The sequence below is a fragment of the Hyperoodon ampullatus genome (assembly GCF_949752795.1).
Source record: "Hyperoodon ampullatus genome assembly, chromosome: 19".
NCBI lineage: Eukaryota > Metazoa > Chordata > Mammalia > Artiodactyla > Ziphiidae > Hyperoodon > Hyperoodon ampullatus.
In genome coordinates, this window is record NC_136932.1 from 3526632 (window position 1) to 4082316 (window position 555685).

Consider the following 555685-nt stretch of genomic DNA (forward strand, 5'->3'; position numbering starts at 1 on the left):
GTGTCTCTCCATTGGCACTTTTGGGAAGCGGTTGTAGTCCTCAGGGGACAGAAAACAAGGAACTACCCCACACTGGGGAGCTTCCCACGGAGCCCTGCTGAGTCTGTGGCCTTCAAGTCTAAGGCAGGGGATTATTTGGGGTTGTCCCTTATTTCTCTGTGTGACATAAAGATTGCTGGAAGCTGGCCCATGTGTACGTGTGTACGGGTGTATGTACTGTGTACGGGTGTGTGTACGTGTGTATGGGTGTGTGTATGGGTGTATGTATATGTGTGTACGGGTGTATGTACTATGTACGGGTGTATGTACTGTGTACGGGTGTATGTACGTGTGTATGGGTGTGTGTATGTGTGTATGTACTTGTGTACGGGTGTATGTACGTGTGTATGGGTGTATGTAAGCTGTGCCAAGTGCTGATTTACATCTTATTTCATATGCTATTTGCATACCACAGTCACAAAAACCTTCATGCCTAAGGTTAGGAAACCAACGTATATGCGCGGGCTCCCCTTTTGTCAAATTGTTGCGGGTACCACGAAGCCAACCTGGAGGCAGGGGTTCCTAGGAACAGTACAACAAGGTGACTCAAAGACCCCCGCAGTGGAAAGATCTTGGAGCTAGAAGTCAGGACAGCAGTCCATTCTCACCTTTACTGTCCGCCTGTGTGTGGAATCACGGGCAAGTTCATCTCCCTGCCTTAGTTTTCCCATCTGTAAAATAACCAGAGTAAAACTTATCTGAAACCCTCCATTCAACCCAGTTCAACTGGGGATGAAGTTCATTTCAACAGGCTCTTGAAGTGTTTGGGAAGGAAGATGCTGTGTCAACCCCGAATAGTTTTCTTATTCTGTTTCCAGAAGGAAGGCGTGTACAGAGTGTCTTCTAGCTCAGCCCCTGAGTGGCGGCTGGAGCCTGCCAGGGCCTCCACCTGCCCATGTGGAGAATACACTAGGAATGGTGGTGCCAGAGGCAGACACAACAGAGAGGGAGCTATGCTTCACCAGCTTGTCAACATGTCATTAGGGTGTTCCTGTGGGAACCAAGAGCAGAGTCAGGAGGCAGGAGACGTGGGAGGGAGGGAGGAGGGAGGAAGAGAGAGAAATGGAAGAGATGAAGGGGTCCATGCCAGTATCGCATTTATCCCTGTCAGGAAGAGAGCTCTATCAAACCAAGGCCAGGCCTATAAATCAGGCCATAATTAGTTGCAAAGAGAAAGCTTTAACATCCTCATCAAATTGATTAATACATCTTGCAGCTCGGGACAGGCTGGCCCTGCCTTGGAAAAACTGCAAGCTTACCCAGCTGGGTGGGGATGGAGTAGGGACGAGGGACAACTCTAGATGCTGCTGCGCGGGGCCCAGTGAGTTCTGCCTCTCTGTTTACTCGCTTGAGGGAAGCTCTGACAGGTGGTGGGCAAGGCCAGTGCTTAGTCCAGGAGTCATCACGGGCCTGGAGCCTAAAGAATCAAATGAATGTGCTGGTTGTGCTAGGAATTAGCCCTGACACCACTGGCAAGTTATGTTTTTCCTTCTGGGTCTCAGTTTCACCATCTGTAAAAAGGACATGTTGGATTAGAGGAACTTTGTTTCCTTCCAGTTCTGACACCATAAATGTCTATGAGCCCCGTGGACAAGGGCATCTGGAGGTTTTGGCCAGTGAAGACCCGACTACAGGTTCAATTTCTAAGATACTCAACGGGAGGTCAGGAGTTTGGGATAAGCTTGAATAATTTGGTCAAAATTTGTTTTTTTTTTAAACGGAATGAACAAGTCAGCTACATAGTTCAGCTACATGTTGGAGGTGTAATTATATTCTCGAAAAAGAACTTCTACTGAATTTAAATATAAACATTTAAATGTAAGGAAAATTAATTTTTGAAAAGATTAAGAATATGTGCAACTGCCTTAGAATGATGAAAAATCCTACGACATTAACAAAACACTACAAATATTGTTATTAAGTCATATAAGGCAGTGTGTGGTGAATATAAATAAAATCTTTTCTTCTTTTTTTTTTAAATAAATAAATAATTTGGTCTAACTCAGGCTTGCAATTACCAAGCTTTGCTGGTGTGTCCTTTCCTGAGGCCTAAGCAGCAAATGCCTTTCATCTTTCAACCCAGAACAAAGAGAAAAGACATAGATCAATTTGTGTTTACGTCCTGGCTCAACCACTTATTAACCGTGTGTTGGGAAAAGTTACCTAACGTCTTCAGCTTCCTCCTGTGTAAGATAGAGATAATAATGTCTCCCTTCCTGGGCCGTCATGAAGAGTAGATAAGATTTATGGTTGACAAGTAAGAGCCAGTACTATTATTATTCAGATGACTCTTGATATCTTAATAATGGCACCTAAATCACATGGAGACTGAAAAAGTAAAGTCCAGTAAAAAAGTATAGCCCTGATTCCCCACAAGATGTCCAGCTAGTCACCCTCCTGGGATGTAATATGAATAGGCAACATTTTGTTGTGTCAAAGGCACTGGACTTGAACTTGGAAGATTTGGGTTCTGATCCTACCTTTGCAACTTATGAGTTGAGTGACTTCATGCAAGAGCCTTCGCCTTTCTGAACTTTGCTTTCCTGAATCAGGAATATTTTCACATCCAGTTAGATAATGTGTATAAATGATCCTCATAAGATGGAAATCATTATTCAAATATAAAGCATTTTATAAGCAATGTTTTGGATATCAGTCACTCTTGCTTGCTGCTGCCTGCCCCCAAGTCTCGTATCTGGAAAAGCAAATCAAATAGGTTCTTTTCAAGTCACTGGGACAAGCTTCATTGCTCACAGGGACCCTGTGTCTTTATATCTTCTATGAATTGCACTTTTTTGGTTTCCTGCTTTAACAAAAACTCCGACCTAATTGCTTATAATAAATGAAGATTCTCTATTTGGTGGTGTTTGGGTCATATATAGTTGATATAGTGACACTATAAAAAAAGTCCATTCTTTCCTTTTTTCTAAAATAATTGAACTGTTGGGCATATGGGTGTGTGTGTGTGTGTGTGTGTGTGTGTGTGTATTTCCCAGTCTTCTTGGCAGTTAGGATGGCCATGTGACTAAGTTCTTGGTAAAAGAATAGAAGCAAAGTGATGTGGACCACTTATGGGCTGGGACCTTAACAAATGGGTATGCCTCTTGTACACTTTTCATTCTTCCTGGGACCCAGAACTTGTGTGTACCCTCAAACCAGTTTGGATCTGGCAGACAAAGACCACCCTAGGGCACGGTGGAAAAGCAAGAATGAAGGACCCTGGGTCCTTGAATGACAGCATGAAGGAGAGCTTCCTGCCAACCTGGAACTCAGACTGTTCTGGGAGAGAAAAATAAACTTCTCTCTTGTTGAGTCATTGTATTTTGGGTCTTCTTTATTTTTTAAAATAAATTTATTTATTTAATTTATTGATTTTTGTCTGTGTTGGGCCTTTGTTGCTGTGTGCGGGCTTTCTCTGGTTGCGGTGAGCGGGGGCTACTCTCCGTTGTGGTGAGCGGGCTTCTCACTGTGGTGGCTTCTCTTGTTGCGGAGCACGGGCTCTAGGCGTGCGGGCTTCAGTAGTTGTGGCACCCGGGCTCAGTAGTTGTGGCTCGCAGGCTCTAGAGCGCAGGCTGAGTAGTTGTGGTGCATGGGCTAAGTTGCTCCACGGCATGTGGGATCTTCCCAGACTAGGGCTTGAATCCGTGTCCCCTGCGTTGGCAGGCAGATTCTTGACCACTGTGCCACCAGGGAAGCCCAGGACATCTTTATTATAAGAGTTTAATCTTTCATCCTGATTATTTATTTGCTTCTTCCCCAGGAATCCAGAAATTTCCTTATTCATCCCACTAAGTCTAGGCCACAGCACCAAATGTGTAAGACACATTAGAAGATTCCACAGTTCCTGTTGTATCTGAAGGCTGGCTCTGCATCTAGGTCAGAGTCATCTTCTGGTAATAACTTTATTAAAGAACTCTTAATCCATATATACTCAAAACCAACACCCCTTAAGAAACAATCATCTCCATTTCCTTGTACCGTGCTGCCATAACAAAACTTACTCTATGCCTGGAAACTAGCTGCAAGTAGAAGGCCAAGGTAGGGAGAAGATGAAGCAGAAAATAAGACAACTGTAGATGGAGGATGCCTGGAGGGACCCATAGGAGTCTGAGCTGTGGGTTCACCTGGGCCAGGTGAAGGGGCAGGGAGAGCTCAGGGACAACAGACTGGGAGAAATGGACCAGAGGTGCCCAGATGACTCCCCATGGGCCTCTGATAGAGGAAGCAGAATTCTCAAAGTCTGCACACTGCTCTCTTATGGTTCTAATCCCCAAGAAAACTTGACCTTCGCTGGCTGACTCACTGGCTTCCTCATCGGTTTGTCATCATCAGTCAAGATTTTTACATAGCCTATGACATTTAGAAAGCCTTCCTCCTGACACACACCCCTCCCCTTTTGGAATGTGGTCCTGGGCAGACTAAGAATTGCTCTTTAAAATGTTTAACTGAGCTCATGATTTAGAATGTGCGGATTGAATACCCTCTTTGGAAAGCCAAGAGCTATGGGAGTCTAGCCGACACGGGATCATGGGGAAGAGGAGAAGAACGAAGGAAGGACATGGCGCCAAATAGCCACAGGTGGGAGCCAGAGTGGGGAGGGGGGCTGGCCTCACTTTGTCACACCACTGGCCCGAATCACAGGGCAGGGCCGGAAGGGAAGCGCCAGTTGCAAATGTTCCCACCTCATCTCACAGCTCACCAAATATAATGGCCTAGCACATAAAAGCCAGAGTACTAAGCTGCCAGGAGTGTTAAACTCAAGGAGCTGTGACCAGAGGCAGGCGGGCTCTGGGGATGGGAGTGGGGAGGCGGCTATGGCAGGCCAGCGGCTCCCACTAAGCACTGTGGCTCTCAGGCGGCAACTGAAACCAAGCAGGAAACTCAGCCCTTGCCCCGAAGGCCACCTCTGCCTCCTGCCTCTCCATGGTGAGAGCATTTAGGGGAGTCCCGCACCTCCTTAGCAGGAGCAGGCTGCCTCTAAGTAGAAAATAAAGGCTTTCAAGCCACATAAATCAATGAAAATTAGCAGGAGTCAAGATGAAAAATCTATTCTCCATCACTTGGATGTTTGAGCCAAGGTTCCCGGTGATTTAGAGCCGTATAATTAGAGGGATCTGATCTCTCTCTCCCTCCCTCCCTCTCTCTCTTTTTTTCATCCTCCCTTCCCTTTCCAAAGTCCTCTCCTATGAGTCAGTTTCTCCTCTGGCTGGAAGCAAGTGCATGCACCTGTCAGCTCGGCACCTTGACGGATCTGTGCTAGCTTGGTTAGCCTCCGCCCCGCCTGCCCCTTAATGCAGAGTCTGCCCCAGGGTAGGTATGAGCTGTGGGTGAGGAACCCACACCCTGAAGAATGCTGTAGAAGTGGAGAGGTGTGTCTGCTGACCCCAAGTGAAATGCGGCGTCATCTCAGAGGCGGAGGAGGCGGGCTGGGGTCATCAGAACCCCTAACCTCTGAACTGGGGAGAAGATTGACGTTGGCATGAAAGTTTCCCAGCCCTGCGCCCCCTGCCAGGTTAGGAACGTAATCCAGCAGCTGAGGGAAGTGTGCGCTGCGATCCATAGAGGTTAGGGTCCTGGATTTGCCTCAGAAAACAGGGACCTAGAGGGTGGTATGGGAAGTGAAGGTGGAAGTTAGGGTCAGAGAGACACAAGTTCAAACCCCATCTCTATTACTTACCACCTAGATGACCTTGAACAAGTTTCTCAAGCTCTTTGAGGCTCAGTTTCCACATCCTGAAAATTAAAATAGTGATACTATCTCACAGAGCGGTAGTGAAGACTACATGAAGGAATGGTGTGAAGTTGCCTGCATGTAGTAGCATTGTTCACAACATGGTACCTTCCTGCCTCTCAACTCTGCTTCTTGCGCAAGGCCGTATAGCAAGTTAGGAAAGGAATCAGAGCTCCAACCTGGGTCTCCTAACTTCTCATCCAAGACCTGGTATCTAGCTCAGGAATCTACCCCCTACAGGCTCTCAGAAGAAGGCTTAACTGAACGGCAGAGAGAGCAGAATTAGAAGTTTCCTTTAGAAGGCAGACTAGAGCACGCCCGCGCCGAGAAAATAAGACTCATACCCAGCATGGTGGTGTGCAGTGTACAATGCCAGGTTCAAGTCCTGACTCAGCCACTTACACGTCAAGACCCTGGGCAATTCCCCAGGCCTCAGTTTCCCCCAATGTAAAGTGGTTATAATTGTAATTCTTGCCACAGGGTGGTTCTGAGGTTCAAAGAAAAAGTGGGTGGGAAAACCCTCTGCAAAGAACTCTATATGTATAAAGGAATAAAATGTATATGGAAGACATAATTACAAGGTAAATCATTTCATTGACAGAATTTCCCTTAGGAAGGAAACTCTGCTTAGAAAATGCCTTTATATGTGCTTATCACATGGCACATGTTACCACAACTTTAGAGAAGAGAGAGTATTGCTCTGATGAGAGAGAGGAAGAAGGAGAAACGAGAGGAAGGGGAGTGAGTCTCCAACAGGACAGAGAGAGACCAGGTGTGGTGAAGAGGTGAGTGAAATTCCATACTGGTTGGAACGACCTGTTCGTGTTTTAAGAACAATGATGCCCATTGTGCCGTCTAAGCTGTTTGTGCTGTGTACTCTACGCTCTTCCTCTTGCGCCCCTACAAAGCCATTGGGGGTACATCTATTAAACTCACCATTTTTGGAGCACCGACCACATACATCTGGGGATTAATCCACATTCTTTCATTTAATCGTCCAGTAACTTGCCACAGGTAAAGAAACTGAGGGTCAGAAAACTTGGACAACTCGCTCAAGGTCACACGAGTGGCAGCTGGTAGGGGAGGGATTTTGATCAGTGTCCAGCTCTGGGTATTGGACCCTGTTGCCCCCTGGGCCTCAGTTTTCTGAGGTTAGAAAGGTCACTTAACCACCCTGGGCCCCAGTTGTTCTATCTTTAAGAAGAAATGTCTCTATTGCTTCTCCCTTGCTCACTCAAATACTTGATAGATGAAAGAGGTAATAGATGTAAAGTACTTTGAGAGCTTTTAAACAAACAACCCCATTGTGAAAGTAAGCTATTATTAATACCACATCTCACAGGCTAAAAGGCCTGCTTAATCCACCCTACCCTGTGGAGCTGGAGAGGACATCTCCCCCCTCTGTTTATCCTTTCCTGTCAAGTGCCAAGTTTGTTCCACTTTGTTCTCTCTCCACAGAAACCGAGCATATGGATCTCTCCTAAAAATGCCCAAGTCCAAACACCATGACCATCTCAAGTATTCCCTTCCTCTCATTCATCTCTCCAGCCCCCTCCAAAGATAGGGACTAACTAACCCCCGTGATGTGCTAGAAAATGTTTAACAAACAGCTTTCCAGAAAAAAAAAAGTCCTGTCCTGATCTGTAGCATTTGCCAGTTTCCTTGGTGTAAATATTCCCACCATGTCTAATTTCGAGCTGTCATTATGACATCATTGAGGGCAGAATTGGGAAGAGATGTGTAGTAGCACACCAGTATATAGTAGTTCTACCATATCGCTACGACAGACATAAATAACCCCAAAAGGTTAAGTTACAGTAAAATTTAGCAAAATCATTAAGGGATGAGCTTTTAGTATTTATTATTTTTGTTTAAAAATATAACTTATTTAATTGTAACTTTATTTAATTTTAGTTTTTTAAAACAACTGTTTTGCAAAATTCTTGAAAATTAAAAAATCAGTGCTCACAAAGCAGATCCAGTCTACCTCTGTGTGCCTCGCACGTGCGCATGAAAACAGACTGTAGCACAGAAGCCAAGGCATGTCGGAGAAAGTGCCAAGTGCTCCTGTAATATATTTTTCTATTCCAGAAACAAGAATTGCACAACGAATAGTATGCTGGATTGAAAATGGCTCCTTCAGTCTCAAAGATTTTTAAATTGGAGGTGCTCATCTAGGTCCCTTCCCTAACCATGAGCAAGAACTCCTGGGTCCATTCTCCAGGGTCCTGTATTGATCGGGATCCTGTTGGGAAAGGTATGGCACGCTCCAGCAGTGTTTGTTTGAGAAGAGTTTTAATAAAGGCATATTTATAAACGTACAGGCAGGGTTGAGAGAAATGCGCAGGGTGGTGAAGTTAGCCAGAGTGGGGAACCATTAGCACTCTAGGCCTGAAGGGTTAGGGAAGGAACATTCCCCAGAATCTGGAAGGAGCTGTAGGAGAGAGTGCCCCACAGGAACTGTGGCCTTCAGTTGAGGAACACAGCCACTGCCAACCTGAGGCCCAGCTGGCAGGGACATGGGGGAATAAGGACCGCCATCTCCCACTCCCCCTACCTTCGGTCCTCTCCAGTGACTTGCTGCATGATAGAAATGTGTCTTCCTTCCTCTTTAAAAACTTCAGGTAAAGGCACTGTTTCTTGAGCATTGACCATTGGCTGAACCCAACCAGAAGTCAGAGGACAAGGGAGCCTGTGGAAGCAATTCATAAAGGTCACCTCCCAGCACCAGCACCAAGAGCAGGGGAGGTAAAAAGATGGAGAGGGGATTTGGAAAGGCAGAGAGAACATCCAGCACAGGTCCTTGGTGGCTCACTGCAAGACGTCATTCCCATCCTAGCATCCTAGGCTAATGCTTCTGAAACTTCAATGGACATACTAACCATTTAGGGATTACAAGGCAATTTCTGACTCAGTAGGTTTTGGTTGTGGCCTAAGATCCCAGTTGAGGCTGATGTTGAGGCCTGTGAACCACCCTTGGGGTAACAGGGTCTTAAGCCATACCCATCCCAACCCCTAAGCCACAGGGTCTGTCTACCTAAGGAAAACCAGAGCTGTAAACCCCCCCCGAGTCATTCCCTTCTCACTTCTTACCTCTCCTTCCTTTCCTTCTCTCCAGATACTCTCTTTTGTAACTCAGTCATCCAGCAACAACCCCAAATTCTGTTCTCTGTCACCACCCCCCCTCCCAGTGCCAAGCTACAGAGGTGGGTTTGCAGACCCCTGGCTGAAGGCAGCCCTCTCCACTGAAGGAAACCCTTAGGCAATATTCACAATTCCCCACAACCTCCTCTGTCTGCTTCTTTCCTCTTCTTGTCCTTACCCCTACAGTCGAAGCTGCTTGAGAAAGCCAGTGACCTCCCAAAAGGAAAAAAGTGTCAGCCAAGCCCTGGGATGGGACAGGGGGAAAATGCTCCCACTCCCCACTAGAATTTTCCCCTGGGTAGAATAACGACCCAATGGCCAGTGCACTTTTGGTGCTGCCGGGGTGTCGTTACTGATGGCCCCTGGCTATAATTCAGGCCCCTGCTCCATCCCTGGCACCTAAGGCAAGCCCTTTTGAAGTCACAGCTCTGGAAACTGTTCATAAACCCTAAATATTGAATAAACAAATGTGCTTGTGTTTGTGTGTGGGAAGGATGGCCACCAGGAGAAAAATCTTGGGTGGTACTCCCATTCCTGGACATGTATAAGCCAGAGATGCTCCCATTTCTGGATTAATGGGAACCCTCACTCAACTAGTGATGAGTGCTAGGGAGCAGCTTAAGCCTGCTTTCTTTCTTTCTTTTTTTTTTTTTTAAATAAATTTATTTATTTATTTTTGGCTGCATTGGGTCTTCGTTGCTGCGCGCGGGCTTTCTCTAGTTGCAGCGAGTGGGGGCTTCTCCTCGTTGCGGTACGTGAGCTTCTCATTGCGGTGGCTTCTCTTGTTGTGGAGCACAGGCTCTAGGCATGCGGGCTTCAGTAGTTGTGGCACGTGGGCTCAGTAGTTGTGGCACACGGGCTTAGTTGCTCCATGGCATGTGGAATCTTCCTGGACCAGGGCTTGAACCCATATCCCCTGCATTGGCAGGCAGATTCTTAAACACTGCGCCACCAAGGCCTTCTTTCTTTATAGGTCAAGGATGCATGGGCTTGTGAGGCTTAGGAAGGATACCCCATGGTTAGCTGCATGTTAGGAGGAAGCAGCTGGGGCTTTAGTCCCTGGTATAAGAAAGTCTGGCCCTAGGGATATCCCCATTAATTCCAGGTATGATGCAGGTGTGTGTGCCAGCTTATACATATGCTATAAGTGCATTGCGGTCGCCAAGGGATGTAAAGTTGAAAGATGGGTCAAGGGAATGGATTAACATCATTCCTTCTCCTTGGAACCAAGATACTCTTAAAGAGGAACAATGCAAAAACAAAGGTAATTGGACCTAGCGCCTTTGAGACTTTCCTCATTACCTATGTTCACCCGCCACAACTCCTGCATAGGATAATTTCCACACACAGGTCTAGGAAAAGGCATAGTGAAGTCAGGATTTCCCAGGTTTGGTCTGTTCGTAAGATCAGCAAGATATCCAGACTCCATGAGTAAAAGACTCCCCAAGGGACACATGTCCAGTGCCTGGGGATAATCCTGCTTGCTCCTTTTCCCAAGACAAAGCAGAAGAGGATGAGTCCCCAGATTTCTGGCTCGGGAACATACTGTCCCATACACTCACCGTATCATTTATTTGGCACTGATCATAAAAACCCCTGACACCATAGTGAAATTTGCAGTTTACAAGGGACTCTTCAAATACATTACCTCATTTATATTTTACAAGAAACCAATGAGGTGAGGTGAGGCAGGTTTATTGCCATTTTATGAACAAGAAGCTGAGGTTCCAAGAAGTTAAATAACTTACCTAAGGGCACAAGACTCTTAGGTAGTAGAGCCAGGATGGGAATTCAGTTTTCCTGACTCCTAATGCAGTATCCTTTCTTTATGCTGCCTTCCCTCTCACACACTTCTTTGTCTATTAGCTACTGTTTTGGTATTTTCTGATATTGTTCCCTCATACACATGTAGGTGCCCTGTCAGCCTGGACTTTATCTCTCTACTTTACTAATATTTCCTCAAAACCTATGACAATGCCTGCTACATAGTATGTGCTTAATAAAACTATGCTGAATGAGTGAATAAACAAAATAGATGATAAGCGACCAGAAGGTGGGGCTCTAACTTTGACTTCTTGGGATCCCTCACAATCACTACACAGTGGAAGAGTAAATGTTACTGATAAGAAAAATGATATCCAGAGGGTGTGACTGACTCCCAGGAAGTCATCTGCCCTGGAAGGTAATATATTTTGAGGAGGAGGGTCCCTGCCGTGGTTTCTAGAATTCTATTCTTAGCATTTCTCATTACCTTCAACTGCCCCTTGCTCACCTTCAGGGTGAAGACATTTGCCCTGTGAACAGATGCCCAGAGGTTCAGGCCTGCATGTTTTTGATTTAGGAAAGAGGCACAATGGTTTGTGTCTCCATGTGTTCCCACTGTCACCAGATAGGATAAAATGGTTTGTTTCTCTTGGCAGCCTCCACCCAACAGTTCCCCATGTGTGTGTTGCTTTCTTCAATTTTCCCCTCTACAAAATCTGGTCATGTTTAATAACAATAAATCAGAGGAGAGATTGCAGCCCGGAAGAGAAGTCTGGGGCAGCTGGGGTTTCCACATCTGGGGCCCATGCGGGTTGAAGCGATGACAATTCCTAATAAATGTTAATGGAGAACGTCCTCAGATTCATACACTCCGGCCATAATTTAGCCTGTCTCCATGCCAGATGACCTTCTGAACATGCAGAATACACCCATCATAGCACCAGCTACAGCCCTGGATCGCTTCCTGCATATGAAGTGGAAAAAAACAACGCTTGTTGTTATTGATCATATTTCTCCATTTTCCTTTCCCTGGATTTTTCTTCAAAGGCTCACAGAGCCTTGGGGCCCCCAGCCACCCAGGTGGTTAGAGGCAAGGGAGTCAAGTTGAAGGATGTTTCCCTCTGCTCCTAAAAGAGGCCTCGCAAAGTCTGACGGCCAATGCCATCCCGCAAGAGAGAAGGCTGGACATCAAAATACTGTCTACCCCCTTTCTTTGGCTTCTGAGACCCTTTGCTTGCTCTGGTCCTTTCACCAGCGCCTCCTCACCTTCCTGCTCCTTGTAACTAGTCGGCCTTCAAGGCTGGCTTCAGTCTCTGGCTTTTCTCTTCCTACATGGTCACCTCCATACGTCTAATATCCGTGTGCGGTTTTCCAGCTCTGACCTCTCTCTCCGGATGCGGTCCTGAATTTCTAACCAGAGGCTGGGTGTTTTCACTTGAGAACCAGCCACTGCCTAAAATTCTATGTGTCTAAATGAACCTATCATCTCACCCAAACACAGTTGACCTCTTCTCCAAATTTCCATATCTCTGTTAAGTGTGCTTCTGCTCTCTCACCTATATAGACACTCCCTGTCTGCTTCCTCCTTTTCCCATCTGGCGAGAGGGTCATTGAATTTTCCATCCCAGTCTCACTCCTTTTAACTTCCACTGCCAGCCCGTACTCCAGGCCCTCATCACCTCACTCTGAAATTTCCTCCTACCTGGTCTCTCTGCAAAGCCACCCCTGAACACAGCAATTAGATACATTATCCCAAGATGCCGTCTTGATCCTGTCCTTCCCCAGCTCAGAATTCTTCTGTGGCTCCCCGCTGACTTATTATTATTATTGTCATTCAATCTTTTTCATAATTAGTGCCCTTTGAACCGTCTAAGATTACATAATGTTGGAGCCAGATTTTTAGACTATAGAGCCCATGCTTTTTAAAATTGTTTCCCCCTTACCTGGTCTAGTGACATGCCTAACTAGAATTCATTTATTTATTCAACAAATATTTTTGGAGCTACTGCTACATGCCAGAGTCTGCTGAGACCTGGATGATAAAGCGGTAAGCATGGTAAACACTGTCCCTGGTCATATGGAAACATTTCCTAGTGGGGGAGACAAATAAAAAGAGAAAACAAGCAAATAGATAAAATAATTGCAAACTGTGATAAGTGCTAGGAAACAGCTGGGAGAGAATAAGGGAGTGCTACAGTATTTTAATCAGGTCTCTAAACTCTCACTTCTCCCATCACTACCTCTCTGGTTCCTGAAGGATATGATCACTTCTTGGGAAAGCACCTTCAATAGCTCCAATAAGGACAAGCATAAGTACTATTTGTAAAACAAATAATTCCCCAAGGGCATCTCTATTTTTGTAGCCCAAATAGTAAATAAATCTAGCTACATTTCTTGGACATTTAGAATCAAGAATGTAATCTAGTGACTCCTTGTTTGGACTGAAAATGGAATGGATCTTTACCTTAATGTATAAGGGACTCAGGTTAGACGTGGTGAAAAACTTACTGGCAAAACTTCAGTGGAAAAGGTGCCTGAGGGTGTGTATCAGTCGACTTTACTAAATAGTGCTGTATAACAAATAACCTAAAATCTCAGAGGTTACAAAACTTATTTCTTCCTTACGGGTTTGCAGATTGTCTGCAGTGCCTCTGTTCCATGTTGTGGATCTTGTTCAGGTCCACTCCGTGTACCTTCTCATTCTGGGACCCAGGCCAAAGTGACAGGGGCCTGCTCTTCTCATGGCCAAGGATAGAAATGGAAAAGCCAAGCCAAGCCAAGCAAGTAGAGTTAAAATCTCTGCTTACATTTCATTGGCCAAAGCAAGTCACGTGGCTAAATCCATCATCCGTGGAGTGGGGAAGTTTTCTCCCCCCATGGAAGGGCATAGAGGAGAGTGAATATTTGCTGAACGATAATACACTCCACCGCCGGGAGGTTATGGAGTTTCCTTCACAAGTGGTCTTTACAAATAGAAGAGATTGTTATCTATCTGGGTTCCTCTGGGTACCATATTACCTGAAGTATAGCAAAGGAGGACCAGAAGACATGATTTCTTAAAGATGCCTATTTTGGTACAGGGGCAATGTAATTCGTGTTTGATATCTGGTTGCCACTGAAGCCCCTTTTCCTTTACCACCAGAGCTGTGCCATGGGGGTGATCTGCAGCCCAAGTCTTAATATCAGAGTCTCTAAGTGACTGTATACAAGTGACAGTCGCACAGGAAACAGAAATACAGAAGAGGTTCTGATACCATCGGGGAACAGTATTCCTGCCATCAGGCCAGCTTTGTCTGCCGCTGCAGTGCAGTTAACTCTGGAATGAAATTGGAGAGCTAACTGATGGTCAGAGGGGACTGGGAAGATTTCTGTTTGTAACTGAGAGAGGCAGGGCTCAGCAAAAGGCCAGGCAAGCATAGACTTTACCATGGCTAGACACATTCAGCTTACCCACATTTATACATTGTATTAAATCACTCAGTGGTTTTCATATTTGAACATGCTCAAATGGAAATACAGAGGCACAGTTGTGAACCCGTACCCTCAGCAGTTTTTCACTTCAAGTTTCCATATTCTGTACCCTTTTCACCCTCGACAATAACCTTTCTCTCTCTTTTTACCCCAGGGTGCTTATTCTCCCTCTTCTCCCCTCTCAATATCTGCTATCAGGAACTTTTTCAGTGCTACTCAAGGTATAGTCTCCAGACCATCAGCAGAGGCATCATCTGAGAACTTGTTAGAAATGCAAATTATTGAGCCCCTCCCCCAGACTTGCTGAATCAGAATCTTTGGGGATGGGGTGGGGAGGGGTTGTCCCATGAAATTGTGTTTTAATAAGCTTTTCAGGTGACAACTTAAGCACATTCACTGAAGTTTGAGAATCAAGGTAGGTCTGACTCAGTAGGTCTAGGGTGGAACCCATGACTTGCAATTCTAACAATATGCAGATGACATGGATGCTGCCATCTGTGGACCACACTTCCAGTGGCACTGCTTTAGAAGTCAATCACATACGCATGAAATGACGGCCAACAGTAAAAGCCTTACTGGTCCTGAGAGTATAGGATCAAAGTCTTAGTGAAAGACATGAGTCACTAATGGTGGGATTTCAGATAAGAGCCACCAGCCTAAAAAACCAAAAAGCATATTTTGGTCAGAGGGTGGACTTGGAGCCTCTGAAGCCACAATGTGTGTGATTAGCTTTCTTCCATATCTAGATCCCATCCTGGCTATGGATGATTAAAGAGGGAGTGTTGTATGGGGGGAAAGCACAGGACTGGAAGCAGAAGACCTGGATTCTACTTCTTGCCCTGTCACTGAGAATGGAATCATGGTTGGGTCCTTATCTCTCTAATTCTCATCTATAAACTGAAGAAGATGAGAGCTACACAATCTCTACCACCTTTACTCTCCCCCACACTTTTTTTTTTTTTTTTTTTTTTTGCGGTACGCGGGCCTCTCACTGTTGTGGCCTCTCCCATTTCGGAACACAGGCTCCGGACGCGCAGGCTCAGCGGCCATGGCTCACTCACCCAGCCGCTCCGCGGCATGTGGGACCTTCCCGAACCGGGGCACGAACCCGCGTCCCCTGCATCAGCAGGCGGACTCTCAACCACTGCGCCACCAGGGAAGCCCCCCCCCCTTTTTTATTACGCAAGATTACGATTACCGTAGCAACAATTTTCTCTCCAGACGCGTAAGGGTGTCTCAAAAATATGGGAAAGCCAAAGTGCAGAACTGAAGGCCCACTGAGTTAAATCCTTGGCCCTGAGTTACACTGTGAATCATGGAGAGAGTTAGGACCGACTGTATTCCACCACACCCCCCTTAAGGCAATGCTTGTTGAGCATCCAGGCTCTGAGCTAGACTCTCAGGGTGGGGATCCCTGCCTCCCGCTTAACGGCGTGACTTTGGGCCAGTTACTCTCTTGGAGCTGTAGCTTTCTAGTCTATAGAACAGGGACGACAATAACACCTACTTCATAGGGTTATCGTCAAGTTTAAAAGAGTTAATACATGTCAAGCGCTTAGGACAATGTCTGGCACGAGAAAAGCATCCGATAAACGTTAGGGGCTGCGACGAGGAGAAGGAGGGGTGGGGCCGGGTTAATCCCTGCCATCGAACTGTTGAAGTCTCCAGACCAGGTTGCAGGTCTTCCTGTCTCCTGTAGGTGGCGCCTCCCCTCGTTGAGCAGGCTACCAGCGTCCTGGAGCGTTTGAGGAGGAAGTTGAAGTTTCTTTACATCTCTGCTCTGTTTAGTGTTTCTAGAGCGGACTCTCCTGCAATCCTCTGAAACCTGTGCTCAGGACAGCCAGGTGTGGGGATCCCGACTTCCTTCCTGAAATGGATCCACTCCACCCCACCTCCATCAGAGGCCACTCACCATCGCCAGGAGCCGTAGCCTCCCCGGCGGATGCAACCCTGTAGGCCTTGTCGTGGGAGGATTTAACTCCCAGCACCTGAGCCAGGCAGTTCAGTGAGTTTCTTTCCCGCTCGGTTAAAATGACAAATTGGTACATGAGCGCTTAATGAAAGATGCTGGAAACGTCCGTGGAGATCAGAAACATCGCCTCGCCTCGCTGACAGCCAGGCCATCTGCATTCCCACATTCCTATTAATTCCTTAACAATAAACGACAGGAGTGCCTAGAGGGTTAACGGCTTAATTTAATCTCTGAGATTCCTTCGAGGAGCACTGAGAGTTAGAAAGGCATTTACAAAACGTTATCTGCACACCTGATTTTCCCCACTTGATGTGTCTTCTGGAGCGGGCACACCCATTCCTGACACACCTCGCACAGAGGCTCTGCCCTTCTGGCTGATAGAACACTCTCCACTGGGCCACTCTTGGGCTCCTTGAACCACGCCATTGGGCTCTCAGTGTCACAAGATTTAGCCTCTTAGCAGTCGCCCCAAATGCCGGTTTACGTTATTTCTCCAGGGCCTTTTAGGGACAGGAAAGTCCCCAAATAGAGCTCGAAAGGTGATGTCCCTGTTTCGGGTGAATTTCCTTCCCTGGTGCGGAGTAAAGGGAAGAGGTACTTGGTAGCAGCAACCAGCTTGGAGACCTATCAGTTCAGGCTTTGAGAGTCTCTGGCAGATCAAGAACTACTCATTGGAGAAGACCAATCCTAATGCCATTTTGTGGATAAGGAAACTGAGACCCGGATATGTTTAATAGTTTGTTTAAGGCCATATATCCAGGTAATGTCAAAGCCTCAAAGTAGGATTCAAGTCTCCTTACTCCCAGACAAATATTTGTTTGACAATAGGGTTGGCACATAAATTTCATCTTACGAGGTAACTCCCATCACTGGTTGGTAGGGGCTGTCCAGAGCCCTGTGGACTTCTCAGAAAGCCTCGGTTACAGTCTGAAGATGTCTTCTAGGGACAGAGAGGGGGCAGAGATTCCAGGTACTTGCAGTCTCTGCACTTTTCAGTCTCTGCACTGTTTCCTGTGGGTTAGGCATTAAAGGCTTTTATTAAAATGGAAATGTTATCTGGGAGGAGTAATGCATTAAGCCATTATCTGTCATTAACAACTTGGCTAGAATTCATTTAAGATTAGTTTGCTAGTTGCCCAGCAGATCCCTGAGGGAATGAGAGTTTTGACCAAGATAGGGGCCTAGGAAAGGACACAGGGCCTTGCCCTGCAGAGTGCAGTATTTAAGGGTTCAGTGTAGACAGGACTTAGGAGACACTGCATATCCAGTGGGCCCAAGGTAAGAGGAAGAAGTGACCCTGAAGACTTTTACACAATCCTCTCTTGGCTTACCTTTGTGTAGTATGGTTTCTACCAGTCATATTACCTGATTCTCTGTTTCCCCAAAGGTAAAATAAAGAGCTGGACTAGGTCACAGGTTCTCAAACCTGTACATATTAGAATCACCTGGAAGACTTTTTTTTTTTTTTTTAAATACCAATGTTTGGGTCCTACCCAGGCCAATTAAATCAGAATGTCCAAGTCTGAGCCCTGGGCCTCCTTTTCCCACCTCTCTATAGAATATCCTGGTATCAGTCATTATACCATCTGGTCCTTATCCTGATACTAACATATTTTACATACTTACAATTCCACTTTCTGTATCATTCTGCATTTTCAATGTATCAAAATGCTTTCAGAGGCAGGTAACAAGAATACTTAACAAAAAGCCTCAATAGCAGTTTTCACTGTCTCACAAAAGAAGTGTAGAGGTCCTACTTTGGTTCATCAGCTGAAAAATACTACAACTGAGCAGACTTCTTTCATCCTTTTATTTCTTTACTCTCAGCATTGGCTCTTGGTCTTTAGACTTGCTGTTGCATGGTTGCCATAGTTGAAGAATCATGTTTTCATACAACTGTGTTCACAGCCATGAAGGAATAAAGTGCAGGGGCCTCATGCATGCTCATCCTTTTAACTAGAAGAAAAATGTCCCCAGACATCTCCCAGTATGGTCTTCCTCTTACCTCTCATTGGCCAGAACTGGCTCATGTGGCTGTCTTTAGCCTCAAGTGAACCTGGGAAAGCAAGAGTCTGGTACTTTCCGCCTTTATCATGAGAGGCAGCTCTGCTAGAAATAAAGAAGGGTGAGTATTGGGTAAGCTATTTAGAGAATCTGCCTAATTGCAGTAAATATATTTGGTAACACATAAGACATAATTAAATATCTATCATAACAGTTAGGGACCTAAATGCAGCTGCTACTTTATATATTACTTCCTTAAGCCTTTTATTCATATCTGCAGTGCTAGCTCCTGAGACCACATCCTCCTACCTAGGCAGGAAGTATAAAAGAAGATCAAGGCCATTTAGATGTGTTTTGTAACTTGTGGTGTGACTATAGATGTCTTCCTGAACAGCAGACTCCTGTCGTCTGGGATCCGATTCCTCCACCCCATCTTGCCAACTGACGTCACAGCATTTAGACCTTTATCCTATTCTTGAACAAGGCAGACCACGTATCTGCGCCTTCATCTCCAGATTCCAGACCACTGCTGTTTGTCTGTCCTTGACCTGAGAGCTCTCTAGAAGTCCTATCTCCCTAACAGACAAACCCAATTCTGCTTCTGGGAGTGTGAAGAAGAAAAAGAAAAAAAAGGTATGTATACATGCATTGAATAAAGCAGAATACATATGGAACAAACCAAATGTGTCAGTATTGAGGGGATGCCAAACAAAGGGAACCTCAGCTGGTTTAATCAGATCAGGGCTGGTCCCTGGCAAAATATGACATTTTGAAAATGTTCTTTGGTTAATGGGTTAATACCCTTACTATATAAAGAGTTCTTAAAAGTCTACAGTATAGGAAAAAAAAAAAAAGGCCAAATACCCACAAAGAAAAATAGGTAAGGAGTAGAACTAGTATTTACAAAAGAAGTAATACAAAAGGCCATAGATGCATTTTTAGAAGTTCTTTACGGATAATCTAATAAATATAAATCAAGACGAGATACCAGTTCTTTCAACTTGACAAAGGTTTAAGAAGGTTCTAAAAAATATAATACTTAATGTACTGGATAAGCTCAATAGCACTTGGTCCATTCCTACTGTTTCTGGTGTGTGTGTGGGGGTTTGTTTGTTTGTGGTTTTTTTTGTATTGCAGAGGCTGGAAAGCTAAATATTACATTTTCCAGTTAGGATTCTAGACGTGAATTAGGTTTCAATAATTAAATGCACTTTCCTGAGATTTGGATGATGGTGTCTGCAGCTGTCCAAAGCCTTAAGCTTTGGGTCAGAGCCTTTAAACTACTGAACATTGTAGAAAATAACAGGCTTAACAATAACTAATGTGTATGGTGCTTTAAATAAGTTAAAAAGCAAGTTTCCCATATGTAAGCTCAAGGAAATAAAGTATTTAGTTCCCATTCTGGTTTCATGGCTCACTTCTCTCTCTGTCGGGCCTCAGTTTCCTCCTCTGTACAGTGAAAGGGATTTATTAGATGACTCCTGCCCCCTTGACAGCCTAACCTCATGCCATCAAACACAGTGCTGGCTCCTTTCTCCTGGAGGAGTCTGCCATGCAGGTGACCCTAACCTAGCTTGAAGATCAGTGGGAGAACCCCAAACTCTTGAGGCAGATCAAAGTTCATCTCTTTGGTCAACTCATTTGCTCAGGGTGGAGACCACACCTACTCTCAGTGTTAGTATCCATGTGCTTTGCCATTTTAGTTCTATGACTCTCCTACACAAGTGGGTGGGTGACATCATTTCAGGAGTCCTGAAATAGGAGTTCTTAAAACCCTCCTGTCAACTATTTCCGAATACCACCCCCCCTTCCTGAATGCTGGCATGCTGGCATAGTGCATTCACCATTAGAAATGGCTCCATTAGGTCAAGGAATTTTTTCCAGCTTAATTGAAAATACATTATCAAAGGAAGTAATACATTAACATATTAACCCCAGCTGACCTCATTAGCACTCATTAGGCATGAGGTTAGCTAACAAGTTATCAGTTTGGAGGGCAGGGAGCAGATCTGGAAGAGAAAGGGAGGATGGACCAAGTCTGACCCGAAGACGGGGTTCTCAGGGAGGACAAGGCTAGGTGAGGTGCTACAGGGGACACAGGAGGAAACATGGGGGCAGCATGAGTGTACTTCGTTCGTCCATTCAAACAAATAAACATGTGTGACGACTTCATTACATGCCGGGCGCAATGTTAGATGTTGTGGATACAGAGGTGAATAAATATTAGTCTTAGTTCCTAAGGCAGATACAGTCTGGCTGGGGAGGGGGAGGACCAAATGTAAAATGAGCAAGAAAGTATTACATACAGTGTATGTCCTCAGTGTGTGCACAAAAGGAGGAGCGGGCCATTCTTCCTGGAGGCATCAGAACAAATTTCATGGAGGCAGGATTGCTTTCCTTCCCGGTGTGAAGAAGGAGCCACTAGAGGAGGAGGGAGGGGAAACAAACTGCAGCTACCTCGAAACATCTTATCTAGGGCCAGCCTTGATAAAGGAAATGAAAGACTTTCCTTGTGATTGGTTAATGAGGCAAAATAAATGTATAGAGGCATTGGAGGCAGAGTCCCATTTGATTCCTTCCGCAGCTGGAAGGCAAGCTGCTTGCCCAGTGCCTGGGGGTCACCAACGGCAACATGGAGTACAGTTTGTGGTGGCTCAGAGTGTGGGCTTGGCTGTCATACCCTGGGTTTGAACCCTGGCTCTGTGACCTTGAACGAAGTACTTACCACCCCTGGTTCCAGTTTTCTTGTTTGTAAAATGGGGAGAAAAATCATACCCATCTCATGGAGTTGGGAGAATTAAATGAAATATGCATAGAAAGCACTCAGCAATTGTGTCAATTACCAGGTAGTTTTTGAGATGTGTTCTATGAAACAGAAATGACCTGATTCAATGGCAGAGCCCAGGAATTCTAGCTCCAGTTCAGTATCTTTGGTCTCACTGATGAAAGCAACAGTTTCTCCATGGTGTCCCAGGGATCTTGTGAATCTTTTTTATAACCCTTTTGCCTGCCTCATCCAATTCCTTTCCCATCCAATTCTTTTCTAATTATAACCATGCCTCATGTTCAGAAAACTCAGGACAGGAAAATCTGAGTGTGTTTAACAGATACACCTAGGGTTCATTATTCATATTATAAAATAATTATTTGTTTTACAAGAGAATTAACCTTTACAAAGTTAATTTCCTGTGTACATGCAAAACTGAATGCAGAATATAAAAACTTTACATACAGCTTAGAATCATAAAATTGTGAAACCTTAGAACCGACCTTTGAAACTATCTAGGCCAGTGGTTTTCATAATTTTATTGTAGCAGCCCTATTTCTTTATTTCTTTCTTTATTTTTTTAAACATCTTTATTGGAGTATAATTGCTTTACAAAGGTGTGTTAGTTTCTGCTGTATAACAAAGTGAATCAGCTATACATATACATATGTTCCCATATCTCTTCCCTCTTGCATCTCCCTCCCTCCCACCCTCCCTATCCCACCCCTCTAGGTGGTCACAAAGCACCAAGCAGATCTCCCTGTGCTATGAGGCTGCTTCCCACTAGCTATCTATTTTACCTTTAGTAGTGTATACATGTCCATGCTGCTCTCTCACTTCGTCCCAGCTTACCCTTCCCCCTCCCAGTGTCCTCAAGTCCATTCTCTACATCTGTGTCTTTATTCCTGTCCTGCCCCTAGGTTCTTCAGGACCATTAGCAGCCCTGTTCCTTTAGAAGTCTGTCTTAGATTTCCTAGCTGCATGATGCAGAGGAAGGCAGAATTAACTCGGTTAAACCAGGGATGGGGAAGAGGCAGCTCTCACTCCCTTAGCCTCCTGCTCTATCCCAGAAGCAGCTTCGGAACCCCTCCGAGGAACCCTAGGGCTTCTAGGAACATAAATTTGAGTTCCACTGATCTACCACAGCCATCTTACTCTACATTCCTTTCGTAAAACTTGATACTCCTGTATTTCTATTAATTCAACTGTCATTTTTTTTTTTTTTTTTTTTCGCGGTACGCGGGCCTCTCACTGTTGTGGCCTCTCCCATTGCGGAGCACAGGCTCCGGACGCGCACGCTCAGCGGCCATGGCTCACGGACCCAGCCGCTCCGCGGCATGTGGGATCTTCCTGGACCAGGGCACGAACCCGTGTCCCCTGCATCGGCAGGCGGACTCTCAACCACTGCGCCACCAGGGAAGTCCTGTCATTTTCTTTTTAAAATTATAGGTTCTTTGAGGGCAAGAACCTTTTTGTTTAAATAAAAAAAAAATTCTTCGTGTGTTGCTCTGCATGTAAATGGAGTATTTAAGGTCTTGTTAAAGTCTTCCTGTTAGTGGCAGAAATGAACAGAAACTATTGTTATATATAAACACCCTTTATCAAATCTTTGAAAAGTGATTTCATAGAACCACTGAATTTTCAGCTTGAAGGGACCTTAGAGAATGTGTACTTTCTCATTTTCTGGATGTGGAAACTGGGGCCCAGATAAGTGATTCGGTTGATGTCATGCTGTAAGTTAAGAGCAGAGCTGGGACAAGAGTGCTAGACACCTGATTCTTGGATTAAGGCTGCTGCAACTTCTAACAAGAGGCTGCTCTTACACTAGTAGAATATTATAGATTTGTATTCCTGAAAACACTCGTCAGCTACCTACAGATCCCTTTCTTTTCTCAACAGTTAATCCAGAGAACTATCTTAATGATCAAAGGCCCATGTTTTATTACATACATTTTTAAAAATTATAAAAGTAAAAATGGACTGACATAAGGAGATGTCCAGGATATAGCAAATGGAAATGCAAGTATTATATGTGGGATGATCCCATTTTGTTTAAAGCTTAGGTTATTTCTCTAAGGTAGCTGAACATATTTTTCTATCACACATGACTCAAGTATCTAATGAACATTCAAGTATCTAATGATGTGATAACCACACCTGTTAATTTATATCAGTTGACATTGGTGCATGACTATAAGAACTGTAAGAGGTTTTTATTTACTTTATCTTATTACAGTTACCATTGCACAGTGTTGCACAGTATATATGCATCATAATTTATTTACCCAATCCTCTTTTGACAACATTTAGGTTATCTCCAATTTTTCAACAAGCTGCAGTGGAATTCCTCACACAAACATCCTTTTGCAGAGCACAGCATTTTTGTGGGACAAATTCTTAGAAGTGGAACTGCTGGATCAAATTTTGAGATACTGTATGGTATTTATTCTCAGGTTTTTCTTTTGCTGCTGAGACTAAAATGAATAAACCCCAGCATCCATATATAACTTTGTAGTTTACCAGGGCTTTCACAAACAGGATGTTACTTGAACTTTTTAACAACTCGTGTGGGTTTACAGATGAGGAATATGAGGTTTAGATAAGTTAAGTAATTTGCCCAAGTCATTTAGTTAGGGAAGGTGGAGCCAGATTTGAAAACTAGGTCTTCTCACTCCAGGTGTAGGGCCAAAAGTCCCCAATGAAAATACAGAAACTGGGGCATAGACATCATCTGGCCTTCACCTTAAAATCACCTTAATACCTTAAAATCATCCTGAGAGCGATTCAGTTGTATCCCCAGAAACAACCACTGCCACAGTCTCCTGTGGTGAGAAGAGGTTCAAAAGCGTATTGATGAGGGACTTCCCTGGTGGTCCAGTGGGTAAGACTCCACGCTCCCCATGCAGGGGGCCCGGGTTCGATCCCTGGTCAGGAAACTAGATTCTGCATGCGTGCTGCAACTAAGAGTCCGTGTGCCACAACTAAGAAGTCTGCATCCTGCAACTAAAAGATCCTGGATACCGCAACTAAGGATCCCGAGTGCAGCAGCTAAGACCTGGCTCAGCCGAAATAAATACATAAATATTAACAACAACAAAAAAAAGAGTATTGATGAAACCATTTGTGCCCTAGATATAGAGGAGAGGAGAAGCCCTAAGATTTGCTAACTAGACTCACTGGACAGGCCTTTGTGAGAGAAGAGGGGTAAGTGTGTGTGGCGGGGGTGGTGGTGCAGCATAAGGCACTTTTTCTTCTGGAGACAGAGGACTCTGCTCTGCTGCATTTCAACTTGCTAGTGGGTTTCTAGCATGGGCTGGGGCCCAATAAATAGCTCTGACAGTAAAGTTGTCCTTGTGCAAACATCCCTTTTTCCTGTCCACGCAAACTACTTACTGATGCTAAAGCAATTAAGTCTTATTTGGTTTAATAGACATTTGACGGGCACCTACCGTGTGTAAGGCCCTGAGGATGTTGACTTAGTTCGGGCTGCTATAACATAATACCATAAACTAGGCAGCATAAACAACAGACATTTGTTTCTTATGGTTCTGGAGGCTGGAAGTCCAAGATCAGGGTGCCAGCATAGTGAGGTTCCTGGTGAGAGTCCTCTTCCTGGTTTACAGACGGCTGCCGTCTCCTTGCTGTATCCTCCTCACATGGCCAAGGAAAAAAGGTTTCAGTTTCTCTTCCATTTTATAAAGGCATTATATCCCAACATTGGGGCCCCACCCCCATGACCTAATTTAACCCTGATTACCTCCCAAATGCCCACTTCCAAATACCGTTATATTGGGGATTAGGGTTCCAACATATGAATGGGTGTGGGGCACAAACATTCAGTCCACAGCAGATGGGAGACTAGCAGTGCACAGAGGTGTCTGCCAAAAGACTAGGGGGTCTTCTGTAGCACCTCCATTCTCAGTCACCCAACTCTACCCAACCCTAGATCTCTTGGGAGAAGAAGCTGGTTTGGTGGGAGGAGAGCTAGCAAAGGCCTGTCTTGTCACACCACCGCCATGGACCGGCGGCTGTGAGGGGGCCTCGGCAACCTTTCAGGCCTGGGCTATCTCTGGCTCGGTCTCCTCTTCTGAGACCCTGTCTCCAAGCTGCATATTATGCTAGTAGGACCCAGAGAGATTTATTTGGTGACCTTTCAGGATGCGGCATCCAAGCAGGGGTAGGGAGCAAGTCAGCTCCGAAGTGGTTAATTTTACTGGCTCTTAAATTGATGAGCGGTGGGACGTCAGTCTGAAATGAACTCGCCTTGTTCGAAGGGGTTCTAAGACAGCGGAACTCAATCAGCAGCGGGCCGCACGGTTCAAGGCTGCAATTCATCCCCCGTGCCTCTGAAAAATGGGAGGTGACAGTTCATTTTGCCAGTGACAGTCTGTCGGTCTCGCTCGCTGCTTCTCCTGTCGATTGCCTGGCTGAAGTGAAGTGCAGCTCCAAGACACCCTCGTTTGGTATTCCCCTCAGCTGAACAGGATGGTCCCAGGACCCAAGGTGTGCAAATCTTACTCTAGCCCCGCAGCTTGTCTTCTTCCCCTCTTCATGCATGCACGAAATGCCCATACATGATTGCGGGTCCCAGGAGCCACCTTCCCACTTCCTAGGCCTCACCTTTACTTCCAACTTCCACTTCCGGCAGACTGGGTTTCCTCCTCCCTTCGGGACCTTGTATTGTAGAACAAAGCCATCCTGCTCAGAGGGCTTCCAGCTTCCTGACAGAGGACTAAGGGCAAGGTGAGGTATGGACATGGGTGTGGAGAAGTTGCTGCTGCCAGTGGGGGCATGGAGGGAAAACAGATACACTCAGCAGGGCACTGCCTTCCCCACCAGGGCCTCAGCTTTTGAGGAAACTCCTGAACAAGGGCAGAGAGAGAGAGGAAGGAGAAAGGGAGGTGACCCTGTGATGCATGCACTTGATCCGGGACTGCACTCCTTCCCCAGTACTTTCTACTTCCCTTAAAAAAAAAAAAAAGAATTAGAGCTCATGTATCTTTGTTAACTTTCCTCATTTTTTTTTTTTTTTTTTTTTTTTTTGCGGTATGTGGGCCTCTCACTGTTGTGGCCTCTCCCGTTGCGGAGCACAGGCTCCGGACACGCAGGCTCAATGGCCATGGCTCATGGGCCAAGCCGCTCCGCGGCATGTGGGATCCTCCCAGACCGGGGCACGAACCCGTGTCCCCTGCATCGGCAGGCGGACTCTCAACCACTGCGCCACCAGGGAAGCCCTAACTTTCCTCATTTTGATAACTGGTGTTATCTAAGGAAATATCCTCATTCTTAGGAAATACTACTGAAGTATTCACGGGAAAAGGAGCATTATATCTGAAATTTACTCTCAGATGGTTTGGAAAAAATATGTAAATTTACATAAATAGAAAACAGTAAAGCCAACGTGACAAAAGCTAACAATTGATGAGTCTAGGTAAATGGTATACAAGAATTCTAGTACTGGGGTACCTAAACTTTTCTGTAAGTTTGAAATTAATTCAAAATAAAAAGTATTAAAAAAAAAGCCAAGAGACTTACCTTCAGCACTTCCTCAATAAGCGTTCGTTTAGAACCTACGATGCACCAGGCACAGTAAGTGCTGAGGATACAGTGGTGAACATGATAGGAAAGGTCTGGGTCCTCAGGGAGGGTTGGGAGGGAAGACAGGTGGTAGACAGGTAGTTACAGATGGGACTTGAGTTTTGAATGGTAGGTCTTAGTGCTACAGGAACGTATGAGAAGGAAACCAGCTAGCCTGGAGAGCCAAGGATGGTTACCAGAAGAAATGATGTTTAAGTTGAGACTTGAAGCATGAGTAAGGGTCAGCTGAATGAAGGGTAGGGGGAAGAGTGTTGCAGAGGGAGGGAACAGCACATGTGGAAAAATGAAAGTGGGAGTGGGTGTGTCTCAATGAGAAACTGAAAGAAGTCTGCTACTGAAGATGACAGAGAGTAAGAGGACCATTTGGCAGAGGAGATAAGCAAGAGGTCAAGCATGGTCGGGGGGATGGGGACATATTAGCCGTATTGAGGGGTTTGGAAGCATAATATTGGGAGACTACTAAAGTTTTAATTAGTGAAGGACATAAGCAGATTTTTTAAAAAAGAGATCACTGGCTATAATGGGGAAAATAGGTTGACAGGGTATAAGACTAGGGGGCTGCAAGATGAGAGGTGATGGTGGCTTGGAACAGGAGAGAAGGCAGCAGGGCTGGAGAGAAGTGGAGAGTTTGAAAGATATTTAGCAGGTGGAATTGGCAGAGGGAGAAAGAAGAATGAATGACCCCCAAGCTTCTAGATTGGGCAATTGGATTATCCACAGTACCATTTACTGACCTGGGGAAGATGGGAGGAGAGGGAGAGCTGGCTAAGAAGGGGCCAGTTGTTATCTTTGTGAAATCTGGGTCTACCCTGGACATATCACAACCAAAAAAATGTAACACCTAGTAAAGCAGAGTCCCAGACAGGCTGGAACTAAGGCTCCAGTGAGTGAACAGAGTAAGGATCTAAACCCCTGTCTGACCACACCCCTGATTTTCAAGGGCCCAGAAGTCCTGTAAGAGAGAATTTGAACATCTTCTATTGTGATTTAGGCATATTCAGGCAGCTCTGTAGGGAGCTGTGATGGATAGATTGCTTTACCTGTTCAACAACTCTACCCACCTTTAGAAACAGCGATCTGTGTTGTCTAGGAATTTCTTCTCCCTCATTTCCACTCATGTGGTTTCTGTAGGAACTGCTATGTTCTTACATAACACTGCCCCCATGACCACAACTGACCTGGGTTAGGCCAATGAGAGCCGTTCTATGGCCTAAGAAACAATGGAATCCAGGGGCCCAAAGACAAGCTGCATTTAAGGCCTGCCTTCCATGTTCAGTTATTCAAGGCTTCCTTGGAATCTTGGTGACAATTAATTTCTTTTTTTTTTTTTCTGCCTAAGGCTATTTGATTTGGGTTTCTGTCTCATCCAATCAATCATCCATGGGACCCTTAAAGAAGCCGGGTTGTTGGAAAGAAAAGGAGACTGCTGAGAGAAAGAAAATCACAAAAGTAAGGATGGAGTCGGCAGATGGGCCACACTCAGTGACAAACTTTGAGTGGAAGGCAGCATATGGTTATTCTTAAGCCCTCCTGACCCAGCCCTGGCAGGTACTGAAGTCTCTGTCAGGTGAAGGGTAAGCAAGGCCACACCTTATGGGCAGCATAGCAAAAGTAGGCACTTTTCAAAATGAGCCAAGGGACAAATAAGAACCAATGGGTTGGCAGAGGCAGAAGTGATGCAAATCATGAAATAACCCTGGAAATATCAAGAAGACTCAAGAAAGGAGAAAGACGGACTGAGATCATCACATTTGAGAGATGGGGACTATGATCCAGTGGTCTTAGGGACAGATTGTTAAAGTGATCTCACCTGGTAGTACCTGGGAACCCACACTAAAACTTATTAGTACAAAGAGAAGCCACTGAGGAAGACCAGATCTGAGCCAGGAGTTTCGTAAAGTTGACCAAAGATGGAAGATTCCAGAGGTCAATGATCAAAGCTCCTAGGGAAAAAATTCTGAAATAAGCATTGCTTGCCTTCAGATCCCTTTCGTTCTCCATCCTTCCTTGGTACCCAATCCCTCAAGTTGATTTTAATATTAATACTTACTTTCTAATATTCACCCAGGCCTGAATTCTCTTCTCTTGGGTAACGCTGAGTGTCCCAGATATTTCTTGCTTTCATGTCCTATCAAAATTTACCTGCCTGTATCCTATATCAGCCCCTGAAGACAGCCGCTAATCTGATAAACTGATGTGTACTAATGGGATAAAGAGTGAGAATGGAGCAACATGTTAGCCCTGCCAGGTAATTCATATCTTATTTATTTACGAATTCTTACTACCTGACACTGTTCCTGGAACACACCAGGTATTCAGTTCATGTCTGCTTAAGTGAAATAGATGGAGTATGCTTCTTTTCTGGAGGCAATACCTTACTCAAAGTTAAGGCTCTCCCTCATGGTAAGAATTTCAAGTACTGTAATAACCTATAAGGGAAAAGAGTCTGAAAAAGAAATCATGGATTTCTGGATGTTAGAGCTGAAAGGAACCTTATTTCCTCATGTACAGTTGAGGAAGTGGGTCCTTTAATAAAAAGAAAAGATAATCAAATTACCTGTCCTAGATGATTTAGTTACCAGAAGACATGATGCCAAACCAGATATTCTCTTGGAGTTCCTATAAACTCCATTATTCTTTGGTTTCATGATTCTGTTTTGGACACTAACCTATAAAGCCTCTGAACAATCAGACTCATGCTCCTCTCAGTGGCCTGAGAGAAACAGTGTGGATTGGGTGGGGATAATTGTTTGGAAGCCCATGGTCCTGTCACTTAACTATTTTCTTATCCAGAATCTTCCCTCGTTTGGCATCAGCTAACATAGGAAGTGGTAATGCTATTATCTGTAGATTCAGCCAAATCACCATTTCCTGATTCTAATGTTCAACAACCACTTTTGAATCCTCCCCTCACTTCCTCTCTGCTTCAGTTTGAGGTTCAAAAGCCTTCAGGAAGCAAATTAGTACTCAGCTGAGCAGAATGGGGCCCCGACACCCTTGTGGTTCAGCTGTTCGTTAATTTGCTGTAACTCAGGTACATCCCTTCTCCAGTCTGGACCTCAGTTTTTCACTATAAGCTACAGGGTTTCTCAAGTCCCTTCTAGCTCTGAAATCTAAGATTCTTTGATGAGATTCTGAAAGGAGAATTTTATGAACCAGCTCCTTTTGGAAAGAAAAATGTGTCATACAGCTCTATGAATCTCTTCTTAGCCCAAAGCTTGTTTTTTTTTCAGAGCACTATACTGAAACCGTGAAAGAAATCAGAAAAGCAGGAAGACTGGCAGTGTCTGCCAGTGTCTCATATGATTTGGTAAATGGACTCAGAGGATGCCAGCATCAAAGTGGCCAGAGCAGCTCTTTGCCAAGGCTGAGTGGTTGTCAAGGGAAGAGGCTGTGGGCTCCTCCTTTGATACTGCTACATTCCTCTCCAAGCCTCTGTTTTCCATCAGTTTAGCATGAACTGGTCTCCTACTCTGGGCCAGCTTGGAAGGAATTGTATCCTGGTTTTGTTTCCAAATCAGTATGGAGGTGAGGAAGTCCTGTTGAGGCTCTCCAATGGTGATCATCACACTCTCTGTTTTTAACCATAGAATTAGGGTTAGAAGCCCTAGTAACTAGCACTGTTGAGATGGAAAACTCACTTCCTGGGGCAGGGTTCCACTGGGCATTGTAGAGTGAGAACTATTAAGCCTATCCTATTAAGCATAATTGGGTACCATCTTCTCCTGGGGACTCTGGAAGCCCTCAGCCTTCTCTTCCTCAGGCATTTTCTCCTGGTGGTAAGATGTTGAAAGTTGGAGGTTAAATGACTTGCCCAAAATCACACTGTTGGTGGCAGAGCAGAGATGAAAACCTCAGCCAATCTTCCAAATCCTTAATCTGGCTCTTATGGGACCCTGACACAGCTGCTCCTCATAAAAGGGACAGTCGTACCTCCTGAGGACACTGGGCAGGGATGCCAGGTATTGATGTGACTGCCGTTCCAGCCCCCAGTGACCTTTTACATCCTGCAGCCTGCTCAGACTGTGGAGGAAGCAGCTCTGGAGCAGTGGGGGTTGCCATATGCAGAGCTGCCCCGGCGAAGATAACAGGTTGTCTGTCATGTACGAAGCCTATGTATGGCCCAGACCACAGAGCTTCCATCGGAGGAGAAATTAAACCTGTCTCACATACCAATCCCAGTGCTCTGATTACATTTACAGAGGTCATGGCCTGCATTCTGTCACCATGGAAACCTCTCATGCTGCCAGTGTTGTCTGTGTGTGTGGTTGATATTTAAAGGCAAAGTCACAGGCCCCATTGCCCAACTATCAGCTGCCAGGGGCAATCGCTCTCCTTCACCAGCCTGACTCCTGGTGCTTCATCCAAGAGATAAGAGGAAGAGGAAGAGATGGGGAAAAGGGCCCACCTGTCTCTAACAGGCAGGCCTCCAGTAGAGCCAGGTTTGCAGGGAGGGGGCTCTGGGATGGCGGTGCTGGTATCGCAGTTGTGGGGGAACCAAAAAGCATCCCGACTTTGTCAGAATACAAGCATCTTCTCACAGGCATATGAGCCCACTGTTAAGTACAGCCCTTCTTTCTCTAATAACTTCCAAGTCGTGAGCACATTTCAGAGCAGCCAGATGGAGCTGGGGAAGGCCCCTCTGCCTGAGTGCCCTTGGTGGTTTCGATTTTGCACATCTGGTAGCTGTGTGAATTGTGCTGATAACAATACCATTTATGAAGGATCCCTGCTTCTTCCAAAGACCCCACAGCACTGTCCTGGAAAAAGCTACCAGGGGAGTGACTTATCAGGAGTCCCAGGTGTTGGAAGAGGTAAATAACACCTGATTCAACAGAGTAAGAAAAGAACACAAGTGCTGACTCGGCTTGTGACCATCAATTTTTTCTTTAGTCTCAAGACAATTATTTCCACACCACTGAATGGAGTGTAGAGAACACCAGCACCTTAACAGGCTGGGAGCAGAGGCTGTTTAGAGGAGATTTGAAGCACTGTGGGCATAAAATGAACACGAATATTCTGCAATATGCATCTTACAACTTGTCATTAAGTGGATGGCCTCAATGATGTGATGCAACAGGCTTTGATTGGAATATTGAGCTCTGAGAAAGGAAATTCTGCATCAATAGTCTCACGATGTGGAATATCACATATTACTCAATAAGACATGCCATTGTATTGATAGTGCATATGCTAAAAAGTACAGCAGTGGATAATAATAGCTTGACTCTCCACAAGGTACTTTTCTTTAGGAATTTACAGCCACTCCCTGAAGCTTCTCAATGTCCTTGTGGGTGGAACACGGCATATCCTGAAATTACAACTAGGGAAATGGGGTGAATCTATTTGATTTAATTTCCTCTTTATTTTCTCTTACATTTTCTTTCTATTTCTCAATTTCTTTACTTTTTCATCCAGTTTCTCATTCACTTTCTTCGTTTCCATTTTTCTTGCTTGCTTGTTTTATCCCTAGTCCATCACCCCTCCCTGTCAAACACCCCCCCCCCCACCACCACCACACACACACACACTGCTTTCTGTAGAGCTCAGCCCTGCTGGCAGCCCTACAGACTAAAGAGGCTACCGACTCCTGGGATATAAGCTGCCTTCTGATTGGTTCTTTCTGGGGTCTGTATTTATAGCGGAAACTTGATTTCTGCAGTGAGTGAAAAGAGGAGTTAATATCTCATGCCTTCCAGACGAAGGTTTTCCCCATGTGGTTCAGAAGCACTGCAAGTATTCCAGAATAGATAGGGCAGGGAGGAAATCTTTGGAGGTGGGCAGGGAGAACTGCAGGCTGATCATCCCGATGCGTTACAGCCCGGTGCCAAGGAAGCCAAGGCCACTCTTTCCACCTTTTTAAGGGCAAGTTTGCTTCATAAAGAGGAAAAGCTCTCATCCTTGGAGACCAATGACACACATATCTCAGCCAGTCACTCCTCAAATATATCTTTAGTGAGCAAGGAGGTTCAAATGAGAGATTACGGATGATTCAGTATATATATAGGCATTAAGCACCTCCCAGGACTAGGGGAATGAATGCAGAGATCATAATAATTGCTAATGTATGTGAATCATCTACCATGTTGCAGGCAGTTATAAACACAATATATATTAGCTCTTTGAATCCTCACAACAACCTTGAAAATACTAATAGTGTTGCCATTTTACAGATAGGGAAATTGAGGTATGGAGAGGATAAGTAGCTTGACCAAGGTCACAGTAGGCAAGTGGCAGATGTGAGCAGAGAACTGCCTGACTTCAGGGCCACTATACTCTATCACCTCTTTGGTGGGGTCAGGATTATGCTTTGGGATGTGTATTCTGAATATGGATGAAGAGTGGCATGTGATAATGGGGAGATTGGATGCTGAGGGTTGGATTAAAAGCCATTTCAGTACCACATCTCAACAAAGATAATGAGAACCCAACCCAGAGTGGTGACACTCAGGATTCAAAGGAGGGATTCAAAGGCCATTGTGGGGAGGTAAGATTGGCAGGGTTGGTGGATATTTGGAATGGGAATGAGGAAGGGTCCAAGATGAGTCCTCCATTTTGGGTCTGGATTACTGGACAATAGCAATTTCTTTATAACAGTTACAATTTGTTGAGCATATACCATATATGCTTACAAATGCCATCTTACTTAAGCTTTATAATTACCCTGTAAGGTAGGAATTATGATATCCAATTTACAGATGAGGAAACTGAGGCTTGTAGAGCTCTGTCCAGAGGCTTAGAGCTGCCGGGTGGCTGAGCCAGAATTGGGACTCACATCTTTTAGACTCATAAACTCATGCCACTTTCACTGAACTTTGTTGCCATTACAAGGATGAAGGGGAGAGGAAATAATAAATTGGTGGAACTGTTCAGATATCCAGGTGGAAATGCACAACAAAGGTATAAATTAGAAGAGTCATCTGCATGAAGGGGAAAGTTGTGGTGGCGGGAGAATGAAACCACTAAGGACTCAGAGAACAAGGAGAGAAAGGAGAGGAAGAGGAGAAGGGCAAGTGTGAAACTCTGGTGATTACCTGTGACTAGAAGGTGAAATGAAGAGAGGCCAAGAAGGAAGCAGAGAAATAATAGTTAGGAAAGATAGGAAGAAGACCGGGATGGGGCAGTGCCAAGGAAGCTGGGTGCCCAAAGCAAGCGCAAGTGGCCGATGCCACCCAGTGCTGCAGAGAGAGGTTGGTAAAGACTAAGCAGAGGTGAGAAGGAAGGAGGGCATCGATGCCCTCAGGAGAGTCACTTCACTGGTGCAAAGACAGGCAAAGGACATGAGATCTGATGGGGGGAAGGAAGGAGAAGAAAGGATGAGACTGGAGAAGGTAGCGGGGTTGAAGGAATGTTTTTGTTTGTTTTGTGTTGTTTTTAGGATAGAGGAGACCAAGGATGTTAGCAGACAGAGGGAAAGACTGAAGATGAAAAAGACAGTGAGATTGAAGATCTAAAAGGTGGTAGGAGATGGGGGAGATTGTGAATTCTGTGAAAAGATAAGAGGAGGGACAATTCACTGAATTGAATTACTTTTCAATTCAAAGTCAAGTCTAAAAGTCAGTGCAACAAGGACCGAGAGTGCTGTCTTGTATATGAAAGAGCATGGTTTACATTGGTAGAAAATGCTGCTGGAAAGGAAGTCCAAGGATGTTTAGGACATTTAGGACAAGGACGTTTAGGATTAGACATCTAGAAAGGGAAAAATCGAAATGGACACTGACACAATTCTGCAGGAAAGGAAAGAATGTTTTTCAGGGACCTAAAGGTCATTACACACAGGATGTCCACTAGGGGAAGGGTATTTTCACCCACTTTCTTGCATTGAAATAATCAGCCATTGCTGGTGTTATTTCTGACTCCAGGTAGTGTTTCTGTTGGTATTTGTAAATACTGGTGAGTCTGGCCAGATTATCTCAGTTCCTGTTAGTGTGCATATTCCTCCAAGCATGTGTGCACCTGTGCGGTGCAGACCAGAGCTTTCTATCAGATTCTAAATAATTGCCTCCTCTCTCACCTTGAATCCCCCTGCCCCAACTCTGAATTTTAACACCTGTAGTAAAGTGAGGGAGAAGAAAAGGAAGAAATAAAGGAAGGGGCTTACGAGCTTAAACTTTTGCCTTTTGAAATAATAAATGAAAGGAAATCAAAGAAAGCCAGTTCTGCCTTTGTAAGGTTGCTTCCCTTCTATTATTTACTTTTAACCTCCCTAATCACCCCTAAAAGAAAGGGTTACTCCTTCCATAGTTTTCCAAAATTTATCATGTCTGCAAATACCTAGCCTATAAAATTAGCCTTGACCCCACCTGCCTCTCATGCAGATTAACCCCACAGACTGCCTGCACGTCTCACTCGGAGTGCACAGCCTCATCTGGCTGCAGCTGACACTTTCTGCATGCCCCGCACAGTCCCCCACACTTCAGACTCCCAAGAGAACCAATCAAAGACAGAGAATGTCAGAGTCATCAACCTCTTTGGTCTTTAGGGCCTCTGTTCGACTCAGCAGTGCCCCTGGGGGATGTCTAATGCGGTCTAAGGGATAGGCAAAGAAGATGCAAAAAAAAAAAATAAGTGGGAAATATTAGGGAAAAATAATAAGGGGAGTGATAGAAATATGAGATAAAGAACGAAGAAAGAAATTGTTACTATTTAGATGGAGGGAGACCAGCTCTGATTGTTTCACAGAGCTGCTCAGTGATCCCTGGGCTGTAATTATCCGTCTCAGATGTTCAGTTCTCTAAGAGCTTTGGACCAGCACTAGAGAACCAGGATCCTAACGCCAGCACAGCCCCTGCTGAGGTGGGTGGCCGCAGAGTACTAGGTCAGTTCCTTATCTTAAATTTGAATCACCTTGAAGACTCTTGAGGTTTAATAGTCCCTCATTCTATTCTGAGCCTGTGCCTCACTGAGAACCTGCTTTGGGAATGTTCCCTGATATGATACGAGAACCTGCTTATTTTGTTGTATGTATTAGTGCAAAGAATCTGGAAGTGTGAGCTGGAAGGGGAGGCCATCGAAGTGCATTTGTGTGAGTGTGTGTATAATAGGACCCACGTAAATGGAAAGAGTCGCTAATTAGTAAGAGCAAGGCTTCTGGCAAGCTGTGGAAACCCTGCATCTTAAGGCCACTGAGCGATGTGCCCAAGCGAGCATCTTGTGTCCAGCTCCTCTGCCTCAAGGATGCAATAAGGCTTGGTTTCCGGGGTCTGGCCAAGCATGCAGTGAGCCTGGTTCTTGGCACTGGCTGGATGCGTCATCTCTTCTTCCACAGTCCTTAATGAAGTGTGCAGCTCTTGTCCCCATTAGGCCCCAGCATCGTCAATAAAAGAGTCAATAAGCCCAGTTGATGGGGTTGGGACCCAGGGGCTGAGATGCAGCGGCCGCACATCCACAGGGCAGACGTCAGCTCCGCCGTGTGTCGTGACCCAGCATCCAGGGATCAATAACCAGCTCAGAATAAAGCCCAAGAGCTGCCCTCTGCAGTCTCCTCTCCAGACCCATTTCACCCAGGGCGGAGCAGTGCCAGCCAGCTCCTGCTTTGCTTGCAGTTGTTCCTACCCATGCCATTCTGGGTGCCAGATGCTTTTGTTTCTTCCTGATTGAGCCCACTGGACACCCCATGGATGCATATTCAGTGAGCGCCCACCTGGCATGAGAACATGTAGACAGCATCTCCAAGCAGCCCAGAGGCTGGCACGGGCCCTGTTTTCTGTGTCTTCTGTCTCCTGACAGTGTGTGAGGGGCCCCTGTGGACCAGGCGGTATCCTTTCTGCATATCGTGCTGTGGACTCCATTCCTGGCTGCTCTGCATCTCTTTAGAGACCTTTATCTTATCTAATTACAAGGAATTTCAGATTAATTTCATGGCCTCTGGTCCAAAGGACCTCTTATCTGTGAGGGCCTCGTATTTTAACCTTGTCATTCTTTTGTTGTTTGCCTTTAAAGGGGAGACAGCTAAGAAGGGGATGCTAGGATCTTGCTGGAATTGGGGCTGGGGGGAGGGGAAAAAGAGGGAGGCAGACAGACCTGGGACTTGTGTATTCTGCTCCATCCCCCTGCCTGCGTGTGGAGACAGCTGGCTGCTTACTCCCATGACAGCCACATGGTACCCAGCCACACAGAACAGGACCCGGGCAGGGACTCGTCTGCTGCCAACCTCTCCAGATCCCTTTGATATTTCCGACAGAGCAGTAAAAGACTCTTGACTATCATGTTTTGCCTTGCCTCTCTCTACCTCCTCCAAGACTCCTCAGTGTGGTTTCCATGGCTACCCCCAATCAGATTTGGCTTCCTGCAAAATTGGATTTCAAAGAAGGACAAGGCTTCAGAGGAATTTGTCCATTTAACAGAATGTCATTAGGAGTAAGGCTGACGGCTGAACCAGGGTCCTTAGATGATTAAGGAGGGGCTGCGCTCCTGTGCGGAGGCAGGTTTCTGTCTGCAAGAGGAAACTTGATGCAACATGACAATGGCATATTGGAATCTGCCAGTCACTGCACTCCACCCAGCTCTGCATCTCCCTCTACCCTATCCCTCTAAAACCCACAGTGGATGTAGAATATCTTTGCCTCGAGTTTCTACTGCTTCCCTTGGTATAAGTAAGCTATGACAGGCAGTGAGGCCTGATAGGACATGCAATTACCAGGGTTTATTGCTTTTTATCAAACAACCCTTTAACTTGTAGCCTAGATCAGCCTTTGACAAATATCCTTAACGAAGAGGGGGAGGTTGTCAAATTTCCTTCCACTGCTGAGAGGAAAGCAAGGCAAAGTGCTGGGGTTACATTTAGGAGGGACCGCGTTTCCCTCGTTGTTTTTTGAACGGTTTTAGATGTAAGAAAAATTGCAACGGTAGTACAGAGAGTTCCCATATAGTCTCCCTTGCCTTTTAACACATGTCAAAAGTACTCAAAAATGATTCCAGAGCAGCTACAATTTTGTAGAAGGAGCACTGAGTGTGGTAAAAATAAAAATGCCCCAGCAGGGAACTGGTATGGCTCTGGAGCCTAGAGGAGGCAGCCTGCCCACTGTTCACTTTCCCAGGGCAAGAAGCCCTTGCAACAGGAGCCAGACTCCCTGAGACTCTTGCCAGCCCCTGTCCCCCACATTTCTACCTCAATTTACTGCAACTTGTGGTTGCATCACGTAACTCTGAAACCAAGGCACCCTTCCTCTTCAGATGGCAGGACTCAGATGTATAGATGGCTCAAAGCTGCTGGACCACTTAAAGGATCACGCCCCCAACCCTGAAACTGTATCTCTGGAGGGACACTAGGCCAGCAGTCAGGCACTGCTACCAGGAGTCCTTCTGGAGAGTCTCTCCTTGCTGCTCGCATCCCCATATCCACAGTTCTGTCATTATGTCCCCTGATGCTGCTGTAAAAGCCACTTCACCCGTCTTCTCCGTTTTCTTTCTCTTACCACTCCCAATGCTTCCCACATATTCTGTAGGTAGAATCTGAGAATAGAAACTCCATTTTTTACAAAGAGGGAATTGGTAGAGGTGAAGTGAGAGGTGTATAAGATCGCAGACTATACAGGGGCTCAGGTTAGCTCACTCCCCAGCTCAAAATTTGTCAACGCCTCCCCACTGTCCACTCAATGGAGTTCAGAATCCTCACGCTGACCTTCAAGTCCCTTTACAATCGAACCGCAATTTTTCTAGACGACCATAGTTTCCCTACACCATCCAGTAAAAGAGGGTCATCAGCTGTTCCTCAAGCAGGAGAAGTCTCTTGCATCTTTGTTTACGCTGGTCCTTCCACCTGGAAAGCCCTCCAGCCCCTTCAAAGTCTGGTGTGTTCAGAGTCATCTCAAATGCCACACACGCCACTAAACACACATACACTGGCACGTCCCTCCTTTTTTTATATTCATCTCCCTCCTTTTAGCGGGCGCTTTATACTTTTTTCGTGGTACTTAAAAAAAAACCCTTTTTAAGATAGTTGTAGATTCACAGAAGTTATGATAAATAATACAGAGCTATCCTCTTTACCCAGGTAACATCGTGCAGTATCACACGACCATACCACAGCCAGGACATTGACACCCAACACCTACTACTTTGAATGAGAGGGAAGCACACTTCTTCACGTTCCCCCCTTTGTCAGCTCTTAGAGGGGAAGGGCTGGGTCCCCCTCTGCCTCGGCTTTCTCCCTGGGCCACCCCTCCTTTTCCTTGCATCCTTTCAGACTTAGGGAGGAAGGGAGACTGGCTCCCTGTGTCCATTGCAGCCGGACTGCTCTGATTCTCCCCAAACTTGGTGGCTTGAGATGATTTATTGGGACTTATGGTCATTCCCTTGAAACGTCCTGGTTGCTGACAAGCGGTTCTGCCCTGGTTTTCTGGGCGTGGACGAGCGAGCTGGGTTGGAAACGACTGTGGTCCGACTTGGCGGGGACTGGCCCCGTCCTCGGATTCTGCCTCCTCGAGCCTCATTTCGGCGCCACGGTGGCTTTTCAACCTGCCCCCGAGGCCCGCTGTCCGGGACGTAGGATGGGGAGCCTCCCGGGGACGGGGTGCCTGGGGGTAGCGTCGCGTCTTTGTTTTGACCGGGGGCTGGGGGCGGGGGGTGCGCGGGGCGGCAGCCTCCTCCCTCAGGCACCGCCTTGAGGGCCGCGGGCCCCGCGCACAGGTGTCGCTGACGACCCGGCGTCCCGCCCGCGGCGCGCCGCTTCCTGAGCGCGCCCCGCCCTGCGCCTCAGCCCCGCGGCGCCGGCGACAGAGGGCCAGGTGCCGTTGCAGCCCGTCCGCCCGCCCGCCTGCCCTCCCGCCGCCCGCCACATGCAGGCCGCCGCCGCCCTCCCGGAGGAGATCCTTTGGCTCCTGGAAGGTAACGCCCCGCCGGGAGTCTCACGTGCCGAGCCCGGCAGCAGCCGAGACGACAGCGGCTCCCAAGGCCGGCCTTCCCCGTCAGCTCCCTCACCCACCGCCTTCTAGAACCTCGAGGCTGCCGGCGTCCTGACTCTCCAGAGCCAGCTGTTCATGCCCCGCTCAGGGTCCCTTTCACTCGCCTCAGTAACACATTTTCTTTTTCCTCAAGGCGTCTCCGCCTCCCACTTAGCCTCCAGGCTTCTGAGCAAGTTCAGGCTGCGTTCGTGGTCCCCGGGCCGCCGTGCTGGCCTTCAAGCTGTCCCCTTCCCCTCGGGACGCCCTGCGTCTCTAGGTTTCGCTCTCGTCCCTCTCCCGCCCTGACTCCGTCTGTCCCGCTCACACGGTCCCTTGACCTTCCAGCTTAGAGCGCCCCAGGCTCCCACGGGGCTGTGAGGGCTCACGGGCTCCTGTCAGCCAAGGCCTGGGCGCCCAGACCCTAGGTCCCCTTCACCGGCCTGCGGCTCTGGGGGTCCCTCATGCACCTGGGGCAGGCGGATCCTGGTATCACATCTCTTCCCTTTCCAGAAGTGCCCCACTGCGGTGTGTTCAGTCACGAACGCTCCACACATCCCGCTGTAACACTCCAGAGTTACAAGATCGTCTGCTTGCCTCACACTTTTTCTTGTGAAAGTAACTTGCTGTTCCTGTAACTGACCTCCCTGTACGGACGGGGACCTGGAATCTGTGCTTGCCTAAGGGTCCCAGGAGGAAACTCTTCCGAATGAAGCCTTTTGGCATCTATGTGACACATGGCCTGCTTTGGGCAGGTCATACTTTTGGCAAGCAGTTTTTTTTTTTTTTTTTTTCAGTTTCTCTCAATTTAATTGGTTTTATATCTCCATTATCTTGTTATCTTGGTATAAATGCCTCTTAATCAAATATTTGGCAAGTCTTTTCGGTCTGTTTGCGGCACGGTTTCCATTCTGGGTTGCTTCTCTGTAAAAGCTGCCAACGAGATATTTCTTCTGAGGTGAAGTTTCCAAATTTATTTTACTTATGACCCGAGGGAATCTAAACGTTCAGAATAGAAAAGTATTTGCAGGGTAAAAGCATCATCTGGGTGTCTAAGAAGAAGCCACCCAGCCTTTCCCTCTACTGTTGGTTCAATCATTCCAAGTGTACAGAGAGGCTCTACACGTCTGGTTTCCAGGAGGGAAGGAACTGTGGCAAAAGGTTTCATTCTGCCCTTGAAGTTAAAGGTATAATCTGATCCTTTTTATTGGTATCTGTCATTTGTTGAGAGGGAACCTATTTTACAACCTAGTTAAACTAGACTTCCATTTTGTGTGCGGCCTTGCTAGAAGATTCCTTTTAATTTTCAGAAGCTTGCAATGACATCCACTGCTTCAGCATTTTTGATGTGCAGTTCTTTATTGTTCAAAACTGACACTTTGGTAAACAGCTCATTTCTGCACCTGCCACCTTCCTTTAGTTTAGATTATTTTCTTGTTAGCTGACTGGTTTTAATTGAAGTCTTCAGATCTCCTCCTAAAGCAGAACCTTTGTTTGCTGACAGGTAGAGCAGGGTATGAATGGAGATTAATTGCGTGTCACATACTTCTGTATCAAACTTGCTGTGTCTTAACAATCTCTGTTGGTGCTCGGGTCTTTAGAATATACGGAGGAGTCTGAGATTAAATTTTACGGAGCTTTGTTGGTTAATATATATCTTTAAGGCTTTTTTTTTTTTTTTAAGTTTGCAATTAGAGTCTGAATCTGAAGTAGAGAGAAAAATGTGAAAGTGGGATTCAACCAATAATTCTATTGAAAAGTGTTTGAAGAATATGCTTTTGAAAGGTTCATGTAATCATAGCAACATATTGGTTGTAGGGTTTTTTTTTTTTTTGCGGTACGCAGGCCTCTCACTGTTGTGGCCTCTCCCGTTGCGGAGCACAGGCTCTGGACGCGCAGGCTCGGTGGCCATGGCTCACGGGCCCAGCCGCTCCGCGGCATGTGGGATCTTCCCATACTGGGGCACGAACCTGTGTCCCCTGCATCGGCAGGCAGACTCTCAACCACTGCGCCACCAGGGAAGCCTGGTTTTGTTTTTTATGGAACACACTCTCTGGTGTAGACCAGCAGAATTATTCAATGTACTACAAATAATTTGTAGATATTATAAACCCATAATGGCTATCCACTTACCATCTGTTGCTGTTTGTCTCCCCACCCCAACACACACACTTTTTAAGGTTAATTGTTGACAGTTAGAAAATATGTAGGTCCTGATCTCTATGTCGTCACTCAGTGGAGGGAGTCACAGGGTGAGAGTGCTGCCACTTTAGTGCTGCCACAGGCCGTGCGGGTGGAGTTTCCACAATGAATTAGTACTTTCATAAACCAAGGCATAAGCATTTACACAGTGATTTAACACTGGCCATCACAGCCCTAACTTAAGCATTTATTTATTTATAACTACATGAGCATAAATGACAGGGGCATTTTTTGACATAATGTGTGTGCTTTGAAAAATAAAATATGCAAAGCATTGTGAAATTTTATGCCAAATTTTGCATGAAGAAGGGAACAGAAATTCTGAAGGTCTAAAATTAATTTTGTTAAATTGTAAACATTTAAAAATGTTTCATTTGACCAGCTCCTCTTCTAGGAATCTGTGTTACTGAAATTAAAGGACATGCAGTATGTGTACCAGGATCCATAGTAAATGTCCATGAGTTAGGAAAGGTCAGGTGATGGTATGAATGATTATTCATTTTATGGAATATTTTGCAGCCATTAAAAATGTTGTGGTGGATCTGTATATATTGGCTTGGAAAGTGTCCATAACATATTTTTAAGACTAAAAAGCAAGGTACACCATAGTGTATATAATATACCATTTATGTTTGAAAACAGCAACAAAACCCCATATATTATGTATGTTTGTGTAAGCCTAGGAGGGAGGAAGAAAGAATATACACCAAGCTCCTAACATTGGTTTCCTAGGGAGGGGAGTGAGAGAGTGGGGGAGAGATTATTAATTTTATTTCATACATCTTCATGTTGTTTGAACCATGACAATGACCATGTATTACTTTTGTAATAGGAAGAAACAACCAGGAAGGTTATTTAAAACAAAAAGGAACAAAAAACGAAAAGAAGCATAGAGAGGTTAGAGTTTGAAAGGGCCATTAACCAGGGTTGTGATTATGCTTTTCTCTTGGTAGCTCTAAGGGTGTGTGGAAGGTGGGGATTTTTTTTTTTTTTTTTAATGCTGTCTTGGATTTTGGGCAAATATTAAAGCAGTGAGAGGTTTCTAGGGTAACTCAGGAAACATCTTCCTCAGATAGACACTGTCAAGCTCTCATATAGAAATAGTAACTAGTCCATATCAGCAAATAAGTACCTTATAGATAAGTAAAGTGAAAGGCATTTACTGCCTTATTGAAAGAGGAGGAAATATTCAGGTCTGTTTTCAAATAATCAGGCTTCAGATGTAGAAGTTATCTTTTCGTTTTTGTTTGGTGATAACCACACTGAAAACAAAAACAATGGAGTGCTGGCAGTTTGCGTAATCTTTGTTTCACAGATACAAACATAATCAGTTTCTTCCTTGTCTTTCTAGCCCCACTTTTGAAGTCAGAAGCACAAGAGGCAAGTATGAAGGAAGGAGAATGAATATTTCTTTAGTTCACAATTTGCCTTGTGTGATAGAAAAGGGCTTACTGACGTTAATAGCTAATAGGTCGCAACTATCTACAAGGTACCTAAATCCTGCTCAAATATGGATTAGAGACAAAATAACGTCCACAACTCCGCTGCATGTAGTAGCAATTGCTGTGTTAACGCTGATGCCAATAAGCCTATGGTTACTTATTTTTAAACTTCCTTGGAAAGAAGAAGTCATTAATCATTTCCTTCCAGATTGTTCTCCAGATTTGTATTGGTCAGTGTAGCCAACCATAAAATCCTTTTCAACATAGTAAAACTCCAACTCTGTGGAACTCGCAGGAGTGAGTTGTGCTGGATAGCTGAAGATATTCTCTTTAAGCACTCTAACTTTTTAGTATAAACATTTGTGATCAATTTTTTTCTCAGATGCAATAGGAACTTTTCACACTTCCTCAACCAACCAGTCTGTGTTCAAAGGCACCTCGTCTGAACACTATAACTCAGAGTTGTTATAGCAAATATCATTTATCATACTTTATGGGAATATTGAGTTGTTTAGGGATTTTTCTGCCATAATTGCCCCTGGACTGCTTTGTGAATGTCTATGGCTGTTTTATGTTTTAATTTTTGTCATTTTTTTTTCCTACTGTTAGACTAGGCCTATCACTTTGCACTGCTCTCAGTGTATCTGTATCCCCAAATGCTATTGGAACATCAGATAATTAAGTTCATTGGAATTAAGATATGTGTGAAAGAAAGTATGAAGGGCTCTCTTGATGAACACAGTACCCAAACCGTTAGGCCTGCACTTTGTAACATGTGCTGTGGCTGCTAAGAGTCATTTTTACTTAATTTTTGATACTGGGTTGTCTTCTAGATAGGTGATGTTACTGTTCGGTTGAATTCTGAAAGGTATGTGACCATACTTCTATTTCTTTTTTGTTAAATTTCTTGGTTATAAGAGCAATAATGCTCATTGTAGAAAATGTAGAAAACACAAGGATATACAGCCACCCATAGTCAACGACTGTTAAATTTCCATTTATTTCTTTCAGTTATTATTATTTGTACATACTTTAAAAGTTGTGACATATTGTGTGTATAGTTTTGTATACTGATTTTTCCACTGATAGTTTTTCATTTGCTATGGTCTCCTGAGCATTTTCTTAGATCACTAAGTTCTTTTTTTTCTTTTGAGTGATTTTGAAGTTATACATCCTGGTTTTATTCCACTGATAGTTTTACCTTTATGGGGAAGAAAAAAAACCAAAAACATTTCCCTCTGATTAGCAACGTTAAGAATGAAACAATATCTTCTAGCTCTTTCCTCCTGTATGAAATGTGAAATTGCTGATTTTAGACTCAGAGAATTATTAATGTTTTATTGTGTACATTAGATTACAATAATTATTTTTTGACATTTGCATAATATTTAAAACCATAGCTATAATAATATTTTTTCTTCCTGTTTAACTTGTTCATTGCTTACTTTTTGTATCATGGCTTTTTCATTCTTGAACTCTTTATCTTTTAGATATTTAGACTTTGCTAGAACGGTAGCCACTGGCTGCATGTGGCTATTTAAATTTAAATTAACTAAAATTAAATAAAACCAAAAAAATCAGTTATGCAATTGCACTAGCTACATTTCAGCTGCTCAGTAGCCACAGTGCCTGCTGTATTGGACAGTGCATAAAACCCTACTAGATGACAATTAAGAATATAATGCTGAGTGAATTTCTCAGGAAGGGTACTTTGATAGTCCCCCTACTGAGCCCCTCCAAGCTTGAGTATGTGTCTATCTAGTTTCATATAAACTTAGCTGTGGGCATGAGGTTCTAGGGTCACACTCTTTCCCTTTCTTCACCTTTCTCTCAACTTAACCTCTTGAAGTCTTACCCTTATCTTCTGGTCTTCAATTTTGTGGAGGAGAAGTCTGATACCAGCCTGATATATTTCTTTTATAACCCATTCCTCCCACTGCCTGCCTGGATGTTTATAGGATATTTTTCTTTGCCCTCAAAAATGTCACTAGATAATTTCAAGGTTTTAGACTTTTTAATAATTTTGCCTGGTATTTAGTGAACCCTTTTGATCTAAAGACTCAGGTCTTTAACTTGAGAATGTTTTTTCTATTGTCATTGCTTCTACTCCATCTCTTTTATTCTGTCATACTAGGATTTATATTATAAATATATTAGGCCCCTGATCTAGTCTCTGTGTTTCATCTCTTTTATTGTCTCATCCGTCAGTGACTTCATTACAGTTTTAAATTCAGCATTTATTTATTTTTAAAAGATTTCCATGTATTTTTCCTCATCACTCATTGTTTCATTTTCATTACATCTGTAAATCTGGCTTATAGGCATAATGACTTTTTGAATGTTGTTGAAAATATGATTAGAAATTTTCTAAACATTTCTGTTCTTTAATAATAAATCTACCTCAGAGGGAGACATTTTCTCTAGTTCTTCAAGATCTAGTTTTCTTTTTGAACTTTGTTTTCTCATAGGTCCTGTATATATTTTTTGTGATAAGTTTGCCTAGGTTCAAATCCTGACTCTGCCACTTTCTTACTAGTATTTAACTTTGGGTCTTAGCTGTAAAATGGGGATAATAATAGTACTTATCTCATAGAATTTATATGAGGAATAAAGGACTAAATATTTGAAAAGAACTTAGAATCATATCTAGAATGTATTACACACCATATGTTTGGTAAATAAAATTAAAAATTGTTTTTTCTTTGAGGAAGTCCTATTGATCTCTCTTCTTGCAGTTCCCTCTCCACAGGAAAACTCCTAGGCATGGCCTTTTTTTAAAAAAATAAATTTATTTATTTCATTTATTTATTTTTGGCTGCACTTGGGCTCAGTAGTTGGGCTCTAGGGTGCAGGCTTCAGTAGTTGTGGTGCACGGGTTTAGTTGCTCCGTGGCATGTGGGATCTTCCTGGACCAGGGATCAAACCCGTGTCCCCTGTATTGGCAGGCAGATTCTTAACCACTGCACCACTGAGGAAGTCCCTAGGCATGGCCTTTTGCTTGGGTTGGTGGTTCATCCTCGCTACTCCAAATTAGGGGAGGTTTGTAGGGGTTCTTTCAGGATCTTCTTCATTTCCTTCCTTCCTTGGATCAGAGTCCAGTGATTATTTCTATGAGAAACTTTTTGGAGAAAAGAGAGAGGAAGTTAGCTTCCCTGCTAACTTAAGAAAGACATGTGTTCCTTACCTTGTTATAGAATGCTTGGTATGTGTGTGTGTTTGTGTAAAGATAGTATTTTTGTACTACTTGTCAGTTGAAAAAAAATGAAAGGTTTAATCTTCCCCTTCTCCCTTTCTGTTTTTATAAACAGAACTATTTTCTTAATTGGTAGAAATATTTTAGTTTCATTGTGGGTATAGCCTAGATGTTAACTGGGCTGCCCAGGCCTTTTGAACTCTAGGCAAGATCTACTCCCCATTGTGGAAGCCCAAACATCTCCTCAAGATCTGGGTAATTCTCAAGGGACATGCATTCTCAAGGTTACTTTTGCTTCCAGGGTCCCCTCCTTCCATGTGTGCTTTCTGTAGGCCTAAACTAGCGGTTCCCAAATGGGGTGATTTTGTCCCATGGGGGCATTTGGCAACACTTGGAGACATTTTTTGTTGTCACAGCTGGGGAGGGTGCTATTGGCACCTAATGGGTAGAGGCCAAGGATGCTGCTCAGCTTCCTACAATGCATAGGATAGCCTCCACAACAAAAAATTATCCAGCCCCAAATGTCATTAGTGCCAGTGTTGAGAAACCATGGCCTTGACATATATCCTGGCCTTCAATTTCCACAAAGACCTACCCACATGAAGTCTCTGTGAGTGTAGAAGACATCACTGGAGAGTCAGAGGGTGCAGGGAGAGGGAGGAAGGGTTTCCACTGCAGTAATGCAAACGATTTCAAATTGAATATTAGGCATTCCTTTTCCTAAACCTCCTTTTCCCACTCCAGTCATCAGACAGTGCCTTCTGGCCTTTCACCTGATGTAGTTCTCAGCCTTATGCTTTCTCACTGGCACTTTCTCCCTTTATCCTATCTGGAGCAAAACAACAAAAAAATTTTTTTTCCCTTGCTGCATGGAAAGGTAGTTTAGCTATCTGTTTAGTGGTTTAGGTTCCCACCAACACCCACACATGGAGAAACAAATTACTTTGCCAAACCATGGCAATTCTCTTCCTAAGAGGAATTCTAGTGCCAGCTATTAAGATAATAACATTTTTACCTCATTATATAAGTGTAATACTTAAACAATTTTTAATCATTTTAAATACAGGAAAAATAAGTTTCAAGTTTTACCATCATCTGAGAATCTTAACGTATTGACATAAGTATCATAGATCTAATTTTTTCACGTTATAAACCATTACACTGTACAGAAATCCTATAATTTCTGCTACGTTTATTCATATTTATTTCCCCTGTGTTTCCAAGTTCATTGCTTGCTTTTCCAGTTTGTCAGTGCTGCATTATAGGTTAGGTGATTATAACAGATGGCTTTTCAGGTTTGGAGTCTTTGAGTTCCACTGTTTAATTTTACTATCCAGCTTTTACATGGAACATAGGACAGATGTGGGCTTAGAAACAGAGTGGTCTTAGCATCCAGAGAGCAAGCTTTCCTGAAGGCTTATGGCTTTGATAAAATCATTTATGAATTACTTAAATTCTCATCTAGGGTCTCCTCCTAACATTGTTGATATTCTAATATTAGTATGTTATAGGGAAATAAAATTTTTATTCACATAATAGGAGCTTTACTAAAATGTATCCAGTGGCACATATTTATACATACTTAAACCAATATAGTAGTTGAGTTGGAATTAATTAAGGTACTGTATATTATACTTCAAGTATGAGGAGTATCCTGGATACTTAGAAAGCTACAGAAAATCTCTCTGAACTGCATTGTAACAAATGTCCTTAAAACCACTCTCTCTTTAAAGTAAATTTTCCTTTTTGATAACTCTTTGTGTGAGCCTCTTCATCCATCGATTCCTCCCTCTCTTTCTTTCTTCCTTCCTTCCCAGTACTTTATTAAGGTATGATTTATATACATAAAATGCACTAATGTTAAGTGTTACAACTGGATGACTTTCATGTATGTATGACTGTGTGACTGTGTGACTACAACCCACATCAAGACATAAACGTTTCCATCTCCCTAGAAAGTTTCCTTTCCAGTTCTGGAACTTCATAGATCAGTATGATCTCTTTTGAGTCTGTCCTCAGCATAATGTTTTTGAGAGTTATCCATGTTGTTCTGTGTATCAGATTTATCTTATCCTTTTGCTAAGTAGTATTCCATTGTGTGAATATTCCACAGTTTGTTTATCCATTCTTCTGATGAACATTGAGTTGTTCAGTTTTGAGTTATTATGAATATAGCTGCTGTGAGCATTCTTGTATAACTTGTTTTGTAACATAAACAGTCATTTCTCCTGGATAAATATCTAGGAGTGGAATTACTTGGTCGTAGGGTATGAATACATTTAATTTTATTGGAAACTCCAGTTTCCCAAAGTGATTGTACCTATTTTACAATCCCACCAACAGTGTATGAGAATTCCAAGTGCTCCATTTCCTCACCAACACTTGGTGTTGTGGTCTTTTTATTTTTAGATATTCTGGTAGATGTTATGGTCCAGGTATTTTTTTAATTACAAAAATAACTTATGGATACATTTTTATTGTAGAATATTTGCACAACATACAAGTATATAAACTACTTGACCTAGCCACAGCAGTCAGACAAGAAAAAGAAATAAAAGGTATCCAAGTTGGAAGGGAAGAGGTAAAATTGTCATTATATGCAGATGACATGATACTCTATAGAGAAGACCCTAAAGGCTCCACAAAAAAACTATTAGAACTAATAAATGAATTCAGCAAGGTAGCAGATTACAAGATTAATATACAGAAATCTGTTGAATTTTTTTACACTAACAATGAAATATAAGAAAGAGAAAGGGAAAAAAACAATCAAAATAATCCCATTTAAAATTGTGTCGAAAAAATACCTAGGAATAAACCTAACCAAGGAGGTGAAAGACCTATATGCAGAGAACTATAAAACAATGATAAAAGAAATTGAAAATGATTCAAAAAAATGGAAAGATAGCCCATGCTCTTTGATTGGAAGAATTAATATTGTTAAAATGGCCATACTACCCACAGCAACATACAGATTTAATGTGATCCCTATCAAACTACCCATGACATTTTTCACACAACTAGAACAAATAATCTTAAATTTTTTTATGGAACCACAAAAGACCCAGAATTTCCAAAGCAATCCTGAGGAAAAAGAACAAAGCTGGAGGCATAACCCTCCCAGGCTTCAGACAATATTCAAAGCTACAGTAATCAAAACAGCATGGTAGGGCTTCCCTGGTGGCACAGTGGTTAAGAATCTGCCTGCCCTCCCTCGGCCTTACTCCAGGGGCTTTTGCTGTAAAGCGTCTGGCATTGCCGGAGGGTACATGAACGAGCACGCATCCCTCCCCAGGGAGACTGCTGTCCTGTGGGGCCCACTCGTGGAGCTGACAGCACATGTCGGGTGGGGTCAGACACGTTATTTTCTGTACCTGCTGACTGGCGACGCTTAAACAGGGTAGAGGCGTCAGCAACCAGTAAGCGAGAGATGCCGCACATGCCCGGAAGAGCCAGAATAAAATGCTAAAGTCCGGTGTAATTGGAACATGGAGCTCGCGTCAAAAGAAACACAAACCAAACAGTTTTGTTACGGAATAATTTCTAACTGATAAGTACCAGAACATGTCAGAGGTTTCCTGTTGTTTGGCAGGAATGCTAACTCGGGGTTTTATTTCGCCTCAGAAAAAAAAAAAAAGAATCTGCCTGCCAATGCAGGGGACACGGGTTCGAGCCCTGGTCCCGGAAGATCCCACATGCTGTGGAGCAACTAAGCCTGTGCACCACAACTACTGAGCCTGCGCTCTAGAGCCCACGAGCCACAACTACTCAGCCCGTGTGCCACAACTACTGAAGCCTGTGCGTCTAGAGCCTGTGCTCTGCAATAAGAGAAGCCACCGCAATGAGAAGGCCACGCACCACAACGAAGAGTAGCCCCCACTTGCTGCAACTAGAGAAAGCCTGCATGCAGCAGCAAAGACCCAACACAGCCAAAAATAAATAAATAAAATAAATAAATTTATTTTTAAAAACCCCAGCATGGTATTGGCACAAGAACAGACATATAGATCAATGGAACAGAATAGAGAGCCGAGAAATAAACACATACTTCAGGTCAATTAATCTTTGACAAAGGAAGCAAGCATATACAATGGAGAAAAGACAGCCTCTTCAGCAAGTGGTGTTGGGAGAGCTGGACAGCCTCATGTAAATCAATAACGTACATTAGAACACTCCCTCACATCATACACAAAAATAAACTCAAAATGGCTTAAAGACTTAAATATAAGACATGACATCATAGGACGCCTAGAAGAGAATACAGGCAAAACATTCTCTGACATAAATCGTAGCAGTGTTTTCTTAGATCAGTCTCCCAAGGCAATAGAAATAAAAGCAAAAGTAAACAAATGGGTCCTAATCAAACTTATAAGCGTTTGCACAGCAAAGGAAACCATAAACAAAACAAAACAAAACAAAAAGCCTAACAGAATGGGAAAAAATATTTGCAACCTGTGGGACCAACAAGGGCTTAATTTCCAAAATATACAAACAGCTTATACAACTCAATATGAAAAAAAACAAAACAACTCAATCCAAAAAGTGGGCAGAACAACTAAATAGACATTTCTACAAAGAAGGCAACCAGATGGGCAACAGGCACATGAAAAGATGCTCACCATCGCTAATTATTAGAGAAATGCAAATCAAAACTACAACGAGGTATCACCTCACACCAGTCAGAATGGCCATCATCAAAAAGTCTACAAATAATAAATACTGGAGAGGGTGTGGAGAAAAGGGAATCCTCCTACACTGTTGGTGGGAATGTAAATTGGTGCAGCCACTATGGAGAACAGTATGGAGGTTCCTTAAAAAACTAAAAATAGAACTACCATATGATCCAGCAATTGCACTCTTGGGCATATATCTGGAAAAGACAAAAACTCTAATTTGAAAAGATATATGCACCCCAGTGTTCATAGCAACACTATTTACAATAGCCAAGAGATGGAAGCAACCTAAGTGTCCATCAACAGATGAATGGATAAAGAAGATGTGATACACACACACACACACACACACAATGGAATATTACTCATCCATAAAAGGAATGAAATATTGCAATTTGCAGCAACATGGATGGGCCTAGAGATTATTGTACTAAGTGAAGTAAGTCAGAGAAAGACAAATATTATATATCACTTATATGTGGAATCTAAAAAAATAATACAAATGGACTTATTTACGAAACAGAAACAGACTCACAGACATAGGAAACAAACTTATGGTTACCAAAGGAGAAGGTGGGGTGGTGTAAATTAGGAGTATGGTGTTAACAGATATGCACCACTATATATAAAATAGATAAACAAGGATGTACTCTATAGCACAGATATTCAATATCTTGTAATAACCTATAATGGAAAAGAATCTGAAAAGAGTGTGTATATATATATATATATATATATATATATATATATATATATATATATATCTGAATCACTTTGCTGTATACCTGAAGCTAACACAATATTGTAAATCAGCTATAGTTCAATGAAAAAAAAAAGAAAAAAAATAAGTATATAGACTACTTGGTTTTTTAACATAGCACCATTGAATACCTTTCCATATGAATCTATGTATATATTCATGTATATATATTCATTTTAAACTGCTGCACAGTATTCCAAAATTTTTTAACTGTTCACCTATTGAAGGATGTTTAGATCATTTCCAGATTTTTTTGTATTTCCACAGTGCTGTAGAGAACATATCTGCATCTTTGTGTACATATGAAAATATTTCTGTAGGATAGATTCTTAGACTCTCAAATGGAAGATTGCAGAAGTGTTAATCCTAGATTTGTAGACTAGCCAGTAGTTAAAACTTAATCCAAAGTACTATCTGTGTTTTCGTTCCTGGTTTTTGTTTTCTCTGTACTGTGAGTATATAGGTATTGTCATTTTTTTCCCCTTCAGGAGGTAAGAGAATGAAAAATACAAACACACATTTCTTGGGTCATGGGGCAGAAACAATCAGCAGGTTGAAGCAAACCACAACCAGAACATGCTGACAGTTTCTCTATTGTATGCTGACAACTTCCTGCAAGCCAAAACAAAGCTGGTGGGTATGACTTTAACCTTGCCAACAAGTTTTACCTCTTAACAAAAAGCAAAAAATATATGCCTTAAGGATTAAAACTAATTGCCAGATTGAAAATTTAATGCAAGGTTTAAAACAAGTTCTAAGCAAACTAAAAGTCATTTTCCCCCACTGTGATACTTTTATTTAATTGGTGTGAAAATAGGCAAGACAAGGTTTCTATGAAGTCTTCCATCGTTAGAATAGAAAAATTAACACTAAAGTTTCAGAGGTTTGATTTTAGTGAGATATTTAAGTCACTGCAGAAATACTAATGGTCAGATACCTTCAGCATATTTGTAATAAGGAATCCGAAATTATTATTTTTTGTTTGTTTCTACCAGAAGCTGTCAATGAGACTTTGTAGAAGTTGGATCAGCAACCAGGCTGGTTTTTTCTGTAAAATAGCAATATGTTACATAAAGGGATAGTTGTGACATTTAATTAAATACCCAGACAAATAGAATACTCAGGTATCTAGAATGAAATGTGGCCTTATGTTACTTCCAAGGTAGAGATTGTTTTGGTTTGGCGGGCATGATGTGCTAGGCATGGCAAAGTGGGTGGACATAGTCTGTTACTGGAAAGGACTTCTTACTGTTAGCGGCTCACTCAAGGAAGTCCCGAGGATGATGCAGATCTTTACCCCCTGCCTACCACATCAGTCCAAGCAAAGGACTCCTGGGATGGGTCCCTGAGAGGACTCCCTCCTCCCTTTGATATCCCCTTCTCTTCTCCACAATCTCAACAAACATTTTCTACACCCCTCCTTTCTCCAAACAGGCTCCCATCTCCATCCTAGAGGGGTGATGTCTCATCTTTAAGGCTTTAACTCCTTCAAAGTGTTCAGAGTGAAGCATCTATAAGATAAATTAAACATTTTGATTAGAAAAAAACGCTAGGTATCATTGAAAATTTAAGAGATGAGGCTGAAGTAGTATCCTGCTCCTACAATTTTTAAAAAAATAGTGAATAGATTGTTTTCTAACGTTTACTTAGGTATTTTCTTTTAGACCCCTTTTTTTTATGGGAAAAAGAACCATGTTCTTCAGGTTGATTTCCAGGGCAGCCCATTTTTAAAAACTATTTTGTGTCCCTCTTTGTCAGCGGGAACACACCCTTTATCCCCTGTTCCCTAAGTCCAAGCTCTGATGTTGGTGTTGTGACTGGGGAGTGACTCCAGTGGGCAGGACTGGGAAAGGTATGAGGAGCTGGGCGGGAGCTAGGTTGGGGTTCCCAGGATTAGGGAGGAGACTATTTAATGAGCCAGAATGAGAGCAGGAATGGGCCTCACCTAGCGGGGAGGTGAGAGCCAGTGCAGGGACCCAGAGCAAAAGGAGAACAGAATTTCCTCTCATCTCCCTCTCTTCCTCTCCTGTCTCCTTACTTCCGACCCCATCTCCCATTGAGAGCGTGGCTGCCAACAGGCTTGGACGTGCTATGATAAGAGGAGGGGGCTATGAGATGGGGTGAGGAGTGATGATGGAAGTCAGCAGGAGGTTGTTGAAGTATAGTGACTATCAAAGCAGCAGCAGTGAGAGAATGGATATTTCTGTGATTGTGTTCAGCCAGGACAACCATTCACATTTAAAAAGTGTTTGCAAGTACTTGGGGACTTTTTAAAAAACATCTAAATAGAGGGTCTGAAATACTGCCCAGCATTAAACTTAATAGAGTTAATTTGGTGAGTCATTTTAGCCTATGCCAACACTTTTTGCATGTAGACAAAAATCTCATATTTTCTTGGGTATAATGCCAATATAGGCAGAAATTCACGGCACCCTTCTTTTCAGAAATGTGAGTTCTGCTTTAGTAGTTCAAATACTTTTGCAAAATATCCCCTCTGGGAACACTTTGATTGGTTTTTGGTTGGTGGAATTGTTTTCAGCAGCATTTGGCCATTCATCCTGCCTTCAAATAGAAGATTGATTGAAGCAAACTTTTGAGTTTTAGAAACAATATATCAACAAAAAAATTGTAACTGTTAAAGAACACCAACTTAAATATTTTGTTCTTTCTATGTATTAGGAGCATTACTTAGAAAACAGATGGAGGCAACCTTTATTTTTCACTAGTTTGAAAAATGTGACACATAGGATATCATTCTTCTCCAAATAGAAGAGTAGCCTCATAAATGGACAAGGTCAGAGGTTTGGGAGGATGTCAGAGACTTTCGCCAGTCTACAGAACCTAGGGATCTTGGGTGCATCCTGTCAAGTCAGAATCTTTTCATCTGGCCTTAGGCCGTGCAGTGGTTTCTCCCGGGGCTGTGATGATTATATCATGTCTACAGGGTTCCACATACCCTCTATCCCCTTGTCCTTCTTTGTTTTCTTTTTCTATCTTCTTTTCCTACTCTGGTTTGCTGGAATAGATATCCATAAGTTGCCTGGAAGCTGAGGGAATCTATGTTTTAGGGAAGCTGTGAATTATAATAGGAAGATGCATCTTTGCCAGAGCTGTTTACCTTTTAACCATGAGACTTAAAATCATTGTATATTACTTTTAGTACAAATACTGTATATTGCTACAAGCTTGCCTTCCAGAATAATCTTTCATCACTGTCCTCTCACCCCTAACCTTTATATGTTCTGCCCTCCAAGTCAGAATTCTTTCAGTCTCTCCAACTGAACTAAGATCTATCACCTCAGGACCTTTGCACATAATGTTCCCACGCTTATGCCATTCTTTCCCTCATTCTACCACCTCCTCCCCATCCCCAGCATACATACTTGACCTGCTAATCTGTGGGTTTCAGATGAAAGGTCAGGTCTCTGAGAGATCTCCCCTGACTTACTTCCCTCTAGACGAGTTGCGTCTGCCCTAGGCCTGTGCCCCTCTCACTTTTCTTATTATAACTCATGTCACAATTTATTCTAATTGTCTATTTAAGTCTTTATTCTTTGGTAGACTGTAAACTTTTAGTTTAGATCCATCTTGTTCACTTTTTCAGTATTTAGCATGTAATAAGTGCTCAATAAATATTTGTTAAAGAATAAAGGCATTCAGAAAAAAAGTGGCATTGTTTATGGGATGTTTCTGATTTTGTCTTTTCTCTTTGGTGTGAGGACATTTACACCAGTGTGGTATTGCTCACTGACCCGTCAAAGGTAACAAGGTGTAGACCCTGTAACATCAAGTATTACGTGTAGTGAGTGCTGTGATGTCAGAGGCACCTCAGGAGTGTTCTTACTCAGTTCGTGGTGTTTTTCACTCTGGGTTTTGCAGTTGCAGGAGCCTAAGGCATCCTGATGTGATAGGACATGATGTTTATATTAAAGGAGTTCTTGTTTGTACAAGGCTGATTGCTTAATGGAAAACCCACCCAGAGAGAGTGGTAAGCTTGGTTAAATACAGGAGGTGAAAATCTCTTCCTTGTTCAGGGGTGAGTAATGTGTTTCTGAGCAGGGTTGCTCAGGCACCTTCAGGTCATAATCACTGTAAGTAGCATCATCTTGCAAATTGAAAGGCAAATGTATTATATGTTGGTCTGTAATTTTCTTTCCTTAATATCTGTATCAAGTTTTGATATCAGGGTTATGCTGGCTTCATAAAATGAGTTGGGAAGTGTATAAAATACTAGATGTATAATCCCTCCTGTAGCTCTTGCTTTTGACTTATTTATGTTTTCATGATTATAAATTTTTTCATCTAGTGAGTTGTGGGAGTATTTTTAGATCAGGTTTAAAAAAATAATGAGACAGATGGAAGAGATTGTCTTTGTGTCATTTTATTCCACTTGCAGCTGAAGGAACAAGTACTTAAATTAACAAGTGGCCCTCTAAAGTGTTTTGAAATGAAGCCTTCAAAAAAGTAATTTAAAGTGAAACTTAAAAAGTAAAGTCATAATAAATTATCAAATATCCCCCCAATGAGTTGGGGGATAATTATATCCTGTTGATTCTGTTTTAGCAGTTTTAGTATATACAAATATAATTACATGGGATATTTTACTTATAAGCATTTAATAAGGAGAGTAGAAGTTCAAAATAATATATATATATCTACATTTATCATCTGTAGGCATGAAGTATTCATTTTAACCATCCATCTCTCACAGGATCTCTATTCCCCACTTTCTGTCTGCTTGGGTGGTCTCCTTTCCTATTCCCAGCTATGAACCAGCACAGCCCACTACCGCTGAGTGAAATGAAGAGGAGGGAGAAAAATTAATATCTGTCTATCCAAGCTAAGAGTAGTATTACATTATGCTTGCATAGTGATTTTAATTTTACTTATTTTTTCATATTCTAAAACACATATTTTAGAACATTTAGAAAATACAGAAAAGTATGAAGAAGATGATAAAAATGACTTGTAATTCCACTACCTAGAGATGACCATTGTTAATATTTTGGTGTTTATCACAGTACCTGACTGACCTATAGGAGGGACTCAATAAAGATTGGGTTAATGAATGAATTTAACCCAGTCCCTCCCCCCTTCTTCTGGTAAAATGTGAAGCTTATATCATATACCACTTTAAAGAATTAATAGACTAGTTTTTAGAATAGCTTTAGATTTACAGAAAAATTGAGCAGGTAGTACAGAGTTCTCCTATTCCCCTTCCCCCCAGTTTCCTCCATTATTAACATTTCACATGACTATGATACATTTATTACAATTAATGAACCAATATTGATATGTTACTGACTAAGTCTGTAGTTTATTCCATTTTCCTTAGATTTTACCTAATGTCCTTTCTCTTTTCCAGGATCCTATCCAGGATACCTCATTTAATTTATTTCTTTGGACTCCTCTTCTCTGCAACTGTTTCTCAAACTTTCCTTGTTTTTGATGACCTTGAGAGTTTTGAGGAGTACTGGTCAAGTATACGGTAGAACGCCCTATATTAGAATTTGTCTGATGTTTTTCTTATGATTAGACCAGGGCTACAGGTTTTTGGAAAGGAGATCACAGAAGTAAAGTGCCATTCTCATCAAATGTCGAGGGTACATACTATCAGCATGATTTATGACTGTTGATGTTGACTTTGATCACCTGGCTGATACAGTTATTGTCAGGTTTCTCCACTGTCAAGTCACTCTTTATTTCCCCTTTCAATACTGTACTCTTCGGAAGGAAGTCTCCATGTGCAATCTACACTTAAGTGTTGGGAGTTATGCTCCTTCTTCTTTAAGGTGGAGTATCTATATAACTTATTTGGAATTCTTCTGCACTGGAAATTAGTGTTTTCTCCCCCCCATGTATTAATGTATTCAGTTACTTCTTTATATCATTGTGGACTCATGAATACTTATACTTTGAGTTATAATCCAATGTTACCTAACTTTGTTGCTCAAATTGTTCTAGCTTTGGCCATTGGGCGCTCTTTTACTTGGCTCCTGGGCTCCTTTTGACATGCCCCATGAATTGTGTGTGTGTGTGTGTGTTTTGGGCACTTCCTTACTTTCTAGCACTACAAGATGCTCCAGGGTCATCTTGTATGTGTCCTGCCCCAGTCCTAAAAGCAGCCATCTCTCAAAAAAGTGTTGGTTCCTTTTACTGAAGATTGGTATTAGAAATCAATATCTGGGTAGTAGGTGTGCTCATTGTCACTGGAATGTTGTTTCTTTTAGGCCTTCTCAGCTGACAAAGCAAAGAAATATATGTGTGCAAGGTAGCCCCACATATAAATATATCTATAAGCAATTTCTATATATAACCACCTGTATCTATACAAAGTTAAACATGAGTTCTTATTGATGTCTTCAACTCTTAATTCATTTTAGACTCCTTACTATTCTTTTTTTAAATTAAGCTCACATTGTTTTATAACATTATGTAAGTTTCATTTGTACATTATATTTATAACATTATGTAAGTTTCATTTGTACATTATATTTCTACTTCTGTATACATTACAGTGTGCTCACCACCAAAAATTTAGTTTCTATCTGTCATGTACAGTTGACCCCCTTTTACCCATTTCACCGCCCCCCCACCCCCAATAACCAATACTCTGTTCGCTGTATCTATGTGTTTGTTCTTTTTGGTCTGTTTTGTTCATTTATTTGTTTGTTTTTTATATTTCACATATGAGTGAAATCATACAGTATTTGTTTCTCCCTCTGACTTATTTTGTTTAGCATAATACCCTCAAGATCCATCCATGTTGTCACAAATGTCAAGACTTCATCATTTTATAGCTGAATGGTAATATATTGTATTTATATATACCACATCTTCCTTATCCATTCATGTACTGATAGCTGTTTCCATATCTTAACTATTGTAAAAAATGCTCTGCTGAATATAGAGGTACATATATCTTTTTGAATTAGTGTGTTTGTATTCTTTGGATAAATACCCAGAAGTGGAACAGCTGGATCATATATTAGTTTTTTTAATTCGTAATTTTTTGAGGAATCTCCATACTGTTTTCCATAGTGGCTGCACTAATTTACACTCCTACCAACAGTGCATGAGGGTTCCTTTGTCTCCACATCTCCTCCAGCACTTATTACTTCTTACCTTTTTGATAATAGTTACTCTAAAGGGTGTGAGGTGATATCTCATTGTGGTGTTGATTTGCATTTCCCTAACAATGATGTTGAACATCTTTTCTTGTGTCTGTTGGCCATCTGTATGTCTTCTTTGGAAAAATGTCTATTCAGCTCTTCTCCTTAATATTCTTGCTGCTTGCTCCTATCTTTTCCACTCCAACACTAAGAAACTTGGCTCCCACCATTCATCATCCATTTATTGTTTGATTAGAGTATACATTTATAGCAGTATAAGAATTGAAAACCCCTACACCCATTGGAAACAACTTTATTGACTAGGGTCCAGTATTCACGTGCAGTTCCTTTTGCCTTTGGTCTTATAGACTACCCATTTCCAGTGTTACTTAGGTAACACTGGGGGGTACCTTTCCCCCATTTCTTCAGTGAGTTTAATTCATATATTTGTAATCAGTTAGATTATGTTGTTGCAGTCTGCATTTTTTCCTGAGATTCCCCAACCTGCTAAATGATTTTTTGAAATTTGCAGACATTAAGGCTCATTCTTTGTGTTGTAAAGTCCTATAGGTTTTGATAATTACATAAAGCCATGTGTCAACCACTATTAATTAAAGTATCATACAGTATAGTTTCACTGCCCGAAAAGCCTCCTGTGCTTTACCTATTCATCCCTCCCTGACTCCTCTTGAACCCCTGATCTTTTTGTAGTGTTGCCTTTTCCAGAATGCTATGTAGTTGGAATCATACAGTATGTAGCCTCTTCAGATTGGCTTCTTTCACATAGTGATATGCATTTAAACTTCCCCCATGTTTTTTCATGGCTTGAGAGCTCATTTCTTGTTAGCACTGAATAGTATTCCACTGTTTGTATGTACCACAACTTATTTATCCACTCACCTACTGAAGGACACTTTGGTTGCTTCCAAGATTTTAGCAAGTATAAATAAAGCTGCTATAAACATTTATGTGCAGATTTTTGTGTGGACATAAGTTTTCAACTCAATTGGGTGAATACTCAGGAGTGTGATTGCTGGATCTTTTGATAAGACTATGTTTAGCTTTGGAAGAAACCAAACCATCTTCCAAAGTGGCTATACCATTTTACATTCCCATCAGCAATTTATGAGAGTTCTGGTTGCTCTACATCCTTGCCAGCCATCAGTATTGTCAATTTTTAAAAATTTATCCATTCTAATAGTTATATAGTGATATCGCATTGTTGTTTTAATTTGCAATTCCCTAATGACACATGATGCTGAGTGTCTTTTCATATGCTTATTTGTCATCTGTGTATCTTCTTTGGTGAGAAGGTACACAGATGACAAATGCACATCTTATGTCCATTTTGTTTTATTTTTATTTTTATTTTTTTTGCAGTACGTGGGCCTTTCACTGCTGTGGCCTCTCCCGTTGCGGAGCACAGGCTCCAGACGCACAGGCTCAGCGGCCATGGCTCACGGGCCCAGCCGCTCTGCGGCATGTGGGATCTTCCCGGACCGGGGCACGAACCCGTGTCCCCGGCATCGGCAGGCAGACTCTCAACCACTGCGCCACCAGGGAAGCCCGTTTTAAGAGTTCTTTGAATATTTTGGATATAAGTCCTTTATTAGATATGTGTTTTGTAAAGATTTTCTACCAGTCTTTGGCTTGTCTTTTCATTCTCTTAACACTGTCTTTTGCGGAACAGAAGTTTTCCATTTTCATGAAGCCTAAATTATTTCTTTCATTCATCATGCTTTTGGTCTTGTAACTAAAAACTCATTGCCAGACCCAAGGTCACCTGCATTTTCTCCTGTGTTATCTTCTAAGGTTTTAGTTTTGCATTTCACATTTAGGTCTATGATCCACTTTGAGTTAATTTTTGTGAAAAGTTAGAGCTGTGCCTTGTTTTTTTTTCATTTGGATGTTTAGTTGTCACAGCACAATTTGTTAAAAAGACTATCCTCTCTCCACTGAATTGCCTTTACATCTTTGTCAAAGATCAGTTGACTGTGTTTGTGTGAGGCTATTTCTGTGTTCTCTGTTCTGTTCCATTGATCTGTGTCTGTTCTTCCAACAGTGCTACTCTATCCTGATCACTGTAGCATAGTAGTAAGTCTTTAAGTTGAGTAATGTCAGTCCTTCAGCGTTCCTCCTTCTTTCTCCTCCTGTCATCCTCCCTCTACTCTTCCTCCTCCTCCTCCCCCCTTCCTCTTCCTTTTCTTCTTCTTCTTCCTCTTCTCCTTCTCCTTTTCATTCAGTATTGTGTTAAAATATGCTGTGAGAATTTTTGACTTCCTTAAATTTTCTTCATGAATATTATTTTTAATTGGTTATATAATATTTCATTATATGATCTATGATATAACCAATAACCAGAGTTTAGTGGAAAAAATACAGAACAGTTGATATCTCATTTTTGTAAATGAAAATAAAAAGGTTTTGTTAGCACAGAATAAAAACTGAAAGAGTTAGGAGTTCCCTGGTGGTCCAGTGATTAGGACTCCATGCTTCCACTGCAGGGGGCACGGGTGCGATCCCTGGTCAGGGAATTAAGATCCCGCATGCTGCCCGGTATGGCCAAAAAACAAACAAAAAAAAACCTGAAAGAGGATGGGATTGCAAATTTTGTTCCTTATATCAATTTCTTTATTTTCCGATGTTTCTACAGTGAGTAACAATGCCTTTTTTATTAGAGGGAAAGGTAAATATGTTTGTGTTTGTTTTCTAAAGTGTGAGAAATATCTTTTCTTCCTTTTCCCCTCTCAATCTGATATTGGTAATTTGGGTTTTCTCTTTTTTCCTTTTATGAATCTTGATAAAACCTTTAGGGACTTATCAAATTTATTGGTCTTTTAAAAGAACCAATCAATGTTTTTTTTGGCTCTCTATTTAATTGATTTCCATTCTTATCTTTATTAATTTCTTTTTCCTGCTTGGAGTTTAATTTGTTCTTCTTTTTCTAGTTTCTTAGGATGAAAACTTAGATCATTGATTTTAATCCTTTCTTCTTTTCTACCATAAGCATTTAAAGCTGTATGTTTCCCTTAAGTGTGGATTTAACTGCGTCCTACAAATTTGGATGTGTTGTGTTTTATAATCATTCAGTTTATTCAAAGAAGAGTATTTCCTCTTGGATTTATGTTACTTCGAATTGAGGCTTTTTAGATATCTCATTGTTATTGATTTCTAACTAATTTTATGGTCAGAGAACATACTCTAAGATTTTAGACTTTTGGTGTTTATAAGACTTATTTTATGGACTAGAATAAGGTATATCTTGGTGAACATTTCATATGCACTTAAAAAAAGTGTATTCTGTAGTTGTTAGATGTAGCATTCTATGAATGTCAATTAGATCAAAGTTGTTGATAGTGTTGTTCAGGTCCTCTATCTCTTTGCTGATTATTTGTCTAGTTGTTCTATTAGTTTCTGAAACAGGGTAGTAAAATCCCCAGCTATGATTGTAGATATGTCTTTTTTTTTTTTTTTTTTTTTTTTGTGGTACGCGGACCTCTCACTGCTGTGGCCTCTCCTGTTGCGGAGCATGGGCTCCGGACGCGCAGGCTCAGCGGCCATGGCTCACGGGCCTAGCTGCTCCGCAGCATGTGGGATCCTCCCGGACCAGGGCATGAACCCGTGTCCCCCGCATCAGCAGGCGGACTCTCAACCACTGCGCCACCAGGGAAGCCCTGTAGATATGTCTTTTTCTTACTCTAGTTGCATTGGAATTTGCTTCAAGTATTTTGCAGCTATTTTATTATGTGCATACACTTCATAATTGTTTTATCTTCCTGATGACTTGGCCCTTTTATCATTATGAAATATCCCTCTTTATTTCTTGTAATACTCCATGTACTGAAGTCTACTTTGTCTTACGTTAGTATACCCATTCCCTCTTCCTTATGCTTACTCTTTGCATACTGTATAATTTCAATTCTTTATTTTCAGCCTATCTGTGTCTTTATATTTAAAGTGTGTCTCTTATAGATTACTTTGAACAATTATATGCCAATAAAATGGACAACCTAGAAGAAATGGACAAATTCCTAGAAATGTACAATCTCTCAAGACTGAATCAGGAAGAAATACAAAACATGAATTGAATCAGTAATTGAATCAGTATTTTAAACACTCCCAAGAAACAAAATTCCAGGACTAGATGGCTTTACAGGTGAATTCTGCCAAACATTTAGCGAAGGGTTAACACCTATCCTTCCCAACTATTCCAAAAAAATTGCAGAGGAAGGAATGCTCTGAACGCATTCTGTGAAGCCAGTATCACCCTGATACCAAAACCAAAGATATAACAAAAAAAGAAAATTACAGGCCAGTATCACTGATGAACATAGATGCAAAAATCCTCAACAAAATATTAGCAAACCAAATCAACAATACATTAAAAGGATCATACACCATGATCAAATGGGATTAATCCCAGAGATGCAAGGATAGTTCAATATCCACAAATCAATCAGTGTGATACACCACATTAACAAATTGAAGAATAAAAATCATATGATCATCATATGTTGCAGAAAAAGATTTTGACAAAATTCAACATCCATTTATGATAAAAACTCTCAGTGAAATGCGTATAGAGGGAATATACCTCAACATAATAAAGGCCATGTACAAGCCTACAGCTAACATCATACTGAATGACAAAAAGCTGAAAGTATTTCCTCTAAGGTCAGGAACAAGATAAGTATGCCCTTGAGGGTGTTATGCTAAGTGAAATAAGTCAGACAGAGAAAGACAAATACTGTATGATTTCACTTATATGTAGAATCTTAAAAACAAAACAAATATGAACAAATATAACTAAACGGAAACAGAGTCATGGATACAGAGAATAAACAGGTGGTAGCCAGAGGGGAGGGTAGTGGGGAGGTGGGAGGAGAGAAATAGGTGAGGGAGATTAAGAGGTACAGACTTCCAGTTACAAAATAAATGAGTCACAGGTATGAAATATACAGTTTGGAGAATATAGCCAATAATTATGTAATATCTTTGTATGCTGACAGATAACTAGACTTATCATGGTAATCATTTTGAGATGTATAGAAATTTTGAATCATTATGTTGTGTGCCAGGAACTAACATAGTGTTTACGTCAATTACACTTCAAAAACAAATAAACAAACTCATAGAAAAAGAGATCAGATTTGCAATTGCCAAAGGTGGAGGGTGGAGGGAGGGGGAACTGGATGAAGGCAGTCAAAAGATGCAGATCTCCAGGGCTTCCCTGGTGGCGCAGTGGTTGAGAGTCCGCCTGCCGATGCAGGGGACACGGGTTCGTGCCCCGGTCCGGGAAGATGCTGCGGAGCGGCTGGGCCCGTGAGCCATGGCTGCTGAGCCTGCGCATCCAGAGCCTGTGCTCTGCAATGGGAGAGGCTGTAACAGTGAGAGGCCCGTGTACCGAAAAAAAAAAAAAAAAAAGATACAGAACTCCAGTCATAAGATAAATAAGTACTAGGAATGTAATGTACATGATAAATATAATTAACACCGCTGTACAGTTTATATGAAAGTTGTTAAGAGAGTAAATCCTTAGAGGTCTTATCACAAGGAAAAAAATTTTTATTTCTTTAATTTTGTGTCTATATGAGATGATAGGTATTCATTGATCTTACTGTGGTAATCATTTCATGGCATATATAAGTCAAATCATTATGCTGTACATCTTAAACTTACATAGTGCTGTATGTCAATTATATCTCAATAAAACTGGAAGGAAAAAAGTGTCTCCTGTAGACAGCATATAATTGGGTCTTGCATTTTTATTCAGTTAGAAAAATCTCTGCTTTTTAATTGAAGTGTTTAATTCATTTACATCTAATATAACTGTTGTTATGGATGGATTTAGGGTCTACCATTTAACTATCTGTTTTGCAATTGGCACTTTTTTTATTACACTTGCTTTTAAAAAAATTAATCAAATGCTTTTAGTATTCCATTTTAATTTCTCTATTTTAAAAAATTGTTCCTCCTTATTTTGTTTGTTAGGGTTGTTCCAGTGATTACAATATGTTCCTTAACTTATCACAGGCTACTCAGAATTAATTTTATACCACTAAAGGGGGTTCATTTTCTCCCCTTCCCCATCCTCTGTTTTATTGCTGTCACATATTTTGCATGTACATATATTATAAACTGTGCAATGCAGTGTTATAATCTGTGCTTTAGCTTGCCAGTTATCTTTTGAAGAAATTAAGAGAAAGAGGAAAAAAGTGATAATATTTTATATTTATCCACATATTTAGCATTTTGGTACCCCTGTAGATCTGAATTTCCCTTTGGTGTCAGTTCCCTTCAGCTTGATGAATTTCATTTAGATTTTTTTTTTTAGAGCAGGTTTGTTAGCAAAAAGTTTTCTCCGTTTTTGTTTATCTGATAAACGTCTTTATTTTGCCTGTACATTTTGACAGCTATTGTCATTGGATATAGAATTCTGGGTTGACAGGTTTTTTTCCCTTTTTCTTTTCAGCACTTTAAATGTGTCATTCTAGTGTCTTCTGGCCTCCATTATTTTTGATGAAAAGTCAACTCTCATTCCTATCATTACTTTCTTATGGGTAATGGGTCATTTTCTCTAGCTTCTTTGAAATTCTTCTCTTTATCTTAGGTTTTCAGCAGTTTGACTATAATTTGCCAGTGTTTAGTTTTCTTTATGTTTATCCTAGTTGAGGTCCACTGAGCTTCTTGAATCTGTAAATTAATATTTTTCATCAAATTTGGGAAATTTTTGACGATTATTTCTTCTGGTACATTTTCTGTCCTATTCTGGTTTTAACCTTCTTCTGAGATTCCAAGTATATGTAAGTTGTGGCATTTGGTGTTTTCTCACAGCCCACTAAGCTTTTTGCCTAAGGGTGCTCCCTTGCCACTCCACCCCACATGGAGTGGGAGTACCTTTAGGTGAAAAGCTATATAAACACAAGTCTCACCCTGCAGTTCCTTTCTTTCAAGGATCAAATCCCCACCAATTTCTGCCTGCTTTTGGCTACTGTTTGATGCCCTAAAATAGTTGCTTTTTAATTTTTTGTCTAATGTTGATAATTCTTATCTATGGGAAAGTCATTCCAACATAAGCTATTCTACTATTACCCAGAAAGCTACCGATTTTTAAAGCATTTATTTTCTGGCTACCCTAGTGAATTCTTACAATTTCTAAAAGTTTTCCAACTTCATAGTTTTAAGCTTATATGTCTTTGGTTATAATATCTGTGCATAATGACTTTTTTTTTTCCTTCTAAGACTTCTTTTTGTCTAGAACCTCCAGAACAATGTTATTTGACAGTGAGAGTAGCTGGAAAAACAATCTTTAATAATAATGACTTTAGTTTTTCAGCCATAAATATGATGCTAGTTTGCGACATATATATTCCTTAGGTTAAGAAGGTATTCTTTTACTTCTATTTAATATAGTTTTGTCACAAATAGATAATAAATATCATCAGAGGTGGTTTTGTCATTTGCCAAGAGGTTTGTATAGACTTCTCTTTTAACCTATTAAATAAATATCTAATAAATCAGTAATATTGAAACATCTTTATATTCCCAGGATAAACTATATTATTCTTTTAATATACTGCTAGGTGTGATCTACTAGTATTTTATTTAGGATTTTGTGTCTGTATTAACTTTATTTTTTAATTCTATTTTTAAAATTTAAAAAAACTTTTTCTTTTATATTGGAGTATAGCTGATTAACAATGCTGTGTTATTCCTGTCCTGCATAGCATAGGGAGATCAGCTTGGTGCTTTGTGACCACCTAGAGGGGTGGGATAGGGAGGGTGGGAGGGAGACGCAAGAGGGAGGGGGATATGGGGATATATGTATACATAAAGCTGATTCACTTTGTTATACAGCAACAACTAACACAACATTGTACAGCAACTATACTCCAATAAAGATGTTAAAAAAAAAAACAAAACCCCTCCCCAATGCTGTGTTAGTTTCAGGCGCACAGCAAAGTGACTCAGCCATACACACACATGCATCCATTCCCCTTCAAATTCTCTTCCCATCTAGGTCATCTCATAATACCAAGCAGACTTCCCTGTGCTTACACAGTAGGTCCCCCGTTGGCCATCCATTTAAAACATAGCAGTATGTACATGCCAATTCTAAACTCCCTAACTATCCCCGCCCCCCACCCTTCCCTCTATATTAACTTTAAACTGATTCCTTTTAGTGCTCTTTTAGAACTGTGGTTATGCTAGGTTATACCAAATGATTTGAGAAGTTTCTCATAATTTGAGAATTATGTTCTGGAATAATTTATATAGAACAAGAATTATTCATTACTTAAAGGTTTGAAAAACATCAAAAAACTACATTAATATGAACTTAAAAAAACATTTAGCAACCTTTTCTTCTTTTCCCCTGATTATTAGCCTGTTCAGGATTCAGGTTTTCCATTTCTCAATTCAGTTTTAGAAATTTATATTTTTCTCAGAAACTTTCATGGAGATTTTCATATTTATTTGCATGGCACTTTATTTTGTTTACATAGCACTTTGTTTTTGAAATAATCTTTTAAAGGGATAAAAGTGATGCCCACTATCATAAAATTTAAATATGCATAAAAACACAAAAAAGAAAATTAAAATAACTTGAAATGTCACCAACTTTATGAAATATTTCATTATCTTTAAAAAATTTTTGTGTTTGTTATTGCTTCTTTTTATTCTACCTCATTTCTGTGTATTTGTGCGTTCTCTCCTTTTTCCTTGATTACATTTGCTGATGATATATCAATTTATTGGATTTCCCCCTCACTTCTGAAAAGTCCCAGCTCTTATATTTATTTAGCATTTGTATATATTTTTTTCTCACTATTTTTAAGTTCAGTGGTTTTGTAACCACTAAGCTGTGCAATGGAACCCTTTTCAAAATTGAAATCTTATGTGAAATCCCAGTGTTTCACTCACTTGACCCCACCCCAACCCCAACTCCTTCTCTTTCTTATCAGACGCTTATGACTACAGAGAGCACTGTTAGACAACCACTGTTCTGACTTATTAATTCTGCTTTTATCTTTATTGTTTCTTTTCTCCTCCTTTCCATAGGCTGGTTTATTGCTCTTTTCTGATTTTTTGAATTTGGTGCTTATTGTATTTCTTTTCATTCTTTTTTATTTAATATTGGAAATATTGAAGTCTACAAATCTGTCACTCTGTACAATGCTGGTCACATTTTATAATATTTTACACAGACTGTTTTCTCAGTACGTGGTAATTATAGTAATTATAATTTCACAATTATTGTCATCAGTGATATATAACCTTATGAATTTTATCTGTTTTGCTACCTTTTTCTCTTTTTTCTATATTTTATTATATTGAATATTTTTAAAATCTTTTGTTCTACTTTTATTACATTAGTGTTTGAAAAATCATAGTTAAACCCATTTGCTTTAATTATCATTGTCCAGGATGGAATAGTACCCATTAGCCCTATGTAAATAAGTAATTTAACATGTTTTTCTTCTTCTCTATTCCTTTTCTAACTGCATTCAGATGCTTATTACATTCTTTTGACAAACGTCTTAATTAAGAATTACTTTTTAAAATAAGTTTTAAAATATACTTAACCACAAGTATCTAGATTTAACTTATTTTGCTGTTTTGAATTTCATCACCACCTCTTTCTGTTGATCAGTGTGTCCTTGAAAAGATTTTCTTCAGGAAAGAATGTAGGTGGTAGAAATTCAGAGCCACAACTGTTTGAAAATGTTTTGCTAGCCTCCTTCATGTTATATAACCAACATCTTGACTATACTTAGAATTCTTTTTTTTTTTTTTTTTGCTGTACGCGGGCCTCTCACTGTTGTGGCCTCTCCCATTGCGGAGCACAGGCTCCGGACGCGCAGGCTCAGCGGCCATGGCTCATGGGCCCAGCCGCTCTGCGGCATGTGGGATCTTCCCGGACCAGGGCACGAACCCGTGTCCCCTGCATCGGCAGGCAGACTCCCAACCACTGCGGCACCAGGAAGCCCTGCTTAGAATTCTTGAGCACGGTATTTTTCCTTAAAAGCACTGTAAAACTTTCATCTTCTAGTGCTTATTTTGTGGAGAGGCCATTTTGACTCTTATTTTGTAGACTACTTATTTTTTCCCATGTCGGTGCTTGAGGAATGTTTTCATTTTCCATCAGTTTTGAAATTTCAGAAGGATATGCGTAGATGTTGTAATTTGTTCATTTATACATTCTTTTTGTGTGTGTGTGTGTGGTATGCGGGCCTCTTACTGTTGTGGCATCTCCCATTGCGGAGCACAGGCTCCGGACACGCAGGCTCAGTGGCCATGGCTCACGGGTCCAGCCGCTCCGCGGCATGTGGGATCCTCCTGGACCAGGGCACGAACCCGTGTCCCCTGCATGGGCAGGCAGACTCTCAACCACTGTGCCACCAGGGAAGCCCCATTTATATTTTTTAACAGCTTCATTGAGATATAGTTCGTATGCCATACACCCTACCCATTTAAAGTGTACAATCCAATGGCTTTTAGTATAGTATTCACAGAGTTGTGCAATCATCACCAAGGTAAATTTTAGAACATTTTAATCATCCCCAAAGAAAACTTGAACCCCCTTAGCTTTCATTCTCCAATCTGCCTCCAGTTCTCCCACAGCCCTAGGCATCCACTAACCTACTTTCTGTTTCTATAGATTTTTGCCTATCCTGTATATTTCATGTAAATGGAATTACATAATATGTAGCCCTTGTGACTCATTTCTTTTGTTTGGCGAAATAATGATTTCAGAGATTTATTTGTATTGTAGCATTTCATTTTTTATTGCTGAATAATATTCCATTATATAGATATGCCATATTTTATTTATCTATTCATCAGCCGATGGACATTTGGGTTTTGTCCACATATTGGCTATTAAGAATAATGCTGCTCAGAAGACCTAAATAGACATTTCTCCAAAGAAGATATACAGATTGCCAACAAATACATGAAAGGATGCTCAACATCACTAATCATTAGAGAAGTGCAAATCAAAACTACAATGAGGTATCACCTCACACCAGTCAGAATGGCCATCACCAAAAAATCTACAAACAAGAAATGCTGGAGAGGGTGTGGAGAAAAGGGAACCCTCTTGCACTGTTGGTGGGAATGGAAATTTATACAGCCACTATGGAGAACGGTATGGAGGTTCCTTAAAAAACTGAAAATAGAACTACCATACGATCCAGCAATCCCACTCCTGGGCATATACCCTGAGAAAACCATAATTCAAAAAGAGACATGTACCACAGTGTTCATCACAGTACTATTTACAATAGCCAGGACATGAAAGCAACCTAAGTGTCCATCAACAGATGAATGGATAAAGAAGATGTGGCACATATATACAATGGAATATTACTCAGCCATAAAAAGAAACGAAATTGAGTTATTTGTAGTGAGGTGGATGGACCTAGAATCTGTAATACAGAGTGAAGTAAGTCAGAAAGAGAAAAACAAATACCGTATGCTAACACATATATATGGAATCTAAAAAAAAAAAAAAGGTTCTGATGAACCTAGGGGCAGGACAGGAATAAAGACGTCGATGTACAGAACAGACTTGAGGACATGGGGAGGGGGAAGGGTAAGCTGGGACGAAGTGAGAGAGTGGCATGGACATATATACACTACCAAGTGTAAAACAGATAGCTAGTGAGAAGCAGCTGCATGGCACAGGGAGATCAGCTCGGTGCTTTGTGACCACCTAGAGGGGTGGGATAGGGAGGGTAGGAGGGAGATGCAAGAGGGAGGGGATATGGGGATATATGTATATGTATAGCTGATTCACTTTGTTATACATCAGAAACTAGCACAACATTGTAAAGCAATTTTACTCCAATAAAGATGTTTAAAAAAATAATGCTGCTATGAACATTTGTGTACAAGTTTTTGTTTGAACACCTGTTTTCATTTCTCTTGGGCAATATCTAGTAGTGGAATTGCTTGGTCATATGGTAACTCTCTGTTCAGCCTTTTGAGGAACTGCCAGTTCCTCAAAATGGCAGCACCATTTTATATTCCCACTGGCAATGTATGAGGGTCCTAATTTCTCTCCATCTTCAACAGCACTTGTTATTGTCCATCTTCTTAACTGTAGCCGTCCTAGTGGATGTAAAGTGGTACCTCATTGTGGTTCATTTTCCTGGTATCAACTGATGTTGAGCATCTTTTCATTTGTTTATTGGTCATTTGTATATCTTCTTCGGATAAATGTCTATTTAGATCCTCTGCTTGTTTTAAGATTGGGTTATTTGTCTTTTTATTATTGAGTTGTAAGAGCTTTTTATATTTCTGCATATGTTTCCTATCAGATATATGATTTGCAAAATTTTTCTCACTTTCTTGATAGCACCCTTTGAACCATAATAGTTTTTCTTTTTTTTAAGTCTTTATTGAATTTGTTACAATATTGCTTCTGTTTTATGTTTTGGTGTTTTGGCTGTGAGGCATATGGGATTTTAGTTCCCCGAGCAGGGATCGAATCCGCACCACCTGCATTGGAAGGTGAAGTCTTAACCACAGGACCACCGGAGAAGTCCCCAGTAGTTTTTCATTTTTGATGTCCAATTTTTTCTTTTGTTGCTTTTTCTTTTGGCATATCTAAGAAACTATTATCTAATCCAAGGTCACAAGGATTTATGCCTATTTTCTTCTAATAGTTTTAGCTTTTACTTTTTATTAACTCAAAATGTGATCCATTTTGAGTTAATTTTTGTATATTGTGTGAGGTAGGTGTCCAACTTCATTTTTTTGCATGTGGATATTCAGTTGTTCCAGCACCATTTGTTGAAAAAACTATTCTTTTCCATTGAATTGTCTTCGCATCCTTATCAAAAATTTATTGACTATAAATGTGAGGGATTACTTCTAAATTCCTAATTCTTTTCCTTTGACCTGTATGTTTGTTTTTATGCCAGTACTGTATTGTCTTGATTACTGTTGCTTTGTAGTAAGTTTTGAAATCAGAAAATGTGAATCCTCCAAATTTGTTCTTCTTTTTCAAAATTGTTTTAGATATTCTGGGGCCCTTGGATTTCCAAATGAATCATAGGATTAGCTTGTCAATTTCTGCAAAAAAACCAACTGAGATTTTTATAGAGATTGAATTGAATCTTTAGATTAATATGGAAATATTCCCATATTAATAGCAGTAAGTCTCATATATGAACATGAGATTCTTCCCATTTATTTAGGCCTTTAATTTCTTTCAATAATATTTTGTAGTTTTCAGAGTTTAAGTTTTATACTTCTCTTGCTAAATTTATTCCTAAGTATTTAATTCTGTTTTACGTTATCTTAAATGGAAGTTTCCTAATTTAATTTTCATTTTTTCATTGCTGCGATATAGAAATACAACTGATTTTTAAAAATATTTATTTATTGGCTGCACTGGGTCTTCATTGCAGCACGCGGGCTTCTCTAGTTGTGGCGTGCGGGCTCCAGAGTGCGCAGACTCTCTAGGTGTGGCTTGCAGGCTTAGCTGCCCTGAGGCTTGTGGATCTTAGTTCCCCAACCAGGGATCGAACCCACCTCCCCTGCATTGGAAGGTGGATTCTTAACCACTGGACCACCAGGGAAGTCCCATTACAACTGATTTTTGTGTATTAATCTTGTATCCTGCAAACTTACTGAACTCATTTATTAGACCTAATAGTTTTTCAATGCATTCCTTAGGGTTTTCTATATACAAGATTATGTCATCTGCAAGTAGAGATAGTTTTACCTCTTCCTTTCTAATTTAGACTCTTTTAATTTCATTTCTTGCATAATTGCCCTGGCCAGCACCAGTACAATGTTAAGTATAAGTGGTGAGAGGAGGCAGCTTGTCTTGCTGCTGATCTTAGAAGCAGGGAGGAAGCATTCAGTCTTTCACTTGTTGACCTAAAACAATCAAACAACCAGCTATTTTACCAGCAAAATGGGTTTATTTGGGAACAGCAAAGACTTGCAATTCAGGACGTGCAATCTATGGTGATCCACAGGCAAATCCAGAGAACAAAAAAGAGGAACTTTCTTTTATAGAGGAGAAGAAGGAGTTGGGAGGGGCTATTATAAACCAAGAGTCCATTGGAGAAAACTGGGAGTTCAAAGTGTAATGGCTTTTCATTGGCTGAGTTGTGTAACAGTCTCTCATTGGCTGGGCTCTTGCAGGGCAAGGAGAAATTTTTCCTTCCTCCTTCTGGGTAGTAAAGTATCAACATTCTTCCTGTTGAGGATACAAAGTTACATCTCTTCCTATTGGGTCTGCAGTTGACATCTATGGGTAGGGCGTGAGCACTCCCTCTTCTGGTATCCTGACTTACTTAAAATGAGGGTTCTATTTATTAATTTTCACACACCATTGTGATGTTAGTGGGTTTTTTGTAGATGGTCTTTATGAGGCTGAGGAAATTTCCTTCTATTCCTAGTTTGTTGAGTGTTTTTTTATCATGAAGTGCTGTTGAATTTTGTCAAATGCTTTTTCTGCATCTATTGAGATGATCACATGGTCTTTGTCCTTTATCCTGTTAATATGGTATATTACATTAATTGATAGCATTTATTTTTTTACCTTTTAATTAAACTTCTCATTTTTTCATTCTTTAGCCGTTAGAGGAACTTGGAGGAACCTATTAAATGACATATGCAATAAATGTGATGCAGGTCTTGGAAGTTGATGGTGGTCCTCAGTGAAATTTTTATTTCCAGAACTTCATCAAAAGTACATCTTATACCCCATCAGAAGTTCTTGTAATGGCTATCTAAGATTTTTTTGTTTGGTGTTGTTGAGTGGTGTGAATGTAAAACAAAATTTTAAGTATGCTTATGTAACCCAACTGTATAAATTCATAACATTATCTTGATAGTATATATAATACAGTTTCATATTTTTGGAAGTGGAAAATTTTAACCATGTTATTTATATGCTTTTTAGGGATTATAATTCTTTTATGCATAATAAAGTGTATAGCTAGCATTTCTGGCAATTATAATCATTATCAGTGTATTTTGTCTTTGAAAATTTGTAAATGCCCCCCCAATTTCTTTCAACATAACATCATTTGTTCCATATTATATATTTCTATCATGTATAGAAACAATATATAATTATGCTCACATAGTTGCAGTTTCCTCCTCTTGGACACATTTTTCCTTTTCCATGTGGATTCCTTCAATTGGTTGCATTGTCATTTTCATTAATGATGCATCTGCTGATTAATTTTTCTTCTTTGAATGCCTGCCCTTTTTGTTCTTGATTTTGCAGTTCAGCTCTATTTTAAATTTCAGTTCTATTTACTGGTATTTCTCTCTAGCTTCTGTTGGCTTGTGACTTGTTTGTAATGTTTACACGTTTATGAAACTGACAGTCCATCCTCTGCCATCGGTGATAATTAATATTTAAATATTTCTTTAAGATGGTTTAGAAAATAATTATTTCTTATGGTTAATATATGCATTAGCTTTCTAAATTCATAGCAAGGTCTTGGATTATCAGAAAATGTCATTTACAGGCATATATAAAGTTTTGTTTATTTTTTATTCTGGTGAAATATATGTAGCATAAAATTTACCATTTTAACCACTATTAAGTGTACAGTTCTGTGGCATTAATTACATTCACCTTGTTCTGCAACTTTCAAGTCTTTAAAGAGAAAATAATACCCATTTCTTAGTCCTTCAGATTTTCCTCCTTCTCCCTTAGTACTTTTTCTTTTCCATTGATCAACTTTCCTTTCCTTTTAGATACTGAGGAGTTCCTGGGAGAAGTTTTGCGGAATGAGAGCCTCAGTGCTGGTGCAAGGGACAACAGAGACCATATTCTACGGGGCTTGCAGCAAATCAAAGCTAGGTTTGTATAAACCGGTTCCATTATTCTTCTTTATAAGCTTTAAAACAATTTATAATCAGTAAAATCTACTTTAATTGTATATAAATTAGCAAAGTAAGACACACCTATCATAGTTCTTTATGCTTGGTAGAGGCTTAATAAATGTGTACTGAATTGCATTGGAGGTAGGCAGGCATATTTAGGGTAGTTTACCAAAATGGAAATATTTTGATAATTATGTTAAAAAAATTATTCTGCTTTCAGCTTTGGATTGTTATGTTAGTCTTTATTGAACACTTTTGCAAAATGTGTGAAAAACTAAATATTTATGCTTGTCCAAATTACTGAAAGGGAAGATGTTAAACTGTATGAGGTAATTTTCATTAGGATTTTTGGTCTTGATTTTATATCCACATCTCCTTTCCTAATAGAAAACTTAAACTGGACTTATCCAGTTGATTCTCTGAGCACAGTAGAATGTCTTAGTCTCAGACTGATTGGAATATCATGCTCATTAAGTTTTTGGTTTTTTAAAATTAAAAGCCCTGACCTAATTTGTACCTTTTAGAATGTGAGCACCTGACAGATGCATACACTTGCTTGATGGTGGAAGAAATAAAAATTTTCCTTTACAATATATTTCCTGACCACCTCTTGCTTGAAATGTGGTAACTGAACGAGAGTTGGGGATAAGAGAGTGTTACTTTATGTGTTTTCCAACTTGGAGGCAATGTGATTCAGAATGATTGAACTGAGTACTCTTAGTAAAGGGAGAGCAACCGCAGGGATATGCCTGGGATTTGGTTTTTTGTTTGTTTTTTTGGCTGCACCGTGTGGGATTTTAGTTCCCCGCGTTGGGAGCATGGAGTTTGTTTTTTGTTGTTGTTGTTGTTGTTGTTGTTTTTTGACTGTGTTGGGTCTTAGTTGCCACACGTGGGCTTTCTCTAGCTGCAGCGAGCAGTGGCTACTGTTCGTTGCGGTGCGCGGGCTTCCCATTGAGGTGGCCTCTCCTGTTGCGTAGCACGGGCTCCAGGCACATGGGCTTCAGTAGTTGTGGCACGTGGGCTTCAGTAGTTGTGGCTCATGGGCTCTAGAGTGCAGGCTCAGTAGTTGTGGCGCACAGACTTAGTTGCTCCACGGCATGTGGGATCTTCCCGGACCAGGGATCGAACCTGTGTCCCCTGCATGGGCAGGCAGATTCTTTATCCCCTGCGCCACCAGGGAAGCCTGGGAGCACGGAGTCTTAACCACTGGACCACCAGGAAAGTCCTTATACCTGGAATTTAATTTGTGTGGCTGACCAATCTTAGCATCTACTTTAGAAGCCTCATTGAAACTCCTTAGAAGCAAGCAAGGAGTTTTATCCTTTCAAAGGGCACAGCCAGAATATATTCCTTCCAGGAATGTGAGTGAACCTCACTAGATGCCCTGCTGTATCTTAATCGATCTTTCCTGCTGGCTAATTAAACATCACTTTTACTCAGCAACTGGGGACTGTGTAATTATCAGCCTGGGTTGCCCTGAATAATTGAAACAAACAGAATGCAAAAGATGGGAGCTTTTTGCAAAATGAGAATATCTATAATTTATGGTAGGCTGGAAGAGTGTTTAAAACAAACTTCCCCATAATGTTACTTTATTATTAGATATGTTTAGGCTTAGTTGTATACCTGAAGGCTCAGTTAGTAACTTATAGAATTTTTTATCTTTTTAATACAAAGTTGACCTTTGTATTTTAGGATTATTATAAGGATGACACGAAGAACAAAAGTAGAATTATTTTAAACTGTATTATAGGGAGAGGGTTGCCCGTAATATAATTGTGTATATTGTATTAATGGTATAAACGGTGATACCATTTAATGGTGTTAATGGTATAAATCTGTGATAAGGAATGTAAAAACAATTTTACTGCATCTGTAGAGACAAATATACAATGAGTAGGAATTCTCCTTTCCCATATTTGTACCACAGAACTTGGAAAGGACTAAATTTCGATCTGAAATTGATAATAAAAGGTGATTTTGTGGTGACTCACTGTTATCACTTACATATTACTTCTTAGTCCTCTTTTTAAGTGCATACACACACTCATACACACATACCCATGCTCGCCACACATACCCATGCTCTCGCACACATAGAAGCTGTATTTGTTATGAGGTAGAGAGGGTTCCTTGTTCTCAAAGGACTTGCTGTGTGGTTTGTGGGATAGACATTCAGGAAATAATCAGCAGGAGTTTTAGGAAACATCTGCATTGTTGATGGGAGCTTTCTGTTCATTGATTTGTTGCAAGAAAGATGACACTTTATTTAGAATTTCATAATTACCAGATCAGGAGGAAATGAGGAGCCAGAAATTAGATACTGTACAAGAAAATGGAAAAATGAGGCTTTCCCTTGGCAAGCTGTTTGAAATTGTCTTACATTTGTCCATTCAATCATCATCCCGTTAATGTAACCCTTGTCTTACTGAATCTACTTTTTCAGCCACGTTGCATCTATAGCCCCATATAGCTGGTTGATGTTATGCCTGTATTGATACCAGCTGGTTTGAAAGCACTGAAAGCTGGTACAATGCCAGCCACATTTACTTTTTTGTGTGGAAGTTGTATCTCTCCCAGAGGCTGGGTGTGAAAAGAAATTTGGAAGTCATCAAACTTGAGAGTTAAATGTATATGGCAAGTTGCCAAGTAGCATCAAAAGAATTAAAGTCACTTAAAAAGTTTTATCTTTAGTCATATTAAAGCAATAAAATTTTAGGGGTTTGGTAAATTTGTGGGGGAGGGTAGGAACCTGTATAAAACTATTGATTTGGCACATTATGGCTTATTTGGAAGGTGGGTAAGAAATCTAGCAGGATAATCTGGGAAAGACACTAGATAAATATAAATACCATACATACATACATTCCTCCCCCAACTTTCCACTCTATCTTTGTTGTGTCCTCGCTTTAATCCCTGTAATTCTTTCCTCAACACTGTACTGCTCGAGAATGAAAAGGGTTGAGAGAAGTGAAAATAGCACTGGCTCTGATTCTTGGTAAATTCTAGGGGCTTGGCCCTAATTTTTATGGTGGCTCAGAATTCAGTGCTGTTTGCATGGCTGTGGACTCACTGTAAATCAAAGCATCTGACTCCATCGCAGTTGTTATGTGCCATTTGCCACCCTTCTGTTGCCCAGAGTGACCGACCCCAGGAAATGACAGTTGTGTCGAGTCATGGATGTCCTCCAAGTGCTCATCTGTTTTTCAGTACAGGTAGCTTCACTATTCTCTGTCCTCCTAGACTTAAAATCATATCTGTAGTTCTATCTTCATAGGTTTTTTTTGGGGGGGGGGCTTAAAAGTGTTACCAATGAAGGGTAATGTTTTTCATGTAAGACAAAATAAAAAAAGGATAACGATTTCTGTAAGTCCAAGGAAATGAAGTCCTGTTGTGGTATTTGATGTCCTGAGCTGCGATGTTCATTGCTCTTCTTCAAACTGCCTCCTCATTTAAACCTTCTCCCTAAAACTAACGGCGTTCACTTTCTGAGTCCAAGTTTTCACTGAGCTCTTTAGAGAATGATTAGGATGAAAGCCAGGCAGAGGCTCCTGCTGTTTTATGATGGTGGTCACTGCAGTACCAGCGCCAGCTGTGAGACACCTGGAATGAAGCAGACTTGATCTACACTCAGATGTTTGATGGCGTTCTTATGCATTTGCAGAAACAGTTGAGCATTTCTTAAGTTTGATTCAGGGGAGGCCATCTGACAGCAAGAATACATTGAGAGTCAGGGGAGGGATGAAGAAAATAGAATATTTTTATTACAGAGGTAGGAATAAATTCTCTCTTGGTGGCTCATTTTGGAACAGCTAGTCATTTATGCTCACTGTTGGAAGTGAAGGCCAGAGCCAATGGAAACAAACTGGGAGTATTGTTTCCTTTTGTGAAATTTAAAGGAGTTCCAAAAAGAGATAGGTAGATTAGTAGCATATTGAAATGGAAAGAAAGAAAGAAATAACGACGTAACAGGATTAGGGCACAAAACCCACAAAACCAGGACTTTTAAAGCACAGACTGAAAGAATATCTCGAACATGTCTCATTGTGGGTGGTTAGCATACAGCTCTGCATGAAACATGATACATTGGTAAAAATATCATAAAAATAATTCCAGTTCTTTTTGGGAATTCCGAGTTTTTCTTGTCAGCTTAACATGGATTGAGCTTTAAAACAGGATTTAGTTTAAGAATATAATGTCCTTGTGTCTTTGTATTGTAGGAAGAAAGACAAGGAGTTAGTCCAAAGTTAGTCCAGTATAACTCTTGGGAGCAAGATTTTCGAAGTGGTAGACTAAATATCATTACCATTAATTACACAGAGAGTGTTACTTTTCCCAAGTGCTGGTTATTGAGCTAAAAAGCCCCAAACAAAAAACATTCAAATGAAGTGTGCTTATCAAGAGAAGAAATGTGGAATGTGTTGTTGGTACATCTGTGTTACAGGTTTAAATATTTGCTTATAACATCTCTTTCTGTTGTTCGTTTTGCTACACTGGAGTTTCAGTGCCAACACAGAAAAAAAAAAAAAAGACTAGTAGGTACTTGTGTAATCCATCTGAGTTTAAAGAGCTCTGAAAAGGCTCAGAAGTCATAGCAATAATTTGACCACATCTTGAAGGTTAAAAATTCATTTCTTCCTTTTTCAGTCCTATCTCTGTCTCTCATCCTTAACCAAGAAAGAAAACAAAAACCCACAACAACTTCAGGGCTTCAAACTGATCAATTGTATGCCAAATTCCTGTACCAGTTTTCTGTTAATTAGTGAGTGTATGTTGAGATTTCACAATCGTGTTAAAGATTTTTGGGGATATACTTACTGGGGGTAGTGAGGGGTTATATTTGTTGCTCTTTTAGTCTGAAATGCTCTACAGGAGAGACATATAATAATACCTGCTGTTGGTCTCTTGGCTTAACCTGGAAAGGAAGATCATTTTATTATATGTTCTTTCATAGCAAGTCTCCTGTACTTTCAAAGCAGCCTTGAAATGTGTAACTCTCCTTTTAATTTTATGATGATGATTATTTTGTTTATTCTTTCACTTATTCAGGTTTCTTGGATTTGGTACCAGCTTTAAGATTAAATTGATCCATTTTTGTTTTCTTCTACACTGGGCTATTATGGTGGTATTAGTGGGCAGAAGCCTCTCCCTTTGGTCATCCCATAAAATAAATATTTTATATATAAGTAACTGTAATGTATAATTTTTTAGTAAGTGGGTTTTTTTTTTAAAAAAAGCTTGTTCCTTTCAAACCTTTTTATTAATAATTCCCAGTACTGTACTTATTAAACAGAAAAAAATGTTCTATCTAGAGTGAAAGGAATTTTGAAATGAGACCTGGGAGGCAGGCAGATAACTGAGCTTACACCCTTCAGGTTGGACTGACCCATTAGAATAATAAGCTGAGCACTTACTCTTTAGCAATATAGTTAGGTTGCTGAAATTTGCTTTGCTCCTGATAGAATTATAGCCATCATTAACACTTGGGCACATTCCTATTATCTACTCAAAATGGATTTGTCTTGGAAGGTCTCAGAAAATCCTTGGTGTCAATTTTTTAATACTAGAAGGTTTTTCTATCTGTCTGTAAATGGGGGCTCTTAATTCATACATTGTGTGAAAAGATCATTTATATGAAATTATTGTCTTCATTTTACCACTGTTTACTTTGGCCTTGATTTTAAGTCTCATTTGATCTGGAGCTAGTCTTTTGTCCCAGTGCTGTATTATTTTCTCTGCTTATAGAAAGCCACTGGAAAAAAATGCCTCTCTGTATTCATCTTATTTGTGGATCTCCAGAAACTTGTGGCGTGAGGCCTTCCTGGTTGTGGTTTTCTCTTATTTGCTTGTTTTCTCTTATTGCTATTATAGATCCACTCTGTATCCACTTCCTGTGTTACACTGAAACTGGAGCAAAGGGAAGAGAAATGCAAGAGCACTGGGTCAGCTTTCAGGAGCCAAACTCTTTGTTCTGTTTTTTCTATGACATTGACTGATTCAATTGAAGATTCTCCTAACCATGATCTTGTGTTTTCTTTTTAAGTTGCCTCCCCCAAATGTTGTTTGGAATTATTTTTTTTCCAAATGTTACAAAAATGCAAACATTACCAACCAAACCTTGAAACCTCTATTTGATTTCTTTTATGGTATCACTATGATTTTTCTCCTTTTTTTTAAATTTGCAAAATGATGCAGGACATTTCATTTCCTTGGGATTTAATTTTATTTCATGATTCTGTTGCAAATGAGTTGGGCCTAAAGTGGGTTTTTATAACCACACCATGTGAATCATTTCTCCTCTGGAAACCAGATCTTCTCTCCCACTGTGTAGCCTCATCTAGTCTCCCTGAAGTGCAGCGCTAGCAAGGTTGATAATGAAATGCGGTCCTTATTACGCTCAGCAAAGGGCTCAGAGAAGATGGGAAAAAAATCAATCCCACAGGAACTTCTTGAGTGCTAGATATCCATATTCAACCCCCATGCATTTAAAATGGAAATGAGATATCTTAGGGTTTTCATTTTTGATTTACACAAGATGTCACTGCCTCCTTGGCAATGGGAATATTTTACAGACCAACTGCTGACCTGTTTGGGAAGATCTCAGCCTGTCGCCCCAGGTCCAATGTAGTTTCTTCGTATTTCTTTCGAAACTCTCAGCAGTGCTTTGCAGCAGCTTTGATTCTTCAGGCTTCAAAGGATGCCCCTTCCAGGGCCAATCTTCCAAAAGAAAAAAAAATCAGTGTAGGGGAACAAGCAGCTCATAAAGGAAGGGGCAGCTATCCCTGTGGCAGCTCTTACTGTAGTTAATTAATAGGGAGTTTACAAGCCAGTAATACTACGGCTTTGCAAAGCCAAGAAAGTTCCAATTTGATGCTAGTGCTTGGTTATGAAATTCCCACTTGGAGTGACTCAGTCTTCAATAATCCAGCCTCAGATGGTTTTATCTTGGATACAGTGTGACTTATATAAGATGCATTATCATTAAATGCTCAAACTCAAGATCCCTCCTGAGTTTGTGAGCCTTGTTGAGTTCTCATTATAATTTACAGAAAACTTTATGCCCACATAAAGTTGGATAATCTCCAATAAGCTATTTCTCTAAGTTATATTAGTTAGTGTCTCTCATTTGTGAATTCTGCCATAACCACAAGGTCCATTTTACAATTTGGTAATCAAGATTTTATACCATGTCGACCAAGTGCCTTTGTTCTTTTGTTAATGAGAGAACTGAGATACGAGAAATTACTCAAAGTAGGAGAATTAATAAAAAATTAGGATTTAGAATGTAGAATTTCTAATTGGTTGCATAGTTTACTTAGCCAAGCCATTACAAAAAAAAAAAGGAATTGGCATCTTTCAAAAGCTCGTTGGTTTAAAGGAACTGTAAATAAATATTGAAGTTTAGTTAATTATATACACATTCTAGAGTGTAGCAATGTCTGCAGTTTATTTTGGAATGCATCAAAAACAAGATGGATGGCGATAGATGAATGGATAAAGAAGATGTGGCACATATATACAGTGGAATATTACTCAGCCATAAAAAGAAACGAAATTGAGTTATTTGTAATGAGGTGGATGGACCTAGAGTCTGTCATACAGAGTGAAGTAAGTCAGAAAGAGAAAAACAAATACTGTATGCTAACACATATATATGGAATCTAAAAAAAAAAAAGGTTCTGAAGAACCTAGGGGGAGGACAGGAATAAAGACGCAGACGTAGAGAATGGACTTGAGGACACGGGAAGGGGGAAGGGTAAGCTGGGACGAAGTGAGAGAGTGGCATGGACATATATACATTACCAAATGTAAAATAGATAGCTCGTGGGAAGCAGCCGCATAGCACAGGGAGATCAGCCCAGTGCTTTGTGACCACCTAGAGGGGTGGGATAGGGAGGATGGGAGGGAGACGCAAGAGGGAGGGGATATAGGGATATATGTATATATATAGCTGATTCACTTTGTTATACAGCAACAACTAACACAACAATGTAAAGCAATTATACTCCAATAAAAATGTTAAAAAATATATATATAGATATAGATATAAACAACAACAAAAAAGATGGATGGATGGATAAGTGACAAAACAAATATAACAAAATGTGAATCATAGAGTCTAGGTTGTGGGTATACACATAAATTGGTGTTCTTTCACCTTTTATGCATATTTGAAACATTTTGTAATATGATGTTTCAAAAAACATTATTTGTTTCACTTTGCAGTTCAGAAACCATGGACTTCATTCACCATTGTTTCAGAAAACCATAGACTTCCTCAATTTGGAAATGTAATAAACATGTTTGTGATTTTTTAGGATGATAATTTTCTGAGAATAACTTTATTATTTCTGGATGATAGTAAACTTAGGGATAATCCTCCAGTTTTTTATTTCTGACATTACTAACTTTAAGTATCTAACTTTTATACTTCTTTAAAACTTCCAGGCCAGCAATTATTGAGAGCTGAAATTCAATTCAAGCATTCTGCCCAGGAGATCCTGAAATTTTGGTCTTTTTTAAGGAAAGGCAATTTCTGACTTTTCTCATAAATTTGATAAAAGGAAAGCTAATATGAGATTGGTAGTCCAGTAGGAAATGGAACTCAATTTTACATTTTTAAAATCATTTTATGGTATTAAAAATGACAGAGGTTAGAAACAAAGCTCTTATTCTTTTATTGAACTAGAATTGAAAGTGGCAGAAAATCATTTTGGCCCTGGTGCAGTAAATGTTATCACTAAAACATGTTCAGGGGATATTAGGACAGTCTCTCAAGCACCAGAGACAAAAGTTCACAGAACAAGAACTGCTTTTTCTGTCCTTATCTTGAAATTATTAGATGTACAGGAGATGAAGGTATCTTCGCTCTAAGAGGACAGGGGATGAAGTATGTGTTGAAAATGATAATGTCTCCATTCTGGAGAGAGGTGAAACGGAGAGAATGTGGTGGGGATGGGTGTCTCAGCAGTGACAGACACGATGGAGGGAGTTCACAGGGACAGGAGGGCCAGCACCTGAACCAGCCCCAGGGCTGAGGAGTCTGGAACCGGAGAAAATTATAGTTGTGCAAAATTGTGAGCTGATGATGAAAATGGTAAGAAAGCAAGCAATGCTATTCGTTAAAAGTACTGTTTGAAGATTTTATTTAACAGGGAGATTAAACTGGAGCTGTCAGCAGCTACTTTATTTTGAGAATCTGGTAGGAGAGAAATTTTAAGTCCATTTGGGAAAAACCAATCATTTTTGAGTGTGCAGTGTGATTATTCTTTAAGATTTTGTGTAAATGGAGCAGGTTGGTAGACATATGTTTGCTGATCCTATAATGATTAAAATTCAGAATAAGTAAGACTTGTGAAATTGCGTTTTCAGGTTCCAGCCAGTGTTCTATACTGCCATATGGCATAACTAGAATTAATTGCCGCTCCCAGTCTCTTTATACTTTTACTGAATATCTAGGTGCCCTGTTTGAAATAGTAGAGGTTCCGCAAAAGTATTTGATCAGGAGATAGATGTTTGGCACGTTCGTGAAAACGGTGTGTGTAGCTAATAGTTGCTTAGAAGAAAAAGCTTTTTGTAAGGTTTTCTACCCTAACCCTCCTTTTTTATTAGGAAAAAAAAAAAGGATGGATAAGAGAGTTAACAAGGAAAAAAAAAAAGGAAAAATTCTTAGGGCTTTATAGGTCAGTGTAAATGGAAAAGGTAAAGCAAGGAATCTTTTTTGCTAGAGTCTTAGCTTCTTGATACTCCAGGAGTGGCCCGTGGACCAGCAACATCAACATCACCTGGAAAGCTGTTAGAAATGTAGAATCTCAGGCTGCACTGAATCAGACCCACTGGATCAGAATCTGCATTTTAGTAAGATCCCAAGATTATTTGTATGCACATAAACATTTGAGAAGCACTGCTCTACCACTTACCACTTTTAAGTTCATTTTAAATTCAATTTCTTAAAACTCAGAATACATATCTCTGGAGATTATAACTCCTTAAAGGCATGGATGTTCATTTTTTTAAAAAAAAGGTCTGTATTGGTACTGGTATGTGATATGAGCTCAATAACGTGAGTTGAATGAATGGGGGAAAACTGTTATAAATATGTTCTCCAGTCCTAGGCTAAACACTAGAGCAAGAGACCCTCTATATTATGAAAGTAACTGTTCAGTAGCCAACCCCACATATTCTTTTCCAGAAATAGGATGCTTTCTTTTTATTGAGCATTGGGGGATACAGAGCCATTTGTAAAGATGGTGTCCATCTCTTCAAACGTCTCATGTGATAACATTCTTTAACAGTCTGTGGTATAAGGTTACAAGGCTGCTCATCATGTATTGGAGTTCTTTTGGAGCATGGGTGCCAGTCATTCCAGCCATGATCCTTCAGAAGCCCTCTGCCTTTGGTCATCATCCTTCCTATAAAGCTTTGCCCTTCCTTGTCTCCACCATCTCATCTTTCCTGAGGACTTCTCTTCTAATCCTTTCCCCTGTGTTTCCTAGAATCCATGTTCTGTTATAATCAAATTCCATGATATCCTCAACCTCTTTTCTCCATCCCTGCCCAAGTAAAGCATGGTTCTTCTTCAGGACACTGTTTTGCTTGCAGTCATTTTAAATAGAACTTGCTCATTTTCCAGAAGTGCTGTTGGCATCCTTCAAGCTCCTTGCTGTCACTTCTAGACTTTTACTATACAATCTTATCCCAAACCTCTTCCCTTTTGAGATTTGTCTGCATGGCTTTACAATTCTCTGTCATCTTTTGAGTTCAGAGTCTTCCCTCACACTGTTTGAGGACTGAGGCTGTGATTCACAGTCGTCATCTTCACTCCACTATTACCACTGCCCCCCAGAGACCTTCTCTTTCTCAAATTTAGCTTTTGTCTCCTGATTACATCTCTCCATTCATCATATAAATATGCTCAAATCTCTCGTAATATTAAGAAAAACATTACATCCTACACAGTGATTCCCTCTCTAGCTACTGTCCTGTATCTCTTCTTTTACAGATGCACTTCTTGAAATAGAAGCCTAGACTAGCCATTTCTGGTTTCTTCTTCTCTGGCCGCTCTTCAGTCCCCTATAATCTAGTCTCTGCTCCTATCATGTTACTCTTGACAAAGTACCAGTAACTTGCTAATTGCTACATCCAGGTGATGCTGTTCAATCTTCGTCTTATTTGGTCTCTCTGCAGCATGTGACACTATTGATAGCTTCCTTTTCCTCAGAAAGTAAAAACAAACAAGCAAATAAAAACAACAAACAAAATATCTCTCCCTCCGTTGTCCCCATGATAATAGTCTCTCCTGGTTTTCCTTCTTCCTTGCATTTATACTCTGATTTTAGGCTCTGGCTTGAGCTTGGTTTTGTACGCTGCCCTCTTCCACCACTGTCCCTCAGGCTTCCCTCTTTTCTCACCACGTTCTTTGTAGGCAGTTGCATGCATGTCCCTAACTCTACACCGTCCCCTGTACGTGGATGACTCCTAATTCTACAGCTCAACTGCACTTCTCTCTCCAAGGCACCATACAGCATATTGGACAACTCCTTTTGAGTGTCTTATTGATATCCTAAACTTCACAAAGCTGGGGGCAGACCCTGCTGGATGCTTACCCAGCAGCCACCCTCCATTCTTCCTGGACAGCAGAACCCCACCAGCCCAGGGATGACTCATGATCTGAAAGCCATTCTGCTTTGCCAGTGGTTGGTCTAGGGTTTACATAAGATATAGTTTTGGCCAAAGAAATATAAGGAGAAAACTTCTGATAGCCTCTCACAGGACAGTCTTATGCTTGGGAGACCAAAAGAAAAAAAAAAACACACATTGAAATGCAGTAGCCACCTTAAGACATTACTGTGCTCTAAGGTGTTAGAGCAGAGATAAGGGAAGGGCCTAGGTCCTTCATGACATTGTTGGGCCCCTGCATCATCCGTGGAATCACTTGTCTCCAGACTTTTTGTTTTGAAGGAAACATGAACTACTTATTTAAGCCTCTGCCAGTGAGGTTTTCTGTTACTTGTAGCCAGAAGAATCCTCATTGATGGAGTGTCCAGAACTGAACTCATTATTTTGTATTCGTCTCACCCCTACAGTCTATTTCTGTTTTCACTAGGTCCTGGCCCCCAAGGCAGAATCCTGGAAGTCATTCCTGCCTCCTCTCTCTTCACTCCCCAAACCATCAACAAGCCTATCGATTCTGCATCCTAAATCTGTCTTCTCCTTTCTGTTCCCTTTGTCACTGGCTAAACTTTAGCCCTCATAGAGTCTTACTCAGAGCTCTGCAAAATTCTCTTTTCTGGTTCTCTGCTTCAAGTTTCTCCCTGTTCCAGTTTATTCTGCTCCTCCATTCTGTTGAAAGGGCAAACATAAAAAAAAGAAGATAATTTAATCATTTATGCTATAGAAGATGTATTGATGTCGAATGATAAGATATACTGTAAGTGAAAATATTGGTTGTTTATATATTTTTTTTCAAAAAAATGCCTGAAAAATTACTGCAAAATGTTAATGATAGTAATTTCTGGAAAGTAGAGTTTGAGTGATTTTTATTTATTTATTTTATTTTATTATTTTTTAAAATTTATTTATTATTTCTTTTTTTTTGCGGCACATGGGCCTCTCACTGTTGTGGCCTCTTCCATTGCGGAGCACAGGCTCTGGACGCGCAGGCTCAGCGGCCATGGCTCACGGGCCCAGCCGCTCCGCGGCATGTGGGATCTTCCCGGACTGGGGCACGAACCCGTGTCCCCTGCATCGGCAGGCGGACTCCCAACCACTGCACCACCAGGGAAGCCCTGAGTGATTTCTCCTTTTTATTTACTTGTATTTTTCAACTCTCTACAGTGAATGTGTATTTAATCCTAAGTCACTGATACCAGAGCCTTTCCTCTTTTAAAAAGAGGCAGGGATTTAAGAGCCAAAGAGTATTTGTTTCCAGGTGGGAAAGGAGTTGGCATTGTAGGGAAAAGAGATGTGGAAGGAGGAAATTAGGCTTTAATTGTAGCCTTGGGTCACTTCTATGCAAATAAACAGCTGTATTTGGAGTGTTTTTACTCTGTGCCTAAACACACACACACACACACACACACACACAAAAGTAAAATTATTTTTGAGCGATATGAAATACAGCAGTCCTTTGAGTAATTTATGATGATTTTTCTAGAATATGTTTTTTTTAAATAAAGGAAGGTCATTCTCAAGGTCTTCATTAGATGAGGTATCACTGACTAGGAACAACTTCCATATCTTAAATATTATCTTTCTGAGCTGCACTGAACTGACACAGGATTATCTACACTCTGTGACTATTTAGTAACATTTGTATTTGTGGGACTAGCTTTCCAAAGTGATGGTGCTTGAGTAAACCATTCACTTCCTCCTTCTCAAAACATCAGTCACCATGATGGATTTTCATGTTGGTCGTGAAGAGAAATAGAATTAACTAAGAGCAGGGTGAGGATTACAAGCCGGAAGCAGTTAATTTACTTAACAAATATGTATTGGCTATTTGTTTACTCTTTGCTGGGCATAATGCCAGGTGATCAAGAGAGTGTCAAGGAAGATATATCCCTGTTTTTCAAGAAGTTCTTGGACCAGTGAGTGGCCAGACTCATGAACAGAGCCAGCACGGAGCCCACTGCCCACGAGTGTCTTCTCTAGACAGTCTGAAATGTTTGGTTTCAATTTGTTACATACCTGGAGTTTCACCATTTAGAGATTCATTTGGGCTCATAGTCCTCTTTTAAAATATAAATTCACCTGGAGGGTTAAGGGTTTTTTTATTGTACATTCAGGTGCACTAGCCCTATTTAATGATTTCCTTCTAACTTTTGGCTTAGATGATTGTGCTGAGGAAATTAAGTTTGTTGAACCTCTGTTATGGGCAATTCACAGTGCTAGGTACACTGAGTGTTATAAAGTTAACAGAGGATCCTTTTCCTCAGAAAGAATGAGGGCTTTAGAGGCTCTTGCCTCTGCAACTGAAGAGTAACAGTCACAGCTAACGTTCATCACACAGTTATCCTGTGCCAGGCCCCGTGTCAAAGGGCTTTACACACATTATCTCATTTAATCCTCACAACAGGTGAGAGGTGAGTACTATACTAATCCCCATTTTAGCAGATGAGAAAACTGAGGTTCAGAGAGGTCATCAACTTGCTCAAGGTTATGCAGCTGTTAGGTTTTGGAATTGGGATTTGAGCCCAGGCAGTATGCTTGTTTGGCTGGCACTCTTACTGAGGCTCGATTTCTTCATAACAAGTGAATAATGCTACTTCATTCATTCAACAAATGTTTATTCAGCATCCACTGTGTGCAAAGCATTTTTGTGGTGAATATGACAGTTTCCAGTCCTCCTGGAAATTATTTTTGAGCAGGATAAACTGAGTAATTGTACAATACACCCACCTTGTAGGATCGTTGTTATGCATTAAAAAAAAGTGCCTAATACAAGGCATGTTACATTGTAGATACCCAAAAAATATTCCCAAGAAATTTACAACCCAATGGGAAAAATATAAAAGTATGCAGAAATAACTACAGTTCAAGATATATTGTGGCTAACACTTTAGAAGAGGTGCCCACAGATTGTACTGTGAGATCCCAGAAAAAGAAATTACTTCTGGTTGGTGGACTATGAGAAACCTTCATGGATGAGATGGCATCATGTCTTGGCTTTGGGTTTCAAAGGGATGGATTTTTGGTCAGATATATTGCACACAAAAATAGCATGTGCAAAGAAACTGAGGGGATAAAAGTTTAGCCATGTTTGGGAACCAAAGGGTAATTCTGTTTGTTAGGTATAAGGGAGTAATGAGAGAGAGGATGGAACCAAATCATGGAAATGGGAGTTTTGCCTGGATCTGGGGAGAAGAGGTACATAACTGAGGAGGGTAAATCATGGGACAGGCATGGGTAAGCTGATTCTTTAATAGGGAATTTTAGATAATCATGTGGGTCCTCGGTACCTGGGCTGAGGCCACTGGGAGACAGGAGATGGTTGCAAAGGGAGAGAGGATAAGAATGTCATAGGTTGCCTATGTTTATTCTCTATGCCCAGCAAAGGAAGACAGATCTTTCTTTCTTCCCAGTATCTCTTGCTTTGAGCTCATATTTATATCCTTCGTTCCATAGCTGCCTTTGGTTTATTATGAGCTTTTATGGATAACCAGATAATCTAACCACTTTTCAGAAATTTATGTCAATGGGAAAATACATTCTAAATGGCTGACTTTATGCTTCAACTTTTGAAATGTGACTGGTTTGTAAATTAAAGATTGTATTTACTATATCTCAGATTTATTAACAAGATTTAATCGTTCTTTTTTAAAGCATATCCAGAAAACTTAACATTACCTTTTACTTTGTTTCTTTAGGAAAATGCATTTCAAGGTCCAAACAACTGGAAATGAATTTTGGAATACAGTCTATACTTGAACTGAGGGCTTCCTATCTATAATTCCCTTAACAGGAAACCATTTATAAAATACCCATAACCTTTATAGTGTTCTACAGACTTGCCCCATCATGTGAATTACCTGGGGATCTTGTTAAAAATACAGACTTCTAGATCACTACCCTGGACATGCTAATTTAGTAGGTCTGGTGTGAACACTGGGGAATTCGTGTTTCAATTAGGGTTCCAGAAGACTCTTAAAATCAGACAAGTATGTGTAAAAATCTTTATTAGAGGACACTATTTTTGTTTGGTAAGTAGCTACTTTGGTTTTAAACTGTATTTTAACAGGGGAACAGAGGAAGAAGGATTTGACTGGAAGTGTGAGTAGGCTGTTGGTTTGGGTGCTAAGGAGGGTCCCCCAATATGACTGGGGATGACTGACAGGAAAATCTTATCAGCAGGGTTTAGGGCCAGCCAGTAGCTGAAAACATTTCAACCTAATTAGCTTCTAGGATGAGGGATGGAGATATGGTCAGAACAAATAGTCTTGGTCCTTTCCTTGTCCTGACGTTTGCCCACTGTCTTAAGTGCTTCCCTGTGGCCTGGCAACATCTGGAGACATTTCTGATGCTGGAGAATCCCTTGAAGTGGGACAGAACCACTGTCCTGGGATTGACTAGTTGTTGTGGTTGAACTGCTGGTGACCCCTGACCTGTATTGATACAGCAGTAGAACTGGTCACATAGTCATTAGCCTTTAGATCTAAATCACTTCCCTACTTTATGATTTGGATAATTGGATACCTTATGTAAGGGTTTAACTATGACTGCTGTAAGTACTGTACAAAGAAATAAATAAAGAAAGTGATATTTTAGTATAGAATCTTGTACAATTAGAAAAAAAAGTCAAGTTGAGGGCAAAACTGAAATAATTTCTGAATTTTTGTGTACATCTCAGTTCTTAACTGGAAGAAAGTGTACACTTAAGGATAGGAGTTGGGTTTTTTTAAATTTCAGTAATGCATTGTAGCTCTTAGAGTGGTTACCAGTAGAAGCCTGCTTTCTAGATTCTGTTTTTATATATTTATTCAAATTTTGGTGCAGTGTGAATGAGTGAAATAATATTATGTCTTTAATTAGAATTCTGTTATTTTTCAATTAATCTGTGTCAGTAGCTTTAGCATTTGTATTAAATCATTTTCTTCATGAAAGCTTTTAATGAGGAAACAAATTGATTGTATTTATATATTGGATTCTTGCCACTGTGATGTGTGTTCGGTTGTATCTTTCGAAGTATACTTTTGCCGGTCATTTTGTAGTTAGCCTTTGAAGCCAGGCTTTGGGGGAAAAAATTCTTCATTTGGATGAAGATTTTAGTTTAACGAAGTTTACTTATTTTTATCTTTCTCTTCTTCCTTTTCTTCCCTTCCTTTGATTTCTTTTTTCCCCCTCTTACCTTTGTGTGAATAATTTAGAGGAAAAGCAGGGTACCTCTCCCTATCTTATTTGGGATAAAATCCACACTCCATAGCATTGCTTAGAGAGCCTTGCCTTCTGCCTGCCCCTCCAACTTTGTCTCCACCCCTCCCTGAAATGTACTCTGTGCTCTACTCATGCTGAACTCAGACAGCCCTTCTGCTTCTCACCTTTGTTCACTTATTTAGCAAGCTCTGTGCTACTGCCCCTTGAGGGCTCAGTGACATAGAGAGATGAGAAGCTTGTGGTGCAGTACACAGATGCTGCTGAGGGGAGTGCACATGTGTGCTGGGGGAGCACCTAACACAGGAGACTGAGCTGAGCCTTGAAGGACCATCAAGGGTTCACTAGGAGAGGAAGGGGCCTGGAGGGGAAAGTGTGCCAGCAGAGAGAGCTGCGACGTGTAAGGGCAGGAGCGTGAGCAGAGCAGGGGAGGACCAGGCTGGGGTAAGCCACTGAAGGATTTCAAGCAGGGGAATGTTAAGACTTGGCTTGCATGTTGTTAGGTTGTTAGAATAATGATGGTGCTAATGACATAACAGTTGAGATTTATTGAAGGCTGCCAGGTGCCAGGCCTAATGCTCAGTTCTTTGTGTGTATCATCTCAGTTAATCTTCCCAAGACGAGACAGGTATTTTTATTATTTATATTTTATTTTATTGTTTTTTTAATTATTATTTATATTTTAAAGATGAGGAAACTGAGGCTGTAGATACAGTCTCACAGCTAGAAGATGAAGATGCTGGGACTCCGACCCAGACTTGTCTGCAGAACCTTTGCTCTTCACGGTCACTGCACTTCTTTCTCCATCAGCACTGGGGGGAATGGGTCAGAGAGGAGCAAGGTGGCAGGTAGACCACTTGGGACATGGTTGTATTGATCTGGGTGAGGCATTTTGAGTTTGAGGACTTGAGTGAATTCAATGCCCGTAGAGAGGGAGCGGAGATAGATTAAAAATATATGAAGGGAGTAGAATCTCCAGGTCTTTGTGAATGATGGGATGTACATAGAATAGAGAAAGAGGTAAAGGATGATTCCTAAGTTTCAGTTGGGTAGATGGAGTTGTCAGCCATTGAAACAGGGAACATGAGATAGGAGAGGTTTGGGACTTTGGGGACAAAGAACAGTCCTGAGAGAGAAGAGTAGAATAATGATATCTCCTGTTCTTGAATAGTTTAATTGATTGTTAAAAGTATTCAGTGTGTACAGACGTTATAGTCAAGTCTTTGGCCTTTGGTTTCTTCCCTGGCCAGCCCGAGCTCCATGGCGTGCCCCTCCAGTCTTCTCTTACTCTCTTGTCCTTTTTTGTCCACTTTTTCTGATCTTATACCCGGGCAGATAATCAGTGCTGGAGAAAAATCACACAATTGGACTGCCGCCACCGTCAATCTTAGTCTCCAACCTCAGCTCACCCCTTAATGATGCCTGGCAGTTACTTCACATGCCCCATGTCAGCAACCTTTCCAGTTTTCCTCAGTATTCGTCCCCCTCGAATCTTCAGCAGTCTTTACCTTATCATATCCCCTCTCACTCTTGCTTGACATCATAGCCTGTTTCACAAGATAAAACAAAAACTTTCAGGTTGGAACCCACTCAGAATCCTGCACTGCCCCCTCCTCCAACATGTCTGCTTTGGGCCTCTGCCACCTGCTCTGATGGGCCTGGCCCCCCTGCCTGGCCTCCCTCTGCATCCTTGGCCTGGCCTCTCGGTGACCCTTCTCCCCCCGCTCCCCCCCGCCAGCCATCTTCCAATATCCAATCCCAGATCCACCCCCAGCAACCTCCATCTCTAGGCAGTAAGATGCGTTCTGGAATTAGCCAGACCTGGGTTCTTCTGGCCCCAATTTTTACCTTGTGTGTGTTTTGGGTCAGTCACACCACTTTTGCACAATTCTGCATAATTCCAGCCAAACTGGCCCACAGTTTAGGCTTTCTGTCCTCTCAGTTCCTCACAGAGTGTCTGGCAAATAGTGGAGATTTATTACTGTTTGAGAGTATTCATAACTTGAGATATAAAGAGTATGTTGACATGTTAATGTTCACAAATCCACACTGCCTAGAGGAGCCCTAGGAACTAGTCCAGCTTAAAAATTTTGTGTAACATTTGCTCTCAGGTGAATAAAGTGACCATGTTCATAACAAGAAAAATATCAAAGGAATTTTCAAATGAATGTCATGTTTTTGAACCTGTTCCTGATTCTGCACAAGATAAACTGTGATAGCTCCACAATGTGGATTTTTAAACTCTTATGGTGCAATCAGATAACCTCTCCATGCTTCGTTTTTCTCACCTGTGTAGTGAGGGGCCGGGTTAAATGACCTTCGATGTCCTTCCGGCTGTAAAATTCAATGAGTATATGGTCCTCAGTCACAGAGTCATACAGTTATCAGTTATTCATCAATCAGATAACTAAGAGTCTCAGTGGTCTAAGGGTAGCTATTAACCTGAAGCAAGCAAAAAATAAAACAAGTTAGGTTCTGGAATGAAGTTGGGTCATTTATAGAGACGTGGATGGACCTAGAGAGTGTCATACAGAGTGAAGTAAGTCAGAAAGAAAAAGTAAATATCATATAATAACGCATATATGTGGAATCTAGAAAAATGGTAGAGGTGATCTTATTTGCAAAGCAGAAATAGAGACACGGACATAGAGAACAAATGTATGGATACCAAGGGGGAAAGGGGTGAGGTGGGAGGAATCTGGAGACTGGGATTGACACATATACATTATCGATACTATGTATAAAATAGACAACTGATGGGTACATACTATATAGCACAGGGAACTCTACCTAATGCACTGTGGTAACCTACATGGGAGGGAAGTCCAAAAGGGAGGGGATATCTGTGTGTGTGTGGCTGATTCATTTAGTTGTGCAGTGGAGGCTAACACAACATTGTAAAGCAACCATACTCCAATAAAAATTAATAAAACGAACAAACGAAAAAACAAATTAGTTCTAAGTATCAACGGTGACAAAAATGGCAGGGCAAGAGCTAAAGATAGTACAGATTAAAATATGATAATCAGCTAGATTTCTTTGTATGTGAGTTCTGCCTTGTTTTCTCTCAATACACACGTTTGGAACCAAAAGACATCTCTGACTTTCCTCCTGACTCTCCATTCCCAACCTGCCTCCACGTCTGTTATCAAATCTCTTGTCCCTTCTTTTGCTCTCCAGCAGCTTCCTAAACTGCTTCCCTCCTTCGCTGTCTCCCATCCAGGCTGCACACTTCTGCTGGATCTGATCACCGTGGACATTATACCCTAAAAACAAGCAAACCAACTCGCCCCTCAGTTGCTCCCTTTTATTTGCACAAAGAGAAAGAAACGTCAACTCTGACCTGACATTTAGGGTCTTTTATTTTGCCACAACATAGCTGGCTAGCATTTTTCTTTAATAGTTCATTAAGTTATACTTGGTTGTCTGTTACATGTAGGGTGTATGGGGATTGCATAGTCATAACAACCACAATTTGCAGTGTTAATGCTAGAACACAGGGGAAGAAATACTAGAATGTAGTTTTCAGTGTTTCAGTGCAAGGGCATAATCATTTAGCTCCTAGATTTCTTACTTTTAATATCCAGAATGGATGTTGGATTGACATAGCATGGATTTCATGTAGTGATAGTGTTATAGAAGACTCTAGTGGTGAATAGGGTTTTATTGAATTAATTGACTTTATATTATTTCTTTTATTGTCTGGGAATGGACTTCTAAAAAAATTTGTTTTAGTCATGGGTAATACGGTCAAATCAGATAATGTTGCTTGTTTATTTTTTAATAAAAGTTTAATTGAGACCATTGTGTCTTGTAAGAGAACTTTGTGGTGCTGTCTTCTGGGGTTTCTAAAATTTGTGGATATAGACTCAAGATCACAGAAATATTAGCTCCCCCCAAAGAACCCAGGACTTTCTTATGACAGGTCCTTCTATTACTTGAGTTATGTGCTTATTGTCTGTTGTACCACAGTATTTGTTATTTACTAACTTAGAACCTAGGACTTTCTGATGGCAGGTCCTTCTGTTACTTGAGTTATGTGCTTATTGTCTGTTGTTACCATAGTCTTTATTTCCTATCTTAGACTGACATCTCTTCATATGTAAGTATCTCATATTTTGGACTAGACTGTAAGCTTCCTGTAGGCAGACACTAGGTCTTGTACTTCTGATGAATTGAAGGAACAGGGACTACAGGCGGCACCACTCCCAGGGACCTTCCCATTCTTGCCCAACTGTTTCTAAGGCTGGTATCCCACCCCTGGGTCCCGGTCCTCTGATGCCTCCACCAGAGACTTCCACCAGATGGTGCTCTTTTCCCATTTCTGTTCTTGGGTGTCGTGCGCCCTATTGCCCTTTGCCCCTTGCCTATTCCTTCTGCAAGGTAGGAGATGGAACACTGGTAGGAGAAAGAGAAGTAGAAATCAAGTGGATCTTCCCAAGTGAGAGAAGAGGTTATTGGGAATATCCAGTATACAGACTATTACTGTTGTTCAGAAAAGTCATTTCCTTGGGCGTAAATCAGTCTTTACCATGTGGCTCACTGCTCAAGGTCAATTACAAGGGTTTTCCTAGCCTATTAACTTGCCGTTAAAGCCCAGGTGTCCATTTGAATTCTAAAATTCCATTTCTAATGCCAGGATAACACTTCAGTTGTAGTCTTTGCAGTCTGTTTGGAGACAGCCATTACCAGAGAACAGAGGTGGTCAAGAGGGAAATAGAGGTCTCTGGACACTGAGTATTGCAGATAGCCTATCCATTTAGAAGACACCACTGTTTTTGTATAAAAAACTGAAGTTCAAATGTGGATATCTGTAAGTCATCAAGAAGAGATTTGACTTTTTTTAACAGGTGGTTTACCAAGACAGGGAATGTATGATAGGTTTTAAATTTCTGTAAGTCACAGGTAAAATAACACTTTTAACGCTTTAGTTGCAAAAAATTTTCATCTAGATGTTCTAGATTTATAATATTACAGATGTTGGCCTTTCTGCATAGCTAGGTTTATAATGCCATTATAATCCTATGCATCTAACCCAGGGGGTCTTATCATTTTGGAGGCAGAGTTAGTCACATTTTTGGAAATCTGATGAAGTTTATGGACTCCTTTTCAAGAGAAAAGAAAACACATATTACTTTTCACCCATAATTTTAGGGAGTTCATGAATCTCCCCAAGCTCAAATAGTTGAGTCCATAGTTGACTCCAAATTAAAGACCTCTGAACTGATTACTCCCTGATACTAGGCTGTCTGACAAAACAATTATACCTTCTCTTAATACTAGATTTGTTTTCTATATTACAGCCAATAAAATGCAGTTAATATGAAATTTAAGAGCTTGGGCTCTGGAACCAAGCAGTCCTGGATACAGATCTTGGTTCTGCCACTTAATAGCTACATGATCCTGGTCAATCTGTTTGACATTCCTGAGTCTTAGTTTCCTCATCTGTAAAATGGAGATAATAATAGTACTGACCTCATAGGATTATGATGAAGATTAAATAAAATAATACATGTAAAACGTATACTTAGCACAATACCTAGCGTATCTTACTTGCTGAATACATTGTTTAACTATAATTCGGAAATGGAATTATTTTTCCTTCTTAGATATTTCCAGTAACATGAGGATAGTTACAGTTGTCTTACCTACTTCACCAGGATCTATCTAATTAGCTAGCTGAGTGGGCAAAGCTCTGAGTATTTTAATCTCAATAACCATGTTTATTGGTTAGCTCCATGGTCAAGAATTTGACACCCACCCTGAAACCCCAAACTAATGATTGAAAGTCAATAGCCTCATTTTTAGGAGAAATCTAATATTCTGTGAATCTTGAGTGGCAAACTAGAACAGTATGATTGCAATTTGAAAGATACTGAAGTATAATCTTAGATGGACCATATCTATTTCAGTCACCGTTTCATCCGTGGCACCAGAGCAAAGCATATAGAAGACATAAAATAAATATTTGTTGACTGAGTGACTGAATTCTGTTACAATAATAAAATGTCTTTAGAGAAAGAATTCATTTTGCTGAGTGTTTTTAAGTTAGATTGTATTTTCAAAACTTTCCTCTTTTTAAAAAAATTTTTTATTTTTTTGGCTGTGCCGCATGGCACGTGGGATCTTAGTTCCCCGACCAGGGATGAACCCGCACGCCCCTGCAGTGGAAGCACGGAGTCTTAACCACTGGACTGCCAGGGAAGTCCCAAAACTTAATTTCTTATTAGAGTTCCTGTTCTGCAACTAGTCGCTAGGATTCGAAACTCGTCTGCCTTGATTACTAGCTGTGAAACCATGGGCAAGTTATCTCACCTCTTGAGGGCTTGGTTTCCTCATTTATAAAATGGTCATAATAATAGGGTTAGAGTGTGGAGGAAGTGAGTTAATATAAGAGAAGTGCTTAAAACAGTGCCCAACAATATGTTTCAAAAATCTTAGCATTATTCTTATCATACTATTGCTACAGCTGCAGCTGTTCATCAAGACTCCCTCAATATTGTGGGTTCATTTTATATTTGCTGCACTTTTCCTTAAACTAAAGTTCAATTAAAACCTCTTTAATTAAAAAGAACACAAATAGCAAATTTTGTTTTGCATGTAATGTAACCCTAAATTTTCAAGACTTTATTCTGTGCCGTAGACTAAACACTGTGAAATCTTATTCTTCCATTTTCATTTTTGGAGGCACAAGTTAAGATGGATTTATTTTGACTGAATGTGAAGATCATCATCATCAATATGGTTGCAGCATTTTCTCTCTGCTCATTCTGTACTCATCTTTTTCAAGTTCCAAATATCATTTGCATGGACCTGGTGATGCTGAGTATGGATATTGCAGAGGAGTGATAGCTTCCCTTTCATATGGAAGCTGAAGCTTCAAAGAGAAGATTAAAGAAGTGTTTGTTCATCTATCTGCTCAGTCCTGATAGGAAATTCTTAGAGGCTTTTAGGATAAACACAACTCTGTGTGTGTTTGCATGCTTTTTCTTCTATATACTTCTATTATGGTCTTTGTATTTTGGTTTAAAATTTCTAGTTTCAGACTTGTTGGAGTCTTTGGTTAAGGCATAATTGTTTTCAGAGTGAAAGATGAGAATTAGAAGATGTTGGCAGGATTTGACTAATGCCTCCTAAAGAGTGTAGAATTCTCTAGTGTGGAATCATCTTTCCAGAGAATGTGATGAAGGCCATCCATAGGATATATTTAACAAGACAAGATCAAGACCTCAAATGTGTCCAGCAGAGAATAATACATGGCACTCTCCAGTGAGGGATGAGATTGCTCACCTTTTGGCCTTGCTTTTTAGAAGTATCCTCTGTGAGCTGTGGGATAGAGGGGTGTGTGTGTGTGTGTGTGCGCACGCACCCGCGCGAACAGACTTTCTTTAGGGTTGTTACATAATTAATAGTTAAAATAAGAAGAGAGGGAAAAGAGGTAGGTTATCAGCATCGTTTTATACCTCTTGAGAAAGAAGGGAACTAACATTCCACTTCATGTCATTCCACATCAAGTTCTACATATGATTTTTATTGACAGAAATATTTAATTACAGTATCATCAAGAATAAAGCATATTCTGCTATTTAACGTCAACTAGGTAGACCTGCCACTTTATTGGATTAAATTTAATTTATCTGTTAAATTTAATTCTGTCTCCATAATCAGCCTTCTTAAGATATAACTACTATTGGGAGAAGCAATACTTAGTATATGTGAACATACAACATCTTCTTAACTAACAAGAGAAACCAGGAAACCAGGCCACTTTACAGTAGGTAGAGAAGGGAACTGAAAATATGTGTGTGAGTTGGAGTGGGGATTATGGGGGGAGCAGATAAAAGAAGAAATGGAGATCATTAGTAACATTTTATCTATTTAACAATTTGCCAGGAGTTGGGCCTTTAACTGCCAGGGCATGGCTAAGTTTTTTTCTGGGTCAATAAATGAAAACAACATTTGTTCGCAAAGTTCCTTCTGTTGCCATCATTAACATTTTGGAAAGAGGAGTGCACACGCACAATTTGCACACGACACGCTAACACCCTAATTTCTATTTCTATTGAATTAGAGTTTGGGTAATGATTAGAATCCGGGGCCAAGGCAATGCCTTGAAAGAAAATGGAAAACTAGGAACAGAAGATGGAAAATTGCTCACCCCTTTGATAATTTGCTTGATTAGCTGTGTTTTAGAGACAAGAGTTTTATGGAAAACTTTTCACCGTGGCCAGGTTCAGTGGGAAGCTGCACTGTCTGCTAGGTGGAGATTAACCCATGATACTAATAGAAACAAATTATTTAAGTTACAGACAGTTTCAACTTACATATGCCCTTAAGTCAGCATGGATGTTGCAGATGTTGCGCCTTTACATTTCCCACCCATCTTATTCTTATTCCCTCTCCCCTTTTCCACTGAAGATGTCATAGCTGTTCTGAACTTTCCCTGCCCTCTCACCCAAGCATCTTACATTCCTTTACCTGATTGCTAGCCTAGAACTGTTCTGAGAAAGAACACGAACAAGAAAAGTCAATCGCAAGGTTTCTTCACCTTCTCTTCCTCAACTCTGCTTATTTCCCACACATTCATCTCTGGATTATGGCAACACACTCCCCGCATATCTCCTTCCTCTCCATTTTCTGAATTTTTATCTTATAAAGAAATAACCTAGGTGCTCACTGGGCTGGCGTTCCTCCCTAAAGTAGCCACACCTTATTCCAGTCATGTATATACTGGAAGACACACCATTATCACCAATGTATTACCGTTTTCCTAATCTTTTTTGGATTATGAATCTTTTTAAGAATTTGATAAAAGCTGTGGACTCTCTCCTTAGGAAAAATTGCTTTTATACACATATACACTCCTGGGAAGTCAAGGTGAGGATAGAAAAATGTTCTTTCTATTTAGAGACCTAGAGGTCACTATGTTCACAGCAAGAATTCATGTGTGGCGACTGTAAGCAAGATGGGAGTATGATGAGGAGTGAGTGGGAGGTGAGGAAATAAGGAGAAACTAGGAAACACTTTTGAAAATTTCACTGTGATGTGAAAGGAAAGAGGACAGCAGATGGAGGGATATGAAGGGGTGAGGGAAGGTTTGCTTTATTTTTCTATGATCATAAATGCTTAGGGAAAGGGCCACACTGAGAGGAAGAGGTTGAATTTATACAAGAGAAAATCGATAGAGAATAACGTAAGGTCCCTGTGAAGGCGGGAGGAAATGGAATCCAAAGTGCGATAGGCGTCTGTGGGTAGCCACTGTATATAGCATTGCTTCTGTTGGGGGAAAGCAATTTACATTTCAAATAAGTGACTTACCAACGATCCTAGCTGCTACTGCCATTTCATTTGGTGTAAGACTTCAAGGGTTGTCGGTTTTGCCGATCATTTCCCAAAATAAAAGAGGAGATAGAATGACAGAGTGGACTGCAAGAGCCCCAGTCTTGGCTCAGACACTAAAACATTAGATAACCTTGAATCAGTTGTCACACTTCACCTGTAAAATTAAGAATTTAGGCTAGAAGGTATTGGGGGATGTGTTGGGGGGGTGTTTTAGTTGTCATAACAACTGGAGGTGCCACTGGTTTTTGGTGCCCAGGACCAGTGATGCTGATTGTCTTGTAATACACAGGACAGGTTATCACAACAAGGAATTTTCCTGCTCAAAGCCTGCAGAGTTCCTTGTGAGAAACCCTGGACCATGGCTAGGTAATGTTTTAGGACCTTTCCAGCTCTCAAGTCAAGCTTACATAAGGTGGTACAGCGAGTTAAATGTCCCTTTCAAGCCTTTAAGTATCTTTCAAATCTCAGGGACAGCCCTTTGGTTTTTCTTAGAGTAGGTAGTGGCTTTGGCTTGTTATTGGCTATTTAGGAAGCTTTTTGGACTGGGTGCTATAGCTACCATATGCCAACCAAGATTGAGAAATACAAGTTTGGCTCATCTCCATTCTTTTTCCTTTTATTTCAGGTACTTTTGGAATTTTCAGCCCCAAGGTGAGTCCTCTCTGACCGTTTATGGTTTTATACTAAAAATGTGTAGATGGTATTGTTTACTTCTGCATCTCCTAAATAAGCTTCTCCATAGAGTGGCATTAGCCATTTCTGAGGAAAGTTAGTGGAGTGTTTAATTAACCTTCACGCTGCTGGGCCCCCCTGCCCTGCTTTTTAGCAACAAGAGGCCCTGATGCTTCTGCCTTCTGAATGGATTAGTGCTAGATTATTTTATAGGACCAAAGCTTTAATATGCTTTTATTCCTTGAGCTTAGTTAGATGCCAACAGGATCCACTGGCATTCAAATAAAATGGTGGCTGAGTCCATAATAAAAGCCTTGGGGGGGCCCCAACTCAGCTAATCCTTCATTTGCTCCCGAAATAAATTCCAGTATGTTACCTCCTCGATCACAGTGCCCTTCTACACAGGCCGCCCGTCTGGCAACAGAAAAATGTCAGAAATGGAGTAGTGTTGAAATTCCCACTAGAACAGTGTTATCACATTTTAATATGAGCCTCACTGCAGCCTCAGTGCTTCTAATTGCTTTCAAACCATTGTTTTCCTGCTTTTGCTGGATGAACCCAGCATCTGGCATGATTCTAAACAGTACAACAGACAGCTGTGTGCAAAATTGAAAAAAAAAAAAAAAAAGACAGGAATAGAGCACATTTTTAAAAGGTTCAAAATTGAAATTTTTTTCTGAATTCAGTTTGAGGGGTTGTCTTTAAAGTATATGCATTCTTTATTTTTAGTACACTGGTTGAGAATGTCAGAAACATCATTCTGAATATTAATTATCTCAACTTGTTATAAATGGGAGATTTTTATCTTCTCAGAAAATCACAGAGTTTTAGATTAAACTTGAAAATCTAAAATAGCTTTATGAACTATTTTGCTCTATAACATTTTTTAACCAATTGCAAACTTTTCCAAAATTTTTTATTCTCTTAACATTGTCAGTGTGTCCAGTCTCAGTGAGCAGTAATAGCTTAAAAAATTCAAACTGTGAGTAATGATACGAATTTTATTAAAGTTTAAATTTTCCTAGCTCATACTTTCAAGTCTATATAAGGTTTTCTTTAAAAGCAAATTTTAAGGAATAAAAAACTTTTAAAGCTTTTAAACTCTTGTAAATTAAAGTCATAGCATTTATAATATTTTAAATAATGTGATATGGTGTTACTATATATCTCACTCTCCTAAAGCATTTATGGCTGAAAACATAGATTGAGAATGGAGAATTATATGTAATAATGTAGCAGTTTGCTTTGCAAAATGTGAAATATGTTATTCAAGGAATGGCCCTATAGTTCAGTGTTTAACAGATGTTAACCAAAATCCACAGGGGGCAGAACATGAATGTGAACTGGCAGAAATGAATGGAACTGTGAAGGTAGAATTTCTTACCTAAAGGAGAAATGAAGAATTAGTGTCAGAGATGTGGTATAGTAATGTGTTGAGAAGAGAAGATAATTTTGGAGCTTAGCACAAGGGACTGTGTGGCACTAAAAAGACAAAGGACACATCTTACCAAATTCTTCGAATAGTGGTATTGTAGTCACCTTCCATCATAGGGCAACTTCTACACAGTCTTTCTCTCTTAGAAAGAGAGCAGAGGTAGAGCAGCCAAGGGGACAATTGAAAAGAGTTTATTTAGAGCAGAAAACTATATGTACTTCTTGACAATGATTGGATATCTGTAGCAAATTCTTTCCTCATTTGGAAGTAAATGTAAGGAAAGATCAAATAGTAAAACCCATATTTATGTGTCTTGCCCCCAGCTTTGCTCCTCCCCCTAAGACATTTTCTGGGGATAGAAGAGGAAGGGGTATCTTTTACCTTGCCCTTCTGAGCAGATCTTAGCAGATTGTTTTTTGTTTTTTTTTTGTGTTTTTTTTTTGCGGTACACGGGCCTCTCACTGTTGTGGCCTCTCCCGTTGCGGAGCACAGGCTCCGGACACGCAGGCTCAGCGGCCATGGCTCACGGGCCCAGCTGCTCCGCGGCATGTGGGATCTTCCCGGACCAGGGCACGAACCCGTGTCCCCTGCATCGGCAGGCGGACTCTCAACCACTGCGCCACCAGGGAAGCCCAGATTGTTTGCTTTTGAAATGTAGGGTGGGTGGGAGCAGTAGCAGGTCTATATAAGGTACTATAGGACAATTTAGAATTATGAAAAGAATAGGAATATGTAAGAAGAAGAAGAAATGGCAGAAGGATTTTAAGAGCCCTGGAAGACTAGGTAGTATTGGGAAGAAAGTGAGAAAGGACAGAAATGGTGGCCCCATACTTTCCTAGCATTTTTATCTATGGCAGGAGCCTTGTGCAGGAAGATGATGGGATGAATTTTATTAACTCTATTCATTTGCCTAAATACACATTTGTGTTCTTCAGGATATTTGGACCAGAGTCTGGTGCCTAGAAAGAAAATAGCCCTTAATTATAAAAGATCTCTTATTTATTAATCTCTTTATTAGCACACATTTAAACATCTGGTTATGTAAGTGATGAGTTGACATAATGTGCTGCAAAGGTAACCTTTAAAGAAAGATGCTTGGGAGAGGGGACTGCCTAGACCTAGAGAAGGATTTCCAGCAAAACGTTTCTTATCCATCATTCCATTCAATCCCAGGTTTAATGTGATGGAGGAGGGATCATTGAATAGTATTAGGGAGAGTTTTGTCCCTGTTCTGGAGAAGAAACACGGCATGGTAGAAAGAACATGGACGTTGAGGCCTGACAGACCTGGGCTCAAATCCCACCTGTACCATTTAGCTAAGGTTATGTGAACTTAGTAAGTTGCTTCATTTCTATGAACCCTGGCTTCCTTATCTATAAAACGAGAATGTGCCAGACACTGTGCTAAGTCCTTTACATGCATTATCTTATTTAACCCTTAGAACAGCCCTATGAAATAGGTACTGTTAATATACCCATTTGATAGATGTGGGTACTGAGGCATAGAGTAGTTAAGAGAATTGCTCAAGACCATTCCCCTCAAGGATTCTAACTTGGTCAGTCTGACTTCATAGTATATACTCTTTTTAGAAAAAATAGCAGCTTTATTGAGACATAATTCACATGCCAAAAAATTCACCCTTTATAAGTGCACATCAGTGGTTTTTAGTATGATCACTGAGTTGTGCAACCATCACCATTATCTAATTCCAGAACGTTTTCATCACCCCAGTAAGAAACTACATGGTCATTAATAGTTCCAGAGCCCAATATCTTCATTGCTGTATTTTACTGTCTCATTGCAGGGTTGTCATGAGGACTGGTAGTAATATGTTTAAGCCCTAGCACGGTACCTGGACATGGTGTAGTTTCTGTTTATGGTTGTGTTATTGGTAATTCTTTCCCTCACATTTTCACCTAAATTGTCTTATTGGTCTACTGTCAACTTCCTGAGTGAAGTTCATTTAAAAATAATGAAACAGGAAAAAAAATATATAATCCAAATAATTTATTACTTTAATGTAGAAGGAACATAAATGAAAGAGTTCTTTTAATGGGCTCAAGTACAATTGTAAAACATGGGAAAGGCTTTTTATTTTTATTTTTTAATAAGATCGAGATTCCTTTGATAATTCAAGTCCTGCTTACTTTGAGAACTTTTTCTCTACTTAAATTCACTTAAAGTTACAAAGAAAATTCATTGGAATCTTTGCCATGGAACTTTTACCATTTCAGCAGTCAGATATTCAAAACATGATATTGGTCGAATTTCTAAACAACAATATTAGTTTTACCTTTTTAGATATGATAACAATAGCACTTGATGGCATTGAGCATACTACAGTTTTAGTTAGAAAAAATTTCAATTGCAAGGCATAGTGTTTACAATTTAAAATTTATTGCTATAAAACATCTTCATGAGTATTAGAAAAATTGCCCACCATGGACCCAGAGTCTAAAACAAATGACACAATATTTAAATAAAAATTTAAGAAAGACCAAGGGAATATTATAAATATATATAACAAAATTGTATTTTTTTCTGTCCATTGGTCACTCACATTAAATTTGCAGTAATGGTAAATATGGGCCAGTGAAATTTCTTGCCAGCTTGAAGATTCTCTGAGTATCTGCATGGGTGGTGTAAAGGGTTTATGAGAAAAATATTTGATATATTTCAATATGAAAACTTTCCACCGTGTGAATCTTAAAAATCTTATTTTGAAATGGCAAGCCTATATCCCGTGTCAAAGTAAATTGATACCTATAAATATAGCTTGGCAAAAGCAAATAGTGCAAAGTGAATAAAGAAAATGTTATTATAAAGCCACATTAACTATAGATTAAAAGAGACTTAAAAGGCGTATCAACTAATGTGTGAACCTTATTTGCACCCTGAGTCAAACAAACTATAAAAAATGATACCTATGAGAGAATTAGAAATTTGAACACTGACTGGATATTTTATGTTAAGAATCTACTGCTAATATTTTAGATGTGACAATGGCATTATGTTTATGTTTGTATGCTGTGATATTTAAAGATAAAGTAATAGATGTCTGACGTATTATTCAAAATAATATGGGAGAGGAAGAAATAAATGGGGTGGGGGTGAGACAAAATGAAATGGATCATAAATTAACTCTTGTTGAAGCTGGATAATGTGTACATGGGGGTTTATTACACTGTTTTCCCTACTTTTGTACATTTTTAAAATTCACCATAATGCAAAGATAAAAGAAAAATCTAGGTTGAGATAATTTAAAAATGTAACATTCTTTTGTTTCTATTATGAAACCTGGTACATTAATGCATAAGATACTTTATGTATCTTGGACACAAAATACATAGAATAGTGAGGGATTTTTTTTTTTAAGTTTTTGTTTCAACACATTATGTGGAATCTAAAACAATGATACAGATGAACCTGTTTGCAAGGCAGAAATAGAGACACAGAGGTAGACAAGAAACGTATGGACACCAAGTGGGGGAAAGGGGGAGTGGGATGAATTGGGAGATTGGAATTGACATATATACACTAATACGTACAAACTAGATAACTAATGAGAACCTGCTGTATAGCATAGGGAACTCTACTTAATGCTCTGTGGTGACCTAAATGGGAAGGAAATCCAAAAAAGAGGGGATATATGTATACATATAGCTGATTCACTTTGCTGGACAACAGAAACTAACACAACATTGTAAAGCAACTATACCCCAATTTTTTTAAAAAAGTTTTTTATTCAAGTTTAGTGTTTTGTGAGGGAAAGAGCATGAGCTTTGAAATCAAACCTGAATTCGAATCCCAGCTCTTCTACTAACAAGCTTTGTGAGCTATGACAAGTTACATAACCTTCTCATCTACAAAATCTTGCTAATAATATCTACTTCGCACTTATTGTGAGTTGTAATGAATTTTAATGAGATGATGAACTCATGAGGAGTGCTTGCCACTTGGTAGGCATTTACTGAAGTGGTAGCAAGTATTATTAGGACTATGCAAGTAAATCCATGTGTGGAACTTGGGTAATATATATTTCACATATCTTTCCATAAAATTCATCCATTCCAGCTTAATCCTGGTGTAGGGCCATGTAACTCACCATGTATATATTTGTGAGATTTTGCATTTAAAGGATGTGTGCAGACTTTTTATTAGTAGGCACTTCGGAGGTTAGATTTATGAGCTTATTGCTCTGTAATGTCTGAGACATGTTGAATCGAAGCATAGATGTCACCTTCTCGTCTCTTACTATCACATACTTGGAGCATGTAGTTATGACAACTACAAGAAGCAAGCCATTAAAGCAGCAAAGAAACACCATCTTAGCACTAAAAAAAGGATAGAAAGGTTTCCCTTTGAAGTTGAAGAGAAGTGTTTTTGAATTAATGGAGTGTACAGTGATTTTACTGTTTTATTTATGAAAATACTCTTTGCCTTCATGCCAAAAGGTTTTAGCACAGTCATAAGTAGGATTTACACAAAGAAACATAGCCAAAATTTATGACGTGTTTGCAAATGTAAGAAAAAGTCTGAATTTACAATATTTGTAATTTACTGTTAAGTATCTTTCTATCACTATTCCTGGAATGCTAATATTTTATAAACACAAGTGTTGGTTATGAACCTAGAATATCCTAACCTATACTACTTTTTAAAAAGAAATCTTCCAGAATGTTTTCCATGTCTTTTGGGGATTTAATAGGGGGAAATGTATACAGGACGAATGCTCCTGCCTTTGGCTTTAGCCCAAACTTTTAGCATCAACAATCTTGACAGCTGCTTTTGTGACTTGACTTCCTTTGGACCTTTTTCCCCCTTTCTTTATTTGCTACATTTTATACAAATTAATCTGTAGAAGGTGGACATATACACACACATTGTTTTTGAAGTTAACTACTGACTTTGATACCTTTTCAAATATTTTACTTCCTATATATCTACTGGCTGGGTTTTTTTAAGAGTGGAATAATGCAATGATGCATTTTAAAATTAATGCACTGTTTGGCAACTACTGTCAAAGAGAGGTTTTTTTTTAAATAAAAGGACTCACTTTTTTTCTTTTTAACATTAAAATTTTCTAAGATTTTTATGTCCTTTGTAAATGTCCTATCCTAGGATATAAGGTCTTGAGACATAAGAAAAAGAACTGACTTTCATGCAGGCAAAAGAAGAAATCATTTGAATCAGATGCTGCTGCCTTCTGTATTCCCTACACAATATATTATACACAAGGATGTTCATCTGTAGCATTCTTTGGAATAGCAAAGACTCCAAACAGCCTAAATGTTCAGCAATAGGGAACTAGTTAAAAAAAAGTATGTTATATGCGTTTAATAGAGTGCTGCATAGAGATTAAAGGAATACATATGTGTATCATGGAGATCTCTCCAAGGCATATTGTTAAATGAAGAGGGCAATTTGGACAGCGCGCACACACACATGCATGTATGTGTACTTGCTTTTTTTGTGCGTGTAGGCTATTTTTGGAAGGATATACATGAATCTAACAGTGGTAGTCCTGTTGAGGGGGGTATCAGTGTGAGTACAGAGAGAATCTTCATTATTTATATATTTTGGTACTATTTGAATTTTCACCATGTGCATGAATTATTTTTTTTGGCTAAAAGTTAGTCAAAATAAAAGCGAGATAAATCTATTTGTGCTGATATGAAGCAACCTCCAAGATAAATAATTAGGAGGAAAAGCAGGATACAGAACAGGACAGATGCTACCATTTGTTTAAAAAAAAGACATACTACCCTCACAGACATTTCTTACATTTAGATAGAAAATTCATAGAATACCCAAGAAACATAACAATGGTTGCTCCTGGAGAGAAGAACCAAGAGAAGGGAGGGAAGATGAGCTTTCATTACATGCCTTCTTACAATGTTTGAAATTTTTGCTCTGGGCATACTTAACTTTTTTATTTAATAAAGCTTACTATAGTTAACAATATTGTATTGTGTATTTGAAAGTTGCTAAGAGAGTAGATCTTAAAAGTTCTCATCATAAGAAAAAAATTGTAGCTATGTGAGGTGATGGATGTTGACTAAACTTACAGTCTTGGAGGGGGGAGTCTTTTCTGTTAATATATTTTCAATTCATTAAAGGATATAGAAAATCCAAAAAATTTTTCTCAATATATACATGTATTAAAATCACTATGCTGTACATCTAAAACTAATAAAATATGTTAATTACATATCAATAAAACCGGGACGAAAAAGAAGTGTACCAAAAAAACTTGATTTAACACGGTAGCTTTTTTTCAGTATATTCATAATTTGGTAGTTTATACCCATTCATGCTTTTTCCTTCTTATTTATTTTTATATATGAATTTATAGGCAAGATCCTAATGATGATATAAAATAGCAGCATTCTCTGTTGTTTTGTGTTTGGGAACCAGTAGTATATAGGTGTGTTGAGTTAACTTAGCACTTATAAGTGAATTTTAAAATAAATAATAAAATAGCATCATATAATACCCATGGTAATGATAAAGAATACCTTTTTTGCCCTATCTTAGTCTTTCTTTTTTCCATATGTGCTAATTAAAAGTTCATAGAACTTCTGACCCTTGTCATTATGTAGATTGCAAAGAAAATAAAGTAATTGATAAATTAATGACTGCTTTAAGTTTATTCGATTAGGCTGGAAACTTTTGTTGAGGAAAAAAACTTATAAACTGTTTCTTTTAGATAGAATTATTCCTGGACCAATACAAAAAATCAGGTAAAGAGTACAGTTCCTGAACATAGAATCTTGGCATAAGAATTAATTTACCTCAAGAATTGTGCCTCTAATGAATTTTCATGTGTTGGACACAAAGTATTGAGAGAAATGTCTGGTTAATTTGAATACAAAATTTTGAGTGTTTCTGCTTAAAACTCTTTGTGAATAAGCCCTTGGACTTGAAACCCAGTGAATTTGTTTGATATTTGGAGACTAAAAAAGGTGATGGTTAAGCCCAATTCTATTATAAAGCATTTCACTGTGCTTCCCATCAGCACATACTTCTCTTGGAAACTCATTTAATAGTTATTGTTTACTGGGCTCTGTCCTACTAAAACAGTAAAGGAACTGTTAAGTTTTGTACAAGGGAATTTATATGATGTGTAAAATAAAGATTCCAATCACTGCTAACTCTTGTGAGGCAAAGAGTGGAAGAACCAATCTTAACACACACTTGCCAGCTTAGAAAGTTCTTGATCATAGTTCATCTCTAAAAGGTATTTTCCTAAACTTACAAAGGGATACCACTTACTTTCCTTAAGATTAGTGCAGTTTCCTTGTTAGTGGTACCCCAATAAAGAAGGAAAAATAAATTTTAAATATAAGGAGATACTTTTCCATGTGAAACTTCTGTTCCAAAAGGGACCAACATTGAACAGAACTGTTGATGGTGAGAGGTTTTGGTTGTTGATGTTGTCATTACACACGTGTTGTTTTCATACGTGAACAGGAGTTCCTATGCGGGGGGGCACGGGGAGGCCAAATCTTGTCACCCTTTGCCATTCCAGCTTTAGTGGTATTGGAGGTCTATATTACTCACAAAGAAAACCCACTTTTTCTTCAGTATGTTAAAAGCCGTTTCACATTTTCAGGCCTGCTTATCTTACCCATAATCCACTCTTTATTATATGTTGTTTTACTTTTACGTCTTGGTCTTTTGTAAAAACTTTTCTTATATCTACCTGTAGCCTGTAGATCATGTCGTCCCATTCTTCTTTAGCAGAAGATATTGGAATCCAACTGGCCTTATAGTTTCTCTCAAGAAGAAGTAATGTAAACTGATTGGGATATGATCGATCCTAGTATGCATCAGGACAGGAAGTGGGTGCTAAGGTCTACTACAATTTGTTATTTGGGAGAAAGGAAAAGAGTGGAAGAGAAAGATAAATCAATAGTAATAAAATTGCTACATTCCTGGCTAATTACATATTTTTGAAGCATTTTCCTACTGTGAGACTTAAGCATGATGGTGCCAGAAAGGAAATGCATTCTACAACTAGGCCAGGTCAAAGCTATATTTGGGTGCAGAACATGTTGGCTCACTTTCTATGAAGCAGCATCAAAATACCCAGGAGCCAATAAAATCACACAGAAGGTGCTGGAAAAAAATTCAAAGTATTGATCTGACTAAACCCAAAGTGTTGTGTTAAATTTTGTTAGCATGAGGTTCATGCTAAAAAGTAGTATTTTTAAAAAATCACTGCAACAATGCTACTACAGTACATTTGAACCTATGAATTGGACCAGCGCCTTCTTGACCAAATCATTGACCACATTTGACTTTCTCTATTAATTCCATGCCTAATGTGACTACAATATTCCTACTACTTATAATAATTTATACTTTTTTTTTTTTTTTTTTTTTTTTTGCGGTACGTGGGCCTCTCACTGTTGTGGCCTCTCCCGTTGCGGAGCACAGGCTCTGGACGAGCAGGCTCAGCAGCCATGGTTCACGGGCCTAGCTGCTCCGCGGCATGTGGGATCTTCCCAGACCAGGGCACGAACCCATGTCCCCTGCATCGTCAGGTGGACTCTCAACCACTGCACCACCAGGGAAGCCCCTATACTTTTGATTATAGTTCATTACCTTACTGAAATAAAAAAATACTAATTAATAGCACATGCCATAAATTCAAGTCATTGGCTGTCATTCAGTATGCTTTGCCTTTGAGTAATGATTGTCATTTATAAAGCATGCAGATTTGGAGACTGTACAGCTCAGTGGATTAGAACAAGAGCTTAGCAATCAGACAAGGTGGTGTCAAATCCTGGCACTGCCACTTATGAGTCACTTGTATGACTTTGGGTAAGTTGTTTAATCTCTGTGTCTCAATTTCTTTGTCTGCAACTTTGGGTTAATAATATATAATTAATTATATATCACAGGATTATTTTGAGGATTAAATGAGGTAGTACATAAAGGGTCTTGACCTAAAGCCTATAACCAGTAAGAGCTTAGTAAGCTATTATATTTTTATTATTACTATAGCTGCTTTCTCCTGTAAGTCAAAACATGTTGAAAATTCAGTTGAATAGCTTCATAGTAAGACTTAAACACTGAGAATACAGTGGAAAACAGAATGATGAACTAATAATTCCAGGTAAAGATTGCCTGGTTGCCATATAATAAATGCATTCATTTTACAGTGTATCTACATACTGCCAAATACCTAGGTTTACATGTTTTGAATTCTGTCAAAATCATATTACTATTGAAAATATTCTAACTCAGCAGGTTCCATTTTAGTAGCAGTTGAACAATAACAGTGGTAAATGGAATGTGTTACTGTAAAGCTGGAATGATGGCTGACAGGCTGTAATTTGCTTTATGAAGTGTGCGTTGTCACATATACAATTATCTGGCTTATATTTGTTGCTGTCAGCCCTCCAGTTTGTTAATGTCCAGGAGTTATGCCTTTATGTGAAGCTTAAGAAGGGTTAAAAATCTCAGCATTTTCCCGGGGAGGGGAGGGGAAGGAGCAGGGGGTTCACACAGTGGCTACCTTCTTTTTTCCTTTTTTTGAGGAACTAGGGTGATGCTACACACTGCAGCCCACCCTACTGGTCAAAATGAAAAACTGCATCATACATGATTTTTTTTTTTTTTTTTTTTTTTTAAAGGAGGGAGAAAAAATGAACTTTTCCATTGGCTCCCCTGGGCATTTTCCTCTCCAACTCACCACTGACAGATGTAGTTCCTTTTGGAAATATTATTAAACTATGCTGCCCTTTTTGTTGTTAAATTCACAGGTGTTGTAGTGATTGTGCTCTAAGCATCCAATCAATTTGATTTCATTTCTTATCATTTAGACTGTGCTGTCTCTGCAAATGAGATCCCTAAAGGTTCTTAAGAAGTCTGTTACTCTTTTCATGATTGTACAATTAGTAAACAGTATCCTAAGCTAAAAACTGAGTCATCAGCTCGACTTATTTCTTGTACATTCAAGATCTAGTTAGAGCAACTTTTGAGAAGAATGATAAATGGAAACTTTCTTTACCTGGCCCATCATTTGTTCTGTAGACTTAATGACATTCAGTACTATTATACTCACTGCCAGGGCCTTGGGAAAAAAAAGAATATTTATACATTGAGTTATGGCTAGGTGTAGGAGACAAAAAAGATGGGCAAGAAGTCAGACTGTCTAGAACAGAGAAGAATTTGAGACCTTCACTCTACATGGATTAATCACAAGAACTAACCACGCAAATCCAAATGGATATTTAGAAATCGGTGAAGCCTCTAACATGTTCTGTGGGAAACGCCATACATTTTCTAATGCATGAGTATGTGCAGAATGGTTGTCTAATTTATAAAGGAAGTGTCGACAGAACTTTAGCTTTGGTGTTACAAATGTGCTGCATACTGTGTTTACATGTGAATAATATTTCACATATGTACTCTTAGATTCGTGTTATATTCAGTAACGTAGATGAACGGTTATAATAAGGAATAATAAGCTGCAGTTTTACTAATCTTACCTTAGTTCACCTTTGGAAACTGCACTACTAGGAAATTGGTCCATGAAAATCTGGCAATATTAATGCTATCAAGCATGAAAACTAACTGGATTTGGATCAGGGACCTTTATTTATAGCATTTTATTTAGGATTTATTAGTTTAAAGAAGGAGCTTTGCGTCTCATGGGTTCTTAAATGTTAAGTAGGGTCAGAAGTCATGTGTTCCCTTCTAATGGCAGCAATAAAAACAAAAACAAAAAAAAGCAGACAATTTTACATTAAATTCCCTTATGTTATCCAAAGATAACTTGGTGAAGTAATAGCAAACCCTAGAAAATTTTCAACCATGCCATATAAACAGTTGGTTGCAGATGTGAATAAAGTGTTTACAATATAGCTTATAATTAATTAGAAGAAAAGTAAGTGTTGATGACTTCATACTAACATAAAAAAACACATTGATCCTTTACAAATTGAATAAGCAAACATATATTTATATGTTTTTTCTATTTGTTATTCTTATGTTATTTTTTATGCTTAAACTGCTTTCTGTCTTTTTTTCATTTTTTTCTCATTGCTAATTAAAATCATCATTATGGCCTGTTTTTGTCCCTAAATAGTACCTGCAAGTTCAGAATCAGATGGGTTTGCTGTGAGTCAAAATAGTTACAAGGGGAACATCATCATGGTTCATTTCCCCCCCTGTTTTGTTTGGAATTGAATTAGGAAATGAAAGTTTTTAGCAGTTTAATTCACTTCTCCAAAAAGTTTATGAAGCAGCAACAGCTGGTTGAGTCCATGGCAGAAAAAGCCAACTTCTAGTGGCTAAGCTATTGTTTCAGAATTAAGGGAGAAAACTCATTAGCTGTTACTGAAAACACAGAATAAAAACAAATAGCACAGAAACCCTAGCAAATAATTACCTTACACCTGACACAAAGCTGCTTTATCTTTCTGCTCCAACCCTCAGAAATTCCCAACTTACCACTCTGTGGAGCATGAATGAAATTGAGTTTGACTTTAAGGAAAGAACAATAGAGAAATCATCCTCCTTGTAGGCCCCTCAGCATGATATTCAGCAGAGACTCTGCCACTGAATATACTAAGGGGTGTATCTAGTGCCCAATTCTTATGACACTTAGGATAGAGGAGCAAACAACCAGCTAATAGCAGGTGAACCCTTGATATAGTTCCCCCAGATCTTGTTTAGAAATACAAAAGGAAGGGACTGGAGGTAGTGGATGTGATTAATGGAGATATTGTGTGTTAGGATATATATCTGGATAGAAATATATTGATTCTGAGCAAGTTGCAATGGGAAAGTGTGTCTCTAGTGGCAAGGGGTCTTGCTTGTGAGAAAGCCACTCAGAGCAGATGGAATTCTAAGCCCTAATTGTGGAACTGGTGAGTGGAAATGTCTGTCACTATATTTTGTGATCATTTATGTCTGATCCCACTGGACTATGGTTGTGGCCACTTGGAACTGCGATTATAAGAGCTGTAGATGAAACCAGAGATCACTTGAGATTATGTTTTAAGGAAAAATGATGTTCTAAACTTCAACAAATCCAAAATGACCACAGTAATTGCTGGTTCTTCCATAAAATTTTTCACCCATGCATCTTGAGTAGCTGTAATCATTTTAATTACACGGGAGTGTCTATTTATACAGTGTCACAGGCTTTTTTTCTGTGTGTGCCCAAGGGAGTTGGGCCACTTGATAAGACACTGAAAACACTTATAGCAACATTTCCATCATCGGGAACTAATTACACTTGGATGTAAAACATATTTTTAAATGTTTCCCCCTTTGCAACCATTTTTAATACTGACCTAGGCTCTGTTTTTGCTGCATGGAGTTGGATACCTTTGTTGTATACTTGACGGAGTCATGGTCTTTCGTTTAGCACAGAGGTAGCTGTTAAAAGCCCACCTTGGTAACTATATTTAGATACCATAGGAATCACATGGAAGTGACTTTTCCATCTGATGTTAGTAAATCAGATGGCAGGTATTTTGGATAAGACTTTAAAAATTGAATCCCTAAATGTAACTGGATTGGATCCTGGGACAGAAAAAGGACATTAGTAGAAAAACTGGTGAAATCCAAGTAAAGTCTGTAGTTTAGTTAATAGCGATGTACCAATGCTAATTTCTTGGTTTTGACAAGTATACACTAGTTATGTAAGAAGTTAACATTGGGGAAACTGGTTGAACAGTATATAGGAACTCTTTGTACTGTCTTTGCAATACTTATAATAAATCTAAAACTATGTGAAAATTTAAAAGTTCATTAAAAAAAAAACAACAACAGGGCTACCCTGGTGGCGCAGTGGTTGAGAGTCTGCCTGCCGATGCAGGGGACATGGGTTCGTGCCCTGGTCCGGGAAGATCCCACATGCCGCGGAGCAGCTGGGCCCGTGAGCCATGGCAGCTGAGCCTGCGCGTCCGGAGCCTGTGCTCCGCAATGGGAGAGGCCACAACAGTGAGAGGCCCGCGTACCGCAAAAATAAATAAATAAATAAAACAAAGCCCCTCCTTATTTGTTTTAAAAAAAAAAAAAAAAAAGCCTGGACTGCTAAAATATGTAAGAGTAAATTTGTCAAATTTTTGAAGCATGCAGAAAACTTTGAGTCTAAAGTGATAGCTGATAAATAATGCTCAGTATATCCTACAAATGTTTAATTTTGCTTGGTAACCCAAACTACTACTTTTTTTTAATGGATTTTGGTTTGGCTCAGAAATTTTAAATTCCTTTAACCTCACAGCTCACTTTCGGGTTACCTGCCAGGCAGTCCATTTAGATTGTCTTGATAATATAATTTCAGTAGATTTGCAGTGGTGTTAAGTGGGATAGGGAGGGTGGGAGGGATACGCAAGAGGGAGGAGATATGGGGATATATGTATACGTATAGCTGATTCACTTCGTTATACAGCAGAAACTAACACACCATTGTGAAGCAATTATACTCCAATAAAGATGTTTAAAAAAGAAATTTGAGTATGTTAACCCTCCGTTCAGTATTTGAGAATTTTTCTGCTTATAATAGAAATTTCACAGTGGTACTTTAGTAAAACTATAAGCTTTGTGTCTTGATCAAGTAACCTAGTAAAGTAGAGCATTTCTTTTGGTTCCAACCAGTGACTGTTGTGTGAGGTTGTTTGTTTTTTTAATTTTACTTTTATTCTCCACAATAAACTCCATGGTTTATTTTTAAAGTCCTATATCTGCAGGTGTTCAACTCAGTTATGGACATCTACCTACCATTGAGCGTATGTAGAAGAGTCTAGATATGATCATCTAATTTATGGAAAGAGAAGGCTACAGTGATTCGCTTTTAATCATTTTATATACTCCCTATCCTTCTAGTTTAATTATAGGAAATAAACCTTTAAAGTGAGGCAATACAGATTCTATGTAGGTTGTAGTTTGGTTTCACTGCTCCCTAGTTGAAATCCAGGGCCCAAACTCTACAGTGTTTACTGAGATTAGCACTGACGATTTCCTTTGGAAATTAGTATTTGAGATAATATTAAATTCAGTTGAAAATCCTCTTTTCAAGTTTGTGAAATGAACTGAGCAGCTGTTGGTGTCCTTTTATCAGCAGACTGTACCTCTGTTTGGGGGATTTTAAGGAAAGCCATTTGCAGTGCATAGCCTTTTCTTCTGGTTTCTGAATGAGCTAACATCTTCCTTCTAAACTTTTTAAAGTATCATAATAGCATGGGCCACTTCTACAAAATATAATCCAGTGTATGTTGAAAACACCCAAAAGAGATTAGCATTGTTTTAATTGCATAACTCGGTATTGTATATATATTGCCTTTCATCGAAACCATTTTACAGAACAAATATTACCTTCATAGGGCTTTTAGAATTCCTAAGAGGTTGGTTGCATAGACTGTAAACTAGAATTATAAAGAGAACTTCCTTAAGATTGCAAAACAAGTAGCGATTTAAATTGGAATAGTCCAGCTTCTCTCTAATTTTACTTCTCTTATTTTTCAAAGAAGGAAAGAATATTGACCTTGCTACATTATATTATGTATAGAAGTTTAAACCTTTATGTAATTTATTCTATTTCATTTGGAAATAGAGGCATTCAAGGTAAAGGTTGTAATTGATGGGATATTTATATAGCTATGTTTTCGTTTTAAGTGTGATGGAGAAGTTTCTTTCTGTGGCAAAAGTTCTCCTCATTTTAAGCTAACAGTTTCTAAGTTCTAGTTAGTTAGTCAAATGGAAAATTTCCCATCCAGGTAGGTTGGTTCTTGAATTTATTTATGTTTCTCTTGTGTTAATGGATAGTGGCCACGTCCATCAAGTAAAATATACATATTTTTTGGTGAATACCAGAAGGAATCTACAAAGACTTTTATAAAGATGTCAAAAGTATGACCTTTTTTCTTTTTTTGTCCCTCAGGGGGAGACCAAGCTGAAAATTACCTTGGACAGGACAGCTCCGATGATAATCACAGTGGAACTCATGGCCCTTCTCTCACATCAGATGCACCTTTTTTGTCAGATTATCAGGATGAGGGTGAGTGTCATCTTTCTGGCTTTAGGACGACCATACTTTTATACTTTTTGTCCTGGCTTCGTTGCCTTTGGTCATTTTCAATCCAGCAGCCTTCAGAAGGTTCTCTGTATTGGTAAACACTAGTTCGCAAAGAACAATTATTTGTTTCATTATGGTGCTGATCCTCCTAGGTAATTCAATAGTTCTGAAGTTAATGTACTTAGGGAAACACTAATTCCATATTGGAGCAGGAAGACATCATTATTGATCTTTCTATAAGAACTGTAGCTGAAAAGCTAAGAGGGCATTTTAAGATTGCAGAGCCCATTTTACCATTCTTTCAGATTTTTTAGCTTCACTGAGTTTCATGAGAATTAGAGCTTTCATTTAATGATTATTAGTTTATTGATTTATTGTGGATTACTTGAGACCCTTGAGCTTATCATATTATAATAAGATATCATTTTTACCCATGCTTTCACATACCTCTGACCATATTGGTGTTGCTCAAGGGGAAGGGAAGGCCACAAGAACCATAATGCAAATCTTCCTGGAGCATCAATTTTATTTGGAGATTTGGGAATGGGAAGAGTTAAATAATTCAACCCTTATAAACATTGTATTAGAAACACATTGGTATGTAACAGAGTGGAAGGAAAATATATATGAATTTTTAAGATACATGAATATAAAAGTTTTGGCGTGGTGGCTGCCAGTTTCTGGCTCAGGCTCAACTGTTCCAGGGGTGGGAGGTTCACAGTGCCTCTTCTGGCATTTGGCCACTTGACCAGAAGGTTTGATCATCACTGATACACATGGTTATCTTATCAAAGTCTCTCTTGTGCCTTTGCAGTGTGGGTGGGGGGGAGGTAGAAATGCTACTAAACTGGATATTAAATTGAAAGCTTATTATTCACTTAGGGATTGAGAGTAAAGTTGGTAAATTATTCCTTATTTTTCTTTATTAGTCTGTGATCTTTCTATTTATTTTTCTTCCAAATTTCCCTCCGACTTTGGCATTTTCCAAGTGTTCATAATCCCCACCTTCCCTTCTGTTTCTAATTTATCACTAATTCTTATTTCATTTGGCCCTTTCAGTGATTCATATTTTCTCCCTTTCGTTGAATTGATAACCACCAAATGAGAACTGTGGATTCAGTCACACAGAAACAGTGTATTTTGCTTGAGCTTTGTGTACTAGCACAATTAGTAATACCCAAGTTTTAGAAATTGGGCCTTAATGTGAGATCTGTATATTGGTTCAGGTAAAAACATTGTTTGGACTGAAAGCTTAATAATTACATTGGTAGCTGATTAATAATTATAGAAAATTAACAGTGCAAAACATTTTAAAAAAATCAACCTTTCATTTGTTTTTTTTTTTTTTTTTTTTTTTTGCGGTATGTGGGTCTCTCACTGCTGTGGCCTCTCCCATTGCGGAGCACAGGCTCCGGACGCGCAGGCTCAGTGGCCATGGCTCACGGGCCCAGCCGCTCTGCAGCATGTGGGATCTTCCCAGACCGGGGCACGAACCCGCGTCCCCTGCTTCGGCAGGCGGACTCTCAACCACTGCGCCACCAGGGAAGCCCTTTCATTTGTTTTTGATCAATCTAATGCTTGACAGAATTAGAACAATAGTACCTCATTAATGCATAGGTCACTTATTTGGTATTTCCAACTTTCCCAAACACAGCTGAGAACAAAATAAGTAAGCCAGAAAGACCTCTAAGTGAAAATAAATGTTCCTGAGTCCCAGGTTAACATTTATGTACCCTACTCCTGGGAAAGCCCCTGAGGCCCTCACTGGCGATTCCTCTTCTTACAAATGTCTAACCATTACAATGTTTTGACTTCTCAGCCTACACAGTAGAGTGAAGCATCCAGTTAGAAGAAAAAGTACTGTAAAGGCATCAATTAACAAATAGCATTGAGGAAAGAAACAGGAAAACAATTAAAATTTGTTATAGAAAACAAAATCTATAAATAAAACTTTTTTTTTTTTTTTTTTTTTTTTTTTTTTTTTTTTTTTTGGCCGTACCGCATGGCTTGTGGGATCTTAGTTCCCTGACCAGGGATCGAACCTGTGCCCTCAACAGTGAACGTGTGGAGTTCCAACCACTGGACTGCCAGGGAATTGCCACAAAATTTATATAAGAACTAAAAAAACATAGTAGCCTGGGGCCCTATTGTACTGGAGAGAGAAATGGCCCGAACTCTCCCCTAAGAGCTCAGTACCTTAATAAGGTAAAACTTTTAGCTAGCTTTTATTGAGCACTTACTATATGCCTTGCATTTGTGTTCTAAGTACTTTTCATTTATCATCATTTAATCCTCAGAACAGCCTAAGAAGTAGGTATTAGAATTATCCTCAATTTACAGATAAGGAAACTGAGACCTAGGGAAGTTAATTTGCAAACTGAGACCTAGGGAAGTTAAGTTATGTAAGATCGAATAGCTAGTAAGTAGTATTACCAGGATTTAGGTCTACACAGTCTTGTTCTAGGACCTCTGCTCATAACCACTCTGCTATCCTTACCACTGTCCTTATCTGAGTTATCAAAAAAGATGGGGGCTTCCCTGGTGGCGCAGTGGTTGAGAGTCCGCCTGCCGATGCAGGGGACACGGGTTCGTGCCCAGGTCCAGGAAGATCCCACATTGCCGCGGAGCGGCTGGGCCCGTGAGCCATGGCCGCTGAGCCTGCGTGTCCGGAGCCTGTGCTCCGCAACGGGAGAGGCCACAACAGTGAAAGGCCCGCGTACCAGAAAAAAAAAAAAAAAGATGGATTCATATTCCAGATATTTTGGTTAAGACTGTATAGATACACATAGTATGTTTAAAATATTTTCATTAAAAATAGTTGAAATTAGGGCTTCCCTGGTGGCGCAGTGGTTGAGAGTCCGCCTGCCAATGCAGGGGACGTGGGTTCGTGCCCCAGTCCGGGAAGATCCCACATGCCGCGGAGCGGCTGGGCCCATGAGCCATGGCCACTGGGCCTGCGTGTCCGGAGCCTGTGCTCCGCAACGGGAGAGGCCACAACAGTGAGAGGCCCGCGTACCGAAAAAAATAAAATAAATAAAAAATAAAAATAGTTGAAATTAAAGAAAGTAATTAGTGTTGAAAGATGTAAACCTATTACCTGGAAAATTCCATAGTGGAAACTTTGTTCCATAATAGTTCCCCAATAGTATTAATAATAGTAAAATTTTACTTAATAGATTTTTATTTTCAGTTCTGTGCATACAAGTTAACAGAATTCCCAAAGTGACACTGTCAGTGGTAGAGGTAGGAATAGACTTGTTTGTGTTAAAAATTTGACTGTAGGATGATGAGATAATGTTTAAATATGAGTTGCTGCAAAGCATTGAATCTAGCACAGTGCCTGAGTGACTGATGCATAATAGGCACAATAAATGTTTGTCTCCTTCCCCTGAAAAATAAAGATATGTATATTTCCTGTGAAATTAAAGAGAAGCTTATAAAGATGTTAAAATTTTAAGTAAACTTTATATCCTATTTAACTAGATTGCACCATTATGGAGAACAGTAATACTTGATATGCTATTTATTCATTATTTTAACAAATACTTATTTAGAGATTATAAGGTAATAGCAAGGCACTGTGCTAAGCTGTTAGTGAAATAGGCAGTAAAAAGTCAAACACAGTCCCTGCCCTCATGGAGCTGTCCGTCTCATTGGGAAAACACACTATTAACAAGTTGACAAATGGACAAATATAAAGTCAGTGTCTTCACTTGCTGATGAGACAGCTAGGGTGATCCTTTAGGAAGAAGAGATTTTTCTAAAATTTTCTTTGTGGTGACATTATTTTAGACTTTTGGAATTTTTATTTTTATTAGAAAAATGAAAGGTCACTGTTAAAATATTTCAGCTTTGTTGCTTTCCACCTATAGCCAGAGCAGTGTCCTAAACGAACAACAATGCAAGGACACACAGTCTGACCCATATGCCCATAACTCCAGTGATGAGAGGCAGTAACCATGCATGGTACATGTCGTGTTTGGGTCATGCTTTTGTGAAAACTACAAAGAGCTCTAGAAGAATATAGAAACCTGGCCAGGTGCACTGCATAAAATAAAAACCAAGGTTACAGGCTAAACCATGCATAAAAATGAGAGCATGTTGCTACCTAATCACAATTCCTTCTCCACTTCCTTAGTAAGTGCTGTCAGTCTGAGAATGTCAGGCTATAGCCTATGGAGAGACACCTACAAATAAGAGCATGACCCCATCATTAGGAGTGAAAACTTGCTAACAAGTAGTAATATTTAGATTTATAGACTTAGGAAGGCATTGTTTCTACCATATTGAAGGAAAAAAATTTAGTATGAAACATTCAATACAATAACTGTACAAAAGCCAGCCAACTATGAAGCTCAAGATCTGATTGCTTTCATCATCCAAAATGTACAATATATTTTAATGTGTCTATAAATTTATTTCATTAGTATTATGAAGAACCCCCATGTACATACATTTTTTAAAGATGGGTTAGGGAAAATGATTGTTCTATAAGAGGGTATAGTAACTCCTTCTCAAAGAAAAGGAAAACATAAAATTATTTTATAAGGGAAGAAACCTAAAATCTATAATACTGTATTATGTATCATGTATTATTACATTCTAATTAAAGAAAAGGTAATGAATGATATTGGGCAGATATGTCTGGGAAGAAGTGAGAAAGAATGTTTTTATAATTTATTTTTACATCAGGATGTTTAAAGGTTAGAAAACGTTCTTATTCTCCAGCAAAATGAAAAATAGAATTGGAAAAGTAAAGACCTGTAATAAGTGAAGAGCCTTTATTGACCAATTTATTAAATGCTACTTGATTTAAAAGAAATTTTAGACCTGTTAATGTACCAGTAGTGGCCATTTTCAACTCCATGACTTTTCTGAAAGATACATTAAAAAACATAGAATATTTTGAAAATAAAGAGAATCAGTTTTTTATGGCTTTATTTTTAGCACTTTTAGAAAACATTTCTCTGCTTTCAACTTGGTTCTGAAATAGAAGTCAGTTTTGGATTTAATATTATGAATAACAGACTAGCTTTTGTTGATCACTGTATGTTTTATTTCTATAATAATAAAAACAGGAATAAGAAATTATTTTAGTATCTTCACTAAGGGAAAGAAGAATATATTTTAAACAAAACTTTTATTATTGTGAAATTAAAATGAAAGTTTAATTTATTGATTAGATTTTTGTGGCTGGAATTCATGCTTGTCTTAAGTTTCTTTGTACCAGAATTAGAATCTTAGAGTCTGAGAGCTGGAAAAGATGATGGTCATCTAGTAACAGGAACAAGTTATTGAGCATTTACTATGCTGTACTAAGTGCTTTTCGTGCATTATCTCATTTAATTCTCAAACCAGCTCAGAGAGAAAGGAACTGTTATCCCCATTTTACAGATAAAGAAATTAAATGAATTGGCCAAGGATGACATGCCTAATCTATGGGAGGTAGTGGGTGGGGGTAGGATTCCAGTAGATTCCAAAGCTGCTGCTTTTTGAAGACCTCTGATTAGCTGGTTGTTTGACTTCTGAAACACCCACTCTTATGGGCTTTATGTATCATTCTCTTATTGCTTTTATTTCACCGAATATAATATTTATTTAAAAATAAATGTGTTCAAAGGTAATTATCCTCTAAAAACTGCTTTAACTTCATCGTGCAAAATTTGATATGTACTAATTTCATTATAATTCATAATTCCATCTAAGTATTTTGTAATTTCTTTTATGATATCCTTTTTAACCTATGTGTTATTTAGAAGCGTTTTTGTGTGTTTTTTCCTGGTTTTTGTTTTGATTTGTTTTAGTTTCTAGGGATTTTTAAATCTGCTTTTTTATTTTTTTATTTTTATTTTTCTAATTTTATTATGTAAGAGCCTAAAAACATAATATATACTATTTATATTCTTTAGACTTTATTGAGACTTCTTTTGTCGCCTAGTAATAGTTTGTGCTTATGTGCTATGTGCCTCCTGAAGTATTCATTGAATACACTCTTAACTATTTCTGTACTTGTAAATAATGTTCTTCAGATCTTTTGTATCCTAGCTTTCCTTTTATCTGCTGGAAAGCTTGTGTTAAAATTTCCAATTATAGTTGTAGATTTATCCATTTTTCCCTGTTTTGTTTTACATTCTCAAGGTCATGTTTTAGATACCTATAAAGAGGTCTAATTATTTTAAAAGGTTTCCTCTTATTGAGCTGAAATCCTATCCCTAGAACTTCTGCTAATTAAGCTAGTTTTGCCATCTAAGTCTACTCATAGCACCCCTGATAGACTTTATATTCAGTGAGGATAAGAAATGTTTGTTCACAAGCCAGTCTGAGACCCCATTGCTATGAGTTGTGTATAAGGCCTGATTTTACTGTATAAATTATATTGTTTCACAGAATAAGTAAACTGTACTTCTTACAGTGTTTACAGAGGTATGTGAATTAATGGTGCAGTGATTAGTAGTAAGTGACCTCTCTGATCAGGTAAACCTTAGGCTGAATACTGCTGACAGCTTTGGAGGAAAATGCCTGTGTTTTATGGCTGCTTTACTTGGAATGTTAGAAACCTATTGCAGGCTCAGTCATTGGTATCCTGGTAGGTTGAAAGAGTTAATGGCTTAAAAACAGCAAGCCATTTGCTTCCTTCTCACTGACGGGGTCAAGCCCATTGCTTTCTTCATGTGTATTTTTCTTAAATTACACAAACTATATGAACATATTTAGAGTTGTTAGTTCCTTTTTATTCTATTATATGAAGATAATGAAAGTGACTCAGATAGTCCCTCTCCACATATGATTATGTAAATAAACATACATACATTCAAACAAGCATTATCTCATTTTCTTTTTATTCTTCAGACACTTGCTTTCATCTTTGTTGCGTGCAGGTATATTTTTCTTTAATAAAGGCACATGACTCCTGTCAACCCTAACAGAAGTTATATCCATGTGTTTAGAGTACACACTGTGGAACACAAAACTGATTTCCATGTCTGTGTTTTGAGGGTCAAAGAACAAATTCCTACTGTAAAACACAAACTTTCATGAACATGGTAGATTTCTGAGCAAGTTTCTGTTGGCTTCCAGTGAGTCCATCAGATTTCAAATCATTGGGAGAAATTAAGGACTCAATGGTGAGTTAACTGTGATAAGGGTAAGTAAGCTGTCATTCAGGATTGCAGCGGCCTCCTTCATGAAGATAAATGTCTTATTAGATCTAAGACATCATGTCGTTTATATAGTCTGGTATAAATCACAGATGAAGATGACAAACTGGGTATCAAAGTTGACAGTAATTTATATAACTTAAACAAATGATTACCAAGGATTATACATGTTTTGTGAAGAATAAGAAAACAATAACAATTATCCGTCTATGAACTACCCATTTTTCATTCTTCAGCCCAGCATGTTGGGCTGTTGGTGCGTGTTTAAACTCTAGTGTTCTGTCCAGTGCTCAGTAAAGCACTCTCACATGTGTTGATGGTTGGATATCTTACATAATACTTCTTTCACTAGGAAAAACCCCTTACAAATTTAACCCACGTTTTAACATTAAAACCGTGGCATTTTAGAAATGGAAGAGACTTGGTAATCACCTGATCTAATCTCTGTTTTTCCAAAGAGGAAACTACATTTTTTAAAAGGCTGAGTGCCTGGTCTTATGGTCAGCAAGACAGAACCAGTACAGAAACCAAGGCCTGGCTGTGGCCTCCCCTGACCCATACTATGTACCTTCCCTCCCCTGCATGATCTCAGCATGCTTTTCAGCGCAGACCCAAACAGCTTTGCCTGACCATGGACCTTAAGCTATTTCTCACAAGTTTCAGTTAAGTCCTTCAGACATGTGTGTCTCTCTGGCCTATGTATGTTCTTATCTTCTTCCCAGGATGATTTGGAAGCACTATATTTTATAAAGAATTTCAAAGGGCTCCATTAAATGCTAACAATTATAACTGTGAATAGCATACAATTAGTTTCTGAATTGACTTGACACAGAACTAATTCGTTATCTTTTTTGGCCTTTGTCCATGTTATAGATTTTAATATACTGCCAATGAAGAGCTAGTTATTGAATACCTATATTGAATACCTTTATTCAATCGTGAGTTTAGAGGCTGTGTGGAGGATACAAAAAGAAATAAGATGTGATTCCTTTCCTTAGTGAGCAAATAATCTAGCTGAAGAGAGGAGACTAGACACCCCCACTATAAAGTATATGGTACATAATCACAAGGGCTGATTTTCAGGGACAGAGTTTTCAGAAAAAAACCCAACTGGTTGGACTTGCAGTAGTTTGGAAGAAAGTCAAGATAAGATTTGGCCTGTGCTGTAGCCAAAGTGTTTTTAGAAATCTTTTCCAGACTGGGAGTACGAGCAAAACCCCATTCTTTGAAAGGTCAAACATTTTTTGAGCTTCCACTATAATTAGTAGTGAAGTAACAGTGGCCATCTTTAAATGCAAATAGTTGATTTTTAAGTGAGTGATTTGGCTGATGAGATTAAGCTTTTTCATATTGCTCAAGTATTCTTTGTTTCTCTCCAAATTCTAAACTAGTCAATGAGTGTAATGGTAATATGAAAGTCCTAGAATATATCATTACTGAAGTTGTTAGCGTGGTCATTACAGTGGTGGTAAAATGATATACAGTGTTTTGGTTGCTAATGTAGTATATTTATCTGATGGATATATAAATGAGTCAGAGGCAGACCATCCTTCTTCAAGCCCCAAACCCACTGACCATTTTTATCTCAAAGTTTAATATTCACTTAAATGTGAAAGAATTTTGTTTAAGCATAAAACTTTCAGGCCAAGTATATAGATACATATACTTAATTTATATAAGTATAAATTTATACTTAATATATATTATGCTTTATATATATGTAAATATATATATTTTTAGTCATTTCTTCATGCTTTGGTGATCTTTGTTTTTCTACTAGCCATAAGTTCTTTTGCTTTATCATAGAACTCTGACTTTTCAAGTAAAAAGTAAATGTTAGTAATGCTGTTTAAAACAATGCTGAAACCTGTTAATCTAGAATATTATTGTCTACTAGGGGAAGATTGTTGAATTCACAAGCTATAATTACACTTATGGTCTACACTGCCTTTCTGACTTTGAGTGACAGTCTTTTTTATGTTAGGCCCTAAGTAGCTTTAACCCAGATACATTAGCCTAGTGGGAAAGAAAGATTATACGAAGTGGTTTCTCTGGCTTGTAAAATTGAGATTTATAGGGGAGTTGTTCCTTCATGGAAAGTTTTCACTTACAGAAGCCTTTAGCCAATTATTTGCAGACCCATTTCTATGAGCTGTTAGGATATAGCTTATATGGTATGGCATATTTTAATGGAATGCTCTAAGAAATAAACATCATTGTCATAGTTAATTTTGTAATTATGTTATTTCATAATAATACTCCAGATTTTGTTTTAATCAAAAAAGCATAGGGTTGGGGCTTCCCTGGTGGCGCAGTGGTTGAGAGTCTGCCTGCTGATGCAGGGGACGTGGGTTCGTGCCCCGGTCCAGGAGGATCCCACATGCCGCGGAGCGGCTGGGCCCGTGAGCCGTGGCCACTGAGCCTGCGCGGCCGGAGCCTGTGCTCCGCAACGGGAGAGGCCACAACAGTGAGAGGCCTGCGTACCACAAAAAAAAAAAAAAAAAAAGCATAGGGTTAACTGGGATCATGAGTGCTCCTTTCTACAAATGACCATTATCATCATTGTAAGACATTTATGAACGCCCAAGAACGTAGCTGGGCCTAGAGATTGTCACAGCTTAAGGAAAAAAATCACTTGAGTTATCTAATCTAGCCCTTCTAATGAATTCACATCATTCTTACTAATATCTCATTTAATTAATTATCAAATATAGCCATTATGCTCTGTATTCTTCCTTTGCAGGACATATTTCCCACCCAACTATTATTACTAATTTATTCTTCATGTCTAACCTAAACTTTTCCTTCCTTAGTTTCAGGCCGTTGCTCTTTTCTGTACCATCTTCTGAGACTGAATAATTCCCCTAATTCATTTATATTGTTACCTTTAGAAGGTACTTAAAGACTGTGAACATTCATCCCCAGAGTCTTCACTTTTCCAAACTACATAAATTTCAGTTCCCTTAATCCTTACTTCACTTTGCCCCTGTAATGCTCTCCAATTTTGGAGCATTTTATCACATTCCTTGATATTTTCCATTCCAAGGGCATCACCTAACCAAGAAAGCTGCCTTTTGGGGAGGGAACCACTAAAGTTAAAATCTCATATAAACCACTTGAAGATGCCTAAGTGTTTATTTGATGTTGGTGTTGGTGATCATCTGGTGGGCATGCCAGTGTAGTGCTTGCTTTGGCATATGTTGGGATATATGTGTATTTTAATGCCTTAATGTATTATGGCCTGTTGTAATTGAATGTCTATAAAGTAGCAGTTAAAAAGGGTTTTATAGACCTTAGAAGAGATTAGAATTCTCTAGCCCCCTCTTGTGGTAAAAGAAAATACAACTTTTGAGCTTTTCTGGATTGTTTTGTTGTAGTTGGCTTCCAAGGCTAAGATACATAAGTTCTCAACATGGGAGCATATGGAATGAATCAAGAACTTAAAAATTATATACTATTACATATAAAAATTATATACACACACATATATATATATCCAAGAACATACGCACACTCAGATCTGAGAAGATCCTGTTCTTTTATTAAAGCCCTAAAACCTAAAAGGTATTACTTTCTTACAACTATCATTTCAGTATATTCTTATTACACAAGTCAGGAGGAGGACAAATAAAACCATAATCTTGAGGGGTTTATATTCCTAAATAGGTAAATGATGGAGGCTTGAATATGAATTTTAAACCAAATTTACAGGTATTTTTTCTTTGCCATTAAAAATGGATATTGTTAGCATTTCTAACAGATATCCTATATTTCCTATAACAAATTAATTTTACCAGCTTTGTAATTTATTATTGTAACCTTCTTTCTATGAATTTCAGATATATATAAATGTCTAGTAAATAGCAAACAGATGAAGGGAAGACTGAACTGGCATGCAAATGTGTTCATGCGTATTGCCTATAGAAGAAATTTCTACATGTAGCACAAAATTATGTTTGTTTTTCTAGGAGGCCACTAAAAGTAACACTTCTGTTCTGCCTTGGAATAGTTGGTCTATAGACAAGAATCAGTGAAGAGTTGCTATTAATATACCTTACATGGCAATCCAGGAGGTGAAAAGATTAAAATTAGACACTGTCCCTCAGTAGTTTTTTTTAAAGCTACTCGAAAAACTTGAGTAATGGTTAAGGTAGGCTGCCTTTATGCTCAAGTCACAGTCTAATGAAAAAAATGGGGTCCTATTTAGCAATTCTGAGAACTCTAGAAATAAATTTGAGACCATGCTTTGTTAATACTAAATTTTTTTCTAAAAGAGAATATTTAATATTATGCTAATTGAGGAAGTACAAGAGAAGAATGCCATAGACATAGCAGGACAAAATGAAAAGGAGTTGGTCACAGGTGAAATAAGTGAGAATAGCATAATGATTTAAATATTAAATAGGAAACTGGTAGTTTTGACTGATTGTCTTTTTCCTCCCCCACTTGAAGAGATGATATTGGTTATTTTTTTTCAAATAGGGAAATTAGTTCACTTTATGTGCTTCTCCCTTAAGATGTATGAATAAAATTTTATTCTCAGCTATTTATTAATTTTTAGTATTGGTACTCCTCTGAATACCTGAAGACAAAATTTAACAAACCTAAAGATGAAATCTCTTAATAACAAAGCATTTATGGATCTTCATAGGAAGAGTCTATCTTTTCCACTTTTTAAAAAACAGTAATTTGACATAAAACTTTTGAGCTTTATCTGTAATCAGGTTAGGTGATCTTATACACCCCTGTTGCCTGATCTGTGTCAGGTTTCTCAGGCAACTGCTGGATCTGATTTTTTTCATGTTAAGGCTGTACTTTTCATGAGATAGACTAAATTGTGGACTTTCTTAAAAACTTTGGAACATTCTTATGTGAGTAGAGATGCAGAAAATGGCCCTTAGTTATACGTGTGTATTTCAATTGGTTTGGTCATCAAAAAATTGCGACTGATCTTGGATACACATTCTTTGACCATTGATTTAAAAGTAAGCATATATACTTTCACAGAGCTCAAGTGTACCTTTCTTACTTTGAGGTAAATCTTTACTTGGCTATTGGAAAAAGATTCATTTTAGAAAAATTGTTTATGAACTCAGATTTATTAATCAGTTAAAGATTTTTATTCTTTCTTTTAGCATTAAAATTAAGGAGATTAAAATGACCAATTTCTTGGATGGTTACAGTTAATAACATTATAATATAGAAACTGTTTGCAAATATTTGACTTTGTAGCTATAGGGAGGTGTCAGAGGGTTTGCTGGAGTGTCATGGTCATTGTCAAAGTGTAGGATAGAAGAGATTTTCCTAGAAAGCCACATCTGAATTCTTGTTAAGTGTCTTACTATAAATAATTATTATTTTCCTTATCATATCATTAAAGCTGAAAGATTTAAGACAGACTTTTAAGACAGATTACATATTTCTTCCTTGCTTTTTCACTCTGTATGTGCATGTGCCTTCAGCTGCAAAGAAAAATTTCCTAAGGAACATTAGGGCAATTCAAGGAGCTCATCATGTGAAATCTTTTGCATGTTTGTTTCTTCAGGAATAACAAATTTATTTAAATTTGGTAGTGTTGTTTTTAAGTGTTTCTCCCTTAATTTGGAATTCTTTAAAATTCCCTTTTCATTTAGGATGAGACATAAAAAGGAGCCGAAGAAACTTCTTACTGTCTTTTTCACTTGTTCAAATCCTGCTTTTCATAAAACCAACTTCTCACTGCTTTTATATTTTTTCCATGGATAGATTATCAAATTATAATTTAACTATAAATATATATTAACTTTTTAAAAGGTATGTTTCGTTTAGTGTTACAAGACAATATATATAGCTTGTCTTAGCAGTGGAAAAACATTTTTCAGCTATATAAGAAGTCCCAGCTTTACCTAAATGAGAGAGAAAGGTACATGCATGAATAATGACTTTGCATATCGGGTGCAAAGAAACTTAGAACAAATGTTGGAAAGGTTGATATTAATTCCAGTTTAGTTAGGAAGGCTAGGTTACTCCACTAAATATACATAGTAAAAGTAAATGCAGACTAACTTGCAAAGGTACATAAATTTATAAACTTTTAGGATGTTTACATTTTATATCTGATGGTGGCCTTCCTTCAGCATTTTTGTTGTTTCTCATATTCTTTTTGTTTGTTTTAAGAAGTTAGTTAAGGAGAAATTGCTGGAATTGTAGAAGTAAATTCTAACAGTTGAGTTAGTAATTACAGCACATTTTGCAGTTCACTTATGATTGTTACTAGTGTTGCTGTTATAACGGTTACAGTATGAATCACTGTGCAGAGTGTTGCAGGGATCCTGGTCTAAGCACTACAGAGGCCAGACCTAGGTAAAAACTTTCACAACTTTAAGTTTACTTTTCCTATATGGAATAGGCAAAAACTGAGTTCTGATTTAGTTACAATGTTCTTTAAACTCTTACCCAAGTTATCACTGACAACAATTCTAACATATTCCATTTTTCAGTCCAAATGATATAAGACCACATTGAGTATGATTTTCAATATATGGCAAAGGTATAAAATTAAAAAGAGGTTTCCATAAAAATTTTTGCACACTCTGCTAAATGAATTATTGAAATTCCAATAAAGACTTTTTTTAAACTCTAAAAAGCAGTATGGGTTTTATTTTTCCCTCAATCCTTTCAGCTCTCATAAATGTCCCCATGAAAGCTATATCCGCAGGGTTAGAAAAGAATATAATATTTACCCGATCAGGAAGATTTTTTAAATGTGGCATCTCAGTGTGAGATATTGACTGAGGGGGCTGGCAGGTTTACTGGCCTGGCAGATACAGCAGGTTAGCAGTAAATCCATGTGGTGAAAAACCCCTGAGAAGTTTTTGATTAAGAAAAATTTACTATCCTTTTAAAATGAAATATGCTGGTCATTTTTTAAATGATAAAAGCAGATATTTTATGTTGTTGTCTGAGTCAGATTCTGAAATATATTTTAATGAGTTTATTGTATGAAAGTTCCTGGATTTCTAAGATGCTAACTTAAATTATCAGTCCACAGTCCAGCATATCCAGATAACATGTAAAAAGAAATGATAAAAATAAGCTTATTCAGCAAAAATAAAAATAAAAATTTACATCTAAAGCCAGAAAACCTGCATTCAGAGAAGAGTTAATATTGTTATTCTTTTATAAATGCTACCGGTGACTTAGAGATGTAATAATATTCTGAACTCTGCTTAATGGTGAAATTAAAGAAAATATTTAAAATAACAAATGTAATTTAAAATATTTGTAGTTTCTAAGAGCAAACTAAAATTATGAGGTAGTTCTTTTAGTGCATTACAGGTTACATTTCTACTTAGAGTCAATGAGAGCAATAATTAATTTAAAACATAATGTGACGAGACTCTGTTAAGTGATAAACAATTTTATTGGGAAGATAAATTTAGAAATAATATTTTATATAGAAGTTCACAATTAAGTTTATAATTTATTGAGAATTAAATATTGAGAATGGTGCCTGCTCCCTCAAAAAGCCACATGCTCAGTGAATATATTATCTCCCTCCTCAGATGTTTCATTAACAAGTTCTTGAATTTTACATAAAAGCTAGTGTTTACAAAAATAAACTCAAAATGGATTAAAGACCTAATTGTAAGGCCAGACACAATAAAACTCTTAGAGGAAAACATAAGCAGAACACTCTATGATGTAAATCACAGCAAGATCCTTTTTGACCCACCTCCTAGAGAAATGGAAATAAAAACAAAAATAAACAAATGGGACCTAATGAAACTTAAAAGCTTTTGCACAGCAAAGGAAACCATAAACAAGATGAAAAGACAGCCCTCAGAATGGGAGAAAATATTTGCAAACGAAGCAACTGACAAAAGATTAATCTCCAAAATATACAAGCAGCTCATGCAGCTCAATATCAAAAAAACAAACATCCCAATCCAAAAATGAGCAGAAGACCTAAATAGACATTTCTCCAAAGAAGATATACAGATTGCCAACAAACACATGAAAAATGCTCAACATCACTAATCATTAGAGAAATGCAAATCAAAACTACAATGAGGTATTACCTCATACCGGTCAGAATGGCCATCATCAAAATATCTACAGGGCTTCCCTGGTGGCGCAGTGGTTGGGAGTCCGCCTGCCGATGCAAGGGACACGGGTTCGTGCCCTGGTCCGGGAAGATCCCACATGCCGCGGAGCGGCTGGGCCCGTGAGCCATGGCCGCTGAGCCTGTGCGTCCGGAGCCTATGCTCCGCAACGGGAGAGGCCACAACAGTGAGAGGCCCGCATACGGCAAAAAAAAAAAAAAAAAAAAAAAATCTACAAACAATAAATGCTGGAGAGGGTGTGGAGAAAAGGGAACCCTCTTGCACTGTTGGTGGGAATGTAAATTGGTACAGCCACTATGGAACAGTATGGAGGTTCCTTAAAAAACTAAAAATAGAACTACCATGTGACCCAGCAATCCCACTACTGGGCATGTACCCTGAGAAAACCATAATTCATGTTTAAAAAAAAAGAGTCATGTACCACACAGATGTAGAGGATGGACCTGAGGACACGTGGAGGGGGAAGGGTAAGCTGGGACGAAATGAGAGTGGCATGGATATATATATACACTACCAAATGTAAAATAGATAGTGGGAAGCAGCCACATAGCACAGGGAGATCAGCTCAGTGCTTTGTGTCCACCTGGAGGGGTGGGATAGGGAGGGTGGGAGGGAGATGCAAGAGGGATGAGATATGGGGATACATGTATACGTATAGCTGATTCACTTTGTTATACAGCAACAACTAACACACCATTGTAAAGCAATTATACTCCAATAAAGATATTAAAAAAAAAAGATCTATGTCTCAAATTGATTTCTGGTTGCTGTTGAAGAAGAGTTATGTGTCTACATACCCTCCCAAATTAAACTTAATTTTATAAAAAATCCTCAGCACCACAGTAACAAAACCTGCTCTTTAACTCACGGAGATCCTCTGTTCTACCCCACAATTTCAGGAAGAGGCAACTAAAACAATCAGCATCATTCTTCACCTAGATAATGCTTTCTCTGCAGCTAATAGTTCCTTGTTCATCAAGGAAACAAATGTGCACGGAGGTGACATACTCTTCACCCACCACTCTTTGTTCTAGGGTCCCTCAGACTGATTATATCGGCCCCAACACTGACAAATATCCCTCCAAACTTTAACACTATGTTAAGTGGAATTATGACATTTTAAGGTTACACTAGCTTGGCTGAAGGTTGATTGTCTCAAGGAATTGTGCTCAGTGATAACAGAATCCTTGCCATGGAACAATCCTCCTTATCGAACTCCTAGCTCTCTTTATTTGGTTACTTGGTCACTCTCCACCCCCACCCCCCACCAACCCGGGGAATGACTAGATACTAAACTGGTGATTCACCGCTCTCCACCAGCTCCTCCAAGGATATTTTAGAAAGACCCACAAGCGTTCTAGCAGATGAAGGAACACGACATAGCAAGCAAATGGAGCAACTCCTTGAAATGTGCTCTCACTTGGGGAGTACCAACTACTAGAAACAGGAGAGACTCAGTTCCTGTTTGACCTTCTCCTGGCAGCATGAATTTGTAAGAGGGTCTGAGGATACAACATGCTTCCCTTCTCCTTCCCCCAGCCCTCCAGTTTTTCATGCATGCATTTAATCTCTGTTTTTTAAAAAGATGTGATTTTTAAAGTTTTTCTCTGGAGGCAGAAATTTCAGACTTGCTGTCTGGGCAAAATTTTAAGCTGCAGCCTTTGTTGGTGACAGTGATGGTGACAGTTCTTTATGCCAATCTTTGCAGTTCCAATCCAGCATGCCACTCCATAAATGCCTTTGTAGTAGTAAAAACTACTGAGTAATGGTAAATTAAAGACTGTCTGATGAATTGTGAATACTCTCTTTTTCCCCATATCGTATACATTTAAGAGAACTATTATGAGTGAATTGATAATACCATAGAGAAAAACTTTAGTTTAGCTGCATTGTACGAATAGCAGAGAAAGCCCTATTTAGGGAAAAGTGTTTAAACAATGCATAACATCATCCTACAAAAGATTTACTAGCCTGACCTTCATCACCAATAGCAACAATCACTTAGTACGCAACTATGCTGAATACATGGCATTCTATAAGGTGAATTAATAGTACCTGCTTTCTATAATAAATTTATTGAATGCGTACCGTATGCCAGACATAGTATTTTACATACATTATCTCTAATCATTACTACCGTGCAGTGTAGGTATTATTGGTCCCATATTACAGATGAAGAAACTGAGCATCAGAGAAATTAATTTGCTCAAGGTCCTAAGATAATAAAGTGGCAGAGGAGGGTTTGAATCAGTCTCTATACATCCAAAGCCCATAATCTTTCCAGTATGCCACACAGCTTCACAGAAAAGGAAGTAACATTTGCAGTTACTTCTCCAGATACTTGTATACACTGCTAAAAGGAAAAACTGGAGATTCTGGAATTACTTGGGAAAGCAGTAGTGTATTAATGGCTACCATTATTTGAGCACCTACCCTCTGGCAGGCATTGTGCTAGGCACTTACACAGTTTCATACAGCCACCTTTTTATTCCAATATTCAAAAGCTAAAGGGTGGGCCTCCCTGGTGGCGCAGTGGTTGAGAGTCCGCCTGCCGATGCATGGGATACGGGTTCGTGCCCCGGTCTGGGAGGATCCCATATGCCGCGGAGCGGCTGGGCCCGTGAGCCATGGCTGCTGAGCCTGCGCATCCGGAGCCTGTGCTCCGCAACGGGAGAGGCCACAACAGTGAGAGGCCCGCGTACCACAAAAAAAAAAAAAAAAAGCTAAAGGGTGTCTAATTTCAAAGCTCGTATTTCTTCCACATTGTCTTCCAAGATTGTATAGAAGAGGGAGAGGAAAGGGGCTGTAGCACAATGCTATCCAATAAACTTTCTGCAGTGATGGAAATGTTTTATAATATTTGCACTGTGCATTTAGAATAGCCACTACCATTTGTAACTACTGAGTACTTGAAAATGTGGCTAGGGAGGCTGAGACTAAGGGAATTCTCTGGTTGTCCAGTGGTTAGGACTCCACACTTTCACTGCCGAGGGCGCGGGTTCAATTCCTGTTCGGGGAACTAAGATCCCACAAGCCACGTGGCGCAGCCAAAAATATATATTTTAGTTAATCTAAATGGCTTCATGTAGGGGGGTTGGGACGATTGGGAGGTTGGGATTGACATATATATACCACTCTGTATAAAACAGATAACTAATGAAAACCTACTGTTTAGCACAGGGAACTCTCCTCAATGATCTGTGGTGACCTAAATGCGAAGGAAATCCAAAAAAGAGTGGATATATGTATAACTGATTCACTTTACTGTACAGCAGAAACTAACATAACATTGTAAAGCAACTATACTCCAATAAAAAATTTCTTTTTGATTTAACATTTTTTTTAAATAAATAAATAAATGGCTTCATGTAGCTAGTGGATACCATATTGGAGGATGAAGCTCTAGAATAATGGCTACTTCTTAACCAGATAGTCAAGACAACCTGAAAATAGTATTTCAGGAAGTTCTTGAAAGATGGATTGGATATAAGTTGGGTGGGCAAGGGAAGGAAGAAAGGAAGCTCAGGCATTGGCTGTGGCTGAGGAGGAGGTCAGAGATGTGAGGTGGGTGAATCGGCAGAAGGAGCCTCAAGTAAATTTCTGTGAGAAGCCCAGAGAGAACAGGATGTGGAGTGGAGGAAGGGAAGCGACCTGGCAAAGTGCTTTGAGGAAGAGCATTAGAATCCATTAATGGATTTGCACAGATTGAAAGGTAAATAAAAATCAGCATTTTTTTTTCAGTATTCACCCGATGTAAATCATTACTCAACGTTTTGATAAGTGGCTTTGGAGTGAGTCGCTTAAATGCTGCTGTGATGTTGGTGTATGCTAGATGCTTACAAGCTCTCATCCTGCAGAGCTCAGAGCTCCTGAGTCAGAGGGCTATAAGTTTCCGGGCAAGGCTGGGAGGCTGTCATTTATTCCTTCACAAGTATTCATTAAGTCAATAAATCTTCTTGTTTTGTGTCAATGCCATATCTAACCTTTCTTAAGAAATTAATTTTCCAAGACATTTAAAACTTTTTATTATGAAAGTATTTAAGCACCTGGTAATGAGTAATGCAGACACTAATTTGTTTACTGTTATAGCACTTTACAGTTTAAAAATCTTGTTCGAATGTGTTGCTCCATTTAACCCTCACAGCAATCTCATGAGGTGAGTGGTATCTTTGTCTGATAAGTGAGGAAACTTGAACTTAAGGTTTGTCTGGAATCATGCATCTCACATGTAGCAGAGCTGGAACCCAGACGGGAAGCTGGGCAACTGCAGGGTCTGAGTTCTCCGACCGCACTCTCTCCATGGTTGTTCATAGCCTTCACTCCTTCTGCAGTGATAAATACAGACATCCGAGTGAGCTGTGATACTTTAATGTGTGGGTTTCCATTTTTCAAATTAAGAAACTGAGGCACAAAATAAGTCAAACATGAGTCATCAAGCCTTTGGGTCCAAATGCCGATTTGCAGGGGAAAAGGACAAAAGAACATGTTGAACTGCCCAGCGAGTACACAATTAGCAAAGTGCTGACAGTAGGAAATTCTAACAAATATCCTAGATTTTTCAACAGATTAAATTATAAGGAAAAGTAAGGGATAAAGGACAACATGTAGATTAAAAGAGATTTACAAGAAAGGTTTTGTTTTTTTTTTGCGGTACGTGGGCTTCTCACTGCTGTGGCCTCTCCCGTTGCGGAGCACAGGCCCCGGACGCGCAGGCTCAGCGGCCATGGCTCACGGGCCCAGCCGCTCTGCGGCATGTGGGATCTTCCCGGACCGGGTCACGAACCCGTGTCCCCTGCATCGGCAGGCGGACTCTCAACCACTGTGCCACCAGGGAAGCCCCCTACAAGAAAGTTTTTTACGTGGGCAAGATTTTTGAAAAAATTAAGGTGCAGATGCAGTCGAACCCCAATCTGAAAACCATGATTTATTTTCTGGTCTATCACTTAGTCTCTTGAACTTTATGCTTTTCTGTACTTATGCTGAAAGAGTGTTCCATTAGTTTAATATTTAGCGATCACTTTGGAAAATACATAGTTAAATTTTATTTTTAAATTTATTTTAAGCAGTAGTTGCTCTTTTGTGTATTGACCCTAATGGTTCATTCTGAGTGACTATAAACCCTTTGCCCATTCAGTTTTCTTATCACACACCTTGTGATCATCACTTAAAATGGTTCTTTGAAAAGAAAGCATTTTGGATTGAAGAGCTTTATAATAAGTTCCTAGGATTCTGTAAATCTTGATAATGCTCAAGCTTGTGGTCATCAGAACAAGGAAAAATCTAGAAAAGCAGTGAGAAGAAACTATTGGACATACTAATTTCCTGCTCTGCTTTCTAATCTACAATCAATATAAGAATGAAAACAAAGATTAAAAAAATGATTTCAGACATAAAAGGAATGCACTTATACTGTGAGCTATAATGTCCAAGTATTTAAATTTGGTCCAGATAAACCATTTAAAACAAAATTAGTTCTTCACGCACAGTTTGAGTTCTTCACTCAAACTCCTGCTGAGTTTGCAGGAAATAGAATTTTCCATGGGACTTCCATGGTGGCTCAGTGGTTAAGAATCTGCCTGCCAATGCAGGGGACACGGGTTTGATCTGTGGTCCAGGAAGATCCCACATGCAGAGCAACTAAGCCCGTGCACCACAGCTACTGAGCCTGCGCTCTAGAGCCCATGACCCACAACTACTGAAGCCCGTGCGCCTAGAACCCGTGCTCTGCAACAAGGGAAGCCACCGCAATGAGAAACCTGTGCACCACGATGAAGAGTAGCCACTGCTCGCCGCAACTAGAGAAAGCCTGCACACAGCAACGAAGACCCAACGCAGCCATAAATAAATAAATGAGTAAGTAAGTAAGTAAGTAAGTAAGTAAATAAATAAATAAATTCCAGTGAGAGACAACCTTACAGACTCTATTTCCAATAAATTCTAAAGTTCCAGAAGATTGAAGACCTTGAATCATTTGACCTGTAAAGTTTCCCACAAGCTGTGATAGTTCCTGTTTTTATCTTCTCTTGTTGCCCTGGCTTTGAAACAAATGCACTTATCAAGGTTTCAAGAATAATATGGGACAGGAAGATTTTGACAGACATCCTAATTAGTCTGACCCATACTAATAAAAACAACTGCATTTCCCTCCATTATTGGGACAGTTCTAGAAAGAGCAAGATGTACATAAAAATATGTTCATATTTTGGGTTGTTTATAATAAAGGTGGAATTATTGATGCTTTACCATCTTGAAAGGATTGCAAAGAGTTATAACATTAGTATAACATAATGTATTTAAATTTCCCCATATTCTACTTGTTTTTCCTTCCATAAAGATTACTCTACTCATTTGTAGAGACGTGGATGGACCTAGAGACTGTCATACAGAGTGAAGTAAGGCAGAAAGAGAAAAACAAATATTGTATATTAACGCATATATGTGGAATCTAGAAAAATGGTACAGATGAACCTGTTTGCAAGGCAGAAATTGAGACACAGATGTAGGGCACAAATATATGGACACCAAGGGGTGGAAGGTGGGTGGGGGATGAACTGGGAGATTGGGATTGACATATATACACTAATATGTATAAAATAGATAACTGATGAGAACCTGCTGTATAGCACAGGGAACTCCACTGTACAGTAGAAACTAACACAACATTGTAAAACAGCCATACCCCATTAAAAAAAAAGTTTACTAATGAACACTTCCCACTAAATTATACTTTAAAAATCCTGGGCACTTCCCATTTTTGTAACACCTGTGGATTCTTGTACAGCACATTATATCAAGAATTGAAATCTGAAAACAAGCTTTCAGCATTTTCTGTAGGAAAACATGGGTAGTTCTGACATTCATCCAGCAAATATTTGTTGGTGCCTTGTGTGTGTCATACACAGCCGGGCACTGGGACTATGGCAATGAATAAAACGTGACCCTTCCCTCCAAGAAGCACACGGTCTATTTGGAAAGACAATATTTGAATGAGTAATTTGACTGCTTAGTAGTAAGCATGTTATATATATATGTGTGTGTATATATATATATATATATATTTTTTTTTTTAATGAGGAACATAAATGTTGTTATGAGAGCACAGTGGGGGGAGCAGCAACTACACCTGGAAAGGAAACTGGAGCTCAGGGAAGGTCTCTCAAGGATATTTGAATTATGTCTTTTTTTAAATTTAATTAATTTATTTTTTTGGCCACGACACGCAGCATATGGGATCTTCCCCCACCAGGGATCGACCCTGTGCCCCCTGCACTGGGAGCACGGAGTCTTAATCACTGGACCACCAGGGAAGTCCCTGAATTGTATCTTAAAAGATCAATAGGAATTTATCAGGCTGACAAGGGTTGTGCAGCAATAAATGAAAATACTCAGTATTGGGCAAAAGTGTAGGAAGTGGCCACACACTGCAAGTGGGTCAATTGCTTAGTACAATCTTTCCAGAGGTAAATTGGGAGAAAATGTAACAAAAACCGTAATTGCAAATGCCTTTGACTTAGCAATTCAACTTTAAATGTACTTTAAGAAAATAAATGTACATAAAGATGTTTCAGGATGTTCATTGCAGACTTGTTTATAAAAGCACAAAATTGAAAACAGGTTAAGCATCTAAGCTACTACCATACAGTGGAATATATACAACCATTAAAAGTAATGTTTATAGAAGAATATTTAGTGACTATCAAAAGGAGTTTATACTTTAAGTGAAAATATAAGGTTATAAGACAGCACATACCGTAAACTCCTACTTTTTGAAATATACGTATGCCATATGTGCATAGAAAAAAGGCTGTACTGTTCTTCATCAAAATATTTTTGACATGCTTTTATTTCTAAATTTTATGTAGTGAACATGTATTATTTTTAGAATTAAAAATAAACAGTGAAAGTTATTTTTCAAAAATCTTGAAAATGTGCAGTGCTCTAGGCCCAGAAGTTTTGTTTCTAGAAGTTTATTCTAAGGAAATAAACCAATATAGCTCCTAGAACATCAAGGAATTTGGAAACAACCTAAATGTCTAATTACATGGGATTAGTTTAATAAAGTGTGGTACGCCACATGATGGACTGCAGTACCGCCATTAAAAATCACGTTGTCAGTAGAGGAGTCATTGTTGTCATAGGATATTCATGATGTATGAAGGGGGGAAAGCAGGATACAAAACAGTATGGAAAGGGCACATACCAAAATGTTCATAGTGGCTTTCTCTGGATTATGATATTATGGGTGTTTTCTCCTTTGTATGTTTCGTATTTCTTAAGTTTGCTGGCTTGAGCATGTTACTTTTTTTTTTTTTTTTTTTGCGGTAGGCGGGCCTCTCACTGTTGTGGCCTCTCCCCTTGCGGAGCACAGGCTCCGGAGCACAGGCTCAGTGGCCATGGCTCACGGGCCTAGCCGCTCTGCGGCATGTGGGATCTTCCCAGACTGGGGCACGAACCCGTGTCCCCTGCATCGGCAGGCGGACTCTCAACCACTGCGCCACCAGGGAAGCCCCGAGCATGTTACTTTTTAAAATGAAAGGTCACTGATTTTTTTTTTATAATGAGTGCGCTATTATTTGTGACATTAAACAAGCGTCGACTAACAGCTGAGGACACACAAGAGTTCACAGCGACTTGAGTACATGTGAGGAGCAAACATCCGGCATAGTTTGTAAAGGGCTAGATGTCCTATAAAATATGCCAACCAGACCTGGGAAGACTGTTCCTCCTGTCCCTGGGGCAGTGTGAGAGCAGTAGACGCCCAACACCCATGGTCCTGTTTGGAACCTGCCTTTGCTCAGCATCATCCCACTCATCCCTCTTTTTGGTCCAGGCCTTCATATATATATAGGTAGTGATAATGCCTAATCCAACTTTGTGTTGTTCTTCTTCCTCTAGCCTCCAGCATCTGGCGTGGTACTTTTCACATAGGAATGCTCAATAAATCCTTGTTAAACAAATTTTAAAATAAATTAATTAAAAATTAAAGGTCACAATGCTTTCTATCATAACGTTTCCAATTTTGTGCCCAGAGCAGTCCATTAGACTAATGTCTTTAAGGATCACTTTCTAATGATCTAAGTGAGAAACTTTTCTTTGGTTTTAATTGTTGAATATCCACAGTCCACTAAGTATAATTTGGATTCTGTGAGTAAAATTTCTTGTTTTCTTTCCCAGTACTAAAACAAATTAGCTAACACTTAGCTCCACTGGATCTCATCTGCCACTTTTCTGCCCAGTGATGGATGCAGTCTTGTGAGATTTTTCTGCTGTTAGTCCACATGAACTGATTTCTTTTTCTCTAGCTTTGTTTTACTGTTGCCTGAAAATGTAGCAATTTCACTATCTTCCTTCTTCTAAGTTGTGACGGGCTCTACTTATTGTGTATCAGCATCCATTTCACTTTATTTCTTACTTGCAGAACCCTGATTTTTCCACAGTGGCCATGTACCCAGCTGAAAACACTTGCCTTGATAGACAGACCTGCAGTTAGGTGTCCAGGAGACAGAGTTCTGGCCATGAGGGTGTAGGGTGAAGTCACTAGAGAAAGTGTTTTTTCAAAAAAAAAAAAAAAGCGGAGGAAGCCCTTTGCCCCTCTTGTCTTTGCCCTTGCTTTTGTCCCTTTACCTTCTTCCTGCCTGGAATACAGACTTGTTGCCTAGAAGTGTAGCAGCCATTTGTACAGGGATGTTGTGACTTGCCCTGGCCACAGCCAGTAAGTAGCAAGACTAGAAGAACATAAATGTCTAGGCCACTCTTTCTATTATACCTTGAGTGTAATTATTAGTGAACTTCCCTTTATTATAGATTTTGTGCTAATTTCCCCATCCCCTACCCCCAAATGGACCGCATTTCAAATGAAAGGGGTCTAAATACATATGCATACACAAATATGCATAATTCAGCAAACATTTCAGTGCCTTCCTGTGCAAACTCTGTGCCAAGAAATAAAGGGGAGAGAACAGGACTATCCCTGCCCTCAAGCAGCTTACAAATAGATCCATATGAAAATGTACTGAAGGTAGTCTATGGTAATTCTATAATGCGGGAAGAGAACAAAGGAGTGTAAGAGTCACCTTAAGTGGGAAATTCTGCAGAAACTTCAAGGAGCCTTGAAGTACAGTCAGCAGTTAAAAATTAAGGAAATGTAACTCTAGGCAAGTGAGGATACATGAGAAAAGATATGAAAGGAGACTTTCTTGGGTAGTGTGGAGAGGCTGTGCTGGAGCATGTGCTGCACAGATAGGAGCAAGAGGAGACAAGGCTGTAAAAATAATTTAGGTGTGGATTGTGAATACCATGTTTAAGCGTCACTTTGTAGGTGGCAGGCAGCTATGAAAAAATTTTTAGTCATGAGTTTACATGGTCAGATCTATGTTTTGGGAGGAAGGAAACATTAGAGACAAGGTTAAGAGGCTCTTGCCATGGTGTTGGTGAACAGCGGTGAGGACCTTTCCATGTCACTGGCCTGGGGGAAAGGAGAGGGATGGATTGGAGAGAGCATTTTACCTCTGCAAATGATGAAAGAGGAGGATGAACTAGACCCCCCAAATCATTGTTGAATATTGTTCCCTGAATATCTTTTAAAATAGGGTGGCTAACTAACCATCTATCTTGAATGAGTTACATATTTATACCTAGGAAGATAAGGAATTGGCCCTAATGATTTCTTGAGGAACCATTTCCTGCTTTTGGGTAAGTGGAAAACATGTACAAGTGTGTAGCTCCTTCTACAATCTGGTTGGATTATTGATTATCTAAGTCCCTTGCTTTTTTCTCTCCATCCTGTTGTAGACTGCTAACTATATTACTGATTATTATCACATCCTCAAAAAAAAAAAAAAGCAAACAAACAAACTGGAGAAATTCTGAGATCTCACATGCCAAGGCTCTCATTATCTCGATGCCTGCCATTGGTTTGGGTGGCCTAAGCCTGAATACACAGATTTCCACTAGAAATAGAAAACATTAGATGTGTAATGAGTTCAATAATCAATGTTTTCTACTCCTCCCTGGCCATCATGATAACAGTTGAATAAGTTTTTAAATATCTATGAATTTCATTTATTATTGCTCTCCCCCCCAACTTTATTGGGGAATAATTGACAAATATAATTGTATATATTTAAAGTGTACAACATGATGATTTCCTATACATATGCATTGTGGAATGATTACCAAGATCATGGTAATTTACACATCCATCACCTCACACACTTAAATCTCAGTCTCTCTCTCTTTTTTTCTTTTTTCTTTTCTTTTTTTTGTTATTGTGAGAATGCCTAAGAGCGATTATTAGCAACTTTCAAGTATACAATACCACATTTTATTATTGCTCTTTTAACTACTATTATTGCTGATAAGAAGAAATTCTTTTTTGCTAAGAAAGTTTGCATTATTTTTCCTTTCTGTGTTTCTTTTCTATACTACAGTAACTATTACTATTTTTAGAAGTTACAAAGTGCATCCCCAATAATTTATTTTTATTTAACATTTATAAGTTTGCTGGGCACTAAGAGTTTCTACCATGTTATGGGTTTTTAAAATTTATTTATTTATTTATTTTTGGCTGTGTTGGGTCTTGCTGTGTGCGGGCTTTCTCTAGTTGCGGTGAGCGGGGGCTACTCTTTGCTGCGGTATGTGGGCTTCTCATTGTGGTGGCTTCTCTTGTTGTGGAGCATGGGCTCTAGGCATGCGGGCTTCAGTAGTTGTGACATGTGGGCTCAGTAGTTGTGGCTCGTGGGCTCTAGAGCGCAGACTCAGTAGTTGTGGCGCATGGGCTTAGTTGCTCCATGGTATGTGGGATCTTCCAAGACCAGGGCTCGAACCCGTGTCCCCTGCATTGGCAGGTGGAGTCTTAACCACTGCGCCACCAGGGAAGTCCCTGTTATGGGTTTTTATAGCAACCTTATTTCTGGGATAGTAAAGGAAAATTTTGCTTTTGAAAGACATCCTTGTCTAGAAATCAATTTAATTTTAAGGTAATATTATTGATTTATTTAGCTCCCAGAATTGATTGAGAAGTTTTTAAGGTATACAAAGATCTCATTTAATTCATACTTAGGCCAAGTTTTTCCTGATGATATGTTCTTGAATTATTATTTGGTTATTTGTGGCTCATGAGAGACTATTTCCTGGCATAATGGACATCATTGATAGGAAACTCATGGGAATTCCCTGGTGGTCCAGTGGTTAGGACTCCGTGCAGGGGGCCCAGGTTCAATCTCTGGTCAGGGAAGTAAGATTCCACAAGCTGGGCGTGGCTTAAAAAAAAAAAAAAAAGAACTCCAGGGGATAGGAAACTCACCCTTCTTTCCTTTTGGCTTGATTTTTGTTCCCAGGTTATCTTGTATACCTTTGGATCTCTTATCTTATGAAATATCCTGATAATTATGCTTCTCAGTTTTTTCACTTGTTGATTACTAGAAGACCTTGGGTTGTTTGTCCATTTGTTAGATGGTTTTCATATAAGGAATATTTTAGACACTTGGTCACAAGCTTTCTTATCAAAGCTTCAAATTTTTATTAAAGGAGAAGAGCCATCTCAAAAGCAATATTCAGAATGTTAATCTAACTGTTCTGATCAAGTTGTAGAGCACGATAATCTGCTGTGGTTTCTTATGTCCCGAATACCCTGACAGAGAAAATGATTGGCTTCTCCAAGTTTGTCATTATTCTCCCAGTTGGGAAAAACCTGCACCTATTCTTTCATATTAGCTTAAATATCATTCTAGCTCTAATTCTTGAATGGTCTGCTCCAGGACTATAGAAAGGCAGGTGAATATCCTTCCCAAAGGAGATTCTCTGGAGCTGAGAGGACCTTTGGGATTTATGACCGAAGTGATTCTGCAATGGACATTTGAACCTGCAGAAGACTGGAAACTACTGAGACACAGCTGTAGTTTCATACTCCTGACTGCCTCCTGCCTGCCTACCTTTTACCATTCCAGTATACTTATCTTTTTTTCACTTTGTCAGAGAGTCATCAAAACGAAGCCCAACGCCTCATTTGTTCTAGAGAATTTCTATCAAAAGGTTATTGTTACCACTCTGTGTATTTATGGTTTCCTTCAAATGTTAAAGTTTTGTGTTTCCTTTTTGTTTCCACTTCAAGTTGATCATTTATATTAAATTGAGGAGACTCAAGTTTTTTAAAACATTGAAGCTTATAATAGAAAACCTTAATTTTTAAGAAAGCAAAGATTTTTAAATCATCAGTTGCTAGTACAAACACAACCATTTCTATTATACCTACGTGATTCCATACCCCTGAGAGCCTAATAGTGATAGTGGAGACAGCAAATTGTGAAAGTAGTTTAGTGTGTCAGAAAAGCCAAGTGAATGAAGATAGCAGCTTTGATGTAATTTTAAGTGAGACCTCTTAAGTGGGCCACCCAGCATGAAATCAAAGTGAGCCAGCCTCCTGCTTTGGGTAGAAGATAATTGCCATCTGAGGTCAAAAAGAAATGATACTCTTGATATAGAATTGCATCATTAGGTGTATTATTGGATTTGGGTTGGTGCGAGTAGAGCTTTCCTCTGAAACATCTGTTCACTGTCAGAGCAGCATGGCAAAAGGGATGGACCACTGGTCTGTTTCAATATGGCAATTCCTACATAAGAATGTAGAAACATGAACGCCTTCCTAGGCCATTATGAATGATGGTACTGTATATGAAATCTAAAAATCATTGTTTTTGCTGCTGTGTCATATTGCAAGCTCACTTGCCCTTCTCTGTTGCCATGAGATCTTTAACGGTATTGTGTTTTCTAAGCCTTTCCTTTTTATGGATACTGGCATTTTGGATGATTTTTCTCCCAGACCTGTTGATTGCCATTTTTTCTTGACTGAATTCCACTTTACTTTATTCTTGAAGCACTTCAGTTTCTACCTCTACTCTACACCCTGTTTGATTGCCTCTCTGTTTTTGCGGACTTCTCTGATAACTTCTAAGTTAATGTCTCATGAGAGTTTAACATAAGCACCCTGAAAAATTCAACTGGATTCTTACTTGAATTGTTATAATTCAAATAAGAAGAGACCTGAAGAAGTTATTTATTTTAGTCCCTTTAGTTTACAGATAATGATACTAAGATGCAGAAATGTTAAGTGACTTGCTTACTATCATTTATTTTCAAGTTTGATCTAATTTTTCGTACATGAAAATTATTCATGTCCAAGTATATTTGAGTTTCTTTCAAAAGGAGATTTTTATGGGCATTTGATATGACCAGCATACTAGTCTAAGTATAGAAGTATACTTTGCTTAGTCTGAAACTTTGATCACTTTCATCATCCTTAAAATTGTTCCTATTGCATAACTTGATTTCTTAAGTTTATTCAGTACATTGTTTGTACTAAGCATTATTATTTAAGTGCCACGTTTGTGATATTTCTACTTCTGTTTGGGAATTGACCTCTAAAAAGAAGATGAAGGTTATCTGATAAGTTTAGTCTCCACTTGTGTTCATCATTCTTTTATCAACATTGAAATAGTTTTTTCCTCCATTATCATACAAGGAATTGGTGATTTTTCATAGATTCATTTCCAGTATGAGTCTTTTTTTCATCATTCAGCCTTGTCAACAGATGAATGCCCAGGAACATCCATCTGAGTGTAGAGTCAAGGATCATCTTTCAAGGTGACTACAAGGGGCTGGCATCTCTCACTCCTGCATGAGCAGCTGAACCTCAGTTTCTCATGGCTAGATGTGACTGTCACCCCCACCCATAGTCCAGAACCTGGGCATCTGCTACATGTTGGATGTGGTAAGGAGGATAATAAGGGTCAGATTGGGATTATTCCCACCAAAGCTACTAATGGAGATAGGATCTGTATGCAAATAATCATGGTACAAAAGAAACAGTAATAGGTACCATAAGGAAGTTGTGGTTCTGGTATTGGGAAAATTGAGAAAAGAGAGAGCTGATTTTTAGTTGATAGTTCATCTTAGTGTGGTGGCCTCTGTCACGTGAACATTCTTTTGAGGTCCATTTTCAAATGAACAGCAGGTGGGATGTCTGTCACTTGCTTTGACTGTTCTTCATTCATTTATCATTGAGGACCTGTTTTGTGCTAGACCTTAGACCAGGTTATTGGGCACACAGAGATGAAACTGCCAAAATTCTTCACAACATGGAGCTTACTAGGGGAGATATATAGTATAATGTCAGGCTGCAGTGAATGCTCTGAAACAAAACAAAGCCAAAAAAGACCAGAGGGCACAGAGATAGAAAGTGACCAGAAAAGGGTGGCAGTGGGACTCTTTGAGACAATGCTAAGAGGGGGCCACTGAGCAGAGACCTGAATGAAGTGATACCAGACTGGGCAGGGATCTGAAGGAGGAGCATTCCAGGCAGAAGGAGCAGCAGATGCAAAGCCTTTGAGACAGAAACCATTTGGAGAGTTCAAGGAATAATTAAGAAACCTGTATGGCTAGAGCTAAATGAGTGAGACAGTGGGGAAGTGAGGTTGAAGAGGCAGAAAGAACTAAATTCTGGAGGGCCCTTTAAGCCATAGTAAGGTATTTGGATTTTATTTTGCATATCATGGGAAGCAAGTAGTGAGTTCCAACTAGAGATTGGCATGATATAATTTATAGTTCTAAAAGATTTCTCTAATTACTCTTTGTAGAATTGATTATAGGGGGCATAGGAGTGGAAGAAGGGAGAGACTAGAGTGAGGTGTACTAGATGATCCACAGAAGATGGGAAAAAAATATTAGAATATGTGTGTGGGTGTGTATGTGTGTCTGGGAGTGCGTGTGTGTGTGTGTGTGTGTGTGTGTGTGTATGAAACTAAGGTTTTCTAATACTAACAGATTAGTGATAGTGTATGTATATAATTTGTAAATTAATATAAATATATTTTGGTGTCTAATAAAAAATGTACACTGGGGCAACCAATTTCAAAAAGTATAAGAACCACTGTTTTAAGTGAGAGATGATGGTGGCTGTTGTTGGCTTCCAACATCTTTTCCTCGGAAATGTAATAATCATTTTTTGTGTGCTTTTATTCCTTTTCTTATCACTGTGTAGCAGTGGTTCTTCTTGCCATAAAAATGAGCAGAGGGCTTCCCTGGTGGCGCAGTGGTTGAGAGTCCGCCTGCTGATGCAGGGGACACGGGTTCGTGCCCCGGTCTGGGAGGAGCCCACATGCTGCAGAGCGGCTGGGCCTGTGAGCCATGGCTGCTGAGCCTGCGCATCCGGAGCCTGTGCTCCGCAACAGGAGAGGCCACAACAGTGAGAGGCCCGCGTACCGCAAAAAAAAAAAAAAAAATGAGCAGACACAGGCAAGCACACATGCATATTTGCATATAATTTCAGGATATTCACAGATACCACATTAAGAATCTCGACTGTGGAGGATCATTTCACAGCACCCCACCACCCCAGGGATATAACATTTGTACTTTTTTCTGAATATTCTACTACAGCATTTCTATCCTTTTATATCCCTGTTTGTGTCGTTTCTAAGATTAATATATGTGCAATTTTTAAATTTATCCCTCAAAGTCTAGAATTCTATTTTTTTTTTTTTTGGCTGCCTCAGGTCTTAGTTGCGGCACACGGGCTCTTCACTGCATTGCACGGGCTTCTCTCCAGTTGTGTCCAGCGGGCTCCAGAGTGTGTGGGCTCTGTAGTTGCGGTACACGGGCTCTCTAGTTGTGGTGCAGGGGCTTAGTTGCCCCACGGCATGTGGGTTATTAGTTCCCCGATCAGAGATAAACCCGTGTCCCCTGCATTGGAAGGCAGATTCTTTAACCACTAGACCACCACAGAATTCCCTTAAAGTCTAGAATTCTGACCTGCAAGTGAGCACAGTTTCTTTTCGTTATATTTTGCTCTCCATCCATTTTGACAATGAACTATGTATCTGGAGGTTCAGAATAATGCCAAATCCATTATTTCTGTCACAGCATGGGTACCCTATTTCTCTGTTTCCTGAAGTGCTCCTAATATGCCAATATTAGCATATATTGATAAAGGTCTTTGTGATAGCCAAACAAAAATTAGAAGCAATGCTTTTACAAATAAATGATGTGACTTTAACATGGATCCCAGCCACCTGGCTATATATAGCTTTTATCAAGGAAGTTCTGTGGCACTCTTCTGTACTTCTTTGGTTATACCTCAAGCCATTGGGCAAAAGTGGATGTAGAAATCAGGCATTTTCCAAGTATTCCTCAAGTTCTTTATAATATTTGTACTCTTAAAAAGAAGCAGATTTGAGCTGTACCCTTTAGAAATGCTACTTAATGGCCCAGAATTGTGGGAAACTTCCAGCCTATTTTGTAATGTCGGTCCAATTCTAGTTACACTTGACATCATAAAAAGTTAATCTTTTAAAGATTTGCCTCAGTGGACACCATGATAATTTTGTACTTAGAAAGTCTGCCCACATACTTTTTTTCTTTTCCTGTTTGCTTAGTCCTTTGGTTTCAAAGTATAATTAAAACTAATTGCTGAAATCTTGAGAAAGAAAAACGGAGCTGGAAGAATCAGTCTCCCTGACTTCAGACTATACTACAAAGCTACAGTAATCAAGACAGTATGGTACTGGTACAAAAACAGAAATATAGATCAATGGAACAGGATAGAAAGCCCAGAGATAAACCCACACACATATGGTCACCTTATCTTTGATAAAGGAGGCAAGAATATACAATGGAGAAAAGACAGCCTCTTCAATAAGTGGTGCTGGGAAAACTGGACAGCTAAATGTAAAGAATGAAGTTAGAACACTCCCTAACACCATACATAAAAATAAACTCAAAATGGCCTAAAGACCTAAATGTAAGGCCAGACACTATCAAACTCTTAGAGGAAAACATAGGCAGAACACTCTATGACATAAATCATGGCAAGATCCTCTTTGACCCACCTCCTAGAGAAATGGAAATAAAAACAAAAATAAACAAAGGGGACCTAATGAAACTTAAAAGCTTTTTCACAGCAAAGGAAACCATAAGCAAGAAGAAAAGACAACCCTCAGAATGGTAGAAAATATTTGCAAACGAAGCAACTGACAGAGGATTAATCTCCAAAATATACAAGCAGCTCATGCAGCTCAATATCAAAAAAACAAACAACCCAATCCAAAAATGGGCAGAAGACCTAAATAGACATTTCTCCAAAGAAGATATACAGATTGCCAACAAACACATGAAAAGGTGCTCAACATCACTAATCATTAGAGAAATGCAAATCAAAACTACAATGAGGTATCACCTCACACCGGTCAGAATGGCCATCATCAAAAAATCTACAAACAATAAATGCTAGAGAGGGTGTGGAGAAAAGGGAACCCTCTTGCACTGTTGGTGGGAATGTAAATTGATACAGCCACTATGGAGAACAGTATGGAGGTTCCTTAAAAAACTACAAATAGAACTACCATGTGACCCAGTAATCCCACTACTGGGCATATACCCTGAGAAACCATAATTCAAAAAGAGTCATGCACCACAATGTTCATTGCAGCTCTATTTACAATAGCCAGGATATGGAAGCAACCTAAGTGTCCATCGACAGACAAATGGATAAAGAAGATGTGGCACATATATACAATGGAATATTACTCAGCCATAAAGAGAAACGAAATTGAGTTATTTGTAGTGAGGTGAATGGACCTAGAGTCTGTCATACAGAATGAAGTAAGTCAGAAAGAGAAAAACAAATACTGTATGCTAACACATATATATGGAATCTAAAAATAATAATAATAGTAATGGTTCTGAAGAACCTAGGGGCAGGACAGGAATAAAGACGCAGATGTAGAGAATGGACTTGAGGACACGGGGAGGGGGAAGGGTGAGCTGGGACGAAGTGAGAGAGTGGCTTGGACATATACACACTACCAAATGTAAAATAGATAGCTAGTGGGAAGCAGCCGCATAGCACAGGGAGATCAGCTTGGTGCTTTGTGTCCACCTGGAGGGGTGGGATAAGTAGGGTGGGAGGGAGACGCAAGAGGGAGGAGATATGGGGTTTTATGTTTTTGTATAGCTGATACACTTTGTTATACAGCAGAAACTAACACACCATTGTAAAGCAATTATACTCCAATAAAGATGTTTTAAAAAAACCAAAACTAATTGCTGAGACTAAAACTGAGGTGCTGGTCCACCATGGTGATCAGATGAAGGATTACTTCTTCTTTTAGTGTTGTTTAGTTTTTGTAAGAGAGGATAAAAGTAGCTCCAGCAAAAAGAACAGGTGATTCAACGTCATAGGTGTATTTTTTCCAGACCTTTTGTCCACTTCCATCTGTAATGCCTGTTAATGAATATTTGGAGTGATATGATGCAAACATGACATAAAGGAAAATTGACTGTCATTTCATTCTGAGAAAACATGATGCCCCTGAATATAAACTGTGACATGAAGAAGTGCAAACAGTCTCTTCTTTGTTTATTCTTTGCTGTTTAATTTTTTGCAATTCATCTTTATTTTTCAATTGTCTAAGACAAGATAAGGAAAACTCTGTGGTTTCAGTTTATTCCTTTTAAAAATGTAAGTTGAGGTAGAGAGAAATACTCACAAATTCATTTTTTAGAGTCAATTTATACAGTTTCTATTAACTCTAGTTTCGCTTTTAAATCACATATTTAATTTTTTTAGTGTATTCCATGATTTAAGCTTTCTTATTAAAGTCTTTGTGTGGGATTTATTGTACTAAACTAAGTAGACACCTCCCCCCACATACACATACACATTTCCTTTAAAAAAAGATAATCCCCCATAGTTTAAATTGATTATACCAACTCTACTGATATTGCCTGCATCTGCTTTATAACCTGAAGTTTGTAAATTATTAGGAGAAAGTGAGAATCATAATAGATTGATACGAGTCAGATAATTTCAGAATCTTGTGGAAACTTTCTAGTTTCCATTCTTTTATCTCCTTAGAAGACTTTTTCATGAAAGACAGGGATTAGTGACTACTTTCTAGTGCAGAGTTAGTCTTTAGTTTTTTGTTTAAAAATGTCACTTTGAACATGTAGTGCATAATGCATTTGAAGGTCTGTTGCCAAGCAGCTTGAAACCTATGGGGCATTGTTGAATTTGAAGGAATAGTGGGTTCAGGGAAGGGGCCAAAAGAAAACTTGAGAAAAATAGAGTAAGACTGAAAGTGTTTTATGATAATTAGAATAAAAATTGGTTATCAGAACTTCACGGGTCAGCTTCTGTTCACACATTTAGCTTTCACCTTGCAAAGAAAGGGATGTATCAGGTAATTAGGTCAAATCAATGATTATATATCTTTAACTCAAGTGGAAGGGACTGTAATTGTGATGAAATTTGTCTGAAGGAGAAGGCATGGGGAATCTTGTCAAAGGTCATGAGTTCAAAGGGGAAATTAAGTTCAAGGTTCGGTTCCTGTTCACACATCCCTACCAATGGTGCATAACGAGAAACCAAACAACCAATATTTCTCTAAACAACTTATCATTTTGAAATAAGCAGAATCATTCTCATTCATATCCCTTCAGGGATATAGAATTAAAGCCGTTACACCTCCTTAATAGGGCATTTTCTCCTGAGGTGGACAGAAAGAATACCTCTAGTATTATATTTCTTGCTTGTTGGTCTCTTCTGCTTTGTTGCTGATCATACACAAGACATCCAGCTGCATGGAATGCAACAGCCCGCCACGTGTCCCCTAATGCAAGTTCCTGACTTGTTTACAAGATAACAATAAAATATTTTAAGTTTAAAATTGGAAGCTCGGTGCTTTGTGACCGCCTGGAGGGGTGGGATGGGGAGGGTGGGAGGGAGGGAGATGCATGAGGGAAGGGATGTGGGAACAGATGTATATGTATGACTGATTCACTTTGTTATAAAGCAGAAACTAATAAAAAAATAAATAAATAAAATAAAAAATAAAATTGGAGGCAATGAGGAAACCGCTAAGAAAGTTGTCTGGGCCCCCCTTCTCTCTCTCTCTCTCTCTGACTCCTTCTCTCTCTCTTCCTGGATTCAGTTTCCCCTTAAACTTGACAAAGTGGAACCAAAATTCACCCTTGTCTTGGTTATTCTTCTGAAACAAAGGGTCTATTCTCCCTTTTAATGCATGTAGAACTTCCATTAAGGTTGACCGTAAGCTCTTGCATGGGGTGAAAAAGGAAAAAGCTCTCAAATCTTTTCTTTACCCTGGTATTATTTTTAAAGGACAAACAATAAGAACATAGTTTCACATAGTGGTAAAGAAACCCCAGCTGAAGAGACACAGCCTTTAAGATCCAGTGGCCTTTAAACATTTTGGATTCCATGTATAACCTCAATACATTAAATTCTTTAAGACTGTTTTAGTAAGCGTTTTAATAAAGAGAAATATATGCAAGAAAAAAGTATATAATTGCTTAAAGCAAATAAAGTTCTTGCAGATATTTTAAAAATATTTTTTTCGTCCAATCAGGTATTACATTTGAAGTTCATAAAGTGACACTATTACTGACTGGAAACTAAGAAGCATAACTGGTAAAAGAAAAACTCGGCAATCTGTTTTCTCTCTTCTACCGTGGCGCTATCTCAACAGCACATGCACCAGGGAGGGCTCCAACAAACTGGGCTAATGACTAAAATGTTAAATATGATTCATGTAACAGAATACAGAAATATTTCAAATATAAACACAAGTCACCAAACCCCAGATGCTTGTATCCTCCTTAGATTTTCATGGAAGTAGACTCTTGCCATAAAACAGGACAAGAAGGTGTTTGGTGAAAGCCTACCTATATACTTGCTAATGAATTTCCTTGTGTTTATCATGTTCCATACTTGGATGGGCTTATTATCCTGGGATGTCTTCTTGAACAACTCTCTCTTTTTTGTGTTTTAATGTATGTGATTTCAGTCTGTAAATTCTAAGATACTTGCCAAGTTTTAACAGAAAAATAATCTCTGACAGATCGTGATTGATAAACTATTTGGGGATAAACTGTTTGGGAATAAATAGGCCTGTGAGTGGACAACATTCTAGGAGATAGGTGCCTCACTTGACTGAATGGGTTTGGGAGGGAGGGATAAAGGGCTGGGGCAGTTCACAGGTTGGTTAAACTCTAGCAACTAAAATTTCCACCCTGGTGAAATTTAGAAGTTCAAGGAACAACATTGCCATGGTACTAATGACCTTTGAGGGCATACAGAGTTCAGAGTTCATTTTCTGTTTACAACATCCGTTGCTGCTCCACCTCTTACCCTTCCCACTTCCAAAAAGAAAAAAACAAAAAAAAAGCAATTATTTAGGACCCTGTGACATTCAGCATGGCTAATTTTTATACAAAAACAGAGAGAGTGTAAAATATAGCAGTTAAGTATTAGTAATAATGGATAGAACCAGGGAGGGGTGCCCAAAGTAGGGAGAGGGTATCTCCTGAGCAGTTCAAAGTTCATTCTTTGTTCGCATATAATGAAAAGTCTTCAGTTATCAGGTATTTAAACCCAAATCAGCAGTTCCATATCCGTAACCTGAGCTGAGTGTTCCTCCATCTAATGGCCATGCTGCTGTCGTTTGCAGTGAGTTGGGTGACATTCGATTTGTACTCCTAGACGGGAACAGATGGGCTTTCATTGTGAGGCTCCGCCTGTATGCAAATGTGAACCGAGTTTCACCCGATCCGGGGGCCTGACCTGACCGTGCACATGCATTTACTCAACATGGCTCAGCCTGGGGGGGCGACAAAGGGGGAATAAAAAATGGCAATCGGATAGTACCAGCGGCAGGTCAAGTTTACCATCCGTCTTTCAGCGGGACTGAGATGGCAACACAGTTATTTAGTTTCAGTGTTGATGTGCATTGCAATAAACTCCATCATTTCACCTGTTTATGAACCCAGCCTCGTATGAGATCTCTGTGAAATCAAACAAAGCTGGCAATCAACTCTCTTGTTTCCAGCAGAATGGGGGATTATGGACTTTTTTTTAAGCATCTTTATTTTTTTCTCTAGCCTCACATATATAAATCAGTATTTTTTTTCTTCAGCCCTTTTTATTTCTGACATTGAATTTATTAATTCCCTGTTTGGAGGGGAAAAAATAGATTTTCCCCAAATGCTTTTTATTTCAAATTAAGAAATATGATCATTAATGTCAGAATAAACAACCAGCATTTTAGATGTCGATTAACTGTTTTGCATATACACAGCAATGTACAGTACCTAATAAATCTTACAATTAAATGTGCAGCCCTTCATTAGAAAGAAAATATGAACAGCTGTAATCATACACATTCTATTGACAGAGAAAAATTTGGTTTCAATTGTAATTTTTCACACTGGGAAAAAATGAGAGATGGATTGAAACATGACTGTTTCTGTAACTGGGGGCTTTTTCTTCACATGTACCGAAGGACAACAAACCAGTGTCTCTGACTTCAGGGTCTAACAGCAGTGATTTGCCTCAATTTTCTTCTCTCATGAAAGTAAATTTCTCTTGGGAAACATATAAGCCCTTGGCTAGAAAACCCACAGGACAGACACCCCCAAACTGTAACAAATAACGAATTGATGCATTTCTTCAGTACATCTGTTCTTTAAGGGATTCTGTGAACTGATGTCTGAAACTGGAAGAAAGTGTTGCTAAGAATATAGTGAAAGTTGATGTATGCAGCAAAAACTGCTTCTGGCAACAAAAGACACCACTTATGGTAGCACATGCGTATTGCTCTGAATGGAAAAGGGGTCTTTCAAAGTTATATTTGTGCAAATGTGGGCAAAACCAAGGCAGTCTTCCCTCAAAAACAGTGCCAAATTGTCTCTGCAAATGGATTTCTCTCCACCGCCCTATTCCAGCCCTCACTCAAGGGTGCAAGGCCAACATATCAGGACAGCATTTTCAAGCAGTTCTAAAGAGTTAGGCTTGAAATAATTCCAAATAGAAATAAATGACCAGGACTAGGACTAGCATTTGTCTACTAGGCACCCAATAGTAGCTGACAGAGATAATAAAGAATAAAGGGTTGTATGACAGTATAGCAGGTATTTTAAAATGTCATACTCCTTCCCTTGGCTATTGAAAATTGATTTGCTCATCTCGCTTGGTCTCTAAATATGTATTTCCATCTATTTGGAATATATGTGGATGGCATACATGTGGACCTATATGTATATATACATACTGACACATACATTTATATTTACATCTATGTGTACAGATTCTTCCTATACAAACAAGGATTTATGTGAATGCAGGATTTTATGTCCACATAAACTTTTGCTCATGGTTGAATTATTGTGGGTCACCTTAAGTTAAGGATATCATTTGTACCCTTAGAAAATTTGTTTGAGAGTTGTCAAGACAGTGCTTACAAGGGAATTCAAAATTTTTATTTACTTAAGAAGCAGGGAACTCATACGTTCTAAGTTTAACAAGAGGGTTAGCAAAGTTATATTCTGGCATGAGTAAGATACTGAAGATTTTTTTTGATATATGGAAAAAAGAAAATTAAAACTCGTACAATATGAATATTGTAGCCAAGTTATTAGAACCACCACTTATGGTTGTTTGCATTAGTAAAATGGTGCAGTTTCTAAAGTATTATCTAAAACAGGCTTGAGAGTTGGAAATCAGTATTAAAATCATTATTTTTTTAATGTCATACTGAAAGCAATATCATGAAATGGAAAGAAATGCTTTTGTTTTTAGGTTCTTGAGGAGGAAAAAGCTCAGACATCATAAGTTATGCCTGATCAGAGCATTCAAGTATCTAGAAATTTATACTCTTCATGTCTTTACAAAATCCATGAAAGTTCATTTTTCTCAAATGTTTGTGTCACAAAATACTTGCAAACAAGGAGGAACTGAGCTCAAATAAATAATAATAGCAAACATTTATATGACTCTTATGTACCAAAGACTCTTGTAAGCGCTTTACATATATTAACTCATTTAATCCTGACAAAATTCCATGAGGAATAGGCCCTATTTTTATCTCCATTTTACAGATGAGGAAAATGAAACTTGCTCAACTAGCTTTTCCCCAGAACAGAAAATGGAAAATGTGAGAAATTAGGACTCAGACTTTTGGAAAGATCTTCCATGTAATAGGACAAATGATTTGTCTCTCTATGCCTATTTCATCTGTAGAAAATTATGATGTATTCTGTAAAAATCACATTTATGAAATATGGACCTTGTTTCCTAAGCAGCAAGAAGTAAATATGTACTATTTCTACAACTTTTAAAGCTCTGCAGTATTAGAGATCACTGTTCTTCATCTGTGACATGGTACAGGACATCTAAGAAAGTGCTTCAAAGTCCTCATGAAAACTTCCTTGTGGAGAAGTTATCAGACCAGAAAATCTAAACCGCTTTCCTACTCCAAATGCAGGTTCCTGCATTGAGTGAGAATAAGTTATATACTATCCTTAAAAATTGGCCTTGTCTAGTCTGTGAGTCTGTTCTTTGGCAACAAAATTAGGTTCCTCTACAGTCTTTTATTATTTTCCTTATTTTGCCCTAAGGTTAGTCAGTTGTACCCTTGAAAGGAGGGGGGAAGAGGAATTAGGCAGGACACGAAAGTCTTTTCTTTCTCCTCTTTCTAAAGACCAATTTTTCATTGTATCATCTTGTATCAGGGTCTGTGTTGTAATCCATTCAATTCACAATTAAAATAATGTATTTATAGGTCATAATTAGCCTCTGAATCCTAGTTGGCCTGCAGCACTCAGCAAAGATGTACACCCTGTTGGCTTGTGAGAAGGGGAGGGGGGAGCCACCTTGTGGCTGGAAGACAACCCAGCAGCCTCCAGGACCCTTGCTGTGTTCTGGGTAGAAAGGAAAGGAGATGAGGGTAGAAGCCAGAGATAAATCAGGAATATCAATCACTAAATATTTGTGGAAAGTGGTAAGGGATATAAATAGAATCTATAACTACAATAATACTGAAGCAGTAGTTGTAAATATACATTATCCTCTTTAATATGACATCGAGTAGATTGAGAACTGAGAAATTGTTAAGACTCCCACCAAAAAAATTGGAAGAAAGAATGAAAACATTTAAGTTAAAATTATGTTCATTTTGTAATTCAATAAAGAAATCCCAGAGACATATTTTTAAATTTAATGTTGTTTTCTAAAGCACAGAAAAAGCCCCACAGACATCTGTTTGCATACATTGTGTGTCAGGCAACATCAGATTTGAATGGAATTTATCTAAATTTTATATGCATGGCTTGATGTAAATTGAAATAAATTGTACAGCATACTCTGCGTGGACATATTGGTTTTTCCATCGCTGCTTGAACTTTTAACCCCAGGGCCTGAGCCGGTCACACGTTGACCTGTCTGAACTCTGCTGGTAGATCCAAGTGTGGAAGGCTGACCTTGCCTCCATGGCAACCATAAAGTAGGGTCCATGACTCTTCTCTCCCTTTCTCTCTCTTTTCTCCACACTCCAAACAAAACAAAACAAAACAAATTAGTATATTCTCGCACAGCCAGTCAGTGTAATCTTGGAATAGTTTTGCCAAAATGCATTTTGCCCCTAACCCAAGGTCTAAGCAAAGCTTTTTCAGATTGCTTGTCAGATGTTAATGAAAGTTTGAAATGAAAGCCTTTATAAAAGTTAATGGAAAAGACCCCTTCCTGGGACACATTCAGTTTGCTTGTCTACTATTATAATAAAATATACTTCACATACTCATATATTAAGTAATGTTGCTATAGGTGTGTTATACATGCAGATGAAAATTATTCTTTTGTGGGATCTCAGGATTAAAAAAAAATACTTACATTAAGTTTTACCAATGCCTACAGTATCCACATCAGATATAACATTTTCCAGTGTCATGGAGCTAATGTATCTGAAAGGAGTAAACATTAAGGATCTAGAGTTAATTTCTCTATTGTGGGTTGTAGTCTCCACTTTAATTAAGGTACTTTCATACTTCTGATTTGTTTTAATTTTGATGATTTATCTTTAAATCCATGTGCTAACAAATTATCATTTTCACAATCTTAGTGGTAGTTTAAAGCTATTATTTATTCATCATTAAAGCTAAAATTCTGTTCCTAGGATGTATTTATGGCTATTCATTTATTATTGCAAGAAGCATTTGTTAAATGCCTACTATGTAAATAACTTCAACTAAGTACTGTGGGGGCATATGAAAAAAAATGTGGCCTGGTCTTAAAGAATTCCAGTTTTGTTGCAAGATAGGATGTACTACTTAGAAAGAGAAAAACTGGAGAACAGTTAGACAGCAGTGACAAATGTATAATTGTTTAAAATTGTATACCAACTGACAAGGAAGCATGGCATAATGGAGTGACCATTTGGGAGTGGATTTAATGAAGAAAGGCCTCTTATGAACAAAGCCCCCAAAAAGGTGGTTGTCCAGGGCTAGTAAGCAAACATTCTACTAGGTTTCAGAGATTTCACAGAATAAGGAAAACCTGGAATGGTGTTGGTTATGTACAACTGTTGATAAGGAAGAAAAGTGACAAGAGAAAAGGGGCTATGTTATACCAGAAATAAAAAATATCCTTGAATGCTCATGGACTAATATGCTGTCCTTCAAATCCTGGGGTCCATATGGATGCCTCAGTTATGTGTTTCTGAAGTTTTTGCAGCAAATATTTTAAAAAGAACAGACTTGTTAATTTTAAATTGTAAGGGACTTCTATTGTCCTTTTTTAGAAAGTATAAAGAAAAATCTTAATTTCTAGATGTTTGAGGTAGAAAACTGAAAATCAAATGTTCCACAAGTTGCCTTTGGGTCACTTTAGGTAACTGGATTGATACGACACCACTCTGATGAAACCGAAGTTCTCATTTAGAGTGGCTTTGAGGTAGTTTAAAAAAAAAAATCACAAAAATGTTTTTCTTGGTCCGGCAATATAGAAAATTTAAAAAGACAACATAGTGTAGGCAAGGAGAATCAGAAAATACTTCCAGTCTGCCTCTAGCAAATTCTGTGAACTTGTGAAGTCACTTTATCTCTGTGGGCCCCAGTTTCTTCGTATATAATAATAAACATATCTAATATTTACTGAATTCTTACTTTATACCAGGCACTAATGTCTAAGCACTTTCACTTCATTCTCACAACTCTATCAGGTTACTACCATTATTATTATTATTATTTTAAAAAGAATTGTGTTGCATTCTTTTTTTTTAATTTATTTATTTATTTATTTATTTTTGCTGTGTTGGGTCTTCGTTTTTGTGCGAGGGCTTTCTCTAGTTGGGGCAAGCGGGGGCCACTCTTCATCGCGGTGCACGGGCCTCTCACTAGCGCAGCCTCTCTTGTTGCGGAGCACAGGCTTCAGACGCGCAGGCTCAGTAGTTGTGGTTCATGGGCCCAGTTGCTCCGCAGCATGTAGGATCTTCCCAGACCAGGGCTCGAACCCGTGTCCTCTGCATTGGCAGGCAGATTTTCAACCACTGCGCCACCACGGAATCCCCTGGTAACTACCATTATTGTCCCTAGTTTACAGATCAGGAAACTGAGGCACACCGTCTTTTCCAGGATCACACCCGAGTAATCTAGCTTTAGACCTTATGTGCTTCATCCACTGCACCAGGAGTCTGAAAACTTTTTCTGTAAAGGGCCAGTTAGTAAGTATCTTAGGATTTTCAGACCATACAGTCTCTAGAGTGACAACTGTGCCGGTGTAGTACAAAAGTACCTATAATAATATACAAATAAACGAGTGTGGCTATATTCCACTAAAACTTTTTTTTTTTTGCTGTGCGCGGGCCTCTCACTGTTGCAGCCTCTCCCGTTGCGGAGCACAGGCTCCGGACGCGCAGGCTCAGCGGCCATGGCTCACGGGCCCAGCCGCTCCGCGGCACGTGGGATCCTCCTGGACCGGGACACGAACCCATGTCCCCTGCATCGGCAGGCGGACTCTCAACCACTGCACCACCAGGGAAGCCCTAAAACTTTTTTTATGGTTACTGAAACTTGAATTCCATATAACTTTCATATGTCATGAAATATTATTATTTTGATTTTCCCCCAGGCATTTAGAAATGCTTTAAACATTTCTAAGCTAGCAGGCCCTACAAAAACAGGCTAGGTGGGATTTGGCCCCTGGATTATAGTTTGCCAACCTCTACACTGCACTATGCTGCCTCTCAATATATAGAATAAAGAGTTGAGCTAAATGATCTCTAAAATTATGACTGTTCAAAAGACTTTCTAACTCCAAAAGTAGGGTGACCATTTTGGATTCAATACTATGTAATTAAAGAATTGAAAGCTGCCTTGGAAAACAAGCCTACCGATCCCTTTTCTTTGGAAAAGACTGTATCTAAACTATCTCAGAAGGCTGAAGAATTATCTTTGTTTAATTGATATTTTGAGAAACAGATTTCATTATCTCCTTTACCAAGCCATTTTACATTCATTGCTGTTCCTATCAGGACTGTAGTCCTAGTATCTAGCCTGAGTCCCTTATGATGCAGTGGAAGCCCACTTGCTCTACTTTTTAGGAATAACAATGAACTTGTCTCTGTCTTCTACACAATTCTACACTACCTCCTATAACTTCTGCATCACTTTCTGCAGCTGAAGGTAAGAACCTCCCATCCTTTTCCCAGGCATTTTTTCTTTACTTATGTGGATTGTTTTTTATTCTCCTAGCTATTATTGTATTCAAAGGAATCCTTTCCAAAATATCTTTCTCTCTCTATTTTATAGATAGAACCAGGAACTGGACAGGGTAGAGACCTCTTTTCCTTATCCATATTTAAGAGTTTGATTTTCCAAAAGATGCATTTATCAAAATTTTTATAAATGTTATTATTACCTAAAATGAGTACTTTGTAGGGATCCATATGCTTAACTCATAACTTCTTTAGTTGTATGATACTTTGGTATGATGATAGATGTAGCAAATCATCTCTTCCTTTACCATTCTAGAGTTTACTTCTGTTTCCTTAGTGTTTGTTGAAGTAACGTGATAAAAACAAAATATAAAATCTCATATATAATGATGTTTCTGCATCCTCAGTTACAACTTTAGCATTCAAACTCCTGAGTAGTCTACTGAGCTATATGCCATACGGCTTCCCAAACATTGACAATTTATTTCATGGGTAGCAAGAAAATATCCCCTTATTATCCAATAACCCTGTACATGTCCTAGGTATGATAAATTCAGATAATTGTACTTCATTCTTAGGAATGGCCACTGGAGTCAAATTTTCCAAGGTTTTTCCCAAGCTTGTGTCTTTTTCTTTTTTTTTTTAATCCTCTCATTGTTCTATTTTATAACAGATTTCTGTCATGTTTGTCTTCTAACATTTCTTTTTTTTTTAACATCTTTATTGGAGTATAATTGCTTTACAATTGTGTGTTAGTTTCTGCTGTATAACAAAGTGAATCAGCTATACATATACATACATCCCCATATCTCCTCCCTCTTGCATTTCCCTCCCGCCCTCCCTATCCCACCCCTCTAGGTGGACACAGAGCACCAAGCTGATCTCCCTGTGCTATGCGGCTGCTTCCCACTAGCTATCTGTTTTACATTTGGTAGTGTATATATGTCCATGCCACTCTCACTTCGTCCCAGCTTACCCTTCCCCCTCCCCATGTCCTCAAGCCCATTCTCTATGTCTGTGTCTTTATTCCTGTCCTGCCCCTAGGTTCTTCAGAACCTTTTTTTTTTTTTTTAGAGTCCATATATATGTGTTAGCATACGGTATTTGTTTTTCTCTTTCTGACTTACTTCACTCTGTATGACAGACTCTAGGTCCATCCACCTCACTACAAATAACTCAATTTCATTTCTTTTCATGGCTGAGTAATATTCCATTGTATATATGTGCCACATCTTCTTTATCCATTCATCTGTTGATGGACACTTAGGTTGCTTCCATGTCCTGGCTATTGTAAATAGAGCTGCAATGAACATTGTGATGCATGACTCTTTTTGAATTATGGTTTTCTCAGGGTATATGCCCAGTAGTGGGATTGCTGGGTCATATGGTAGTTCTATTTTTAGTCTTTTAAGGAACCTCCATACTGTTCTCCATAGTGGCTGTATCAATTTACATTCCCACCAACAGTGCAAGAGGGTTCCCTTTTCTCCACACCCTCTCTAGCATTTATTGTTTGTAGATTTTTTGATGATGGCCATTCTGACCGGTGTGAGGTGATACCTCATTGTAGTTTTGATTTGCATTTCTCTAATGATTAGTGATGTTGAGCATCTTTTCATGTGTTTGTTGGCAATCTGTATATCTTCTTTGGAGAAATGTCTATTTAGGTCTTCTGCCCATTTTTGGATTGGGTTGTTTGTTTTTTTGATATTGAGCTGCATGAGCTGCCAAGCTTCTGTCTTTTACAGACATTTTGTCACAAAACTTTGAGCACATATAGAGCTTTTCTAAATAAGATGGTTCTATAGCCACAAAATTGGAGGTACATGAAGGAAAATAGTCTGTCCTAAAAGTCTACCTCACTTATGTGGGTGTTCAGTATGGTCTTGGAGTACTCACTCCACAGCTTTGGTCATAGAGCTCTAGTGAGACTAGATAATAAAGTGCTCTTTGAGAGTAAAATTCTCATCTATTTATATTTCTAAGACTCCAGAGTATTATTTGACAGATTGCATAGGCATTAATGTAAAGACTCTTTACAGGTTATTTGAAGGGGTTGAGATAAAATTTGATGTTATCTAGGAAAATATCTAGGGAAAGAGCGCCTTAAAAAGAGAAAACAGTATTGTGGCAAGGAGATCCCCTTCCCTACAAACAGTGTCACAGGACAGTGGTACTGGATGGCCCACCACCTGGTAACGTCTTAGCATAACTGAAAGACAAATTTACAGTTGCTAGTTGAAGTGAGTCTTTCATGTTTCCTTGCCCCTACTACTGTTGTATAAAAAGGTTTACTGCCTTTAAGGAACTTTATTTTGAGAAGAATCTGTTCAGTGAGTAGGCTAGTCAATGTTTTTCTTTTTTCTTTTAGTTTGCTCTCATTTATGTATTTTATTAACATCTAAATGATCCTTAAAAACTTAAATTTTAGGTTTTAAATGTGGGCAATTCTATATTTTAAGATAAACTTTGGATTTTATCTTAAAATACAGAATTGCCCAAAACAAACAAAAAACCCCTGTGATTTGACTTGTTCAGATCACAGCCATCACTGTACTGGAATTCTGCGTTTACAAATCTCTATCCCGCACTGGACTCTGGCTCCTTGAAGGACTAGCACAATGCCTGTCGCAGGGTAAGTGCTCCCAGAGTGTTTGTTGACCTGAACTGTTGAACCAAGTAGTGACAAAGAGAATGGATTTTGACTGAAGCATTAAAATGTTGTGCAGAACCCATGGATTCTTTACATTTTTGGTGGGTAGGCCCATTCAAAAGGAATGCTTCAAGTAAACAACTGTAACAAGCCAATTTTGCTGGCTTTCTTAGGCATTTCATGTTGCTTACAATTAGCTGGGCAGCAATGTAGGACAGAGGGGTAGCCGGTAACCTCAGTATATACATGTGTCAAAGAAGTTGTGTGACACTTGAGCTGCTTCTCACTATTCCTTAAGGTTTTCAGTGAAATGGAGGAGTTTGTGAGAGATGGGAGAACTTGCTGTTAGTGAAATTCCATATAAGACACCCAAGGAAAATATAGAAGTATATTCCCACGGATAATCCTTACACGTTTGAATTCGAATATTTGTTTTTGTACCCTCTGCAGAAAAGAAGCCTATTTATTGAAGATATCGTATCCGTATATTAACAGTGACTGGCTCAATTTCTGATTATATTTTTGTATATATTGTGTCTCAGCCACTTGTAGAGCTTTCTGGGAAAATTCTCGAGAAATATACCATATTGCATAATGCAAGATCTTACAACGTGGTTTATATTTGGATCAAACATGAAGCCACTTGATAAGTTTGGAAGTCATTGAGTCTTTTGTTTTGTTTTGTTTTTTGGCTGCGCTGGGTCTTTGCGGGCTTTCTCTAGCTGTGGCGAGCGGGGGCTACTCTTCGTCGTGGTGCGCTGGCCTCTCATTGGGGTGGCTTCTCTTGTTGCGGAGCACGGGCTCTAGGCACACAGGCTCAGTAGTTGTGGTTCACGGGCTTAGTTGCTCCGTGGCATGTGGGATCTTCCTGGACCAGGGCTCGAACCCGTGTCCCCAAACCCAGCCCTGTGCCTTCCACCTAGAATGCCTTTCGCATCCTCTCCAGCCACCGACAGTCCACCGATCCTACAAGCCTCTGCTCATCTTCTCTACGTGGCTTCCTAATTGCTCCAAGTTAGCCTCATCCTCTCCCTATCTCATGTTTTACTTGATCAGTACCTTTATTATAGCTGTTACCACGATTTGCCTTGCATTATATTACTTAACGTGCGCTGGCTTCTCCAACAGGTTGTGAGCTCCCACAGGGCAGGAGTGGTGTCTTCATTATTTCTGTATCTCTCACAGGTTTCAGCACGTGGTAGACATTCAATAAGAATTTGTCATATTGAACCCTAAAAAATGTGATTATACATCTACGTATTTGTCATATCCTAAAGAACCTCCAAAGAACCTTGAGATCATAGCAGTCTCTTGTTCTCCATGTTTCTTAATGTGCCACAGAGTGACTGCCTCCTTCTCTCTCCCCTCTTCCATGATATCTGGAGGTTTTCCTCCCTTAGACACCAGAAATGCTGAAGGTGGAAACCACTGTCCCAGATAGATCCAAGATAAATGTTCACTTCCTTCAGTAGTATAGCTTATGAGTACAAAGGCAAATGCAAATACTGACACACGACAAAGCAAATGAGAGTCAGGAACTTTAGAAAAGAGAAAAGAGGCAGCCAACAAGGACAGGTTCCACTACGTATGTTACAACTCAGGGAAGAGAAAATGGCAGAAAAACCATATCCACATAAGAGTGTATATCCTGTTGACTACTGAAATATGTTTATGCTGAGAAGTCAACAATCTGTGATAGCCCACATGAAATGAAAATGCTCATATTTATATGGTGCTTTCCATACAGAGAATCCCAAGGTACTTTATAAATTATAAATATGAATGCTCCTTATGCAATGTCCCTAATGTTCTCCATATACAAAATCCAGTTCCTAATGGGCCAAATCTCCCCCTGTCCCAACAACACTGAATATTAAAACATTTTTATCAGATCACAATATTTTGTCTTTGAAAAATCCTTTATATCAAAAAGTCTACAAGTTACACTATTTGTCTTCTAATACATGCAGCATCTCTCCTACCTACCTCCCTTCCCCCACTAACATGGAAAGTGAATTCAATTAGATTTAAGACAAAGAGTAATTGCATTGGAAAATAGAAAAAAATATCTCATCCCAGAATGATTAAGCTCTTTACCTTATAGAGGGAGTTTAACTCTTTCGGGAAAACAGGATCCCATATAATAAATGAATACAGAGATTTGCTAAATCAAAGTATAATGTCCTGAATCTAATTCCCCAGTCACCGGTGAGCTGTTTGCTCCAAGAGAATAGTGTATTCACTGTAAGGTCTTTAAGAAATATAAAATAAAGACTAAATCAATTAGGTGTTTTAAATTTTTCTTTTAACTATTCTTATTTTTTACAGTGGGTATCTCAAAATCTGAAACGTATTCAAAATTCTTGGATTCTTGAAAGTGAGTTTAATCATCTACTTTCCCAGAATTATTTTGTGCTTTTGGTATCTTGATTTTGATAAACTCTTCCACATACTCAGTGAGAACTGGTCCAAGGAGACCCTGAGTCACTCGTGCTACCAAAACTGCTCTGCCAGCAGCTGCTGACTAGTTGCTTCTTGGTGTTCACTCTGGAATTTTTGCAGAAAGATGATAAAGTACCCTGATGTGATGGGGTCTTTCATAGAGGAAGTCCCAGAACTGTAGGTGACCAATAGCTAAGGATGACATACAGTACTTTCATTTGCAATCTCCATATTTGTGGTGGGAAGGACTGTGTCAATTCCAGGGGAAATTTAAAAGGTAAATGTTGAAGCAGTTGAGAGAATCTGGAATAAAGAGACAGGTCAAATGTGCAGGTATAGGCTGCAGTCAGCCTGTGGGGCTGCTGCTTAAGGTTGGAGTGCAGCAAACAGAAGAGATCTTTCAGGGGCCTTGAACTAAGAAATCTCCCTTCTTGGGCTTTTTCCCACCTGTAGTATTCAGGCATTTCATACCCATCAGTGTGGTTTAGCTTAAGTAAGACTGACAAAATTTCTGAATCTGGCCCTGTTTCAACACATTAGTTAAACTGTCTCTTGTAATGGTAAAGTTCTATAGGTCCAAGCCCATGTATTCCTGTTTGTTCTCTTTCATAATCAATAAAATAGGTACTACACATTGTTATGTCACATCAAGAAAAATTCTAGCAACACAAGACATTGGCTCGGTTTTGACTGGAGTTTCTCACAACAGCATAGATTTTTCTTTTTTGAGTAGTACCTGGACTGAACCAGATGTTTTTGAACGTTGATGAGACCCTACTTTTAATTGGTTGATGATCTAACAGGGTATCTGATTTTAAGACGTAAAGTAAGGGAACAAAAACTGAATACTTGTCTTAGAAGTTTTGCTCTACCTGTCTCACCATGTGATCTTGTTTTGTCCCATTCCTAACTAGGAATTTAAAAGCTATAATTATTTATGAGGTCATTTGTATTGCTGTTTTAGATCTTCTGGTGAAAGACACTGTATAAACTAATCCCAATGTTAATGTATCTGTGTTTTTCCCATATCTTACAAACTCTGTTATACATAGGACAGATTCATTTATTTATGATACATCCTTAGTTTGTTACTCTTAGCCAAATTTGTGTCATGGTAAATACTTTAAAATAATTATACACATTAACCAGGGATTAGAGAGACTGATTTATAGACTTGGAGTGGGAAGAATAAAATAAAACTACCATCTATTTGGGTCATGCAATCAAATAAGTTTAGAAGTTCTAAGTGAAATGTTTTTAGTCAAGCCAACAACAAAGTGGGTCACATCAAAAGGAGCATCTGCAATGAAGTAACACAGGAATTTTTTTTAATCTGGAAATGAATGAGTTAGGAAAATTAATGGCTCTTCTAACTCCTTAGACAGAGAGTAGTCCTTTCAAGTTTGATGAAGGTCATTTTCAGGACAGTCTAAGAGAGAGGTTATAGTTCAACTTCCACTAGCAGTACTTCAGAAAGGCAAAAATGACTTGAGTTTCTGAAGCTCATGGTTTTTTTTAAAATAAGTTGAATAAAATTGCAAATGATTACCTATATTCTTAATATTTTATCATAATATTTTATATTTTTCTCCCCACCCCCTAAATTAGGAATTTATCACTTTTTCCAAAGACTGGAATGGAGAAAATACCCACTAAGCAAGATACAGTGAATGTGTTCTAGTGTGTACTCCCAGCTGCTCATGTAAATCTTCCTTCACAGCAGGATTTGAACAAAAACTCACCACTTAGTTGAATAGTTCAAACGCCACTGAGTAGGAAATTTTAGTGAGACCAGTATATTTGTAAACTTAAAGTAGATATATGTATTCTGGCAACATACACAGTATTTTGAAACGGCAAAAAAATTTAAAGGAATTTTTTTGTGCTTAGGTCAATTGCAGGTATTACTTGTTTTAGGACTTTGAAAGTATTCCTTTTACACTGTTGCTGCTTTTTTTTTTTTAAACAACAACAACAACAGCCTTGCTTCATTTTCCTTTTTATTTTTCAGCTGTTTGCAGCCCCCTTTTGAATAGTGAGAAACAATGCAATTAATTTTCTCTAGCTCAATCATGCATAGATTTAATAAGCATCCGAAGGTAGGATCCATCTGTAAAGTATGCGTTGCATGCTAAATTACTTCTCTTCTGTGGTTTTTTTTTTCTTTCCAAACCTTAATTAATTGAAGAAAAAAAATGTTTATTAAAGTGGGAACAGGCTGGGCTCTGGCTCTCCGCCTCTGGTTCAAAAGTTCATACAATTCCCTGAAGACTCATCTGAATGTGTGTGTCTCCCTCTCACAATCTTTCTTTCTCCGTCTCTATAGTAGGGATGAATGCCTAGAAAAGGTATATTATTTTGTTCCCAGGACGAATGTGAATAATCTTAACTTAGGTAAACTAACTTTTTGTGTGCATAGATTTGCATGTATTGTATATGCTTAGCTAAACAGTACACACACGTAGACACATCAATGTGTTATTTACCCATTTTTCTATTGCATAGCATTAAAAAATTGATATACTTTCAGTGGCATCTTTAAACAGGATATAGATAGAGAGCAGGAAGTATAATTCTACAGGTGGATCTCACACAGGAAATTAAAGGAATTATGTATGAACACAAACTAAGTCTTTATGAATAAATTTAGACCAGAAGAAAAAATATTAAATCTATCCCAGGTAGAAAAATATTTACCTATAAACAGAGAAATGGAAAAAATACGTAATAGGAAGTGATTCACTCCTGTGAGATACTTTAGAAACAAGATATTTCCTGACCTGCAGTAAGCTTTATGTGACCTAGGTGAAAAGCAATAAATTTTTTGTAAAATAAGAATGTTATCTTGGGCCTCCCTGGTGGCGCAGTGGTTGAGAGTCCGCCTGCCGATGCAGGGGATACGGGTTCGTGCCCCGGTCTGGGAGGATCCCATATGCCGCGGAGCGGCTGGGCCCGTGAGCCATGGCTGCTGAGCCTGCGCATCTGGAGCCTGTGCTCCGCAACGGGAGAGGCCACAACAGTGAGAGGCCCGCGTACCACAAAAAAAAAAAAAAAAAAAAAAAAAAAAAGAATGTTATCTTAAAGATGGACTCAAAATTTTTTCAGTTATCTCAGTCGCTTACCTAGGATGTCATCTGTTTTTTCAAAGTATTGCTTTTTTCTCTTTATTACATTCTACAATTTTTAGATCCTTGTTTTTTTAAAAGTAAATATAAGTTGTAGTTTTCATCCATATTATTCATTTTTTTTTACTTTAAAGTAAGGTTAGTTTTTTCCTTTAACACAAGTAAGGTTTGCACAATCTCTTCCATATTTAGGAGTTGATGGAATCAGAAGCAGTGCTGAACTTGACTGTGATCTTGCCTGACTGAACTCTACTTCCTTTTGCCCAGTTGCTTCTTTAAAAGCATAGTGTTCACATAGGCGCCTAGCGGAGGGCTTTCTACAGGTTGTTTCATTTTCTCTTTGGACTCTCTACAGGGTACCTAAAGTCGCTGGTCTATTAGTCATTTTAACTTTTTAAAAATAGACTTTAAGTAGAGAAAAAATAAGCAGCATGGAGTACTATTTTACTTTGGGATACATGCAGCTTTAGTCATATTAGCCCTTTTACCATGTACATGACTAACATCCTATACTCTTACCATGTGAGTGTCAGATGAGCCATGGGGACATTCCTGGAAGGAATTTTGAGGAATCAACATTCCATATTCTCCTCTCACATGTTGTTACACGTGCACATTTGGGCCACATCTGCACACTTGTGAATCAAATTACTTGGAGGTGTTGCTGAAATATGATCACCAAGTAACAATTATAATTGACGTCTTGGAAACTTGAACACTCTCATCCACTATGTGTGTATCTATTTATGTATATACTATATCATAATCTCCCAACACCCAACCTTCTGTAACTCTTAGAAGAATCTCGCTACTGCTATCCAAACAGATTTTAGTTTAGACTTCTGTGAAATCCCTGAACTGAATAGCTGTGGGTTTCACAAATTACATGCATGTAAACAACATACCTTTGAAAGGAGGATATGTGGGCCATTTCTCCTATATGCTTATGTCTCTGTTGTCGTAGATTGGCGTCCTTTGTGAGCTATTCAGTGACATTTCAGAACCATTTCGCTCTGCAGAAAACCCGCAGTTGTGTTTCTTTAGCTGACACTGTGGCATTGCACTCGAAATTGCTAGTTAGAAAAAAAAATTGTTGAGGCCAGTGGCTGTAATCAACGTTGTTGCTGTCTGTTTCCTCAGACTAATAGCAGAGCGATTGGAGTCTGAGAGTTCAAACAGAGGTTATCTTTCCCAGGTAGCATCTCGTCCAACGAGAATTTGATTTTTTTCTATAGGACTTTACTCCATTAGATTAATGAAATTTCAATGAGAGCCTGGCGCCCCCTGAAGCTTTGTTAAGAAAACAAATGGTGATTCTGTAGGTGTGACAGCTTGCTTGGAGAGTTACGAGAAGGTGAATACATCCCCACAATCCAGGCAGCCTGGAACACATTGATCTCTATTTAAAGCACCAATAGGATTTTTGTTAATTATAAATGATTGATCTGCAGTTTTTCCCTCTCTCTCCTCTTATATGTGTGGCTCCCCCTCCTTTCCCCACTTCTAACTTCTTTGCATGCTGAGTGCAGAGCTTTTTGTTTAAAGGGACGATCATAGAGAGCAAATTATAGCAATACCCAGCAGTGATGCTACTGTGAATGTCATTGTCAGAGCGTTCACCGTTCACTGATTGAGGTGAGCTCTGAAGTAGATTTCAAACTGACTCCATGTTCCCTCTTTACTTGGCTCATTCCTAAAATAAAGAATTATTTTAACAAAAATAAAGCATTGGAATAGTATCATAGACACCACCATTATTATGTTTTTTTTTTTTTTTTTTTTTGTGGTACGCGGGCCTCTCACTGTTGTGGCCTCTCCCGTTGCGGAGCACAGGCTCCGGATGCGCAGGCTCAGCAGCCATGGCTCACGGGCCCAGCCGCTCCGCGGCATATGGGATCCTCCCAGACCGGGGCACGAACCCGTATCCCCTGCATCGGCAGGCGGACTCTCAACCACTGCGCCACCAGGGAGGCCCCATTATTATGTTTTAAAAGCAACTTGTGAGTCCTGTGAACCAAGTCCCCAGTACTAACTCTGAACCACAGTGTATGCCTTGTGCACGCCAGGATATGAATTGTGACCAGCCAACCCCGTGTGAGACAGGGTGAGCGAAGGGGATATCTCTGACCTTACATCTCAATTTATAGGCATTTAGGTGATTAATCCACCTTTTATCATCTTTGTGAAGTGGTTTTTTAATAATGTTTAGAAGCAATACTGTACTCAAAAACTGACATGTATATTATTCCTGATAATTGCTCACCACACTTAGTTCTAAAAAGCACAGAAAAATGTCCCCAGCTTCTTCGTGGACCTCTATTTAGTGAAAATATCTGAGCATTAAATGTATTTATGTATTGAATACAAAAGCACATAGTTGTTTCTTTGTCATTTATGACATGTACAATATATAAAGATAATTTGCCCAGATCTCAGGAAACATATTTGTAAAAACTGCAGTTTAAGAACTACAGGTATTAGTGGATTTCATTGGAAGTCATATTGATTTCACAGTTCTAACTCAAACGTGGATTTTTATGAATGTCTTTCTTAAGTTTGAGCCCTTAATTTTTAGGACATATCTTTTCAAGCTACAATAATGAATTTTACCTCAGTGTTCTTTTTTTTAAAACTGTCTAGATAATCCATGAAATGTACAAGAGACTTTTCTAGGCCAAGAATCTTAAAATAGTTTATAGTTTTCAGTGACACCCTTCTGCAAAGTCCTTTAGATTTGAAGAAGTATTGCCTCATTTCTTAAATGTCTTGAAACTTGTTCACCTTCCTAATGAGTTGTTGTATCACTAATTGTATATGATAAACTCTCAGTGGCATAAAAGCAATTCTGCTTTTAAAACAACAGTATAAAATGGGCAAGAACCTCATGTATAACATACCATAATCTCCCCACACCCCCAATTCTGTGATTTTTAAAAGAAGCTCACTGTTGCTTTCTAAACAGATTCTAAGTCTGTAATACGCACCTAAATATGAAAGGTGTTCTGCAGAAATTCCCCATGAGGTAATTATTTAATGATCCTGTAAGTACTCTCGGGAAAACTAGATTTAAAGTGTAATTTTTGCAGTGTTTTTTCCCAGTATTTTAAAAATATTTATCTTTTCTTTATTACTGCTTATTGTTTTTATTGTAATCGTTTTTTAATTAGCAGAAGTCCTTAAGGCACATTTATAAATAATTAGAGCTATGACTTTTAAAATCAGATTTTGAATTAGCCAGAAAAAACAAAGTGACATTTTTTACAAATATTAGCACATCAGAGAAGTTATTGATGTCGATGTCTAAATAAGTGACCAATAACAACATTAAGAAATGGGTGACCATGGTAAATGCACCAAGGGGCTGATTTTAGAATGTTTTAATTTTATTCCTGTTGGTTTTGTTTTTGAATAGTCCAGCTAATGATTTTCATTAGTGTATTTGTAATTTATGTGATTTTAGTAGGTTCTACCAAGGTTAAATAATTTAAGGAAATAAACCCTTATCTGATATAAGGTAGCTAATGCTGTATATTAGATACTTGCCCTATTGCCATGTGAAATGGATCTCGAAAGCTAACAACAGCTTTCTGAGGGAGCACAAATCTCTATATAAATATCCAAATGTAGCAAGATGTTGCAAATTTTTAAAGATATGCCATAAAAATAGATTAACACTAGTATGCAGTCCTGCTCAACTGAATTACAAAGGGATATCATGGGATTGCCAGTGACATTCCCATAAATAAAAAATCAATTCTTAATGATGAGGCAGACTTGTTTTAGCACATTACCCAGGTTAAATGGGAGCACACAAAGACATCAACTCCTATAAGACTAGTGGAATCATTGTATATTAATATGATTTAGGGAGCTACACACCTCGATGGAATAATTGTTATTATATCTATAGAGCCAGATGGCACTTGGTGTAAACAGCCATTGGGCACCTCAAACACAAGTGTGGCAGGTGATCTTTAAGGTGAGCCTGCATCCTGCTCACTCATCTTATCATTGGAATCTGCATTGCTGTTTGCAAAATGGCTTGATTGCCAGTATACAAATTTTTCAGAATGGTCCTCTTGTTCAGCAGGAATATAGGATATAGAATTTCCTTAGCAGAATAGAAGAGGCAGAATAGATAAGGCAGATACCTGGATTTGTGCAGTTAGTACTACATTTTTTACAAGAAAGAGGACAGAGGGAGTCATTTTTTTTCCCCCAGCAACAGTGGCAAAATAAATGGTATTTTCAGAAATTTTTTTAAATGAATTCACAAATTCATTTTTTTTTGTGAAGTAGGCTCTAGTAATTGCTGGTATCAAAATAACCCTATGAAGGAGGCCAAAAGTTATTAAAAGGTGTTTCCAAAGTAAGAGAAATCCAAGTTCAGAGAAGAAGTATCTTTAATTTCTTGTTTAAACAAACAAAAAAAAGGTCTTTGTTTTGAAGATTTAAATTGACTTCTGCTAATTCTAAGTATCCAATTGGAGAAAACATTAATTTTTTCAACAGATACTAATTGGACACTTACTATGTGCTAGTACTGTTCTAGGTGTTAGGGATTCATCAGTATAAAAACCCCACTCTCACGGAGTTTACATTCCTCCAGGGAGAGAGGAGCAATAAGTGGTGTGATACGATATAAGATATGAGAGAAATGAAATAGGGAAGGGAGACTGTGCTCAGAGAGTACAGTAGTGTAAGATTTTCCTTCTTTCCTTTAAAAACATAAAAGAGACCATCTATAAATAATAAAAGAGGCTGGGAAGATTCTTGTTTATCTTCTAATTTCATCGATCTTGTGAAATTTCTAGTGACTTGTCTGATAACATACCTGCTGTTATAGCCTCAGCTCAGTGGCCAGAGTTAAATAGTTGGAATGAACTCAGGGTCAACTTAGATTTTTTTGGCTTAGATTTAATTGAATAATGTTATCAATACATAAATTTTTATGGTTTGGTTTCTTTCCTTTGATAGTAGCATTAAAAAGCATATCATCTAATTCCTAAATTTCTCCCTTACTTTACTTTATATAATTCAGGTTTTCTGGTTTCTAAATATAAAGGACATAAAAAGATATGATAAAGATCCCTAGCTTCATATAGGGATCTTTATCATAGTAGATTTAGTGGATTTAGATTTCCAAATATATAAAATGATTTTCCAAGTGTCTAAAACATAGGATGTCCCTTGAAATTTCAGAATCTCATAAATTAACCCTTCTGTTCCCTAGTGACAGAATTCATCTTAATCCATAGAATATATCCCCCACCCCACTCCATGGTGCTACTGACTAATTAATTCCTAGATTTAAAACTAATGTTCAGTTCTTCACCAGAAGTAGTTTATCATATAACTGCAGCTACTGTTTAGATGAAACAGTATATGCTGTGAAATATTCCTTTAGTTTAGGAGAAAAGGTAAAATTCACTTTGTAATAAGGTGTAGTCTTCATTCAGGTTCTTTTTTGGTTAAATACTAAGAATCAAAAAGCACATGTGCTAAAAATAAAAATAAAAGTTAAAAAAAAGTACATGTGCTTATCACTGCATAGAAAAAAATACTGAAAGGATGTGTTCCGAAATGTTAATAATGGCTACAGTTTACAATATAACATTAGGGGTAATATTTACTCTTTTATTTGTATGTTTCTGTATTTAATTTTTTTCTACAGCGACCTTGTATTCCTTTTATAATCAAGAAAAAACTCATTTTTTTGAAAGCTAAAGGAGCCTAAAAACTGATATATTTACTTAACACAAAACCTCATAGCTGGTAAGTGTATGCTGATCAGTTCTGCAAATAATAGAAAGTAGTAAAAATCAGCAAGCATCAAGATTTAGATAATACCATGAAATTACTAATTTTACCTATTTCTATTTCATTGTACTGCTTGAAAAGTGCCATGCAAAATTTGACCAATTTATCCTTTTTTTTTAATTTCTAAGACATCAAACTTCTTTTTTTAAAAAACAGTAGGCTGGGACATTTCTATAGCAACATGCCAGATATACCAAATTTCATCAGGAAACATGTTTTTAATTTCAGCCCTTTGAATGTGGTGCTGCTCATAAGGATGAGTATTTATGAATGTATAATAAAAATAAAGAGGCTTGGAAACTTTATTTCTTTTAACAGTCAACAATATTTAGCCTATCAGAATGCTTAAATGGATAAACGTTCCTACTGTTTTAATTTTGAATACAGATTGTCTCATGCTGATGGAAAGTATTGTTAATTTTAATAAAATTAACTTTATATTGTTATTTCACCACTTTATAATAATTTTACATGGCGCCCTGGGGATGCCTCTGTTTTACATTATCAGGTGTCACATTTGCCATTTGGTTTGTATAGCAGCATTCAGCTTCACTTCTCTATTCAATTGCCTGAAGCCACTCTATTCACGTTATATTACAAGTAGCTATATCACTATACACTGCACAAGTTTATATACTTTTATTTAGTATTTATATATCATTTTTGTATTTTCTTAAAATCATTGTTTTGTGCTATTTCCCAGCATTCCTGTTGCTTGCCTTTAGGTAGACACAGTTATGATAACAAGTTGGCTAAGACACCTTAGCAATCTCCCTCAAGTACTAACATGTTTAAATTTATTTTCAATCTGGAAGTCAGCCACAATTTTGATACAATCTTAGCGAGTGCTTCATTGTTTTTGATAAGACCTATAGCTTGATAAATCTATAAAATATAACTTTTTACATAGAGTATTTAAAAATAAGGGGAGGGCTTCCCTGGTGGCGCAGTGGTTGAGAGTCCACCGGCTGATGCAGGGGACACGGGTTCGTGCCCTGGTCCAGGAAGATCCCGCATGCTGCAGAGTGGCTGGGCCCGTGAGCCATGGCCGCTGAGCCTGTGCGTCTGGAGCCTGTGCTCCACAACGGGAGAGGCCACAACAGTGAGAGACCCGCGTACCGCAAAACAAAAATAATAATAATTAAAAAAATAAAAATAAGGGGAAATCATTGATGACTTTCATAACTCACCCTATGTTGGACAGATCACTCAGAGATAATTAATCAGAACATGTCTCCATTAAATGTTACCACCGGGCTTAAACTCTCCCAGGAATTCATAGAAATCAGACAGACTTGCAAATAATCTGTAAGAGAATTGAGTATTTGTCAAATTAAATACCACTGTTACTAAATGCACAGTAATTAAATACATAGTAATTAAATTAAAGATATACCAGTTCCTCTTGCATAAGTCTATGTTTTTACTTTTTTTTAATATAAATTTACAGCATAGCTTTGAGTTTTGTCTAATTTGAATTGTTCTATTACCTGCTTTTATCATGCTGCTATTTAAGGTGTAAGAGTGTGCTAAAACATTTTGGTTAGCTGTGTCAAATATTTATTGTGGACAATTCAGAATATGCATTTTAAAATGAACTTTCTTTTCCACTTGAGTTTGTGTATATATGTTGATAAGCAAGCTGGTCTCCTGCCTGAGACCTTATGTGCAGCTGGCTGTTATTTGATAAGTTAATGATCCCTATAATCTGAGGAGCATTTAACTAACTGATAACTGATAACAAATAGACTAATCAATTTAAACATGCTTTAGTAATTCATAGTTTAAAAATATATAAAATGAGTACTGAGGAGTTTCTATAAAAGTGTGCTATATATTGGTATTTTTGTTTTTCAGAAACTGCCCCCTTTTTTCTTCTCTTACCAAAAATTTCTGTGGCTAGTAGGAACTATGTCTGTGCTTTGAATTATACCATGATTCCGTGTTATTAGCAATCATGTATCACTTCCCTTCACACCTTCAACTTTAATATCTGTGTACACTCTTTTAGTTAGAATCTTGGAACGAAATATTATATAATAGTCTTACTTTTGTTTCTACTCAATAAATGTAACTACCCTACCATTCTCTTAAACTGTAAGTTGCTTATTGGATATATTTTTCATTTTCTGTTATTGTGAAATTTGTAGGTTTGGGGGATGTTGCTGACTACAGGTAATGAAAATGTGGAACCAGGTGGTAAGAGACTGTTCTAGTTGTGGCACTGGTACAGTTTTACCAAGTGACTTTCATGAAGTAATTAAAATTATCTAGCTAGTTAAAAGGAACTATATGAAGAGGAATTATAAGGGGAGGGGGAATTATTAAGGTGATTTCAAGCCAAAAAGAATCCTTGCTCTTGAGGAAGATGTCAAGTGTACGTGTTTGTTATGGGGATATTGTAGATGTTGGTTGTAAATACTGTGTGCCTATTAAATGCTTATGTAGCTTTGATCCACTTGGTAATTCCTAGTTAGCTGTTTGCCTCTGGGCCAAATTCATAGACTTTATCTTTGCTTTTCTAGTTCAGATATTTAGAGATCCTACATGTGCCATTTGAAAAGTCATGTTAATGCCATTGTAATGGCAATACTGCAGAGAACTTTCTTATAAAAATGTAGCAGGACATGGAGAGAATTTGGGCATAAAACTAGTTTGCATAATCTCCATTTTGAGCCAGAATTAGAGGCAAGTGACCTACAATGTGCACAGCAATTTAATGGCTATTAATATATTTCTGAATTTTTAGAAGAAAGTTTATTGGATAAAGATTTTATGAAGTCTCTGAATGTAGGAAATTTGAATCATATTTATAAATATTTTACCTGCCTTGAATAGATGATTAGCTTTGTCCAATAACAATTTCAGAGTAGCTAATGTGGCAATATAAATATGAATGTTTAGAGGAGCATTTTTTCTTTATGTAGTAAATACGTGATTAGTAATGATTTCTTTTACAGAGGGCTTTTTATGGCACATTGCTTTATAAAAGAAACGAAGTTAAGTCTGAAGAATTACATAATGACATCTTCTGGGAATATGTGGTTTAGGTATAATTATAAAAGTGAAGGAGTTTAATTTATACTTGCCTAATACCTTTCATTGAAGGTTATGAAAATAAGTCTTGTGACGTACTCCAGGCTTCACATTTCTTATATGCCTCCCTATATAATTGAAACAACTTCCCTACTATGGTCTAACAATAGTCCTCCCCTCAAAAATACCTAAAATTTAGCATCATGCAGCCAATCCTCTCTATAAGGTAATGTGAGTGATGTCTCTTTTGTCTTTTTCTTAATTAATTCCTCATTTATATATTGTTTCCTTCCACCAAGCATTTCAGGTAGCCTTCCCAACCTTTTCGAAGACTTTTACCCAAGCTAAGTAACTACTAATTACCAAAAATTAAAATTGCAACCATTTGTTGAGAGCCCTGTACATGCTAGGCATTATACTGGCTGATTTCCATATACTATCTCATTTTAACTCTTACAGTAATTCTGTAAACTAGGTATTACCAACCCTACTTTACAGATGAGGAAACTAAGACTCAGAAAGGTTAAGTAATTTTCCCAAGACCATATTGCTCAGCTGTGGCAAAGCAAGAATGTTCATTTATATTTGACTCCCAAAGTAGATGTCTGAGAAAATGGACAGAGTAAGGAACAACACTCAGAATTTCTGTCTCCTATTCTCACTGTAAATTTGCTCTTAATGGCTTTTATCATTTCTTTTTAAACATCTTTATTGGAGTATAATTGCTTTACAATGGTGTGTTAGTTTCTGCTTTATAACAAAGTGAATCAGTTATACATATACATATGTTCCCATATCTCTTCCCTCTTGCATCTCCCTCCCTCCCACCCTCCCTATCCCACCCCTCTAGGTGGTTGGTCACAAAGCACCGAGCTGATCTCCCTGTGCTGTGCAGCTGCTTCCCACTAGCTATCTATTTTACATTTGGTAGTGTCTATGTCCATGCCACTCTCTCACTTTGTCCCTGCTTACCCTTCCCCCTCCCCATGTCCTCAAGTCCGTTCTCAAGCAGGTCTGAGTCTTTATTCCCGTCCTGCCCCTAGGTTCTTCATGACCTTTTTTTTTTTTTTTTAGATTGCATATATATGTGTTAGCACATGGTATTTGTTTTTCTCTTTCTGACTTACTTCACTCTGTATGACAGACTCTAGGTCCATCCACCTCACTACAAATAACTCAGTTTCGTTTCTTTTTATAGCTGAGTAATATTCCATTGTATATATGTGCCACATCTTCTTTATCCATTCATCTGTTGATGGACACTTAAGTTGCTTCCATGTCCTGGCTATTGTAAATAGAGCTGCAATGAACATTGTGGTACATGACTCTTTTTGCTTTTATCATTTCTGATGGAGAAAAAGATGAATGATAAAAACACAGCATTTGTTTAGGTCCAAAGGATCAAAAGGGCTCATGGGAAATACTGACATATGGGCTCCCTTTTTCTCTCTAGACCCAGCATGACTGGCAAAAGGAGTTGGCATTGTATAAAGGAGAGTAGGTGTTTAATGTAGCCCCACTTACTGATTTTTGCTTCTGTTGCTTGTGCTTTCGGTGTCATATCCAAAAAAAATTATTGCCAAGCCCAATGTCAAGGAGCCTTTTCCCTATGTTTTATTCCCTATGTTTTGTTTTTTTTTAAGGAACTCCTTTATTTATTTATTTATTTATTTTTGGCTGTGTTGGGTCTTCATTTCTATGCGAGGGCTTTCTCTAGTTACAGTGAGTGGGGGCCACTCTTCATCGTGGTGCGCAGGGCTCTCACTGTCGCGGCCTCTCTTGTTGTGGAGCACAAGCTCCAGACGCGCAGGCTCAGTAGTTGTGGCTCACGGGCCTAGTTGCTCTGCGGCATGTGGGATCTTCCCAGACCAGGGCTTGAACCTGTGTCCCCTGCATTGGCAGGCAGATTCTCAACCACTGCGCCACCAGGGAAGCCCTATTCCCTATGTTTTATCTTTAATTTATTTAGAGTTAATCAGTTATACATCTGATAAGGTGTTAACATCCAAAATATATGAAGAACTCATACAACTCAATAACAACAAGAACAACAAAAACCAATTCAATTTAAAAATGAGCAGAGGAACTGAACAGACATTTTTCCAAAACAGACATACAAATGACCAACAAGTACATGAAAAGATGCTCAACATCACTGATCATCAGGGAAATACAAATCAAAACCACAGTGAGATATTATCTCACACCTGTTAGAATGGCTATTGTTAAAAAAGACAACAAATAACAAGTGTTGGCAAGGATGTGGAGAAAAGGGAACCCTGGTGCACTGTTGGTAGGAATGTAAATCGGTACAGACACTATGGAAAACAGTACAGAGGTTTTTCAAAAAATTAAAAATAGAACTACCATGTGATCCAGCCATCCCACTTCTGGGTATATATTCAAAAGAAATGAAAAAAGTATCACGAAGAGGTGTCTGTACTCTCATGTTTATTGCATCATTATCCACAACAGCCAAGATATGGAAATAACCTAAGTGTCTGTCAATGGATAAATGGATAAAAGATGAGATAGATATAGATATAGATATAGGTATATGAAATGAGGGCATTATGCTAAATGAAATAAGTCAGACAGAGGAAGACTTATTATATATAGGTATATAATAACATGTGGAATCTGAAGATGTTGAATTCATAGAAATAGGGGCTGGTGGGTGGGGTGGAATGGAGCAATGTTGGTCAAAGGATATGAAATCCCAGTTAGAAGATGAGTAAGTTCTAAGTATCTAATGCACAGCATTATGATTATAATTAATGATACTGTATTATATACTTGAAAGTTGCTAAGAGTAGATTTTAAGTGTTCTTACAACGAAAAAGGACATGATAATTATGTGATGTGATGGAGATGTTAGCATAAGCTATCTATAGTGGTAATCATTTTGCAATATATAAGTATATAAAATCTACACATTGTATACCTTAAGCTTACACAGTGTTACATGTCAATTATTTCTCAATAAACCTGGAAGGGAATAAAAGGACAGTAGGTGGAAATAAGCTTTATGTTCCTCTCCTAGAATCACCTCTCCCATCTTATTCACTGCTCACTCAGAAATGGCTCAAATGTTTTGCTAAATGCTTCTTTTCCCATCCCTAATAACATTTTGAAATTGAGCAAATACTCCAAAAGAATATTTAGAGATGGCTGTGAAGATTTGGAGAGCTTAGAGAGTGCGTATACCAAAAGCATTTAAAAAATGGCCTTCTCTCTGAGTCATAAGAGGCCTCAGACTTACTATGAGAGAACTCTCCATTTAATTGCTTCGTAGGCTAATCCATACCTCCATGTCTTTCAATATGACTTCCATAAATCTCAAGCAACTAAGAATTTCAGTGTGCACTGCCTGGCATCTGATGCTGAAAACTATGGATCTGGTAACTTGATCAGAGTTTAATGACTACTGTGGGAGATTTTTGTTGAATTGTGAACAAAACCCAAATGCTCTTCAATCTTATCATGTATGTCTGTGCCAAATCCTTTGGCAGTCCATGAAAGCCAGGTCCTCCCAGATTTGGCTAAAGTCCAGTTTTCCTTAAGATTTCCAAGCTTCCAGGACTGCTAAAATATATACAGGTTGGCATAGATAACATGTCCTCTAGTGTAAGACGAGAGTGAAATTGTCACAGATTATCTGAATCCTTGAGTTACTCATAGAAAAGGGACCTATCTAATATAAGTGTATTTTTTCCCACAATGTGCCAGTTGTGCTTTTCAGAAATTATTTCTGAACATGGTGATAGAATACATCTGAACATAGAAGTCACCTATGTATTCACATCCAAGCCTGCTTCACAGATCACCACCCCCAGAATTGGCAGAGCTCACCTGTGGGCCCCTGTGCCTCTGAGTACACTGAAAGGAATGCCGTTTCATAAATAACCTATGCTAAGGTGGCAAACAATTTTACCTGTGTGTTCTGACAACTACCCATCAGTGATCTGCTTCAGTGTTTCAAACTCACCATAAAATTTCTCTTTGACGTAGAATGTCTTGAAAGAAACTGACCTCCATAAATTATTCCTTATCTTTATTAGCAGTTCTATTCATGACCCACTTTAAAAAATTATTATAAAGGACCTCCTAATTAAAATCAGAACAACTACAAATGCTTGCCATAAATGATGTTGGTTTGGCCAGTTAACAGGCTGGTAGCTCCCGCTAGGAGAAGGGACCCTGTTGGATTTAGTTAAGGAGAAGCAGGGAAAGAGTAATAGGAATGTCTAGGGATGTAAAAGGGAGGGAGCAGCTGGTTTTCCTGTGAAATGAGTTTAAGCTGGGAAAACAATTTCAAAGTTATATCCAAGGCATTCAGCATAAAAAGACTAGGCAAGGAATAGCATAAAAACAGACTGAATAATGGTGTTCAAAGGATGATGATGAGAGTCTGGGGCATTCATCAGGGAATTCCATGTGGGACAGGGAGGAAGTGGAGTCTAGTCTCAGAGAAGGAGGCTAGCTGGAGTCCCCCTTCTGCCCTGGGGGAGCTAACTAGGTACAAGAAGCCCAGACAGAGGGTCAGTTAGGCAGCCTGAGAGCACATTGTCCTCCTGACACCTGAGTTACTTCCCCACCCCAGGGAAATGGAAGGGAGCAGCAGCTGGTAGCCAGCCCTCACTTGTAACTGTGGATGAGTGCTCAGGTACCAGTGAGACCCCGCCCTTGCCTGACCCCAGATTTCAGTCATCACCAGTCAGCCAAGTCAACAAACATTTGATCTCCTCTGTGTGGGTCTTTTTGGCGCAAGCCTGCTGCATCTGTAGATGGCAGGGGTTATTATAAGCAACTGGAGTCAAGCTGAGTTTGAAAGGGTTAAAAACTTACCCAGGTCACAGACTGAGGGAGTCGAGCTGAGATTTGAACCCAAGAAGTCTGACTCCAGAGCTAATCTGGCTTTAACCACTATGTTATGAGGTCTTAATCATATGCACTTAAATTTTAGGTACAATTTTAAACAGATCTTCCCGTAGGAAACTTTCTCCAGTTCTCTTAGTCCACGCCAATCACTTTTCTCTGTATTCCCTCATCAGTTACGTATTTTCTCTAAAGACTCTAAGCTCTTTATTTTCCACTCTTGTTAATGCTGCCTCAGAGCTCTTCTCAAGTTGTTTAAGGCACGTGATTGTTTTGATGACCCTGACAAAATTGTGAGCTCCACAATGGCCTCAGCTGTGTTTCTTGCCATAGTCCTCTTATTTATGGGAGCTACAAACTGGGACAGCATGTCAACCCACCAGCTCTTAAGTTCCAGTTTAGTCACCTTGCCAAGGAAGACTTACTCTGCAAGGCCCTCAGAGCGAGGATCCCAAATATTTGATGGCTTGGATAACTTATATTTCATGATTAACAAGGGAATTTGGTGTGGCAGGGGAAACCCATTTGCTCTTGAACATCCCACAGGAGACTCAGAACAGGAGTCTCTTGACATTGTAATTATCTACATTTTAGAAATAGCCAGAGTGTCTGAGCCAAAGCTTTACTGATATTTCTGTGTTTAGATAATTATTAGATCATAATCTGTCCCTAAAATAGGAACTTGACTCTCCCAAACTAAAAACTAATTTCATTCTTTTATGGCTATTTCAGGGATCTTAAAGTACTTGCTCTTTTTTAACCAAATTAAGAAAATAATTACAAGGAATTACAAAATGCTAAGGGTGGATGGTGTTTTATAGTTATTGTCCCTCAAATGGGTAGATTTGCACGCAGCAGAGGAGCACAAAAATTATGCAGTCTTTCTTATAGAAAAATAAAAGCAGTTTCTTGGTGTGGACAGTGACACTTGTTTTGTAATGTGTTTGCATTGAGGGGAGCTGGTGAAGGATATATAGGAACTCTACCATATTAGCCACTTTTCTGAAAATCTAAAATTATATTAAAGTTTTAAAAAAAGAAAGCCAGGGCTTCCCTGGTGGCGCAGTGGTTGAGAGTCCCCCTGCCGATGCAGGGGACACGGGTTCGTGCCCCGATCCCGGAAGATCCCACATGCCGCAGAGCGGCTGGGCCCGCAAGCCATGGCCGCGGAGCCTGTGCTCCGCAACGGGAGAGGCCACAGCAGTGAGAGGCCCACGTAAAGCAAAAAAAAAAGAAAGCCATTAATTTGGGTGGAAGTGAGGAGTGAATGGGGAATAGAGGAAACAGGTTTGGCCATGAGTTGATAATTGTTGAAGCTACAATAATTAGCGATAGGTGCAAGAGGTTTATTATACCATTTTTCTCTACATTTGTACATTTTTGAAATTTTTTATAATACTTTTTTTTTTTTTTTTTTTTTGCGGTACGCGGGCCTCTCACTGCTGTGGCCTCTCCTGTTGCGGAGCACAGGCTCCGGACGCGCAGGCCCAGCAGCCATGGCTCATGGGCCCAGCCGCCCCACGGCATGTGGGATCCTCCCGGACCGGGGCACGAACCCACGTCACCTGCATCGGCAGGTGGACTGTCAACCACTGCACCACCAGGGAAGCCCTATAATACTTTTTTAATCTAATGAAAGACATAAAAAGAAAACTTATGCACAGTTTGACTTTGGGCAAACATAAGAATTTTCTAAATGATTTTGCTAGCTGAGACAAATGCGTATTATCATTGGATACCAGGGGTTTTTTGCCATTCTTATCCTTTGGTGCACAAAGAATCAAGTATATGCTAATGTAATTTTTTAAATTCTAGAATATAGATTCTTAGTTATATTTAGCTACTATTCTTCAGGTTTTCTTTATTACTACAATGCTAAAAATATATAGCTAAGATGAACTAGAAATTTTTAAAAGTTGTCTTACCTGTCCATAGACTAGTGGATAGTAATATTCATTTTATAAGTCTGTTTTTGGTTTTTGTTTCTCTAAATTAAAAAAGTCACACCACTGGCAGATATTTTTGCATTGTTTTTATAGTAAATTTATGCTATTACAAAGATAGTAAATAACCAGATCAATACTTATGAGTAAGAGAGGTTTTAAGTGCCATGTTAGAATTTAAGCCATGGACCACTAGATGGTGGCCACAGTGTTATTTTCTTATTTTCTAAATCTTCCCTTTCAAGATATCTGAATTAGAGAATTTCCTTACAAATAAATTCCTTAATTAGTTTGGAATTACAAGGCGCGTTCTTTAAAGCACAATTTGAAGTCATACTTCTTCTGCCCACCAGCCTAAATGATATGGGCAGGCAGCCTCTACCTGGTGAGCATCACAGGAACCCGGAGCAGTCAGGAACGTGAGAAAGCAGTACCTTGATGCTGGCAAAGAGCTTCAGGGTTCCTGATTGTGCACCGGGGGAGTGGAGTGCTTAAAAACTCGGGCTGTGAATCTAGAATGACTGGCCTGAACACAGATTCTGTCTTGAGTATCTATAGCAGCTTTATTCATAATATCCCAAAACTGAAAACAACTCAAGTATCCATCAACTGGTGAATAAACAAACTTTGGTATATCCATATAATGGAATACTATTTGGCAACAAAAAGTGATAAGCTACTGATACATACAACAGCATGATGGATCTCAAAGGTTTTATGCTCATTGAAGGAAGCCAGACATAAAAGATTAGATACCATACAATTTCGTCTATAGAACATTGTTAAAAAGTCAAAACTATAGATGGAAAAAAAAAAGATCAGGGCTTCCCTGGTGGCGCAGTGGTTGAGAGTCCGCCTGCCGAGGCAGGGGACACGGGTTCGTGCCCCGGTCTGGGAGGATCCCACATGCCGCGGAGCGGCTGGGCCCGTGAGCCATGGCCGCTGAGCCTGCGCGTCCGGAGCCTGTGCTCTGCAACGGGAGAGGCCACAACAGTGAGAGGCCCGCGTACCGCAAAAAAAACAAAAAACAAAAAAAAGATCAGTGGTTGCCAGGGCCAGGGATAGAGGGAGTATATTACTGCAAATGGGCACAAGGAAACTTTTTGGAGAGATAGAAATATTCTGTATCTTGATTTGGTAATGATTATATATATAATATAGATATTATATATTATATATTTTCTTTTTTTTTTGGTTGCATTGGGTCTTTGTTGCTGCGCGGGCTTTCCCTAGTTGCAGCAAGCGGGGGCTGCTCTTTGTTGCGGTGCACGGGTTTCTCATTGCGGTGGCTTCTCTTGTTATGGAGTACGGGCTCTAGGCTCACGGACTTCAATAGTTGCGGCACATGGGCTCAGTAGTTGAGGCTCGCAGGGTCTAGAGTGCAGGCTCAGTAGTTGTGGCTCACGGGCTTAGTTGCTCCGCAGCATGCAGGATCTTCCTGGACCAGGTATCAAACCCGTTTCCCCTGCATTGGCAGGCAGATTCTTAACCACTGCATCACCAGGGAAGTCCCTATAATATATTTTTTCAAAATTCATCACATCGTACATTTTGAAAGAATTCTATTTTGTGTAAATTATATCTCAATAAAATATTCAAAATCAAATATATAAAATACATTTTCCAGAACCCTTTTTAATTTGTCTGGCTTCTGTAAAAAAAAGCCTATTGTTATTACTGTAGGTTATGTCTTCCTATTTATTCTAAAACCAAGGGATATATGAATTCTTTGCCATATGCATATTATCTGTCTACCCTCTTCTGGTAAAACTGTATAACAACAGAGCCCCAGGGGGACAAAGATAGCAAGAGGGACCCTGGGTTAAACACTGGTGTTAGAAGACAAGGTCCTAGAAGGAACTGTAAGCACAGGAGAGAGGGATTCAGGGAAAATGAAGCTGACCCAGGCTACAGAGAGAGGAAGACCCAAGAACAGAGTGTTGGCTGGCCCTAGGAAAGGAGGAGGAGGTGAGGTGTTGAGGAAAGAGAAGCTGAGAGAGTGAGATGAAAAGTACCTCTTTAGGTATCACAGCTCAAATTAACATGTTTACACATTCATGATACCCAAGTGGCTTCAATTTCTCGGCAGTGGAATTTCTCACATAATTAAGCTTTTAGAAAAAAATTCATTTTTTGCCATTAAAAAACCTGACAAATGGTCCACATGTATCATTTGGACACAGGTCACATTACCCAGATAATGAACTCTTTCATGTAAAATTTCCAGTAGATTTTTAACATGCAAAAGTCCTCCTCATATGTTATCCTGCACTGATCTGATTGGAGCTGTTAGTGTCTAGTGGATCAATGATCAGCAAACTAAAAAGTCACTTAGTGACTATGACACTCACAGCAGTGTAGAATCTATTGTGTCAGGAATTCTTGTTTTATTAACTCTGTAATTGCCTGTTCAGCTGAACCAGTGAATTTTATTACACATTTCCTTTCACCTGAACAAGACCTTTGCACTGCTGCCAGTGCCCTGAGGATCCTCCATTTTTTCTCTGCTCCATGTCTTTCTCTAGTGCCCTATGGCTTCACTGCCATCTGTTTAGGCAGAGACATGTGTGGAAAGGAGGACTTTAAGAATATCACCGCCGGGCTTCCCTGGTGGCGCAGTGGTTGAGAGTCCGCCTGCCGATGCAGGGGACACGGGTTCGTGCCCCGGTCCGGGAAGATCCCACATGCCACGGAGCGGCTGGGCCCGTGAGCCATGGCCGCTGAGCCTGCGCGTCCAGAGCCTGTGCTCGGCAACAGGAGAGGCCACAACAGTGAGAGGCCCGTGTACCACAAAAAAATATCACCGCCTTGCTTTGAGGCTGTTAAGTGGCTTCTCGCTCTGGCATGGTTGCCTCCATTGAGACACACTTTGGCCTCAGGAGGAAGAAAGTCCACAGTGCAACTCTGCTTGCTGTGTGTTGGTGCTTTCTTTAAACAAAGGACCATAATGCTATATGGCACGGGAGTTAACAGCATTCACTCTGGAGACAGAGCTGGGGCTGACTCCAGGCTCTACCAGCTGGCAAGTTAAATAAACTCTCTCAGCCTCAGTTGTCTTGTGTGTAAGGGGGGAGGATAGGAATAGTTCCTCCCTCACAGTAAACACGTGGCTGTCTCAACAGCACCTCCGATTCAACATGCCTGACACTTTTTGTTCCCCCCCACACACCTGTGTCTCCTCTACTTTCTCTTGGAAAATGGTGCAGTCTTCCTTGACTATCGCTCTCGCTCACCCCACCCCAACATCCAGCGTTCACCAAATCCTACAACCTGCCTCTTAAATGTTTCTTCAATACATCCATTACTCTTCATCCCCACCATCTCTCCCCAACCCAAGCCATTACCATTTCTCATCTGGAATCGTCTAGTCATCATCCAACTGGTCTCCCCAAATTCACTCTTCTTTTAATAAGGTCACCATGCTGCCATTATTCAAACATTTCATGTTATCCTTAGAATTGGATTCAACATCATTAACACATCCAAAAAGGCTTTGTGTGATTTCATCCTTTTTTCCACCCTCATGTCACTCCTATTATACTAGGATTTATTCATGCAATTTACATTTTCATTTATTCATTCATTCAGCTAACATTTATTGAGCATCTAGTGTGTCAGGCATAGTGCAGGTGCTGAGAATACAAAAGGAAGAGGGTCCCAGCCTAGGATGGGCTCAATGCCTAATGGGGGATAGAGATACAAGACAATGATTTAAAATGGTAAAATGTAATAGAGCAGAGAGAGTGATTAGCGTTGTGTTTGGCACATCAGAGAAAGCTTTGTAATCAGAGTGACTATATTATGTCTGGGAGGATAAATAGGTGTGTGTGTGTGCAATTTTAAGTTAGATTCTCTGTGCTAGAAAGTATTTCAGGAATATAATACAAGCCCAAAGAATAATTGTCCTTTAGATGTTGTAGAGGATGCTTAATAGTTTCCCACATCATTGAGGTAATATAACCACCACTAGCTATTGATAATTTCTCTCAGAACAAATAAAGCTGATGAAGCATTTCCTTTTGTTCGTAGAGAGTACTTTTCTATCATCTTTGTTAAAACCTTTCCACTTGTTTTGAGTGGTCAGTCCAAATCCTCAAATTTTCATTTTCTTGAAACATATCCAAGGAACTGGAAAATAAAAAAAGCTGTTGATTGTAGAATATGGTCAGAATCAACCTAAAAGAAAATCAACTCAACATCTTCAGATTTTGAGTCTTGTTAACTGGCTTCTTCAAGGAATGCACCATGTACTTATATAAATCAGACCTTCTTTAATATTTAATTTCAGTACAGAGGAATTGGACTACCCACAAATGACAGAAGGTCTGTCACTTTAAGGTTTTGGGGTCTGCCTAAAGCACGGGTTAGCTGTGAAATATCTAATTTTCTAGGAATACAACTTTAATACTCAACTGCTACTGAATGTCCATTTGATAAATTTAAATAACAGTTTCCTTTAAAATTTGGTTTCTGATTGTATTTTATTTTCTAAACTTTTGGGTAATCAAAAGCATTCTCTTAATTAATTTTTGAAAAGTATATTATGCAACTGAGATAATTTCTATAATGTGAAAGAGATATTCTTTAAAAAGAAACTTAAAGGGCCTCCCTGGTGGCGCAGTGGTTGAGAGTCCGCCTGCCGATGCAGGGGATACGGGTTCGTGCCCCGGTCTGGGAGGATCCCATATGCCGCGGAGCGGCTGGGCCCGTGAGCCATGGCTGCTGAGCCTGCGCATCCGGAGCCTGTGCTCCGCAACGGGAGAGGCCACAACAGTGAGAGGCCCGCATACCACAAAAAAAAAAAAAAAAAAAAAAAAAAAAAAAAAAAAAAAAAGAAACTTAAATTTTCTTTTATGCCTATGATGCTTATTGACCATATTATTTTACAGACATTTCATAGAAGCATTTTTACTGTAAGGAAACTGATTCATAACCACAGACACTATTTGCTAGAGATAATATCATGTCTAAAGTCTGTCACATAAAGATCTCAATGCACTTACTGCATAAGATATTTTAATGTTCTTAGTTTTAAGCTCAGTGTCTAAGATACAGAGAAATGCATGCAACTAACTCAATCTGTGCTTCTGAAAGAAACATTTGTCAATTAAGCAAAATTGAATTGCTTGTAAGACCTCTGAAAGTACTGATGACACCTCAGTTGTAAAGAACAATGGGAACATTACTCTCTGCTTCCTTTGGTTAAAGAGTAAGAAATAAGAACAGTTACCTGACCCAGGGTAAAGTTGACCTAGAACTCTATAGACGGTTTCATTTGAAATTATTAGGAAAGTACAGTGTATGGAACAAAAGATATTAAGCTGAAAAATGTAAACCGTAAGTTAGAAGACCTCATCATTATAGCAACATCGCCTCTTCTGCTTCCTAATTCTTCCTTAAAATGTGCTTACTGATGTAGACTCTGAAGATATAAAGATGAATAAGACCCAGTCCCTGCCTTCAAGGAACTAATAATCCAGTGGAAAACAGATGTGTACAGCTAACCCTAATCATTGAGATATATTCGTGTTTTCAGCAAGGTGCTAAGTGGAGGGAGAACAAAATAAATTAATTCTGCTCAAGGGGATCAGGGAAGACTTCACAGAGGAGGTGACATTTAGCTGAATCTTGAAGGATGATTAAGGTTAACCATATAAAGAAGGAAAGTAGGGATACCTTGGAATGAAAAAATATGAGGAAACAAAGGCAAGTTGTATGAAAATACTTGGCATGTTGGAGAACATATAGGGAGAATGGCTGGGGAGGTAGATTAGGGTTAGTTGTGAGAAATATGAATATTCCTCTTCTCTTAATCCACTCCCATCACCTCCTGTTAATAGTTTAGACTTTATTTTGTAAGACATTGGGGAACCAGTCAACCTTAGTATTTTGTTGTGGGCATGTTTCATTGTTTGGCCATTTGCAATCAACTCTTCACCCTTTCTATGAACACTCATCCCTTTTTGTGTTACCACCTATTATATGTGGCATTAGTAAGAGTGATCCTCTTACACTTTCAAATTTTTCTTCGACAAAATCTGGTGTTGTCAGGGTTCAATCACCTGATTTGGGTTTGACCAAATGAACACCCCTATTTGAAGACTTTGAATCTTGATCAAGGGATACGAAGATGTGAGGACATCTGGCAGTCATATTCAAAGCAGCAGCAGCAGCAGCAACTATAATTGGTGCATTGTGGGATTTTGTTGTGGTTTCTGCCCCCTGGCCCTTGGGTGCTCCCCTGATTCCAACCTTGAGTCACTTTCTGCCTTGCCACTAAGAGCCATGACCAAACAATGTCCAAAAGCAAACTCATCATTCAAGTTCAAGGAGTTATGCAACCGGGAAATTCAAACTATAGGTTCAGAACTTTAAATGAAAGACTTTACAGAGATGGAGACAGGTTTTATGAAAACCTGTATTTCTCTTGTATTAAAGCTAAAAGTTAAAGCCCAAGAGGTAGATCACCCTGGGAGAAACTACAGAGGAAAAGACAAGAGGACCAGAGATAATACTCTGGGAGATGCTAATACATGAAGAAGCAGACAGAGGTGATAGCAAGGATGCCCTAAAAAGATATCAGAGAGTTAGGAGAACCCAGAGAGGAAATAATTTCAAGGAGGGGGTCAGAAATATCTCAAATTACATAAAGATCAGACAGAATATGTACTGAGAAGAAGTCATTGAGATGGGCAGTTGGTGGTTCATTGGGTACTTTGAAAGAAGAGATTTAGAGTAGCTTTTCAGTAGGAGCCAAAATCCTATGGTTAAGGAAATAATGGGAGGTGACAAGTGGAAGCAGTAGTATAGACTGTTTTAACTGAAAGTTTAGTGATATGATAAGGGATGAAGCAGCAGCAAGGGATTTATGGTTAAAAGAAGGCTTTTTCTCTAGAGAAAAACAGCCTTTTCAAGCAGAAGAACTAGTGGAGGAGGAGAGGTTGAAAATGTTAGATAGTAGAGGAGTAAATGATGGAGTATTATCTTGGCGAAGACGGGAGGTGATGGAAATTGTAGCAAGGTGGAACAGGTAGCGTTGGAAGGAGGTTAAACCTCTTCTTTGAAGACAAGACTGCAAGAGGTAAGATGAAGATTAAAATCATTGGAGTTCGTATTAAACATGGAGATTCCTCAAGCCTACCCTACACTTAGTGAGTCAGAATATCAGAGGGCAGGGCCCCTGAAAGTGCATTATTAACAAGCCACAGTTGAAAGTTTTGCATACTAAAATTTAAGAAGCACTAATAGAGATAATACAGAATTGGAGATGAAGTTGTAGCTAAAGAGTGTTAAAAGTTTGGCACAGCTCCTGTGGGAAACAAGAAATAGAACTTAACAAAAATGTAAAGCAGAAACTAACACACCATTGTAAGGCAATTATACTCCAGTAAAGATGTTAAAAAAAAAAAAAAAAGAATTAAAGGATTCCTGAAGAACAACACTAAGAACCTAACTGAGGTTGAAATCATAAACAAATTTAAAGATGTCAGTCACCTAAATTATTGTTTCTTTCTGATGTGCTTTTGTGGCCCAAGAGGAGTAGACAAGCAAATGTTCAGATTGTTGCAAGAGATTGGGAATGGCACAGTAAGTGTGATAGATCTCAAGGAGACAAAGGATTAAGGTGGTTGACCCTGGGGTCCTGACTGAATAGGCAAGAAAGTGAAATGGTTCTAAAGTGAGGTAGAAACAAACAGAAGCTCTATTCCAAGTAGGTTGGCTGGCTTGAGGGAGTGCAGTGGGTACCACAAAATTCTGAGCTACTCTTAAACAGTAGGTAACAGTCAAAACTGGACAAACCTGCTCTACTTTATCCTCGCTGCCTTAATCATTACAGTGTAGTGAAAAATTGGAAACAACCTAAGTGTCCATCAGTGGGGATTTGCTAAATAAGTTGTGATGTATCCAACTTGTGGATAGAGTGTGATCATTAAACACAATGATAACAGTCTACTTGTTTTGGAAAAATAGTCATGACATTTGAGAAGGTGAAAAAGCATGTTATAAAACATCATGTAAAGAACAATTTGATTTTGCTAAGATTTCATGTATATGTGTGAGCACATGCATATATACAAAGGAGATATCTGAAAGAAAAGTCACAAATGGTGATTTTTATTTATTTATATTTTCTATATGGTTTAAATATTTACTGTATGTTTCTATTATTTTGGGGCTCAGAAAATACAGTAACATTTTTTTAGTAATACAAAGCATTAGTAACTCCCAAATCACTTACCTTCCCTCCCTACCACTCAAAACTTTATCTTAGTGTGGTTTATCTCCTAGAGGTAGGAGCTGAGCTGATTAAATTAATTTGTGCCAATTTGTGAGTGATTAGTATCTCCATTATCCTTCGAAACATATTTATTTTCTCAAAATATAAATGAATCTCAAAATGATATTCAAGGCAGACGAACAATGAAGCACAATAATTTGGACAGTGTGGGTTAAGGTAATTTTGGACAAGAATATGACCCCGTAGCAGATTAACCCTGCCTGGGCATGTATATCCCTCAGGGTCATCTTCCTGAAGCTCTTCCCATTTATGCAACATTCTCTAGTCCTGTTATAGATTGATAGTTGTTACACACAGAAGTTATTTTTTGTTTTTGTTTTTTAACCTGGTAATATTTATTCACTTATTTTATCACTTCTAACTTAGGATATATTCTTTTTCTCCAGAGATTTGTTAAACCTTCTATTCTCTTTTAGTTTTCTATAATTTGACTTCTATATATTTATATTTCATTCAGGTGGAATTTATTTTGATATCTAGTGTAAGATAAGAATCTAAATTTGTTTCATTCTAAATTGCTACTTTCTCAAAATCATTTATTAAATCACCTTCTTTTACTTGTGTGCCTTATCATATATTAATTTATTATATCTAAAAGATCTTTATTCTGTGTATTGTTCTGAGTATTTTTGCACCAGTCATGGGACTTACTGGAGCTCTGTAATGTTTTAATAATTATTCGTGTCAGTCATTGCTTTCCTTTTTCAAAATTTCAAAATGCTATTTCCCCTTTTTTATTTTTCCTATAAATTTTAGAATTATTTTTATCAAGTGCCTTAAAAATCTTATTTTGGTTTTAGTTCATATAGTATTAAACTTAAAATTTGACTTGAATCTCTCCCCTTTGTATCAACAAATTATTTTCAGTCTCCTAAGTATTTTCCACAGAGGCTCCCTGTCGCAGTGGTGGCAATGGATATACATTTTACGTAGTTTCAGGGGTTTGTAAGGCAGGTATTGTATATTTTCATGTAAAGTGCATATATTAGAAAACTGTGACACTTAGGGCCTTCTACTATTAAGCACCTTTGTAATACAGGTTTTGTTGTTTTTTTAAAGTAGTCCTTTGTCATCTTATTATTTCAATCTGTCGTTATGAGCTTTAGCTACTAATCATTAGGTGAATAGCTAAAGTCTATCCAGGACTGATATACTTTTCATTCTCTTCCCATTTTTATAATTGGCTTATTATAGTAGACCTCTTCAAGTTTTCTTTTTTGAAACTCTAGATAATAATGTCTGTCTTTCGAGGACCTTAGAGATTCATTTGGTAAAGCATTCCAAACCCTGGAATGATTATTACTTTAACTACCTGTATGATCTCAGGGAGGTCATTTAAATTCTCTGATCTTAAGCTTTCTCATCTATACAGTGGGCATAATAATACATACCTGAGGTATTAATGTAAGTATACATATAAAGGGTCTCTGTGTGATTACTCAGGAAATGGTGTGCCTTTCCACCTCTCCCTTCCCTCCATTTATCGGTCAATATCTATTTTGTCAGTCCTCCCTGCCTTTGTTTCCATAATTACCCTCCCTAAGGGAGTTCCTAAATGTCTCCCATGGTTTGGTACTTAAGACCAAATGGGAAAAGGATAGAAATAGAGCAAATAATTTTGTAAGCAGTCTAGTATTAAATTAATTGATATTAAATTAATTACAAATCATTTTAATAATAGCAAATGAAGCTAAGCCAGTGTTTATACCCATCCTTTAGAAAAATAAGCAAAGTTTAGAAAATTATCATCTTCTAAGTTATTAATGATTAATATAGGGTAATAATTTGAGTGTCAACCTTAAGGGCTCATATACAGAATGCCTATTAGTACCAAGTGGTAATTCTTAGTGTACATGCTGACCATGTCAACTTAGAGTCAAAATCGTTGATTAAATGAGCATGTTCAACATCAAAGTGTGTGTGTGTTTAGTTAAAATTGATTTCGGAAGAATTCTCCAACTACTGTTTCTTATGCTCAAGTTATTTTCTGATTGTAAAAACTAAGTAAAATTGAGGTATTGTTTAGGTTAAATTGCATATGTTGAGAAGTATCTAATTTTGTTTTTACTAAGACCTAATATCTTATATATCTACTTTATGTCTTAATTTCATTTCATCCTAGGGAATTTTTATTAGTGTTCAAATTTTTAAAGTTGAAATTTTAACTAAAGAAGATCCTAGATGTTATAGGCACATTCAGGGCCCTGAGTATGGGGAGAGAGGTGGAAAACAAATTTGAGAAAAAGAATTATTTGATTGCTCTTCATTACATTTTTTTCATGGTAGAATAATATTCAAGGTGCTAATTCTGTCATCTGCTATGTTATTTCCTTAGAGCAAAGCAGGGAAAGCATTATATGTTTAGTGTTAGTCATATTCACAGAAGAAAGACAATTTCATGTGTATTTGAACATTTCCACTTCATCCACTTAAGAATTCTCTCTAGTAATTATAAGGTAGAAATATTATTCTTGAATTTAAAAAGAGAAAGAAAAAAAAGAAACCAGAATTTTAAAAGTTTAGTTGATTTCCAGTTACAGACCTGATTTCTTGCACTAACAGTTCCAATACTATATTTATTGATGTACATGGCATAAGCAACAACCACCCACTGTTCTGATAGGTGGAAACTACCTTTAAATAATAAACTCCTTTCTGATGCAAATGCACTCTGCCTTTGAAAGCTAAATAGAAATATGCATGCAGCATGATGTTTGCATCAGTCTAACATTTACATTAAGACCTATCTGATTATATCTTATAAAATCTATTATTTTTGATAAATACTTCGGTTGACTAGACCAGGTTGGTTTTGTCTTTGGTTTTGCTGTTTTAAGATTGTCCCTAACATATTTCCAGCTCACTCACAGGTTAATAATCCCACTATGATGTCAGCCAAATCAAGTGCTAACAAGGAAGTGGGAGCCCTGTTCAACAGAGAGATAAGTAAATATCCCAAGAGAGGAATCAAACAGCAAGCAGTCATTTTTCATAAAGAGGAAAATCACTAAACTAAAGAAAAGAGGTTTTAAAAAAAATAAGTTTAACTGGAAACTTGGACAATCTAAAAATATGTGCAGATGGTAAGATTCGAACAGAAGAGGCATTTGGGAGTATGGCCAGCAGCATGTCCCACCTGCCACAGGAGTTTGCCTGTGGGCAGATGCAACTCCCTAGCTTGAGAAAAAAAAGTGAAAACGTTATAGGCCAATTGAGCTAGACACACCTCTAGCCAAAGTGCTGCTGCTCATAAGTAATTCACACTGCTAACGGCAACAACACTAGAATTAAATAAAATGGGAGAAGTGTGCTGAGTTTTTTTAAACTACCATGTCAATACGCTTAAAAAATAACTTGAGGTTTTGTGTGCCTTTTCTGAATAAACAGTAACCACACTCCACAGTTTCATAGGCTTGCTAAGAAAAAGCTCCCACTTTGTTAGAAGCTAACTTCATTTTAGAGTCTTTGGAGCTTCAATGTGAACTAACTTTCCAAATTAAAACTGGATACTGGATCCAGGTACTTTTTCCCTTTAACAGATTGGGATACATTAAATCCCACCACAGACAAATCCTATAAAGAGCATGTTTCAAATAGCTGGAGAGGAGAGCAGCTTTCCCCATCACTCACGGGAGCCATGGTTCACCCCAGTAGAGTCATGTTTTTATTAGGGTTCCTGTGGGAGACCTGTTTGTGAAAGTGGCATTTGTGATTCAGACTTCAGTTCCCCATGCCAGCTTCACAAAGTCAAACAGATGTTTCCTCGTTTACTGCAGCATAGCTCATCACTTATCCCAAGAGGAAAATCAGAAGAGGCTGGGGACAAGCGCCATTCTGTCAGCCAAGCCACAAGAAAATGGAGATAGAGGACTTATTTGTGTTTGCGCGTGTGTGTGTGTGTTTCCTAAATCTGATTAAATGTGAGGTTAAACTTTGCTTTATTTAAAGATAAAAAGATTCATCTATAAAGAACTTTGCCCTCCATCTAAATTTCCCTTTTTTAAAACTCTTTTCTCTCCCCTCCTTCCTGGCAAAGTTCAGTATCTTTGATGGGTCTCTTTGGAACACAATCTTTGTGCTTTTCAGTTTTGCTTTGGATTAATAGGTTGTTTGAGAGCAAAGCTTAGCTCCTGATTTGTTCTGCAAGAATAATAAGATCAAAAGTTATTTCTTATTCGCACACATCAAAACACATGCATACCCCCCAAAAAAGCAAATAAAATGTATTTTGAATCTCATACACCACAGTGATGTGGCCTGGAAATTATATTCATTAAATGGATTACAAAGAACTAGGTAGCATATAGTGGAAAATGATATTGCATTAAGCCTGAACTAACATTAGGGGGGACATAGTAAGACTTTCAGGTCTGATCTGTATATTAAAAATGTAGTAGTGTGGATTTTCAAGGTAGAAATAAAATTGCTTTAGAAAATACCAAAAAGTCAATTTTAAGCATTCCCATGTCTTTGTTTTAGACACATATTAGATGTAATCTTGCCTAATTGTAGTCTAGAGTCCTATTTTTAAGTTGTGTTTTTCTGGAAAATGATCTGATGTCTCTTTGCTTGGAATGAATTCCTCTAGCCCCAGGCTTAGGGCAGTGAAAAGGTCATGGCTGGTTTAGAAGGTTCTCTGTGGATGTACATCTCTGTCTTTCCCTTTCAGATGCTCTCGTTTGCTCTCCTCTCTCACTCTGTGCGAATGCAGAGTGGTGTCTGTGTTTCAGGAAAAGAATGTGTGTTAAAAGAACTAATGGTCCGACTGTCCATCAGACTGGGCAGCAGTGGAGGTCATCTGGCGGTCAAAACCAAATAATTTCAGCCTGTTCCTAAAGCCCCTGAAGCTGTTGACTCGACTGCAGTTCACCGCCTCTTGTTGCTTCTGTATCCTCTGAAACCTGGGAGTTTTATTTTTGGAGACAAGAACGTACATATTTTCTCCCTAGCAACTGTGTATACACAGTGCCTGCCATTCAGCATTGGCTCAGGTTAGTTTGGCTGAAGTATACAGTTAGTGGTCCTTCTTGATACACGTCTGCCCTGAACAGACAATAGACCAGATTCTAAACCTGGACATTCCCAAAATATTGGAAAAGTCTGAACATTTGTGTTTGTTTGAAGTGCATTGTTATATAGAAATTTTAAATATTTAAAAACAGAAAATACTTTCTCTTTTATGAAGAAATCTGTTGTTCTTAATGTGAAACCTCCTACAGGCACATATTTTAAGGTAACTTCCAAGTTTCCACGTTCATATTGAACAGATGGGAATGGAAGTGGTTTCAGAGTGCTGACAACTCCATTAAAAATGTTTTAAAATCCATAATCCATAAATCTGAACCACATATTGGTTATATTCATAGCCCTTCCAGTATTTCTTATACCCTATTTGTGAATACCACCACCTGCTGGTAGTTAATGACAAGATCTTACTTTCCTGAAGAATCAATCTAAAAGTCAATATTAAATAAAATTTAAATGCTTTTAAGTAGGTAAGTTTTGGAAATGAAAATCTATTTACTGCATTAGTTTCAAACATCCTGGCCACAATTCATTTACCAAAACTTTTTTTTTTTTTTTTTTTTTTTTTTTTTTTTTGTGGTATGCGGGCCTCTCACTGTTGTGGCCTCTCCCGTTGCGGAGCACAGGCTCCGGATGCGCAGGCTCAGCAGCCATGGCTCACGGGCCCAGCCGCTCCGCGGCATATGGGATCCTCCCGGACCGGGACACGAACCCGTATCCCCTGCATCGGCAGGCGGACTCTCAACCACTGCGCCACCAGGGAGGCCCTACCAAAACTTTTTAAAAGGAATTAGAAAAAATTGCACATGGAATATTGTTTTAAAATGAAAGCTTTTCTTTAGTTAATTTTACTTAATACCAATTCTTTTTAAAATTTATTTATTTTTATTTATTTATTTTTGGCTGTGTTGGGTCTTCGTTGCTGTACGCAGGCTTTCTCTAGTTGCGGAGAGCGGGGGCTACTCTTAGTTGCGGTGCGCAGGCTTCTCATTGCGGTGGCTTCTCTTGTTGCAGAGCATGGGCTCTAGGCGCACGGGAGTCAGTAGTTGTGGCTCACAGCCTCAGTAGTTGTGGCACACGGGCTTAGTTGCTCCATGGCATGTGGGATCTTCCCAGACCAGGGATCGAACCCACATCCCCTGCATTGGCAGGTGGATTCTTAACCACTGCACCACCAGGGAAGTCCCCTTAATACCAATTCTTGATTATCTTTTCACTTTAACATTTTTCCTTGCCCACACATTTCAAGTGATCTTAGAAGTATCCAGATCATCAAGTTTGACTTTCATTTCTTCTACTTCTTTTGTCCGCCCATTTTCTAAAAGAAGTGTTTGTGGGCAATGAAATATCTAAATATTGAAAATCCACAGGCTGCATAATTGTCATCTTTTAAAGATTATGTCTGTGATTGAGGGATTTACCGCTCTTATTTTGACATTGACCCATAAAACATATGTTCACAAAAACTGTTTTATGGGCTTCTTTTAAGACAGGGTAAGAAATTTTAAGTGTACAGTAGAATAGGAAAATCAAATCTTCATGCAATGATATTACAATATACTTGTTTCTTTTAATTGTTCAAATCTTTACTCATCAAACAGAAATATACTATAATACTTTATAATAAAATAAACTAAAATCCAATGTCACTATTGCCCAATTCAGTGAATGACAAAATTTTATGGATTGAGGTAATCCAAAACTGCAGTTTTCCAGCCAAAAAATTTGTGCTGTTTTTATTCTGAAGCTGTGTTCCTAGAGTTTTCTATCATTCTTAAAACTGCATCCCAGTCCAATTTTAATATATGCCTTTAGAAGGGTCACTTTGTTATCTCTTTGCATCTAGTAAGACTACTTGAAACGTATTGATTTGGAGCCAAGCTCAGGCAATGATTCCTTCTTTTAAAATATGATTTTCTAACCTACTCATTGAGGGCTGTCCTGCAGGTGAGTGGTTCTCCTTGACCTTCCAGTGTGAGAGGCTCTGACACCTCAGCTAAGCCCTCTGCCCTCTCCTATGCAGCCACTCCTAATATTTTCAGTTGTTTGCAACATTAATGTCTCAATGTGTTCAGTATTTCAGGCAATTCAAGTTGCAGGTCTTTGGCAGAAAGAAATAAAGCCATACTGAAACTTGGTTGTACTTACGTAGCCTGGCAGTGAGTTTTATACACTATCTGGAGAAGAATGAAATTGATCCAACACCGTATTGAGAGGAAGAGTGACTTCCAGAGAGTTTGTTCTCTCAGGGGAGCTTTTACAGAACTTTTTCAATATTCTTTCATTGTGTGTGAGGTCCCCCCCACACCCCATAAAACAGTAGCAACCCCTAATGTCATAAGGGAGGGAGGAACAGAAGAGGGTAGTCCACACCAAACCTCTTTTGACAATGCAAATCTAAGTAACAAACCCTATTAATTCAGGACTTTCTCCCTTAATCTGAGAAGTCTGGGTTCAGACTGGCCTTTGATTTTAGAGTTTTCACATCCCCCCACCCACCCGCCCTACCCTCAACTCCAGGCCTCTGATCACTGCTGCAAGACCTGACTTACACCCCCTGCTGCTTACATTGAAAAGGTTACCAAAACAATGACTAGGTTTTCTGCAGGCTCCTCCCATCACACAGTCTGAGCACATCCTCCACCAGGATCCTGAGCTGTAAAGCACCCCCTACAGTTCCTATGAGGCCAGGGCATTAATGATTCTCATGCCTGCACTTCCTAGAACTCCATTGTATATAAGAAGAGGGTACAGCTTAGTGCCACATTTCTCCTTCAGCTTTATAAGGATCGATTCAGAGCAAGCCACCCTTCTCTTGGTCAGAAGAAAACAGAATTCTCACTATCCGCAGCTTTGAAACAGGTCATATTTTAAGAGATGGTTTTAAGTAATCCTTTCCATTAGTTCAGATAAACACACGTGAAGTATTCTCTCCTTGGAGAGCATGGCACCAAAAATTTTCAAGGAATGACCCTTGCCCTCCTGAGACTTGCAAACTTGGGGGTCATCCAGACCCAAACACAAATGTAATAATTCTAATACTGGAATGAGATCATTGCTATAATAGAAGTTTAAAAAGAAATACTGTAGGCGTCAGAGAGATTAATTCCACATGGGGGATTCTGAAAGGCATTTTGGAGTAGGTGGATTTTGAATTGAATCCTAAAAGATGAATAGAAGAAGAATGTTCCAGGCAGGGGGAACAGTAGTATTGAAAATGTGACATTTGTTTTCACCAGGTTTCTTGCATCCCTTGACTTCTTGGTTGCCTTTGTTAACTGCATGGTTAACCAATTAAGGCAAGGAGAAAAGCTGATTTGAGATAACCATGGTGTGAAAAAGCTTTGATCTGGAAGCTTACTTTCCTTTCTTTTCACATTGTGACTCTGATATAAATAACATCATTAAGTTTCTTTTTTCCTTTAACAATCCATTTACCTGTTTCTGTCCATCTGTATTCATACACACACATACACACGTGCACACACACACACGCACATCTCCAGAGTTTATTCTTGGGCACTTTCCAGTTTCTAATATGATCTCCGCAAGTCAAAGCAATTAGATTGAATTGGTAATACAACTTAATGACCCTGCTTGTCTTTGCAGGTAAACCTGAGAACAGAATGAATCTAAGTGCCTACTCATTAACCTTGAAAGACAATTCAGGTGGTTTTATTCTCATGTTTCTGGTGTTTGTTTAGAGTTCAGCACACTTTAAATATGTCTACATTGTTTAATAGCCTCTTGTCTAAACAGTTTTTTGATGGACTCAATTGATATTCTTCATTAAAGACCAGAGCCTAATGAACTCATTAGCCTTCCTGTTGAATTTACATTCAAACAGGAGATTTCTTAATGGCTTAAGTTGCTAACTTACTAGTTTTAAATTTATATATTTCATGCTGCAAACCTTGGAGTCTTTTGTCCACATTAAATTCCTAATTCTTACTCAGAGATTTGTAGAAGACAATTGTCCAACCCTTCTCTCTTTCTATTTTTTCCATAATTTCGTCATCTGTGCTGCTCACTCTCCATGCTATGAATGTCTTCATTAATGGATTGGTAAGATTTGGGTCCCTAAAGACAAATATTTTATTAGCTCTTAATAGTGATCTGCTATGGAAGGTTACATTTCAGGACATTATTTATTTTAGTATGTTTGTAACTTGTTTTTAAAGAGGTTTTTTTCCTCCTTTTACATTTCCAACTGAGAAAAATCATCCAGAAATGTCTCCACTGCCACCTACTTGCAGTTTGGAAATTTACATGCACCTGGCTTTTCAAATAAGGCTGATTTTTTTCCTGCAAGACGAGATTACCGTCAAGAATGCTGTAGGTGGCATTGTGGATTCTTCTCATGTGTTTAAAGGCATGGATTTTGTGAAATTGCTAAAAAAAATAGCTACGTTATAAGATTTTTACTAACGTTCATGGAAACGGCTTCTTCTGTAAATGTGGTATGTCTTCTATGATAATTGTATTGCTACAAATTATATAGGTAGCAGTCTAAGTGAAAATACAATTTCTAAATGCTTTATTCATATTTATATATTAGGTTTATGTTGCTGTAGTCATAAGCTTTAATAACTTCTTATAAAGCACATTATATAATGCCTTCATGATTATGCTATGGAAAGCTGTTACCTAGCACATTGTAAAAGACAGACATTTAAAAAAAAATGTATGTTCCTATTTAATACAGAGAGATGAGTTATCAGACGCCATGTGTACTTGTAATTTCATAAATAATAATAAGGTATGCATAATGGCTCTTTAATGCCCAATGTTATTATGTAGAGAAGAAAGTGGACTCTTCTAATATAATAACAGATATGAGAATTTTGAGTTATTTTTTCTTCTCATCATAGCAGTGACCACTCTTTGCTTAATGATTTCATTTTATTGCAAATCCTCTGGATGGACGCTTAAAGATTTGACACTGTTATGTGCTCTTTTAATGCAGATTATTCTACATTTTATTCAGCCTACTAAAAGTATATTGCCTTGTCCTTAGCGTATTTAACTGGAAACCCTAGCTTGAGTCATTTTTGCAGCATGCTCTGTAGAATCTCCCATTTTAGCCTAAATTTTTAATTATCTCCCAAATTTCACCTACCTCATTTTTCTCAGTTTTCATACTAGGTAACTAGACTCAATTTTACGAATATTTCGGAAAGTGTTAATCATTCTTACTCTGAGAAATCATTTGGATCACATTGTAGATGTATGTATCTACATGTGAAAGCATATGGTTAATGATGAGGAATATTTTATTATTTCTCATGAATGCAGAGCTGGCTATTGAGTATAGGGCTAGTCCTTTTCTGAAACCATTCAGTACTATCTAATTTCCCATCTATACAGTTAGTCCCTAAGTGACATTTTAAAAGCAGCTGTAACTTTATGGTTATTTATGTTCAGTGACTGTAGAATGGCTGTCTAAGAGAAGTAAAACAAATCTTTGCTGTGTGTTCCCTGGCTGGTACACAAGCCGTATTACGCTTGTACTTTTAAACAACTTCTAATATAATCTGATTTCATTTGTATGCTGCTCACCCTTTTTAAGACTTTTTTTTAATCTCATCTAGAGAAACTGCAAGTCATTCAAGTTTCCTTAACGGCACCAGTAATGTGTATAAATCTTGTTAGTATGCAGTGCATTACAGAGTGGAGTGGCATTAAAACTCCTTTGTTGCAAAGTCATGCTTTAAGGAAGGCTTCCAGATCTGAAGATAAACGGTGTGCTTGGTGAATCCACTTCATTTGAAAGTGTCTGGAATATAATTTGTCTTAGAAGGGCAATTCTTTCACATAATGTAGAAACCAGGTGAGTTCTTGTTAAGCATGTGGAAATCAGCACACTAGGACGAAATAAAGCTTTGTATTTTGCATCCTCTCTGATAAATGCAATAGAAGAAGATATTGGGCTTTATAGGAGATTTTGTTTATGGTTTTTACTCGGGTGAACAGAGATCTTTGAAATTTCAGTATCAAAAGCACCATAGAAGACAGTCCTGGTGGGAATACCGATGATTTACTGCATTAGAGCATCACTCTAACTGGCCAAGAATCCTGGCTTTCTTGGTGTAGGATGATAAAGCACTAGCATGTCACTCTGACAGAGCTTCTTGCTGGCACTTGGTGTAAGAAGATAGGCAGGCCAGAAGGTGATTATCGTCAGCAAATTTCTAGTGTTGGGTCACTTTTCTCATCCACGGGGCCCACACCCAAAGCAGCCCTTCCTTTGTGAGCACATCAGCCTCTTGCACACATTCAGGATATATAGACAGCCTCAGAGGCTCCAACTGTCAGCTCCTTTTCTGCTTCAAGAAATGAAGAAGCTTCATGCACTACAGTTATTTTTTAAAAGACTGTAATAAGTTACAGTTATGGGTCATGGTAGTTTTTTTCTATAGTGTTATTACCATTATTATCTTCTACAGCAGTAAAAATTGATTGTTCAGATGAGCAGTGTAGAGACCCTCAAATTCAGGCAGCAGGACTAAATCTCCCATCTAGATAGCAAAAAAAAAGAAAAAAAAAAAAAAGCAAAGAGTATATTAACCTACTACTCCTCTCCCTCCCTCATGACTTCCCAACAAATTTTGTGAATGTCCATGGATGTACCACAAATATGTCCATCTAAATGAAACTACATTTTGAAGTTATAAATCTTAAGTTTGTGACCATCTGTAATCTGTTTTCATCATCTTTACCCATATCTGCATTTCTGCTCTAATTATGGTAACTTCTTACGTAACTCTACATATAAGATTTGTGTTTGTAAAAAAATAGCTAGATACTGTTTGGATACATATTGCAAGTGCAAGTAAATATGAAAAGGCAAACATTTTTGAGCCCCAGAATGTGTTAACAGAGAGTACAGCTAGTGGTTAACACAGGGAATGTTAAATCGGGAATCCTTGCATTCTATGACCTGCAACAAGCTATGATACTTTCCAAATTCAGTAGGCAATGAGACTTGTTTTAAAATGTTTTAAGATAGAGATTTTTAAATACAATAAAATATTTTAAAAACTGCAATATGCTAGGTTTTCATACAGTTGTTGGTAGCTTTAAAAAATTGAGATTATCAAAATAGCATTCAGTGTTTTTTCATCGCTTTATTGCGTATCAGTTCTTTACTGTCATCCCTGTGCTTAATCAAGTAGACTTATGAACACTTAATAAAACTCTCTTTGACTTTAGGGGGTATTTTGAATCCTTCTTAAATCATAAAGAGTACCAGCAGTGTTTGGACCAAGTGTCTTGTGATATTGGCTCTATTCCATCTTGAGATGTGGCCACTCTCCTTTCCGTATTGAGATATATTTCACAATCATTAATAATGCATCAACCACATACCATTTCTAGAAATGTTTTTTATTTATAGCTTGGCTCCTTCCTTCCCCATCTCCAATTGCCAAAGGAGCCTTCAGAGCCTCCTGCCCCGCTTTTACCCTCCTTCCCTTGTATCAGAGGCATTGTCCTTTAGAAGACTTTCGGAGCACTGAGGACTACTCAGATCAGTCCTGCTCTTCCATGAATCAAAGCGTCTCCAAAGAGTACAGGGGAGTTTCTCTTCATGAGGCTTTGAGAACACTGCCTTACAGCTGTCCTGAAAAGTAGGAGCCCTGGGATGCTGGTGAAGGTCTAGTTGCCTTCATCGTCAATGCAAACAAAGTATGACTGTATAATGCCACAGACTGAAAGAAAAATACACTGTTATGGGACTTTGAAATATTTTTATGTGTACAATTGATATTGAACATTTTATTCTTTTTGCCAAGTGTCTTCATCTTTAAATATTCAGTCCTCATTGATAGTCATTTTCAACTGTGAATGTTAATCATTTTTACAGTTTTTATTTTCATTTTCATCATGTAATATCAGACCATTGTTTATACGAGGTTGATTTACTTGAATTTTTCTCTCTTCCTCTACTCTCTGGACTTTCTTGACCTAGTTTCATGTATGAACTCCTAACACATACACACACATACACACACACACACACACATTTTGGTAAACTGAAGAATATACACGGGTATGAAGAAAGTGAGGAAAGTGACAAATGCATAGGAGTAATAAGTAAGGAGGAAACCATGCTAAGCCTGACTATTTTATAATCTTATTTTTATTGATTTTAAAATGCATTCTTTGCAGAAGCCTTTTTCCTTTGCTCTTTTGCCTGCTAAACTGAACAAGGGGAAACCAGTGGTAGTCAGAGTGTTAAACAGAGAGCAGACGGTAGAGATTTAGTAAATATTGCGGTGTCAGTTTTATTTCATTTATACAATTTATTTCATTGAGAAATATTGGGTAAAATAGATTTCCAAAACAAACGTTATGACTTATATTCTCCTAGGGTGAACCGACTGCATTTCTCATAAGCTGAGGCTGCAGATCTCTTCAAAGGAAAAACTATGGGGGTTGATATCACGAACCTCCAGGTAGCTCTTAGGGTGCAGACTTTGAGAACGGGGGGACTAGAATGTATGAATAACATGGGATAGTTGTATAATAAAAACTTTAATCTCTGGCCACATTTTGGTTAAGTTAGGGAAATTTTTAATATTCAACTTTTTGACTGGAAGTTTGGTCTCTGCCAGATTACATAATTATCAATTTTAGGAGAATTGTTTTGAATTTAATAATTACATAATGCTTCAGAGAATGGTCATGATTTTTTTCATCTATTACTGTATTCTTTTTTTTTTTTTTTTTTTTTTTTGCGGTACGCGGGCCTCTCACTGTTGTGGCCTCTCCCGTTGCGGATCACAGGCTCCGGATGCGCAGGCTCAGCGGCCATGGCTCACGGGCCCAGCCGCTCCGCGGCATATGGGATCCTCCCGGACCGGGGCACGAACCCGTATCCCCTGCATCGGCAGGCGGACTCTCAACCACTGCGCCACCAGGGAGGCCCTATTACTGTATTCTTCATCCTAATGTTCAGTACATCTGTCTTTATATATATATTTAGTAAGTATTGGTACGGAAAGAAGAAAAACCTTTCTTATGGAGCTAAGAAATTAAAAAGAACTTGCCTATAAGTAGTGGAGCAAAATGGGAGACCCAGAAAGTAGTGTAGGTCACCTCTAATGAGTACAAACAGATGACTGCAGTCTCTACTGTTAGACATAATTCTGATTTAAGATCCAGTCATTTTGTCTGGCTTTAATTTTAATTATATTTTGTTAATTAAAAACGAGATAAGCCCAAGAAGAAGTTTCAGACTCTTTTCCTCTTCATTTCTTCACCAAGGACGAAGCTTATCACCATCTGCCTCTCACTAGGTCCCTCTGCTATGATGACTTTAGCACTTGAAGGGGGAGTACTAGCCCATCCAGGGAGGAGCTTCTGGTTCATTTCAATATGTATAGAAATTTCCATGAAAGGGAAAGAAGAAATCTCAACTGCTTACCCAAAGGAACAAGCAAAACGAAACATAACCTGAAGGTTTAAGAAAATTCAGGTCTCTTGAGGTCGTATCATAGATTTTTCAGACAATTACTGATGATGTTAGAATTATTTGCTTGCATTATTGAAGTTCACATTCTTATTGTTTTGAATTTATGGAATTTACTGGTATTTCTAGTGGACAGAAGAATAGGGGAACTCTTGTCACTTTAAGGATGTATGATACCAAGTTTAAGTAAATCTACTTAAAAGTGCAGAAGGAACTTTATGTCTTACATATAGTAGGCACTCAGTAAATATGAAAAAATGAATTAATGTTCCATGATCACCATCAGAAAGCTAGCATGTTGTCAGAATTCTCTAAAATAACAGTGATAATATAATGAAATGTGGATATAAGTAATTCTTGCTTTTATCTTTAATCATACAAATATGTAATGTGCACTTAGGGTTCAAACTGTTCGTGCACACCTGATTGCTTATACTGTGTATCAAGAAACTAGTTTAAAATTCTCAAAGCGTTTGTGTCTTACGTGGGACACATGAATTAGACAGTTAAATCAGTATGTTCAGTAGCAGAAAATGTCAATTAATAATGTGCAAATTTTGTATATTCCCTTCTAGCTTTGTGATTAGGAATGAAAGTTACTTTACACAATGTGCGTCATGAACTGAAGGGGGGAAAAAAAAGAAAAGAAAACATTTCCTGAAAGAAGTTTCTCTTACCAAAAGTTTTTCTAGTATTATTTTTATAGCCGAGTGAGAGAGAATTTACAGGGAGCTGAAATCATTGAAGCTAATTAGTTGAATGGCCCTATTATTTATCCAGGGACACGTAGTACAATAATTGCTATTGCAGGTTTGAAGCATCTCTGGGATATTAATTCCAGAGCTTTCATGTCATCTCAGTACAGTAAAACTTCCTAATGGCACCCTGAAGGTGCATAATCTCATTTTAAAACTACTTTTTCTTATTTTTTTCTGAAGGAACTGGCAGAATCTCCTTCCATAAAAGCTGAAAAAGGGGAAGAACTCATAATATTTTCCTCATAAGAAAGCAGTTATATTTTCTTATTATTTTTTTTTACTGTGTGACCTTTCCTACCTTCTGATGGGGTGTTTGCTATGGCACTTTATCAGAAGTTTATCTGAACTTGGCTCCTTTGCCTCCCTTTGGTGGCAGCCAACATATCTCTTGGTCTCTCATGGGGAGATAGGGAAGGTGTGAGGCAGCATTGGCCCTGGTCCCTTCCACAGTCATTTAGAAGAAGAGGACTCGGGCTTCCCTGGTGGCGCAGTGGTTGAGAGTCTGCCTGCCAATGCAGGGGACACGGGTTCAAGCACTGGTCTGGGAGGATCCCACATGCCGCGTAGCGGCTGGGCCCGTGAGCCACAACTACTGAGCCTGCGCGTCTGGAGCCTGTGCTCCACAACAAGAGAGGCCCGTGCACCACGGGCCTCTAGTGATAGTGAGAGGCCCGCGCACCGCGATGAAGAGTGGCCCCCGCTTACCACAACTGGAGAAAGCCCTTGCACAGAAACGAAGACCCAACACAGCCATAAATAAATAAATAAAGCAAACTGTCAACAAGTAAAAATGAATAAACACTATTAAAAAAAAAACAAACAAATGAACAACATTACAGCAGTATCACCTGCCTACCAAACAGTTAAAAAAAAAAAAAAAAAGAAGAAGAGGACTCGTTACAGAACACAGCGGGGTCCCAGTTAGGTGGGGAGAGATGAGTCCAGCACCTACGCCTAAGAGAAGTCTCCTGAAGCCATCTGAACCCATCCCTAATTTGGGTCCCCTTAGAGAAAACAACCACCATAATATGATCTCTATAAAATCACACCAAGAAATGCCACTTGTGTAATTTTAGAGGGAAATGAAGCCATTGCTCATAAAACTGCTAGCACCGTCTTGAGTCAAGAGCAGTGTTGGTTGTTTGGCAAACGTCCCACACTCATCTCTGGAAAACCATCTTAGTCCTTACATTTATCCTTCCTTCTTCCCTCTCCCTCCCCACAGTCTTTCGTTCTTGGCCTTGCCAGCTTGAAGACCCAAGTTCTGTCCCAGAAAAAATAGTACAGTCCTTAAAGTTTTTAGACTTAGACTCCTAAGAGTCCCATTGGACTCTCAGGAACCATATCATCCATGCTTCAGCCTCAAGCCTCTCTTTTCTTCTCTGACCTTGTAAATCTCCAGAGAGGTAAAGATTCAGGGCCTTCCCTTTAGTGTTAGGACAACTCAGAACCTGAAACGTATCATGCTTACTTCAAGTTGCATTTTTTTCTTTTCTTTTCTTTTTTTAAATTTATTTTTGGCTCCATGGGGTCTTCGTTGCTGTGTGCGGGCTTTCTCTAGTTGCGGCGAGCGGGGACTACTCTTTGTTAGGGTGCGCAGCAAGTTGCATTTCTTTAAGTGAGGAGTGACCAGGGTGATATGTCCCTACTGGGGACCAGAATGATGCCACTCAATTTGTGGTCTTAAAACCTAAGCAACAATTTGTACCCAGTTTTCAAGATCTGAAAGGCAAATACAACCCTTACCATGCCATTAAACCACAGAGAAGTTCTATAGCATCTACTCCAGCAATAAAGCAGCAGAGACCTCCAGGGAAGCTGATACAATTAGGATAACTTGACTTAAGTGCAGTATGTAAATCAAAGTTCCTCCCTCATATTGGCTATGGTTGTAAGTGGCTGGATCTTTACACACACAGATATGTACCCTTGCACACACGTACTGTCTTAGAGCTTTGGTCATTTTATCATGATATCCTAATTTCTTTGTTAAAGTTTCCTTGACTTCCTTTAAATCCAATGTAAACTTATTTGAATAGCAGTTCTTCTATTCATTAAGGCCTTAAGTAGAATAAGACACAAAAATGATAATGCTCATTTTCATATTCCTTCTTTAAGAGTTTATTATAAGGATTGGTAGATTTTCCCATGAGTCAGTGGCTGTCTTTTCAGCTACATGTAAAAATACAGGCAAAGTAACAACTAGTTTGTGGCTTATATCAAACCCAGGGCAAGACGGCATATACCTATAGAGTTGCAATGGGGCCTCTGCTGTTGCTGAAAACAGTGCTGCCTCCTTATCTGACTCTTGGTCTTAAGAAGCGCTGCTGAGTGAGAAAACCAGGATTAAAATCAAGGGTCCTGTCTTCCTGTCCTATATCAACTACACAAACCAACTAGGTCAATCATAAGTGCGTTCTCTCTCTCTCTCTCTCTCTCTCTTTCTTTTTCTCTCTCTTCCATTCTCTCATATATATTATTTACTCAAGAGTCTGTGCCAACCCTTTGGGGGCTGTTAGAATCTATTTTATAGTTTGTTGGTCACTGACCTGATGTCATAATCGCTTAGAAAGAATCATCACAGTTTTATCAGGTAAGAGCAGCTGCTGCACAGGCACAGTAAATTCTTGGGCTCAAAATCTGTGCAGTTATTTTTTTTCCAGAAGAAGTGGTAAATGAATGCTTTATGAATGCAGTGAAAGACTGTGTGCTCTTATTTAGAATTTAGCAATGGTGTTTTGGAAGGGAAAAATTACCAAGTATTCAGGGAAAGAGTCAAAAAGAGAATTTTGAAATTTTTACACAGTCCTACCCCATTTGACTTTGAAACCTTCCTAACTTCCCCTTGCTTGAGTTTGCAAAAAAAGCGGGTGGGGGGACACTATTTGTGCTTTTTGTGTGTGGCAGGAAGTGGGAAGGTGATACGGTGGAATTTCTAATATTTAATATTCTTTAGAAAATTCAAGCACATAGACAATTTCATGTTTTAATCAATTTTGTAGCTGGAATGTCTTTGAAAGCTCTTTTTTTTTAAACCAAGAAAATACAAACCAGATGTCTTAAATTACTAGGATGTCTATATCTTTTGGCCAAGATGGACTTTTAAAAGTCATTAAAGATAAATAAAAATTCATTTCCAGGCCAAGCTCCTTTGTATTAAAGTTTTGGGTTTTTAAAAATTTTCTCCTTGTCCCTTCCCAGTTATAAACTTCTGACAACAGGCTTTGCATAAAAATGCTGACTGACCCTTAACTATAATAATGTGAATGGTGCTTCTTTCACTTTAATTTAACTTGATTTAAGTGAAAAGAATGTGGAATAAAAGAGGGTATACACTTGGAGGTGATTCTATATACTTGGTTTTAACCAACAGGCTTTATAAGTGTTCATTAAGAAACTACACTAGACATGTTTCCTGCTGCAGAATGGACTTTAACGGAAGAAATAAAGCTATGACAATTCCGTTTTCACTTTGTTTCTCGTAAAGACAGTCAGGATCCAACATAAACAACAATTTACACCCAGCATTTATTCTGGAAATTACAGTATCGTGCAGTTAATGCACACAGATAAATAATGTTTTATGGGATTCTGTGGAGCCCTTTCAGGGTAGCGGATGTTTAACCGAATTAAAGGATTCTGAGAACTCAAAGCTCTCATTTTAAGCAGGTTTAAACAGTTAATATTACAAAACGCCAGCACAGAGGAGCTGGTCCAAATATATTTTTAATACACAGTTATTTTATTTTCATGATTTCCCATTTTGGTTTTATTACAATTTGGCACCTTCTGTTGATACTAAGTCACTTGTCACCCAGGCCGTCTCCCTCAGGACTTTGCTTGCTTTATGGTGACATTTCTTAATCCACTTTTTAATCTCCTATATATCTGCAGGTGTGGAAATATCAGAAATGGAACTATAATTCCTGATAGATGGAGTTATATAACAGAGATGATTATAAAAATACAGAATTGTGATCTTAAATAATAATACCACAAAACCATTTTTTTTTAAGGAGAAAATCACCTGTTTTGGCTACTTTCTGACTTTTCTGTTAGTGAAAGGGATCAGTTTAAAAAATCATCTCTTTCCAGGGCAGGAAAAAGAATATGGTTTATATTATAAACCATAATAGATTGTAACAGTTTGGAGTTGTTTTAATATAAAACATATTATAAAATTGTAATCAAGGAATGCTTTCGTGAGAAAAGGCAAGAGATATTTAAATGGAAGTGTGAATGAGGTGAGAGGCTCTGGATAGGATGCTTCAGGTAAAAAGCAACAGCTCCAACCAGCAAGCTGCAGAAAATGGTCCTCAGGCCCTGTCTTACCCTTCAGAGCTATAACAAATCTATGTCATTTTCAAAAGATTGCTCCCTTTCCGTGCTATTAGGTCTACCTAGTCTCCTTTCTCACTCGCTTATGGGGCCTCTGTGCTCTCCCAGATAAGCAATATGTGTCAACAGTTATCAGTGAGCCATAATTTTTAGTAAAATTCAAATTGTGTTTTTTTTTTAATTTTACTGAAATTCTGTTTTTATAATATAACCTCAGGAAATAATGAAAAAGTTTTAATATTCTTGTTTCACTCATGTATTTTATACGAGGTACAATTTTCAATACTTTTATAGCATTAGTTTAGCTGTGGTTAAGGTTAAGTTGGCATTTCTATTCTAAATCACTTTTTTAGGCTTTTGAAACTTGACCTTTTAAATTCTAATGGGACTGAAGCTGAGAGAACTAGACCAAATAAGTGTGATTAAACATACATAAAGCCATTAAAAACCTGCTATGGGGGCCAGCCCAACAGTCTAATAGAACTGTTTTGCATTGACAAGCTACCGTCTGTTGGAGGACCTCAAAGTATTTCCATTATTTAATTAAACATACTTAACTGTGGGATATATTGAGGCATATTGAAGTTACAGGATTTTATTTTAAAGGCCTTCTAGTGAACCCTTTGCATTGATAGAAACTCAATTTATCTTCAACTCAAAATCCGCCCCCACCCCAGGCAGCCCTTCCCGACCACAACAATCTAAGGCAGTTTCTCCTTCTCTGACTGAGAACAAATGTTGTCTGCATCACTTATTCCAAATTTGTCTTTGCTGTCTTATATTACTATTGTATTGCTATAATCACATGGGATCCTTGGGGACAAGGATTATATCTTAAACTTCTTATTGCCTACAGTTCTTTTTTTTTTTTTTTTTTTTTTTTTTTTGTGGTACGCGGGCCTCTCACGGTTGCGGCCTCTCCCGTTGCGGAGCACAGGCTCCGGACGCGCAGGCCCAGCGGCCATGGCTCACGGGCCTAGCCGCTCCGCGGCACGTGGGATCTTCCCGGACTGGGGCACGAACCCGTATCCCCTGCATCGGCAGGCGGACTCTCAACCACTGCGCCACCAGGGAAGCCCTTGCCTACAGTTCTTAATGCAGTACCCTGTGCAGAGAAAACATTCAATAATTATTTGGTGGAGGATTGGCAAAACTAAAAACTAAGAGAACTACTTGTTTTTCTGTAGACCATCATCCTTCCTGGAAGACAAATGGGTAAAATACAGCTAATCAGTCCTACACTAAGAGGTCTGTTCATTGGCCTCTTTCATCATTATGACCTATTTGCCTTAACAGAAATAGTATTGTTGATCATTCAGTTGTTTATTTATTCAGCGATTTCTTGTCGAGTGCCTACAATGAAAGAACAAGATAGATGAGATTCCTGTCCTCGTGGGGTTTTACTTTCTATTGGGGAGACTAGTAATAAAGAAGTAAACCACTAAATAAAATAATTAGATTGTGATTAGTGTGATTAAGAAAATAAGCAGGGTATTGTAATAGAGATATGCCTTTCTTCCTTTGGGAAATTCATGAAGAGAAATTCCAGAAATAAAGTAGAATAAAGTTGCAAGATAGATGTATAGCTGCTATACATCACATATACATCTATGGCATATAGTTTGCACTTGACACCTCCGTCCTGAGTTTGTTGAAAAAAAAAAAAAGGATGGAAAGAGACATATAAAAGCACTTTGAAATTTTTTTAATGGTTCACACATTATTACTATTACTGTTGGCAGCTGGAAAAGTACACATGTAATGGTATTTAGTCAAACCTTGGTCAGCAACCAAAACTTTTATAGGGAAGGAAAGGAAGGTTACTCTTAAATCTTTGAGTAAAGAAAATGAGTGACAAAGAGAAACAAATCAGAAGTGTTGGGCTTAGTTTGCAAATTGGAGGCCCATAAAAAAGACAACATAAGACATGCTACGTGATATCAGCAGCTTCCTCTGATGACTACTACTCCCTAGCCTTTCTGTACCTCTTTGTGCTATTGCCTGAATTATCACATATGTGCTTTCAAGGTGCTCAGTTAATAGATCTCTAGTTGTGTCATATATAGTTCTTCCCAATGGATTGCAACCCATCGGAAGGCAGGGTTTGTTCTCCTACTTCTTTGGTAAATTATCAGCCCAAGACCTCCTGTGCATACCTTAGAGTGAAATGCGCATGAATGCTCAGAAACTTTTGTCAGGCAAGTGAATTAGTGTATATGTATAAGATATAATGACACAATTTACACGAACTTTTCTGCAGACAGAGAAGTATTTATTTACTGTGCCCTGGAATTGATAGTTCTCTTCAGATAGCTGGAGTAGCAGGAATTTTGAGACCATGAGAGGTGAGTCAGTGCGAAGAAAAGGCTGTTCAACTCCTTCCTTTTAAGCGTTCATTCATACATTAATTCAAATACTAAGTACCTCCTAGGTATAGGCTCTGTTCTAAGCCCTCTGGGGATAGAAATGGAGGTGTCAAAGGTACAGAGACATGGTGGGAGATAAGACATGTACCCAAATAACTGCAATTCAAGAGGTTATGTGATAAGGCTTAGGTGCTGTAGCAACTCCAAGAAGACCAGGCAGGTTAAGATCAGAGGGATGAGGGGACTTTCCTGGTGGTGCAGTGGTTAAGAATCTGTGCTTCCGCTGCAGTGGGTGCAGGTTTGATCCCTGGTTGGGGGACTAAGATCCCACATGCTGCACGGCACCGCCAAAAAAGAAAAAAAAAAAAGATCAGAGTGATGAGGAGGAACAAGAGGCTCAGTGATTTGTTCTCAGAGATCTCTGCACAGTTAGGAGTCCCCAGTTGTAGTCTGAGCTGCAACTTGGCATCTTTAGGCAAATCATTTAACCTCTTCCAGCCCTAATAAAAGAAATTAGACCATTTGGTCTCTAAGCTCTTCTAGCTCTAAAACTCCATAATTCAGGAAGTAGCTGCATTTGAGTCAGGTCTTGGATGGATAGAAAAATAGAAAAGTCATCGTTTGAATGAGAGAAACTCTGAGTTGCTGTAATTTCAGTAGGTAGAGATGGGGGAGGATAAAAGTGGGAGTGGCGAACTTCAGAGTGAAGGGGCTACATCTACAAAGGTGTAGGGGTGGGACAATGCAGGATGTGCTCAGGAAACACCAAGTAGTCCAGTCTGTCAGGGGTTACTTACTTGTAGGAAGATGAAGAGAGAGAACTGTAAAGCAAATCAGCCAAATTTATGGAAAACCTTGAATGCCAGTCTGAGGCCTAATATTCAGCCTAGTTGAAGCTTTTTAAGCATGTAATCAATATCCTTTGCTTTAGATGCCATCCAGATGAATAAATTACCTAGGCCTTCCATTTCATATTCAAGTTAACACTTACAATAGCTCCTACAATGTGCCATGTTCTGTTCTAAGTAATTTACATAGGTTAATTTAGTTTATCTTTGTAAAACCCCATGAGAAAGGGAATATGAAGGAAAATAATATAGATACAATGAAAGAAAAGATACTGAAATGGAATAAAATAGGAAAGCTATGAAATTCAGTGTATAAGAAAGAAGTTTATGAGATGAACTTAAAATATCATTTTAAAATAGATTTCAGTGAAAATAAAGCAACAATTTAAAAGGGGGAGGGGGCTGTTATTGTACCCATTTTGGAGAACTGAGGCACAGAGAGATTAAGTAACTTTCCCAAGGTTACACAGCTAGTGAAGTGTCAGGACTGGGAGTCAAACCCATTTGTTATAACTCTTATAGAAAACGTATTAGTGCTAGCTTCATTTTTCTCTCTTTAAGTTGCACAGTATCTGAGTTACCCAGAGCAGCCATTCTCAAAGCATAATGAAGGCACTTTTTTTTTTTTTTTTTTTTTTGCGGTAGGCGGGCCTCTCACTGTTGTGGCCTCTCCCCCTGCGGAGCACAGGCTCCGGAGCACAGGCTCAGCGGCCATGGCTCACGGGCCCAGCCGCTCCGCGGCATGTGGGATCCTCCCAGACCGGGGCACGAACCCGCGTCCCCTGCATCGGCAGGCGGACTCTCAACCACTGCGCCACCAGGGAAGCCCAATGAAGGCACTTTTACACAACTCCAGTCTGAGCAAGAAACATCATTCTTGTTTAAGAAGACTTTACTGTTTCATCAGAAAATGTTCATTAAAATGCTGCTTTTTAAAAATCAGATTGCTGGTTATGTTTTATAAAGATGACAGTCACTTTTGAAGAGCACAGATACCCCAGAAATTCAAGAGGGGCAATTGCTCCAGTCAAGTTGAGGAGGAAGATACCCACTATCTTCCAGGCTTCTACCATTTTAGATTCCACAATTTTGGAGCTGCTAAGAGTCCCTCAGGCAGATTGCTTCCCAAGCATAAAACTGCTGCCCAGGAATGAAGGAAATTCAGAAGGTCAGTCCTTCCCCAGGTACCCAACTTCTGTAAGTAAAAGGGTTGCCTTGTTTCTACAACCTCTGACTAAGCAAGGACTTGTATTGAGTAACTACTCCCGGAAATCTCTTGTTCCCATCGTGTGTGATTATGGTCCAGGTTCCAGACCTATGAACAAATGGAAAGAACCCATGCAGCATTTTAGAGGTTCTAGAACAAAGAGCAGAAGCCACTGACACTATTCAGCTCTTCTGTTTGTTTGTAACAAGTATAATTTTTAGCTAATTACTTGAGCCATTTTCCCTGTGAAAGTATCTTCTTCTAAGTGGATCTTCATGCTTTTTGCTAAGCAGTTTGGTCATTTCTTAGTCTGACCAAGCCCTTCTTCGAGGTTCCCAAGTTCCTTTGCTGCACTATGATACTGCACTGTATCATCAGCAGAGTCTTCCGTTTTCTTCCCCCCACCTACTTCTAAATGTTTGCTGAAATGAACCCTTAACAGGAAGTAAACTTGCCTGGCATGGTCCAGCTGTGTGTGAGGCTTGAGTGAGAGGTATTTATGACCTGACAGGAAGATAAAGATAAAGATAAAGATGAAGCTGACTTGGTGGCTGTTAGCAAGGGGAGAAGGAAATGTTTATGACCCCATCTGCTGGTGTTTCAATAGGATGGAACTGCCTTTATGGCGTCAATCTCCCCTGTGACTTCCTTCCATTTGGGGAGTGGTATCTTATTTCAAGATGTTCCCACCGAACACACTGTTGTCCCCTTTGTTTAGGGGCATGGGAGGAAGGAAGGACTTTGTGACTGGAATGTGGGGATGGGGTGGTATTTATGGTTATGACTCAAGCTAGAGAAAAGGCTTCATTGGGGTTGATTGTATAGGTCCAGAAAGCTGCCATGCATCCTGCTACTTCCTAAGCATTACCCAAACTGAAAGCAGAACCATATTAGCTCTGGTCATTATCAGGCATTAAGGCTAAGCATTTTCTAACACTATTCTAATGAAAATTAATGTAGCTTGATTTTCTTGCCCACTGGGGGGGAAAAATAACTTTTATTTTGTTAGTTCCTTGTTTCTTGTCTTTTCTTTAACTTCTCTTATTTTCCTTCTCCTCAATGTCTTTTCTTTCTTTTCCTCGGAGGAGGAGACACTTAAGACCAACAGGTGCAAAGTCTGCTCAGTTCAATATCTATGTACATGTAGCAAAAGCAGTATGAAATGATCCCTTTCTTAAAACTAGCCCAGGTTAAGAGAGCCTGCAGTAGGTTGATATTCCTTTGTGAGGGAATGCATTTCTAAAGTGCCAAAAATATGGGAGAATATTCTTACAATATAATACTTGTGCATCACTGAAACTGGTGTTTTTATATATATTGATGGTATTCATTTTACAGCAAAATAATTATTTATTCCTCAGTTTTATTCATACTTCCCCCAGGCCCATTAGTACAGATTAAATTTTATGTTAAATTGCTCAAATAATCAGCACAATGTATGTAAATCAAGGTTGGCACTATTTGTGTGAATATATGTAGACATATTCAACATAGTCTTTTTTTTTCTTTGGAAAAACAAGGTTTCTTTCCTTTTTAATGCTACAATCCTATTTCTAAAAGATGAATTGTTTACCAAATTACACACACACAAAGCTCAAAATTACCAAAGGAATGACTTTGTTATTGCCACTGGGTTTGTCATTTAAAGAACAGAATGAAGAATTTTTGTTTTGGGGTGAATCACCCAATGATGAGCTTATGTATCTCCTTAAGGTCCTATCTTCGTTTTCACTGGTTGGGAGGAGTGGGGGAGAAGATGGCTTGCTCAAGCATTTTTCCTCAGAGAATTCCATAGTAATATTTTCTTAATGGGAGAGTCCTGTAGTTAAGTTGGGCAAATTAGTTATAATCTTTGTACCTGATTACCTAAAGACTGAAGGTAATAGTGTGTGACAAGTTATATTTTACATCATAGCCCAGGTATAGTCAATTCACAAAGTAGAAATATTCTGGTGGCAATGTCCCTTCAAGGGATTAGAGCTGTCACTGAAATAAAACCTCATATAAACACCAAATATCATAAAGCCAAGATTTGATCCTTGATTTTTACAGAAGTTCCTCCACAAAACATTCTATCATTCCTTCTACAGTACAGGCCCAGATCTTAGCATGTTCAGTAGACCAGCAAGTCGCAACCATATTTATTCTGTGTGATCCCTGAGAATAATTTGATAGGAGATCCTATCACACCTGCAATTTTCTGAGACCTTCTTTTGCGCTACAAGTTACCAGGTGGCATTCTTATTAGCAAAGGTTTAAACCACACCATCAAATGGTTCAAACCACATAACCTCTTGTCTTAGGAGTTAAGCTAGCTTCTAACCTTCCCTTGCAGTGGTTAACTCCACTGAGAAGCTTTCTATCAGCAATAATAGCTCCAAGGTAGGAAATAAAAAATGGAGAGTGTTTAAATTGTTAATGGGTTTCATGTTCTTGTCACTGTTGGGGGTTTGTTCCCTTTTATAAACTCATAGTTTTTGGTTGACGTTGCTTTTATGCGAGCCATCAGCCAGTTGGTGATGGTGTTTCTGTGTTAGACCATTACTGCCGGATTGTATTTGCAGTAAAGAAGGAGAATGGAGGCTGTAAATCTGCAACTGGAGATTTAGGGCTCTGTTCCTCTGCAGTTTAGGCCCATGTGCTGGGGAGTCCATTCTCCTCCGGCAGAATTATACCCTCCAAACATGCCTTCCCAGGCACTGATCGACGACGTTCATTCCCTGGGCTACCAAGGCACTTAATACGGCTAATTCAGTTAAAGAAGCCTGAGGGGTGCGGTGGGTGAGCCGCTCTCCCTGCTGGAAGCCAGACGCCGAGCAGGTTAGCGACACTGCTCTATCCCTTCCCCCACGCGAAGCTGTGAGGTGCTGTTACTGCAAACACGGAGAAAAATAAGAAGAAAATGCTTTTAATGTTGAACTCTTTCCTCCTTTAAGCAGGAAATGCTGCTTTACCCAACCTCATTAACGCCTTTAGTACTAAGCCCATTATCAAGAATGTTCAGGAAACACATTCTTGGAGAATTCAGGATGTGTCAGGGGACTGGATATCTTGACATCATTTTACAAAGCTACCACCAGAGTACGGGAAGCAGGAGAGTGTGTGCTTTGGGGACAGGTGACTAGAAAGTAGAAAAAAATTTCCCACCCTGACCCAGCCAGTTGGTTTTGAATCTAAGCAGTTTAGAACATAATATCTCTTACTGCTGGATTCAGAAATACTTTGGAAAGACATCAATATTAAACATGTTTAGAATGGCTTTATTAATCAGGTATCATTTCTACTACTAGATGTTTTGCAGCAAAAAGAATATTAAAATATTTCCTTGGCTGGCAAAAGTTGTAGGCATGATTTTAGATGTGTTTTGTTTTGCTTTGTTTGGCCTTCCCCAAAGAGAAAGAATGTTAAATATAGACTCATCCACAGGATCCCTCTGAGGCATGTGGGTCTGCTTTCTGTGTCAGCTGTGGCACAAATGTGCATGATTTAACCATACAACTATTGAACCAGCATTGGCCTATTAAGACTTCAGATAATCTGTTCATGAGCTGTCAGCCCAAATTGAGCTTGAAGCCTGCTGTAAAAGATCTAATTTTCATAATTATCCAGAACCTTCACACCCTCCTTCCCTTCAGTACCACCCACCTCTACACATGCACACGGAGGAGTAAACACATACATACGGACACAGAGGCACAGAGCAGTACTGTCCCTGGAGATTCATCAGGCCTCTTGCCTGAAAATGCACTGAGTTCATCCAGGGGTCAGGCCTGGCTTTGACTTCCTGTTTGAGGAGCCCCATGTGTAGTGTTCCAGCATCGCTAGAGGCTAGTGATGACTAAGTAACCTTTCACACTATAGCCTCCCACCAAGAAACAAGGTCCCTTATGATTCTGGACCTGAGTGATTAGGGCACAACAAATACCTTTTTAATATGTCAGGTGGAATTAACGCCTATAGAAATAGCACTTCACTGTCTCATGGCCTTACATTCATATGAAGAGGAGAGAGCTGTTGTCTTTGAGGATGAAGAATTTTAAAGGCAACCTGATGTGGTCTCAGAGTACACCAGGGACTTCGATCATTTAGCTGTTGCTTAAGACTACCTTTGAGTAGTCTTTGACCCTGGTTTCCAAAGGAAATCATCATACTCGTATGGAGTTCAGCTGGTAATATCCCTCTAGGTGACCTGGCCCGAAATGTGGACCAGGAGGAACAGGCAGCACGTTAAGGCTTAACCCTTTGCAGCACTGGAGATAAAAGAGTACGCACTCCAAGGATTCGGTCATGCTAATGTCCCTCCAGTAATTCCACTGGAGCTACACTGCACAATAAACCATTCGGTCTCTGGACATGTATTACCCATGTGTTAGGAGTGGACAGGCAGCACTTTATTAGATTCTTCTCCTACAGCCTCAGGTTTCTGAGGCAGCTGAAGCTTAAATTCCTTGTCTTAACATGGGACAACTGTATTTCTACACTGGTTGTCAATCGTCTTTGCCCTCAGAGGGCATTTGCTGCAACTCAGGGTTCTACAGTTAGAATAAAGGGAGTTATTTCCTGTCTTCACTACTTTTTGCCTTTTTTTTTTTTTTTTTTTTTTATCATGAGTAGAGACTGAGTACATTACTCAAACCTTGGCTTTTCCCTGAAGTCTGTTGTTTACAGAGAGACATTTGGGTCCCTGGGGCTCACTCCCATAAAACCTTATTATCATATATTTCAAGGCATAAACTTCAGTTGTCAGCTCAGGAGCACAGTTTTTAAAGCCCTGGCTGCTCTTGTTTTTCTTCTGCTTCCCTCTGGTTTATTTTTCTTTCAGCTTTGCCTTTTCTTCCCTCTTCCTCATCTCAAGCAATGCTCAGTTTCAAGCTGGCTCGCTTCTTATTCCACTAATTAGACAAGAAGTCCAGAGAGGCCATTATTAGATTCTGAGAATCTTTATCAGAGCCCATTATGGCCTTAACTACTGCACAAACATTTTACTAACTGAACCCATGAAAACTTCAGCTGATCCATCCTTGGTCTTTAGCATCTACCTTCTTTTGTACCTACAGAGTTATGTTTCTGATGATAGAGATTCTCAACAGCTTATTTTTCTTTGTATTAATTTTCCTAGAGGCAGCAATTCAGGTTCATTTGCTCTCTCTCTTTCTCTCTCTCTCTCTCTCTCTTTCATTCTAATTACTGGTGGTGGTGGTGGAGGGGGTCCGAGAAGCCTGCTTTTTCTTGGTGGGGTATGTGTGAGTGTGTGTAAATGTCATATGCATTAATGTCACCAGTGAGTAGGATTCATGGTTGCCTGTTTTTCTCTCATTGTCTTTACAGCACCAGGAATTATTTGTATGGACCAATGGTCTCCCTTTTCTTTAAATGGAAGAATAATCCTGCATTATAATATAGTAACTGCAAAAGAAAGCTCTTTTTCTGTTTCATTCTTTTCTTTCTTAATTCACTCACTGTCTAGTGAGTTTCTGATTGACTCACAGACCAATTAAAGTAAAATTTAATGGAAGAATAGATTAACTCCCTGAGGTTTCCCTACCATCCATCACATTTTTATAGCAGGAGCTGTGAGGAAGCTCATAACTTCATGCTGTGAATGTGATAATAAAGAGGGCACGGAGAGGATTCCGATTTACTACCGAGCTGATGTTCGCCAGGACAGAATTTACTGCCCAATCCCCTTCCCCTTTTTATTCAGGAGGAGGTCACTAGATCTGCCCTCAGCCCAGGTCTGAGATACTGAAGGGCAGATTGTCAGGTCGAGATTCTTTCCCTTTAATTGGGGTGGCGTGAGGAGAGAATGTGATTTTCATCGTCCACAGATGGATATTGTGTTAAGGAATATCCATCCTTAGGAAGCTGTTGTCACAAGTGTTCCTGTCTTTAAAGGGTGCACTTGATTTGTTACTATTTACTCTCATAGGAATTCAGAAGTAATATCAGGTATTTCTGCTTCCGAGTCACTGAGCATTGTCTTTTATCTACAGGCTTTTCTGGGTAACTAAAGATACCTCTTTCTACATCTTTGTAGACAACATTAATAATGTCTGTCTGAGCATCTTTCATTTGAGGATCTCAAAGCACTTTTTGATCATTATTTTAGTCTTTCTAATAGGTCCCAAAAAACCTTCCAAACAATTTACAATTTATTAATGTTTCTCTGACTCATCTTAACAATGAAGTATGACGGCGCTCACAATATAAGAGTAGTCATGTGACACAGCTCCACACCCATGCCTGGGATTAATTTTGTACATTTACTAAAATTTTTACTTCATGTAGCAAAATTTTTTTTGGCCTTGAGTATTTAAACCTCTGTCAAATTTCATGACTATATTAGACAATCTTTTATATTCTTTTTCAGAAGCTTGGTAAGATAGAATCAATATATTAAAATCATGCTTATCTGATTGTCCTTGAAATCAAAACATGTCTGAACTGAACTTACTGTGTCTCCCCTTACCAACCTGCTCTTCTTTTTGTATAAAAAATCTTTTCTTTTTTTTAAATGTTGAGCCTTCTTTTAATTTATTTATTTCTATTTTTGGCTGTGTTGGGTCTTCGTTTCTGTACGAGGGCTTTCTCTAGTTGTGGCAAGCGGGAGCCACTCTTCATCGCGGTGCGCGGGCCTCTCACTGTCGCGGCCTCTCTTGTTGCGGAGCACAGGCTCCAGACGCGCAGGCTCAGTAGTTGTGGCTCACGGGCCCAGCTGCTCCGCGGCACGTGGGATCTTCCCAGACCAGGGCTCGAACCCGTGTCCCCTGCATTAGCAGGCAGATTCTCAACCACTGCGCCACCAGGGAAGCCCTGTATAAAAAATCTTAAGCAGGAGGGTCCATCCTTCAAAGGGTTGTAGGTTGGAAACTTGGGAATCATCCTAGATTCTCTCTCTCCTGCACACCCAATATCTCATTGGTTACCAAGGCCCACTGGGTCTACCTCTTCGATGTCTCTTGAAACCATCCCATTCTCTTGCCTTAGTCTTCCTTCAAGTTTCTCATCATCTCTTTGTTGGACAGTTAGGATCACCTTCCAGCTAATCTCCCTGTCTTCACTCTCATCTTTCCCCCTCCAATCCATCCTCAACGCTAATAAAAGAATTATCCCTCTAAATGCACATTTTATAATTTTTTGCTAAAAATACTTAAATGACTGCCCATTGCTTACAGGACAGATTTAAATCTTGTAGCATGACCTACACAACCTTTCGTAAGGCAGCATAGCTTCATAGCTTAGAGCAGTGATTTCCTAGATTTGGAGAAGTGTCACGGGATTGCCAGTTTTTAACTCTGAAAAGAATATTTTTTAAAAAACTCTCAACTTCTATCAACATAATTTCACAAAAGAAATATTTTGAAGTCAGAAAATAGGAAGAACACAAACTCAAAATAATTGAAAAGCTTTCTAACTTTATGGGAAAAAAATCATTTTATAGTTCTTCTTTTTCTCATTTTACTGTAGTCCTGAAAACTCTATGATGTCCTCTTATTGTATTTGGGAACCTGGAGTGGTTGAGTCATAGCAAACGTCTTTTTAATGTCTAAGGTAGAACTGTTACTGGTTAAGTAGATGGTCTCTGGAGTCAGAGCTGAATTTGAAGCCCAGCATCACGACTTCATAGCTGTGTGATCATGGGCGGGTTGCCTATCCTCACTGAATTCAATTTCCTTTATCTGTACAATAGGGATAATAATAGTACCTCTTATAGTACTAACAACCTCTTAGTGTTGTTTTGAAGATTACATGATAAGATACATATAAAGCGGGCTTCCCTGGTGGCGCAGTGTTTGAGAATCTGCCTGCCAATGCAGGGGACACGGGTTCAAGCCCTGGTCTGGGAAGATCCCACATGCCGCGGAGCAACTGGGCCCGTGAGCCACATCTACTGAGCCTGCACGTCTGGAGCCTGTGCTCCGCAACAAGAGAGGCTACGATAGTGAGAGCCCCGCGCACCGCGATGAAGAGTGGCTTCCACTTGCCACAACTAGAGAAAGCCCTCGCACAGAAACAAAGACCCAACACAGCAAAAATAAATTAATTAATAAACTCCTACCCCCAACATCTTCTTTAAAAAAAAAAAAAAAAAAAAAAAAAAGATACATATAAAGTGCTTGGCCCAGTGTCTGGCACATAGTAAGTACTCTGGCAGTAGGAGGTATTACCATGACGACCTCCTGGCCTCATCTCCTCTCACTCCCCTATAAGCACCCTGTGACTCCAGGTACACTAAAATGTACCCAAGTGGTCCCCTGGACCAACACATACCTGCATACCTTGGCATGTGCTTTCCTCCTTGCCTAGAATCCTGCTCCTTCCACTTGGATAGCTGGTGGATTCCTACTCTTCCTTCAACATTCAACTCAAGCTTCACAGTCTCAGCATCCCTTCTTGTCCCTCCTCCTCCACTGACAAACTGTCTTCCACGGTCCCATAGCATTTTACAGATTGCTAAGCTCACGCCAAGGACTAGTTAAATTTCTTTATTTAATCTCAATTAGTGATTAAATACTTAATACTACAGATAAATTTATACTTGAGGTTTTATCACTTTTTATCCATTCATTCAATGAATATTTATTGAGAACCTGCTATGATGCATAGACCTCTGCACAGGGTATATTCCAATAACAATAGTGCAACGTTCAAGATTTGGGAAGACTTAGTTACTCCCTCTGTGATTCCATGGAATCTGGTACAAATGATAATTAATACAAATGATCATTTGTATGATAACTATTTGTTTACAGTCTGTCCCCTTCCTCTCTAGACGGAGTTCCCTGAGGGCAGTTATCTTACTTATTTTGGCTTTCCAGTACCTAAAACTTTGAAGGTGCTTAGGGTATATTTATTGAATACATGAAGGGATATCAGGAAGCATTCTCAACTTGTTAACTCTATGGTTGATTGTATTGTCCCTGACTTTGAAAGGACACCATCATCCTATGCCAATGTAACTATTAAAAAAAGGCTGAAGGGCTTCCCCAGTGGCGCAGTGGTTGAGAGTCTGCCTGCCAATGCAGGGGACCCAGGTTCTTGCCCCAGTCTGGGAAGATCCCATATGCCGCGGAGCATCTAGGCCCATGAGCCATGGCCGCTGAGCCTGCGTGTCCGGAGCCTGTGCTCCGCAACGGGAGAGGCCACAACAGGTGAGAGGCCCGCGTACTGCAAAAAAAAAAAAAGGTTGAACATCTTTTCTGGTGGGCCCACATGAATTTTATTCTTCAAACTGTGTCTGCAGCTCCATCCAAAAGCCTGGGATGGTTCCCTCTTAAATCAGTGGATCATCCTAAGCTATTTCTCAAAAAAAAAAAAAAAAAGAGGAAGGAAGTGTGGTCCCTTGAGCTATATACCAGACTGTTGTAAGAAAGACAGATCTTCTAGTATGTTCTAGTGTGTTTTACTTCTGGTCCAAGTACACATGAGACTTGCCTCTGGGTGATGTTATTTTGGGAATGGAATATCATTTTACTCTTGCAAAGAATGTGCTCTCAGTGCTATGAGTTGGATCTGGGAGGTGAACACCAACATTCCCAGCCATCTTTAGTTTTGCTTCACTACTAAATGCTGTGCCTCATGGGCAATTTAACATCTCTGTTGTCCCAATTTAACACATTGCACAGTAGCATCTTGGGTATTCTGCTGTTGTTACCTCGGCACAGGGTAAAATGACTGCATTCTGCATTCCAGAATTTTGTTTAGTTGATCTTGTTCTGCAGTTTGCTACTAAATGAAGTCTATTAGTGACATTGATGAACTCACTAGAAGACTGAAAGCTAACTTTTGAGACTGTTCAAACTTCATAGTTACGTGGCAAGTTAGGACAGTCCACTACCTTTAGACCTTCAGCTGTCATGATGCTTGGTGCTCCTTGGTCACACATACTGTGATACTTCCTGAGTATATACATTTTTGCTTTGCTCATTTCTCAGTTCCTTTGTAAATCTACGCCACCTCCCTAGCTTCATCTCCCTTTGCTGCTCGTTCTCCCTTTTATATATCAACGATACCAGATATTCCCCACTTTTTACTTCTCTTTTTTTCCGTAGATTGTTCCTTTATTCTTAGAGAAATCCTATTCATCATTCTAAACCCAGTTCAGTCTTTGTCTACTCTGTGAATTACACACACACACACACACACATAGAGAAAAACTAACATTTCTTGAACTCCTGCTAGGAAACTCATACCAAGTACTATATTTGAAACTTTTATAAATCTTACCTTGCTTAAACCTCAGAAGGCATTTCAAAGTAGATGTTATCTCCATTCTCAAAACATAAAACCAGGCTAAAACTAGTTAAAATATTTTCCCAAGCTTTATGGCAAACAATGGACAGATCTAGGATTTAAGCCAAGGTCCACATGATTTCAAAACTGATACATGAAATGTCGAGGAAGATGGCGGAAGAGTAAGACGCGGAGATCACCTTCCTCCCCACAGATACATCAGAAATTCATCTACACGTGGAACAACTCCAACAGAACACCTACTGAACGCTGACAGAAGACCTCAGACCCCCCCAAAAGGCAAGAAACTCCCCACATACCTGGGTAGGTCAAAAGAAAAAAAGAATAAACAGAGACAATAGGATATGGACGGGACCTGCACCAGTGGGAGGGAGCCGTGAAGGAGGGAAGGTTTCTACACACTACAAGCCCCTTCGAGGGCGGAGACTGCAGGTGGTGGAGGGGGAAAGCTTCGGAGTAGCGGAGGAGAGCACAGCAACAGGGGTGTGGAGGGCAAAGCAGAGAGATTTTGGCACAGAGGATCGGTGCCCTCAGGCACACACCAGCCCGAGAGACTTGTCTGCTCGGCCGCCAGGGCGGGCGGGGCTGGGAGCTGAGGCTCGGGTATCGGCTTTCAGTCGGAGCGCAGGGAGAGGTCTGGGGCTGGCGGCAGGAAGAGAGCCTGAAGGGGTTAGTGCTAGCCCGGAGGGAGTCCGGGGAAAGGGTCTGGAGCTACCGGAGAGGCAAGAGACTTTTTTCCCTTTTGTTGCCTGGTGCGCGAGGAGAGGGCATTCCCCTCCCTCCCCTCTGCCTGAGTGAGCCAGAGCCCCCGAATCAGCGGCTCCTTTAAACCCGTCCTGTCTGAGCGAAGAACGGACGCCCTCCGGCGACCTACGCGCAGAGGCGGGGCCAGGTCTAAGGCTGAGACCCGGGAGCTGTGAGAGCAGAGACAGGGAAATCTCTCTGTGCAGCCTCCGAGGCAGCGGATTAAAGCTCCACAGTCCATTTGATGTGCCCTGCGTCTGTGGAGTGCATGAATGGACAGCGAATCATCCCAAATTGAGGAAGTGGACCTTGAGGACAAGATTTAAGACTTTCCCCCCCTTTTTTTCCTCTTTTTACAACGAATTATCTCAAATTAAGGAGGTGGACTTAGCAAGATTTCAGACTTTTCGCCCTTTTCCTCTTTTTACAACGAATTATCCCAAATCGAGGAGGTGGACTTGGAGAGCAAGATTTTTGATTTTTCCCCCTGCTCTCTTTTTGTGAATGTGTATGTGTAATCTTCTGTGTAAGATTCTCTCTGTATAGCTTTGCTTCCACCATATGTCCCAGGGTTCTTTCGGTCCGTGTTTTTTTTCAATAATTACTTTTTAATTTTAATAACGCTACTATATTTCATACTTTATTCTATTGTACTTTACCTGCTCTTTCTTTTTTTCCTCCCTTCCCTTCCTCCCTCCCTCCCTCCGCTCCTCCTTTCCTTCTTTCTTTTTCTTTCCTCCATCCCTCCCTCCCTCCCACCCTTCTTCTTTCCACTTTCTTTTTCTTTCCTTCCTCCCTCCCTCCCTCCTGTCTTTCTTTCTTTCTTTCCTTCCTCCCTCCCTCCCTCTCTTCTTCCATTCACTCTTCCTTTTGCTTTCATTCCTCCCTCCCTCCCTCCTTTCTTTCCTTTCTTTCCATCCTTCCTCCCTCCCTCCTTTCTTTCTTCCTTCCTTCCTTACTTCCCTTCTTCCTTTCTTTCAATCTCTCTTTCTTTCTTCTACTAATTATTTCTTTCTACTTTTTCTCACTGTTATTCTGAGCCGGGTGGATGAAAGGCTCTTGGTGCTGCAGCCAGGAGTTAGTGCTGTGCCTCTGAAGTGGGAGAGCCAACTTCAGGACACGGGTCCACAAGAGACCTCCCAGCTCCACATAATATCAAGCAGCGAAAATCTCCCAGGGATCTCCATCTCAACACCAGCACCCAGCTTCAGTCAACGACCAGCAAGCTACAGTGCTGGTCACCCTATGCCAAGCAACTAGCAAGGCAGGAACACAACCCCACCCATTAGCAGAGAGGATACCTAAAAACATAATAAGGCCACAGGCACCCCAAAACACACCACCAGACGTGGACCTGTCCACCAGAAAGACAAGATCGAGCTTCAACCACCAGAACACAGGCATTAGTCCCCCCCACCAGGAAGCCTACACAACCTACTGAAACAACCTTAGCCACGGGGGACAGACACCAAAAACAACGGGAACTACGAATCTGCAGCCTGCAAAAAGGAGACCCCAAACACAGTAACATAAGCAAAATGAGAAAGCAGAAAAACACACAGCAGGTGAAGGAGCAAGATAAAAACCTACCAGACCTAACAAATGAAGAGGTAATAGGCAGTCTACCTGAAAAAGAATTCAGAATAATGATAGTAAAGCTGATCCAAGATTCTATTTCCCAGATCCAAAATCTTGGAAATAGAATAGACAATATGCAAGAAACAGTTAACAAGGACCTAGAAGAACTAAAGATGAATCAAGCATCGATTAAAAACACAATAAATGAAATGAAAAATACTCTAGATGGGATCAATAGCAGAATAACTGAGGCAGAAGAACGGATAAGTGAGGTGGAAGATAAAATAGTGGAAATAACTGATGCAGAGAAAAATAAAGAAAAAAGAATGAAAAGAACAGAGGACAGTCTCAGAGACCTCTGGGACAACATTAAACGCACCAACATTCGAATTATAGGGGTTCCAGAAGAAGAAGAGAAAAAGAAAGGGACTGAGAAAATATTTGAAGAGATTATAGTTGAAAACTTCCCTAATATGGGAAAGGAAATAGTTAATCAAGTCCAGGAGGCACAGAGAGTCCCATACAGAATAAATCCAAGAAGAAATACGCCAAGACACATATTAATCAAACTGTCAAAAATTAAACACAAAGAAATCATATTAAAAGCAGCAAGGGAAAAACAACAAATAACACACAAGGGAATCCCCATCAGGTTAACAGCTGATCTCTCAGCAGAAACTCTACAAGCCAGAAGGGAGTGGCAGGACATAATTAAAGTGATGAAGGAGAGAAACCTGCAACCAAGATTACTCTACCCAGCAAGGATCTCATTCAGATTTGATGGAGAAATTAAAACCTTTACAGACAAGCAAAAGCTGAGAGAGTTCAGCACCACCAAACCAGCTTTACAACAAATGCTAAAGGAACTTCTCTAGGCAAGAAACACAACAGAAGGACTATACCTACAATAACGAACCCAAAGCCATTAAGGAAATGGGAATAGGAACATACATATCAATAATTACCTTAAATGTAAATGGACTAAATGCTCCCACCAAAAGACACAGAGTGGCTGAATGGATACAAAAACAAGACCCATATATATGCTGTCTACAAGAGACCCACTTCAGACCTAGAGACACATACAGATTGAAAGTAAGGGGATGGAAAAAGATATTCCATGCAAATGGAAATCAAAAGAAAGCTGGAGTAGCAATTCTTATATCAGACAAAATAGACTTTAAAATAAAGACTATTAGAAGAGACAAAGAAGGACACTACATAACGATAAAGGGATCGATCCAAGAAGAAGATATAACAATTGTAAATATTTATGCACCCAACATAGGAGCACCTCAATACATAAGGCAAATACTAACAGCCATAAAAGGGGAAATCGACAGTAACACAATCATAGTAGGGGACTTTAACACCCCACTTTCACCAATGGACAGATCATCCAAAATGAAAATAAATAAGGAAACACAAGCTTTAAATGATACATTAAACAAGATGGACTTAATTGATATTTATAGGACATTCCACCCAAAAACAACAGAATACACATTTTTCTCAAGTGCTCATGGAACATTCTCCAGGATAGATCATATCTTGGGTCACAAATCAAGCCTTGGTAAATTTAAGAAAATTGAAATTGTATCAAGTATCTTTTCCGACCACAATGCTATGAGACTAGACATCAATTACAAGAAAAGATCTGTAAAAAATACAAACACATGGAGGCTAAACAATACACTACTCAATAATGAAGTGATCACTGAAGAAATCAAAGAGGAAATTAAGAAATACTTAGAAACAAATGACAATGGAGACACGACGACCCAAAACCTATGGGACGCAGCAAAAGCAGTTCTAAGGGGGAAGTTTATAGCAATACAATCCCACCTTAAGAAACAGGAAACATTTCGAGTAAACAACCTGACCCTGCACCTAAAGCAATTAGAGAAAGAAGAACAAAAAACCCCCAAAGTTAGCAGAAGGAAAGAAATCATAAAGATCAGATCAGAAATAAATGAAAAAGAAATGAAGGAAACGATAGCAAAGATCAACCAAACTAAAAGCTGGTTCCTTGAGAAGATAAACAAAATTGACAAACCATTAGCCAGACTCATCAAGAAAAGAAGGGAGAAGACTCAAATCAGTAGAATTAGAAATGAAAAAGGAGAAGTAACAACTGACACTGCAGAAATACAAAAGATCATGAGAGATTACTATAAGCAACTCTATGCCAATAAAATGGACAACCTGGAAGAAATGGACAAATTCTTAGAAATGCACAACCTACCAAGACTGACTCAGGAAGAAATAGAAAATATGAATAGACCAATCACAAGCACTGAAATTGAAACTGTGATTAAAAATCTTCCATCAAACAAAAGCCCAGGACCAGATGGCTTCACAGGCGAATTCTATCAAACATTTAGAGAAGAGCTAACACCCATCCTTCTCAAACTCTTCCAAACAATATCAGAGGAAGGAACACTCCCAAACTCATTCTACGAGGCCACCATCACCTTGATACCAAAACCAGGCAAGGATGTCACAAAGAAAGAAAACTACAGGCCAATATCACTGATGAACATAGATGCAAAAATCCTCAACAAAATACTAGCAAACAGAATCCAACAGCACATTAAAAGGATCATACACCATGATCAAGTGGGGTTTATTCCAGGAATGCAAGGATTCTTCAATATACGCAAATCAATCAATGTGATACACCATATTAACAAGTTGAAGGAGAAAAACCATATGATCATCTCAATAGATGCAGAGAAAGCTTTCGACAAAATTCAACACCCATTTATGATAAAAACCCTGCAGAAAGTAGGCATAGAGGGAACTTTCCTCAACATAATAAAGGCCATATATGACAAACCCACAGCCAACATTGTCCTCAATGGTGAAAAACTGAAACCATTTCCACTAAGATCAGGAACAAGACAAGGCTGCCCACTCTCACCACTCTTATTCAACATAGTTTTGGAAGTTTTAGCCACAGCAATCAGAGAAGAAAAGGAAATAAAAGGAATCCAAATTGGAAAAGAAGAAGTAAAGCTGTCACTGTTTGCAGATGACATGATACTATACATAGAGAATCCTAAAGATGCTACCAGAAATCTACTAGAGCTAATCAATGAATTTGGTAAAGTAGCAGGATACAAAATTAATGCACAGAAATCTCTGGCATTCCTGTACACTAATGATGAAAAATCTGAAAATGAAATCAAGAAAACACTCCCATTTACCATTGCAACAAAAAGAATAAAATATCTAGGAATAAACCTACCTAAGGAGACAAAAGACCTGTATGCAGAAAATTATAAGACACTGATGAAAGAAATTAAAGATGATATAAATAGATGGAGAGATATACCATGCTCCTGGATTGGAAGAATCAATATTGTGAAAATGACTCTACTACCCAAAGCAATCTACAGATTCAATGCAATCCCTATCAAACTACCACTGGCATTTTTCACAGAAGTAGAACAAAAAATTTCAAAATTTGTTTGGAAAAACAAAAGACCCCGAATAGCCAAAGCAATCTTGAGAACGAAAAACGGAGCTGGAGGAATCAGGCTGCCTGACTTCAGACTATACTACAAAGCTACAGTAATTAAGACAGTGTGGTACTGGCATAAAAACAGAAAGATAGATCAGTGGATCAGGATAGAAAGCCCAGAGATAAACCCACGCACATATGGCCAACTTATCTTTGATAAAGGAGGCAGGAATGTACAGTGGAGAAAGGACAGCCTCTTCAATAAGTGGTGCTGGGAAAACTGGACAGGGACATGTAAAAGTATGAGATTAGATCATTCCCTAACACCATACACAAAAATAAGCTCAAAATGGATTAAAGACCTAAATGTAAGGCCAGAAACTATCAAACTCTTAGAGGAAAACATAGGTAGAACACTCTACGACATAAATCACAGCAAGATCCTTTTGGACCCACCTCCTAGAGAAATGGAAATAAAAACAAAGATAAACAAATGGGACCTAATGAAACTTCAAAGCTTTTGCACAGCAAAGGAAACCATAAACAAGACCAAAAGACAACCCTCAGAATGGGAGAAAATATTTGCAAATGAAGCAACTGACAAAGGATTAATCTCCAAAATTTATAAACAGCTCATGCAGCTCAATAGCAAAAAAACAAACAACCCAATCCAAAAATGGGCAGAAGACTTAAATAGGCATTTCTCCAAAGAAGATATACAGACTGCCAACAAACACATGAAAGAATGCTCAACATCATTAATCATTAGAGAAATGCAAATCAAAACTACAATGAGATATCATCTCACACCAGTCAGAATGGCCATCATCAAGAAATCTAGAAACAATAAATGCTGGAGAGGGTGTGGAGAAAAGGGAACACTCTTGCACTGCTGGTGGGAATGTGAATTGGTACAGCCACTATGGAGAACAGTATGGAGGTTCCTTAAAAAACTACAAATAGAACTACCATATGACCCAGCAATCCCACTACTAGGCATATACCCTGAGAAAACCATAATTCAAAAAGAGACATGTACCAAAATGTTCATTGCAGCTCTATTCACAATAGCCCGGAGCTGGAAACAACCTAAGTGTCCATCATCGGATGAATGGATAAAGAAGATGTGGCACATATATACAATGGAATATTACTCAGCCATAAAAAGAAACGAAACTGAGCTATTTGTAATGAGGTGGATAGACCTAGAGTCTGTCATACAGAGTGAAGTAAGTCAGAAAGAGAAAGACAAATACCGTATGCTAACACATATATATGGAATTTAAAAAAAAAAAAAATGTCATGAAGAACCTAGGGGTAAAACGGGAATAAAGACACAGACCTACTTGAGAATGGACTTGAGGATATGGGGAAGGGGAAGGGTAAGCTGTGACAAAGAGAAAGAGAGGCATGGACATATATACACTACCAAACGTAAGGTAGATAGATAGTGGGAAGCAGCCGCAGAGCACAGGGAGATCAGCTCGGTGCTTTGTGACCGCCTGGAGGGGTGGGATGGGGAGGGTGGGAGGGAGGGAGATGCATGAGGGAGGGGATGTGGGAACAGATGTATATGTATGACTGATTCACTTTGTTATAAAGCAGAAACTAATAAAAAAAAAAATGCTTAAGGAGAAAAAAAAAAAAAAAAAAAAAAACTGATACATGTTCTACCATTAGCATACCACTACTCATCTTTTTTATCTGTTGTGTATTAATGCATATGTCTATAATTTTGCTTTTTATTCCTCATGTCTATTGTGTTATTCATTTGACTGTCTTTTCTACCAGAAAAATAACTCTGTGAAAGTTAAATTTATTTTTTATCTATCTTGGTACCCCTAGGGCTCTCTGAACATTATCTAACACCTAACAGATGCTGAATAAAGGTTTACAGATGCTGAATAAAGGTCTCATTACAATGGAGTTGAACTGAACAACTCATTTTCCTTGAATCTCAGAATTTTGCATTTCTGATGATGTTTTGGGCTCTGGATGCCATTTCCCTCATGCCAGGTGACATGTAGAGCCTCAGTTGTCTTCTCAATTGTCCATGTATAGCCACATGTATGTGCCAACTTCATCCTGAACAATTGCTCGTCTTCCCAGAAAAGTGACTGAGGAACATAGTCATTAGCATATGAAAGTTCCTGGAGAACTGTCTTCTATCTCATATATTTACTGTAGTCAGTGGAATATACTTAGTCTTTTAGGAATAATTAAAATAGGCTGTGGCTCTAATTAAAGTAGTCTGGATATTTTAAAGAAACCTATATATAAGAACAAGCCGAGTGCTGACATCAAGTTAATTGTGTTATTTTTAGTGGAGCTATCATTGGAGACAGCAGTATGGCACCCAGTGCCTTTTTAATCCTCATATCTGGATGTATAATGTTAAATAACCAGCATCTAGAGCTCTTAAGAGGAAAGGCATTAAAACATAAATAAATAAAGCTGTTACGAAAACTTAGAAAATTATCTTAATGCACTTGAATAAGAAGTCATGTCATGATTAAACTGCTAGATGTGGAGACAAATGCCCTTAACACCTTTCACTACTAAAAACAAATAACCAAACAGCTTGGAAATTTTGTCCTATAAGGGTGGGGGAGGCAGAGAGAAACGTTGTTGCACTTTAAATTTTATAGTATTATATTTAATCTGTTTAAATTACAAACTGTCCTTATTTTTACTACAATTCAGAATTTCCCCCTTCTTTCTAGTCCGTTTCTCTAAACCTTGGCGAAATAGGGAAGACACAGCCCAGCAAAACCACACATTCTAGCACTGTAGTTCTTTCACTTTTTTTGATGTGAAGAGCCATACCTGTTTCCTCTTAATATCCTCCTTCATCTTAATTCCAGTTGAACATGGAACCCCATTGCAAAGTAGCCCCATTTAATTTTCTGTAGCTGAAATAGGGTTTCTTTTAAATGAGCTGCCCAGAACAGATGGCCTCCCCAGATTTTGATACCTACTGACCACAATTGCTACAGAGTTCCCAGTGGAGGTGGTGGAGCATTTCTTCTGTAAAATTTACCAAGTAAGCACTCACCAAACCAAGTTTCTCTAGTTTCTTACTGTTTCCCAAGATCGGGGTGCAAAAATGCATTTCTTGGAAATAATCAAAGCACAATGACTTATACAAGGATACAATCACAGGTGTGGGTATCCACTATGAACTATGGCTCCGGATCATCTGTGAACCTAAGAAAAGAAAGGTCAGGGAGCGGATTTATTTGGAAATAATAGAAACTGTTGGTTGGGTTTTGTAAGCTGAAGTTCTAGAGTTAATCATTATTCTGCAGAATCCTGAACGATGTTGCTTGCAGCTTTCCTACGCAGGCAGTGTCCCCATGGGAGTCCTACTAACGGTCTTTTGTCAGGCTCTATCAGCAGTATTGAGCCAACCTGAGCACCCTATTATTAATCCTTTTCTCCTAGTGACATGACAGCGATCGATGTCTGAACAAGCTATTGAAACTGTAGCAATCAAGTGGACTCCAGTTAATCCAATGGGATACTTACTCAGAGCTTATGGGCAGGGCAGGGAATTTTTTTCTGACTCTGCACTATTCCCATATCCATACAGTCTACGCTGCTTTAATTTAGGTAAAGGTTGATATTCACCCAGGCCTGTAAATACACAGGGAACCCTTACCGATGACTCAAATACATTCATATCACCTTTGCAGCCATCTGCTACTTCTGTAAATACATAAACTTATGATTGTTATATAAATATTTGTGCCTATGTAAATATAAAGCAAGGACAATCAGACATTTATATGGAAAGGTCCTCACCTGGTGATGGTTTTGGAGTTACAGAAAGCTATCAGCAGTTACAAAGGATAGAATGTACAACACAAGGTTATCAGATTTCCTGTCCTCTATTTCAGAGAGAAGAAAGTCTAAAATGGTGGTGCCCCAACCTAGCTGTGCATACAGATTCCTGGGTCCCATTCCCACAGATTGGGATTCAGCTAATCTGAGGTGATGCTCAGGAGTCTGCATTTTAAGTTTCAAATGCCACTAAAATGTCAGTTTTCAGGCTATATTCCAAGGTGCTTTAGGGCTTCCTAAGGGGCATCTAAGTGGTTTATAGGGTAGGGCAGGAGGGACAAGAGGGAAGAAGGCCCCAGGAAGGACAGACTTGTCCTCAGCTTTGCTAGCAAACACATCACTTTTAGCAACTTAGCTTCTTGATTCAATTTCTCTGGCTGTAAAATCCATATCAGTAACGTATACCTTTATTCTACATGGATATTTTGAGAAGAATGAATAGGGAATATGGAAAGAATTAGGAATTACAGAGAAAAAAGCCAACACCCCAGTTAGCATAGGAATCTATTAACAGGAAGTCACACAGTTTCTGCTACAGTAAGGTGGGCTTCCCTACCTCAGGGCCATCACTGCTCCCCAGGGCTGGGGATTGGGCAGCTCTCCGGAGTCTGAAGGATCTTTCTAATGCTGAGCCTAATCCTCCTTTCATTAGCTTCTGCTCACAGATCCTAGTTCTCCTGATACTCCCTATTTCTATGGGACAGCCCTTCAAATATTTGGAGACAGTTATCAGGTCTCAGGCTAAAATTCCTTGCCTTCTTAAACTATTCATTGGTTGACTCATTTTCTGAAATCCTCTCACCTACGTAAAGTATTTGTGTGGTACCCTTCCTCAGATTGTACCAGTTGTCAAGTTAATTTGCTTTTACTTTCCGCACCGGAGTTTTCATGTTTTGCACTCAACCCTCATTCTTCAGCATGTCTTTTTGCAGTGCATGCTTTCACAACAGCTATTGCAGTAAGCCCCACTGTATTTAATTGTTTCTGAAGTAAGGGTATAAGTATTGGTCTGAAAGAACTAGTGTGTAAGATGCCTCTCAAACGTGGTTGCATGATAGAATCATTTAGAGGAGGTTGTTTTAAAAATGTAAATGTCCATTGACCTCAACCAGAAATTCATCCTGAGATCCAGTGGAATAGGAGTGAGGCTCTGGAAGTGTATCTTTAAGGTGCCAGGTGATGCAAGTGTAGCTGGCCTGAAAACCACTGTGCACACTAAGTCAAGAACACTAAATGGTTTAAAGAATCTGGGACAGAGACACCTAAGCCCTGCCTGCATCTGTCCCCTGACTGGCATGAGACTTGTGCAACCAACTTAAATGCCAGAGCCTTCTTTCCTCATCATCTACATCACGTCTACCCCCTCCATCATCAGGATTACATGAGATAATAGGTAAGACAATAATTATCATAAAGGACTACAATATGTCTTTTTTATGCAAGTGTATTTTTATACAAGTTTCAGTCAAGTCAATATTCTTTACGCCTCTATTCTATTCCATTTCGATATATTTTTGTCTAATAAAAGTTTAGGGTCTTGGAATCATACCTGCTTATTCATTCAGAGAACAAACTTAAGAAATGATTATTTTATTTGTGTAAATGTGTTTATTTGTCTTGAGTTGTCCATCAACAAATTATTCTTTTGCTGGGCAAGATCTTCCCTGTCCCAACCCAGCAGTTCTGGAAGAATCTACAGAAAAAGACCTTCAAGTTTAACACAAAACAAAGCTTTGTTGATGCCCTAACCTGGCATGGACCTGAGGATACATCCTGGAAGGCTCCCATGCAGACAGCGAGTTCTAAGAAATAGGTTTCGATAAGAAAATTGCTTGGTTTATTATTTTTAATTTAATGAATCTTGTTCCTGTAAAAATTGCAGGAAAGATATTCCAGGAAATCAGCATCTTTTTTTAGCCCTAGAGCAGACAGCCCAGTAGTGGCCATGGCTAGACCTGCATCCCATCCCACAGGGGCATTGTTGAAAAGTGAGAAGGATTTTTCAGTTCAAAGTCTGAGCCTGGATGTTCTGACCTTCCAACAGAGACTGTCAGCAAGGAGGTGAATTTTAAAATGAAGTTTTGTGATGTGTGTACTCTCCAAGAAAAACATGGACAGAGCCCAAGACTCATTTCTCAGAGCTCCCTATCCAAGCGCAGGATGAGGAATGGTCTGTGGTCATTAGCACTTGGTTTGGAATAGCCCAGAGGTGAAAGAGTTGCTATTGGATTTCATTAATCTGAAGAATAGTGTTTAGGTTAAAATGTCTTCCTAGTGTTTTAATTGGGGAGCATAACACTGGTGTTCAGCATCAGGCAAAACACATACTCAGGATTAAGGCAAAAAACAGTTGTGGTGACCAATTGAACCTGTGAGTGAAAAACTGGAAATGTTTTATGACAACAAAAAAAGGTTTATTTTTGCCAACCTAGTTGATCCTTCCAGACAACTTATGCTCATTATTCTCTTGCTTCACTTCCAAGTTTATGCAATAAATATAAAAACTAAAATAAAATTTTCATCTTAAAATTTCCGAACTCCCTAAGCTGGAAAGAGTATTCAAACTTCCCACATGCTTATTGGGTGCCTACAACATACCAGGCACTGTGCTAGGTTGAGGATAAAGAGCATAAGATTCAGCCCTTGCCCTTGGGGATGCATGACAAGAACACAGCTCTGATGGGTCACCAGCGTGAAGGCAGTGCCAAGAAGCGTACCAGTCCTCCTCTTTGAGCTGAGCATCAGATGTTAAACCGTGGTGTCCTCCCTTCCCTTTCCTTTCCTACCCTTTCCTTACCCTCCCTGTGAGTAGGAGGCCCTGGGCAGGAACCAAAAGGGTCTATTAGGAATCCCACCACAACAGCCTCTCCTTCAGCTCAGATATGTGGTGCCTAGTTCTTAATCTGGTTTCCCAAGAAGCCTGAAATCTGGCCTTAAACCCCAGCCAGTAAGCTAAAAGGCATGACAGTGAGCTCTGGCGCTCCCTAGCTGGATAACCTAGACAAATTACTTAATCTTTCTGTACCTCAGTTTCTTCATCTATGAAGTGGGAGAGTTCCTACTTCATATGGTTGTTATAAAAACTGAATGAGCTTGATACATGTAAAGCAATTAAAATAACAGCTTGCACAGAAGTGGAATCTAATAAACGTTAGCCAGGCTATTTCCCCAGTTCTAGCAAAGTATCTAGTTCAAGGCTTAAATTATGCCTACCTTTACCTATATGTTGGGTACAATTTGGGAATCCAACACAGTCCTGCAGCAATATCTGAATGATGCTCCAAAAGCAGAAAACAACCTATAGAAGCATCTGTTACCAGCTTTGGCGAGATGTGAGGAAACATTTAGGGCTATTCAAGTGTCAGTGCTCTCTATGGGAGGTTTATTAACAACACAAATGTTCTATATCCTGTCCTTGAGCTAGACACAATACACTAGGGAAAAAATTTAAAGTATTTTAGAGACAGACAGACTTCTCCTTGGTGGATTAGAAAGATCTCTCTTCTCTCTCTCTCTCTCTCTCTCTCTCTCTCTCTCTCTCTCTCTCTCACACACACACACACGCACACATACACACACACACACTCTACTTACATGATGGTGATTCCAGCAATCTTAACGATATTGAATCACATCAATGTTTTTGTATGCATAAGCCTACAGCTTAATTCTAGACATTAAATATGGGTCATAATATCTCTGCTACTCATTAATGCTCTGGATACACATAGGAACATACTTTGAAATGCCTGACGGAATTTATAGGTTCAGTATTTGTCTTTATTTAACCAACATTTATATAGTACTTGTGTGTCAGACACAGTTAAAAGCACCTTGCAAATAGTAACTCATTTTATCCTCATAACCATATAAGGTTATAAGGTAGATATTATCATTACCCGCATCTTGCAGATGAGAAAACTGAGGCATAGAGAGCAACTTGCTCAAGTCTTACAGCCAGTAAGGGGCAGAACCTGGATTCAAAGCAGGCCATTTGGCCCCAGAGTCCATGCCCTTCACCACCACTCTTTACTAACTAGTAAGCTTCACTTCTTCCATTCCTCACAATAAAAAAATAAAAATAAAATTTTCTGAGGCTACATTATAGAGCCTCCTTTCTCTTGATATAAATTTCCAAAATGCCAATACTCTCTGCATTCTATAAAATTCTAAAAGTCTTAACAGAGCGTTAATGCTCGAACAGCATTTATTCCTGATGTGGATGATGCATAAAATTTAAGTTTTAAAACGTTTTCCAGTCCCTTTCTCTGTTGAGCTGGGTGACAGGGTTCTCAAAGGAGGATCCAAGAACCTTAGACCTGGGAAGGAGCCGTGTACTCATGAGACGTGGATTCTACAGATCAAAATGCAGATAGATCAGGACTTACCTGGCGGCCCAGTGGTTAAGACTCTGTGCTTCCAATGCAGAGGATGCGAGTTCTATCTGGGGAACTAAGATCCCACCTGCCGCACGGCAAAAAAAAAAAAATTCTATGCCTGTGGTGATAGTTACATAACTCTGTAAATATACCAAAAATCATTGAATTGTGCAAGTAAAGCAAGTGAATTGTATGGTATGTAAATTATAACTCAATAAAAAAATTTTTTTAATGCAGATAGATCAAATAATTACAGAACCACTTAGTAGCAGAGCTGGTACTAGAGCCCAGGACAAGAATGAATAGGGGCAGTTGAGGAAACAGTCTTGCTGGAAACTGTCTTAATTTCTCAAAAGCCAAGGCTGTTTCCATTATACCATGTTCCTTTTCCATCTACAGAAACTGAAGTAGGACTTGGAGGGTCCCTCCAATCTTGGAAATCAGAATAGGGGAAAATCCAGAATCCAAGTGGTCAAGTAGGACTTGAAGAATTAGCCTGTGCCAGAATTAAAAGCAAGGTCAATAGCAAAAACTAGAGACAAGCCAAGGTCAGGCCAAGAGGAAGATGCATTGAAAGGTGGGGCAAGACAGCTCAAGTCCAAGCAAACAAAAGGTGAAGAGTTAGTTAGGAAGGAGTAATTGGAATTGCAATAACCTGACTGTTTTTAAAGCCCAGGTGCGTAAGAAGTTCTAAATTTGAGGGAGGATGCATTCTCCCCTACATGGTACATCCCTGTTGAATGACAAGCATTAGACTGACCATGCATATCATACAGAATTTGTCAACAAGGTCAGAAACACCAGAACCAAGTTTAATGTGCACTTAAAAAATAGATGAGATTATGGGTTAGTACAGCTCATCTAAGAGATCTGTGCATAGTAAGCTTCTCAGTATCTTAATTTATCTACCAGTGAAGACTGGGGGACTGAGCCAATTCAGCTGGGAATTGAACCTGTGGTTCCAGGAAGTCTAGATATTTCAAACCTCATACTTAGTCCATTAAGATATCCCCTCCAAGAACATAATGTAGTTAAAGTAGACTTAGATCTCTTTAGTACAGAGAGTGGATTTTATTTCCACTTTGGGAATTTCTGATCCATAGTAGGGAGAGACATAGATGAAATTCACCTACGGTAGTGCCTATGAAATAATGCATGTATGTCAACGTGCACTGTCACTTTACCGTTAAGAAGAGAAAAACCATCTTGGGAAAAGAATTGATTACAAATGCATTTGCTAAATGGGAGCCTCTCTTATTTTTCCTAAAGATCCACTATTGCTTCTGTCGATAAAATAGAGTAAATTATACTTATTCAGAAGAGGGACCACAGACTTCACACGTCTGTCAGGTGGGTCAGTTTCTTTGGGGGACAGTAGGGGAACATCCTGTACCATTACAGGCTGTCAGCCACAGAGAATGTTTACTAATAAGCCTAGCCATTAAGTTGGGTCAGTGATGGATGGTCTGTGTTCCCCTGCCCTGGCCTGGCATGTGCTGTGATACTCACTGACCAGCAGCAGCTGTTGTACTAGCTGCCTTGTTAAGGGTCTCACCAGTGACATCAGCTATACATCACCCTGGCTGATACCTTTGATTATTTGGACAGCTCCTGGCATGATGAATCGTTGGGATTGATCTGTCTTTTCTCGCACGTCCTAGGCAGTGTTCTTTACCCATCTCTCTCAACTCTTCATTCTTAAGTTGAGGGCCCTTATTATGGCTCTTTCAGATTATGCACCTTCTACCCTCTCCAGTTTATAGGATCTGCTCATTTCAGTATTCATAATGAGAAATTTGGATGAGATTGAAGAAAATAAGTGCATCGTAGTTAGACCAGGCAGGCTGGGGAAACAGCAGCCACTCTCTTGCAGGCAGAAAAACACGGAGAAAAAGCTTTTTTCCATGGGCATCAAGGGCTCATCAGCTTTCATTACTGAGGTCATGGACCTTCCACATATTCCACGTGGTACAAATTAAATTTGAATGCTGTGGGTAACCTGAACAATACCTTCTATTTATAAGAAACCTCTCTTCCAAGGAGTACAAATCATTTTGCACACAGTATCTCAAGCATCACCATATTTCTACAAAAGAAGTTTTATCATCTTGATTTCACAGAGGGGAAAAAATGAGCACAGATATATATTCCCAAATCTACTTGATAGATAAATGTATGACAAAATCAATAACAGGACCTAAAATCTCTGACTCCCTGCTATATTAAGACATTTAACTCATTGATTTAGAAAATGTTTATTAACCACCTACTGTGTGTGTCAAGAGCTGAGAATACAGAGAGCTTCTGTGGGGCAGCCATTAACTCATTCAATCCCACTTAATTGTAAGTCAATATTAGTAAGGGAGAAGCATATGCAAGCATACTATTTTACTTTAGAGAATTTACATGCATGTATTAGAGATACAACTACTCTTCCCCTTTACCAGGAATCAGCCAGAAGCCATAGTCTGCCCTTCTCTATTAGATTATAAATTTCTGTGTGGTAAAGACAATGTTCTATAGTTCTTTCCAAATCTGTTGAAATTGAATAGATTCAAATATGGCTATATAAAAAGTAGTGCTTTTCAAATGTGTTCTAGGACAGTTGGCAAAACTTCATTAAATATGTGTTTGGTTCCCTTATATAAACAATTCTACTAACATAAAATAACGCCATACTATATGTATGCAATATAAACTTTCAACCAGTAGTATACCCATCTCCCCTCTCCTCCCATAAAGACCACTGAGCGAAGCATGATCCGTGTGGTCTCCAAAAATTCCCCATTGTATATTTGTTTACTAGTTCTTTTTTGGCTACCTGTAGAAAAGTGGTAAAATAACCCAAGATTTAAGAGAAAATTATGGGAGAAATTTTTCATTTGATAACATTTCTTATCCATTAACTATTGCTAGGTTTAGATATGCCACATTGTTCCAGAAAAAATCTAAGGCAAGAACTAATTTATCTATTAAGAATTATTATTGGGCCTCCCTGGTGGCGCAGTGGTTGAGAGTCCGCCTGCCGATGCAGGGGATACGGGTTCGTGCCCCGGTCTGGGAGGATCCCATATGCCGCGGAGCGGCTGGGCCCGTGAGCCATGGCTGCTGAGCCTGCGCATCCGGAGCCTGTGCTCCGCAACGGGAGAGGCCACAACAGTGAGAGGCCCGCGTACCACAAAAAAAAAAAAAAAAAAAAAAAAAAAAAAGAATTATTATTCTGTTTGAAAAATGAAATAGCTCAGGCAATAGTTGTAGAACAACTGCATTGAAATCATCTCCACTGCTAGAAAAACACTGGTTTGAGATATCATTTCCTGACCAAAAACTTTCAATGACTCTGCATAACTGAAAGGAAAACTAGATTATTGGAACTTTTTACCTTGACTTTTGTAGTCTTTGATAGTTTGTGAAAGCTCATAGATTAAATGCCAAGCTTATTTCCTAGAACACACACACACACACACACACACACACACCCAGCAAAATCTCTCAGAGTACAGAGGCAGGTAGCCTCCTCCACAGTCTGTGAACTTCAAATGTTTATTTTGACGCCTACGCGTGTATTTTCTTGCGTTGTTACAATTTCAGACAGTCAGCTTAGCACACTGTGGCCAGCTCCCAGGGGCCATCTGCCCTTCCATCTGTCCCTAGCACAGTACTTGTACTCATAGAACATGCCAATGAAGTTTCAAGTGAATGAGAATAACTCAAAGCAAACCGTCCACCATGGGTCACTATGAGCTCATAAAACTGGTTGAATTGTATTATTTTTAATTAACTGATGGTTTTCAAATGTATGTGATAGTTCTTCTAGACTTGATTTGTGAAATTTGCAGAAGTGTCTGTTCTTGGACTGACTTCGTGGTTCTGTGGCCTGGCTTAAACAGATACAGCCTCACACAGGACACTGGTCCCACACTTCAGTTTTCAGCAGCTCATAGATACATGCCAAAAGGACAGTATACTGTGCAGTATGTAATTGCAGCATATATAATGTGGAAATTTAGTAGTAACTAGGAAAGTGTCCAGAAGATAAGGTCATATAATTGGTCATGTAATTCAGAGAACTGCGGTGTTGCTTATAATTGAGCACCAGTGCCTTGGTTGTACCAGAAAGTCACTCTAGGGAAGTTAGAAACCTGAAACTGGAAGGGCCTTAAATTTCCATATAATTATTTCTCTTACATACGTCTTTATGAAGCATAAGTCTACTTCTGACTCTTCAGACCTTAGTTGCTGTAACTCAGTTTCCATTTACCAAGCAAGAACCCCAGCAGGTTTTAGAATGCCACTATCTCCAAAACTACATGGGAATTAAGCTAAAAACCTGATGGCGCTTTAACACTGAAGGGCTTGATTTCAAATCATATACCTTTCAAGAGGACATTTTAGAAAGCATTAAAACTGTTCTTCTAATGTGGTATGTATGTATATACAATGGAGTATTACTCAGCCACAAAAAAATTAAATAATGCCGTTTGAGCAACATGGATGGACCTAGAGAAATTTATACTTAGTGAAGCAAGTTAGACAGAGAAAGATAAATACTATATGATATCGCTTTTATGTGGAATTTAAAAATACTACAAATTAATCTACATACAAAACAGAAACAAACTCACAGACGTAGAAAACAAACTTATGGTTACCTAAGGGAAGAGGGAAGAAGGGAGAGACAAATTAGGAGTATAGGATTAACAGATACAAATTACTATACGTAAAATAGATAAGCAATAGGATTTACTGTATAGCACAGGGAATAATATTCAATGTCTTATAATAAACCATAATGGAATATAATCTGAAAAAAATAACTGAATCACTTGGCTGTACACCTGAAACTAACACAATATTGTAAATCAGCCATACTTCAATTAAAAAAAATTATTATATATGCATCTTCATTTTAGCTAAGTATACTTTTCAGCTACCAAAAAAAAAGGCAGTTCAATTACATCTCTGAAATATGATTTTTCTTAGCAGCAGAAAGAGTGCAGGAGTATAGAGGAAGGTAATGAATGGGAAGAGAACTTCTAGAAAACTCTAGATGACAGCTAAACTATTATTGATTCACATTTGCTTGAGAAACCCATTTTATCACATTTGCTAAGGAGTTTCCTCTAGACCCATGTCCTTTTACCCCAGTTTGGCTTCCTCAGAGCCTGCTGGTGACTCCCTCTGGTTCTCAAAGCCCGTGGGTATCTGTAGCTACTTAAATCCTGAGCCAGTGTTAAGAGTTCCAAGTTACCATTTAAATCGACATTTCTAGCACTATCAATGTTGCAGTTGGCCAGGTTTGTTACAATAATAATTCTTTTTTTTTTTTTGCGGTACGCGGGCCTCTCACTGTTGTGGCCTCTCCCATTGCGGAGCACAGGCTCCGGACGTGCAGGCTCAGCAGCCATGGCTCACGGGCCCAGCCGCCCCGCGGCATGTGGGATCTTCCCGGACCGGGACACGAACCCATGTCCCCTGCATCGGCAGGCAGACTCTCAACCACTGCGCCACCAGGGAAGCCCAATAATAATTCTTTATATTTACATACCATATTTCATCACAGAATCACTACAATTTAGAGATGTTAACCCGTTGGGCTTTCTCCCTCCTTTATCATCAGGAGGAGCAAGCAACAGAGATTTACAGAGAGAAACTGATTTGGGGATGTTTCGTTGTCATTGAGTAAATTTAGGGCTAGAGCCCTACCTAAAACTTGCAGCGCTCTCTGTAAGTATTATTAACAATGATACAGTGGAGCTGATATTTTTGAACACTTACTCTCACCAGGCATTATACTAAGTTCTATGAAGAATAGATTTTTAAACTATTCCACCATTCCACTGTTGAACTGAAGGATGTTGCTAAAAGACATCTCAAGGGCTCTTGTGATCCGTCCACCTGCCAGATGTTTTTCTTAAAGATGTCCAGCACGTCTGATTCCATAATCATTCAACTTTCTGATTCCATAATCATTCAACTTCCTGGCTCAGAAATTCCTCCTAATGTTCAGCTGAAATTTTTCCTGTTTTAATTTAAGCCATTTAAAATGGCTGCACAAATAGAATAGCTGATTAGCACCCTCCTTATAAAACCTCTGATATAATGCACTGTATAGTACTCAAGTACTATACAGGTATAAACCAAATCACCACTTAGCCTTATGAGTTCCAGGCAAGAAATACAAATTTTTTTAACCATGTAACATGTATTTTCTCTGGAGCTTTTTTTTTTTTTTAATTCTACGGTAAATTTCACTCAAGGAGAAACTGCCTTAGTCATTCTTCTCTTGTCTCCTAGTATCAATATTTCAGAAGCTGACAAAGGCATTAATTAATAACAAACTACGCTGACAGTTTTTTGGTTAACTTTTTTTTTTTTTTTTTGCGGTACGCGGGCCTCTCACTGCTGTGGCCTCTCCCGTTGCGGAGCACAGGCTCCGGCCATGGCTCACAGGCCCAGCCGCTCCGGGGCATGTGGGATCCTTCCGGACCTGGGCACGAACCCGCGTCCCCTGCATCGGCAGGTGGACTCTCAACCACTGCGCCACCAGGGAAGCCCTGGTTAACTTTTTTATTGTATGTTATATAAACAGAAAAATGCCCAGTCATAAGCATAGAGCTCAATGATTTTTTTAAAACAAAGTGAACACTTTCATGTAATCCCCACCCAAACCAAGTTTTAGAACATAATCAGCACCCCCAGAGGCTTCTCTCTGTGCCCCTTCCTATTATTATCCCCCCCAACATAACTGCTACTCTGACTTCTATCACCAGACTAATTTTGCCCTATTTGAACTTCATATGAACAGTCATACAGTACACTCTTGAGTGTATAGAGTCTTTTTCATCATTGTATTTGTGAGAACCATCACTGTTTTTGCATGCAGCAGTGGTCCTTTGTTCTCGTTGCTGTAAAGTATTTCATTTATTCATCTTATTTCATTCTATTGTAGGTAGACATTTGAGTTGTTTCTACTTTGGAGATAGTATGAATAATGCTGCTGTGAATATTCATTTTTGGTGTTTTTGTTTTGGTTGTTAATTTTATTTTTATGTACCTTTTTCCTTTTAAATCTAAATTTTTTTTTTTTTTTTTTTTTTAGTATGCGGGCCTCTCACTGTTGTGGCCTCTCCCGTTGCGGAGCACAGGCTCCGGATGCACAGGCTCAGTGGCCATGGCTCACGGGCCTAGCCGCTCCGCGGCACGTGGGATCTTCCCAGACCGGGGCACGAACCCGTGTCCCCTGCATCGGCAGGCGGACTCTCAACCACTGCGCCACCACAGAAGCCCTAAATCTAAATATTTTAAAAAATTAATTGCATAAGAAAATATTCATGATACAATGTTAAATTTAAAAAGCAAGTTACAAACTCTCTACACAATATGAATTGCTCCAAAATAGTAATTTCTGTCAAAATGGTGGGATTACACATAATTTTCTTACACATAATATAGAAGTTAATTCTTGTTGCATACGGTTATCTTGGTTTTAGCTGCTGTAAACATTCTTATAACTATCTTTTGGTGCACACTATGTTGGCATTTGTGCTGGGTCTATACCTAGGAGAGGTCAGAGGGTTCAGCTTTGGTAGATTCCGCCAAACAGTTTTTCAAAGGGTTTGTACCAACTTACACTCCCACCAACAGTGTGTGAAAATTCCATTTGCTCCCAACCTCACTGGCACTTGGTATTGTCATTTTTTCTCAACTTTAGCAATTCTTGTGGGTAGCTTGTAGTCGTTTGTTCACTTGAAATAAACCAGCTGCCCCAATGGATTAGGTCTCTGAGAACATCCTTTTTTCCTCCTTCTGCTGTGCATTTGCCAAAGGATCACAGGAACAAAGTGGTAGCCAGTAGCCCTCATTTGCATGACTTTGAACTGTTATCTGTGGCTGCTGGAGATTCTAGCCAGAGCAGACCGGGAGACACCACGTGCGGCCATGGCCATGATAACCTTGCCTTGTTCATTAAGGACCCACTTAGCTCTCTGTGGGGCTGCAACAGACAGCCTGGAAAAGCAGGTCATGACTTCACGACTATATAATGCTAATCTCATCAATAATAATTCAAAAAGAAAAAAAACAAAATTTAAATAACTAACCCACAAAAGCATGAAAGTTAGGTTGAGGACAGCTGTACTTATTTTTGCAGTGTACATATGACTGGCATGATCCCACTCTCCATAATATATATTCAGAAATCTGTTGCAGCCCCACAGAGAGCTAAGTGGGTCCTTAATGAACAAGAAAAGGTTATCATGCTGATGAACCTAGTTGCAGGGCAGGAATAAAGAGGTAGACATAGAGAATGGACTTGAGAACATGGGGTGGGAGGACGAAGCTGGGGTGAAGTGAGAGTAGCATCAACATACATACACGACCGAATGTAAAATAGTTGGCTGGTGGGAAGCAGCAGCATAGCGCAGGGAGATTGCCTCGGTGCTTTGTGATGACCTAGAGGGGTGGGATAAGGAGGGTGGGAGGGAGGCTCAAGAGGGAGGGGACATGGGGACATGTGTATGCATATGGTTGATTCGCTTTGTTGTACAACAGAAACTAGCACAGTATTCTGAAGCAATTATACTCCAATAAAGATCTATTAAAAAACAAAAACAAAAACTGGCTGCTGAAATCTGGAGAAGGAAAGGTTAAATATCTTGAAGTGTTTTGAAAATAACAACCAATAAACAGTCATGTTAGAAGCAGTTAGGCAGAACTGGTGCAGTACTTAAGGCTGGACACTTAGGAGTTTCAGAAAGGTTTGTGAATGATAATTCCTCTCCTTTGGTCAGCAAAAATTCAAGTTCGGTGACCAGTGTTTTGCCAGTGAGAAGTGAATAGCATCTAGCTTTAAAATCAAATGTCAAACTCCACATACTTTCTACCTTGGATTTGTTTAGTGTCTTAACAAATGGACCAAAATTTTCAATAAATACAGAAGTGCAAATGCTGTCCAAATAACCTTGTTAGTATTGAGGGGACTCTTATCTACTGGAAGTCTGTGTGTTTTGCCCAAAAATCAGAAACAAGGAAACCTTTACTGATGATTCTGGAAACTCAGAGATTAAACACAGCTGTTAGATACATAGATTCGTGAAATTGGATTATTACATCTTTTTCAGAAGGTTAACTTTTCTCTTTCTCAATCTGCCTTTCTCCAAATTCTGACCATGAAATGTATGTGTGTATATTCTTTTATGCTTTATGTTCTGATTTCACCTGGCTACCCCGTGAGGGTTTTTTTTATCTGCAACCCCCAAAATATTGGATTATTATGGAAACAAAGTGCAGTATTTCAAGCATCATGCCACAATAAAAATAACAGGATAATGATTTTCTTTCTCAGTTCAGATATCAGAGGCCCAAGTATTGATTGCCTGTTTCTTTTGCCTCCTGTCCTCTGATGAAACTACACTTTTGACACAGAGTCACAATAAAATGTGCCCTTTCCAGTATGAGATCTCTGTAAATGTCATTCACACAGTCATTGTTTTCTAATTCTCTGTGTTTTCATCAGAGTAGCACAGAAGCCCTTCACTAAGTAGAGAGAAAGCCAGCAATGTTTAGACTCAGAATTCACTGGAACAAACAAGTTCCATTATTTTGCTAAAGGCAAGTAGCATTCTACAAATAGGCATCCTTTTCATAGTGACTATGAAATTGCTATTATTAGAACTGACGGAGTGATGAGAACGTAGATAACACGAGGTTTCATGAAATGCTGTTGGGAATATTGATGTTGGGTTTGGCAGGCAAAGAGAGGTCGTAAAGTCAGTGTGAATATTAGTGTTTATGGATGAGAAGCGTTGGTTGGTGGCATGAGCTGAAGCCAGGCTGGAGACCCAGAGGTAATGGCTGATTCTCCGCCCAAGTCTTCCTCCTGACCTGTGACACTTGCTGTCTCAGCTCCAGGTCTCTGATCTCTGCTGCCAGCAAATGATTTGTGATTTTGTTTAAGGATAACTATCAATGGTGGCCTCGCTCGAGGCCACCAAACTCATTTCACTTGTGCCCTGCACCAAATTTGATCCCAAAGGTGGAGAGCTTGTGTATTAATACAAGGTGACACTTATTACCTTCCTCCTCTTCTGTGAAATCAGTTTATCTAAAAATATCTCATACAAAAGACCTGCAAAAAACAAGCCATACACAAAGCAGTCACTAAATGTCATGATAAATGTAATCAGTGTACCTATGGCTTCTCAAGATGCTCCCATGCTATGACCCTCCGTTTCATATAGTGTAGCCTTTTTATTTATTTCCAATAGCTTTCCAATCAGTCAGCGCCGGAGTCCTTTTTCTAACCTCAGATCATGGTCTAATAATCAGGTTTGTTGCTTTTATTGGCCTCCAAGGTAGTTTGAGCTGTTAAAATCTTTCTTTAACAAGTTTTCCTTTGATAAGAGATGTTTCAATGGGCTCCATATCTCTCTTACCTTTGCCTAACCTTTTCTAGACAGACACAAAATCGTGGGTGACACAGACCCTAACAGTATCATCTAACCTTGGCATTAAAACTCATTTGGACATAACATCACCTAAAACTTCTAAAAATTACTAGTCGTACTAGGTCAGAAGAGAGAGAGCATGAACTCTATACTGATAACTGCATGCTATTGCATTTTATGAAAAATTTAAATGGCTGGTATTATGAGGATAACATTCTTCCCACTGTGAGTTGGTTTACTTATCTTTTGGAGATGGAATACAGGGGGAAAAAATCAATATTTTATTTGTGTTCTCCATTTTGTTTATATGTGTCTCAGTCTCTACTGTCTGGCCCAATTTATGCCCCAGAGAGATGAAGCTGGCCAGTTGCACTTTTTTATCTAGCACTATTGCAGCTGATCCCTTCTTGAGGGCGGTTCTACTAGAGATCTGTCCAGAAACTCCTCTTTTGCTTGTCTTTGCATCAACCTGTCTGGGAGGCAAGGTCACCTGAAAGACCACTGAAAAGGCAGGTCTCACTCTCCTTTCCAAGCTTCCTGCCTGCTTTCTATTAACTGTCCCTAGAAAAGAAGGTAACCGATTTAGGGGGTGGGTCTGAAAATGGTTTGGATAGACTATAAAGAAAAAAATGAGATCAGTGTGAAGTCAGTGCCACACACCTTTCTCAAACTTGACAGAAACATTTAAGTTCTGAAGTTCAGGTAAAAAAATATGTGATAAGAGATAGGTTACCTGACATATATTTTAGGAAACCAGACCTCAGGTCTTTCTTACTCCTTCCTTTCCACTCTCATCACATGAAGTACTGAAAATGAGATTTCTGCTCACTGTTTTAGAAGAACTTTCAAGAGTTTAAATTCGTAGAAAGTTTTAAATCTCACACATGTAATATTTGCCCATTTGTCAACTAAAGTAAATGTATTTTAGAGAATGTCTGTCAAAAGAAAGGTCAAAATTTTCTATCTTGCATAGCACAGAGAGGTCAGCTTGGTGCTTTGAGACCACCTAGAGGGGTGGTATAGGGAGGGTGGGAGGCAGACGCAAGAGGGAGGAGATATGGGGATATATGTATACGTGTAGCTGATTCACTTTGTTATAAAGCAGAAACTAACACACCATTGTAAAGCAATTATACTCCAATAAAGATGTTAAAAAAAAAAAAGAATATTCAGGGCTTCCCTGGTGGTGCAGTGGTTAAGAATCTGCCTGCCAATGCAGGGGACATGGGTTCAAGCCCTGGTCCAGGAAGATCCTACATGCCCCAGAGCATCTAAGCCCATGCACCACAACTACTGAGCCTGCACTCTAGAGCCCGCGAGCCACAACTACTGAGCCCGCGTGGCACAACTACTGAGGCCCACATGCCTAGAGCCTATGCTCTGCAACAAGAGAAACCATCGCAATGAGAAGCCTGCGCACCGCAATGAAGAGTAGTCCCCGCTCACCACAACTAGAGAAAGCCTGTGCGCAGCAATGAAGACCCAACACAGCCAAAATTAATTAATTAATTAATTTTTAAAAAAGAATATTCACAGTATTGGGTACTTTGTGTAAAGTCCACATAGAGTACATAGTTCTTATGGCTTACCAGAAACGTCAGGTGTAATTTCTATTTTATAAACAAGGAAGATAAGTAGTGGCTTTGCTGTTATCACACAATATATCAGTGGGACATTGTCAAGATAGAACCTAAGTTATAAACTCTCTATTTGGGAATTTTGACCATAATGGTGTATTACTCTCTATAACTCCAACAAAATCAAGTTGTTGCCGGCTCCATTTTCTTCAGAGCGCCGATGACGGGAACCAATTCCTTTTTGAGAAATGTTGAGTTATCCAACCATTCAGAGGTTGCCAGAATTCATACTGCCCAGGAAAACATGTGCCTGACATGTTGCTAAGGTCGCCTCTGCAGGTTTCCTCTCTGTGGCAGTGAAGTGAACCCAGCAGCTAAAATAAGGCCATTTCAGCAAGGAGGGCATCCTGAGCCCTTATGGCATCCCTCAGCTAATGCATAGGCCAGAGATGGAATGGACAAAGCAGTATTCTGGGAGCTGATTATTCAAGTGCAGAGAAACAGACCTGGAAGTGGAGGGCTATGTGGAGCATGGTAGTAAAGCCAGGGGCTCTCTTGAAACGTGAGCTTGCCCTGTTGGTCATCTCGCACACAGTGGAAGGAAACAAGGACAGTCTCAGTCAGAATCAGGGAAAGCTGCTGGGGCTGGGGCCGCCTAATCCAAACCCTGATCTCATACTGCTTCCCTGTGGAGAATTCTCAGAACTGCAGCTCCCCTCTGCAGGACCCTGCCTGTCACACCCACCCAGTGTGGTCTCATCCTGGGCTTGTTATCATCTGAGAGCCATTTAAAAAAGGAGGGAGGGGGCTTCCCTGGTGGCGCAGTGGTTGAGAGTCTGCCTGCCAGTGCGGGGACGCGGGTTCGAGCCCTGGTCTGGGAAGATCCCACATGCCGCGGAGCAACTACGCCCATGAGCCACATCTACTGAGCCTGCGCGTCTGGAGCCTGTGCTCCGCAACAAGAGAGCCCACGATATGTGAGAGTCCCGCACACCGCGATGAAGAGTGGCCCCAGACCTACTAGAGCATGGACTTGAGGATATGGGGAGGGGGAAGGGTAAGCTGTGACAAAGCGGGAGAGTGGCATGGACATATATACACTACCAAACGTAAAATAGATAGCTAGTGAGAAGTAGCCGCATAGCACAGGGAGATCAGCTAGGTGGTTTGTGACCACCTAGAGGGGTGGGATAGGGAGGGTGGGAAGGAGGGAGATGCAAGAGGGAAGAGATATGGGAACATATGTATATGTATAGCTGATTCACTTTGTTATAAAGCAGAAACTAGCACACCATTGTAAAGCAATTAGACTCCAATAAAGATGTTAAAAAAAAAAAAAAGAGTGGCCCCCGCTCGCCACAACTAGAGAAAGCCCTCGCACAGAAACGAAGACCCAACACAGCCAAAAATAAATAAATTAATAAATAAATTAATTAATTATTTTTTAAAAATTTATATATTAAAAAAGGGGGGGGGAATGCTGCTGTTAAGAACCTTTGAAAAAAGATGGAAAAGCACGAGAGAACGGTCATGTCCTGAACCCAGAGGTATATCTGAGTGCAGGCTGGCCTGATGGGCCTGCAACCCCACCCTTCCCCTTTTACGTACCTTAAAAGCCCAAAGCCTCTGTCTGCCCAATGGTATTCCTTCGGCTGTGCTCTCACAGACCTCTGTCTGACTTGCACCCTTGGATGGTCCAAATAAGTTGGTAAAATTGCCTACGCTTTCTCTGAATTTTTTTCACAAGCATTAAGTCACAATGCTCTGACCAACACAGAGGTTCCCACATTCATCTTTTATGATTGCCATCACAACTTCCTGCCTATCCTCAGCACCCACCCAAAGGTATTTTGGTGGGAGACCCAGGCATGAGCAAGGACACTCTTACCCCAGCTACCCTTCTTTGTAAGGCATTAGGGCAATAAAACACCTTTTCAGTATATAGCTAACTACTTCATTATGGTATAAAAACAGTATTGTATGGACACTATAGTTAGTATGGTGGTTTCATTTCCCCATTTCTTTACATGTTAGGAATGGGGAAAAGCTCAGACTTCTTAATTAGTAAAACAGTCAGAAGCTAATGGAAAGCTGTAATGATTAAACTTTGATACATTTTTAGGGGAGGTGAAGAAAAGGCAATAAAACCTTGGGGCTGGCTGGTGATATTTTCCAGGGAATATCTGAATCAGAAAGTAGAAAGGAAGTTGATGATATAATTCACATTCCACAGAGAACCTGTGACCCTTTCTCTTCCTCTCCTCTCCACCCCTGTCGAAGGCTCCAGGGTGAAAGCTGTAAGTTGAAGAGGACAAGCCATCAGCAGAGGGTAACTTATGATGAGAAATGAAAATATTTGGATTAGCTATAATACCAAGCCAGTGATATTTACAAATTATTAAACTGCCATCCTCACATCAAACGCTTTTTCTTTTATGAAATACTAAGCTGTACTTTCAGTCTGCTTCAAACTGTCAGGCCCATTATTTGATGTTCCTCTTTGTTTGTTTATATTAATTAAGATGTTGAATCAATCATTTTTACTTTCTCTCCCCCAAGAGCAGCAGCCGGCTCAGAGCAAGGATGAGGCTGGCCACCCTCAAGCACTGTGCAGGTGCTGAGTCTCATTTGTTCACAAAGGGATCAAAAACACATTTGTTCTCCCGGTTGTGTGGACAAACTGAAAGATTTTTGATAAGAGCAGGGGAAAGTCTTCCTGTGGTGAGAAATGACATTTCTATCTAGAGCAAGTAAAAGTGGTGGCAATTTTTATTCCTGTTTTGGACAATGATTTTCCCCCACAACATTATGACAATTCACCACTGGCTGGGGAACACTGAGGTAGGGTTGGAAATAGGAGACGGAATGTGGTCTGAATGTCCTGGCTCAGGCAGGAAGCAGGAAACAAGAACTCTGGACCCTAGCCTAGGAATATGGCAGTGTTCTTGCCACTCTAGCTTTCTTTTTCCATCCCCCATGTCGCAGTTCAAACTCCATGCTTCTGGGTCATAGTCTCCTGGAAGTAGGATGGCTTATTGTCGGAAGGACCATTTCATAAACCAAACTACTTTGTGTTCCTCTTGGTCTAGAGATACTTCTGGTCCAGCGTTTTGCAGGGTTTTTCCAACAGTACAGCTTAATTCTGCTAAGACACCCCTCTTTCTTACTCAGTCCCCCTTTTGAGAAGCCACTCATCCTTTCTGAAGAGCTAGCCAGGGGGAGAGAAGCAATCAACTAGACGTGGAACAGAATTTTACTCTGCACACCCGTCCCGAGACCGCACACCCTCTCTAAAACACAGGTTTTATCTAAGGATAAAACCTGTGACCTTAGTCTTATTATCACCATGCCCTATCTAACTGAGCTAACTGGCTATACAATTCAATCAGCCAGACAAATGAGAAACACAGAGAAAGGAAACAAGCCTTTTAGATGATTTAGGGAGATCTGATGGGAAACAAAGCAGTGCTTTACTTTTAAACCATCCTAGACAATGAAGCAGTCCAAACACAGCCATAGAGTTCAACAGATTTCTTGTGTTTTAGACCACGTGCTTCTAGACCAGCATAGTTCTGGTTGTACTGTCAGATCTGAGAGCAATAAAAAAAGGAAGTTTTGGGGAAGTACTCACTGGGAGGTACTGACATATCTGGAACCCTAGAGTCAGGGGAAACTACACCTTTTTATTTTTTATTTGTTTTTTTGTGTGTGTGTGTGTGTGGTACGCGGGCCTCTCACTGTGTGGCCTCTCCCGTTGCAGAGCACAGGCTCTGGACGCTCAGGCTCAGCGGCCATGGCTCACGGGCCCAGCCACTCCACGGCATGTGGGATCTTCCCGGACTGGGACACGAACCCGTGTCTTTTTTGCATCGGCAGGTGGACTCTCAACCACTGCGCCACCAGGGAAGCCCACACCTTTTTATTGATTGGAATCTTTTTAAAGCACATCTAAGCAGAGTTTGTGTGTGAAATAAGTATTAGTATTTCTCCTAGTTAGCATTGTGAGTCCCAGCTGCTAGTGTGGAAATCCATGGGCAGGTGTGCTGTTCTGCTCCTGACAGATTACAGAAGCTGACTCCAGGGACTCGGAAAGAAGGACCAAATTCCAGTCCTTCGTCAGGCGAGAGGCGGACTTTTGAATCACACAATTCCAAGAGGATACGTAAGCTTTCAAAAGACAAACCAAACACTTCATTTATTTGAGGCCTCTGTTATGACTCCTGGGCCACAGATAACCACTTTCCACAAATTATCACTCTTCGTTGGTGGAAAACACTTTCCTCTGATCACCGTGCATTACCCAACACCTGGCATTGAGCAGTCTTCTCTTACCACACTCATTTGCTTTCTTTCCAGTGGAATATTCTAGGTTCGTAAGGTGACTGCCTATACCTGTTTAGCTGCGTGCACAGTTCCCGGTGTGGCTGAGACTGCTCACTAGCCCCAGTGTCCATTCTCCCCTTCTCCTGCCTTTCTGAATGGGCTCAGGGCTGCCCTGAACAGCTCCCTGCCTCCTTAACTCCCTAACAACTAGCTTCAACCATGTGACTTGAGTTCTGGCCGGTGGAATGTGAAAGGGATGGGTTCACGTCTAGGGACACACGTAGTGTCCTTGGCAGGTTGGGGGAGGGTGATGCTCTCTCCCTTGCCCCTTTCCCCCGTCTTGCTGGCTGGAGCTGGAGCTGGAGCTTGGACTGCGTGGAAGGAATCACATGCTAAAGGTGGTGGAGACAGGACAGAGGAGACGAGCACATGGAGTGCCGTCCCACTGCCTGGCTACCTCCCTCCAGCCTTATTTCTACGTGAGAGATTATCTTTTGTCCTATTGGGCCTCTATTATTTGGGGTTTTCTGTCACGTTGACCAAACTAATCCTAACATATTCACCTGGTAAGGCCTCTCTTTGGAGGCTAACCAAGGACAAGACGAATAGGGCAAGACTTAAGGAAATGACTATAACGAATGGGATGGGAAGAGATACTACAGTAATGAAAGGACTACAAGAGGCTTCTTCAGCCTTTTGAAAGGATGAAATAAACCTGAGTTACAGGAACATAGATAATCATTCCCCTGGTATTTATTAAGTGGTGTTATGCAGAAGTCCTAACTTTCATAGATTAGTGTTTCTTCAAATCTTGGTAATAATACTCCCAGATAGTTTGTCAAAATTGTGATATAGACAAGCTGCCTTGATTCTTTTCCGTGTCCTCTTTTGTTACTTTGTCGTTATGGAACCTCTCTTGCCTCTCATCACCTGTTCTCCTATTCAGTGTCCAGGCCCCTGACCTGGGGCCCCACGTCACCAAGGCCCACCAGCAAGCCATCGGGTTGACAAATTTCACTCTGAGGTTGTGGTTTTCAGCCCTGGCAGAACATCAGAACATCCATAGAGCTTTGAAAAAATAAACATGCCGGGGCTTCCCTGGTGGTGCAGTGGTTGGGAGTCCGCCTGCCGATGCAGCGGACACGGGTTCGTGCCCCAGTCCGGGAAGATCCCACATGCCGCGGAGCGGCTGGGCCCGTTAGCCATGGACGCTGGGCCTGCGCGTCTGGAGCCTGTGCTCCACAACGGGAAAGGCCACAGCAGTGAGAGGCCCACGTACCGCAAAAAAATAAATAAATAAATAAATAATAAAATAAACATGCCTCAACCCTACTCCCACGTGATCCCGATTCAGCAAATGTAGGGGACAGTCCAGGTACATACATTTTTTGAAAGGTTGACAGGTGATTGTGATGGGCAGCCGCAGTTAAGAACCACTGCTCTGAGGTTCTAATGACTGATAATGGCTCCGTGCAGAATCGTCAGCCACACACACTTCCTGGATAAGAGTCAGTGCTGGACACACTTATACCAGTTCTCTCTGCTTGATGGCCTGCTGCATGGCTGCAAGTGGCTGGGCTTTGTCCCTGGGAGAGCTGGCACTCTGGGTCTCCTTCTCCCAATATTCTGTGATGCACCAATTTGTTATCATACTGTGGATGAGAATGCCTCACTTAGTGAGGCATTTGGATTTCAGTAGGGAATCATGCTTTCATCTAAGGGAACGGAGTTCTAATAGTGGAATTTCAGGAATTAAGGAAGTCAGTTGGGAAGGTATTTGGAAGAGGGACCCTTTTCCAGTTCCCTTAAACACACACTATGCACCACCAATTCTATTTGGTGCTACTTTTTTAAAGTTTTTTTTAAAATTACTGGGCCTGCTTCAGAAGATTAGGCTTTTGGGGACAAAAGAGCCTTATTTCTTCATTTTTCCTTCTTTGCTGTTTGGAATCCCTCTCATCCCTCACACTTTCTCTTGCCCCCTAGAGAAGCAGTGTCATTCATCCCTAATTCAGCCATAGTTCGATGGCAAGGGAGCTCGCGTTAAAAGAGCACGTTACACCGTTCTGAATATCCTTTCATGACTGGAATATGATCTTAGCACACAGAGCAGAGGCTCTTTTAGAGATCAGTCCTCTATTATCGCACAGAAACAGGGCAGGCTAATCAATATATTCATACATCTGGCTGTCTCTTACAAACCTGGTGTAATTAAGATTCTACAATGTCTTAGGTAATCCTTAATATTTCACTGGCCTTTCTTCTCAGCTGTTTAAGCTGTTTCTTTTTACTTTTAGTCTTTCATTACAGAGTCTATAAATACCTACCTCATAGGGCTATTATAAAAATCGAACTAAATAAGAGGTTTGAACATGGCTCTAAAATTTTTAAAGCTCTATGCAAATATATAGTAATATTTTTATAATAGGGAATATATTCTTTGTGTGCCAGTACTTCAAATCTTTGATGGAAAAAAGAGATGCCAAGAGATTAATGCTAAGGATTGTCATGAGGATTCCTTATTTCTGTTCCTGCTTTGTCCATTTACTAACTGAGAGACTTGAACAAGTCACTTTAATTTCTCCATCAAGAGAAAAATTATCATTGTTCTTTTTTTTTTTTTTTTTTTTGCGGCACGCGGGCCTCTCACCGCTGTGGTCTCTCCCGTTGCAGAGCACAGGCTCCAGACGCGCAGGCTCGGGCCATGGCTCATGGGCCCAGCCGCTCCGCGGCATGTGGGATCCTCCCGGACCGGGGCACGAACCCGCGTCCCCTGCATCGGCAGGCGGACTCCCAACCACTGCGCCACCAGGGAAGCCCTCATTGTTCTTATTACAGATATTTATGCCTATTACAGAGGTAGTGGTGAGGATTAATGAACCAAAGTGTATTAGGAGGTTTAAAAGTCCATAGATTTAAAAAATCCTGCAGAAAGAATCTTGGAATGGAGCTTCAGATACAGCCCAAGATCACAGTGATGAGCTGGCAATGGAACCTTGGCATTGGGGCACTTGATCCTCTATTCTTAGTACACTTCCTCTGCTAACTAGGATAAAGTGAAGAGTTTTTGTTTTTCCCCATTAAAAGACACATTGAATTGTCTATGGAGATTTTTTTAACCATCACAGATTTATTACCCTGGAAATAAGGATTTCGTTAGTGTGAACTGCTCTCTGGGAATAGAGATATCTTTGAAATATACGCAGGACCAGTAGGCTAAGGGCAACCTCCACTAATTGTTTATTTTCCTTCCAAAGTGGCAAGAAGTTGTTGGCGTTTCATACTTCACTTTGTATACAAATTGAGGTCCTGAGGGAGAGTATCCTTCATGTGAACAGCTCTCCCAGTTACAGGAGAAAACTGAGTAACAATAAAACCCTCAGGGACATCATTTAATATCTCCAGCATTTCACATGAGCTTCTGACACTCGGGTCTTCAAGGGGAAAGCTGATTTATACCTTCAGTCGTTAGACAATGTAAAGGTGAGGTCAGGCATAGGCATCCTTCATCCCTTTTCCCGTTGCTCACAGGTCCCTTGGGCAAGGTGGAATCAAAGCATTTCAAATGGTAGAGGTCACAGGAGTGACACCACAAGAGGTAAGAGAGCACAGCCTCCTTCCTCTACCAGTGGGTCTGACACCCATATATCTTCATAGTGCGGTTGTTTCCACTTGATAAATTACATGCTGTTGGTTTTACTTTTCCTTCCCTTCCTATTCTTAAAACATGATTTCCACTCTCAATCTAATATGTAATTTATGTCAAGAATAATGATTATGTGTTTCTGATTATTTTTTAAAAAGGCGAAACCTTTAACATAAATGCAGGACAACAGGTGTCTTGTTTTATGGCCTTGTACTTTTCCAATCCTATAAATTAAAATCATGTCTGTGCTCTGTGTGCCTTTGCACTGATCTGAAGTTGTCTTTATAGGAATTGTGTGCTCTCTGGCACAACACCTACCACACAGTAGGTTCCAAATAAATTTTTCCTGATTTGATTTTATCTGCAGGTACTTTATCCAATTCTGGTCATGTCTGGTAATATAAAACTATTCTGTAAATTGCAGCCCAAGTTTATACTCTGGGCTTCTGACCCCCAGATTTCATAATGGGATTGCGTACCCTTTGTTACTTGTGAAATAAAACAGATCTCCAATGGAAAAAGGCCTCCTGTTTTTGTGGGTACCCTTGCAATGTAGGAAGAGCTTAAGCAGAATTACACCTATGGTACAAAGTACAATATTAGAACTGCAAGTTGCACAAAGACTACAAATTATTAAAATATTCTTAAAATGGTACCTAATTCAAATGTGGCTTTGTGTAAGTGTTTTTTAACAAAATTGTTTCTCTTTATTCTACACCAATTTCTTCTTTCTTTTCTGGATTCCTTTGCCATAAACCCTTCATACCAAGCTTAGGAGTTTTGTATATTTAGCCACTCAGAATGGACATCATTATGTAAATATGGAGACATGTAGCTTTGTGTAAAACTATTTTTCCCATTTTCTAATTATTTTTTATTTTCATCAAAATAATATAGACATATAGTTTTTTAAAATCAAATAGTAGTACAAACAGTTATCCCTTCCCAGTCCCTGAGTACTGCTTTCCAGAGGCAACCCCCTTCAATTCTTTCGTAAATTCTGCTGTGTACTTCCACATTTCTAAATAATAATATTATGCAGCTCTTTTCAGGATTTTTCAATTTCAGCTATTAACTATTTATTTCATATTATGGCAGAGGAGGATTTAACACCCTTATCTCATCCCAATCCTCATTTCTCCTCCCTTCATCTTCCCGACATGATTATATCATAATTTTTAGTTAGTTTAGTTTTAGGGTTTACGTGATTTTAACTATGTAAATTTTATTTACTGCCAACCCTTATAAACTTCTATAATTAAGTTTTATTTCTTATTTTTTCCAGAGTGGGAAAATGCCTTGGCTTTTTTCATTTTATTAGTTTTCTAAGTCACCACCCCTAATTCTTCCCAAACTCTGTAGCAGAATTGTAATACTCCTGTTTTCCAAGTGGTCACGCACATCAGATGATCCATCAGGTCCATTTTGCTCTTGGAGCCGCTCTCCGGGACACCTCTGTCCTCCTCCCCACTTTGGGCTGGCTGCCCTGGGACTTCCCTTTGTCTCTTTCCTTTGTCAGAGCCCCACCCGGATCCAGCATCACCTTCTTTCTTGGTGGACGCCCTCACTCTGCTGGAGCACACACATCCTCTGGTGGCATCCTGAGAAAGGCTGCCCAGGAAGTAAATTTCTTGAGAATGTGCATGTCTGAAAACCTGTTTATTCTACCTTTACACTTGATTGATAATTTGGGTGTAGAAACGCTAATGGAAATTATTTTCCTTAGAATTTGGAAAATTTTGCTTCATTTTAGCTTCTAGTGTTGCTGTGGAGAAGTTCAATGCCAGTCTGATTCTTGATTCTTTGTGTAGGGCCCATTGTTCCCCCAACTCAGAAGCTTTTATGAGCTTCTCATTATCCATTGTGTTCTGAAAGTTCATAGTGATTATCAAGGTGTGGGCCTCTTTTCCTTCATGTGCTGGATGTATGGAGGTCCCTTTCAATCAGAAGATTTATATCCCTCATTGTGAGAAATTTTATTGTTTCTTTGATCATTTCCTTCCCTTTATTTTCTGTGTTCTAATATTTTTATCTCTTCTGTTTTCTGTTTTCTTGATCTTTTTGCCCTATTTCTTTATGATATCCTCAATTATATCTTCTAACCCATCTATTGATTTTGTTTTTAATTTTGCTGCCTTATGTTTAATTTCTGACTGTCCTTTCTTGTTCCCTGATTGTTTCTTTTTAACCATCCTATTTCATGAATTCAGTGTCTTCTCATCCCTCTGGGAATATTAATGATCCCTTGTTTGTTTGTTTTGGTTTTTCATTTTCTTTTCTGCTCCCTAAATTGTTTTCTCTGAGTTCCTTTTTATCTGTTGTATGTTTTAGTCTTTATCTTCCATGTTGGAAGCTTTTCTGCAAATGTCTGGTGATCTTTAGACCTTGCTTATATTTAAAAGTGAGGCACTAAAATGCAGGTTGAAACTTCTATGTGCCAAGCCGGAGCATATCCACTGATGGGCTTCACTTTAGAAAGCCTAAACTTGAGAGTGGTGGGAAGACCCAACCATTTTGCTTGGCGTCTCCCAAATGTCAGTATCTACAGGTCTTTTCTCTGAGGCCATTCGTTTTTTTCCAGAGAAGGATCCATGAATCTGCTGGTGGTACCATTATACATGACTACCAGGGTTTTTGGAACTGAGCAGTAAAAGGAGGCTAGGGGCCTCAGTGTTCAGGACATAGACTATTACTTAATTCACCTGCTTTCAGGATAGCTTCCCACTCTCGACTGAACTGTGTGTCCCAAAATTTGGGACCTGTCTTGTTTAGTTTCCCCACAGAAATTAAACCCCCAGAGTTAGAGAAGGGTTATTTCCTGACTATGGGAGTAAAAGAGTGATATGATGTTGAATTGGAGTCAGAAAACTCTATTTCTCTTCTCAACTCTGCGACAAATGAGTCACGTTACCTTGGGTGATGTCACATAATGGCATCGTTGAATGAGTCACATAATGGCATCATAGCTGGCTGGGATTTAATTTCCTTGTGTGCAAAATGAGTGGCAGAGTCATTTGCTCTATCACCTGTGGAGAGACCTATAACTTCTTCATCTAAGAGTTCTTCATTAGGGTACCTTATGGAAATGCTAAAATAGTGGTGAAATAATATTCAGAAGAATTCCTTTGACAAATATTACTACCTCCTTAAACTATACTACTTTTTAGCAGTTGGTCTTGCTTATGGAAATCTTAGCTTTGGTAATGCAGGCTACGCAGCTCAGACTCTGCGTCAGAGCCTCTCTAGCCCTTTCTTTCATATGTTCTACACAATTTGGCCCATGAGAGGCCCAGCAATTCCACTCAGTGGGTGGGGCTGAACATCCCTATGAACCTCAAACAGGAGGATCACCCAGGTACCTGCCTCTTCTCTGGTAATGCCAAAAATCAGATCCCATTTCAGAGCTGAACATTCTGGACAATTCCCAGGCTCCATCCAGCAGTACTGGTACTGTAGCCATGCTTAGCAGAGAGGGTTCCTAAAAACCATTTGGGCTGAGAAATCTAGAATTAAAACACTCTTTACCTTGACTTTAGGTTATAATTATGACTATAACATTATTCATTATGTAAAATGTTTGTCATAGCACGGTGTAGCCAAAAATGTACTGGATTTGGGCTTCCCTGGTGGCGCAGTGGTTGAGAGTCCGTCTGCTGATGCAGGGGACACGGGTTCGTGCCCCGGTCTGGGAAGATCCCACATGCCGCGGAGCGGCTGGGCCCGTGAGCCATGGCCGCTGAGCCTGCGCGTCCGGAGCCTGTGCTCCGCAACGGGAGAGGCCACAGCAGGGAGAGGCCCGCGTACCGCAAAAAAAAAAAAAAAAAAAAAAAAATGTACTGGATTTGGAGCTTTTAAAAAAAACTGAGTTTTGGTCCTTATTCTCCTTCCTTCCAGCTATGTGAGAAAGTCTTTTATCCTCTCTGAGCCTCAGTTTCAACTCCCGAAGTCTAGACTATTGAGGCCTTTCTGTTTGTATCAGGATCAAAGAGGTGCCATAAAGGAAAACAGTTTGCAAACACTAAAGTGCTCTTCAAATGTAAAGTATTACTATTATCATTGTTACTATTGTGAATGTTGGGTCAGGGAAGCCTGAATTTCATGCTGCCTCTCCTGTCTGCTTTGTAACACCCAGGTGATTCCATGATTAGAGTTGGCTTTCCAAAAGGACACTTTAGTTCCCTTTTTTTTCCCTCTAAAACAAATGATTCCAGAACCAGTCTACCTTAGCCATCCAATATGTGCAGCCTCTTTTGTTCATGAAAAACCTGAAGGTAATAAACTGGTGTGCCCCTGTGACAGAGAAAGATCTTGGAAGGAAATGGGTTTCCATCTCAGGTTTCTTAGGTGCTATATCAAACAATAACAAGGGAAAAATTATTCAGCTAAACGCACCTGACGTTCATGGGCATCCAATATGCCACCTTCCTCTCCAGGCATTATTACTTATATACCTGCCTCTGAGAAAGGCTGCTCAGAAGAGCTACTCTGCTTTTATGAGACCTACATTTTAGGGACTTTTAAATAAACTTATATAGCAATACCGAGCTGCATGTCTTCTAAACTTTGCTATTTCATCCGTCTGTACCAAGCACCATGAAGCAAAATGGATGTGCCTTCAGCTTTCTCAGTCCTGGAAAATGAACCAGTCCACTTAACAATAAATGGTGGTTGGTTCAAACACACATGACTGGTCTAGTGAAGAAGAAAAGAAAGTTGAGCTTAATGAAGTACAGTGTCTATGTCCCTGCACATGGACAGGGAAGGACGAGTGTTTTATAACTGTTTGTTGGAGTTAATGGTAATAAATTCCTCACTTGTGATGCATTAACTTTAATGTTTTCATTACTTGGTGATTTAGGTTTTCCCTTTTCACATTGTAAATCATGGTGTCCCAGTAGCAGAGCAGGCCGAGTGCCTGCCATAATGTTCATAATACTCAGTGGGGAAAGGAGTGTTCTCTTTTTCTCTCCAGCACAGTCTGACAAAAGATGCTTTGCCTCATCCCAACTTGCTGCTTCCCAAATAAGCAATAAAGACAGACGGACAGACGCATCTGACAACAGCCTACTTTAGATCCCAGGGAAAGACAGGTCTCCACAGTAACTTTCCAAATGTATTCGGTGCTGAAGGTTTTTTCCTTTATTTTTTTTTCCGTTTGCTGAGTGTGAGCCCTTAGTTAATGAGCTGTGCAAATAGATATTGAGATTTAGTGTTTTTATTTTGCAATTACAGACTTGATGATTTGGTTAGAAACTTTTGGGTCTGGAAACATCACCCTCATTTTCCCCTCCCTAATTTTTTCCTTGCAAAATTTGACTTACTTCAAACTTTCTTGAGTTTTGTCAGATGAAACAGAAGAACCAAGAGATTTTAAATCTCAAACGTGTAACTTAAAAGAAAAGGAGGTGATTTTTGCCCTAAAGGTTCCTTATCGTAGCCATCACTTTTCTGTCTCTGATCCCATACTGCTGCAGAGACACCCAGGGAGCTGGCTGAGAGCAAGGCCCAGCTTGAGAGTGGCCCTTTGTCCAGCAGATGATACATACCAGGTCAAAGCCACATTGCTGAGGTCACTGCATTCCCATCAAGTTCTTCCCGCTGGGGTGTGAGTGTTCTCATTAGATCATCCACCCTGAAATACCCCCAGAGAATCACGATAATTAGTTTCTAAGTCTTCTTTTTTATTTTCTGCTTTGTTTGCTTTAAAGGTTTTCTCGATGCAGTGCTCTGATGATATCTGAATGTTTTTCACCAGAGAGACATGGAGAAGGCAAGATTCTCATCATTTGATTCCTCCCTGAGATCTTTTGGTTTGGAGAGTAACTAAAATAAAGACTCCGGGATTCTGGTACACTAATCCTCATGCAGCTTTCACCATCCACAGTATTAAGTGCTCAGACACACGTAGGATGTTTGCGTACAGGATGCAAACAAACGTACCTATGACATTCAAAGAGAAAAATACCATTTTTCAGGGAAATACAAGAACAAGACAAGGGGCCAAGTTCTCAGCCACTCAAGGTCTGTGTAGCTCAGAAATTGCCATCAACAGCCATTTTCTGAAGTACACTCAGTTATCCATTTGTTAAGTTGTTGAGTTTGGCTCAGTCTTTGTCCATTTATGGTTTTCTCTGGACCCCATCCTTTGGGGTCCTTCCTGAAGATAGATAAGCTCTGAGGTGAAGAGAACCGGTATCTCAATGAGGCTGTGAAATTGGCTGGGAGATATAGTTCTGTCCAGCTGGCATTTTTTCCCAAATTATTATTTTTTTCCCCAAAATCCTGTTTGTCTGTCCTCCTGTCATTCTCAGCACTGTGATTCCTCCTGACTTCTGCACCCACTACTTCCTCCTGGCTTTCTTGGCTACTTCCTTTCTTTCCCTTTTTTACTTTCTTATTTCACAGTACCATCTCTAAGATTAAAATAGTGAGTATACAGCAGAACAAAAATTACCGTTTGTGGCTTTGGTGAAAATGATTTATCTAACAAATATTCACTCCCATATTGCCTTCTTAGACCCCAAGTCCCATAAGGCTGGAAGTGGTTTCAGTTCAGTTTAACAAACATTTATCAGGCACCTACTGTGTGTACGAGGCCCCTGGGGATACAGAGAGAAACAGGTATATAACTAATGAATTGAACTGCCCTCTGTGAAAGGGACTAGATTTCCCACCGGCAGGTTTTCTTTAGGCTTCAAGAAGTTAAATAATTAGCACCAAACTCCTTGGAGTTTACTGAGTGTATTTTAGGGAAGGATCCTTCTTAGTCCCACATCAATTCAACAATGAAAGTACAGCCCTGCCTTGTGATGGGTTTCAGCTGTTCCACCTCTGCCTCAATCTAATTCTTATTCTCCTTACCTAGACAGTCGGGGTGCAAATACTGGCCCATCTCCTTGGATGCACAGCTCTATTGGATTCTTCTTTGTTCCCCCATTTCAATCCAGGCACTATGATGTTTTGTTCATTTGATTTTTTTCATAGTGTTTTCTCTCTCTTCCTATGAACGTGAGATCTATTCTAACCCTCCTTCCCTTGCCAGGCCATCCTCCCTGTTGCCTTCTACCCAGATCCACAGCTACATTCCTTTTCCTGGGAATAGTCCCTTTTCTACTTCCTCATTCAAGGCTTCTAGCAGCTTTACATAGTAACTAAGGTCTTATAGAAACCAAAGCAAAGAGGCAAGAATGGAGAGAGAGTATTGGGGGAAAGGTTCAGGGTCCCTGGGAGCCAAGACTGTACCCTATAGAAAATGGTATTAGAGCACAGAAGAGGGAGGATATAATTCTATGTGGGGAAACAGACAAAGATTCAGAAGGTCTGTGACATTTGAATTCAGTCTTAAAGGAGCACTCCCACCTCAGAAAACGGGGATACAGATTAGAATTTCCAACCAGGAAAAACAGCATGAGCAAAGGCCTGGTAGGGTAAAGTACACGGCATATTCCAGAAGGCAAAGTCTGTTACCTGTTCTTGCTGGAGTATTGGGAAGTATAAGGGGTTGGGAGAAAATGAAACTGGAAGGTAGGGTGAGACCAAGTTTTAAAGTTTTTGTGTGATGGAGAGCTTGAGTTTCATCCTCTAGGTTAGGGAGAACCATTAAAGGCTGTAGCAGGAATGTGACATTGGCCAGATATACGTTTCAGAAAGATGATTTCTGGCCATAGTATGGTGGACAGGTAGAAGTTAAACCAGTTAAAAAGTGACTCCAAACCCAGGTGGGGCTTTTTTCTTTTTCTTTCCTTTTCTTCATATTCTTATCACAATCCAGTAGAGTAGTAAATAAATAGATTTGAAAATGATATTTTGTCATTCGTTTTTAAAGATACGCTCTCAAGTGACACATGTATAAAAGTGACCTGTCTCGGGATGAGAGGAAAATACAGTGGTCCTTCAAGGTTTGTAAAAAAGACAGTTTGGTGTTTGAAATCCTCTCCTCCTCCTTTTTAGAATCTCAAAGCCATTTGAAGCACCACTGTCTGGATTTGTGGCATGATTCTCACTTTGTCCTGCTGCCACTTACTGTGGTTTGGCTGCTAAAAAAGACTTCAGGTCGTTTGGATCTTTGTAGTTCTGTATTAAGGATGGACTCTTAGGATAAAAATAAAGCTGAAGGTGCTTAGTTATAGATATGTGTCATTAATCAGAAGACACAAGAGGCTTCCTGGGTTTAAACCATTTTTGTGCAGATTACATGAATTCTCAACCTTTTTCCCACCATAACACATGACCACCAACATTTATATGCCCAACCCACTTCCGTAGAATACCCACAATTTTGAAGAAACACAATTTTTTTCAAGGAAATAAAGCTCTGTAGGAATTCTTGATTGCCATGATTATAATACTACATCAGATGTGTTTAATCACCGTAGACTGTGGCCTAAATAAGATACACTATAAGTTATTTTTAATTGACTTTTCCCCTTAAGAAAGCATGTTGACTGCAAATGGATGGTGTTATTATAGAAAAACTTTGAATCCATTCTTATTCTTAAAGTGAATTATTCAAAATCTCTGCCATGTCTATCAACACCTTCAACGGATCAAAAGACGCCCTGGTATCCTGATACCAGGATTGAGGATCAGTAAATTATTATATTGAATTAGTCTTTCTTTAAGATGAACTATTTACCTACCAGATGCTGTTGTTTATTCCCATTTATTTAGATGCTAGAATTAGTGTGTTGAAGTTATCATACATAGAGCTGGAAGTGCTTTTTTCTAAAACTTTCACTTCTTATAAGTAAAATCCGACTAAAAACAGAGACATGGAAGAGGAGCATCCCGGAAGACCACAGTCCTCTGTGGTAATTAGTGTGGCGCCTCTTTGTGGAAACAAGACGGTTCTTCATATGCCATGAATATCAATGGTTTCTAGAAACCAATTTGGATATTTGACTTAAAAATCTTCTTTCTTTTTAAACCAAGCCCTCTTCCTTAGAGAGTAAATGAATCAAGTCCGAGATTCCTGCATGAGCCCTACACTAAAACAGGCTTCCCTTTTCTAGATATCACTCTTGTGAAGGGGCCTTACAAACTTTGGTGATCCAGCAGCATTTTTTGAGAGCTCCAGGTTTCTTCCTCTTGTATATTCTTTATCTTGTGTATCCTTTTATTACATTCTCTTTCTTTTTTTTTTAATTTTTAATTAATTAATTTATTTATTTATTTTGGACTGTGTTGGGTCTCCGTTTCTGTGCGCGGGCTTTCTCTAGTTGTGGCGAGCGGGGGCCACTCTTCATCGCGGTGCGTGGGCCTCTCACTGTCGCGGCCTCTCTTGTTGTGGAGCACAAGCTCCAGACGCGCAGGCTCAGTAGTTGTGGCTCACGGGCCTAGTTGCTCTGCGGCATGTGGGATCTTCCCAGACCAGGGCTCGAACCCGTGTCCCCTGCATTGGCAGGGAGATTCTCAACCACTGCGCCACCAGGGAAGCCCTTTCTTTCATTTTTGTTCTGCATATCTGTTGATCTCTTGAATTTCACAGAGACCTGTCCTAGAAAGCAGTTCCATAGGTTAGTCAGCCAGTACCTTACAAAGTAAACAAGAAATACAGGATCCCAAAATAATTTTTTGACATCAAGTATTAGAATAACCACACATCATGTCTGTTTCTTCTTCCATATTTAAATGGAGTCTCTCATGGGCGAGTGAGGTGGGAAGACTGTATCTTTCCTCAGGTACTTCTGAGTGTGTCTCCTCAGCTGAAGCTCAGGGTGGTGGAAAGTGCATGGGCTTTTCCAGCTGAGCAACCTTCAGCAACTCCCATAATTTCAGTAAGCCTTTTTTCTAGTCTGTAAAGTGGAGATGATATTAATACAGACCTCACAGGGATGCTGTGGAGCTCAAATGAGATGTGAAAATGCTTGATAAAATGCAGATTAAAACTTGTTAGGTTTTTTAAACCATTTTTTATTAAAACATATTAGTTTTAATCATTTTGTACATCAGTTATCTGCTTTTTTTCGTAGTACTTCTGCCCTAGAATCTCTCATGAATTTTCTGTATCCTCAGTATAACAAGTTTCTTCCACAGATTGGTCTGTTACCTGGATTAACAGATTTTTTTAAAGACCTTAAAAAATTGGAGGGGAAACAAGAGTCCATGAAGGTCTCCTGAATATTGTCTCCTGCACTGGTTTGCTGACCACAAACGTGTGATTTCTACCATTTTCTGACGTCCTTCTGCCTAGCTCCAACTGCACTTGTTTTGTTTCTTAGCCTCTTATGTCACAGCTCGTTGAAGAACCTGGTTAAGTACTTTGTGTTCAATCCCTTCCTTTCATTTGCTATCCAATTTATTTCTCCGTGAAATTAAAGCTGTTTGTTTGAGTGGCTTCTGTGTCTTTGAAACTTTTAGATCCTAAGTCTATTATTATTAATGGCTTAGAATTTTTCACCTTATATGTGTTGGTCTACATTCCTTAATAAGTGAAGCACAAAGACAGAAAACTGTGAGGATTAAGTGTAAACTCAAGTAGATATTGAATGGAACCACAGCAGTTTAAGACTTATGTAAGCCTGTCCCAAGGGACTAATGAAGGAAGAGTCATTGAAACCATTTTCCCTGTTATCATCATGTGTAGAAGATGAACACTTCTTGCCAGACACCTCAGGCATTTATTGACTGGTTCCTAAACATTGAGAAAAAAGGCAAAAAATAACCCAGAAATGCAAGAAGCTGAGGAAAAACAGTAACGAATTTATTAAAGAAGGACTCAGAAACCAAATACAAAGGAGAGGATTTAACAAACTGATGGGGGATCAGCAACCACTGGACAGGAGAATACTACACCACCCACCCTACCTGCAATACCCCCTTTCATTTTGTCCATTTGAGGCACTGTGAAGCGTATGTTTGTCATTGTGTAAATGCACACACACACACCAGTGATCTGTGAGTGAACTGAAATCACAAATGGAACTTGACCATTCCCAGCCTTCAAATATTAGATTTTCTCCAACCTCATCCACCCAACACCCCAGGTCCTACATCACAGGTAGTTTAGTGAAAGAAACTGGTAAACTTAACCCTGCCTGAAATTCACCCCTGGTAACTGTCAGTCTGTGGGTTGGAGTTGGTTTGGTCTCCTTTTTCAAACAATTGAAAAGAACTTGAATTAGAAGGAAAGGGGAGGATAGGAGAAGTCCACAGTTTCGGGAGGAAAAAGCGTTGAACAAAAGATGGGCTTTTTTAATCATTGATTTTCATTTCAGGTTGATTGAGCAAGAGACCAAACCAGCTACCTAGAATGAAAGTTTGTGGGCACTGGTTTTTTTCTGCAGGAGCTGCAACCTTTTTGCAGTAGAACTTGTGTGGCCTCTTATGCTGTTAGCGTTGTGCTGTGGTGTTGCCGACTGACTTCTCCAGTTCTCTTTTCTCAGTGGGCTAGAATGCAGCTGGTTCAATAGGCCGTGACTCACATAAGCTCCCATGTCTTTTTTATTGACTGCTTTATGGAAATGTACCACACTCCAAAGGGTCCACATTGTTGTTGCTGTGGGTGGCTGACTGAGGAGTCACGTTTAGTGCTAAGAGATGGACCCCTACTCTGTTGTTTTTTTACTGCAGAGCCGGTATGGGTGGGATACAGGGTTTAAAGGAATCTGGATGAGGAGAAAAAGATGTCTAAGAATTTCTTTTATCTTCATCTGCCGTGAAAGTTGGGTGGCCATCTCTTGTGGATAACACTCTTCTCGATCTTATGTTTGTGGCCCTACATCCTTCAGCTAAGTGAATCTTTCCTTTATACGGGCTATTCTGAGACATTTAGTTAAGTGCAATGGTAGAGAGAGATTATGACACTAATGTAATTCTGTTTTGTGCTGATATAATGTGATACACCCTTAGGTTTATCCAAAGGGCCATTTATTCCCAATAAATCATTTCTATTTTTTTTTCATTAAGGTGGTGATATCTTTTTTCAGGTAATGGACAAAAAGCCTCGATTTTTAAAAAAATTGTTTGCTTAAATATAAATGTTTTTGCCTTAAAATAGCTACTCATGCAATTGTTTGTAACTTCTTCCTATTTTTATTATCATCCTGCAAAACATTTACACACCTTCTATTACATGTTAAGTAGCTCTGCAGATCGGTTCACTTGCCAGTAGATGTGAATTCAGGCATACAAGACTCCTCCTGCCTCATCACACAGGACTGTGGCTTACATGTGCATCCTCAGGACCACCAGTTCTTGATCAGTGGGACCCTAAGCTGACACTGAAAGAGGAGAGAGCTTGATTGCCACAGTGGCTTCCCATCTTGGACTGGGATAGATCTGGATCCCATCTGGGTTTATCTGATAGATCATGGAGGTAATGAGATTGCACTCAGAGTCAACTTTACATTGAGAACAATTCTGTTATTGTACTCACCACAGAGTGCCTTAGACATAGAAGACAATCAACAGGATAAAAATTGATTTGATCTAATTGTTTTTCCATAGCCATTCCAAACTTCACCTATAATCCCATTTTTTCCACTGCCCATAAGGGAATCCAGGCAAGAGAGTTCATCAATACAGATTCCCTCTAATAAAAAAGCAAAATAACACACCTTACAAAAACACAGCATATAAAATACTGTATTTCCAGCTCTCTTACCCTTCAGAATCTTGCTGGTAAAATGACCAAGAGAGGAAATTCAGTAACTCATTCAGTGCTCAATTTTAGCAAACCAAGTGTGACTTTTGGGGTGAGAAGGTGGTGATGGTGCTGTCCCTAGTCTCTTAAAATTAGTGACTTGGAATTCAAACATTTCTGCTGCATTATGTCTTTGTTTTCTTGGTGGTGGCATTCTTGGGTTTCAGTTGGTGGGGAGAGAAAAGCCTCATGCTGATAATGTACTGAAAGTAAATGAAATTAAATAAGCGAAGCAGTGCTCACCACTACTTCCTTCCCCCCTGGGTAATTCAATTCAAGCTCTCTCTCTGATGGCAACTCACAGGGACTGTCTCTGTCACCCCGCTGGGGCCTGGAGTCTTAACATCTAAATAAAAGTTTCACTCGAGCATTTTTTATGCTCCTGCCAGCAGGATCAGTGAGCTGGCGTGGGCACATTAATGTAATATTCATACTCACAGACTCTCCCCGCACACAAGGCAATGTCTTCCCATTTTCATAATTATAGATGTTCCATAAAATGGCGTTTAGATTTGCATTAAAAAAGGAGGTTTGAATTCTAATAGAACGTTTAACATGTCTTTTAAGATTCAGACTCGGGGCACCTTTAACAAGAAGCTGTGTCTCTAAGTTTAACAAGACCTTAAAAAAGGGAAAAAATGGTGGGAAGAAAAGATGGAAACTCCAGGCTTAGGGATCCTGTTTTTCTTATCCCCTGTGTCTTTCATTTCATTTTTAGGCCTCTAGGAGCAATTTTTTGACAGCGCTGCAGAGAGGATGGGCTCTCCTTCAAAGGGCCTTCTCAGCCATACTGGGTCCTCACCCTCAGTACGATCTGCTTCTCTGTTTTCTTGGAGAGCATTTTCAAAGAGATATTAGAATTTTCAGAGGAGTGGGAGAAATGAAAGAATCCTAGACAAATGAACTTTCCTTTGCTGCTCTTCATCTCATGCGTGCACCCTGAGACCCATCTGGGAGGATTTATAGCAGCCACAGAGTTTGCTAACTGTAAAACACACAAATGAAAACAGTCCATGAACAAGGAAGTTGACAATAAGGACAAATAGGATATAGAATCAGGCACTTAAACACCTAAAAAAGAAACTTCTGATCTATATTTTTAAAACTAAGCTTGAAACAGAAGCAAAAAGTACTTTTAGTTGCATTTTAAATCATCTTAGAATGTTATTTTTAAACAAAAAGTATTCAAAGCATTGAACAAAGTGCCAACGCACAGCTACGACTGAATATTAGTTATTGTAGATGTTAAGAAAACAATTGTGTGATTGAAAAAAATGATTCCACCCAAGAGTCTCAAGATATTGTATAGGTGACCCAGTTGATTCATATACATTGTGCCTTAATTTGGTTTATATTTTGTTTGCTTTCTAAATTTTTTAAGGCAAACCAAAAGAGATTTGGGTTTGGGGACCAAAGAGAATAAAATTAGGATTATGCTAACCCACTCCCTTCATTTCTCCTAATTAAGAAATATAGAGGGCTTCCCTGGTGGCGCAGTGGTTGAGAGTCCGCCTGCCGATGCAGGGGACACGGGTTCATACCCCGGTCTGGGAGGATCCCGCATGCCGCGGAGTGGCTGGGCCCGTGGGCCATGGCCGCTGAGCCTGCGCGTCCGGAGCCTGTGCTCCACAATGGGAGAGGCCACAACAGTGAGAGGCCCGCGTACCGCAAAAAAAAAAAAAAAAAAAAAAAAAAAAGAAATATAGAGTTATATGTTTTCGTTGTTTTTGTTGTTGTTCCTGTTTCATTTTATTTTATTTTATTTTATTTTTTTAATGTTGGGGGTAGGAGTTTTAATTAATTTATTTATTTTTGCTGTGTTGGGTCTTCGTTTCTGTGCGAGGGCTTTCTCTAGTTGCGGCAAGCGGGGGCCACTCTTCATCACGGTGCGCGGGCCTCTCACTGTCACGGCCTCTCTTGTTGCGGAGCACAGGGTCTGGACGCGCAGGCTCAGTAGTTGTGGCTCACGGGCCTAGTTGCTCTGCAGCATGTGGGATCCTCCCAGACCAGGGCTCAAACCTGTGTCCCCTGCATTAGCAGGCAGATTCTCAACCACTGTGCCACCAGGGAAGCCCTCATTTTATTTTTTTGAGGAGTAAATTCCTGCCTCATTGTCTCTGTCCTTTGCCCCTCCCTTCTGTAAAATAAGTATAAACCCCAGTGGTGGAAGATAGATTAGGATCTTGACTGCTCAATAAATTTGTACCTAACAAGGCTAATTGAAAGCCAGGAATGTTAGCAGCATACAGTTAAAGGCTGATGTCAGATCCAGGTCTTCTCTGTGTAAAAAGGCTTCTACCATCCCTAGGCTCTTACCATTACTTTGACAAAACCAGAATTTGGCAGCTATTGCCAAGTTCAGCTATGCAGAGCCTTTCTTTGTGTGAACTTAATAAAAATTATGTTCACTAAGGTGGCTTTCTGTTTGTTAGAAAAAGATGTGTGTTTAGTTAAGCAAATTCTTAATTTTCTGGAGTCCTTTTCTTGCCAATCAGTACATGCTTAGGCTACCTCCCCTTGTACAAACTAATGTTATGTTTAGATAATTTTAAGCAATTTTAGCATTAGATATAATTAGGAAGAAAAAGAAAATTTACTTCCCCCCCAATCCTCTAGAAATTGTTTTATTTTGTGCCATAGGTAAGCAATAGCCCATCTGCACCCCTTCATTAATGTAGATTATCTCAAGTAGCCCAAATACATGAAAATTCTGTCAGATTTCAACAAAATATTTTGCTCTTGTTCCTTTTAGGAATGGAAGACATCACAAGAGGAGCTCAAGAGCTTGATAATATCATCAAGCAAGGATACTTAGAGAAGAAAAGCAAAGGTACTGATTAGACCCTCCGATCTCAGAACATTCCAGGAAGGGAAGGGAAATGAGGAAAAAGAGGGCTAGCATAAGGGGTACCTTCTCTATGCCCAGTACTGTACTAGGCAGGGGTAAGGCAAAAGGAAGGGAAGAAAAGAAAAGAAGTCTGGTGTTTGTGTGTAGGCTGAAGAGAGATAGCCCCAAACCTTCACTTCATCAGGATAGGGATTGGTTCTGCCTTGCTCACCTGGTACACAACAGGTGCTTAATAAATACTTGTCGAATGAATAAATGAATGACTCTATTTTTGTTCTCATCTCTCAGTGTGCTCCCATAAGGAGTGAAACTATGTTGCTATGAGTGTAATTTTTATATCGTATGTGAAGCAGCCCACTTTCAAGTGTTAAGACAAGCCCCAGTCTTCAGCTTTCACTCTTTAATTAGAACAGGTTCTAGTAGGATTGGAATACCGGGTTTAACACTCAGGCAAATTGGATTAGCACAAAGGAAGCCTTGCTCATGCCCATGGCCTGGAGTGTCATTTTGGTTTGCTGAAAGGCAACACACAGAGATCTCATGGAGAATTTTATAACTACAGGATGAGATTAGAACCTGAAAGATATAAAGGAAAAGTAGAGAAACAGCTGGGATCAGAGCAGGCAGAACCTGTTTAGAACGTGGACCTGTAACTGGGTGACTCTTCTGCACTCTGTGTCAACGTGGGATAACCTGTGGGAGTGAAAGGGAGGGCTTTACAGTCCATGAACCTCGGACATAAAACAATAACACACTGGACTGGGTGTTGTTGGATTTTACGGACTCTTCAGTGATTGTAGTTACCTGAATTTATGTCCCTTACTGCTGTTCTGTTTAGATCATAGTTTCTTTGGATCAGAGTGGCAGAAGCGGTGGTGTGTTGTCAGCAGAGGCCTCTTCTACTACTATGCTAATGAGAAAAGTAAGTGTTCTTCATTTGCACAGCAGCATCTCACTCCTGGATGCAAGCGCTTCGTAAATTCTCAAGCACTTAGATCTCAACTTAGCAGTCCTTGACTGACACCCATAAAGGGATATGCTTGGGAAAGAAATAAGCCTGGGTAAATAATACCTTGCTCATCACCAAAAACTCAGATGCCAATTTAGAAATTACAGCCCCTTTAAACACTAGGATAGTGTGGCCAGCATATTAAAAGGTTACCTTTCATTATGACTAATAACACATTACCAAGGTTGAATACCTTGGCATTTAAAAAACAGAACCTCTGGGACTTCCCTGGTGGTGCAGTGGTTAAGAATCCACCTGCCAATGCAGGGGACACGGGTTCGAGCCCTGGTCCGGGAGGATCCCACATGCCGTGGAGCAACAAAGCCCGTGCGCCACAGCTACTGAAGCTCGTGCGCCTAGAGCCCGTGCTCCGCAGCAAGAGAAGCCACCACAATTGGAAGCCCGTGCGCCACAGCTACTGAAGCTCGTGCGCCTAGAGCCCGTGCTCCGCAGCAAGAGAAGCCACCACAATTGGAAGCCCGCGCACCGCAATGAAGAGTAGCCCCCGCTCGCTGCAACTAGAGAAGGCCCGCACGCAGCAACGAAGACCCACCGCAGCCAAAAATAAAATATAAATAAATAAATAAATTTTAAAAAAAGAACCTCAAACACCTTATAGGCATTAATAATATAGTTAAAATATTGAAAAAAATTAATTCTGAGAAGGATTTTAGCAGCTTACCAATGGCCCAGAAATAGAACCTTTGAGTCCAAACTCTCTAAGAGCAGGCTCCAAACTTTATCCTACTGGGTTCTGGGACGTTATCCAGTGGAAATGCCTAGAGCCATGGAGTGCTGAGACCCACATGGTTGCTGTCCCCTAGAGACACCCTTCAGCCAGATGGCAGCAGCTGCGAAGTGTTGACTCAAGCCAGAGGCAGCTTCTTTTTTTTTTTTTTTTTTTTTTTTTTTTTTTTTTTTTTTTTTTTTTTTTGTGGTATGCGGGCCTCTCACTGTTGTGGCCTCTCCCGTTGCGGAGCACAGGCTCCGGACGCGCAGGCCCAGCAGCCATGGCTCACGGGCCCAGCCGCTCCGCGGCATATGGGATCCCCCCAGACCGGGGCACGAACCCGTATCCCCTGCATCGGCAGGCGGACTCTCAACCACTGCGCCACCAGGGAGGCCCAAGAGGCAGCTTCTTAATGAGCCACCACTGACTCAGTCAAGCACAGCACTCATGAGCCATCCCTAAAAAGACCCCCCCCATCCATGCTTAACACAGTTGCTTAGTTCGTGAGAAGGAATAGAGGATATAAGCACAAACTGGAGGCAGCAACAAGTAAATACAAGCTAAAAGTTGTTATCGTAGGTGAATGCAAACTTTCAAATAGGAGATACCCTCCTACAGGGTTAGACTGACCCAGGAGTAATTCTACAAAACAAGAGGGAGATAAAGTAAAGTAGCAAGTCCTGTGGGGGCTTTGTTTGTGCTCTACCACCTTCTTACTGAGGCGTGATCCAAAGTAAATCCTTTATTGTCCTTCCAAGAATTTTCTGTTTCTCCTCTCTTCCTTCTTCCCTGGACTTATTCCTCTCCCAAAGCCTGGATATCCAGTCAAGGGAATAATCAGATACCTACACATTTGCCTTTGGACTTCCTGCACTTTGGGGACTAAGGTAGCAGAAAGAATAGCTTTGCTAAGTGACATGGAATCCTTCAGATTTGCTCTTGGACTTCAAGGCAGTTACCTCAGTCTGCCTCTCTGCCTGCAACAGGTATCACTGACCTTCATCTTGGGTCCACCATCCCAATTCATCAGAACCTTTCCCATATAGGGGTCAAGTGTGAAGCCCTACTTGGAAATGATAGCAGCATAGCTCAAAACCTGAGTAACAAGCCCCCTGTATCCTTCCAAGCCCCAGCCCACTCTCAAATCCAGCAACTATAATTTCTCCCCTGAATTCTAGGCATACAAGCCAACCAGGTTTTATTTTCTTATTTTAAACCTTCAAACTAATATAACATATATGTCCTTGTAAAAATGTTCATTTCCCTTGCATTTAAATACTTGGTTGGCATCTCCGGATATAAAACTAGGTATCACGTTCATTCGTTCTGAATCCTTCCTACTCAAGGTGAGGAGGGAGAGCAAGAGCGAGAGGCTTGGAGACTTTTATTGACCATTTTGCCGTCAGAGTGAAATAAAATCTGGTGACCAAAGAAACAACAAAACATTTTAGTGGCCAGTTAGAACAAGGAGAGATACTTTAACAAAAAAGATTCTGGTGTCAAAAAGCACTGTTGCATGGCTCCCTTCTCGCCAGTTACTTCTTATTGTGCCCAAGACATTTTCTTAGTAAGTATAGAGTGTTTGTGTATTTCTTTTAGCTCAACCAGGTGAGGACAGATTCTTTTTCTTTTCTTTTAATATTTTTTTCCCACTGCCATCCCTCTTATCATCATCTGCAAAAAGCAACTCATTCCACGTGACACAGGACAGAAAGCATCACCCAGACACGGGGGTTCCATTCTTCTACCTGTTCTGCCTGAACCACACCATGAGGACACAGAATCTTTGGGAACCAACCCCTCTTTTTCTGTTTCTAATATTTTATTTTTTTAAAAAGAGAATGACAGGCAGAGTAGTCTCTCCTTTCACTCACTTAGGGTCCTTCTCCTTTTATCTCCTTCCTCATCATCTAGTGATACTCAGCAGTACTCTGCTACTTCCCAATTTGGTCTTCTGCAAGAGGGATAAAATACTGAGTTTTAATTATTCTCCCTCCAGCATAAATTCCCACCTGACCAGCAGGAGGGGAGAGCACTGTAGCCCACGTGCTACCTAGGGCATAGGAGGAGAGCCTGGGAACTTATAACGCCCCCTTGCGCTGCTCTCCCTCCCCTCAAATGTGTTCTGCTGGCCCTGATGATAATGTTTCAGTTCTGTAATAGCCTTCAAGAGCCGCACGTTTTCGGCCACACTCTCCCTGCTGTAATAATTCCTTCTTTCTGTTATTATAGATCTCTTAACATTCTAATAAATTCTCTGTCTCTGTTGTACTCTTTTGGCTAAGTAACCTTTCACGTTGCATTTCCCTCGCTTGGCAGTGATATCTGCCTTGCTGTCACGGTAGCCTCTTCTTAAGCTTCCGTAATAACCTCTCCTTGACTATTGTGGTTCCTCAGGGATGTAACAGCTGTTTCTGTGCTTTTATTTTACATCCAGAGAAGATGCCCTCCCTTGGCAGTTGCATCTCTCTGGAGATACAGGGAGCTTTCCTGTCTTGCAGGCAAGCAGCCCAAAGGGACCTTTCTCATTAAGGGCTACAGTGTACGGATGGCCCCCTACCTGCGAAAAGATGCCAAGAAAGAATCCTGCTTTGAGCTGACCTCCCAGGATAGGCGCAGCTATGAGGTAGGATGAGCTGAGGCGATGGAGATCCTCATTCGTGTTGCACTTTCATTCCATGTTGCATGTGAGTGGTGGTTGCTGTGCTGGGCTCCATCTTTTCTTTGTTACCTCTCGTTTCTTACCAAGACCTTCTCTCTTGACACGTCCTCACCTTTGCTATGTCGTGCCCACCCTCCTGTTGCCACTTTTATCCTAGATACTGCCTTTGCTTGGCTTCCGTCTCTTCATCCCTCCCCTTCTCATCTCACTCTGTAGGTGAGAATCTTGTCTATTGCAGCACACAATCTAATTCTCTATTCAGAGTCTCTAATTTCATGGCTTTAATTCCCACTCTCTTTATTTTTCAACTGCTTATCTTCACTTCCTTCCTTGAAATCCAGAAAAAGAGAAATCTGACTATAGAGTGAAAAATAATTCATTTTCCCATATTCATCTTGCTATCCAATATGATCTTCCTGTGTGTAGATGCATTGCATATCTCTGGAAGGATTTCTCAGATACTGGTAGCAATGATTACTGAGTAGTAATAGTGACAACTGAGGAACTAGAGGACCTGAGCGGGGGTGAGAAAGACATTCTTCACGGTGTTCATTTTTATATATTCTGATATAATATAAAAGGGAATATAATAGGTAATGCATTATAAAATTAATTAAGGCAACAAAAAATGTCTGACTATGGGAATACAGTGATTTTCACCAAAAATATACTTTTACATGTGTGTATGTAGGTACACATATTGTTTCCTCCTTGTTGGTTATTTTTATCACAGTTTTACTAAAACAATTAAGAAAAACTTTAGCTAACTCAAGAAAAAGAGAAAAGCCATGCTAAGGTTAATATTGAGTAACCCTTTGACTCTTCAAGTTTTTCTCAGCACTCATTCTTTTATGTTTCTACAGTATCATAACCCTTATTTTGATAAGATGACCTAGGTCTTAATTATGTAATTTCAAAAAAATTTTTAAGTTAAACTTTTCTATAGAGTCTTTTGTAGATGTATCTAAGTTATTTTTAGTATTAAGTTCTTATTTGATTCACCCAGATCCAGATAAAAATTTATATGATAAGTCTAAAGCAATTTCCCTAGGCATTTTTTATAGAAATGTGTTCTTAAGAAATCAAGAATGACAATATCTATTAATAAGTTTTAAACAGGAATCTAGGTTTCTTTTTTTTTAACATCTTTATTGGAGTATAATTGCTTTACAATGTTATGTTAGTTTCTGCTGTATAACAAAGTGAATCAGCTATATGTATACATATATCCCCATATCCCTTCCCTTTTGTGTCTCCCTCCCTCCCACCCTCCCTATCCCACCCCTCTAGGTGGTCACAAAGCACCGAGCTGATCTCCCTGTGCTATGTAGCTGCTTCCCACTAGCTACCTATTTTACATTTGGTAGTGTATATATGTCCATGCCACACTCTCACTTCGTCCCAGCTCACCCTTCCCCCTCCCCATGTCCTCAAGTCCATTCTCTATGTCTGCGTCTTTATTCCTGTCCTGCCCCTAGGTTCTTCAGAACCTTTTTTTTTTTTTTTAGAGTCCATATATATGTGTTAGCATACGGTATTTGTTTTTCTTTTTCTGACTTACTCCACTCTGTATGACAGACTCTAGGTCCATCCACCTCACTACAAATAACTCAATTTTGTTTCTTTTTATGGCTGAGTAATATTCCATTTTATATATGTGCCACATCTTTATCCATTCATCTGTCGATGGACACCTAGGTTGCTTCCATGTCCTGGCTATTGTAACTAGTGCTGCAGTGAACATTGTGGTACATGACTCTTTTTGAATTATGGTTTTCTCAGGATATATGCCCAGTGGTGGGATTGCTGGGTCACATGGTAGTTTTAGTTTTAGTTTTTTAAGGAATCTCCATATTGTTCTCCACAGTGGCTATATCAGTTTACAAGGAAACTAGGTTTCTTATATAGTACATGTCTTTATCTTACCCTGATAGCCAGATAATAAAAATGTTTTTCAGGAACAGTCGTTTCAAGTTGATTCATTCAAAATAAAAAATTACTAAAGCTTGATGCTTGACTGGCCTGTTTTGTGAATCAGAATGTAGAGTTTGTTTACTTCTTCTTTTCTTTGGCCCATTGATTCCAAGTCATTACCATGGTCTGTGCATTCTTCCTCTATAATATCCTTTGGATCTTTCCCCTCTGATTTACTCCTACAGCCATCACAGTAGTTAAGTTCCTATCACTTCACCCAGAGGACTAGTTAAGTAACCTTCTAGTTGTTCTTCTGTCTCTAATTTCCTCCTATTTCAGTCTCTCCTACTCATAACTATTGAAAGAATCTCCCACTCCTTTTGCTAGAATTTACAGTGGCTTCCTACTGCCTACATTTTAAGTCTGAATTCCTAATACTCAGAGCCCTTTCATCAACTCTTCTCTGATCCTCCATCTTCATCTGTTACTGTTCTCCAGTCAAGCTGATCTGCCTACCTTCCCTATACATCATGGTCTCATTTCTAATCTTTGGCAGCTGGTTCTCCCTACCTGAAACGTCCAGTTCCCTTCACCAGTTTCCACCAACTCTCTTTAAAAATCCAACCAAAACAGTATTCCTTCAACACGCCTCCCTGGCTTACCATAGGCAACGATAAGTGTTCCGTGTCTTCTCTCAACATCCAGCTGTTATCAAATGCACTTACTTTGTCGTGTTCCCATGTCAAGGGTGTATGCTGTCTCCAAAACTGATGCATTGATCTGAAGTCAGGAATTTGGGTTTGCCTTTTTTTTCCTGTAAACTGTTCTCAATAAATGCCTGATGGATGAATGGGCAATCAAATGAATGAATGCACATGAACATGAATCTGGATTCAAATCCAGCTGTCAACGTTGGGTATGCAAAATTGCTGAAGGAAAAAAATCACTTTGAGTGGGATTTTTATCTTTTTGCTAAATATTAAGCAGGCAGAGAGTCCTGAGCTTTCAGCTTGACTCTGCAAGTCCACTCACAAGGTTCCTCCCCTTGAACCTCCCTAAAGGATTCACGGAAATTTTAGTGAAAGTGATAAATTAATTCACTAATTTTTCTCTAGTTTACAGCTTCTAATCCAGCCGAGGCCAGAGACTGGGTGGATCAAATAAGTTTCTTGTTAAAGGGTAAGTACTATTATTATAGAGGTGGTACTTGAGTGCATTTGCAGTTGAAGTTATATTGCATAAATATAATCCACAGGCTTCAATATATTTTTATCTGCCCATTCTCCCTATCATATCCCTCATATGGTAACAACAAATAGTAACATGGGTGAATCAGAAGGAAAAGAAACCATCAACCTGGAAATGACCTCTGATATCACTCTAGCTCATCCACCTAACTACAGGCAAATCTGTGTAATATTTGTAATCACCAGGAAAGAGATGCTGAAAATCAGCTCAGCTCAATTCAGTGTCTCCTAACCCCTTACATTCTGGAAAGGAAATTCATGATACCAAAGTCATCTAGATGTGGTTTAGGGTCCAAAATCTTCTAGTTTTAGTCAGGTAGAAATCTGTACTCATCGAGGTGGCCTTCAAGGACATTGGACGTTAAAAACAAATTGCTATTTCCCAAGCCACAATCAAATGGTCCTTACTTTGGATGGGAAGAGTCCTGCCTGAAGATGTTAAATGACTGCTCTTAGAGTACCCTCTGCTGGCCAGCCTGTAGGCACAGCAGTGATAGTGGCCCAGGAAGCCTTGTCTGGGAGCGGCCTGGCAGGTAGAAGTAGCCAACCTTGAGCCTGTCACCTGGCATCAGATAACCCTCATGATGGTATACATACATCATGGCAGGACCCTGCCTCTGCAGAAAGGCAGAAACACCAACTTTGTACACGGCCCCAAGACCTAGGGAGAAGTACGTCAACCTAAAAACACCAAGCCTTTTCATCTCCGTTTTTTATTCTGCTGTAAGATTTTATTGTGGATAAAAAGAAGAAAGCACCGGAGCTTTAATTACGATTGCCTGTTTTACTCAGTTTATGCCTTTGCTATCACAAGGACAAACTATTGCATCTACCAAGAGCATCACGTATAATAGACTAGAACTAGGCAAACATGAACATTGATGGCGAGACTACAGGGTACACTCTCATCTAGGTGCATTGGATTTATGCGTGTAATATACCCCTAAGTGTGTAAACTTCAATAAAACTCCAAGCAGCTTTATTGAGCTGTACCCTATGGTAGTTTCAGAATCCCACATTGAAGAAATTATTCATTCCATTTTATTTTAAAACAAACAAAATAATAGCATATGGTTTAAGCCACAAATGTGTCTTTGATCCCTTCCTCATATGAGGTGGCACCAGAATTCAGGTGAAAATAGTTGCAAAATCTTTATTAAAAGCGTAATCAAGCCGAACAGTTTTATTACGTTTTGAAATGAACATCGGATGTCTCTCTATCCTTTCCTTCCCCAGAGCACCCTGCCAGCTCTCGCCCATCCTGCAGAGGTCCCTCAGCAGGGTTGCAGAGAGCACTCTGTACTACACATCAGAGAATGAACCTTCCCAGTTCCCCATTAAAATAAAAAACCAATCTTCCTCTCCCGCCCTGTGCCCCCCAGTGCTGTAATGGCTCAGCATCCCCTATGCGGTGACCCACTTTAAGGTCAGCCAGACTGTACAGTTGCAGAAGGGCATGGCAACCACATCGCTCAGCCGTTCCATTTGGTCTTGTATTACTGTTATATTTTTCCACATCCCACTTTCTCTTCCTCTTCCACTTTTGCCCACTCTTCTCTTTACAAGCAAACTTCTCTGAAATTCTGCAGTGAGATCATGGGGGAGATGAGCGTGTGATAGCTCAGGTATCCTACAGCAGCCACCATAGTTCCCAGGCTCTGTGTGCATCCAGAGAACCCAGGGCATCACTCATCCTTCCAGTTTTCCACTTGTAAAGCAGCGCGAGGCACGCTGGCATTTCCTCTTCTGTCCTATTTTCTTCCCTTCACCTCGTGTGCTCATTCACACACCCATACTTTTCAGGGCTGCTTCGTCCTGATCAAATTTTATCGCAAGGAAGGATTTATGTTGATGGTTTAAACCTGACGCAGTGCTAGTCTGGCCTTTTCTGTAGATTTCCTGCCACCAAGGCCCGCACTAGAAATAACAGCACTTAACCTAGTGTTTCATTTTCTTTTGACATGTTTTATTCTCATCCCTCCTCCCTGCTCCCTCTTTCCTTCCCTGCCTTATTCTTTTCTTTTTCTCCCTATCTTGATTCACTCTCATCTCTGCCCCAGCAGACTTGAGCTCCTTAACCATTCCATGTGAAGAGGAGGAGGAAGAGGAGGAAGAAGGGGAGGAGGAGGAAGAGGAAGAGACATATGATGATATCGATGGTTTTGACTCCTCAAACTCTGGTTCCCAAAGCAGACCCATTATCTTGCATGGGAGTGTGGGGCTCAAAGAGCCCATGGAGGAGAAAGAAGAAGATATTTATGAAATCTTACCAGGTGAGAAATTTCATCTTCTAATTATCTTCCTCTAGTTTAGAAACTCTTGACCTGGTTGAAGAATATAACTTTGACAACTCCAGAGGAAGCCAGACCTCTGAAGGAGACACTGTAGGGAAGCTTCCGTGGAGCTTCTGTGACTCCCAGCACAGAAGCTCTCCCCTGCTCTGGGGGCAAGATGGATTGATCAGGGAGTGTCTTTCATCTCTGCATGTGAAGTAATTTATTACAAATGTCAACAGGTTAAAGAGTCAAGAATACTCATGTTGGTTTTCATTGGTTTACTGCGAGTTTCATCAGAATTCTCTCGTTTGAACTTATTTTCTGTGTAATTGTGAGGATAATGGAAAGTCACCTCAAATGATGAAGGATATAGACTGAAGAAATATAGATAAACGCTGACAAGCCTTTTCAGTAACACAGTAAAGCCCTGATAGAGCACAGCTCACCGTTGCCTAGCTTAGATATACCACGAATCAAATTGCATCTCTTGCTAATAAGCCTCACGTGTGTCCTCTGCCCACCATTACAACAGGTCTACTGGATGTATTTCTTTTTTCACAAAGGCATGATAACCGGCATCTCAAAAACTGTGTAGTCATCACTGCGCCCGCACAGCCACTTCCTGTGTGGGTAACAGCAGCTGTTGAACAGTGCAGAGCACAGTGGGGGTCAGACTGTGCAAAAAACGAAGCCTGAGCCTTTTAACTGTGAGCTAGTTAGACCATGGGAACGCTGAATCTTCAAGACCATTCAGAAGATCGCTCCTGTGGAAATTTCCCCGGAGTTCAGTGCTCTGCTGAGAAATTCAAGTTAAGCCTAAATTTATAGCAATTTAAACCTCAGTCCCAGATGAACGTAGGAGCTAAGGTGAACAGAACATTCAGGCCCCTGAAGACAGGGCTGTTTGCTAAAAGGCATTGTCAGTGAGCAACTGGCATTTCAAGGCTTCCTAAGAAGAGGGTCCAACCCTGTCAACGCCACATTCATCTCTCCCTTGGGGAGAAGCCATGTCATTGCTTCCTGGGACTTCACCCACCCAGCCAGCCGACAAGGAGAGCCTGCTTCTTCTCCCAGCACTTCCAGCCTCTGCTAGTCCCAACTTCCCCAGCCTTTCTGTTGTGTTTTATTATGCAAATGATAACTTGGTTGAGGTCGAGCCATTTCTTGTGTCTGAAGTTAAAAAAAAAAATGATAATTTCCTCAGCAAGTCATCGTCGTTAATGAAGTTTTACAAAAACAGATACAACCAAAGGAAAATAAAATTTCACAGGTGATAAATTTTTCCAATTTCCCTGGCAGAATTCGATAGGATTGTTAAATTAAGAGTGAAGGTGTCTGTTAGAAAGCAACGAGCAGTGATGGGTAATTTTATAGACTGGAAAATTGAATCAAATTGCTACATTAAAACACAGCTCCTCTGAGAATCTTCCCTTTCACAGTCTGCTCCATTGCAACAGCAGGGTGCAGAAATGGATCTAATTCACAACACTCTCTAAAAGGAGATGTACTCCCCAACTCGGCCAGAGATTCCTGGTGAGCTCACATTCCACTCACTACTGTCCAGGCTGGGGGAGATATCCAGGTGACACTCCACTTGGGGCCACAGCTGTGGAAGAGTGCTCTGGGAAAACCTTACAGAACCACCCAGACCTCTGGGGAGCAAATAAGGGCTGTTTCATGCACCATGTTTACTCCTCAAAGGAGCAGGCAAGAGGGAGCTGATGCTCAGACACACAGAGCAAAGGAGAGTAAAGGGCAAGAGGCCTCAGAAAATATGATGGGATTGAGACCATCACCTTACCCCAGGGCGGGGTCAATGAATGTATGATTGGCTTCTTAACAACCATCCTTCCCACACCTCGTAAAATCCTACCCTTGACCATGGCAGCACTGCCCACGGGGCCAAAGTTCACACCAGTCTGGATACTGGAGTGGACTCCAAGGGCATGGAGACTGGTCGGCTTTCTCTAGGAAAGCCACTTACCCTGTGCTCACAACAAGTGTTCCTCAGAGGTGAGGAAGGCCACATCATAGGAAAACCAGGGTCTCTTTCCGCAGGTTAGGGCAACGGCAGTCAACTCGCTTATTAAGTTTCCAATGGAGAAGGCTGTACCCAGCCAACAGGTTCTTTCCCAAAATCTTCTATCCATCACAGTTTTTAGAGACAGCATTGAAGTTGGGATAAATTGGCATTTAATTATAATATGAATATTTCAGACACAAGTCTCCATCAGCTAGCTTCCTGTCCATGCCACTCAGCTTGTTGCTGCTGACATGGCTGTTAGTTTTGCATGTGCCACACTACCCATCGTGGAGGAATTGAGAGGGAACGTGAGGGAGCCTGACACTGTCTCCCCTCTGCCGCCATCTCACAAGACCACCCACCGAGCAGTGGCGTGTGAGACACGGCATGGCGTTGCAGGTACAAGTGCTGGCTCTAGGTCAGGGTGGACCTGCTCTGCCACCTGCTGGCTGTGAGACCTCGAGCAAGTTATCTGCCCCGTCTCTCAGGTGTGATTTTCCCACCTGTAAAATGGGGATAACAATAGTAGCTATCATAGAGGGATGCCTGAGAAGCCTGGAACTGATGTATGTAAAGCACTTAGAGCGCTGGCATACAGGGAGCATTCAATAAATGCTGGCTATTCTCCATTTGGTGGTATTTAAATAGGAAGTGTTACCTCCTTGAAGAATTGGGAATCGGCTCATTCCCCACCTTCACCAACCAGACCTGAGACAGTCCGGTTGGACATTTTCAGCAATATGTGTGAAGCAGGTGAAACTGAAAATCCTGAGCAGATGGAAAGTGGATCATGCCTTCTGCTCAGGCCCCATTTTTACTGCAAGGACAGGTGCTGGGTGGAGGAACAGTCGACAGTAAGGTTGGATTGTGCTAACATTGCATACCCATCAATAGTCAAATGACTTGGGCCTCTAACATGTGTCTCATGATAGCAGGTAAATGTGCTTTGTAAATGATTTTGCTTCTCCTTCGTCTTTGGCATGGGGCCTATACAAGCCTCATCGTCTCTATGTGGAAGGCAGTGTAAGTGAGATCTCCTCCCTTCCAGAAAATAATTTCAATGGGCTTCCTAGCTGAAAGAAAAATGCCTGTAACACATTCCAAGTCAATACAAAAATGTTTTTTCCTAATCAAAATAATGTATGGATCATCAAATTAAATGTACAACATCACATTAATCATGGGAAATTTGCATTTGCTACGTGGCTAGCACCAGAGCACTCGAGGTTTTCAGCCAAGACCACAGTGTTAGTCCCAGATAATATGGTTTCAGGGTTGGTATCCGCTGGGATTTCTGAACATCCATGTTAAGAATATGGGGACCCTTGATGTTTAAGGTCTCCTTTGCAGTAGATTCAACTGTAGGGAACTACCAACAAAGAAATACTAAAGCAATATGTGGAAAATGGGAGGCTTTTCTGAACCCTCTCTCACTCCTCCCCAGAATCATTTTACAGCCTAGCATAGGCCCAGTTTCATGATTCAAAATTCCATAAAAGTACAGCTTTTATCAGGTTTCTCTTTGTCTGGGGCCTCAAGCCTGGAATCCAGCAAGGCATCTGAGACCACTGAAGAGCTGTAACTGGGGCCTCGCAGCAGCTGCGGTGGCAACAGAATCTGGCTGTGTTCTCTAGAGAGATTTCAGGAGAGCAAACAGAAAGAGAGACAAAGAGTCCTCCCTGGGTATTTCTATGCACATTCTGATGCTGCCCGCACTGCCCTGGAGCGTTATTATAGACCCAGAAACCAGATTGCTTTATAATAAAGCATATAACTGCTTTTTTTTTAATTTGAGTTGGTTGGAAACAAGCATTCTTTGGAATTATTTCCCCCCCCCAATACAGCTGTCCAGACCCACAGGAAGGGGGGAATGGTGATAGTAAGAGGTCTAAGGAAAGAAATAAAGCAGACACCAAAAATACAAAGTTTATGAAAAAACAATTTCCAACTTCATAGGAAAGCAACACTCCATGAGGGGAACATCAAAGAAGAGTCATCGCCATCATCAGGCCCCTTCTGAGCTTCTTGGCCTTTTCTTCCTCTCACTCCCATGCACCCTAGGCCCTAGGCACACCGTGCTTTTGGTCGGCACCAAAACTGGAATCATGCATTTTCTTCTACCTAGAATCCACACCCTCAGTCTATGAAACCCAACACATTCTGCTCAACTGTGTCTCCTCAGTGACGGCCTCCCAGAGACTCAGCTGGAATTGAGCTCTGTTTCAGCCTTCACCACAGGGATTTGTATTCAGGTCTTTCTCCTCCAATTAGTAGGTGCTCAATTATTATTTGTGAAGTTAAATTCAGTGCATTCCAAGTGTTGCAAGTTACCACAGATTGAGTTTAATATCTAGTATATCAAGACCATACTATGGAGATAGGATGCAAATATTTTGAGGTAACAGTTGAGATAACCAGCTATGCAATAGAGAATTAAATGGGTTATTAGCATCGTGCTCATATTTGCCATGTTGTCTGAAGAGGTGCTGTAGCACCCATGGATTTATATCTATGTGTGCTGTGGAGTGGTTTCTATTTCCATTTTTTTGCATGTTCCCTTTGCACATGTATTTCTGCTGCATCTGTCACCAGAGCATCTTGACATCTGGTTGCACACTGATACATGTGGCAATTTTAAGCTTCGGTCACTTTGCTTTATTTGGGAGAAGTGACTTCCCTCTTTCTTATCTAGTCATTTTTTGAATTTTATTCCCGGTTCAGCTGGTGTAAGAGCAGCACTTCAGAAAGGAGCCAGGTGTCACGGGAAGCTGGCTCCTCTCTGGGCCCCCGAGGGGGAGTCAGTGTCCTGCTCCTCGCAGCCTCTCATTAATGTCCCTGACATTGTGCCAAGAGTGTTGATTGAAATCAACTCTCTGGATAGTGATGCTAATTTGTGATACCCCGTGGTTCTCTTACTTGTTCGCACAGTTAACAGAATCTTCCTCAACTGTTTTCCCAGTTGAGATGAGATATGTGGGAATCAAGTAGAGCATTTTATGTAATAAGTGTTCAGTAATCTTTAGAGGTGAATTTGTTTAAAGCCTATGTAAGGTTGGGGTCTCATATGCCCTGTTAGGAGCAAGGACCATTATAATCTATTACTGTGTAAAGTTGAGCTAGCACATAAATTTTACTTCCTTCTTAAATGAAGATGTATTTTAGCAGATGTCATGCTAAAATGCCTAATAATATTCTTATAGAGAAGTTCAACAAGCTCTTTAGCCTAAAAAAACCTTTTTATTCAAAATAATCTTTTTAAAATTAAAGGCTCAGGACTTCTCTGGTGGCGCTGTGATTAAGAATCCACCTGCCAGGGGCTTCCCTGGTGGCCCAGTGGTTGAGAATCCGCCTGCCAATGCAGCCGCTCGCTGCAACTAGAGAAAGCCTGTGCGCAGTAACAAAGACCCAACACAGCCATAAATAAATAAATAAATAAATAAATAAATAAATAAATAAATAAATAAAAAGAATCCACCTGCCAATGCAGGGGACACAGGTTCAAGCCCTGGTCTGGGGAGATCCCACATGCCGCGGAGCAACTAAGCCCGTGCGCCACAACTACTGAGACTGCGCTCTAGAGCCCGCGAGCCACAACTACTGAACCTGCATGCCACAACTACTGAAGCCTGCGCACCTAGAGCCCGTGCTCCACAACAAGAGAAGCCACCGCAATGAGAAGCCCGCGCACCACAATGAAGAGTAGCCCCCACTCGCTGCAACTAGAGAAAGCCCGCGTGCAGCAATGAAGACCCAACACAGCCAAAAATAAATAAATAAATAAATAGTTAATTCATTAATTAAAAAAAAATAAAGCCTCACCTTACAGATGAAAAAAAGAGAGAGAAAATTGGCTGTTTAACCCCCTTTTGTGAGCAACGAGACTTTTTTTCTGTTGCCATATAATCAGTTTTCTTGACTTTGGAGTTTGAAAAATACCAGTTTGATTTCACTGAAGGATCCAAGGTAAATTGTATGCCTCTGTGTGTATGGTGCCCTCTGAAGCTGGGAAGGTGCTGAGAGGTGTGTCTTTCACATGCAGTTGTAGAGGGCACTCTCCTCACCAGATGATGGTCCCCATACTCGCTCTTTCAAAGGCCGCAGAGGCACAGCACCCAGCCTCTCACTTCAGCAGCTAGGCTTCTTGACTGGAGCCCACTTTCAGCCACCCGGGAAGGACAACGTTAGATAGAACAGACGTAGGGACTGGAGCTTCCCGGTTCACATCCATCACCATAGCACTTAGTAATGGTGGCAAACGATATATAAGATCTACGGCCGACAGTCTGCTTTCTTTCTAGGTGACTCCACAGGCGCGATGGAAATCAGAGTATCTGTTCTGCAATTGAACTGCATAAATAAAGCAGAGTTTTATTTTTTCCATTTTTGTATCATGACTGGATTAAGTGCTGTTGCCTGAAAGCATAAAGGAATCAAGTTTTAGTTTTCATTTTTATCATTGCAAATACATTTACATTCTCCTATTTTACAAATGCAAAAGCAGGCAAGCCACTTTCAATAATTTATTTTAAAATCAATGCTAATGAGGTTATGTCTCGTCAGTGGCCGAGTTTTACAATAAAGTCTGATTTATTTAGAAAAGATCTTTGGTGTAGCTTCCCATCTAATGGTGGTGGGAAGGAGGTGGAGTAGCAGGCACGGTGACCCTCCAACTTCGGATCCAATTTGTAATTCACAGTGGAGATCTGACCCAATTTACATTGATTAGAATTGGGAGGAAGAGACATCTGCGCACAGACAGCAAAGGCAGAATAAACCCTCTCTGCAAAAGTGCCTAAGCACAGCAAATCACTGGTCTTTGTGATTAAGGTGTTTGATATCAGCAAAAGAGCTGTTCTCCGTCCAAATTATTGGGTATCTCTAAAACTGAGGACGTACCGGCTCTTCTTTGAATGTTTTCAATCCTGTGAAATTGGTCCCACGTCAAAAAGGAAAAGCATCATAGCAGAGGAAGGAAGGAAGTGGGCAAGTAATAAGAAGACAATGTGGAAAGAGTGATGTTTGACATGATTTATTTCAGCGTGATCTATTTCCCATATTTGATGTCACTCCTCCATTATCTCACATCTTTATTCCGCATGGAGAGGTGGAGGAACACTACAGGTGGTAAGTAGGAAACTGTCTGCTGCAAGGTCATACGTGGAGATAAGTAGAGTTGAGTCCTTTTCCCACAGAATCTTATAGGGCAGATATATATTTACCTATATCTATATATAGAGAGATATCATATATCACTTTTTTTTTTTTTGGCTGCGTTGGGTCTTTGTTGTTGCACGTGGGCTTTCTCTAGTTGCGGCGAGTGGGGGCTACTCTTCCTTGCGGTGCGCAGGCTTCTCATTGCAGTGGCTTCTCTTTGTTGTGGAGCACGGGCTCTAGGGCACGAAGGCTCAGTAGTTGTGGCTCACGGGCTCTAGAGCACAGGCTCAGTAGTTGTGGCGCATGGGCTTAGTTGCTCCAGTGGCATGTGGGATCTTCCCGAACCAAGGTTTGAACCCGTGTTCCCTGCATTGGCAGGTAGATTCTTTTTTTTTTTTTTTTTTTTTTTGCGGTACATGGGCCTCTCACTGCTGTGGCTTCTCCCGTTGCGGAGCACAGGCTCCGGATGCACAGACTCAGTGGCCATGGCTCACGGGCCCAGCCACTTTGCGGCATGTGGGATCTTCCCGGACCGGGGCATGAACCTGTGTCCCCCGCATCGGCAGGCGGACCCTCAACCACTGTGCCACCAGGGAAGCCTGGCAGGTGGATTCTTAACCACTGCGCCACTAGGGAAGTCTCACATATTTTTAAATCTTGGTAATGTGACTTATTTCCCAAAGTATCAATCCCAACAACAATATTAATTTTAATTTTTTCAGGGGAGCTATATCATTTTGTATGTGAAATCAATTGCAATTCTTTAATGCTCTGTAGTGTTTTAATATATTTTTATGCCGTTTCTTCTTAGTTATGAGCTTAGAGTTTACTTCCCCTAGTCTGACATACCAGAACTCGTGTTGCCCTATAAACCTTATATTTAAGGGGGGGGAGGGCTGTCCCATGCCATCGCCTCAAAAGTTCCATTTAATGGCATAACTACGGGGAAGCAAGACAGATAAGTGCCCTAAGATCCACAGAGAGAAAGGAAAGTACATGTGGCCGGAAGAAACTGAGTATTCAGCCCTCAAAATGTTCCTTTTTATGCCCCATTCATTCCGTGTGTGTGTGTGTGTGTGTGTGTGTGTGGAGGATGTAATGATGAAAAGGAGAACAGCAAGTGTATTTCTGTGCATTTTACCCCCCATATAAAATAGCTTAATATGATTCTGGTACTCATGCTTTCTTGATAAGGACCCAATTCCCATGTTATCAGACAGTACGAAGTCTGGGATGAAACAGATTAATGAGGGTAAGAAACTTAGGCCAATCATGTTGTGACTTTGACCATATACACACTTGGATGGAGTTAGAAAATAGCATTGACTTAGAATTCATTGTGTACCTGCCATTCATCCCAACTGCCCTCAGGAGCTTCCACTCTCATGAGTGAAGCAGGCTGAATAACAAACAAGAGTGAAAAGATAACTACAAGCCCCAAGTACTAAGAACATAAAATTGTGTACATGACCAGCTTCTGTGACAGCTGAACAAAGCTTGATACATTAAGGACTAATTAATCACAGAGGGTTTAAACACGTGCTTAGCTTCACACACACAAGTTCTGGATGCTTACGTGGAGATAATACATTTTGAAGAGAATGCTAGAACGGGAGGAGAAATAGGGTTTGAGGAAAAGGATTAGGATCCTAGTAATAGGCGCCTAGATAATCCAGTGGATCGGAAGCTCCATGGGGGGGGACCCAGCCAGTCTTGTCCATCACTGCATCTCCAGTTCCTAGTGCAGTGTCTTGCATACAGTTGGCACTTAAAAATGTTTGTGAATGAATGAACAGAGATGGAAATAAGAGAAGGCCAGTTGAAGGTGAGAGATGATTTTTTTTTAAATGGTAATTATTGCCTTAAAAAAGAGAGTGTGATGAGCTCAGAGAAAGAAGACCCGTCAGTACAAATAACAGACTACTGACCGCTAATTGCTAATGCTGATCATGTTTATGCCCACAGATGAAGAGCATGACCTAGAAGAGGATGAGAGTGGCACTCAACAAAAAGGAGGTATGAGAGCTTCAAAAATGTACAGGTGCTGGTTAGGACTTTCGGGCTTCCCACTGGAGAAAGCACCTTTCTCTGACTACAAACATTACCAGACTCGCTAATTAAGAGGGTAACTGGTGTGTCGACCTCAACAGTCCTGAATAAGATGACTGGACAAGGAAATATGTTAACTTTAAAAGCAGCCACCCATTCACTTTAATTAATGTTCCCAGAACTGCTAAGATTTATCCTAGAGAGGGTGGGAAGCCAAACCAGATATTTATTTTTTTCCTATCAGTATTTCTTAAATCAGTACAGTGAAAATAGAATTGTCTCATCTCTAAGAGATCAGAGGATTGAGAATGGAAGGAATAGAAAAGTCTCCTATCTGAGAGGCCCGGAGATTGCGAGTTCAGAGGGGAATGGAAATGTGTCAGATCTGAAAAGTGAACATGGGGTGAAGGATAGAATTGCTTGGTTATGTTGACTTCTGATGGGCTGGGTTGATTCCAGGCACATTTGGAAATGAATATGTAACAGCTTTGTTGGTACAAAATTGTTTCTTATTCATCCCAGACTGTTAACCGTGTTTCAGTCTGTTAGTGAGCCCATCCTTTCTAAGGTCAGATGCCCCTCTAAAGCCTCCTTAAGTGGACCAAGGACCTAGTCTGTCATTGTCTGTAAAGGAATATGTGTTGCAAAGGCCACCTCAAGGACATTCATTCCATCAGCAGAGCCTGAAAGTGCCTGATTTAGATACTGGCTGGCGTTTTCTTAGAAATTCTATGGAAGTTTTAAGCTTAGGGGTTCTTTCCCTCTTCCTGTCCTGCTCCCCCTCTGTTTCTCCAGCCTCCCCTTTTCCCATTCTCCTCTCTCTTCCTTTCCTCGTGCCTTTTCTTCTCTTCCTAATCCATTCAGCAAAGCCCCTTTCCTTCGTTCATTCTCCATGGGAAGAGAATACGTAACAGGTTTAGTGAAGGACCCAACTTCATAAACACCCAGCTTCTCATGAGGAGAGAAAAGACAGCCAAGAGGCAGCATCAGAATTCATGTGCCAAAGCCAAAGAGAGAACTGAGGCAAGTAAAACAGGAATGTGAGTGTAGTTTCAATTAAGGACCTCGTGACAGTTAACACGTGTGATTAAGTCCATTCTGAATCTTCGTTTTTACCATTCTACTTGCCGTACAGAATTCCAACAAAAAACCTGTTTCCTGACTGAGCCATGTCCCACGTATGTCTCTCCTCAACCAACTTCCCTTGCTAGTGCAGGAAAGAAGCACTTCATGTGGACAGCTTGGGTGGAGTAACTAGAAGCTTCCTATGGCCAACTTTAAACTCCCTTGGGAAGCAGCAGTCTTCTGGCAAAAGCCTAAAATTCAGTTTCAGACGTCTCCCTCATACCTTTTCTTCCTTCCACCCCTCTTTCTAAGGTTCAATCTGAAGAGTGAGGAGAGATTTATTTCTTAACTGTTCCAGCAGCTATAATTGAAGTACATTAAAAAAAAAAAAAAAACCCTTTGTTCCTCATGCTTCCTGCCTCCAAAATAGGTGTTGTTAAAGTGTAGTGAGCTCTAAATATGTTTCTGTGGTTTATACCTGCCACCAGTTATAACGATTGGTGACTTAGTGATTAAAAAAACAGAGGAGGGGGCTCCCCTGGTGGCGCAGTGGTTGAGAGTCCGCCTGCCGATGCAGGGGACACGGGTTCGTGCCCCAATCCGGGAAGATCCCACATGCCGCGGAACGTCTGGGCCCGTGAGCCATGGCCGCTGAGCCTGTGCGTCCGGAGCCTGTGCTCCGCAACGGGAGAGGCCACAACAGTGAGGGGCCCGCGTAAAGCCAAAAAAAAAAAAAAAAACAGAGGAGGACTTTTCCCTCTCTCTGCAGAATCTGAGGCAGGAATTTATATTATCTGTGTTTACTTATTTATTTATTGAATTTATATGGTGCCTTTTCTACCAAGGAGCTATAGAAACTGCAACAAATATGTAACATCCAAATGTCATCACTTAGCTTTAAAACAATAAAATACAGAGGTTCGAGGGATGGGTAGGCATATAAAAGGCCGGGAGCTCCAGGACAACGTGAATTCTTCTGTAACAGGCAAGCTACACAGGTTTGGTTCACTTGGGCAAGTCAGGAGTCACATGCCCTTTGAGAGGGAAAAATATTTTCTCCTAAAAGATACCATGGCTAGCAGGGTCACCTTTAAAATCCACATACTTTTCTTCACTATTCCAGGGATCCTTTTCCTGGAATGCTATGCTTTTCACTGATGGAACTTCTTACTTTTTTTTTTTTTTTTTTTTGCGGTACGCGGGCCTCTCACCGTTGGGGCCTCTCCCATTGCGGAGCACAGGCTCTGGACGCGCAGGCCCAGCAGCCATGGCTCACGGGCCCAGCCATTCCGCGGCATGTGGGATCTTCCCGGACCGGGGCACGAGCCCATGTCCCCTGCATCGGCAGGTGGACTCTTAACCACTGCGCCACCAGGGAAGCCCGACTGCTTACATTTTTAAAACCCAACTAAGAGCTTATCAGAAGAGGGGAAAAAGGAATTCAGTTTATCCTGATTGGGTGTTAATGACCCTGTAAGATGTAATTTCTTTTATTTTGTTCTGTTACCTAGAAAATCTATCACGGCCTTGTAGTATTGATTATTCAATCTATAAAGAGCTCGGTTTACCGCTTGACTGTTAGTAACAGGGTTATTCTAATGAGTGACTCTTCAACACCTCAGATTTTCACTAAATTCCAACCCATCAGCCTAACAGTCTAACACTAAGTGTCTTTGGTGATGACAGCTTATCTCCCTTCCCTATCATGAGAAGGCATGTCCAGGTAACCAAAAATAAAACTCATTCTGTGCTGTCTGTATGAAAACAACTGGCCATTTGCTTGGGTATGCCATGAAAAACAAAAAGCAGAGCTGGAGGCACAAATCATCCTTAGATACGTCAAACCTCTGACCAAGGAGGATCTTGAAACAGGTTGCTTTTGCTCTGAAGTTGTAGGCAGACTCAGCCAAGGGGGATCCCATGTTCACTCATTTCTGCAGGGCAGAAAAATGGTTGCTGATGAGCATTCCATTTCTGAGGCACTTTTTCCACTTTAGTGGCAGCCAGTGGAGTGAACTATTACACAAAAGAAACAGAGGGAAGCCACAGAGGTATTTGCATCTCTTACTTTTTGAAACCTATTTCCCAAGACAAATGTGAGTGGATCGTCACCCAGCTATAACTTTGGCCCAATAAAAGGAACACAGGAGATGAAAATTAGGATCTGTGAGTGTTCCCCACTTCAAGATCATACTTATAACATTAAGGACCATAGTAATTTTGGGGCTTCCCTGGTGGCGCAGTGGTTGAGAGTCCCCCTGCCGATGCAGGGGACACGGGTTCGTGCCTTGGTCTGGGAAGATCCCACATGCCGCGGAGCGGCTGGGCCCATGGGCCATGGCTGCTGAGCCTGCGCATCCGGAGCCTGTGCTCCACAACAGGAGAGGCCACAACAATGAGAGGCCCACGTACAGCAAAAAAAAAAAAAAAAAAAAAAAAAAAAAAGGACCATAGTAATTTCAAAACTCAAAGACTAAAGGGCTATGAAAACAAGCAAATAGTATTGTTCAGTTGCTCTTCCTGTTCTGGTGTCAAAGTCAGTGGAGCTTGGCAAAATTTTTTGCCTTTCTTTCTGAAATGGTTAATAAGGTATCAGGCTGAGTCTGCTTTAATGGACTGAACATGGTGGCCTTTCTGGCCTGGCCTAGAGAACATTTCAAGTCCCTTCCAATGGGCCATTGCTTTGGCCTTCTTTGTCCATTTCTCATGCTCTAGCAAGAACTGGCTTTATCTGTCTTCTCCTTTTGTCTCTCTTTTCTATAATCTGTTAAGTAGTTATACCCAGGGCCACATTGGCACAGTCCCTTTGCTTATCAAGAAAATGTAAACAACATGCTGACTTGCCTTTTGCCTCTTTTCCTTGGTCACAGCTTGAATTCTGGAGCTACCCACTATCCCCCAAACAGAAGCCCAAGGTGACATATGAACTCTGGAAAGAACATAGTCAGGCTCTGTTGTCCCTAAGGAGGGGGAAAGGCAGAATGGTGTCTGCTCCTTTCACCTTAGAACTCTTCCCGTCATGGAGGCTCATTTTCAAATATTGACTCTGTCAATAGTAGCACCAACTTGGCCTCAGTTACAGGAGAAATGACTGTCACTGGTTATAAAGACTTGGTGTGGAATGACAGATGCTTTGCAATAAATACCTAGAAAAGAGAGAAAAACAATATATTTTTTAGCTTGGTCTGCTGCTAGTCTTCCTATGACATTTTACCTGCTGGGAGCATAGCTCCTCTGACATGGGACAAAGAAAATAAGATGCTTCCCCCCTTTTTCTTTCTCTAGAAAAAGTCCTCCTCAGCTCTGCTGGCAATTTAAATGCCGTGACCATACCCATTAGCTTCTCTATCATTGTAATTGTTGTTAATTGTTATAACTGTTTTAGTTATTAGTGGTGTCATTATTGCTCTAGGTCCTCTGTCTGTTTTATGCTGAATATATTAGTGCTTTTCTTTAGAATTACCAGGCTTTATTTAGTGCAGAGTTACATTTTTTTGGATAGACGTTGAGAAATGCTGGCATTAAGCTTTATTCTTTTGTTTTTCATTCCAAATGGACAGACTGGAAAAAAATAATTAGATGGAATAATGTCCTCAAAATGAGAATGAGGATGTTTTGAATTAATTAAATGGTCAGAATGCTGCACTATTTCTGATCTCAGACTGCTGCCAGAGGAGTGTAAACCTAAAGGAACCTCAATCCAGCCCACAAAGGCAATCCTTCCTCTCAGGCTCCCAATTCCTTACTGATCTAAAGACATCAAAGTCTCCCCATGCTTCCTCTGTTCATAGGACATGCTGGGCAAGTTTAGGGAGAAGCTGGACTGGCCCAGCAGACCTCCCAGCCTTCAAGCTCTTCCTGGGGCCAAGTTTCAGGAATAAAGCCCTCCTTGGCCTTACCTCTTCACCTCTTCAAGGTTTGATCAGGCTTTTGTTTTACAACTAAAGCTTCAGGGAAACCTTCTCTGACCCCTCAGACTAGGTTAGATTCCCTATTATACACAGGACCCTCAACTTCTCCTTTGAAGACATATCGCAATCATAAATAAATAAATAGTTGTGTGACTGTTTCATGGTGCCGCCACTGCTGGATGGCAGCCCTAAGGGTGGGGACCGTGTGCGTGGCTGATGCAGAATTCCCAGCATCTAGCATAGTCCATGGCACAGTAGGTTCTGTGTACATGTCTGTTGAAGGCTAAAGAATGAATGTACTGAAGTTGTGTGCACACATATACCTAAAGCCAATCACATGTGTTAAACTGGGAGTCTGCAATACAGAATCCAATCTTGTCCAGTTAAGACGTTCCTCTCCCTGATTTCTTTAATACCAGAATACCTCTGTTTACATAACAAGTCCAACCTTTTCCCCATTTTTAGCCCTTCATTCTGCTTATTTTCCAAAGCAGCCTTGTTATGATTCTGACTCTTCCAGTTCTTGGGCTAGGCTAAACTATCTCCTGGATTCCTGAGCTCTATCTTCTTTGGGCCTTTAGCTTATGAAAAATTGAAGGCATCTTCTATCTTTAGTTTTTCTTGGAAGGCTTTTGTTTTTCTGCTAGCTTCTTGCATTCCCTATGATCTGTTGTGCTTTTAGAATAGCTCTTTTTCCAGGTGTTCTCCCCAGGTGTCTTAGATACCCAATATCAAATCACTGTTTACATATACACCCAAAAGGTACTCATAATCTCAGGAGCTGTCCCACACCCAGGCACGTGGGGAGCAGTATACCACAGTGACCATCTGCTAGGCCAGAAAAAGCCAAGGGAACTTTGTCAGTCTTACAATTTGGAAACATCAAGTTATGTTTGTTTGTTTTTTTGGGTTTTTTTTTTTTTTTGCTGTATGTGGGCCTCTCACTGTTGTGGCCTCTCCCGTTGCAGAGCACAGGCTCAGGACGCGCAGGCTCAGCGGCCATGGCTCACGGGCCCAGCCGCTCCGCGGCACGTGGGATCTTCCCGGACCGGGGCACGAACCCGTGTCCCCTGCATCGGCAGGCGGACTCTCAACCACTGCGCCACCAGGGAAGCCCCAGGAATGGCATCTTTTGTAGGTGCTTTGCATATCACTCTCATACATAGTGTCCTAAGGAACGGGGAGCACTGCCACATTATCCCTGGTCCAGTGGGCATTAGCTCTCCTGCCATTCAAATCCCCAGATCCTCTCCCACTTTGTACTCTAGTGTTTAACCTTTCCGGGTAGAAGAAGGTCAATATGAATTCTTCATTGTTAAGAATCGATGACTGTCCTGTGGCATCACTGCCATCTAGTCTTGCTGAGAAGCCCAGTAAATCTCTTAGGCTGCTTCTAAAGCTTGGTTTGTTGTCGTTGGTTGCTTTCATTTTTAATGCAGATCACTTTGGTTTCTGTTCCCCTGGGGACTTGCAGATAAATCTTGGCAGACATGTTCGGCATCTACAAATGAGATGCTGGAAAAGGGCCAGCCCACCCAGAATTTAGTTGTAATGGATGAGACACCCCCTTGGTTCCACTTAAAGACTGGGCTATTCGTTTCCACATTTATTGGTAATTACCTCCTATAGTAAGCACCTGGGTGGGAAGTGCCCAGGATGAAGTTCCTGTGTAACAGAGGGGGCCAACCTGTGAGACTGCAATGCAGATCTGTGCTGGCTGACGCAGCCTCTCTCGTAAACAAGCAGAAGTAGGAGACTTATCTCATTCCTTCAATGCATAATAAAAAGAAGCACTGGATAGTTTAGATGCCCTGGATGAAGAAAGTCTGGCAGAAAATCTCTTTGTGCTGCTTACTTATAAACCAGGTGAAAAATTACCTGCTTGATTTTCTTTTATTAATAAATGAATATATTTATCATATTACTGAGTAGCATCTGACTAAGGGTGAACTGTAAATATTTAATGTTAGTTAATGATCCCCCTTCTCCCACAGTCCTTTGCTCATGCTGAGTGTCTGGCTGTATCTCATCCCAAACCCCCTGAATCTTAGGTTTCCTAGGGGTAATATCAGAACCTTGGTTTCCATTTGCAGCAAAAATGTGGGCTCCATAGAAAAAGACAGGGTCCTTTTAACTTCGATTTCTCCTCTCTTTGATCAGTGGACTATGCCAATTATTATCAGGGCCTATGGGATTGCCATGGTGACCAGCCAGACGAACTGTCCTTCCAACGGGGTGACCTCATCCGCATTCTGAGCAAGGTAAGGATTAGAGTGTGGGGCTTGGATCAAAAGTCGATTGTCTCACTCTTGATGATGTAGTCACCATAACCAGAATTATCCCATGTCATATTCTTCTCTTGTGTGTATTACATGGCTCCCTAACACGTAAACTTCCATTGTTTTATAATTGTCAGGGAAAATTTTAATTGAAAATTCAGATTCAGGAACCAAGTTTTGAATTTAAAAATAGAATAAAGTAGACATAATACTAAAACTATGCCAATCAAAATTTGGTCTTTTTAAAGGGTCTTGTGGTGCTTAAAAGGTCATCACCACATACATAATTTATTACCATAAAATACTCTTGAAAATATTCTAGCCGGGTCAGCTGCCTTCTTGTTTCATCTATAGATAAACAACACTGTAACATAGTTATATATGAGGGGAGGAGTCAGAGCTAGTTAGCTCAGTTGGTTTGAGCAAGTGCTGACAAGGCCAAGATAGTGGATCCAACTCACAAGGGCCAGCTAACTTCCTTCTCTTCCTCAGTCACAGAGGTAGCCCCTAGCCACAGTTAACCATCTCACAAATGGTATTGCTGGATACAAAAAGATGGGCAAAAATAAGGATATATTATTGCAGATCCATCACCAATGTGAAGAAGCTTCAAAACTCATGGGCTACTGTTTGAGGGATCACTAACACCATCCTTGTAAAGAAAGACTGCACATATTCTGTATAGGTGGGCTAAGGAAATCGATTCTGTCCCTAAAAAACTTGTTAAAAAGTTCTCCCTCTATGAGGCAATCAATATCAACAAACACATTTTTGAAAGAGGCACAATTTGCTCTTTAATTGATTAGTATGTGAACTCCATAAAGGAAAATGGAAAACCCATTGTGTTATTAACCCATCATTTACAATTTATCTTTGTTCTGTAAATGTCATTACCTTGGCCAGGTGTTTGTCTCAGTTTGAAATATACCACAAGCTCCTTAAGCAGCAGACCAGGGCTGACCGAAGGTACCTTTCAGCAGTTCCAACGAGTCCCGTTTGAACTAGGACCAAATTCAGACCCAACCTTTTTCCAGAGAGCAGGAGGCCTGCAATCCCTGCTGGGTGAGATCACAATCTTCTAGTGATTTCTTCCAGACTCCTAATTCAGCACCACCCTAGTGCCATTCCGGTGCAGCTCCAATACACCAAGAATAAATTGGAAGCAAAGAAGGGAGTGGACATTGGCCTGATTGGTATTTCAAATGCCCGAAAGCAAGGTTTGCCGAGTAATAGAATTTGTGTACATTACCAGCTGGGGTAATCGAGTTATCCACTCAGGTGTGACCAGGCCTCTGTTTGCCCAGAGCCTGCAGGTGAACAAATTAACTGTTTACATTGTCTGAGGTGCCTGCGGCCGGAGAAGGGGAGGACAGAGTCAGACTGTCTGCTGGCCTTCTCTCTCGGTCATGATTATTTTGTTTGTTTTGCATGTCTTTTGCCTTTGTTAATGACTTCTCACTGGGGGTCCCTTTCCTCCATTTAGAAGGGGCTGTGCGGTGACTTGCCCTGCAGTATAGAGCTGTCTGCCGTTACCAGGGCTGTTGTAATTTTGAGATACCAAAGAACTGGGGACCTTCCCCAACCTGGTTTGGGTTTTTTTAACCAAGCCCCCTTCCCCTCCTTCATTACTAAAAGCCAATATATCAGAGTTTAATTCACAGGGAATAGTTGGCTGCCTTGGTTCTATCGGGCATCTTTCTCCATCTCCTGGAAGGTCCTGAGTTCGTAAGTCATCCCTTACCTTGGTAGTAGCACATTTCTTACCCCAAAAGCGACACCAGTTGCCACCCTTCTCCACATTGCTCATCTCTGCATGGCAAGGGAAGAAATTAGAAGCTTAACTGAAGTTTCCCTCATAAAACTTCATTCCAGTTAACGTTGGCTTGGGGAGCATTTCAGATTGGATTTACCTTTATTATGTTACTTAACTCAATAAGAGTCCTTGGACAGGAAGGAACCTTAAAAGGCCACCCGATCCATTCCCTTGCCTCTAAAAAGCACAAATGAACCAATTCAGGCAGATAGAAAAGGAGATTCCACTGCCATTGTCAGCTGTATGTCTATTCAGATGTTCAGTAACTCCTAATCTCAGGAATTTTCTCTCATATGGATCCTAAATTTATTCCATATTATTCCATATTTAGCCCCAGCTGGCTTCCTTTATTGGAGTCAGTTACACTCTGCAGCCTGCCTCTCACACCTGCAGGGACAGAACTGACCCAAGTTGAGGTTAGTCCAGAAAAATGGTATCTAGAAACCTCCATTTTACTTTTCTCTCTGGCCAGTAGAACTTGTGTCAGGCGAGAAAAGCCCACTTCTTAGGAACCTAGAGAAGTCTATTTCCCTGAGAAACACAAGATGCAACTGAGTGCAGCTCAGCTTACCTGGAGCAGTTTCCTCACCTGTAAAATGAGGGAGTTGTGTTAGATCTCTAAGGTTCCTTCCACCTCAAACATTCCCGGTCTAAATAAACATGGTGAGGCTGACTTCACAAATCTGCTAAAGAAATTCCACACAAAAATGTGTCTTAGCTTTATTTATTCAGATTAAACAAAGAAACAAATTCTACGTTCTTTTGTTTGGGGCCCTCATAAATGCATTTGGCTTTTCCCTCTCTCTTTGTATGATAAGAGAAATATTCCGAGGGTCAGGGGGTGGCAGGTAGAGAACAGAAGTGGCCCCTGGATGGGGAAGTGGGGTGGGAATTGGGGGGTAATAACTTTATTCTTGGGTTCCTGCTGCTCCCTGCTGTTTCTTTCTCTCTCTTTTTTTTTTTTTTTGGTATTTATTTGTTTTTTTTTTAATTGAAGTATAGTTGATTTACAATGTTGTGGTTTACAATGTTGTGTTAGTTTCTGGTGTATAGCAAAGTGATTCAGTTTTACATATATATGTATATGTATATATGTATATATTCTTTTTCAGATTCTTTTCCATTATAGTTTATTACAAGGTATTGAATTTAGTTCCTTGTGCTATACAGTGGGACCTTGTTGTTTATCTATTTTGTATAGAGTCGCGTGTACCTGCTCATCCCAAACCCCTGATTTATCCTTCCCTCCCCCTTTCCCCTTTGGTGACCATAAGATTGTTTTCTGCGTCTATGAGTCTATTTCTAGTTTATAAATAGGAAGTTGATTTGTATCATTTTTTTCAGATTTCACATATAAGTGATATCATATATTTGTCTTTCTCTGACTTACTACACTTAGTACGATAATCTCTAGGTCCATCCATGTTGCTGCAAATGGTATTATTTCATTCTTTTTTATAGATTAATAATATTCATTATATATATATATATATATATATATATATATATATATATATATATATACACACACATGCATAAACACACACACCACACCTACTGTTTCTTAATAGTTGCCCAAGTATGACCCAACCCTGAATCCTAGAATCCTAGGGCCAAGAGAGTCTGTTAGGGTCTAGGGCCTTTGGTCTAGGGCCTTTGGATAGGAATGATCCCAGAAAGAGAGCTATTTACCCTTTTAAAAATTTTTTTCCAGAGAAGATGATTGGCTGGGTAAGAAAGCTGCACCCCCATAGATAACCAAATGCCCATCACCTGTCCTATTCTTAGGGAAGCAAATCGTCAACAGGTGGGTTACTTATGTGACCTTGAACAAAGTCACTTAATCTTGCTAATCCTCAGTTTCCTCATCTGTAGAAATGGGATAATTTCTATTTATAGGGTATTGTGACACTTTCATTAGAGAATTTGTGTAAAGAAGCGCCTGGCATCTAGGATGATAATTATTATTATGTTCCCCTCTTTTCCACTAGCAATAAACTTTGGGGGTCAATATTGGGTACACACTAGGAGTTCAATAAATTATTAGTGAATTGAGAGAAAAACAAAAGGTCCTGCCAAGAACTCTTTCACAGAGATGTTCGAAAGCTCAAAAGGTCCTCTCTTGGAAATAGAAGGCCATCCAGTGAAGAGGCCTTACGTGGAAATGCACTGTGCCTTTCCTGGTCTGAGAGAGTTTGTCACTGGCAAAATTGATCAATTGTTCAAACTTCTTTGAGGAGAGGCCAGAGCCACGTATCGCAGCTCTGAAACAGCAAGCAATGGCACAGTCTGCAGGACCCCGCCCACCTCCCCTAACACATCTATCTGTGTTGCATGCCCACTTAATGCACTGAGTTCCAATTTGGGCCGCAAATATATTAAAAGGAGATTTTTTAAATGGAGTAGATCTGTGCATCCAGTGGGCGTTCCCGCATTCCTTTTGGGCCCAGATATTTCTGAACAGCATTTTTGGTGCAGGGACCGAACTTCGCTTCCACCCGGTGCAGGGACGCAGCTCAGGCCATGGCGGGGTGTTTTAACGCTCTTCAGTGGCTCCAGATTGTGGTGCTTGTGCAGGTCTCCTCATACGTAACCGATGGCTCCCGTAAATTACTTCCCACCATGCCTGAGACCACCGCAGAATTCAAGTTTGAATAGAGCAGGAAAAAGGTGTTTGAAAGGCCTATTCACTCAGCTACATTTTAATTTCCTTTTCAATCTTGTCCCAATTAATTTCACAAAATTAATCTCACAGAAGCAAACTCGGCAGCACAGAGGCTGCGGTTTTAGTGTGGTGGTCGCTCCGCCTGAACATGAAATAGGAGCTAATATAAAAATCCATCTGCTGTGTTTGAAATACACGCCGGCTGCTGCTCAGTCCTGTCTGACATTCCAAACATCAACAGCGGGGGAAAAGTGATTTGGGGGTTAGTGGCCATCAGTACTTGGCAGGGGTTCAACAACAGGTGTACTCCAAAAATCCATTCGGCCTGGGCACCAGGCATGACAGGGTAGGTGCTGAATCACCCTCGGTGCAGTAACACTGCGCCCTGGCTTAGTTCCTTTTATCTGAGGATCGTAAGGCCCTTCTGTGGACCAGCACTGCTGTGAGCATTTATTGTAAGTAGGAGAAAGGGAGGTAAGAAGTCTCTATTTGGATAAGACGAGCCACAGTTTCCATGATTCAGAGAAGTGACTCTGTCTTCCTGGCTTAAAGGCCTCTCACTAGGGAACCTTTTTCTAAATAATAAAGGTGCTTGTTCTACTCTTCGAGATAACCTAAATAAACGCCCATTTAAAAATTAGGCCTCCTCTTCCAGAAGTAATTTATAGTGGTAACATGAGCTGTCCAGCAGATAAGGGCAAATTAAAGAGAGAAAGAAACTCTTTCTCAATTGTCTAGAAAGAAGAAGAGGTCCCTGAATGACCCTTAAATGGTCCCTGTTTACCATTTAAGGTAAACAGAGTTGATAGGCTACATCTCTTGAGCTTATGTTGTGTGACTCGTGAGTTGGCCCTGGGCTCCTCCAAGGTTTTTCCAGCTACTTATTTCCATGGAAGGCAGCCTTGGAGCAACAGGCTGGGCACCACAGAAGGGTTATACTTACATGGTGGCTTAGCCAGGGTGGGGAGATATTCTCACCACCCAAACACACCATGCTTTGGTTGTCTTCTCTGCTTGTACAGTTGGTATGGAAACAGGGAGCCTTAAAGGCAAGGTCAAGTTTAACACTGAACATATGATGCTGTCAGATGGCCATGGGTCTTATGTGGATGAGGATGGACCGATTTCATCATCCTGGATGACAGTTAGCTTCCAGCACTGGATTGGAGCCACTTAAATTCAGGCCGGGTCCTGGCTCCAAACCCAGCTCCTAGCTATCCGAAAGCAGCAGGCCTGTCCCTGGAACACCTGGACTATGTTAACATTACACCATGTCTGTTATAATAGGATTTTTAAAGCCCAGTGTTCTTCACCTACTCCCTCAAAGGACTACTTAAAGAATGTAGACCTTTCCCCTCCCTTGACCCCAACCCCTCCAGAAGAGATTTGTATGTTGTAAAAATTATCTGAATGCAGCAGTACTTCCTCTTTTAAGTGTGCTTAGTTGAATTTGACAACACCTCATAAAAACAGATAAGTTAATTCCCTCAATTGCTTTAAGTGAAGTTTTTTTGTTTTTTTTTTTTTTTAATTTCAGGGCTCTGAGAGAAAGGAGGTGTTTGGTGACATCTAGTGTCCATTTAGGACCTCCTCAGGCACCATTACCCTCCGCTTGGCTGACTGGGGGATGGGCAGGGTAATTTGGGAGGTAATTCGGGGGTAGGAAGTGGGGAGAATACAGGCCTGGGGCACAGACTGCACAAACATAGTGATGAAACTGATCAATGCCTGCCAAAGAGCTATCATTCACCTCTGACCTAACCAAAGGGGACGGTGAGGGAGGGTACCATCAGAAAATACCTTTTCTTATTTATGATGATACAAAAAGAGAAGCAGAAGCTGTCCCCATAACCCCATTTCATGTTAACAAGCAGGTCAACACTGTGCTGTGATGACGAAGATGATGATGATGATGGTGTTTTCTCTCATTAATAACCCCTATGGGAGGCTATAGAGTTAGGAGGATGGGAATGGGATTTGGGGTCAGCTGGAAGGCAACGGTCATACACCGGTCAAATTCAGTCGAGGCCATTCCTTTCCCCCAGACAGGAACCAATCATCTAGAACAAACCCTGGCAGCCTCATTCCTCCAGGTAATTTTTATAAATGAGGGGACACCCATTCCAAGAGAGGACAAAAGGGAGAGGGTGTTTGTGAGTGTGAGTGTGTGTATGTGTATGTGTGCTTATGCATGTATGTGTCTGTGCATATGCGTGCATATAAACCTGCAAACAAGAGACCTGGCTACATATCAACCTTATTCTCTAAACCCTGGCCATTTATTATAAAACCCATGTAAAAAAAAAAAAAAAGTAAAATTGGCATTTTCCACTTTAATCTCCTCAGTCCTGAACTGTTGTCCTGAACAAGACCCTTCACTTTGTACACACACACACACACACACACACACACACACACACACCCCTTTCAGTCAGGTGGAAAGTCCCAGATCAGATAATTAGCTGTGAGACCCAGACAGAAATGTTTACCTAGAACCATATAAGCCATGGCAGGGTTAGGTTAATGCTCACAATCACCCATTGCTTTACAAACTCCAGTGTAAAAAAATTCCAGCCATTTATTTCGCAGTGAATTTATAACAAATGCTGTTAAAGGCTTTGTCTTTTGACAGAGGTAATAATAAATTCACTGTTAAAGACGGTAGTTTAATTCCTTATACCTCCAATACTGCACAGAATAAACCATATTCATCACTGAGTAATTTTTTACCACATAAATCTTTAAAACTAACCGGTGAAGGCTGTTGAGACTGAAATATTGTAAATTTATAAGATATGCCCATGTAGTATTGGATTCAGAGGTTTCCATTTGAATATATTATGGGGAAAATTTGTGTCTTTAACTGTGACATTCCCTCCATTTCCCACTGCCAGTATTATAACAAGCAGCTCCTCCAGAGTCAACTGCACGTTTATTAGACAGAGATTTAGTAATAAACTCCTCACTAATCTGCGAAAGAGGCTGGATGACATTTCGGTGAGATGCTCTATTTAAAAGGGGGTCACAAAAGCTTTGTTTCTGTGTAATTATTTTCTCAAAAGGAACTCAGCCTCCCCAAACCTCTGTCTGCTAGTTTTTCTTGGTAGTGTATGGATCCATCTCTCCAATCAAACTAGCAAAATACTGAAGCAAATTATAACCTCATTGCAGATATACAGAGCAGTAACTTCTATGCATATAGGATTAGTTACAGGGGGCTTGGGATAATTGGTTAGAACACAGAAAAGCTGGAATTAGCAGACTTGTGGTATTTAAGACTAATAAAAAGATTATATTGATTCTCACACTAGAAATAATAGACACAATGATTTCAGAAAACTTACTATTTAAAAACTTCCATCTTGACATATGACGCATTCAAGATACAATTAAATCCTCAGATTTGAACAAAAATCCTTTTACTTTAACATATAAATTTTGAGTGAAAGTCTGTGCCTGTAAGACGAGAATATTCTTTCTCATAATTTGCTAGTGAAGTGACATTGAAACTGACCAATTGATTATATCAAATTGTAATACCCTCTCAAGTTTCATTAAGGAAATATTAATATTCCTAGAATGAAAAATATTTTTTCTTTTAGATTCAGAAAGTGCATCATCTTTTCAGCAAAGAGCTTTGGTGGTTTCCCTGTTCCCACTAATATTCTGTATTTGGCAAGAGTTCCAGATACTAAAAACTTCCAAGGAGGATTATGAACTTTAAGGGTTTTTTTAAAAAAAAAAAAATAATAAAATAAAATAAAATGTGTTTCTAAATATTCAGCAAAGGAGAAAAATCACCTGGCAGTGCAAGACTGCAGCCCATCAAAATAATTGTTAAAAGACAGAACTCGGCTAGAAAGATAAGCGAAATACCAGCAATAAATATTCAGCATTTCACATTATAGTCAAGAGGATGTGTTTTTCTTTGTGATGTGCCTCATAAGCTAAGAGTGTTGGGAGCCAGACTCTGAGCTCTGTCTTCTTTTTGTGCAGGAGGATTAAGGAGAAAAAAAACAGCGACAACAATCCTGCTCCATCTGTAAATGAACAAACATCTTGATTTTATAGCTATTTGCTTTGTAAAACTGAGGAATGAAACAAAAATTACTGGATGCCTAAGTAACACTTTAATTCCAAATTCATTTACGCTGTAGCTATGTAGTTGTCACAAACCATAATGCAGTATTTAATTAAAATAACAGAAGTGTATCTAGATATGTCCTGGGGTAGCTATCACCAGATTATAGTCTATGCTATCCGTATTTTATTTATGAAACGGCAGAGTCTAAGGTGCAACTAGGCTGATACAAAAGCCTAAACATTTTAACCTGCATTTTTATAAAGGCTTTTTCTTTCCTGCTACGTCTTTAAATTTTTCCTCCTTCTATCTTTCGGGGGATTGTTTTGATGTCGATAAAGATCTCTCTTTCTAACTCTTGCTTTTCAACTGTTGACCTCCTGTGTCTTCTGGCTGTGAAATCCCCCATCTGTTGTCATGGAAAGGCTTGTGAGGTTTCACAGGAGCCACAGCAAGCAGGGGACATCTTAGCGGAACTTGGACGTGGAGGGTAGGAAAAAAGCAAATCCTTTTCAGGCTCAGTGTGCTTGTTCCCATACAATCTTCCTTGCACCTTTTTTTTTCCACCTATAAATACCCGTTATAGTTTACACACTTGCTTGCTCTACTTTGTGGATGTTCACATGCAGACATACTGCTCCTTTTCATAAACACATAGCATCTATCTTATACGCACCCACCATCTATCTCCTCGTTCACATTGGCTGTCCCATCAACCTCCTTGTCTGCAGAATTATGTTCAGCAAGGTCCCGATTTATAGGAAATAAATAATGAAAATGGAACAGACTGGGAAAGATAATCGAAACATTCAAATTGTTATTTTTTCACTGTACTTTCTACAAACAGAGGATCTATAAACACCTAGCAAAGGTGTTCGCTGATTCCTAAAAAGCAATTAGTGCCTATTGGAACATTCTGACCCAGTGGGTCTCTACCTTGTATTTTTCCTGTTCTGTCTTACTTTTTGATGCCCCAAGATCTCACCTTTTTAAACGGCAAATGATGCTGTGTTATTATTTTCATTATTTCTGCTTCTTATTTATCCTGTTTATAATGACAAGTTTTTGTCATCATTTATCCTCTATAAGATAATCCTAAGAATTACAAAACAAAAACAGTAATTGCAACCACCTTTTTAAAGAAAATAGCCCTTGCAATTACTATATAAAGATATTTGATAATGGTAGCATCAGATCACAGTCCGATCCTACAGCAAGGGTCTTTTGGAGAAGGGTCTCTTACACACACTTGTAATTATTTTCGTCCCTTTCACAGGTCACATAGAAAGTTAATTTCAGTAGCTGCTAATTTCCATCCAACAAGAGTGCAGTACTTTAAACCACCCAATATAATTGGATTCAAAACAAATTTAGGAAATGGAGTGTGTTAGAAAGCAAATAAAAATATCCTTTTGGTAAGAAGGAGGGTGAAAGTAGTAAAAATGGCCTTTTTTTCTCCCTTCTTTTCCCTTCACAACTTTGCCATTAAAGTTGCACCTACAGCTAGAAGTTTGTCCGTGAAAAATGGTCATTTTGTTTCTCTGCTCAAAGAATGTTATTAAAATGCTAATTTAAAAGAAAAAGGAGTTAAATATCTAGCGATGGTGCATTCTAATTGCAACCATAATGAGCTCTCTAAATGTGCGTGCCCCTGACACACACAGAGCATAAACAGCAGTAAACAGATCATTAGTACCCGCGTTCATTTATTCTGGCGACCTTACCATGACCCCACCGAGGGTAGGGTGAAAAGCAGGTGGATCTGGCTGTGACACCCCCTAGAGGGATCCAGGAAATGAAGCTATAAGCGGTTGTCATGGAAACGCCTATGTGTGCAGATGATGTAACACACCGACAGGCTGTAGGCTTCGCAACTGGGACGTTGCCTTTCCCTCGCCGGAACAATCTCACAGATTAAATTATTCATTTCTTTAATTCACATAGCAAAAGGAATCCTAATTTTCTTGGTTATGTGCAACTCTCTTCCATTTGTCTAAGGTCTGTCATCCCCTCTTTCTCTGAAACCTACCCCAGCTTCCTACATTCTAGCCCCAAATCACTGAATCTGACAAAATCAAGTGGAGGAAAGGCAGTGGAAATCTGATGCTCAACATCTGGACTTATAGAGAGAAAATGTAAGATTTTAAGCTAAAAATTAATAATATAGACAGTGTTCCTTTCTGATGAGGGCATGGTGACCAGGGACTAAATGTATACCTGTCCTGAACAAGATGGCTTTGTTTGGAGCAGGACAGGGTCCAAGTGATACCTGAGGCAGAGAGTGTAAAGCAGACAGGCACCAGCCCCAAACGAACACATCACCATGGCAAGGTGCAGGGATAAGAGAAAAACATAAGAGAAAAGGAGCGTCTGCTCACCCCCTCCCATGTCCAATTGAGGGAATCGAGATTAATAAAAATAATTCTTTAGAGAATGATTCCACTCTATCCTACCCTGTTTTGCAACGAACAACCTCAATAACCTTACAGCAACAGTAGAATAACTTTTCTGCTTTTTTTAAAGGAAGCAAAAAAGACGATCTCTGGAAATTATTTTAAAATAAAAAATACCCTGGCCTGCGCCTCCCCCCCACCCCACCCCCACTGCACTTTAGATGAACCTGTGATATTGTAGCAATGGCCCTTGAAGTGCAGTGGGGAGGTGATTTAGGAGAATATTAAAGGCAATGTGGAGATTCAAGGCGCCTCTCTCAGGGAGATCTGGAGAAATACGCAGCGCAGATGGGCCGAGCAGATTAAACATTTCCGTCACATTGTTTTCAAATTGTGTTGTGGTGCCTGAGGCTGGTACTGCGGTCAGAGCAAAATAGAGTAGTGCAGAGCTGTGAGCGGCACAGTTTGTGGAATACATGTTAATACGCCAGTCTCACATGGTATCACAATCCTATCAGCTCCGAAATGGTGCTGTCTCTATTGTTCCTGAATTCTGCACTTAGCACCTTGCTTTCTCCTGTCTGCAAAGTGTTTACCTTCCCTTTATCCTTCCTCTCTTTTTTAGTCAAAGTTCAAGTTGTGTGTTTCTCATTTCTCTTTTCCATACAGCCCTGTTCCACCTTCCCTCTTACCTTCACAGCTTATGATTTTTCTGTCATGCACCCTCTGTATTTTGCCCACACTTCCATCACCAACAATGTCCAGTTTGTGCGTGGGTCCTGCACCCCTCCCTAGCCTTGACTTGGTCATTATCCACTCACACCCAGTTCAGGACATCAGTTCAGACTTGAGGCTGAATAGTCCCTTGCACTCAGGGCTCTCAGACCCTCCATCTAGCTGACACATTCCTCTTCTCACACTCAGCTCTTTGCTGGGGGTGAGCTTTGTGGAGTTGTTGCCATGTGCACCCCCCCCCCCCCAGCTGCTGTCGCTGGCCACCAGCCTTTCCATGTCCCCTTTCTTAGACTCAAAGCCCCCCATCCCTGGCCCCAGCTCCAGTCTCACCAATGTCCAGGTTAGCAGGTTCCCTGAAACGTGGCAATAAATAAAACTAGTTCAATTGAGGCAAATTTAATGATACATTTTTATTATGATTTATAGACCAAAACTCTGAATAATGGAAAAAAGAGAAAATGATTGCCAAGAACTTAAAACACGGTGTGAAACAGCCTGGAGAGGCCACCAAGCTACCCAAGGTTTCAGCCAAGCATTGGGCTCTGATCCTTTCACAGGTTCCAAGAGAACTAATCCACTGTCGACCCAACTGACCACTTGCTTTCTCCTTTGGTAAAATCTCTTCCTAAAACCATTTGTCCTGAAAAACGGGCACCTGTTTGTCTGTGGTGAACAATTGTTTTTCTCAGCAATTGGAAGGGTGCTGAGTTAGAGCCCTCAACTTATTTAATAACTTTTGATAGCCTCAGAAAGCATTAAATTTCCAAATTTGGATTTCAGTAGAGAAATTGTAGGCCAACCCAGAGTAAAAATATGATATTTTTGGCTGAGCTTGGAATATTACAATCTACTCTGCTTAGGAATTCAAATTTCCCATCTTTACTAATGATAATGTACGATGTACAGGCACTAATAAGAGAAATAAGCAATCATAAACCAATAATTCTGTGATTGATTGGCCTTTCCCATACATATATGAAGCATTTATTGATCTTTCATGTTAGGGGCTGATTGATTGTTCCCTTGAAGAGGTAGTCGCTTGTTTACAAGCACTGAAATAGTGAACTTTGATGGTTAAAAGAATAAAAGTATGAGACATTCTCCGTGAATCTTGTTCCACAGAGGCTTATCGAAGCCCAGTTCAATGTGAAAAGAGAACATTTCCATTAGGAACATTCTCAGGGGAACCAGCAGTGTCAAGCAGCTTGCTCCAAAAGCCATCATGTGGATTTGAATGGAAGCTATAAGAAGACACCACAACTTTTAAGTCACAGTTAAAGAGATGGCCTTAGAAGGGATAAGCAAGCTTGGTCAGCCTTTGAAGAAGGAATAGACTTGGCAGCTGGAAGGCTGAAGCCTTGGAAACCCAGAATGGCAGGATTCTTGATTTCCTTCCACTGTTTTTTTAAAAGTGGGGGTAGGGGTGAGATGGCCACACTGGGCCAAAGAGCAGATATGGGCCATAAAGATCATTGTACTTTCCCCCTAAAGTGCTGGTTGGTCAACTGTAGAGGGTTCATAGACCCTTTGAGAATCTGATGAGAGGTCTGGGCCTCACCCCAGGAACAAAACACATGCACACATGCACACAAATTTTACACCAGTTTTAAGGAGTTCAAAGATCCCTTCACATGCATCCACAGAGAGGCCATGGGTCAGAGACTCCAGTTTAAGAATCTGTGCCCTAGAGGATGGTGATTTCCTTTTGTTGGAAAAGCCTAGGATTCACTGAGCCTAGAAATTGAATTCTCAGCCCAAGACTGGATGGTCATTCCAGGTCATGTCTGTGCTACTCCAGGGGAGCCATGGAAGAGCTTAAACAAATAGGAACCAGCAGGGAGGAGAGAAATTAATATGTAGCAATCATGGAGTAAGGGTATTTAATCTCTTTTAAGGCTTATGATAGGCGCCTGCTGGTTTTCCCCCTGATACCCCTGACACCTACTGACAGGGTATTTGCAGCCACACAGGGACTCAAGGCCCTGTGACAGGAGGAGCACTGAGAAGGGCCATGATAGTCTTGAAGCCATAAACAGCAATAGGAAACCACTGGAGGCAGAGTCAAGCTGTGCGGCGAGCCCATGGTTGGTGGCCATACTGTTTTTGTTTATAGAATTTGCTGTTCTTTTTATGGCAGGTTTGGTAGGGGTTTTTTTTTTCCTTGTTGATGGAGATGAGCAGCACAGATCCTTTTATGGCAGTGTGCAAGCCCCCATTAACACTTCTGATTGTTGCTGATGGTGAGCGCCGTGCCTATTTCAGATGCCCTCAGTGCTCTACTCATCCAGGCCAGTAGCTTCTCCAACCAGATAACGGAGTCCAAATAGCCAACCTTCATTTTTAAGACTCCTTCATCTGAGGGGTTCAAGGAGGGGGGGCAGGGTTGATGTTGAGGAAAACAGATGTTTGATCAAGCCTAGAAATATTTATGACGAGAACAAGCCACACATTATACTATTTTTGAGTGTAAGTCTTCTTAAAAGATTTTGTGGCAAGAAGCAAGCACTGATGTAAAGGGTTTGGGGTGTTTTTAAATAGCTTCTTATATTCTTATCCAAATCATCTTCACTTAACCGTTTTGTATAATCAACATCTCAGCTCTACCACACACAGTGTATAGAATAGAGAGTTACGGAGTGGGGAGCCTGTATAATTCTGATTCCCTAACATTGTCACTTGTAGGTGTGCATCCCCACCTTGAAGGTAGAAACACTTCCGCATTGAGGATTTCAGGTCTCCTGGGACTGTCTCAGGCATTTTTCCAGTCAGTCCTTCCAAACATCTGGGCAAAAAGAAGTCAAACTTTATTGAAAATGTTAATACCAGGAATTCAGTTCTCTCTGCCATCCCAAAACTAAAATCCAAGAATCAGCAACTTAATAAAAATGCAGTAAATTAGCACCTCTAGACAAGAGCAGAGTTCATTCAGAGCTGGGGTCTGCCTGGCTGAGCCAGTACTCTCTCCATTTTAATAGTTTAATAAAAATTAGCATAATTAACGAACATCTGTATGATCCAGAGTGGTGCAATTTGGCACTTGGAAACGAGGGCTTAAACATGATTGCTGTGAGTTTAATGTTGTTTTAATTCTTTTTGGCACTGTGCAGTGACATAAACGTTTGGTGGTGATAGTTCTCGGCCGGATCTCATTTGCATTTTTCTCCCTTTGATTATGAGCAATTGTGGACTCCCCAGCAATTCATCAAAGTAGAAATTATTTTAACATACCTCGTGGTGTTCAGACTGGGCTAGAGCAATGCATGGTGGGGTGGTGATAGGAGAAGAAAAGGCTAGAAATTTTCCATTCATGCTTTAAACATCTCAGCCCTGTAGCCTTTTTCGGGTATCCAGCCAAGGGATGAAATCTGGAAGACAGTCAGATCCCAAGACCTGTAGGTGCTTTGATGAAGCTCCTAGGCTACCACAGCAGGATGCATATGGTCTCTGCGACTATGCCATCCTCACACTTCTGCTTGCTCTTTTGTTTTGAAGGGCAGAGAGTTGATTGCACGCACCCCAGTTCCCACCGCTGTGGTGAGAATGCCACATCTGCGGTCGGCAGGGTCAGTGTGCCCCTCGAGCAAGAGCACACTGACTGGGAGCCGGCCTTTGCAGGTGTCCTGCTGTGCCTCATCTGCTTCCCGTTGGCACCCTCTTCAAGTTGGCAGAGAGCACCTTCCCGAGGCTCTGTCCCTACTCCTGGCCTTACGGCTGAAGGGGGATGCTGCCAAGTGGGCGTCAGAGTCGGAAGTCTTTAACGGTCCCTAGGGAGAGAATGCCCTAGCTGAGCCCCTCAGGTGACGAAGGTGACAGCATGTGGCAGTAGAAGACCACACCTCACACATGTGTAAGCAAGCTTTTATCAAAAGACGGTCAGACACCATGGTGCCCACCCTCTGCCAGTGAGATAGCAGAAGAGCTGAAGCTAGAGCTTTTAAGATAGGGTATGCATTTCCCCCGCACAACAAGGCCCTGTCGACATGGCCATTGCAGCGACGTACTAATGCAAGGCAACCCTACAAGAAAACTTAAGGCAGAAACTGCCCTAACTTCAGTGTTGGGAAATGGACAGTAACATAACTCGTACCAAGAGGAGCTTTAAAATGTCCTGCCGTGGGAATTCCCTAGTGGTCCAGTGGTTAGGACTTGGCACTTCCACTGCCAGCCCTGGGTTCAATCCCAGGTCAGGGAACTAAGATCCTGCAAGCCTTGTGGTGCGGCCAAAAAATAATAATAATAAAAGAATAAAATAAAATGTCCTGACAGGCATAGGCTGAGGAATTCTGGGTAACCTCCCATACAGCAGTGCAGACTGTCGGGGGAAGCTGGCCTCCCTCCTGTGGGAACCGTGGGGGAGGGGAGTGGACACACTCATTTATTTATGACAGATTTTTAAAAGGTAATTCCCTGTTCCTTTTAGGATAAGCTCAGTAGTCTCACTTCTTATGGCATCTGAGATGCTCTTCATGGTATTTAGGGAGCCATTTGGAGAAACTGTCTCCAAAGGCAATTGCTCTCTTCCTGCCACAACCCGTTCAATCACCAGGGAATATCTTGGAGTTGGTTGTAACTAAATCTGCTCAACTGAGAGTATAAATCCCCACTGTTCCCTTCATTTCTTCATAACCTCATTTAACAAAGTTTTTTGGGGCCCCATTCTGTGCCAGGCACCATGCTGACTGCTGGGAATACAAGAGCACACAAAACCCACAAGGTCCCAGCTCCCACAGAACTTTCCACCCAGTGATTGGCAGTGAGACAAAGGCCGTCAGATACAAGGCGGCGTGATGATGCATTTCCAGGGAAGCACAGGGCACAGCGCTGTGGACCACAGAGCTGGGGCCCTCACTTAGAGAGTGGCGAGGAGAGGCTTCTGGAGAGGCCAGAGAGACTCAGGAATTGAAATCTGAAGGCTGCTTAGGAGTCAGCCCGGTGGAAGGGAGGCGGGAAGTAGAGGCTTAACCGGCAGAGGAAAGGCTCCATGGTGAGAGACCCTGAGGCCCATGGGAGCAGCAAAGACAAGTTCTGTTTTACTAAGGGTCGACTCGATTTAGGGGATAAATGACAATGCTGGGCCGTGAGTGGAACTAGGTCATGCAGGGCTTTTTCCACCTTTTTAAGAAGTTGACAGTAGGCAGTAGGAACTCACTAAGGTTTCAAGCAGAGCCGTGATATTATCAACGTGCCTTTTAGAAAGATTCTGGCTGCAGAATGAAAAGTAGACTGGAGGAGAACAAGAATGGAGACACAGAAACCAATTTGGAGGTTGTTTCCGTAGTCCTCAGGAGAGGTGACGGTGACATGACTCTAGGCTATTGCCAATGGGAATGGAGAGAATTGGATGGATTCCAGGAATTTTTTTTTTTTTTTTTTTTTTTTTTTTTTTTTTTGCGGCACGCGGGCCTCTCACTGTTGTGGCCTCTCCTGTTGCGGAGCACAGGCTCCGGACGCGCAGGCTCAGCGGCCATGGCTCACGGGCCCAGCCGCTCCGCGGCATGTGGGATCTTCCCGGACCGGGGCACGAACCTGTGTTCCCTGCATCGGCAGGTGGACTCTCAACCACTGCGCCACCAGGGAAGCCCTCTGCTGTGCTTTTGAGAAGCTCTTCTGTATTCAAAGAGCTCCGTTCTCAACGCTGTGAGCTCCACTCTCAAACCCTTCTTTTAAACCCTCTCATTCCCTTTCTTGTTTGCCCCTCCCTGTGGCTCTTATGTCCTGCCTGTCATTATTGATGGACCTGTAAACCTCTGACCTCTTCCAGGGGAGGAATCTAATGTTTAGAGTACCTACTATGTATCAGGCACTTTGAATTGTTTTCATGTCTGCGGCATCACTTATATTCCCCACAACAGAGGGGTGATATTAGCCCTACTCTTACAGAAGAGGAAGTTAAAGCCAGGAGACCCTCCGGTCACATGGCTACTACATGACCAAGTGGGGACGAGATCCCAGTCTGTCTGACTCCGAAGCCCATTACTCTATGCTGTAAACTCCCAGGGAGCAAGCAGTGTTCTGATTCATCATCCATCTCATGGGAACTCAAACAACACTTTGCACATAGAAGGTGCTTGGTAAATATTATTGATTTGCACTATGACCTGACTCCCTGAATACTTCAGTGCTCTGGCATTTTAGGGTGTGCCCAACTTTCCCCAAAGGAGCCGTTCCACTCTGCTTGGTAAAAGACATGCTCTTTAGGTTCAGCAATGGCACCAAATGTGCTAAATTTACAATGTAGACAGAAAGATGGCAAAAGAAAAGCAGTTTTTCTTCCTTCTAGATAACTTTTAAATTTAGTAATCCCATCAGGGGTGTTAATGAGTTGTACTGACAGTGTCTACAAAGAAACCACCCAACAGAATCTCCCATGTGATCATTTAACAGATTAACAAAGATTAACAGAAGCATGACTAAATTCCAACTGAAACCATCCTCTTGTCATTTTTCAGGAATATAACATGTATGGCTGGTGGGTTGGAGAACTGAACAGCCTCATTGGGATTGTTCCAAAGGAGTATCTCACCACCGCCTTTGAAGTGGAAGAAAGATGAAGCCCAGGTATCAGAACTATTGACAATGAATTTGTTGGCCATGCCTTTGTTTCTTTGTGAAGGATGAGAGTTGCCAGTGAAGTAGCTTGTCTCCATGTCCAAAAGTGATGCTGGTAATTCACCATTGAAAGAAGATAAGGCTGTAATTGTTTTTCCTACATCGGGGGACTGTGTCAGTCAGGATTAGGTTCCACTACATGTGACAGAAAACTCAAAATAACTGATTTAATTAACACAGAAATCTATTTTTCTCTTCTGTAAAAATCTGGAGGTGAGTAATCCAAGGTATCTAGGTCCCAGGTATCTTCTCTTTTTGCCCCACTGTGTGTGGTCAACATTCCCCAGGTTACCTCATGGCCCAAGATGGATGCTCCAGTTCAAGCTATCATGTCTGTATCCTACCCAGCAGGAAAGATAAAATGACAGGAGAAGGGCACACCCTCTCCTTTTAAGGACATTTCACAGATGTTGCACACACCACTTCTGCTTACATCCCATTGGCCAGAACTTGGACATACAGAGACACCAAGCTGCAAAGAAAGCTTTCTACTAGGTAGAATCTGTGTCCAGCTTAAAAGTGGAGTGGGGCAGGGTCGGGCCGGGGGTGGAACTAATAAATTTAAAAGGGAGAATGAATATTGGAGAATTAGGAATTTGTGCCACAAGGACGGGTCTGAGTTTCTTTACGCACAGCTCTCAAATCCAGAGCACCATTTCCCCCAAATGCCCATGTGTTGCAATATGATTGGCAAAGATTAGGAATCCAGTATGAGAATTCCTATGGAACATAACCAACTTAACTTTTAGGTAACAAAGAATATGGATGGCATTTTATCAGCAAGAACCACATCATACTTTAAAACAGCGGAGTGAGTGCTTTGGGTGGGGTAACAATAGGATTCGAATTAGGATGGTGATGGGGGACACCAAGGCGAGCATGATATCACCAGCGCCATCTTCTGGCCTGAAATGGAAGCAGCCTTTATTGATGGGGTGAAGGATGTTATGTGTGACAGTGATACAAACTGGCCTTGAAATCTTTCAGACCAGGGCCCACTCTAGTGTGCAGCAGCAGTTGAGTTGTCCATTTCGGAAAATACATAAGGAGAGATCTTACTCTCTGATGCCCCTGTACAATCATGAAGCACCAGCTCGGGCCTCTCAAGGTTTGACTTTATGATTTTCCGAATGAGGACTCCATTTCCAGGCCATGAATGCAGAAGGCTCGGAATTTTTTTGTCAAATCTAAATAAACTCACCCTACTTCACTCTGTCATTTATTTCATGACAAACTTGTTTATCTCCTCATTCTCTTTGACCCAACAATTCCACATCTAGGAGTTTATCCTACAGCTACACTTGCACACGTGCAAAATGATATACACACAAGGTTTGCAATAGCAAACCATTGGAAATGACCTAAATGTTCAATAGAGACCTCGCCAAGTAACTGTAGTAATTCAGGGAATTGAATACTATGCCACATTATGAGATATGTTGGTAAGTTTAAAAAAAAAAAAAAGCAGTGAAGGGTAGGTCTACTTCGCTCCATTTGTGTAAAGAGGGAGTCTCCAATTGCTTATATATGTATGAGTTACCGCTGGAAGGAGAAAGAAGAGGATAACACTGGTTGCCTCCAACAACAGAGAAACTGCGTGACTGTGACACAGGGTAGGAGGGAGACACTTTTTACTCTGTGCCCTTTTATATCTTCTATATTTTGAATCATAAAAGCAAATTTGTATAGTTTTCCTCCTTTAGGACACATATGCTTCTCTCTACCCCGCCTTCATGAAGAAACTGATGATCAAGCGCTCCCACTCCCTGTCCCATCCAGCCCAACAACATCATGGGCTCTTCCCTGTACAGAAGAGACCCAAGTCTCTGACACCCACCATGTAGTAACTGTAAACCACCAATGAGACAAGTGAGAAGAGGCATCTTCAGCAGACCTGTTACTAAACCTGCCTCCTCATAGCTGAGCCCATCTCTAAACGTCTCCACATACCCACTTCTGCCTTCTCCACAGGCTTGTCACAGCAAAGGTGAGAGAGAGAGAAACCTTTGGAGGAAGAAGTTGCTGGTTGCTTTGGCTGGTTTGAAAAGCACGAATAAACCTCAGATTTGGTTCCTTGCCCTGTGTGATGGTGTTGTGTTTCTTTTTGTACTGGTACCAAAATGCTAGCTCTGGGCATTCTTATCACCTCCAGACAAAGTGGGAAGGGAGGATTTCCCTGGCGGTCCATCGGTTAAGACTCCACGCTCCCGGGCTTCCCTGGTGGCGCAGTGGTTGAGAGTCCGCCTGCCGATGCAGAGGACACGGGTTCGTGCCCCGGTCCGGGAAGATCCCACATGCCGCGGAGCGGCTGGGCCCGTGAGCCATGGCCGCTGAGCCTGCGCGTCCGGAGCCTGTGCTCCGCAACAGGAGAGGCCACTACAGTGAGAGGCCCGCGTACTGCAAAAAAAAAAAAAAAAAAGACTCCACGCTCACAGCCAAAAGCAAACAAAAACAAACAAACAAAAACCACAAAGTGGGAAGGGAGAGCCTGAAAGAAAACAAAAGCCCAAACAAAGAAGAGGGCTTGCAATTGTCTTTCAGGGCAGGACCATCTCTGGAACCCAGGCTTGCCCGGTTTCTGGTCGGCTTCTCAGACTTCCTTTCACTGCCTACTTGTTATTTTTTTCTTTTGTGTTCACTCTGTCTGAAATGAGACGGGGCTAGAAGCGAGTCCTTGGAGTCAGCACATGGGAGAGTTCCCTTTTGGGCCTCAGTTAGCAACCCCACTGTGTCCTGCAGGCTGAGGGAGTGCTGTGGGGAGGGCTTGTGTCTATACGACCCTGTTTCCTTTTCCTGTTGCCTGTGCCTAGCACTCGGGTTATCCGTGCCTTCAAGAGGCAGCAAAACATAATGGTTAAGAACATAAACTTTGGGACTTCCCTGGCGGTCGGTCCAGTGGTTGAAACTTTGCCTTCCAATGCAGAGAGTGCGGGTTCCATCCCTGGTCAAGGAGCTGAGATCCCACATGGCTCGCAGCCAAAAAACCAAAAAACATAAAACAGAAGCAATATTGTAACAAATTCAATACAGACTCTGAAAATGGTCCACACCAAAAAAAAAAAAAAAAACTTTAAAAAAGAAAAAAGAACATAAACTTTGAGGGAATTCGCTGGTGGTCCAGTGGTTAGGACTCAGGCTTTCACTGCTGGGGCGGGTTTAATCCCTGGTCGCCGGAACTAAGATTCCCTAAGCCGCGAGGCGCAGCCCAGAAAAAAAAAAAAAAACAACAAACTTTAGGACCAGACAACCTGGAAATAAGTCCCAGTTCCCTGTGTACTACATATGCTCTCTAAGAGCAAGTTACTTGACCTTTTATGCCACAATTTCCTCACGTTAGAAGGGGTATATACTGCATCTCACCAGGTCATTAGGAGATTAAAGGAGTTAACGTGTAACGTACCTGGAACACCACCTGGCACATAGTAAGTAACTGCTCTGTAAGGTTTAGTTACATTATTGCCTGACTTTCTACACAAGAAATTTTGAGAGATGGGCAACTGAACAGCTATAGAAATTTTATCTTCGAAGCTGCCTATTCTATTCAGAGCTGTCCTGGCTTGGCAGTAGCCTTCCTCACCTCTTAACAACCATATCATAGCCCTGCAGTAAGACACCATTTCATGTCACCAAAGAGGGAAACTGGGAGCAAACAGGGATGTTGTCAGTGGATTCCAAGTTTCTCCAAAGATCCTATGCCAGCTATTCATTTCCAGATTTTTCTGACCCAGGAGTAAAACAAAAGAAAGCTTTGTTATATGTGATGGATAAAGAAGTAACAAAAGGGGACAATTTAAGTCTGGAAGGGGGAAAAAAAGGAGATAAAAGGCACTACAGAACTGTCCATAACGTCCCCTCCACTTTACACAGGGTGCCAAAGGAGAAGCAACCACTAGGTGGCAGCAGATGAGCAGATGAACCAAAGGGAACCAATTGCCTTCCGTTTTAGGAACCTTTGCACCAATCGCAGCCTACAGGTAAAGACAATGGGCATTGTTAAAGTGGTTAATGGAAGGAGCAAACAGAAACCCCTCTGTGCTCAACTGCTCCCTCCCTAGAGAGCCCTCAGGGACCCAACTCTGGAAGGCTGGGTGGCTAACAGGAGAGAACACCACTGTGCCACCGCTCCATGACTAAGACACCAGAAAAGGGGAAACCAGAAGAGGAAGAGGGGGTATCTGGGGCCGGGTCAGAAAAGGAGTGAAAAAGGAGCAAGGTCAGGTACTTTCTCCACTCTGCACAGTTCAACACTCTCTCAGTGGCATGGCCATTGGCTTCCGGTATTTACAACAAAACCCCCTTAGTGGGCTTCCCTGGTGGCGCAGTGTTGAGAGTCCACCTGCCAATGCAGCGGACACGGGTTCATGCCCCGGTCCGGGAAGATCCCACGTGCCGTGGAGCGGCTGGGCCCCTGAGCCATGGCCGCTGAGCCTGCGCGTCCGGAGCCTGTGCTCCGCAACGGGAGAGGCCACAACAGTGAGAGGTCCGCATACCGCAAAAAAAAAAAAAAAAAAAAAAAAAAACCTTAGTGCAATAGTCCTTTCTATACCTCCAGACCTGAGGAAACCAACAACTTGCCAAACTGCAAAGGTCTTTTGGCACCTCAGTCTACTGCACCACACTCGCATTCTAGCGGTAAAACTTAGAGGAAAAAGTAGATTGGCCCTAAAAGATATAAACAAATGGACTAATTGGGAATCTGGTCCATAGCCATCTGGCTATTTCTGACCTTATGACATGCTGGAAAAGATAGTGCAAGTTCGAGACTATCTACAGACAAAGGGCATTCTCTGTTAGGGGAAAGTTCTAAAGGAGACCTCTGGGAAGTAGTGGATTCCTACAGTGTGCCTGAAGCTAAACCTCACCCAGCAGACCTGCTCAATTCCACAGCCACCATCTTAGCCAACAGCCTCAGAAAGCAACTGGCTAATTAGATTACTGCTTCTCTGTTTGACTCCACTAACCAAATCCCCACCTTACTGCCTGTGACTAACTGGATAACTGGGGTATTAGACCACTTAACTAACCACATTATATGTAGGATGGCTTCTTAAAAGCCACTAATTGCTCTAGCACATGAAACTGGAGAGGGTAAGAGGTGGGAGGCCCTTTTCCTCCCTTGATATTAGGTAAAGGAGAGAAAATAAGAAAGCTAAAATCCTATGTTTAAGAAGCAAATGCATATCTGCTCTTCACAGATATATAGTAAATTACACAGAACTTACTGACTTCCACTGGATAACCTGACCTGAGGTGGGTACAGTTTGGCCTGCCTCATCCAAGCTGATAATCTAAATGCTCTGAAAGCAATCTTACATTTCATTAAAAATACATTTTTCCAGTGTGTTTCCTCTGTCATCCACATAGCAAAATAGCATAGACATTGTTTTACAATTACCTCAGTATTAAATTTTCCCTCACAATGGTCTGTTGTATCTCTTAGAAATCTGTATTTAATTCAAAACCAACGACATCTTTTCCCTCTGGTGAATAAAAATGGGAAAGAGAAGAGAATTCCTATTAAGTCTCATTCCCTAAACCCAGACATTTTGATTCTATTTAAAGAGGGGCCAACTAAATGTCCTCTCTCCTGTTAGATACTTTATCTAAACATAATATGTAAGCGATAGCCTAGATTTCAAGTTATCCTTAACTTTTTTAGCACTTCACCTTGCTCAGTTTCACCACCTTATTTGTAATCAGTCTTTGCAAGTGGCAAAACTGAGGATCTGAAAGGTGGTGACTTGAACAAAAATCACACAAAATCTGCTGTTGAAGAGGAAATGAAATGAGGGACTCTTGAAAATCTCAGGCTGCCGCTCTGCTTATTTTTTTTTAAAGGAATTTTGCTTTTTTTAAATTTTATTTACTTATTAATTTTTGGTTGTGTTGGCTCTTCGTTTACTGTGCGAGGGCTTTCTCTAGTTGCGATAAGTGGGGGCCACTCCTCGTCCCGGTGCGCGGGCCTCTCACTATCGCGGCCTCTCTTGTTGCGGAGCACAGGCTCCAGACACGCAGGCTCAGTAATTATGGCTCACGGGGCTAGTTGCTCCGCGGCATGTGGGATCTTTCAAGACCAGGGCTCGAACCCGCGTCCCCTGCACTGGCAGGCGGACTCTCAACCACTGCGCCACCAGGGAAGCCCCGCTCTGCTTATTGAATCACTTGAGTTCTGTTGCAGTGAGACACCTCCAGTGACACATTTCCAAAATCCACATTTCACACCAGTCACTTACATCACAATAAAGCAGTGGTGTCATAAAGCATGTGTCTGTGTTGTGGGGGGCTGGGGAGGGGGGTGCAGTCCTGCCTTTATAAATCAGTCTGAGAGAGAGGGAGTTGAAGAGAAGCAAGAAAGGAAAAAAAGAATCCAACATATGTTGGTATGTTCCTCCTTCTTCTTTTTTTTTCTTTGTTCCTTCTCATCTTGAGAACAAAACTTGAATGTCAGGGACAGAGGTGCTTTAACCTTTGGCCAAAAGGAAGCTCTCCCTGCAGGTCTCTCCACCAGGAGCGACTCTGGAAGGATAAATCTTGAGTGGCACTGATTTGCTAATTCCCAGAGCACCAGCAAAATCTGTGGAGCTGACTTTAGAAAAAGCAGCTGTCTACATAGAGGATTATCCCTGCTACACAGCCCAGTGACTCAAACTAATTTTCTAGTTTGTGGATTACCACAGTCCCTTGCTTCCCCCTCCCTCCTGCCCAGCTATTTCATTTCCCATTAGAATTTACACAGATCGGGTAGGGAGCCTGAAACGTAAAACTAAAGAGATTTTTCTTCTTCAAGGGATCTGAATTATTCTCCCTATTTTCCTCTCAAAAACTGTCCAGAAAATATGTCTTTCTTCTGGTTTTCTTTTTCTTTTCAGTTAGTATGAATTGATGACCACCCTTATACAACTCTTGAGATTCAATTAATGATATATTTTAAGATGCAGCCTATTTTGCACCAATATCTTTTCTAAATATGATGTCCCCGCCCCCCAAAAAACTATAGTATTAGAGGAAACTAAAATACAATTAATAGGCAACTATGTAGTTTATTTTCCAAATGGAGACACTTTTGAGAATGAAGGGGCCATTATTAATAAGGATGCCATGACCGTAGGTGTAAACCAGGATGAGTGGTCACCCTAAAAATAAGGCAAAATGGGGCTTCCCTGGTGGCACAGTGGTTAAGAATCCACCTGCCAATGCAGAGGACACGGGTTCAAGCCCTGGTCCAGGAAGATCCCACATGCCACGGAGCAACTAAGCCCGTGCGCCACAACTACTGAGCCTGTGCTCTAGAGCCCGTGAGCCACAACTACTGAGCCAACGTGCCACATCTACTGAAGCCTGCGCACTCTAGAGCCTGTGCTCTGCAACAAGAGAAGCCACCGCAGTGAGAAGCCCGTGCACCGCAACAAAGAGTAGCCCCTGCTCGTGGCAACTAGAGAAAGCTTGCGCACAGCAACGAAGACCCAACACAGCCAAAACAAATAAATAAATCAACAAAAATAATAAATAAAATAAATAAAAATTTTAAAGCTAATAATTATAAAAAATAAAATAAAAAAATAAGGCAAAATGGGCTGCCTAGTCACCAGGAGAGTGGGCAGTAGATAGAGACAGCCTGGTTCTCCTGGCTGATGCTTGGCAACATCCCTTCTAATGAAGTCCTCTCCCCTGCAGGCCTGGCTCCTAGGAAAACCCTGCCAACCAGGCTTTCTTTTCCTGATGCCCAGGCTGTTCCAAGAGACCTGGTGTCTCTGGCATCAAGCTGTTCGTGCACTGGCTGGTCATCAGCAGCTGTGTGTGTTCAGTTCCCTCATGGGGCCCATCACCACCCGCCCCTGGCAGAGTGCCACTGAGGGAAGCATTTCTGTGGCACTGGGCGACAGTATGCCACTTCCCTGCCTCCTGCTATGGGAGTTAGCTCCAAGAGGCTTCTAGTGCTGGTCCTCAAAGAAGGCATCTGGGTCCACTGTAGACACTCTTAGCCTGATGGTGAGCAGTTGGGCACCTTTTATGCCCCACATGCGATCACTGAACAGAAAACAGGATGCAAAACCTCCCTTTTAACTACAGTCAGGCACTGGCATTGCTCTGCCCTGAATCACCAAGGTGGCACATGCACACCACCTACATTTACTGGATGCCTCCCACAGTGGGCACCCTGCTAAGCCTGTCATTAATATATTCCACCTCCAGGAAAGCACCTGCCATCTGGAGATTTGCGACCAAAGCAGTGCACTGGAGGTTTGGGGGGGAGGGGGGATTTAGAGCTTATTGCCTTATTCTGTTAGTACAGGGCTTCTCAACCTGGCACTATTGACATGTGGGGCCAGGTAGTTTTATGACCTTGGGGCACTGTAGGAGGTGCAGCAGCGTCTGGCCTCTACCCACTGGATGCCAGTACCACTCCCCTCAAACCCCCCACCCATTCTGACAACCAAAAATGTCTCTAGACATTGTAGAATGTGCCCTGGGAACAAAACCACCCCTGGTGAAGAACCATTGTCTCAGGGCATTTGGGTGTGCTTAGGGCCAAGTACAGAGAAACTGCCCTGCCTTCTAGAAGTCTGGGCTTTAGCTACTGGATTACAGGGACAGAGAGAGGCTTATGAAGTTGGGAAGACAGAGAGTATAAATGTCATGAATTCCTCAGGGTTTAAGAACCAGCAAGCCAGCCCCCACGCTCCACAGGAATCTGAGATTTGCTCGCCTGCATTGCTGCAGATTTGCACTACAAGAATGATGATGTTTTCAAATGAATAAACCAGTGCTTGCCGATTTAGAGAGCTGCATCACAGCGAGTCCCTGTGGTAACTATCCTTTTTCCTGTTTCTGTAGCAGACATCTAAAAGGGGAGCCCTGAAAGTCTTGGTCAGGACTGAGTTTAACACTGTGTACTGCTCGGGAGCAAGAAACCCAGGTTCATAGAAACAGTGTAGAAGCAGCTGCGGTGCAAGGGCCCGCACTGGTTCCCTGCGCTTTGTGCGGGACTGGTGCGGTGCCAGCTGCAGATCGGGGCATAAGTGGGGAGTCAGGACAGTCATCTCACGGCTGCGATTTTCCTGGTCCTTCGTGTTAGTTTAGGGGAAAGTTCTCTCAAACAAAATGACTCCCAGGAGCTCTGTCAAGAATCAAAAAAATAAAACACAACCAAAACCCACTGCCAAGAGAGGATGAGGGGTCTGCCTTTGTTGTCTTTGCCTGCACAGGCCAGACAGGAGGGCCTTCGCTGGCCCTGCTGCCAGCCAGAGCCTAACCATGCTGCCTCCCATGGGCTCTGAATCTGAGGCACCTGGAAGGGTTATTAGCAGGATTGGAACTCATCCCTCTGCTGGGACTAGATCATAATTACAGTAATTTTCTAACAGAGCTCGGCAGTAGGACTGTTTAATCAGCATCTGACTCCCTTGTGCCCCCAGCCCTCATCACTCAAGGAGAGGAGTGGGATGGCTCTTAAAGAGACAGTGCCGGCCTTTCAGCACTGCTAACAGATGTGCCCTAATTGGTAGAATATATCTAAGTCTCATAGCTTATAGCAGGCAGGTTGCATTGCCTCCAACGAACCACCACAGGCTCTCACTATCCTGGACCTTCTGCTAGAGGCTTTCGGGTCAGGCTGCTGGTGGGTCTGGCTTCCCACACCAACAAGGCCACCCGGGGAAGGGACACACACAGAGCCAGAGCACTTACAAAGGATCTAACTAGCTGGCCCCTTCGAAAGGATGGTTTGAAGGAAAAAGTGCTTGACTGAAAACAGGAAGGAGGGACTTGACAGCCACAGAGGATAAGAAATTTTGGCTGGTGGCTACCCATAATCCAAAGATTACAGAAGCACCTCGTGTCCCCGCCCTTCTGGGGAGAAACCCTTGAAGACTGTCAGGTAGTCCCTTCGTCCTCACCCTGCGGCTACACCATCTCGCCCTGCTTAGCATTCACGCCTCTCTCACTGCTGTGTCAGTACCCTTGTTTTCCTCTTTTGCTTGTGGAAGTGGACCAGGTCTCCCCTGAATGGAAGGGAATTAAGTTATTGACTCTGCTCACTGAGTCAGGAGCACTCTGTCTCCTAAAAATGTAGCACTTTTTATCCTTTTGAACATAAATCGTCCGTGTTTATTTATCTTGAGATTTGAGGTTCCAGCTTTCCAGCTCCAAATCCAGCCATTATTAAGGTGGAACTGGTTTTCCCCAATAAGTTATTTCTCTAGATGCTAGGACTGGCTCCTGCTGCCCTGCTGGTAAGCCAAACGCACAGCTGGTCTTGGTAGCAGTGCCCAAAACAGTTCCTTGGAGAGAAGAGCTGGGGTGGGGAGCGGATGAGAGACAGGAGCGGGGGAGGGGGGGTTTCCAAAGCAGATTGAGGAAACCATCAGGAAGGAAGCTGTACTGGTAAAGAGAGCAGGAAGACGGACACCCATCCACAGTTCAGAGAAAGGTTACCTTGAGCCAGGTCACGTTCCCCCTGCAGAGCTGAGTCCCTGCTGGCAGAGGACCGCCCAGGGAGGTGGCTTAGGATCATTGCCCAGGCGCAACTGAGGGCGTCAGGACCTCGCGCTGTGGTCGTTACCTGCCTGGCTTTAGCTGTGCCTCAGCTGGCTGCTTGCACATAAATCCGCAGAAGCCACTCCAGTCCCCGAATGGTCGCTCCTGCGACCTCTGTGAGGCAGGCCAGGAGCTGGTCCATTTCCACTTCTACCTCCAACCTCACATCCTCCCGGCTTATTGCCCTCCCCACCCCTGGGGTGTTAAGAATATTCAGCAAGAGGGCTTCCCTGGTGGCGCAGTGGTTGAGAGTCAGCCTGCCAATGCAGGGGACACGGGTTCGAGCCCTGGTCTGGGAAGATCCCACATGCCGCAGGGCAACTAGGCCCGTGAGCCACAACTACTGAAGTCTGTGCGTCTGGAACTTGTGCTCCGCAACGAGAGGCCGCGATAGGGAGAGGCCCGCGTACCGTGATGAAGAGTGGCCCCCACTCGCCGCAACTAGAGAAAGCCCACACACAGAAATGAAGACCCAACATAGCCAAAAACTAATTAATTAATTAATTAATTAATTTTTTTAAAAAAGAATATTCAGCAAGAGCTGAGGCATGTAAACAAATTCACAAACGTGGAGCTAACTTAATGTCCAATCAGACTGTTAAAGTCACGATCACCTCCTAAGCAAAGATACCAGAGAGGCTACGAGGTGCCTGGGACTTGGTGTGGCTCTAAGGCCTTAGCAGTTAGAACACCTCGGACTGTGGAGGAGCTCTGATTTCTGAGAACAACTCTGAAAAGCTCTGCAGGGGGATTTTATTTTTTCCTCCTTGAATAGTGGTGGGTTTATTCTAACTTTTTTTTTTTAAGTTTTTTTTTGGGGGGGAAACAACACTTTGTTTTACAGAGCTTGGAAAGTACCTCTTACATGAATATATTCTACCACCATCTAAAAACATGCTTTTTAAAAACCAGGCTCAGCTCAGTTTCCTCAGCTAGAAAATGAGGGTCACACTTGCCCTGCCCTCCTCACTGGGCACTGTGGTCAAATAAAACGATGCATATGGGCTTCCCTGGTGACGCAGTGGTTAAGAATCCACCTGCCAATGCAGGGGACACGGGTTTGAGCCCTGGTCCGGGAAGATCCCATATGCCGCAGAGCAACTAAGCCGGTGCGCCACAACTACTGAGCCCGTGCTCTAGAGCCTGTGAGCCACAACTACTGAAGCCTGTGCTCCATAACAAGAGAAGCCACCACAATGAGGAGCCTGCACACAGCAATGAAGACCCAACGCAGCCAAAAATAAATAAATAAATAAATTTATTTTAAAAAAAAAAAGATGCATATGAAACTTATTATCTTCACACAAGAAAACCCATCTCCTCCTACACACACACACACACACTTCCACCAAACAAAAGGAAACCCATGAGATTGGGATCACTTATCTTGGGTAACAGGAGATGACTAGACTTGGATCACGGAACTAGCTGTCAGAAGAAAGGTGACTAGGGAATTCCCTGGCAGTCCAGTGGTTAGGACTCTGTGCTTCCACTGTAAGGGGCACAGGTTCAATCCCTGGTCAGAGAACTAAGATCCCACATGATGCATGGCACAGCCAAAAAAAAAAAAAAAAATTAGGTAACTATAAGTCAGGCACAGAACCTACTTCAAACCCAAATTCTAACCAAAAATACTTCCATTCTACAAAACACCTCGGTAGGCCACTCCCCCCAGTAGCTCCCTATCTTCCCTACAGAGGTCATTGGTGGCAGCCCTTAGCACACACAGGGACAGAGCAAAATGGGAGAGAGGCAGATGGCACTGCCTAGAGGAAGAGGAAAATCCATCTTTGCTGTTTTTCTGGTAATTCCAGGCCCACAGAAAAACTCTTCCCCTCTCAGGACATCTTCTTCCACGGTCTACACTCAACTCTGCACAAGACAGTGCAGGGATGGTGCCTGGCCTTAGATTAACTGAGGTGCTGTTGTATGCACTGCTGATAATGGATCATTAAAAAAGCCAAGAGTCAGAAAAATTGCATCCGTGTCTTTGAGCAGCTCCTGCTGTCCCAGCAGCCTACCCTGCTGGCAGAATTAGCTGCTGAGCACCAACTCCAGGAAGAAAAGGAGTGAACAGAAGAAGGCCAGCCCAGCTTGCTGTTTTTTGGCTGAGTAGGGAATTGACACAGACCACCTCCGGCTCCTGTCTGGAAGTTTTGAAATCAGAGAGCTTCAAGCACAGCTGGGTTCACAGCTGCACCATTTGGAGCATTGGACTCATTAATATTCATGAGTCATCCCCACCAATCGGCAGAGCGGATGCCATTAGCTTAGCATCTGTCGGGTTTTTGTGAGGTTTGTGTATGGAGTTTTTTCCCCTTTTAAATGAACTTCTTTTGACATTCTGGATTTGCCTCTGTAGGTTTTCTATCCTCGCCTTGCTCTGCTGCATCATATAAAGGAGAGACCCAGGGGAGGCGGGCAGGAAAGAGAAATGAGTCCCAGCGAGGGCTCCGCATCTGCCTGTTGACAAACTTTATTTCTCTTTCAGCACCTGGCACCTCAGACAGGCTGCGAGGACGGAAGCAGCATCAGGTAAATTACACCTAACAAGGTTCGTGCCCATAACTGTGAGAGGAGCTGGATCCTGACTCTTTGGAAGGCAATTCTTCCTCCAGTGGTGAACCTGAGCTGCACACACAATACAGGAGAGCTGCCGTGCACGGTCCTGCACCATGATTTCCACGCTGATAAGTTCATGATTTATGAAAGTACCTACTGCCAGCCCTCACTCCCTCCTCCACGGCTACAGCTTGTTAGACACCAACTGCAACAACAGTCTTAAATACTTGAATTTTATTTCAGGCCAAAACCTCTCAACTCTGAACTAAATGCCATGACAGTCCCACAGCACAGGCTGGTAGTAAAAGAGCCCAGAGACAGGGTGCGATGGCCAGAGGAGGGAGAAGCGGGCGAGAAGGGGAAGAACCACACACACAAACCCAAGGGCAGGGCAGGGCAGAATGCCAGCCGCACTCACCTCCTACCAGCTCTGGCTCTTGAGGAGAGAATTACGGCAGCAGGAGGGCAGAATGCCTCATTGTCTGAAGGAAGGCGTGTTGTTCCTCATCTCCATCCCCAGAGCCCTCTCTCCAGGCAGAAACAAAGCCCCCGCACCCCACTGGATTGAACATATGGCAACACAGCAGAGGGACACGCGGTGGCTGAAGCCTGGGGGCAGGGAGCTGTTACTAAGGGAGAAGAAAAGGATTCAGAAAAAGAAAGGAGCCCCTGCTTACCCTGCAGAGAAGACAGACGCGTCTCCGCTTTATAACCAGAGAGAGACGGTGACAGCCCAGGGCATCCCTTCCAAAACAGAGCCCCTGAACCGGTCCCTTTCCTATGGCTGTGACCAAACCCTTCTCTTTCGTGGGTGGCCATGAGCTATTTCATGGGTCTTGGCCCCATAAAGCCAGGCAGAGGTCCTGGGATGCGCAGGAAACCCCAGTGACAGGAGTCAGAGCACCATTCCATTCAGTGGTATTAGTGAAGGAAAAGCAAGGAGGTGGGAGGATATTCACCCCCCGTCCATGCAAGGAGGTAGGCAAGAGGCCAGCCTCCCAGAAACCAAGTGCTCCAGGGGCTGCAGCAAAAATAGAGCCAGCGGGAATACAATGACACAAGCATGTCTGTTGAACAATATTCAATATGGCAGCTTAAAATCTGCCACCTACAGGTCCCCAAAACCAGTCACCTGAGACAGTGCTCCTAGGCCTGTTAACAAACATCTAAAGAAATTCAGCTCCCAGGAGAGTAAATATGGGGTTTGGTGCAGAACCAACAACCCCTGGGCCTCGTGCTTAACTTATAAACATCCGCACAGTGTCTGTTTCTATGGAAGAAGCTTGACGCGTGGTCACCGACCTCCATGCCACCAATGCGAGCAGAGGCCACGGTAAGACACGAAGCAGCCCAGCCTCTCCACCACCGGCCTGGGCCCAGCCCCACCAGAGCCAGTCTCCCGGCCCACATCTCCTTCATCCGCCTCAGAGCAGAACCCAGAGCTCCAAGCAGAGCTCACTTTTCCAAAACTGTTTCCAATGGACCAGGATCCAAATGCACTGCACGGTCCCCTCCCATGGCCCTCCTCACAGGCTGAGGAGCAGAGGTTCCCTCCTCAGGTCTTGCAAAGCCACAGCATGACGGAAAGGAGGGAGGTGGGGGAGGGGGCGTCTCCCAGGAAGGGGCCTCAGAGTCAGCAGCAGGAGCCCACACCTCGGGGCTGGCCTCTTCCTCCCCGGGAGGCGGTGAGAGGGAGCTCCTCCTGCCCGATCGTGGGGGAAAGCAGCAACTGGAAGAGAGAGGGGAAGGGAAACGAAGGGCATGAGCAGGGAAGCAAAAACGAATGGACAGCAACAGGAGGTCTGTGCATACAAAGAAATATGCTTCGGCCGTAGAAAGGAATTGAGTGCTGATACGACAACACGGACACACCGTGAAAATGCACTAAATGAAAGACGTCAGTCACACAAGAGCACGTACCATATGACTGACTCCGTTGCTGTGAAATGTCCAGAATATGCAAATCCATAGACACGTAAAGTAGACATGGGTTGCCAAGGGCTGGGGGTTGGGGAAAATGGGGAGTCACAGCTGATGGGCACAAGGTTTCTTTGGGGGTGATGAAAACCGTCTAGAATTGACTGTGGTGATAGATGGCTGAACAACTTCGTGAATAAACTAAAACTACTGAATTGTACACTAAAAGGGTGAACTTTATGTATGTAAATATATCTCAATAAAGTTGTTATTTAAAGAAAATGGGAGGGACTTCCCTGCTGGTCCAGTGGTTAAGAATCTGCCTGCCAATGCAGGGTACACGGGTTCGAGCCCTGGTCCAGGAAGATCCCACATGCCATGGAGCAACTGAGCCCATGAGCCACAACTACTGAGCCTGCACTCTAGAGCCCGCGAGCCACAACTACTGAAGCCCGCGCACCTAGAGCCCGTGCTATGCAACAAGAGAAGCCACCGCAATGAGAAGCCCGCGCACTGCAACAAAGAGTAGCCCCCGCTCGCTGCAACTAGAGAAAGCCCGCACACGGCAATGAAGACCCAACACACGCAAAAATAAAAAATAAATAATAAAAATAAATTAATTTTAAAAAAAAGAAAGAAAGAAAGAAAATGGGGGACTTCCCTGGTGGCACAGGGGTTAAAAATCCGCCTGCCAATGCAGGGGACACGGGTTCAAGCCCTGGTCCAGGAAGATTCCACATGGCGCGGAGCAACCAAGCCGGTGTGCCACAACTACTGAGCCTGTGCTCTACAGCCCACAAGCCACAACTACTGAGCCCGCATGCCACAACTACTGAAGTCCATGTGCCTAGAGCCCGTGCTCTGCAACAAGAGAAGCCACCGCAATGAGAAGCCAGCACACCGCAATGAAGAGTAGCCCCCGCTCGCCGCAACTAGAGAAAGCCCGCGCGCAGCAACCAAGACCCAACGCAGCCAAAGATAAATACATTTAATAAATTAAAAAAAGAGAGATCGAATGCTATTTAAAAAATTAATTAATTAATTTAAAAAATAACAATGCATTTTATTTTAAAAAAAAGTAAAAGAAAATGGGGGTTTGGGGAGAGGATAAAGAACAAAACAAATAAGAAAGCCTCTTCTTTCTCCTCAGGTTCCAATAGGAGAGCACGCTCCCCAGGGATGAGTTAGGAAAGACACAAGACCTTTGTGCATGGAATGAAAGAACCATGCCCAAGGAGCCCGAGGCCCTTCTGAGAGGCCACCGACGCTGTGACCTTACTGCTTTCTCTACCAATGGACACCTCACTGGCCCAGGTTACAATAATCCTAGCCACTCATGTCTCAAAATAGAGCACTGCAGTTACCTCTTAGGCTGGTCTCCTTCAGCCAGGTGAGAGGAGCCCCGCCTCTCTTCCTGGGCCCAGCCACAGTTTGACATAGCATAGCGAAGAATGGCCTCGGAAACGGACATGGGGCTTCGGCCCTGGACACAGGCTTCTATCTCAGGCACCGAGAGCTGGCTTTGCAGGAAGAGGTGTAACTGGCTGTCTGACAGAAGGACCACACTCTGCAGGACCCTGGGGCAAAGACAGGTAGGGCAACACAGAGCATCACCCCAAGCAGTGGCTCTCCCCAGCCCCATCCTCTGAAGGCCTTGTGGCTTGAGTGAGCACTGAAGGCACAAGGGTGCAAGAAAGACATCGGACACAAATGTGCCTGTATGTTCACAGGGACCATCCTGCCCGGCACACACACCTCACCCCCCCGGCCCCTCCCCAGGAGGCAAGTGCTAGCCCGCCAAGTCCACTCACTTTTCGAGAAAGTGCTGCAGACCTTGTCGTCGCTTCTCAATGAATTCATCTGAGCTGCCAAAGAAGGTTGACTTCCCAGGAAGTTCAGGTACAGGCCTGTGGGATCACATAATGTAACACGCCCAAGGTAAGTAACATCCAAGACAGTCATTCCAGTCCCTGATCGAGGAAATCCCCTAAAAAGAGGCGCAAATCGGCTGGGCCCGTGAGCCATGGCCGCTGAGCCTGCGCATCCGGAGCCTGTGCTCCGCAACGGGAGAGACCACAACAGTGAGAGGCCCGCGTACCGCAAAAAAAAAAAAAAAAAAAAAAAAAAAAAGAGGCGCAAATCAATACAAACAGCATTTAATAAGGTGGCAGGGGAAGGAGACTAACACTGACTTGACTGCATGAGTGTGTCAGGCATTGTAAATGTTTTAATTTAACCTTACTTCGTTTAATACTCCCCCAAACCCCATGAGAAAGATATTAGTGTCCCCATTTTAGTGGTAAGGAAATAGAAACAGAGACATTAAGTAAATTTCCCAGTGTCACACAGCTGGTAAGTAAGCAGCAGAGTTGGTATCTGAACCAAGTCTGTGACTTAAACACTCCATGCTGCTAGATTACACTGTTTACGAAACCCATTCCCACCATCAACTATTACTGAAACAGGAAGAAACTTGGACACAGAGACACGGAGAATGCTGGGTCCTTCTGTGTAAATTAAGACTACCTTCTCCATCCCTGGAAGGTCACATGCTTGGAATTTTCTGAAAGTAGTCGAGTTGCAGCAAATCATCCACAAACTCTTCAAGCCTCCCTAGCCTCTCCTGTGAAGCATGGCACATGCTTTAAAAATGGCAGGCCAGACTAGAGGATGCAGGGTCTGTTCAGAGGAAGTTCCAACTGGCTAATTAGGGCCTGACCCATGACCATGGCCTCATCAGTCCCACACGTTAACTAACTGGCTACATCATCAACAGGGTCACCAGAGCATTCAGTGACCACACTGTGGTGGAATCACTGTCCTAAACTGTCTCAAGTTTTAGGACTTATTTAAAGTGTGCAGGTGAGGAGTGAACACTACTGCTTTTCCTAAGGCTCTCAGTCTGTTATAACTCTGGATAGAGGTCTCTACACAAAAAAGAAAAAAAAAAATCACTATTTTTATATATCAAATGGATGGGAACACCACCTGTCAAATTATTCCAGATCCTAAAAAGTTTCTCATAACCAGTGAAGCACACTTAAAAAGCCAGCAGTACCTTTCTTTAGCCCTAGACTATTTAGCCCTATGCATGTTAAAAAAAGAAAAATATGTTTTAGATTTATTTGGCTTTGTTAGGTCAAAATATTAGAAATAAGAATGCTGTCTTACTTTCACTGACTTGAAAACATAATGTAAGAACACATTTCTCAACGCCCTCAGTACCTGGCAAGTTGCCAAGCTTTTTTCATTGTAAATTCCAGTTGTCAAGTAAACACCTAAAAAGCCAGTCTCAGACCCAAGAAAACAAGAGCAAACTCACACTAAACCAGCGTTTCTCTGTAGCTGCTTTCTCAGCCATACAAACTCTCGGTAGCGGCGACGCACACAGGATGTCTTAGCAGTAAAAGCTTTGCTGTTGGTCTACAGGAGGCAGCACATGAAAAGGCTTTAGTGGAAAAAGCCCAAGTTCCCATGAACACCCCATCGTCACTCTCACTAAGGACCCAAGCCACCAGGCCACAGTCCTGATCAAGGGCTCCCAGCAGAGCAAGATGCCACCAGGCAGCCTGAAAACAACTCTCAGGCAAACCCCAGGCTCTCTTTCCTCTCCTCCCTCCTTTACTTCTGTCAAAACATCCATAAACAGATTCTGCCTCGAGACTGGCCCTCAGCCCTGGAGGGTGCTGACCCCAATACCAAAATTGGATGCACTTACATGAAGGAATATCTTATAATCCACGTAAGAATTCCAGGAGCCCTCATTCTGCACGCGGGGGTCCTGAACACGCACAGTGATCACCTCCTGGAGGGAAGAAATGCTCCTTCAGCTTCAGCACAGCCACACAGTAAGGCGGCCTCGACACAAAGGTTGCCAGATTTTTCCACTCAACACCAACTTTCATTCATTTGTTCATTTATTCATTCAATTCGGCAAATAGTTATTGACCACCCTGTATGTGGCAGGCGCTGTGCTAAGGCACTGGGGTAGAACAAGAACAAGGGACAAAAATCCTTGCCCGTATGAAGCTTACATTCTAGGACATTCCAACGAATGGAAAAGTTAGTGAAAATGGAACCTCATTTCCCAGTAATGCCTTTACTACTGATTTCCCTCTCCTGGCTTGACCTTGAGCTCATCAGAACCACTAAGGTATTAGTGTCAGAAGAACACCACCAAGCAGTACCTGAATCTCCCAAATCCCCTCAAACGTTTACCCACCTGTTCCCCGGAGACCACATGCTTACCTCCTGCTCTTGGTTCTCCAACATTCTACACCAAAAGCCCATTGGAAGAAAACATCTGATGAGGGATAGAAGACACAGGATCAATCACTGTTAGTATGCGTGCACTCTTGTCTCTCTTGGCCAGGGCAAAACCCTGAAAATTTTTAATCGACACCCCCCTGGGGAAATCCAGGCAACTTTTTTGTTCTTGTGTAAAACTTAAGGGGAAGCAAAAAAATTCCCCTGCATGAGCTAGGTGCCAAGCTAAAAGCCCTGGAGGATTTGCCTCCCTTCTCAGACCATGGCGGGAACCCTGAACCAGGCCACCTCTAGGCAAAACATGTTCAGGTCTACACACTGTCGCCTCAGGCAGCCAGAACAGGCAGGCTGAGTCATAAAACCTTTCTGCCTGAGAACTGCAGGCACAGCAGTGTCTGTGGGCACACACAGCACAGCTCTCTAAGTGAGCCTAACATTGCCCCCTCCCGGCTGTTTAGAGGCAACCAAAACCCCACAAACGCCTTTGCTCCTAAGTCTCTCTCTGTCTTGCTAAGCACAGTCACCGCCCCAGAGACAGATCTCAGAGTTGGAGAGTTCCGGGGGCACCTGAGTGGGCTGCCCAGTTGTGACCTTCCCTTATCTAATCCCATCTCCAGAACCCAAGCCAGTGGTTCTGATCATTTCCTCTCTCGACATGCGGTTTATACCACTGCCCAAGCACCCCACAGCTGCACAGGTCGACTCAGGATGTTTTCCACTCCTTTGCAAAGATTCATTAAAGCCTAAGCCACTGATTTCCCCCAGTGTGGCAGTTTACATGTGCAGCGACATCGCCCACTCCAACAAGGGGACCATGAAGGCTGCAGCACAGGGTTACTCAAGTCCAAAGGGGCCCATGATGTCACCTTCTGTTAAAATACAGCACTGATCTTTTTACTCCTAGAACCACTCCAACAGCATCCACTCTGGCTGCCGCCTCCCCGCCATTCTCCTCTCTTAAGAGTGGAACAATAAGGTTTAATTTCCCTTTCCAATTTACCTTGAAATGAAAACTGACTTCAGCCAATATGTACTGCCAACAAATGATCCAGGCTGGCTCCTGGGAAAATAAGACTATCTCTGAGCTCTCCCTCTCCTCTCCCCATGCCTATTTACACCCCATTCATTTTTACAGTCCCACAATTAATTTTAAACGCATTCTCTTATTAGTTCTGCCTTACCGTTAGAAGATTGTGTAATGCGTTTCCTTATGTTGTGCTAACACGGCTAACATTTCAAGAGAAGGGGAACTCATTTACACCATAAAATTAGCAGAGTACACAGCTTTTCAATCTTTTTCAGTATACCAGAAGGTCTCTTCACACACAGACACTGCATGCAGAGATGAAGCTGCATGATATATGACAAAATTGGGCTACACAGTCGAGCAAACTGGAAATTCTGTGATTGCAATGCCGTCTTCAACAGTATTCTTGCTGACATTCTGATTTTTCAGCGGATGCAGTCACCACTGCAAAGGGGTCCTGAACTGAAAGGCGGGAAATCCCAATTCCATAACAACTGATGTATAACATCCTGGATGTAAGCAAATGGCTGTGATCAAAAAGAGCAGGCCAACTCACTGTGAACAATTAACCTCCTAAGATTTAAACAAAAATTTTTTTTCCTCTTCTCTTTTCAGGCATTTGGTAAATCGCCAGCACAGGAGCAGCGTTAAATACACTGAAGTGTCTTTCCACAAAAGTAACGATAGGAGAGATGATGACAAGGAAATCCACACACTCAGTAGAGCTCACACATCTCCAGTGCCTTGAAAGGTTTGCCAAATTCAGAACCATAATTTAGTAGCTAAATGGTCATCATTTTCAGGCTCAAGAAGAGTTTGCCTAAGGCTCCGAGAGCAAGCTCCTCTCCTGTCCTTTGGGGCTTATACCACTTAGAAACAAATAGCTATAAACTGGCCTTAAAAAATCCTAGGACCCCCCAAGAGGCTATATACTTTAAACTAAGTTTAAAGGGCACTAAAAAAGTTTCAATTGTAACTTTCCTTAAAAACAATGGAACAAACACAAAAACCTATACTTCAAGTAATAATTTCTAGCAACTACTATTCTCCCAGCTTCCTCCCTGTAGGTGCCACTCCTCAGGAGGAAATGAAGCTCATTTCTGCCCTTGGAGGGGAAGGAGGAAGTTCTTAATTTTAGCAGTATGATCTGGGAGATGCATCCATGTGTCATCCAACGAAGGATAGAGTCAGTGATCCTCTCAGCTACTTATGCAACTCACTCAGCGCTAGCTACGTTTCCTGGGCCCTTTCAATCACATCTGAAGTTTCCTTTACTTTCTCCACCTGTACCAGCACCAGTATCTCCGGGTAAAATCCAGCTGTTTGCTGTTTACAAAGTAGATTCCTTGTAAAGCTTTCCTATGTCTAAACAACTCAAGGCAGCAGTTCAAGGCTTTAGCTCCACCATTTTCACTCCCACTTAAACTACTTAAAGAGACATGTTAAAAAAACAAATCAGATGATAACTTTTATATTGAGCCACCGAGACTCCCATCCTTTCTTACTCATTCTTCCGCCCTTCGGTGCCAGATGGCAACTCAAAAAGCTCTCCTTCCGAAACACCCACCCGTGGTAGAGGCAGCTCCCCTGTCTGACCAAGCCCTGCCTATTCTCAGCTATGCTTTGCTCCATTCTTCATGTGTAACTTGCCAGTCTTTCCACTTGCAGGTTAAGTAACAAAGGCAACCACAATCTAGCACAAGAGCCTTCTGTGTCCCCGTAAAACACCTGCCATTACTCCTAGTCCTAGTGTTTGGGTAAATGTAGCCAAACTCTTTTACTCCAGCCATACACACACACACACACACACACACACCGTACTCCTAACGAACTAGGAGCAAAAAGGCCATATGGTCCTTATTCCCCTTTGCCTACTAAGCTTGGGGAGTGGGAAGGAAAGATGCTTTAGAAATAAATGGAAAAGCCGGGTTTCCTTCCTTGGATCCCAAGTAAGCAACCGCCTTCATCCCGGGAGGTGAGACTGCTCGTTCCCTAGGATGGCCAGCGAGGTCGCCACCCTAAGCGCCACTGCTGACGCTCAAGCCCGCAGCTTGAGCGTAGCACCCACGCCCCCTCACCTGAGAGCAGCACCCACTCCCCGCGGCCCCGCCCACGCCCCCTCACCTGAGAGCAGCACCCACTCCCCACAGCGACGCCACCAGTGCCCCACCATACAGTAAGACTCTAGGCTTCTCCTTCCGGGTGAGCGGCCGGCGCCCCAGTGCACGACGGGAGAAGGTTGCCGGCACGCCAATCCCGGGTGCCCAGGACGCCCGGCCCCCGCAGGCCCGGGCTCTTAGTGGCAGCCCCGCTCCCGGGGCGGAGCGCTCGACCCCGCCCAGGCCCTGGTTGGAGTCCGGATCCCGCTCTCACTTGGGACTCTGCTCGGTGGACGCGGGCGAGGGAGGAGAAGGGGCTCTGACGTCCAATCCGGAGCCGCGTCCCTCCCATTGTTGTCAGGTCCAGCCAATCAGCGGCCAGGAAGCGTCCCTAGAGGTCCTAAAGTGGGTCTGAGGGCAGAGATGGTGCTGAGAGTGGGAGGGTTCTGAGCGTGGAAGCCTCGCGAAGTCTGGAGAGGGTCCCCGGGGAACTGGAACCCAGTTCCCCGGCGGAGTTATCAAGGGGACGCCAACTCAGATTCGAAAACCAGATTGTCCGAACAAAAACCGAACTGAGGACGGTCCAGCAATCACCAGTTTCACTTGCGATACAAGCCTAAGGAAGGATCGTGCAGCTACTTAATAAGAAAGAAATATCCGTTGACTATGATGAAGACTTTTTTTTAATGTTGTTGAAATGTCGTTTAACTATCTGCTTAAAGATAATTTTAGCAAAGGTAATTTCAAGGGAAAACTTATAGTCACAAATACAAGCTCTGGAGTTAGAAGACCGGGGTACAATACCCAGCACTACACTGACCATGTGGCCTTAAACTGGTCTTAAATCTTTTTTTTTTTTTTTTTTTTTTTGCGGTAGGCGGGCCTCTCACTGTTGTGGCCTCTCCCCTTGCGGAGCACAGGCTCCGGAGCACAGGCTCAGTGGCCATGGCTCACGGGCCTAGCCGCTCTGCGGCATGTGGGATCTTCCCAGACCGGGGCACGAACCCGTGTCCCCTGCATCGGCAGGCGGACTCTCAACCACTGCGCCACCAGGGAAGCCCTGGTCTTAAATCTTTATGTCTTATTTTCCTCTTCTGTAAGGTGGAGCTAGCTCATAAGGTAAGGTGCACGTACCACAAAGCAGCTTTTCTCAAACGTGCGGGTCTCAGGATCCTTTTACATACTTACAAATGATTAAGGACCCCAAAGAGATTTGTTTATGTGGGATGTTCACCGGATTAGAAATTTAAATTGAGAAATTAAAAAAACATTTACTAATTCTCCTAAAACTAATAATTAATCGTTACGTGTGAACATGTTTTATGAAATATAACTACACTTTCCAAAACAACTTGAGTAGAGGAGCATGACGTTACAATGTTTCAAATCTCTCATGTTTGGCTTTAATAGAAGACAGCTGGAGTCTCATATTTGCTTCCACATTCGCTCTGTTATGCTGTTGTTTTGGACTAGGAAATGCAGAAAATCTGGTCTCGCACAGATACATAGCCGGAAAAGGGAGAAGTATCTTTCGCCTTCTCTGATAATTGTGGATACTCTTCTTTTTTAATCCAAAAATGTCATATTATTAGTCACCCTCTGAGCTGTTACATGAGAGCAAGTGGGGTGTGCGTGGGGACCGTTGATGGCAGGGGCCTCCGGGTTGCCAGGGGTAAGTATACCAAGCTCACACTGGACACCAGGCTGTCTACCAGATTGGAGAGATGAAGGAGTTTGGAGAAATTTGTCATTTTATCTGGAACGATCTGAGGGAAGGTCCTGCTGCCAAGTCTTGGAGCCAGCCATGCCTTTCACCTCCAATTCGTGTGAGATGCCGTGGGTATCCGCACAGGTGGCCCCAACGGTTCTGTGCTGAAAAGAAAATTACTATTTCCCAGATGCTACTAACAGTGGAAGAACTACAGGAAAGGTTCCGTGGTGATGACAGTCAGGTAGGCCCCTGCAGAAGGCTGTCAGGTGAGCATGAGCACCTGTGAGGTGTGGGGTGCCAGCGTCCTCCTCCTCAGAGGGAGGGCAGCCAGGAAGTCATGAAACTCATCTAAGAAGTGTTCTGGATACAGAACTTATTCTAGGCCCCGCTTGGGATGGGGCAGTTTGTTTACTAACTTGCAAGAAGTTACTTCTCAGATTGCTCAGCCATTTCATTTGGAATCACATTTTTGGAACTGAGGTATCAAATTTTCCGAGTGAAGGTATCTCATTCATTAGGGCCAGCCAGAGACCTTTTCAGCATTCTTCCAAACTTGGAGAATGCAGGGAGTGTCTAGCCTCCAGCCACTCTCAGTGGGTCTTGCCCACCCCATTTCCATTTTGCTTTTGTTAGAGGCAAGAGGGAAGTTGGCCATAGTCTGCTTAGGGCTAGAAAGCATCAGGCTGTTCCTGGAATCTCTATTCAGTTGGAAGAGTGGGACAACCCCATGGGGTACCACAAGGTCAGTCTTGATGTGGAAGACCCCACTGATGGTGGCTGATTTCTAAGTAGGAGGGCAGTCGGTGCAGGGGGTGTGAGCCTCTATGCTCCCCACCCCTGAGCAGCTCTTTTAACCATCTTATATGCTCAGGATTCACTTAACAAGTTTAAAAAAAAACAGGGACTTCCCTGGTGGCGCAGTAGTTAAGAATCCGCCTGCCAATTCAGGGGACACGGGTTTGAGCCCTGGTCTGGGAGGATCCCCACATGCCACGGAACAACTAAGCCCATGTGCCACAACTACTGAGCCTGCTCTCTAGAGCCTGCAAGCCACAACTACGGAGCCCGAGTGCCACAACTACTGAAGCCCGCACACCTAGAGTCCATGCTGCGCAACAAGAGAAGCCACCACAGTGAGAAGCCCGCGCACCGCAATGAAGAGCAGCCCCCGGGGCTTCCCTGGTGGCGCAGTGGTTGAGAGTCCGCCTGCCGATGCAGGGGACACGGGTTCGTGCCCCAGTCCGCAAAGATCCCACATGCCGCAGAGCGGCTGAGCCCGTGAGCTATGGCCGCTGAACCTGCGCGTCCGGAGCCTGTGCTCCGCAACGGGAGAGGCCATAACAATGAGAGGCCCGTGTACCGGCAGGTTTGGAAAAAAGAATTCCCTTCCTCACACCGAAGTTTTCAGTAAAAGAACAGATCTTTTCTTCTCTCTAGATGCTGGCTTTTTTCAACTGCAAGGCTGGTACTGGCAGGTCCACCATCAAGGGGGAAATAGATTTCCTTAACATTCCTCAGGATCGCATCTCCACTCTGGCTGGAAGGGCTCAGTCCCTGTTGGTTCTTGACATTGCCCAGAGCTCTGGAGACGTGTTCATCCACTATGCTGCTAGCTGCTAATGTCCCCTTGGAAATAGGTGAAAAGGACACCGCAGGAATTCCATTCAGTCTTGATAGGGCTTTGTATCTGGACAGCGGTCTCCCTCACTTCTTCCATCGTGACCCGGGGGAGCGCTTAATTCTCGACCATCGGCGGAGACAGAGCAAGATGCTATGGCCGGACAGAAGTGTGTTTTGATGGCCAGAGCTGCGGGAGCTGCTTGAGCCGCTTTAAAGCAGCTCAGTGCTGACCCAAGCAGGGCCTCTGGATACTCTTATTTGATACTAGCAAAACTTAAGAAATGGTAGATTCTTTTTTTTAAAAATATTTATTTATTTATCTGGCTGCGTCAGGTCTTAGTTGCGGCATGGGGGATCTTCCGTTGCCGCATGGAGGATCTTTAGTTGCGGCATGCGGGATCTATTTCCCTGACCAGGGATCGAGCCCTGGCCCCCTGCATTGGGAGCATGGAGTCTTAGCCACTGGACCACCAGGGAAGTCCGTATTCAGTATTTTAAAAATCACATTTATGGCCTTCCCTGGTGGCGCAGTGGTTGAGAGTCCACCTGCCGATGCAGGGGACACGGGTTTGTGCCCCAGTCCGGGAGGATCCCACGTGCCGCGGAGCGGCTGGGCCCATGAGCCATGGCTGCTGAGCCTGTGCATCCAGAGCCTGTGCTCCGCAACGGGAGAGGCCACAACAGTGAGAGGCCCACATACCGCAAAAAAAAAAAAAAAAAAAAACACATTTATTAAAATCATCACTGATCTCATCCCTCTTGTGAAACCGTCAAACTCACTGGTGGATACCACATTTTCCTGTAGGATCAGAAAAGTTTCCCCTTCTTTTCTAGGTTCTTTAGCTGGTCCGCTAATTAAATTGAAGTAAGATAAATTAACAGGAGAAAATACAATTTCAAACTTAGGGGAGCTCCATAAAAATGAGACCCAAGGGCAAGTTAGGCAATTGAGACTTATATGCCATCCTGAGCTGAAGACTGGGATATGGGCCTGGGGCTTCAAAAGGGGGAGGGCAATTCACAGGACTAGAAGAAGAGCAGATGTTTGGTAATTAGAAGTTTGCCCAGCCATGCTGATAAGTCTTTCAGATAAAAAAGTTATCTCTGGTCGTAGCTCTTTTTCTGATACAGACCCTGTATCTAAATTCTATTAGGTAGTCAGGGACAGGTAAAAGTTTTTCCTAAGTCTGCTGGGTGTTACTGCCTTCAGCTCGAAATAATCCACATGCCAAAGTACCATGTTTAGGGGTGGCATATTCTCCCCTTCAGCACATAGTCCAAAATTATAATTTTTGCTTGAAATCTCAAGTTTTATCATTGGCAGAAATACTTTCTTTTCCTTAAAGTGGTAGTTTCATTTCACTCAAATACCCAAGTCGAATAACCATAGTTTTTGTCATTCTTTCCCAAAAAATGGTATTCTATGAAAAAAAGCAGCTAGTTCAATTCACACATCTCAGACAATTGCACAACTGTGTACTTCAGTAATTCGCAGAAGTGCTTTAGGTACATGTCACATCTCATCATACAGAACATTAAAAAGACACATACTCGGGCCTCCCTGGTGGCGCAGTGGTTGAGAGTCCGCCTGCCGATGCAGGGGATACGGGTTCGTGCCCCGGTCTGGGAGGATCCCATATGCCGCGGAGCGGCTGGGCCCGTGAGCCATGGCTGCTGAGCCTGCGCGTCCGGAGCCTGTGCTCCGCAACGGGAGAGGCCACAACAGTGAGAGGCCCGCGTACCACAAAAAAAAAAAAAAAAAAAAAAAAAAGACACATACTCTAGGAGAGAGATTTCATAAAATTAATCATTTGTACTGCTTCATCAAGGATAGTCTTAAGTGGGACTTCCCTGGTGGCGCAGTGGATAAGACTCTGCGCTCCCAATGCAGGGGCCCTGGGTTCGATCCCTGGTCAGGGAATTAGATCCCACATGCATGCCGCAACTAAGAGTTCGCATGCCACAACTAAGGAGACTGCCTGCCACAACTAAGGTGCCCACGTGCTGCAACTAAGGAGCCTGCCTGCCACATCTAAAACCTGGCACAACCAAATTAATTAATCAATTAATTAATTTTTTTAAAAAGGATAGTCTTAAGTGAAAGTGGCTTCTTAATTCTTTTACTGCCTAGGTGTGGCAGTGACGAATACAAGTATAGGGACTTCCCTGGTGGCACAGTTGTTAAGAATCTGCCTGCTAACGCAGGGGACACAGGTTCGAGCCATGGTCCCGGAAGATCCCACATACCACAGAGCAACTAAGCCCGTGCACCCCAACTACTAAAAGCCTGCATTCTAGATCCCGCGAGCCACAACTACTGAGCCCGCGTGCTGCAACTACTGAAGCCCACGCGCCTAGAGCCTGTGCTCTGCAACAAGAGAAGTCACTGCAGTGAGAAGCCCGCGCACCGCAACGAAGAGTAGCCCCTGCTCACCACAACTAGAGAAAGCCCGCACAGCAATGAAGACCCAACACAGCCAAAAATAAATAAATTAATTAAAAAAGAATACAAGTATAGTACAAGTTGGTGCCACACTGCCTTGATTCATCCTAATATGCCAGCAGTTTCATCCACTTTTACACAATCAGTGAAAATACCAACACAATGAAAAAGAGCAAATAATGTCAATATCATTATGAAAATAGTTTTGACCATGCAGACTCCCTGAAACCATCTTAGGCACTCCCAGAGTGTGTGGACTATACTTGGAGAACCACAGAATATATCTGTAGAACATATCCACTCATTCAACAAACATTTATTGAGCCCTTTCTATGGTCTAGGCACTATTTTAGGCATTAAAAGTAAAGCAGTGAGCCAAATAGGAAAATACCCTGTTCTGCTGGAGCTTGACTCAATAAGTGTTTTCAAATAAATTCATTAGATAACTTTAATGAAATATAGGTTTCACAAATAGGCAGTGCCCCATCTCTGGCTCATTTTTTCAACATTAATTTCTAATACTTGATAATGGGGCCCATCTTTGTTGCACTTGAAATGCTAGCAAATCACAGCACTCCAAGCAGTGATCCCTTCACGTGAGAAAAACCAATCAGTGTCAGGGCTATGGGTGCATGATTTGATAAGTATAGGTAATTAGAGTCCAGTTACTACCTGGAAGTCACATGAGAATCAGACTGACCAGGGGAGGTAAGAGAGACAGATCGCTCTTAAGTATATTTGCCTTTTAAAAGAGAATGCTTGTTAACCCCAAATGAATAAAAATCTTTAACAATAGAATTTCAAGTAGTAGTCAAAATGAAACAAAGAACCTTATACCCATTAGGATGGCTGCTATCAAACAAAACAAAAAACAAGACAACAAACGTGTGAGGGTATGGAGAAATTGGAACTGTTGTGCACAGTTGGTGGGAATGTAAAATGGTGCAGCCACTGGAAAACAGTATGGATTTCCTCAAAGAATTAAAAATAGAATTACCAATGATCCAGCAATTGCACTTCTGGGTGTATAACCAAAGTAATTGAAAGCAGGGTCTGGAAGAGATATTTGTACACGCATGTTTACCTAAAACCTGGAAGCAACCCAAGTGCCTAACAACAGATGAATGGATAAGCAAAATTTGATATATACAAATGGTGGGGGCTTCCCTGGTGGCACAGTGGTTAAGAATTCGCCTGCCAATGTAGGGGACACGGGTTCAAGCCCTGGTCCGGGAAGATCCCACATGCTGCGGAGCAACTAAGCCCGTGCGCCACAACTACTGAGCCTGTGCTCTAGAGCCCACGAGCCACAACTACTGAAGCCCGCGCGCCTAAAGCCCGTGCTCCACAAGAAAAGGCACTTCAATGAGAAGCCCGTGCACCGCAACAAAGAACAGCCCCACTCGCCGCAACTAGAGACAGCCCATGTACAGCAACAAAGATGCAACGAAGACCCAACGCAGCCAAAAATAAAATTAATTAATTAATTTTTTTTAAATGGGACATTCTTCAGCCTTAAAAAGGAGGGAATTTTGACGTATGCTATACCATATGTCCATATGAATCTTGAGAACGTTATGCTTATGAAATAAGCCAGTCACAAAAAGACAAATACTGTATGATTCCACTTATATGAGTACTTACAGTAGTCAAAATCATGAGACAGAACACAGAATAGTGATTGCCAGGGCCTGGAGGAAGGGAGGAATGGGGAGTTATTGTTTAATGGGTATAGTTTCAGTTTTGGTTTTTTTTTTTTCGGCACGCGGGCCTCTCACTGTTGTGGCCTCTCCCGCTGCGGAGCACAGGCTCCGGACGCGCAGGCTCAGCGGCCATGGCTCATGGGCTCAGCCGCTCCGCGGCATGTGGGATCTTCCCGGACCGGGGCACGAACCCGTGTCCCCTGCATCGGCAGGCAGACTCTCAACCACTGCACCACCAGGGAAGCCTTATAGTTTCAGTTTTACACGATGAAAAAAGTTATGGAGATGTATGGTGGCAATGGTTACACAACATTATGAATGTATCTAACTTTTTTTAATGTTTTACATATTTTACTATAATTTTTTAAATTGTGGAAAAAATTAAACAAAGAATTTCAGACAGTGCAGAGGAAAATATTTTAAAAGTCCTGTACTTCCTCCACTCCTTAAATCACATTTCAGAAGCAGCTATCTACTGTACTTAAAATAACTACTGTGTACTGAGGGCCAGCTATGTGCCATTCCCTTTACACATTACTGTTAATCCTACAGAAATGCTGCATGTTAGGTCTTAAATAATACTTTCATATTTTAGATTTTCATGGAAGCTGCTGAGGCTCAAGAAGTTAAGCGGCTTGTCCAAAGTTACACAGCAGGCAAATAATAGAGACAGAATTGAATCCAGTTCAGCCTGATACCAAGTCCTTGTTCTTTTTTGCAACATCACACTTCCTCCTTTCCCCCCATTCCTGTGATTTTTGAAACTTCATATGACAGACATATTTCCTGTTGGCATGAGCAATGTCACTTCGAGTGTTGTCTTGAGCAAGATCATTACGACTGAGTTGCCATTACCCTTAGAAAGAAAAGAAACCCTGAAGGTCTGAATAGTTTGAAATGTCATCATTCTTATGGGAAGAGAAAAGAACTAAATCCATTTAATCCCAAAAGACTTTCAAAAAAGATTTTGTTAATGCAGAAACTTGGAGGCTTGAGAGTTTGACATCCATCCCTGGCAGAATTCCAGAACAGATGATTAACAAGAGAGCTCTTAGTTGATTGCAGATTAGCATAAACTGGTGGCGCTCTGCTACCTAAAAAGAGAAGGTGACCTTTGACTCCCTTAATTCAAGAATGATGTAGAGCACGAGGGCCATGATGGCTCCCTCTACTTTGAAATATGCTTATAAGAGGCAGAACTTAACAAACTAGATGTGCTAGATCTGAAACTGTTGTCCTATGATATACAGTTTAAGAAAATGGTGACAGGGGTTTCCCTGGTGGCACAGGGGTTGAGAGTCTGCCTGCCGATGCAGGGAACACGGGTTCGTGTCCCGGTCCGGGAGGATCCCACATGCCGCGGAGCGGCTGGGCCCGTGAGCCATGGCCGCTGGGCCTGCGCGTCCGGAGCCTGTGCTCCGCAACGGGAGAGGCCACAACAGTGAGAGGCCCACATACCGCAAAAAAAAAAAAAACGGTGACATTTAGCTTAGAAAAGAGAGACCTTAAGGAACATGAAGGCGGAATTTCAATACTAGAAGTACAATATGAAAGAGGAATTAGGTTAACAGAAGAGAACTGTGTGCTGCTACAGAAGCCAGAAGTGAGGAAATAGGTGGCATTTACATGGGGAAGCAGAATTCAGCTCAGTATGAGGAATTGGGGATAACAGCATTTTATGCAGGCAGAAATATGGTTTTGGAGTTAGAAATAACATCAAATCTTGATTCCAACACTTTCTTGCTTAATGCCATTGGACAGGTTACACAGCCTCTGAGACTTTTCTGCAAAATGGAAATAGCAATTCCACCTCCCGGGGTTGATGTCAGGATTAAATAACATTAATCAAGGACTTAACAAAATTCCTAGCTAGTAGCTAATAGTATTACAACTAAGTTTCTCATCATTAAAATTATTAAAAACAGAATAGGGCACTTCAGGAGGGAATGAATAGATGAATTTTTGCCTCTTCATGGACACCCAACCCAAAAATGTCTCAGGAAGAACTGCCCTCTTCTCTGCTCTCACAGCTCTTTTAGCAAAACTGTTTTATGATATTGCTGGGCTGGGTTTCTTTCATGGCAATTCTCCAGAATCCTGCACAGTACCTGGCTCAGCAAAACTGTTATATAAATGCAGACTCCTGCATTCTGGGGTGGAGTGTAGTAGACTAGTTGCCTTTTTCCTTTCCCTCTGATTAGGAGGATGTTTGAACTCCAGGTAAGGGGGAAAACGTCACCTTGGTGGTAGAAGTTCTGTTTAGTTCCTGATTGGATAAGGAAAAGTAGAGTAAGGGGGGAGATCGAAAAACCCACAAATATTATGTGAAGAAAAGAGACGAAGGAAATCTTGATCACCTACATTTTCTGTCAGGTAGGAGAAGAACATATTAATTCATTTAATCATTTAGTCAACAAATGTTGATTGATTACTGTATGCTAGAGATTGACTACTGTATGCTAGGGGCTGTACTGGGCCAAGGTTTCTGCCCTTACTGGAGTGGTGTTTTGAGTCCAAGAGAGAAGACAGACATGACAATAAAGTGGGGTGAATATTACGATGAGACCGAATTCCCACGTGAGCGGGTTTGGGGACAGCAATCTAGTTGATATTAGAAGAACTAAAACACTTGTCTCAAAGAATAAGAAACATGCTTTTTTGCCGATTTCTGTGTTTCTTTGGGGAGGCTGGGTGAGGGAGGGGTGTTCATGAATAATGGGGGTTTTGGCACTAAAGCCACCCATTGGTGCAGCCAATGAGATACTATGATGACACCTACCAGGCGGACCTAACCTAGCCTAAGGGGTCAGGGAAGGCCTCGAAAGGGAAGTACTGTAATCTCAACGCCGAGGCGTAGGAGCCTCACAGAGATCTGGTGAGAAACCTGTTATAAGATTCAAAATTTTCAAGGATGTGAACTACTGTCCAGAAGTGGTTGATATTTTAGACCAAGCATCAGACTCGCTTGTAAAACCACAAGTTTTAATTTTCTAGGTTGCAGCTTTCTAAACTGCAGTCGCTTCGGCGGCACTAGCTATTGAAGAACTAAGTAAAACTCCAAACCCTCGCAAACTGTGCGTGGCGCCGTGGAATGCGCGCAGCACTCCGGGTCTTGTAGTCTGGGACGGACTCCGAGTCCCATAGCGCTGTGCGGCGGGACGTCGCGCCTGCGTGATGCGGGCGGCGGGCAGCGCAGAGTGCGAGGCTCTTTTGTTCGGCTGAGGGGAGGGCCGCTGGCCGGGGCCTGCGGTACGCCGCTTCAGTGAGGGGCTCAACCGCGGTCAACCGGCTTGTTGCTTTTCTGGTCGCCACTCCCCTGGCCGGCCCGACAAGACGCGTCAGTAGCGCGGCACCGATTCCTCTCGGGCTCGTGGGCGCTGCTCTGAGGTGAAGAGCCCGCTAGAGGCGGGGAAGCGGGGGGGAGGCGCGCGGCGGCGGCGGCGGCGGCGGCGGCGGGAGCCCTGGATTAGGGGCCGCGCGCTCGCGGCGGCGGTCGGGAGCGGGGAGCGCGTCCGAACCCCGCGCCCTTCCCGCGCCGAGCCCTCCGCCGGGCGCAGTGAGTAGGACGACTGGCGCGAGAAGGATGGAGAGGGCGGGGCGGCGTCTCCTGAGCCAGAAATTGAAGCGATTCTGAGTGGGCCGAGCACTTGCGGGTCGCTCTTCGGGCCTGGGTAGACCAAGACAATGCTCCTTGGGTTGGGTGGGCGACTGCGGGATTGGGCTGGAGAGAAAACACTGGGTAAATGGGGAAGGGGACGGACGGGGCAGCCTGGATGCTTGGACAAGCGTAGGGAGCGTTGACGACTGCGAGACCCGAGGTTTAGAAATGTAACCTGAGAATACTGGGTCCAGCCGGGGCTGCCAGAGGAATTCCTCTTGCAGGGCTGGGGAACGGTAACTTCGAGGAAATTGTAAGGGTGGGCCGGGCGGCTCAAATTGTGCTACTGGGGGAAGAGATCTGTTGAATAAATCGAGGAAGGGGCTAGAAGGAGGGATAGTATTTGCCTGGCTTGGCTCGGGTTGAGGGGCGGGGTGAGGGCGGGGAGAAGCTGTCAGGGCAAGTGGGGCGGAGGTCCCGAGAGCATTTTCTGTGATGTGTGAAGAAGAAAAGGGGGAAACTGGCCACCCCTTGCTTCCTTGTTGGTCGGCAGTAAGAATAATGTGTGAAGAAAAGATGGAACACACTTTTTTCCCTTTTCCAGGTTTTCTACTACCTTCACTCCTTGATTCCTTTAGGGAGTTAAAAAGTCCAAGTGCAGCTCTTGCTTTGATTCATAATTAGTTCCATAAGTTTCTATCTGAGATTGTTGCTGGTCACAATTTCACTGCGGTGAAATTGTAGAAATGTGTAGATGAGTTCATATTTAAGGAATGAAGTTAACTTAGAGATTATGAGACGGTGTGGGAGGTTGAGAGAGAAAGTGGAAAAGTTCATGAGATTGTGAGGTTTTTTTTTCCCTTGGGCTCTTAAGTTTTTTAGCCAGCTTGTCCTTGATGGAAAATTTGAATGCGAAGGGAGCAGTACTTTACCCCTTTTCCAAAACTTCAGATGAAGATTTTTCATGGATTGTTGCTATATTCAGACATGTATTGGTTGAGCTCAATTGAGGTGGAATTTACAAAAAGATCAGTTACACTAGAACCTATGGCCAGGGGTAAACTGTCCTCCTCGAATGTGTTAAGAATCAGGTCGCCATTTTGGAATAGTTCTAAAGGTCCAGGGTTTTGGAATGGATGCAGGAATACAATTGGGAAATTAGTGCCAGTGTTCCAAGGTGCTTACAGATATTTACATGGAAAGGGATACGACTGAAGTGCACAGTGTTGGAATCGGCCACACCTTAATAAAGCTTCAAGGCAGTTCAGAATCTTCAGTCATTTCCAGTTTTCCCTCTGGTGCCATTTTCTTCATTGGCTGCTGTAACCTAAATTGTTTTTCACTAAAAATGTAAATATTGTGTAGCTTGGTGTTTCTAGCTTCTTGATTAAAGGAGACCAAGTAAGGGTACCCTATCCTTCTGCATTTTGACTACAGGATACTGATATTTTTATAATCATCTAAAGAAAGGAAGCAACCATTATATCTTCTGGTGCCCATTTTAGAGACTAGGAAAATGTTTCTTTTTGAATTCACACCACTTAAAGAGACTTGATGAATTTTTGTCATTTTCTAGTAGTTTATCCATTGAAATCTTCCTTTTTCATATACTCTCTCTCATGGTATAACAGATTTTGCATTAGATTTGATGGCTTTTTTGCATCATAGGTTATTTCGCTGAAGAGTTTTTGGAATAAGATGCTAATGGCTAGTTTATGGCCTATATAAGATGGGGCCATGCCTCTTGTTCATTCAAGTGTCTGACACATAGTTGACCATTCATATTGTTGAATGAATGGGTAGGGCTTTGAGATCTTTTCTGAGAATCCCGTATTAGTAGAATGGCCTAATGTGCATTTATGTAATCAATTTGCCTGTTTTTGTTCTATGACATTAGGCAGAGTAAAACTGTTGCCCTTGGCATGCTTGTCTTAGCCTGTGTTTTTAATATACTCACCCTGGTATTAAATACAGAAAAGGTATGCAGATTGTGCAAGTGGCAGTTTTAAATACCTTAGGCAAGTACTAGGAGAGGACGCAGGTTCTGGGGTTCTGGGTTTCAACAGCAAGCTATATAGTACTTTGAATATTTTCTGTTATATAAGTATCTTGAAAAATCATTTGTGTCCTTTGTATAGAGTTAATAAGTATTTCTCAATGGCGATGTCTACTGAAAAATTGAATAGCCTTTCCACGGTTAATTGGAGAAGTTGTTTGAATGAGGACAAATTCTGATCCTGTAAGTATTTGAAGAACTTGTTAAATCTTTCCTGCCTTTTAAGCTTTTATGATTTACTGACCAAAAGGGGGCAGCCTAATTTGTCTGTGAAATTGTGCCTTTCTTTAATAATAGCAAACACATTGAGGGCCTAACAGAACTATGGTATTTGAGAAGTTAGTGTCAGTACTCTGGTTTTGTTTTGTTGTCTGTGAATCCTTTGGTCTCTGCTCTTATTCTGGTCTTGCTTTCTAATCACTTTTATTTCTTTTTAAACGAAAATATTTGCTTCAGGTATCACTGTGTTCTACTAATATTTACAGATCCCTATGGTCTCTAAACCCAAGCTATATCTATAGTTTCATTTCTATCAGCACCATGAAAAGGAGTTAGCCAAACTTCTGGACACGTCTCAGATAAAATTCTAATTTTATTCACACACTGGTATTCTAGTCCTAGATCCTGGAATTCGAGGACAGGGATTTCTTTAAAAATGAAACTCCTGCCCACCCGGTATGTGGCACAAGTTCTTGTTTTCTGCTCAGTAAAGTTTTCCATCTGGAAAGCATTTGCCTCACAAACAGCCACAGCTAACAAACTAAAAGCAGTTTAGAAACATGAGTTAGGAGGACTGCAAACTGAATATACTACACATGCCTTCACCTGCCTTTTGATGACTGGTATGTAGCTGCTAATGCTCAGCAAGGATACTTCCTTCTTTGCACATCCAGTTTATTTGCTCATCATTCCCTAGAAAGCTGACAGCTTTGGGCTTCTGTTCCCTGGTTATCTGAACCTGAGACATCCATTCTTATTGCCCATATAGGGTTCAACACCTTACACTGGGTCCAGACCTACCTTTGAGTGTCTGAGTAAAAATAGAAACAAAATGCTTTGGGAACCACAAGAAAAAGAGAAATAATATTTAGCTGAGTTGGGTAAGCATCATGGAAGAAGTAGCATTTGAGCTAGCTCTTGAAGGAGGGGTAGGATTTTGACTACCAGTCTTGGACAGGAGCACACTTCTTAATAATGAGCAAATCCATGCCTGGAGGAAATGTGCAGGATATGTTCAGGTTGTACTTTTCTGTTTTGACAGGAGAATAGGTTTTGTGAGAGAAGTAGGAGTATGGAATGGTTGGATCTAAAGGGTGTTAGATGTACATTGTGGAGTTTGACCTTTCTTTTAAGGAAGGAGGAGGAGCCTTTGTAGAAAATTTTTTAGCAGTTACCTGCCACTTTCCTCTTCAGTGTACTCCCACCCAAACTGGTTTACACACTGTCTACCTCCGTTGCTTTTGTTAACAATAGTTCCTTGGGCTAAATCGCCTCCCTCCAGTCCAGTTTTTCAAATGCTATTGGAACCTTGCCTCAATCCCAGCTTTTCAAAACCTTTCTAATCACCCTAGCCATTTATTCTTCCAAGCCCCAGCAGTGCTTTGGTGGCTACTTTTTCTTGCTTACATTTCTTTTGCTAATTACTGCATACTCCTGTCATTTCTTCTATTGAAATGAACTTCAATTGCATTTGTACCTTTTTGGTATGTTTTTAATCGTACAGTCCTGGCTCTGTGTCTTACCTTTGAGGGGGGGACTTGAGGAATTTTTCTTTGCTTCGGTAAGCCTTAGTTTCCTCGTTTGTGAAATGGGCTTAATAGAGATGTCATGAGCATTGAATTAAGTGCCTTTCTATGCATTAAGTGTTAAGTATTCAATAAAAGTTATTTTGTTATTACTAGTCCTTATGGGATTTTCAAAAGCCTGTACTTCCTGTGAGTCTGCATATGCTGCTAGCCTGGCCAAAAAGTTCCATTTGCCTGGGTCTGAGGGGGTTCCACATCCTGCTATGTGGAACTTTCAGAAGCTTTCAGTGCTTTAGCTGGGATGAATTTGGTCACCCTTTATTCCACCCAAGCTCTTAGTAAATCCTTATTGATTTGATTTGGTTTTTTAATAGATGGTATTAAGAGCTAGTAGAGCTGTAGTTATAAACTTTTATAGCCATTAACTGACTAGGTGTTAAACCTAAGCTAGAGGCAAAAGATGGGTAAGGAAAACAAGGAATGGAAAAAGGAGCTAGATGAAGGAATGAAGTGGGGAGTGAAATGCACAGTAATTATCATCTGGTCCTTGTCTGCTGCTCCCTCAATATAGCTCTTTCTACCTGGCCACACTTCTGTTCTTCAGATATAGCAAGCTCTTCTCACCCTAGGACTTTGAACCCACTATTCTTTAAATTTGGTATGTTTTTCTGATTTTTGCCAAGTTGTCTCCTTGTCATTTGGGTCTCTGTTTAAATGTTACTTAATCTGAAGATATTCTCTTTATAGCATTTATCACTAATGTTTTCTTGCTTCTTGTCTGTGCCCTACTCTGCACACACATGCATGCATGCATACACTCCCACTCATGCTGACTCATTTGTCCACATTAGAATATAAACTCTAAGAGACCAGGGATTTTTGTCTGTCTTGTTCACCCTATTTGTCTAGTGTCTCACACATAATAGGCACCCAATAGATAATTGTTAAATGAATGAATACTGTAGGAGCATGTTCACAGGAAGAGTTAACCTAAACCTAGTCTGGGGCTTCAGGGAAGCTTCTGATGATGACATTTTTTTAGCTAAGGGAATTGATCAAGTGAAGAATGGAGCAAAGGGCAAGGTAATTGTGATTGATGGGGTTAGGTGCAGGGGTCTTCAGCTCAAATGCCCATGGATAATGGTATGAAGAGGTCTGCATTTTTACATCAGTGGCTAGTATTGAGAATGAATTGGGTTGGGAGTTATTCAGGCAAGAGATGGTGGTTGCTTGGAATAGGATGATAGTAGTGGGACTAGACAAATGTATAAATTAAAAGATATTTAAGATATAAAATCAACAGGATTTAGTAAGAGACTGGATATGGAGTTTGAGTGGGGAGAAATCAAGAATGTCATAATTTTGTCTGGAACTCAGTAAAGGCTATATGAATTCTTAGAAAGACCATTCATTTAATTGGGTGATTGGCCTTTTTAAAAAGTATATCTGTAAAATCAGAGCCTGAAATCACAACCTCTGAAGTTTGTTATAGAACTTTACTGTATGAATCATTAAAACTGACTTTTGGTATTTATGTAGTTCTTCAGATGTCTTTTTCCTTTTCGGTACATGAGCCTCTCACTGTTGCGGCCTCTCCCGTTGCGGAGCACAGGCTCCGGACACGCAGGCCCAGCAGCCGTGGCTCACAGGCCCAGCCACTCTGCAGCACGTGGGATCCTCCCGGACCGGGGCACGAACCCGTGTCCCCTGCATCGGCAGGCGGACTCTCAACCACTGCGCCACCAGGGAAGCCCCTTCAGATATCTTAAAATTCCTTTTGCAAATAATTCTGTTGAAATTTTCCATTGTTTGTATCCAGAATTTACTTCCTTTTTCTCACCTATCTTATCTGTCTTCATAGGAACATAGATTCCTTTTGCCATTTACTACAAGGGCTTTCTTACTTTGTTTTGCTGCCTGGGTGAGATAAAAGGAAGAACATAAGAAATTCCTACACTTTAGGTATATGAAATGTGATTTCTCCGTTTCTGGCAGCTCTTCTATCTCAGTCTTCCAGGAATGAGATCTTGGTTTCTGTTTTATAATTATTGGTCATTCATACCAGTCAGACCTGGGTCCTTCTTGAGTGTGTTCTGGAGCTGCTCTGCTGTTTTGAAAAACCTAGCCAGGGGACTTCCCTGGTGGCACAGTGGTTAAGAATCTGCTTGCCATGGGCCTCCCTGGTGGCGCAGTGGTTGAGAGTCTGCCTGCCGATGCAGGGGATACGGGTTCGTGCCCCGGTCTGGGAGGATCCCATATGCCGCGGAGCGGCTGGGCCCGTGAGCCATGGCTGCTGAGCCTGTGCGTCCGGAGCCTGTGCTCCGCAACGGGAGAGGCCACAACAGTGAGAGGCCCGCGTACCACAAAAAAAAAAAAAAAAAAAAAAAAAAACAAAAAAGAATCTGCTTGCCAATGCAGGGGACATGGGTTCGATCCCTGGTCCGGGAAGATCCCACATGCCACGAAGCAACTAAGCCCGTGCTCCACAACTACTGAGCCTGCGCTCTAGAGCCCGCGCGCTCTAGGGCCCACATGCCGCAACTACTAAGCCTGCGTGCTGCAACTACTGAAGCCTGTGCGCCTAGAGCCCGTGCCCCACAACAAGAGAAGCCACCGCAATGAGAAGCCCACGCACCGCAAGGAAGAGTAGCCCCCGCTTGCCACAACTAGAGAAAGTCTGTACACAGCAATGAAGACCCAACACAGCCAAAATAAATTTTTAAAAGAAAATAAAGAAAAACCTAGCCATGAATTTCAGTCATATACATAGAACAAAAATGGTATTTTCTCAGAGTTCCTAATGCACTGGATTTCAGAGAGTTATCCTTACGCCTAAAGCACTAAATAATCTAATGAAGTAGGACATATATGCAAATATGTAAATAGATAATGAATGCCAGAAGGTCATAAAAGCTCACCTCAAAGGAATTCCATGAGAGTTGTTACACCAATTTTACAGATGAGAAAACTGGGTTATGCAGTAAATATATATAACTACCTATAAGCATAAAGTTTTGAGAGGTCAAGGACAGCAAAGATATCATGCTTCCGGTGCTCATACTAGCTTTCTTCTGGTGAAAGGAACTGTGAGGACCCTTCAGGCAGCGCTCTTCCAGTTTCACTGCTAGTACAGAAAAGGTCTAGAGTGAATGATGTTGAATGTGATGTAGAGGTTTTGTTTTCAGGAACATCAGTTATTACTGTTCAGCCTTATTCTAAATTTTTATGGAGAAAGTAAAATGTTCACCTACCTTTTAGCTAACTATGAGAATTGATTTATGTCTGCAATAATGTGTGTGATTTCACCTGAGGAATGTAGTTTCTGCCAATCCTCTTACAGCAATGGCTTATATCCAAGGAGTGCATCAGATCGCCTGAGGAGCTTTTCATGATGCAGGTGCCATGGTCAAAGCAACAGTGTTTGCAATAATAAAAAATTGGAAACAACCCAAATTTTCATCATTAGGTGGGTGGTTAGAGTATGGTGTGTCCATACAAGATGGAATACTATGCAGCTTAAGAATGGAGACCTTTATGGAACAATGTCAGAGATGCATTACATTATATTGAAAGGCAAATTATAGAACTATAATATCTATTTTCACATATGTACATCTGGGTCAGTTTACATATAGAAGAACAGCTTTGACAGGTTTTGAGCCAGGGAACTTTGATTCCTTAGTTGAATGTGAATACATGTATCATATTACAATTAGAAAAACAAAATATTTTTTTAAATAATGCACATACACACACCCTACACTCTGATTCACTGGATCTGGGCATCTGTATTTATAAACTCCATAGGTGATTCTTATTCTCATGTAGGTGAAAGTTCTCTACTCAAGGTCTGCTTTCCTGTGAATTCTTTCTTAGTACAGATGGTCATCTCACCAGACCAGCATTCTAAATGTTTCACCTTAGTGTTTACCTAAAAAGGCCTACTGGTTTGTTTCAGAGGGCTGTAGCTGTTACCTTGTCCTCAACATCTGGAATTTGACCTTACAAGCTGGCAAGAAATCCGTATGGAAGTTCTGGGGTAGCCCTTTATAATTCACGTATGTGGTGGCAAGCAGGAGCTATGCTCACATTGTCTTCTCAGATCCTTCTCATATCCTTTCACTAGGACCAACCACGGGCATACCTTGTTTTATTACACTTCACTTTATTTGAAGATACTGCATTTTTTACAAATTGAAGGTTTGTGGCAACCCTGTGTTGAGTAAGTCTATCAGTGCCATTTTTCCAACAACATCTGCTCACCTTATGTCTCTGTATCACGCTTTGGTAATTCTTGCAATACTTAAGACTTTTTCATTACTATTATATTTGTTATAGTGATCTGTGATCAGTGATCTTTGATATTACTATTGTAATTGTTTTTGGGTGCCACAAACTATGCCCATGTAAGATGGCGAAACTTAATCTGCCAGCTGTTCCCCAGTTTCTCTCCCTTTCCTCAGGCCTCCCTATTCCTTGAGATATAACGAATATTGAAATTAGGCCATTTAATAACACTGCAATGGCCTCTAAGTGTTCAAGTGAAAGGAAAAGTTGTGTCTCTCACTTTAATCAGAATCTAGAAACGATTAAGTTTAATGAGGAAGGCATGCTGAAAACCGAGATAGGCCAAAAGGTAGGTGCTGCTTAGCTAAGTTATGAATGCAAAGGAAAAGTTTTTAAAGGAAATTAAAAGTGTTACTCTGGTGAACACATAAATGATAAGAAAACAAAACAGTCTTCTTGCTCATATGTAGAAAGTTTTAATGGCCTGGATAGAAGATTAAACCGGTCATAACGTTCCCTTAAGGCAAAGTCTAATCCAGAGAAGGCCCTAACTCTTCAGTCCTATGAAAGCCTAAAGAGATAAGGTAGCTGCAGAAAAGTTTGAAGCCAGCAGAGGTTGGTTCATAAGATTTAAGGAGGGAAGCCATCTCCATAACATAAAAGTGCAAAGTGAAGCAGCAAGTGCTGACATAGAAGCTACAGCAAGTTATCCAGAAGATCCTGCTAAAATAATTAATGAAGTTGGCTACAGTAAACGACAGATTTTTAGTGTAGACGAAACAGCTTTCTATTGGAAGAAGATGCCATCTAGGACTTTGTCATAGCTAGAGAGGAGAAGTCAATGCCTGGCTTCAAGGGACAGGCTGACTCTCTTGTCAGGGGCTAATGCAGCTGGTGACTTTAAGTTGAAGCCACTACTCATTTACCATTCCAGAAATCTTAGGGCCCTTAAAATCTACTAAATCTACTCTGACTGTGTTCTGTAAATGGAACAACAAAGCCTGGATGACAGCACATCTGTTGACAACATAGTTTACAGCATGGTCTCCAAGCTCCTTTTTTGGTCTTAGCAACGTGTGGTCCTTTTTTTCCAGACCGTTCTGTTTTCCAGTTTCCGACAAAAACTCTCTTCAGCTTTTTCTATTGCCCAATGCATCTCCTTGACAATAACTTTATCATTTTAAATCTTAACTTACTTCACATGGAAAAACGAATACTTGGTGTGAAAAGGGCTGCTGCACACAATAAAGTTATATTATTTTATGCCCACTGTTGAGACCTACTGCTTAGAAAAAAAGATTCCTTTCAAAATATTACTGCTCATTGACAACATTTGGTCACCAAGAGCTCTGATGGAGATGTACAAGGTTAATGTTGTTTTCATGCCTGCAAACACAGCATCATTCTGCAGCCTGTGGATCAAGGAGTCATTTTGACTTTCAAGTCTTATTATTTAAGAAATACATTTTGTAAGGCTGTAGCTGCCATAGATAGTGATTCCTCTGATGGATCTGGGCAAAGTAAATTGAAAACCTTCTGGAAAGGATTCACCATTCTAGATGCCATTAAGAACATTTGTGATTCATCAGAAGAGGTCAAAATATCAACACTAACAGGAGTTTGGAAGAAGTTAATTCCCAGCCCTCATGGATGACTTTGAGGGGTTCAAGACTTCAGTGAAGGAAATAGACAAGTGGTGGAAATAGCAAGAGAACTAGAATTAAAAGTGCAGTCTGAAGAGTGACTGAATTGCTGCAATCTCATAATAAAACTTCAACAGGTGAGTTGCTTCTTATGGTTGAGCCAAAAAAGTGGTTTCTTGAGACAGAATCTACTCTTGGTGGAGATGCTGTGAAGGCCGTTGAAATGACAACAAAGGATTTAGAATATTATACAAACTCATTTGATAAAGCAGCAGCAGGGTTTGAGAGGACTGACTCCAATTTTGAAAGAAGTTCTGTGGGTAAAAGGTTATCAAACAGCATGAATGCTACAGAGAAATCAGTTCGTGAAAGGAAGAGTCAGTCGGTGTGGAGAACTTCATTGTTGTCTTATTTTAGTAAACTGTCACAGCCACCCCATCTTTCAGAATGCACCACCCTAATCATTCTGCAGCCATCAACATCAGGGCAAGACCCTTCCTTCATTAGCAAAAAGGTTGACTTGCTGAAAGTTCAGATGTTGGTTAGCATTTTTCACAGTATTCTTTAAGGTATGTATATTGGTTTTTTAGACATAATGCTATTATTGCTTAGTAGACTACAATATAGTGTAAAATTTTATATGCACTGGGAAACCAGAAAATTTGTGAGTCTCGTTTTATTGCAGGGGTCTGGAGGTATACCTGTATTCAAAACCAGAATGCCTAATCCTGCGTCTGATACTTCACCGCCTCTGCCTGCAAGTAGCATTGTTCCTCCTTTCCATTTTCTAGCTCCTAACTGTAGGAGTGGAGGGGGGTATCCAGGAGAATTGCACTGTGCTCTTTTTTTCTCTTAAAAGAACTATGAGTTCATGACTCTTGCTTCAGATTTACACTATTCCTGGATTTATTGGGACACTATAGAAGAATTGGGGGTTCTTAAAATTGGCATTTTCTCAGTAGTTCTCTGTAGCCTACTTGCTAGGCTACAAAAATTCAAAACTTCTGCACCATCTAGCACTTGTCAATTTAAAAGACTGAGAAGTTGGGCTTCCCTGGTGGTGCAGTGGTTGAGAGTCCGCCTGCCAATACAGGGGACACGGGTTCGTGCCCTGGTCTGGGAAGATCCCACATGCTGCGGAATGGCTGGGCCCGTGAGCCATGGCCGCTGAGCCTGCGCATCCGGAGCCTGTGCTCCGCAACGGGAGAGGCCACAACAGTGAGAGGCCCGCGTACCACAAAAAAAATAAAAATAAAAATAAAAAAATAAAAGACTGAGACGACTGCTGGGGCCCTAAAAACCAAAGCTTTGTCACTGCCTGCTGATTTAATTAACAATGTATACCTTCCATATTCCAGTAACCAATGAAAAATCATTGGTTTTTAAACACCTATACATATTCCAAGGTCTTTTTTTGAAAGAAAATCATCATCCGCACTTCTTTATTTACTGATGACAAATTGTAGAGAGGACTAAAGGCAGACCTTTCAGTCCTTTCCTCGTACAGGCTGGAGGGAAATTTCCCCTGTAAGTGTGTAGCTAGCTCCTAGTTCTGTGTGTGCAACAGGGCCATTAGCCCAGCCCTGCTGGGAGATGTCCCTACTGAAGTGCTCTATTTTTTGTTAATTGTGTGACCTTAGAAGATATATTCCATGTAAATTTATTGTGTTATCTCTGAGGTGTCAATAACATCTGAATGGCTTATTTTATAGGATTGTTTCAAAGATCTAATGAGATAACATGGTAGCACTTTGTAAACTGTAAAGTGCAATACAAATGTAACGTATTATTTTTCTAGGCATCTTATAATGTGGCAGACCCGGTAAATATTTAGGTAAAAATTGTAGCAGCTTAACTAGGTTAAGGTTTTTTTGTCTGAAACATCGTGATGAGCCTTAAGAAGACTTTTTTTTTTTTTGGCTGCGTTGGGTCTTCGTTGCTGTGTGCAGGCTTCCTCTAGTTGCAGTGAGTGGGGCTACTCTTTGTTGCGGTGCGCAGGCTTCTCATTGCAGTGGCTTCTCTTGTTGCGGAGCACGGGCTCTAGGCATGCGGGCTTCAGTAGTTGTGGCGCACAGGCTTAGCTGCTCCGCGGCATGTGGGATCTTCCCAGACCAGGGCTCGAACCCATATCCCCTGCATTGGCAGGCGGATTCTTAACCACTGCGCCACCAGGGAAGCCCCCTTAAGAAGACTTGTCCAAGGATTCTTTTTTAATCTTTTTATTTATTTAGGCTGCACTGGGTCTTCGTTGCGGTGCAAGGGCTTCTCTAGTTGTGGCACGTGGGCTCAGTAGTTGAGGCGCATGGGATTCATTGCGGTATGTGGGATCTTAGCTCCCCGACCAGGTATCCAACCCAGGCCCCCTGCATAGAGAGCGCGGAGTCTTAACCACTGGACCACCAGGGAAGTCCCTAAGATTTCTGAGTTAATTTAAAACTGTTCGCCCTTGTGTACATACATCTTGTGATGTTCTAGTATATATCTTGACCCTTTGTTCAATGATTATGGCACTTTTTATGCCATAATTTGGTTGCCAGGATATTTAGGGAGAGTGGCAAACAGCATTGACTAAAGGCATTTTCCCGTTGTGCTACTTGGCTGATCTGAGTTACTTTGAATATCCTTGCCAAGCAATTCCAGTTGAAAGCCCTCCTTCCAGTTGTCACTGCTGGTATTTGGAGATTGCCATATTCAGGGAGAGGTGGTCTCTCTTAATCGATTTGGAAACTATATGCAAATAATTGGCCTGTCATAATATTTAAGGGAGCTCTTGGCTTGTCTGAAGGTGCTATCAATAGATTCTGTAGGAAGAGTGGGTTGTGTATTTAATCCACTTCTCTACTGATTTTGACAAATGGTTTATTCAGGACCCCAGAGAAGTACCTATAAATAAGGAAAAAACTCACACTGGGAAGCCTGGCTGAGAGTCTCCAATATAAAGAGAATCCAATCCCTGGAGATAAATGCTGGGATGAGCCAGTTAAGAAAGCTCAAGGGAGAAATGGAAGTGTGTTTTCTACATTCTTCACTTCTCATTTGAGTTGCTCTTAGGACAATGAATTTAAGTGAGTAAAGATGAAAGTCAAGTGGTCTCACTCTAGATTTCCCTATTTGGGGGTTTTCTTTACCTAACCTAAAGGATTATATTCTAATGCTATGACTCTTTCTCTTTGAGGCCATGCTAACGATAAAGGGAGGGGAGGCCTGCAGTAGCTAGAGATGAGCTAGAAGCTGTCCCTACCTTTTTGTTTTGTAGTAACAGGATCAGATGGGCAGGATTCAGTGTTATTTCTTTTTGTAAGACAGATGTAGCTATTAATGTAGATAACACAGAGCCTTCAATATCTCTGAATTCTGAAGCCAGAGTGATAAGACTGCCTTCCCTTTACTTTCTTAAATTTAATTACTTGGGAGAGGGGTTCTTAGGGGACAGTTACTGGTTTGGGGTTGTCTGTAACCCATTGTTTTCTTTCTGTCTGTTGAGAAAGGGAGTAGCTTCCAATTTCTGAGTCCAAACTAATGTAGGGAGTTGTGGTACCCTCTGTTATTGAAAGGTGATTGTCAGTTTATTTTTCTTTGCACATTAACTGATGCATGAATCTTGCCACCCCTTCAACTGACAGTGAAAGGAAGCAAGCAAGGAGTAGCACTTGTTCTTCGGAGCAAACACTACTGCATTTTCCAAAAGAAAAATTAGATTTTTTTTTTCCTTTCCTTATAAAATAACACTTGTCATGGCAATCAGAATTCTGAAAACCTGAAAGTATCTCCCTCCAGGAAGAAGCAACAGGCTCTGAATCAGAGGTGCAATGAAGCTAGCCAATAATTAGCAAAAGGTGACATTCAATACACTGATTAGTCTGTTCAGTAACAAGAAAAGGAAAACTCATGGCACTAAAAGATGGGTTGGGGAGGGAAGGAAAGCAGAATCTTTGGTATGTAAATGGAGAGGAACAGTCTTAGCGCAGATGTGTGTTTTGAACTGTGTGGACAGGGGCATTGGGTGTTGCCTTAGGCCGCACTGAAAGCATCTCAGAAAACTTTGTGTGTGTGTGTGTGTGCCACTCAGCAAAAGTTCAGAATACCTTTAGTGGAAGAGGTATCTATATTTTTTTCTTACCAGACATGAGGTTTCAGGAAGACAGGGACCATTACTTACTCTCTTGAATGTCCAGTCTCCAGCAATGCAGAATTTTCTAGTAGCCAAACAAATGTTTGTTGTTTCAGTAAGTCAGCATTGCTCATATATGCAGACATGAGAACATCTCAGAATATAAACCTAAATAAGCATCTGTAGATACTATAACTGATTCATATTGATGAGCCCGACTTTTATTAAAGTCTATAGATGAACTCTTTCTAAAATACGTTCTGTCTACACGTGCCAATTTAAAACTATTTAGAAGAGCCTACTTTCACTGACTCCTTTTCCCAAGGATGCTAGGAATAACCAGTTTAAACCCCAATTAGCATTGCCTTAAATTCAAACATGAAACATGGTAGTAACTACTTTCTTGTCTTTTTTTTTTTTTTTTTTTTTTTTTTTTTTGCGGTACGCGGGCCTCTCAGTGTTGTGGTCTCTCCCGTCGCGGAGCACAGGCTCCGGACGTGCAGGCCCAGTGGCCATGGCTCACGGACCCAGCCACTCAGCGGCATGTGGGATCTTCCCGGACCGGGGCACGAACCCGTGTCCCCTGCATCGGCAGGCGGACCCTCAACCACTGTGCCACCAGGGAAGCCCCTACTTTCTTGTCTTTGATCATCTGAACATGGTAGTAACTACTTTCTTGTCTTTGATCATCTGCCATACTCTTGATTCTTTGTATTTCCTTCTGGGCAGCTGATGTATCTATCAATTTGTAGATTGCAGCCAGTTTTGTAGATCAATTTTGTTGTATAGATATCTTATGGCGCCACCTACTGACACATTTGTAGTCATAAGGCTTTATGCTTACCAACAGTCAAGAGTTGTATGAAGGACTAAAGAAAATAGATTTACAGGGGACTGGAATTTTAGCACTGGAAAAACCCTTAGAGGTTACCCAGCCTGATGATATATTTTACAAAAGAATAAATTCAGGTTCTGTTATCTGTGATACCCACCTTTTTCCCCCCACTTATTTCCAAATTCGTTTAGAAAATTCCATGGTCATTCTGGCATTTTTATGAATCCTTCTCAGCCTTAGAAATAAAAAGTAGAATAAAAAGTTCACAAGAAACTTGAGAATTATAAATTAATGGTGGCATTCAGAAAAGACCACATAAAGAACCTTAAGGGGACTCAAAAGAGATTGTGTTTAACAATGCAGAAGAATTGCTTATATTATATATGCATATACAGAAGGGAAAATTAAACTAGATGTTTAATAAATAGGACAAGCCATTTCCCTTAGTAAAAATCCAAGTCCAATACTGTGATGAAATTGAAAAACATTCAGAGAATTAGGAGAAAGTATGGATCAGAGGATTATATGTATATAGGTTTGATGTATAGACCTTATTTTTAGGAGGATTGCTTTTTTTTCAAATTAATGTAATATTTTAGATACCATAAGTAAAGGGGTATTGGGAGCTTTTTTAACTTAGGAGGAATGGGTATAAAAATTTTAAGTGGATATGCAAGAATAAAGAAGTTTTGCTGTGAGATTAGTTGGGGCTGTTTTAGAAAACTAACTTTCTAGCTGAACATAGAAAACTCTTGGGTATTGAAGATGAATAGGCATAACATTTATTGAAGCAGAATGCACTATTTTAAGATTTATTTCTTATTTATTTTATTATTTTTGGCTGCATTGGGTCTTAGTTGCGGCATGCAGGCTCTTCGTTGCAGCGCACAGACTTCTTTCTAGTTCTGGCGTGCGGGTTTTGTCTCTAGTTGCGGCACTCAGGCTCCAGGGCGTGTGGGCTCTGTAGCTTGTGGCACGCAGGCTCTCTAATTGAGGCGCACGAGCTCAGTAGTTGTGGCACATGGGCTTGGTGGCCCCATGGCATGTGGGATCTTAGTCCCCTGACCAGGGATCGAACCCATGTCCCCTGCATTGGAAGGCGGATTCTTTACCACTGGACCACCAGGGAAGTCCCAAGCGTGCACTATTCAAATCATCTATGATGTCCCTGGTTTTCTTATCCAAATATTCTCCTAAGAAGAGTGTACCCTAATGTCCTTTTTATTTCCTTTATCATTTTAGCAGCGTCACCCTTTATACCAGAAAGCTGGCGGGCACTATGGGGAAAAAACAAAACAAGAAGAAAGTGGAGGAGGTGCTAGAAGAAGAGGAAGAAGAATATGTGGTGGAGAAAGTTCTTGACCGTCGAGTGGTGAAGGGCAAAGTGGAGTACCTCCTGAAGTGGAAGGGGTTCTCAGAGTAAGTTTCACTGACCCAGCAAAATCCATTCATTTGGTCACCAACTATTTCTCAGGAGACTGGTAATGTGCATGACCCAGGGTGCTCTGACGGGTACGTTGTGACTCAGGCCTGGCCTTCATGGCTTATAGTTTAATTAGGAAAATGACCTACATGTACAAAGTGCTATCATGCAAGACTGATTTCTGATGAGCAGTTTTGTGTGTGGCTTTACATTGATCCAAGTTTGCAAAGAGAGAGTAACTTTCTTTTGAAGGAGGCAAGTTTCTAAGCTTTCAATTTGTACTACAAAGCCCCCTACCGCCTCCCAAGAAATGTCACCTTTGTCAAGTTCTTGGTCTTGGACAGAATCCCGTTACATTTTATCATGAACTCCTCTGTTCCAAGGACACCAGCGTTTGTCCTCCTGTGTGTCTCCTTAGTGTGAGTGTGCTAGCTTGGAGTGGAAAGTGTGACTCGTGTGCCTCTGGTTTCAGTGAGGACAACACGTGGGAGCCAGAAGAAAACCTGGATTGCCCCGACCTCATCGCTGAGTTCCTGCAGTCACAGAAAACAGCACACGAGACAGATAAATCAGAGGGAGGCAAGCGCAAAGCTGATTCTGATTCGGAAGATAAGGGGGAGGAGAGCAAACCAAAGAAGAAGAAAGAAGAGGTAAGGCTCGAAGTAAGAATGTTTACTCGCCTAGAATTCATGCCGCTGTCAAAGAAGCTGAAAGCCAGACAATTTAAGCACTTTTGTTCTGCTGCTCCTTAGATCTCAGCAGCTGGCTCTCAGTCCTTTTGGAATGTTAGATAGGCTAATGCTTTAAAAATGTTTGAGGGCTCAATCTCATGAAGCCACATGATCTACTCTTATTTTATGTGAGGTTCAAGAACAATAAGTGCAAGGGGATTCCTTCCTGTGAGGAGACGGCTGTCAGTGTTCTAATCATTACAGGTTTTCATCTATTCAATACCGTAAAGTAAGGTACCTTTTGAGGGTGAAGAACAGTTGTGAACATTTATTTTGCTTGAGATGTGGGTCCCTTTTTACATATGGGGAAACCTCAAGCACTTCAAAACTTGATGGAATAATCACTCAGAAGGATTCTAAAAGGCTTGTGACTTAGAGCCAAAGATTTGGTGAAATATTGGCAAAAGGGTTTGATAACATTGTCAGAGAAACAGGAGTTGCTCCAGCCTGGATAACAGTCCCATATAGTTAAAATTGTTCCATCTCTCTGGTTTTTACAGTCAGAAAAGCCACGAGGCTTTGCCCGGGGTTTGGAACCAGAGCGGATTATTGGAGCTACAGACTCCAGTGGAGAACTCATGTTCCTGATGAAATGGTGAGTCTGCCAGTGGCTCTGTGTGGTTGTTTTTTTCTTCTCCACATCTGTTCCATGCCAGAGGAAAAGAGCTGGACCTTCAAAATTCCAGTCGCCCACGTGTGAAATCTTTAAGATGGCATAGTCCTTCGATAGTGACCCTCGGCCTGACTGCCAACCTGGACTCGTGAGTTACAGGTAGGGGCCCTTAGGATTCTCAGATCTTTGCCCATTTTTTTTTAGGAGGTGGGAGACAATCTGGAGTACAGAGGGTATGGGGAGGAATCACATTTCACTTATGTAAATAAAGGGGGAAAAAAAGAAATGTGATTGGACCGCCCTCCCCTTCCACCACCTCCTTAATAAAGATCGGGCCGGCCCCAGGATCAGAAATTCTGTTAACTTCTCAGGGTTAGGAAGGAATTTCTGTAGCTCTTCCTTTGTCCTTGACTGTTAGATCCTTTCCAGTTTGTGCAGATTCTACAATTGCAGTATCTGCCAGCAGGGGTCAGCAAGGCCCCTTTACTATACTAAGCATAGAGAGAAGCCTGCTTTTTTCCATTATAAGTATAAATACCAGTGGTGGTAGTACTCCATGAAACAGCTCAATGAAAGCAGTTGTCTTGAGAATCTTAAGAACTGTAATTAACCCCAAATCCTCTATAATTTCTCTATTCTCTGTCCAGAAGGCAGGCTTTCTTCCCTTTTTCTTGCTTGTTGGAAGTGCTTGTTCTCCCTTGCCCCCCCCACCAAAGTGGAGCTCAGTCATTGTCCTTAAAATATAAATTAGGAGTGAATAATCCTAAGCCGGTGCCAAAGAAGGCAGCATTCTAGGGGCTTTGTCCTTTTGTCAGTCTAGAACCTTCTCGGAAGTTCATATCTGTACTAATTCCTCTCCTTTAGAAGGTGGCAGGAGAGGCCTAACTTGAACACTGAAAGCCTATGGCACAACCGGCTAAACCTCTATTTTTTTTCCCATGCATTCCCTAGGTGTTCACTGAATCTGACCTTCTTTTAACTTATTTATTGCTAGCCTGTAGGAGAAAAGTTCATTTTTAAGGTGCTGCATATGGGGGAAAGGAATTAATACCAGGACTTATTCAATCCAACTAGAATACACTTTCTCTGGCTGCATGTGACCAGTCTGAGTAATGGTAGCACCTCCTTATTGCTTGACACTACATTCCTTTGGTTCACTCACTAGTTTGTAAAGGTGATAGCTGAATGTAACTCTGCAAGTTAAGATAAGATTGGATGTTGATTATTAAACCAAGTTCACTTTAAAGTGATTTTCCTGGAGAATGGAGATACTTGTTCATTTCCCAAAGTAGCTATTTTTCTGTGCAGTGAAAAGACTGAACTCTTAAACTTCAAAGGCTGTTGTTGAATTGTCAACAAGGGGCAGCCTGCTTCAGGTTCCCATACTGTTGTACTCCTTTTCCCTCCCATTCTCTTGTCTGTCGTTCAAAATCATACCTTACTGGCTTACTCTTCCCTGGTTCCGTGGGGCTGTGTGGCTTTGGTGTACCTGTTGCTGGAGTTCTGGAAGTTTGGGGTAGTGTCTCGTCAGAGATCCCATCATATATATCTATCTGCTGCCTGCCCTATGCTATTGCTTCCATCTAGGATGTTCCCAATGACCTGAAGATAGAGCTTACCCCTAAGTCCCTTGTAATATGTATGTGGTTTTCAATTTCTGAGAACATTTTAAAATTCAGAAAAAATATGGAGAATTATGTGACAGTCCCTTTATTTTCTACCTCCCAGTTTTGAAGCACCATTTCAAAGCACCTGGGAGTTGTGGCCTGTCTGTGTGAGCATGGCACTTGGTAGTGTTAAACAGTATGATTATGAGTAAGCAAGAAAGCGTCCACTTGCATTGGCTCTGGTCAGTGCCAAATTGGTATCAAATCTTATTATCCTATCCAACATGGTATTAAATCCTATTACCAAGCCAAGATCTCTCCGTGGGCTTTTAGCAGCTGGGATGTGGCTTTGGAAGAGTATGGTAGCCTCTCTTATTCCCTCAGAGAATCTGAGAGTCATGTTTTTGTATGTGTGTGTGCGGCCTTTCCCAGGGGTTCAGAGTTAGCATTTGACAAAGATATCTAGAGGGCATTTTCAATGGGAGAAGATCTCCGAGGATATTACTTGGCTAAAAGCTGCTGGTAAATGATGCTTACACCATATTATCATCCTTCCCTGGCCTGCCCTTCTGGAATTAATATTTTATTAATTTATTTTTTATAAATTTTTTTTAAAACTTATTTTTGGCCGCGTTGGGTCTTCGTTGCTGCGTGCGGGCTTTCTCTAGTTGCGGTGAGCAGGGGCTACTCTTTGTTGCGGTGTGCGGGCTTCTCATTGTGGTGGCTTCTCTTGTTGCAGAGCACGGGCTCTAGGCACGTGGGCTTCGGTATTTGTGGCACACGGGCTCAGTAGTTGTGGCTCGCAGGCTCAGTAGTTGTGGCGCACAGGTTTAGTTGCTCCGCAGCATGTGGGATCTTCCGGACCAGGGCACGAACCCATGTCCCCTGCGTTGGCAGGCGGATTCTTTACCACAGCGCCACCAGGGAAGCCTGGAATTAATATTTTAAAAGCCCAAGCCCTTGGGTGATCCAAGTTAGGAGCCCACTAGCACCTGGTCTCAAAGTCTCTTTGTGCTTTGTTCTGCAGGAAGAACTCTGATGAGGCTGACCTGGTCCCTGCCAAGGAAGCCAATATCAAGTGCCCACAGGTTGTCATATCCTTCTATGAGGAAAGGCTGACGTGGCATTCCTACCCCTCGGAGGATGATGACAAAAAAGATGACAAGAATTAACTCTCCTGAGTACCAGCCCCTGTCACATCTGACTGTGGGTTTCAGGTGGGGAAAGAAGGAGTTCTACTTGTCTTGACACCGTAGAGGGGGCTTGAGAAGATGTCCTTTGAAGAGCCAGTATAGTTTCTGTGCCCTACAGCAGCCCAAGTGCTTTAAAGCCGCTCCATGCTGTATAGTTTGCACACCCATCCCAGTGGAGGGGAAGGAGGGTCAGTGTTTCAAGGCAACCCATTCTGAACTTTGCTGAGAAAAGCAAAGGGCCTTCTATGAAGGACAGACCTTGCGGAATGGGCTGTGGGGGAGCAGAAGATACTGTGGATCTTCCGAGAGCATCTCCACCGCCCACAGCCTTCTTCCCAATAGTGTTCACTCTGCATTTTTACAGCGTAGCATGTATGTAGTTTTTGGCTATTTCTGGTGTTATTTGGGGTGGGAGGGATGGGGTGGGAAAGAAGGGAGATGAGTTAGGATCATTTTTGTTAAAATTTGGGGCCTGTTGGGGGAAAATGGTGAAAGAAAGGAAAGAACAACTAATGATGATTTGGTTCCGTGTCCAGAATATTTCTTCCTTTCAAAAGATGTCATTGGCGACCTAAGTGAGGACTGTGAGAGACTGTTTAAAAGCTGTGAATGCCTGAAACGTAGAAGCCAGGGTGTTCCCTGCCTGAGCTTAATGCTGTTCCCAAAAAGCATTAAGCTTTGGTAACTTCTTAACTTCCCAATTAAGAAGTTACCAAAGCTGCCATGTGGGGGATGGAAACTGGTTGAGGAAAAGTCTTATTGGAGTGTACACACAGGCAGATCGTTCTGTCTTAGAGGTGCTAATTCTTGAACTCGACAAGAAGACCCTTTCTTTTCCAATTTTGAAGTTATAAATATCAGCTTCTCCATCCAAGCCACTGGCTGAAGTATTTGGGGAAGGGCCGAGGGTGGTGTAGGAGATGGGAGAGTAGGGAAAGGCAAGGGCCGGTGCTCTTAGGGTGGGAAACTCTTGGAGCCTCTGTTTTTTGAACTTTGAAACCATTGGTGGCAGGGTTCAGTCACTGACAGCACAAGTTCACTGAGTCACTTCAAGAGTTGAACGATTTCTGAAGCCCTGGTCTCAGGAGATTAAATTTTCATACTGGGGCAGTGGTTCACTTTAAAACAAAACAAACTTTTTTAATCCTAAGAATTAACTAAAACCCAAAATGCTGTCTTGAATCACGAGATCCATCAGTTCTTGACATCATTTAGACCTGCATCTAGAACTCCGTTGTAAAATCTTTTTAGGCATGTGTTAGGTTTCTGTGAAAACTTTTGTTTAAATGTTAAACTTCATACCAACACTGTCAGTTTTTGTCTTAATAAAACTATAGATTTATAATCCTTGATTTTTGTCTTGTCTTGCCAGAAACACTCCTTGCCTTTTATTATTTTATAGATTGAGCCTCTTTGGGAACAACTTCCACACTTGAATGGTTTTATTTCTTAAATACTGCAGGCTTGAAAATCTAGTGTCTGGTGTGAATCTTGCTTTGACACTGAGCATTTATAATTGATCCAGAGATTATGAAGAGTGTCGCATCATTCTGTCTTCTTACGGCTCCAAGTTCGTTCGGCACTCTGTGACCTGATAGCACTTCCAAAATATGATACGTTTGGAAATACAGGTTTTTGGGTTAGGTTTAGATCCTGGCTCAGGTATTTCATAGATTTGTGTGACTGTAGCTAAAGTCAGCTTCTCCAAACTTTTCAGGAATTGGTCCTGTGTTTGATCAGTGAATTAAAATGTCATCCATTTTCTTAACATCATTTTCTGCCTATAATTCTAGAGCCAAAATGGGACTAGATTCTTGTCAGTTATAAAAGGGGAAATAGGATTTCCACTGAGATCAGTTGAGCTCTACGCACTAGTGCAAAGCATTTGTTCCAAATAAACTGAGTGTAGATATACTTTTTTCAAGAAGCCTCCTAGGAGTTTAGGGAGACGTAAATGGAGCTGGAGAGGTCTTCCTCTGCAGAGGTCTGAGTGTGTCCTTGTAGTTGGCAGCAGCAGAGCAGTCTGTGGCTAGTTAAGAGAGTTGGGGTGGGCAGATATATCTGGTTCTGTTCTCCATCATCAGATGCACTGAAATTAGCCTTCAGTCTTGGTGCTTGTCCAAGATGGGCTGCTATTCAGCTTTAGCCTTAACCTTTGGAACCTATCTCACTGTCACTGCTGGCATTCCTGAGCTCTTTTAAAACTATATCATTCTTCCCCATGGTAGATACTGAAATTGATAATGCATGTTGAAGTGAAGATATGCAATTTTGTTATCTTTAAAAGCCAATTATCACACATTTCTAGATTCAAGGGTTAAGGATAAATTTTTCTCAAGTGATTGTTGAAGCAACAAATGCATGCAGAGATGTCAGGGAAAAAAATAAACGTAGGCACAACAAATCTCAAGTCTGCTTTCAGAAAGTATTCGTAGAGCATTTCTTTAGGAAATAACAAAAACATGTTTGTCAGATGCCTTCAACAAAATTGCATCATATTAGACCTCTAGCCCAGGAGTTGAGGAGATACAGATTGTTACCTTAGTTACCATTACAAAAGAATAAGAGCTTACTAATTTGGTGACAGAATCATTATCAGCTGTCCTACACTGGCAAAGCCAGTCAAAGAAAATACCTTGTTCCTTCACTGCCTTCAGTTGAGTTTCAACTTAATACAGTAAATACAGAAACACTCTTGTCAACTGACAGTGCTCAGGAGTAATTGTTTCTGCTTTCCAATGGCATTTGAAAGTTTTGACTACCAATTTTAAATAATTTTTAAGTACTTATTTTCCGGTATAATCTTACATTCCAGAACTCAGCTCAACTTGATTTTAACCCTTGGCTATTTAGTGTTTGACCATGTGTACACAGCACATCTTGTCTATGGCCTGTGGCATTGGGAATCTGTATTACAAGGTAATTATTTTCCTCATAGAGAAAGGGGGGGGAATGCTAGAACAAAACGCTACTCCAAAATAATTTGGTGGAATTGAAACTCTGAAATCCAAATTTCTGCAATGGCTCCAAATCCTGAACTATGTATGGAGCCGAGTTCTGTTTGAGATCAAATTTATCTGATCAAGTCATACTAATCTGATGTGCAAGTTGGGCCTCTTCCCATGAACATCATGAGGATGTTCTCATTTGAAACTCAGAACTGATAGGAATGAACTAAGTCCAGGCTCAGTGTTTTCCATCTGCTAGAATTTATTTTATTTTTTTTTATTTATTAAAAAAAATTTTTTTTGGCTGCATTGCTGCGAGAGGGCTTTCTCCAGTTGCGGCGAGCGGGGGCCACTCTTTGTTGCGGTGCGCGGGCTTCTCATTGTGGTGGCTTCTCGTTGTGGAGCACAGGCTCTAGGTGCGCAGGCTCAGTAGTTGTGGCACACGGGCTTAGTTGCTCCATGGCAAGAGGGGTCTTCCCGGACCAGGGCTCGAAACCATGTCCCCTGCATTGGCAGGCGGATTCCTAACCACTGCACCACCAGGGAAGTCCCGTCTGCTAGAATTTGATTGAAATACAAATACCACTACCAGGCCAGCATTCAGCTTATTAAAGGAAGGAGTCTTGACTTCCTTCACCTTGCCTTTTAGCAATAATAGGTAGAGACACGCTGGTGTTCTGATATGTGGTAAGAAGTTTGATACAGGAGCTTAAGATCCTCAGACAACTGTCAGTCTCTGATCTGCACATCACCTTGGTTTGACTGTCCAGCAATGAAGTTTTCTCCAAAAGTTGCTGCTTTCCTAGCCAATGTGTTCAGGGTTGCTTATCTCTCGTATGGACGACTTTTAATTGACTTTGGCCTTGGGCACTTCCCGTTGAGTAAACTGATGAATATTGAAAGCAAATGAAATGTGAAATAAAATCATCCTGCTGGGATGAAAAGCATAGTTGGCCCTGCTCTATGGGGCAAGTAGAGTAAGGAGAAGGTTTCTAAGGCTTTTTTTTTTGCTTAGGCCAGTTAGGTGGCAGAACTCTGAGGCAAGGCTGAAACGTCAGGTTTACAATATAATGCTGACTAGTTTTTGTTGATACTAAATAGCTTGTGTTAATTCACCAGCAGGTCTGAGTCTGCATTCTGACCTTATTGGTTTGCATGCGATTTAACGAAGTACTACTTGTGATAGTACCAAAGCCATTGTTCACCCCACATGGATTTTAAAATCCTAGTTGACTTTGACCAATCCTGCCCTCTTTACTGTTTGCATAGTCACAGGTCAGGCTGTGCTACTTTGGGGCCTGGCTCTGGGACGTGGGCCCACAGTTTCAGTTACTGCTTCAGCCCCTAGCTGAAGACTGGAAGGCTTATTAAGACAACTGAATTAGCCTCATTAAATCTGTGTTTAAAACAAAAGGCAGAGCCCCAACTCTTGGTCTTTTCTCCACCTCTCCCCAAGTGAACTAGGTTTTGCTTCCTTGGTTGAAACAGCATCTGGAATTAAGTAACAAATACTGTACAACCTATTCCATTCTGCAGTTAGACTGGAAAAGAACCAGCTTTAAGACTTTTATTGATATTTCTGCACACTCAAAAAGGAAGACAAGGATTTCTATCCAACTGATTTTGAAAACACACTTCTTCACAAAGGCCCATATTCTCACTCCACTGGAGACAACTTGTACACTAGATTCTGATTCTCAACTAATTCAGGCAGACATGAACTTTCAAAGAAATCCTAGACAGAAAAAGGACCAGAACTCAAATCACGCGTTAAGTTTCACACGTATCCCCAGAGCCCCCACGTGCTCACTCTCTTTAAAGTTCAGAACCAGACGGAAAGAGGATGACTGACCTCTGTGGGAGAATAAAAGTGAAAGAGGTTCTTGGTGCACTGACAAAATGACAAGTTGAAGGTCTGTGGTCCCCTTTCACTTCCCAGATGGATCAGGTATATAGGAAAACAAGGCTTAACCACTCATGATAATAATCAAACACATGGATTTTGCTAGAGAATGTCTACACTTGGTTGGGAAAATGACTTCCAGAGAGGCAGACACCAACCTGGTACCCATTTTTGTACATGGATAGTATCAAGGAAATGGGCTCTTGCTGGTAGTGCCCTAAAACTACACATTTAGTCTGAGTTTCTGAAGCTGTTGCCCTAGGTCAGTCCCTACTGGATGAGGTAGAACTATGGTGGTGGGGATGTCCCTTTTTCTGCAAAAGGCACTTGTCTTCCAGCGATGTGCCCAACAGATCTGAGGAGCAGCAAGGTCTGGTGTAGCTGTGGGTGGTCAAAGCAGGGATGAAGGCAGCCTAAGGAAGGCAGGACTCCATGGAAAGTACCTCCTCATTCACTGGCTGTTTTTAATTGCTGTTCAGCTTTCCCTAGGAAGGGCGAGGAGTCAGCCGTGGAGGCCAGGTCTTGATGACACACACTGAGCATGTCTCTAGATCTCTGTTTTCCCTCAGTTCTATATTTTTTCTATTTCTGTTGATTCTGAAATAGGCCTGGCTTCACTGGTGAGATCGTGTGTGGGGCAGAGATTGAAACAGTGGATCTGGGACTTCCCTGGCGGTCCAGTGGTTAGGACTCTGCGCTTCCACTGCAGGGGGCACGGTTTGATCCCTGGTCAGGGAACCAAGATCCCACAGGCCATGTGGTGCAGCCTTAAAAAAAAACCCACAGTGGGGCTTCCCTGGTGGCGCAGTGGTTGAGAGTCCACCTGCCAACACAGGGGACGTGGGTTCGTGCCCTGGTCCGGGAAGATCCCACATGCCGCGGAGCGGCTGGGCCCGTGAGCCGTGGCTGCTGGGCCTGCACGTCCGGAGCCTGTGCTCCGCAACGGGAGAGGCCGCAACAGTGAGAGGCCCGCGTACCGCAAAAAAAACACAAAAAAACACAATGGATCTATTTCCGTCGCCTTACATGATTTAAAATGTGTGGGAAAACCATTTGAACGATGCCTAGGACTAAAGTCAAGACAAGGCAAGCCTTCGACCCCTACCCAAGCACGTCACCCAGAAGTTTGGTCCTGAGGTCTGCTCATCTCCCTGCGAAATCTAGGACCTCGTCTCACTTCCTGTCTCAGGTGTAGCAGCCTTCACAGTCCTTACTTGAGTTCTCATATCTTCTTCCTGCCAGAAAAAGCCTTGAGGCTGGAACACCCACTCCACCTGCCAACAGCAAAAAGAGGTCAGCCCCACAGCAGTGCTGACCAACTTGGCCCAAAGCCCCAGCTAATCAGCAAGCTCCCAGACACAACTGTACATCTCTCCATAAGGGGACATGGGGGAAGGGGACATGGGGGAAGGGGGTGACCAAAACACACTCTCTCAGACCAGAGGCAACACTAGCAAAGGGGAAGGTGAGAGGGCTTTTTCTTAAAATCTTTAAAATCTGTTTGAAAAGTTGCAAAACAAGATAAAAGTTATAGCCTAATTGTGTACTAAACAAAAATACATATACACATTTCTAGAAAGTATACAAAAACATTACTCTGAATTTTACTTGTCACAGTTTTCTGTATATAACTTGTATTTTTTATCAGCATAAATTAGTTTTTCTGACTTAATTTTTAGCCTTTTATTTTTTTAAGAATCTTCATTTTTATTTGGCTTACAGTCATAAGTTAATTACTAATTAGGAAAGGGCTCTTGTTTGATAGGACCAACCCGTTCCAACTAGATGGGGGGCAAAAGCCATTGTAAATTGAAACAAAAAAGAACTCAAGTGTTATTCCCAGAATTCTATTCACCCCACAGGATAAACTCTAGTAGCATCATTAAAGGACTGGGCTAAAGCCAGGTCATACAGTGGTACATGGGGAGTTCAAGATCACAGGTTTCATGAGGAGGATCACAGCTTCCAGTCCTAAACTTCATCTGGTAATCTCACAGAGACTGCCAGGTGGGCATTCATTACTTGGACATTTGTCAAGTACCTACCCCTAGATGCGCATGTGGCTGTTCCAGCAACCGTCCGGTACCTTAAAGCATTCAACTCTTTACAGGCTTTTTGTATTATTTTGAAGAAGAACAGATTCTGGTCACCTCAACTGGAGAGCTTTCAAATGCCTTAAACCCTGGGGTCTAGCTTTCTGTTCTCTGGTTCCGTGGCCCTGCTGTTAAAGAGAAGTGCTTGGCATGTGCTGGTCCTGTAGGTCTCTTGGGTCTCTGCCGTCACCGTCGTCACTGTGACTGCGCTCCAAAGCTCTGCACCCCCTTGGTAGGTGGGGCCACCAGAGAAATAACAGCACAATCAATATTAAAAATGCAGTTTCCCACAGGAAGACAGGTAAGGAGCTGGGCCAGGTGACAACACCCACCTAGCCTAGCCCTACGAGAAAGGCCAAAAAGGATTCTGAATCCTTCCTCTAAAAGGATTCAGCTGGCAAACCCTACAAAAAGGTACGTAACACGTTTGGAAGCTTTAATACAGTATTTAAGACTTTTGTCTCTCTTAAATTCTTCACTGTCAACCTCCGCTGCTCTCCACCCACTTTCCCCTACGAGCTCTGCCTTAGCCACACAATGGCCAGTCCTCTCCTCATGGGGCCTGTTTCCTTTACTCTCAATTTAACTTCAAAATAGGGAAAAATTGCACTTGAGAATAAATCATCCATTTTATTTTATTTTATTTTGTCATGTGCTCACAGCATCTCTCTCTCCTCTCCCTGGCAGGTCACAGAGATAAATTAAAAATAAAATCTACAAGGAAAATAATTTATAAAAGCACTTCCCAGGCTCGTGCCTTCTATCCCTACTGCTCAGTTAGAATGCCTCCCCACCTGAGCGGGGAGGAGAATCAGTGCTTCCCCGCTTCAACTCATTCCTGCTAGCCTGGGGCAGACGACGCTCCAGACCCAGGCCGAGGTGGGGACAGCAGTGGCAACAGTTAGAGACACTGTGGTCCTGGAACCACCTGGCCACCTTGGCGCTCCCCTCTGCCTCCCCCAGGCGGTCCTCCAGGAGCCCTTGCTAAACTGGGGGTGTGGAGAAGCTGCCTGTGGCCAAGAGCCTGAGGGAGGGGTACCCTCAGCCCCCGTTACATGCACTTCTCATTCTCCTAGAAACAAACCCAAAAAAGAAAGACAGAGACCTCGGGACAGAGGAGAAAAATCCCAAGTGTTCACACGGTTACACGGAGTCTTTATGGCAAAGAGAACATTTAGCAGCTTTGAATATTGGTATCTCCTTTTTACTCAACACAAGCATTCTAGACCCTATAAGTGAAACAGGGCTCAAGCCCTAAAAAAATCAAAGCGCAAGAAACTCTAAGAGGACTAGTTTTTGTTGTTGCTTCTGGGTTTTGTAGTTTTTTTGTCTTTCCAGTGACAAAGCCCAGTTGTTGGTAGGGGAGGCCTGAGGGAAGGGTCACTCCCCAGTGTTGTGCTGAATACTGCCTGGCTTCTCCACACCATCCCCCTGCCTCAGAGCAGCTCCCAGGAGGCTGCAGGCCCAGCCCTGTGGGCACTGCCAGCACCCCAGCTCCAGAAGAGCTCCAGGCAGCCGGTGAGGGGCGGGGGCACACGGGTGGGAAGAGAACAGCATTCGCGTGCATGCTCTGATGGAGACGTGGGAGCCTCAGCTCAGGGGTGACTGGGCACAGAGGAAGATGTATGGCGGGGCAGTGAGTGACATGCTTGGTGTTGGGGCTGCTGCAGCAAGAGGCCGCACGACCCCTGCCTGTTGACTCTACCCTTTGATCCTAACCCTCCAGGCCAGTGTCGGGTCCCAGGGGCTCCCCTCTGATGGAAACCTCCCAGGAGATATCCTCCAAGAGCCCCCCTTCAGGGATGCCAAAGTGCAGGGGCAGGACGAGTTCACAGGCCCCCCCAGAACCTGCTCCGTGTTCCACCCCTCCCCTAGGTCGAAGTGGGGTTTACTCACACCAGTGATCCAGTCCCCTCTAAAACCTGCTGCCTGGAATCCTGGCCAGAGTCAACCTAACGCGCCCTCTGATTTTCTTCCCGCTTTGATTTTTCTGGGTTGTTTTCCTTCCTTCCTTCCTTCCTTCCTTCCTTCCTTCCAGGAATGAGACCTTCTACTACTTTCCTCTCCTCTCGCAAGTCCCTTACTTTCCCTTTTTCGGCCTCCAGCAATGCCAGCACCACCCTTCCCTCAAAGGAAAGGGGTTGGGGTGAGGACCCTGTCCACCCAAACGGTCTGGCCACTTCCACCCCCCTCAGTGGGGGAAGCTGAGCCAGACAGCGCCTGCGCCTGCCTCTTCCTGTCCACTGACCCGCAGTCATCCCATCTGAGATCTATTGGATAAGAAGGCATTAAAGTCCCCGCTGTAGGTCCAGGTCCAGGCCCAGCCCTTCTCCAGTTTCCATCTCGGTGAGCGTCAACCCCCTTCCTCCCCAGGCTCACTTTCTCCGGTCCTTCGGCTTCCTCTCCTGCCGCCGGGCCTGCTGGTCAGCCAAGGTGCGGGGGATGAGGAGGACGCTGCCGTCCCCGGCGTACTGCAGCGCGTACTGACTGGGCGAGTAGGGCCGCCCGTTCTCATCCCGCAGCCGCCCAAACACTTCCTGGTACAAGCTCTGGACCTTCTGCTTCATCTGCCGCAGGGACCGGAGGAACTCCACCTTCTCCCGCAGCAGCCGGGCTTTATCGCGCTGCAGGTCCTCCACGTCCCGCTCCAGGTTCAGGATGGTGTCCAGCTTGCGCTTGCGGCAGTTTTGCGCCGCCATCTTGTTCTTGCCCCGGCGCCGGATGTCACGGATGAGGCTCAGCTGGGCCTCGCTCAGCTGGTACTTGGACAGCAGCTCGTTGAACTCCTCCACGGGCAGGTTGATGATCTTGTCGTTGGTGAAGGGGATCTTCATGGCTCGGGCTCGATGCTCGTCCCGGCTCATCTGTTTGTCCAGGAAGTCGGCCTGCTTCTCCTTGCTGCCCTTCTTGAGGGTGCTGGGTGGGGGCGGGTCAGCAGAGTCGAGGGCACTGGGTGCCATGTTGTATGTGTGGTTGTGGCCCACGTGCTCCAAATAGGGCAGGCAGGAGAGCTGAGCTGGGTCCTGGTAGCTCATGCGGCAGAACTTGGAATACTCGGGCTGGTAGCCCACAGCGCCCTCGGCCTCCTCCAGATCCAAGGCCTCAGAGTCAGAACTGTAGCCAACTGCGCCTTCCTCAGAAAAGGAGGAAGAGGCTGAGGAAGAGGAGGAGGAGGAGGAAGAGGAGGAGGACGAGGACGAGGAGGAGGAGGAGGAGGAAGAACTGCCTTCAGAGCTGCTCAGGGAGGAAGGGCTATGGCTGGAGTCCAAGGAGAGGCCTGAGTCAGAGTCAAATTCCTCTTCGAGCTGGGAGGCCTGCACGGGGTTAAAGCCTTCTTCAATGGCCAGGTCCATCAGGCTGATCTCGTCTAGCATGGCTTCATCTAACAGACCCCCGAGCGGGTCAGGCAGCTCAGGGCCTGCTGTGTCATTGGCTGTGCCATTCAGCTGGGGTGGAAAGAAGAGCCCTGCCAGGTTGGTGGAACCAAAGGTGGAGTTGAGGCTGGTGGAATTGCTGGGGACCAGCGGGAGCAGCGTGGAGCTGCCGGCCACAGGCAGGCTCTCCACCTCCGGGCTGAAGAGAGAGAAGTCCTGGCTGCAGCCCCCCAGGGACGCCTGATGCAGGCTGACATTCTGATTGATGGGAGTGTTGGGGGCAAGGCTGTAGTTGGTGCTCAGTGGGTCTCCTGGAGGGGCGTCGTACAGGATCTCACTTGTTGATGTGTTCACTTCCATGGCCTGGGAGGGGAGAAGAGCGTCACCGTTCACTTAGCGCAGACTCCATCCCCAGGTGTGGCTGGGGGCTCACGACAGCAGGCACCCAACACAGGCACAGCTGCACGGGTGTAAAGGCAAGAGACAGGAAACCACAGCCCCCAGCATCAGCTCCTGGCCCCGCGTGATCCATCATGCCTGGCAGAGACGGGTTCCTCCCTGTGGACTCCACCCCAAGGCAGGACTGATCAGCTCCAGGTCATGTTTGGCCCAGACTCCCCCATCATGGAGGAGAGGAAAAAAGCACCTAACGTTGCAAAAGCAGCACAGTGAAAAGTACACCCAGCCTTGGAGTAAGAAAGCCTAGATGTACCACTTGCTGTAAGACCAGGAGCATTTCACTCAGTCTCTCTCTGCGGTTCAGTGTCCTCACGTTTAAAATAATAAAGGGCTGACTAGATGATCGTGAGGGCCAAGTGAGATGACAATGGCTGTAAAGCACTATAAGAATGTCCGCTTTTATTAATGCTAAACCTAGGAAACACCCAGCCAAGTGATTATCTGCCTGAAGGAAAAGAAGGAGGCGCACCTAGGAGGCAGGCCTGCTTTAGAAGCCTCAGCCCCAGGGCTTTAACCCAAACCCCAGTCCTGACTCCACCACCTACTGACACGTGGACAGTTACCTCTCAGTGTCCCCACTTTCCTATGGACCAGAAAGGTGTTAGTTACTCTCTCTTTTCCCAGAAGTGGAAAAGCAACCGAGTATGAAGACACCCCACACAAAGTCCGATAGGTTTGTGTCTGGCTCTGGTAATCCTACCTGCATTTCCATGATGGACATGAGATCTTGCCACTGCTGTTCCAAATCAAATGGAGACTCTGTCCCCGTCAGGAGAGGAGACAAAAGATTGTTTTGAAGACCTGGGGGCTCACTCTCACTAGGCACTGCTTCTGTTATGCTGGAAATGTCTGCTGGAAACTAGGGCAAAACACAGAGGGTTTAACAGGGGAGGAGGAAAGACCACCTTCTGCTTTCCTCCCCGAGACTCTACCACCTGGGGTTCTGTTTCTTCCTTCCTCTGAATTCACCCCCAGCAGCCAGGACAAGGCCAACACCAAAAGCCGGCCCCTCAGGCAGCCACAGAGAGACACACTGTGTGCAGGCTGCCCTGCTGACTCAGTGGGCTCTCCCTGGAGTCCTGCTCACCTCAGCATTCTCCCCAAAGGGGCAGGTGGCCTCCAGCAGCCTAAGGCACTCTTCCAGGGACAGGGCTGTCTGGTCCTCCCCACCAGGCACCTGTGGCAACAGCAACTGTTAAGTCTGACTGACCCGGGCCTTGGCTGCCTGGGGGCCGAAGCCCCTTCCCCAGCCTTTCCAAGGGGAAGCTTGAAGGAGGCCCTGCATGGTTGCAGGCCTACACTCTCCCTCCGTTCCCAGGCTGTCGGCTGGCCCTGAGTCCCAAACTCCAGGGGAGAAGAGAGTGGGGGGTTCTGACGCTGGCAGGAGGCCGCTGGGTGCTCCGCCTGCCGTGTGCTGTTCGTGACCGAGGCGTGGCCCCTCCGCCGCTGCGGCTCTTCCACTCCCGCTTCCTCAGCCACCACTGTGACTTAGAGACCCCAACCCGAGATATACATTCAGGCCCGTCCCACAGACACAGCCCGCCTTCTCTACAGAGAAGTTTCTGGAGGTGGGCAGAGGCGGGAGTACCTGTGCAGGGAAGCTCTCCCCGGTCTCCCCGTCCACTAGCAGGTTTCGTGCCAGAGCGTCTGCACCCTCGCCCGGCCAGGCGTCCTCCTGCCCCGCTCCATCTCGCAGCTCCTTATCCACATCCTGCTCCTTCTGGCGATGACTGTAGTCAAAAACCTCACGTCCAGCCCCCAGGTCAATATCCTGTCGCCAAAGGATGTCAATCAGATCTATGTCCTGAAAGACAGAGCATCATGACTTTAGCTCTGGGGTCCAGGGGCCCCTCCCTGTCCTGCCCCTCAGAGGTTCCTCCTAGCATCACCCCAACTACTCCCGGGTGGGGCCCCTCCCCATCTACACCTGCCAGACTCCACCCCCCGTCCCCTCCGTACCAGCACGGCTTCATTCATCCATTTCCAGACACCAGCCTCAAAAAAAAAAAAAAAAAAAAAAGAGCTAGCGAAAACCACTAGCGCAACCATCGCCCTACCGGTCTGCGGGCTTAGGATGTGGACCAGAGGCACAGCCAGGCCAAAAGGCAGGGCCATCTTACCACTACTTAAGAAGAAAGGGGGAAGCAGGAGACACTTCTCGTTTCGGGAATGGGAATCCCTTAAAACTTGGTTTGTAGAAAGCTGGCCATGGCAAGCAAGAGTGAACTGTCAAGCAAAACTGCTTCGCAGTGGCCAGGCTTGCATCAGCCTGTGGTGCCATTTCATTTGCATAAAGGGGTGGGGTGGACCGGAGAGGAAAATCCCTGCATTTGCAACCACCTGATGCAACCAATGACAACGACAGGCTATCCAGCCCTTCCTACGGCCGGTCCCCCTTCCCTGGATGAGGCAGGAGTAAGGCTGAACACCCACAATTCTCAGGCCAGGCTCACCTCAAGATCCATCCCTGCCAGAATAGAATGCCCACTCTCAGCTGATCCTAGCAAGCTGCCTCAATCCCCGGAGAGCCTCAGGCAGTCAGATGATCCTCACTGGACACCCCACCCCTGCCAAGGCCAGCCCCACGGTGTCCCCACAAACCAGTGCTCTCACTCCCTTACCACACCCCAGGACTCACTGACTCCCATCAGGCAACCCACTCAAGGACATAGCCCCCATCACTGCCCAGCCACAGCTGCCGCCCCGGGCACCGAAATGCCTCCCTCTCACTCTACGCTGGCGGCTCCTGATTAGTTCCGGCTCCACCTGCCACCCCCACTGCCACCAGCGTACAACCCCAATAAATATGAGACGTTCGGGTTTCTTATACATGCCACCCCCTGCAGTTGAAGAAACCCTAAACTGTTGCCTTCCAGTCAGAGATTAAAAGGCAGATACTTTCCAGAAAGCAGTATCCTTAGCTTAGACCCACCTCCCTAGCTCTGACCAGGTATCCCTCTCCCACAGTAAGCCTCCCTGATCCTAAGACCTCCCAGGTGTACCTCTCCCTGCAGTCTCCCCACATATACCAACCTGAACAGAAGCCCTGGACCCAGGAGCAGAGGGGGGCTGGGCCGCCCGGCGACCAGCCACCAAAGAGTTAAGGGGCCGGCTCCCTTTGGCATGGCCCCCACCACTGTGAGAGCTGCGGTCCAGGCGGGTCATGGTCTGCGAGATGAGCCCCAGGGCAGCTGGTGCTGGGCAGCCGGACAGGGGGCTCCAAGGAGCTCTTGGCTCGCAGGGAGCACACCAGGCTGGAAGGGTGGCCCCTTGCTAGCTCCGAGGGGCCCAAGGAGGGTGCCCCGCCCGTGCTGCTGCCTGGGCGGCCCAGCCCAGCCCCCTTCCTCCATCCTGGAGCAGCCCCCTCCCACCTCACAACCCCAGTTCCACTCAGGCGCCCGGCAGCCCCCACCCTGAGCTCACCGCAGAGGCTGCAGTGAGATGGGACTCCCACCCCATGCTCCGTGCTCAAGCTGCAGAGAAAAGCGAGCTCCCTCCTGGGCCTATCCTCCCGCTCCTCCCTCTCTCCCCCTCCCCACGCCCCCCAAACTTGTTACCTAGGCTGCAGCAAGGAGCCAATCCCCTCCCCCTCCCACCCCGCAGGTCACTGCTGAGGCTGCAGAGAGCCAATCCCCTCCCCCAGGTCAGCAGCTGGGCTGCGGAAAGAGCCAATCCCCTCCCACTGTCGTTACCTAGGCTGCGACGAGAGCCAATCTCCTCCCCCAAGTCTCCGCTGGAGATGCGGAAGGAGCCAATCCCCTCCCACCGCCTGTTACCTAGCTGCAGCCGGGAGCCAATCTCTGCACCAGGGCAGCTGGAGAAGCTGCCGCAAGGAACCAGCCCATCCCTGGGCCGCCTCCGTCTCCTCAAGGAGACGCACCCAGGGGCGGGCAGCCCCACCCAGCCCAGTCAGCCAGCCGGGGTGGCGCAGTGAGAGAGCCCTGGGGGGAAGGGGTGCCACTCTCCCTCCTGTCGCATCCTGCTTACCCAGCCCACTCAGGACTGGGACTCAGGACTGGGCAGACACTCCTCCCACAGCTTCTCCGGGAATCTAAGTTCTTCCCTGGAAGTGTAAGGAGTTTTCCCGTTCCTCAGGAGGGCTGTGGCCAGTCGTCCTCAAGCCCAAGGCTCAAAAAGCTAGCCTGGGCAGGAACCCAGTGCACCCAGATCCACTGGGAACCAGGGGCTTTGTCACCCTACAACAAGCCAGACACAAGGAAGGGGGAAAGCCATCTGCACACATGCAGGGATGTCACAGTGCCGGCCAGGCCCAGCCCCAGGCAAGAGGAGGGAGACAGGAGCCTGAACGCCAGCACCGAAGGAGACAGGTGCTCCGCAACGTCCTGGACACAAACGTGTCCCCCCGCCCCCCACTTTCTCTTTACCCCAGGCTTTGTTCAAGAGCCATCTCCGCCTGAGCCCCGGCTTACATCTCCAAAGCAGGAAGAACGCCCCTGACAGAATCAGGGTCACAATTCTGGCTCCCATCCTCACTGCTGCTCCCCTTGAGCCTCAGGTCAGGTCAGGGACAGTACGTTCTCCTTGGTCGCAGAGCGCTCCTCCTCGCTGCAAAGAGCTGTACACAGGCCACCCCCCTCTCCGGGCAGAGTGCCAACCTCGAGGGGAATCCTATCCCTGACAAGGGCCTGGGCTACAGCCGTCCATCGAATAGGCCTGGCAGCAGGGGACTGCTGCCACCCAGGGATAATACCAGCTCCAGCAGTGCCTGTCACATGCTCTGGACCTGGGTATTTTTATCCCTGAGTTGCTGAGGAAATAATGTTCTAGACACACAATAATCCTCCCTTCCCCCATACCCAGCCTGGGCCCCTAATGCTAACCCACCCCCAATCTCCAAAGGGAGCAGTGAAAGCCTGGGGTCAGGGAAAGCACAAACTTCATGACGATCAAGAAGTGGAGGCAAGCAGGGTCACAGTCCCGTCCCATTCCACCCCAACCCATCCAATTACATTGAAAACATCCCATCCCACCCCATCCCAGGAGAGCTCCCTGCAGGAAGAGGAATGAAGCTACGCCTGCTGGGTTACCAGCCGCAGGGTTCCCAAGCCCAATACATCCACCCCTTGAGGAGCTACCGCGGGTGGGATGATGGAAGAGGAGGCTGGGAGGCATGCTCCTTCAGACCACTGGGCCAAGACTGGAGTCCAGTTGAAGGTAAATAACAGAGGAAGCAGAAGAGAGGTGGCCCTGTAAGACTCTCAGAAAAGAGGCGCTGCAAGGCAAGGAGTGCTCATGACTCCCAGACTCAGGTAATTCTAGTCTCTCTCAAAGTAGAGCCAATAGGAGCCAGCTAAGCACAGAGCAACCCTGGCACTACTGACATGTGGGGCCAGATCAATCTGTTATTTAGGGGCTGTCCTATGCTTTTTAGGAAGTTCAGCAGCATCCCATGCCTCTCTCCACTAGATGCCAATAGCATCTTCTCCAGTTGTGACAACCAAAGCTGTCTCTAGACGCTGCCACATGTTCCCTGATGGACAAAATCATCCCCAGTTGAGGACCACTGGCCCAGAGAAAGCCACATGATTTGACAGTCACTAACACTCAGAGAACCGAGCTCAGGAACAGGCTTCAGCGCGGGATGGTAGGCAAAACCTGGTCTGACTGGTAGGCAGAAAGAGCCAAGTTCTACGGCATCTGTAAAACTTTTAACGTACCTCCACACCGCCTCTTCCCAAACACTGCCCCCGTGCACCCCCGCCTCCAGGCTCAGCTCTGGAGAACCCAGCCCAGTGCAATCCAGCCTCCTCCTTCCCTAATGGCCAGCGACTGAACTGGACCTTTCCCCAAGCTCCTTAAGACTGAGTGGCAAGACAGGTCCAAACGCAGAGCTCCAAGCAGTCTTATCACAGTGGTGGGGGAGGGGCAGCAGAAACCATTTAACGTGGTGAGAGGCGACTGCATCACCTTCTGCCCGGAACCGTGTGTCAGCCACGCGTCCCTTCAGACCTCTGACAGCTCAAAGCAAGCTGCCTTCAGCAGCAGAATGCAGTTTCTCTTCTAGTTCCCATCCATCCCTCCCGTCCCTACTCGCTGCAGTGGGCCTTCGGCAGAGAATGGGAGCCTAGGCCCTCTCCTGGCCGAGAATAACTACCTAAATCTACCCCTTGGCTCAGACCCAGGAGAGGCGACTTATCAGGGCCTTACCACCACAACAGGCCTGACCACAAAGGAGGAGAACTTCAGGATACGTATGTGCGTTTGGATGTGGGGGGAGGTACAAGGCAACAGTCCACAAAATATTTGTGTCTTAGCAACGAACATACACCGCATCGAAGCCCATCATAACATGACTCCCTCCCCCACCCCGGGCCTCCAGGAGTCATGTTGAAATCCAAGCAGTAAACACACAGGCATGTTCTAAGGACCTCCCACTGCCCTGACAGTTCATTTAGAGGTGGGTCAGTGGTTCAGCACAAGGAAATGCTCCCAACCCCCGATCCTAGTCAGACAATCTCGCCCACTCCTATCCCAGAGCAATGCCTGAGACCCCCCGGAACCTCTCTGGTTCTTCACAGGGCTTATACTATTACTACACTCCTTCAGGACCAGCCCACCCCCGCAACCCCAGACCCTTCCCACCCTCCCCTCCACGTCGCCACTAACCTCTTTGGTTAAGTCTCCACTGACTGGAGGGGCGACGGCCCCCAAATCCTCCAAATCTTCACTGAATCCCTGCTCCGTTTCGCTTTCTCGCACCCCGTTGTCTGGGCCTGTCACATCTTGGAGACCGCTGGAACTCTCGAGGGCGAGGCCCGAGCTGGGCTGGCTGCCAGAGACAGACCCCTCCGGATCCCGGTGGACCAGCCAGGCGTTAACCTCAGTGGTTGGCACCTGGAACCTGTCCAGGGCCCTCACCTGACTGAGGAGCCGCCGGGCAGTGAAGTAATTGTCCAGGTCTATGCTCTTGGGGTGGATACCATAGCCATCCAAGGTATTCCTCAGGTTGTGGAACTGGGTCTGAGTGTAGGCGGAACTGGGCCCCAGGATGATCTCCCGGAGCGGGGGGAGCTGCGAGGTCAGGTAAGTATCCACGTCCACCCGCACCCCGATCAAGCTCAGCAGAATGGTGAACTGGAGGAGTCCTTCCGTTAAGTATTTCTTCAGAGAAAGCATTGCTGAAGGACCAGAATGTTTATGCTTTTTGGTTTTTAAATCTTCCAAAAGACAAGTCAAGGCCACCGCTCTGCTGCTCCAGCCAGCAAGTCACCCTCCTCAGTGCCCAACCCTGTACCCCACCCTGGCAGAACACAGGGGCTGAGCTTCCTGACAGCCTCAGAGGAAAGCACACCCCTTGGAGCCAAGGCCACACTCCAGACCACATTCACTTTTCCCTTCTTGACACCTCACCTCTGAAAGTACAACTGTTTCCTAACCCAGTCCAGGCCCTCAGGGCCCACGTGACTTACTGTCTCCACAGTCCACATACAGTCACTTCCTCACTCACATTAGTTGTCCTCTCTGTAAATTTCACTGCAGGTTGTTCTCGGGAACAGCTGATGGATTTTTTTTTTTTCCTTCTCTCTCCTAAGGTTTATTTCCTTTGGCTGGAGCTACAGGCCTTTTGTCTTGGGTCAGAGTGTCCCGCCTCCTCCACACTTACCAGGGGGGTTTCCAAAGAAACCTGAAATGGGAATCACAAAAGCAACAGGATAAGATTCCATAATTTTCATGCCATGACCAAGGCAGAGGTAGGAAACACATGAAAAGGCCACTTTTATTTTTTATTTAAAAATAAATCAGTTATTATACTCCAAGAAAAACAAAACATGAAAACCTGTTCCAGACAGAACAACTATGAGAGGAAGGTATTGCTCACAAGGGATCTCAGTTTCTGGATATTAATTCTGCAGTACCCTAAAAGGTAGCTCATTTTGGATAAGCAGATAATGCCCAGGGCATCCAAAATATTTTACACGTTGTCTGATTTACCTACCCTCCCCCCACCCCATACACACTACCCAGCTTCTATTTTTAGCGTGAGAAGTCCATTTCCTATCTTAAAAGAAAGTTTGTTTCTCGTCTCTCAGGAGAAAACTGCCTACAATTCTGGTGCCTTCAAGTTCTAAAAGGGAGGGAGAGATTATTAACGGGTGAGAGAATAAAAGGACGAGAGGACAACCACCACATCACAGAAAAGAATAACGCCTTTTGTTTTTCCAACTTTAAAATCTGATTTCTCTTTCCTATCACTCTCACATTTTTAAAAAAATGGGGGTACTGACGAGATGGGGGGCCCTGAGGCAGGATTATTCGGTCCAGAATTTGAATAGGCAGGTTTTATTTTCATTCACGTGACCTTCTGATCCAAAGCAGAAGGATATGGCCAAGTCTTCAACCCAGATAGCCCAGTGGGGAGAGAGTAAAGCTGCCTTTCACTTTCTAGTCTCTGCTTCTGAGCTTCCATTAACCTCCTAAACCACGACATAGCTCTCTCCTGTTCACTGCTGTGACCCATCTACGAACTTCATCCTAAAGGGAAAGAGGGATACACACACACACACACACACACACACACACACACACGCCCTTATCTGGCTGCAGTAAACATAACTGCGACCCAGAATTCCTGCTTACACTTCCCTCCAGTTCTCACGCAATTTACTACTAAAAACCTCCCAAGAGCCAATTAAGTTCGAGAAACCGGACAAGGTCCCTTAAAGATCGAGTAAGGCCAGGCCTGAGCCCGGTCCCACCCTGCCCCGGATACCCGAGTCCGGCTGGGACCAAGTCGCCATGCCGCTCCTGGCGCCTCGACTTCTAGCCTCTGGGCAGCAGCGAACAAGTGCTACTTTCCTGGCCTTGACCCACCCTGACGGCCAAACCCCACCCCGCCCTCCGCCCTTGTGGCCCCACCCCGCTCCCAAGCCTGGGCCTAACACCACGCCTTCTCAGGCCCTCAGCCCTCCCCAGTCCAACCCACCCCGGAGATGCTTTCTCCACGGCCTCTCGGCCCCTCCCTGCCAGGCCCAGGGCCCGGCCCCGACGCGAACTCCGCTCGGCCGCCCGCTCCCGCCTCCTGCCCCTCAGCTCCACCCCGCCGCCCTTCAGCCCGTAAGCCTCGGCCCCGCGGCGCTGCGCCCCTCCCGTTAGGGAAAGAAATGTGTTTGATACCCTCTGCTGATCTCGGCGTCCGCCGCTGCCGCCACAGCAGGCGCTCAGCCCGAGGCCAGGCCTTGCCGCCGCCACCGCCGGCCGGCCTAGAGCTCGCCAGCCTCCGCTTCCCTCCCCGCCCCCTCCTTCTACCTCACACGGAAGCCCGCCCTCCGCGTCCTCCCCCGGGACACGTTTCTCCAATCAACGAGCGAAGACAGTGGCCGTCGCCGGATGTCGCTTTGATTGACAGCAGAGAGAACCCAATGGCCGAGTGTGCCTCCTTCTCCCTTTACCGATTTCCCAAGACTGACACGGTCCACGGCCCAATGGGCATGTAGGCCCGCCCCACGGCATGGGCCCACCAATAAAGTGGGGCGAAGGCCCTATCGCCCGGCGTTCGGGACCCCTCGGCCGTGCGCCCACCGCTCGCCGGCTGCAGGAGGTATTACAGGCTGGGCACGGAGTGAAGTTAATAGGCTGAGCGCTTCCAGTGCATTCTTTGGCGAGGGTATAAGGGCTTAGGGCTGGGAATGGGAGGTGGTATCGCCGCCGGAGTGCGGGGTCCCCCCCTTGAGGGTTCCCACGGTGACTTGCAAAAGTCCAGTGAGACCTGAGATGCTGAGGTGGGGCACAGAGCATGTGTTTCGCATGGTGGGGACGCTCGTGCCGCCATTTTGGGTGCTGGCAGCGGAAACCGCTCTCCCAGCTTCCGCTCCGTGCGGGCTGCGCGTTGGGCCCCTTGCCAGTCAGGGATCCTTACGCCGCCTTTCCCAGGCAAACCCTGCGGACGGCTTGCCACGACGGTGGTGGGACGTTGGGGTTATGAGGGATGTGGCATAATTAGTTATTTTTGTCATCATACAAACACCTTCTCCTCTGTCTGTACCAACTCCCACACACACCCCCTCCGCCCAGCCTCCCACGCAGGTTAGTTTTGCTTTTCAGGAATTTTCCTCAGTTTCTAGTGTTCTCCAGTCTCTTCTAGCCGACATCTTTGTGATTTCCAAACATTGGTTTACCTCCAGCATCACCTTGGGAAGTTGTTGAACTTGCACATTTTGAGGCACCACACCAGAGGTTCTGATTCTTACCCTGGGTGGCAGCCTGATAACCTTGCCCGTTTATTAAACAACTCAGGTAGTTTTCATACAGCTGGTGCAAAGACCACTTTTAGGCAGTCACTGAGTTGGCGTTTGTAGTAAGTTGTTCCTAGCTGTGGGACAAAAGAGGCGTTGACTCAAATTCTTGACTCCCTGGAAGATCCTGCTAATCTAGTGGGCGAGCCATTGGTCCTCATACAGCCAAGGACAAGGCCAACTGGTAATTTATTTGATGAGAACATCCAGTCCATCATGTGTTTGGAGAATTAGGCGGCTTAATTCTGGGTGGTTCACAGATTATAACGCACTTTCACCGTGTAGGAGTATACAGCGTTGAATCCTCAGAAAACTAGTTACTCATTTCAAAGACAGATTAAGGGGACTTCCCTGGTGGTGCAGTGGTTAAGAATCCGCCTGCCAATGCAGGGAACATAGGTTTGAGCCCTGGTCGGGGAAGATCCTACATGCCACGGAGCTACTGAGCCTGAGTACCACAAATACTGAAGCCTGCGCCCCTAGAGCCCTTGCTCTGCAACAAGAGAAGCCACTGCAATGAGAAGCCTGTGCACAGCAACAGAGTAGCCCCCGCTCCCCGCAACTAGAGAGAGCCGTTGTGCAGCCAAAAATAAATAATTAACAAAAAAAAAAGATGGGTTCAGAGAGCACATGTTTTATTTATTCGTTTTACCACTTGTCACCCAGAAAATGCTAAAATACAAACCCCATGAGGACTAGAATTTTGTGCATTAACTGTTGAATCTTCAAAACCTAGGACAGTGCTTGCAATAGCAGATACTCAATACTTGCTGGGAGTTCCCTGGTGGTCTAGTGGTTAGGATTCCAGACTTTCACTGCCATGGCCTGAGTTCAATCCCTGGTCAGGGAACTGAGATCCCACAAGCCCACAGTATGGCCAAAAATAAATAAATAAATAAATAAATAACATCTCGACTTTAAAAAATAAATAAGGGACTTCCCTGGTGCCGCAGTGGTTAAGACTCTGCACTTCCCATGCAAGGGGCCTGGGTTCAGTCCCTGGTCAGGGAGCTAGATACCACATGCATGCCACAGCTAAGGGTTCACATGCCACAACTAAGGAGCTGGCGAGCCACAGCTAAGGAGCCCGCCTGCCACAACCAAGACCCGGTGCTACCAAATAAATAAGTAAAACATTTTATGGAAGTTCCCTGGTGGGCTAGTGCTTAGGATTCTGCGCTTTCACTGAGGAGGCCGGGGTTCGATCCCTGGTTGGGGAACCATCCCATGTGCTGCCAGAATACAAGAAATAAAATATTTTAAAATAAATAAATAAAAAGTACTTGCTGAATAACTGAAGGGGAACTCAAGCAGGCCTGTGATTAAAAGTTCCTGTTAAAAGCAAAAATCAATAATTGGAGGAGGTGTGGTTTTGAAGGATATGGCATATTATATCTAAAAAAATGGATGACCATTCAGCCCCTGAATAAGACCATGAAGGTAAATACTGCTGTTGGATAAGAAAAGAGGAGAAATTAAGGTGTAATCAGTAACTCTAAAAATATATCAAGGGGGTTGAGAAGGAAATATTTTTAAACCATAGCACTAAAAGATATCAAGACTAGACTAAAGTTACCAGGCTAAAATACAAGACTATTCTGAGAAGATAGAAGGAGAGATTGCATACTAAGAGTGGCCATCTGTTTGACACAGCAAATAGAGAACAATTTTAAACCTTGACACAGTTCTGAAAAAACAACAACTGGACAATCATTTATCTATGGGGAGTCAGGGAACCTTAGCACCAACAAAACTGAGTGTTTTGGACAGTCCATTTGTACTTTACAAGTTTCTTTTGAGCTGCATAGCAGGGTACCAGGTGCCTGGGATGAGAAATAAAGTTATGTAGTACATATAAGACTAACATGAAATCAAGATAAATATTCACTGAAATGGCAACTGTGGGTGGGACAGCCACATTGAGGAGATAACGATGTGATACTCTCACATCACTTTAAAAGCCTAAATTCTTTTGGTCACTTTTTAATGACTCACAAGTTTGTTAAGATAGTTCTCTTACCCATCCTCTTCTTTCCTTTCTCTCCTTTCTGGGGTCCTGGGTGTGGAGAGAGTTACAGGCACTGAGAATAGGAGGGGCTCCATGTTAATCCTTAGAGAAACACGGGGAGGGGGAAGGGTAAGCTGGGACAAAGTGAGAGAGTGGCATGGACATATATACACTACCAAATGTAAAACTGATAGCTAGTGGGAAGCAGCCGCATAGCACAGGGAGATCAGCTCGGTGCTTTGTGACCACCTAGAGGGGTGGGACAGGGAGGGTGGGAAGGAGACGCAAGAGGGAAGAGATGTGGGGATATATGTATATGTATAGCCGATTCACTTTCTTATAAAGCAGAAACTAACACACCATTGTAAAGCAATTAGACTCCAATAAAGATGTTAAAAAAAAAATCCTTAGAGAAGGGGTGGGAAAGGTGTGGAGAGGTCTTTTGCCCACACTGTCCTGTTCCCTTTCTTTTGCCTCCCAACTTCAAGTACTATGTTTAAATGTGTATAATAATTATTTGAGTGTAAAGTGGGAGAGAGCTGGATCAGGAACTATATTATTGGGTTAAAGAATGACTGACTAGGGGTAGTTAGAAAAGTTTTCTGCTTAGCAGTTACAGAAAGGTGGGAAGAAAAAAGGGAAGGACAAAGAATTGCTAGCCCATTGCAAGGGCCGAGGAGAACAGAGACGTAGAGACAATCTCAGCAGCCGGCAGTGAGGCCTGGCGGAGTGTAGGCACCCAGGATATTTAATAGTTCTCTGTGTAGGTAGTGGAGATCGAAAGACCGTCTTCCACTCTGTCTAGGGTTCCAGATCAAGTCCAAGCAGGTGTAAACCTCCTTCCCAGAACCCACTGATAAACCTTGTAAAATCCAGGGTGTGTCCTTCTTCACCCAGGAAGCCACCCTCCTCCCCGCCCCCCCCCCCCCACACACCCTCCTTTCCCGGGAACAGCTGTTAAGAGGACAATTACCCAAGAAGCAAAAGAAAGATCCCATGCTGATGTGTCATCAGTCCTGGTATATCCATTAAATCAGACAGAGAAGACCACTGGAAAAAGTGAGTGCATGCACTTGCTCCCTGAGGGAGAGGCTGACAGCCATCAGTGGAACCAGGCCTTGCCAGGGAGGCTCCAGGCTACTCAGGAGAGAAGGCAGTGGGAATCCAGGAAGTTGGTTAGTTCTAATGCACAGGGATTTGGGGTCATAAAAGAAAGCCAGCTGACTACACTGAAATCCTACGCGTCCCAGTGATATCGACGTTGACCCACCTTCCTCTGTAGCTGTTGCTGCTATCGCAGGCACATCCATCCTCCAAACATCCTGTGATGATGACTCCTGCCCAGAAATCCTCGGAGAAGGGCTTGTGGGAAGACAGACTGGCTGTGGTTTGGAGTTCTTCTGGAATAGCAGGAATTGCTTTTTCCCCTAAGGGGAAACCCAATCTTTCTGCTATTCTGGTCACCCATGAGTTTTCCTTTCTTTAAAAATGTTTTTAAATGTTGTTAATCTATATAAATATTTCTCACTCTCCAATTTCCAACTAATCCACGGGAATGGATACAATGACTGCCTGAGATTTCCTTACAGCCCTTCTGAGAGATTCTAGGATTACATCCTGTCAATACCCCCTTTCTTACATGGTAAACATCATTGGCAAGCTTGTTACCATTAAACCATCAAAAGAGGTTCTGCAAGCCAGTCTCTTCCCTGTGCACCTCTCCCATGGCTGTCTTAGAAGATTGCTTCCCAACCCTGGCTGCACATTAGAATCACCTGGGCGGCTTGCCCAGGTCCCACCCCCCAACCAATTAAATCAGAGTCTCCCTGGACAGAGCAGCCCTGGACATCAGGATTTTGTAAAAGCTCCTTAGGTGATTTCTATATGCAGCCAGAGTAGAGAATCAGTAGCTTGGGGCAAGAATCCAAGTTGGGTAAAAAAGAACAGCAGTGGTAATCATGAGCACGGATTAGAATCACCACCTGATTTTAGGATGTGCCCTTTCTCAGTCCTAACGTGTTCTCTTCCTGGACCTGCCCAGTGAAAACGCTTCTTTGGTCATTCATGTCTTGGTATAACGTTTTATGAAGCTGAACTCAGTGGTCCTGTATGTCTCACCATGTTGTCCCAAACAGTGTTGGGTAATTTTCTTTGTATAGTTCTCAGTGTGGCATGTCACAGTCAATGAGGTGCTATTGTGAGGTGGGGAAAGTGGGTGTTTTGGACTCAGAGCTGCGTTCAAAAACTGACTAGTTGGGCCCTCCTGAGCTAAAATGGAGATAACAATATACATATTCACCAAGTTTAAAAATCGGATCCTGTGTATAAAGCCACTCATGCATGCGTAGAGCTAAGCGTGAGGTCCCTCTCTTGCCCAACTCTCTCTCCACCCACCCTACAACCTTGTTATCCCAGAGAAAGCACAACACTTGGAAGGAATGAGAGCTGTCTTTAGGATGGTCAACTGGAAACTCATCCTGCAGACGGAGCATGGAAGCTTTCGTTTTCTCTCTGGAGGATGCCACAAGCACACACAACCACACCTCACACTGCACACACACCTCCCCCTCTTGACATTATAGCAGGAAGGAGAGAGAAAGGCTGTTACCCAAGGGAGCTGTTTCTTCTTGTCACACAAGAACAGATGCTGAAATCCTAGGACAGACAGCACAGAAATGTGGCAGCAGGAGGGTGAGTCAGAGGAAATGGAATGGTCTCACCTTCAAGATACACCAAGGCCCAGAGGGGAACCTATTGAATCACTAACCTCCTGGAGACTCCAAAGGGCAGAGACATATGTGTGTGTGTGTGTGTGTGTGTGTGCGTGTGTGTGTGTGTGTGTTTAGGACCAATTCTGAGTCCAGCTTCTCCACAGACCCCAGCTGCTTAGAGATGCGCACAGCACCTCCTCCCAGGGCACCCCGCCCCTTCTCAAGGAAGGAGGGAACAGGGATACAGCAAGCGGCTTTCTTTTTGAACCCAGTTCTGGCTTCCTCCTTCTGAGAAGCTCACCAGCAGCTTCTTTTCTGCTGCACTTGCAGGCTTCCCAAGTGCTGCCAGCCTTACACTGTAAGGCTGTGCTCTGTGGGGGACATTGTCCTGACACCGTGCACACTGAACTTGTATGTTTACACAGAATCCCCATTAAAGGGGCACCCCAGCTTGGGGGACCCTGAGGAGGGAAAGGAGTCCTGGGGTCTCTGTTGAGGGAGTTTGGGAAGGAGCCATCATAGGAGGAAATCTCTTCCTTGAAAAGTTCAACTTGAGTACTCTGGATTTACTTACTCACCAGGGCACTTAAGCTGTAAAGCGATCCTGATGATTATAACGATAGCAACCCTGGTGGCGGCGGTGGTGGTGGTGGTGCTGAGGATTTTGCGGTTCCTAAGCTTCCTTCCCTGGCTTTCTCTCTCATCCCCAGCCCCTCTGCCCGACTCAGTGCCTCTCAGCCACTCTCCTGTAACTAACTCCTCCCCCTCCTCTCTCCAGAGCCACTCCTGCTCTCTAAGTCCCCTGTCTTCCCAGGTCTCCCTCTCCTTCTGCAAGCTGACCCTCTCCCACTGTGGGTACCATTCACTACACAGAGGCTAGGAAATGCCCCTGGAGGCTTTTTGGTGCTGTCGTTGTAAATATGAGCTAATAATGGACTAGCTCACAGAAATATTAAAGCATCGAAATAATCAAATCAGTATTTTTTAAAATTTATTTTATTTTTGGCTGCTTTGGGTCTTTGCTGCACGCGGGCTCTCTCTAGCTGCAGCGAGTGGGAGCCACTCTTCGCTGCGGTGCGTGGGCTTCTCACTGCGGTGGCCTCCCTTGCTGCGGAGCACTGGCTCCAGGCACGCGGGCCTCGGTAATTGTGGCACATACGGGCTCAGTAGCTGTGGCTTGCAGGCTGTAGAGCGCAGGCTCAGTAGTTGTGGCCCACGGGCCTAGCTGCTCCGCGACACATGGGATCTTCCTGGACCAGGGCTCGAAGCCGTGTCCTCTGCCTTGGCAGGCAGATTCCTAACCACTGCGCCACCAGGGAAGCCCCAAATCAGTATTTTTAATAACACTGAGCCGGCATGACCAATGACATAACTTCTGATGATCTGGAATCCAAACAATTAAAATACTGTCTTTTCCTCCATTATACCAAATAGCATTGATTAATGTTCATTATTATAACTCTGATAGCCTGCAGGGAATATTCAGATGTGCCTTCTAAATCATCATAAAAAGAGGTTCAGTAGACACTTCCTCAGACACGTGTGGCTCACCCCCTCACTTCCTTCAGCTCTTTGTTCAAATGTCACCTTCTTGAAGGCTTTCTCAAATGACCCTAATGAAAATGGCATTTTTCCCTGCCTCTCCCCAACCCCTCACATTCCTGATACCCATTCCTGATCTATTTTTCTTCATAGTGCTTATCAGCAATTCAAATATCAATTTTATTCATTTATCTGCATATTACGTCTTGCACAGAAATGCATGCACACACACACAAACACACACACACAAACACTTGAATAAGCTCCATGAGAGCAAAGATTTTGTTTACTTTGGCTATTGTTGCGTCGCAGTGACTAAAAAAGTAACCGGCACATAGGAAGTACTCAAATATTTGTATAGCACATAAAACATGGTTTTCGGGCTTCCCTGGTGGCGCAGTGGTTGAGAGTCCGCCTGCCGATGCAGGGGACAGGGGTTCGTGCCCCGGTCTGGAAAGATCCCACATGCCGCGGAGCGGCTGGGCCCGTGAGCCGTGGCCGCTGAGCCTGCGCGTCCGGAGGCTGTGCTTCGCAACGGGAGAGGCCACAGCAGTGAGAGGCCCGCGTACCGCAAAAAAAAAAAAAACATGGTTTCATTGGACCTGTCATGTGTCCTGTTTGGGGCACCAGGGATTCCACAGGCACATTTTCTCTATTTTTGTAGTACACAATGCCTGATGCAGAGAAGGACCACACACATTTGTAAACAAATTAGTAAAAATGGTATTTGGAGATTAAGTACAACAAAAGAAATATGTAGGGTGCTGAGACAGAGAATGTGACAGCAGAGACCTATCAAGTCCGATTCGGTGGTTGTCAGAGAGGGCCTTTTGGTGATGACATTGAAGTTGAGATGAAGAATGAGATGGCTTGATACCATTCAGCAGAGGAAACCCCCATTCCCCAGTCACCTGGGATGAGTGAGTGTGGTACCCAACATCAAAGGACCTGAAGAGAAGAATGGAGAAGAAATTCTTAGTCTGAATTTCTGGGTTCCACCTCCATTCAACTATTGATTAGCTGAAGGATCTTGAAAGATCACACAAACTGAGTCTCCCTTTGCTTAAAATGGGGACGAGAACACCTATCTCACAGGCGTAAGTTATATTAGATAATGTACGTGAAAAGTCTTAAGGGTAAAATGCATGCCTGGTATTGTGATGGGTAAATGGGTAAGTACTGTAAACTCTGTACCGTTGGAATGTGAATTTCCCACTGGCCTTGAGGATGCTGAAGCTAAAGCTTGTCCTCTGGTGTACTTAGGCCAAAGGAACCAAAGCATGGCAGAGCCTGATGCCATTCACTGGTGGAGCCTTTGTGCTGCTAGGCATTGGTCTTGTTTCAGATTGTGTCGTGTCTGTGTCTTGGGAGACTTCTGCCACAGCGTCCGGGCGCCATGGCTCCCTAACCCACGTCGCGTGAGAGGAGTGGGAGAAACTCTTCTAGGCAGAGCGGTCTCTCGAAGAGCTGCCCTCATCTGCTCCCACTGCTAGAACCTGTCTCTGAGACCCAAAGGAGGACCTGATGTATTTGTCCCAACGGTACCTACCAGGAGTCAGAAGACAAACTGGACTTTGCCTGTTTTCTGCTGGCCTCAGGACAGCCTGCGGACGTCGGTGCAAAGCAAACCCACAAGTCAGAGAGAAGGCAGGAGGGGAAAGAGGGGTCGGTCCTGGGACAAACGGAGGATGCGGGGAGCTCTGGGCTTTGAGGAGCCGAGGAGGGCGAGGGGAAGGAGAGGTGGGGGAAGGAGCGCTGGGGTGTGGGCGCAAGGCGGAGAGGGCGGGAACGGAGAGGAGAGGAGGGAGGGCGAGGAGGGAAGGGCCGCGGGGAAAGGAAGGACACGCGCAGACGGGCAGAGAGGGGCGGACGCGAGGCCGGCGGCTGCCGGGGAGGAGCGGGCGGCGGCCCCGGGGGGCGCGGGGCGGGGTGGGGCGGCGCTGTCAGCGCGAGGCAGAGAGCGGAATGCAGCGGCCGGAGGCCTGGCCACGTCCGCACCCGGGGGAGGGGGCCGCGGCCGCCCCGGCCGGGGGCCCGGCGCCGCCCGCCCGAGGCCGGGAGCCCGCGGGGCTGCGGGTACGGAGCGGGCGGCACGGGGGCCGAGCGGGCGGCACCAGCTCACAAGTCGCCCGCTGGGCGCTGGGGAACTTGGTGCCGCCCGAACCAGCCGGGGAGGGGCGGCGCCCGCGCAGGCAGAAAAGTTCCTCCGCGCGGAGTCGGGAGGAGGCCGGTCTGGCGTCCGCTTGGGCGAAGTTCTGGAGCAGTCGGCGCGGGCGGGGGGACGGCTCGGCGGGGCTGGATTGCGATTCTCCCGGAGGGTTAGGGAGCCGCGGGGCCGCCGTGGGGCCGCCCCGGGCCTCGGGCTGACGTGCGTGCTTCTGGAGTCCGACGGGCCGGGGGCTGGGGGCGCGCGGAGTGCGCGGGTCCAGCCTCGGCCGCTGGCCGCTGGCCGCTGGCCGCTGGAGGAGGAGGCTCGGCGCCGCTGTCCCCCCGGCCCAGGTTCTGTGATACACTCCGACTCGGGCTCTGGAGCAGTCAGTGCATGACAGAACTTGGGCCCGGACGGACCTTCCGCACCCAGTGGGCACAGCGCCCACCCGGGGCCTGCAGTGGACCATCTGCCTGGGAGTGGAGCGGGCACCCGAGTGGCCCATGTGGCACAGGGTTGGGCCGGAACCAGCTGTGGACCTTTGGGGTTGGGGTTGCTGGAGCCTGAGGATTGACTCTTGGGACCGGCAGGTCCCGTAGAGCCAATGACAGGGGGTCTGCCCTGAGTTAGGGGCCAACGGAGCTCTCCCCCCCACCCCGCCCCGTGTCAGTTGCAGGAACCTTCCCTCTACACCATCAAGGCTGTCTTCATCCTAGATAATGACGGACACCGCCTGCTGGCCAAGGTAACCTCCCACCCTCACCGGAGGGCCCCTGAAGACACTGCCACAGGCCCAAGAACAGAAGTCCCCACCCAGCTGCCTCTCCTGGCAGGAGGGACCCCACTGTGGGCTCTGCGACTCAGAGCACCTCAGCTGAGACCCCTCCAAAGGCCATTCTGTCCATCCTCCTGCCTGTCAGACTGCTGGCCCCTGAAAGGGGGTGGGGCTGTCTCCTCTGTTTCTCACATGTTCCCTAAAATGTCTTCTCACCATCTTTTCCACTGGCCTGGGACCCCGGAGTCCTAGTCCCCAAATTCTGAACAAGTAACCTCCACTTTTCTTCTACAGCTTGGTAAACACTAAGGATTTAGAACCAGACAAGATTTTAGAGACTATATAATCCACCTCTTTCATTTCACAAATGAGGAAAATGCAGTCTAGAGAAGCGAAAAGAGTTGCCTGTGGTCACAGGTAGTAATATCAGAACACAGATCCAAGCTCAGGTATTTTGACCTGAAGCTCAGGAGGGTGGCTTTCACTGCACCAACTATTCAACTATCTGGCATCTATGCTAGTGAACATGGCCAGGATAAACCAAACTAGAATAATCCAAAAATAAATGTCTACCATCAACGCAGTTAACTATAGTAGGGCTATGGCACCTAAAGTAGCTACGAAATGCATTATAGATTTTTCGTTTGTATGGGTTGAAACTTTTTGACTTCATGACATTGAAAGGAGCTTGTTCACCACAGCAGTGGCCAGCAGGGAGACTGCTAATTTGCCTGCAGATGGGGTACTAAGTGGCAAAATCCACATTCAGAAAATTGAAAGCTGAGCTGACCATCTCTTGCCGCAGCTGGTCAGAGGTGGCTCGGCAACCAAAAGTTCCAGGGCCTCCTCCCAGCAGATCACATCCATGTTCAGATGCAGGAACTGAGTCAGAGAGAGAGTCTCATCAAACCCAAACAAAGCAGCGTTGACTTAATTAGGCAGTGTGTGCCAGGAACTTTCCCTTAGATATTTCATCTTCACCATAACCCTGTCTGAAGTCAGACCATCATTGGTGTTCAATCCCAGCTCCGTCCCTTACAACTGTGAGATGTCAGGGAAGTTACCTGACTTCACGCCTCAGCTTCCACATCCATATAATGTGGATAATAAAGTAGCTGTTGTGATATTATTGTGTTAAAAGGCCCCTGGCTCTGCCTTCTTTCCTGTAGACTCAGGTTAGTGTAGAAACAGTGTGGCCCAGTGACCACCGCAGTCTTTAGCACGCTGCACCTCTGCGGAATGTACAAAGGCCTTCAAGAAATCAGGACAGGACTCCACAAGAAGGCCTCAAAATTCCTCTACTTTTTTTTTTTTTTTTTTTTTTTTTTTGCGGTACGCGGGCCTCTCACTGCCGTGGCCTCTCCTGTCGCGGAGCACAGGCTCCGGACGCGCAGGATCCGCAGCATGTGGGATCCTCCCGGACCGGAGCACGAACCCGTGTCCCCTGCATCGGCAGGCGGACTCCCAACCAGTGCACCACCAGGGAAGCCCAAAATTCCTCTACTTTTTATGACTTTCTTTGCTCAGAATTTGTGTTTATGGGGAAACAGTGAGCAGACGGGCCTAGAGGGCAGTCAGGAGAAGATGGGGCATGGCAGCAGGGTCCCGCTTGGCCAGCACCTACCATTCCCTGCCACCCATCCAGGGAGGAAGCTCTGTGGAACAGCTGTCACCTTTTCTCCTTCCCTTTCACCTAGTATTACGATGACACATTCCCCTCCATGAAGGAGCAGATAGCCTTCGAGAAAAATGTCTTCAACAAGACCAGCCGGACTGACAGTAAGTGTCCGCCTTTCGCTCGTGCAGAACTTTCAGATGCACACCGTCATCTTCATCTGGACACATCTGTCCCCCTCGGCCTCACACACCCACAGGCCATTCCCTTTTCTTCAGAGGTGCTTTTTCCTCTCCTTCCCAGCTGTTCTCTTCTCTCTTCTTCCGGTGAGCCTTCACTCCCCGCCCTCTCAACCCCCCCTTCCTGCTTACGGCATGCCCGGACTTCTCTCAGTGGAAGGGGCCCGCACTAGCCTGGGGCTGGTCTTAGGCTTTGCATATGGCAGGTGAAAGGTCAGCCTTGAACTAGGTTTGTTGACTTCTTTTTTTTTTTTTTGCTTTTCCATATCATGTATTCTTTTTTTTTTATTAGTTTCTGCTTTATAACAAAGTGAATCAGTCATACATATACATCTGTTCCCACATCCCTTCCCTCATGCATCTCCCTCCCTCCCTTAGAATGAGTCAGTCAGGTGCTAGGAACGGAGTAGAGGGTGGGGGGAGGGACACAGAGTAGCCTAATGGTAGTGTCCCTAGTGTGTCTTTCCAAGGGTGCTAGTCTTTGCAAGGGTTCTTTGTTTGTTTGGCCTCACAGCTTGTGGGATCTTAATTCCCTGACCAGGGATTGAACCCGGGCCCTTGGCAGTGAAAGCGTGGGAGTCCTAACCACTGGACCACCAGGGAATTTCCTTTGCAAGGGTTCTCTGGACGGGGAAGAAGGAACTAGGGCAAGAGGCGCAGAGCTGGAGACGGGGAGGAGGGGCCAGGCAGAGGTGACCAGAACTGAGAGCGCCCCCTGCTCTTCTAGGTGAGATTGCATTTTTCGGGGGCATGACCATCGTCTACAAGAGCAGCATTGACCTCTTCCTGTATGTGGTGGGCTCATCCTACGAGAACGAGGTGAATTCAGGAGGTTGGAGTGACAAGGAGGCTTGGATTCTGGGGTAGAAGCTGGGAGGCTCACCATTGGTACCCCTCCTTCTAGACTCTGGGGAACTGGGAGCAGCCAGAATGGTTCTTTCTGGAACAGTGCATATCCATGGTGTTCCTTAGATTCCTTGGGTACCAGAAATGGAGTCCTCTGCAGAGAGCCTCTGTGTCTTAAACATCACTGGAGAAGGATGTACTCAGTGTCCCACAGCAGGCGCTCCAGTGCTTCCAACCCAAACATGGGGAGGGGAGGGGTCCTCTCAGGTCAAACTGCAGTCAGGCTCCAGCCATGTCCTCTCTGAAGAGGGACAGCTGCCCACACAGTCAGGCTCTGAGGTCTCCTTTTGGCCTTCTCAACCTCAAGCTCTCTCGTTTTCCTTCCCCCCATTATCTGCCCACCCCCAGCTGATGCTCATGTCTGTTCTTACCTGCCTGTTTGAGTCCCTGAACCATGTGTTAAGGTGAGTGAGGTCCTCTATCCTCCAAGGCTCCCATTCCCCAGACCTTGGTACATCACAGAGGCGGGACCCTTCCTCCCTGCTTTTCTCCTGAAGTCCCCACAAGACTAAGGCTGGAGCCAGAGCATCCTTCTTCAAGGACCCTGCCCTTTACCTGATCAAGCAATGGTATGGGCAGAAAATGAGGTCTAGAGAAGCTAAGTGATTTGCCTGAATTTACAAGCTATTTATATCAGAGCAGAGATTCAAACTCAGGGCTTTTGACTTGAAGCCCAGGGTGATTTTCCCTCCACCCCCATTCAGTGATCTGGTATCTACCCCAGTGAACGTGGCCTGGGTAAACCAAATGCAGATAACCTAAAAGTAAATGTTCACAGTCGACACAATTAACTACAGTAAGGCTATAGCACCTGAAGTGCTATGAAATGCTTAAGGGTGGGCACAGGGTCCCTGCCCGAAGTGTGAGGGCGGTAGGCAAGGGGAGCTTAAGGGAGCAGCCCCGGGCTCTGGGCAGGGATCCCTCGCCCGGGTGCTGCCCTCAGTGCCCTTGACATTCTCCTTCCCTGTGCTTGTGCGGGGGATTGGCGGTGGGAAATAAGGCAATCTTTGGAGAGAGCGGGTCCGCCTCACCTAGGCAGGGGCCCGGCTTCTCCTGGCCGTGGGGAGGCTCCAGAGCTGTGTCTGCCTTCAGGAAGAACGTGGAGAAGCGCTGGTTGCTGGAGAACATGGACGGAGCCTTTCTGGTGCTGGACGAGATTGTGGATGGCGGGTGAGGAGGAGGGATGGGAAGAGGGGCTGGTCAGGGACATTCACAGCGGGAGGTGCCCTTGGAAGTCATCAGCTCTAGGTTGCACCCAGCACACTGTTGGCTCTCTGGCCAACTTCTCCCTCCCTTCCCCCAGCAGATTCCTGGTGTCCCATCCCCCCCACCCCACTCATGAGGATGGAGGTTGACTTCAATGTTAGCCAAAGAGAAGCACACAAGAAAGTAATCTGATGTCCAACTATGGCTGACTGTTGACTAGGCAGGGTTTGGGGCGATGGTTTGATTTCCAGTGCCCAGGAGAAGCAGGCAGCACAGATACTTGCCCCTTCCTGGGAAGACTTCCTTCAGGCCGAGCCCTGCTGCTGCCACACCTCCTGCTCTTAGAGATTCATTCCAACACCAACTAGACGCGTGACCTGGGCCAGTTACTTACTTTCCTTACTTTGTCCATCTTTCAAATGGAGACAGTAAGGGAACTGCCTCAAAGAGTGTGGGATTAAATAAGGTGGTGCAAGTGAAGCTCATGGTTTTCCTTCAATAAATGTTTCCTACTATTGGCATAAGATTATAGTCTTAGGAGAGTGGGAACTCTTATGAGAAGGGTTGGTTAGTGAATTTCCATGGGGGCGGCACAATATTCAGGGAAAAAAAGAAGTTCTGGGTCTGGGGCAAAGGGTAATGGAAGCGGATCACCTGAAAGACATCCACAGGCCTCTGTCATTCCATCCATTTAATAGATGAGGAAACAGAGGCTCAGAGGTTCAAGTCCCCAAGGTCACATGGCTAGAGAGTGGCAGGGCCAAGATCTAAAACCTGTGTGTGTTTCCAGAGATTGTGCTCTTTCCACAGCACTGTACCACACTGCTCGGGGACAGGGGCTCTGGGAGGTGGGGTACTGTGGGCTTCCTCCCTCCTTCCCCCTCCCTCCTTTCCTCTATAGCTATTGACTGCCTGCTGCTGCTGCTGCTGCAAGGCCTTGTGCTAATTGCTAGGACCCAAGAGTAAGGGGAATAAAACCAGGTTTTGTGGAATATACAGTTTGTATATACAACTTGGTAGACGGTCTTTAAGGAAAGCAAAGCACACACACACACACACACAAATACAAAATGAGGTGCAGGGCCTTGGAAGGACCTTCACAAGGGAGGGTGTAAGCTTTATCAGCTTCCGGTCTGTGCCCCTAGAAGGCCCAGTTTCTGCCCCCTGACGGGCTCACAGTTTCCCTCCAGTGAAAATCAGGGAAGTGTCAGTGGAGGCAACACCTGACTGGAGCCTTGGCCTAGGTTGCTCTGTCTAAAGGACCCCTGGTGAGGGATCTGGGGCTGCAAGTGCCCCTGGGAGATGGGCCTGGGAGAGGCTCTCAAGAAATGTTTGTTCAATTCCTTCTGCCCTGGAGGAGCCTCACTGGGTGAGGAGGAGCAGTCACTCAGTCCCCATGAGCCCTAACCTACCCACAGTGACTGGCTCTCACCCCTGCACACACCCACACATGGCTTCAGAACACCCCCAGGACATCATGAAAGAGTGTCAACTAGCCGAGGAAAGCCTCCATAACTGGGTCTGTAGATTCTGATTTTTGGAGTTCCATTTCTTTCATGTATGGCATGACCCTGTGGCATAAAATAATAGTGAAACAAGATAGGGACCCCTGGGGGGGGCCTCTCTTCCTTCCCTGCATCTGAATCCACCCCTAGACCCAGAGGTGAAGTGAACTTTCTAGAGGTCTCAGTTTTTGAGTCCCTGCTTTTGACAACCTGATTGTTCTAGACTGGACTGCCCTCACCTGATCTCTGAGTGTTTGCCCAGTGATGATGAAGTGTGGGAGAATCAGAGCTGAGGGTGCTCCGTGGTGAGGGAGAGCTCTGGCTTGAGGAGTAACAGCAGGAAGGTACCTTGGAGGGGGAATGTAGCATACGGCGGGGAAGGGAAGGGCTTAAGCAGGGCGCGGAGGCAGAGGGAAGCATGTGGCTGATTTTCCTCCCGGTTTCTCTCTCATCTCGTAGTGTGATTCTGGAGAGTGACCCCCAGCAAGTGATCCAGAAAGTGAATTTTAGGGTAAGAGCCATCCTGCATCCCCCCTCACTCCTGTCCTCTCCACCTCCTGTCCTCCCTGTATCTGGGCTGCCAGAACCCCGATGGTGGGAACCCAAGCTCCTCTAGCAGAAGCAACCACTGGGTTGATGCACTTGTTGGGGGAGCAGCGGTTTGGAGGAGTGTCAATTAGTAAAAGATATCTCTGTCCTCTCCCCCTGTAGAATCACAAACACCTCACCATCCTCCCTGGTGGGGAGTACAGACTGGGGAAATAAATAAATCCTCACAGAGACACCTGGTGGCTGCCTTGGCCTTGAGGTTGGCCTTGGGGGTGTATAGATAGAACCTCCCTGCCCGGTTTGGCTTCTCATGTCCGGATGAAACCTTTCCTCTCATCTTTATTCCCCCTCACTCTCTCACCCACCTTGTGCCGTAGATGGGCCCTGGGCTCCCAAACAAGAAGCTCTAGGACTTCCACTAAGTGGTGATTCATGTGCAGCTCTGGATCCCCTGATCACTGCACCTGTTCGCCGCCACTACCCCCAAGCCCCTCTCCCTCGCCTCTCTTTCTTCACCCAACACCCTCGCCCTGGCCTGACCACCCTGACTCTGCTTCCCTGCAGGCGGATGACAGCGGCTTAACTGAGCACAGTGTGGCCCAGGTAGGCCCCCTCCATCCGCCTTGGCCAGAAAAGGGTTAGTGGGGGGAGAGCAGAGCATCCCAGGGGGACCCGGTGGGGCTCCCGAGGCTGAGAAGGCAGGGATGCAGGAGGGGAGGGCTGACAGCGTCAGGCCATCTCTTGGAGACAGTCAGTGGAGGCTTCCAGGGTCCCCTAGGTGATGTGGAGCTGGGTATTAATAAGTGCTGGACACCTTCCTAGCAGTTCACCTTATCTCCTTCCTGGCTTGGTATAGTTGGATCAAAACCCAGGATGACCTGCCCACCCTGAAGATGGCTGGGTCACTTGTTCCCCAAAGCAATCTGGGGGCTTAGGCCTCTGATGCTTCCCCCAACCTAGAAAGGATACAAGATAGAGTTGCCTCCAAACCCTCACCCCTGCTGTTTAGGGTCCACGCTGAGATTGTTAAGGGACCCTTAAATCCACGATGGGATCTAATTCTCACCACTTGCCACCGTGTCCCCGAGTGACCCGACTATGGAAAAGTGTACCCCTGTCCTATCTGGAAGTGCATGTGGGGCAGGGGTGAGCTTTCTGGATCTGTGGCTTGACTGCTTTCCCAGCTGTGCAAACTTCCCGCTTGTCAAGCTTGACCTCCGTTCTGTCTGCCCGCAGGTCTGTCTGCCCAGACTAATCCTGCTTTTATGGAGCTTCCTGCCCTGCCACTAACTACCTCCTGCGGCAGTGGCCCAAGCTCAGATGGGCCTGTACCATGCCGTGTGGGGCCCCAGGTGTAGTGCCCACTTTCCTGTGCCTGCCCTTTGTGCTCACACGGCCTCTCCCTCTGCCCAGCTCCCAGTGCCTCCTCCTACCCTGCTGAGATGAATGCAGCCGCATGGCAATTGTCAGGGCTAAAGAGGTTACGGAGCAATGAGCAGAGCAGATAAGAACAGGAGTGCAGGTGTGAGTCATCCCAGGATGTATGTTGTGCCTTATCACCTACAAGCTGGGTGGCCTAGGGCAAGTTACTCAACTTCTCTGGGCCTCACATAATCCCAGGACACTCCTCATAGAGTTATTATGAGAATTAGATGAGCTAACGCAAGGAGAGCTCTTGGCATAGATCCTGTTTTCCAAAGGGGGAAAGAATGAAGACACAGCACTTTTAATGGAATTCTTGAGTAAAAAAACCGAGGAAGCTGCAGGTGGTGAATGGGAGGTGAAACGAGGAGAAAGATTTTTGCCGAGAGAAGCGGGAGAGCTCCAGGGCCAGGCTGTCCCTGAGAGAGGAGGGGGAGTGGGCAGGAGGAAGGGACATACAGTGTGGGACTGACCTTCTTCGAAAGGGAATGAGGCTTGATGGCTGGAGGGACAACCTGAGGGACATACCTGGGGTCCCCACCATGTTGGCATGGTGTGTGCACAGTCGTGTGGATCTGTGTAAACATGAGGCTGAGGCAGTTTCCTCAGCAGGATGTTAAGAGTGAACATGTCTGAGTGCGGGTGACCCTCAGCAGAGTCTGCCCAAGAGCCCTTTGCCAGCTGTGCCACATCAGCAGCGGGTTGGAGTGGGGTGTTGAGGACCTACTGCCAGCCAAAGCCAGAGCTAGGGGTTTGCTGAGGTGTCTGGGCACAGGAAGTGTCAGGCCTGGGCCCGTCTCTGCCTGGACGTGGCACTGTGGGCGGGAGCTTGAATGGCATGGTGTGGGGAGTCAGGGCTGCTGCCACACCCAGGGCTGCGGATGCAGGAGCCAGAGAGCTGGGCAGGCTCTGGCCCGGGCTGGTTGTTGGCTGCAGCCAGTTACGGCCGCTCTTCCCATCTTGACGGCCCGGCCCCACTTAAGGCAGGCAGAGGTGAGCTGCTGCCACCTAGTGACCGCGGATTGTAGGGACACGTAGAGAGGGGCTATAGACCCCCGCCCCTCCCCCGTCTCATTGCAGCGTTAATGTACTTGTCATTCCTCCCCAGTAATTCTCTCAACCTTGCACACCCCCGCCCCACCCAGGTTCTTCAGTCTGCCAAGGAACAAATTAAATGGTCGTTACTGAAATGAAGGCTGTGCATTCAAGGCTCCCTGCCCCCAGACCATTCCCCCAATCCTGGCAAAGGCACAAAGATCCCAGGGGACACCAGAGACCCCTCTATATCCCCAGGCCTTCCCAGAACTGACTCCCGAGGTCTCCGGCCGGGGACTCTGAGAGGCAGAGGTTTGGCTTCAACACTGAGTCACCCCTTCTCACTGTCCTGGCCTGCTCTTTGGGCCTTCAGAACCAGCTGAGCTGCCTTAACTCAGACCCTAGGCATCCCTGGCCCCAGAGCCCAAATAAACCTGCTTTTGTCTCCTGCCAATGGTCTCTTTCTCTCTGGACCTGGGAAGTGTGTGTGTGTGTGGGTGTGTGTGTTCTGATAAGGACTTCTGCACTCTGGGGGGCTCATCTCCTGGATGCCCAGTTCCAGGGTGTATCCTTGTGGTTGTGTGACTGGGGAGAAGGGTGGGTCAAGGGAGAGGAGACAATTTAACACAGTGAGGGGGTGCGACACTGATACTGGGGCCCTATATGTGGTGTGGAGGGCTGGGTATGATTGTGTGACAGGGTAGAAGAGTCGCAATGGGAGGAATGGTGCGTTTGCGGGGGAAAGGAGAGCACAAGATGGTACACACGTGGTGGCCCCGCTGGGATTCTTCGCCTCGCTTTTTCCATTCTCAGCCTCCAGGAGGGAAGGGCGTAAGGTTTCCTCTGGACAAACTGAGGAACAGCGCGCCTGTTTTTCTTGGCTTGCCTGGGAAATTGCCGCGGACTTCCTCCGCGGGCTTACACCCTGGGCCCTAGAGCCCTGCAAGCTTGCCATGGCTAGGCCCAGATACCAGGGGTGCGGAGGCACCGGCCAGCTCCCGCCTTGTATTTGTGCCCAGAGCACCCAGTGTGCACGAGGGTGTGAAGAATTGCAGGTCCAAAGGGGGAGACGGGCGGAGGGGCATTCTATAGGCAAATGGGAAGGATGGAGTGACTTTCGGGGGACACGACTCTCCTTTTGTCTCCCCGTTCTAGAACCGCCCCTTTCTCCCTTTCTTTCTCTGACATATACACTTTCTGCGTCACGTACAGAAGTCCCCGAGAGTGTCTAACGTTTCCGCCTGGGACAGCTCGTTTCCCTCCAATCCCTAGGTAGCTGCGACGCAAGCCTACGCCCCGCCCTGGCTCCGCCCCTCGGCGCCCCCCGCCGCGGGGAGCCCATTCCCAGGACCTTATCCACGATCCTATAGCGCCACCTGGAGGGATAGGTGGGAAACGCGCTCCCGCCGGGTCTTGCTCCCCCTACTAACTCCGCCCCTAGGGAGGGGACCGACCCCTGCGCCCGCGAGTTAATCTCTGGCCTCCTAAACGCGGAGACAGGGCGTTGCTCTAGCAACCAGCGGGCTGGGTACGCCCTGCGAGCTCCAGCTATGGCTCACGAATTTCAGTGTGACGCTGCTGAAAGAAAGTGGCGAACCCTGGGTGTTAGTAGAGGCAGTCCCTGCGGCTTATCACGTCCTACATTATAAAATTCTCCAGATATTTATAATGGATATTTATAATGGGCATGCTTTTGCAATTAGAGAAAATGATAAATATACAGTTATGTAAACAGATTATAAACACTCTGTACACAACCATTCCACCAAATAATGCAACTCCGAAAGGGAAAAAAAGAGTATGCAATTAAATGCTGTCGAGTTCGGGGGCCATTGTGGCGACGGGAAATGAGAAATTTTCCAGAAATTTTCGGCGAATGTTCGGCCTTATCCGGTGCCCGGCTCCATCCACCGCCTCTAAACGACCGCAAGAACCGGAGGGGCAAATTCGCTTCCTAGCAACCCGGTCGCGCCCTGCAAGTCCAGTAGTGCAGGGACTGGAATGGGAAGGCCCGGCCGTCACACAAACTGGCTCACCGAATGCTGTGGACTATGCGGTGCTTCCCCATTTTACCGAGAGGCACACCGAGGCTCTGAAAGGTTATTTACAACAGTTTCCGCAGAGCCGGACTCAGGAGCGGGCACTGCTGGAGCGAGGTGGCTTTCCCGCGCTCCCTACCCAAGGGCCGTCCGAACCCCTCGCTCACACAGGGACAGTACGGGGTTAGGAGGAATGAGCCGAGGGGGCATGGCAATGCGGGGAGGCCACCAGAGAGGTGTCCTCGCTTTTTGTGGCCAAAGGACTCTGGGGAGGGGGGCTGCAGCCAAGCAGGGGAGAGGGCTGCGCGGAACCGCGCGGTTCCCCGGGGAGCGCCGGCAGGGTGGGGGCGCGGCCTCTTCCTACGGACGCCAAATTTGCAGGCCCGGCTCTCCCGGGCTGAGGCGGAGGGCCCGCTGCATCCCCAGCCCCCTCTCGGCGCCTGCAGCCTCGCGGAGCCGCCAGGACGGCGGGTCTGGTCGTCTGCCTCGAGCTCTGCCCGCTGGCCCCGGCGCCCCCCCGGACCCCCGACTCCCTGGGGCGCGCAGCACGCGGAGCAGGGGCGCCGTCTGCCCAGGCCCAGGTTTTGGGAAAGGCAGTCGACCGTTCCTGGCGGGAGCGGCCCCGGGGCCTGCCTTCCCGTCTGCTCTCAACCCCGGGGCTCCTCCCCGCCTTTCTGCCCTCGTGGGCGACCCGGCGGGTCTCGAGTATCTGTGGGAAAGGGGCTTCAGGGCGCCCCCTTTCCTCCTGCCGAATTGGGACCGGGGCACGTCAGAAACCGAGACCTCAGGGGCCCGGGCCCAGCCAGAGGGCGCACGCACACTGAAGCCCTGGCCCGGGGCTCGGGTGCAGGGGGTACGATAGACACACCTAGACCGGGCTAGGGACACAGAGGTAGTACCACCAGGCCCTCGGACCCCCTTTACACCGCTCTGAGCCGGTGGCCCCCTCTCTGGCTCCTCTCGCCCCCTGCTTTCCGGCCATTGGCTGGCAGGAAGGCAGAGCTGGTCGGATTGGTCTGCATCCAGACAGTGATGGATGGCTCCCCGCTGACTGGACAGTTGCCGAGACGGTGTCCGCTTCGCGGCTCAGTTTGGCTAAGGTGGGACCAAACAGCCCTGGGGAGTGGGTAGGTGGATGAGCTGGAGACCGGCCTAAGGCTCAAACTTTCCGTGCTCACAATCTCCCTTTAAACTCTACAGAGAAAAAAATCTTACCCCTGTTTCCCCGTAGATACCCTTTAACTCCGGAACCTGATGTAGGCAAAATTGAATAATTTACCCAAAGCAGTTTGGACACAACACTATGGACCTCCCTTTCCCTCCAAACTGGGTCTCATTCATTTAACAATATTCGTGCATTCCGTTTGTTCGTTCACTCGTTCATTCATTCACTCAAATATTTGAGTGTTTGCCAGGAGCCTGGCACTAGGGAAAGAAAGGGAGACTGATTAGCAAGTGATTGAGCCCAGAGGTGGCAGTGGGGTGGGGGTGGAGGGTTGAAAGGAGAGAAGGGATGAGAGATATTTCAAGGTAGAAATACCTTTAAAAATGCAACGGTGAGGGCGTTTCCCTGGTGGCGCAGTGGTTGAGAGTCCGCCTGCCGATGCAGGAGACGCGGGTTCGTGCCCCGGTCCGGGAAGATCCCACATGCCGCGGAGCGGCTGGGCCCATGAGTCATGGCCGCTGAGCCTGCGCGTCCGGAGCCTGCGCTCCGCAACGGGAGAGGCCACAACAGTGAGAGGCCTGCGTACCGCAAAACAAAACAAAAACAAATCCAACGGTGTTCTTTATCTGAGTGGTGTTCAAAATTCACCGAGTTTGCGCTCTGTGTTCTTCCCTGTAGGTAAGTCATTCTTAACGAAAAAAGTAAATTAATCAAATGGCTGCCAAGTTTTACTCTATCGTCAGCATTTGTGTGGTCCTCATCTGTCTCCTAATCTCTTATCAACTAAAACTGGAAAATACCTTAGATGAGGATCCACAGAAATCAGAGTGATTGTGAAACACGTGTGGACTTTATATTGTATATACAGACGAGTACTATCCCTCAAAACAGACTCTTTGGTAAGAAAAGCAGTATTGATGAAAAATAATAATAGTAGAAGCAAAATAAAGTTTCTTTTGGAATAGATAATTTCAATAGACATTTATTAACTGGCTGTTCTGAGCCAAAGACCTTTTAAAAATATATATTAATTACTTAATTAATTTGGTTGTGCCAGATCTTAGTTGCGGCTCGCAGGCTCCTTAGTTGTGGCATGCGAGCTCCTGAGTTGTGGCATGTGAACTCCTTAGTTTCAGCATGCATGTGGCATCTAGTTCCCTGACCAGGGATGGAACCCGGCCCCCCTGCATTGAGAGTGTGGAGTCTTATCCACTGCGCCACCAGGGAAGTCCCCCCACCAAACACCTTAATGGGGGCTGGTGGGAGTTTCTAAGATGAACTGGAAGACACGGTTCCTGACCTAAGGAGATCACAACTTGACTGGGAACAAAGTTGTGTCAGAAATTAAAAACGTTGACAAAGGAGATGGTGTTACATAGTATTTCACAGAAAGAAGTTGGGGGAAAAGACACCACAAAGGGAGAAAGTGTGTAAGCAAAGAAAAGAGGCAGAGAATCTCTGTCTAAGGAATTGCAGGTAGGTACATGTAGCTGGAATGGAGGATGTGTATCTCTGTGGGGAGGTCCGGGTGTGCTGAAGCTTGAAGCTTCTCCCTAAACAGGTTGTGACCGGATCAAGGCCAGTGTTGAAGGGCATGCTAACAAATCACTGCAGTTTACTGAGTTGACTAGTCTGTGCTCCTTAGAAATTCAATTGTCTTCAAAAAAACCTAACCACTTAGATGCTGTCAGACCTATTTTTACAACTGAGAGCCCAGGAATTTGAATAATCTGCCTCAGGGCACAGGTGAGATTTAATCCCAGGCTGGTCTGACTCCAGTGCCCACTCCTCTTTGCCCCAGCCACGGAGCTTGATTTGTATTCTGAAGGTGATAGGGAGCCATTAAAGATTTTCTAGCAGTTAAGTGATATCAACTCTGTGTTTTGAGCAAGGAACTCTGCTGGCAACGTGGAATGTCTACTGAAGAGGGAAATAACAATCTAGGGTCAGCGCAAGACCTACAGAAGGTAGTCATTTTCTTTTTTTAATTTTTATTTTATTGGCCGTGCCACATGTGGGATCTTAGTTCCCGACCCGACCCGGGATCGAACCTGCGCCCCCTGCATTGGAAGCCCAGAGTCTTAACAACTGGACCACCAGGGAAGTCCCAAGGCAGTCATTTTCATTATAGTCACTTCCCATTCTTTATCTAAACAGTGCCATCCAGCTTGATTGTGCATCTTGTCACCAAACAGCTGGCAAAAATCAAGTCTACTCAGAGTTTGAAGAGTTAGTGCTTTTGAATTAATTCAGATAATTGCAGGGAATCATTCCACAACAGGGCTTCCAAAAGGACCTCTTTGTTAGGGACAATGATTTGACATTTATGTTCTGAAAAGTATGTTAAAAAGTGATAAACCAGTGGTTTCCAGTAGGGAGAGGGAAAGGGGGAGGGGTAACTTAGGAGTAGGTGATTAAGAGGCACAAACGACTATGTATAAAATAAAGAAGCCACAGGATATACCGTACAGCACAGGGAACATAGCCAATATTTCATAATAACTGTAAATGGAGTATAATCTTTAAAAATCGTGAACCACTATGTTGTACACCTGAAACTTCTATAATATTGCACATCAACTATACCTCAATAAAAAAATTTTTAAGTAATAAATCCACTTTGTAGCTTATATATTTGGTTCCCTCTTATCACCCTCACCTACACCCACTCTAAAAATACACACACACACACACACACACACAAATAAATGAAAGAAAAAGAAATGGCAAGAGAGATCTGATTCCTTTTGACCAGACGCACAGTTTGTCTTTATCCAGACACCTGATTTTTTTTTTTTACAATAGCTTTGTTGAGATATAATTCACACACTGTGGAATTTACCCTTAAAAAAATTTTTTTAAAGATCTTTATTGGAGTATAATTGCTTCACAATACTGTGTTAGTTTCTGTTGTACACCAAAGTGAATCAGCCATATGCATACGTATGTCCCCATATCCCCTCCCTCTTGAGCCTCCCTCCCACCCTCCCTATCCCACCCCTCTAGGTCTTTGCAAAGCACCAAACTGATCTCCCTGTGCTATGCTGCTGCTTCCCACCAGCTATTTTACATTCGGTAGCGTAGATATGTTGATGCTACTCTCACTTCGCCCCAGCTTCCCCCTCCCACCCCGTGTCCTCAAGTCCATTCTCTATGTCTGTGTCTTTATTCCTGCCCTACAACTAGGTTCATCAGTAACTTTTTTTTTTTTTTTAGATTCCATATATATGTGTTAGCATACAGTATTTGTTTTTCTCTTTCTGACTTACTTCACTCTGTATGACAGACTCTAGGTCCATCCACCTCACTACAATTTACTCAATTTTGTTTCTTTTTATGGCCGAGTAATATTCCATTGTATATATGTGCCACATCTTCTTTATCCATTCATCTGTTGATGGACATTTAGATTAGTTCCATGTCCTGGCTGTTGTAAATAGTGCTGCAATGAACATTGTGGTACATGTCTCTTTTTGAATTATGGCTTTCTCAGGGTATATGCCCAGGAGTGGGATTGCTGAGTCATATGGTAGTTCTATTTTTAGCTTTTTACGGAACCTGCATACTGTTCTCCATAGTGGTTTATCACTTTACATTCCCACCAACAGTGCAGGAGGGTTTCCTTTATCACCACACCGTTTCCAGCATTTATTGTTTCTAGATTTTTTGGTAATGGCCATTCTGACCAGCGTGAGGGAGACACCTGATTTTTTTTTTTTTTTTTTTTTTGCGGTACGCGGGCCTCTCACTGTTGTGGCCTCTCCCGTTGCGGAGCACAGGCTCCGGACGCGAAGGCTCAGCGGCCATGGCTCACTGGCCTAGCCGCTCCGCGGCATGTGGGATCTTCCCGGACCGGGGCACGAACCCGTGTCCCCTGCATCGGCAGGCAGACTCTCAACCACTGCGCCACCAGGGAAGCCCTGACACCTGATTTTTAAGGCATTGAAAACATGTATCGGGACTTCCCTGGTGGTGCAGTGCTTAAGAATCCGCCTGCCAATGCAAGGAACACCGGTTCAGTCCCTGGTCCTGGAAGATCCCACGAGCCGTGGAGCAACTAAGCCCCTGAGCCACAACTACTGAGCCTGCGCTCTAGAGCCCGTGAGTCACAGCTACTGAAGTCAACGTGCCTAGAGTCCATGCTCTGCACCAAGAGAAGCCACCGCAATGAGAAGCCCACGCACTGCAAAAAGTAGCCCCCGCTCGCCGCTAGAGAAAGCCCGCGCGCAGCAAAGAAGATGCAACGCAGCCCCAAAAAAGTGTGAACTGTGAACTTATTACATGTATGTGAACTGTCCCCCCCCACAAAAAAAGATTAAAAATATATGTATCTTATTCTCGTGGCTGCAATGAGCCCTCATCCAGGAAAACTTGAGGGTAGAAGAAAACTCTGAAAGTCATGGAGGCAATGTCCCTTCCTCCAGGCAACAGCTTCTTAGTGATTGACAGGGATTCATGGGGTGGGTATGTTGGGGACATATGGGAACATATGTGGAGACATGGGTTCTCTGATGGAATGATTGGAAGAGACTGGCCTCAGCTGCTTCTGGGTCTCGATGGTTTAGGGATCATCCCTACCCCTCTGGAGGGTCGAGCCCTGTGTTCGGAAGGTTAGGGGGCTCCTGGAACAGTCTCTCCTAAGAAATGACTGGGAAAGTCCAGAATTCAGAACTTGGTTATGGGGAAGCAGATGAGATTTTTAAAAACTTTGGAAACCAAAAAATATCCCAGGGTTCTCCGAAAGCCTGCAAGTAGAATCGACTCTCACAGGTCTGTCCAGGAGATGGCGCCGTAAGACCAGCCCCACTTCCTTCCTTTCTGGCGGGGCGGGGATCAGGACGTGGCCGTGGAAAGGCCTGCAGGAACGAGATCTAGCTGAGCATTGGAGTCCATTCCTCCTCCTCCTCCACAGAGCAGAGCCTGGTGTACGCCGGTGGGGTGGGGGGACCATGGCTGGGAAGAGGGGCTGAGAGACCCTAGGAACTAAGGGCAGTTGTGCTGAGAAGACAGGGCCCCTGTTGAATACAGTGTCAAGAAAACCAGACCTCCCTTCCAACACTTCAGATTTGACCCCGTTCCCCAGGTAGCTGGAGGCTGGGGAAGGGGGGTGAGGGACTCGAGCACTGAAGAAAGTTTATGCTTTGAGGTAGGAAAAGGAAGTTGGCTGGTTCCTGGAGAACAAGCAAAAGAGCCTCAGCTGAGGAAAGTGAAGCTCAAAGGATGACTTAACCAGTGTCACACAGCTAACAAGTGACAGAGCTGGGACAGCAGTGGGGGTTTCCTGAAACCCTGCTTACCTCTCTGTGCCCCTGGGCTCTCTTGATTCAAAACCCCAATTCACATTTTCTTTGCATGTTCTCAATCAGATTTATTGAGGTATAATTTACATACACTAAAATTCACACTTTTTTTTTTTTTTTTTTTTTTGTGGTACGCGGGCCTCTCACTGTTGTGGCCTCTCCCGTTGCGGAGCACAGGCTCCGGATGCGCAGGCTCAGCAGCCATGGCTCACGGGCCCAGCCGCTCCGCGGCATATGGGATCCTCCCAGACCGGGGCACGAACCCGTATCCCCTGCATCGGCAGGCGGACTCTCAACCACTGCGCCACCAGGGAGGCCCTAAAATTCACACTTTTTAAGTCTACATTTCAGTGAGTATTGACACCTGTCTGTAGGTAGTCTGTACAGTTTCTAACTCCATAGTGTTTTTTGTTTGTTTGTTTTGGCCACACCGCCCAGCTTGTGGGATCTTAGTTCCCTGACCAGGGATTGAACCCGGGCCCTCGGCAGTGAGAGCGCCGAGTTCTAACCACTGGACCGCCAGGGAATTCCCTCCACTAGTGTTTTTTTAAATAATGAAATAAATGACTGTCATCAACTGCGTTTATCTTCGAACAAAGGAAGGAGAATTTATATACAAAATGCAGAATAGCTCCTTGTACAGGTTTCTTTAAATAGGATTTATGTAAATAACTCACACTTGTCAAGTTCTGTGAAAGAATTCTGTTTCCTCCACATAAGTAATTGTATTTGCACTCCCAACTGCTGCGAGGGAAGCAGGTGTGTCATCCCCACTTGACAGGTGGGGAAACTGAAGCTGCTTTCTGGTCCTGGGAGCAGAAGCAGTGAGGTCTGAAACCCCGTGGGCTTCACTTTGAAGAAAGGTCTCTCTTCTCTTAGAGCACTGCACTGGACCCAGCAGGTCTGCCTTCCTGTTTGTTCCCTGGTGAACCCAGAATGTTTTGCTGGAGCCGGCAAGTTGGAGCATCATGACTGACAAAATGGCTGGGATCAGGCTAATGGGTATGTGTGTGGGTGCGTGAGTGGAGGAAGTAGATGGAGAATCACACACACTTCCCCAGATTCCAGTAGAAGCTTTGGGGGCACTGTTGCCCCCAAAGTGAATCAGAGAAGGTAAGGGTCCTGGAAAGCCTTGCAGAACACTGTGCCACCCCCGCCCCTCCCCCCAAGGAGGATTAGGATGAAACAAGTGTTTATGAAGGCTGCAGAAGCAGGCCAGGATGCTAGTCCAGGCACAGAATGAATTTCTAGGACCCGAGATTAATACTACGCCATCCTGAAAAGCTGAAAGAAACGAAAAGGGTAGGTCTCTCGCTTTGTACCCCTTTTACCCTGGGGGTGCATTTGGAGTCTCCTTTAAGTTCTAGCTGAATAAATTGAGAGGAGCTAAGGTGTAGCTCCTGGGAAAGAGACAAAGAGGGGCTAGGAAGGCAAGGAGGAATTATCAGGGGAGAGACAGGAGGCTGGGGCTGAGAGAGCCCAGGGCTTGGGAAGGCTCTTGTCTATCCTGCCGCATGCATGCACAAGTACTCCTCCAAGAAGGAGCCCTCCAGAGGATGCTTAGCTTAGAGCTGAGACCCTGGGCAGCAGCCGGGAGGGGGGAATTGGGGTGTCCCAGGGCAGATCAGCTCAAGGGAGCTATTTGTAGAGTCAGAGGCTCAGAGTCTGCTGCGTTCTAGCTGCTTAGAGCTCTGGGTGGCAAGAGAAATAAGGAGCTTCCCTGATGACAATCTTTCTCCTCCTCCTCTTTCTGACTCTCTTCTTCCTTCCACTCTCCTTAAACCTACTGAATCCCTTAGGCAGCTGGGGTCAACATAAGCTAGAGACTGATTCGTGTACAAGGGAAATTGGGGAGCCTGGAAACAGCAGAACCTGGGAGAGGAATCCGTGTACAGGGCAAATGAGGGGAGCCTGAAAACAGTTGAATCTAGGGAAATGCAGCTGCCTAGTGAGAGAGCAAGAGGGTTCTGGAAACTGCCAAACCCAGGCAGGCCAATTTGTGTACCGGGGAAACATGGGGGGACCTGGAAACAGCAGGATCTGGGGAGACTGTTCGTGTACAGGGGGGCAGAGAGAGAGAAGCCTGAAAACAGTTGAATCTGGGGAGGTAGGTTCGTGTGCAGGGGGAGCAAGGGGAGACTGGAAACCGCACAATCTGGGGAGATGGGGCAGTGTACAGTGGAAGCCAGGGCAGCCTGAAAACAGGGGCTCTCAGGGGATGGATCTGTGCAGGATTACCGTTGGGGGATGGGGGAGCCTGGGAAGTCTGATGAGGCAGATGGGGGCAGGGATACAGGCAAACACAGGAGTGGTCAGAAAGGTGGTTGTGTGGAATTGGGGCACAATGGAACCCCCTTCCGAGTAGGTTTGAGTTAGGCTCCTTTGCAGCCCCTTCTAGACAGGGCAGGGTAAGGGAGTGGGTCTCCAATGGGGACCCAAGATTTCACATGGCAAGGAGAGAAGGGTCTTTTTAATTTGTTTTTAATTTTAGTTATTTTATATTTGGCTGCGTTGGGTCTTCGTTGCTGCGAGCGGGCTTTCTCTAGTTGCGGCGAGCGGGGGCTACTCTTCATTGTGGTGCGCGGGCTTCTCACTGCGGTGGCTTCTCTTGTTGCGGAGCACGGGCTCTAGGTGCGCGGGCTTCAGTAGTTGTGCCTCTCGGGCTCTAGAACACAGGCTCAGTAGTTGTGGCGCACTGGCTTAGTTGCTCCGCGGCATGTGGGCTCTTCCCGGACCAGGGCTCGAACCCATGTGCCCTGAATTGGCAGGCGGATTCCTAACCACTGCGCCACCAGGGAAGCCCAAGGAGAGAAGGGTCTTTGTGGGCAGTTGCTGTCCTGGTCCTAAAATGAGCAAAGCCTGGAATTCCATAGGGGAGCTGAGGGTTGGAGAGGGTGGGGATGAGGAGGGTGAAGGAGCTGCCTTGTCCCCCATCTTCCCCACCCCTCTCTGAGAGGGGCAGCCCTCTTTTTCCCTGTCCACCAACCAGCCTGACCTCTCCCCCCAGAGGTTCACTTCTGAGTGACAGACGGACAATGACAAAGCTGCAGACAATCGACTGAGGGAGGCCCCACAAAAGCTCCCCCCGCCAGAGGGGCCCTGGGCTAGCGGGCCAACGGGTACTGTCACATCAGTGGAGTGCCTTCAGGTGACAGGCCTTCAGGAGACAGGGTGATGTTGGGCTTAGAGAGGCCTGAGATTCTTGGGATTCTGCCTGTGCCTCTTGGAAACGAGTTTCCCAGCCTACTGCCTCTGAGAGAAGAAAGGGAGGGGCACCAGCGGGCTCATAGCAGAAATCGAAGCCGGCTTCCACTCTGCTGGCTGTGGGATCTTGGGCCAGTTATGGTCCCTGTCTGGGTCTCAGTTTTCTCATCTGTAAAATGAAGGATTGACCTAGAGCTCTAACAGGAGGATCCTAGTTGACTCAGGAGAGACAGCCCAGAGTAGCATTTCTTCTCATTCGCTGATATTGCTCAGGACTTCACAGGCAAACACACTGAGGGGAGGCTGGCATTTTGGATGTTGTGGGAGTGTCTAAGCAAGCCTTCCCTGGCTGGGATGAGGACTTCAACACTTCTTATCACTCTGAGGGGTCCCCTCCCTTAAAGCAAAATTATTTTTTCCGCCAGCCACCCTGGATTTCCTGGCTTGTGATTTAGCCTGGAATGTGGAATCTGCACCCTGTCCCACATGCTTTGCCCTGCTTCCATGCTGGCTTCACCCCAGCCCCTGTGTCCTCTTTTGCCTGTGGCCTCTGTTATTACCCTGTTTGTCCTGAAGCCAGGGATGGGAAGTTTGGGAAGGGGACTCTGTTTGGGATCTTGCCATGCAGCCTCAAAGTCTCAGGGAGGGGACCCTCCTCCCCCAACAGAGAGACCTCGAAGTACCCCAAGGCCCTGTGGCCTCACAACCACCCCCCGCTCACTGCCAAGCCTGGAGAAGGCACATGTGCACCACTTGCAAGGCCGCCTGCTGGCAGTGTAGCTGAGACCACCTATAGACCTCTAGATCACCAGGCCTGGAAGCGTGGGGCGCACACTGTGTATGTGATGGGGAGGGGACTAAAGTAACATGGGCCTAACTCAGGCCAGCCCTGTCTCATTTGAGTAGCAGCCTCTCCATTCCTCCTCTTAGTTCTGATAAACCAGTAGGCTTAACACAGGGATACATGCTCTGAGTTCTCCAGAAACCCTCCTCACCTCCAGTCTGGGCAGAAGAAATGATTCCTAGCGCTTGCAGAATCAGAGTGGAAGAGTCCTGCCCAGGTGGAGGGGGCCTAGGACTGCTTGCTTCACCTCTCTCTCGGGGGTCTTCGGTGACCTGCCTCAACGTAACCAAGAAGGGGGAGGAGGAGGAGTCTCTGGGGAATAGTACTGGGAGCTGGACCCTGGGAGTCCAGTGCCACCAAAGATGGCCTGAGGTGCACAGAACCTCTTCCCAAGGGCAGCCAGTCGTTCCTAAACACGGGAGCGCACCGCCTCTCTCCCACTCCGCTCTCCTCCGCACTATTAGGGATGCACCCGCAGTTTTTAATGAGCCTCGAGGATGTGGGAGTTGGAGGGGTGGTGGGCTGGGCAGAGGAGGGTGGGCTCCGCCAGGAGGCAGGCAGGAGGGGGAGGGGATCTGATTAGAATCCGGGCCGTATGGCGAACTCTGCGGAGATGGAGGTAATCACTGAACGGGCGAGACAGCGTGCTCGGCGACAGCAGGCGGCCCGGCCGTCGCCATGGCAACCGCGGCCTCCGGGGCGCGCTGCTCGGCGCTGCTCGGCGTCCGCGGCGGAACATCTGCTTTGCACTGGGCTGCTGGGAGCCCGGGGGCGCGGGCGCGGCTGCTCCCCCCACCCCGCAAAAAAGAAACAAATTAGGCCAACTGTCCAATGAGGGGCTGCAAATGTATTTATTAATGCGAGGGAAAGGTTGTTCCGGAGCGCAGTTTGATTAATGTTTGAGTCTTCAGCTTGTCAGTCTGGTTTTGTCTCCCGCAAAAGGGGAAAGGAAGGGGTGGGGGTGGGGGGCCTGGCCTGGAAGGGGAATGGGAGGAGAGAGACAACAAAGCGGGAGGGGATGTTAATAGCCAAATAGGCCCTTTTTCATGTTTCCCTCAGCCTGCCACCCTTGATGGATGGCTCAGACAGAGACCGGAGCGCATCAGGGAGACGCGAGCCCCTCTGGAGAGCTGGGGGAATGGAGAAAAGGGGGGGCTGCTGGAGCCTGGCTGGGGTCTGTGGGGAGGGGACTCCCGGAGGGCTGCAAGGAAAGGAATGGCCCCAGGAAACGGGCAACTCCTGGAGAAACCGGAGGAAATTTTCACAAACTGTTTACAAGTCTCCGCTGTTTGCAACCTCGGGGCCCCGAGACAGCACCGGCGGGTGGAGGGTATATGTCCCCGCTGGATTACAGGGAGGGCGGAGGAGCTTTCACCCGTGGGTTAGGGCTGGGAGAAGGGAATGTGGCTCCAAATCCTCCTTTCTTTCCTCCACTGTTCTCCTTGCTCTCACCTCCTCTGCCGTATTTGCCATCTTCCCTCCCTTTCTCTTTGTCTCTTCCCCTATTGTTTCCTTCCTCCATCTTCCCCTCCTCTCTTGGTGACATCAGCTGGCTGTGACAGGGTCTGCCTTGCTGAGATGTCTTCTGTGAACACAGTCTGAACACATACAATGCATCCTATTTTGTGTCTTCTTTGCTGGAGAAGGAACCGAGTGCCCCACTGGAACCCCAGACTTGACCTGAATTATGAGAAAACACACCCCTACTCCGTCTCCACCCTCCCCACCAAACCCTCCAGAGCCCCAGCCCACTAGAAATGCCGGGTGGAAGCTGAAAATTACAGATTTCTGGCCAGGCCTGGAAGTCAGAAACACAGGAACGGGTCTGTAAATGTAGATCGTTCTGAGGCTTGAGGCTTCCTCTTTACTATCCTTTGCCAAAAAACAAAATAAAAAGAAGAAAGTAGACCTTTAAAGCCCAGACCAAATTTAAATATGACTTTGCAACTCATTTTATCTTGTTTTACAAAAAAGGATTGAATTTATACACCAAAAGAGCTTTGCAAGAGTGAAGTTATTAAACATTAAAAAGCTGTTTGAGCAGATCAGAGCCCCACTTTCCTTGGAAAATTTTTATTTATTATCATTGGTGTCACAATTATTATTATCTAGTCTTGGGGTGGGAGGATTACCTTTTTCATGGCCATAGCTTGGTGGTTAAGAGCCAGGGCTCTGGAATTAGACCATCTGGGTTGAATCCTGGTTTTTCTGCTGGTTTATCAGGATGACCATGGGCAAATTACTTAGCTTCTCAGAGCCCCAGTTTCCTCATCAGTAAAATGGGGATTATAATTGTCCATAGATCACTGGGTTGTGGAAGGGATAAATTAGATAATCTGCATAAAGTGTATAGCACTGTGTTTGATGGTTATTTTGTGCTCAATACATGTTGGCTGTTATATTATTATTTGGTTATAGACCTTTTTCAAACAAACTTCATGATCACTAACCTGAACATGCATTGTGTTCCAATTATATACATGGCATTACATCACATATAAGATGAGAAGAGAGCTAAACATGATGTCTGCTCTTGAAGGGCTTACAGTCTTTCTTAGGAGAAAGAATAGATACATTAAAATTACAAATCATCTAAGGAGTCATGTGCCAAGTGCCAAAAAGGTAGTATAGACGCCAAATGTTTTCAACACTCAGCTCTGAGAGAAGGGTTGCAGGGTGTGGAGCTTGGGCTCCCCCATGGAACCATGGAGCCTAGGTCTCTAAGGAAGTGACAGATAGAGTGGAGTGGTATGGAGAGGGGAATGAAGAGCAAGAGCAAAGGCCAAGAAGAAGGCTTGCTCACGGATGAGTGGTTTCGGCTGGATCTAAAGTGGAAACTTGAGGAAAGTATTAAACACAGACACATGGGGAGATGTGTGTGTATATATATATATATATATATTTTTTTTTTTTTTAAGGGAAGATTAGTGATAGTACGTAGAATACATCAATAGGAGAGAGACTGGAGACCAGGGAGCCAGCAAAGTGGGAGACCTGGACCAGAATGGAGAGGAAGGAGTAAATGTGAGAAATGTGAAAAAGCTTGACGACCAGATGTTAGGAAGACAGACAGGGAGAAGGAGAACAAGTAGGCACTAAGCTCTAAGGCTTTGAACCTGGGTGCAGGGGAGGAAATCTACAGAAACATTGTTTGGTCATCATTAACTTAAGTTCTGGTTGGAGCCCAATACGCCTTCGTTTAACTGGTCACTGTACAGCCTGCTGCCACAGGCCTGTTCATGTGCTTTCATATTTATTGGGTGTCCATTGTGGATTGAGTAGGTGGGAAGTCAGTGTTATCCATCCTCCATCAGTGTGACACGTGTTTTGAGTTGTTGGGAATTGATTACCCTGTACATCTTCGTTGGCCCACCTACCTCCTTCATGCCTGAACTTAGAGGTTAAGGGTTCATCCGATGTGGCAAGTATAAATAGCCCTTTGGGGGAGCAAAACCTGGGGCTCAGCTCGAGCAGCCCAGTACTTTTAACAAATGGGCCCCAGAGAATGTGTCTATAACAAGGCGCTATTCTCCAGGAGCTGAAACTATAAGATGGTGTGCAGTTTGACTATCAAGTCATGAGGCAAATTTATAAGCAAATGCTCTAGGAGTCATTCCTCTCTTTGAGGAAATTTCCTCCAAAGTCATCTCACCAGGTGGCTGCACTTGTTACAAATGCTTCCATTGCTTGAAACATTTGCGAAGGTTTCATGGGAATTAGCTTCAGAGTCTGTAGCACATTTGTTTTGCTCTCCTCAGGGGTACCAGATTTTCATTCTTGGAAGGTGGGATGCTTTGACTGTTTTTCTTAGGTGGGCATTTTCCCAAAAAGTTTCCAAACTGCTTTTAGCAAAGTGTTGAAATAAAACCACAGCCTCCTATAAAGAGCTTGACTACTGAATGATCCCAGACTGGCTCCTGCACTGGGGGTGAAGGGAGGTGGGGATGGAAATAGCTGTAAAGGACATTGCTGAGAAAGTTGATGAAATGTGAATGTGGACTGTGAATTACATAACAGTCTTGCATAATGTTAAATTTCTGAATTTTGGTAACTATACTGAGGTTGTTTGTATAAGAGAATGCCTTTGTTCTTAGGAAATACATACTCACATATTTAGAGAAAAAGGGACACGAGGTCTCCAACTTAACTCTCCAAAAGCTCAGGAAAAATATGCACATGTAAACATGTGAATAGAGAGGAATAAAACAAATGGAGGTAAATGTAAACAGTGGGTGAATCTGGGTAAAGAGCAAATGGGAGTTCATTGTACTATTTTTGATATTCTCTACTTGAATTTTATCAAAATTAACAGTTATCAAAAAACCAGCTATATCCTCCATTTGAAGGAGAGACTCATTTAGACGTTGATTCTTTCAAAATAGTCCTCTCAGGAGGCACAGTATTCATCAGTGCTTTATAGGGGATTGGATGAAGATACAGAAGACGAGCTCATCAGATCTGAGGCTGATACAGAGCTGGTGAATATTTTGGGTGACGGGTTCAGGATCTCAGACATCAGTAGGATGGGAACACTGGCCCAAATCAAACACAGGGAAACACAATAACGCTCTATCAGTGTTAGTTCAACTGAATTAAGTGAGGTAAAATTTTAAAGGGTTAAATTATAAGTTTTCTATTTATTACTAAAAGTATTAACGCAATAGACATGAGGATGACATGGCCTAAGGGTGGCATATACCAAAACAAATCAGTTTAGTTGACTGCAACCTCAGTATGCTGATACGATATAGAGGCTACTATGATCTGTAGTGGCCATAGAAAATTATACAGTCTGAGCTGCATTAATAAAAATACAGTATCCAGAACAAGGGAGGTAATAGTCTTTCTCTGTCTTGTGCCCATTGGACTTTATCTAGAGCTTCAGTTTAGGCCTGTGGCAGTGTTTATAAAGAAAGGCATTGCTAACGAAAAGGGGCACAGAGAAAGAGAACAGTGAGATTTTGAAATGGGAGCAGTTGAGGAAGAGCTGACGGAACTAGAGATGTTTAAATTCTCAATGGTTTCGGGCTTCCCTGGTGGCGCAGTGGTTGGGAGTCTGCCTGCTGCTGCAGGGGACGCAAGTTCGAGCCCTGGTCCGGGAGGATCCCACATGCCGCGGAGCAACTGGGCCCGTGAGCCATGGCCGCTGAGCCTGCGCGTCTGGAGCCTGTGCTCCGCAACGGGAGAGGCTGCGACAGTGAGAGGCCCGCGCACCGCGATGAGGAGTGGCCCCCGCTCGCTGCAGCTGGAGAAAGCCCATGCACAGAAACGAGGACCCAACGCAGCCAAAAATAAATATAAGTAAATAAATTCTCAAGGGTTCCTATTGATTGCCTTCTATCCATTGGACTGGCAGTTGAACTGAGGAGGAAAAGTTTACACATTCTCCATTGCTTCACAAGGTAAAAATAGGACAGAAGGATGGGAATTACAGGGAAACTTAATACGAGAAAGGATTTTCTAAACGCCTGAAAATAGGGCTTCCCTGATGGCGCAGTGGTTGAGAGTCCACCTGCCGATGCAGGGGACACGGGTTCGTGCCCCGGTCCGGGAAGATCCCACATGCCGCGGAGCAGCTGGGCCCGTGAGCCATGGCCGCTGAGCCTTCGCGTCCGGAGCCTGTGCTCCGCAACGGGAGAGGCCACAACAGTGACAGGTACGTGTACCGCAAAAAAATAAATAAATAAATAAAGTCTGAAAATGGAAAAGGGTTACCTTGTGAGGTAGTGAGTTCTCTGTCATTGGAAGTATTAAAAGAAAGATATTATCAGGGCTACTGTAATAAGAATTCTTGCAGCAGGAAGGACTCTGGGTTAGATAGACTTCTCTAGTCCCTTGACATCTGAAACTCTAGGCAATCAAGTGTCTGTTTAGAAAACAACAACCCACCAACCTCATTACTCTGTGGTCTTCATTATATCATGTTTACAAAAACTGCCCGCGAGCCCTCTGCTTGTCTAAGGCTTGGGAAGCCTGGACAAGGAGCCTCCACGTTTTGAGTTCTGCTTCTCTGTCCCTGCCTGTTCCAGCCCCCATCTGCGCCTTGGCTGCCTCTGCCCAGACTTTTCATATCTGTCTACAGAACAGGATCTCCTTTGAGAGATTTGTAACGATGACAGTTTTAGGCAAAGTACCAGTCCCCTACCTAGGCTGACTCTAACCCATGTTTCCAGTTGCTTTCTGAGCACAGTTCCTGCATTTGAGGCATTTAGTTGAGATCCCAGCACTCCTGCTTCAGGTGGCAGAAAGCGGGGTAGAGGTGTGTGAGTTCTGAACCCAAAGTGGCTCTAACCCCTTTGGACAGACTGCAAATCTTAAAACAAAAGGAAGGTAGAAAACAGAGATAAGAAATAGGCTCCCCGTCTCTGCTGTAGTCTCCCCTCAATTCTTTTCTGTTTTAATCACAGGAAGAATGATTCGTCAGCCGAGGAAGGACGGGGGAAGAAAGCAGATGAGTTTTATCTGGCTGGGGTCTGCCTGATGCGCAGCCATGTGACTACCTGGCTGACCTGGGGTCTCCGTCATGTCCCCGCCTGGCCACAAGACGGATCAGTCTGCGCTTCTCCCGCCCTCCCGCCACCTTCTCCCTGCCTCATTCCAGGAGAGGGTTGCTAGGATACTTACAGCCTACCTGTTTCTCTCTCTCCTCTTCTACTCCTTAGGGTCCTAGAAATATTTTACTTTCTTAGGGGACTGAAGAACTTCAACACTGTGGCAAATGAGAATCTGGAAGGTTCCCTTCAGCAGAAGTAGTGAGATTAGATTCTCAGAAATCATCACTAATTTTCCCCCAGTGTTAACTGGGAACCTCTTGCTTTGCCCTTCATTTGAGCAACACAGAGCCTTTTCCCCAACATTCAGGCCTTCTCTGCTATCCACAAAGCGGCTGCCCTCACAGGGGCCATCTCTCTTATTCAGCATTGGAGTAAAGAGACCTGGGTTTGAATCCTTGTTCTAACCACTGCGAGCTCTGTGACCTTGGGCAAGATGTAAAATCTCTCAGAGCATCCATTATTCCACTTGTAAATGGGAATACTTATACCTACTTCACAGAATTTTTGTAAAGATACAACCAAATAGTATACGTAAAGCCCTGAGCCGGTGACTGACCAAATCCTCTGGCTCCCTTATTTGTCTGTGCTAAGTGGACAAAACAAAAGGAGATGGTAATGGTTAGGGAAACAAACCAGGAAGGAGACTCAAAGAAGAAACGTTGGGGCTTCCCTGGTGGTGCAGTGGTTGAGAGTCCGCCTGCCGATGCAGGGGACACGGGTTCGTGCCCCGGTGCGGGAGGATCCCGCATGCCGCGGAGCGGCTGGGCCCGTGAGCCATGGCCGCTGGGCCTGCGCGTCCGGAGCCTGTGCTCCGCAGTGGGAGAGGCCACAGCAGTGAGAGACCCACGTACCGCAAAAAAAAAAAAAAAAAAAAAAAAAAGAAACGTTGAAAGGGATGGATTTGCTTAAATGTGGGAGGGATGGCAGAGAAGGAGGAAGAAGCCCAGAGAAGGAAAGGCAAAGGAGGGCTCCCTGGAGACTGGCCGGCAGAGAAGGAAGGAAAGTTGGAATGGATGGAACAAGACGGAGCCAGGGAAGGAGATGGACAGACAGCAGATAGGGATGGACGGACAGATGGGAAAGGAAGATGTCATGACAAAGATCAGGGGAAAAACCCAGCTGGCGTGAGGCAGACAAGAGGGGCTGGAGAAGAACGACAGAAGGAAAAGAGAAAACGGAGGGGGGTGAACAAAATGAGACGGGGAAGCAGGGGCAAGACAGACAGACTGAAAGCGAGTGGGAAAGCATAAGACGGACAGACAGATGGCAGGGAAGAGAGGGTGCCCGGGGTTGCCTACATTCTGCTGTGTTTACCAGCTAATTGAGTTAAATTGTTGTCAGAGATGTAATTAAAGGGTAGAGAGAGCTCTCTGGCAGGCCCCAGACAGATGGAGGGGGCTTTAATTGGTAATTAAATTCTTCCCTGGCAGCTGAGGAAGGAGCCTGCGCTTCAGCCTCACAAGGCCACGGGTGGCCCTCCCCCCTTTCCTGGCCCCTCTCAGGGGCTCTTTGGGGAGGGGGCTGAGCTGTGCACACCAGCAGCCTGGCGGGCAGGGAGGCCTGGTAACTGCAGGAGAATGCCAAAGCAACCCTGCCCGCCCAGGCTGGCTCAGCTCCCACGGGCTAATCCCAGCAAACCCACCCCCGGACCTGCCCCTCCTGACCTCCCCACTCCCACCCACCAAACGAACACTGACGGATGAATTCCTTCGTGGTCCCTATCGCTTCACTTGGGATCTCACAGAAGAATAACGGGCTCTGGCCCCGCATGCGGATCGGCTTGGGAAGGGTTAGTTGGTTTAGACAGGGGCCCACGCGGACCCATCTGTTGGCAAGGCTCCCATGAGCCTCTCAGCATCTGCCCCCTCCCCACGGCCCTCCCTTCCAGGAGGCACCGTGCAAAGATGCTCTTCTGCCTGGCACATCGCTGTCTGGCGCTGACTCCGCTCCCATCCGCGCCTCCCCGCCTCCCCTCCCCAGCAGCAAATAAGACAGGATGGGATCAGCAGCCTTGATGGGCAGATTGGTTAGACTGTCTAAAATGTGAGCATTTAGACTAATCAACTTTCAACTCCAAATCTCGGTCTGACCTGCATTTCATTGGAGAAGGACCCTTGGGATGGCAGATTTCCCTGAAACCCACATGTTCTCCACGTGTTCCACTTCAAAGAAAGAGATAAGTAAAAAGGGAGCAAAGAGGCAAGGCTTTTAAAAGAAAGCTGAAAGGGAAATTAGGCAGAAATAAAATCCAAGGCAGACAATGTGGAATGATTGTAAAATGCATGGCTGACTGAGTCAGTAATACAGTGCTGTTCTTACAAAAACAAGCTCCGTGCTGGATGCATAAATAAAGAACGTGGGGGCCATTCTCTCATTATAGCTCAGCTGATCAGACAAAAGTTCTTTGTCTTGCTCTGGACTCCATGGAGCCCAGAGAGTCACGGAGGAACTTGGAGGGGTTTCTGGGAAGGGCCAAGGAAATGACAGAAAGTTTCAACTGTATGGACTTTCACTCGGTTCATTGAGGCCCGCTCTGCTGTCCTACCTTCAGCCCTACACATGCTGTTCTCTGCTGGGAACTATGCTCCCCACACTTGCATCCTCCTTCCGGGACTATCCAAGGCCGTAGCCCCTCTCTCATTTCTTCAGGACGCTATCCCTCACCCCCTCCCCCCAGTCCCAGCATCTCTCCTATGCCACACCCCAACACTGGTAGTTTAATTCTGACTCCTTCACGAGGCTGTAAGCTCAAAGGCCAAGGGTCAAGTCCATTTCACTCATTGCTTTCTCCCCAGAACCAAGCATAGAACCTGGTAGTTAGTAGGTGCTGAATTAATTTTTGTGGAATGAAGAAATAAACCCAGAACATTCAGCATGCTGGCAAACTCCAAAAGTCATCAGTAAAGTTATTATACAGATGAGAGGGCTAGAAGTGCAGCAGAGATTTAGGTTAGCTGTGGGTAAGAACTCTAAAAAAATCTTTATTTATTAAGGGAGAATGAGGAAATCTCCTTTAGAAATAGAAAGAGGACCAAGTCTAATTGATGGTCAGCACTGATCGTAGCCCTCCGTCTCCACTGCGGGCAGCCGAGAGAGTAAACCTCTTGAGAGTGGACCAAACACTAGAACCTCTCCCCCAGTTGGAGATTTTTTTTTTTAATACATTTTTTTTTTTTTTTTTTTTTTTTGCGGTATGCGGGCCTCTCACCGCTGTGGCCTCTCCCGTTGTGGAGCACAGGCTCCGGACGCACAGGCTCAGTGGCCATGGCTCACGGGCCCAGCCGTTCTGCGGCATGTGGGATCTTCCCGGACCGGGGCACGAACTCGTGTCCCCTGCATCGGCAGGCAGACTCTCAACCACTGCGCCACCAGGGAAGCCCTTAATACATTTTTTTTTGGGGGGGTAGGAGTTTATTAATTAATTTATTTATTTTTGCTGTGTTGGGTCTTTGTTTCTGTGCGAGGGCTTTCTTTAGTTGTGGCGAGCGGGGGCCACTCTTCATCGTGGTGCGCGGGTCTCTCACTATCGCGTCCTCTCTTGTTGCGGAGCACAGGCTCCAGACGCGCAGGCTCAGTAGCTGTGGCTCACGGGACTAAGGGCATTTGAATTCTGGTCTCTGCTTCTCCTGTTGGGCGGTGTCCCCACCCCATGTCGGTGAAGCCCATTGTGTTCTCCCCAGACGCTCCAGCTCTCTGTGTACCTGAATGCACCCAAGTGGCACATCACTTCCTTTCCTCCAGGAGGTCGGGAGGACAGGGGTGGGGAGGTGAGGCAGGGAAAGGAGATGGGTGACACACCCTCCCCTAAGGCAATCTCATCCTCCAGCCTCCCTTTGAGAAACCTCCTGATGCAAGACTGCTCTAGAGGCCACCAAAGGCCTGGGACCTGCAGCGTTAAGCAATTACCGAGTTACTTCCTGACTCATCAAAGCCGATTTGCCCACCCAGCCAAGTCTTGGCTGTAAACCCCAAACCTCTTTATTGTTCTTCTTTTTCCCTCCCGTGTCGCCTCTGTGGCCTGTTACTTAGACTTGGAGAATTTAGAGCTGGAACGTATCTCAGCCTTCTGGTGTGACAGTTTTCAGCCCTAACTTGGGGCAAAGTTTGGTGGGGAGGGGGCACTTCTGCTTTAACCAAAGCAATTCTGCTTTTCTCTGTTTTAATACTTAACACATTAGCGTTCTGGTCAGTGGTGTGCTGGTAAAAGCTTAACAGCTTGTTCTCACTGGGGTGGTGATGGAGAAGCTCCGATCTGTAGCATTTGCCAATTTCTGTGGTGTAAATACTCCCACCAAAGCCCATTTCAAGCGATGGACTGGAAGTCACCCAGGGCAAAGTTGGGAAATGCACATAACAGGCTCCTGAGAGTCAGTGCAAGTCAGCAAGTCCCAGCACTGGCTCTGGGCCTTCTATTTAAAAAGTGTGAAGACCATTGTCTAGCACTCCCTTTTAAAGATGAGGCAACTGAGGCCCAGAAAAAGAGTTGCTGAGGGTCGTACAGCTAACCAGGACCAGCATCCAAGCCTCTGATGCTGCACCACAAATCTGCTCAGCTTGAACTAGGCAGCGGGGAGGGAAACCAGAAATAACCACAGGCAGTGGCTCTGGGGATGGACAATGTCAAAATAGTGGCTAAAGGGTCTTGCAGCCAACCTTTGCTTGGTACCCAGCAAAGACTAAGCTTCTCCTTAGTCTTCATGGGGGTGGAAAAAAAACCCAAATCAAAAGCCCTCAAACTCAAAGAGCCCTATTTTCAACCAGTGTCATTCACGTCCTCAGGGAGTGAATTACTCCCCACTCCCAGCCAGGATGACACAGGAAGCACCCTCACCCCCTTTCGCCAAGTCAGCCTAACCCGCAAACCTACCGGAAACCCTTGGGCAATGTGTTGTGCGAGTTGGGGGTGGGAAGAACTGGGGGAGAACAAGCCCTTTCAGACAAGCCCAGAAATGATTATTTTAGCAGCTGTTTTATGTTCTTACTGGGTAAGAAGCAAGGAGCGAGTGTGGTGCGATGCCGAGCAAAGGGGCTTGGGCTTCTAGAACCCTGGATTTTACCTCTGGCTCCGCTACTCATTTGAGTGGGTCTCTTCCCCTCTCTAGGTGTCAGTTTCCCATCTGTACAATGAAAGGCTAGAACTTAATGCTTTCCAGGATCTCTTGCTTTTAAAATTCCATGAATCACTAAGGGGAAATGTGTAGGAGGCCACCCAATAATGTTTCTTCCCCCCCCACCCGATGTCCCACTCTTTTTCTTGCTTCAAAAGGGCCCTTTCCTTGCAACTCGGAAGATGCTCCCCACTCTACAGACAACACCCCACAAAGGCTCCCTCCCTCCGATTTCTCTGTACATGGATAGGAGACATGAAGTCTCCCGGGACTGCCTTGGGGCTGCCCCCAGCCAGGCAGCTGGCCTCCTGTTTCCTAGAGATTCTTTGTGTCTGTGTTTCTTCCCGAGGTGCTGGGGTCACGGTGCCAAGGAGAAGGAATGAGAGGTGAGGGAATCATCTTTTTTTCCCAGCCTCTGCCCATCTCTCCCCCCTCCAGTCTGGTTGCCAGTAGAGGGGAGGGAGGGTGGGGGGAAGTGGTAACAGAATCCCAAGCCTGTCCTGCAGCTTCTCACTCCACTGTTCCCTCCACAGAAGGAACACGGGTCACACCCAACAAGGGCCTTTATCGCCAACCTGGCCCTGCCGCTGCCTGATAGAGCCCAGCCCTCCCCCGCCAGATCTCATTAAGGGGTCACTGCTTATGCTTCCCAGCCGCCCCCCATCCATCTTTGGCCACGGTTGACAGACTGGGCCCGGGGGCTGATGTCCGGCAGGTGACAGGGTTAATGGCAGAAGAGGGCAGAGGGCAGAGGCCAGCCAGCTCACAGGGGCGAGAGGGCAGCCTGGGGAGGCCCTGGGTCCATTCCAGCTGGGCAGCCCCTCAAATTATGGCACTTGCGGGAGGGATGAGTCCTGGACCCATCCATCCCCGGGGAAGCAAGGTGGGCAGTGTCGGCCATCTTGGGAGCAGATGGTGGGAGGAGAGACTGTTAGCCTGAGAGCAAGAGGAATAAGAAGCTTCGACTGGGGAGAAGGGCTGGAAGGAGAGGGAAGAGAACCCCTGTCTATGTGGGCTCGGTGAAAAAATTGCTTCTTGGATCCCTGGACGCTCTTTGGCAAGAAACACTACCTTGCTGGTGTGAATGAAGTCAGGTGAGTGTTTCGGAGTGCGTGCCCATGACCCGTCCTGTTTTCCCTCAAAGCTGCCTGTTACAGTGGCCCAGCACCGTGGTTAGGAGCAGGGTTCCAGAGTCAAACAGTGGGAGTCCAAGTCTTGTGTACCTCCTCCCTGTGTGAGCCCGGGTTGGATACAACCTCTCTGGGCCTGATTTTCTCCCTCTATGCAGTGTAGATCTAATAGTACCCAGCTCCTATGAGGATGAAATGCCACGATGGATGGAAAACACAGCACCTGGCCCACCGTGAGTGTTCACTGAGTTTTAGCTGCTCTTGGTAGTAAGAGTATTGTCACAGTATTGGTATCACCTCTGTGGCCTCTCTTCCATCCCTGGGCTTTCCCAGGCGTTCTGCCTCGGGACCTCCCCTCATTTGACCTCCTACATGCCCAGGATCGCCTGTCTGCTCACCCAGGGAGCTGCTGAATGCTGCTTTGGGGGCAGCTGCCCCCCCCTCACAGCTCCCAGAGGAGAGGCCCCACAGGGGCAAGGGTTCGTCGTCCCTCGGGGCCTTTGAAGCCCAGGGAGGGGAGGGGCTGCCCTGTGCTCCCGACCTGGGGGGGCCGCCTCAGCCCCCCACCTCCCACCGTGGGAGGAGAGCAGAGAAACAATGGGCAGAGGAGCGCTGGCTCCGAAGACGCCGGCCAGCTGGCAGTCAGGCGAGGGGTGTGGCGGGGTGGGGGGAGCACGCCCTCCCCACAGCCAGCAGAAAGTCCTCCAGGAGAGCTGGTGGTGGCTGGGGTCTCCCCACAGGGGCCCCAGATGGCAAGGGTATCCTAGGGAGAGGAGGAGAGGGGTTGTTGCAGTGCCATCTCTTGGACTGAAGTCCAGAATCCTTCCGGAGGAGGTGCCAGGATCCCCTCCCCAGTCCCAGGGACCCCCCTCAAGTGCACTCGGATCTCAGGGTGGGCAGAGGCACCGACTAGCACGTCTCTGCCCTCCTTCCCGAGCCTGGCTGGAGTGGCTCCCTCGGTGCTGATCGCCTCCATTAGGCCCTCAATCTTGCGAGGATAATGCATGGCCCAGGCTGGGCTGGGGGAGGAGGCCCTCCGGCAGGGGAGCCAGGAGGCCGGACGCAGGCGCCTGAGCAGAATACCAAGCAGCCAGCCTTAGCTTGAGGCTGCCCCTCGTGGCCAGCAAACCTGGGCCAGGGCAGGAAAGGCATGAAGTCGGGGGGTGGGGGGTCCGTCCCCACCTTCCACAGTCCCTGGCCACCTCTGTGCCCTCATGCCAGCTCTACCAACTCCCCACTGCGGCTGAACTCCCAGGGCCTAAGGGGGGGCTTCTCCTTGGGGAACTCACCTTCTCCAGGCTTGTCAGCCCTTTGTGGTACCAGAGTCCTGGGTAGCAGGAGACAGCAGCATCTGCCCCCTCAACTGGACCAGAGCCCTGCTCAGCTCAGAGCCTCTGAGGATGACCAGACAAGACCAGAACCAAAAACACCTTGAATAAGGATGGGAAGACTCAGAACATGAGAGTAGTCTTCTCTTTCATTGACAAATTAAATCAACTATCACGTGTTCTTCCAAAGGCAGTATTGCTATGGTGTGGCCTGCTCATTGCTAAATTCAGTCCCCTGGGGATGTTGCCAGCTTCCTCTGGTTGTCCGTGCCTCTAATCTCAGTTCATCCCACCGCAACCTCTTCTTTTGCCCTCCGTTGGAAAAGCCTTTTATATCACCATGTGTGTGACCACTGTGCACTTGACAGCAGCACCCTTCCACTGCCATGGGCGTGTCTGAGTCTCCCCACCCTGCCAGGTGGGAGGACAGGCGTTACTGTCCCCAGAAGGCAGCGGAACCGCCTAACAGTGAGGGGCTTGGGCCCTGGAGTCAGACAAATCGAGGTTGCACACAAGCATCCCTGCTTACCAGCTGTGTGACCTCGGGCAAGCTTTTGAATTTCTGGGAGCCTGAGTTTCTTTATCTACTAAATGGGGATTAAACCAGCATTATCATACACATTGGTTATGAGAATTTGTTAAATAAGATAATACTGGCAATTCCCTGGTGGTCCAGTGGTTAGGCCTCAGTGCTTTCACTGCTGAGGGCCTGGGTTCAATTCCTCGTCGGGGAATTAAAATCCCACAAGCTGCGCGGCATGGCAAGAAATAAAAAACACAATAATACTACTATTAACATAAGGCATTTAGCACAGTGCCTGGCACATTATAAATGCGTAAAAATGGCAAAGGGAAAAAATAACTTTTAAAAATCCTTATGTTATAGGTGAAGAAATGAGGCCCTGGAAAGTGAGAGACTGGGCTGAACCATAGAACTAAAGACGGCGCTGCAGTGAGGTCTCCGGACTCTCCGTCAAGTGCTCCCTCCACAACCAAACCTGACAGGTGCCCTCCCTCCTGCCCCACCCCTCACCCAGGTTCTCCTGCTTCCAACTCTGGGACAGCAGGCCCCGCGCCGGCCTCTGAGTTCTCCCTGTGCGTGAAAGGCTGACTCTTCCTTCCTGTCAGGACAGAGTGGAACTGTTTGCAGTAATGGGAGCTGCAATCAGAATTCAAGGCCCATAATTCACCAGTGATCGGATGGAGGAGAGGTGCCAGGACAGTTATATTAATAACGGTGTCATTAAAAACTAGCAAGTGGGGCTTCCCTGGTGGCGCAGTGGTTGAGAGTCCGCCTGCCGATGCAGGGGACGCGGGTTCGTGTCCTGGTCTGGGAAGATCCCACATGCCGCGGAGCGGCTGGGCCCGTGAGCCATGGCCGCTGAGCCTGCGCGTCCGGAGCCTGTGCTCCGCAACGGGAGAGGCCACAACAGTGAGAGGCCCGTGTACCGCAAAAAAAAAAAAAACTAGCAAGTGAAGTTCTCCCAAAGCAGGTGCTGGTCGGGATGGCTGGGTTTGTTTATTTATTTATTTTTCCCTGCAGGAGCAAACAGGGCCACCGAGGGAGAACATTTAATTATCTCTTGAAATGATTCTAGTAATAAGTTGGGCGGGTTAGGAGAGCTGTCAACAGCTCCCACCAGACCTCCTTTGACCTTTCTGAACTCCTATCTTTTACTTGGCCTTGTTTTATAAGGGGCCAATGACTCCCTTCTGGCTTAGTGGTGTCCCTTGTTGAGAGCTGCTATCCGTATAGGCAAAATGTGCCTTTTTTTTCATCAGCCAAGCAAGTGAGAGTGACCGTATATTATTCCTTGCCAGAAATCAGAATGTGCTGTGTGACATGGAAAAGAGAGGGGACTTCTAGGGACAAAGCCTTTGAATATTTGAAATAAGCATTGTTCTGGAAAATCAGGTCCACAGAGATCCAATAATAATAACATAAATAACCCTCATAACGAACATTTATGAAGCATGGACAACGAGCTAGTTTCCCTCTGGGCACTTTGCATGTGTTAAACCATTTGATTTTCATAATAACCCTGGGCAGTGGGTACTATTATTATCCCCTTCTGTGAGTGAGCAAAGTGAGGTCTTATAACTGGTAGGTGGTGGATCTGGGATTGAGTCCCAGCCATTCTGACTTCCCAGTCTGTGTTTTCACCAGCTACACTGCCTCGAATATTCTTCTTCTCCGGGTATGGGAATTCCTGGCCTGAGCTAAGTAGATCATTCCTGAAGTCGGAGAACTCCTTCCTGACGAATCCAGTCACACCTCTTGTACCCTGAGTACCACGAGGTTGGTGGTTCCCACTCTGCAATTAAGTACGTCAAGGCCCAGAGGGGTCTAAAGGCAGACGGTAGCTAGCAAGTACCACAGTCAAAACCAGGGCTGACTCTGCACGCCCAGCTGCCCCATACAGGCAGCTTCTCCCACTTCCCATGCCAAGATTTTTATGATTCTGATACTCCGGGATCAGGTTTGACCAAGCCCCATTGCCAGGAGTTTAACTCATTTCTAAAATGCCCAGATTCCCAAGGGTGGGGTCCTAAGCCAGGCGACCCAGCCAGAGACAGGCACAGACGGGAAGGCACAGGGAGTCTTTTAATTTTACGTTAAAAGAGAAGGTTCCCTCCCCCATGCTCCTCCCCCTCCCCCTGCCTCAGCTCCCTTCCAATCACGTTAGAGACCCCAGAGGGGGCTTGACCTCTGTCCTCGGGGGAGGTCAGCCGGGGTGACCCTGCCTGTGTGCAGGCTCCCGTGAGAGAGGCCCAGCTGCAGGCCCCGGAGGGCTGGAAGCGCACCCGGAAACGAGCTCGGGGTCACTGGGGGCGGCCCGGCTGAGGGAGGGGCTTCCCTGGCCCTTTGTGAGCTGATGCGCAGGGGGAGATTAGTTCCACAGGCAGCCCCTGTGTCTCCAGAGAAAGGAGCTATTATGGAGCGACTCAAAATACGGGGCACAGCTCGCCCCACCTCCCCTTTTATCGCCATGGAGATGAGGGAGGCGGCGCGGGGAGGGGAGGGGGTTAGGCGAGCAAAGAAGGGAGGGAGAAGGCAAGGCAGGCGAAAGCGGGAGGAGATGGCGGGAGGTGGGAGTAGAAGCCAGCACGAGGAAGCGGGGAGCCGGCCAGGGGGAAGAGCGCCGAGCCTGTCTCTACCCAAGTGGCCGGAGGGATCTCTCTCTCATGGCAGCCTCTCCGCATCCTGCCCACCGGGTCACAGACACTGCCTGGGGGCTACCAGGGCAAAGAAGGGCTTGCCCACCACCCTGCAGCTGGCCCTGTGACCTCTGAGGGTGGGGGGTCCGACCATGTGGGATTACCTTTCAACATGGCCACGTGGAAGGCAGCTGGTGAACAGCTGCTAGGTCATGTCAGCTTCTGGCCATACCAAGTGCCCCCAGTCATTGACTCTCAGAGTCATCTTACCCAGTCTCCCATCCTCTGCAGCATCCCCACCAGGTATTGACCTCGCGTCAGCCTAAGGTCCTCAGGATGATGACTGTCTCACCTGTGTGTGCTCTGAGGAGCACCTTTGGTTGTCATGAGGGGCTTTTCCTTATATTAGGTAGAAACCTGCCTTCCTCTTACCTCCACACACAGGCCTGGTTCTGCCCTCTGGGGCTGCACAATCGAATAAGGGAGGCATGGAATACATCTTGTAGAAAGAAAGGATAAAAGTCTGACACTCGTTGACATGAACTATTTGGGAAAAGCTGCTGAGAAGGTAAGTTTGTTGGGGGAAAAAAAAAAAAAGTCCATAGTTGACGAAAATATCCAAAGCTAACTGGAAGTACTGGGATGGGACGTGATTCCAGCCATCGAACACAACACTGGGTGGGCAGAAGACAGGATATTTCAAGATGCCAGTGCCCTGGGTGCTGCCCTGATGTCAACGCAGGGCCTTGCATGTTTCCGTAAACTAGGCATTTGGTGAATACCTAGCCCAACGGACAGAGATAGAGCCCAGAGTGGGATTTTGTGTGTGTGTGTGTGGTACGCGGGCCTCTCACTGCTGTGGCCTCTCCCGTTGCGGAGCACAGGCTCCGGACGCGCAGGCTCAGCGGCCATGGCTCACGGGCCCAGCCGCTCCGCGGCACGTGGGATCCTCCCGGACCGGGGCACAAACCCGCGTCCCCTGCATCAGCAGGCGGACTCCCAACCACTGCGCCACCAGGGAAACCCCCAGAGTTGGAATTAGCCAGGGGATTGTGGCTGGTCTTTGGCTCTATGCCTTGGTATCCCTGCAGCAACCTGGAGAAATGTCCTCCATTGCAGATAGGATGTTCTTGAAAAGGGGGGCTAGCTCCTAGCAAGAAGCCAGAGGCCATGTGTTCTTATCAGAGATGTAGAAAGGAAAGGAATGCCCTCTTTGAGAGCCAGAAGTTTCCAGGCGGAAAGATTTGTGATTCCATAGTTTGGAGAGACTCAAGGATTCTGGGCCAAGGAATTCCCTGGTGGTCCAGTGGCTAGGACCACTTGGCAATCTCAACCACTGCTGAGATTGATCCCTGGTCAGCAAACTAAGATTCCGCCCTCCCCCGCCGCCCCCACAAAAAAGGATTCAGGGCTGACTGGGGTCCTCCAATTGGGCAAAATTACAAGTTCCAGCCTGTACTCTGGGAAGCCTCTGGCCTAAGGCTCTCCTTCCAAGGTTGGTCAGTCATGAGGCTGCATGGGGCAGGGAGGCTAGAAGAGGGACCGAAGGCAAATCCCATCATGGAAGAAGAAGAACTCGGGGCTCTCTCATTACCTTTTGGTTCCTCCCTGCACTGCCCCGCGTTGGGAGGCTTAGAACAGGTGCAGTTTGGGTGCGCCGGGCAGCAGAGATAAGCTGAGGCTTGTGGTCATGCTAACAAAGGCAACATCCTATGCTCGAGAACAGCTGTTTCAAAATGCCAGGCTTCAGCAGATGTTGGAGATGGCCCTGATTCTTGCATTTGAGAGAAAAAGGAGAGGAGTCCAGGGCTCCTTGTTTGAGCCTTGGCTGTCAAGGAAGGCAGGCGTCGCTGCTGTCGTCTCTTCCCATTCAGCACTGGGGCTCCTGCCCAAATGCTCGTGTCCAGATTGTATTTATGACTGTTTTAAGAAGGAGTGACAGAGCCTTTTAATATCCCTGACAGCCCGGGATGTTTTAATAGATGGTGGAGCCGGGATGCGGGAGTTAAGAGAAGAGAGCTGAGTTGCTGAGAGAGCTGTCAGGCCTGGTTTCTATGACAGACCTACTGATCCACTCGACGACGACAAAATAAATACGGGGCCATGTCTCTCCTCGGCCCCGTCAGGCTGACAGACAGTCCGTCACCATTGTATGTCATCTTTCACCTCCTAATCACTCGGGCTTAGGGGACCTGCCTTTAACGGGGAGTCCCTACAGGATTTCCACCCAGTCTGCCTCCTGAGCATGAGGCCTCCCTTTCAACCACCGGTGCTCCAGCTGGCGTTCCCCAATTTTCTCCGTTTCAAACAGAACTCTTTTACCTATAGAGTTCGGCCTCACTTGTTGCTTTTTGTTAGAGGTGATTATAGGTCTGATGGGACAGCTAGATAATCTGCAAAATCAGATGGAATGAGTGGTGGAGATGGTTGCACAATGATGTGAATGCACTTAATGCCATTGAATGGTACCTGCACAAAGGGGTTTTTTGGGGGGGGTTTTTTGGCCGCTCCACGTGGCATGTGGGATCCTAGTTCCTGACCAGGGATTGAACCCGTGCTGCCTGCAGTGGAAGCACAGAGTCTTAACCACTGGACTGCCAGGGAAGTCCCTGCACAAAGTAAAGTGGTAAATTTTATGTTCTGAGCTGGGTCAGGTATTTTAACACACACACACACACACACACACACACACACACTTGGATGGAGTAAGAAACAGAGAGAGATGCCTTGGACCTTTGATCCCTTCTAACATGGGTGTTCGACCGTGTAAACTTATGACCTGTATAACCTGTAGCGAGACTATTCCCAGGGTCTCTACTCCCATAAAAACAGTCCTCCGCCCTCCTCCCTGGGCCCAAGGTCATTGTTGGAGTTGAATTTCTGGATGTTCCTTAGACACGTTTCCAGCCCCAGGTTTGGGGCTAAAGCCGCGTTGGTCACACCATCAGCAGGTCCTGGCAGGTGAGGCCTAAGGGGCTTTCTCACTTTTTTTTTTTTTTTTTTTTTGGTCAGGGAAAAGAAAGGCAGCACATCCAGGGCCACGACCTTGTTCCTTCTCGAGTGGCTGAAAGAAACCCAAAAGGTGGCACGGAGTCCCCCCTGCCCCACGTGTGAAGTGCTGGATCTGCTCCCCGCCACTCGGGGCTCCCCTCTCTCCTACCCCACAACGACGACGATGGTTAAGGGGCAGCCCTTGTGCTCCTCGATCCTGGTATCCTGGTCTCCGGGGCCGCAGCTACAGACACACCGGCCCAGGGCTCTGCGTTCGAGTCCTCTGCCAGGAGAGAGTTAAGGGCTTGCGTTTAATTTGCCCGTTAATCACAGTTAAAAGAAGTAATGAGCGTCTCCCCAAAGCCTGGGTGTTTCTCTGCAGATTAAGCAGCAATTTGCATAGCCCCTTTATTCATCCCCCGCCTCCCCCTGTGGGGCGCTTGTCCTTTCAGACACAGCCAAGCGCAGCCTGCGGCAGGGCTTTGACAAATGGCTTTGCTGCGCGACTTGGGCGAGAGGGAGGGGTGGGGGGAAGGCTGGAAGGGAGAGAGCAGCTCCCGACACTTACGGAGAGCTGGGGCGTTAAAGAGTGCAGAACCTTTTCTTAGACACGCAGGAGAAGTTTAAATATTCAAACTGGTTTTCTTTGTAGCCTGGGGAACGAGAGGAGGGTGGCAGGCGGGATAGGGAAGAGTTTACTCAGGGCCGACGTACCCACCACCTGAGAGGAAGGGCATCTGGAGGACACGGAGATCTGCAGTCAGCTGGCACCCTGGGCTTCTTAGCCCTGGAGCAGGCTTGACACCCTCCTCCTGGGCCCTGGGATCTGCCAGGCAGCCTGGGAGCAGCTCCTGGGGCCTGATTACTCGGCGTGCAGAACAGCTTGTTCAGAGCCCAGCATGTGGGCAGCACTCAGTAAGCGGCTGCGGTGGGCTGGGGGTGGGGGGTGACCCCAGCTTCAGCAGCAGACCTGGGTCTGTGAAGCAGTGAGGTCTGCAAGAGGATGGGACGGCAGCTCTCCTCTCTAGAAGAGCCCTCAACCCAACAGGGAGAGAAGAGAGGCAGGCCCAGGAGATCCTCAGGTCAGGCACACTCACGAGACAGCTGTGGATCAGATTTTAGTCTGACCATTGGTTCATTTTAAAAGCCTGCTTAGGGCTTCCCTGCTGGCGCAGTGGTTGAGAGTCCACCTGCCGATGCAGGGGACACGGGTTCGTGCCCCGGTCCGGGAAGATCCCACATGCCGCGGAGTGGCTGGGCCCGTGAGCCATGGCCACCGAGCCTGTGCATCCGGAGCCTGTGCTCCGCAACGAGGGAGGCCCGCGTACCGCAAAAAAAAAAAAAAAAAAAAAAAAAAAAGCCTGCTTAAACCCAGTTTTCTTCCCAAACTTCCTTATGGGACTTTTCTTTTTTGGCTTAGTTGTGAGCCACGTGAGCATAACATTTTAGAAGGCAAAGTCAACTGAGAGATCATTAAGTTAACTGAAGTTTGGAGAAGTTAAGTTTGAGACTCCAAAGGGGACACAAAAATGAGCAAGAGCCAGTCCCTGCTCTTACGCAGTTCAGTTTGGGGCGCACTCCATACGAAGGCACCGTCATATAGTTGATAGGTGCTCCCCAAAGGGCATCTACACACAGCTTCAGGGATGCTGCCAAGGAGGGAGGGACTCATTCTGCCTGGGAACTGGCAATGTCCACAGAGACGCATTTGGGCCTCAACTGAGCTGGGTCAGAAAGGCTAGGAGGGGCCAAGAGGTTTGGGGACACATGTGGGTTTGCTGTTTGGGGTGGATACCCAGGCCGGAAAGTTAGGGGGAGGTCTGAATATCAAGGGCTGGCCTGCTACACTAGGAATTTGGGGAGCTGAGGGGGCATCAGAGTTTCTAAGTAGGGAAATGATTAGGGTGACAAAGCACATGGAAAAGGTGGATTAGAGGTGAGCCAGTAGAGACTGGGAGCCTGTTGATAGAATAGAAATAGCAGATATCAGGGAGGGACGCAGTGTGGGATGGGGATGATAATGGGGTTGGTTTGGGACATGTCAGGATATCTGGGACATACGGAACCAGGACCCGAACACAAGTTTCTAACCTCAGTCCACTACCCCTCACAAGCTGACAGGTGAGTCTTCCTGTACCAGGCACCATCTGGGTGCTGCACTCGTTCACCACAGCTACCAACCCTGAGGTTGGTAGTATTGTCCTCATTTCACTGGTGAAGGAAATGAGGTGCAGAGAGGTCCAGGGACTCACCCAAGATCACACTGGTAGCAAGAGCAGAGCCAGGATTTGACCCAGGCAGTCTAGATCTAGAGAAGATGCCAATCACTACTGCGTTGCTTTGCCTGCTGTCTTCCTGTTACTGTTATTAGATTGTGTGTGTGTGTGTGGGGGGGCATGGGGAGGAGAGGAAAATAAACAAGTGGCAATTAAAAGATGAAATAGGGGATGGGAATCCCCTGGTGGTCCAGTGGTTAGGACTCAGGGCTCTCACTGCCAAGGGCCCGGCTTCAATCCCTGGTTAGGGAACTAATATCCCACAAGCTGCACGGCACAGCCAAAAAAATTTTTTTTAATTAAAAAAAAAAAAAAGATGAAACAGGGGAATTCCCTGGCGGTCCAGTGGTTAGGACTCTGTGCTTTCACTGCCGAGGGCCCAGGCCCTGGTTGGGGAACCAAGATCCCACAAGCTGCGCGGTGCAGCTGAAAAAAGAAAAAAGGTGAAATAGAATTATAGTAACAGGACAGGCAGGTGTGGATGAAAAGTCAGGAAGAGCCGCAGGATCTATTTCTAGGGGAGAAACTGTGTAAGCAACACCTGTAGAATTAACGAGGGAGACAGAGAGACACGAGCGAGCAGGATTAGCTCCTGTTCCCCAAGGCCTGGCGTCTGGTTTTTTTTTTTTTTTGGTCCTCAGCTCCAGGCCAGTTCTCTGGAGCAGATCAGACGAGTGAGATTTTTGGCCTGAAGGATGTAAATCATCCCCTGCCCTGCGCTGGCTTTGGGAAACTAGTTCTAGATGCGTAGGATCCCACATCTCCCTGGCAAGCCCTTAGTGGGCAGCCAGAACCCAGATGAGTAATCATTAGCACTCTACTTGGCCCACATTCATGGTCAGCCATCGTGGGCTGCAGTGCAGATGGATCCTACGCTTTGAGAACCAGACTTTGAAAGGACACAGTAGAGTCTATGCAGGAAGAAAGGCTTCATTTGAGCAGAGAGGTGGTGAGTAGGCTTGGGCAGTGGCTGGATCTGGCTGGGTGAGAGGATTTTGGAAAGGTGACTCTTTCCTTATCTGAAGCAGGTAATGACTGGACTTAGCTTAAGTAGTGAGAGCCTTAAATCTGCTCTGGGAAGAGGCGGCGCTGAAGTAACCATAAAAGTAGAATGTGTTCTTGGCAATACAATTCTTGGCATCAAACTAAGGATTCCAAGGGTGCAATCTGGGCCCATCTCCTCTTTCTCTCTCCCTGAATGTTTTCTGTTTTTTAATTTTTATTTATTAATTTTTGTGGCCATGCCACGTGGCTTGCGGGATCTTAGTTCCCCGACCAGGGATGGAACCCCGGGCCCCCGGTTGTGGAAGAGTGGAGTCCTAACCACTAGACCGCCAAGGAATTCCCTGTTGTTTGTTTTGGCAATTCCAGAAACCTGACTGCTCAGAACTTGGTCTTCAAGCTGTACAAGGAAACTCTCACCTCCCCCTTCCAAGAAGGAAACAGAATGAAGAATCCTTAGCATTGTTTCACAAACCCAAAATAAGAGCTCACATTTGTCCAGCGAGCACTTCCTCTGTGCCAGGCACTGTTCTAAGAGCTCTGTGCACATTAACTCTTTTAATCCTCACAACTTCTGAGGCGACTCTGAGACGAACAAGCAGGAACCAAATGCAATCAGAGTGATGCTCAGGGAAATCTGGGAGCAGATCGGAAAGACACAGAGCTGCCCTCCTGAGGGGTCAAACAGCCAGGTGGGATCTTCAGTGCCATAGGGTGATCGGGAAAGTGGGACCCAGGAAGCAAAGCACAGGGTCAAAGCCAAATGGCGCTAAAGATTCTGGAGAATAAATCCAATGTTATGGAGTCAAAGGCTTTTAAGAAATTCGTTACATGAACCGAGTTGAGTGGGCCTTTGTTTCACCAGATAAGCAGTGAAATGAGCCCAATTCCTCTGAGAGAACAGTCCCCTAGCCCCACTGCTTACCAAGGTGGCCAAAATCTGCTGAGAAAACCTTCCATTAAACCCACTTCCTGTCCTGCAAAGATGGCCAAATTTCAGCACATCCGATGTCTCCCGTCGGCCCCAGGCAGGGCAGAGAAGGCAAGCGAGGCACTCCTCTGCGCGGGCAGAAGCAAGAGCTCTGGAGGCCTGAAACCAGCCTGCCACGGTCACATGACCACAAGGCCTCTCCCCAAAGCCGGGTGCCAGCGAGCAAAGAGCCCATGTAAGAGCTGGTGACTGGATGAGGGACATTAGAGTGGGCGGGCGCAGCATGCCTCGGTGAGCTGGTGGCAGCTGCCAGGAGCAGGCCAGAAGGCCAGTGGAGCCAGCCGCCAAACAGGTGGGCCAGGAGGTAGTGGACATTCTCTGAGAGAAAGGGACTGAGAGGTGCAGACAGCGCCCCCCGCCGAGAGCCTTCACAGCAGCTGAGGGCAGGATGCAGCCCGCTCAGGGCCCTCGATGTCCTTCTATTCCAAGGACAGTTTTACCTCGACATTCCACACCAATATTTTTCCATCTTCAATTCCTAGACTTTCAATCCCCCCAAAAGAAGGGAGGTGAACAGGCAAAGATTGGGGGGAAGCGATGGGCTGACATTAATTGATACGAGCGGCTTCGAGCAGTTCATGCCGCCTTATCTCTCTCTCCTCTGGACAGCGTGTGTCCGCTGGAGTCCGCGGGGTCGGTGATTAATAGGGCCCATCACTCACTGTCCAGGACGGCTGAAAGGCAGCAGGGAGGGGGCGGCCCTCCCCAGAACTGAGATAACAAGCAGCAGGAATAATGAGTGGTGTCACTCCACTTTTCATTTTGATGGAAAGTCATTACGGGAGTCAACGCCAGCGACAAAGAGCCATGAATCAACTGCTCTGCTATGAAATTAAAATCGAATTGCTGGCCACCCCCAACCCCTACCCTTCCTGGGAAATGGGGATGGGTAGGTGGCCGGGGAGAAGGGTGCTAGCCTGGGGTGGGCTCTATCCAATCACAGAGCAGCCAGTTATGGGTAGGAAGTGGACAGGCAGCTTGTGAAGGTGACAACTCCTGTCCCCACCTTGTTTATCAGACCCTTCCTCCGCAAACCGCATTTTCCCTCTGCCTAGAGGTAAGCTGTGATTAAAAGGAAAATACAGCTTTGCTGGCTCCAACCAGGCTGCCGCTTGACTGCTCCCCTTGCACTTCTGGCCTGAGTGGGGCCGTCTGGGCCTGGCTATGGAGAGAAGGGGGCCCAGCTGACTCAGCTACCCCAGAGCCCCTTGCTGAACCATTTGTAGATACTAATCGGGGCCCACCCCCGTCACCAGAAGCAAAGAGGAGAAGTCCCCAACCTGGCACTCCACAGGATCAAGAACCCCATGCAGCCTCAACCCCAGGCCCAGAAAACGGCACTATCAGTAGTGAAACAAGAGTCCCTTCGTCTTTTATTAAGTCCAACTAGATAATGAGAAAGAGCAGAAGCTGTGGTTTGAGGCTGATGGGTCACAGGACCAATTAAAACAGCTTCGTGCAGAGAGTACAGTGAGTGCCACGGCAACCATCTGGGTGACGGTTCCGTCTTGGGGCTTTCCGTCCTCCAGTCAGCCTGGTCTCTTGCTGGGAAGGGCCCCTGGCTGTCCCTTCTCCGTCCTGAAGGCTGAGAAGACAGGCAGGAAGAATGGGGAGCGTGTCACAGAGAAGTTCCCATCAGGTTCACGGGGCGCCCATTGTACCTTTTGGAAACGTCAGCTTCAATCTGAAAGACAGTGATACGGAGTGGGCAGGAAGCAGAGACAAAGGGACCTCATTCTGCAGCAACTGGGCGGGCTTGCCTTTCCTGTCTCACCAGCTTCTGCAGCTCCCTGGTCTTCTCCAGCAGCAGGTCCAGCTTGGGCTCCAGAGACGCCTGCTCCCGAAGGGCTTCCTGCTGCTTCTGCAGCATCAGCTCTTTCTTCAAAGCCAGCAGCTGGGACTGCTTCAGCTTCTGCTGGAGGAGCTCAGTCACTCGGTCCACATACCTGGGCCGGGCACTCAGGTAAGTGTTTGGTGTCGCTGGGCAACCTGGGTGTCCCCATCCAACTGCTGAGGCTCAGGAAACCAAGTCTCTAATTGACCTCTCAGCCTCCACATCCTTCAATCCTTCCTTGCAAGGAATACCACTCCCACTTCCCCATCCTACAGGGGAAGCAGATTCTGTCTGTATACCTCAAACCAACCCACCTCGCCCCAAAGAGAACCACCATCCCTAGTTGGGATGGTGCAGTTATGGGAGGCAGGGATGAGGTCTAAGGGGTCATGGAGACGAGGAAACAAGGAGTCAGGGCTGGGGCTTCCCTGGTGGTGCAGTGGTTAAGAATCTGCCTGCCAATGCAGGAGACACGGGATCGAGCCCTGGTCCGGGAAGATCCCACATGCCGTGGAGCAACTAAGCCCATGCGCCACAACTACTGAGCCTGCACTCTAGAGCCCGCGAGCCACAACTACTGAAGCCCACGTGCCTAGAGCCCGTGCTCCGGAACAAGAGAAGCCACCGCAATGAGAAGCCCCCGCTCGCCGCAACTAGAGAAAGCCCACGTGCAGCAATGAAGACCTAACACAGCCATAAATAGATAAATACATACATACATACATACATATATACATACATACATACATAAGTAAAATACATTTATAAAAAAAAAAAGAGTCAGGGCTGCCCGAGATGGCAGGGCCCTGCAGCACGCCCTTGAACAGCCCAACATCAAGGGGAAAGCCAGACCTTGGTGAGGCCAGGATCATAAACAGGTGTTGCATTCGAAGACTGGTGAGCCGGCCAATCAGATCCTGCAGTGCCGACACCATGGTGACCATCTTTGCTTTGGTCTGGCCCTGCAGGATGGCTGGAGCCAGCTGGAACTGGCTCACGGACAGGATGTCTGCCTCCTCACTCATCTCCACTGCTCTCTGGGACAAGAAGATCTCAAGCTGTGGACAGAGGAGGATTTGGTTCAAACCGAGAAAAGAACTCAGAAGCTAGGCCCTCCGGCTGGTCAAAATGAAGAATAAGGTGAGGGTTAGATGCGGGTTGAGGAGCAGTTATTTCCTCTGAACATTTTTATTGCTAGAAACTCACCAACTATAACGTGGGAGTTCGGGGCAGCCTCCGCCATCACCCTTCAGTCCCTCATTGCCGTCTCAGGCCTTACCTGGCCCTGGAGCCCTCTCCTTCCTCCCAGGCTATGGGGCACATAACTACGATGCAGAGATTCAAAGGGTTCTCTCTGCCCAGTGAAGGTATTTTCTCTCCATGGGAAGAATGAGATTCAGGGAATAGGAATCCATGTTTGAGAAGCCCTGGATTACGAAAAGGCTAGGAAGAATCTGAGAACCAGCCACATATCTTGTCACTTTTATTGGACCATGGAAACTTGAACTAGACTGGGGAGGACAAGGCCTTCCATGAGGCCCTCCCCAGCCAGCAGGCCACCGAGAAGTGGACAGACCCAGAGATTAACAAAGACAAGCCCCCTGCTTCCCAGTCCCAGAAAGAAGATCCAAGAACACTGGCTCCTTACTCTAGGCAGCTGGATACTTTAGCCACAGTGATGATACTAAAACACAAACGAGAACATGTCGCTCCAAACCTCCAACAGCTTCCCAGTTCCCTCAGAGTAAAAGCCACATTTCCGACTCCCTTCAGCTCTCTGGGCTCTTCTACTTCCGCCAGCTCCCCTGCTCAGCCACAGTGGCCTCCTTGTGCATCACACGTGCAGGACACCTCCCACCTCAAAGCTTCTGCATTGCTCCCCCTGCCTGGAAAGCTCTTCTGCCAGATATCAGCATGGCTCTCTCTGCACCCACTGCTGGTCTTGACATACTGGTCACCTTGGCAACAAGGCCTTCCCTGACCACCAACATAAAACTGCAGCCCTTCCCAGTAACCCCATCTCCCTCCCCAGCTCCCTTTCTCCATGGCACTTATGTTAACACCTGACATACTACATATTTTCCTTGTTTGTCTTGTTTCTTGTCTGCCTTCCCCACTAGGATATAAGATCCATGAGGTCAAAGACTTTGATTTGTTCGCTGCTCAGCACCTCAAGACAGTGCCAGGGGCTTAGGCAGTACATGATAAACACAGTTGAATGAATGGGGGAGCATCCTAATATGTGCGTCCCTGCTCCAGAACAAGGAAAGTGCTCAGCATCCTTACACAAAAAGGAAGGGTCGGGTAAGGCATCTGGAGCGATGCCGCCTATGCTGGTGCCAGGCCGCCCCCCGCCTCACCCAGAGGACAAAGGTACCTCCATGAGCTCATCGATGAACTGATTCCGGGTCTCAGGGTATTCAAGAAGTGTCAGAGCATCTGGGCCCCTAGCAACACCTTTGGGAGCTGCCGGGAAGAGAGAGAAGTGATAAAGTTGCTGAGGACTGGAGAAGACTCTCAGATTGAGAAGTCCTGATGGGTTAATATGGACACAGACACTGCACTAAGGCCACTTCCTGTTCCAACCCAAGTGGGAGGGGTTACCCTTTCCCATTTGTCTCAGCCCTAATCAGGCACTAGTGCCAACCCAAGTCTGTGAGGAGGACCACAGAGCTGAGTTCCAAAGAATGTTAAGTTCCTTCACGCTAGTGGGCGTGAAGTCTCATCCTGCACTGCCCTCTAGTGGCTCAGATCCCTACTCTCAGCTTGTGGGGAGCGGGGACCAGGTCGGGCCTCAGAGCCTATCAGCCCTCTCGGAACCTCCCAGAGAACAGCTGACCCACATTCAGTATCCAAAAAGTTGAGGGTTTCTAGATTTAATTTTAAGAACTTCTCTCTATCTGCCTGAACTCACATCATCATGATTTTGAAAAACCAGGTAAATGTCTGAGAAGCCCAATCTTGGTAGTGTACTTTTTCTTTGCTTCTAGAGACACGGGGGCAGGCTCTGCCAGGGCTGCAGGGAGGGGTGCACTCACCCTGGGTTCCGGCTTCCAGCACGGTGATCTGAAGAGCAGCAGCAGCATCTCCCCAGTCTATCTCATCACCCCCAGCTTCCTGGGTGGAGAGTAAAGAACCCCAGCAGTGTTGGGAGAACTTTCCCCAGCAAAGGGAGCCGGAATAAACCAAAGCCCTCAAAAGTTCAATGACGGGGCTTCTCCAGTGGCGCAGTGGTTAAGAATCCACCTGCCAACCCAGGGGACATGGGTTTGAGCCCTGGTCCAGGAAGATCCCACGTGTCACGGAGCAACTAAGGCCGTGCGCCACAACTACTGAGCCTGCGCTCTAGAGCCCGTGTGCTACAACTACTGAAGCCCGCGCACCTAGAGCCCGTGCTCCGCAACAAGAGAAGCCACCACAATGAGAAGCCCGTGCATTGCAACGAAGAGTAGCCCCCACTCGCCGCCAACTAGAGAAAGCCCACGTGCAGCAACGAAGAACCAACGCAGCCAAAAGTAAATAAATTTTAAAAAAAATCGCTCTAAAAAAAAAAAATTCAATGACAGCACATTGCAGCCCTGATGGAGGGGGCAAAGATGGCACTATGGGCCCATGCATGTAGGTACCACCTGCCTATATCCCCATACCTGCCCCGAACACCATAAGAAAGAGGTCAAAACTCTGATATGTCACTTTGGAAACTCTGCCCCACACTGGACTACACCTGGTCCAAGAACTATGAACTTCATGTGATGTCTTTAAAGACAGAGACAACACTTTCCTTATCACCAAAGCAGCAATCACACAAAGTCCTCAGAGAGATGGACCGAGAGGGCCTCCTAACCTTTGAGTCCGATTCCAGGGAGATGCCCCAGTCAATTCCAGCAGCCTGGGCAGAGATGCCAGAGCCAGCTCCTTCAGATGCCACCTCCACCCCGAAGTCACCCCAGTCAATCTGGAAGGGGGAAAAAAGTGTTAGCTCGCAGAAGATGGGTGAATAAAGGGGCCTGCCTTCCCCTAGGCCTCGGCTGCTTCAGTAGGGAGTGCACTGTTTAAGCGTAATGGCCTCCAAGTTCCCAAAGGAGAGCCCACCTTCAGAGAGCTCAGGGGACTGAAGGGGTCCCAGTTCAAAGTCGACCAGCTTGCTGGGCCTCTTCAGAGCTCATCTATTCTCTGGTCTCAAGAAAGCCAGAAAAATAAAGGGGTAGGGCCTTCTGGGCCCTTCCACTTACAGTCTCTCTCACAGGAATACCCCTTTCTTCCCTCTGGACTCTGAATTCAAGTGGGGTGTGGATGGCGTATGAGGGGAGGAAGTGGCTCTTCCTAGGCCTGTCTTACCGCGTCTTCTTCCACCTGCTCAGGGGGCTCCTCGAGGTGCGGCCGCTCCACCACCGAGGGCTCCGTGCCCGTCCTCCACTCATACACCGTGCAGTTCCCCCGCGTCTGCACAAACCGTAGCATCGGCAGCACCTGCTCTGTGGGGCTGCAACGGAGCAGGCAGCTGACCCTCCTGCTGCCCACTCACAAGGCCAGCATGGGCCCGGCCTCTCAAATGTCACGTGGGGAAAACACAAGTGGAGAAGAGAGCACAGCTGGGGAAGTAGCTAAACTGTCCCCCCAACACTGGGGAGAAACAGGCCCTCGGTACCTTTCACACACAAACCCCACACAGGCCTGGTACAGGTCGATGGCTTCCCCCAGGGACTGGGCCGCCGCCCCAATCTCGGCCAACTGACTCGGCAGGTCCTTCACCAGGGCCAGCAGTTCTCTTTGGACGTTGTCTCCCTAGAGAGGATCCACGAGGTGGGCTCAGAGAGAAGTGGTGGGAAGCGGCGCACAACAGACTAAAGAACACGCCTGAAGATTAGAGACAGGCAAGAAAATGGCCTGAGAAGGGCCCACCAGGCTGAGAGGGAAGCCCTTCCCAGAAGCAAAGGCGTCGGGCCCAGGAAGACAGACAGAGGCCCCAGGTGTCCGTCCTCCTGCCACGGCAAGAACCCGCTGCCCACCGTCACGCTCACCGTGATGCCCGCTCACCGTGATGCCCGCTCACCGTGATGCCCGCCCACCATGATGCCCGCCCACCGTGATGCCCGCTCACCGTGATGCCATACTGCTTGCACGAGTGGTAGAACTGCTCCCGCATCTCGGCAGCCCCCGCCTGGCCCTCTTCCTCCTTGCGGCTGTATTCTTGCTGCAGCTGCTGGCACTTGGCGATCTGCTTCTTCAGGGAGGGGATCTCGTAGGTGACGTTCCGAACCAGGAGGCTGGAGAGTTCCACTGAGAAAGGAGGGCCCAGGAAGTTCACCCCGGATCTGCACACCCTAAGGCAGGTGTGCCCCAAGGACACGCACAAACATACCCTAGTCGGGTGGCGAAGAGCCCGGGGGTGGCCTCCCAGCCCTTCCCCTTCCTGGCTGTGGAACCTAAGACAGTCATTTAACCTCTCTAATCCAATCCTCAGCTATCAAACAGGAGCAATAGTAGTTATCGTGAAGATCAAGAGAGAGAATCCACATAAAACACAAGTACAATTCCTTGCATGTAGTAGGTGTTCGGTCAATATTAGCTATTATAACTATTTATACTATTAGAAAACACAACCCGAACTACAGTCGGCCCTTTAGTTACTCCCTCAGGCCCCCGATACAGCTCCCAGGACAACCCGTGCCTCTTGTGCTCAGTGGACAAGTCAGCCACCAGGAGGTGACTGGTGGAAGACCTGCACACACCTGCTTGGCAAATGCCCACGACCTGCCTGGTGGTCGTCCTCCTCCCAACACTCTTCGTGGAATTTATTTTCCCACCTCACAAACATCTACACCCCGGCCCCTTCCCCCACATGAACTGTGCCTCCTAGAAGCCCACTGTCTCAGAACTTGGGGAGTGGGCCTCCGCCATGGACACGGGGACTCCTGGGCTGGGCCACCTTACCTAGGTAGGTGTTGTCCTTCTCATATAGGGCTACAATCTCCTGCCAATCCTAAGAAAAGAAACAGGAAGTGGGCCTGAACAGCACTCAGCAGCCGCTGAGTGCGTCCCAGCGCAGTCCCCCAGCCGGGGAGGCTCTCCCAGTCTCTGCATCACATCCAACTCCCCGTCCTCCTCCATAATGCTGGCTGGACCACCCACTCTATTTTAAGAGTGTGGTGCCAACAAGCGATCCCCAGAGCAAATGTAAACCCAGGGGTAGGATCTACTTTTGGCATAAACTGTGGGGACGGAGAGAAAGTGGGGGAGATATTCCAGGTAGGCGTCTCCACGGGATCCTCAGCGAGACCAGACAGGCTCTGCCCCCCTGGACTGGACCCTCCAGCTGCGTGTTACCACCGTCGCCCACACTTACCTTCATTCGCTGTGAAGAGTACCGGCCAAAAATATTTTTTGTGGAGGCTTCAGTGCCTTTGAGAAGCTCCACAATTCTTAGGCAGTGGAAGTAGTGAATGTCTGGAAAGCAAGGAAGAACAAAGACTTTGAGAATTACAGTGTCTTCCCCACCCACTGTGGCCACCACGCATGGCTGACTCACGTATATGCTGGTAACTTTAGCAGGCATAGCTCTCCCCTTCATCGCTTTGTGTTGAAAGAAACAAGCATCTATACCCCAAATAAAAACCTCTCTTTCTTTAGGGGTCAGCCCTATGGCTAAAGAAAAGGGAGCAGCTCAGCTGATATGTACCACCCCAGGAAAGGGGTGGGGTCCAGTAATGTAGCCCCAAAGCACTCACAGGATCCAGAGAGCAGCTGGGCGATCTCTTGGCTCTCTGGCATGTCCTGGATGGCGGCATTGATCTTCTCTCGGATGGTCAACACCAGACTCTGCCATTTCAGGTTGCAGTGCCTTCTGTCCACCAGCCAGTCTACAGGAGAAACACCCAAATCACAGCATTTCCATTCCCATGGCCAAAATTCCATCACTGATTCAAGTGAAATATGCTAAGGCATTGGCTAAAAGTTGTATTCATATTGGTTAAGGTGTGGGGGTCACGGGAAGATGGGAATGAAGACAGGCCCGAAGGGATGCTTGGGGCTAAACAGACTCCAGCAACCTGACTTCATCCACAGTGTGACTTTTATAAAGCAACTACCTCAACACAGGGATAAAGTAAAACTCTAAATTGGTCCTGACATCAAAGTGCCAATTTGGACCATATTCTCCGTGATATTTTTGCTTCCACGGATAGTTGTGTCTTTCTTACTGACAGCAGATGCTATTCAACTTCCACTTCCTCAGGGCTGGGATTAACCACGACAATGGAAAATACAAGATGGTTATGCCAAATACCAGATGAATGAACAACTGCAAAGCCCCTACTACCTACAGCGCCCTAAGGACTAGATAAGACGGGTCTCTTCTTACCAGTGAAGTACCATCCTGCACACATGAATACCCATGTGACTGACCTCCTGGATTCTGGGCCCAGATCTGTGTTTTTAGTAGAGGGTATAGGTGGAAAAGAGCCATGTACATTTCCTCAGTAGGAGAGAGCTAAGAGCTAGACTTTGTGGTCAGATGGTCCTGGCTTCTAATTACTAACTTTCTTGGGCAAGTCTCTCAACCTCTCTGTGCCTCAGTTTCCCTACATGTAAAATGGGGATGATAAAGATACTGAGTACAAGGGGGAATGAAGGTAAAACACTGAGCACTGTGTCTGACACATGGCAAGGGCTCAATGAATTGTAGTGATCATTTTCATCATGTCAAGCACATAAAACAGCACCTTGTATAGAATAAACCCTCAATAAATGGTTGTTGTTTTATTGGTCCTTTTCATGACATCAAGAGTGTACGTGTGCTGAAGAGCTGGGACAAGTCTTCAACGAAACTAAAGAAGCTCCACTAAGTGGCCACCTTGCCCTTGTTAATAAATCTGTCAGCTGGTCAAACACTGAGGGCCCACACTAGTTATCAGTTATATTCCCTCCACTGTATTCCTCTAAAATCTTCAGAAAGAAAAATTCTGTAGATGTCACAGAAGTAGAAGCAAAGGGATGAGGCAAACAGATGTCATCTTAATGACAAACCAGCATCAAAACAATTAATCCAGGGCTTCCCTGGTGGCGCAGTGGTTAAGAATCCGCCTGCCAATGCAGGGGACACGGGTTCTTGCCCCGGTCCGGCAGGATCCCACATGCCGCGCAGCGGCTGGGCCCGTGAGCCATGGCCGCTGAGCCTGCGCGTCCGGAGCCTGTGCCCCGCAGTGGGAGAGGCCACAACAGTGAGAGGCCCGCGTACCGGAAAAAAAAAAAGGTTTTTTCGGCATAATACGAAAAAGCATAGATACTGGAACCTGACAGACTCAGGTTCTAACTTCAGATCTGCCATCCAGTAGCTGACCATCTTTAAGGTAAGCCCTCACCCTCTCTGTGCCTGAAAGATATGATTGACAACACATGTTATAAATGTTAAAGTAGAAAACACAGGTCAAGTACAGACTCTATGTCTGTTTCCTTCCCGCTCCTCTTAGCGGGGCAATCCGGCCACAGATGGGGGCATAGAACAGGGCGAGTGGTCAACGCCTCAACAGGGGCCTTGGGATGTCGGGACTCCAGCTGTTGGTGACAGGGGGCAAAGGGGCCAAGCCTCCCCCTGACAGCTGGCTGAGCGGGGGTGCCCCCTCCTACCGAGCAGTTTGCTGGTCTGGATGTCGATGGGCACGTGCTGATGGTCCTGGAGGGAAACACGGCGGGGAACGGGGCGTGAGTCCTGGAAGCGAACAAGCCACTCGCGCGCTCATTTCACCGACCCAACCGCCACCCTGCGGGGCCAGCACGACAGGCCGGGGAGGGCCGCGCCCCGGAGGGAGCCCGGGAAGCAGGTCAGGGACGGGCGGGCTGAACTCAGTTCAGGGGTCCCAACCCAGCTCCCCACCTCCCCAGCTACTGTCCCCCAACCTGCATCTTTCCACCACTTCCGCTTCTGGCCGCCGACCCGGGCCCGCCCCGCCTACCACTAATCCAGTGGTGGTGTGGCTGAGCCTCAGCTTAGGTCTCCTCCGGCCACGTCACCGCCTTCCTCAGAGCCAATCGGGGCGCGCGCTCCACCCGGGCTTCAAGCCCCACCCACCCCGGGGCTCCGAGTGGCTGAGCCCGGGAAGGGCGGGAGAAGAGGAGACAGCCAATGGGAGGCGTGAGGCGGGCTCACGGCCGTGGAGGGGCGGGGGCTCCCGGAAAGGGCTGCAGTGGCGACGCGATTGCGGCAGGCGGCGCCCAAGAGCCGATCCCGGCCGCTTCCGGCCAGGCAGGAGTAGAGCCCTCTGCTCAAGGATTAACGCGTCTGCGGACAAGGTCCTAGCGCCCCCCTGAGGAACCTGGAGGTCGTTAGAAATGCCTTCTCTCTCCTTGCCTTGCTTTACCGTCGATCGATCGATCGTAGTTTGAAGGTCTCTTGTGGCACTTGTCACACATTGCCTTCTCAGTTTATGTAATAGACAAGTGTTGAACACCTGCTATGTGTCGTGTGATTAGGGCAGGGATCGGAAGGGATGAGGGTCAAGGGAGGCGTCCCAAAGATAACACCTAAACTGAGTGTTGAAAGAAGGGGGCAGAAAGAGGGTGATGTGGGAGGGGTGTTCTGGGTGGAGGAGACTGTACAAAGTTTTGCAGGCCACAAACTGCAAGGGGTGCAGGGAAAAACAGGCAGGCAGGACTAGCCAAATAATTGGCGGGGTCCCGTGCAAAATTAAAATGCCCTTGTTAAAAAATATGAACTGCAGAGGTCTCCCACGCATGAAGCCGGCCCTGCAGGCAGGCCAGCCTCTGTGCCGTGAAAGGTTTGAGGCACAAGAGACTGTAGAGGCGGAAGGGTAGTATTGTATCGTATCATCTCACGAAGGAACTTGGACTTCACCCCTGCAGACAGAGGGGAACCATTGGAGGGTTTTAAGGGTTTGAGCCTTGAGACAGGGAGGGACCTGTACAGATTGACTGCAAAGAAGATGGATTCGTGGGAGATAAGACTGTCAGGAGGTTATCATGCAGGAGTTAGAGCCTGACCTGGGACAGAGGCATGAGGAGGAAGAGAAGGACTGGATTTCAGAGATGTTTTGGAGGAAAATGGACAGGACTTGGCAATTGATTGGCTGTGTGGTTGGGGGACAGCAGGATGACACCTAGGTGGTTGGATGTGCGTGCCTCCACCTAAGACAGCGTTGCAGGATGCTGAGCAGGGCTTGAGGAGGAGAGCGTATCAGCTTTGAATTTGTGGGGTTGGTGGCCCTGGGAGACCCCCAGGTGGCAAGTGTGCAGGAGGCACTTGGGTCTGTAGCTCTGGAGTTCAGGGGACTGGGGATGCAGCTTTGGAGAGCCGTAGCTGACTGATCTGTGGTCCAGGTGGTGGCTGAAGCTGAGAGAGGGCATGAGATTGGGCAAGAAGTGGGAAGCGTGAGGAGAGAGGAGAGAAGGGGTGCCGGGGAATCTCACAGGGCTGGGTGTGCCATTTTGCATCCCTCCCCTTCCAGGTTGTTAGCTCCTCAAGGGGGCTCTGCCTGGGTGTTTCTAAATGACCCCCCAACCCCCTCCCCAACTCTGACCCGTCTCATCACTTGGGGCTTAGTAAATTTTTTATTGAACTGTGTGATGTGATAGGGCAGTGAGAAGGCCTAGATTCCTGCCCAGTGAGATCTTGGACCGTTTCCATAAGCTCTCTGCCAGCCATGGTTTCCTCAACATGGAGATAACACCTATCCTGACCACCTCAGAGTGTTTCTATTTACAAGCCTAAACAAATAAACATACTAGATGTAGGTAACTCTTTATAGCTTACAACATGCTGTCATAGATTTTTCTCACTATTTGCCAACTGTGTGGGTGTATGTGTGTATGAAACATTAATCATTATTGTTATAGAATGGGTTGAAAGACTTCCATAAAAATGGTTCATAGGGCAGAACTAAGGGCCTCTTCAGGGCTGTCTCGTGGGAACTTGGCTCCCATCTTAGAGTCCTGACTCAGGCTATAGGAATTGCCGGGACTCCCGCATGATTAAACAAACACCTACCGGGCTCCAACCATGTGTTCCTGGCTCCCTGGGACATCCCAAGAAGCATGGCCCTGCCCTACCCTCCAGGTGCATCTCTCCTCCTTGAACCAACAGGCAGGGCAGGACAGGAGGAGTCTAGAAGGCTCAGCGCTGGTGGGTTGGTGGAGGCAGAGACCACCAGCACTTCACCTCCCCCCACCCCCGCAGCACCCCGGGTGGCTCATGTGGAACAGAAGGATGTTTGAGAACAGCTCTGCCTGGCTGCTGGCCTCAGGGTGGTGGCCCCGGAGAGCGTAGGAGTGTGGATTGTGCACAGTATCTGCACAGCCTGTCCTTTTCTGAGGCCATAGAGAACCTCAGGGCCGATGGGCAGATAAGCACACAAGTGGTCTGGCATCCAGGGCATCGAGGTCTTCGGGACTCCCATCATCTGGAAAGTGGCAGGGAGAGGCTGTGAAAGGCTTCTGGCTGTGAATCTCTCAATTCTCTGCTGATTTAGCAGGTGGGAGAGGGGTAGCACATAGGAAGGTGAGGAAGGATGAGAGCAGGCCTGTGGGGCTTTGGACAGGACCGCACTGAGCCCCAGGGGGGTATGTATGCAGACCGCCTTGTCATGCCTTGTTGTTGTTGTTTGTTTGCTTATGAAGCGATAGTCATGTGCCCTGTGCCAGTGTAGATCTAAATGTTTTACAAGCCTTATCTAATTTGATCCTTCCAAAAAAACCTTATAATGTGGGTACTGTTATTAGGCAGATTTTAAAGGCAAGGGAGCCAAAGCTTAGGGAATTAAGTAACTTGTCCAAGATCATAGAGCTGGAGTTGGTGAGGCTGGGATCCAAACCCAGGCCTGTCTGGCTCCCCAGCCCTCATGTGGGATGTGGCTTCTCCGGCAGCCCTGCCTGCTCCATTCAAGCACCACAGCTCGGCCACCACAGGCGCAGGCCTCTTCCTCCCTCTTCTTCGGCCTCAGTCCCACTTTCTCCCCTGTTGTTGTGTCAGACGCTTAGCACCCTCATGCTGGCAGTCCCTGCCCTTTTCCAGAGTTCTTTCTTACCATGCCCCATTCTGGGCAAGAAGGCCCATTACTCATGTGCCTGCAATATCCATAAAAAGAGGGCTTACCCTTGACATTCAGACATTTATCTACCATAGGTTTATGACTTTATGGTCCATGTCTTACGTGTGTTTGCTCACAGCCACACTGACTGTGCTGTGTGTGTGTGTGTGTGTGTGTGCGCACGCGTGTGTGTGGTGTATCTGCCTGCTGGGCTGAAAGCTCTGGAAACTCAGCCTCCTCAGCTGGGCCTCTTGCTGCTTCAGTGTAATCTCTCGGGGTTGGTTTTTTCAGTCTGTCTCCGCAACTAGTCAGTGAGCACTGTGTGGGCAGGGAGTACAGGCCTGTTCACCTCTGTAACCCTAGCGCCTGGCATGACACCCCATGTTGAGTGTCAGGTGCTTGATGGATGCTTGTGAAGGAAGGAATGAGAGATGGTGCCGCTGGTGCAGGAAGGTCTTCAGTGATGAGTGGGGACCATGATCACTTGGTCTGGGGGGCGGGCTGTGCATTCCCCAGCTCTATTCCTCACTTCCCCCCTACAGCTCAGGACTTGGAGTCACTTGGAGTTAGAGGGAGGAATGTGAGGCGAAGATGTCAGGGCTGGTTGGCTTCACGAGTTAACACAGGCCAGAAGGCCTATGAGGGCCCAGTCAGCTGGGTCGGGGTCAATAATTGCCCGATAAACCCTGGCCACTGTGCCCTCCTCATCCTTTCACCTTTGTTAGTCATCCGGGGAAAACAACTCACTAGGTGGCTTCATGAATTGGGTCCAAGGTGTCATCTTCTAAGGATGCCACTGCATTTCATTATTTCATCATCCCCATCATGGCAGGTAGAGGGAATCTGCTCTTCCAAGGGAAGGAAAACCAAGTCCACCACCACACCACTCATCTATCAGCCTCCTTTCCCATGCAGTTCAGTGGTAGTTACCCTCTATTTGTCAAGCACTGTTTGCCAAGGTGCTGGGGACCTTAACATGAAGACATGGTCCCAGCCCTCAAAGAAAGTGATGGTATGATGAGTGAGGGGCCCACCACATTCTAAATCCCGTGACAGCACACCCGGAGCCTAGCCCTGTGTTCATATATAGTAAGAGCTTAAAAAATCCATACAAACAAAATAAGAGGGATGCTCAGAGTGCTAAGGCAACAGAAAGGGGGAGTATCCAACTCAACTGGGGGGTAAAGGCAAGGGATAGGGATGGAAAACTATCAGAGCAGGCTCCTGGGAGAAGTAACACTTGAACTGAGTCTGGTAGGATGGGAATGAATTGTGGTAGAAGGCAGAGGACAGAGGAGAGGGGTATAGGTGATGGGTGTCCTTCTAGGAAGGGGGAGTAAATAACGTGGATAAAGCACCGAGGTAAGAGAGAGCATGACTGTTCCAGAACTTTACTGTGGGAACATGGGGTGTTTATGGAGAGAGAAATTAGGTTGAAGAGATTGGCAAGGTGAGAACATGAAGAATACTCAGGTCCATGACAAAGGGTTGAAATTTAATCCTGTAGATCAGGGTTCCCAACCAATAGGCAGCAGATCCCTGGAAAGCTATAGAATTGTGCAAAGAGTCCAGGAATCCATAAAGGCAGTTGTATTATTTTAGTGCATGCTAGAAGGACAACAATCATATGCGGAGGTGGAGAAGTTTTTCTATGTTGAGAAAGGATGCTTTCAGAGAACAGGATACCCAAATGACCAATACGCGTATGAAAAGATGCTCAATCTGGGCTTCCCTGGTGGCGCAATGGTTGGGAGTCCGCCTGCCGATGCAGGGGACGCGGGTTCGTGCCCCAGTCTGGGAAGATCCCACTTGCCGTGGAGCAGCTGGGCCCGTGAGCCATGGCCGCTGAGCCTGCGCGTCCGGAGCCTGTGCTCCGCAGCGGGAGAGGCCACAGCAGCGAGAGGCCCGCGTACCACAAAAAAAAAAAAAAAAAAAAAGAGGCAGAGAGAGATTGGACACATGGAAGAGGAGAAGGTGATGTGAGGATGGAGGAGGAGGAGACGGGAGTGATGCGGCCACAAGCCAAGGAATGCCTACCGCCAGCAGAAGCAGGAGGAGGAACATCTTGGTCTTGGCCAGTGAAGCTGATTTTGGAATTCTGACCTCCAGAACTTGTGAGAGAATACACTTCTGTTGTTTAAATCCATCAAGTTTGTGGTAATTTGTTACATGAGCCACAGGGAAGCAAAACAAAGAGTAACGGGAAAATTGCTGGTGGGGATGCAAGTTGGTGAACCCCCTCAGAGGTTCTCCCTTGGGGTGGCAGTGAGGATCCCGAGTTCCCACACGTAGAGCATTTGGAGTGGCCCCTGGAACACAGTCCCTGTGAACCCTGGATGCTCATATTCCCACTCCCCACTGAGGCCTCCCTGAAGGGGACAACAGCAGCCCCTCCAATGGCAACCTCGACACGCACCTCAGACCTGCCCCTGCCCACCTCCCAGCTGCGCCTGGTGCAGCTTCCAGAGGCCAGTCTCTGGCCTGGTCCCACTTATCCCCTCAGCCAACCTGCCCCACCCCCACCCCAGGATCTTCCTTCTTCTGGCCTTCCAGAGGAGGGGGAGTGCTGAGGAGAATGGCAGCCCCTCTCTTCTCCCTGCTTTGGGAAATCAATATCCCTGGAGCCTAGATCTACTCCCTGGGCAGAGGTCAGTAAGAGAGGAATGAGGTGTTGGGCCAGGTTAGAGATCTATAATCCCGTGGGGCCCGGTGGCTGCATGTCCCAACAGGCACCAAGGTCCTGGAGGCTCCCTTAGGCGTATTTTACTTGCTTTACTCAACAAGGACACATGTCTGAAAACGTGCACATTGCATGTTTGTATTTGGAAGATCGTACGTGAACCTAGTTTTAGGGAGGTGCATTAAAAGGTGGAAAATGCTAGAAAGCAATAAAGCGGCCTTGTGGGAGTGATCTCTTTAAGGGATATTCATAGTTTATAGCCTTATCTCAAACTCCCCTCCCAACCCTGCTCTTCCCAGAAACAAACCTACCAAAGGTCAGGGGTTGGGCCTGACTTCCCAGGCTGGTCCCTCCCAGGAAGGGGACCTGAGGCAGGCCTCTACCCCTGCACCTGGTCCTGCTGGCATTCTTCGAAGGGCAGGCTATGTGGGTATCCACTGGATCCCACCCACTGGGGCGCATCCTCCAGACTGGAGCTGAGAGAACAGAATTCTGCCCTCCTGGGTCCCACACATCAGAAAGCTCTGAATTTTGGAGTGGGGGCAGTGAGCGCTTCCAGCACAAGCCCCTTCCTCCTACAGATGGAAATGCTGTCCTGGCCCTTGGTTACAGTCCTCCAGGCTAGGGCTCATCCCATCATCCTTCCAGTATCTTCCCAACACCTGAGTTAAGTTTTTAGCCTCTTCTGGTGTCTTCTGGGACTGGACATCCATTCTGAAATAGACTAGGCTTTCAGAGAAAGTGACAGATCTAGAAACCTTCTTGGGACAACTGTGTGTACCTCTCATGAGACGCAGGAGAACCTTACAAAGTAATATCCTCAATTCACATAGGCCCCAGGGGAATTGATAACGTATCAGCAAGCCTGATACGTGGTGTAGCTGAAAGCACAAGAAGTGAAATAAATGTGTTTTCTCTCACATTTACCCGCCCCAGGGAGAGTAGGACAAAGGCAAGTGGCTACATTAAGAATTGCTTAAAGACAATACTTCTGTATCTCATTTGTATTTTCTTAAATTAAGTAATTAATTAATTTATTTTTGTCTGCGTTGGGTTTTCATTGCTGCGCGCGGGCTTTTTCTAGTTGCGGCGAGAGGGGCTACTCCTTGTTGCGGTCCACGGGCTTCTCATTGCGGTGGCTTCTCTTGTTGCGAAACGTGGGCTCTAGGCGCGTAGGCTTCAGTAGTTGTGGCGTGCAGGCTTATTTGCTCCACAGCATGTGGGATCTTCCCAGACCAGGGCTCAAACCCGTGTCCTCTGCATTGGCAGGCGGATTCTTAACCACTGTGCCACCAGGGAAGTCCCTCTTATTTGTATTTTAAAGTTTGCATTAAGTGCCTGCTATATATCAGGTCAGTATCAGTGATAGATAACTCTGGGCTCAAAGAGCTAACATTCTATAAGGGAGGCAAGTACATGACTAGATCATTACAATACTATACATGTGGACTCAGTGGTTAAGAATCCACCTGCCAATGCAGGGGACATGGGGTCGAGCCCTGGTCCGGGAAGATCCCACATGCCGCGGAGCAACTCAGCCCGTGCGCCACAACTACTGAGCCTGCACTCCAGAACCCGCGAGCCACAACTACTGAGCCCGCATGCTGCAACTACTGAAGCCCGCACGCCTAGAGTCTGTGCTCCACAGCAAGAGAAGCCACCGCAATGAGGGGTCCTCGCACCTCAATGAAGATTAGCCCCAGCTCGCCATAACTAGTAAAAGCCCGCAAGCAGCATCGAAGACCCAAAGCAGCCCAAAATAAATAAATGAATAAATAAATTTAAAAATAATACTATATATGTATATATGTGTGTGTATACATATTTAATCAATCATGGTATATAGCATGTTAAATAGAAGCATGTGAGTAAGCCCTGTAGGAACAAGAAAATTCCTGGTAGAGCAGGGGGCATAATAATTAATTTAGGCCTTGAGGGGTGGATAGGAGTTTGTCTTGGTTTACTCAGGGGGTGGAGAGGCCATTCCTAATCTCATCCTGTTAGGCAGCTTCTGCACCCAGGAAGGTAGGCAGAGAAAGACCTCATGCGCACATTCAGGGAGCGTTGGGAGAGGAGCCTGCAGAGGCCCCTTCCTAGGAGGGCCAGGCCAAGCCTGTTCCGCTATGGGCCATGGGGAGCCTTTGAAGGACTGTCCGCCTGAGGCCTAGGGGCACAAGGGGCTATTTAGGATGGAGGCAAACACGAACTCAAGAGGCCATGAGAAGCTGAACCAAGTAGATGCAGGGTTGGAGATGGTAGGGCAGGTCTGAGAGTTGGTTAATTAGAATTTAGAACGTAACTTGGAGGGAGAGCCAGGGATGGGGGAATCGTATGCCTTTTCTCTACCCAGTGCCTCGCTCTGAGCCTGGAACAGGACGCAGTGCATGGAGGAAGGTAGGATTTCAAGGTCTTTGAAGCCTACTTCTAAGCGAGGGAGCAGGGGATGACGATGCTTGAGGCCGTGGTGGGTCTGGAGAACCTGGCCTAAGGAGGGGCTGGTACTGCCCAACCCCACCTCCAGGGAGATCTTGAGGAAAGCCCTTCAGGTCAGGAGGCAGCCACAGCCCCCCACCAAGCACCCGCCTGAGGCTTGGGGTGGGAGCGGACAGCCTGGGAGGAGAGCCTGGGAACCGGTCTGCCAACCAGTTTAACCAGGGACTGGTTTCGACTCCGGAGTTCAAAGGAGCCGGGTGCACCCCGTCCCTCCCAGCCAATGGGAGCAGCGGCCCTTAACCCTTCCCTGACTGTGCCCGGGGGCAACGTCCAGGCGGCAGTTCATTCCGGGAAAGGGTCTGGTCTCTTTGGGGCATGAAATGGGTGGGGGTGACCTTGGTTATGGTTGGGGGGTGCCACCAGGCACCTGAGAGTGGGGAAACTGAGGAGAGAGGCTCCCGTGTTCTCCCCACCTCAGACTTCTCTCAGGATTGCCTCCTCTTGGCTGGGCGGTCCCTGGAGGACCCTGGCTTCTGGGTGGGTGCGGGGTGGGGGGGCGGTGCGGGGGTTGGATTTCTGGGGTGATGAATATTCATCAGCCAAGCCAGCCTCTGCTTCTGTTTACTTAGCCGGGAAGGGCTGGGTTTCAGGTTCACCTTGACTCCTGGAGCTGCAGAGCCGCTGAGCAGGTACCCGCTCCTGCACCTGTTTCTCTCTCACCTGCCGCACAGCTTCTCCTACTCAGCTCTCCTGGCCTGAGCCTTGCCTGGCGTGGCACCCCAGAGGCACCCCTACCTCCCTCAGCCTCCCTCGGGGCAGCTCCTCCACTCAGCTCCTTCTCTAGGGAAGCTCTCGCCTGCAGCCCGGAGCGGTCGGGATCACAGGTACAGGCAGGCGGTGGGCAGGAGGGGAAACCGAGGCACAGACCCCTGTCAGGGCACCCAGTTCTGCCTCCACAGCTGACAAGCCCAGCTGGGAGGGGGAACCAGGCACGCAGGCTCCCATCTCTCGCTAGGTGGGCAGGCAGAACTCCACTCATCCCACTGGCTTCTTGGAGTCAATCCAGGCCTCCAACAGAGCTCCTTCTGGGAAAGTTTAACTCCAGAGCAGTGCTCTGTTAACTCCTGCTGAGCTGGAGCCTACCACCTCCTACCCCCCAGCCTGGAGGATGTTTCTGGCTGGCCGGTAGGAACACCTCCCTGTCCTATCCAGGGTACCCCAGTCTCATGCAGAGTGAAGTACCACAGGGGCCCTGCAGAGAGATGCGGGATGGGGGTTCTGAGTTTTGTCTTGCAACATGGACACTGACTTGCTCCCTCAACCCCCCTCCATCCTTCCACCTCCACCCTTGTCAATGGTTAACCTGTCCCAGCTCAGAAGGAGCCTAGCCCAGTCTGGGCAAGGCCCTTAGGAGAGCTCACAGAACCCAGCTGGCATGGTGGGGGCTGTCCTGGGGTGCCTACCTGCATGCCAGGGTGCTGACCACCATAGGCAGGGGGTGGCAGGCTGTCCCGTGAGGCCCTTTGTGGGTTCCCAAGCTGTGCAAACAGCAGAGGTGTAGCTTACACCTTCAGGGCTGATTTCTATCATCCCATGGATGGCAAGGCCCCAGGGCAAGGGCCCTGCCCTCAGCGCGCCTGCTCAGGGTCCTGCACGAGCAGACGTGTCACCAAATGCCGAGTCTGTTCAAAATCCCAGGTACTCTCCCTTCCCCCAGGCCTCCCTAGCCTCCTGTGACCAGGCACGGACATGTGGCTGTAGGCATCTGGCTCTTTGCAACTTTGGATACCTGGGAAGTTTGGCTATTGTGTCACTTTTTTTTTTTCTAAAGCAAATCAGATTTTACACTACTTTGGGGTAGCTCACTATTTAAAAGAATCTTATAGCCAGGTTATCTTGTAAAACAAAGAATAGTCCACTAATTTATCTGTTCTGCAAGTTCAGATTTCCATAGGTCAGGCTTGCCTAGAGGGCCAAACACCTGCTTACTGGTGCGCCCATGTCCTCCTGGACAGAAGGGATAGCAAGGCGTGGCAAAAAGCGTCTTGGAGAGACCAGAGTTCAAGGCCAGGAGACAAGGGCACCAATGCCTTGGTGCCGTGGTAGAGTCTCCAGGGCAGGGTCCGAGGGCTATTCCAACCTCTCTCAGTGGTTTTCTGACAAATTCCTTGTGATCTGTCACTCCCTTTACGCCAAGGAGAGTTAAGCCCTGTGGATGCCAAATTCAAATACCTGTTAAAGTGGGTATATATATATATATATATATATATATATGTATAAATTTTTTTTTTTTTTTTTTTTTTTTTTGCGGTACGCGGGCCTCTCCCTGCTGTGGCCTCTCCCGTTGCGGAGCACAGGCTCCGGACGCACAGGCTCAGCGGCCATGGCTCACGGGCCCAGCCGCTCCACGGCATGTGGGATCTTCCCGGACCGGGGCACAAACCCGTGTCCCCTGCATCGGCAGGTGGACTCTCAACCACTGCGCCACCAGGGAAGCCCTAAAGTGGGTATATTTTAACTGGCACAAGCAGAGGCCACTTGCTCTCATGGAGCTAGGCAGCTTGGTGGTTACTGTCGGTTCAGGAGCTGGATCCTCCTCTCCCCAAGTTCCTTGGCAGTGGGAGGTGGTGGGGCTGTGGACTTTGCCCCGGACCAGGTGGTGACTGGGGCACCCACAGGCCAAGCAAGCGCCCTGTCCCTCCTTCCCAGCCCTCCCCACAACTCCTTCCAGAAACCCATTGTGGCACACCAAGTTCTGTGCAAGGCTGTGCTCAGCCCAGGTGGGGCAGGCTGCCAAAGCAAAGCTCTCAGGCCGTCCCCTTGGTGCGCTCACCTCTCCAGGGTGCCCTGAAGGTATTTATCTGACTACTCACCCCTCCTTCACTTTCTGTGTGGGAGCTGCACTAGGTCTCCCTGGGGTTCTCTTGCTACTTGAGCTCAACTACAGGGACAGAGCTGGCAAGGTGGGACCTGCTTCCTGGACGGAGAGGTGGGACGCAGTCCACTGGGCGTCTGCTGTGGGCAAGGGGATGGGCACACGGAGGGCCAGGGGGTGACCGCAACAAGGGGGCCGTGGAGGCGGGCACGCAGTTCAGTCCAAGCCTAGGTCAGTATCGTGCTCTCATTTTTTCTGAATTTGATATGCTCCCCCTCTAAAAGAAATCCAGACTCTTTATGGAAAATCTGGGAATCAAAAAATGGAGAGGAGAAAACATCCCCTATTCCTTCTACATAAAGAAAACCATTATGAATCATCTGTCATATTTCTTTCTGGTCTTTCTAGAAAATGTAAACGTAGTTAAGACCATCAGGGTTTTTTTGTTGGTTTGGTTTTCGGTTTTTTTGGTCACGCCGCATGGCTTGTGGGATCTTAGTTCCCCAACCAGGGACTGAACCCAGGCCCTTGGGCCCTCAGCAGTGAAACCGTGGAGTCCTAACCACTGGACCGCCAGGCAATTCCCAAGACCATCAGTTTTTAAAAGGAGGTGACACGTTTGCCTGGGCTTAGGCCGGCTGCCCATCTAGCTTTTTGGACTGTGTACTGTGGCTATCGCACCCTCCTCCTCAGGACTTTCACAGCCCACGCCACGGAGTCCTGAGAACCAGACCACCAATCCCTCCAGGCCCAGAGATGTCTCCATGTCTCATTGCTCTGCCTGCTTTTTCATTGATCTTAATTCCTCCAGTCTATGCTCTCTTCTTCTTGTGGTGTCCAGGCAACTTCATCTGCCAGAACTTCGACTAGCTCAGGCGGCAACTTTGTGGAAATTAGTAAAAGGCTAGGCCACTTCTGGGTCACGACACATTATGTTGTCAGGGAAGAAGCCTGGATTTCAGACCCCTTGCCCCACTTCTTGTGGGGTATCCTTATGGAGGGTCCAGCCTGTGATAACCAGATCCCACATGTACCTCTTGGCCGCGCCAAACTTCCTTCCAAATATTCAGGTCCCCTTCAAACCCCTGTCCTTGTGGAAGCCGTATTGGGAAGCGGAGCCACCCCTCAACAATTACATTAGCATAAATGTAGTATTCAATAAAATTTATGCTAATTCCATTAGCATAAATTTATTTATTTATTTATTTATTTATTTTGCGGTACGCGGGCCTCTCACCGCCGTGGCCTCTCCCGTTGCGGAGCACAGGCTCCGGACGCGCAGGCTCAGCGGCCATGGCTCACGGGCCCAGCCGCTCCGTGGCACGTGGGATCCTCCCGGACCGGGGCACGAACCTGTGTCCCCTGCATCGGCAGGCGGACTCCCAACCACTGCGCCACCAGGGAAGCCCAGCATAAATTTTATTGAATACTTTGCAAAGCATGTCTACCTCGTGGGCAGGGATTAACGTTAGAGCTAAATGGTAGGGCTGAAAGGGATGGGTGAGGACACTGAGGTCCAGAGAAGTAACTTGCCAGAGGTCCCAAGGCTGGAACAGTCCTCGGGACTTCCCGCTCCCAGCCGGACATTTCTCCCCCTTAGAAAAACCCCGGCTGCTCATTTAGTCGTGGTGGTGACCACTGGGAAGTCCAAATTACTCTGAACATCACAAATCCTAGTTCATTTCGTAATGAATTCCAAGTAAACTGCACGGGGCGTTTCTGTCCGTCTGATACCAGCTGACCATCTGTCCACTCCCGGCAGCAGGGCCTGGAGGTATAGCAGGAACAGCATGGGGAGGTGGCCAAGGCCTGGCTGCTGTGTGACCGGGGCGAGCTGTTCCCTTTCCTGCAGCCCCAAGGGGCCTGGAGTGTCAAAGCTGCCTGGCAGTGGTGTTTGGTTGTCCCATTGTCCCCTCCGCCTGGCTCAGATGGCTTCGGCATGGATGTCTTCTTGGCCACCCCTTCCCCAGACCCCTCTCTCTCCTGATATACCCCAAAAGTACTGCGTCACCTACCTGAATCCTGGGTTCATTTGGCCCCAGGCTTCAATTCTTTCAAGCCCAGGCTATGAAAATAGCCCACGTTTGGGAGACTAGCAAGGGCTGCTCCGAGGCCCCCGCCCCTTCTCCCCACTGACCCCTTTCTCTACACCCCCTGCTCCTGCAGAAAGCCCCACCCTCGGGTCTGAGAGCACCATGACCGAAGTTGGTTGGTGGAAGCTGACTTTCCTCCGGAAAAAGAAATCCACTCCCAAGGTGCTGTATGAGATCCCTGACACCTACACCCAAACGGAGGGCGGCACAGAGCCCCCAGGGCCTGACGGCGGGGGCCCCAACGGCAACTTCAACGCCCGCCTGGAGAAGATCGTGGACAAGAGCACAAAGGGGAAGCACGTCAATGTCTCCAATTCGGGCCGCTTCAAAGAGAAGAAGAAAGTCCGAGCCACGCTGGCGGAGAACCCCAACCTCTTTGATGACAGGGAGGGCAAAGGACAGTGAAGGGGGCCAGGGAGGATGCTAGCACCTCCCCACTCCCTGCCGTCAGCCGGATCTGAGACGGGAGCTCGCCACGCTGGCCTCTTTGGCCACAGCTGAAGCCTCGGCGGCAGTTGATGCCTGCTGGCAGGAAACGTCTGGTTTTAGGTTTGTATTTATGTTCTCCAGCTTTCTGAAAGGCCTGAGAGATCCCAGGTCCTCCCGCCCTCCCCCACCACACACAAAGGCACTCCGGTTCAAGGATGAAAAGTCCCACTCAGGAAGGACGGCCCTCCTCGAGGAGGTGGAAGCACCAGCAGGGAGGTGGGCGTGAAAGGAACGGAACAGGGAGCTGGACAGACCTCACCCCCTCCTGGGGCACAGGGTCAGGGGTGAGTTTGAACTGCTGCTCCCTCTACTTTCTCTACCTGTGATTCTTCTCTGGATCGATTCTGAGAGTGCATTTTCCAGAAGCCACGTGATGCGGGGTGGCTTCCTGGAGCTGAGGCGGAGATGCTGAACTTGAGCTCACCTCCTAACTCAGGTGGGAAACTTCCTGGAACTTTGCCCCCAGGTGTGCAGGGGGAGGGCAACCCTGGCACTCCCTAGGGGGTGCTGCAGAAGGCCAGATTAGGGACCCCATGGGTTCCTGCACATACCCTCAAAGGAAAGCTACACTGCCCCCTGGGTCCAAACTCAGAAAGGGGGTGGGAGGCTCTGACAGGAGCCCTCCTCCCCCTACTAGTATTTAAGATGGACCAGCCTCAGAGATGAGTCCTGCAGCCTTGAATTTTGTTTAAAAAAATCATCGTAGGTTTCTCTTTTTTTGTAATAAACAATGCTGCAAAAGCAGAGAACCTATTTATGCTCTTGTCTTGCATTTATTGAGATGCTGTTTTTCATGCCTTTACTCTTTTTTACTTTGCGTTCAAACTATTCCTTTCAAGCACCAGGAAGGGTCCCCAGGTGTAAAAATGTAATACCTGGGTCACTAACTTCACCACTAAGCCATCTTTAGCATCTGGAGATGAAGAGAGTAAAGGAGGGAGCTAGTTACACCTCAGCAAGAGAGGCTGTCAGGGGCTCCGAGAGAATGGAGTAGACCTTTGGTGACCAATCCCAAAATCTCAGTGGTTTGGTTTGGGATCCAGATTCAAATTCTGGTTCCCCCCTTAGCAGCTGTGTGATTTCGGGGAATATTAAAAAAAAAAAACAACAGCAACAATAACAAAAACATCTCCTCTGAGCCTCAGTTTCCTCTTCTGTAAAAGGGGCTGTAATAATACCTATTTCAAAGGGGGTGGTCAGTATTAAGTGGCCCGTAAGTAGTCCTATAGTAGGTGCCCAGTGAATATCGGTTTCCTTCCCCTTCCTTTATGAAGGAACTCCATCATAGCCCACAGCTACCGTTTAAGGACAAGGAGAGAGCTTACTCCCTATGCTGTTAGGTCCAGACCCAGGAGCTGAGAACTGGAAAAAATGGGCCAAATCTCTGGAGCTCATGGTGGGAACAGAGAGAGACCAAGGTGACAACTAAACAATGTGATTCTGTGGCTTCCAGGTCAGCTCCTCGCAGGCTACTGGGCCACCCCAGGGAGGTTACTCAGGAAATTTACCAAAACAAACAGACCTGTACAAGGGTGCCTTTGTTAGGTGGCCTCACCCAGGCCAGAGGGAGCTCTGAGGATGAGTGTGGGAGACCAGGGGCCGGAGGGAGGGAAGGCGGGCTCAGGTGTGCTGCCTTCCCCAAAGCCTCTTCCCTTATCCCTCCCCACCCCATGGAACTTTCTAGGGTCCCATCAATCACTCAGTCCATAAAGCCTCCCATGGAGGAGCTGACTTTCCCAGGGCTGCAGCTCTGCCTAGGGTTAGCAGCTGACACTCACAGCGGGCTTCTAACAGGCCAGGCGCTGTGACAAGTCCTCCACGAGGGTCCTCCTTTAACTCTCTCATCACAGGTGCTGTCATTATTGCTGTTTTCCAGTTTTCCAGGTGCATTAGCTGAGGCTTAGAGAGGTCAAGTCACTAGCCCTAGGTCAGGGCTTGCAGTGGCCTAGCTGGGACGGAGGCCAGAGCTGTACACATGACTGCTGCACCACACAGCCCCTTCCACACTTGATTTTTATCTGCTTAGGGAAGGGAAACTGAGGCTCAGAACAAGGAAAGGAGCACAGTCACCTTCTGCAGAAGGGGAGGTGGGGTTATGTCTGGGCCTCGGGATCCTGGAAGGTGAGCACCATCCAATGGGGCTGCCCAGACTCTGGAACCAGGGAGGGAAAGTCAACCAGCTTCAAAGGTGTCCCCTGTGACCCCAGACTGTAGGGACCTGCCACTTCAGCCATCCTGAGGTTCCCTGAGGCAAGGGGGGGTGAGGTTGGGCCCTGGGCCACTGACCCGTGGTTCTATCTCACGCTGGCGACGCACGCACCACCACCCCTCTTGGGTGAGACAGTCTGCGGGCCCCCCCGCCCCATGCTTACCACCCCACTCCACGGCCCAGAGTGATGTCCGCGGAATCTTCCAGGGAAACTCCACATATATCCCTAAGCTGGGGGATGGATGAACGGGGGTAGGGGGGAGGTACTAAAAGCCAAAGGGAGATCTGGCTGCCCAGGGAGTCGGAGCCAAGGCGGCTGCAAGTTTTCACGAGGCCGGGGCAGGAGGAGGAGGAAGCGAGGATGCAAATATGTGCGGGAGGCGGGAGAGGCTACGGGTTATCGACCACAGTTTCACTGGGACAAGACCCAGGGGTGGAAAGGGGGAGGCAGGGAGGGCCGACCAGAGCTGGCCTGCGCCGCCCAGGAGGGGCCAACCCTGGGCTTCGGGCTCCCCCTGCTGGACGCCCAACCTCCCGGAGGGGAGAAGCCAGTTGGAAGGAGTTGCTTAATTCCCCAACTCCCCTCGGTCCTGGGGGGCGCGGACGAGACCGGGCTAGATTGAACATTAATATCACGCGTGGCTGACGAGCTTTTATTATAGACTTGGCACAGTGATTGTCAGACAGAGGAGAGGAAAGGAACAGCTGAGACCAGGCCCAAAGCAGGGGGGACACACAGCCCCCAACAATGCAAACAGGACACGGTAGGGAAGGGCACCCCAGCACCCTCTCCTGCAGGTGGCCACAGGATTACTGTGTGCCTTCCTGCACCCAGGCTTAACGGGGGCCAACACCCAGAGGGCCAACACCCAGAGGGCCACCCTTGGAGGAGGCGGTCAGTAACAGACACGGAAGCACACGCCCATGCAATGGAATGAAGCAGCTTACAGGGTAGCAAGCTCAAGGCCAATGTGTACAAACAGTCAGTTCTCTGATCCTGGCTTAGTCACAGCAAACATTTGCCCAGCCTGGCTCCTCTCCGCAGCCTGCAGGCCACTCATCCAGGTTGTCCCTGGTCACCAGACTTGGGCTCGAGGAAAGCAAATACTACAGCTCAGCACAGGCCTCAGCCAAGGGTGACTGAAGAATCCAATTGTGAGGGTGGGAGGCGGTTGGTTTAGAAGTTGAGGCTAGTGCATTGGGTCGCCTGGGAGTGGGGCTGGTCTTGTTGAAAGCTGAGTGAGATTCAGTGGGTCTGGGCTGGGCTCCCAAGTGAGGCTGATGCTGCTGGCCTGTGGACCACACTGCAAGTAGCAAGCATCTACTACTGGGGGGGTCTCAACCTCGGCTGCACAGAATTCCCCGAGGACCTTTTAAACTTCCCCAAGTCCGGGCTGCACTCACACTGGTCAAATCATCTCTGAGGGTGGGACCGGGCACCAGGGTTTTTAAAACTCCTCGGTAATTCCAGTGAGGATGAAAACCAGTGATCTAGGAGTCATCGTCAGTTGGGGGTGGGGGGTGGGGGTAACAGGGTGTGTGAGTGTCAGAAAAGTATAATCTCTATTAGTTAATTTTATACCCGGAAAGTGAAAGACAGATAAATGTAGTATACATGCATTTCACATACATACAGTGTTTATAACCAAATATGGAAAGTACAGCTTGATGAAAAGCTTCCTGATACATAGGTACCAGCACAAGTCCCTTCTACAAAACTGTCTGACAGTGACGGAACACTCATTACCTAACCTACACCCTCCTAGGCAGCCCCAGTTGTTTGAAATCTCTTCCCATATTGAGATGAAATCTACTTCCGTGCAGCTTCCACCTATGGGTCCTTTGGAGCTACAGAGAATAAATTTAGTCTCTTTTCCACATTGCTGTGCTTTGGATAATGGAAGGCAGCTATCAGTTGGGTAAGTGGTATAAAAATATCCTATTAGTAAATGAGATAGTTAAGGTTCTTTTCGTTGCAAGCAACACAAATAGATAATGGCTAGTTTTAAGCAGAAAAAAAAATTTTTTTTTTTAAAGAGATAATGGGTTTTCTGAGGTAGGAGGAGGAATTGCACAACCCAGACACGGGAAAGGGATCCAGGGACTGCCGAGAGGGTTGCAAGAGCAGCACCCAGAGGCTGTTGCTTCTAGGTGGCCATTATTGACTTGGCTACAAACACTCCTATGCTCTGAGTCCCTCCGTTTCAAATTTCAAATTGGTGACAAGAAAAACCAATTGGCTAGATTGGCTCAGGTGCTTCTGCTGGGACCCATGGGCTTTGGCCGGTATGCCTGTCATGTGATAACAGACAAGGCTGCTGTGGGCCCACCCCCTGTCACCAGAAAAGGGAATCACACCAGATGCTACCCCTAGAGGGAGCTATTCCAATAAATCATAGTTAAGGTCAAGAATAATTATGGGATTATTTTACATTTGTGATTGTCCATGCCACTGTTAGACTCCACTAGACCAGCTGACTACAGAGAACTCTCTGAAGGGCCCTGGATATAAGAGGTGGGAAGGGAAATGCGTTGAGTTTAGAAGGGCCTGGCTCCTGATCCCATACCCTCTCTTAGCACGGATTCCAGCTCTAGTCAGCGCCAGCAGATTGGGAGTCAGGGTGCAAGTCTCTCATAGAGCCAGTCTTCCTCCCCTCGGTGGGTCATGGGCCCCAAGGGGGAGTCTCCTGTCGGTAGGCCCCGTCGAAAAGCGATCCGGTCATGCAGGCGGTTGGTTTGGCCTTGCCAGAACTCCATTACTTGGGGGTACAGGGTGTAGCCACCCCTACAAGGAGAAGCGGAGGCTTCGGCGCTCTGTGCGTTTTTCCAGCCAGGCAACCCCACCACCCGCCGCGCCATCCCAGCGCCCTGTGAAGGGCTGGCGTGCATCAAACAAGGGTTTCCAGGAAGGAGTGGATCTGTAATTCCATGGACAGGGTGGCTTTAAGTAAACACGAGGGTCCCAGTGTCCCTTTCTAGGCGACCACCAGGTATCACTCACCAGTATTTTGGCTTCGGCACCTCTTGTTCCTGGTAGAGTTGCTCCAGTTCCTCATTTTTCTTTCTCAGATACTGTCCAGGGGAAGGAGATGGAGGAAGGGTCAGACCCAGTCAGTGATTCATTTAATCACCACTTACTGAGCATGTGCTCTGTGCCAGCTGCTGAGGACACTGGTGAGCAAGGCCGGCTGGCCTCTGTCCTCTAGGGGCGCAGTCCAACGGGAGGGTCAGACAGATACAGGAGGACTGTTCCCTGCTCTCCAAATCCACGTCCCCCAGGAAGACCATCCATTTCACTTTGCTGGAGAGAGAGGGCCCTGGCATCCCCTGGGGACAGCCTCTGGGGCTGAGTCAAAAGCACTACCACCCAGAGGACTAAGGAGAAGCCCCATTCACCTCCCGATCGGGGATCACGGAACTCTGGTGACTGACCACAGCCCCAATCTGGCTGCTCTTGGGGCGGGAGTGGAAGTAGCACTCGGCCTCCTCCTCGGGCAGCTTCTTCACGGGACCCTCCACTCGCACCTGCACAGGGATGGTCGTGGTTAGACGGCATTCAATGCCACCTGCCCCCCAACCGGTGCAGGCCCCAGTCCTCTCTGTTCTTCTCTTTATCCACTGCCCCGTCACGCCTGACTCCAGCTAGCCCAGCTAAGTGAGAGCCGTTTGAAAGGCAGGATGTTTGCCCAGCCTGGGGACCCTCACCAGGTTCATTCATAAACTCAGGCCCTTCCCACCCCTGCCCACCCCAGTCTGTCCCAGGAATGCACACTCACCTGACGGTTTAGGGGCTCCCAGTAGAAGACAAGGGAAGCAAAGGGATTAGAGTCCTGGAAATAGAATCCACAGACAGTCATCAGGACAGGAGTGAGGATGCCTCCAGCATGGGGGGAAGGCAGGGAGTCTGCATCGCGCAGGCTCACTGCAGATGCATTTACTGTAACGTCTCATTTTTAAATCCTCAAAGGTAGGCCTACTTTTACTGGTGTGGAGACAGGCTCAGGGAGGTTAAGTAACGTGCCCAGGTTCACACGGTAAATGGGCCAGCTGGACTCCCAAGTGAGGCTTGCCATTTCTCTCACCCACGGATTTGCAAATCCTCAGAAATGTATGTTTGGCTGCACTGGACTCAGGGAAGGGTACTCATTTTGGATTCACGAATTGAATGCATACGAAGTGCCAACTCTGTGCTCAGCACCAGGAGAGGTGCTGGGGATATAAAAGAGATACCACAGATGCAGCCTGTGACCCCAAGGAGCTGACGGTTTAGCAGAGGACCCAAACATTAATCACATAATCCCATAAATACATGCATGGTTAGAAACTAAAAAAACGGCAGAAAGGAAAGTTGCAAGTTATAATGACTGCAAACAGTGCAAGGGGCCGGCCGACTCAGCCTGGGAGTCCAGAAGGCTTTCCTGAGGAGGTAAGGTGGGGGCTGGACCCAAAGGAACGGGAGCTACTCAGGTAAACATGGGGAGGTAGGGGTGCCTAGAGGGCACTCATCCACGGCAGGGAGAAGGGCAAGTGCCAAGGCCCGCAGGCAGGATGGTGGCAAGTGGGCTGGGGCAGCTATGGCATGAGAAGGTGACCAATGAGCCAGGGCTGGACCCTGCAGGCCCCGGAAGGATTTACCGTGAACCCTCACCAGCTCTTGTCCCTTTCGACTCTCGAAGTTAGTGAAGAAGCGGAAGCCGTCTTTGCCAAAGCCCTTCAGCAGCACCATGCGGGCGGACGGTTTCCCATCTCTGCGGCAAAGAGCAAAGCACCGGGGTCAGAGCCCCTCCCCACAGATGTCTGAGCACCCCTACACCTGAACCCCCGGATTCTGCACTGTCTGTGCACTCAGGCTGCCCATTCCCGCTTGCCCATGGGAATCTGTCCTGGAGGTGCAGTACGACACCACTGCCTAGGGCTCTGTAATGGACTGAACTGGGTTCCCCTAAAATTCAGTTTTGAAGCCCTAACCCGCAATGTGACTATATTTGCAGGTAGGACCTTTAGGGACATAAATAAGGTTAAATGAGGTCATAAGAGTGGGACTCTAACCTAGCAGGCCTGGTGGCCTTGTAAGAAGAGGAAGAGACACCAGAGACCTCGCTCCCTGCACACACAAAGGGAAGGCCATGTGAGGACACAGCAAAAAAGGTGTCCATCTGTAAGCCAGGAAGAGAGGCCTCACTAGAAACCAACTCTGACAGCACCTTGACCTTGGACTTCTAGCCTCTGGAACTGTGAGAAAATAAATCTCTGTTGTTTAAGCCCCCCCAGTCTGTGGTACTTTGTTATGGTGGCCCAAGCAAACTAGCTCTGGGGGATATCTGGGGGCACAGTACAAGAGCCCTGCCTTCAAGGCCTTGTGCTTTAGTGAGTGGGGGACAAGCAGAGTTGAATAAGAGGCTAATATAAGAGATGTCTCAAGGGGTTTATGACTGACTGTCAAATGAATGACACAGACAAGCACTGTGCTAGACCTCAAGAGAGGAAGAGGGCTTTATGGAGAGGTTCCAGGAGATCTGCCTCTCAAAGAGCAGAGGGGGGGCTTCCCTGGTGGCGCAGTGGTTGAGAGTCCGCCTGCCGATGCAGGGGGACACGGGTTCGTGCCCCGGTCCGGGAAGATCCCACATGTCCCAGAGCGGCTGGGCCCGTGAGCCATGGCCGCCGAGCCTGCGCGTCCGGAGCCTGTGCTCCGCAATGCGAGAGGCCACAACAGTGAGAGGCCCGTGTACCGCAAAAAAAAAAAAAAAAAAAAAAGCAGATGGGAACTGGGGAGGCCAGGAGATGCGGGAGACAAAGGTGTGTGTATTGGGGAGATGGGTACATCAAGGGCAGAGATGAATGAGGCACTACATTTATCACTGAAATGGAATTGAGTAAAGTCTAATCTCTGCTTTACAGGTAAGGACACTGAGGCCCAGAGAGGACAAGGTACTTGCCTGAGGCCACACAGCATGTTAATAACACAACTAGAATCATACAGTTGTCATCCATCAAATTGAGAGCTTCTTAAGTTTCCTACTTCATCTGTACCCACCTTCAGAAGGGCCCACAGCTATGCCTACCTGGTACAGGTAGCAAGACACATGGCATTGGCTTCCCCTATGTCAGGACACCGAACAGCCTCCTCAAACCAGGCAGCAAACTGCTTCATGGGGTTCAGGGAGGTCAGCTGAGTCTCCTCAAACGCCTGGGAAGGGAGAGTTGTATTTCACTTAACAAACACATGTAGTGCGTACTGTGCGCGCGGCTCTGTTCCAGGCACTTTTCAAATATTAATTCATTGAGTCCTCGTAACAACTATCTCATAACAAAAAACACGAAAAGGTGAAGAGGTCCCACACCTACGGATGGACAAATCAGGGTTTCATGTCATGGGTGTCAAACCTATCACCTGCGGAGCCTAAAAAAAAAGACAGATTCCTGGGCTCCACCCTGTAAATTCTCATTCAGTAGGTCTGAGGTTTCATGAAAACTTGCATGTTTAACATGCATTTCTGGAAATGCTCACAGGCAACCAGATTTGGTAACCAGGCCCTGGGCCCCAATTCCAAAATAATTCTTTTGGTTTCTCTCCTGAGGAGGGAAAAGGCAGTTAAGAGCCAGGAGCTTTCTCCTCCCCTCCTGCGTAAAATAGTCCACCTGCCCCACGTGTTACTTATTTATCAAACATGTATAAGCTAATTATCACTGTTTAGGCACTTTTCAAATATCCAAGTCCCTAATATCCCCGTGAGGTCAGTACTATCACTTCACAGGTGAGGAAAGAGGCCCAGGGAGGTGAGTAAACCGCCCAAGGGGTGCGCGGAGCGACCTACAGGATATCCAGGCAGAGCCCCGAGTGCGCGCCCTGAGTCCCTAAGACAAGCTGCCTCTGGAGTCCACCTTCATCCTCGTTTCCCCGGAACACCTTCCCCCTTGATTGTCTTTGAATCCCCTTCTCCCACGGAGGTGACCCCGAGCCCCAAGGGGTGGACCAGAAACCCCAGGTTATCCCTCCCATTCCCCTCCGCTCCGGAGATGACTCGGATTCCCTGTGTCCCCGCCCCTGCGGAGGCCCTGCGGGGCGGCGGCACCTCTCGGTCCCCGCGGTAACTCTTGCGCATCGGTCCCAGGTCCATGACAGCACCGCGACTGCACAGGTGGCGGAGGCAGCGGGGCCACTCGGCGGGTCGCCCGAACGTCCCGATGACGCTCCGCAGCCGGAACGTCATGGGGCCGCAGGCCACGTGACCCGGCGTCGCTCCGCGCTGGGTTCCGTTGGGTTCGGAACCAGTTTCTTAGGCCGGGAATCTACGCCGGCAGGGAAGAATTTGCCAGTTGCCGAGCCAGGCCCACAGGCCCACAGGTCCCAAGTCCTCCGAGCCAATGGGAGCCAATAGGAAGACAGGGTTGGTGGAGGGAGCCGGGCGCGGAGATGCCATTGGTCAGAGTTTTCCAAGAGCGAGGCCAATTAGAGCAAGAACGGAGGAACCTTGCAGCCAATGGACGGCGCCTCCGGGGGCGGGATCAGAGAGACAAGGAAATGCTGTCACCGCCGTTAACACGCACGTGGAGTTTGTTAAAGGTATAGGACATGAAGCGGCCCTGGCCCGGGACGGGGAATGAGCCGCTGGGGGCTTGAGGGGAGTAGTCAGTATCAAGGGGCCGGCCCCTAGCAGGTGCCTGAAGGCCAGCTTAGTGCAGAAAGTACCCCTCGGGAGAGGCTGGTGCCAGGAAAGGGCAAATGGAAAATGGAATTAGGGGCCAGAGTCTGAGGCAAGGTGATGTGGAGAAACAGAAAGGGGCGATCTCGTGGGGGGGGGGGGAGAAATTGGCGTTCAAGAGTGGGACAGGTTGCAAATGACTTGTGGATCTCACGGGATAGGTGCTGTATAGTGTGTGAGTATGGGGAGGTACTCTGGGGTCTGGGGAGGAGCAGTGGGGTCAAGACTATGGTAAGAAAGCAGATGGCTGAATGGGAAAGGGCAAGAGGGAAATTTGGGATCAAGCGATCCTAGACCAGAACCATCTTCCAGCTCTGAATCCCCTCTCTCCAGCCTCATTGCTGTAACCTGGGTCAGAGCATGCTGCTCCCTTTCCTCATGGTTTCCCCTTTTGTGGTTGCAGCAGAGTTCACACTAGCCAGTGTTCTGGTAGATGGAAAGATTGCCCCACCTCTCCCGGGCCACCTCCATCTTTGTTGTTTCTCCTTTTTCACATTTTGCCCTTTCTAGGTAGCTGGAGTCTAGCTTCCAGGTCAGTGCCAGCCGTAAAGGAGGGCACAGGGGAGCAGGTGGCTATGCAAAAGGCACTTCCAGGCTGTGGACTCAGGGCTGAGAAATAGGACACCTGCCAGCGCCCATTCCAGCTTTGACCTGGCTGGGGCAGCCTTGGGTCAAGGCCTCTGTGTAGTCCTGGTTTCCACCAACATCAGGAAGTGGAGCTGCAGGAGCCACCTAGGCAGGCGCCCCAGGACTGTGCCAGGTAAGGGAAACTTCCTGCCCTGCCCAGGTGTCTGCATTACAGCCAAGCTTCATTAAGCCCAACATTAGATACCTATCTTCCTTTATTATGTGCACATAGCCTGAGCCAAATAGAATCTCGAAAACAAATTTGCTGCAAAGAAATAATACATGTCTCAAGGCTTAACGATGTTGATCTATGTATCCTCCGCTGGTACAAAGTTTTTGTGTTGCCATCATTTTTCTCTGTCAGCACAGTCGAGAGAGAGTTGACTGGGCTTTCTTTCTTGTTGAAGTTGTCTTTCCACGTATGAACATTGCTCCCCTCGTCCCAAGGCCCTGCACTTGAACCTGGGTAAGCAGTGATTAGTACCCTTCAGCTCAGATGATTTTGTTCATGCAGCTACACTCTTAGCCCTGCTGGGCTGTGCTACCCTGCACCCAAGATTCTGGGGCACCAAGACTAGGATCATTTGAATGGTTTGCTTAAAAATTAAAAGCCAAGGGCTCGGTATAGTGGGGTAGACATGTGTTAAAGACTTCTTTTGGACCAGGCCCTGAGCTAGGTCTGAAAATATGAAGATGAAGATGCATGGTTCCTGCCCACGAGGAGCTTATAGTCTACAGCGGGAGGCAGATCTGTAAGCTAAGGAGTTACAGGAATTTTAACAGATGTTTCTGCAAGGTAAGAGGGAGCAGAAAGGAGGAAGTGGTCTCCAGAGGTCACACAGTCAGTAAAGGCTTCATAAAGGGAGCAGACATTTGATTTGTCTTAATGAGTAAGGGTTCTCCAGATGGACAACGGAACAGGCATGCCAGGAAGAGGGAACAAGTCGAGTGTGATGCTGCTGTAGCTATAGGTGGTGAGAAAACAGACCAGGCAAGTCGTCAGGGGCTCGGTGCCTGCTGAAGATCAGGTAGGTAGCAAGGGCTAGGCTTTAGACAACTATTCTAAGTTTTTATCCTGTACTGCTGTCAAACCAGGGTGTCTAATTCCTGGTTTTTTAAGGCCAGGTAGAGAGAAAAAGCTCTAGATTCTGACAGCCTCTTCCATCCTTGGCTGTTAGTGAGGAAGTTTGCAACTGGTTGCCTTTTTGTATTTGCTCCTTCATCTTGAAGATAATAAGTAGGCTTGTATTGTGCTTTTCTGCCTAGTGGGATTGGTGTCTAGATCACAAAGCAGCCCCACGGTGCAAACTAGAGGGGGGAACATGCCCACTAGCTGTGTTGCTACTGCTGCAACCCCAGCAAGGGGTTTGTCTGCTTGGGAGAAATGAATTATTTATTTATTTATTTATTTTTTGCGGTACGCGGGGCCTCCCACCGCCGTGGCCTCTCCCGTTGCGGAGCACAGGCTCCGGACGCGCAGGCTCAGCGGCCATGGCCCACGGGCCCAGCCGCTCCGCGGCATGCGGGACCCTCCCGGACCGGGGCACGAACCCGTGTCCCCTGCATAGGCAGGCGGACTCCCAACCACTGCGCCACCAGGGAAGCCCGAGAAATGAATTTTTTATTGTTACTGCTTTTTCTTAAACATTTTGCCCACCCCCCGCCCCCACACCCAACTTTGTAAAGTTACTAATCTTTTCTCGAGAGTCTTCAGTGAATAGAAGCTATGTTGCAATACTGCATTGTACAGAGGCACCCCGGTTTCTTAATATGCAACAAAAGGCTGGCTGTGAGTTTGGGGGCTATGCCTTGCCTGTTTTCTTCTGATGCTTTTGCATTTATGTTCTTAAGTCACCTTTTAGTCTAATTGTTTGATTGAATTATACATTTCAGTTACATCTTGGTGATTGGATTTTTGTTTCTTTGTTTGTTTGTTTGTTTTTGCGGTACACGGGCCTCTCACTGCTGTGGCCTCTCCCGTTGCGGAGCACAGGCTCCGGACGCGCAGGCTCAGCGGCCATGGCTCACGGGCCCAGGCGCTCCGCGGCATGTGGGATCCTCCCGGACTGGGGCACGAACCCGTGTCCCCTGCATCGGCAGGCGGACTCTCAACCACTGCGCCACCAGGGAAGCCCCTGGTGATTGGATTTTTGTTTGGGGATGTGGCTCTGGTGACGGAGTGGGTGATAGGCGAAGGAGGGCAAGACGCTGCCGTGTTCTCTCTAAGCGTCCGAGCCTGATGCCCGAGTTTGGGGGGTGTGGGGTGGAGAAGAGGGATTTGACTCAGCAGGATGGCTTTAGGTGACATGGGCAGTGCTGTTCATTGAAGTGGGGGAATGTTGGAGGAGAGGCTTAGGGGAAAGATGAAGTCGCCATCAGACCTGTTGAGTGTGAGGACCTATGGGACAACCACATTCGGTCGGGTTGGAAGATCAGTTCTGGAGCTGGGGGAGAGGTCTGGGCTGATGGGATGGTTTAGGTGTCATGAGCCTCCACGGTGGCACTTGAAGCCATGGGGGAGGATGACAATGTCTGGGGAGGGAAGGGGGCCTGCAAGAGTGGTAAAGATGCTCCTGAAGTATAGCACCCAGCTTTCCAGGGGACCAACAGCAGGCCAGAAGGGGTGTGCTGGGGGCCCAGATCTCAGGAATTCTCCAGCCCAGCTTTGGGTGAACTCAGTGTGGAGCCTCAGGACACACAGACGGGTGGGTGCTTGGTGCCCTGCCAGCAGATGCCTGAGCCCTGAGTGTGGTTATCAGGTGACCCAGAGGGGGATGCAGGGAGGCTGACCCTTACCCGACTGTCCTGCTTGCGGTTATGGAGTTGACCCCTCACACAGTCCTTTGCATGTGCTCACGGATTGCTCCCCGAATCTGTCCCATTGTTTTCATGTGTGTTCCCCCTGAGAAGCTCCTTCATGGGAGGGACTGCTTAATTTCCCCGGCTCCGTCTCAAAATCCCAGCCAGGAAGTGCTCATCTGTAATGTTTATGCATCATCTGCTTTTCTTAAACTTCTCTGCACTTGGTGAGTGGGGCTTGGGGTTTTGTGGCACCTGGTACGAGCAGGGCCACCAAGAGGCTCTTTGTTGGCTGGAGGGACGTTAAGGTTTCCAGGGTGAGGTGGCTGGGTCATCTCTCTTAGCCCGGGCACCGGCTAATCAGAGAGTGGGCCACAGGCAGGGGGAGGAGGCCTGATGAGTTCTCAGCAGGCCCAAAGGATATGTATGACCTGGCGGTTCCTTAGTTTCATTTGAGAAATCCTGGTCAATGCTCTTGGCCTGACCTGTGGTCGTTTCTTATTTCCTCTTGGCCACAGTCCCGATGAGCAGGTATTTGACGCTCCTCTCCGAGCCCTGACTCTCTGCCTCTCCCTCCGTGGTGGCTTTCTTTTCACCCACACCCTCTTCTTGATTCCATCCTCCCCGAGGACCTCTTCACTAGGAAACCCAACTGCCACCTGTCCTGAGATGATTGCAGTTCCCTTAGTGGCTTCATCCCAGCCCCAGAGACCTTGGTCAGGTGACAGGAGGTCTCTGCCCCAAGGCAGTGTCTGACCCCCAAGTGAGGTTCCCTGGAATCCACCACCATCTAGACCTCAGCCACGAGCCCCTGATGGGTGCAGGGACCTGAGATGCTGCAGGCAGCTCCCATCATTAAACTCAAGTGTGGGGCCTCAAAGGTGATTGTCAAGATGGACGGAGTAGTTGGAAGGAGGCCTGAGATCTATTTGCTGGTTTAGTTAAGAAAACAAAAAAGTACTTTGCCCGATGTGCCTTCAGGAGGGGAGGGTCTTCCCCAGCCCCCTTTTATTTCGGGCTCATAATCCTAGTATCTGGATGAGCGCAGCATTGAGCATCACTGAGCAGACAGGAGCGGGTGGTGAGGGGTGGCCTTGGTGCACTGGACCCTGGGGAGGGAACTCGGGCTGTGTAATCCCCACTCTCAAGCTGCTAGGAGTAGCCTGTCCCCAGATTTTCAACCAGGGCCAATCAGGTGTCCTGGGGAGGCCCCTGGCGAGGGTGAACTTGGGCCACGTCAGTGTCAACAGTCCCCACCCCCTGCAACTCTCCAGTAAATAAGGGATGGATTAAAGCAGATGAGGGCTAATTTGCCACCAGGTCTCTCTGTTCTCTCCCCAGGCCAAGAGCCGGTGCTAGGCAGAATACACTTTCCTGCTCCCTATTTTTTTTAAATTAATTAATTAATTAGTTTGTTTGTTTTGGCTGTGTTGGGTCTTGGTTGCTGTGCCCGGGCTTTCTCCAGTTGCGGTGAGCGGGGGGGCTACTCTTCGTTGCGGTGCGCAGACTTCTCACCGTCGTGGCTTCTCTTGTTGCGGAGCACGGGCTCTAGGCGCGCACAGGCCTCAGCAGTTGTGGCACGCGGGCTCAGTAGCTGTGGCTCGCGGGCTCTAGAGCACAGGCTCAGCAGTTGTGGCACAGAGGCCCAGCCGCTCCGCGGCATGTGGGATCTTCCCGGGCCAGGGCTCGAACCCGTGTCCCCTGCATTGGCGGGGCGGACTCTCAACCGCTGGGCCACCAGGGAAGCCCTGCTGCTCCCTTTCTAACTCAGGCATCCCACAGGAGGCAGAGATGGTCAGGCCTAACTTTTGAACCCGTGTTGTCTCACTGGAGAAGGGAAATCCCGAGTGCCAGCACACTGTTCTGCCCGCCGAGGGCTGACACCTCATTTCCAAAGGATGCCAAGGAGTCAGGTCAGTTTCCACACTTGAAGCATAAAGCACATGACTTGGAATCAGTTCCCAGGAAAGGACAGGTCTTTGTGCCCAAGAGCAAAGCCGGTGGGGAACACGTGGCAGAAAGAGGTCAGCTGTTAACATTCCCCTTCTCTCGCCAATCCCCGTCAAGAACACAGTACGGCAGTTTTCTAGTCACACAATCCGCACGTGAAAGTAGATAAATATACCTCATGTCTTCCTCCTCCTGCCAGTGCAGCAATGAGAAGTGGGGCTGCTGGGCTGGTTAGGAGGCTTCCGTGGCAGGGTGGAGACAGTGGTTGGTCTGGTATCACCCAAAGGGCTTAAGTATGCTTGGGACGGGACTCCCTGCCTGTTAATAAAGAAGTGATGGGGGCAGAGGACCTGTGATCTATCTGAGATCCATCTCCTTTTTATTTCTTCAGCTGATGTGAGGGTGGACTGGCTCTAAGGACAAGCTGTTTGCTTGCAAAAATGCAGGCGCTGGTGACAAAGGAAACACAGTAAGGAGACGGATAGCTCTAAACGAGCCTTGCCACTCTTGCACAGAACAGCCAGCCTGGCTGTGTCCTTTTGAGGCTGATTAAGAGGCACTGTTGTTACAAGAAAAGCACATACTGTTCTCTATATGCTTGAGAACAACTTGCCTCTCCCTTCAGCTCAGATGCTCTTCAGGCCCCTGCTAGGTTTAAACACAGGTACTGAGCTGGGTCCAATCGCAGTCTGCCTCCCATCCCAACCCCTGATCTCCTAATGAGCCCTATCCCACCCCCTGCCCACCCCCAAAAATCCCCACCAAAATTTCAGATCTGCAGCCCTTGCTAAAACCAAAATCGGCCTGCTGCCTTCCCTGCGGTGCTGGGGTGAGGGACAGTACAGAAACAGAAACTGTGGCCAGGGTTCTCTCTTGGGTAGAGCTGGGTTCTGGCCTGGCCTTCCACCCTGGGAAGGGACCTTGGGGAACTGTGTTTTCTCCAGACTCTTTAGCCTTCTGGAAGCGACTGAGGCAAGGTCCCTTTGGATTTCTCTCCTAAGCTTCTTACTAACGGGCTCTGAGGCCAAAGCCCTGCTCCAGGGGTCGGAGAGTTGAGTGGAGGAATTCACTTGCTGGTAAGGAAGGCACTGCTGTTCACTTGAGTCTATGGGCAGAGTATGCCTGCTCTGATCTGGGCAAAACTGGCTTAGGGAAGAACACAGCAGGAACACCTGCACCAGGCCCTGCCCTCTGGAGTCCCCCCCCCCGCACAGGTGCTCTGGGGGCTTGTGCCAATGCCAGGAGGGCCTTGTGTGGCTGAAGCCCTTTTCGGGCTGTGGCCTAGATCCGCCAAGGTCAGGAGGACAGGGTCCTGCCCTGGTCCCAGTGCGGATAGGTCCGAGAGACCAGGGCTCCCTCCTCAGGATTCCCCTCTCGGAGCTCTCCGAGCCGGGAGACAAAGGAAGCTGCACTGCCAAGTTGCAGATTTTGCCTCAGGCAACTAAATTTATTAGCAAGAAAAGATTTCCGTCAGCCCAGCGCTGACCAACAAAGTACATCATTAATAAAGGATGACAGATCATCTGTCACTTAATTCAGGAAACACACCTCAAGCAGTTACAACTGAAAATAAAGCTGGGTTTTTGTTTAATTTAAAAGCCTCAAAAATAACAAGCAATATGTTTTTAAACATGTAGTAGACACAATTGTCTATTATACAATATACACTGTACACAAGTAGGGCTTGGGCTGGTTGGGGTGGGTGAGATGACGGGGAGGGATGAGGTTCAGGATGGGAAGGTGTTTTACCTGAATCCAGATTCGAGTTGAAATGCTGTGTCATTTAGAAAAGAGAATTACTAGAGTGAGAAAAAAATGCATATGCTCATCATTGCCCCCCAAAAACCCTAAACTAAAAGCAGGCATGGGGGAGGTGAGTAACACGAACAGGAAGAAGGGAGCAATTAAATAAAACTTCTTTAAAGCACACACAGTACACAGTGTTCATCATCGGAAGTAGAGTATAAGGCAACGTTCTCCATAGAAAAAGAGGGGAATCAGGGAGTCCGTGGGTAGCTTTACTTTTTAAATAGAAAGTTGGAATGTGCTGGAGGAGAGCTGGGGTGGGGCAGGGGCGTGTGGAGTGGAGGCGGCCTCGGGAGCCTCTCCGGAGGTGGAGCTGGATGCCAGTGGTGCCCTGCGTGCAGGGCCCCGGGGCACCCGCGGTGGCTGAGGGGGCCAGGGAGGGGCACGGCACGATGCGACCCCGGCAGTGTTTGGGGGAGGGGGGGCTCACTTTGCTCCTCGATGGAGTGAAATTCATGTTTTTCCTTTGGAAATAAGGGTTCCCACTCGTCCTGGTTTAGAACGTGTCATTGGGCACGGCCGCTGTCCACGGTCTGGGCAGGCCGGGAGCTTGTGGTGAGAGGGGAGGGCCGGGGCGGAGCCAAGGGGCTTCAGAAGGAGGTGAGTGTGGGGGCAGTAGAGTCCCTTCCTGCGGGGACGGTCGCAGAACCGGAGGGAGGTTGCGGGGGCGGGCCCAGGGCAGCCGTGGGCCTTCTTTCCTCCAGGGGCCCAGGCAGGACACGGGCAGGGGTCCGCAATCCGCGAGGCCTCCCGCCTCCGTTGGCCTTACAAGTTCTTCGTGACCAGGTGGGTCTTGTAATGCTTGGTGAGGTGGTCACTCCTCATGAAGCGCTTCTGACACTGGGCGCACTCGAAGCGTTTGTCCCCTGGGAAGAGGGGATGCCCGTCACTCACGGCGCCACGCCCCGGAAAAGGAGGCGCACACGTGAGGTGTGAGGGGCACCCGTGAAGCCGTGTCACCGGCCTGCCTGCTGCTCACGCAGCGCTCCCCGTGATCCACTGATGGGAACCTCGGTCAGCCCTCCCCCCGCCCCCCATCACCGTCCAGGCTACTTTGTTTCCATCCCTTGTGCCGTGCCAAACGCTATACTTGTGCGCCTGCACCCAGGACGCTTCCCGTGTAGCTCGTCACCTACTGTCTTCTGACCTTTGTCCCTCTGACTAACCCCGGCTCAAAGTCCTCCGCCTCACAGGGAAACCCCACTCCCCTCTGACCTGCCAGACTTGAGCCACACACCCGGGCTGGGTCTGCTGCCGTTCTGAGTATTTACTCTGCAGCCTGCAGAGGGTGGGCGTGACCTGCCCCGCCACGCTGGCCAGCAGCCAGAGCTTTGGGCCTCGTGTCCCCAGGCCCAGGACAGGCATCTGCTCACTGGGGGCATCTGCCAGAACGGCAGTTCTCAAAGCATGTGCCGTGGACCACTGGAGGCACCCAGGACAACCCTGGGTGGCAGATGCATGAACGATTTTCTACTTTATAGTTCTGTGTTTGTTTGCCAGTACGTTAAAACACTTAGCTATGATCCCAAGCCTGGGATGTGAAAAACAATACTGCACTGGACATAAAAGAGTAAAAATAGTGAAAAAAATAGTAAGTCAAAATGGTGAAGTGATTTAAGGAAAATCATTCGGTAAGTAACAGTAGGAAAGGCAATGTGGGATAGTGACTGAGAGCGTGAACTTGGGAGCCAGAGGGCCTGGGTTGAACCAGCTCCACTAGTCACTGGCTGTGTGACCCGGCCCCCTCTCCATGCCTCAGTAAAAACGGGCACAATCAAAAAGTACCGTCCCCATAGAGTCGTTATGAGGATTAAATTAGTTAATGGGTAGAATGCGTAGCATACTGCCTGGCACAAGATGCCACTGATCGTTAAACAAATATGCAGCTTATGGCGGAAGTCATCAAGGCTGTGCCACACAACCGACCTCACTTTGGGAAACACTGCAATAAAGGAAAGGCTTGCGAGACTTTCCGGCTAGTCCTGCACCCCGAGGAGACAGTCTGTAGCTCTCGCTCAGCGCTGCAGTTCCTTGGCCAGGCCAGGAGTCTCCATGTCGCTGAGGACAATGGGAGTGGGGGCAGGGAGAGAGGCAGCGAGCGGAGGTGCGGAGTGGGGGGCCGGGGGGCACCGCACGGTGGAGAGCAGACCTGTGTGGGTGCGGGCGTGCCGCTGCAGCTCGTCACTCCGTGTGAACCTCTTCCCACAGAAGAACCAGTTGCAGACAAAGGGCCGCTCGCCCGTGTGCAAGCGCACGTGAGCCCGCAGCAGGGACGTCTTGCGGAAAGTCTTGCCGCAGTCAGGGATGTGGCACACGTGCTTCTTCTTGCCCTGCTCTCCAGACCTGGGAATTGGGTTGAGGGTGGGGTGGAGGGAATGGGAAGCAGAGAGAGTGGGGAGGTAGAGAGATGGGGGCGGGACAGGATGGAGAGAGGATGTGGGGTCAGGTCGGAGAGCACGGAGCCGCTACCTGGTCCCCTCTCTGTCTGTGACCCAGGGAGGGCTTGGGGAACAGGACACACGCCACGCTGGCCGCCTGGCCCGTCTCCTCAAATCACCTCTTGTCCCCGTCCTTGCAGTTGGGACACGTGCAGGCCATGCGGCGCCGCTTCTCCCCGGGCTGGGCCTCTCCAGCCAGGGCCTGTTCCATCTGCAGCTGGATCTGGGTGGGGCTCAGTCCACTGATGGTCAGGTTATTCCCAGAAACATTCTGCACTGTCAGCTGCTGCTGCCCTGTGGGGAGGAGTGCAGCAGGGTTCAGGGTGAGGAAGCCCAAAGGGGCAGAAGAGGGAGCCTGACCCCCTTCCTTCCTGCACATAGTAAGGCTGACAGTCACAGCAGCTAATATTTTTGAGAGCCTGCTATGTGCCAGATACCATTTTAGAGATCTTAAATGTAATTCATGCACTTAAGTTTCATAACCCCATGAAATAGGTACTATCATCCCCCTTTTACAGGTGAAGAAACTGAGGCTCAAGATCACACATGCAGAACTTGTAGAATCTGGATGGGAACCCAGTCAACTTCAGAGTCAGACGGTGCCCACGTGGGTCTTGGAGTGTTTTTCCAGAATCTCCTCCAGCCTTAGGCCCTTGTGAGACACCAACTCTGCTCCCAGGAAAGTCTCCAGGGATTTTTGTTAACAGTAGGGAGAGAGAGTTCTGTGGGCTTTGGAACAAATCAAGCCCTCTAGGACTTGCATAAAGCCATCAAAGCAGGGGGAGTGCCTGTGGGTGGACTCCTCCCAGGCCACTAAACCAAATGCATAAAGTGCTGGAAATTCACTTAAGGACGAAGGGAGGAGATTCAGAGAGCTCCCACTACCTTGAAAATTGCCCTTCATCCAGCTAAAGAATGCAACGAACCATTTGTGCTAGGTACCTACAGCGTTCCTTTGATTATGTGCAAGGCCGCTTTCATACTGTAAATATCACCAAATGTTACCACTGAACTGAGAAGTGCAGCACAAGCCAGTCCAAAGGCTCCCTCCTTTCCCTCCAACCTTAACTCAAGGCTGCCCATGCCTGGGGCCGGGGGCCTTCCCTCACCGCCAGTATTGGTGATGGTGACGGGCACACCCTGGACCTGGACACCGTTGATGTTGATGGTCTGCATGGCCTGGGCTGCCGCTGCCAGCTGGGCTGCGTTCAGGCTGATGATGCTCCCGGCAGGGGCGATCTTTGGCAGGGGACGCTCTTTCCGGAGAATTGCAGCCGAGTGCTTTTTGCTGGTCCCGCTCAGATGGGCAGCACGGGACGGAGGGCTGCTACAAGTGGTGGTGGAGGTGGTCGCAGCTGTTGCTGGGGGGCCATCCTGGACAAGGACCGTCTGTACCTCACCAGAAGGTGTACGGATGTAGACCTGGGAGGGGCCAGAAAGAAAAAGTCAATGCCCCCTGAGAGCCCTGGCTCCTGCCCCCCACTGTTTTTTGCATTAAAGAATGTTTATATCATCCATTCCCTGGTGTAACACTCTTGTTGTGTCCCCTGCATTGGCAGGTGGACTCCCAACCACTGCACCACCAGGGAAGCCCTCCTGCCCCCTTTCAATGCAGCATCATATCCCTGCCCAAGGGAGAAGCGGGTGCCTTTTTGTCCACCCAAGTCTTCTCCAACTAGCCCAGGCCTACATTCGCCCACTGTTGATGTTCAGCCAAAAGCGCTGATGGCATCCCTGTACTAAGCTGACAAATGCTGTTGATTTGAAACAAAACTTTTAATTTACTTAGCATGGAAAAATATAATTCCAAATCTCCGAATTGAAGAATTAGAAGGCAGCTAAATGATGACCTCACAAAAGATGCGCCGTGAATGCTCATCAAAGAAATGAAAACAGCCTTTAGGAGGCACAATTAGTGGAGAGACTACTGTCTTTCTCCAATTTATACTAACAAAGATGGAACAATAAAACAATGCTCACTGTTGCTGAGACAGTAGGGAAATAGGCACCTGCTCTTACGTCAGGGGGTGTGAAGTGGTCTAGGCTTGCTGGAGGGAAATCTGGGAATATGTGTCCGAAGCCTTTAAAAATATGCGTATTAGAGCCTGAGAACGAGAATGAACCGTGTGGTACTGGCTGGGGATTAGAGGTATTGATGGAAACTCTTAGGTTTCAATATAAATAGAGAAATATAGATATAAATGTATGTATATATGTATGTGCATGTCTGTATCTATCTTGGTATTACATATATATGTATAGGTATATTTATATATACTTCTTAACTGTGTCCACTGAGAAAGGCTGAAAGGAGCAAAACTCCAGGAGCAATGAGCTCACGTAGCACCCAGCTCTTAGCTTCTAAATCCCATGCTCCACTAAAAGAAACCAGGGCTCCTTGGAGAAATAGCTGATTCGAGGACTGTGGTCAGGGGAAGTACAAGAAGACCTTGGAACACCTCTTATACCAGAAAGTAAGGAAATGCTCAAAGAATGGTGGTGACATGTGAAAAGAACACAAGAGCCAGCTTGGAGGGGCTCCCACTGGCTAAACATAGGATAATTTGAACATCAAAATAACAATACTAATGGATTATAACTCAGTGAATAAAACAGGGACCTATGAATCCATATTGACATAAAGAAACAAACGGAGAAGAAAATGACAGAATTTTAAAAACTGTTATCACATCCTCCAATAAAAGGAACTAGGATTCCTAGGACAAATGGTTGATCCCAGGACTGGGGCTGGGAAAATACAAGGAATGAAGTACTGACACTTGCTACAGCTTGGATGAACTCAGAAAACGGTGTACTAAGTGAAAGCAGCTAGCTGCAAAAGATCACCTATGGTAAGACTCCATTTACATGAAATGTCCAGAATAGGCAAATCTATAGAGACAGAAAATGGATTAGGGCTTCCCTGGTGGCGCACTGGTTAAGAATCCGCCTGCCAGTGCAGGGGACACGGGTTCGAGCCCTGGTCCAGGAAGATCCCACATGCCGTGGAGCAACTAAGCCCGTGTGCCACCACTGCTGAGCCTGCGCTTCAGAGCCTGTGAGCCACAACTACGGAGCCCATGTGCCTAGAGCCCGTGCTCCGCAACAAGAGAAGCCATCGCAATGAGAAGCCGGCGCACCACACCAAAGAGTAGCCCCTGCTCGCTGCAACTAGAGAAAGCCCATGTGCAGCAATGAAGACCCAACGCAGCCAAAAATAAAAATAAATAAATAAATTTACTTAAAACACAAAAAAAGAAAAGAAAATGGATTAGTGGTTGCCAGGGCTTGGGGCAAAGGGGGAGATGAGAAGTGACCACTAAAGAGGTCTTTCCGAGGTGACGAAAATGTTCTAAAACTAGACAGTGGTGATGACTGCCTAACTCCATGAGCATACTAAAACCCACCCACTGCGCTGTACACTTTAAAAGGGTAAATTGCACGGTATGCGCATACCTCAATAAAGCTGAAAAGGGGACTTCTCTGGTGACGCAGTGGTTAAGAATCCGCCTGCCAATGCAGGGGACACGGGTTAGACCCCTGGTCCGGGAAGATCCCACAACCCGTGGAGCAACTAAGCCTGTGCGCCACAACTACTGAGCCCGTGTGCCACAACTACTGAAGCCCACACACCTAGAGCCCGTGCTCCAAAACAAGAGAAGCCACCGCAATGAGAAGCACGTGCACTGCAACAAAGAGTAGCCCCTGCTCTCGTCAACTAGAGAAAGCCCGTGCGCAGCAACGAAGACCCAATGCAGCCAAAAATAAATAAATAAAATTTAAATAAATTTATTTTTAAAAAAAGCTGATAAGAAAAAAAAAAAAAAGACTGGGAGTATGTCACACAGATGCAAGAGCCAACCAGAAAGAGCTCCAAATGGCCAGAGTTGAAACAATGTGAGCAACAAAATAAATAACGCAGTATTGGATTGTAACCCAAAGTATAAAATAAATATACATGAGTCTCTACTGACATAAATACATGATCGAATAAAAAAATAAATGGTGGGACCTCCCTGGTGGCGCAGTGGTTAAGAATCTGCCTGCCAAGGCAGGGGACACGGGTTCAAGCCCTGGTCCGGGAAGATCCCATGTGCCACGGAGCACATGCGCCCGTGCGCCACAACTCCTGAGCCTGCCTCTAGAGCCCATGAGCAACAACTACTGAGCCCACGTGCTGCAACTACTAAAGCCCGCATGCCTAGAGCCCGTGCTCTGCAACGAAAGAAGCCACCGCAATGAGAAGCTCGCACACCGCAATGAAGAGCCCCCGCTCGCTGCAACCAGAGAAAGCCTGCGCACAGCAACGAAGACCCAACACAGCCAAAAATAAATAAATAAATTTATATAAATAAATGAATAAATGGAAAAGAGACAAATCTTCCTTATAGCAGAATTCCAAATAATATTATATAGATACTTTCCCTTCCAGTATGTAGAGCTTAATTCTCACCCCCACCCCCACCCCGACGATGGGAGGAGACTTAGCAACTTACTTCCAAAGAACTGAGAAAGGGAAAAGTAGCAGCTTTGATGAATGAAGAAACCTGGCAGACACCACCTTAACCAAGTGATAACGGTTAACATCAGGGATGTTACATCATCAGAGATGACATCATGTACCCCTCATATAATGTGATGAAAAGAGGCGTTTCGCCTCCGTGGTATTCTTTCCAAAAACCCATAATCCAGCCTGGGGGATATTCTATAGGATACCTGACCAATGTGCCTCTGGTCTGTCAAGATCATGGAAAACAAAGACTAAGAAGCTATCCAACCAGAGGGGCCTGGGGAGACATGCCCACAACTGCAATGTGGTATTTGGATGGGATCCTGGAGCAGAAAGAGGACATTAATTGACTGTGAAAGTGCAAGTGCAATGTGGTATTTGGAGACATCCAATCAAGTCTGGAGTTTCGTGAACAGTAACATGCCAATGTCAGTTTCTTAGTTTTGACACGTGTACCCTGGTGTGTAAGATGTTTAACAAGGTGGTGGTGGGGGACCAGGTGAGAGGTATAAGACACTCTGTACTACCTTTGCGACCTTTCTGTAAATGTAACTTTTTTTTTTTTTTTTTTTTTGGCCGCACAGCAAGGCATGTTGGATCTTAGTTCGCTAACCAGGGATCGAAACCAGGCCCCCTGTGCTGGAAGCGCAGCGTCTTAACCACAGGACCGCCAGGGAAGTCCCATGATAAGAGATTTTTTAAAATTAACTTTTAATTTTAGAATAAGTTACAGGAATTCCCTGGCGGTCCAGTGGTTAAGACTCTGTGCTTCCACTGCAAGGGGCCAGGGTTCGATCCCTGGTTGGGGAACTAAGGTCCAACATGCCTTGCAGTCTGGCCCCAAAAAAAAAATCTCTATCACAGTAAAAGCTACTAAAATAAGCAGGCGAAAGTCTGATAAGGAATGAGATATTTACACAGAAACTATCTCCTAACAAAATACTAATCCATTACAAAGAGAAAAAAAGTAACTTTAAGGTGCAGAAACCTGCTAAATATCACTTTAATCATCACCAGTACTGAGACAAATCGAAACCATGCACCTCCTTTTGGGATGCAGTGAGAACACAGCATCACTTTTGATATTTCTGCAAAAAAAAAGTGTACAACTTGCATCTATCCATGAGGGAACATCACACAAACCTAAATTGAGGAACACTCTACAAAGTAACTGGCCTTTTAAAGTGTCATGGTCATGAACATCAAGTAAAGACTGAGGAACTATTCCAGGTCAAAACAGACTAAGAAGACATGACAATTAAATGGAACGTGTGATACTGGATGAGATCCTTTTGCCACAAAGGAATCACTGCGGCAAGTGATGAGCAACCTGAATGGGGTCTCTGAATTAGACGTCAGTGTGTTTCCTTACTAATTGCCTATGTCTGAAGGTTGTGCTGTTGTCCTCCTTGCGTATAAGAATTACACACTTTCTATAAAACATTTGGAAGTAACAGAGGCACGGTGGCAACTTACACTCAAAATGATACAGGGGGAAAAGTCACTTGTTTAAAAAAAAATTCTAGGGCTTCCGTGGTGGCGCAGTGGTTGAGAGTCTGCCTGCCGATGCAGGGGACACGGGTTCGTGCCCCGGTCCGGGAAGATCCCACATGCCGCGGAGCGGCTGGGCCCGTGAGCCATGGCCACTGTGCCTGCGCGTGCGGAGCCTGTGCTCCGCAACGGGAGAGGCCACAACAGTGAGAGGCCCACGTACCACAAAAAAAAAAAAAAAAAAAAAAAAAAAAATTCTACTGTGATTTTGATTGGGGTTTTATTGTTTGTTTGTTTGTTTTTGCGGTATGTGGGCCTCTCACTGTTGTGGCCTCTCCCGTTGCGGAGCACAGGCTCCGGACGCGCAGGCTCAACGGCCATGGCTCACGGGCCCAACCGCTCCGCGGCATGTGGGATCTTCCCGTACCGGGGCACGAACCCGTGTCCCCTGCATCGGCAGGCGGACCCTCAACCACTGCGCCACCAGGGAAGCCCGATTGGGGTTATTTTTGATCCTTGGATTATTTAGGACTGTGGTTCTCAGTTAAAAGCAAACAAACAAACCTCATGTTATCTCTTAATAAATACACATCTCATCCTCAATTTTCTGGTATGTGCCCCTTTTGCAAATCATTGCTATTTTCTGCATATCTGAAGTTACCGTTACTAGAACATTTTCTTTCCCACAATGTAGAGCAGGGGTCAACACACTTTATCTGTAAAGGGCAGAGAGTAAATATTTTAGGCTATGCAGGTCATGAGGTCTCTGCCTTGTGGGGCAAAAGCCGCACAAATGGGCATGCCTGTGTTCCAATTACACTTGATTTACAAAAACAGATAGACGGGCCAGATTTGACCTCAGGGCTGAGGATTGCCAATTTCTCTGATACAGAGTATAATACATTTTTTAAAACGTGCATATCCTTTGACCCACTTTTAGGAATTTATTTAGCGATAAGATTAGAAACAGCCTAAATCTACAGTTGGGTAACAGACAGCACCTCCGGATACCGGAAAACTATGTCATCATTACAAAGTAATGCAGTAGCTAAACGTTTCTGCCTACGTATGCTTATTTCCTTAGGAAGACCTGGTTTTAAGCCCTGCCAGGCATAGGACCTCAGGAAAGGGAGGGGAGGCACTGCGAGAGGAGCCTCAGTTCTTCACCTTTAAGGTAGGTCTGATAAGGGAGCCTCACACGTGTTGTAACAAATTACACGATTCATAGAAAACCCCTTGGCAGTATGCAATATGCCAGAAAGGAGGAGGCACTTGAGGGCGGGCCTCAGATTTCCTGTGCATCCGTTATGTCCACAGCTCAAACTCAAGGGCACTTCTCCACCTGGGAGACCACACAACTCCCTACGGCCGGCACTCACTCTGACGCCTCGGTTCTCTCTACAGACAGCTGGATTATAAATTCCCCCATGGATTCACTTTGTTATAAAGCAGAAACTAATAAAAAAATAAAAATAAAAAAAATAAATTCCTCCATGGCAGGAGCTGGTTTTTATATTTTAAAAAATCCTTGTACAATTTTAAGTGTAGCCCCTGCCACACACAAGAGCCAGGGTGGGCCAGGGTGGAGTGGGGACAAAAGCGTAGGTCAGAAATCTGAGTTGAATCCTGGCCCCTTTGTCATTTGTCATCTGGGCTCCGTGACAGCTGGATACCGGGTAACTTCTCTGAGTTCCAGGTTCTCCATCTTCAACATGGGCCTAATCTCTGGCATTTATTAGGCTTACGCAAAGCATAAAACCTGCCCTGCAAAGCCAAATAAATTTTAGTATTGCAGCACCTTAATGAATGCCAAAAATAAGTTCCTGTTGAAGTCAGCATCCCAGAAGAATCTATCCTAAATGTCCCTGCTATGAAGCTAGGGTGCTTCTTCCTAAATTTTTTTTTTTTTTTTTTTTTTTGTCATTAACAGTGATCAGCATTTTTCTCATTGGTTTTCCTACTTTACATCAAATTCTATGGTTCTGACTAGAATTTTTTCATTCTTGCTATCATTCGGAGTATGTAATTCTAGAATAAAAAAATAAACTTTATTATTAAAAAGTATGTACCTGCCTGCTACTCATCCCCCTGCCAAAAGACTCCCATAAAGAAAGTTTCCAAAATATAGGTACGTAGGCATGTCGCATCTGATTTCTAAAGATAAGCAGTACGTGGCCCTATGAACTGGCAGAAAGGGCCACTTATTACCCACCCCAAACAGTTCTGACTCCCAACACTCAGGTCAGATCGGGAGATGCATCAGCATCATCTAGGAAAGCAAGCCCATGGGGATGGAGCATCAGCCGTTTAGAGCTGAGGAGGAGAGGGAGGCGCGTGCAGAGGGTGTGCGTGGTACCTGAGTAGGCGACGGCTCAGCAGCCTGGATCTGAAAGTTCTGGGAGGGCTTCTGGGGGACGGTGGGGAGTGTGGCGGATGCCGCCTGCACCACCCGCAGGGCCTGCTGGGGGATCTGCACTACCTGCTGCTGCTCTGCCTTGGGGGGCACCACCTGGACCTGCTGGACCACAGCGGGCTGGCCCCCACCAGGGCTCTGAACGATGAGCAGGTTGTTTCCTGCCTGGATGATGTTGTCCGCCGTGGTCTCGATCAGCACCGTCTCCACCTGTTCGGTCACGGCCACGGGGGGCTGGGAGGCAGGAAGACTCTTCTTCCTGGCTTTCTTGTTAGTCTTAGACAGCGGGGCCGGGGGGCTCTCCGTGAGGAGCTGAGCGGGGGCCCCGGTGTCGCTGGTGTTCACGAGGTTGTTGACAGGCAGAGTAAGTGTCACGTTGCCCCCTCCACCTGTCAGCTTCACCACATTGGCCGCGCTCTGCACCGGAGTGGTGGTCGTACTCGACTTCTGGACAGGGGCCGGCTTGATGGGGACAGGCTTGTGACTGGATGGTGAGGGGGTGATGATGGCTTGGTTGGTGCCAGGGATGATCTGGATCTGGTTGGTGAGATTGGGCTGTACCTGGATGGTCTGAGAATTGCTCGCCTGAATCTGAGGGACCGCCTGGTACTGGATACTGGTATTCGATCGCGTCCCTTTGTTGATCATGGTTGGGTTCTGGATAGCGAACACCAGCTGCCCACCAGGATAGGACGCGCTCAGCTGTGACCCCTGAATCTGAAGTATGTTTCCTTTGGAGGACAAGATTCCAAAGCTATTCTTGCCGGGACTGAGAGGGAGAGGGGCAGGCTTGATAGGGACGAGTTTCCGTGGTGCGGGCTGCGGGGGGGCAGGAGGCGTCACTGCAGCTTCGACAGCCGGAGGCCCGATCTTGCTACATGTTGCAGCGAGCAGGGCTAAGGGGGAAGGCTGGGAGTCCTGCAAAACACCACGTGGAGAATAGGAGTGAGACAGGAGGCCTGCTGCCCAGCCGCCCCACCCTTTAAGATCCTCTCCTCTTCGCAGGCTCCTCCCCACCGGCGGTCAGGGAGCCAGCATCCCCTCCGGGCAGTGGCCTCTGTCTCCCCTTCCCCGCTAGTTTCTCCATTGAGAAATTATTAAGGGGGAAAGGGTGAGAAATGTCTTTCTCAGGAAGGAACTCCCCAGAAGCACCCCTTGACAGGGTGAACTAACACCATGGGCTAACCGCTTACTCCCCACTGGCCTATTAGTGTCTAATGGGGACACGGAATCAACCTCAGCTTATAGATGCAGCTCCATTAGCCCACCTTCCTGAGTCATCAAGTGAGGAAGGACTGAGGAAGGGAGGGGGACAGGAGGAACAAACCCTTTGGAAGAGTGTTTTCCAGTGCTTGGGACATGACTTTTTCGATCAAGGAGGGCTGTTCTTTGGAAGCTACAAGGAAAGAGCCTCCAGCGTGCGGGGACACAGTCTCTGTTTTCCTTTTATGGCCAGTAGGGTCTGGAGGAAAGGACTTGAGTTTCATCCTGCTTCTCCCCCTGACTCAACTGTGGCACCTTAGATGAGTGGCCCTAGTTTCTTAGTTCAGAAAAAGTGGAAAACTGAACCCTCCCTGGTCTCATTGCCTCGGGGAGTTATAGTTAGCCAGGGCAGAGCTCAGTTGTGGTCTCATGTCAGCTTCAGTGAATCCTTCTAGGCTGATGCAGCCCCCAACCCTCAGAGCCCACTGCCCACTCGCCTGGGTGGTGGAGGCGGCAGGCTGCAGGTAGTCACTGGGACTGACAGCGGCAGTGGCAGCCATGCTGGTCTGTGGATCTGTTGGAAGAAAAGAGATGGAGTAATACCCGTGATGCCCGAAAAGAACCCAAGTCCCCTTGCCTCAGATTTTCTTTTTGCCTCTATTAGGGCTGCTTCCCCATGAGAGGTTAATGACCTTTCCCCACACTTCCCCACTCAAGGTTAGCAGCCCTACAACTCTTTCAGTAGATGTCCTTCTCCCTTTCTCAGACTCAGCCACCTGAGGCTGTGAGGATAGCTGGTCCTGCCTCTATCGGACCGTCTCCTCCAACCATCATAAGGTCTAGGGTAACGTGAAGATGCCGAGATTATAATAACACTGGCTTCAGTAACTACGCTGTGCCACCTGACGGAGCCCTCTCTGCCGCGTACTGCTGACTCTCCCCAGCTAGACTGGAACCCCTATACGGTGGGCGGGGGAAGCCCCCAGCTAATCCTGTGGCTCTGACCCAGGCTTCCTGCTCACTCCTGCTGTAGCCAGATGCCAAGCCAGCCTGGGAAAGAAGCATCTCGGGGCCAGGATCCCTGTCAAGGAGGACACACCCACTCCATGCAAAGGTCTTGAGCGCTTTATGCTCAGCCTTCACCACATGAGCACAACGGCCCAGGTATAAATTATATATAGCACACAGGGAATTACTTTAAATGAATTTACAGTTTTACATAGGACAATAGGCATGGCCCCATAGGTATCCCCGAGATTAGGAGAGCTAATAACTGAATATAATGAGAATGAAAATAAATCCTATTTTTCCTTAAATGTGTATATATTTCTACATATGAATATAGCAGGAAAAAGTCTAAAAAAAAGGGGGGGCTAAAATGTTAAAAGCCATCATCTCCTGGTGGTAGATTTTTTTCTTCACTTAAAGAATTTTTCCCTCTGTTTTTCTGTATTTTCTCATTTTCCCCACAACGAATACACTCTACTAAACTTGTTTTAAATAAAGGAAAATAAAGAACGTTGAGGAAGTAATGAAAGGAATCTCTACTCTGAACTTAAGTCTGATCTAAGAGAAATACAAGTAAAATGGAAATCAGGAGAATTTGGGGGGAAAGGATCTAAGCCATCTTATAATTTATAAATCACTAAGGAAAAGAACACCAGGCAGAGAGTCAGACTTGTATCTTAGACCTTTGGAAAGTAGGTTTCAGGAGGTACGGAGACAAGAAGGGTATTACTCAGAGACTGGAAGAGGCAGGATGACTCAGGCATGGAGCCCCTGCTGGGCATCTGGCAGGAGGAAGACAGAGGTCAGGAAGAAGGCGGAACCACTCACATTTCAGCTGCCTCTGGCTTCTCTCTTTGGGGGAATGATTCTTAAATGGGAAAGGTAAAGAAAAGGTAAAGCGGGAACTGCAGCCCAGGACAGGTGAGTACAGTAGGTTCATCAAAGCCTTAAATGGCTTCCAGGCCCTAAGGCCCCATGAACTGCACTCCAGAGTAGGGAGACACTTTGCAGGCACACTTGCAAACTGTTTGAGGAGCCAGAGGGGAGCTCTGGGCAAAATCATATATGTGGATCCTGAAATATTACAGACACTGATCCTTAGCAAAATCCTAGAACAAATGACTGAACAACAACTACAATTACTGAGGTAAAGGAAGCAGTGATCACAAAGAATAAACGTGGGGTTGCCAAAAACAAGTCATGCTGAACAAACCTGTTTCTTTTTTGGGGGTTTTGGTTGGCTACATCAAGAGAATGGTATACACTGTGTACTTCATAACAACAAGGCATCTGACTGGAATTTTCATAGTATTCTTAGGAACGAGAAGGAAAAGAACTGCAGGCAGGATGATAGTCTGGTTTGGGGGCTAAGCTGAACGTGCCTCCACCTAAGTGCTGAGACCCAGGCCATCCTGAGCAGTTTGCTGCTACGACATCAACCAGGGTCTCAAACTACGGGTGCCTGCCAGGACCAGGATATGCAGGCTTCTCCTCGGAGGTTTGTGCTTTCTCTACCAGAATGTTTTATTCTTGTGTTTTCACTGTGATGATCATCTTTTAAAAATGAACATATACTACAGATCGCTGGGTGACTGCTGCTTAACCAAGATTTGCACATTTCTGGGCCCGTGTGTGTGTTTACAACTGTACTGGTACCAAGTGGCACCACTCTAACTACATGAGCTAATTAAGACAATTCAATTCTGCACATGTAATTCATGATACCTCTGTGCGAAGTGAGCAGTGACGGCTCTTCAGAAGCCTGGAAAGACCATGCTGCTGGGCACCAGACACTGCAGGGTGGGCATGCGGAACTCAAGGAGCCCGGATGTCAAGTCTGTGCTGCGCTTACACTGACAGCAGCAATTTGGGTTCAGTCAACTGTTTTCCTCCCAAAATGATGTTGTTGATTTGAGTTTTATTGGCTTTTCTGTAGTTATTTAATTAAATTTTACAGGAACTAGATCTATGAGTTGATAAACAGATTTATGTGCATACATAATTAAGGCTGCAGCCTTATAATGAAAACCATCTAAGTTGACTGAAAAACATTTTCCCTTCAGAGCAGTGTTCAAACTATTGAGACCATGAACCACAGTCATAAAAACAGTTTACATCAAGACCCAGTGTACGCATATGCACCCCCCCCACACACACTTCCCTGTCCTGTGCTGATGTAATAAGAATTTCCTGAAACAAAATTTGCCCTTGCTACATGTCATGGGCTTTGGTATTTTTCTACTCTATTTCATTTTTTAAAATGCCGGTTGTGACTCACTAAATTGGTTTTGTGCCCTACAGGCTGGAAAACGCGGCTTCAAAGCAGTCTCTCCACCACCCAAGTTTGGGAAACCATGCAAAAGACCTAGAAGGCAAATTAACTTTATGGATGTCACAAAGCTGAGGACTGTAAACACAATGGGTGTCTGTATTAGGGCTCAAAGAGATCTTAAAAAACTGGTATGTGCAGTGCTTAAGAGCGTGAGGCTCCAGACGGAAGTGAGAATGCAGACTGTGGGATGGCTGGGGCATTCCTCTCCCAGCCTCAGTGCACCGTCTGTAAAACAGAGGTAATGTCACCCTTACAGGATTCTAGGAGGCGTCAGCAATATGAAAAACACTGAGCACACAGGGGGTTGTCAATAAATGGTGGTTTAAACTTTGAAGCTGAGTAAACACTGCACTTGGGTTAAGAAAAAAAAAAAAAAAAAAAATCACATGCATATAGGACAGGAAGACAGAGCTTAACAGCGATTCTCATGAGAAAAAGCCCCAGTGGTTTTGACTCAAAGTTAAATGGGGGCTTCCCTGGTGGCGCAGAGGTTGAGAGTCCGCCTGCCGATGCAGGGGACGCGGGTTCGTACCCCGGTCTGCGAGGATCCCACGTGCCGCGGAGCGGCTGGGCCCGTGAGCTATGGCCGCTGAGCCTGCGCATCCGGAGCCTGTGCTCCACAACGGGAAAGGCCACAACAGTGAGAGGCCCACATACCACAAAAAAAAAAAAAAAAAAAAAAAAAAAAAAAAAAAAAAAAAAGTTAAATGGGAAGCAGTTAGAATCTAGATGTGGTGGCCGAAAAAGCTCCTGCAATCTTGGACTGAATTTCCAAAAGTTCAATTATAGAAGAAAATAATAGTCCTCATCTGCTCTGCACTCGGGCCCCATCTGGAGTGTCAGGTTCCGTCCTGAGGGACATTTTGAAAGGGGGATTTTCAAATGGAGCTCGTTCAGAGGAGGGCAGCCGTGGTGGTGACCAGGACACCAGAGGAGCGATACCCACCAGGGTGTTTATTCCATACATGTGTTCAATGGGTAGACTTTGTGGTGGAAATTTCGGTTTATTAGAGGGGACAACTTTCAAAAGATGGAGTCAGTTGCCTCCCGAGGTAACGTTCTCCCTTCTCTGGAATCATTTAGCCAGAGGCAGGATGTGTGTCTCTGTCAGAGATGGGATGTCTAGATGTGTGTGTGTGTGTGGGGGGGGAAGTTGGACTAAATGATCTTGTTTGAGAATTTAAACTTGTTTATAATCCTCCAACCATGTTGCCGATAAAAATACAGGATGAGTTAGCTGCTGGCAGGGCTGGAAAGGGAAGGCAGGGGCTCTCCCAGGAGGCTCCCCTGGGCTTAGGTTCACTTAGCTAAAAATGGTGAATGACTCTCCCTCTGACATCCCCTGTTATGAAACTGAAGGACACTAGAACAGGACAGAGTGCAAACAAAATGAAAACTGGCCCAGTGCTTATTCACCTGCCTTTCCCATCTCCCTCTCTCCCCCTGCAGTCATTATCACCCTGGACTCAAACTGTCTGGAGACTGGGCTGGGCTAAGAGGCTCTTCACTTAATAAGTTACAGCAGAGTCTTGACGCCCTTGCAGACTGTGGGCGCTCCACCCACACCGTCTTGGTTGGTTTCATTTGCCTTCCCCGCTGGCCCCTGAAATACTCCTCCAGATCTCAAACCAGTGGTTTTAAGTATCTCTCCTAGAGTCACTCAGAGTTTTGTGGCCCCTGGGCTGTGGACCTGGGCAACAAAAACAGCGACTAATCTCCCTGCCACTGCAGAATTATATCCTGGGATTACCCATGAAAGGGAAAAGCAGCATTTCCAGTTGGTGTTTGGAAATGAACAGTGGTTAAGAAGTAGCACAGATGCCTAACTGCAGGACTATATTCAAAGATACTTTAGAACCTCGTTAATTTGGAGCCTTATATTTAAAATGTATAATTTGGACATAAACTGTGCCTAGCTTTTCCTTCATACTATTCAAAGCGAGGTTAAATAGTGTATGAAGCCTGCAAAGGGACTCTAAGGCATAGTTAGGGAACTGTTTTATACCACTGCCACTGTTTCAATCGTACCATTTGCTTTTAACAGCAGTTTATATCTGCTCACTGAAACCTACATTTAGCAAGGTTGGCGAGTGGGGTTATTGCATATTCTTGGAAGAAAAGGCTGCACTTCCTTCAGAGTGCTATCATTCAGACTTTCATTAATTTGGCTTGGCTAAAACTTTCTCAACAGTCCCCTGGCTCGTGAAGTTTTACGGTGATTTACTACATAAGCCATAGTAGCTCTCTTAGGCTGCAAGGAAAATTTCCAAGGCTATCAAACAAGGCTTCCAGACAGGGGTTGGGGGGGTGTCCAGTGCCTGAAAGGACCACACCTGACTTTCCTTTTCCCCATGCTGGAAGCCAACTTAATTCCAAAACCAGGGGAGAAGCATCCCCGAGTGTCCCGGCTCTTGCTGTACATACAGATCGTTCATCTCCACCTGCGTCCCTCCAGCTACAGCTCTCTCCCTTCTCGGCCAAACTTAGTGGAAAAGCTGCCAGCACTTTGCTGCCCCCTCCCTTCTCACCTGGACTGTCACCCCGGCTCTCTACTGACACTGCACTTGCCCAGGTCACGAGGGACCTCCTCATTGTTAAATCCAACCGACCCCCTTCAGCAGTTTCTGACCCGTGGACGATTCCCTCCTCTTTGAAATCCGCATGGATTTTCTCCTACCTCTCCGGCCAACTCTTCCCTTGGTGGGCTCCTCTTCCTTTTGCCACCGCTGCAATACGGATGCTCCTCAACATCATCTTTCTCACCCAACACCCATTCCGTGAGTGACTGTGCCCACTCACATGGCTTCAGGTACCTTCCACAGGCTGACGACTCCCAGGTCTATGGATTGCCTACATCTGCCCTCTGAGTGGCGAACCAGTACATCCAGCCCTCTGTGGGCCTTCCACTTGGGCTGGCCACAGAGCTTCCAACACTGAGCTGTCACCTTTGCCCATCCTCTCCCCAGCTTTCTCACCCCCAGCCCCCACGGGCCTCCTTCCAGATCCGTGAAGAGCCTCCATCTCTGCCGCTGCCCTTTCCTGGCTTCGAGCTCTCTTCTTCTCTCTTCACTAGCCAACACCTACTCACCCTTCAGGTCTCAGGCAGGTTTCCCCCCCGCCCGCCCTGCCCCGAGAGCCCACTATGTAACGTAACAGGTATGCCATTTCCTCAGAGAGGCCTTCCAGGACCCCTGCGATGAGGTTAACTCCTCTGCTAACTCACCACCCGTTAAATAATCCTGGGCTGGGACTTCCCTGGTGGCGCAGTGGTTAAGAATCTGCCTGCCAATGCAGGGGACATGGGTTCAAGCCCTGGTCCGGGAAGATCCCACATGCCGCGGAGCAACTAAGCCCATACACCACAACTACTGAGCCTGCGCTCTACAGCCCGTGAGCCACAACTACTGAGCCTGTGTGCCACAACTACCGAAGCCCGTGTGCCTAGAGCCCGTGCTCTGCAACAAGAGAAGCCACTGCAATGAGAGGCCCGCGCACCGCAACCAAGGGTAGCCCCTGCTCGCCGCAACTAGAAAAAGCCCGCGCGCAGCAACGAAGACCCAAAGCAGCCCCCCAAAATAAATAATTAAATTTAAAAAAATAATAATAATCATGGGCTTCATGTCTCTCTTCCACACTCATGGAAGGGTGGCCCAGGGCTGTCTTCACCGCTGAACTGCTACATCAAGCCTAACGCAGCACAGCGACACTTCAGCGCCTGCAGGCTGAACGAATGATGAACATTTTTGGTGAAACCAGCCTCTCAATCACAAGGAAACCTGAACGCCATCCTCATCACCGTTCAGTCGTCAAGTCCTCCTGGGTCTACCTCCTAAATACAAACCTCTCTCCATCTGCATTATGCTGGCCTTAACCACCTTCGGCCCACAGCCTTCAAAGTGGCTTCCCAGCCTCTGGCCTAGCCACCTCCAATGCAGCCTCCACCGTCTGGTCTGAAGACTCTTTTAAAATGTAAATCCCACACAGTTACTCCCCAGATTAAATCCTTCAGGAGCTTCCAGAGGAGTTTCAGATGAGCTTATAAAGGCCCAAACACGCCGCCCCCTCCCTCCCTGCACCTCCCCTCTCCTACTTTATCTCTTGCCCTTCCCACTCTCCGGACAAACACTTCAGTTTTTTCCGTTTCTGGAACTACAGCCTCTCTCACTCGGAGCCTGAGCACACTTGCTCCCATTTGTCTGGCCAACCCCGGCCCCTCTTCAGAGCTCATTTGTAACCCTCCTGACATCTTCCCTCCTCTGCTCCCCAAGTCTGGGGCAAGTGCCCCTGCTCTGTGCCAGTGTATATGCCCCACGGCACCCCTCACAGAACTCCCCCCACCCCCCGTCACGGAGCAGGGAGTGCAGCTCTGTTCTAGGGCTCTTTCCACAGGCTGACTCGGGGAGCAAGCACCACGTAACAGGAAGAGGCCTCAGGTGGGACCCCGGAGCCCTGGCCATCAGACTAGGGGCTGTTCCACTGGTCTTTCACCTGAGAATACTACTCTTGAGACAGGGGCTGAGAGAGAAGGGATCCAAAGAAATACCACAACAGCAGGCTCTGGGAAAGAACTTGGCTCAAACTCCACAGCCAGGCCTGGGGGTACTAGGTAGGTTTTTATTGCCTCGTGGGGTCCTACCGCCCTGGCTGTAGCCATCTTGGCTGTCTGCTACGGTATTTCCCCTGGAGGAATTTCACTCTGTGTAGACAGTTCTCCTGCTGGCTATTTTGGTCAGCTCAGTTGGGCCTGAAGCCAACAAAACCGTTCCTAAGCCCAGTCTTTTCCAGTTGCCTAGCCTGGAAGAATTCAGAGCGGGTGAGGGAAAAGCAAGCCACAGCTGGTTTTAGAGAACAAAGTTGGACCTCAAAGGGAGCTGACAAATGGGCTTAGAGAATCAGCTTAGCTGGAGAAAGGATCAAGAAAGACTCCAAACTGCTCTGAGCCTTTCTGAGAAGCAAATCTCCAACAACTATAATAACCATATAAATAGCTCCTAACAGTAAAAGGAATTTCATTGACTTTTCATGAAATGAGAACAGTTCTGGGTGTGGCTAATGCCACAGGCTAAAGAATGGAGATCTTGTCTCCACCCAGTTATCGAGCCATCCTGTCTTCCCTGTTCCCACCTTTGACCCCAGCCTCAGCCCGTGGCCCTGATGTGAGTCCACAATTTCGTCAAGAAGTTCAAATTCCCTTTATAAGCCAAGATCCATTATTTCTCTCCTTTTCAAGCAAAACTCCTTGCAAGGGTCACCCATACTGGCTGTCCCTCATTTCTCTCCTGCTAGTCTTTCTTGAACCTGTTCCAGCCAGCTGGCCCCCTCCCATCCACACCACAAACACTGCTCCCACGACCAGTGACCTCCACGTTGCCAAGTTCGATGGTTAATTCTTAGACCTCAGCTGGTGTTGATCTGACAGCTGGCCCCTATTTTTTTTTTTTTTTTTTTGCGGTACGCGGGCCTCTCACTGTTGTGGCCTCTCCCGTTGCGGAGCACAGGCTCCGGACGCGCAGGCTCAGCGGCCATGGCTCACGGGCCCAGCCGCTCCGTGGCATGTGGGATCCTCCCGGGCTGGGGCACGAACCTGTGTCCCCTGCATCGGCAGGCGGACTCTCAACCACTGTGCCACCAGGGAAGCCCCGGCGCCTCTTATCTTGAAACACTTTCTTCACTTGGCTTGTAGGGTGGCCTCCTACCTCTCCAGCTGCTTCTTCTAAGACTCCTTTGCTGGGTCCTTGTCTCAAACTCTAAATGGTTGGGCTGCTCCAGGGCTCAGTCTTGGAACCTATTTTTCTTCTGTCTACACCTGTTTGCTGGGGGATTTCATCTAGTCTCAGAGCTTTAGAAACCAATAATATATATAGGTTCTATATAATGACGACTCACAAACTTGTATCTTCAGACTTGTATATCTCACTGCCTACTGACATCTCCACTTGGGTGTACTAATAAGCAACTCAAATCTACCTAGCCCCAAACAGAGCTCCTGTTATCTCCCTAATTCTGTGCCTTCTTCTGACTTCCCCACGGCAGTGAACAGAACTCCATCCTTTCAGCTGTTCGGCCCTAAAACCTTGGGAGTCGTCCTCGACCCTTCTTTTTTCCACTCTACGCTTGTCAGTCAACACTTTCGGCACTACCCTCAAAATATGTTCAGAATCTGACTGCTTTCACAACCGCTTCTTGTTAACAGCCAGGTCCACGTCCCCATCATCTCTCACTTGGATAACTGCGAAAGCCTCCTAGCTGGGCGTCTGACCTTGTCCCTGCTGGTTTATTCTCAACACGCATCCAGAGATCCATCAAACTTAGATGAAATCATGTTACTCCTCTGCTCAGAGCCCCCAGTACATTCCGTCTCCCAGTCAAAGTCCACACCATGACACATAGGGGGCCCATGTGACCTCTCTGACTTCTCCCCATCACTCTCCCTCATTCACCGCTTCAGCCACGCTGGCCTCCCTGCTGTTCCTGAACAGGCCAGGTACGGCCCCTCTTCGGGGACTTTGTCCTTGCTGTTCTCTCTGCTTGAGTTCTCACCAGCCCCTCCCCAGACTGAGCCTGGCTCAATCCCTCCGTTCCCTCAGGGTTTCACTCAGACTCCCCTCCCGGACCACCCTATGTAAACCGCCCCTCTCACGTCTCCCGTCCTCTATTTGGTTTTTCCCCTTAGCACTTCTCATTGTCTAGTATCTACTAGTTAGCCTTATTGTCTCCCACTAAGATGTAAGCTTCCTAAAGGCAGGGACTTCTCTCTGCCTTACTTAATGATGCACCCCCCCACCCGCCCACCCCACAACCTGGCACACAGCAAGTGCCTGATATATGCTTGTTGAGTGCATAAATGAATGAATCCTGGAGGCTGCAGAGCGGGAGAGCCTGAGTAGAATTTAAGAACCAAAGGCGAACACCTGCAGACTTGCAGATCCTGGCACTAGGCTGGGATCCACTCACCAGGTCAGCTCTGCCGATCCAGTCCCAGAAGGAACTCAACCTTGCTAGTCACCTCACACGAGGACAAGAGCCTGTGCGTGGACCAACACGGTCCGGTCTTTCTCCTGGACAGAACTCTCAAAGCACATACCTCATCACCACACGCCGGGCACCACAACTCAATGCTTCTTTCAATTAACAAGTACTGGGAAGAAGTTCTTTTCCGAGTGAGTTAAGACAACATGCATGCCTGCTGTCTGAATACCTCTTACGTGTCTCCACCCTGAATCTCTCTCCTGAAAACGAGACCGTGTGGTTGCTCGTTTGCATTCCTATCAGACTGGAAGGGACCCTGGAGAAGTGAGTGGGGACTCGGGGCAGCCAGCAGGGGATGGTGAGAACTCTTCACTCTGACAGAAGCAGTCCCAGGAAATGGTACAAAAATACTGGGCCTCAGAAACAGGAGGAAAAACAGGAGAAAAAAATACCAAGACATACTTTTCCCCCCTAAAGAATATCATTAGGTACTAACACGTGCTCTCTGCTTTATTTGTGAGTCACTTCACACATTCATCCGGGGCTACGATCGGTTCTGAAATGAGTAGTGACTTCATTTCCCCTGGGACGAGAGGGCTGGCTCACCATTTACTTTTCTGATGGCTGGGAAATGTTTTGGTCTGTTCTGAGGCTAGTCTGAGAAGACTCCCAGTTAGACACTGGCCAGGGGCAGGAATAGTCCACATCCAGTCACGTGGCCCTGCCTGCTGTCTCTTACTGCCTATTTACACCCTCTGAAAGGCAGCTTTGTGATTCCACCAAGTCCCCTAGGAGAGGTAACAAACACCCCAAAGAGGAAGTTCTGGAGAGAGGACATTTGGGAGTGTGGAGGCCAGTGCCTGCTGGTTCCCGAGCCATTTTCACTGCATGGCTGAGACGAAGAGACCACCTAACAGCCTAAATCACAGCATGGGGACAAACACTTCTCAGTGTGGTGGCGCTTCTGGCTAGGGACAGTATGCAGTTCCGATGCTGAAACAAACTATAGCTCGGGGAAATGGCCAACGGAAGGATTCAAACAGCTGGGTCTGCAAGCACGTTCTTCCTGGGACCCAAACAGCCCTGACGTCTCAACATAGCTCGGAGCTGCTCACAGAGGGTAAACTGAGAAGCAGCAAAACAGGGCACTTAGCCCTTTAGACTCCGCTGCTCCTGAGTGGAGCTCATCTCCCAAGAGCACGCCAGCTCGAAGCCCATCCTGATGAGAAGCAATCCGCTATGCTAGTGGCGGCCTCAGAGCATCCGCAAAGAGTGCGACCTAGGCGTGCAGTGGAAGTGGTAGCGTCCCTCAAGCTGTCAGTGCTGACTCAGCTTCCTCCTGGGCTCTCTTCTCAGCCTCGAGTGAGGCAGTAGAAAAACCAGTTGTCCATTCTGGAATCCTGTCCACTGGAACAAATCAACCAGTACTACCTGGGAACATCTCCACAAGGGCAATCTCTAATCTCCTTCCTACTCAAGCTGACAGTGCCCTTGAGTTAGTAATGCCCCATGTTTTTACCCACTTCATTCATCTTTCCACCCAGCTCCAACAGATAACCGACAGCGAAGTGAGACCTCCCCACCCTGAGGTCTCCTAAGAGAATGCTGCTAGCCAAAAAAAGATCTGATAACCGAGGAAGTAGTTCTTCAGAGAGAAAGAGACTCTCAACTATGTTCAGAAATATAAAGATCTAAGTGCTGGCGCTATGAAGGAAGAAATAAAGAGAAAGCTTTTTCCCCTTCCTTCAACAGAAGGGAGTCGCAAGAGGAGTTGCACGTGGATCCAAACAAAAGCAAAGCAAAAACATCAACACATGTACTCCATAATGGTGTCCATTTCTCAGCCCATCTTGGCTTCCAGCCCACCATGGAAGCCAAGTGTCCTGGCTTAGAACTTGCTGGGAAGACGTTCACAAATCCAGTTAAGCTGCTCAAAGGGACACTCCAGATGTATCACCCAATACACTAATAAGAAAATACTGGAGTTTCTCCAAGTAGATTTTGCTCTAAGTCTGCAGCCCACGAGGTTTCAGATTGGACAACGTAATCATTTAAACTCAGAAGTGTTCCCATCTCTACACTTTCTGATACTCTACACGCCCAGTGTTTCTCTGCATCTTTAATTCTGTGGCTATTGTTCCATCTCCTCCAAAATAATCCCTAAGTTTTTCAATCTTTGGAAGTAAGGCTTCCAATTTGTGTGTCTACAGAGAAGGGGTAAAGGTAAGTCTTAGAAGAACATGCTACATTTCCATCATATAGATGGGAGTGAGCAAGGTCTAGAAGACTGCTAAACCCAAGCCAATACCAAGGTCTACTGGTTAGCTGCAACAAGCTTAAATGTTTTCAGAAAGGCCCTGGTTGGGCAATACTTGCGTAAAGCAAGCTTGGGAATGATCACATACCTACAGCAAAACTGTTTAGGGTACAAGAGACTATGCAACTTCTCTGAAAGGCTGCTATTCATCAACAGAAGAACTAGAAATTTCAAGGCCAAAGATATCAAAATGAACTGTCCTCTCTGCTGTTACGCCATGAGGCTCCTTCCCCCAGGCATTTGCCACCATCTTCTTAAAGCTTCTTCTCTCCTCTGACGAACCTCCAGAGGCCCAAACTTAATAGAATCTGAGAGAAAAGAGCCTGCCAGTCTATGTGCTGTCAACAGTGAGGCCAAACTCTTCCTCCTGGAGTCAGTTCTCCCTGCTGAGCAGTCAGGTGACGCTCCAATTATGAACCAACTCTACTTGGGTCTCCTTGGCGAAGAGACTGTGTCTTTAGCAGCCTAGCTCAGGGGGCTCATAATTATGTCAGACCAGCTTTTTTTTTTTTTTCTTCTCTTTTTTTTGTTGTTGTTGTTGCTGCTTTTAAACAAAGAGGTTAAGCCTCTGTACAACCAAGTGGAAGAACCAGAATTAGAAAACTTACCAATCGCCCCAGCCAATGAGAATCCATTTCCAACAGGTATTAATGCCTGTTAGAAGCCACTGGAACAATGACATCATCAGCCCAATTGATAGGTTGTCTGACAGATTCGCCCCCTTCATCGCACACAAGAATTTAAAACAAAACAAGACACTGCAGTTATATTCATTACTGCAGACACCGGGTTTGTGTTATCAAATCAAAATTACTCCTGTGGTGTGGACTCCACCATCATTCCCTTCAAAGCCTAACTGTGAGCTGGCCAACACCCTAAACTTTCTAGCCCCAAAACTCTTATCCAAAATACCAACTCAACACTTAGCCCTCCACTGTGATACTTAATGCCTTCTGGGGTACAGCACGCAAGTTTTAAACAGTGCATGCCAGTGTACCTTGCAACAATCATCACCCTTCTATCTGCAACGAAACCCATGTAATGGGGGACCATGGGCCAATTGTTTAAAGCAGAACTACCGGCTCCTCCCTCCCTTTCTCTAAGAAAACAAATAAGTGAGAAAGAAGTAGCCTCAGAAGAAACAAACTTCGGGAGAATGTGCACTGAGAAAAGCCAGACTGAGTCCCTCTGGATCAAGTTAATTAAGAAACAATTAGACATGACAGTATATTGGAATCAAAACCAAGGAATGAAGTGAGGACAAGTTTCTCAACTGCCCAGAGGAGAAGACGCAGTTCCTTTTCATCTAAAATTAGAAAGCCACCAGGAACATAAGCCAAGAAGCATGGGTAGGAGGCTGAGAACCGTAATGGGGACGAAGGTGGGGTGGAGGAAGAAAGTAAGTATCCATTTTGTTTTATTTCTTCTGTCATCCCTTAGGTTTGCTCCTGGCCTTTGGGATTCAGCAGTCCCCTCCCTCCCCCGCCCGGGATGTCTGGTAACAGGCTGGGAACTCTGTCAACAAGTTCTTAAACGTTTCACAATTCTGCAAAGAGCTGGCAGATAATCTAGTTGGAGGTTAAAGGATGCAAGTGAAAATACTAAGAGGAGGTTTCTGCCCACTCCGCAGTCTCAGGCGAGAGGTCATCTGCCTAGGGAGCGCCCCCGGGTCCTGACACCATCTCTCGACTGGGATACATCGCTAGCTAGGTTGGCTTCCACACCCAGCAGTGCCCATGTGGTTGGCGCCGTCGGAATTTCAAGCATTCCCCCGCCCCTCTCTGCACACGGGAGAACCTTGAATTGCGGATGGGGACCTAGAGTTAGAATGCAAGAGGGTCCCCGAACACAGAACAAGCGCACAGGACGTCGACCGCCTCCTCAGAGCAGACCCAGGCAACGTCCCCGGGCCTGGAAGCGCTCACGCGGGTCGGCCACCGGGCGGAGGGGGTGCCAGGCCCGCCCCGGGTGCCCGCTCCTCTCGCCAGCCCCCGGAAGCGCCGCCCTCCAGCCCAGCGGGCTCGGAGGGGGCGGGGAGTCGAACGCCCCCTTCCGGGTGCCTCCGCCTGGCTGGCCAGCCCCGCTCCTCCTCCGGGCGGGAATCCTCCCTCCCCGCCCCTCCCGGAGCCGGGCCCCGGCGCCAGGCCCGGCCCCAGGGGGGAACCCCCAGCCCCGGCTCCTCCTCCCTGCGGCTTCTGCCCGTCTTCCCGACCCTTGAGAGCCGGGAAGACCCCGCCGGCAGCGGCCAGGACCCACCGCTCATTACGACATCTTCCTCCCTGGCCTCCGCCGCCTCCGCCGCCACCGAGAGCCTGACACCGCCCGCTTAGCACCCGCCAATCCCGGAGCCCGCCACCGCCCGAGCGACGGCAGCGTTCACCAATAAGAGTTCGGTACATTGGGGACCGACAGCACCACCAACCAATCAAAGAGAGGCACCTAGAGCGACGTTGGTTTGGCCAATAGAACTGTGAAATGTCACTGATGGACGGTAGAGGGCACCAACCGGAAGCCTACTGAAGAGTGAACGACATGTTCGCCAGCCAACTGGCTGGAGGCAAAGTCCCGCCTACAAGGTAGTTGATGGACAGCAACAGGAAGCTGGATGGGGAGGGGCTTAGCTGAGGACTGGTTTTGTATTGGTCGTGGTTGACCTTCCACCCACCTCTAACCCAGAAGATGAGTGATAGATCTGCCCTAAAGCCAATCAGAAGTCATCAGGGTGAGGCCGAAAAATGCCCCATAAATAGCATCTACTTTGCGCCTCAATCCAGTGTCGTCCTGGTGTGGCAGCGGCCTTTTGGTCTTCGGCCACTGAACCCTGTACCTGTTGAGTGGAAAACCACCAGTCTTTAATTTAGTCTCTCGCCCTTCATCGCTTCTGGAGAGGGAGGTGAACCTCCGGGCGACTTTGTACAGCGAGGCATTGGAGTCAGACACAATAGCGGGAGTTGGGGCTAAGTGACACCTCTCAGAGGGGAGTATTTTCACCGTCTCAGTTCAAACCCCTCTTAATCCTCAACTGGTTATTGCATCGACCCGCTAACGTGGGCATCAGAATCACCTGAAGCTCTCTAAAAGTAGATTCCCGGGGCTGCCTCCCGTGTGTGGGGCACTCCTGGAATATGCATTCTAACCAGCGCCTCGGGTGGACAGAATTGGCTTCTGTCCCACTTACCTCCTTGAACGAGGTGCTGTGAGTTCAGCACTTGGCCAAGGCGCTCCCCGGGTAGGTTTATCTTCCCAATGGCTGTGTAACTTTGGAAGGCGTTAGTGAGAAGGAATCCATTCTGGTTTCAGACCAGCCTGGGCTCGAAACTCGCACAGCCTACTTACAGAGAGGCAAGGTACCGAAACTCCGTGCGCCTTATGTCCTCATCTGTAAAATGAGGCTAATCACACCTACATCTTAGAGCAGTGGCTTTCCTTTTTTAAAAAAAATCGTAACCCGGGCTTCCCTGGTGGCGCAGTGGTTGAGGGTCCGCCTGCCGATGCAGGGGACATGGGTTCGTGCCCTGGTCCGGGAGGATCCCACATGCCGCGGAGCAACTGGGCCCGTGAGCCATGGCCGCTGAGCCTGAGCGTCCGGAGCCTGTGCTCCGCAACGGGAGAGGCCACAACAGTGAGAGGCCCGTGTACCGCAAAAAAAAAAAAAAAAAAATCATAACCCCACAGTGAGAAATATATTTGCATCCTGACCCAGTACACTTATACTCCTGTGAGTGTATGATAAAACTTTCCAAAAACAATACTTACCCTTCCTCCCCGTGATGGATGGATGTTTTCTATCCTGTCCTATCTTATTCTTTCTTCCCTCCCGCCCTCTTTCCTCCTTTCCTTCCTTCCTTCCTTTTTTTTTTCAATTGAAGTCTAGCTGATTTAGAATATCGAGTTAGTTTCAGGTGTACATCACAGTGTCCAGATAGATAGATAGATAGATAGGTAGATATTCCTTTTCAGATTTTTTTTCCCTTATAGGTTATTACAAAATATTGAGTATAGTTCCCCATGCTATACAGTAGGTCCTTGTTGGTTATCTATTTTATATATAGTAGCGTGTATATGTTAATCCCAACCTCCTAATGTATCCCTCCTACCACTTCCTTTTCTTTTTTTCTTTTTTCTTTTTTTTTTTTGCGGTATGCGGGCCTCTCACTGTTGTGGTTTTTCCCGTTGCGGAGCACAGGCTCCGGACGCGCAGGCTCAGCGGCCATGGCTCACGGGCCCAGCCGCTCCGCGGCATGTAGGATCTTTCCGGACCGGGGCACGAACCCGTGTCTCCTGCATCAGCAGGCGGACTCTCAACCACTGCGCCACCAGGGAAGCCCCCACTTCCTTTTCTTGATCATGACTGGCAGTTTGAAGAACACTATCATAAAGGGTTGGTGTGATAAAATACAGAGCAGAATGCCCAGTATATTGTAATTGTTGAATAAATGTTACTAGTCTCTTCCAGTCTACCCCTCTCAGATTTAGCCTTTGAAAAAACAAGACTTCAAAAGATATCACTCCTCTAGTTAAATCCTTCATTGGCTCCCTGCACCCTTCTGGATAAAAAGTCCATACTCCTTTCTAGGCAAACAATGTCCTTCACACTCTTTGTGTACCTTTCATGCTTTATCTCCCTCTGCCACCCTATTCTCCTTCCACAAATCCTACCTTTTTGCCTCAAGAAAAGATTCCACAGTTCCTAAACACTTACGCATCTCTCTATTTCCCTTCCTACATTTTCCCTTCCTTTTTCCTGGTAAACTCCTATGCATCCTTCACGAACCTGCTCAAAGTCTGAACTCCTGCTGAGCCAGAGCTTTTTACTTCTCTGGGCTGCTCTTGGCACATGCAAAGGGCTTCACTCACTCACACTGCATTGCACACTTCTATTCTTACTTCATACTTCCCTACTAGACTGTGAGCTGCAGTGGAAGGTTTGAGGCCCATACTAGAGGACCAGCAGGAAATGTATGCCGAGTTAAAGAATGAATATTTGCATACAATTACATCTACATAGGACTTGTTTATATAGACCGTGCATTCTGTTCCCAGGCCATTTTTCAAGTTAAGATTGCTTCACTGTCAAGCCAAGGACTACACCCGGGTTCAGGGACTCAGCTATTTTAGGGTGCAGGGATTTGGGGGCTGGGAGGTGGGGTTGAATATCCTGCCAGGCGGCTGCCAAACCTCTTATGGGATGAAAGCTGGGGCAGCTGTGCTTCTCCTACCCCAGAGGCCCCATCAGGAAGACAGCAGAAGTGGGGGGGGGGGGGAGTTTGCATGTGTGTGGGTGGAGACGCAGGGTGCAAAAACGTAGAAGAATTTGCCAGCAGTTCTTAGTGATTTAAATTGCTCTTCCCTGCCATCTTTCTTGTTCTTACCAGAGGCACAGCCGAGGAAGGGAGCACCTTCTAAGGAGAGGACCCCGTTATACTTTTGTCAGGACCTTTGGTGTCTTTGAGCCTCAGTTACAACACCCTAAAACCACCACACAGTTTTGCTTCCCACAGATGCCCCCATACTACACAGAGAGAAAAGAGGCCAGGCAGCCATCCCCTAATACCTGCTTTGTCCTGGCTGCGCTTTAGACTCACTCGAGAGCGTTTAATAAATTTTAAAGCCTGGGTCCCATCCCAGGCCAAGGAAATCAGAATCTCTGGGGGTGCAACCCTGGTGACGGTATTAAGAAGTTCCTCAGGTGATTCCAACAGGCAGCCAAATTAGAGAACCATTCGTCAGCCCAAAGATATCTTCCGACGGCGGTGCTCAAGTAAACCACTGTGAACAGACTGTACCCTCCACCTCTACCCACTCCTGTCCCTCCCCGTCCTGAATTTCTCCCCTGCCCATCCTACCTGCTTCGATCTCCGAGGCCCCAGGGCCAACAGGCGGTTCCAGCTGTGGGTCTCAGCACCAACCAGGAGAAACATCTCTTTCCTGGGTGCATCTGGAGACAGTTTCTCCCTCGGTGATATTTCCCTTGTTTCCAGTGCTTTCAGCCTCTTCCTGTTCTAAGTTGTCACTTTCTCCCCATTTCTAATTTATAAAGCTACCCATTCTCCACCCCTAAAATCCCCGTATTTGTCTTGTCCACCATAGCACCTTCCACTCCCAGCACATTGCTTGATATATAGTAGGTGCACAGTAAATGTTTGTTGGCTGACTGAATGACTGCATCTTTTTAACCTTTTTCCTGTACTTATTCCCTTCTCTTCCAAGCCCAGCTTCCTCCACCTCCACTTCACTTCTCCTTCCCTGTCTGCCTCTTAACCCCCTTCCCTCTTCATTTTCCCATGCTTTTCCTGCTTCCTGACATTTTCCTTGTCCTTCTTTTCTGCATGTGGCTGCCCCCATCTGATTCATCAGTACCAGAGAGTGAGCATCTATCCCTGAGGATGCCGAGGGCACCGCAAGGAGGGAGGGATGGCTGCAGAACCACAGTCTGCCTGTAAGAGGCTCCACATTCCTTCTGGGGCCTCCTATGAAAGGAATCACATGGTGCAGCTGGTGTTGGATGTCCAGAAACTAGAAGAATATCAATGTCCCAGCCCTTGACTATCTGTTAATCCTCACTCATCCCTACAACCCATCCCTACAACCCAAGCTTTACTGTTACTTTTGAAGAAGCCAACTCAGTCTTCTAAAGGCTGCACGTTCTGCCTTAAGGATTTCCCCAGTAGCCTCTGCTTCTCCCCTTTTCTTCCTTTGGTTTTCTACATTCTCATCTCTCCTCTTTCCACCTGCAGAAAAATCAAAGTTACAGACTTTTCAAACCATCCCTGACACACTTACATGCCCAGAGAAAGATTTGATGGGACATACACCTAGTTTAAATGAACGGTTTTTTTTTCTCTCCCAGGTCCATCTTTGATTTCAATTATCCAGGTTTCCTTACTCTTTTTCTGAGCATGAAAAATTAACAGAGGCTGTGAAATGTATCTCCCTATTATACTTTGGCAGCTACCCCACTCCACACCGCAGGTGCACACACACAGCCACCCCTCCTTCTCCACTGCTCAGGGATGCCAGTCCTACACTGACGCATCAGTTCCCTCTGCACCCTGGTTCCCCTGCCCAGACGGCTGGCTGTCCTCTCCCAAATGCCATGGAATCTTCCAGCAAGGACATCCCACTCATCCTTCCCCCACAGGGTTCTTCCTTTTTCCCTGGTTCTTCCTACTCCCAGTCCCCTTGGCATGAGGTCTGTGGAGACTCAGGAGGAAAGGGCAGCCCCCCTCAGGAACCTATTAGGATGGAAGGCACTGGTGCCCCCTCAGCCTTTGTGTGTCGCCACCAGGGGGCGCCCAAGGCATTTCCAAAAGCGAATGCGGGGTTTTTACTCTTACTGGAGTAGAAAGGCAAGCACGGAAATTCAGTTTAACAAGAATTCATCGAGTGCCCACTGCCTGCCAGGCTTGTGCCCTGATTCACCTGGAAACAGAGTACGTTCTAGCCTCTACAAAGACTCCTTGAAAAGAACCATTTGCCTCTCCGAGGAGTCATTTCCTACCAACCAGCTCCTCTTACTGCCTGGGTAACAGCATCCTCTCTCCACCTTGGCCTCTCCCCTGCACTCAGCCCCTCTCCACCCTTCCTGACCTCGGGACCACAGCTCCGTGTCTGCTTCTCTGAGCCCAGGCTTCCCACAGCAGACTGGAAACATCCCTAGGGACACAGAGGGGTTGTGAATTTCCCTGGGCGGGCACTTTCTCTTCTGGGTCCCCGACCCCCTTCTGTCAAGGCCTCATCTCAGTCACCATCACTAGCTTCCTGAGAGTCCCCCAGGCACCCTGAGTGTGGAGGGTGGGGATTCAGTGAGGTCATTATCTGGGATGCTGGGCTCAGGAGCATGACCTTCACCTGGAAGGTCCAACCCAGCTAGCAGAGACTCGGGAAGTGGTGACGATAACAATAACAATAATAATATTAATAAAACGTGGGGGCCCACAAAAATGGCTGTGAAATACTCTCTAATGATTGCTTATATTTATAGCTCTCCTCCTCCTAGACACTTCAGAGCCATTGCCCAGTGAATCCTCCTAGCTTCCCTAGGAGGGACAGTTAACCCCATATTTTATGGCCAGGGAAACCGAAGCCCTGAAAAGGTGAGGCAGTTGGCCACAGTTACACAGTGCATTAATGGTGGCAGAATTTGTAAAGTAGCACTCTCTTCTTCCTTTCCTCTATATCCAGACCCACCTAAGTGTGTGTGCCCAGGTACACACACACACACACACACACACACACACACACACATACACGCACATTCGCACTGTCCATCCCAATCAGCCTTGCCAGGGACCTCCACATCTGGGAGAAGCTGGACCCGGGGCAACAAGAAGTGCCATCCCAGTCATGATTGAGGAGGGCTTCTCAGGGCCAGCCAGAGCTCTGGGGAAATCTTTCACTGTTCTGTTGGACGAGCCTCGTGTCTGGCAGCGTGCCAGTCAGGACAACGCCTCTCCAGGCTTCAGGACTCATGAGGAAAGAAGTGTGGGATGTCTGGGGCCCCCACACAACATGTCCCCTGCTGATAGTGCCAGAGACGTGTTCACCCTGAAAACCAGTATGGATGAAGAATCCCATTGACCCCGTCCAGCCACAATATTAGGGATGGCCATGTGATTCCAGGAAGGAGAAGAGATGTAGTAGTCCTAGGGAGGAAGGAGAAGGTCTCCCAAACAAGAATGGCAACTATTTGGCCTACACAGGAAGACAGTGTGGACAGGAGCAAGGGGAGGCGGGGGAAAGATGCTGCTGGCACACGTGACTGAATCTCAGCTTCACCAGGAAACTATAAAGAAATGAGGAGACGCTTTTTTCTAGTCTGAACTCGGAATGGAAAGGGGGAATGTGCTTTTTTTTTGCAGGAAGGAGTAAGTTCATCTAATCTAAGAGCTTCCTGGTTTACAAAGTAATGCCCTGGAGCAGGTGACGAGGATGAGGGCAGTGAGGTCAAAGTGGGATGACCTGTGGCCAATGTGAACACAGGTTCCAATTGGCTTGGATGCTGGGACTGGAAGAGTTATAGGTGGGTGGGTCCCTACTTGGAGAGAAGAGCAGTGGAAACCAAGGTGACCACAGCCTGGCCCGGATCCTTCAGGTCACAGACCCTTCTTGACGGGTCCCCACCCACCAGCTCCACTCCGGACTCTTGTCTCACCCCTGAGCCCGCAGGCAGGGCCTGGGACAGTGCCCCTCCCCCCAGCTCCTGGTTTCCCCGACTGAAACTGCAAGGCTCCACATTGCTGAGATTTTACTAGAGCTCCCAGCTGGCTCCCACCTTTGATCTGGCTTCAAAAAATAAAGAGCAGTACCAGGAGAGTAATTTTGCCGACCTCCTGGGAAGGCAGGCAGGCTGGAGGCAGGTCCTGACCAGCCCGGTCCCACTCCTTCTTTTTTTTTTTGCGGCACGCGGGCCTCTCACTGCTGTGGCCTCTCCCGTTGCGGAGCACAGGCTCCGGACGCGCAGGCTCAGCAGCCACAGCTCACGGGCCCAGTCGCTCCGCGGCATGTGGGATCTTCCCTTTCCCAGACCGGGGCGCGAACCCGTGTCCCCTGCATCGGCAGGCGGACTCTCAACCACTGCGCCACCAGGGAAGCCCCGCACTCCTCCTTGAGCCTGCAGCCTGAAGGGGGTTGGGGGCCAAGGGGGCAGAGCCATCCTTCCTCTTTGACACCCCGTCTCCCTGCTGGAGCGCTGACCCAGAGTTAGTCTTCCTTCCCTGCCCTGCTGCCAGGCAGCAAGAGAAAGGACAAGACGGCAGTACAGCTGCGTCCCCACCTTCTGCCCAGTACGGGGGCTCCCCACTCCAACCTCTTGCCTGTCGGGCTGGGCTCAAGCAGTGCCCTGTGTGGATGGGCAGTGCCTCTGTCTCCTCCCCACCATGCCCCTGGCCTGGGGAGTGCTGACCGACCACTCAGGGTGGGGCCTGGCAGTGGGCGAGTCTCTGTCCACCTGGCGGGGCACCCGAGACGTTACTCAGTTGGCTGTCTCGGTGCCATCTCTGGTCTTGGGAGGCTGGACTAAGGGGTGGGGAGCGGAAGCCTAGGCTGTACAGAGGGTGGGGTCGGCCTTTTATGGCGCTTCCTCCCCGTCCCTCTCCCTCTGGCGCTGCAAGCCTGGCCCAGGATTTCCATCTTCTGGCAGCAGCCCCGCCCCCTCCCAGTTCAAAGGCTCTGGCTCCTCACCTGTCCCGGGATGCCTAACTGGCCCTTTCAAGTGGTTAGCCGTGTACCCCTCCCCCACCCAGCTGGGTTTACGGCTTCTCCGTGCAGGTGAAGGGGACATGGGGGACCAGGGTGATGGGGTGCAGAGTCCAGAGTCAGGGAGGAGGCAGAAACGCACCCTCGAACCAACTGAGCTGTCCCCAGTGAAGTAGAGCCTAGATACACATAATCCTTCCATGGGTGAGGGAGAAGCCAGAGGTCTGGCCCAAGGGACAACTGGCAGCTGAGTTTGGTGGCAAGAGCTGAGGGTGTAGGGCTGGGGTCAGGCACCTTCCGCTCCTGAGTCCCAGCTCAGCCTTTGGGCTCATCGGCTGAAATGAGAGACGGCCCCTGAGCACAGGGGCTTTCTGTGTTTGTGTCCTTATTGGGCCAACCTTGTCTCCCTTCAGGTAAGACTCCTACCCCATATCCACGCTCTGAAAGTACTCCCGAAATGTTGAGACTCTTCCAGAACTGGCCAGAATCCACCCACACTCCTGCTCCCACTTCCAGGCCACTGTTGCCCTTTCCTCGTCTGGGAAAAGGGACCTAGGAGCACGAGCCCCCCTGTCCCCAGAGAGAGGCCCTCCTGGACGTTGTCCCCCTGCCCTCCCCCACATGGCTCCAGGCATCTCTCCCCGACCTGGGGGCAGAGAAGAGTTCAGCGTGGGGGAGGAAGTTGGGAGCCACCTGGACTCAGGTGGGGCGGTTCCCGCAGTGCTCACCATGTTTCTGGCAGCTCCAACCTGTTCTCTCGGTGAGTAATTTTTTTTCCTAGAGGAGAAAGGTGAAGGCCTTGGTGGGGAGTTATTCTGGCTCTGAAGTGTCCTTGCAACTTCCCCAGGCTCCCTCCAGGCCTTGTGCAAGAGCTGTAAATCTCTCACCACCCACAGGCCTGGGGGGGGGACCTGCTGCTGAGACTTTCATGTTGGGAAGTTTTATGCATGTGCTTCTCCATCGGGCTCCACAGCTCCCACCTGGGGCCTCTCCCCAGCCTGTAAAAATCCAGTCCCATAAATCTCAGCTGCCCCTCTAGGGGCCGAGCAGCGTTCCTCCCACTCCACCCCCTACCCATAAGCATCCCCCCCCACCCATAAGCATCCCCCCAACCAAGAGACAGCAGACACAGAGCAGTGGCAGGGAAAGGGTGGGGGGTTTTCTGGGGCCTCCCTCTCCCTTGCTGCTCTGGTATCAGCAGCTGCCTAGCTGGGTTCTGACCCTGTCACCGGATAATCTCTTGTGGCAGCTTCCAGCACTGGAGGGGCTTCCCCGGGGGGGGGGGGTCCTTGGTGGGGAGGTTCTTGGCCTCCACTGCCTGCCAGCATCCACCTGAGCCTCCTGAGACAGGTGGCTGTCTGTCTGCCAAGCCCCCAGGGGCAGTCAGAGGTGGCAGGCAGCCCAGTGACTATGCCACTCTCCTGGATCAAAAATGGGGAGCCTGGGACTTCCCTGGTGGCGCAGTGGTTAAGAATCCGCCTGCCAGTGCAGGGGACATGGGTTCAAGTCCTGGTCTGGGAAGATCCCACAGGCCATGAAGCAACTAAGCCCGTGCGCCACAACTACTGAGCCTGCGCTCTAGAGCCCATGAGCCACAACTACCGAAGCCCGCACGCCTAGAGCCCGTGCTCCACAACAAGAGAAGCCACTGTAATGAGTAGCCCCCGCTCTCTGCAACTAGAGAAAGCCCTGCGCAGCAACGAAGACCCAATGCAGACAAAAATAAATAAATAAATTTATTTATTAAAAAAAAAATTGGGAAGCCTGAAGAATGGGAAAAGGGGTAATCCTGGCTGAGACCTGGAGGGGTCATGGGTGACCTGCATGGTCCAGTGGGTTCAGTAGTAAAACACAATTCGCATCTTCCCAGTCTGATGGGGGAGGCTGGACACTCATCCAGGACTGAGGCAGAGAGGAGGAGGGTCACGTTGCCGGCCTTGGGGTGAGTCTCAGGGCAGGGGCAGGCAGGGAAGGCACAGGAGGGGCTCAGGAAGGACAAGGTGAGAGCGGCAGAGGGAGCAGGGTGTTTCCCAGAGGAGGAAACAGCCTGTTTGAAGACTCGCAGGGGGAGAGGATGCAGCCTGGGCGGGGGACTTGAGCAGGTTTGCCAGAAATGTAAGGAGCCTGTGCTTGGCTCTGGGCTTTCTGGAATCAGGGGCAGGAAGAGAAGAGCAGCCTTCCTGCTGGAGGTCGGGAGAGGCAAGGTGGGTGGTGGGAGAGAGGGCACCGGGAGAGTCGGACGCAGCCTCTAGGGCAGAGAATTTCCCACTCTGGGGTCTCACTCACCCTCCTGGCTTTCGGGGCTCTCCAGCAGCCCAGGCTTAGAAGGGTTGCCCCCAAAATGAGAGGGGAAGAAGCCTGCTGGCCTGGTGGCTCTGTGCCATCTCTGGCTGAGACCCAAGTAGACAGGTCTAGTCCATTATCTCCAGGAGGAAACAAGGAGAGCTGTGTTCAGCATGGCAACCTCAGAGAAGACCTTGGGAAACCCAGGTTCTCTGCCCCAGAGGGCATCTCACCCACCCCTCCCCCATCCCACCGTGTCCAAATTCAGCCTGACTTACATCCCATCTCCTCACTCCCACTGCCAAGCTATGACTAATGGCTACAATTATTCAACACTTACTACAGGCCAGGCACTGCTCCAAGCACTTTACATACACTTAGCCCCACTTTACAGATGAGAAAGATGAGGCACAGTGACCTTAAATAATCACCCAGGGTGCCCAGGGTCACCCAGCTGGATAATGGCACAGTCAGGCGCAGCCTGGCTCCGGAGCCCGTGTTCTCCTCCTCTGCTGTCTACCGGAGAAGTAAGGGGTGCTATCACTGAGGCCAAAGCAGAGGGTATCCCCTGCCTTCCTTCTGACTCCCACAGAGGCCAGCAGGGGTGGTGTCCTCTTTCCTCAGATTAGGAACAGAATGGCCTAATGTTCTGGTCCTCTCTGGGGGCCCTCTGCCTCCCAGGAGATGCCCACCTCAGAAGCAGCATCAGGCACCAGCTGCTGACTCCCACTGGGTGCCCTGCTTCCGCTAGGGCCCAGCAACCATGGGAAAGCTGTAATAACAAAAGTGAAACTGACTCAGCCGGTTTCCTACCCCCACGAGGGAAACGGGGAGCAGCCTTGGCTGGACAACAACCAATTAGGCACTTTTTATTGCCCACACTGAGGACTGTCATAATCCTCAGAGTTTGGCCAGGACGAAGAAGAAGAAATGGGATTGGATGGAAGTCCCAGATGCCCTCAGCGTTCATTCCAGCCATCCCCCTGCTTCCGGGTGGGAGAAGTTTCCTTCAAGGGAGGCCTGCCCCATGGAAGTCAGAAGGTCTTTGTGTCTCACAAGAGTCCTTCAGCATCAGAAAGGGATTTTCACTTGTCCTCAGGGAAGAGGAATCCCAGGTCTGTTTATTCCTAGGACAAGGTCGGCAGGGAGCCAGGTTCATACCTGGGACCCAGACACAGTCGTGGAAGCCTCTGACTGGTGCCACCTTAGATGTTGGCATCAAGGGTCAGGAAATCACTGGTTTTTCAAGCACAGTCTGCCTCCTCTCTCAGACCATCCATCCCCTCCACTAGACTGAGCACTGCCCAAGAAGGTGTCCTCCCAAGAGAGGGCCAGGCCTCGTTTGTTCTGTGCCCCTTCCCTCAAGTGGGCCTCCGCTGCTGTCCATCAAACAATGGTTCAGTCTTTGGCCCAAAGTGGGGAGCTGCATGCTGGCTAGGAAGGGCAACCATAACCTGTCAGAGCCTTCACTTCCTCATCTGTAAAATGGGGTAATAGTAAGACTCACCTCAGGGGCTGTTGTGAAGAGTCAACAGGAAACTCTGTGTGATTGGCCCACGATAAAGGCTCAGTAAATGCAAGCTCTTATTAGCTCTTCGGGCAGCTGGCAAAAGGGAAGAGACTCCTTCCTGGGCAGCAGCAGAAACCAGATGAGAGGGACTTTCTTGGTGGTCCAGTAGTTAAGAATCTGCCTTCCAATGCAGGGGATGTGGATTCCATACGGGGAACTAAGATCCCGCTTGCCGCAGGGCAACTAAGCCCACGCGCTGCAACAAAGATCCCTCGTGCCTCAACTAAGATCTGACACAGCCAAAAATAAATAAATAAATAGATAGATAAATAAATGTTAAAAAAAAAGATAGAAACCAGATGGGACCCCAGCCTCCTAGGTTTAGAGGGGTAGGTAGCCCTCAAAATGGGAGTGGCTCTGTGTGGGTCTCTGCAGTTCATTGCTTCAGAAGACTGGGGAGGGGTATGGTGGTTTCTTTCTTTTAGAATTATTATTATTTTTTGGCCGAGCCACATAGCTTGCAGGATCTTAGTTGCCCGACCAGGGATTGAACCCGGGCCACGGCAGTGAAAACATCAAGTCCTAACCACTGGACTGCCAGGGAATTCCCAGGGGTATGGTGGTTTCTTTGCTAGGGTGGTCGTAGTCTCAAACCCAACAGAGATGCTCATCCAGCATGGTAGAGGGTTGGGCGTGGGCAGGGGAATGGACACAATGACCTCTCCCAGACCATGGATTCTAAACTCACCTGAAGGAGGTGGAAATGCACCCAAGCTGAGCACACACACATCCACCTGCTCTGTCATGGATCGAGAAATGCCCCTGGGTTCAGAGCAGTCCACAAGCTGCTTCACACATTGATACTGCCTCTCATCACGCGGAAGGGGGCCTTCGTGTTGACAGATGTTGGGAGGAAAAGGAGGCACTGCCTCCACAGCTGGTTCTGCCCTGAATAAGGGCCCCGGGTGAGCCTGAGCAGGTTGACACTTGGCTTGGAGCCAGTGCCCTCAGGCGGGCAGGGCAGGCCAGTGGGAGGAGGAGGGAGCACCATGACATTACAGAAGAGATGGGACAGACCCTCTGCCCTCTGTCTTGGGCTTCCAAGGAAGAAGCAAGTGGGAAGGGGAAGGCAGGGTGGGAGGAGGTGCTCTGAAGCTCTTGGGGGAAAATGCCCTCTCTTCTTTCTTCTTCTTAGTTTCAAATTAAAAGTCACCCCCACTGGGAAAGAAGCCTTTCTTGTAAGTTCCCATTGCTCCCTGGGCTTACCTTTGGGGTGATCTGTTTACAGGAGTAGAGAAATGAATGTGCCTGTCTTCCTCCACCCTCCTCCATCCCCAGGGCTGTTGGCTACGCCTGCCAGTGGGCAGGGTTCTGTGCTCCGTGCTGGGAGTAGGTCCAGAAGGAGATCATTTCAGGGAGCTCTTGGTTAGACAGGGGAGACATGGCTCTAGACTACAAAGATTTCCCAGTCTGAGGGGAAAGACAGAACACGTCCCTGATTCATCATCAGAGTCCAGAAACAAGGGCAGACAGCAAATGAATGGAATTCTTGAGGTGGTGCTGGGAGAGTAGGAAGAAAATCTAGGGAGGGGGCTTCCTGGAGGAGAATGTGAAGTAGATTTAGGGAGAGAGGCCAGTGAATGCCATTTATCCTTAAGCTATGTCCATTTATCCGAAGAAGAAACTGCCTGAGACTTCATGGTAAATCTAGGCTAGGACTCCAAATCGCCCCTTTTTCCCGGGCTAGGGGGAGGGAACAAAGATAGGTGTGGAGGAAGGGAAGAGGCAGGCGGGCAGGGCAGGGCACTCCCAGGGAGGTGGGGGGAGCATGTCATTTGGTGAAGTTCCTCCCTGGCCCACGGATGAGCCAAAGTCACTGAAATGAAAAAGAGAGGGACTTCCCTGGTGGCGCAGTGGTTAAGAATCCGCCTGCCAACGCAGGGGACACGGGTTCAAGCCCTGGTCCGGGAAGATCCCATACGCAGTGTAGCGACTGAGCCTGTGTGCCACAACTACTGAGCCTGCGCTCTAGAGCCCACAAGCCACAACTACTGAGCCCGTGTGCCACAACTACTGAAGCCCGAGCGCCTAGAGCCTGTGCTCTGCAACAAGAGACGCCACCGCAATGAGAAGCCCGCAAACCACAATGAAGAGTAGCCCCCGCTCGCTGCAACTAGAGAGAAAGCCCGCGCGCAGCAACGAAGACCCAACACAGCCAAAAATAAATTAAGTTAAAAAAAAAAGAGAGCGAGAGAGCGAGAGAGGCAAGTTGAACAGGTACCCGTCTGGTGAGTCAGGGAGCCAGCTGGCCATCTGATCCTCTGAGCCAAATCCCCGAACCTCCGGAGCTTTAAAGGCTCCCTGTGTCCAGCTTTGACCACCAGGTAGGGATCTGCTCCCTCCCTGACCTCCTCCTCTTCCTGCCCTTTTGCTGCACTCTGACCTCCAGAATGGGCCTGAGGGACCCATTCTGGAAGGCTGAGTTACTCCTCCCCCTACCCAGATTTGGGGTAGACCTGGATAAAAATGGCAGGATGAAGAGGCTGTGCAGATGGGCACAGGGCAGGGGTGCCAGAGAAATCCATGTTGTTCAGTTTGGCCACTGCTGGATCCCACTCCAGTACCGCAGTGGAATTTAACCCTATGTAAGAGGGTGCCAGGAGCAGGAATACGTTGTGTGGGAGAGAAGGAAGAATTCACATGGGTCCCCAGACCCCCTTTATGTGGGTGCTAACTGCCATTAGAGGGAGTTTGTTAGAAGGAAATACTGCAGGGAATTCCCTGGTGGTCCAGTGGCGGTTAAGACTCCACGCTTCCACTGCAGGGGACCTGGGTTCGATCTCTGGTTGGGAAACTAAGATCCGGCAAGCCGCACGGTGTGGCACACACACACACACACACACACACACACACACACACACACACACACACACACACACACACACACACAAAGAAGGAAACTCTGCCGGGAACTGGATCCTGTGGCTCTGGGTCTGACCCTTTAGGGACATCAGAGAATCCCTTATCAGCCCCTGCTTTAGGGAGGCCCAAGCAGGGCCAGCCCAGGGGGTCTCCTGAGACACTTCCTAATCAAGACACTTGAACTCTACGCCCTCTCAGGGGGAAGGACCCCCTGAGGTGGCGCCTGGGTCATCCCCCTGTCCCCAGGCACATTCACAGGAGTGGGTCTCCTTGGCAGAGCCGAAGGCTCTCTGTGTCCCACTCACAACAGGGTGGGACATGGGGGAGAGGGACAGGAAGTGGGATGTGTGCTCCCCACATCGTTGGAGGAGAGGAAGGGAGAGCGTATCCCCTGAGCCCCTGGACCCTCTCCCCCAGCCCACAGGAGCTACAGCACCACAGGCCTGCGCCTGACTGGGGGGGGGCAGGTTCGGAGCCTGGCTGAGCCCCAGTCTTAGGAGGAGGGAAGACAGTGCGAGAGGGTGGGATGTCTCTTCCGCCTGGTAGATTAGTGACTCTGAGACAGGAGAGGGCCTGTCACCGGGCCCATAAAGAAAGCAGCGGAGTCTCTCCCTCCATCTGTGTTTATCTGTCTGGCCTCGGAGTTTCCGGGAGAGGAGATGTCTCAGCACCCCCAGCATCAAACGCCAGGCGCGGAGGGGAGGGGGCAGCCTCTGGCCTCTGCTCTCTACCTCGGTTTCTGCTTCCTCAATCCCTTCCTCTCAGCCGCTCTCTCTTTAGCCTGGTCACTGACTCTAGGAGGCCCTCTGAGACCAGGGGGAAGGAGCAGGTAGGGTGGGGACAATGGTCTGGGTCTCTGCCAGACGGCTCTGCCATCCATCCCCACTGGTGCTGACCCTTCATGGACTCCAGAGAAGGTGCCCTGAGGCCCTGAGGGAGGTGAAGGGCAAGACTCAACAGGCTGCTGAGAGACCTGAATGCGCAAGGCCCTCCCCCGGAGAGGGAGGCAGGCCGGCTCCTTAGGATGGCGAGGGACCAGGAGGGGACCAGCAAGCAGAGAGCGGCCCTGAGGAGAAGAGCCTGCATCTCCCCTCCAGCTCCAGCTGACTCCTCCTCTCAACACCCTCCTCCCCTCTTTCTGCCTCCCTGGGGCCTCGAAACTCCAGGCTGTTCGTAGAATCCAAAACATACCACCAGGGCTTTTTAAATTGTAGTCCCTAGACCACCTGCATGAACATCACTGGGAAAGGGAAAGAGAGATGCTTGTCTAAACGCACAGTCCTGGGACCTCATAGACTTACTAAATCCAGAGGGGCGTGGGACCTTTTGTTTTAATGAGCATCCCAGGAGATGCTGGTGTAATTCAAGCTTGAGAACACCCGCCTGTGCTATATGAGGGCAGGTTCTCTTCTCCACCACACCCTCAGGGCCCAGCTCAGTGCCTGGGACATAGTAAGTGTTCAATAAACACCCATTGAGTGACTGCATCTCTAGACAGTGACTACTCTTTCTTTCACTCCAGTTTTCTTCCCTGGCCTCTCCAACAATCCCAAATCCACAGGGAGGGGGAGTTCCAAGTTCCTGCTTTCTGCTGAGGTGGGAACACATCAGCCAGACCCTCCCCCCACCCCACCCCAGTGTCACAGGTCTTTAAATAGAATACGTCTGCGTTCACCACTGGCATCCACAGAAACACTCTAATGGCAGGAATTTTAGGCTCATGGGCAGCTTGGTGGGGAGCACCCACTGGGGCAGGTGAGGCCCCTCAGAGTCAACATGGGGAACCACCTCTGTCACCCAACGACAGGGAGTGATGGTGGGGTTTGGGGCTCCTGTGCCGACGGCAAGGAGTGGCAGGAGGCAGAGAAGGGGAAACTCACAGAGATGGAAAAGTATAGAAACTGTGTGAAAGAAGAGCCACAGCCGGATGAGGTCTAAGGCAGAGGAGAGCACACCTGTTGCACAACTCAGGTCAGTGGCCCCTGGAATTTTCCAAAGGCCCAGGCATCCCAGCCAGGAACACATGAGTAAGTCACTTCTCTCTAAGTCTCAGTTTCTCTGAATTCCAAATTACCATCTCTGGAAAGAAAGGAGAGGCTCTTTCACATGTGGAGTCCTCTCCTTGGCCATCCAGTGTTGCTGCCTCTTTGTATTTTGTTTGCATTGTGTTTGCATTAATTTCATTGGGCTGGACCAATATATGCAGTATACAAATGAATATCAAGTGGCGGGGTTCCAAGGTAAGGAGTCTCTCTGAGGTGAAGACAGAGAAGATGTGGATGAGAGACGCTCAAGAAGATGCCTGCAGCTCCAGTGGCACCCCCAGGCTTACTCTGACAGCCTTTCCAGCTCTGGAGTAGAGAAAGCAGTCTAGGACTTTAGGAGCCTTGGCACTGCAGGTCCCAGGAAGCCTAGGAGGGGAGTGAACAAGGGATCCAAGCATTCTGGGGGTGGGGAGGGCAGTTCTGATGAGCAGGGTTCTCAGGCCCCCCAGGGCAGCAGAGAGCCTGGGAGCCAGCCTTAGGAATGTACTAACATGGCAGATGGCAAATACTTGCCCTGAGGCCCTAGAGAGGGATGAGGGAGACAGGAGGCTGGAAGAGGGGGAGGGAGGCGGGTGCCAGGCCAGAGTCTCTTGAGGAAGGAAGAGTCAGAATGACTCCCGGGCGGGAGAGGCAGATGGCAAATGAGCCACCCTGGCCATGGCAGAGGGTTGAAGGAGAAGCTGAGAAATCAGCCAGTGAAGACCTGGGAGAGGCAGGCCGTCGGGGTCCCTCCTCCCCTGAGAACGGCTCCTCCTGAAACAGGCTTGGGGCAAGTCGGGGAGGCAGAGTCCTCAACCCCAGGGGAAAGTCCTCATCTGATGGTAGAGACACCGTTCCACCCTGATGGGGGCCTCTGTCCCCAGGACACCACCCAGGTCCTTGGGAAGGCCCTAGTCCAGTGGAAGAGACACAGTCCTTGCCTGCAGCCTGCGGTGGAGGGTGGAGGCACAAGGGGATATTACACACATCCTCAAAAATTACTTAAGAGTCCTTTCAGCAACAATAACAACAAAGCCAAACTTAGGGGGCAAGCAGAGCCTTTCACAGATGGTGGGAACCCCAACATAAGGGGGCAATCAGCTCAGCAGGGTTAATCAGAGCAGGCTCCCTGAAGTGGATTTTGAGTGAGATTTTGATGACAGAGAAAGACAGGGGTTAGGGGTTCACTCTCCGTTGACCTGGAGCAGGGAAGGGTGAGAGCTGGTGGGGATGAAGAGGGGGACAGCGGTCTCAAAGGCCCCGGAGCAGCAGCACTGGATGGCCCTGGTACAAGAAGAGGACTCCACATCTGGAAGAGCAGTTCGCCAGAGCTGGTCATTTGACATTCATGGGAACCGAGCCTTAAGGAGGAGAAGTGACTTGAACAAGGTGACCCAGCAAGTTAGGGGCAGAGCTGGGACCAGAGACCAGATCTTAGGGCTCCTCGTCCGCACTCTTTCCCCTCCCCCAGTAAGCACGCTGATAACCTAGGGCTATTGTCAGAAGGTTCCAGGAGGCCTGCCATCCTCCAGGGGGGCTATTAGTACAGGGGAGAGGACCCAAATCTCTTAAGGCCTCTTTTTCCCCATCTGTACTTTGGGCCTTTCATCTGGAGAGGGGAAAGTCCTTTGCAGGAAGGCCCTAAATGAATCCAAGGTAGTAACAGGATTTCTAACAGTTTTCCTGTAGCTAACATGGGTGGATGGAAAGAGAGAGGGAGGCCAGCAGATGCCGGGTCACCCCTCCACCCTCCCCACCCCCCACCCCGGCCCGCTCATCAGGCATCCCGCACTTCTTCCAAAAGGGCCTGATCCGAAGATTTTTGAGGGGAAAAAGAAGACTAATTTGCATTTGATTTGCATATCGATTGTGTGAATTCCAGGCCTGGCCACGTGCTCTGCAGTCTCCCTGGCTCCAGCTCCCTCCTCTGTGGTTTCCCCACCTGCCTGAGAGCCTCCCGGTTGCCAGTTGTGTGGCCACAACTGGAGAACAAGGGTGGAGGGTGGGGTTCAGGTGGTGGCCACTGGCTTCCTCAGGACCGACCAAGAACCTCCCGTGCCCCAGCCCTGCCCCGGGTCCTCCTGCCTCGCTCCCTGGGTGCCCAGGAGGCCTCCTGGAGGCCTTGTGGGAGGCTCCGGGCTGGCTGATGGATGGCTATAATCATGCTGAGGGCCTCCTACGGCTCTGCCTTTCCGAACGGGGACCCCCACTGAGGGTAACCCAGCGGGAGTCCCTCGGGCCCCCCTGCCCGCGGGGGCCGGTGAGAGCAGAGTCTGCACCCTTAGCCTCCGCGCCCTCGGCGAGGCCCGGTGCTCAGCAGCAGTGGGCCGGCGAAGGGCTGTCCCCTCCCACTGGAGCCAAATAATTGCCTCCTGCTTTGTTGTGTGGTGTCTGGGGCCCGGGGCCTCTCATTTGTGGGGACGTGCTGTGGCGAGAGCCTCCCAGCGTAATTACCCTCCTCCCCATCGCCGCCGCCGCCACTGAGCCTCCTGCGTCCGCTGGGCCTTACTCACCCCCGCTGGCCTGCAGCTCCCCCCGCGGCCCAGACGCAGGGAACTCCCCTCGCCGGTCCCCAGCTGTCCTTTCCCGGCAAACAACCTCTCGGCCTCCCCGCTTCCTCACCCCCGGCCGCCCCCAAGCCGGGTGGGGAGGAGAAGTCCCGGCCGGCCGGGGTCTGTCTCCAGGACAGGGACCTGAAAGGGTATTTCTGGTCTGAACAAATCCTCCACCACTGTCCCTGCCCGGGAAACTGACCCAGACCCGGGCCCTGGGCACGCGCCTCCCCTTGCGCAACATCTGGACAGGAGTTGCACCTGTCCGGACTCGCTCCCAGGTAGGGTTGGAGCTACCTGCGACCCTGATACCTGGGAGAAAACACTCCACTCTAGCTTCTTCTTTCCCCCACCCCACCCTTTTTCCATTTCTCAACCACCTGTTTACCTACTTGCTGTAAGGAAAAGGAAGAAAACAGAGAGAGAGATGGAGGGAGAGAGGGCCTGAGACACACCCACAGACAAAGAAAGAAACAGATTCCAGCAAAGAAACAGAGACACAGAGGGGCCACAGAGAAGGATACACAGGGAGCCAGAGGCCCACAGACAGAAGGATGGAGAAATGGAGAGGCCTTCACTTAAATGGTGACAAAAGAAGAAACAGGGAGAACAAGTATAATTAGAAAAAGCAAGCCTCTTGTTTCTTGTATTTTTTCTAACATCTTTATTGGAGTATAATTGCTTTACAATGGCGTGTTAGTTTCTGCTTTATAACAAAATGAATCAGTTATACGTATACATATGTTCCCATATCTCTTCCCTCTTGCGTCTCCCTCCCTCCCACCCTCCATTGTATTTTATTAAATCTTGGGTAACTCTTGGAGAATAGACCATTGAAGTTGAATGAAGGCTGGACGTGGAGGATGGAGGGAGGCAGTGAGACGCACTGGGATGAGCCAAGACTCTTTTTTTTTTTTAATTGAAGTATTTTGACTTACAACATCATATTAGTTTCAGGTGTACAACATAGCAACTCAACATTTTTATAGATTATACTCCAGTTAAAGTCACCAGAAAATAATGTCTATACTTCCCCATGCTGTACAAAGACTCTTAATTATGAAGAGACAGTCGCATATCACAAAGGTTTGCACACAGGAGGTGTGCCATCAATCAAAACTGATGGCAGATGACCCCTCTCTTCTGAGACCCAGACAACTGAAAATTTAAATGGCAGCAATAGGGACATAGGATGGACTTCTGGAGGAGGGACTTTCCAAGCATAAGAACCATTAGTCATCCAACAAATATTTATAGAGCTCCTACTATGTGCCAGACACTGTTCTGGGTGTTTCTGATACAATTAGTGAATAAAATGAAGATCCTTGGGAAGACTTGAGAAGGTCATGGACTCAGCCTGCTGGAAGGAAGTTCAGAAAGTACAAATCCCTCTTCTCAGTGTGTTTTAGGGGAGCTACTTAGAGAGGATGAGTTCAGGGAGTGCTGGGATTTGCCAGAAAACTAGGGAAGGTGAGCTTGAGGCTCCAGGTTATGGAGACCATCAAACCAGTGTAGACCAGGTCTCCCCACTGAGTTTGGAGCAGGAAAGAGTGGGTCCCTCCTGAGGTCACTCAGCGCAGGCAGAGTTTCAGTATCTGGTATGGCTGTGGGTTCCGGGGTACCAGCTGAGAAACCAAAAACATTTATTCCAACCAGATAGGCAGTATCAGGAGGAAGAATGTCCTTGTGTTCACGCATTTCCCTCCCGGTCCCTCCAAGCACTTCTTACCACCTCAGTTATCAGGAAGTTGTCTGGAAGGTCCAACTCAAAACCCTCTCCCTCAGTGGCAGTGGAAGAGAGCAATGCCTCCTACCCTTTTCCAGGGGGCAGGAAGGACAAAGAAGCAAGGATGTCATTTGATGAGGTAGAGACCAAAGGCTCCTTCACAAACACCCCTCCACCTCTCCCCAGCGGCCTCTTTTAGGCCCTGAAGCAGAGGAGGAAGATGACAGAGCTGACTTGGGGTGGTAGGCAGAAGGTGGGAGCTGACTGGGCATGGATTTCAGGAGCAGAGAGAGGGGGTGGGGCAGAGGAGAGTAGAGATTCTGGCGATCTCATTGGTTCCTTGGGCATCAAAGCATCCATTGGCTTCCAGCAAAGTGGAACTGGTTAGTGTGTTAGTGTGAGTATTGGCAGGAAAGGGGTGCAGGATCCTCCACCGACGTGCTCAGTCTGTAGAGCTTCATATCCATCCCCCTGCTTATCCACACACACAAATACAGTCAAGAAATTCTCCAGGAATCTGGCCCCACTAGGTCTTCATTCTGGAGTGACCCCTGTGATCTTCCAGCTGAGGAAAGAGACAGATATGAGAGCCCCTTCAAGGAATCATAAAGCAAAGGTTTGGCTTGACATGTAAAAATATTTTAATGTAAACATTTATTGAACTATGAGATGCATATAGAAAGGTGCCGTAAGTATATGACATAAGTAAATCACAAGTTAAAAAATGAAGTGAGAGCATCCCTGGTGGCGCAGTGGTTGAGAGTCCACCTGCTGATGCGGGGGACATGGGTTCGTGCCCTGGTCCTGGAAGATCCCACATGCCGCGGAGCGGCTGGGCCCGTGAGCCATGGCCGCTGAGCCTGTGCGTCCGGAGCCTGCGTGTGCGGAGCCTGTGCTCCGCAACAGGAGAGGCCACATCAGTGAGAGGCCTGCGTACTGCAAAAAAAAAAAAAAAAAAAAAAAATGAAGTGAAAGTTCACAAAGTGGACACACTTGGGTAACCAGCACGCAGCTCAAGGAGCAGAACACGACCACCACCCCAAAGCCCTCGCTGTGTCCCCTCCAGTTAGTACCCCACCTAAGAGTGACAGAATATCCTGACCTCAAAGAGCATATAGCGTTTTTTTGCCGATTTTCCACCTTCATATAAATGCAGTTGTGTACTGTGTACTCTTTTGTATCTGGCCTGTTTCACCCCACATGTTTGTGAGATTCATCCTTTGCTTGAGTTTGAACCTGTCTGTGAGGGGTGGGATGGGATGTTTCAGAGATTATCCCCTTTAGGTCTCAAACTCAGGCTCCCCTGAGATCCCTTTCAGCTCCTCCAGGTCCCAAACAGGATGAACACTCTGGGAGACCTTGTCCTCTCGGGGCTTCTATCCAGGATGGGATCTGGGAACTGCTGGTCCCCCACCACTCCCCTCCAAAGGGACTCAGAGGAAGTCCCTGACCTGGGTGGGGTTAATGAGGCAGCGCGTTGAGATCTCAGGATGGAAGGACTGCCTAGAGCCATCGTCCTCGGCCTGCTGTCCAGCGTGGTGGGGGAGGGGAAGAAGTACTCCATCCCCTCAGGCCCCAGGGATGGGGCATCAGCCTATTGGGATTGGCATCGCCAGGTTCTGGAGGATACTTGGTTCTGAGAAGCTCCTGCCCAAAGAGGCAGGGAGCCCAGGGCCGAGAGACTGGGGAGTGGGGAGTCAAGGGCCCACGCCCCTGGGGTCTGCCTCCCTGCCTCCTGGGTAGCGCCCAGACAGCCCGACTCTGGTGCCGTGTGTGGTTTCAGGATAAGCTGCCGATGCCACCCAGAGCGCCCTGCTGACAGACAAGGATCTCGCCCGCTTTCAAAGACGCCCTTTCATCTGCCAGGGCTAATTACACCTGCAGAGCGGAGAGGGCAGTGGAGCCAGCCCCCTCCCTCCTCCCCTGTGCCAGCGCCCAAGCCCCCTGCCTCAGGAGCCCTTCTCCTCCCTCCCTTCTGCCTGCTCTAAAGCTCCAGCAGCAGCCTCAGCACCTGCCTATTATGGCTCCTCTAGTGACAAGTGGCCCTGTCTCCTGGGAGGGAAGACCCGTGAGAGCAGCCGGCTGGAGGGTGGGCCTGTGTGTGTACACGAAGGTTGGGGCTTGAGGGGTCTGGGTGGCATTAGGAGGGTTGCTGAATGGCCCTAGAGAGTAGGTGAGGGCCTGAGAGCATGAAAGTTCAAGTTAGAGTTAGAGTCTGTGTTCCATTACTTTACCAGCTGCATGACTGTGCTCTGACTTATTTGAACCTCAGTTTTCTCTCCTGTGAAATGGGGATATTAATACCGACCTCATGATGGTTGTGAAGCCCTAAGCCTTTAGCAGGGGTGCATCTGAGCATGGGGAAGATGTCACTTTATGTGGGAAGGCTCTTTGGACTCCCCAGACTGGGTAAAAGTCCCCATAGGACTTGGCGCTTACTCCCCTGCCGCTCTTAACACACTGCTTTGCAACAATCTGTTTATGGGTTCGAGTCTCCTATTGCCTTGTGAACAAATTACTCGGGGCGCCATATTGGATCTGCCTCCAGCCCAGTGCCCAGAACAGAGCAGGTGCTCACTATAGGATCTGCCAGTGTGGGATGGAGGCACATGAGTGCAGGGCTCCTCTGGAGTGAGGATCGCTGGGTCAGCAAGAGAGTGTATCTGACTGCTGCAGGTAACAGTCACATAGTGAGGGGGGTCCGTGTGTGGGCTCGTGCACGAGTGGTCGCTGTGGGCAGACGGGGAGTGGAGTGACTCCACAGCTTCTTTCTGCGTTTGGGTCTGAATGAGCCTCTCAGAGGTGATGACCTATGAGGGTGCGTGGATGAGTGAAGGGGTGTGTGCATGTGTGTGTCATGGCAGAGGATCTATGTGATTGCATGTGAAAGTGTGCAAGAGGAGATGTGTCCATCTATGTCTGGGCGCGTGGGGATGGCAGGCGTCACGTGCAAGTCTGGCTGCACCTGAGGGTCTGTGAGGGCTTCCAGTGGTGGGGAGGTCTTTAGAGAAGCAGATAAGTCCCCAACTAGGGGGGCTGCTGGGTAAGAGCCCACTCCTTCCCCAGAGTGGGGTAAATGGGAGGCTGCCACTACCCTAACACCACAGTCCTCCCCGTCCTGGGCCATGGGAACTGGTGAGGTGCTAGAGGTGGGTTTCCTTGGGAGGCCCAGGGAGCTAAGGTAGGTCCAGGGGAGCTGGGGACAGGAGGGTCAGAGTCCCCTCCTGACTGGCTGTGGAGCCAAGCAGCAATCTGCCCTTGCACAGGAGACCTGATTCCACACTTTCAATATTGGCTGTGGGGTTCTACATTCAGACCCTTAATGGTCCTACCAACCAAAAGCAAGGAAGTTTTTGGTGTCTAACCCAGATCTCCTGTATCCCAGGCCAACCTGGGCCCTGACCTGTCCTTGTCAGAGTGCTTACATAGACATGAATCATTGATCGTGCGTACGCTGGATCCTCAATCAGAGGGCGCCGATATCACAGTTTCCCCACTTTCCTTCTAAGCCTCATCATTTCTCTTCACCTTCCCACATCCCCTCCTCTGATCCTATCCATCTCTGGAAAGTCAATTCCCCAAGCTCATCCTGATAGCAGGTCCTTCCAGGAGTCACACTGAGTTCATGCTCTCAGGCCCTGTTTGGGGGCTGGGTGCAGGGGGACCCCACTGGAGCAGCGTGATGAGACGGGGTCTGACGGCCGGCTGAGGTCACCGGCCGCTGAAGCGCGTCAGCAGAGGGTGTGTGCGTCCCCGCCGGCCACACAGCCTCCCTTTCATCCTTTGTTCTGCCTGCCCGGCCCATTCCCACCGTGGATTCTCAGATCCCCAGCGTGGCATGTCCGATGAGCCAGAGGCTTTGCCCAGACACGATCCTTTCCCAGCCCTGGCCTCTGCCCACCTCCTCCTCCCTGTCTCCCTCGCAGCCACGGGGAAGCCACTTCTGGGGTGTGGGAGTGTAGGGGGTGGGGTGAGCTGGGGGCAGCGGCTTGCCGTCTCCCTCCTGCCCCTCTCCTGGCCGAGCCCCCACTGGCCGCCAGGGGAGGTGCGGTCGGACCCAAGGAAGAAGTTTTAGGGGTATCATCGAGTGGGGGACTCGGGCAGGTGGCAGGCCCCACGTCTCCTGGCAGCAGGGGAGTGCCGGCCAGGAGCATGTGCCTGGGCAGAGAGTGGACGGGGGGACTGCTCCTGTCTCCCTTCTGTCCTTAATGCTGTCCCCAACCCTTCGTTCTCCACCGATGTCTGGCTGCTCCGGTCTGGCAGCCAATCCCCAGATTTCTCCATTCACCCTGGCGTAAAACTGGGTTTCCAGCCTGGAAATGGCTGCTCATATTGGGCCCTCCCAGCTGCCTGGTGACCCCGTGTCCTGCCTCCTAGCCCCTTCCCAGGCATCATGATACCTCCCCAACCTGGGCCCAGCTTCCTCCTCGTCTCCAAGAATTCTGTGGCTTGGATTTTCTACTCCAGACATCTCCTCACATACTCCTTCCCCTTGGTCTTCACCTGGCCATGCCTCCTCCTTTCTGCCTTGCCCTGTCTCCCTAGTCCTGGGGTCCCCTGTTTTTTCAGCCAGAGTGTGCCAGCGTCTCTCCTGGTGTGTGCGTTGGGTCTTATATAAGTAAGCCAGGAGTTCCCTGAGGACGGGGCCTAGATCTCCCCCCACCCCTATTAGAAACACCCCAGAGATAGGAACCTTGATATTTTCCCAATTCTCAGAAAAGTCCATGAGAGCAGGGCTGGAAGATGTGAGGGAAGGCAATTATCAGGGAGGTGATGGGGAAAAACTGGCAGGAGCTAAAGCATAGATAAGGATCGTGTGTCCCTGAGCTCTGGCCCAGGGAGCAGATCAGAGAAGAGGAAGGAAGAGTCATGAATGTTTAGTGGGGAGCGGCGGGGCGGAAAGAATGTCTCGATGGCTTCTCTGGTGAGTCTGACAGGAGGTTCCCTGGAAGAGTTTATCAAAGCAAAGGCTGAGAGAGGTGAGGTTTCCTCCCTACCCAGGCATGGAGGAGGCCAGCTTTGGGGGTCAGTTGTTGAGATGGAGGGAATCTGCTCCACTGGTCCCTCTTTCTTGAGCCCTACTTGCCTGGCAGTAGTATTGGGGTGCCGTGGGCTCACTGGAGCCATTCCAAGTCATAAAGTGCTAACAAAAGTCCCCAGGCATCCTCCAATCTTGGCCTGAAAGAGAACCCACTGGGTTCTAATCCTGGCTCTGCCATTAATTAATTTGCTGAGTGATCTCTGGCAAGTTCCTCAACTTCTCTGGGCCTCCCTTTCCTGTCCCCACCCCTCCACCCCATGAACAGGTGCCTGAGGGAGGAAGTGGAGCTTCTCCAGCCTGGCTCTGAGGCAGGAGGATGTGTGAGATGACCTCCCCAGAGTCCCTTGTGATGCCGGTGGTCAGAGCCTTGCCGTGGTCGGCGGAGGAGGTCGACAAGGAGGACGTAGTGCCGTCTCAGTCCTGATGGGGACATCCGTGTCGCCACACGTCCTTCCCTGCCCCTCCTTAGGTGCCTCCTGTTGCCTGGGCCCCCTCCCCTGACACTCCCATCTTCCTGCCCACCTGGGGCCCTGCACGGGAGCAGGAGAAAACCCTCGGGAGGGAGAGAGACTAGCCCAGCACTTCTGATGAGCAATAATTTGTTTTATGACAGAAAAGGAAATTGTCTTCAGTTTCACAAGAGCGAAACGAATCCGTTTGAAGTAGTTTGCCCCGCGGCGGGCAGGAGAAGCTTTCTCCTGAGCTTCCCTTTGCGCTCCTTCTCTCCACCTCTCTCCCTCTTCCCATCTAATTACTGCAGCTTCCAAGCCGTTGGCATGAGTCAGTGCCAGGCTGTCAGATGCGAACTGCCCCAGGATCTCACCTCTTGGGTGTGGATGGGGGATGGAGCCACGGGAACAAGTTGGGGGGGCTCTCAGTTCAGCTTCTGCCATGCCCCAAGCCTTACCTGGTACCACCACGGAGGGAGAGGAGAGTCGGGGCAGAGGGCGGCTCGCCAGGGCCCTGGAGGGCCCACAGCTCCGGGCTTAGGAGACCACTAGCACCTTGATGCCCAGGGAGGGGACTGTCGTGGCCTGGTGGGCTTTACCCCATGGACCACCCATGTTTCCTGATCAGCCCTCCTTCCTCATCCTCTCTGATTGCAACCCAGAAGTGGAACTCCCGGGTGGCATCTGGGCAAGAGAATGGACAATGGCCACCTACTGGCGTCAAGACTCAAAGATTCATTTGGGGGCTTCCCTGGTGGCGCAGTGGTTGAGAGTCCGCCTGCCGATGCAGGGGACGCGGGTTCGTGCTCCAGTCCAGGAAGATCCCACATGCCTCGGAGCAGCTGTGCCCGTGAGCCATGGCCGCTGAGCCTGCGCGTCCGGAACCTGTGCTCCGCAATGGGAGAGGCCACAACAGTGAGAGGCCCGTGTACCAAAAAAAAAAAAAAAAGATTCATCTGGGGCAGCCAGGATGGGGAGGAGAACACCTGTGGATCACCGGTGCTCCCACTAAGTCCAGGAGACTGAAAAATCACGGACCCTCCTAGACTCATTCTAAGGGCCCCTCCTTCCTTCCTTCCACCTATCCATCCTTCCGTTAGTCCATTCAGCAAACTCATAAAGCCTCCATAGAGTGCCAGGCACCTACCTTTCCAAGCACTGGGAGTGTGGAGCGATGAACAAACCCCCCTGCCTCCAGCAAGGAGTGTGTTAGCTACCAGGGGAAGGGGCTGTGCTCAGCACGTTCCTAGGACAAAGCAGGCACTTACAAACGTCTGCCGAATGAGTGACTAGATGTCCAATGTGAATCAGAGGTAACACTGCAAAAAGTCAGCTGGTGAAGGAAAAAGAATCCCTTGTTTAACCCCTTCCCTGCCATGCCCCATCTCCCCACTCCCTTCCTCTCCAGGGAGTCCTCCTGCCCTGCCGAGGTCCTGAGCGAGGGTGGGAAGGGGCAGCTGCTGCCTGGAGAGCAGGCAGACGCCAGGGTCCCGGCTGCCAACCTGGCACCGCTGCTTGGCGCTGGGCGCCCTCTAAAACAACAACCTTCATGTCTCTAATTCAGCACTTCCTGTTTGTCTTGATATTACCTCCTGTCCTTGAAGCCCACAGGCCCAGTCAGGGATGGGGCAAAGGGCCGGAGCTTTGGGGGACTCAGAGAGAGGGAGAGGCCAGGGTGCCCTCCCCTGTAGGTTTCTAGGCTGTGTTCAGGGACACTGGGCAGAGGTCAGAGGTGTCATATTCCGGGGTGCTCAGTGAGGAGCCTGAGCCCCCTGCGCCCACACTATAGAGAGTTTCTAGATTCTAGGTTCTGGTCGTCACAGGTTCTCGGATCAATGATATTCCTTCCCCTCTATGACTCTTGGTTTTCTGAATGCTGCAGAACAGGGGGAATTCAGGGTGGGAATCACCAAGCTTCACTGCCCTCTGTTTCTCATTCTCAATATGGCTGGGAAGTTCTTTTTTTTTTTTTTGCGGTACGCGGGCCCCTCACTGCTGTGGCCTCTCCCGTTGCGGAGCACAGGCTCCGGACATGCAGGCTCAGCGTCCATGGCTCACGGGCCCAGCTGCTCCACGGCATGTGGGATCTTCCTGGACCGGGGCACGAACCCGTGTCCCCTGCATTGGCAGGCGGACTCAACCACTGTGCCGTCAGGGAAGCCCAGAAGTTCTTCTTTTTTTTTTTTTTTTTTTTTTTTTTTTTTTTTTTTTTTTGCGGTACGCGGGCCTCTCACTGTTGTGGCCTCTCCCCCTGCGGAGCACAGGCTCCGGACGCACAGGCTCAGCGTCCATGGCTCACGGGCCCAGCTGCTCCACGGCATGTGGGATCTTCCTGGACCGGGGCACGAACCCGTGTCCCCTGCATTGGCAGGCGGACTCAACCACTGTGCCGTCAGGGAAGCCCAGAAGTTCTTCTTGATGTCTAACTTCAGTACCTTTCACTAGCCTTTGGGGAATGACTCCAGCTTTGGGTGCTTTAGCACCCACGTCTTATGTGTCTCAGGTTCCCCGAATCAATATTGTAGGGACTTTACAGATGGAGCTTATTCTAGACTTTAAAGTCCCCCTGGGACCAGTTGTCTCCCATAAAAGCAGCCCATCCCCCTGCTGCGCAAGCATGTCCACTATGATAGGCGTCAAGAGGGCTGCCCTGTGGGTGGTAGGATCAGGACAAATTCCAGACAGGCCCCCACCCTGGCCAGAGGGCCAGCCCTCTGCCACCCCCAGAGCTCCAGGTAATAACCTAGGGGCCACGCCAGGCTCGCCAGCACCTGAGCCACCGGCAGCAGATAATGACTGGGGAGCTGGGCAGGCAGAGCCAACCCTCAATCAGGAAGCAAATTAAAAAGGGGAGGAATCTCTCAGACAGACCACAACAATGAGACTGGCCCCCTTTCCAGGGCACTGCCTGCCTTCCCCCTTCCCTGTCAGATTTCGCCTGCCAGCTCCTGAATCCCAGCCCTCCCCTCTAATTCCCCTCTCGTGGGATCCAGCTGGAGGTTGTCTGGGTGACCCTGGCTGCAGGTTGGTGGCAGTGCCCGGCTGGCCACGACACAAGACGCTGGGCCTCTCAGTGAGCCTCGCCCACCAGCCTGATCTTGGATTCCTGACAGGGCCCTGGGCACAGTGAGGGGTGAAAGACAAAGGGTCAAGGCATGCTTTTGTGCTTTTGGTGCCACATCTTGATGCCCATGAGGCAAACTCTGGATGGCTGTGACAATAGGATTTATAGAGAACCCAGCAACCCCCGTCCTGGCAGCCCATTCTCTGCAAAGGGTGCAATTCAATTCAGCAACACATATTTATTGCACACTCAGCACTAGTCATTGTGCGAGATGTTGGGGGAATACAAAGATGAACAGAGAAAACTCCAGTCTCTCAAGGAGCTCATGGGCTGACAAACATACACACAACTAATCGTATCACCCATCAGGCAGTGTTAAGGCCTCTATATTTTAGAACTCTAAGAACACAGAAAAGGTTAACTTGGAGAACTGGGAAGTCTTCATAGATGAGGGGGACATATGAGTTGGGCTTCGAAGGATCAATAGGAGCTCACAGGTAGAGAAATGGGGAAGAACATTTCAGACAAAGCAGACTATAGGGTGGGCTTCCCTGGTGGCGCAGTGGTTGAGAGTCTGCCCGCCTATGCAGGGGACACGGGTTCGTGCCCTGGTCCGGGAAGATCCCACATGCCACAGAGCGGCTGGGCCTGTGAGCCACGGCCGCTGAGCCTGCGCGTCCGGAGCCTGTGCTCCGCAATGGGAGAGGCCACAACAGTGAGAGGCCCGCGTACCGCAAAAAAAAAAAAAAAAAAAAAAAAAAAAAAGAACAAGAAGACTATAGGGTGTAAAAATGTATGAACAATAGGATGGAGTAGAAGCCCCCTGTGGCTGGAGCCTGGGGAGTGAGAGGGTTGAGGTTGGAAAGGAAGCTGAGACCAGATGGGGAAACGGGGCTTAAATTCCAGGCCACAGTGTATAGACTTTCTCTTGCAAGGAATGGGGAGCTACTGCATGATTTTGAGCTGAGGCATGACATGATCAGGATCCTGCCACCCTGGTAAGAAGAATTTTAACTGCCCACAGAGGGACAAAGAGGATTCTGCTTTTTCTGCCTCTTCTTTTCCCCAGGGCTGCTGTCTAGCCCGCCCTTTCTCCCAGCTCCCACTCATTATCCTTGCTGCTTTTGTCCCAAACCTCCAACTCTTTGTTCCAATCAGGCTGACAGGGCAGAGCGCTTCACTCTCTCCCGGCTCTCACCCCAACCCTTCATGTCTCAGACATCTTGTTAGGTCCTTCAACCTCCATCACACAAGTGAGGGAGGGGCTGGGTGACGGGACAGCTGGTGGGGAAGCCGGGCTCGCTTCCTTCATGGATCTTTGGGTGTCAAGGCTTCTGTTGTGTCTTCCCTCCCTACCCAGGTTTCTGCCTTCACCATTACCCTCCCCGACTGAGGAGCTTCTGGAAGCTTTGATTCCAGGGAAGCACTTTTCCAATTCACTCATCTGTGGCCTATCTGCTCCTTCTCAAAGAAAGGACTGTGTGGCATGAAAAGGACATGGTTCCTGCCCTTCAGGAGCCTACCGAGCAGTAGGGAAGATAAGACGACTCCGTGGAAACAGGGCACGTGGCAATCAGTGCTAGGGAAGTTCACAGGAGCAAGCCAGTGACGTGCTGGTAAGAGAAGACTTCATAGAGAAAGCATGAGGCTGGAGCTTGGAGGATGAGAAGCTTTCTTGAGGGCAGATGGGGTGACAGGGGTGGAAATAGTTGGAGCAAACTAGGAAGGAGCAAACTGGGAAGGTGATGGAGGCCCAGTAGGAGGGTCTTAAATGTCATGGCTAGCATTGGGGAGCCATTGGACGTGTTTGAGATGAAGTGTGCCAAGGTGGAGGGACGTTTCAAGATGATTAATCTGGTATTGGTCTGCGGGACACCTTGGGTAGGTGGGCAGAGAAGTGGGAGAAAACCCATAGGAGACCTAAAAAATAATCCAAATGAGAAGCAATTCCTGGCAGCCACTCACCCAGGTGGGCCCGCTGTCCCCCTCAGAGCGTACTACCTACCACTTAATAAATCCTCGCTGTGCTCTGTCAGAAAAAAAAAAAAAAAAAGTAATTCCTGTCACCAAGTTGGCACCTCTCTAGAACTTTCACAGATCAGTGCCCATTTCCAACTCATCCATTCGCTCATTCATTCAACAAATATTTAAGCCACACTTACCAAGTACCAAAAACCATTTTAGGCTATCTCTTCATTCCTTTCTCTCTCCCTCTCTCTCTCTCTCTCACTTTCGGATTCGAAGACTAAGGTAAACTCTCACCTGCGCACATCTGGGGGCCTTAGCCCAGCCTCCTCCTCCCCCCCACCCCCAAGCTTCTGCCTTTGGAGCAGGTATATGGAAAAAAATTAGAGAACTACACACAGTTAGGATTTGGGGGATGGCACGAGGTAGGAAAGTCTGAGAGCAGGAGGGTAAGCAGCTCGGGCAGCAGAAAGCTCTTGACGGGAGGGAAAAAGCAAAGTTGACAGCTGAGTGTAGGGGGGGACCCGGGATCTCTGGGGGAGGAGGAGAGAGGTGGAGAGAAGAGTGGGGGACAGGCCTCTGCGTGAGAACGGGGGCCAGGAGGGAGGGAGGGACAAATCAGAGAGCTGGAGAAGGAAGTAGAGTCTTAGCAGCCAGAGGTGGGTGAGGGAGGAGGTGGGGCTGGGAGGCGAGGGCAGAGGAAATGGGCCCAGGCACTGGAGACAAAAGTCTGGGCCTCTGAGCCTCTGAGGAGCCGCCTGGAAGGTGCAGGCAGCGGCAACATCAAACCTGGGATTGGAGGGTTGGCTCTGGGAGTGAGCTGGAGCTGGGTCGGGGTGGCTGCAGGGGGAGCTGAGAGCAAGAGAGAGGGGCTTGCATCCACCCCGAACCCTGCTGGCTCTTCAGCTTCATGCAACGCCCCCTCTTTCCTCTGAACGCCTGGGCTCCAGAGTCCCACCCCTGACATGTAGGTTGAGGCCCCACTGGGCACACCCCCCGACCACTTGCCCACCTCATGACTGGTGGTGGGAAAGCACTTTGTTCCAAGGTGCGAATAGAGAGGAGGTAAGGGGGTCTCCTGCCAGACAGGGTCCAGGTGAACCAGGCAGGGTCTCCACGCACTCTTTACTGATCAGAGAGCTGGGGAGGGGTGTGGGCCAGCAGGTCCAGGCCAAGGACTTCATCCTTTTCCTCTGCCCAACCCCCCACCCCACAACCTTCTCCCATTTTGGACTGGACCTGCTACCTAAGCATATGGAACCGATTGAAAGAATTTGTATGCTCACCTTATAATTTATGCAAATCAACTCTGTAATTAACTATAATTTGGAGGCATCCTTTGGTATTTGAGACATTTATCCATGAGGAAATGCCCGAGTGATGATGCTCCCGTATTAACATTATTTACTCCACCTGTGTGGTCTCCTCGCCTTGTTTCCCCCCTCACTCTGATTTTCTGGGCTGGAAGGTGGGGAGGGCCAGGGAAGCCCCTCCCTGGAGCCTGCCTCCGTCCTGACGCCTGGGCTCCCCCAGGGAGTTGTACTGGAGCACTGTCCTCTTAATTTCCCCTGGGATTAAAGGAAAGGGTGCAGCTCTGCCTCCTAAGCCCCCGACCGCTCTACGCTCTCCTGCCTGATGAGTGGCTTTCTGCTGAGCTTTTTCGTGCTCTTAAGGGCCTCAATGTTCTCACCTCTGAAATGGGTAGAGGAAGGACCTGTTGGGGCCTTTACAGGATAACTACTGAAAAGCTCATGAGAGGACTGGGGATCTTCAGTCTAGAGATTTCTAGGGGTGTCGGGGCAGGAGCAGGACAAGAGTTCAGGGCGAAGATGCCCTGACTGAAGGGGATGTGGTCACGAGAAAAGTCTCCAGGCCACTCTCCTATGTGGGTCATAATTCCTCGTTGCAGAGTGCTTTGGGAAACCAGTCTTATCCTGTTTCATCTGCTTTCCCCTTCCTGGTCTTCTGTCCTTCCCTGCTCCAGGACATGCTCCTATTAGCCAGCATGCCTAAACTCACAACCACCCTAAAGTTCAGTTCATGTAACTAGTTGGGGACGATGGGGGTCCACCTAAATTCACCTCCAGGCCCCTTCTCCCTGTCCAGGCCATGTTCCCAGCCTCTTCACTCTCTTGGAGTTCTGGGATTCCTGAATTATCCATGAAAGTTCTTGGCTGGGCTCTGCCTCTGGTTCTAGGTGAATTCTTGTCCCTTCCAAGCTGCCCCATGCTATTCTAAGTCAGAGAGAGGGTCTTCCCTCCCTATCTGACCATGAGAGATCCCAGATCCAAAATGTGAATTATATTGGACCCTCCTGGTGGTTCCAAGTTGAGAAGTAACTGAAAAGGAGACAAAGGAAAGGGAGGAGGAACAAGACTCCAGCAGAGAAGGAGAGACCCCTGCTTCCGCTGCCAGAGTAGCCAGGAACACTGCTGGGGAGCTCTGCAGGGAGGGACCATGTGAAGGGGAGTGTGTGTGTGTGTGTGTGTGTGTGTGAGGTCTTAAAAGTGGTACTTCTTTCTCTCCCACCATGTCCATGGAGGAAACAAAAGGAGGGGGTTGGAATTTGGAGGGTTCCAGCCATCCCAGCGCTCTCCCCTGGCGATGCTCTCATCTCCTCCATCCTGAAAGAACCACTTTTGTCCCTGTCCCACCACCTGCCCAACCTCTGGGGAGGGAAGGATGTCCCGCTCCCCCCCACGCCGATCCCCACCCCCACCCTCAGCTGCCTCTTCCAGCTGAAATCCTCCTTTCCTGGCAGACCTCAGAGACTCAGATCTCAGCCCCACCACTCCCCCAGGAGAGCCGGGGGCCACTGTTTCCTGGATTATCCTAAAAGCTTCCGAGGCCGTGAGGACTT

General features: G+C 44.5%; 9 protein-coding genes across 15 annotated transcripts; 4 read left to right on the forward strand and 5 right to left on the reverse strand.

Annotated features, from left to right (window-relative positions):
• Positions 1–39269: 39269 nt before the first annotated feature.
• On the forward strand, positions 39270–323308 carry SKAP1 (src kinase associated phosphoprotein 1; the record flags this gene model as incomplete). The annotated part of the gene is made up of 12 exons (XM_079725971.1): positions 39270–39318; positions 74489–74594; positions 101454–101479; positions 117841–117957; positions 278656–278733; positions 279590–279673; positions 282992–283116; positions 286182–286245; positions 288377–288586; positions 297732–297782; positions 304952–305052; positions 323207–323308. 12 exons carry the CDS (start codon positions 39270–39272, stop codon positions 323306–323308), a joined length of 1113 nt encoding a protein of 370 aa, XP_079582097.1.
• A 14611-nt stretch (positions 323309–337919) lies between these two features.
• On the reverse strand, positions 337920–342684 carry SNX11 (sorting nexin 11; the record flags this gene model as incomplete). Its single annotated transcript, XM_079726357.1, has 6 exons — positions 342630–342684; positions 342100–342186; positions 341704–341804; positions 340193–340288; positions 339746–339958; positions 337920–338193 (listed from the first exon to the last, which is right to left on the reverse strand). The coding sequence occupies exons 1-6, from the start codon at positions 342669–342671 to the stop codon at positions 337920–337922; spliced, it is 813 nt and encodes a 270-aa protein (XP_079582483.1). The 5' UTR covers positions 342672–342684.
• Positions 342685–359043: 16359 nt separating this feature from the next.
• CBX1 (chromobox 1) lies at positions 359044–377123 on the forward strand. Its single transcript, XM_079725208.1, has 5 exons — positions 359044–359087; positions 372768–372944; positions 373421–373598; positions 374180–374274; positions 376927–377123. The coding sequence occupies exons 2-5, from the start codon at positions 372805–372807 to the stop codon at positions 377069–377071; spliced, it is 558 nt and encodes a 185-aa protein (XP_079581334.1). The 5' UTR covers positions 359044–359087; positions 372768–372804; the 3' UTR covers positions 377072–377123.
• A 6653-nt stretch (positions 377124–383776) lies between these two features.
• NFE2L1 (NFE2 like bZIP transcription factor 1) lies at positions 383777–395006 on the reverse strand (the record flags this gene model as incomplete). Of its 6 annotated transcripts, none has more annotated exons than XM_079725701.1 (5): positions 383777–387773; positions 388570–388728; positions 388957–389046; positions 389458–389640; positions 394497–395006. In XM_079725701.1, 5 exons carry the CDS (start codon positions 395004–395006, stop codon positions 386412–386414), a joined length of 2304 nt encoding a protein of 767 aa, XP_079581827.1. In that variant the 3' UTR covers positions 383777–386411. The 6 variants fall into 6 exon arrangements, with proteins under 6 accessions (XP_079581827.1, XP_079581826.1, XP_079581828.1 ...); XM_079725700.1 differs by having other exon boundaries at positions 389458–389673; XM_079725702.1 differs by lacking the exon at positions 388957–389046 and having other exon boundaries at positions 389458–389673.
• An 11342-nt stretch (positions 395007–406348) lies between these two features.
• On the forward strand, positions 406349–416234 carry COPZ2 (COPI coat complex subunit zeta 2; the record flags this gene model as incomplete). Of its 2 annotated transcripts, XR_013811439.1 has the most annotated exons (10): positions 406349–406459; positions 407203–407277; positions 409005–409086; positions 409889–409980; positions 410416–410471; positions 411160–411237; positions 413002–413122; positions 413238–413289; positions 413892–413930; positions 415895–415938. XR_013811439.1 is itself a non-coding variant. In XM_079726212.1 (9 exons), the coding sequence occupies 9 exons, from the start codon at positions 406349–406351 to the stop codon at positions 415940–415942; spliced, it is 633 nt and encodes a 210-aa protein (XP_079582338.1). In that variant the 3' UTR covers positions 415943–416234. The 2 variants fall into 2 exon arrangements, 1 of the variants encoding a protein (XP_079582338.1); XM_079726212.1 differs by lacking the exon at positions 413002–413122 and having other exon boundaries at positions 415895–416234.
• Positions 416235–454222: 37988 nt separating this feature from the next.
• CDK5RAP3 (CDK5 regulatory subunit associated protein 3) lies at positions 454223–461495 on the reverse strand. The gene is made up of 12 exons (XM_079724623.1): positions 461438–461495; positions 461056–461156; positions 460644–460692; positions 459811–459989; positions 459358–459494; positions 459048–459192; positions 458554–458664; positions 457748–457826; positions 457087–457175; positions 455562–455767; positions 454650–454821; positions 454223–454559 (listed from the first exon to the last, which is right to left on the reverse strand). The coding sequence occupies exons 1-12, from the start codon at positions 461478–461480 to the stop codon at positions 454494–454496; spliced, it is 1377 nt and encodes a 458-aa protein (XP_079580749.1). The 5' UTR covers positions 461481–461495; the 3' UTR covers positions 454223–454493.
• A 15435-nt stretch (positions 461496–476930) lies between these two features.
• PRR15L (proline rich 15 like) lies at positions 476931–477233 on the forward strand (the record flags this gene model as incomplete). The annotated part of the gene is made up of 1 exon (XM_079724925.1): positions 476931–477233. One exon carries the CDS (start codon positions 476931–476933, stop codon positions 477231–477233), a length of 303 nt encoding a protein of 100 aa, XP_079581051.1.
• Positions 477234–482142: 4909 nt separating this feature from the next.
• On the reverse strand, positions 482143–486737 carry PNPO (pyridoxamine 5'-phosphate oxidase; the record flags this gene model as incomplete). Its single annotated transcript, XM_079725297.1, has 7 exons — positions 482143–482311; positions 482528–482598; positions 482923–483051; positions 483303–483356; positions 484175–484274; positions 485589–485713; positions 486600–486737. The coding sequence occupies 7 exons, from the start codon at positions 486735–486737 to the stop codon at positions 482143–482145; spliced, it is 786 nt and encodes a 261-aa protein (XP_079581423.1).
• An 8439-nt stretch (positions 486738–495176) lies between these two features.
• SP2 (Sp2 transcription factor) lies at positions 495177–521370 on the reverse strand (the record flags this gene model as incomplete). The annotated part of the gene is made up of 7 exons (XM_079724624.1): positions 521349–521370; positions 506964–507040; positions 505207–506181; positions 497959–498271; positions 496969–497143; positions 496561–496754; positions 495177–495277 (listed from the first exon to the last, which is right to left on the reverse strand). The coding sequence occupies exons 1-7, from the start codon at positions 521353–521355 to the stop codon at positions 495177–495179; spliced, it is 1842 nt and encodes a 613-aa protein (XP_079580750.1). The 5' UTR covers positions 521356–521370.
• Between the last annotated feature and the right edge of the window lie 34315 nt (positions 521371–555685).

Excerpts from the sequence above, each read along its gene's own strand:
- CBX1 (XM_079725208.1), top strand. The coding sequence starts at position 372,805 with ATGGGGAAAAAACAAAACAAGAAGAAAGTGGAGGAGGTGCTAGAAGAA. Across the intron at positions 372,945-373,420 it reads AAGTGGAAGGGGTTCTCAGA|TGAGGACAACACGTGGGAGC; the intron begins GTAAGTTTCACT and ends CTCTGGTTTCAG. Across the intron at positions 374,275-376,926 it reads CTCATGTTCCTGATGAAATG|GAAGAACTCTGATGAGGCTG; the intron begins GTGAGTCTGCCA and ends TTTGTTCTGCAG.
- CDK5RAP3 (XM_079724623.1), bottom strand. The coding sequence starts at position 461,480 with ATGCCAGAGAGCCAAGAGATCGCCCAGCTGCTCTCTGGATCCT. Across the intron at positions 459,990-460,643 it reads GAAGGACAACACCTACCTAG|TGGAACTCTCCAGCCTCCTG; the intron begins GTAAGGTGGCCC and ends CTCCTTTCTCAG. Across the intron at positions 458,665-459,047 it reads AGCAGGTGGAAGAAGACGCG|ATTGACTGGGGTGACTTCGG; the intron begins GTAAGACAGGCC and ends TCCCCCTTCCAG.